We start from the raw sequence: 557,570 nt of genomic DNA, 5'->3' as shown, positions 1-557,570 counted from the left end.
CCCAAGTACCACATCCAGAAGACTGGCACTTTCGCAGCTATGTAGCTCTCTTCACGTAACGGGAATCAAGAGATGACAGGAAGAGGGATTGACATGAGCAAACATCGGCGAAAAGAAATGACAACAACAGACCGTGTCTAATTCCTTCTGTTACTTCCTTTTATAGCGGAATAAACAGTGCCATCTCGTAAATTCCTCCTGAAAAGTATTATTGCTGACAGGTCTGACCTCGGGAAGCCTGCAATGTTTACCCATAACTCACAATTAACAGAGACATTAGAGAGTCCTCCTGAGAATTGCCAGCTTTATTTCCCTCTAACTGGGCAGCACTAAATCTGGAAGAGATCCCAGTTCTGCCATTTACCATCGAAGGGGCGGATTCCGCAGCGGTGAGAAGGGGCTCCACAGACTGAACACACTTCTGAGCTTTGGGGCTGTTATGGATATGGCGGCAGTAATTATTCAGGCCTTGTTATTGCCCAGAACACCACACCTGCGTCCAGCTCACTGCCTGTTATTGGAATATCAAAAAGGCCACCTAAAAAAATGTCACGCACAGTCTGAGCTAAATGCAGACCGGGTGCTCTGATTTTACGCCAAAGTTACAGAATATTCACTTTTTCCCTTTCCTTTTTAACGACTCTCAGTTTGTCCTCTGTTTTAACACGCGCATTGTAATGTCGCTTCATTTTACTTTGGAGATAAACGCGCACCTGTTTACATGCGTGTCAGATCCAATCTAATAGATCTCCGGCACAATAAGGCATTTTTACCACAGCTTTGTGGCTAATTTCCAATTTATTGCTGTCAGCTTATGTCATAGCCGGAGACGTTCAAGTATTTATTCATTTCCCATCTCGTGATTTTATTAGATCGGTTACAATTGCGTTGTTTCAGAAGCAAACAGGACGTAGGCAACCCAAAAACCGAACTGAATTAATGAACGCGCCCATCAACCGATAATCTGTTTTACCACTAGCCCTCCGTTGAATATCAATGAGACGGCGCAGTTTGCTTCTCTTAATGGACTAATCTTTTATGTCTGTGTGTAGTTTATCCCAAATCAACCATGAGGAACGTTGTCAGTGCGACGGTCTGCTTGTCAAAACACTACCCTGCCATGGCCTCAGGAAAAGAAAGTTTCCATGTAATTAAACACAGCATATGACAGAGGCAAGGTCTCATTGCTCATTGCACATCAGAGGAAGACGTGGAAGTCGAACATTTGCATGTTACCGAGCATCCTCTGCCTATTTGTGTTTCATTTTTACTCTGGAGCGGAAACAAAAGAAAGAAACACTTCAAGGCGCGCAAAACGCTGCGGATGATGTATGCGTTTATCCAGTACAGCCGACGTTGCAATCGCCACACATGCTCGTATGCGTACCCATCTGCGTTCAAATTGAACACTAATGGAATGTTGTCATGTTCTGTAGCTGTTATTGTCATTTGGAGATAACTGAAAAATGTTCCTAGGTACGTTTAATGGTCAATTAAAGGCCCGGTCCAATGGAGATGGTGCTGTGGTCCCACCAGAGAGGAGATAAAGGGGGCTAGATGAGCTCGGAGGCCTCCATCACGAGTGGGTCATTGCGTATAAACTTGCGAGTCAAAATTTGGATCATTTCCCAGTTTATCCCAGCTCGACTGCTAGAGAAATTTTGTTTTTGTCCGCATTGATGAGAAGCCCTGTGGCGTGCCTCCGTTGATTGGAAACCACACGTTAATTTAGCAAAGCTCATATATCAAGATCACAGGAGGCCGTTTCTCTCTTCATGCCACTTTTTCTTTCTTTAGTTCTTTTATTTCCTCAGTTTATTACTTGAATTAGGATTCACAGTGTATACTTTTGTCATTTCAAAGCTGTATGACTGTCCTTTTCCTGCAGAACACAAAAGAAGATATTGTGACAAAACAATGGTGTTGATCGTTACCAACATTATTCAAAATACCTTCTTTTGTGGAAGAATGTCATAAATGATTTTTGGTTGAACGTTAAGGCCATTTCTAGAATTTGAAGTGTCCAAATACTAATAAGAGACCACTTTTTAAATTTTGCCTGCTCTGTCAACAAGCAACTAAACTACATGGATCTCCTATATTCATTGTGGATGTTTGTGTAGCCAGGCACGAGCGAGGGAACAGCTGCCCTTGTCACCTCTCCATCCGTAACAGAGCTGTCACCCGCTTTTAAATAGATCTGAGTGAATTAACACGGCGCTCCAGGTCGGGTCTGTTGGGGCTCTGTGACAGTAGTGGTGCCCTCCGCTAACGCTGGTGGAGGAGGCCTTGGCACGCTGACATGCCTGGCAGGGCCAGCCCAAAGTGACTCCACGGGTGCTGGATGCCAGCCAGTCAACTGAAGCCTGGCCAACAGCCCCAACCCGGACGAAAGCGAAGCGCAGAGAGGCCACTGGAGAACGGGGGAGCCAGCTTTTTCATTTAGTCGTCCAACTGTTTCCCCCTCTTCTCAATTGACAGAATAAATGCACCTGCCATTGTGTGATATTGGGCAGATTAGTTTTGGCTGTGATTGAAGGTTGGGTGTAGGGGTGGAGCATCTCTGAGGAGAGCCACCCAGCGAGCTGGGCTTTTGGGAGCTCTCGTTTGTACCGGATAACATCGCAAATCTTTTTTGATGGATAATATGAGGCCAGCCATTGGTGTATTGACGTTTTAGAGGGAGTGCTGGCAATGACGGTTTGGAAAGGATAATGAAGCAGGTAATTGACGTATTATTTTGAGCAGCAAAATATTTGCTATGGCAAACATTGTTTTGGAAAATCATACATTATTCACTAGCTGTCGGAAAGAATTTCAACAATGTTATAAAGTTGCGCCACAAATATTATCCTGTGCCATCTCAGATGGAAAATGACGACAACAATTACAGATAACGGAAAGATAGCCCACGTATTAAACAGAATAAACAATTAAGTGCACCTGGCAAATGTATTAAGAACACTTGCCTAGAAAGGTGTCATCTTGCATTTGGTTCGTAGCGCTAAAACAATTAGACTTTCCTGTCCTGTGACATCTTATTCTGATGCAGAATTTTCAGACGCTTAATGTAAATTTAATTGGACTGTACCCAACTGGCTCAGGTCAGTATGAAGAGAAAATCAGGAACATTAATCAAGGTAAAATTATCAGCAGATTAATCTGTGTTCTAATTATGGCACACTGCGTCTCTCTTTGTTCTGTTTTAATTACTGTACTTCATTGTCTTTTCCATATGGCCAGCATGTTTCTGCATAATGCCAGTGTCTCAGGGAGTCATTAGTACCCTGCCTGGTGCTGCTGTCCCTTCTCTTCAGCTACCTCCGTCTCTCGCCTTCATGGCTGGTGTTGAAGGTTTGTAGGCGATGGATGATTCCTTAAAGGGAAAACTGCAGCGATGTTGGTTCAGTCTGTAATGATGTTTGGCTGTTCTGTCGGCGGTCTGAAATAATAGCTGGGAGGTCTGCATACGGGCCGAGCCGCTGCTGGGCGGATCCGTACACACCATGCGTGGCAGGGTTGCGCGGACTCGGCGTGTTAAGTGCCAGAATGGATGGGGATCTAATAAATTGTTGAATAAAACATGCTCTGTTGCCACGGGGGCGCGGAATTAGCGGGGCAAAGTGGTGATTAACCATCCTATCATACTTGCCATTGCAATTCCCAACTTCCTTTTCTACTCTTTTCAGGATCTCTTTACCAGTCCCTTTCCGCATCTAACTCTCTACAGTTTTATTCAAGTCCAAGGTCGAAAATCATAGGTGGGAATAGTTTTTCTACATTTGACACTTTTGTCAGAAAACTTTATTCAGAAAAACTTTATTTTATTTAAGGTCGGGTGTTTTTCCTAGGTGTTTCAAAGCCATACATACCCAGCTCCGGAAAACGCAAACAACACAACAAAGTTTAAACAACGTTTAAACGAAAACCAACAGAACATATTCCCAATATAAAATGTAAAAATTAATATCTTAATAATTAAAGATTATTAAGAACTATTATAAAGAACTTAAAGATTTAATAATATTTGTAAATAAATAAATAACTGAGACTGGAAGTGCTTCTGGACCAGTGTTTACATCTTGCAAAGTTGTCTATACCGTATGTTCAGGTAGGATTTCCTTTCTTATTAAAAAATGCTACCTTATTAAAATATTTTAAATCATAAAGAACATATTTCTATCAATAGTATAATAAAAACTATATTATTTGACATAAAACAAGTTACCTTATGTTGAGCTTTTGTAAGCTTTCAGCTATCAGTTTTTCTAACGAAATGAATGATTCATTTCTGACTCCAAATAGCTTGAATTTTACATGTTTGCCTTTGCAGGATGTTGTTTCCAAGTGGCTAGTCTAGAACAGCTGTGATGTTGGCCAGCACAACATAAACCAAAAAAACAAGCGAGTGCACCTTTAAACATTTTAATTGTAAATTCATTATGCTATTCTGAGAACCAGCGAGCAGATGTGTCAATCTGTTGTAAATAGCCGTAAGTATATTGAGAATGACCTGCAGGTTTCGTGCAATAACGGCGTTGATGTTTTCAGTAATAAATAAGCTCCATCTCTGCAGAGATTTGTTCGTTTGGTGAACTGTTGGCTCTGGTTAACATAAATTGTAGGTGTTTTTCTCCCTTAAAAGATGTTTTACAATGGTTTCGATGCAGACTTTAACCCTCACAATCTTTTTCTCTCTTACTGTTTTCTTTTCTTTTTCATTTTTTTATCTAAGAGTCTTTTCTGTCTCCCTTCCAATCTTGCCGTGTGAGGTGCTGGAATTAGACATCACTTAAGAATACTTACGCCAGCGTCTCACTAGCGCATGAAACCTTTTTTCAATATGTAATTACTGGAACCGTACAAGTGTCTCATGCATATTCATGTGGATTTTAATTAAGCCCATCTCTTCACAGTTTGTGCCTTTGCCTCCTGAAAAGTTGCTTCCTCACACCCCGCAGGCTTCGCACATGCAGAAACGCTCACAGGCGTATTGGTGTGTGTGTCGGTGTGTGTGTGTGTCCATGGGCCCAAAAAAACATGCACGGCCACACACTACAGACATGATGTTGTTGCGTTTTCTTTATTTTCTTCCCTGGGTAGATTCTTTCCATCTCCACCTTTGCCGGCTTGTCAGTGTGTCTGTTCGAAGGCATTTCGTTGTGTCTGCAGCTGTGCTGTTAGCCCTGAGAGAGAGAAACAGACAATCAAGATCTGTGTGATGTTTTTAGCCCGGAGAGGGGGCGAGACGGGCTCGGTAGCATATGCTTGCAGACAGATCAGAGACAGACACAGTGGTGTGACTCATCAACAATTAAAACATCCATACATTACTTTACACTTCAGGATTTGGGGCTGTAACCACGAGAGCTAGTGACTTAAAGTGACTGTATCTCATCGTACCCAAAATCAGTGCTTGTTATAAATTGGCCGCCGAGACCTGCGTTAGGCTACAACTTACTGTGCACTCGTATGTTGTGATAGGTTTGGCAATACAAAGTCTATAAACACTTGAAGAACTCTTACACTTATTCTGTGATGAAAACACACACACGCGTACGGCCGTATGCCGATTATAAGGACGAGAGGAAGAAAATATGCTACCGTAAAGACACTTGGCACGTCACACTGAAAGCAATCTAGTGCGTTTCAGAAGACTAACAGTGCCATCTACTGAGAGAGCGGAGGATGTGGCGAGAAGGAGAGACTTGGACGAACACCAGCTCAGTAGGATTTCTCAGATAATAATCAGTTTCTCTGGGCTTGTGAAACTGGCTCATTAAACTTCCTTTTTAACTGGAAATATAGAGAGTGATTAAGGCTGCATTACTGAGTGGGCACAAAATGGCTAACCTCCGGCCACCCACTGCTCCTAGGTGTCTGGCACGGGGTTCTGCAAGCAGCGTAATGTCTTCACTTCGAGAGCGGCAAATCCATCACCTGCTTGTTTATCTACTTTGCTCTGGCAGCCTTATCAATCAGTGTTAAACCATCACGCTGGCATTGTCTTTTAAATATTGTTAAATGCATCGGGTCTGGCCCAGCAGCGGGCACTATAGGCGTTTCCTCACTCGGGTTCAGTTTGCCACGGCGGGTCGAAAACCAGGTGCCTTTCATTTAACCTCCATCTGACGCGAGAGGCCAGATGATCTTGCTGGCAGACTTAAATGGATGGTTTTTAAATGGAGATGTTTGTTAAAATCCATGATTTATTTCCACTGGCAGAATACGGTTCGGTGATGTCACCTGGGTTCGGCATTAGCATACGTAATTAAGGCTGGTGAGGGCATCTGGAAAGGGGGCGAAGCTGGTGTCATTGGACGTAATTGCTTCAGGAGGACATAATTGAGCCTCTGGTTGATTTTCAAAGGCTCATCCCTCCGTTGTCGTGGACACAGCCTGTGGACTTTGGCCTGATGCCAGGTAGGCTCTTAAGGAGGATGCGGTAACACAGTTTCTCTGTTTTCTAAATGGGGAAAAAGACAGCCGATGAATCACTCAACATGACTTTTACACAACATCATAGGTGTGTGTATCTGTGTGTGTGCTGGAATGGTATTATAATATGCATTGTGATGTTATCCGTGTTCAAGAAAGATGCAGCAGAGGACCAAACCGCTCTACCCGAGGTGTCTTAAACACAGAGATGCCAGAAAAATGAAGCTATCTTGCTACAGCTTGCCCTGAAGGTGGGGTTTAGGTTATATAGCCATAGAAAAGATACCTTTGTGCTCACGCACACACGTGTGTATCTCTTGGCACTTGGGTCAGCGTGCACGTTTGAAGGAAGATCTTCCGGCTGGCGACCCGGTCCAAACATCACGGCCTGACGTTTTTATCATCCGTCAGCACGGAGCGAGATAAATTTGGCCTCCCAGCAGCCCTGGCAGGCTCCTGCTATCTTGTCACATTCCAGACAGTTGGGGTCGGTGGGCTGAGCCAAGCCAGGCCGGGCTGGGAGGGGAATCGGGGCCAGGTAATCCATTACTGTCCGGGGGCACGTCTCCGCACATACGGATTTAATATCAGCCTGCCGAGAGTTATGAGCCATCCCCGTCCACAAACACATACCTGACTTATGCAAAACGACAGGCCCACAGCTGGGGAATTTGGACCCACTGTATTTTCTCTCTTTTGTGATTTTTTTTTATTTGGCTCTAATGAGGTTTCACCCTCTCCTACACAGTGTCCTCTAGCAGCAGAGGCTGGACTGAGTTCAGGAGCCATGCAAATGGACCGCAGAGACGCCTTCCATCATGACCCATTTTCATGGTAATGGCAAGGTGACCTGGCTACAGAGGTGCACTTGGACTTTTTTGAGGTCCTCAGAGGGTCATGTGTTACACTGGAGGTACGAGGCTAGGTGGCAGATGGCCACAGCACGTTGAAGTTGGCATTTCACCCTGAGATGGGTTCACCATGAGGATGTCCTCTCTTGAGGAGAACCAATATATGTGGAACTATGGATTCGTATGGTATATGGTAGAATAGCAAAAAGCATGTCCCATCTCTAGCCATTTTATTGTAAGGAAGGGCACAGAAAACAGGATGTGAATGTCTCAGGTGGCACATTTTTGTGTGTAGTAAAAAAATGCATTATATATAGCTGTGGAAAAATGTAAGAGACATTTAATCAGCCTTTCTAGATGTATTGTGGCCATTCAAGTCTACTGCATGTTACATTTCAACCTAATGAAACCTCAGAAGTGACATAAAGTCATCCAAAGTCATTTGAAAGACTGACAGCATGACCTAAATAGGTCCAAGGTACAAATATTACGGTTGCGCTTAAAAGTGACTATGAACTTTTTTCTGTGCAGTATTTGAGGTCTGAAAAAATAAACAGCATGTTTTCTCTTATTTTGACCTAGTTTGAACTAGTTTTCATTTTCTGCAATGCATGCAAATAGAAAAGAATTGGAGAAGTATTGTCAGTAGTTTACAGAATGAAACCAAAATAATAATTTTGCCTGAACACAAACCTATAGTAAATTCAGCATAACTGTTGCTAGTATTTACCTTCCTCAATTTACTATGTAGTGAGACTGAAGCTGCCATGATATACAGTTGGTGTGTTTCAGAAAACCCATTCCCACAAACTCTTCTCTCTGGGGTCACAGGGCCAGGGTCTGACTCTAGTTATGGCACTTTGACCCATAATGATACTTGCTTTTTATAGATTCCAGCCAAATGTCAGTCTTAATGTCAGCACATGACCCCACTAAAGGCCAGTGAATGCCAAGGGATAGGGATGAAAATGAGGAGAAAATGCTTTAATAAATAATATGATGAATGCTTTTCAGTTAGCCCTGAAAAGCAAAAAAACTGAGAAGTTCATTTACATTTACATTTAGTCATTTAGCAGACGCTTTTATCCAATGCGACTTATAAAGATGTATGAAAGGAACAGGCTTTAATTTATGGTTGAGTTAAATATTGCACACAAAAAAAAATATTTTGCACTGCAGATTATGCCAATAAACCTTCATATAAAATACACCCTAATAGACTTTCTCACTCACTTTTCTCCACTCTTTCTAGCTTTGACAAGCTTATGGAAGGTAAATTTGTCATACATCGCTAAGCCTGTCTTTTTCCAGCACCCTCATAACTTTTTTCACCATTCTTCCAGAATAAAAGAGTAGAAGAAAGAGAAAAATGGCTGAGTAAGCTCAGCCTGCTGGGAAAAAGTTGGCTGATCCATCAAACCTGCTCTCGGGCTCGGCGCTACAGCCTTGTTAGCTAATTGAATATATGAATAATGGGGATGCAGCTTTCTTAGAGGGGTATTCACCAGTCCGGCTCTCGTCTTATCTGTGTTTAGCCATCTCAGCTTCATGCTTAACTCATAAACAAGGTCTTTAATGCAGACATTATAAATGTGGTATTGTGAAAAGAGGATGTCATCGCTGTGGGATGTGTCCAGATGTGTGAGCAGTGCTGATTCAGGCATGCAGATCCCTTTCTTCTCTCTCTCTTCGGTTTCATCTTTCATTTCTGCTCCTCCGTTCTACATTTTCTAACGCTTCATTCTTTCCTTCTTATTCTTTTCTTTTTTCTATCTGCAAAACAACATTTTCATTTACTTTGGTTTTTGTCCATACAGTAGAATTTGATGGGTGCCGCCACTGTCCGGTAAAAGATGACAGAACTTTCATTTTAATATAAAATCTGTATCTGTGATCTGTACATTTAATATCAAATCTGAACAGACACAATTAGTTTGTTTAGAGGAATCACAACTGCATGCAAGAACTAAATCAATTCCAGAGGAAATGAAGTTTTATTCACAATAAAGAACTGAACCAACAACTACTTTCAACTTTGACATTGTGTTCTGTTCACAAATTCTTAAACAAAGGTGTGAAACACTAAAAGGATTTCAGGGGTCTTGGGAGACAATTTAAATGCGAATGAAAGCTTAACATGCTGTAGAAATTAATCCTATTATGATGGTTGCTAGACATCACTGTAAGGCTAACATTTTATTATTATTCATTATTTAATAAAAAATAGTAAATCCGGAAAAAGGGCCAAACGGGAAAATAATTGCTATGCTTATCTAGATTGTTTTTTGTTGTTAAGACTTCCATACTTTCGAAGAGTAAATTAGGGGATTCGCTCCCTCATTTGAATGTGGTTGTCACTTCCAGAACTTTGAAGTATGTACTCTCTTTCTGTCTCCGTCTCTCTCTCACTGGACTGGAGGGATTGTTAGGAGAAAGCATTGCAGCTGGAGGATGGTTGTGCTGCGTTGCTGTGTGCAGCATGCAGGTCTGTTTAAATAATGAATGAGGCGTGCTGCTGTCACACAGGCGTTTGCCTACTGTTAAACGCTGCACTGACGGCTGGCACTGCGAGTTGTTAAAGTGTTAGGCCTACACCTCCGCCAGGAATTTATGAGGGTCTCCAGAAAGTTCCTCCGCTGTTCATTCTGATCAAGGACCACTCTCCAGTCTCTCTCCTTCTGCCTCTCCCTCTCTTTCTCTCTCTGTCTCTCTGTCCTCTGTCCTATACGAAGAGCTTGGATTCAAAATGAGATAGTTTTGTTGTTTAGCACTAGTTGTTTAAGGCTACCTATTTCATCTTTAATTGTTCTTTAGTTTTGTTAGTTTTTAATATTTTAGTAGTAGTGCTGATAGTGTAATATTTTGCAGAAGTACTACAGTATGTCTTTAAATTCTTCAACTTTAACATACAGCAGATATAGCCTCACATTTAAGTATTTGTTTCATTTTTAGTATATTTATAATAAATAATAATAACTTATTATTTTTATCATTAGCCATAATCAATAGTAGTAGTGATATAATAATAATTGAAATAATAAGAATCATTGCTACAATGATTATTATTATTATTACTACTACTGCTACTACTACAACTAAATAATAATCATCATCATCATTTTCGTTATTATTATTATTATCTATACTACTACTAATACTTCTCAGGTGAACCTCAAATCAGACGAATTAACCATCACTTCCATAAAAAGGATTAGTTTACTAGTCAACATTAAAAATTAAGTTTCGCATATCTCACTATCAGTTACAGATGGTCCTCTCTCTTTTCCATCATCCGCACTCACACTATTGGTGAACGGCTCAGTGTGAAAGAAAAGTTATCAACTCTTCTCTGCTCATTACAACATCTCGCGAAGGCCCTTTTCACAGCTCCCTGGACTTCTACCAACGAATGAGATATTAGCCCTCGAGGGTATGGACGTGCTTTGATGTGTTCTTTCTCTTCCCATCAGAGGACATCTTGTGCCCATGCCCGGACGCCTGTTGTGGTCCTCTGCTGAAGAGGAAAGGCGAGGGCCCGAGGATTATGATGGGAGGCGTTCGAGGACAGTGGCATGTGGACGGGCGGACGTGTTTATGGCGTGAAGGCTGGGTGTCAGCCAGAGGGGGTAGGAAGCAGGCTGTTAGTGTGCCCTTGTCTGCCTTAGACCCCCACACATCCTGAAGAAATAAGGGTCAGGAGTCAGTCTGAGAGGAGCAGCTAATAGAAGATTTATGACTCACTGAATATGCAGATTTGCTTGGTGCGATTGACCAGGATCCACACGCTGCCCTTGGGTGCAGCTTTGCATTCAGAGGAAGGTAGATAAAAAGGTGGATGGGGGTGGTGAACAGGCGGCATAAAGAGAGTAAGAGGAGAGCATAATAGAGAGTAAAATGCACTGGTAAATTAGGCACCCTCTCATTTTGAATAGCCCAACAAGATTGTACGGGTTTCGGCCAAAGCAACTGTGAGTCATTTTTTCTTGGGGGGATGAAATCTTCCTGTTTTTGTCCTTTGTTCTCTGCTCACTTCTTCCCTCATTTCAGGCAATTTGAACTCCATTTGCAAGAGTGCAGAGGCTGCTGGAAAGCAGATGTGTTTTACTTTATTTGAAATATACATACAGGCATAATGAAGCTGCGCCGTGACCGGGGCTCAGCCATCATATAAGTGCTTCTAGTTGCCAGCTCTTTGATGAATGTGTAGGTAAAACCCAGCAAGGGACGTCCGTGCTGTTCACCGTCTAGGAAGAAAGCACTGAGATGGAGAAATTATAGAGCAAGGCCCGGTCTGCCAAATGAATAGGCGTACTGACAAATTGAATTGAGTTGCATCAGAGGGCCTCCATTTAATCTCCTAAGTCTTTTTCGGCCATTAAAAGAGTCGTTCAGAACCCATCATGGCTGCAGGTCCTGCCACCCTGCAAAACGCTCTTTATATTCTGACTACTCATCTCTAAGATTTCATCTTGGCTTCTGAGTGCAGGCGGTGTTTTAAAGTGTCTCCGTGTTCATGCGTGCATGCTTTGATTTAACCTGACAATAGCTTTGTTCAGACAGGCACCAAATGTTTTATTTTTGGTTTATCGACTTAAATACTGTAGATCAGATTTCATCACGCAAAATGACAGAGAGGACAGACGGTCATAAAGTTCGGATTTATTCTGGTGTGAACAAAGCTGGTTGATGTTGTTGAGAGTGCATATAATAGTTGACTAAACGTTTTTGGAGTCTCAACACCGAATGCGAATGAATGACTTATTAAACATCGGTCAGCATCCACTTTACAACATTGGCAGTTTAGGAGACATTGCAGAAAATGGCTTATTATATTTATTTCAGATCCTTTTCATCAGCATTTTCATCGACAGAACAACAATGCATCATATAGATGAAACAGTTGAATATGAGAAACTGTGTATGTTAATCTTCGCCAAATACCTTCCCCTCACATATATGGGGTATTATATTTATATATACATAATTTATTATATACACTCATGATGATATATGACCCTACATCCTTAATTGTGCGTTAAGTCTCTCAGACCATGATAAGAAATGTTAAATCTCATCACTCACATCTGTGTGACCAACAATTCAGGGACGAATTGTCTTGTAACAAGAATGACGTTTTAGTGCCCCCTATTGATCAGTTAATAGAACATCTGTACATTTTTTATATGTCATTAAAGGATTACAGTAGATGACAAATCACCTTTGAAAACGGAGTGATAACAAATATGATTTAACAGTTTTGTTTATTTAACTAATTGTGATTCATACAATAGACATTTTAATATCACTGATTATGTTGGGTAAATCAATTATTTGGAAATAATTGATTTACATCAATTATCAATTAATTTGAAAAACATCAATGTGAGTTTTTCCCTTTGGTTGTCATGCCTAAGGAAAAGTGTCGCACCCTCCTGTCTTTCCTAATGGAGACAGTATGAATTGCTCTGACATTTATCTCACACTAACAGCATCACTGATTCCCCAGCGCTATAAAAGTCCAGCAGGTAAAGTTTATGTGGGTGTCTTAAGTGTATTACAAAGGATCTTTACAAATTGCATTAGTGAGTCATTGCCTTCTGCCTGTTTTCAAACTGTCTTGATACTTGATAAACACTCTGACTTTCAGTCTCATCACTTGGTAGAGAACCTTTGTGGACAGAAATAGGGAATTCGAAAAGGGAAAGGAAGAGAGTAACATTGTTAGAACAAGAAATGTAAGAATAGATTCGCTCATTTGTTCATTGATTTAAATATTTTTTATTTAAAATGTAGAAGCTATCTTTATTAAATTAAAGGTCTATACATCATTTAAGTTTAAAATGTGCTGGTCATCATGAGAGTACTCATGGAGGATGCAGCATCATGCAAATGTTTGTCATGGTGCTGTATTTGTAGTAATACTTGATACTTTATCCCATCAGATAAGGAGGTAACCAAAATAGGCTAGTCATGTGATCTTAAAAGGATAGTTCATCCAAACTTATTTCATCATTTCCTTGACCTTTACTATGTCATTCTAAAACTGGATGATAATTTTAACAATGCTGACCCTCACACAAACCTTTTCTAAAAATATAAGAATGTAAGTCATACATATTTAGAATGACTTGAATGTGAATAAATATCATAATATATTTTTAATAGTTTGACAGATTCTTTTATTTTGGGGTAAACTATCCCAGTTTAACCTTTTCAGTCTCTATGAGACAACCTTCTTTATATCAAATCAAACATCTTTTATTTAGGTATTTGTATGGTATATTTAAGTATATTCTTCAAAGGTACTATTCATTTTTTATACTCAAGACATTTGTAATGAATGGAAAGTGACACCTTCTTGCATTTCAGTGCCCTGAAAAAATCCCCTTGATTCCCTTGCATATTACGGATCATCAATTCTAAACGTTTACAAAAACAAACCCTTTCCTTTCAAGTTTCTAAGTTCTGTATTTTTTTCTGTCTTATTTTTTTTCTTATTCTTCATTAGCTTTACTTTGTTTGTTGGGAGAGAATTGTACCACAGGGTTCCACCTTTGATTCTTGTACTTCTGTCAGTCTGTGTAAAACCTGTGTGTGCGGCGTGATCGTCCCTGTCCCTCGCACCGCGTGCCCCTTAAACCGTGAGTTCCGTCTATAGGAGCCGCCATGGGAGTTCTGACGCGTGTGCTTTGATAGTGTGTCAGAGCAAATTAGCTTCTGTGAGCTGGCGTCTTGGCACACAATGCTGCTTTCACTCCTGCCATCACCCCGCATATGTGCACAAGATTATAATTAATCAGCAGGCCTGTCAATCACACTTTAATAATAATAATTCAGCATTTAGGGGGCAGAGTGAGGTCATTGGCATCTGTGCCTTTGATGTGGAATATGGGCTGGCTAATAGGAAGGCAATGGGGTGGGGAGGGGGGAGAGATGGAAGGACGATATTCATGTCTCACCTCGTTCTGTAGCTGAACGTAACTATCAACACGGTTACATCAGTGGAGCTCAATGTGAGATCGACACATCTGTAGTAATAAAGGAAGCATTGTCATTTTTAACACTTACTGTACGTCCTACTTTCTCAGCATGTGCTGGATTAAAAGTGTCTCTTTTTTTTTAATGCACTTGCTGTACAGAAAATTGTGTTGTATTTTCTGTAGGATGTCAAATTAAGGCTGTAACTGGCAAAGGCAGTAACATTCTTTCAGTTTAGTAAAATGAACAGTCACACTGTCTCTCAATCTCTCTTTCTGTCTTCCCATCGTTCACTGAGGTGACCATATTGCCATGGCCCTGTTCCACCATCCCTTACGACTCAGACACATCCGCTAATTGCAATCAAAATAACAAAACAACATATGTCAACACCCCAGAGACCACAGCACTGGTGTCCTGCAGTCACTGAAATGAAGAGTGATGGTTGACAAATGAGCGCTTGATTGGTTACATAAATTACTTTCAGTAGAAGGAGCATCGCACCAGGCATTGCAAGCAAATGCTCATCATTAAACTGGGGAGCGCCGCGGAAGGGAGAAAAAGAGAAAGTAAGATGTATAGACAGTGGATGGAAAAACAGTTGGTGTGAATATGATTATTTGCACACCGTAGAGACATTTAGTTGAATATACAGGTACATATACACTACATTAAAGTATTTTGTTATTTTCTTGAGTGTTCTCCTCACTCTTGTAAGTGGCTTTGGATAAAAGTTTCTCTCAAATGCTAATAGAGTCTAATAGAGTATATTTCTTCTATATACTAGACAATTATTATAGACCATGTTGCAAGACGTTAATAACAACCGTCCAGAAGCATTTCCTGGTTCAGGACAGTACAGAACCGTATACAAATTCCCTAATTCATGAAGTACAACAAATAAACAGGAAGTGCTTCTGGAGTCTTGTTTACAACCCGAATTCTGGAAAAGGTTGGGACGTTTTTTAAATTTGAATAAAATGAAAACTGAAGGAATTTCAAATCACATGAGCCAATATTTTATTCACAATAGAACATAGATAACATAGTAAATGTTTCAACTGAGAGATTTTCCACTTTAATACACTAAATTAGCTCATTTAAAATGTATTGCCTGCTACAGGTCTCAAAAAAGTTAGGACGGGGCAACAAATGGCAAAAATAGCAAGCAGTTTTGAAAAGATTCAGCTGTCGGTAAACACAATCCGCCGTGTCATCAGCAGATGCCAACTAAAGCTCTATCATGCAAAAAGGAAGCCATATGTGAACATGGTCCAGAAGCGGCGTTGTGTGCTGTGGGCTAAGGCTCATTTAAAATTGACTATTTCAAAGTGGAATAGTCCAAATTTGACATTCTTGTTGGAAATCACGGACGCCGTGTCCTCCGGGCTAAAGAGGAGGGAGACCTTCCAGTCTGTTATCAGCGCTCAGTTCAAAAGCCAGCATCTCTGATGGTATGGGGGTGCATAGGTGGATACGGTATGGGCAGCTTGCATGTTTCGGAATGCTCTGTGAATGCTGAAAAGTATATAAAGGTTTTAGAGCAACATATGCAAGGTTTTAGAGCAACATATTTGTCACCTGTTGTAAATATAATGATTTAGTAAGTTGATCTAACCCATTGTGGCTTAACTTTTCATTTATTCATTCATTTATTTACTAAAAATTATCTAAATAAGAAATAAAAAGCATACATTATTCTACACTTCACAGCTGCCTGGTCATCTATGCATACTGTATCTGCTACTATAATCAGTTAGCTAAAGCAGATGGCACTGGACTGAACAGACAAGACCATCTCAGTCAGGTGTTAAATGAAAACATTTGAGAAATTCCTAACCAGAAAATAGGTCAATTTATTACACGTCTCGTTGGATTGCTTAATTCTCATTGGCCAGTTGGGACAATTGCAGGTTTGTTATTACCAGATAAAAACCTCTCAAAACTAATAACACACGATAAACCGGATGCAGAAAATCATTTTGACAGTTTTTTTGACAAATTAAATATAAATAAGTATTTTAATAGCATATATGATATTATATTTACAACGCTTCAGGTCCTCATCACACTGTCGGGGCTTTTTTTCTGTGATAACCAGCTGCACATTATCCCTTACATAATTTTTTATTTTTATTATATATGATATTATATTTATTTTATTATAAATATTAAGGATGCAGCCTTTGATTTTTGTAAACTTAGATTTTTTGGTAAATATCAAATGGCATTGATTTTGTTGTTTACTCATGGAAGACCTTTTATTACTGTTCATTTGAAACATCTAGCTAAGTTATAATTTGTATTGTTTTCTAAGTAAATTTAGTTTCTAATCATCCATTATGGTACATCATGCTATTTCAAGGCTTTTCAGAAAATGAAAATGATTTAATATGAATTAGCTTTTTTAAGACGTGACAATGCACAAACCTATTCTTGCCAATAGAGGGCAGTCATTATTTTTCTTTACTTTTAAAAAATCTGCTCAACTAACAGCTGTTTATTCATTGCAGTGATTCAACATCATTAATGATACATGTATGTTTTTATGCCTTGTCCTGTAAGAAACATATTTTCTTTTATACACAGTATTATACATCTCTTTTGATTTTTGTAATTGTATGCATATGCCATGGTTTTAACAAATATGGTTCGAGATTGTAATGGTGAGCAGTTAGCAGTCCTAAGATTATAAACTGTCTGCAGATATCATAAATATTTATTTTATCTTTCTTTATTAGACTCATCAAGCATTCTTTGATATGCGTTTATTAGAAATATGTATTTTTTAGAAATTCTTGTTGATCAAACTGACTGACAGTTACTGGCTTATTGTACTAAATATTGATTGGTTGGAATATTGCTTATAATAATCTTGGGAAGAGGATGTCAAGTTTACAATCCATAGATCTGACGGAACTGGCACAACTCAGAGGAGAAAAGATAGAACAAAGGAAACAGCGTGAGAAGGAATGCTTATGCTAAAAAAAGAAAAGCTTATGATTCGTGTTTTTAATGCTCAGTAATGAAACCTAAGAGAGAAAGTGTGATGAAAGAGATTAATGACAGACTGTACACGGAATGCAAACTAAATATGAAAAGATATCATCTTTTATTATTTTGCTGGAATACAATAAAGCAATGCATGGTTTATACGTGATAAACAATGAGAGGTAAAGGAGCAGAAGTGTGGGCTTATTCTGTTCTCAATGTCAGCTCACATTAGAATTCTAAATGAGAGTGTTATCGGAGTCACCATGCAGACAGCGACTCATTTACCCCCAACTTTTGTTGTAGAAGACATGTCAAAGAAATCTACCTGATGCAATTTGCTTTTCACAAAAGCAACTTTACAGTTTTTCTCGATTTCTAAAACACAATACGAAACAATTCACTATTTTCTCAAAACTTTTAACACTTCTTAGAACAATGTACCAATTTGTACAAACCCCACACAAAAATGTCCTCATTTGCAATGGTTTAACAAGTTCTCATTCAGAAAACACAAACACATAATATAATGAACTAAAGTGTCAACGTGTAAACTTAAATAGCACACATTTAACCATACGTAAACATTCAGTACCTGACACAAATCAGACACTCAGGATTATATCAGTAGGATCCTAATCATCTACAGTAATTACAATACACACTTTATATGAGAAAAATTTCACTATTCTGTATCCAATAGACTGTACCACATGTACACCCTCAATTTTGTGATGGTCAAGTTTATTTGCAGCATTTATTACATGTTCTATATTTTTGCAAAACTTAGAGAAATATTGGGACAAAGGTGTATTGGATGCCACGTTTATTTATATATTTATGCAATTGTATTCTGCATTGTGTTTCATACCCATTTTACACCGAGATTTCTCCAGTTTCTCTGAATCTTTTGATGATGTTATGCACTGTAGATGATGAGATTTGCAAAACCCTTGTAATTTGATGTTACTGTAAAGAACATTGTTCCACAAAGTATTCCACAATCTACTTTCTTCTAAGATTACTTACTAAAAGTAGTGTTTTTATTTTTTCCTGAAGCTCATTGTTACATTTTGCTCATTCTGCACTCTTTAAGGTTGTATATGTAAAAGACACTCTGCTGTCAAATTACTATATTTTTTATTCCCAATAAGAGGTTTTAGTAACTGTGTTTTCAATCGATCTCACCAGTGTCTAAGACTATGTTGTAGTGTGAGTGTTTCTGAGAGCTTGTGTGTCTTGAAAAGGTTTGCTTTTTCTTTTAGCAGGTTTTAATGGTTTGTGTGGAGATCTTCATTTTGACCCAAAAATTGGATTTTGAGAAAATTGGGTCAGAAGTTAGGGATTTGTGTTAGGGAGAAAAGGATCCATAATTTAAAGAAATGTGTTTAAGCAATTGAAAAAACTTTAAAGTAGTTTGTCATTCCTTTTCTTTATTAGGGACATGCATGAGGAATGTAGTAGCTGCAAGCTACCTTGTCGAAATGCCGATGTAGTCTTGGAATTGAAAATCTTCTCATTTTCTGACAAATTCTGACTGTGCTTTCTTCTCTCAGTGACCTAAACAGTGCTGTTTTTATCATTGTTAGAAAATGTTTCAGTTTTTCTTCACAGCATCTAACTTGTCTTTAGCTTAGCCTGTTCTTTGACAGGACATGTAAAAGTCTACAGTATCTGTGGTGTTGGAATTCCCTTTAGCTTATTGAATGATGGTGATATCTGTCATGTAGTGATAGGATTTCTAAAGTGTCTAATAGTCCCTGGGCAGGAGTCCGGTAATCGCTAAACCCTGTAATGTGTTTCCTTTGGGCTAGGACCCAATGGATTATCTTCGTCTTTTGAAGTGTCTGCCTTTGAGTTCAGTGGCTTTGGCCTATTTCTGGTGGACATTTTGAAGCATTAGAGCTCTCTAGAGCAGTCCCCTGGGCCCTGGCTTTATACTGTAATAAAATACACGATGTAGCATCCGGTGTAGTTTCAGAAACCTTCTGCAAAAATCTGAGTTCAGATAAACCCCTGCAATGTAAGGTTTGACTGTTAAAGAAATGTGTTGACTATTTAGGCTGTTTGTTGCTTTAACCCTTTTAACTTTTAAATTAGTGTAACTCTGGAAGGCTTTGGTCTCTAGACAGCTTATCTTTTATAAACTACTATATACAAATATATATATAGTTTCCCTTAAAAATACTAAAGTATCAACATACCTCAAATTTGAAAGTGGTAGCCCCATAATGAAGTAATTTTCAAGTCATATACCGACTATTGCCACTAGGTGAAGTTCATGCCTAAATGGTGAATCAGAGACACTTGGAATTCACATCATGTTGAGACCTTTTTTAATTCATAGCATTGAACACAGGTTTTAACCTATAATAACAAAACAATCCGAGAGCTTTCAAGTGATATATAGTTTATCAATATTTATTTTGTTTTAGGAGGGAATACTTGTGTTTTTTTCTTTGTTATAACAATTTTGGCCCACCGTTGGTGCAGGTGACATTAAAATTCACTTTCAATATGTTTGTCCTATCGCAAAACGGAAAACGAATTTGAAAACTAGAGACTTACAGCTTTCTTATGATATATACAGTGAGGGAAATAATGATTTGATCCCCTGCTGATTTTGTGAATTTGCCCGCTTACAAATAAATGAAGTGTCTATAATTTTCTTGGTATAGTTTATTTTAACTGATGGAAACCGAATATCAACCATGAAAATCAGTTAAATAAGTAGTTGATCCCCTATCAACTAGCAAGCTCCACAGATTAGTTATGTGCCTTTATAGACCACAGATTTGTCCTGTCACTTTAATAAAGAACTTCTAAGTCAGCATGTTATATATATATAAAAGATGCCTGCCAACAGAATCTGTATCTTCCCCTTCAACCTCTCCACCTCCATGGTCCACGACCAAATACGTTTCAAAGGATGTAACTATCAATTGCCCTTTGGTCTGGAGCTCCCTGCAATATTTCCTCAATGGGATAAAGATGATCATGAGAAAGGTTAAAGATCAGCCCAGAACTGAAAAAGAAGCTTGTTAATGATTTCAAGACAGTTGGGACCACAGGAAGCAAACCATTGTAACACGCTATGCCACAATAGATTGAAATCTTGAAGCACGCGCTAGGTCCTTCTGCCCAAGAAGGCCCGCCTGGCTCGTTTGAAGTTTGACAATGAACATCAAAATTATTCAGAAAAGGCTGTGGAGCAAGTGCTGTGAGATCAAAATTGACTCCTGTTTTTGGAGGGAGAGAAATGCTGACTTTTACCCCAAGAACACCATCCCTACAGAGAAGCACAGTGTTGGAAACATTATGCTTTAGGGCTTTTTCTCTGCTACGTGTACAGGATGACTTCACCGAGTTGAGGGGCTGAGGGACAGGCCCTTGTACCGTAAAATCTTGAACGAGAACCTCCTCCCCTTAACTAGATCACTGAAGATGGATGTGGATGTACCTTTAACATGACAAAGAGCTAGAAGCAGATTAAATGCCCTGGCCAGTCTCTAGGCCCTAGTCCTGTAGAAAATCTCAGAAGGAGGCTAAAACTCCAATTTGCTGAGCTACAGCCAAGACACCTTAAAGATTTACAGAGGAGTGGACAAAACTTTATCCTGACCCAAACCAACTATCAGAAATGTCTGACCTCTGTGCTTGTCAACAAGGGTTTCTCCACCAAGTACAAAGTTATGTTTTGCTCGGGGATCAAATACATATTTCACTGACTGAAATGCAAATTAATTTATAACTTTTATATAACATTGTACCCCCAGATTGTATTTAAATTCTGTCTCTATCAGTTAAATTAAACCATTAAAATGATAGACCCTTTATTTATTTGTAAGCAGGCAAACTTACAAAATCAGCAGTATATCAAATCATTATTTCCCTCACTGTTCATATCTGTGTACTATATCTGTGTATAGTACTATATGTTTTTTGCAATATGTCGGGGATAATTGGATTGCTCAGGGGAAAGAACAAGGTGATGGACGGCAATTTAACAGGACAAGGATTGCACTAAATGGGATTTCAACGAACAGAGAATCTATAGCCACGGCAGTTAAGAAAGAGCTGGTCACAGACTGCCAGCTAGAACCTGGCATCCAGCCCATCTCCTCTATTAGAGGATGAGTGCCTTACAGGGACAAAACTGAGACAACGTGCTGTTTCTCACCTCAGCAGAAAGAGAGCAGACAGTACTGAGAAAAGCTGATTCACAGTGTTGTGTACCTGAGAGAAGACATTTAAAACGTCCTAAAAAATTCACATTTATCTTCATGTGTGGAGAACACCACTAAATGACAGTAGTTACAGTAATAACTGTAAAATAGGTTTGCCGGATGTACAATGCAATTTATTAAAGGTATAGTTCACCCAAAAAGAAAATTTCTGGTATGGATTACTCACTCTCCAGTTGTTCCAAACCTTTATAAATGGCTTTGTTTGGTTGAAGACAGAGAAAGATATTGGACGAATGCTTGTGACCAAACAGTTCTTGGACTCCATTGACTAACATAGTAGGAAAAATGTCAATGGTCAAAAGTGGCGCAGAACTGTTTTCTGACCTACATTCTTTAAAATGTCTTCATTTGGCATTCAACAGATCAAAAAAATATATAAAGTAATTTTTCCTGTGGTAGTCAATTGGTCCAAGAACTGTTTGGTTAAAAGCATTCTTCCAAAGATATTTCTCTGTGTTCATCAGAACAAAGAAATGTATACAGATTTGCAACTATTGGAAGGTGAGTAAACGATGACAGAATTAACATTTTTGGGTAAACTGTCCCTTTAACGGCTTTGTGGAAAGTGTTTACTAATGGGTTCGAACCAATAATTGGGCCATCGTAAAATATGTTACTTTAAGAGTATTACGTTTTTTTCCAGGTAGTAAGTTGACTAGTTTAGTCTATAGAACACTCCACTTGGATCCGGCAACCAAGAATGACACACACACAGAAGTGCAGTTCACTCAAAGTCAAAGGTTTATTAGGCATAGGTCCAATATATATATGGATAAATGAGGAAGTGAGGTAATGCTCAGATCCAGAAACTTTGGTACATGGAAAATTACAAGACCCAATGTTAGTAGATCTGCTGAGGAGCAATAGGTTAGTTCCTTGTTCTTGACACTTGGAACATGCTGATATCTGGAACATGCTGATAGCGGGTACAGACACCTCAAGTCGTAACTCTCAGTGACATCTTTACTAAACAGGATATAATGCATAAAACAATGTGGGGTAATAAAATATGGGACGCAGGCAAACTCCAAATTCTCATAGTTTCTCAAATAAATTCATGTGTAAAATCATGAAATTAATATTTTCGGATTAAAATGTTTGTCACAATGTACCATTATAGTTGCTCTTAATCATTTGGTTCATTTGGATGGTTTATCCGTGGTTTCATGCTCTAAACAGTAGATGGCAGCATGACTTTCTCATTGGAAGGGCTGTAAATTCCTCATCCATGATCTGTGTGGCTGTCAAATGATGATGAGATTTCCCAATGCTACATGGGAATCACAAACTATGATGTCATCTGTACATCGAATGAACAAAACACTCTTATCCACTCCTATTTCTCGTGCTTTCCTATTCCATGTAATTTCAGTATTAAATCAATAAGACAAAATCTTATCCAGTTGTGATTTCATCATGATATTACATTTTATTGTCTGATCATCTAGCTCTCATTTGAAAAATGAAAAAATCCATATACAGGGGCATATTTTTTGTGATTCGATCATCTTGGTCGCAGATTGTGCTGACTGATTCTGCCAGGAGAATAAAAGGACACTGACCTGTATGGCATCACTCAGTTTTAAATTAAACATAGATTCATTTATGCTTTACAGCAGTTTAAACAAACATAAAAAATATATGTGTTAATCTGATGTATACCTCCTAGCCCTGCAGTACCTGCTGAAGTTCAATGCTGTGACAACATATTATGTGTGCAGTTATTTCTATGTATCTATGATTTTCAAGAGTGTGTAAATCTGATGACTTTTCTTAGTGGTGGAAATTATATGTTTCTTCCTTTCAATCAAACCACAGAGAGCTAATGGACATACGAGGTCAACCGTCAAATATGCACTTGTTTCAGACCACACTGAGGGAGATGATATAAACCCAAGGGCAAAAATCTAATACGTCTTAAAACTTTTCTTTTCAGTTCAAGTCCTGTGAATCAAAGATATGTTCCTGTGATGTTTCTGTCAGCAGAGGGTGGATCCAGACTTGGAATGAATGTCTGTTTTAGGGCAGGATGGGAAAAACTAAGCTGGCAGCTGTGGATTGATGGACCATTATCCCGGATCAAAAGAGGGCTCAGTCGTAATGGCTTGAAAAAGCACACTAATCCTGCTGCTGTGTTAGGGAAATACCTGTATGTGCATGACATTAAATGCAGGTGTAGAATACTTCAAAATGCACAACGTCATTAAATCAGCAATGGATACAAAGGTTAGTCTAGTGGGATGACTCCTACTTTTATATTATTGAACAAATATATATTGTCTATTATTGAAAATATATATATTTTCTATTATTGAAAATATATATATTTTCTATTATTTTAAATAAATATATTTTCTATTATTTTAAAATAGGCATTTTTATTATTATTTTAATCATTTTTGAAATTTAATTTGAATGTATTTGTTTTTAATTTTTAATTTCATTTTTCAAATAAACCAACTAGTGGACAGAAGAAGTGGCAATCAAACAAATCAAATCATTATATTATCCATTGTTGCTTAAGTGCAGTGGTGGATCCCAGTCCCCCTTAAGTATTGTCTTTAATCCCTTTATACAGGTTTTTGTACATTTCAGGCCGACTAAATCAGTGGCCTCTGAGGCTTTGATGGATGGAAGACCTCCCCGATGTGGCAGTCCCAGGAAACCAGAATTTCATTTCACATAGAATTGAAGGGACGAGCCTACAGGAACATTAACCCCCCCCCCCCCCCCCCCACCCAAGGTGTTTCCATAAGAAGCTAGAGGACATGACCTTGCCACAATGTCGTCAGCACCTCGGCATGTTCACATGACGTAACTGACAGAGAATTACTGAAGCAATGTCTGCGGGGCACCGCTACAGCTGAGATTGAATACTATAAAATGATGTGATATGCCTCCCTCATGCCCACAGTGTCCTGTTTTCATTCTGTCACTCATGAATCTATGAGGCAGAGGCTGAGAGTAGGGTTTGCTCGTCTCTGTCATTTTACTAAGCGTCTTTTGCCCTTGTGCTCTATTAGTTTATCAGCGAGTCTCTTATGGAGTGCTAAACGTTTCCAGCATGTTGGAGTGATTCCTTTTAGACACTGTGAAAAGAGATCGATTCTGTGTCTCATTTGTACCAACCCACTTCTCCATCATGGAGGACGTGTGGTAACCCTCTGGAAAAATACCTTAAGATGCTGTTCAAATGTTTTATTTATTTCTCTGTCTATGTGCTTTTATTTCATATCCCCTTTGTATGTGTGACCCTTTGAACTGCAGTTGGTCAGAATATGAAGTGACCTCTGGTCTCCGTGGAGACGTGCCCTTGGAGACCACTGTTGTAAAGAGGAATCTGAGTACTGTATTAGTCGCTGGTGCAGGCGACTTCAATGTCTGCTCGTCTGTGTGTCTAATTCTTTAATTGCCATAGAAAGAAAATTAATTTAAAAATAACGGTTGTAATAATAATAATAATATAGAAATTATAGTTAGTAGTGTGATGCCAAATATTGTGCCAGTGCAGCAGGTTTCCAGTCAGCTCCAGGTTGGAAGGTTTTGAAGGGATAGTTCACCCAAAAATGAAAATTCTGTCATCATTGAATCACCCTTAGAGTGTATCAAAGCTGTATACATTTATTTGTTCTGCTTAACACAACAGAACATATTTGGAAGACTGTCAGTAATCAAATAGATTTCATCCCGGTAACTGACATTCTTACAAATATTTCCCTTTGTGTTTAGCAGAACAAAGACATTTATACAGGCTCGGAACAATCTGAAGGGGAATAAAAGATGTCAGAATTTTCATTTTTGGGTGAACAATCTCATTTTTAAAATTGCATGGAGTTAATTTAAATATTGTTTTAAACATTAGGGAAAGTAAATAACGGCAGAATATAGATTTTGAGAGAACTATTCACTTAAAGGTGCTGCAGAAGAAAAGGGATAGTAGAGTAATCCCCAAAGAAACGCCCCTCTATAGAGAAGAGATGTGTCTATTAGATATCCACGCAGCGTTTTTTTTTATCAGTCTTTATCGATTGACGATTCTCTGGGGCGAGGGGTTCATTTGAGGTGCTTGCCAGCACGTGCGCTTGTGCTGTAGCTGAAGCGACTCCAAAAAATGTACACAATATCTTTGCGCATTTTAACCTCAGCAAACCAAAGTCAAGGTACAGTTCATATGAGGTTTAATCATTGATTGGAAATTTGCTTTTTAATTGTGGTTTTTGCCGTTGATTTTAGAAATATCTGCCTTCCATTCGAGGAGATAAGACTGTTGTCTTTCTATGATGTAAATAGCTGCTCAGAGGCGTTGCAAAATTTTCTATATTTTCAAACGGATCCATTGTTTGGCACGACTTCCGTAAACTGACTTTGGTTTTGACCCATAGGTCGGTTCCCATTGAGGTTGCGAAGAGCAGAGTAAGAAAAAGTTAAAAGCAAGTAGTAAAATGTTGATGGTTTGTTGTGCAGTGAATCAAACTTCATGCTATTTGGTGTAAATGTATCTGTAATCTGAAAGTAGGTAATGCTAATCCTAATACAAATTTGACACGTATTCTGCAGACAATTCTGCAGACAAGTGGTTGTTTCATTCATCCTTCTTTAATAAATCATGTTTTCTTTTTTTGGTATGCTAAACATTTTCGGAATATTTGTATTTTGGTCTCCCTGTGGTCTATGATTTGACAACAAAAGTATCTACAAAAATATTCTCATTACTTTACAGGGCTAGTGTGCAAAACAGGTTTTACAGTAGGCAAATTTACAGAAAGGATGCCAAATTGGAAAATGATACAGTACTTAACACGTAGTTTATCAAGCTGTTTTGAGCATCTTTTGAGTAAATCAAGTTGAGAATATGGGAGGGTGCCGCAAGTCTTTCTGTAGCATCTCCCTGCTGTAATTAAAAGCTCTGCTTTACAATCTATCATCCTGTCATACGCTGCTGCTATACAGCAGTCTGCAAAACCAACAAATGAGACATCATCATCCAAATATCATAGTCACTCTAATGCACTACTGAAAGTGATTAAAGTCACATTGCTGTAAAACTTCTTTTTTAGTTAATCTACCCCATCTTAATGATCTCTTAAGTTTATATGTATGGATATACAGTATAAGTAATTGAGTATATCTCTGGATTTGTGTTTTGTGCGAGTTGATTTATGAGTTGTTTATGCTCATATGAAGTTCTATATTTTCAAACGGATCCATTGTGTATGATTTTTCACATCTCGAAGCAAATAAATCTCAGTGTCAGTGTGTGGGCAGCTAATGCAGAACTTGGATATAAATATGGTCGGTATCTCCAAAACATCTCCACAACATTGGCCACAGTTTTGAATATCTTGATTAGCGCTGGACCAGGGTTGTGTCGTGTTAGTGTACTGTATGTGTAGGAGCCAAACATGCTCAATAGTGATCTCACTGGGTGTCTGACACGAATAACCTTTGTGTTCTGTCATCTGTTCTGAAGTCTGCATTATCAGATCCCAAGTGGACACAAAGCAGGGGAAAACACAGATAACACCTCAGATACTCACTAAAACATAATGTGCATATCAAAACACACAAACAAGCATGAATATAAGTCAGATAGAGTTCATAGAGTTTTGTTGGTGTGATGGAAAGTGGAAAATTATCGACAAATAGATTAAAACCAGTTGGGTTACAAATGTGAAAGGGTCTGGCAGGGTGATATGTGGCTTTGCTGTCCTCTTCAGTCCATTTATTCTTCTTTCGGTTTTCCATTTTGAACAGTTATTCTGCAATGACGTACAGTAATTGCTCCGGGTTTATTCAAGCTGGTTTTGAAGCTTATTGGTCAGAATAACATTGAATATTGGGTTTCTTCCTTGTAAACCTGTTGTATCGTGAACACACGCTGCAGACTCCACTGATGATGCGAATGATGCATATCTTATTAAGAAAATGCTTTTATTTATTTATACAGACGGTGTTTATATGTTCTGTTAAACAGACACACATGTTCTTCCGTGTGGCGTGTCTATTTTCAAAGCATCAGAGCAGCTTGCAGAGATTAGATTTAGGAGGCATCTGTAGAGTTGATTTAAAAACAGGAGCTGAATGCATCCCAATGTCAAACTCTGGCATCCACATCTCTTTCAGCATCGAGTTTTCCCGGGTCCAGAAGGTAACCCGTGTGTTTACCAGGTCGTTTGTGTAACTTTCTAGGGTACTGTGACATCATCAGTGAGCAGTGACTCATCCTGACCTCTGAGAAAAGAATTGCCATTGGCTGGTGCCATGCCCAGCAGCGGTCACACGATTTCCAGTAGACATATGGCCGTGCTGTGCCCTACCAAATGCTCAGATAGAGGTTTAGGCCCTGCTCCAAGACCCCGAGTCAGCTCCTCTGGGCGTCTGACCCTTATCTCAGCTCGAGCGATTACACTTGATTGGTCGGGAGAACAGAAGGGTCAGTGGAATGGCCGCAGGGCACAGATCACTGGCCTGTTAACTGTGATTCACTCATTACAGAAGCACTGTTTAGACTTGTGATGGGTAGTGGTGGGGAGGGGTAACCTAAAGCAAACCACAGAGAAAGGAAGAGAGAGAGACAGAGAGAGAAAGTAGACAGAAGAACGGACAGATGGGTCACCGGAAGGGGTTACCAAATGCACATCTCTGACCTCTTTACAGTCATTTATTCATTACAGAGGCACTGTGGTGAGAGGTTAGTCAACCAGAGAGGGTTAGAAAGTTGTTTTAAAGAAAGTTGTTTTGCGTACAGAAGCATTTACTGTATATGATTATGGCAACAAGGCTATGCTTGCAATAGCACTTTAGCATACTATTATCTTTTTTACAGTAGTATACAGGGTAGTTTGTATACTATGTGTTGGATAATGTACAGGCAGCCGGTTGTTATCGCAGAAACAACCTCCGCTTCGCGTCTGGTCCTGATCCCACTGTCGATTTCTGCGATAACAGCCGGCTGCTTGTTCATTATCCCGCTTACTACACGGCTACTTGCCACATGAGAATTTTTTTAATATAAAATGTGAATTTGAAATATTCAATAGTCACCTAAAAATAGACTTAACTATTATGAATAATGATTTTGTAATATGTTGTTCACTTTATCTGCACAAATTTCAGATTTGACATTATATAATTTTAATAAATTGTATCTGTGGGACACCCTTAAGTAGGTTTTTTAATTCCTAAAGCCTTATGGGGTGTCCCCCCACTCCCCTCAATTTGAGTACTAATATTTTATTCTGTGTCATTTTTTAAATAAATTATTTTGTAGGTTTGCTTTTTGAGTGTGGTTCATTGCAGACAAACCATGGCATAACTATACAAAACAAAATATCTTGTTCTTAATGTTAAACTGTTAACAAACCTAAAGCAACTTTTGTTGTTAGACTGTGCATGAAGTTCAATATTTATATTTTACTGAATAATTATGGAACACAATTTAGTTTCCTCACCTGCAGTTAACTAATAAAGATGACTCTAATATAGTCTCAATTAATCTATGCTTTAATATTGGCTTCTTGAATATTATAAAGCATAAATTGTAAATGAAGTAATATTTTCTTTACTACTCACTGTCTCATAGTCTGTTTCCCATCATTTAGTTTTATTTCATATTATTCCCCTGTAACTGCAAGACATTCATTTTGAACAAAAGGTAAATTGGCTAATATAGTTGTGGGAGAAATTTTGTGGCTCATTTCTTATCCTCAGTTGGAACATGCTCCTGGTAATTTGTATACAAACGGTGCCTTAATTGCTTGCAAACCATTTTATAATTCACACAAAGTACACACACACATTCATACATACACATCTAAACCTACACAATACATTCATTTACTAAATGGTACTGTTAAGTCACTAGAGGACCCCCCCATGTTGGAAAATTGCTCTGTAAAGTTTGTGATTTACATGAATGTTGTGCAGATGGCTTCCTTCAGAAAAGTGTGAAAGTTCATGATGTTGCCCTGAAGCTCTTAACCATTTTCCGTATTTTTATAATTCTCTTTGGAACTCAAGTCAAGAGGTGTGTTCTTTACTTTTAAATCTATTCTTAAAACGTTTTATTTTAAGATTGCTTTTACTTGATTGGATTATTTGTTTTTGTTGTGATGCGATGTCTGCTGTGAAGCACTTTGAGAGAGCAACTTTTAATGCTATGCAATATAAATGTATTATTTATTATTATTTATCTCTGCCCCACATTAACAAATATATACTGTGGGTCACTGGGGGAATTTATATTGCCATGTGAGAATGGATAGGGACAGGCCCAGATTAAGAATTCCGAGGCCCCTGGGCACAAGTGCCTTACGGACCCCCCCACACACACGTGTGCACAATAAAGTTTTAAAGGGTACTATGTGTTGGAAAAAATCTTATTCAGAATTACATTGACAAGTTACAAACTATGATCACAATCTGAAGGACAATATCAACACTTGTGCACATCCTCCATTCTAACTTATTTTAATCTTTATTTTTCATTTACTGTGGCTACGATTTTGCACTATGCTGTATATGCCACATGAGGTCACATTCATTTCAGGCTCAAAATAAAAAAATACTTCTGCAAGTAAATTAAAATCCAAAATACTGCCAATTAAACAATCCCCCCAACAAACATCAGCTCTTATTACACACCCTGTCTATCACAGGGTCAAAGCCCAGGGTGTGCACTCTTTTTCTTGGATAGTGCCATTACATTCTCTCTATCCTTCTCTTGCTCTCTCTCACACACACACCCACACACACACACACACACACAAAAGCAATGGTGGTAAGAAATATTGCATTGGAGCGGCCCCAGGAAGTGTTTGAAAGTCAACAGTAATGCTTAAATAATGAATTTATCTCTTGCACATGCTGTTGTGACAGGTTGACTCGTGCATGTGCTGTCTAATTTAGTAAAGTGAACCGGGACTGTAAATGTCACATGAGAGAATTAGACCTCTGGGATATATATATGAGAGAGAGCATTTGAGGGGCTAAATGCAGTTATCACACAGCATACAGGTGTTCTGCTAGCACAGCTGTTTCATACAGGAATAATTCACTGATAATGTAATTGGCTTTTGGCCACACTGTCAACATCCAGGAGCCTTTCGCTGTGTGCTCTGTAGTTGCTATTTCATGCTCGTTGTGATTTACTCCATTTGATTTATAAGTATAAGACACCAGTTGTTCCATCATCAGATAGTGTGGTTTTACATAAATAAAGTTTGCAAACTTTTAAATTATAACTTTTTAACATCGCTCTCTTATTATTATCCGCATAGACGAACTTGTAAATACTCTGTACTGTAAAAGTCTTAACATCTTTGTGCCAACACTCTGAAAAAGGATGTGTAAAATAATAACACATCTTTGGTGTTATGGAATTTTAAAACACTTACACATACATTAAGAAAGTATTTCAAACATTTTGTGCTGATATTGTGTTAAATACATAAAAGGGATGATACAATATAAAGTTAAAAGTAACACAAAATGTGTTGACCTGGACACAGAGTTGTGTTAAGGACAGTTAAAGGAATAGTTCACCCGAATAAGAAGGAAGAAACCCTTATTTGATCATGATATTATCTTGTAATGTTAGTAACTGCTTAAAACAACAAAAACAAAAGTGCCTAAAATTACAGAACTTTGTACGCTACCTTAACTTATGGGTTCGAGGATAAAAGTGTCCATAATTCTGCATGCAGGGTATATCAGCAGTGTAAACGTGTTTTGTGAGTCCCCATCACAGAGTCAAATAAACTGTAACTCTTGGTCATCTGTCACAAATGGACAGTTTTGCAGATGTTTAACCTGTGTGGTATGTGTTTTTTCCAAAAGCCTTGAAGCACTGGTGACTTTGCCTTGAATGGGGTGTAATGGTGATTGACGATGTCATTCATTTATAGAGACCTCACAAGGTTATGTTATGTGAAGGAAGGTCTACTGTATAAATGTACCCTATGCCAGGGATATACAACAGAAGTAAACCATCCTTCTTTGTTTGAATTGTATCTGGTCTTTTCACCCCAGACAAGTTGCAGGTTTTTGAATATCATGTAATGCAACTGGATGCAAGCTTAACATGTCAAAAGCAAATTCAGAGTCAGGGATTAATTATCTTGCCAATACAACATTATTCTGTCTAATTGACTCCTCCCAATGTGTTTCCTCTGAGTTGACCCTTAAGGATCCACTAATTTACCCGGCATGACCGCTGCTCACGTACCTCTTGATTTAGGAGCAGAACGTCTCTCGTTCTCTTTGACCGGTCACTGGCATTTCAGTCACTCCTGATTTAATATGTTAATATGTAAACTGACCTGAGAATATCATCTGCTTTCCAATTCCATGTGACCTTTCACCAGCCCGAGTCTTAATTGAGAGGTTTATAAGAACCATTTATCAAACAGGAAGATGGAAGCCACAGTGTAGAAGAACCCCAGATATCTCCTCACGTCGGTGCTTGATGAACGTAACCTTATGCATGCACAGACATCTTTGAACAACCATTGACTTTTTAATTAGCGCTGAAGCTATGTAAAGATCTGATCTTTAGTGTCTGTGTAACGTTCTCTGTGTGAGAGTAAGGAATGCTTTGTATGTTGAGATATCGATCGTGTAGATGCACAGAGTCAAATAGCTCAATAAAAGAAGTAAAGAGCCCACCGGAGAAATAACACGCTTTCTTAAGGGCCGTATCTCCTTGCTAAATGGTTTATAACAATGAATTTTATTGAAACCGAATCCCTGACGGGAACAGCTCTTATGCTTTTTAAGAACAATTCATTTGTATTTATTGGTTGTCGGCAACGGCAAGGTCATGGGTTCATGGATTTCAAGGCAATGTGGATACTGTAAGAAATATTTTGAATGCACTTTTAAAGGGATAGTTCACACAAAAATGAAAATTCTGTCATGAATTACTCACTCTCTAGTTTCTTTGTTTGCTTGAAAAATATTTGGAAGAATACCTGTAACCACATAGTTCTGGGAATCCATTGATTACAATAGTAGTCAAAAGTTCCCCAAAACTGTTTGCTGTCCAACATTCTTCCAAATATCCTCTTTTGTGTTCAACAGAACAAAGAAAATGATAAAGTAATTTTTTTCTGCTATGGTTGTCAATGGGGTCCAAGAACTGTTTGGTTACGAGCATTCTTCAAAATAAATTTCTCTGTGTTCATCAAAACAAAGAAATGTACACAGATTTGGAACAACTCAAAAGTGAGTAAATGATGAAAGCATTTTTATTTTGGGGTGTACTATCCCTTTAAGTCACTTTGAATAAAAAAGTACCTACCAGATGCATCCTCAAAAATTTTAATTTAATAATTTCCAACAATAAGGAGCTAACCGGGCCAAACCAGTCAAACCTTTAGCCATTTCACCTGAAATAGTGACAAAACATCCTGGAAAAACGAGTCTTCATTTCTGAGAAAGATGTGGTGATTAAGAGCCTTGTCTGAAGTGGCAGCAGGTATTTTGGGAGGTGAGGCACAATTACCTCTTTGCCCAGAATGCGGCGGCAAGAGTGGTCTTCAATGAACCGAAGAGAGCGCATGTAACTCCGCTCTTCATCAGGTTACACTGGCTCCCTGTTGCCGCCCGCATAGAGTTCAAAGCTTTGCTCCTGGCCTACAAGACCAACACCGGATCTGCACCATCGTATCTCCACTCGCTAATGCAGATCTATGTTCCTGCCAGATCACTGCGGTCTGCAAAGGAACAACGACTAGTGGTACCATCCCAAAAAGGAAAAAAGTCACTCTCCCGTACCTTCTCTGGATCTGTTCCACATTGGTGAGTGATCTACCAGCTGCTACAAGATCAGCAGACTCGGTTGCCATCTTTAAAAAACGCCTAAAAACGCATCTCTTCCGTCAACACTTCGCTGATTGATTTTTCCTAATTCTCTTCCCTTTCCTTCTTTATAAAAAAAAAATTACTAACCTCACTATTCTTAGCTTTTTATACTGTGCTAGGCTTTAATGGACTAGTTTGATGCACTTATGTATTTTGTGGCCTATGTTGTTATAATTGCTTCCAATGTTTCCTCATCTGTAAGTCGCTTTGGATAAAAGCGTCTGCTAAATGACTAAATGTAAATGTAAATGTTCCACACACGAAGCCTGAACATGCCGCTGTCATGGCTAACATAGTAGGAAAAATTTGGATTGAACTGAACTGTTTGCTTTCCTACATACTTTAAAATATCTTCTGCACTGTTTAACAGAACAAAAAAATGACACAGCAATTTTTCCTACTATGGTAGTCGACGTGTGTACATTTATTGATTCGTTTAAATTGAAATTGAAATCTTATTTAAAATAAAATAAAGATTTGTGACCATTGATTAGATTTTTTTGTTCTTTTCTCTTCCTCTGATGGGATGTGTATAAGTAACTATATTATATAAAGTTTTGTATATGCGTGTTTTAAATTTATGTTTACCTGCCTTGGATCCGTGGATGGAAATTCGGTACAATGCATGATATAGGAACATTAATGTTATAATTGTACACAGTCCCTTTCCAATAAACGTTAATAATTATAAGGTTTGGAACAACTAGTCATTCTGATTTTTTTGGTGAACTATCCCTTTAAAGACATGGGTAATTTCAGCCTCTCAAGGACACTGTCTAAATCAGAATGAGTCAGAATTTCAGCGCAATGAAAATTATAATGATGAACCCATCTGTTTTGTACTATTGTACCAAAATAAATGTGAGTTGAAAGGGGAATTGACTCTTTTTGAACCCTAAACAGTTAGCTGGGGCTTTGAGAAAGATGAAGGCATGAATGTAAGACTGGATCTTTTTGACCTTAACTGTTTTTATCAAGTCTCTGTGCTGAACAGTGACTGTGCCTTAAGTGAGTTTGTTAAAAGGTTTCTTAAAGTTTGTCTTTTCTTTATTGTCTTGAATGAAATGTGGCTTTACGCAGACTTTATAATGCCCAGATGAAGCATAAATGTAGACTTGTACAGTAATCACAATCAAGGGAAACAATGGATCACAAAGTGACAGGAAATACAGATTTGCCTGTTGTCATGACAACGGCGAACTCTGCTGAAGAAAACAGCTAAAACCAGCATAAGCTGCTTGGCTGGTCTTAGCTGGTTTAAAGTGGAAGCAGCGGGTTTAAGCTGCTCTTTGGAGTTGAATAAGACCAGCTTGACAAGTGGTCAAAACCGTTCTGAATCCAGCTTGAAAATAACTATGAACTAATATACTATATTCATATTATAATATGACTGGTATGTTCCACAAAATATCTATACTGAATATCTATTTTTCATTTAAATATATTTTTGCAGTATACTGATATTTACAATAACTATGATATTATAACCTTAATTATTATTTTATTAATACCACATAAAATAAAAAATGATTGGCGGATAGTATTTTTTATCATTCAAATAGATATCACAAGGTCATTATGAACCTTTTTGCCTACAGTAATTGCATAGTGAAAATCTGTTATTGTGACAACCCTAAGAAATCTATATTTTTCTTAATGACACATTAAAACAATTTTTTTTTTCAATTGTAAGTTCCTCTTTATAGTTACAAATAAGGTGGCAAGTGAAAGTGTTATTATCTGGTGGTACAAAACACTATATATAGCGATGGTTTCCTTGGATTCTGTATTCAGTGTAAATGAGAGCCGTGTGTGAAGGAGTAGATGTGTGAAGAGAGCACTGAAATGTGTTATTCAGATGTGTTAAGCATCAATCTAACTCGTTTTCAACAGGAGACCTGACTCTCCCTGCACTTTCAGGAAAGTCTTGTGTGTGAGAGGCTGGTTTTTATCATTCTGGAAGGATTCACTGCTGTTTTATTTGATGCTGATGTCTATATCACTGGGCTGGAATATAAAATATAATGATTAATAAATGCTTAACTACAATTCACCTGTGATTTCCCCATCAACACACTTTCAGAATACTGTCTGCATTAGTGTTGCATTTCAAACTGGAATAGAATTTTATACACCTTAAATAAATTCTTTGTCATAACCATCAACAGTTAACATTTCTAAAGCGGAGGATTGACAACGGCGAACCCTGTTGAAGAAAACAGCTAAAACCAGCATAAGTTGCTTGGCTGGTTTTAGCTGGTTTAAGGTGGAATCAGCTGCTTTAATCTTCTCTTTTGAGTTGATTTATACTCGCTAGACAAGTGGTCAAAACCTTTTTTGAAGCCAGTTTGAAAAAACTATGAACAAATATACTATATTTATTTTATAATATGACTGGTATGTCCCACAGAATATCTATATTAAATATGTATTTTCAATTTAAATACAGTTTTTGCAATATACTGATATTTACAATAATTATGATATTAATAACCTCAATTATTGATATTTTGTTAATACTAAATGATTGACTAAAATGATTGTCGGATAGAATTTTTTATCATTCAAACAGATATCACAAGGTCATTATGAACCTTTTTAGCCACAATAATTTCATAGTGAAAATGCTAATTCCTTGAATTCTTTGTCATAACCATCAACAGTTCACATTTCTAAAGCAGAGGTTGCTGAGTCCACTGTTCTTAACAGGGGAGTCATAATCTAATGGGAAGATTTTGATCCCCACACCAGATATAAATAAACCTGAACACATTGCATTAGTTCTTTTATAAAATAACGCAGTACTGGAGACATCTGGATGCTTCAGTGTGACTGGTTCTGGGATGTCATGTAGCGATACAGCTGCTGTGTTCTTAAACGTGTCTTTATTTATAGAGCTACAATGCTGACTTGGCCAAACATACACTTAAGTACATACATTACATACAAAATACTTTTAAATTGTGCGTATTTCCTGTGTCATGCAATGTGAATACGTATGTTTGAATACAGCGCAACTGTAATATTAAACTTAATTTGATATTATATTAAATGATTATAATGTCACTTAGTCATGGATGTGTGCTTCATGTGTTAATAGTGATGTATTATGCAATAACAATAAATTAAATAACAAACAAAGTAAACAATATGATGTGATGTTTTTGAGAGGTGCAGAATGCAGTAGTCAGAGCTAAGACGGAACTGTCTTAAAATGTTATTTACTTTACGCTCTTGTTGTGTCACATGGTTATGCTTGTTCGTAAGGTTTTCTGAGGTTTCTGTGGCTGTTGTGACAGACTTTTGTGACAGAAACTTTATTATTTACCATTAGCAGAAATGTCCTCTAACATAGTAAGAAATAGAAAACGGAAGTGCGGAACATCAAACAGGATGTCACTCGCGTTAATGGCGCCCTCCATCGAGACGTCAAGAAAAAGGTGGATAGAATAATTCCAGTACAATTTGCCAGACAACAGGCTACTGTACTATTGATTTGTTTCTGAATTCAATACTGGATTATTTTTACCCTCTTTATCTTTACCTCTCTTATGTCTCTGGCAGTGTATAATCAGCCTATGCAAGGTCAATGATGTGCACCTGAGCTTCTTTGACTTTGGAACTTTCTATCAGGAACCAGACATCCAAGAGAAGAAGACATTGACTCGCATCACCGTGAAATAAGCGTATTTGTAGGCTGTTTTTTTATTTAACATGACATGATATTAATGACGAAAGGGGTGGAGACTAACAGGATGAAAAACAGAGGGTGAAGTTACATGAGAGTTAGCCCTCTTTTACAATTACATATAGTTGGGAATATATTAAATTTATATAAAAATTGAAATTTTATCACAGAGAGTAGAATGTTTTAGAGATAAACCAACTAATACAACAAGACATCACAGAACTATATAAATCGATTGCTAATATTTTTTGTGCTATTCCCCACCATTATTGATGGAGGATGATGTCATTAAGAAACTGCAGTCAAACACCTATTCATATATGTAATATTCACCCAAAGTTTCTACCTAATAAAATATAAAGATTTTTATCTTACAAAAGGGATTTGTGTTCAATCTGATTTATTAAGGTATATTGAAAAGTCAATGAAAATGTACTGGACTGTAGCAATGACCCACAAATATTTCATACATGTTTCATGATCTCTGTTTGAACAGGTGTTCGGCCTTCACCTCTTTATTAATCTTTTTCTATTAGTTCCTCGGTGTCCTCCCTTTAGAACTGAATGATGATTTCCTCATTCATCAAATCCTCCAAATCTTCCTCCCAGAAGATGTGAAATGTTCGTGACCCTGTGCGTCTGGCTCCTAATGAATCAACGCACGGATGTTGGAACATATCAATCGCAGGTAATTGAGCTCAAGCCAGTTCTCTGCCTATGTGAGTGATGCTGCTAATGTCCCACATGCACCGTTGTGTAATGAGAAAAGATAGAGACAGAGAAAGACTGTGTGAGGACTAGGCCTGAGGAACTCATAGACCTTTGTGTCCTTTCACAGCAGGTTCTTATATCTGCTGTAGGCTTTGCACATGCCTCTGCCCTATCTTTCATCACATTACAATGCTTGTGTTAAACAAATTACTAATATTTTTTATAACCGTTTTACTGTCAGGTAAAGCTGAATGGGTTTAATGTAGAAGACATTTCTTTAGCCACACTTTGATTGAATATGTCAGTAGCAAAAATACAAGTCGGGGCACTTAAGTGTCTTCTTAAAGCTCTTTGCTATACCCATTTTTAAAGCTGTCTTTCAATCACAGCAGGGGTTACATAAGCATAACATGCACAGTATTATAAAAATCTTAAATAACCTTTAAATGGTAAAAACAACTATCGATTGTTGTGAGTCTATGATCTCTGTGATCAATTAATTCCAAGTTTAGGATTTTAGATAGGAATGCCAGCACCCCCCCAGCTCTTTGCTGCACATCTAGATATTTATCATCCTAGCATGTCCATATTCAGCAGGGAAGACATTCTGTTCTGCTGCAGCCCGTAGCTTTTAATGTTCTACATTATTTCTGCATCTGCTGTATGCAGTAAATTGTGCCTTTAAATTCTGTGTTGACACCTGCTTTCCTGTCCCTCGCTCGCATCATTGCCATGACAACCAGAGTGGCTTTACACCCAGTCGTCTAGAGAGCTGGAATCTGTGCTTCTGTTGGTAAAGTTCAGAGTGTGACTGAACACATGTTTTACTGCATTGTCGACCTAACATGGTTTAAATTGTTTATATAGAAAACAAGACAGAGAATCCAGAAAATATTGTGAGCTCTAAACCATTGTGTGTAATGCTTTGCAGGCAATATGTTCACTGTTTTTATTATCAATGTTTTTAAGTAGTTATTTATATAGGCCTACTCAACAGTATGTTAACATCTAAATACCACACACTCTTATTAAAGGGATAGTTCAGACAAAAAATGTAAATGCTTGAATTATTTTTTCAAAGCTTTTGTCATTGCAAACCTGTGGAACTGTGGAACACCTAAAGATATTTTGAGAAATTATTTGTGTCCATATAATGGAAGTCAATGGGGTTAAATTTGGCAGCAAACTTTTTTTAAAACATCTTCTTTTGAGAAGTAATCAAATCGTACAGGTTTACAATGATATGAAATATGAATTTTCATTGTTTTATGCCATTAAGCATTTCATTGCAAACCTATAAGGCATTTCTTGATGTTAACGTGTTCTTTCTCCTCATTGTATACGTTTTAACACCAACTTAATAAACAGGTTGGCGATGTACAGGTTCATAGTCTTAAAGGGATAGTTCACCCAAAATGTTTAATTCTGTCATCTTTTACTCACACTCAGATTGTTCCAAACCTGTATATATTTATTTGTTCTGCTGAACACAAAGGAAGATATTTGGAAGAATGTCAAACCGATCTCATCCTTTAACTGCCATAGTAGAGAAAATAAATACTATGGGTGTCAATGAGGGGTGAGATCTGTTTAGTTAGAGCACACAGCAGAACAAAGAAATGTATGCAGGTTTGTAACAACCTGAAGGTGAATAAATGATGACAGCATTTTTATACAATTTGATGAAAGACTTAAAGCCATGGTGTCGTTCTATTTATGGTATTTTGTGTAAATAAATACTCTAAAGACTGAACATATGAGCCTTTGTCTCTGTACCCATTTACCAAAACCTCATTTGCCCTTCATGCTAAAGAATTTGCATGTCTGCAGCGAGAGAGAAGGGGCATTTATCTCTTTGATATGTTGACAAACCATCTCACTCTCTGTTTTATCTACTTTTACAGCTGTTCCGTTTTCACTGAAGAATCTAAAGTAGGACGTCGTGGTTCCAGACATCCTTCTGGTCCTCACACATTCTCTTTTTCCGGTATTTTGGATTTTTTGTTCTTTTTAGTTTCACACGGAATTGTGCGCCAATACCTTCCTTCTAAGCTCTCTGCCAAAGCTACAGACAGCTGAGAACACCTCCTGTGTTCAGTTCAAGATCGGTGTGTTCCTCTGGTTGAGCTTTTCTTTGGGATTATTTGAGGCACGTTCACGCGAAGCAAAACATCTGGTGTCCATGAGCAGATAGAATGTGGTTGTGAAAATGCATCTCGTCCTATTCGGTCATGGTTTATGGGGATGGATGGGTTTGAGCAGGTGTTTGGATTACAACAAGGTGTTTGCCAGAGAGCATCTAAACAAGGAGACTTATTAAGAATCAACACTCTGTTGATATGGCCATGCATGAGTCTGGATGTAGAGCAATGATGGTTAGACTTCAAAACGTTTGCTTATTGTTCCTTTTCATCAAACATAAACGCTGTGATTTAAAGACGTACATTGAAAGAGACATTTGCTTTAGCCCTTCACGGTTAGATGTAGAAAGAAAATTAAGAGCACTTCTTTCGCTTTCTTTCATAAGGAGTCAGGTGTGTGTTTCTTTGCAAATCACATTCCCTCAGATGTTGCGGTGAATTTGCAGAGCCCTGAAGTAATTCATCTAAATTTAGCCATATGACAAGGATGGCATTGGGATGTGAGCTAGACTCTTTCATATCTCTCACATATGCATATAATTCATGTTCTCTGCTAAATTATACATAAGTTATACCTAAAAATCAGAGGCTATCCCCATGTAGCTTTCATAATGAATCATATGAGCACTATTAGAAAAATTGCTTGTACAGAAGTCAAAGTTGCCCTGTTATTGGAGGAGGTAAAATTGATCATAACTTAGAATGGATCAGCACCCAGAAAAAGCTGATGTGAGGTGCTGTTTAAATATGGTAGCGCACATTAAGATTGAACTTGGGGTTAGAACCATTCCACTTCCAAATGGAAACTTCACAATAACACATCAGGTTATGAAACATGCAAATCAATGTTTTTACATTGCCCCTTTTTGGTCTTAGTCATTCTGTTTACAAACCATGTTGATCACTTATTGCATTTCATTTCTTTTCTTGAATGTTAGTCAAGGCTCCTTGCACCAAGGTTTCTTTCTGTCCAATGGTTTTGCACCGTTTATCGTTCTTTATGTGAACATCTTGTTGGCGTGTAGAATAACGTCCACACGCTGGTGTAGCTCACACAGTTGTTCATCAGCACTTGCCAGCTCATTTAGGCGAAATATAATTGTAAACGGTCATGTTAATGTGCTTGTGGGGGTAAACATGAATATTTTATTTAAATGAATATCTCTACACTGTGTACACATAAAAAAGAAGAAAAGTCCTGTGTTTAATGAAGTTATTTTTGAATATGTAAGCTGTCTTTATTTTGTTTTAATCAGATGTAAAGAAGCATTGACGAAAGATGCATCTGAGCATCCAAGTACCTCCTCTTTCCTCTGTGCTGCCTGCGTAAATAGGACTTAACCAATAACCAAAGTCAATTTCTCAAGGGTGGTCACGCATTTGGATCAGATCTTATTCAAAATAATTCCCTTTCTCCAGAGTGAGCGTTTTCAGCGAGCCCAGCCCTAGTTTATTAACCTTCAGAGTTGCTGCATAAGCCGTTTCCTGGGCAACCACTCCTCTACCCTTTTCCAGAACACAATAATAAGCCTTCCTAATAAGCCTTCAGGATTGTCTTGTCATCCCAGAGCTGTTATCAGACAATTTTCTGCTGCATAATTTTACTATACTTTTGGTATGTTTGTTTGTTTTGATGTTTGCTGTTAATTTGCTTGAACGTTTGACCCTTAAATTATTGCCATTATGAGATTTTTCTGAATTGCTTTATCGCAGCTTTATGACATTGTGCTTATTAAACAATCTTCTCTAAATGATCTTCTCATCATCATTTAATTCATTATCTTTATGACCATTGCGTTCCCTGTGTTCAGCGAAACAAGTAGAGAAAAGTCTATGGGTTATTGGATTTTGAGGGATCTCAAAAGGCTTTAGCCGTGATAGATTGCAAAGGTAAAAAATGTAACTTCATTCTAAAAAAAATCAATTTCTATAACTCATGTGGTTTTATTGGATCTCTGCTGTCACTATCACTAACCATGAGATGGGAGAAATTTGGTTTGACCCAACCGTAGAATGATTTTAGAACAAAGTCAAATGAAAGAATTATTTGATGGGATATTATAATCCTGATTTAATAACGCTGTTATGTTCATTATAACTATTTCAAGTCTGTACTAATTTATTTTAACACTCCCAAGTGTCATGATTCTGCCTTGTCTTGATTTTCTGGTCTAGGGCAGAATCATGACAGACCCACGTGTTTTATGTGGAGAGAGACGAATTATTGTCAATCAGGACATAATATGCGTTCTCTCCAGTCTCGTCATTGGCCCCGCCCCTCTCGTTCCTAGTATAGCTTTCCACCTGTCTCTCATTCCCCACACCTGCCCATTGTTATCTCCCCCGTTAGTCTCCCTATTTAATGCCCTCATGTCTATTGTCTTGTGCTTGTTTGTTTTGGTTGTATGCTGTGTTCCATGCCTTGTTCAGAGGTCTTTGTTTATTATTCCTAGTTTGTTGGTTTTGCCCCCCTTGTGGGAAGTATTTGTTTTCAGTTTTTGTATTTAGTTGGTTAGTGTTTTTCCCCATCGTTTGTGTTATCGTGTTTGTTATTGTTTAACCTCTTCATCCTCGCTGCCTGCACTTGGGTTCCTCCACCACGTTCACAACACCCAAGATTTAAGAGTCCCAATCAGGGGAATACATGTAATGTTTTCCCTTATAGAGGAATAAATACACTGAATTGCTTGTCTCTGTATAGAATCAATTAATTGAATGTGTTTTGATATTTAAGACTTGAGCAGTTTGTTAAAGCATAATTTATGCATACCTAAGTCACTTGCACTATTTTAGTCTAAATTATTATCTGTTCATATCCACCTGTACGTTAATGTTCATAGTATATAGCCATCTGTATATATTGTTCACAGTATATACCCACTGTCATATTTTCATAGAACATTCCTACTGCAAAATATTTTTATAGTCCATGACCACTGTATTATATTCAAAATATTGTATTCTGTATTTATTATAACTGTATATCCTGCACTTGCTAACTGCACTTCTGATTAGACCTAAACTACATTTCGTTACACTGTACTTGTGTATATGTGTAATGACAATAAAGTTTAATCTAAATGAATTGCGGTATACCTATATTGATTTTCTAAATTAAATCAATAAATATGGTCGTTCATGCATGGCGATGCTTTAATGTACTTAATAAATATCAGCAATCTGACCTGCTGAATAATCACAGACTGTGATATTGATTATTGAATAGTAGGGTGCATTTAAATAATACTGACAAATGAACAGATGAATAAAAAACGCTTGAAAAACAGTTCTTCCTTATTTGCAGTTGCATTGAGCATTCCAATGAACATTCTGTGAATATTATTACTGTCATTTTCATGTTAAGAACATTTATTTTTTCTCATATTCAGCTTTCTCTCTGGCACCAGGCGCTCTCGATTTCACACCTTAGAGCATATTACATTCAGCACATCGTAATGGCAAGATATGCATTTTAAAATGACAGCAGTTTATATCACTGTCTCCCTTCCCCTCTGCACTTGCACATTGGTACAATCGGGAAGCCAACTGTAACCTCTTAAAGCGAAAGTGCGGATATGTGAGTGTACTTTTTTATAGGACAGCAACAATGTTTTCCAATAGAAGGTAACGTTATAAAGCAGTGAATGGAAAAAGGTACTTTTGTGTTCAACAAAACAAATAAAAGTTTAAAGCAATTTTTCATACCATGGTAGTCAATGCTGGCCAATAATTGCATTCTTCAAAATATCTTTCTCTGTGTGCATTACAGGCACATTTATTCTCCCATACTTTTCCCTTTTCTAAGTGACTAAGAGTAAATGTAGGCCTGTTTTTTTAAATGATCACATTTGTCATTTTCACATTTGACAGTTGTTTTTACTTAACTCTGTGCAAGGGGAAAAGAAACTGTACATTAAACATAACATTTCAAAATCACTCTTCTTTTTCTACCTGGACCATGGAACAATTTATATGGGACTTTCACTCATTTGCCTTTTCTCTTATCATGTATCGTCTTTTTTATATTCCACGTGTCCTTGTATATGTTCATGCCATGTACAATAAATCTTCATCAGGAACTATGAATAATGCATAAGCACATGTTGTTAATTGCATTTTTGACAAGGTCGATCACAAACTGTTCAAACATCGATAGGAAAAAGTACTGCTTGAGTTAACATGCTTAATTGCATTAATTGCAATTAACCAAATGGGATAAACCATAACCTGCTGACTGCAGTATTACAACGACCCCCCCCTTTCATAGATGAAGGCGAGCGCCTCCAGAAGATCCACTCCCTTGTCTCTTTTAATGTCTTTATTACTGCACTTCATGGAGCCATAGATCAGGTCAGATCAGCTTTTGGAGACAGAGATAACACCCCAGTCATTAAATAAAAATGACCTCCTCCAGCTCATGCCTCATTAAGTCCCTGCAACAATCAGAGACCCACCAGTGAAGCCCCTCAGGAGGGTTACAACCTCGCAACCCCTTCTCTTGAGACCTGATCGGTCTGCCCCAAAGGTCATTAGTGACATCAGGAATGTCTGCGTGACACTGCTTCATGCCTTTGTTCATTTCAGAGCAGACAGACCAAATTGGAATTGGGAATTCTTTCAGGCTTTCCTGCAGTTAAGAGCATCATATTTTTATTGTACAGAGGAAAATGAGATAAAGAAATAACCCAAAATGGTAATGTGCGTTATGTCGGAGTACCACACACACACATAGGATGATCAAAATAAAGGTCAAAAGCAAACTGCCCCTAGATAATCTAGTTTAATTTGTTTCTGAATGTGTCTTTATTACATAATCTTCAATAAGTTATAACAATTTTTCTTTAATATGATGGAGTGGTGTCTTGGAATTTATGTCTTAAGTCTGTGTTCAGGTTATACTCAATCAGGCAGATCAGTTAAGCTTTTTCTTATTGATGCACAGTACACGATCAATCCAAACGTATGTAATGTAACTAGTAGAGGAATCAATACATCCAGGTACTTTAGTCAAATAATCCATGGGCACTTTATTATTGATTCGGTTTCTATATGACTCCTTGTGAAATTAATAAAGCAATTAAGCGTATTCATTCTATTCAATATTGTAATGTTATGACTGTTCTAATAGACAGGTTTTTTATTTTAACACAAAAACACTGTCAGGATTGCTAATAAAATAATTCACTTCAATTACTTTGGGGGTGCCATGACAACCAAGCGGCTGAACAACTCAGTGCTCAGCAGCTATATGATGCTAAAAACCTTAGAGCTTTAGAATCCCTTTTCTCTCATAACAAACACACACTGCACGACTCACTGCAGTGGCTGTTGTACTTAAATGAGGATTTCATTTGTCTAGAGAGAATTTAAGAATTGATAAAACTTTCTGTGGCCCTTAATATGCAGAGCACTTGCTAATTTAGTTACAGTATATTTGTCCAGTGACATGAAGCATATTTATATAGTCCAATATACTGTCCAATGCTTATCAATTTTAGCAGTTTATACAAAAATTATTCTTTGCTTGAAATCATAGGGGAACCAATTTAAGTGCTAAGTAACATCATATCTTCATCGGTTCTTCATCGGTTCTTATGGAGTTTTCCTCATAAAGAACCTGTCAAGACCCTGTATGGTTATACCACCTGCGGTTATATATAGGACCTCAGTCATCGCAAAGAACCGCTGAAGAACCAATGAAGCACCAAGATATGGTTCTATATAGCACTAAAAGTGGTTCCCCTACCAGGCAAGAACCAGGTTTAGCGCTATATAGGACTGTTTTCTTTAGAATGTAAGAATGCCAATGTCATGTTTTGCAAAACACTGCACTTTGACCATATTTAAAAAAATATGTGAAAAATCTGTTAATAAAACAGTAAACTATAAAATTACAGTTTTTTTGACATTATACGTATTCTGTAATATTATATTTTTTTACAGTGTGACCATGTGTACAGTTTCTTGACATGCTGATGAGTTTCCCCTTAATGTCCATATGTACAGTATATGTAGCTCAACTGGTTTTGTTGGCCAAGGAAAACTGATAAAATGCAAAAATGCTTTGGATAAAAGTGTCTGCCTCACATATAAAATGTGTACCTTGAATGTAATTAGCTTTGCAAAATAACATTAGATGCATACCGTGAATTTTACTGTAATTTCGAGGATATTTGAATATAACTACATTAGACTATATAACAATATTACAATTATTACTATAGTTTTCTGGTTTAACAATGATGCTGTGCAGTATTATGCTACTAGTCTTCCAGTAATTCTGCTTACAGTTCTTGTGTATACCTTTGAATGCTGCAACACTACAGCTCAGCACAAAAGCAGGGAGCATGAATTGACAGAAAGTGGGTAAATTTATAGTCCACTCTTGGCCTTCATCTAAAGTCTGTATAGTAAACAGATGAGCTTGGATTGAGACGGCTGTCAGGTATGTTGATTGAGATGTGACTTGACAGGCAATAGTCGCCAAAGCACTACTGTATAGTATATTCCTCAATGAGTGATGAGTGTGTTAATCACTCGAGGTCTTCAGGATGTATACCATGCGAGGTGCTTTTGTCAGTGTGCGGGACACTATAGCATCAACTAAATGGGCTTTAATTCTTTATGCTCTCTCTGCAGTAAACTGTTACAGCCCTTGAGCCTCGACATGGCCTGAATTCTTCACCAGACTGTATATCATCTTAAATGTCTAATACAGATCCAGCAATGACATAACAGGGTGGATAGTCTGCCAAAACTAATGTGCTGGGAATTTTTTAAGCAATGGACTGCTTGCCATATTTTGTGTCTATATATTTATATTTCATATGTGGTAACCTTTAGTGCCAAAGAATAAGATAGCGGTTACACAAGTTAATTAAATAGTTAATTAACATGTAGACCTTCTTTCATTTATCAAGTGAAATGTCACATTTCTCTCACAGGTTAGATGGGATTTCGCAGTGTGTCGGTCGGTGGCATTAGTAGTAGTTCCTCATGATAATAGATTGGGTGGTAAAGGACATTTGCAGCACTATATGTCAAGAGCTTCAGATGTTTAATTTTTAATGCACCTCCATTATTCTTTTTAGAAAGGTGTAGTAAGTAAAAGTTGATTATAGGCTTGCATTTGCATGTGTATAATGTTATATTAATGTTAGTAAAATACATTTTATTTCGATTTATTTTTAGTTTGTATAATTACAAATGAGTTTGGATCATTTCAGTTCTTTGGTTTTAATAATTATTAACCAGTTAATGAATCTGTAAATTAAAGTAATTTAATTTGAGTTAAATATAAGAAATATAAGAATATATATATATATATAAAATTATAGGCCTAAATGTTACTATTTACACTTTTTGCTAGTCTGACCAGGAAAGAGGCTTCCTTTCAATCTACAAACGTCTTTCCAATCAACGCATAAAAAATCCACCCTGTCATAGTAGTTTAGCAAAGACATTTTCTAAAAAAAACTATTATATGAAGTCGTCTGGCAGATGCTTTTATCTAAAATGATTAACAGGGTCGTCGCTAGCCCCTGATTATTAGCTATGCATATAAATACATACATTCATACATGCATCACCTACATGCATTGCCATGTTTTACAAGTCAAGCAACAGTAAAGCCTATGATTTCTTATAAGGAAGAGAGAACATAGTGTTATTGGTGGGCATGTTTCACGTTGTATTGCTGTAGAACAGGCTGATGTCAGTCATGTCTGTTTGGAGACTCTCTATGTCTGCCACACAAAAGAATGAGATTAAGAGGATAGTCCTGTTCCGGATGTTGCCCTCAGCCCTTTCTTTTTGTACTCCTAGTATGCAGTTTTAGTGATGTAATGCTGCATAGATTGTTGTGTACACGGCACTACATGCTTGGCAATGGGGCACATAGCAACCGCTAAAGTGGGCACTAATGAGCTCCCTTCTAAATCACGACATGACAAATGGCACCCTGTGGTCTTGTGGACTTTACAGACATGCAGAAGTGACCACATTAAATGTGCCATTTGGGCAAACAAATTGCGACAGGGCTGATCATATAAAAAAGAAACAACAGCAGACGTAAAAATCCCAGAAGTATGACATTTTTAGTCATAACATGCAAACCTCCCCAGACAGACCAGCCATCTGTACAAGCCGTATGCCAGTGATTGCAATATCAATATCCTTGAGAGCAGTGGAAGGAAGGATGCTGCATATCTGGTGGATAAATGTGTCATCTGAAAGGACGGCACAACCTCCTTTCAATGAGTTGTGGAGCGAGGAGAGGGTGAGCCATTGGTTGCAATTAACAACCTCACTACTTTATGCTGCTAAATGTCATACACTGGACCTTTAAAAACCTTTTTGTAAATATAAGTCTCAGAATATTGTGTGGAAGGTTCAGAAAGAGACTTGAGGGGTTGGTGAGTGACGATGTCTTCACTCTTTACATAACAGTTACTTCTGTTCTTCAAATTTGATCGGACAAACTCAACTGGTATCAAAATACTATGACATCCTGGTAATCAAAGGAAACATCTGAAGTTCCAGGTTTTGCAATACAGTGACTTATTGGACTAAATGTCGATTTAAAGATTTGTGGTGATATCTATGAGAAGGCTTTTTGACTTGCAATGGAAGGAATGAAATGTGTGTTTGGAACAAATCGCATGTTTAAAAATGGTTCAGGAAACGATTCACTAAGCATCCGTGATAAAAACGATAAAGGTGATAAAAGTAATAATGTGCAAATCTGCTCAGATTTTTATGCTAACCGGTTTATGTGTTTTCCACTACTTATATTTGCATAAATCTTCATACTTTAATAGCATCTGCTGCTGATATGTTGTGTTTTCTTCTTAAAAACTGAAAACTTAACAATATTACATTTCAAAATTTTCTAAGATAATTGCATAAAATCCTCATGTTCAAATATTTTTCACACATACTCTGAGCTGTTTTTTTAATGCCATGTGTAGCCCAATGTAGCTGAATATTATTGTTCATTTCGTGTGACAATAGCTGTTCAGCTGCAGTTTCTGTCCTTACCTTGCTTTCATGTAAAGGGCAAACAAACAAACACACACACAAAATATATAAATATAATTCCTTTTTTCTGCTTCAAGTAGAAGCACAATCAATAACTGAATAAAAGCACTATCCCTTACTGTCCTCTAAAAGAAACCACAATAACACCAGTTAGATTTATTGGGTTTCAATGTTATTACAGGTTTGTTTTAGCTTTTCTCCTGTTTCCTATTAAGCATTTGAACATACTGAATAACCAGTTGTGGTTTTGAGATTTTGAGATTTGAGATTGCACTGGCAACAAGATACTTTAACAAAGTTACTTAAGGAGACTGAACACACATACCGATCACGTTTCTTAAAGCAACAGATCACCCAAAATTCATTTATTCTTCATTTATTCACCCTCAAGTTGTTCCAAATCTGTATATGTATTTGTTCTGATGAACACAGAGAAACATATTTGAAAGAATGTAACCAAACAGTAATCGGCCACCGTAGAAGAACATTTCTTTGGATATTTCTTTGCTGTGTTAAACACAAAAGAAGATATTTTGAAGAATGTAGGAAAGCAAACAGTTCTGGGACACTTTTGTCTACAATTGGATTTTTCCTACAATGGTAGTCAATGGTGGCCATAAACTGTTTGGTTACAAGCATTCGTCCAAATATATTTCTCTGTGTTCATCAAAAAAATAAATGTATACAGATTTGGAACAATTTGAGGCTGTGTAAATGATGACTGAATCTTTATGTGGATCATAACATATATTTTAACCCTGTGATTGCAAAATAATTCAATAATTAACTGTTTTCCTGAATGTTTGTCACATACTCTATGGTTGTTCCCATAAAGCAATGTGGTCAAACGTTTCACCAGTGCAGGTAAACAAAGCACACCTCTCTGATCCTTCTGCGTGCTTAAGGAAAGATAAATGGCCACTTGGACATAAATGTAAGTGCACATTTGTTTGTGTTTAAAGAAGAACATGGGTCTAAATCCTGCGTCTTACTTGATAACTGTTGTATGAGTATAGGTGAAGTAGTGAAGTGAGTTTACTTTATAAGAGGTATGCCTCTGTGGACCTTATTAGAGAGAGAGAAAGAGAGAGAGAGAAAGTATGTGAGTGTGTGCATGTGTGTGTGTGCATGTGCGTGTGCCCATGTGCGCGTATGAGTTTTTAAAAGTTAGTTTTTTCACTAGCTGCAGTGCAAAAGAAATAATAATAAATAATAAAAAATTCTTTCACCCAAATAGAGTGCATAAAATATTCTACCATGTAAATTTGTCTCGATAATGGTAAGAAGACAATAGGGACTTAATGCTAGAATGCTTTAGAGAATTATTCGTAAGGAGCTCTTGGAAACCCCATCCAGCTCAGTTACTCAAAGACATTCAGACATTTTTCTCTGTTTACAGGTTGCAACAAAGAAAAAGCCTGCAGTGTGTTTTATGCTCACTGGACACAATACATAATTATTCAGAGTTGGTAAAGACCAATGAATTGTGACATGGCAAGACCTGACAGGAAATATTTACATTCTAAAAATAAAAAAAACATGCATACGGAAAATCCCCCTACTAGCCCAGATGTTAATATAGATGAGCATCTTTAAATTCCTGTTCTAACACAATCCGATAGAAGAGACTTTCCTCCTCTTCTTCTGTTCTCACCTCCTTTCCAGAGCTCCATACAGCCCTTCATTGATGTGACAGCATCATGTTTCCTCCACCCAGATTGATCTGACTTGGGCTCAAATTGGTGACATTTCCAGAGGCACGAAGCCCACTGGTAATGGAACAACTCCGACACCAGTCACAGCTTAAGGCTTACAATTAGTAGTAAAATAACATTATCCTCTATGTTATATACAGAGGCAGTACATCCCAGCATTACATATAAAATAACATTGCACGGTTTAGATTATATGAATGGAAGAATGTAATCCATCACCATTGAATTAACCCACAATGCTGAAACAAAAGTTATGTTTTCCCTTGAAGTAAAACTACGAAAGGGAGCAAAGGTTTCAGAATTTGGGATTTAAAATCTAATTCAAACCTGATATTAAAAAGTTTAACGTGATCGTGAGATTTTGCAGATACAAATGGAGCCTTAGATCCATCATTCAAAACACTAATCTTTTTTATTTAATTTCAATATCGTCAACCATTTTGCTCATTGTTATGTTTATAAATGTATTAATGCAATGTTTTAGAGCTCCTGTAAGTACCGTTTAAATGTTACCAGACCAAGAAATAAGGTCAGGAGATTGTAAACAGAGGTTGTTTGGAGATCTACTTTCCTGAAACTATTGATCTCACGTTGTTTTCTGTAACATCAGAAGATATTCAGGTTCTTAAATGATTACTCCACATTTCCCAAAGAGAAATGATGAAAGTGCAATACAGAAGTTAAAACTGCAGGTTTACATTTCAGGAGTAACACTTAGTTCACAGAAAGAAATGTCATTATTTTTCATTCTTGCAATACCTTCACATATATATGTTCTGTGTCGTTTTTACTGGAGTTGTGTTTTGTGTTAGTCTCAGTTCTGTTGTCTACAGCATCGATAGCACACCAGAACTTTAATTTGTTTGGCGGTGAATGTTGTATTCATGGATTTCTGTGTTCAGCACAATGAGGGCTTCAGAAACTTTAACTATAACTTCTAACAAGCCATTCTACTAAATAAATCCTACATTCACATACAGTATGAGTCCTCTATTGGACTGAGACATTCTACATTCAACAGCAATTCCCTTAAAAGAAATGATTGTCTCTCATATTATAGTTATAACTTTTAACAATTGCTCAATTTTCCCTTTGTTAAAACTCCCTAGCATCAGACTGGTAATGACAAAACGATTGCTTGTAGGCCTGCAAAATCAATGAAAACTTAAGATGAGGAAATGACTCCAGCACTTATGTTTTTCTCAGGGGTTCGGCTGCACACATCAGCGAAGGATTGTAATGACAACACATGCGCTGTTGTATTTTGATGGGTCAGATTTAAAATCACTTTCAAAGCACACACAGCAGTGCAAAAGGAGATGATAAATACCGTTTAGGTCATGGCACTATAGTGATCATTTAGTGTCTTGGGACGTGCCGACCACACTGACCACAAGCTCATTTGTATTCACTGTGCTGTTCATATTATGTGCACAGAAAGATAAATGATTGTCCCGTTGGTTTAGCACAGATCTTTCAGGGGCTGACAGTGGTTTTGTGTCTGGATAAAAACGGTGGAATGTAGGGTAGTGCAGTTCTTTGAGACATGCCCAACATACAGCACAGACAGTTAGTAGATATACAGTACTAACAGTGGCTGGTTAAACCATATCTTTCCTCTTTATAACAGCTCTCAATGTTGTGGTCAATGGGTAACTGAAAATCAATGTTTAGTATTTTTTAGCTGGTTATACATCCTGTGGCGTTTTTCATAACTTCTGTAATGAAACCAAATTCGTAACCGATCTAAAAACAAATGTACCAAATGAAATGTCACAATGATGCAGGACGTGGTGGTAATAGCCAGTGGACATTATGCCTTTCCTCCATATCTTCTGTGGGGTGACCTTAGAAGAAAGCTGTGCTATTTTGAATTGCTAAACACAGCCACGAGTAACACTGGCTTTGCTTCAGAAGAAATGACCTGTAGGAAAGTAGAATGCAGAAAATGGAGGGCATGTTTTTGTCGTGACATTTCCCCTCCACCTGTCAGTCAACTCTGTGCCCCTGTGCTGGGTCATAGATGCCCGGCTAAACCAGACATGTCACCTCTGATTGTATAAAATGTTTTGAGAACATATTGGGCCTGACAGAAAGAGTCAGCATATGTTGAGATAAACGGAATGAAAACAGCCAGAGAGAATATAAAAAGCTTGATATCGGTGATGTGTTTCAAATTCTCTTCCATTAAACACAAGAATATGTTTTGTAGACAGTGTGTATGTTTGTTTGTGCAAAATAATGAACACCATCAGATGATGTGTGTGATTGTTTGTGTGATCCGGACTAGGCCTTAGTTAAATAAGAATAATTAAGTTCTTTTAAGAAACATACTTCATAAAAAAACATTACTGCATCTTGAGACAAAACAATCGCGGTGATATATTTTAAGATATGCCAGTGCAAGTTGTTTTCAATCAAGGCATCTCTCACATTTAAGTTAGTCTGAGACTAGGTTTAAGCCCTGTCCAGAAAACCGCCCCTTAATATCTTGTAAATTTCTTTAAAATGAGAAAAACATTATGTAAATATCACAGACTGCATAGATTTAAAAAAATGTGTAATGTTTGCTCTGCACAAACTATAGGAAGCTTTAGTTCTTCTTTAACCATATTGTTCTGGCCTATAGTCACTGCCTGAATTGTTATTCTACATGTTATGTATAATAAATACAAGTCATATTTCAGTTAAGATCGCATATTAATAAAGCTTTCTAATTTTTAAAAGAGAAAACAAAATGCTTTATTGTGAGGCAATTTATTTTATATTTAGCAAAAATAATTATTTAACCAAATATGCATCTGCCAAATTATTAAGATGCCAGCATGGATAGATGTCATGACATGATATGCCTTATATAAAAAGCAAACTTAAAAAAGCAAAACAATATAGTTAGTCAAGGATTTTTCTAAAACGTTCTAATACATTGCTATTTAATGTCTACTGTTAACTGTGGGCCCTAAATGCACATCCAATTAATATAAGCACACAGTGCTGTCCATCTGAAACCTTGTATCTCCATATTTCACGATTTTTATTTTTTGCCATAAATCATTATTATTAGTTGACCTTAAAATTTGTCACTGGGTTTTTCAGATATCTAATCAATGCAAATACAACACAGTATTTAATAATTCAGAAAGTAAATGTTTATTATTTTTATTTTGAGAAAAACAGCAAGTTTGGTCATCTGAGGTTTAGGAAAAACAGCGAAAATACGTACATTTTAGGTGTATAGATATTTTTTATGTACATATTCAGCTGCTCTGCCAAACTGTGGTGTTTTTCATGCTGGCCTGACCACACAGCTATATGTGAGGTTGATGAGTCAGTCTAATCTGACCCGGGATCAGACGATCCAGATTAGAGCAGAAAGCTGCATGTTGCCTAATGTACATCCTGGTGTACATACTAATGTACAAGCAGCACAATGTCATGCCAAATTATCTAAAAAAGTGAGCTTCAGATAGCCAAGCGTTTAATAACTACATTATTTTTATTCGTGTGATTTCATAGTGAGTGGAGAACTGATGTACTGTAAACAGGACAAGGCACAAACACTGGATTGCAAACCTCTGTACGCTATCTGAGCAGGCACCATTTTCTTCAGACACGGACCTCTTTACTCTGTGTTACAATAGTGCTTCCCTGATTGCAGAGATTTATGGAGTCCAGAAAAGGTTTCAGAGGGTATCGCTGTACAGTACAGTTCTGTCTGAACGCTGGTTATGGGTCATTACTCATTCTCACAATCTCAAGCTCTTTTTAGGAGATTTTATTGCACTTCTAAAATCTCTTTTAGGTCTATACATGACGGTTTATCTTTATTCTGTCTTTGTTTGCTTTTTTCAAGCATCATCTCAATGCACACACATGTCCACTGGCTGTAAACAGCCTTTATGCTTTTTCAGTCTATGGTTAATTAAGTAGAGGAAGCTTGACTCTGCTTTTATGGCTGGTGGGCAAATGCAATTAAAAGCTCATAGCGGGAGCTTTATTTATGTTGATGTCTCCTCATCATTCATTGGAATGCCTGGGCCTGGGACATCTTTCTCTGGTTAACTTAAAATAATACTTTATCATCTCTGCATTTCTGATGCATTTTTCATAAACATATAGACCATTTTCCTGAAACACTACCCTTTTCAGTTCTTTTTATTTCGTCCTTATGAAACCTTGGTTGTCCAAATTCACAGTTTTTCTGAAAATAAAAAAACACGGCACTTTTTGAATGATTATATAATTTAATAATTCGTATGGTGCTTTTCTGGGCACTCAAAGCGCTTTACATTGAAGGGAGGGGGGGGTCTTCTGTGTAGATACAAGGTTTTGGAAGGACACCAATGATACAAGTCCTAAATATGTTTGTTTCACATTTAAATTCAGTCCTAAATATTCTTGTAGTAATATTTTGTGTTCCTAAACAAAAGATATGTCAGCTGGAAAAGAATAGCCTAGATACTAAGAATATAGAGTAAATGTCTTACACTTTTAGAACACAAATATGGAAATATGTTTGCTTATGTCATGGTCTACGCCTGGGTATTGGTGTTGGATTAAGCTGTTTTTCCAGCCACTTGTAACATTTTCGTAATGAGCAACTGGCAGTGTTTGGTACCAATGATAAATTTTGCGATGGCAAAATTTATGTCCCCTGTTTGTTTTGTCCATGTGCTCATTTCGAGCTCCTGAGCAAAATTTTTCTTCAACAGAAGCTATTGCAAACACACACAAATAAACAATGTGTCAGTTCTGCTTGAACTGGAAGGCTGATGGCTGCAAACCAATACGCTGCTTTCTCCTGCTAGCGTTTGCTCATTAATTTCACAATCAGATTCTCATCTGTGTTCTCTCTCTCTCTCTCTCTCTCTCTCTCTCTCTCTCTCTCTCTCTCTCTCTCTCACTTATCTGTCTCTCTGAGTTTCCTCTGGAATGGACAGCTTGTTCTGTTGTTATGCAGTGAGGGCCAAACCTGCTCCAGAACTGTCAGGACAGTGGAACACACACACTGTGTCTCGATTCTTTATAAAGTCATATCTCTGCCAAAACACTTTACTGGATGGAGCTTGTTTTTAAGGCTTAGATAAGAACACTTCATGAGTCCAGCTCTCACCATAATAGCATCCTTTAATGACAAGCCACATGGGAAATCTGAAGTTTAACATGCTGATTAATCTTTAGCCATTGGTGGATAAAAGGGGTTACTAAGAGAACATTTAAAACATCTTCACAAAGTATTAATCATTCTTGCACTTCTCACGTAATGGTCTGTGTCCAAGAGGTGTTTTAAGATAATGAAACGCTTTATTGTATCAGCACTCTGACTTTAGTCCCAATGCGGTTTAGCATTTGCTGGGTTATTTTAGCAAATAAATCTTAATTCTGACCAAAAAAAACTGAAGAGTGGTATCATTAACTTTGTATAGAGTATTAGAAACATTATGCTTAAATCCATTTCTTACAGAACATTGTGCGCCTCAGTTCCTGGCAAAACTGGCACATCAAGTTTTTAGGTTGCAAGTTGATGTCTGAATGTAAATGAGATTTGAGTGTTATAGCAGTGGGAAAAAAAACTTTATCTTGGTTTTGCTTTTCTAAAGGTAAGAAGCATTTCCGAAATAAGCAAATGTGAGCCCGTGATACTAAATTGTTCAAATGAAAATGTTTAGCTGTGCTGTTTAATTTATAGGAATATGATGGTATTGGTTAGACAGGAGTTCTGTACTGATTCTAATCTGGGCATCTTCCCCACTGTGCTTTCTTGTCAAATCTTGACTCCTGTGGTGACTCTGTGACACATTGTGTGATCTCCCCCACCGGCTAACCATGACCGTGATAGGTGGGCAACTCTAGCTTGGACATTTCACACTGCAATATGGGTGCAAAGCAACACTTTACTGTGAACACACACATAGAGTAAAGTGTTGTACTAGACCACACTATACTTTACACATTGTTTTATATTATATTACAGTAGCTGGTTTGTACATGCCAAACATAATTACAACATTTTAACTGTAAAACACTAAAGATTTGGTTCTATAGATAGACGGCGATGTTCTTTATTAAAAACATGACAGCCGTGTTATTATTCTGCCAGACATGACAATATCCTTAAATTGTTTACGCTTTTCTGACGGAATTTGTTGTAAGTCTTTGTTACTGTTAAATGTATATTGTGTAAAGACTTCTAGCCCTGAGCTGTTTCGCCACAAAAGACAGCGATAACATCAACATAATATAACAATTATCACATTCTGGTCATGTCTTCAGGTCTACAAAACATCTCCAGTGATGTTTAATGAAGGATTGTACTTCATTACAAATAGTCCTGGAGCAACATCCACACCTTCTTCTGTCATCTGGTATTTCATACTGATGATGGTTCTCTGCTTCAGACTCGGATTACAGAAACGTCCATTACACAAAAAATTATAAATAGTCAATAATTGCAGTAGCATATACAAAGAAAATATTAATTTAGTATTAAGGTAAATTTTTATTTATTAACCTGTGTACCCTAAAGCAATACATTCAAAATACATTTCTTTCATACTAAGTATGTTTATGTATTAGCATGTGTTTACTGACATACCGCTTAAGACTTACTGAAATAAAATGATAAGTAAACTTTATTTGGAGTACTTCTTGTACACAATGCACATTTCTTAATATTAGGCCTAAAATGTGTTTTAATGTGACTTATTACATTATTTTTGTCTTAAATCAATGACATTATTGTGTGGATTTGAAACAGCAGAGCAGTACAGCCTACATGATCCCTGTGTGATATTTCAAAAGGCCGTTTTTCACCACACTGCTCATTTTTCAGGGGATGGTCACTGTCAGCGTGCAACAGTTTGTGATTAGTTTGGCCTCGTACTGAATCAATCGTACGCCTACAGTCTAACTTTTCAATCTAATTTAGTGCTGCTTGGATCTCTGGCCACACAGGAAAGTTTAAAACGGGAGCTTAATTTCATGTTGCATTAAACTATATTTGTAGAGTCACATGTTGGATGTTCATGATATATTTTGACAATTACTTGATCCGATTACACATAAATACACAAACTGTCATGTAGGAACTTCGGCTAAATCATGCATGTCTCTGTAAAATCGGATTTGTGGATTCTTTTATCACATCACTGCAACGTCAAACACTGGGCTTTACCGGTTGACTACCTCAAGCCTAATTCAAGTCGAGAGTCTCTGCATAACACGTCTTTAATGTTTCCATTTTTTCTGCATTACTTTAATCTCGGCTACTAAAAAAGGTCACGCCACCACGTGGTTACAAAGCAATTTCAAAGATGTGCTCAAAGATTATTGCTCCTTGCCTTTGCCTAATTAACACTGAGTTTGATTTACAACCTCGTCGCCGTGGCAAAGTGACAGAGACGTACATGCACCATTGACGTTGTGATGCGTCGCTATCGTCCCCATTACCCACAGGCACCACTACAGAACACTCCCCCAATGTTCTTCATAAACAAGTCACAGATTATTTTAATACGCAGAAAAAAATACTCTCTCATTACAGTCAATCAATTATTTTGCCGCATTACCATCAGTTTCCGGCGTCGTTTAAAAAAAAAACTCCTAATACTTCACTTAGCGATTGTCTCATTGCACCTGGACTGTCTTTCAATCCTCATCAAAGGCAATGAATGCAGCTGATCCTGTATTAGAAGCTAAGAAAAGCCAGCAGAGATAATGTGTCTGCCATGGTCCGTGGTAAATGTCTAAATTCTCCCATTGTTTGTGTTGCTGTGCTCAGGGGACTGGAAGAAACAGAAGGTGATGCTCCAATGCTCCCTCACAACAAGTGAATTGCGCCCCACCTCACTCTTCCATGTAAACAAATACAACCATATTGTTGTGGATAGGATAGTGGTTCTGTTTGATTGGATATAGTGTCTTCTTTTCTTTTTTAACCATTATATGCTTTCCATTTCATAATATTTTACATTTTGTCAAGTGTTTGCAATGCCGTTTAAATGGATACAATCTGGTTTCCTGACATTTTGAAGAACACTTCACAAGTCTGTTGTGTCTGGTCACTGGTAAGTGTTGGGTACCTGTGTGCGTGTGTGTGTAGCGTATGTTTGTGTGAGAGTGAGTACAAAAGCAGTTCTGGTTGGCAGATCCATCATTGACCGAGGTGCCAAGGAAAACAGCGCTGTGAGATTACACTGTTTACTGTGTCAGAAACAAAGAATCCGTCCTTCTAACCACACAGACTACAATTTATTGACTGTCAGTGCACTCCATCATTCAACTAGGATTCACAAAGACAAACACACGGACACACAAATGCTGACATATGCAATATATACAGCTGCTTGTTGCTCTTGAGGAAAACCGGATTAGTCTATATATCTCTGATTATGTGTCAGCCATTGGCATTTGTTACAGAGTGTGGGTCGTGTAGTAAAGGTTAATGCTCAATGTATTTCCATTATTTTTTTAGTTTATAGAGGAACAGAATGTGAGGTCCGTCAACCTCAGTCAACAGGAGCGTGGTTTATTGTTTATTGTGATATCTGATGGATTTATGGGTAAAACTGTCATGATCCTGCCTCTCGTTGTCTTGGTTTTCGAGTCTTGTGGCAGGATCATGTCAGTCCCATGTGTTTTGTGTGGAGAAGGAGCATTGTTTTGGTTTGAGAAGCCATGCTCTCTCTCCGGTGTCACGTCCTTTAGTCCAGCCCCCATGTTTCCCCGGTTAGCGGTCCATTAGTGTTAGTCTTGTCACCAGCCCTGGTCCATCTTTCCCTTAGTGTTTCAGTCCCCTCACCTGCCTCGTGCAATCCTCCTGTTAGCTTTCCCTTAGTGTTTCATCCATGTCACCTGCCGCCACTCTCCCTGTGTCATCAGTCCTTGTTAGTGTTTCCCCTTATCAAGCCCCAGTTTCCCTCTGTCTCTTGTCGGTTCATTTTGCATTTTGAACACTTTGCACATTTACCCTTCGTCTGTCTGGATTACCCGTGTTCCTGTTCACTGGACTCAAGTTTGAGGACTTAGTTTGTTTTTCTTAAGACCTTGTTTGTTTTGTTCCCCTTGTGGGAAGTTTTCAGTCTTGTTTGTGTTCATGTTTTCCCCATCGAGGGTCTTTGTTTTGGATTAAAGTCTTGTTGTTCGACACATGTCTGCCTGCGCTTGGGTTCTGTCCACAACCATAACAAAAACAGGTGTTCAACGAGGAAATAAATGTTATATGTACTTGAAATCCATCAGCAATTGATAGGACCGGGATTCTAAAGCCCATTTGATTGGACGAGAACTTTGACGAGAGGCTCAAGTGTAGCGTGATGTCATGGAATTTCTAGATTTTTTCAGCGCCCGTGCCAGGCTGTCAGTTTTGAAAGCTTTTATCTTCTAAATGGGAATTTTGTCAGCGCGTAGGAGCATATCATGTTATTGACATCCTTATGGCTTACTTATTTTTAATAAAAGGAAAAAAACTTTCATTTGAATTTCACTGGGGCTTTAAAGGGACAGTTCACGCCAAAATTACAAATTCTGTCAATTCTGTTTACTCACCCTACAGTTGTTCCAAATCTGAACTGTTTGGTTACAAGCATTCTTCCAAGTATCTTTCTCTGTGTTTAACCAAACAAAGAAATGTATACAGATTTGAATGAACAATTTGAAGTTGAGTTAACAAAGAGAGAATTTTTGGGTGAACACATCAACACTCCTTCATTGTAAAAACAATGTTTGTCTTCAGAAATATACACACTACCTGTTGGCATTATTACATTTAAGGTAAAACATGAATTTTATATATTTCTAAGTAAATTTTATAATAAATGGTTGCTTTGAAACTTTTGAATAAACCTCCCCAACATTATAAGACAAAATCTCTTAACAAAACATGTAAAATATTCAATACTCAACGAATGCAAATGCTCATTGAAGCAGTGCTTTGAAACTAAGCTAATTAAAAATGTGAGCCTGTTTGCATAAACATAAAACAGGAAGTGTGAGTGTTTGCGTGTGTGGAGGTGGCTCTTTGTTTTGTTTTGGTGAATTGCTGCTTCATAAATGTAAGATGAAGTGGGCACACATGGCCTCTGCTTTGCACATGAAACAGAACAGCGGATTTACAGGCAGGATCAAAGGAAGCTTTTGGTCCAGCAGGCTTTGTGTGGTCCCATGTCTCCACCTAAACTAAATGTGGCATACAACTCAGTTCAGAGCGAGCATACCAATAACATGTCTTCTGCTGTAGCAAATATATACTTTATTACAACTGCACCAACTGAATGCTTGCAGCATTATTGTGTTTCTTTAGATATATTGGTTTCCCATTAAATCGTTTGAGAGAGCGAGAGAGAGAGGTGGAATACCTTGTCGATTGCATTATTTCGTCTACAAATGTCACCGTTACTTTTGTATGATAGTTATAGTTTGCAATGTAAGTGCATAACAGTTGCCAGTGTGTGTGATTTAAGTTCATAACTTAATTTTCCTATTTCGCAAACGTCACAAATGTACAATGATGAAATATGCCTAAATCATGTCAATGACACTGAAGATAGATTCAATGACAAGGAGAGCTAGCAGTGATGGAAGTCATGATAAGAAACATGTTCTCTCAGAAACACATCTCCCTCTCTGCTTTTAAGAGACTGTACATATTGTGAGCTTCTTTTCAGAGTCCTTGAGTTTGTTTGAAGACAATATTAAACATTATTACTAGTAAACCGACAATAAAAATTGGTGCAACTTCATTTGAGTGTTTAAAATGTGTATTTTGTGTCTTTTAGTCCATCTGTATTCTGTTACAACGTTTACAAAATTCCCTTTTATCTGGTATTCATATTTTGTTTACTTTTTCTGAAATATGAATGACTCGTGTAGTGCTGAAGAGGTTAATTTCCAAAATTCAATTTAATGAAATATGCCAAAACTAAAGCGTACAATCAAAAGAGTGAATGAAGTTTATATAAAAGGACTTTTGTCAGATGTACAGTACGCATTGTAATCTGTGTGTTTTTGGTGCCCTTATTTAACAAAATAAATACTAGTTGAATTCTGCCCAAGACTTGTCTTTATCATTTAATCCGTTTCTCCCATGTGTTGTTTCTCATTCTCTTTTCTGTCATTCTCCTGTTTTTTTCTCATTTATTTCATACAGAGCCACTGGCATCAGCAGCAGTCAAATTTAACTTGAGGAATCTATAAAAGAACACTCTTGTCCTTGAGCTTCACCGACTGCCCAAACAACGAATTCCACGTGTCCGCACTCATCCAGGAGCTTTGTCATCCCATAGAGGAAAACATCATGGCCCGTGTGACAAATGAGAAATGTAATAAGAGAAAGATCACTTTTTCTGAAAGAATGGTGGCCTAGAAAGAACCCGGATCTGATCTGATTGAAATGACTGAGTATTCTCATGAATACTCGTCATTGTATTTGTTCTACACGTTTGTGAATAACGGCTTTGTCGTAGTACTTCAGTTGCGCAGTATTGATTTAAAACTTCCTCTTGTTGGATTTACTGTACAGTGTACAATAAAACTAAACAAAGAGCAGCCTGCAGGGAGAATATTGACTTTAACTCATCATGCCACACCAATATGATACATAGCTAACCTTTGACCTTTACATGCAGAAAGAGCAGTTCACTGTACTCTTCATATATGACAGTGACATGTTTGCTATTCGCAGAAAAAGGGAATCCATGCCTGTGAGCAAGTAAAATAAAAGCAGGAAACATTTTTAAAATGTCAATGATAATAAGTTTTAGTAGCGTTAGTTGCCACTTTCTTTCTTGTCACTTGTCACATCTTTTATATCCTCTCAGTCCTTTCCTCTCAATTTCTCATGCTTTTACCCAGAAGAGTAGTGACACAAATCTCATTTATCTCATTTCCTGTTTGTCTTATAATGCAAATGAATGTGGCTCGCTGACTCCGGGTCCCCAATCATTCACGCTCAGAGGCAGAGATGCTCGCAGAAATCAAATTCTTACTCAAACATTTGTCTTCCACCCTGCAGAAAGACTGAAGATCTGTCAGATAGAGTTTTTGCTTCTTTCGGACTTAATAGTGTAGACATTAAGATTATATCAACCTAAATCTCTGCTGGATTACATTCAAATGTTACATAGTTCATGATTCGGTTTGTATTTTACACATATTTAATGGTTTCAATTGGCCAAATGTCTTTTATCTTATCTATGTTGTCATATAATAATTATACCATCCTAGTGAGGAAATATTTAATTCTAGTGACTTGGATATCAAATGGATTAATTCATTGATTTTTATCGGTCACTCACAGGTTTCTGCAGTCAAATATTGTGTAATATGACTGCATAAACGCTAAAATTACTAAAATTAAAAGTGAGGACGATTCATTATCGAAATCAAATAAAATATTTGGCCAAAATATATTGGACATTTTTATTTTTGTGTAAAATGTAAATGTTGCCTCCGAAAAGAAAGAATAAATTAATCTTATAAAGTAACATGAAACAAATAATAACATTTCAAATGCATGCAACAGTCGGCACCAATAGCCCTGTGGTTAGTGCACAGCCTTAGTGCCAGAGCACTTGCTGCCCGACCCGAGTCTAATAATTAAAGCCAATTCTTGTAGTAATACAACTAAAACAAAGCAATAATAACTTTGCTTTAATTACCAATGTTCTGATCTGCTAGTTTGATATGGCCACTCTGTGCACTCTCTTTTCAAAGAACAAAATGATGAATTTCAATCATTAGTCAACCCACTTCAGGATTTTTAAGACTAACCACTTGAATATATTTTGCATTATTGCCAGACTATACATTGTCTTCTACTAATATTCAAGGTTTTCCCTTCATCACCACCTACATTTGGAATAGGAAGCCCTTGAGGACTGTGGCAAGTGGAATATTTCAATTGCTTCACTTCAGTTTGATGCAAAGTGTGAGTGCTTTTTCAATATGCCAGCTGTGAGGCTATTGATATCGGCTATTAAGATTTCCCTCCAAATGTGAGTGGGGTGTGTGGGGTGTGCCCTTAAATGTTTAAACCAAGTTAAATAGGCATCACATTAATTATGTACCACAGCTCCTGACAGGGGATTTCAACGGGCGAGCTGCGAGGCACAAAGATGTTAAATATTCAGAAGAGCAAGATTTTGTGCAGCTATTATCTCTGTAAGATGTCTTTATAAAAAAGACATTTACAAATGGAGTTAGTCAGTCATAACAAAACTAAGATACTGTGAACTGTGATCCTATAAACTTGCTTACTTTGAATAATAGACATTGGGGGCTACAGGGGTCTTCTGTGGTATGATGTTTTGTTTTATGATTCATTTTAAAGTGAAATCTGACAAATTGTGTAAATATAAATTAAGAAATCCCTTCTCATAATTGTCTTATATCTCCTTTGGGGCATTTTATAGATGCAACAGGCCGATCGCTGGTCTTAAATGGTGTTTACATCTCTTCTCTCTCTTTTCCATTACAATTTCTGACATTACTGTATCAGGGGACACAGATCATTCTCAAGGCTTTGGCATATAAAAACTTACATATGGCATGAGAAGTTCAAGGAGAGCATGAGTCCTTTTATCTTCAGAAGTGTCGCCTTCAAGGTTGCAATATCTGTAATGTGTTGATATTATAATGTGTGTCTTAATGGTCTAATACACCTCAACCTAACATCTTTAAAAGCACTATGGTTGTTAAAGCAGTTTATCTACGTGCAATACAATATTTAAAAAATGTTGTCTCATACAGTGCACATTTAATATAAATGTGCTTTTTATTGATGTGAGTTTATACTTTCTTCTGTGTGTGCACTGCAGAATATATCACATGGGCAGAATAAGAAACTAGTCTTATTTTCAGACTGGCACATTGGGAATTAAACGTACGTCAAAACCACATATTCTCCATACTATTCTCTTGGTATCATGTAATTCATCTCCAGTGTCTCCAGCTCAACTGTGCCGCAGACCCTCATTGCAATTCATGCCATCCTCTCTCACTTTTTCTCACTTTGTGTGTGGGAGACAAATGAGATTAGCCGTGTAGGGTGGCCGCAGTGCTGTGAGGAAAAAGGAGGCAATACGGCCACAATGACACTTTACCACCATGCTTCTGCATGTGCTTATTATTGCACATAAAGTGATGTCTTGGAAAATATGACACTTAAGTGTGTTTGAGTAAACATGTTGAATACACGTTTGAGGATAATGCCTTTGTGAAATTGAAATAGGGATCTACTGTATTACTATTGCTGTATGAGTGTGTCATTCTTAATCAATTTGAGTAAAGTAAACTAAAATCTCCAAATCTGTTCAAAATTACTTTAAATGTACATATTTATGACAACCGAAATACAATTATTTTACAACCGTTCAAAGTTCAAAACTGTTAAGCAGGACTTTAAACCTAACTTCAGCTGATAGTTCGCTTAATAGGACTAGTTGTTATAATCCCACTATTTCAGAACAGTCTGCCCAATAGGATATTTCCCACGGCTAATGCATGACAGAGGTAGCAGTCAAGAACCTGACCTAACTTCAGCCTATTGACAATAGAGACGACTCTATCAAGAGACGATTGGTTGTAAAGTGGGACTACAGACACCATGTTTAGCTGTAATGTCTCTGGTCAGCAAAGTATTTGAGGTCTCAGCAGTGATAGATGGAGAGAGATAGAGAGAGTAGCAAGGATATAATGTGTGCAGTCCAGCTGCAGTGTTTATGGGCCAACAGATGGTGAAAGGGGACAGATTATCCTTGCTAGTCCATGAAAGGGAGGCCCTTTCTGTGATGGAGTTTTGGCTGGGTATCTTTCTAAAAACTCACATGCAATGGGCCACTTCTGATGACACAATACATGACAAACAATTAATCCCTATTAATCACATCCAGAATAGAAATGTGTTACATAATATGTCACTGTACTGTGCATATTCATTTTGTAACTAAAAACACATACATGTATACATTTAAGATTTTTTTAAAATTAATAAACATGTATATATAGTTTAAAGGCGGGGTGTCCGATTTCTCTTAGCCGTTGTTGATGTTCAAATCACAAAAACAGACACATCCCTACCACCATCTTCCGCTTTCGACAGCGCTCGGCTCAACGAATGTCCATCCTGTGCACTGTACACTGTATACTCACTGCTGATTGGCTACAAGGTTGTTTTGGTACTCGGCCCGACTTTGTCTAAATAAGCGTAATTCGGAAGTCGTACACTCCACCTTTAAATTATGGGTAGTAAATAAATACATCTAAATATTTCCTAAAATGTATAAAAATATATCATGTACATGTATGTGTATGTTTTTGTGTTTATGAATAAAATTGTGATATGCACAGTGCACGGATTTATATTGTCCAAACACAGACTTTTATTCTGGATGCGAATTATCGCGATTAATCGTTTGACAGCCCTAATTTTTATAGAATTTTATTATAAAAAGGTAAAGAATTATCTTATTTTGGGGAATTTATTTTGAAATTATACTATTAAAAATATTTTTTCTATGTTTTTGTCAAATTATTTTATTGCCATTAATTCTCAGTTGTCAGTCTGATTAAATTATCATTACTGTATTACATTACTTTTTTTCTCACCTTTCATTTCCTCACCCTGAGCTCTTTTCACCAACTCTTGTTACAGTAATATTTTACACGATGTTTGCTGGCTCTGCTTTTCTCACAGCTTTGGCAGCTGCCTAGATGCTAGCAATGACGCAAGCATTCACCTTCTCAACTATCACTCAGTCAAGACAAACTCTATCAGTGGCTGTACGGTCCAATCAGAAACGAGAGATTATTTGTGCAGGAGATGATGTCATAAAGTTATTGACAGCAAGGATGAATGAGTTCTGTTGACTCCTTTCAGAATGTGTTCTGTTGGCCTGGAGCCCAGCCCTGTCCACAGCTTCTTACTGCCCCAGCTGGATGCCCTCTGCTTTGGGCACAAGGTAGACGAGGCCCCAGGTGCTCCAGGCTTCATCAATGCCATTCCAGTGGGCCTTCTGAATATAGCGCAGATACACACACACATTCACACACGCTCCCCTCTGGCATTGCCTTATTCAGAATGTGCTCAGCTGTTTGCTGGAAATGTTGTGCATTTACATCATGTAGTTTATGTGTCTAGATCTTCTGTGGGTGTTTATTAAATTCAACACTGTGAAACGCAAATACAATCGTAGTTTTATGATGTGACACTCAATTTTCACACAAATAACTTTAATTGGTAGGACTTTATTTTATTACAGGTTATATGCTTGTAAATAATATTCAATTTCTGACAAAGGTCAATCATTTTATTTCTTAAGACTTTAATACATCAGGAACCACATCAATTATAAATAACATAAATGAACAGCACAGTTTCATATTTGGGTGAACAATCACTTAAATTATCATATATTTATTGCATGCAGGTCAATGTAGTCATAGTAAATTAGACTATATACACATATGGGATAAAAAATGATGGGTTATTTTCAACCCAGCTTTGGGTCATAAAGGGACGAACCATTGGGTTACAAATGAAGCCACGCTGGGTTGTTTGGGTCACATATATAAAAGATAATTGCTAACTCAACGGTTGTTTTGTCCCTTTTAGAACCCAATGCTGATCAGTGCTAGATGCCACTAATTTGCATGAAAAAGGACCTTTAATGTGACGTACTGTTCCATAGTTTAGATTTCAACTCTTTCTAGATTCTACTGTAATATCTCTTTCTAATGTAATTTGTTGAATCTTATCAGAATCAGGATTCTAAGATAATACCATGTCCGTCCATTTATCGTAGTTTTCGTGATAGCATGTCCATTTACCGTAGTAATATGAAAGGATGTTGAGCTAATTTTATCTGTAACTTGTCAGCCAGATGTGACTTTACATTATCAGTGATTCTGTGATGCTGAGAGACAGGAAATCAATGACAGTTTCATCTAAAACTATCACTCAAACTGATATAAAATATTTAAATAAAAGCTCATTACTTTCTACTTTAATTCCTGCTAATTGTAAGAGTCAACTTGATGGCAAATATTTTAATGTGTCTGACGTCTTGAAAGTCTTGACATCTTTGAAACTGGTTTTATGAAACTTGACTTTTAAGTGTTATTTCCGGTGAAAAGCACTAAATGTCTGCTAAATGAGAAATGATTAGGTTAGAATTTCTGACTCATTGCTGATTTTGAAAGCTTGGTATATCAAAGTACTCTATATCTGAGAAATAATCGAAATCTCTTCCTAGATTCAAGAGGAAAACCTAAAAAGCAGGAGTTTAAATCTGCTCTTTGTGGACTCTTATTAAAGGAGAACTAATTAAGATGTTCAAGTGATCTTATTTGTCATTGTCTTCCAAACCCAAATGTAGTTTGCTTCTGCAAAAGGCCTGCCAATAATGGAGAGATAATGCAGTAAACACTTGCGTTTAAATCGCATTTCGGGGACATAAGACCCTTTTGAGAACATGAACGGTTGTCTTGGATTCCTGATCTGAAGTGATGGTGCACAAGTCACCATGGAGTCGAATCTATAAGGAGTTGTGACAGTGTCCCCTTGTATAAGCCCCCCTCCATTTCACACTCACAAGAGCTGTCACTACCCATAATGCCCTGTGTCAATCAGCACCTGACACCCTTACACACCCACATATACATTTTACCTGTAAAAACAACAGATTATTTAGTGTTCATTAAAATATGTAGACAGTCCTGTATAACACAAAACCTTCTGGGATTCAGACATCAGTCCATATGGAGCTATCCTCACCTCAAGCAAAACCACTAGTTAAATGCATTTTCTTATTTAAGGGGTAGTTCACCCAAAAACTAAAAGTCTGTCATCGTTCACTCACCCTCGGGTTATTTCAAACCTGTGTGACTTTCTTGGTCCGGCAGAACACAAAAGAAGACATTTTGATGAACATTGGTGTTCCCACAACATTTTTAAGAGAACGACATAATATTTGTTATGAACTGTAACCTGATAATCCATGTTATTCAAGGTGTTTTTGGGCATGGTCTAAAAAGCATTGCGCATGTTCTGCAAGTGACCTACATAAATCTTCTTTATTCATTTAAATATCAAAACATTCCTTTACTCATACATTCCCTTTTCAGTAGCTGAAATAATTCAAATAAAGACCAAACTATTTATGTTTGCCATTTCTGCAACACATTTCTCTGCCGTGGTTTTTAATCCGGGCAGAATGCAACCAGAGAACTGCTGCATTTCTCCAGCTCAGCATTTCATAACTATTTATTTGTCTTTGAACAGCACTGCATTTTTAAGTCTTCATTTTCCTGCCAGCTCTCCCTCTCTGGAACTGAGCAGGCCAGTTCCACATCCACCCACATTATTGTATTGATTGGTGTAAATATTAGGATGCAGTTTTTAATGAAAATGCGTGTAAGAGAGCGAGCGAGCGTGCTAGAGAGAGTTTTTATAGGCCTCTGGTTCCTCTTCGTATGATGTTTGTTTTGATGGATTAGGTGTTTTTTGGTCAGGCAGGCATTCGGGCCGCTCTCAGCAGGATCCCCACATGTGCTGCATTGCAGTGAAAAGCGAAGAGCAGACATTAGGACTCAGTGTTTGTGTGTGTGTTCTGTTCCCTTGACAATAATACATCTTAATCAGAGCACACACTGCTGCACTTTGCTCCTTACCTTCTGCCTGATAAACTTCCCTGCTGACCACAGTAGAGCAGGGCACACATTAACACACTGTATTTTCAGTAAGAAACACATTATACTGTAGATGTTCTCTGCTCATGTGTGCACCTACTGGTGTGGGAGAGAATATGTAGTGAAAACAGCACAATAAATGTCATTTACAACATATTTTTGGAGTAAATTAAAATATTTTTATGCAAATAGGACTTTAACTGTTAAATAAAAGCTGATATAATTTCATTACTTGGTGAATGCACATGATGTTCATTTTGATTAGATTATTTTTGTGACCCTGGACAGCAAAACCAGATTTAGGTATCATGGGAATATTTGTGGCAAAAGCTAACAAGACATTGTGTGGTTGCAAAATGATAGATTTTTCTTTTATGCCAAAAATCAGTAGGATATTAAGAAAAGATCATGAAGATATTTTGTCGATTTCCTACCGTAAATATATCGAAACGTAATTTTTGTGAGTGGATGCAGCAAAATCGCTCACAAAAATGGCAAGAAAACACACCTACAAACTTCACTGCTACCTTCTCTTTGAGAATGAAGTTTTCTATCTGTAAAGCTTTGAATTTCTGCCTTCGGGCTCATCTACACTCCACAACCGCATCACAGCGGTAAGCAACGGGCTGCAACAGCGCCTCTGAAGGACAACTTTTAAGCGATTTGCTCAATATTTGTATCATTTTGCACCCTCCAGAGTTTTAAATAGTTGTATCTCGGCCAAATATTGTCCTATCCTAACAGAGCATACATCAATGGAAAGCTAAGCTTATTTATGATTCATGTGCATTACGACATATTGCAATATCTCTCCGGGCCTACAGGGGTCAGGTTTTCTTCAACTACCTTGAATCGACGCTGCCAGGTAACTGCAAGAAATGGAATGCGCATGCGCTATCTGCGGGTACTTTTAATGTGAGGTAACAAAATTCCGGCGGTACGCATAGAGTACGCGCGTACTATTCTGATGACAAATCTGCATCACATTGCACTGTATGCTGTCCCTCGCAAATGTTTAAAAGGGGAACGCATGGCCTTAGAGTCACAAATTACTATTAAAAACTGTTCATTTTTATGTAAATGAGATTACTTTAAAGTTGGACTGATTGGACACATAACAGAACATGAGCCAAACAAAAGTTTTACATAAAGAAGACTTTATTGTTTTTTTTACGTACATCTCTTGGTATATTTATAGAATCAATAATTCCAGTACGTCAAAAATAATAATTATAGTTATTATATATAAAAAACTAAGCCTTAAACTACTCTTTACTTTTTAAAAACATAAAGGTCTCATATAATATCTGTTCTGTTTCATAATCTGTCAACAAAAATAAATGTTAGGTTAATGAGTTTATCAAGTAGCCTTGCTGTATTTAATACTGACCGTGTACAACAGAATTGATGTGTGTGATGTTGGCTGACCAAAACAACGTCATGTTGAGTGAGGGATAAAGGCTATGCTCTCAAAACCTCTCAAATGATTACAGTGTTTATGGTCTGCTGTCACCCGGGAGAGGTTAGATGAAATACCTGCTTAGTAGAGAGGCTTGACGGCGCAAATAGTCATATGGAACACAAGTCCAATATTGCCTCTCCGTTATGGTCCACAAACAGAGAATGTGCAATGAGGAGCCTTGCTGTCTCCACTGAACAGTGCCACTGGGCCACCGTTCAAATTGAATCCACAAACAGATGGAGAACAAAATCTTGTTTTAATGGAGAACCGTAAAATGGGTTTGGCAATTTCACAAAGCATTGAAACAGACAGGATTTGCGGAGCTTACATTAAGCTTTGTGATGGGGCCGCTTGATTTGGGCAGCAGTGAGGGCAGAAATACCAAACGCAAGACTCGACACGACTGAAGCCTATGCATCTGGCTACACAAGTCCTGGACGCAGCAGCAGATTTCTGCTTCTTTCACATAACACAACACTGTGTCTACAGAAAGATTATTTATAGGACATTCAGAGACAGGAGGCGAGCCTCTCCTGATCCAGAGATCAGGATGCAGATTTTAAGTAAAGACATCTTGAACATCAAACTACCGTACTTTACACATGGCCATAAGTCAACGCAATACATAAAAGGTCATCACACAACTCGTATTGAAACTCAGGCAGTGACTGATATCATTTTAATGAAATCCAATTGAAGAGCTTCTTAAAGTCAATATATATTAAGAAATGCTGTCCTTGCTATTAGGCTGTGTTCACACTGCATCCCATGTTGGTTTAAATCTGATCTTCTACATTGGTTGCTGTGGTACCGATTTAAGCATCAACACAATCTCAAGAGACTTCCTCATACAACCGGAGCAGCTGTCAGTGTAGAAGGAGAGCAGAAAACGTAATTTTGCTTCTGCAAAAACATCCAAAATGACGAAACGCCACCTGATATCTATTCAACTGAGACGCATCGAAAAAATGTGTAACTCAGTCAGATTGCAAACCACATTTGAATGTATTTTGAATACAGTTTATAAACATATGAGATTAATCTGTGCTTTTTGCTGAACTACAAAAATCTAAATGGATTTGCGTCGCAGGTTTTGCTAGACCTCTAAACAAAACCTACGATCTTATGAGACCAGTCTGATAAGAATTGTCTGCATGTGTGTGCAAAGGTTTCTTTCGATTGTTTGCATGTGTTTTTGTGGCGACTGTAAACAAAATGGGTACTAGCCTCTAAGTCCAGTTTTGTCTCTTTCAGTTTGAAGGAGGTAGGTCTATTTTGTTGGCAAAAGAGCAATCGTTACATACATTTCTTTTGGCAATCCTGTTATTTCCAGCGGTTTGACTCCTAAGAAATCTCTCCTTCAGGCTTTTGTTGTTCAGGGCTGTAAGTTGGATTAGTAGACCAGGAACCAGCATGGTGGGGGCGGGAGATGATGGCTGTTTTAACATTTTGTATTTTATTCACTCTTCATCTTCCAACTTTTGTCCGTCCAAGTGATATAGCACGGGACCATCTTCCATGGCCTGGTTCCCATCAACGAATTCAATCAAGGCAATTGTCAGGAGGCATCAAAACTGTATAAGAAAATGAGCAGTTGGTTAGTAGGGGTGAAATAGCAACAAAGCATTTATGAACTGTTTATATTGTTAACTTCTTTTCTACGAAACCGGTAGTTTAAGCTTTTACAGAAAGCTCAGCTTACAGTTTTGGTTTATGTAGGCGTGTTTGTGTTTTTTGTTTCATTTGTTTAGGAACATGTGCGCTCTTAGCAAACCAAGACAGCAAACCGTTCTACTGCTTTCCTGCAAGTTGAATTATTCTACCATTAAATTAGCTCCACCATTAAAAAAATTACTTTTCCCCTGGATTCTGCAAGATGAAGTGTAACTGTCAAGGGTCAGTTAACCCGACAGCCAATGAAACTGCTACAAACTTAAATAATACATTAAGCCACTCCCTCTGCACTAAAATCAAGCACACCCTAGTGTTAGCTACTGTACTTTGAAGGAACAGTTCACCCATTTACAAACCCTCAGATTGTTCCAAATGGGTATTAATGTCTCTGTTCCGATGAACACAGAGAAAGATCTATAGAATAATGTTTATTACCAAACAGTTCTTGGCCATAATTGACTACCATAGTAGGAACTTTTGACTTTTTTCCTACTATGGTACAAGAACAAGAACCGTTTGGTTACAAGCATTCTTGTAAATATCGTTCTCTGTTAGGGCACCATCACGGTGGTGGTATTTTACCACCGCGGTGGTAGTGGACAAATTGGTGCGGTGGTGGGGAAGTATATGAAGAGTTTGGTTCCAAAATGAGATTCTATTTTTAAAACCTTTCAAAAATCATGTTTTTATTGTTTTAGTTAGGTGTAACTGTATTTTTATTGTATAGAGTTATTGTGGCTTAAATCAAAACAAACTGCAGTTTGAGAGTCATCTTATTTTGGAACTAAACTCTTCATATTTTATTTATTTATATTATTATACTTGAATGTAGCAACCACATGACGAGTGGAAGAGAAATTTAGAGCTTATTGAAATACTTATTGAAATATGATATCTGAAATTAAATGAATTCCTATTCAGATGCCATTAAAACGTTTTCTTTTTCCTACTCGTTGATGGGAAACTAACATGTTGACATGGTCCAGATTAAGATGTGTACAGCTGTACTATACGGGCGTTCAGAAAATGTGCTCAGAGAGCAAATAAATAGATCTCTCCGCAACCGCGGCAACCTGCGCACTCCGACACCAAGCAAGCGGGTCACAGCCGGTTTTGATTTTTATATAACTGTTCTCATTGCAGAACCCGCAGAATAACCTGGGTTTTGCCGTGCAGGCCCGCGCTCGAACGCACCAACGGATATGTATGTCAATAATTTCAGTGTCAATTTAAATCTTTTAAATAAAACCATCCACACTGAAAGGCTAAAAATACCAATTCTTATCGCAACTGTCATTTTTATTACACTTATGTTTATCACAGTGACGTGCACTACCGCCGGTGGCAATCATGGCACTTTACCACCGCCGTGGTGCTGTTGTCACGACCACCATCACATCCCTAGTCTCTGCGTTCATCGGAACAAAGAGATTTATAAAGTTCTGGAACGACTTGGAGGTGAGTAAATGATGACAGTTTATTGGGGGGTGGGTTAACTGTCCCTTTAATACTTTAATTTAATAAAATAAGCATGTAAAGCATGTGCTATATCTCTGTGTGACACTCTACTACAGTAGAGGGTATAAATGAAAGCTTTACCTGTCCCAAAGTTTGACATTTCTGCATGCGCTGGTACAACAGCCAGCCGATATCAGAGCTGCAGAGGGAAAAAAAACATACATTTTATAATATGAATATATTAAAAAACGTTATACCGTTTTATCAGTAATTTACTTGAGCTCATTCAGGGTGCTGAACTTATAACCTTTAAGTGCTCTACAAAGTACATGCAGTGTGACAGAAAACAGGAGAATTTGTTTGTTTCATTTCATTTTGTTGTCTATCCTGAATTTGCTTACACATTAATTACATAAAAATTGTACGTTTGTGATTCTTTGGGCAGTGTTTCATCATTCGCCTGATCCTGTATACTCTTTGGCTGAAGTACTGATTCAATGTTCACAAATAAATAAAAGAATAAGATATGAAATGCTGGTATCATACCAATGCCAATACGATGATATTAATTCTTCATAAAGGGATAGTTTACCCATTACCCCTCAAGTTGTTCCAAATCTGTATACATTTTGTAGTTCTACTGAACACAAAGGTATTTGGAAGAATTTTTGTAACCAAACAGCTCTGGGGCACTATTGACTTCCATAATAGGGAAAGAGATACTACATTGGTAATGCCCCAGAACTGTTTGGTTGCAAAAATACTTCCAAATACCTTTCTTTGTGTTCAGTAGACAACCAAATTTATACAGAATGGAACAACTTGAGGGTGGGTAAATGATGACAGATTTTTCGGGTGAACTATCCCTTTAAATGCATAGGCTATCACTACACTATACATCTGCCAAATGCATACATGTAAAATATGAACACACTTTTATCACACACTGCTATTTACAAGCACACATGTGAACCCAAATGGAGAGCGAGAAAAGAGGAGAGATAGAGAGGAATGGTGCGGGCGAGCGAGAGAAAAGGCATCTCTTAAGCTGGTTGAGTACAGTGCGATTGCACCTGCAGGAGGTGTGACCCTCAGTGTCTGCTGATGATAAGTACCTTCTGTCTGAATCAAGTGTCACTCGTGCACCCCCTCAAAGGTGACATGGCTCACTCGTTCTATGAAGTGCACATTCAAACACACGCATCCGAGTTTCAACTCTATTTTTATATACAGGGTTCACACATACAAATAGGTTAAGAGCTATTTTTGAGCCAAACCGAGAAGCAATTTGTTTCTTTATTGATTTACTTTGCTTTAGGCTTAATACAGTAATACTTTACTCAAGCCCAGGAGAATCACGACCAGGGAGATGATTGCACACGTCTCTTTGAGCTAAAAGAACCTGTTTTGCATATCTGTGTACCTCAATACGTACTAACAAACATTATGATAATCTCAAAATCAGTCGGCTGGACATGCTTAAAGAATTATGAGAATGCATTTGGATGACAACCTTTAACATATTTTAATCATACTTGTATGGATTTTATGGTTATGGACAGAAGTGAAACATGTGTCCTTGCATGTGTCCTTGAGCTCTTTTTGCCATTTGAAACTGAAGGAATGCACTCAAGTGTTTTGACATCAGAATGAATTGTGATGAACAGAACGAATGGGCGACGTGACATCTGCAGGCAAGAAGAATTGGAAGCAGATGGGGTGTTCTGCATTCCTTTCTATGTTCTCTTGAAAAAGAACTCTGTGCCAGTTATCCGCACCCATCTTCAAACAGAGTTTTTCATAATGCTTTGCTTTGTAGACATATCCATAAACATTATTTCATTTTGCAAGGCATGCAGTGAGAATCAATACGTGTAACCAAATCAAGCAGCTTTGATTGTCTTAAAAATGCAACTTGCAGTTCAATAAAATATTGTGGACCTTTATAAAAATAAAGGAGGGCTATTTTCAGTGTAGTCCACTGCTAGGAGGACATTGTGGATGACAGATGGCTGAAATAAGAATGTGTTTGTTAACAGATCGAGAAAAAGACGTTACGTGTTCATGTTGGTCTGTCCTGTGTACTGCTGGATAAAACCCTCATTTGGTGAAAATACCTGATCTATTTAAAGCCTAATGATTTTCCCCATTGTAAAGTAATAACATTATAACAGTCCACTGCTGAGCAAGAGAGCAGAACCGCAGCTACGGAGGATAAATAAAGGTGCTTAAACCTCTGACCTGCTTCTGTACATGTTGCATTTGTCAATATCGTTAATAAAACACAGCCGAGTTCAACACGCCTCTGCAACTTCAAATGACTACAATAAATTCTACACTCACAAACACAAACAAACCATTACTGCCGTATGCACAGATACTGGTAGTAAGTGGAATTTTTATGGTGCATACATTACTTGTGATTGTAAAACATGTCGACATTAGGAACAGCGACTTGTTTATAGATCTCAGGAAACAAAATAAGTCTATAAAACATGTTAGCACACAATTCAAAGTATAACTTTCTTCAGGCAGCAGTGACTTCTTATTGACAAGAACTGCCTTTTGTTTCAGCTTTACTGCATTGTTAAGATGTAAACAGAAAGAAAAATGCAAGAACCGACCCTTATGACCACACATATGAACTACATTTGCATTTTTCTTAAAAAGGCAAATAAAGAGAATAAGAGTAGATCAGCTTAGATTTAGGGCTGGTTTCTATGTGCGCAAAATACATAAAAACGGATATTTCACCCAAGAATTTTTATTCTGTCATCATTTACTCACCGCTTGTCTTTCATCTGCAAAACATTTACATTTACATTTAGTCATTTAACAGACGCTTTTATCCAAAGCGACTTACAGATGAGGAAACATTGGAAGCAATTATAACAACATAGGCCACAAAATACATAAGTGCATCAAACTAGTCCATTAAAGGCGAGCACAGTATAAAAAGCTAAGAATAGTGAGATTAGAAGTTTTTTTTTTTTCTTATAAAGAAGGAAAGGGAAGAGAATTAGGAAAAATCAATCAGCACAAAAAACACAAAAGATTATATTTTGACCAATGTTGTTAGCTGAACAACTACGGTACCCATTGACGGCAGTCAATGGGGGACGAAATCTTTTCTTCCAAATATCTTCCTTTGTGTTAAGCAGAACAAATATATTAATACTGGTTTGGAACATCCTGCGGGTGAAGAAATGATGACAGAATTTAACTTTTTGGGTGAACTATCGCATTAAAGGCAGAGAAGATCATTTGGAAAATGCTAACGTTTTCCTGCTAGCAGTGCCATCATACGATCCCTCCCCCTCGTGAATCCCCATCCAAAGCCCCACCTTCACCAAAACAAATGAGCGTTGGATGAGCTGTTGGATCGGTTCCAGTGTAGTCAAGTCACATTCACCATTGAGAAAACATTACAGTACAAAGTGAATTACATGACTACAATAACCAACATCTCCAGGTACCTGCTCGCGCAGTGGAATGCAAGATACGTAGATTGAAAATGTACACGTGACGTCTCATTGCCCTCGGACCGAGGGCAGTAATTGGTCCAATGTTTTTTGACCCTACTCCTTTCACAGATGATATATAATTATAAAAGTACCAATCTTTCACTTTACTTATTGATTGCTATCAGGATGTTAAGAGACTTATGCATGACAAAAATGTTACTGGACTGGATTGCCTACTCTGCCCTTAAGATAGAGTCATTAATGTTTATCCTGATTACATTTTTTTTTACAAAATAGATCAACTTGAAAATAAACATATCCAGCCAAAGGAGCTTTGTGAGCTCTCCTTCTGTTCAATTGTATCAAAAACTGAAACAAATTGCATGTGTGATGCATCAATACGCTCATTGCCAAACCCACATAAATGGTTCTGTGTAAGAGCAACGATACGTTTTTATAACCTTTGCAAAATTTCATTGGTCAATGTATGGATCTGTGCAAAACCACTGCAGAAAATGAGGATAGTTTTGAGTAAACAATTAATCTAAACTAATGAACAAGACTGATGTAGTGTTCTACCCTTTCTTGCTCTATTTTTCTTCTTTCTCTCTCATTCATCTCTACTGTAATCAGGGCTTCCCTGCTGCCCTTCACAAGGTCAACTGCTGGGCTTCTCATTAAACAAACCCATCACCCCTCTCTCTAACTCTCTCATCATCTGCAGTTTTTATAATAAAATGACAACAAAATTCTGCCACAGAAAAGCCAAACCTTTTAGTTAAATCTAGACAACAAAGCATACAGGGTCAGAAAGGATAAACCCTCATGACTCAACATGCATAAACAGTATGTTTCACAACAGTCCTCTGGCCCTTTGGCCTGTTTGTTAGTAGCTGAACAGAGAGATGGTAAAACAGCAGCAAAAAGAAGTCTTTGAACGGCAGAATAACACTGCTGATCTGAGGACATCAAAGGATTCACAAAACAATGCCACAGTCATCATTACAACATGGTAGTCCTTGTTTTCTAGACATCATACAGAAAATAGGGCCACATTTAAATAAATCAAAACAAACTCATATCTTTCCTTAACTTTGTTGTATCTTTATCACAGAATATTCACTGCATGGATCCCCTTCATTCTAAGTTTAGCTGGAAACTGGTCATTAGTTCAGCAAAAGGTTTAATAAGCACATGAATATTCACATGTTAAATGTTTTAAACTAAACATAATAGTAGTGGATTGACTTCAAAGTGAAAACCTAATGAGATAGCCCGCTGGCCTACTTAACAGGATGTTCTGGGGAAAATCTTAAGAGCGTTTGTGCCCCATGCCCTCACGAGGTGCCAATTCGAATGTGCCGCAGATTTCCACCTCTGCTGAGAGATCCTGGAGATCTCAGCATCCATGGTCACGCTCCCACTGGACAAGGTCGATGCTTAATGAGCCTCTTTGCAAATAGATCTGAAATCCAGACCTCGGTGACCTTATTGATTTCCTCAGGCAAAATGAGAAAAAAAGGATCAGTGACTAAATTTGATTACCTCTGTGTTTTAGAATTTTGCAATTCCACATCATTGTGCCACTGTGGAGCGTAAAATAATGAGAGGCCATCAGCAAAATCAGGTCGGTTAAGAGATTAAATCACCATTTGAAACAAATGGGGAGAACAAATACTTTTGCACAGTGTACCTTTGCTCGGGGTGAATTATCCCATAATGACTGAAGTGAGAAGACACTGTTTCTGCACCACATTTCTCAAGCACAGGAAAGACATTTCAAAGGTTTTTTATTAACATTGCCTTAAATGGTAAAGTGAGAAATCCTGCAATACTACAGGCTTTTCACACTGTGTAGCAAAGGTATACAGTGTGAAATGATGCATTGCTGGAGTGAGTTGGCAACAGTGAGCCTATCATAAACCAAACAGTGCATAGCTCATTAAATATTCATGAGCTTTGTACAACACCATAATTTTCATAGTTGTTAAGGTTCAGCATTGGAGATTGAATTAAAAAAGGGACATTTAAGGACATTTGACAGAATCAATGCATGTTCTCATAAACTTACACACAGATGGAGGATGGGCTGCTCCACTGACCCAGCTTCCAGAAACAATTTCTATAAAATACCCATGTTCATCCTAAATCACACCACGTATGATTTACATTAATGTCCTGTCTGCTCCCAATAGATCTTATGCTGTATTTCCTCACAATGTGTACTGTACATACAAAGATGTCACCTTAGATGAATGAAACCCTGCTAACCAACTACTCTCTTTAAAAAATATATTAAATGGCTCTTTGTCAGTGTGTATGGTCCCACCAATAATCTATAACATCCATGGAAATGTACTTGTGTACTTGGGTTCTTTAAACTATTCTTAAAAAAAGTGAAAAAAACTGTAGAAGAACCAAACCTCTCTTCGCCTTTCTATGGTATCATTGTGAAAACCCCATTTTGGCAGCTTTATTTTTAGGACTGTACAACTGCACAGACATCTTCCTCTCTTTGTGTTCAAATACTTTGGGAGGTTTTTATAGTAATTTTCAGGCACTCTAAAATCAAGTGTCAGGCATTTTAAAATAGCATCTCCGGTGGGCATAATATTGTAATTTAGTTTTTCGATGTGCGGGGTACTCATCAGTTCAAGGCTCATTTAATTCTTGGCAATTGTAAAGATATAAATGGTTTTCGTGAATATTTATGATTTCAAAGATATTTTAGAGCCCCTAAGCCCACCGATTTTGCATCTGCTACTAATATAAATCAATTAACCTGGGTATGCATAGAACATTTCATGATTTTTTTTTATCCTATGTTTTATGTCATACAATAAATGTTACATTACTTCCTCAAAATGACTGAACAGTGTCATGCAAATACAGGTATACAAATACCTGGCTGTTTAAATCATACCCCAATACTTGTCATTACAAAATTATACACCAGTATATCATTTCATAATAACGGTAAAACTGGATGCCCATCTCATCTGGGTATTGACACCAATGGTTTGTCATATACATACATTTCGCGGCGAGGCGCTGACCAAGCTTCAATATGTGGCGAGTTGGGAGTTAGAATGTGTTGACGATTCTTTTAAGCACCCAAAACACAACATAGTTGAGGTTGACCAACTGTTCAGAAGGAAATGCAGTAAAAGATAAAGGAGATAAAGCATAGTAAGAATCAGCTTGTCAGTCACCCTGGATGTTCGGATATGGCTGATGTAAACTAAAGGATCCCAATGTAGCTGACGTATACTGCTGACTGAAGCTGTATGGCTAACATTATGTTCTTGAAGAGGGGTTTCCACACTAACGTCTGTCAACCCTATAAATAACTACAAGCTCCCTGCTTCTCCAGCCTCAGAGAAATTTGTTATTTTTAAAATAACATTACAACAGGATTGAAACGGGCGGAAAAAGTATTAAAGCAGTGTAGGTTTTAGCACGGGCTGAACACCCTTCAATATTTGTCACACAGGAGCTGTTTTGTATGTATATCTCCTTCCATCCATCTATTGCTGTGGTTTTGAAGATTGTAATTCCTTCATATGAAATATTTATGAGCATAAATTGAAAAAGGGGTCATTTGGTATGGCGGTATTTTCCAAACTCAGTCAGCAAATTATGAATTCCAAAATGTATGTTGGGTCATACATTGGAATGATTTATAAAGAGTGCAGTAGTGCTGTTTATGCTGAAGGGAGTCCATAAATACCCACAGTTAGCTGCCACTACACTGCCATTCTCCCACACACAGCGCTGTTCGGTTTCAGGTTCCTCCCTTAGTGTTACCTCTCTCATCTTCATTTAAATGTCATTAATTTTCATAACCAGGTTCTGTTGTCCAATTTTGCTGTGTCTAAAGCCTCTTCTGGTATCTGTGTGTGCATGCGTGTGTGTGTGTATGGATAGGGAGATGAAATGCAAGGGATGTCTGTATGCTTAAATGTATGGATGTGTTTGTGTTTGTGCGTGCGCATGAATAGCTGTTCAATTGAAAAAGTAGTTGAATCACAGATGAGTGACTTCATCCGAGTGGGCTTTCTAAAGATTGGACAACAAAGTGAAGCCTTGACACATTGCAGTGTGCTAGAAGCACAGATTAAAAAAGCTATAAAAAATACAGTGTACTGATACACATACACACAATGAAAAATAGAAAGATATGACTCATTCTGTCAAAAAATGAAAAATAAATGTAATGTTGAGTCATTGCTCCTTACGTCAAAGTCATTTCTGTCAATCTGATTAACATTATGTAGTAAAGAAAGATGCTTTGCTTTCTTCAAGAGATTTTGCATGAACTTTGTTCTTCTCTCACAGTAGGAAGCATGCTGCTCTCTGAAGCTGATACGTCAGTGTCCGACAGCCTTTTCTGCCTATGCTTGGAAATGTGACCCACCAGTTACAACCAAGTGCAAAAGTGCAGCGCTTTCACCATGAAAAAGAGTTTCACCTCCCTTACTGTCCTCCTCTCTTCATATCACTCTCTTAATCCATCTCTCACATTTAGTTTCTACTATAGCACAGCCCATACTACAATCCAAAACCAGTGTCAGCGACAAAAATAAACATGACATCAGAAATACACACACATGGTAGATTACGGTGAAAATATACATTTCAAAATGACAGTAGAAGACTTCATGTCAAATAAAGCTTAGACCTACTGCCGCAAAATAACTAGCGACGAGTTAATGATGGAAAGACAGAAAGGTTAATTAACTGTCAAGTTTATCCTGAAGACTGTCAGTGAACAGATACGTAAGGAAAATACACTGCTTTGCTACAATTCATTCATTATTAATAAACCTAGAGACTCACGCAGTAGATGCTACTGTTAGCACTCCGCTGAAAAGAGAGTCTTAGCGGTTCTTAATATGCAGGCTGGTGGAAAACCATAGTAATGGTAGATATGTGTGTTAATATTTTAAATATCATCGAAAATCATATTTTTGATATATATTTATATGATTCGTTACTGTTGTGTAAATCCATATGCTATCTACTCTACATAAGATATGTAGGCTACCACTTGATATTTAGGAACCTGCTTCAGGATTTCCTGTTCATCTGCTTTCAAATGACATGCAATTTAATATAAAAACGATATACAATTAAATGTGAAGATGTGACTTAAAAAGCTATACAGTTGCGTTGAGCTGAGCACAGGGCGTTAGTCACACTGATATTAAATATTAATTATGAACACAAAACTATTCCATCCACATTGAATTACCAAGAGACCACAACAGAAGAGAGAAATTGCTTTCCTACAGTATGCATGACAACATCATGTTTAATCCACAAGCATCCTGTTTAATGCAACTGTGTGCTCATAGTATTTTATACCTTCTAGCTTCATCTCCTGTTCCCCCCGCATGCCTTCCACTGATTGATCTGCACTTCCTTATCATCTATTGTCAGCAAATGCATTCATCTTGCTGTTTTAATATCTAAATCAGTCATTCTTTCTGAATTATTACAGCTTGGTAGAGCATGGTACTATACAGCAATGATAAGGTTATGGGTTCAGGTCCCAAGCAATGCACGGACTGATAAAATGTTTACCCCCAACGCATTGTAAATCACTTTAAATCAAGGGTCTCCTAAATGTATTCATCTTAAAATATGTTCAATGGGGCATGTAGGTACTTGACCGTAGTGAGTTATATACTATGCGCCTGGCCTTCACCTGGAAGAATACAACTATATCACTTCACTGCCAAAGGTCAAGATCAATATCGTATGATAAAACAAGAGTGTCAGAATAACCAGGGCTATAACGTTGTCTCTAAGTATTTACTCTATACAGACTGCTTTATGTGAGATAGCGGCATTCTTAATAAAATAAGCACTTTAGAAATAGTTGAAGTTGCATCTATTAGGACTCACGGTATAAAAATAAACCAAATTACAAAGTAAATCTAACCATGGATTTAATTGTGAAATCAATGTGCGAACCCACAATCTCATGCCCAAATGTCTCAACACGATACACTACATCAAAAACATTGGGTCATAAGGAGGGTCACGCAAAGCCGCTTGCTGTTGCAGTGCATTAAAAAGTTTATTCCAGCAACTAACAAATACACTTGTATAGTTAATTATGAATCACACATACAATATCAAGAGGAATATTATAAACAAGTATGCCATAATTGTTCAGCCCTAAAAAGGGGTATTTTGACATTGCAATTAAATGTTTTTATTCATGCCAAGAAAAATACTAAAAGGGACTGAATGTGTGTTTTCCCCATTTTCTCATTTAAAAGTGTACCATGACATACCTATCATTATACCTTTGTTTGGGAACACCTGGTTTATATTATCATAATACAGTATATGTTGCTATAAAAACACCTGAATTTAGGTGCTGCTGAGTTTGTCTTCAGTTAGTTAGACCAACAAGATATAAAAGCTGCTGAATTTGCTCCCATGGCAGGCGACAATTTTGTAGGATTGTCTCTTCTGACATGGTAGCCAGGGGACTAAAATGTGCTCTTATGAAATAATAGGCACATACACTAACTGGCGCTGCGGTGGGAGGCGTCTTTAATTTAGGACCACTTTTGCAGTCTCCCTGCCATAGTTTGACCGAACTCCCCATAACATTTATTCCCTTTTCTAAGCCTTTTCTGTAAAATGGTTTGCCTGCTGATGTGCCTTGGGATAATAAGCTATAATAAAAAAAAAGCTAACAACCATCAGTGTATGGCAATTTTATTAATGAAAACAATAAACTTGGTGTATTACAACTTGAGTATTTTTTTTGTAAAATTAAAACTAAGTTAAAGTAAAAAATATAAATGTAATTATAAATCAAATTTTATATTAAATTATTTTATTAAGTAGTATATGTGAAATTAAACTGCGATGTAGAACGAACCGTCAACAGTGATAAGGTATAGCTAAGAGCGGTCCAGACCAGCCTTACCAAAGTATGACTTACAGAAGGTTTACTTAACTAACGAGGTTAAGGGAAACACATATTAACGATAAGGCACAGCTCAAGGTATAACTTAAGAACGACATAGTGTTAAGAAGGTTTCAGGAAACGCAGCACAGACTTTTCCACTAACTGGACATTGTGTTAGAAGGGAATCAGTTGAATCAGCATTTCCAATGCGAGAAATTTACCATTGGGTCATTAGTAAGAAACCATTTTAAGACCTTTATGACACAGCAGTCTATCAACTTGACTTCCCTCTCTGCATCATTCTTTAGAACAGAGATAATGGTGGGTTGAATCTGGCCTCACGAGCAGAGAGTTGGTCTGTGAACTCCTGGGTGTGTATATCTGTCGATTAGGTAATAATCTGCAGGGGTTCTGACCACTGCAAACCTTCGTGTTCCCTCTTTCTACGGTAGCAATCAGCGGTTTCTACATTACGCCTGAAGTCAGCAGGAAGTTAAACAGGGATTCTGGGCAAAGAGCAGGCTGGCTACATACTCTCTGCATGAATTTCTAATGTTTTACCTAATCGCTGTACGCTAGAGAGGCAAGTTTTGGTAGAGATAGCTCTGGGTTGCAATTTGAAAAACAAAAACTTGAACATCTTCCCAAGAAAAGGAGAGATGGAGATGCAATATTGAGAGGTTTGCATTGAAGTAAGATTCTTTTTTGTCATATGGCACCATCAAATCAAACTGTATTCTGCTATGATACAGCATATTTTTATAAAATTTGGAATACACAGAAATCATACAAGCTACTTTTATGACCTTTTTTAAGTTTGTAAGCTTAGTTGGGCTTGTCATCAGAAGGTTGTCGGTTCTAATCTCAGTGCCAGCAGGTCATGACTGAAGGGCCCTTGAGCAAGACACCTTACCCCTGATTGCTCTGCAGTAATGTGCCACTGTATAAAACTACTTGTAAGTCGCTTTGGATAAAAGCGTCTGCTAAATGTAAATGTAAATATAAAAGAGAAGATATTTTGACGAACGCTGGTAACCAAACAACACTGGTCGCCATTGACTTCCGTTGTAAGAACATATATTATGAACACAACATTTTTTCCCATGAATGGTCCCTTTAATGTCCCCTAATGCCAAATAATAAATTAAGAAATGAATAATATAAATAATATTATTATATTAATATAATAATATGAATAAAACAAATAAACTGCATTTGCAAATGTCAGTTAAACAGTTTACAACTCATCGATAATAGTGGAGTAAAATTACACTCAAACAGACCAAACACGAAAGCCTTGTTTATTATTAGCATGCGAACAAGGCTGTAACTGATAGAAATGCTGTTCATGAGTTTCTAATAATGTATCCATTAATGCTGATCGTTCAGCTGGCTAGACGTACAGTAAAGAGTTAACTGCAATCTATTCCACATCTTCAATTTAAACCTGCTCCTTCCAACACACTTGCAGAAACCCTGAATCAATTACTCACTCGTGCACTAATGAGGGATCAATAAACATTGTAGCTCTCCACTTCTCAAAGTGTGTTCACCTATTTACCCCAGAACTCCTCTCATCAGCTTCAATTTTACACGGCATGAAGCACATTGTAATCATTGCATGTCAAAGACGGCACGAAAATAGATAGATAGATTTTGGAATTAGCAACCGCACACAACGATCACAGGGGGACTAAATTGCTGTCTGTTTAGAACACAGCTCAGCAGGATTAGAATTTTTCTTTGAAGCATAAAACAAGCAAACAGACATTAATTATGGCAGAGAATTTAAGAACATTCATTGGCCAGGTCACCAAAAACTGAGTAGATTTAATTTAGTACCCGGCTTCTGAGAACTGTTTCCTAACTGTTACACAACTGAAGTTCTACAGTAATGGAGCGAAAAACAGCCATCTGATGCCAGACCCTGTTTCTCTTGAGAAATGAAAGAAGGACAAATGAAATATCCAGCCAAGCAATTATAAATGAATTTCCCCCTTCAATTCAAATTAAATTACTGAAAAGGGCCAAAACCATATATCGCCACGTCAGGCTGGAACTACGACAAGAGTCTACAAAGCGTGAAGCGTCAAACGCCAGCAGTGCTCGTTCTGTGTCACATTACCAATGCAAACGCAGCCGAGCTGCAGCATTATTCATTATTTACACAACACGTTGACAGACGTTCTGATTGACAGCCGCTATGATTTCCCAACACTGGGCCCAAAGGAACACTTAGACAGAGGTCTCCTATGAAACCGGTTTACAGGGAAACTATGGGTGATATTTATGAAGAGGGGGTTGAACAAGATCAAATGCAGTGTCCTCTATATCGGGGGAGAGGGTTGAGCCGGTGGGTTTCCCTGCAGCGGGGAACTATAAAGGGAGCAGAAAGAAGGGGTGAAGCTGCAGCAGGTATTCTAGATTGTAAGTAAACTTGAGATCACACTGTGTGGGCTGAATTTTTGTATGTTTGTATGTAAGTGCATCTGCTTTATATCTTATTTTTGTTGGGCACTGCACTGGTGTGATTTTTCATGCTTGAACAATTAAATACAAACACAAAAAAAGTAACTAAACCTTCTTCATCTCTTTAGCTCAACTCATAACGACCAAAAAGTAATGTTTATAATTTAATTAAGTTTATATAAAAGACAAATTACTCTCGGACATAACTTTTTAATTAACTTGCACAGATTGCATAGATTTAAGTGTTAAAGCCAAAATAAGCATTGTAAGGATTGATGACAGCAGCTAATAATATATGTTATTGATATAGATTTATTATGTCTAATAAAATACCAAAATCATTCAAATGTTAAAATAAAATAAATGCATGCACTGGGACTAGACAATCATATGATATAAATACTACATCTATTTGCATTTACGTATTTATTCATTCATTATTTCTTATGTAGTGTTTACTGTAAATGCTTTTTAATTAGGTTATGCATTTTTCATTTTATTAATGCAATAGAGTTTTACTAATCTCCGCCCTCTCGAGGTGAGTTGGGTAATATCAGCTGTTGGGAGTGTGCATAGATCTGAACATGAATTTTTTATTGGAAACAGTAGACAATCCAGGTACTTGGAGATTTCAACATACTATGTTTTGGGACAAATTATGCGAATTGGTATGCGCAGTGCAAGAGAGAGGAAACACATAGCAGCCAAACATACATTCAAGAGCTTCCAGAAGTCTGCATTCATTTACATCACATCTAATTTTAAATTGAATATTTACAGACCACATTTTAAATTCTTTAATTCAATGCATGTGATGCAAACAAGTGACTTAAGGGAGTAAGCACCTCCTTAAGTGGATTTATAAGAAAGGCTGCATCGACCAAGGCCAAAAAGATAAGTGTTATAATGGACCCCAGGACACACCCCAGTAAGGGAGGAGGAAAAGAGAAATCCGACTGTCAAAACCTTCTTAAGGGATAATCCAGGCTGGCTGGCCACGGGCAACAGGGATAAACTGTAATTCCATGCTCAGAATGTGAGCATGTGATTTTGGTCCAGAACTCAGTTGCGTGAGCAGAAAATAATACTTTTACTATTTTTATTTGTATTTAGGCTAATTGTCATTCTGGGGATTGTGAGTCTCCTCCAAAACAAAATGCACCAATGATTATGCTATATGTTAATAATGAAATAACAAAAAAGAAATACAGAATGCTGTATGTGTCTTGAGCACAGCAAATAACCGCAGAAAGAGAGCGCAAGAGAGATTACAATGGCTTATTCTTTCTCTATTTGCTTGTGGTGTCAAAAGACGTTAGAGATCAGCAGGGCGGATCTCAGTATAGGCTGTCTGGTACAGAGCTTGCACACAAGACCTTTGTACACTCTGAGAGGAAACACACCGAACATAAGGAAAATCTCTACCTTCTAACTCAACCATCCATCATCCTGGATGGATACAATTCTGTCCGTTCCTGTGTATTGTTACAATCTTTATATAGCTAGGCATTCAAGTAACTTCCAAGCACCCATGGCTGTATTTGAGGTCAGCAATCTCAGGTGTTAATTAGCAGCTGTTATTTTCCTATTAAACGCAGCGTAAGGTAAACAGCGCTCAGCTTCAAGAAGTGTCCCACTGCCTTGACAAGCCACACAGCTCAGCACTTTTCACCTCGCAGAAATCATTAGCAGCCTATTGCTGGTGGGAACGCTACACACCAAGAGAAGAGCCTGATATTCTTCTCTTTTGTTCTACACACATTTTTGGACCCATCATTTGAGTTTCAGTAACAACTACTGCAGCTTTTTTGGTCTGCCAGCTTCTACTAACAAAGCTATTCAAGCAAATTGCTATTTTAAAGTGATACAATATAGTGCAAAGATGTTCTTCTCAGTATCCCAGTATGGTAGAAAAGAGCAATATTCTGGCTGGATGTAATAAGGTTGCTTAAAGGGATAGTCCACCCAAAGTTGAGAATGGGGTATATGCATAAGGGTAAAAAATTCAGCTAAAATCTCAGCCAGGCTGTTACATATGGCGCCATAGGGAGCAATGGCGTTTCGCTTCAGGATGCACACAGAATTACGATCAACAACGTGAGTCTAATTATTCAAACACTTTGCGATTTGTCGACAACCACAAGGGAGAAGCACTTCAGGCTATCAGTTTCAAGGGACATCAGCAACTATGAAAAAAAGTAAAGTGAACTTTTGTACTTACTAGAGGCATGATCACAGAGGCACTTAACAATGCTCACCGTAGTGTTGTCAGTACGCCAAAATTTAAACGTCTCACTAAACACATGGTTATCAATTGGTGAAAAATGCCCTTAGTGCTATGAGAGCGGAAGTGACCTGGGAGTATGTCATCATCCTATCTGCATATACCCCATTCTATCATTTAACTAGCCCCCCCCAAGTTGTTCCGAACCTGTATACATTTTTTATGTTGAACACAAACTTACATTGTCAATTCTTACGTCAGTAGAGGTTTTACTTCAGGACTTGGTGAAGCTACACATCACAAACCATGGATTAAACTTTCTCAACTTTTTTCATTATGCACACAAAACTTGAATTTTCAAAACTCGAAAACAAATCTCACAGAAACAGCAGGCAAAACCACCAAGCGAAGCTATAATAAACAAAGTAAAGAGACCCCGCGGTGATCTGTGCCAGCACCATTGTGGTCTGTGTGAAAATGTGTATGTGTTTGCACGTTTGTGTGATAGCATGTATGTGTGTTCAAAAGTGTCTATGTGTGTTTGTGTCAGAATATGTATGTGTATCTGAAAGTGTCTGTATGTGTGTGTTTGTGTCAAAATATGTATGTGTATCTGAAAGTGTCTGTATGTGTGTGTTTGTGTCAAAATATGTATGTGTATCTGAAAGTGTCTGTATGTGTGTGTTTGTGTCAAAATATTTATGTGTATCTGAAAGTGTCTGTATGTGTGTGTTTGTGTCAGAATGTGTATGTGTTTCTGAAAGTGTCTGTATGTGTGTGTTTGTGTCAAAATATGTATGTGTTTCTGAAAGTGTCTGTATGTGTGTGTTTGTGTCAAAATATTTATGTGTATCTGAAAGTGTCTGTATGTGTGTGTGGCAGAACATGTAAACAGAATCTGTGTGTGGGTAGTTGACAAATAGTGTTGGTGTTGCATTTTTAAGTGTGTTTGAACTGTATGTATGTATGTAAGAAAATCTGTATGTTATAAAATAGAAGTGTCTTGTGTGTATAGTTTAGTGTGCTGGTGTGTGTGTGTGTGTGTGTGTGTGTGTGTGTGTGTGTGTGTGTGTGTGTGTGTGTATGTGTGTGTGTTCAAGAGCTTCTTCAACTTATATGCATCACAAACAAAAGAATTGAACTGAAAATGCTTTCATCATTTACACACCCTCATGTCATTCCAAACATGAATGACTTTCCTTGACAAAAACCATAGAAGATATTTTAACAGCATTGGACCCAATTGACTTCCATTGTATCGACACAAAGCCACTGAGACATTTCTCAAAACATATTTTGTTTTCCACAGCAGAAAGAGTCATACACAGGTTTTGAATGACATAAGGGTAAATAAATAATTACATTTTTTTATTTTGGGGTGAACTCTCCCTTCTGCTGAAGTGGCTTCTGAGAACGCAAAAAATAGGGCAGCTTAATAAATGTGAGCGATGGGCCTTATCTCAGCTTTCTGCTCCAGTGCTGCTGACTCGTACTTTGCCACTCCACTCACCTGGGTGCATATGGCAAATACAATGGTGTCCACTCCTGGTCCTGCTGGGCAGCACTGTCTTCTTGTATTTGTTGGGCCTCTGAGCATTTTGGTCTTTGATTGATTTCCCTCAGCTGGGTTCCAGAGCATAAAAATGGCTAAGGAGGCACCGGTACAGAGGCTGATTGACCCAAGAGTACCAAGACTGGACACCACCGACCTTTGCCAGAGAGATGGCTTGGCATTCTGGTCTAGCAGACACCAGAGCCCTTGCTATATCCCCTCATTGCCTCTCCTGAACTGAGCAAAGAAAAACTAAACTATACATGGCTGGCTGAATGGGATGGTTTAGAGCCTGGCTGGGAATTGGGCTTTGCTGGCAATGATGCCCTCCATGATGAAAGATGACCATCCCCTCTGTATGTGGTGCATTGAACTCTGTGTATGTCACTGTGGGTGCTACAGCAGGCTCCAGTCGGACCCACCGTTCATACCGCTATAGATGTTCCTGTGATGAGGGGACATCTCCTCTCCGCCTGGTCTCTTCTGTGCCATCTCGCGGGCAGGGCTGCCAAACTTGCTGTGCTCGTGGCCGACGCCATACTGATGCCTCAACATCTCGGGGCTCCCAGATATGACGCGGCCCTTCTTGAGGTGTTCTGGTGTCCCTAATAAAATATGTTTGGGCTCCGGACTCCCACACACACTTCCCATACTGCCCCTGTGCTTCTGGAAAAGGTCAGGACTGCCGGGTGGCTGAGAAGACACCAGCAGATGTTTCGAGAACGGCTCTGGACCGCATCTGGACAAGCTCTTGCCATGTTTCTCGGGACTGAGCCCTCGCAGACCCCTGTGGTCTGGACTGGAGAAGGACCCACACCGAGACCGGCACACCTGGGGAAAGGTATGCGCCGTGTACTCCTGGCTGGTGCTGTGTCTGCGCCCTGGGTGCTCAGGACCCGGTGCCTCCTCCCCCGAGCCTGGCTTAAGAAGGTGGTCAGGACTGCCTCCAGCGGGGCCGCCCAACAGCTGCTGCTTATGCGTGAGATGGTCAGGGCTGTCGGTGCTGCCCGCGCTGGAGGTACTGCTCCCATCACCCACATCTCTCAGGAGCCCAGGCCCAGGACCGCTGGCATGAGACAGGCTGCTCTGGCTATCGATTGAATTCCTGCAGCCGGGTGGACCCGTGGTGCCCACTGACCCGGCAGTTCCTCCAGAGCCCTTCTCCTCATCCAGCATGAGGCACAACTCCCTCAGTTCCAGGTTCTCTCTCACCACCTCCTCCTGACGCTGTTCCAGCTCTTTCAGCTTCTGCAAGTACAACGTGACTTCCTTACGCATGATCCCCGCACTGTACCGCCCCAGACGTTGCCACTCCCTCGACACCTTTTTCCCTTTCTGTCGATCATCATCCAGAAAGCAGCAGAGATCCCTCAGCTCCTGGTTGTCCTCTTGCAGCTTCTGATTCACCTCCTGCAACAATAAAATCTATGAGTCAACACTGATGTCTAAGCAGGGAGAGAGTGACTGATAAAAGTAAAGCTCAGCAAACACTGAGTCAATCCTGCAGGGTGAAGAGAAAAGAGAAACTCACTCTCAGGTGTTCTAGTATTGTATTCTGCATACTGAATATGGGTGGTTTGTAGTGAGCCATACTGTACATATAAAAAAAATTATTAAAGAATCTTATTTAAATGTAATAGACACCTATTTTTTATATTATTACATGATGATATATACATACTTTAATATATTACATTACAATATTATTATCTTTGCCACTATGTACATCCTTAAAGATAAAATTTTGTCATTTAAATAACATTTCCAGTATGCCCTTAATTTACCCATCATGCTTCACATGAATTTTCTCTTTAAGACGGTTAAAACATTGGCATATTAATATAATTTTATATCACAATGTATTCACATAATACTCATAATAATATACTTTACAAAAACAATGTTTTTGGTATATTTGCATAAACTAACTTAGCATTACAACTACTTTAAAGTATAAAATACCAGCTAAATGCAAGAGAAATGTACGTTTAATGCAGTGGCTGCTCGGTTCGCCCCCACCCTATCACCTGCAGCCAGACTCGCTTTACCTTCAGCCCCCGGATCTCGTTCAGGTGCTGCTGAAGCCTGCGGTTCACCTCTCGGATGAGATTGCTGTGGTCAACTATGACGCTCATCTTCTCCGCTTCTGTTCTGCGCAGCCGGCGCACCAGCTCCTCCTTGCTCCATTTTAGAAGATCTTCATCCGTAAGTTTGGAAAGATCCTCCGAAGGACCTTCTGAGCTCTTGGATGTGGTCGGCTGCAGCTGAGGCTGGATGGGCTTTTCCATTCTCCGAATTTATCTTAGTCCTAGGCTATAAAGCAAAGCTAAAATCCTTCCTTGTCCGAAATCCCCCTCGGTATTATCGTATTTTTGAGACTGACATTTTAAAGATAACTGTTCTGCCCATGCTGTCTCCTTCAAAGGCAGGGATGCACCCTGTCAGAACACCGGCGAGTACTTCCCCGTTATGCACTCACTGTCTCTATTGAAGAGACTTAGGCTGTTTCTTGGGCTCTGTCCGTGCGCATGCTTTCCTCCTCCGTGTGGCGTTGAGCCCGTGTCCGCAAGCATAGAGACAGACGCACGGCCGGCCGCTTCACAGCAAAAGGTGTGTGACAGCGAGCTAGGAAATCGGTCGGCTGGTGATTTCTCTCTCACTCGCTCGCTCGCTCTCCATTTTGGCACACGCCCCCTTTTTCTCCTGGAGACAGGTTACTTTTGACTTGTTATTGGGCGCCACCTGGTGCAAAGCAGAGGTTGATATTAATTATTATTATTTATTTGTTTTATTATCATTTTTACAATTACTATTATTAAGGCGGTCATGGATATATTTAAAATATTGTAGATTCAATGTCGACTTTAATTTAAAAAAAATTATTGGTCTTGATTTGTTGATCACGTTATTTTTCGTTTAAATTTTGTTCATTGGTCTAGTACGATTCAATAACGCTTCCTTATGTAATGAATGATGTCGTTTAATTGGCTAAACTTTCCGTCAGTCAGGTTGGCGTTTCCTGATTGGTTAGTTGTGGAATACATCCGTCACGTTTACCGCAGTTGAAACCTGTCTGCATTAGGACACTGTTATAATGGCTGAAAAGCGCTATCGCAGTGCCGCGCAAAAAAAAGACAAAAAAAAAACGGGAGACAAGAACGACAGAAATTATGATTCATTACACTTGTGGCACCACACCTTGATCTTTAGGCAGAGATCCAGATGAGGACAGCCAGGAAACGACGGAGCTGTGTGAGACATTGAGTGCGTTCACATGCACAAAATAAACGGATATCTATCAAAATCAGCTTTTAAAAGAAATCAGTTCTCACGTGTTTATGCATAGTAATAAACCGGCTACGCAGAAAACCGCGTGTACAAGTTTGAGACTTGCCGGGGTTCTTGTGTACAGTGATGTCACCAGTGATAGTCTGTTAAGTAATTAAAATACAGCGGGAAAACGGCCAGAAGTTGTATTTGTATATCTCTTCTTATGTCCACAGAAGCAACCTAGGCAAGAAGGTTTTCATTTTGACGTTTTTACATCAACTGCATGATTCGAGAGAGGACTTTTATGCGTTATTTGACTGTCACTTCCGTTTTGGAATTGTACTATTGCGCTGTCAGACGTGCGCACATAAACAAAACTGAGAAAGACGTTTACATTCAGCACGAAATCTGAATAACGGGCGAAAAACTACCTCTGCCAAGCGGGGTTTGCTTACGCCATGAGCTTTCCAGATAAAATAAATCGTTTTACGCGTTTACATGCTCTTACTTGTTATCATCTTATTAAGCTTAATAAGAGCAAGAATGTGCATGTAAACGCACTCATTAAGTATTGCTGCTTAAATTACAATTTAGTTAAAATTTAGTTCTACATGTTTTTCATGCGAGTTTAACTATAACTGTATCTTTTATATTATCTTATGTTCCACAATGTTTATTGTACATCGTCTTAAACGTAACATTAAACTTTATGGAGTATAATGTAGTGCAAAATTATGTAGGCCTATGGATAGTCATTAATGACAATATCTGTCCATCGATTAATGAAACGTTGTAGTTATTATTAAACATTCCATCTAAAAAATATGTAGATGAACAAATCTAAATACAATTCTTTATTGATCTTCTATGCATGCGTTCAGCTTATTATTTTCTATATTGTCTTGTATTCTGTCTCAGTTAACAAGACTTTACAAAACTATGGACCCATCTCATTATTACGAAACAATTTAAGCCATAATAAGATGTTTAATCTCATTCTTATAAATACAAATTTAAAGTGCATTTCAAACTCATGATGAAGATCGTTCATATGCTTTACTGATGGAATTGCAATAGAAAACTAATATATTTGCAACACTTTACAACGTTGATGTTTTGTTTACATTATTTAAGCTTTATATTACATGTCTCCCTTTGTCAATCTTTATTTTCAGTATTTACTAATATATACTTTAAAAAAAACATTGAATGCCTGGTGTGGTTTTTCATTTTTGCAAAAAAGGGTTAATGCGAATAATGGGAGATGGAAAAAAGTCACGTAACTGCACTATGAGGCGGCATAACCTGACTAACCAGAGTACTGTTGTTGTTGTTACACAGCAGCAGAAATGTTGTTATGATAAATGCCTGAGCAAAGTCCTCAAGTATTTCTGTAATTGCCTCTTAGAACTGTCACGACTGTGTTTCCAACAGCTGGCATCCACAAAAGCACCGAATTGATTGTGTTTCGTAATCATCTGCTTGCACAAGTATTATTCTATATGAAAATTATAGATTCAGTGACTTCTCTTACATTTCTTACTGATATTTAGTTGCAGTTTATTTGGAAGTGATGGTTGACTAGTTGAAACGGTGCTTATTCGCAAATGTTTTATGCGATATTCAAATTTTGCAACTTTGGAAAGAAACCTGACTTGTGTCGCTCTATGTTTCAGCGTGCAACAGCACAACTGTGGGGGACTATTTTGATAAAAGATCTTGTTGTTTGAACAAGTACAGTGTTTGCTTTACGCAAGAAACATTATGTCTTAAATGTAAATTTCTATGTATTTGAGGTCTGAGACATAAGGAACTGGAGAGAGGACTAGCATTTGCCTGTGTGTTCAGGCATTTCATCTTTTAAAAATTACATTTTGACCAAATGTATTTTACAACAGGAAAACGGCACCATGCATCAAGGTTGTAACCTGTTGATTAAAATGGTGATGTCGCCGTTTTAATGATTATGGACAAAATGCACATTTGAATACATTTGCTGGCCAAAAACCCCATAACGTTGACTTCATTTGAGTTTGACACAAAGCAACTGAGTGGCACTGAATCTCTGTAAGATTGTGTCAGACAGCAGACCAGTACTACGTTCTCTTCTGTGCTTGAATGAACAAAAACAGCATTATCCCTTAAAGCTCATTTTTCGTAAGCATAAAGCAAAATAGGGATCTCGTCAGATCTGCGCAGAGTGTCACCTCTTAAAGTAAGCGCATTCTTTAACATTTGTAACAGGAGTCACAGCAGCAAGTTTATCTAAGAACAAAAGAAAAGAAGAATGAATGTGTTTTATAGCAGCTTTAATGAGTATTCTTCTGTATTTAATTTTTGTTTTTGTCATTAAAGACTGTAAAGTGTTTGAAAACTTCTGTACATGTCATACCTGTTAAAGAACCTGTTATTAATAGTGATTAAATGTAAAACCTTTGGGTAATAAGAGTGAAGTGAGTGTCTTGCGAGACTTGATAACAAAGTTCATCCACAGCCACAGGCTGTTTTGAATGACGTTTTCTGCATTTCTTCTTCTTTTTTTGGGGTTTGGCGGTTGGCAAACCTGCTTCGGGTGTTTCTTCCGCTTTACGAATTTGCTTGCGGACATCCCCCAGATGGCGGAAAAAGTTAGCAAAGCGCGCCCTTTTAGAAAGATTATATAATTTGTCAGTATTACTGTCAATCAAAATGAATCTCTTCCATTGATTTACTTGAGACGTGAAAATCTCACGATCTGCATCAATCCAAGAACTCAAATGCAGGTGCTGGTCATATAATTAGAATATCATCAAAATGTTGATTTATTTCACTAATTCCATTCAAAAAGTGAAACTTGTATATTATATTCATTCATTACACACAGACTTATATATTTCAAATGTTTATTTCTTTAAATTTTGATGATTATAAGTGACAACTAAGGAATATCCCAAATTCAGTATCTCAGAAAATTTTAATATTGTGAAAAGGTTAAATATTAAAAACACATGGTGCCAAACTCTAATCAGCAAATGAACTCAAAACACCTCAAAAGCCTTTAAATGGTCTCTCAGTCCAGTTCTGTAGGCTACACAATCATGGGTAAGACTGCTGACTTGACAGTTGTCCAAAAGACGACCATTGACACCTTGGACAAGGAGGGCAAGACACAAAAGGTAATTGCAAAAGAGGCTGGATGTTCACAGAGCTCTGTGTCCAAGCACATTAATAGAGAGGAGAAGGGAAGGAAATTATGTGGTAGAAAAAACTGTACAAGCTATAGGGATAACCGCACCCTTGAGAGGATTGTGAAACAAAACTCATTCAAAAATGTGGGGGAGATTCACAAAGAGTGGACTGCAGCTGGAGTCAGTGCTTCAAGAACCACTACTCACAGACGTATGCAAGACATGGGTTTCAGCTGTTGTGTAAAGCCACTCTTGAACAACAGACAGCAAAACTAGTAGGCCTACTCGACTTAAGTAAATAAAAACATATTTCAGCAACGGTATAACGGATAATTTAGAAATGGTGGAAACGTGTTTATCTTTAATTTCCTTAATGTATTTTCTTGAAAAGTCTTTATTGTCATATGTGTGTTGAATATAAACTCCTTTTAGGAATTTCAACGTGAATGTTTCAGAGAATATTCTTAAATAAGGAAATCTATTCAGTGATTGGTCCATGCCAATGTAGTCATCCATATCCCGTTCGCAGCACAGCAAAGTGTCATAAATCATCTCTAAGCCTGACACTTAAGATTTACATTTAGTCATTAAGCAGACGCTTTTATCCAAAGCGACTTACAAAGAGTTCGGGGAGCAATAAGCGATATGTCATACAATGTCATACAGTGATTTAGTCCTTCACTAGACTTAAATTATTACTGAGCTGCCTTATAAAGAACTTTTAGCCGCAGCTTTGAGCCAAGAATTGTTTTACTCTAAAAGTAAATTCTTAGCAGTGTTCTTGTGAGTAATTCTCAGAAGCTTGATAAATACGGGCCCCGATCGGAATCCTAACGAACATCTATAGAAGAAGCTGAAACTTGGAGTCTGGAGAAGGCACCCATCAAACCTGAGACAGCTGGAGCTGTTTGCTTGGGAAGATTGGGCACAACTGCAGAAGTCTCATTGTTTGCTTGCAGTAATTGCCTCTAAAGGTTGTGCAACAAAATATTAGGTTAGGGGTCCCATCATTTTTGTCCAACTAAGACCATTTCTATTAAATATGTAGTAAACAATGGTGGTTACCAATTACTTTAGTCAGTTTCAAGTTATTTCAGAGAAAATGGCACATTCTTCATGTTTTTGTGGAGAGTTATGCTTCCGCTGGAGTAAAGGTATCAGGTATTTTGCTCTGAAACGCATTGGCAATAGTTCAAATAGTTTGGACACTTTGGTTACCAGACCAGAACTGCAACTTTGAGTTCAGTGAGGCAATGAGGGGCTTTTCTTTTGGAATACTATTCACCAACAACCTGTGACAACGGATTGCAGCAAAATGGCGAGGACTCTAGTTTCAGCTGTGGGTCTTCTGGTTGTATCCATATTTTTTTCATGTGCTGGATGTTGGAAGCGACCCTGGTTTTGTCATAATTGGGAATGTCCCATGTTTACTCTCGTAAATGAATATGAGGTAGGCCTATCTTCTATTCTGTGGTCCGAAATACTTTGAATCTTGTTTGTTGTGTTTATAAGAAGTTTATAGACATTTTTGTTAATTGAACAATTAAATAGGGATTTGAGGAGCGCTACTATGACACCAGCTATTGGATTACCACTAACACTGTGAGCACCAGTGAAGATGATGTAAGCACTGGATTTTGGAAACTGTATAACTTTAATCAAGGGGAAAACAAAGAAAGTGAGTGCTCAGATTCCTCATAAAAAACTGTTTGAAAAATGTCATTCAAATGTATTCCTAACAGACGGTATATATATTTTAAATTTTTATGTCATATGTTGTCCCTGTCAAAATGTTTTTAGAACCTGTTTCAGGCAGTAAACTGATTTTTAACAAAACATTTTTTAATGTCCTGTACTGATTTAATAATACATTTAATTATATAATTTAATAGAATGTAGATAAAAAATATTTGCTGTCTGCCTTTTTCTGTAACTTTTGCATCATAATTTTAGAGGGGTCATTTGACGCGGCTAAAACGAATATTATTGTTTGCTTTAGATGTAATGCAATGTGTATACATGATTTAAGGTTTAAAAAGGATGTATTTTACACATACCGAGCATGTTTGTATCTCCTCTTTGGTCCGCCTCTCTGAAACGGGCTGATATTTTACAAAGCTCATCGCTCTGAAAGCGAGGTGTGCTATGATTGGCTAGTGCGTAGTGATTGGTCGAATACTGCTCAGCAATGTAAATTTTCTTACCATATTCGGAACATCAGGTTCCAAAACTACTGAAAGGTGATAAAATGGCATCGATCCTTTTTTATCAATTCGATAAGAATATGATCCGGAAAATTTAAATCAAGCCGATACAACTTTGCCAGTGCGACTCAAGCAGGATGTAAAGGATTGGTAAGGTTTTATTAAAAACCTATGTGTGGTGAGGAAGGCAGGACGAGAGCCGTAAGTCGGGGCCGCACACCGGTCCCGCATATCTCACAGAGGAGATCGGGAGCTTAAGAGGAAGAGCGGCAGGACTGTTGACGAGAGAGGACCGGGCCCAGACATATGTTAAGACAGTCCTCGCGGAGTTTTAACTGTTGGAATTGCCCCACTTTTTAACAAAAGCTTCCGTGCATAGCCGGTCTTGATCTCTCCCAGATTCGCGAAGCAATCGTTGGTGAAATGCTCTGCACAAACCAGAACACTTGGATTGTTTTTCTTTGGAACAGTATTGAAAATAAAATTTAACCATTTGTTTTTTGTTAAATCGTCTTATGGCAGGGCAAACAAAGAGGATTTATTTTCACCGGCGACGGTACAATAAGATTTACAAGACCGCCCACCTGACTTGCATTTAGATTTGGGCGGTCTTAGTCAAATCATGTTACAAACTGACGTAGATTTGCCGGGGTGTGGTTACACGAGGCGTTTCAGGCAGGTCTGGGTGAGCATTCGCTTCTAGATAAAATACATCTTTTGTTTCTGACACTTACATCTTTTCAATTTTACGTGTCTAATACATGCGTGGGCAACTAATAACACACCAAAGACAAAGAAAAACATGTATTTCCAGCTAATCACCCCTTTAATATTGGTTCTCAGATAAGGTCATTGAGATGACATGTCCTGTGGTGATATCAGTGAAGGAAGCTGATGGTATGGGAAAAAGACAGGTGTCCATTTCATTCTATCAGACCGCCCCTGATATCCCGGAGCCCAATGACAAGACTATCAGAGTAAAAGAAGTGCCAGGCGGCATTGTCTATGTCAGGTGAGTCAAAAATTTGGCTTCTGAGTAAGGCTGTGACGGTGGCAGTGGCAGTTTTCAGTGCAGTATTATTTATTTATATTATTATATTTGCATGTAGCAACCACGTGACGAGTGGAAGAGAAATATAAACCTTTTTTAAATACGATATCTGAAATAATTGAGGATGATCATCCATCCATCTTTAATGCGCAAATCCATCAGTGAAACGGCACACCTTAGCATATAAATCAGTTAAATAAACATCAGTAAATAATGAACTCACCAACCGAAACATATGCTAATAATTTCTGTGTTAATGTAAATCTTTTAAATAAAACCATCCACAACTGAAAGTCGACAAAAACCAATCCACATCGCATCTGTCATTTTTATTACACTTATATTTGTCACAGTGACGTGTACTCCCGCCGGTGGCAGTTCACCACTCATGGCACTTTACCACCGCGGTGGTGCGGTTGTCCCGACCTCCGTCACAGCCCTACTTCTGAAATGTATTCATTCTCTTTTTCACACAACAATTTTCTTTGCTGGTCATTAACAGGTCATTTAGGGGTGTGCCAAAAAATGATGATGTTCTGAGGGAGCTTGAGAGTCTTAAGGAGAAACTCAATGCTGCTGGAAAGCTGTTTATTGGAAACAGGTTTGATGCAGCTGGCTATGAAGCACCATGGGAGATGAACAGACATAATGAAATTTGGCTGCAGGCACTTTAGACATTTAAAGATTAAAAGAGCAACTAGATTTTGTTTCTCATGTCCCAGCGTCCATTCTCAGCGTAGCCTAGTAACATTGTAGTCATATCTATAAAAAAGTGAATCAGTAAATTCATTAATTTGTTTGTTCCATTGATAGTCAGACCATAAACCAAATGCTTAGGATGAAAGATGTTATGCTAAACATGTCTTAACCTGAAATGCCAAAACCTGTTCAAAATTCAAAATTATTGAATGGTGCCCTTCTGACATATATATAACAATACAATGTCCTATTAAAAGTAGTCAAAACACATGTGACAGAACATGTGTCTACTTGTACAACATTAAAATGTTTTTTCACAAAAATGTCTATGGCTAAATATTTACAGTATTTTATCAATACATTTATTGTACATATAGTATATTGAACATAAGGAAATGCTCCTATGTATAAATGTATGGACAAACCAGGGGTTGAACCTTCCAACCTTGATGATTTCCGTCCGATCCCTTTAAAGGTTTGATACTGTATCAGAGTGCCTGCAATTGTTTGTGTGATTGGGATTCCCTCTATAGGAGTATACTAAAGATAACTGGGTCACCCCACCTGAGACATTTGTCCTTGTGACTGATCTGGAGTCAGTTTAATTAGTCTCTTCTTCTCCAGCAAAGCACAGAAATGTGATGGTGCTGCATTTTCTCACATATGCAATTCTATGCTGCAATTTAACCAACACACTCCTCTCTGCAGCAGCATCTCCAAGAGTGTAAAAGATCTGTCCCTGTTAGGTTATGTTGTGTATAAAATTATTACATTTTACATATAATTATTTTAATTAATAGCATAGAAATATTAAGATTGGCCAGTTTTTAAAACATGCCAATAAAACACTATACAGAACACATAGCCACTGCTGCATTCCTTATTATTGTACACCAGGTGGCAGTACAGAACTATGCAATGTCATTCCACAACATATGGCACATATCCTCTTATTATTCTTATCTATAATAATCTGGTACATCAATTTTGTGCATACTGACATATTATCCATAAAGACTTCTTGAGGGGTGTGTTACCTCCATTATGGCTAAATATGTTATAAATAATGTATTTGTATCTGAAAACGCTGCTTCATCTGTGGGCAGCAGCTCACTAGAAATGCCGGAACAAAACCCACTATCCAGCATGCCCCAGCTCTCACCATGGGAAGCTGGACACCCAATGCCCCTCAACACACATCCGCTCAGTTTCCATGGTTACATTTCTTTAGCAAGATGCCTGCCATGTTAGTCTAAAACGTAATCATGCTTCATTGAAGTTACATCTGTAATAACCTGAGATGTGTTTTCATGAGTCATCGAGAACTTGCTGTAACTACGTAATTTCTGGTATTTTCATCACCAGGCTTCAGGATTGTTGTTCACTGGAGCTCATTTGATCACTCGATTACATATTTGGCAAGGAATTTTGAAACCTGTGCATGTCCACGAGATGATGTTTTTTCCTTCACGAGAACTGAGAAAAGCCTTATTATCTAATTCACGTGCTCATTTTGTGCCACTGCACTGTCCAACACAACTCTGAGTCTGAGTTGGCAGGTTACGTCAGCATATGTTTGCAGGCTTGTGAGTTTTAATCTGTTCTGTTTTGGACCATGTTTTTAGTTTTCAGGCCTCAGCCAAAAGCCTGTTTGGACTGGCTCGTGGGAATTAATCTTATCAGAGACGAGCCAGTTTCCTGAGAAAATGGCCAGAGCTCTACGCTGTCAGATAAAGTAGTGTAGGAATGCTAGAGCAAATGTTCAGAATTCCAAACACTGCATCTTTAGAAGGCTTTAACCATGTTCTCTTAAGTGAACTCTTGATATTTTGGCCATGTGCTCTGCACTGTCTGTACATCTGTCACATGATCTGTCTGTTCACCTGTCCACCAGTTTAAAGGTTTTCTTTTATTTGTTTATTTTACAATTTTACTTTTTTCCTAAAATTCCCATTATTCATTTTATTTAATGAATCTAGGAGACCTTTGAAGTTTACACAATACATTTATATCAAATTTGAAAAAGCAGAAACATAAAAAACTCATTTACCAGTAAGAGGCTACTGTGGCATTTTCAGTGTGTTGCAGAGCATTGTAGTGTTGAATACACTCTCAGATCTCCTTTGGATCAACGATGCAGAATTCTCATGAATCCCCCGCGTTCAGAAGCCGAAAGGGAACACAATATCCAGGCTTTGCATTTTGGTCAGGCATGCATCCCTCTGTTGATACTTATAAACGTGTGACATTTGCATGAGGCAATTGATAGAGAAATATGTGACCCTGCCTTTGAAAACCGAACGTGAAGTGTGATTTACTTTTGAAATCATAAGACATAATGTAAAGAACATTCTGTGAAAATACCTTGAGTAAGGCCATTGATTGATGCTTGAAATCTCATAATTAGACTGTGAGATCTTAGCCTGGTTTTCACAGGCAATGTCACATATGTAAACCTTTAGAAAGATGTAATCTTGCTTAATACAGGCTTGAAAAATTTTACACTTGAATTTGTCAAATGCACTCTGATAGGACTGAATATTATTACACAAATTGTATACGCCATTATTTCACGTTATTACTCGTGACTTTACACAGAGTTTGCGTGCATCACCCAGACATTTCCAAAAATAGTAGCAGACCCTGTACGATGGAACTTTTCTTGTTTACTGCCCCCGAATGTGACAGCAGGGTACTGTAATGTCCTAGAGGACAGAGGACTGTCCAAACACATAAAAACTCACTGCCTGCCTGCAGGGCCTCCACTTGCAGTCAGGTTTGGTGAGTAGAAAGAAGTGCAAGGAGAACTCTTAAACTCATCAACAACCATCCGTCTGATGGACCGTACTGGAAATCCACTACCAATTTATAGTGACTTCATTAAATTGGAAAATAGCTTTTTATTATGTTTCAAATGTTCAGGGGCCTGGCTTGAATTTAAGTTTCTGTCATATTTTGGCAGATGCACAGGCACATTTTAAAAAACTAAAATTTAACTTCAGATTTTTACCTGGCCCAAGCTTAGAAAAGCTTCTTAAATCATAGAATGAGGAATGTAAAATGTCAATGCAATATTTGAAAGAATATATTGAACATACATTTTTGCTCAAGTTTGTATAAAACAGAAATCTGGCTTTAGGAATACACTGAATGTAAAAAAAACATCATAGATAATAATGCTTGGTTATATCTTTAGGTCACAGTTATTACCAGCAAATTTTCTTGGTTGAGGATTAGAGAGACTCTAGACTCCCAGTATCCACCATGTTCCATCGCTGCAAACACTCATGCTGTGTTTGTGGGTTAAGAAATGATAAAAGCTCCACTTTATTAAAACTGAGTGTGTGATTCTTGGGACGTTCCATTGAAATGCAATATAATATACATAACGACTGTGTGTCTTCAGAGGTGTATAGAGAGCTTACACAATGAAGCATTATGTTTTTATTATATTAGAATGAGCTATTTCTATCTACATACACTGCGAGTCCCCATACCTGTAAATAGCCATGTTCTGTCAGCCGTCGTAGTATTTCGAAGATGATGGGAGGGGGAGCGTTTGGTTGCAATTCGCAACCATGCCGCTTGATATTACTGACTGGATCTTAAATATATTAATCGATTGAATTGGTTAACATTGGTCAAGCGGTAAAAAACTTTCATGTTTGGGATGAATCAAATTAAGATATTTACTAATGGATTTATAAATTGTAAACATAATTATTTATCATAAATGTTCCATTTTAACTGTATTCACTGTCAGAACTGCAATGTTGTGGTTTGCAGATAATTATTATGTCAGGATATGTTTACATTTAATTGAGGTCATTAAGTTTAAGGTGCATCAGTATTTTTTACCTTTGTTTCTCTTCTTTAAAGAATGAAAACAAACTCTAGTAGTAAACCCAAACAGTCACCTTTCATTACTGCAATCGTGGATTTGAGAAAGAGTTCATTATGAATACTAAACAGTGAATAGGGTTGGTAGGTATTAAGCACATCAGAGTCATTGGTAACTTTTTTTCTTTCGGTTGATGGTGACATGCTGTTTAAAATTGTAAAATTAACTTGTAATGTTAACATCTCTGGTACTACCAATAGGATTGTGGCGTAATGTATAATGATGGGTGTACTATTTATTACCAAACTATGTTTTCATGGATCGCACTGAAGTGTTTTACATCACAATCACAGCAACTTATAGAGTCATTTAACAGGAGTTTGAGTCAAAATATGATGCTAATAAATATTAAATGCTATCCAGGTTCTGTAATTAACAGATGGTGTTGCAAAGTCAATGTGATGTAGTGGTAGTACTGTACCTTTGGCCAAGACAAAGTTGCATGATGTCGAATGCTTAAATGTTCAAAAATTGAAGATGACAGAATGTTCAAAAATTTCTAATTCTAAAACTGTGATTTAACATGGTCAGTCCAAATGTTAATCTTGATTATGTTAATCCAATGTTAATCCAAATGTTCTTCTGATCTCTGATGACATGAAGAGGATGCTGGCCAAAGTGACCAGCATAGCAGAGTAAAATGTTGTAGTATTTTCATTCATAAATAAAAGCAGTGACTAAAATTTTTAAAGCTGTCCACATAAACATTTTACTAACTAGTTTTATGAATGTCCATTTCCTCTTTAGAAGTTTCCGTATGCCTTTTTATTGTATCATATTAAATTAAATTATTTGTCTATTTGTTTAAATCCTATAGGCTCTATGCACTGTGAAATGTATATGATCATTTTGTTTATACAGTTTATAGATAATTACACAAAAATATTCAAGTGTAAAGGTCAAATCTCTGTCCCTCTCTCTCTCTCTCTCTCTCTCTCTCAAACACACATAGCTTCTAAGGTGGGTCTGTGCATTTAACTGAGACAAGCAAGCAAGCTTTTGTAGTGTTCCTCATTCTGGGAAAAGCATTGAAACACTGCATCAAACTCTCTTTAATCATTTATTAACCATCTCCTTTTCAGATGTGCTATATTTAAGACAGAGTGCTGGCTACACGCAGCACACTAATATATTACGCTGGGTTTGTCTTTCCCTTTGTTTGCCTTACATTGTTTTAGTGCTGTGCCTTCCGGTCACAGTTCAAAGGAGTACTTAACCTATTGAAATGATGTCATTATTTACCCATAATGATGATACGATATGAACCTGTGTGAACCTTTTGACAGCCCCTGGTTCCCATTGATTTTATTGTATGGAAAAATTGTGTTAACATGCCGAATCCACAGAATAAAGAAAATCTGTGTGCATGTGTAAAGAAAATAGGTCACATGAGATTAGAGAGATCTGTATCATCAGTCCATTAACCGATCTGTCTGTGACTAATGAACAGAAGCATCATAAAATACTTTGTTGCAAAGGTCACATTTGAATTTAGATATTGAATTATTTGCTCAACAGGATGAGGTGTATTCTTTGAGGTATGCAGTCAAAAAATTTAGTTATACTCCTCTGCAAATTGATTTGAGTACTGGGTAGTCAACTTCTTGCAGTATATAGTGGGTCCGGTTGTATTTCCCTAAAACAGGTCATATCTTTGACTCTAGTAAATGACATCACCTTCAGTGCATTTCTCTTTCCTTTCTATTTCCATCTGTCCGTCCTACTTGTCTTTTCTCCAGGTGAAACATCTAATTGAAACCCATTAAGGAGCAGATCCCCCAGCATCCTTTTTTGTCCGCTGGCATCTGTTCCTGCTAGTCCTCTGCCACCCGCTCTCTGTCCTTGACTTGACTTTAGTTGAGGGGTAATGTATTCTATCCTCATATAGAGAAACCAAAGACAATAAGACACTCTTAGAATAGGAGTCCCCAGATGAGTGTCTGTAGTTACAAATCAATAAACGCTGCCGCCCTAGCTCTTGTCAAGAACGAACTTTATTTTATTTTGTTTTTGATAGTGAGGGTGCCTAAAACAAACATCATCATCATTTTCTTATTACTAGTGTTGTATCCAGGTATATGAATTGCTTTGTATTTTGGGTATAGATTTACACAATGTGTGTGTGGTCACTGAGTTCAATGTAAAATCAAGCTGCAAGCAGCGATACCGGGCCAAGGCCTTCAAGGGGCCGCAAAAATAGAACATGCATAAAAAACACTGGTTGAGAACTTAAAACAATACTACATATAGTGCATATGCTGAATACACACACCACACAGGATTAAAACCCACAAATGCAGGAGCTTCAAGCTGATGGCTTAGCCAGTCGTGCCACTCACCTGACGACCTTGCGGCTGATAAGACCTCACAGAGCTGCAAGTAGCGATATATACCAATCACCAAAGTGAAGCATAAGGAGCATGTTGAGATGAACAGGTGAGAACAAAAGATTGACTTAACATGTAAACATTACACATGCTACACACAGGGTTCAAACCACCAACCTCAAAGTCTCAAGACATGGGTTTAAAAAGTTGCACAACCCAGCTGCACACTCAAGTACTGTCTGAAGCTATAGCAGCACAGAGCCAGAGCAGCATAGAGAGACAAGGGCAAAAACTGTCAGATATAGAACCTACGTGAGAAATAAATAGGTTATGAAAAGAAGAAATCAAATCCAAGACTTTACATATGAATGTTACACGTGCTACACAAGGGGTTTGAACGCTCAACCTCAAAGTCTGAAGGTATGTGTTTAAAGGGTTTCGCACATCAGCTGAACATGTGAGCACTGTCTGTAGCTATAGCAGCACAGAGCAATAAGAGCAATAAATGCAAAAACCACAGAAAGGGGACGTACAGTAGGGGCTTGGCCCCTAATGTTGTGTGTGCTGGAAGATGGAGCTTTAGGTGTCTCTGTCACTCACCGTTAAAACAGGCAGAAGTTAATCACCCCAGATCTTTCACATGAAGAGGAAATTGAGAACTTTATAATGGAAGATAGAGGCTGTTGAAAAGACACAGAGGGTACTTTTTCAGTAACTGAATACTTTAATGCACTCATGCATTAAAATAGTAAATAAACAAACCTGACAGCACTGAATGTTGTAGTGGTGTGACAAATAATGAGAGGGTTTCGATGACATTGCTTGCAGGTGGACCACTGACTGTGGATCAAAGCTATTGGGTTCAAGTTTAGCAAGAATGAGGATTGTGGTTTTAGGGAAATATTGATCATATTGGATATATCAAATGAATTACTGGCTAAATAGTATAGCTTTTTTGTGTGATAATTTTGATAACCTTTATAGTTAATTATAGTTAACAAAAGTAATAATTTGAATCTTCTGAGGTGAAACAATGAAGGGATGAGTGTTCTAGATAACAGAAGGACTGAATCAACAAGAAATCACCAGGGAAGGAATAATCCCCAAATCCAGAAGGATTAAGTATCCACAGAGCATCATAGCATATTACAGAGAGATGTTTTTAACCTCAGGTCAGCTACCCAGAAGCCACCTCTCACTAATTTCAGCATGCTACAGGGGTGTCAATTTCTGAACAAGTGCAAATAACCGCGGCGTATTAGCCTATCTATTTGGATAGATGCTGTTCCTATTTTAGGAATACATTGCCACTTTTAGTTTTTGATTATGGTACAGGCAGCATTTGTTGTTTGTTGGTAAATGTGTGCGGAAAGTTTAATGAGTTTCTTAAACAATTTTTAAGTCATGCATCCTTAACATTACGATCCTGAACAGTAATAATGAAGGTAAGTCCTCCATGGATCATGGGCAGCTAAGAAAATATCAAAGTAGTTATCACTGCTTTTGTTCTCTTTAATGAATCACCCATTCCTCCACTGAGCATCGGATCATAAGCAGGTGCTTTCTGAAACCTCTACAAACAATTTCAGAGTTGCCTTTCTGTCATGATTCTGCCTGCTCTTGTCTTGATTTTCTGGTCTAGGGGCAGAATCATGACAGACCCACGTGTTTTATGTGGAGAGAAACATATTATTGTCAATCAGGACATAATATGCGTTCTCTCCAGTCTCGTCATTTGGCCCCGCCCCTCTCGTTCCTGGTATAGCTTTCCTCCTGTGTCTCATTACCCACACTGCCCATCGTTATCTCCTTTGTTAGTCTCCCTATTTAATGCCCTCTTGTCTATTGTCTTGTGTTGGTTCGTTGTACATGTTTCCTGCCCTGTATTAGTCTGCCAAGGATGAACTATACATGTAGTTTATATCAAATCAGATACTTTAAACAACATCAACATCAAAGTCAAATTAAAATTGACACTTTCCAGTGACATCATTGCCGGAATCAATTACATTGATTTTTTTTCTTGTGTTCCACTCTAAGTATAGCTTTGTCTAATCATATGATACAGTATTTACTAAAAAAGGTGCAAAGTGCCACACAGTTTGAAAATGTGTTCAGCCGTTTGACCAACCATTCTGATCATCATGACAAATTTCTTAATTTTCATTTATGTGCGTGGCGTCACATTTTTGAATCGAGTCCTTTCAATCATTGTCCTGGTGAAGTTCTCAGTTTCCCTTTGGGCTTGATCAATCGTGCAGTATAGAAATCATTTTCACCCTGCCAGATCTGTATCATCCCTGAGTGCACACCTTCTGTGCCACTGCTTCAGCCTTTACAGTAGCCGTATGTACTGTATGAGATCTACTCTACATGTACTGACGTGTACTGATATATCCATCACTTCATACAATTATGTATTTTAAAGATAAACATTGATTACAAAAGACAAAAATCTGTTTGGTTTTATTAACTTAAATACAGTTCTATGGTGAACCATAAAATTGAATGTTTTGATTATATAGGCGGTAGTTCAGATAAGCATCATAACAGCTGTGAAATGCCACAGATGTCCATGCTACTAAACTAGTGAACTTTACATGTTAACCCTCTACTGTACAACTATGTTGCTTGAGGGTAGCAAAAATATGACTTTTCCGTTTGCACACACTTGACGACAGTTTGGCTTCTGGCAATATTGCTTCATGCCCTTCCAAATACTTTATTAATGTATATTTAAATCTAATAAAATTGTTTCACAAAAATGTTAAACCTTTTTGTTTAAATTGCTTTCATGATTTCCTGTTCAATTTGTAGCTCTTGCTAAGATGCAACGTACAGTACAATGTAGCTTTTCACTACAGTTGAACTTTGCAGTTTAACCTCACTGCAAACATGTTGTAACACAATCACAAACGTCATAGACAATACACTTGTGTGGGGTAGGTTTAACCACATACAAAATGTGGTATTGTCTGCCCATCACGGTGTCTATGATAACTAAGCTCCATTAAAGGAAGTTTGTATGTTGGAGGAAACAAAAGAATGACACAGAACATCTGCTTTTGGCTTTATGAATTCAGGCCTTTATTCTGTAGGACTCAATTTCTCTCAATATTCTTATTTTCATTTCCACTTTAACTTATTTTTCTTGTTTCTTATTGAGATGTTTTTACCAGTCTTGTTCTGCCCAAAAGGGGGCTAACTAGTTTATTCATTCAAGCTTGAACATTTCAAGAGTTATTTATATGGACACTTAACTCGAAACGACCATATCTGTGAGCTGTCAACGAGATCGACCAGCGAGATTGAACAAATGCAAATTTGCATACTTTGAATCTGGTTTAGGTCACGGGGCTGAGGGCTGACACTGTGAACATGCGTCGATCAAGGGATTTTCATCAAAGATTTTGTAGTTTACAAAAATCTGTTAGGTTAACAAGAACAGATGACTTGAAAGGTACCATCCAGGTGAGTCACGCATGTCAAATCCACCTAAGGCATCTTTCACAATAACGGTCCCCATGAATCACATGCGATATTTACATAGTAATACCGCCTGCTCTATTCAGACCTTTTTAAATGCATATTAAAGAACCAACTGTGGTGTTCAAAGGCGAGGAAAAAATATCTTTCATTGGTAAACAATTACTACACAGATGGATATGGAACATCAAGACAATATGAGACTAATAGCACATCAAAAGACAAACCGAATTACGCACAGATTCATACCAAAGAAAAAGAGAGAGGGAGAGAAACAGGTGAAGAACAGATCACAAGCCATAGATGAAAGGTTTGGAGAGGTGGGGGGTGTCTAAAAGGACCGGTGTGATATGGACTGGGTAAACAGTGGATAAAGAGCTTTCACCACCTTGTTTTAATCTATCATCCTTTGTACATTTCAGGTAAAAATAACAGCAATATTTTCACACCCCGCCAATCTGATTCAACCCTCTTGCAGATGCAAATAAACTGGAAATGCTCAAAACCCTACCACACCCACTAACTCCTCATTTGGCCCATCCCATCCAATGATCTGCAGCTGTACGCAGAGATTCAACCCAATCTGTCAAAATGTGCCCGCTTCCCCAGAGTCCAGTTTAATCCAACGGGCACATCACCCACTCTTTGCTTCCCTCCATAAAAACTGCATTGTTGTCTTAGCAATGGCATTAGACACGCGAGCCATGCAGACAGTGGGAGCAGACCCAGCTGCTGACAGTGCTGGCTAGAACAGAGCTCAGTATTTGACGATAGGAACACAGAGGACCGGGCTACTTTTCCCTGCAGTGTTTTACATATTTCAGAAAGGGAAAATGAGGGTATAAATAAGTGCTTGTTTTTCCAACATAGGCCATTTTCAAGTCTCTAAAATGGCAAATGAAGTACTGCAGTTGGTTTTGAGGTGTGTTAGGATGAACCCAACATGTGTATTGAAGTCCATTATGATAAGACCAGCCGCCATCATTATTTCGGTGCTGCTCTTGATGGACTACATATCTGACAATGTGACATATGTAGCGCATTCTCAGTATATTCTCCTCAATTGAAATGGTTTTCCCCTGGCAGCATGTTATGCAGATTCAACGCATGCAATGAAACTCAGCTAACCAACCAGCCTACTACCAACAGAGGGTGGCGATGAGCACACGGTTTTGTTTGCAAAAAAGCACACCATAGCTCCTCCTTTGAAACCCACGAACAACTGCCCCCTCGTTCCACTCCAACCTTCTCTCTTTCTCTCTCAACGCGTTAACTTCATACTAACAAACCAATACAACAGCTGCGCGCTTCATCTCGCCGTACGCTGCGTTCCAGTTTCTCTCTCTTTCTCACCGCATTCACTTCCTCGCTTTCACCCCTCCCTCTCCGTCTCTCTCTCTCCTCCTCTACATCCCCTATCTCTCAGCAGCAGTTTGTGTCCTGTGAGAACTGGCACCACCAAACTGACGCATCCATCCAAGTACATACCCCTCTCCATCCATGGGGCGCGCGCAGCATCTTTATTTCTCCACCTTACAATTTGAAGTCAAATAGCGGGAATATTAACATCGAACGAGCAAACGCGGGTCGCTTTTTCAACCTTTGCGCTTTAAAGTCGCCCAGCCCGTCTCAGCAGCGCGATATCTTTTCGCAGTAGTAAATCGTCGAGTTTAAGCGATGGACGGGGATGCCGTGCGCGTCTGGACACGACCGATGCAAGTGATGCTCCAGCAGAAGAAGATCAAAGCGCGGAGGAAAAAGCGCAAGGAGTTGTTCGGGGGACAGATGTGCTTCATGGGGCTCCTGCTGCTGGCCGTGTCCGCCTTGTCCAGTTTGGCCGAGAATTCCGGTGAGTTTCGGTTCAGGATTTGATAGGAATGTGTGTTTGTGATGGCGGAGGGCTCATGGAAAGTTTTAAAGCAGAATCAGCCAGCCACATTACCAACTGTTTCAATGCAGAATGATTCTTGTGCTTTTATAGTGCAATATGCCTAATAGCTTATTGTTTGCCTAACCTAATGAAACATGTCTATATTCCCCTTTAAAGCAATCTGTTTGAGTGCAGTTGATAAAAATCATGTGAGCGTGACTCTCAAAAACTCTTAAAAGTGAGTATACTTCTCCAAATGTTACTTCTGTAAACTTGTTAATAATACGAGCAATTCTCATAACGTAACTGTCTAGATCCTCCTTTAAGCTTTTGAGAGCAACGCATCTGTCCACTCTTTTAGAGGAGAATCATATTGACACTCTTGTAAGTGTAGTTTCATGTGCTCTCATTCCTATTTCAGAATCATGTAGCCGTGATGTTGATATAGTGAGTGTTCTGAACATCTGTGTTTAATAACTGGTTGATCTGTCGCAGGGCAGTTTTCCCCCTACAATGCTGACTTTATGTTTGGAACCATAAGATTGTTGTATCAATGTTCAAAAACAGAATGATATTTAACACAATGGCCCAAAGCTAAATCAAGTCTTGAAACTTAACGGATAGCCTGTTTCCATCATGCGTTGTGACGGTTTTTCTTTCCCGAGTCTAAGTATAATGACTTTTTTTTAAATGGATGTACAAAAACAGGAAGAGCTGAGAAAGGGGAGAGTAGCAAGGTAAAACATGTTCAACAGTCGTAACTTATATTCTATAGGTCAGCATTAAGCAACAGAACTTCAAGCATTAATGTGTGTTGATAAAAAGTTGTCAAACATAGGCATAAAAGCTTTACTATCAGAGTTTTCTTATCAGCTTCTCTTAGATTTGTCCACTCCCAATAAAGCTCGATCGAATTCCTCACACGCTCCATCTGGTCATTCGTATCTGTGCAACACAGTACAAAATAATGACTTGTTATGATAATCTTACTATGATATGCATCCTTTTGAAAGCCATTAGGTCTGTCATGGGTGCGCTCACAGTACCTTAACATTGTATGAAACAAAACACGTCCCCATAACATGCTTTGCATGTTCATTTAAGGTCACCATATTTGAAGATAATCTTGTTGTATAACATAATCTTAAACCGTGGATATCTCCATTTATACGTACAGTGTGTATTCATATACAGTACATCATATTTGGAAAGCTGGTCTTGTGCACTTGCTGTGTGTAAAAGTGATGGAGTGAGGTGGAGAAAATATTGCGGTGGATGTTGTAGCTTTGTTTTAAAACCCAGTGGAGGCGTCATTTAGTAGGCCTAGATGTTTATCTGATGTGAAGGCTGGTGTGAGGTTATCCTGCTGCTGTAGGGACCTCATTGTATCTATAGTAAGTTCTACATGGGCATCGCATGAATAATTCCAGAAATGCATTGTGACACACTCAGTGACTAAATAGATTCAAAATGGCCGTGAATGCGAAAGAAATGTCCTTATGTGTCAAAATATCTTTGGTCTAGTGTGGATTTTTGTTATCTTTAATGTGGGGGCATGGGGAGCGAAAGCAGCACCACTGTATGTTCTTTTACGCTCACAGACTCACGTGGCACAAAACGTTTCCCTATTCCCGGTATGCATTCAAGGATGGACATAAGGAATTGTGGGAAATAAAGTGTTATTAAGGTGAATAAGAAATTGTCCCCAAAATGTTTAGCTTTTTTAAATGAAGTGATGCTCATTTAATGAGATTCCGCTACGGTAGGAATGCTGCCTTAGAGGGCACCTGCCTATGTGCACAGCGTACGCTAGGTTTCAGAATAGAGCTTAGAGGAGGCATTGCTGTGCCGAGCGACCTGCCAGGCAACGAGACGCTGATATAAAGTGACTGCACTGTCAGTCGCTGACTGCCCCTGACGACAGGCTGCCTGAATCTGGACCAGCCAGTTTTCCCACAGTACTCCAGCAGCTCGGCCTCTGGGTTTCTTTTTTGTTTTTCTGAGGTTGTTTTCTATGAAGCTCTTTGTTCTTTTTTTAAAATATTAATTCTTTTAATATTAACTTGCAAAAACGGAACGGCTTGTGATCCCAGCCAACCCAAAGATTCACCACAACCTTGCCATTCAACTAGGCACATCAACGATTACACCGTCCAGCACAGCCAGAAACCTGGGAGTGGTAATCGATGATCAGCTTAACTTCACAAGTCATGTTGCCAGCACCACCCGGTCCTGTGGGTTCATCCTCTACAACATTAGGAAAATTAGACCTTTCCTATCGGAGCACTCTACGCAAGTCCTAGTCCAGGCTCTTGTCCTGTCCAAACTGGATTATTGCAATGCGCTTCTGGCTGGACTTCCTGCTTGCACAATCAAACCTCTCCATATGATCCAGAATGCGGCGGCAAGAGTGGTCTTCAATGAACCGAAGAGAGCGCATATAACTCCGCTCTTCATCAGGTTACACTGGCTCCCTGTTGCCGCCCGCATAAAGTTCAAAGCTATGCTCCTGGCCTACAAGACCAACACCGGATCTGGACCATCGTATCTCCACTCGCTAATGCAGATCTATGTTCCTGCCAGATCACTGCGGTCTGCAAAGGAACAACGACTAGTGGTACCATCCCAAAAAGGAAAAAAGTCACTCTCCAGGACCATCTCTGGATCTGTTCCACATTGGTGGAATGATCTACCAGCTGCTACAAGACTCGGTTGCCATCTTCAAAAAACGCCTAAAAACGCAAATCTTCCGTCAACACGTCGCTGATTGATTTTTCCTAATTCTCTTCCCTTTCCTTCTTTATTAAAAAAAAAAAATGCTTACTAACCTCACTATTCTTAGCTTTTTATACTGTGCTAGGCTTTAATGGACTAGTTTGATGCACTTATGAATTTTGTTGCCTATGTTGTTATAATTGCTTCCAATGTTTCCTCATCTGTAAGTCGCTTTGGATAAAAGCGTCTGCTAAATGACTAAATGTAAATGTAATTCAGTGCGATTACGTTTCGTCATTTCTTCCATCCCATTATTTTCTTCCCAATCCTCTGTTTCTCAGTATCCTTATCTCTCTTTGACATCAATTATTGTTCCAGATGCTCCCAGGTGCCAGATCTCCGGTTTGCACACACTGTTATAGAAAAGATGGACATGGGGTGAAGGTGTGAACATAAGAAACATGGAGAATTTGTTAGATCTTATACACATACAGTGGGCTATAGGGTTCATTTGGACACTGCTGGAGAGTTGTGTTTTGGCTCAAATATTACAGGAGAGTCTCCTATAGCTTTATGAAATCCAGGGCACTGGATGAAACTGAAGCTCTAATACATTTAGTCATCACAACTTTTTTTTCACTTTTTAAAAGATTGTAGCACCAATACATGTGAATTTCACAGAAAGTGACACTTTTTGGGGATATTGATATGAAATGTTATCAAATTTTGAACTTGAAGTGCACCTGGGGGCCACCGAGCTAGAATATGACAGGAACTGACTCCAACTTGGGATAAAAATTGGATTCTGGATGTTGGATTAAGTATCTAATACAATAAAAAAGCATATATTTTAAAGCGATCGTTCGCCCCAAAATGAAAATTCTGTCATGTATTACTCCCCAACTGTGTTGGAACAAAATTTCTTTGTTTGGTTGAACACAGAGATACAGAGATATTTTGATGAATTAAGGAAAGCAACCAGTTCTGGGACACCTTTGACTAGCATTTAAATGTTCTATTCTACTATAGTTGTCGATGGTTCTTTGTGTTTAACAGAACAAAGAAGTTTATAGAGGTTTGGAACACATTTAGAGTAATACATTTTCTTTGGATGAACTATCCCTTTTTATCTGACTGATAGTGGGTGGTGAAAAACTTTTTTGGCCACTGTGCTAGCTCTATATTTTGAATTGTCCCTAGACGCATGTTGTGTTATGTGTCATTAATGTCTTTAACACCGATTTTGTTATGATGCAAAACGACTAAATTGTGTAAAATAAACTTAAGTGGTTGCACAAACTAGTCTACTAGTCGACATTATGTGCTCTGGCGCGACATTTAAAGCTGGATGTCGACTAGTCGCGGGTGATGTGATTTTTTTACGCTGTACCTTTAATAAAGACGGACGTCATTCCCACCCGGTTCCACAGGATTCTGTCACACTTCCAGCAATAATATATGTTATCTTATCTTGTCCTGCTTCCGCAAGCATCATTCACAATGTGTCCTGTTTTCAGCTCGCAGGTAGAGCCTTAAGTTTCAGTGCGATTGCTTCTACAGCTGCCTGTATTAGGCTACTAAATATATTGCCATTGTTCAGAAGTCATAGGCCTTCACAAAGAAACTCAACACATTTTTCTGTTGTTTGATCTGTTAGTGCACATGACACTTTCATTTGACTTGTTGTAAATGCAAGGGAAGTATGGTCAGTACACATGCTTCAGATCCGAAGTAACTGCTGTAGAGATGCACCTGCTGCTCTTTAGCCCCGACCTCACGATTTAAAATAGTTTTATTTTATTTTAGTTGTTGTTGCTCTTGTGCAATAGATGTACAACAGGTCAATTGTAGATACTATATATTTAGAGACAATTCTGTGGCAGTCCCGCAATTTTCCTGCAAGCTCGCACACATGTCTTAATGCCCACACCCATCAAATCTTATTGAAAAACATTTCTTTGCTCTTATTTGATGTATTAATGACGTCTTCGACTAGTCGACTCGACCATTATCACATAATGAAGAGCTGGTTGACATTGTGCGACACTGTTATAAATGACCCGAATCGAACAGATTTTTTCATGGTTTCCCAAAGTAAAGTTACGTCTTGTTGCTCCTACAGTAACTGACTCTCTGTCTCGTCCTCTTCAGACTTCCTCATTTATCATCCACGATCGGCCCACTCTTCAACAAGTCTCTATTTGCAGCCGAGCACTTCATTATTTTAGCAAGTTTTACACCACACCGGGCCACCAGCCTGACAGCAAGTTAGTCCCAGATGAATGACTTGAGACGGATCAGTGCTGTGATGGTAATTCTATCCTGCACAGACAAATGGGGCGTTTGAAGTATGTGTGAAATATCAGTGAGATAACAGTGCTCTGGTTACAGATTTCTTGCCATTGAAGCCAATCTGAAATTTATTGGATTACTCTTTAACAAATTAGTGAATTACTTTACGTCAGTGTTCAGAGGGTTACCGTTCAAAGCTAGATTTTTAACAAACGTCTAGTCTGTGATATGCCTGAATGGTACTTGACTATTAGATGTAAAGAAAGGTTCAGGTTTTCTTAAAGATGCTGTGTGTAATCTTTTCGATCTATTAAAAGAGATGCAATATTATATATGTCTTCAGAGGTGTTTAAAGATCTTAAATAACGAATAATCGATTTCTATCTACACAGCGGGTCCTGAATTCGCCATGTTGTTTCTACAGTAGCTAAATGGACAAACTGCTCCACATAGCGCGTTTTGTAAATACGTTATCTCCTTCAGCAAAGAAGAGAAAACGTGACAACATCTTAGTTCTTTGTCAGGCACCGTAGTGCTTCGAAAGGGAGGGGTGAGCAGTGGAGTATGTCGTTGGTTGCCGCTAGATTTCATACAATAGACCTATAATGAGGCATTTACAGAAGATTTTAAAACAGAACTAAATGCAGGGGTCGCTAGATGTTCTTGCAAAAGTTAGACTTGTTTTATTACTCTACGACTAGTCAACCGACAACCGAATGTTTTCTGTCAGCTGTAAAAAATACTGACTCCGTGCTATGCCTTTGACTTGAGTTGATGAATAGAGCCAGTGAGGCTGTTGTCTAGTGCACCATCAACTACAAAAGCCACCCTGCTTACACAGACCAGTCCAACCTCCATCATGCCTTCGACGGCTAATCATTCACAATTCTGATTCAGACATCACTCTGTGTGATGCTAAATATACGCAGCACAGACACAGACAATTTCTGAGATGGGTTCATGGTGAATAAAATTTATCCAGTCATTTGATCAAGTGTGAAGAGCAAATAATGGCTCATCTTTCAGAACATCACAGCTGGCAATTAAGTTCCTCGTTAAAAAAAATCACATCAAGACTGTCTGAAAGTAAAGCAAAACCCAATAAAATATATCTTCCAGACTTAAATAGTTATGTAGTAGTTATATGTAATAGTTATATGTTTTTTGATGCAAAATTATTCTTTATAATGTAATAAATGAATGGCCATTTCCCATTATCCCTTAGTGGTGTATAGTTTGTTTATGGCTAAAGAGCAACAGTATGTAAGAGTATAATACTTTTTAACAGCGACTTTATTGAGCAGTTTGTGTCTCGTCAGGGCATCTCACCCTAAGCATGTTTACATTTGTTCTTGAGTGAAAACAATATTCAGCAAGGAAGAGAGAATTTTAGGGTGGAACCTGACTTTATCCACAGGGATTTGCTTTCCAGAATGTAAACAGACCGGAATGGAAATTTGTTAACACATTGCAAAATATTTGGCTTGTTGGTTAACATCAATTGGCGTGACGATGAAAAAAGAGATGAATGTTTTAAAGGTGTAGCATGTTTGCATTAAAATTAAATTTGAACACTACAAAGACATTTATTAGTTTTGGAAAAAAATAAGACAATGAATTATTCACAATAATGCATTACGAAATGAATGTCTTGAAATCTGAATTTATGCTATAGACCACTTCACAAGATGTAATTGCCGGTCCAGAAGCACTTCCTGTTTCACTTTTTATTTAAAAGTTGTTTAAAATCTTACACATATAATTCATTCTTATGTGTTTAAGATATGTGTTTAACATTTTAATTGGTTATAAAGTTTCTGGAAGATTTCTGGACCATCGTTGTTTACGTCATCCAAATACTTATTAAGAGCACAGATTAGCAGTAAACTGTCTCTGTAATCTTTGATTAAAACATAAAAATGAATGTACTTTCCCTCTGGAAGAGCTCTTCTTCTCTGATGATGTTAGTTTAACAGTTTGGGCGTTAACCTCTTTCCTCCAAGAGTGAGGGTTGAGGCAGCTGCAGACCTGGAGCGAATGACGGGGTGAGAAAGAGATGGTAAAGAGAAGAACACCAAGTGGTTTTCTGTCTGCAGGCCCCATCACATGCCTCTCCCGGAGCGGCCCTCACGTGTAGCGTAGGTCATTAATTCAGGGAGGAGGGGGGCGCCCTACATACCTTTTCTATATATATATATATATATATATATATATATATAAAGCTTGCTCTAAATGTCCTCATTAAAGGTGTGATTTATGATGCCCCTATAGTCCACCTTCTTTACCTTTGTGCTGCAGTAAGTAGAAGATCAGCCTCTTTATTGCCCGTCTTTATAAAGTTTTTACCGAAGCCAAAAATCATTCTGACTGAATAAATCAAATGCATCGTGTAGCTCAAGAACACAGCAAGACCAGCGAACATCTCCTAGAGAGGCTCTGCCCATGCTGCGAACGGAGGGTTTGCACACAGATGTTTGCAATATTTTAGACACACAGAGATGAAAACCAGCCACGCATTGTAATGTAGCAAGGACAAGTATGTTATTCAGAGACTCTGCGAACAGCGGTGACCTGCCAAAAATGTTTCGCACCGAAAATAATATGTTCTCCTATTTATTTTTCGTACATTGCTGGTTTTTGTTATTGAGTTTTTCTTGTCTCTTTTGATTGTGTATGTTATGCAATACATTTACATTACATTTACATTAATTTATTCAGCTGACACTTTTATGCAAAGCAGCTTACAAACGAGAGAGATCATTAATTCAGGAAATAGAGAACTAAAGTTGCATTTAAAATTGTTGAGGGGCAAATTATAGTGACCTTTTTTTTTGTTGTGCGCTGTCAAAAGAGTACAAAATGGAACCGTCACTGGGTTGGTACACTTAAAGGTGCAGACATGCAATATAATATACACATAACTATGTTTTCAGAGGTGTATAAAGACCTTACAAAATGAATCGTTATGTTTTTATTTCCTTAGAATGAGCTATTTCTATACATAGACTGCGGGTCCCCTTACATGGAATTCGCCGTTTCAACAGTAGCCCAAAAATGGACAATCTGCTCTAAGGAATACGTTTCGCAAATACGTTATCTCCTTCGGCAAAGAAGCAAAATTGTGATGACATCTTAGTACCGTGTCAGCCACCATAGTGCTTTGAAAGCGAGGGGCGTGTGGTTGAAATTCGCAACTTCACCTCTAGATGCCGCTAAATGTAACTGACTACTCTTTCAAGCCGGGACGTTTGGTTTGAGCATCATTTGTTTGCACATGCTGTTTGATTTGGGATTTCGTTCGCCCTATAATATTATAATTTTAAGTCTAACCTAAATTGTAAGTTCACCCCAAAATAAAGATTTTTGCATTATTTATTCACCCTCACGTCATTCCATTCCTGTGTGATTTTCTTTCACAATAGGAGATATTTTGACTTCCATTGTATGGACACAAACACATTGGCCCGGTTTCACAGACGAGGCTTAAAAATGTGTGTAAAATGAAGGTGTGACCTGTCTTTATGGAATATAACTGTCTTGTCTTAAAATATATCTGTGCCATTGTTTTGTTTCAAGATGCATACCAATTATGTATTTTCTAAGGCATTTTTATAAAAGCGACATAAATATCTAAATTCAACTAACACATAGTCCTGGCTTAAGCTAAGCTGTGTCTGTGAAACCAGGCCATTGAGACATTACTCAAGAATAAAGAGACATACATGCATTTAATGAATGACATGAAGGATGCAATAATTTAGATTTTTGCTGAACACTTATTGTTGAACTCTTACTTGGTGATCTCTTTACTTTTAATGTACTGATGTTTTTGAGCCAAAATGTTTTTTTTGCTTTCCAGATGCATGAGTAAAACTGTGACTTGTCATTGGTGTCAACACATGACCATAATAGCAGTTATTTAGGTGGCGATACAGCAGATTTCAGAAGTAAACCTCTGTGCTCTCCAATCGTCCATTAGCATGGAAGCTCAACATATGCACATTCTTTGTGTTAGCACACTCACCTGCGCTAAGAGGGGACGGAGAACTGATTACGTTTTTAATTGTGTGATTTGGATCAAACGCGAGCTGACTATAATACAGTGTAGTGCAAATTGCCGGCGAGGATATGAGAAGGTAGCTCATTAGTTTTCAAACAGGATTATCTTATGATTCAAATACGTATTTCCTTACGGTAAAAAGACGTAAGATATTAAAATGAAAGAATAATGAGTTCTAAGCTTATAATCTCGTGACTGTTTTGAATTTATATAAGCCCCTGTTTGATATTCTGTCCGATTACATGAAGCTGCAGTTGAAACCTTTGAAGGAACATTGGTTGAAAATATACCAGAACCTGCGGAGGATGTTTTCACTGATCTGAAATGTCGGTACTTTGAGAGTTGAGAGGCTAAATGTGTCTGTTTGTATTTGTCAAGAGGATTACTTTGAATGAGCTACAGAGCACAAATCTAACATTGCCTCATAGACCTCAAAGATACAATGAAATGTGCTGGTTATTCCTCGCTGTAGGCCTGCTTTTCATCAACTGGGACTGGATATCTTGTTAGCATAGAAGAAAGTGTTTTATCACTAACATGAACAACCTTGAGCAAATCTGAAAGATTAACCCGGACTAAAATCACACCTGAACAGTGTGTGTGTAATACTTATCTCCAACAAAACTTAAATTGGCTTTTAACACTTGAAATGGTTAACCCCTAGGCATTGTGAGTGAATCCTGGGTGATATGTGCCACATGGACAAGATGTGTCATGTTTCACGTGTTCATACATGACCCTGGGTTGGTCATTAAGCCTCAATATTTTGGTTTCACGATTTCACGCTGTAAACCATGGGTTCACACTCTTTGCATTTTTATAAGGTCAGTGGATGAATACAAATCACAACAAGCACTCAACCCGCTTTAATAACTGCTTGTACATCTATGAAAATGTCACCACGTAAATCTACAGTGGCTCTGTCACCTGAAACTAGATAAACTAGATAAAATAAAGGCAAAACCAGTTTTCTTACAGACTTGTTGTTTTCATACCGTCTTTTATTTAGTCAATACATTTACCGTCAATATTTCTGTACTTCTTATTTTTATCTTAGACACTGAAACAATACACAGTTCTGTGAATATATATTTCATGAAACATTTAGCACTTTAATAAATATTAAGATTGGTTTTCTGTTAAAGGAAATCTTAAACAGGAAAGGATGACCCAGGGTTATGCACAGTGTGAAAAGCCATGCAATTGTTAAACTTGATTTGTGAAGTAAGCTTCTTGTACATTTATATGTATATATGAAAGGTTGTTCATGTTTTTTTATTGTGCATTCATACAACCGATGTTGGGTTGTTTCGATTAAGTAATAGTAGATAAAATAATACAGCTAACCACCACAATTAAACAATTACACAATCAAATTTTATATTTTATTTAAAATTGAGTTTTCTGCATAACCAAATTATAGACATATTGGTGACACTACTGGTAACACTTTACAATAAGGTCCTATGATTTGTTAAAGGGGGATGCCATAGTGTTTCATACATTATGATTTTCTTACAATGTTAAACATGCTGGCTTCTCATGCTTGACACGGTCAACTTGTCAAAAAACTAATTGGACGTATTACGTAGTATTTCTGTGCTCGATACAAACCCACAGTGTTCGTAAAGGTTTCGTAAAGTTTTTTTCTAACATGAAACTCCTTTGCGTAATAACTTGTCCCTTATTGGACCATACTCCTGGAAAAGCACACCCACGCGTCAACCAATTAGAGTGGGAGAAGGAGCATTCGCACATGTCAACCAGCTGGAGCAAGAGAAGGAGGGCACTGAGTTTGCGAAGTTCAGCTGTGTTTGTTTGTTCACTGCGGTGAGGAATGTTGTATAAACGGTGGGTATAACGCTAGATTTGGAGATGGTTTGAAACGGTTAGATGGTGCGGTCCAAGCGCTAAAAGATGGACATGAACCACACACACTAAGTGAAACTTAGTCATATGTCTGTGTTTTGTTGGCAATGGGTGCACATGTGCTTCAGTACCGCCCCCCCATCACCCCAGGATGAGGTCTCGACCTCTGTAATTTTTTCATGTTAAAAAATATAATGTGAAGCTCTGAATGAATATTCAATAGTTCAAAACGAGTGTCTGCGTCACACGTATATAATTCGGTCTATACAGTTTACAAAGTCGTTTATTATCTGTGGTGTAAAACGTGGATCAATTTCACTTGATGTGAGTGGCTGGCGGCGTCATCTGATTGAAAGAGTTGTGAGTGAGTAAGTGGGTATGCAGTCTGCGCATTGCATACCCGTAATGACACACTTGCATACAAAATTGTTGACAGTGAAAATGCTAGGTGTAACGGAGGTCAGTAAGAGAGAGCTGTGAAGTATATCTGACTCCTCGACTTTAAGATGTGTTTTAGCAAAACAAGCTTAGCCTTCGCTTTTGAGTGCCCGTCTTCCATACCGGACGCTTGATCGAGGCGGGTCCAGTAGGAGCACTAATTATAATAATTTTTTTAAATCACTAGCCACAGTATAAAGCCATGTTCATAGGTATAAGTTTATCATTTGTTAACTTTATTATTCCTTATATTTATTAAACTTGAACGATTTATAGCATTTATTGGTAATTTTAGGTATATTGACACCCCACGCCAGGCCTCACAAATGTTCAAACCCTGGCTAGGTTCATTGAAAAAAAACAGAAAGATATAATGTTCATAAATCTACATGTATAATGTAGAATCAGTATGGAGGACTGGAGTGATGCTACACTAATGTCCCAGATACTGAATTTTCTCTCCCACTGGCTAACCCTGAGTCTCAAAGCGCCCTGCTTGCTCCTCCAGTCTTTTGAAGATAGAGATGGTGGACATGAGGCTCTTGTCCGGTTCTTTAGGCTGGTAGCAGACACCCACCAGCAGATGCTAATGAGACTGTAAATGGCCTGTCACATTCATCCCATTACTGATGCCCAATAACTGACTGAAAATCTAACCAAAATAGATACTCTGCTAATAAATCAATCTGAATATCAACTAGGATCAATAATTCTTGGACAAGCCTCAGTTTTAAAATCACCAATTAACATTAAATCACACTTTCAGTTCATTGGTCTTGTTGTTTTATGTAGGTAGTGATGCTCAAAGAAGTACACATACACATGTACCTCAGATTCTCTTCGGAAATCATTGTAACTTTCCTACATCCCTAACTTTGTTTGACTAGAACTGTCCCACATTCAAGTTCTAGGTAGGTAATGAAGATAAACTAGGTAATTTCGCTTTTGACAGAGTGGAAGCATGCAGTGTTATATTTATCCGTGTGTTGACAGTATGGGGTCAGATGTGTAAGGGCACACTGAATCTATAGCTGAGAGTTTCCCAGGTAGTTCCTCCACACAACAGCTGCTATCTGGGACAGTCTTCTGTGGGACCAGTTTTCAGGTGATGTGCTGCAGATGTGGCTTCGTGGACCAATCTGTTTTTTTTGACAGTGTATAAAAAACAATGCGCAAGTAAAAGCGTCTGCAAGCATTTCCACAGAAATAGCAGCATTGGCCACGGGCTTTCAACATTTAGCTGTGTGAAATGGACCATGAAGTCTCCAGACAGATATTACAACGAGGGTGAAGAACAACCTTGTTATATAATTACCCCTTTCAAAAATCTACCTCTATGAATTCAGGCGTTATTGTTCTTTTATTAAATGTTGTTGTACAGCTGATAGGTGCAGGTTTTATAAGGAGGGTGTGACCCAGGAATTGGAACTTTATATAGGTATCTCTTTGACTGACGTACTCTTGAGTAATTAAGTGTCCCTTACACTAGTGTGCTGTATCTTATGTCACATAAATAGTGTTTGATACATGGAAAGTAACTAGTTAATGACTCTTGGGAATAGTGACCAGAATACCATGTACCTACATACCATATTGTTCATTACTAAGAAGTGATACAAATGACCCTTTTCCATTAACAACATATGCTGTTCGTTACAGTATCATATTAAAATAAATCTTTAATGAGTATTGAGGTTGTGTGCATATACTGATGCTATCGGGAATTCTGTCAAGTAAGAATTTTACTCAATAAAAAACTGTTTACAAAAACTTGACACAAAAATTAAGTAATATTTACACAAAACGTTTAAGTAAATCCTATAGTTCCCATGCAAGGTAACCCGCAGTAGATAAACAGCTTATTTTTAGATAACAAAAGGCTTCATTATTTAAGATACACCTCCGAAGTTATGTATATTATATCGCATTTCTGTCAATAGATCCTCCAAAAAATACACGCAGCACCTTTAATATTGTTTTATACTTAATTCTACAATTTCTTTGCGCATGTATCTGATGGTTATTTTGTAATCTGAGGTCACTCAAGACAATTCTAAATGCATCTGCAAACATTGCTAAATATAGCACTGCAGTAAAGAGATTGGCGGAAAGTTGCATAATGTGTCTTAGTCTGAAATTACTTGAACATCAGGACATGCACCTACGGCTCTTCTGAGGAATCCCTTTGCTCTAATGCATTCTGCTCTTATGTTGAATTGTTCATTCTTTTTTGTTAAACAGTTGAGTTTTCATAGCTTGTCTATCTCTAGGGTCTGGGCATGTAACATCAAGCTAACGCGGAGTTCGCCGGAGGCTTTTTGCTTTTACGTGCACCTTGTTTTTGTAGAGATAACAAAGAGAGTGATGAAAAATCTGGTTACGCAATGATGCTTTTTAAATGTAATTTTTGGGCATGTTCCTTGGTTTTCTTTTGTACATTTTATACCTGAGAGAATAGAGGACTGCTGGGCCCCATCGCTGAGGTGCTGTTGGCTCTGTAGTGCAGCTGCACGAGATCTCTGTTAATCTCTTGAGCCTTGAAAATGCAATCTCTGAGCAATAACATTTCCTCTGGGTGGCACAATTTCAATATAAAATGTTCTCTTAGCAGCATAAATATATATATTTTTTATTTGACTAGAACATGATTATCTTACATGTTTGTGAGTGTATTTTATGTCTCTGGATACATTTATCTTTAGGTGCTTTAGGCTCTCTGCACATGCTGAGAATTTCCAATTTATTACTTTGTTTCTTCTCAAGAGTATTTCTAAGAACCTCTTCTGTTAATGTAAATGTTTAATGAGCATGAGAGTTACTTGCTTCCAATTATATTAGATAAATATGATGCATTCATCTCAATGAAATTCTCTTTTAGATTCCCAGCACGTGTACTGCTGTGCACCCTGTGTGTGTGTTTTGTGTGCGATTACTTGTGTTCATCTGAGCGTGATGTCATAACAGTTCAGCTCTACCCTCTGCAGTTACGTCACATCTCCATAGTAACTTCCATGCCCCTCTCACGTCTGTGTGTGTGCAGCGTGCATTCTGGCTCACTGCAAAGGTGATGCTGTTTCTGTGCAGCATGTCAGAGAGAAACACTATATCTCCAGTGAGGCTGCCACAATCTAATGGAGCCGCTATGTTCTGCTCTAACGTGTTTTTGTGGATGGAATCTAAGCTGCATGGATAATCAGCAGACGGCCACTATGTTGCGTTTTAGAACGGAAAAGTGAGAAATAATGATGAGTGTGGGAGAAGCTGGGATGGAATTCACCAACAACCAAGCCCTGCTGAAAAAACAATAGAACCCTGCCATAAACACAATACACGTGTAATGGATTTAATGGCTATAATGGGAATTGTATTGGTTTTGATGAAAACTGTAATGGTGTTTACTGGTATGTGATTAATGTTATTGGTGAGGTGTTATCTGGCAGATTAATCATATTGGAATAATGCCCAAAAACACACTGCAAAAAGGAATTTTATAATGGTTTTAAAGGAAAAAGCTCATGGTTCATTTTAATGGACACCGTTAACATTTCTGTGATGGTTTCTATTTGGTACCTATAGTTTTTTTTCAGTAGGACACCCAAGATCCAGTATAAAGGGATTATTCACCTAAAAATAAGATTTTTGTCGTCATTTACCCTCCTTCGAGTTCCACAACTGTATAATATTTCAGCTTGGTTGAACACAGAGAAAGATATTTGGACGAGTGCTTGCAACAAACAGATCTTGGACCCCATTGACCACCATTGAGGGAAACTATATTTTTTTGTTCTGTTGAACACAAAAGAAGATGTTTCGAAGAATGCAGGAAAACACTCAACACTTTTGAATACCATTGCAATTTTTCCTATGGTAGTCAATGGGGTCCAAGAACTGTTACAAGCATTCGTCCAAATATCTCTCTGTGTTCAACCAAACAAAAAAGTTATACCGGTGTGGAACAACTAGAGAGCGAGTAATTCATGAAATTTTGGGTGAGCTTTCTACTGTGAACATTTTCTCCTTTATATCCTTTTATTTGTGTACATTTGCGTATGACTGTGACAGCATTGGTAAAGAGGTGTAGAGCTGATTTAGGTGTATGAATCACATGGCTGAAGTGATGCTACAATCCCAGTCCAACATTTGTCTAACATATCACATTAGCTGCATCTTCCAAATTGGAAAAAGCATTCAGATTTTTATATTAAACAAATGTATACAGAAAATGTATATATTTTTATTGGGTGCCAAATAACACACCAGCACATGCTAAAACAACGGTCAGCAGGTGCAATTCATTCTGAGTAAAGTGTTCCTGAAAGGTTATATAAACCAAATACTGACATAAGGGAACATGGAAGTGTAGTGTGGCTACACGCATATAGCAACAGTGTTGTGTTGTTTTGTTTGTTTTGCTTGTTTGTTCTGGCTAGATCATTGCTATCTCTACCATGACGATATCACTGAGCTGTGACATTTTCCAAAAGTGTCACAACTGTCTTCGCTTTACATGATTCTTTTGACATCTCCGGGGCTATGAATTATTAAACAGTTTCATCCAGGAATGTCATCGCCTGGATGTCTTTTTTCCATTTCTCCTAGTAACACTTGGGTCGGTGGAAGGAATAGAGTGTGTTGTCAAACTCTCCTTACAACCGGATCCCAGTTCATTTTATTATCACCATCTCACATTGCATCACAATGTCAAAACGCATAACGTCATAATGCGCCACACAGCCCTTAAGCCCTCATCGTGAGTGGTGTTTTTTATAAATATAGAGGATTTATTTATAGCCGCTGGAGGGGTGAGTGGGGGCCAGTGTTCTGAAGATGGCTGAGCGGAGTTTAGTAAGGGTAGAGGCGATTGAGGACAGAGTGACCCAGATGACAACGCTGCCAGAATAATCTCGCCCGCCTATCCCAGACAAGCCCAGACCGAGCCACTGCCGTGTGATGTCACTGTCTTTACTCCTCGGCTTTGCTCCGCACCACAGACGGCCCCCATGAATATTCGCCCGGCTGACTTCCGGGGGCTCACGGTAACAGAGATGCCGTGGAGCCGTGAGATTTCGACAGTATGTAACACATAGCAGCTCGCTGTGTCCCTGCGAATGCAGTGTGAAAAAGAGACATCATGCAGTGATATTGTGCTGGACCGGTCAAACCTGACCAAAAATTAATATAGAATAATGTGAAATTTTGTTGGTTTTCTTAGCAAATGTCACTGCCTTTACCATTCTGTTCTGGTCTATATGGGGTTAATAGCCTGTCAATCATTTGGTGGAGCGCAATTTTGGTTCAGGTGGCCTGTTTAAAAATGAAATTGCACTAAGTTGACTGAGACATTTCTATCACTCTGTGGCAGCATTATTTTGGGATGTAAGAACAGTGAAATCAAGTGTAATGTGGGATCTTGATATTTCATGGTGTAAAGTGGTTATTTGAAGGCTTGCTTAACAGATCAAATAATACAAAATTTAGAAAACCATGCTTATTGGTAGAGATGTCGACTAATGGTAAAACCATGCTTTTAATTTGACATCAGCAGTTGTTTAGTCTGAAATATTTTTATATCCTAACCTTCTCGGGAAGGCTCGAGCCCCTCCAAACATATGAAATATTATATCTCATCAAAGTGATAGCTAAAATAAGTTACCGCAGAAATATTTATAGTCACAATCACAATTTTGCCATGGTAACCATAGTTTCTGCCGTAACACCATGGTGCTCTGCCAGAAACTATGGTTACGGTTTCAGATTTATATAAGTAAAGATGCAGATAAGAAAGATTCAGATTCAAATAAATATCTTTTGGTCAGAGGTGTCACATGATCTACAGACTGTGTTGACTGAAATCAAGTGTCTCTCATGTTTAAACTCTGATTTAAGATCATAAACAATTAAAAAACAAAAAGTATTAGAGTGAATGTTGTGATGCAATTGACCTGTGGGATTGTGTTATTCTCCCTTGTCCATTTTTACTTTGTTCATGTACAACTTCAATGAGAAAAGGAATTTATATTTAATGACTACAAATTCAATTGCCTTAACTTTCATATCGTCATTAATTAGAATCATAAGTCATTATATGAATCATAATTAATACTTAGAAGTTATTTAACTAAGAACCCCAGTCAAATATTTGGCATCCCAATTGCAGTGAATTAGCGAATATTTCTTAGGTAAATAGCAACTCTTTTACTGTGTGCTTTACAGGTTATGGCATATCCGGCCTCTCTGTTGAAGACAGTGAGAAGTGGGAGAGCCGCAGGCTCCTGCGGGAGTTTGACATGGACAGCAACTACACAGATGATGTCCAGATTGGAACCAATGTTGATAAGAACTGCACACCTCCAGGTAAGAGGTTCACCATCCCACACAACTTTACAGTCTGTCTTTCCTTTCAATTCAACAGCAGAGAGGAAGATGTCAAAATGCTTGTTTAGTAGTGGACCTAGCAGAATAGACTCTGGAAACAGCAGCGTAATGTGATAACTAAGTCGAGCTTAGTTTCAAGGATTTTAAGGCTAGCGTTTCCCTCATGCTACATTTTCAGATTGAGTTGTATTTTAGAAATCCACGGCACACAATTCTGAACTTTCACAATTTGTAAGAAATGTGATCTGTTTCTTGCGAAGCAGTACTGTACATAACACACAATACGTGCGGCCTCTGTATCGGCCCCTTGATTTAGTACTTTGATTTTTGGGTCTGTGGAGGTGTTAGCTCTGTATCAGGGCTCCCCTGTCATCACTGAGGCCGACACTAACTCTTTTGTTTCTTTTTGAGTGAGTAATCTCGCTGACACAGACTTTGCTATTGTTCCCTTTGGGGCTTTCTGGAGGCTAGAAAGAGTGTGACGTTTGTTTCAGACTGTGGAGTCCTGTGAGCAATAATTTAGTTATGACCACAGGTTAAAGGTTAAAAGAGTTTGCTGGCCAAGGTGAAGACCATGGGGAAATAGACACGGCCACGTCTCCTACTCCTAAGACATTAACCTCGATAGCTGAGTTCTATTAAAAAACTATTTTGAGCAAAGCCATGATTGAACATTACAACTGTATCATCAATATGTTTGATGCCTCCCCATACATCATCTCACAGTAAACACATTGACAAACAACGCGCACTTTGCACTATTAATGTTTGTCAAAATCACTGTAAAAAGTCTGACGTTTCCAATCTGTTCCTCATTATATTTCCTCATTGTTATTCGTTGTTTATTTGCACGGTTGGTGCATATCTGCCGTGTTATTCGATGCACCGTGCTGCATTGTGCATCATAGTCTTGGATAATGCGAAGCGGCCAGTTAGAGCAAGTCTAAGAGAGAGGCGAGGCTGAACAAAGGGGTCATCGATACCGTGTGGGCCCATTGATTGACTATCTCCTCCTTTCAAAGCTCTCCTCTTTCTTCTCATCCCCTGCAATGCGTTTGCCGTGGATGGGGAACTACTACAGCAATACTGTTTAGTATACTATTGGTATCTGATTTCACTCCAATGCTCCATTTGTTTGTTGCAATTTCTTGCATAGTTATATGTATGTTAGGTGTGTGTTTTGGTTGTTTTATCTAATGTACATGACATATAGGACCTACTTGAAATTGTTCCAACCTCAGATTCCCAGAGTTTCAAATAGTTGTGTCTCAACAAACCATACATCAATGAAAAGCTTATTTATTCAGCTTTCAAATATGTCAAATCCAAAATGTCCAAAACTGATCTTTATGCAGTTTTGTGTTGCAGGATCACAGTTTTTCTCCCAAATTGCATTAGAAATATTTTCTGTGTATTAAAGTTCATGGTTATTCAAGAGCACATCTTTATGTATAGTAAAGAAATCCTTTATATATTATACAAGTTGCAAAGTTGTTTTCATTTTACATGCTGTAAAGGCTTTATGATTGTATGTATGCTGGCGAGATATGTACATTTACATTCACATTATTTGTGGTGAATTGAAAAAAGAAGATTGCAATGAATGCAAATAAACATCAGTATATTAAATCATCAGAAAGTTTCATTTAAAACATGTCCAAAAATTAAACATAAGAAGATACTTTCCACGTGAACCGTCATATCTGTACCGTGAGCTCAGCATGAATCGGCTCGGCTCTGCTGTTATGAGGTGTAAAGGGAACAGCTTTCCGTCCGTAACACAGCGTGTTCTGCCTGTTGCTTTCTTTTGCTGCCTGCTTTCTATGATTTTGGTGAATGTTTCCAAGTGGGGTCCTGGTGTTTTAGGACACTGTGTTCCTTGCCAAACATCTCCTTGATCTCGCTGTTAAAAAGTGAACTGTGCTCGTGTTCAAATCCCCCCCATCCGTCTTCAACCTCTGCCTGGCGCCTTGGCACAGGTCGAGGGTTTCCTTACTCTGCTATTCCTTTAATACAGACCTTATACTGCAGGAGTGAAAGTCTTTGAAATCCTGTTATCATTTTAATTGCGATTACTTGTGCAGTACTGACCGTCTATTTTCCCCTCTTTTCCATCTGTGCATACAGAATGTGCTGTACAACTCTCTGCGTTCTTTCTTGTGTAGTTGTTTAATTTTTGATGTATTCTCTTACGGATTCGGCACTTCTACCTCCTCCTCAGCACTTCCTGAATATTCACAAATGCAACAACAATCAGACAAGCCGGCATTTGCGTGATTACTAAAGCTAATGAGCTCTTCATTATCTCTTCATCCATCAACTCCCATTGTCTGTCACACAGCATTTATTGTTGCTCAAGTGATAATTGTGACTGACTGGGAGTCATGTTAATGGATTGTGATCGCTGAACTGGTGTCAGAATAATAACTTATTATTAAGGGGATTTATTGGCATTTTTAATGTTTAAACACAATGCGTCTCAATTGTTTTTGTTAAATATTGAAAAAGAATAAATCTGTACAGTTATTGCAACCAAACATACAGTATATGTTATTTCACCAAACATGAATGATAGTTCACCCAAAAATGATGAATTACAGTCATCATATACTTACAGTTTTGCCATTTTAAACCTGAATGGCTTTCTTTCTTCTGCAGAACACAAAAGAAGATATTTAAAAAAATGACTTTTAGCCATTGACTTGCATTGGTTTTGTGTCCATACAATAGAAGTGAATAAGTTTTGTTATATCTAAACCAATTCACATTAGCCCAACATTCAAGCTCTCATCTCCAATAGCAAATATTAATTATATTTCATGCTCATTTGTAATCCGGATTTCAGCATGTATTTAAAGGTGTTTGCATTTGGCAAAGAAACATTGCCAGTCGATGTCGTCTGCTGTGACAGACCACCTGCTCTGCCATCATCTTCATTCAATGTCCTGCAGCTTGCTCATCTCCTCTGACTGAGGTGTGCTCCTGATTTTGTATTCCTATCTACACAGTGGGATGTTTGGAGAGCAGATGAGTCATGTGACCTGACCTTTGAGAGCTATTCTGGTATTGGGCTTTCGTGTATGTGTGTGAACTCTCAGTAGAAATCTGACCACACATGGACGCCCTGGCAGATGTTGAAATAAATCCGGCTCCCACCTCGAATTTTGGTCGGTCTTTGTGGTTGCCTTCACAGGGGGCGCCACCAGTGGTGCACTGCAAATATTTATTGTAATATGTTTTACTACATTTCAGTTATTTACATTTAGTAATTTAGCAGACGCTTTTATCCAAAGCCACTTACGAAGAGTTCAGGGAGCAATAAGCGATATGTCATAAAAGAGCAATAGTACGTAGTTGTATTAGGTGCTAATACAAAGTTACTAGTTTCAACAAAAGCTAGACCACAACCTGTTGAGAGAAGAGAGAGGTTATTTTTTATATATATTTTTTTCATTTATCTGACAAGTATTCACAGAAGTGATGGGTTTGATGAAGGTTGTGAGAGATGTGGTTGACCGGACAAAGTGTTGTTGACCATTTAGAAAAGGTTGATCTAATTGGGTACAACATAAATTATTTTTATTATAAATGTAAGCATTAAACGGAATTGCTACCCTGCCCAACTAGGTTTGCATTGTGATGCTAAAGCCTCCATTTTTTATGGTATTATCCTAGTACTAAATGTTGCATATGTGCATTCACGTTCATTTGAACACTTGCATTTCATCAAGACACTTGGGGTGCTTCTCAATTCTTATTTGTGCATCCTCGTCTCCTTTCCTCGCGTCTAAGCTCCTAAGCACCTAAGTTCCTTGCCTATATGCAAGAACTGAGATGTCCTGAAAGATGGCTGAGCTCGGTCGGTTTCCGGGTCATAGGATGCAGGACGGAGGAGCGAGGAAACGAGGAGGCATATTGAGAAGCATCCTTGTTCATCATCGTTCTTGAATAAATCAGTCGTTTTGAAGGAATTGGTTGAATGATTCAATGTCTAGAAGCTACCTCCACTGGACATTATTTTTTAAGTTATTCAATAACTTATTATTGTAAGTTAAGGGTAGGTGTTGGCATCAGCTAATGTAATTTATTGTAATTTTACGGCGGGATTTTGCATCACTTTTAATTTTGCATTTAAAGTAAGCCTTTTATTTCCCTTTATAAACATTGCTGTACAAATGAAACTTGTTGCGCATTTATATTAGTTTCCATGTTTTTGTGTTCATAGATTCTTTGTGCAATAACATAATAACAATAATGATTTGAGGTGGGCTAAGTTGTTTTTCCGCTTATGTCAGTCATATTCATGATCCTCAAATGAAGCAAAACATGTCAGACCTCTTCTTGTTCTGCATGAATCCCACAGTGTTCTTTGTTGACACATGGAAACAGTCAGTGTGTTCTCACAGAAACTCCTGATTTAGTTAATTCTGAACGAGTTTGCGCTCTCAAATGGCCGTTGTTTACAGTTTACACCTCTCAATAAGGCTCCACGGCTCAGTTTCACATCTCTTTCTATGGCTATTTGATATGTATTTGCGCAATCAGTGTAGGGAAAACGCTGAAATTGTGCTTACTGTGTGGTTTCGCACAACGTCAGTATTGCAGTTATAAATGTAAGTATGTTTTTCTCACACTTTTTTGTCATTGTTTCCTCGTTCCTTCTCTGTCTTAGTTATGTGTGTTTTTCCCATCTCACTTGCAATGAATTCAGGAGTATGTGCAGTGATGTTTCGAATGGATTTTGGTAAATGGATCTTCTTCCCTATCGGGCGTTGTTGTTCCATTTCATTGCGGTAGATTACAGGCAGGAGATAATCGAACCTTTGTTTTAAAAGAGTTGTTTGTGTACATTTTCCGCTGATCGTGGCAGCAGTAATTCACCAATTGATGGAGGAGAGTGCTATTATATCAGACTTTTTTTAAATATAGCCGATAATTTTAAATACATTCCAAGTAAAAGCAAGTCAAAACTCTGAAGTGGCCTTCAAAATGGCAAATTGTGCTAGGCATATTGCTTTCCACAAAAATGTCTGTGCATGTGTGCGACCAACAGGCTGCATGTTCAAATAAATTTGATAAAGTAAGATTCATTCTTACTATTGTTTTTTGACAAGGTAGAATATAAGAACATCTCCGTTAACACAGATGAAGTATCAACATTGCCCTTTGGATCGGCCTCACACTCTTCTCATACAGAAAAAAGGGAACCTTAGAGAGCCCCATGCTTACAGTATGACAAGCACACAGATCATACGTCACTTTTGTTGCCATGTTTTATTCTAACAGCGCTGTTTCTCCATGACTCTAAGCAACCATCCGACAAACAAGTAATTCAAAGTAAAAGTGCATCCGTCGGAATAAACAGAGGCTGGGGATGGTCCTTCTAAGGAGATGTTCCCTCGTGCCCCAGCCTGAATCTCTCATACATGCTCAAACAGATATTTGCTGTCCTTACCAGGTTTTTCCTGTGACTCCGGTCCCTTTGAGGACATATTTCTGGGAAATGCTGAGGCATAGGGATTAATCTCAGATGGGATATTATTTATGTAGTTGGAAAGCAAGACCTGGTTAAAAGTATTAAGGGGTTAAAATTATACTTAGAAGAAGGGAATTGTAAAACCATAACTTGATGTACGAGTAGTAATTTAGCAAACCAGCTCTAATAATAATAAAAATAATTATGGATGTTTGTTTGTTGTTCCACTCTGCTGTATGGCATATCCCTGCCCTTCTTCCAGCGCTCTGCATCATATTACCAATGTGAGGGTTCATAAAGCATGTGTGTAAATTTAGTGTGTATATATAGTTTGTGTTTGATTGTGGTGTTGTGACTGTGATGTAACTCTGAATTAAGAAGGACCAGTGGAGAGTGTGACAGACCGAGGATATTGGTTGTGGATTTAGGAGGATGTACAGACCCGAGGAGCTCTCTCACATGTAGAAGAGAAGGTCAGAATGTGCAAGACTGTGTGTGTGTGTGAGAGAGAGAGAGAGAGAGAGAGAGAGAGAGAGAGATGTGTTCTGGAGTGGTTATGCATATTTGGTAAGGAAAATGGATATGATTTAATCAGAGATAAGGATGGTTTTTGTGTGTCTTGAGGTCTGGTCAGCGTTGCGTCTGTCCTTCCAGCAGGCTTGAAATATCACATCGTATCTGATCATACACACTCAAACCAAAACACCTCGTGTTTGTTTTTCCATAATGGAAACTTTCCATTGACTTCTATTGTTTTTAAACCGTGCTAATTATATTTCCTATCCCCCACACTCCCTCACACGAACCTTTCTGTTTTTTCAGTGAATTTTCATTAAAGGAGTTATATGACAAATATAAGGGTTTGTTTTAGGTGTAATGCATTGTGTATACGCTGTATTTTCCACATACCCTGCATAGTTTGTATATACTCTTTGCCCCGCCTCGCTGAAACACGCAGATTTTTTTAAAAGCTCATCGCTCTGAAAAGTGAGATGTGCTAAGATTGGCCAGTTAACCAGTGCATAGTGTTTTTCGAATACTGCAAGCGTGTGACGGAAATGTAACGCCTCTTACCATATTCGTAACATCAGGTTCCAAAGCAATTATACTGACAGGTGATAAAATGTAATCTGGAAAATGAAGGTGATCAAGACGATACATCTACTTCGCCAGCACGACATGAGCAGTATGTAAAGGATTGGTGATTGGTTTTATTAAAAAAACATTGTGTTAAGTAGTTAAAAATATAGCTAACAGTTTTACCTTTTATATACAACGTTAAAAAGACTATTAACAAACAACCATATACATCATACAGAGTTTGTGTGAGCTCGCATTACAGCAAGGAATGGTAACATAATAAATAACACCCTCGCTTTGGACCTTCTTGATCAACCAGTGTTACGCCACGTCTCGTCGTCACTCAACAAAGATAATATACCGCATTATAAACACAACATTTGTTGTCTCTATTTAGAACATTATTACAGATTATTAGGACGTATGTTGTCTTTTTTCACCTTGTGCATGTGTCTGCATTTGCAGATCACACAAATTAACAACATACGCTACAAACACACGACAAACTCAGCTCGCGTTTATCTGGAACAAAGTCTTTTAGAATGAAAATATTCTTTCAGGCTGCGAATCTGAAGCGCCAGACTCTCCTTGCGAAGTTGTAATGTTTTTTTTACAAAAGCTTTCATGCACAGCCGGCCTTGATCTCTCCCAGGTTCATTGAAACAATCATCCGTGAAATGCGCTGCACACACTTGAATATTCGGATTGTACTGTTCTGGAACAGTATTGTAAATAAAATGTAACCATTCGTTTTTAGTTGTCTCATCTTTTGGAAGGGCAAACACAGCGTCTCCACGTCATGGCTGCAGACGGTCGTAGTCAAATCATACCACGAAATGATGTACTTTTGTGGGGGTGTGGTTACACGAGGCGATTCAGGCAGTTCTGGGTTAGGATTCGCTTTAAGATGGAATGCATCTTTTGTTCTGATTTTACGTGTCTAATACATGCATGGGCAACTTATAACATAGAAAAGCACGTATTCGCACCTTTAAAGGGGTAATTCGACACAGCTAAAATGAATATTGTTGTTTGATTTAGATGTAATACAATGTGTATACACTATTTAAGGTTTTAAAACGCTGCATTTTACACATACCGAGCATGTTTGTATCTCCTCTTTGCTCCGCCTCTCTGAAAAGCGCTGATATTTTACAAAGCTCATTGCTCCGAAAAGCGAGGCGTGCTGTGATTGGCTAGTTCACTAGTGCGTAGTGATTGGTCGAATACTGCACAGAAATGTAACGCCTCTTAACAAACAACCATATATATCATACAGAGTTTGTGTGAGATAGAAACAAGCTCTCAACTTATAACACACCAAAGAAACACGCATTTCCGGCGAATCACCCCTTTAAGACATCATGCAGTATGTTTAATTCTTATGGGAATCAGTGGACAGTTAGATGCCTGTGAGCAAAACCTGGCAACCCAAGCCACATACACATATTTCAAAACAATCATAATGCAAAGCGGTTTAGGTGTCACAGGTGAAATGAATTGGCAGCTGAGATGGTGAAGCCAATCCATTATTGCTAAAAGCATTGTGGTTGTCACCTCTTAATGCTTAAGCATGCACCAAATTATAAAATGTGTACTGCATATACCCCTTGTGCAATATGATAAATGATCATTGGGTTAATGAAAAGTTAATGGAGTAAATCAACAAATGTAATACGAATTTGCTTTCTGATTCTGATGTTATTTCATATTTTTCTTTAGCTGTGTGACGTGTTGAGCTCAATCTGAGTTACCTGTTTAACTTGGAAGCGTCTGATATACTTTGGCAAGTTTGACACGTAAGCTGCTCAGGCTCTCAGTCATATTATATCTCTCTTTATCCGAACACTTTGATGTTTGAATGCATTTGTTCGCCTTTGAACATGACAGCATGACAAAATGCACACAAACACATTGTTCGCACATTTGCTCAAAGTAAAATTCTCTTGGTTAATGGAAATACATAACCCTAAACAACACGTATCGGGGCACAAATCTGAGGCTTTGTTACGCAGAAATGAATGTGAAAGATTTGAATGTCTCTATGAGTAGGTCTTTAATACCTTTAATGGCTTGTTTTTTATAAATTATGGGTTGCTGGTGCGAGAGTCATGATCTTTCTGCTGTGTTGAGGGGGGTAGCTGGGGAGGCATGTGGGGGACTAAATGTCAAATTACTCAGTGCAGTGACGCCGAAGCGCCCTACATGCGATGTGTCGCTGTGTATCACCTTCTTGTGCTGTTTAAGGTTGTTTTTGTCTGTGTGAGGGGTTATATAGACACACGTGTATATGGCGGAAGAGCTGGAAGGGGCCACCGCCTGCCAGAGGCCGGAGCCTGCATCCTTTGCCCAATAGGGAGGACCAGGGGACGGGGGGGCCGCTACTGTCTCCCTACCAGAGGAGCCAACGGCGGCCACCAGGGGGCACAAGGTCTAGCGCTGAGGGCCACCTCAAGGCACCGCGACCCCCAGGGGATAGTCCGCCAAGGTTGGGTGACCGCCCACCCCCGAGGGAGGGGGGGAGCAAGCACAGTCTCGGGGTACCCCTGCCTGTGAGGGGCGATGGGGGTATGTAGGGAGGTTGGCGGGACAAGAGCCGGGATTGGAGGCCAGTCCGTGAGTGATAACGAGCGTCAGCTGTACGCGCACTGGTCTCGTTCCACGGAGGAGATCGGGAGTATTAGAGGATGAGCGACCGGACCGTTAGTGAGAGAGGATTGTATGGGAGTTGTTACACATATTCCCACACTTGCAACTTTTTTCTTGTGAATATATGAAGCACCAGTACTCCACGTCATCCACACGCGTTTGCATCATCTTTCATAACAAATGAGTGCAGGCTTAAGCTTGATTAAATTGTAATCTTATTTTACAAATATTTAAAGTTATCATAACTAATTCCGAAAGAATGTTACTTCCTGAGGAAATCAAGCCACATGAGAACTGAATAGTATAGATTTTGATGAATAGTTCAGGTGTTTAATTGCCATGCCAACAATGTTATCATTTCCAACATGTTTTATTATATGTGACTTAGTCTGACTCAGCTAAAGTAAATAGTATGTCTGTTTCCTACATAAAATCATTAACATAATGTAAAGAACATTTTGTGAAAGTGTAACCTTGATATCTTAAATATTGACTTTAAAACTTTGAAATTAATATTTAGAAAGTTTTTTTGTGCAAAATAACAAAATTCATCAGATTAGAAATTAATGTTTAAGTACTATATCTCAAAATCAAATACTAATCATTTACAGCAATAAATACATAATAGATATTTTTAAGATTTTTATCACGTAAAGGGGAAACAATTTTGTTTCAATAATATATTTCATAATATATTTATATTATTTATATATCACAGAAAAAATGAAGAGGAGATTCCAAATTTTGGTTTGATAGCATTGCAAGAGACATATAGCATAAAAATAATAAAGGTTATCGCATAAAATATATTTTTGAACTTTTCCTAAATATATTACTGTCGTATTGCTTAAAAATGAATGTGACCTTGTTTTCTTTTCAGTATTTGAGGTGGGAAAAAATACACAGCATATTTTATGTTTATTTTGACCTGTTCATTTTCTGCAAATAAATACAAATAGAAACAATATTTTTATTTAAAATTTGGGAAAGATATTGTTAGTAGTTCATAGAAAAAAACCTAAATAAAACATTTAACCTAACCACATACCTATAAATAGTAAATTAGGTCTGTGTGAAATATCTGTGTGAAATGTGTGATGACATTATGTTCTATACCCTTACTGTATAGCAACAATTGTCTAATTTATCTGTGTTTTGAAGTGTTTAGGAATTATGACACATAACAGCCACAGTTGTTTTTTATTGATAGTAGCTCCTGAATGCTGTGTAATCTGGGAACTTCAGTAGGTAAAACACAGAAGCCACCTCAGTTGGTGAACCTTGTGACATCTGCGGGGACATTCTCATCACAGCTCGAGCATCTAATTGGTATTTCACAGCATGATTTGCTGTGTAACTGGAGCAATAAATCAAGTTAACATAGACATCTTTGTGCACCGCATCTCATTAATGCAGTTTTCCAGTAATAATGAAAATCAATTTTAAGTGACTGCAGACATATCTGAGCTGCCTCTCCTAGGGAGACCCGAATGAATAGCCAAGGACAGTATCTTAAGGGAGAGGAGTATTTAGAAAAATTGAATTCACCTCAAGGTCACAGAGAAATGCCTTGGGAAACTAAACCTACGGAACTTTCTGCATTCTCAAGCTTTTGTTTTGCAGGGTTTTAAAATTAGGAATATATACTCGGCCTGCACATCAAAAACTGGGATGTTTCCAACTCTCCTCCCTGTATCTCTTAAAGGAAAAGTTCACGACCAAATCAAAATTGTGTTATTTTTTGTCATCCACAAAATAAATTAAAAAATTCTGTTGAGCCACTTTGAGCGGATGAACCAGTTCCACAATGTCTTTAGTACTTTTCTGGACCTTGACAAAACTATAACCATGATGTCTATGAGGAGGCCTGGAAATCTCTCGAATGTCACCTAAAATATCTTTATTTGTGTTCCGAAGACGCCACGAGGTCTTAAAACATGTTGAACGTCATGTGGGTGAGTAAAAAAGAATATATATAGTTATATTTTGAGGTGAACTTTAACAAAAATAAAATGTGCTTGAGTTGAAAATGGAGTGGAGGAGCAGCAGAACCTCAATATAGTTACTAAGAGCTTCAGTGTTGTTTCCTAATGGGTTTTCAATGGATTGACAAAGATTAGAATTTTATATAATATTACACTTGTTTGGGAAATAATACCTTTAAATAAATAAATATATATCACAAGCCATTTTGGGTCATTTTCCATTGATTTGACTGTCGTAGAGCCTATCCAGTTTGTATCTAAACCAGGCCCAGAATAGCAAGCTCCACCCCTGCGGCTTGTGTGTTTGTATAACAAACGTTGCAGCATTGTGTAAGAGAACAAAATGCATTTTGGAGGGTTGAGCATGTCTTCCAGCCTGTTGTATTAAAACAGTTGATAAGCAAACAGTAGAAACGTGTGTGTCCACACCTTTCAAGGCCATCAGCCTACAAATGGATTACTTACAGGATTATTAAGTGAAAGGAATATATTTTAACATCAAGAAATGTTGTTTTTACAGAACATAATGATGCCTCCTTATAATGCCCATTTTTGCGGAAACAACCTCTGCATTTGAGCAGCTGTAGATTTCCTCACAAACACACGTGTGTGTACATTTGCATGCATACAGCAGTGTGTATCAGTGATGTAATAAAATACAGGTGTGCATTTCGGAGGACAGACCGGCTCCAATGATTTCAGCCATCTTTGCCCCAGCTTCACTCTTCCGCCTTGTTTGATGCATTTATTTTTAGCTGACCTTCTGGGAATCATAAGCTGTTGAACGCTTGTGCAACGTGCAGATCCCTTTCTATCCAGATTGTGATGGATGGACTGACCTGGCTCAGAGTGTGATGTCATCATCTGTGGTGTAGGGATGCTTGAGCTTCTCTGATTATGTAACACGCACAAACATCGGCTGGAAAAACAATGATATCACTCAAAATGCACAGAAACACAAACCTCCTGATCGCGTCGAAGAGAAAAGATGAGTTAGCGTGTTATGTATTATCAGTGGTGGTGTTAGGGTGTATGCTTTGCCGCTGTTTGTGTCTCATGTATTAGCACGTGGAATGTTGAAAGGAACACAGTTAGAGGAAGTCCATATGAAAACGTTTGGTCAGAACTTTGCAAAGAGTCAAAGTGAGGAAACAAATTGAAAAAAGTGTTCATTTTATTTAAGGCTAGTTCACCAATGGTTTTCCTATTACTTGTAGCTGAATCATGTGGCTAAATCTAGTAGCCTAAGAGAGAGATGCTTCTGTGGAGAGGTGAGAGTAAAGTCAGAATCTGTGGCTCAGCACAAGATTCTCGGACTGAACTGGTAGTACAGTCGTAGCTGTGAGTTTGAATGTAGATACATCACTGGCAATGAGCTCACTGCTTAATTATTAACATTGTCTGAATAATGTAGGAAGTCCTCTAAGGACATCGACTTTTTCTGCTCTTGCACTTGTAGAGCTTTATGTCATAGACCCATTAGCATATATTTGTGTGTGCGAGTTCGCGTGTGTATGCATGTTTGTGAGTCTCTCGTCTCTGCTCCCTTCAGAACCCAGCCGTGTATGTGTCCCACAAGGGCCTCTGATTTCCATCTCGATGGAACCACAGCTGTGCTTTCACCTCTATCAACTCTCCAAAACAAACTTCAGGGTGTTAATCATCAATTCCATTTAATGAGCTTAAGTGCTATAATATTATAAAAGTAAAATTGGTGTGAGATATGGTTCAATTATTTACAATGGATTTGTCAGTATATTAATACTGTATGTGGGCGTGATTAAATATGTTTACTTTTTTCTTAGCGTGGTTTGACAATATAACTTTTAAAAACATAGCATGTTTCTCAGTAAATCGAAAAATGTGTATACGTAATTTATATTAATAGTTTCGAGATGAGATTTGTATCTTTTGTATTCTTATAATTTTTTTTATTATAATAAACTTGTATTAATTATAATTTTTATAGAAAATATTCAGATTTGCATGTTTTGTTTTGATGCGGTTTAAGCCTGCCTCTGTACTTCATTTAAATATTCACATATTGTCTGCTAAGTGTCTTCCAAAACAATTCTTTAAATTACTTTCAGGATTTTACCATGTTACTGTAAGTCACAAATTGCCTTGAAAAGGTTAGTAAGGACTTCAAAATGTAAATTCTGTCATCATTTACATGCCCTCTTGTCATTTCAAACCTGTATGACTTTCTTGCTTCTGCAGAACACAGAAGAAGATATTTAAAAAAAAAAAAGAACAGCACAGCCCCCATTCACTACTATTGTATGGACACATTTACATTTACATTTATTCATTTGGCAGACGCTTTTATCCAAAGCGACTTACAAGTAGTTTTTTTTACAGTGACACATTACTGCAGAGCAATCAGGGGTAAGGTGCCTTGCTCAAGGGCACTTCAGTCATGACCTGCTGGCACTGAGATTTTACACCGGCAACCTTCTGATCACAAGCCCAACGCTCTTACCACCAGGCCACAGCTGACCCCTGTTGGACACAAAACTAATGCATGTGAATGGGGGCCATGTTAGCAACATTTTGTGTTCTGCGAGAGAAAGTAAGTCATACATGTTTGAAATGACTAGAGGGTGAGTAGCCTAAATTATGACAGAATTTTGATTTTGAAGGTTAAATACTTTAATGCAACAGACATGGTGAATTATCAATCGCAATGTATATTATTCTATATTATTTGACAATTAGGAATGTCCCGATCACACTTTTTGTGCCCCTGGTCCTAGTCATTTTATTTTGAGTATCTGCCGATCCGAGTCCAGTGCCGATTGCACGCTCCAGGTATATTAAGGTTATTGAAAAATTACCATTTAACAGTTCACCATACAATAAATGATAGCCTTACATATTTTAGCAAACACAATGACAGAATTCATATCAATTTATTCAAATAGCAGGATTGGATTAAACTTAAAACTCTTTGTCAATGAAGTAGTTTAAATGCTTTTATTGCAGCTGGACAGGAGTGACAGAGCTTCATTTGATATTTCCTCAAAACTAAAACACTCAACACAATACTGCATGTTCTCTATCACAGCGTCATAGAGCTGAGTGAACTCGCTGTAATCCGTCCGCTTTTGGAGGGTTAGGTATTAAACTGTTATCGTTGAACGATGCTCTGTTTCTAACGCCTTGCGGAATGCTCGTGCTGCAGACATTACAAGCAGCGGTCACAGCTCGCGTTCTCGTTTACGAGGCAGAGGTGATGGGAAATGATCGAGCATAATTTAACCGATCCTGATCAGGTTAAAAAAATGCATTGATCGGCCCCACGATCCTGATCTTTGTGATCGGCCCGGGACATCCCTATTGACAATATTTGTTATTCGATAGACAGTTTTTACTTGTTTTTGTTTGATTGCGATTACAAGGACATTGCTGAACGTTGTTGCTTGTGCAAAACGGTCAAATGAGATCTCTTTCTCAAGGAAAGAGACCTTGTATTTTGACTTTCACATTTTGTTTCATGAGGAATCCTTTTCTGCGTCTGAGGAGATGAGAGATCTGTCTGCGTTGACGTGGAGAGAGAGAGAGAGAGAGAGAGAGAGAGAGAGAGAGATACTAATGATGAAATGTGCTATATTTAAACAGCAGAGGCTGTAGATAGATAGGCTCTATGGTCCCAGCGGAGCGTGTTGCTTTACAGATATGCTTTTTAACCCTCATCACATTTAAAAATGAATGAGTAGTACTGCGGTGAAGAAGGGAGGACAGGATTGGTTATGCTGCCTCTAATGCGCTGTAATAGCAAGCCTTCTGTTTGGAGAAGCCCAATTTTTACTTGTGCGATCTTCACCTGTCATCTGTGTTTGATGTTTACATGTAGGGCTTAGGGTTAGGGGTCATGCTGTGTATGCTTTTTACCTGTAGGGGTTAGGGTTAGTAGTCATGCTGTCTATTGTGGGCAGTGTGGCGATGTTGGTGTTGTACATAAATGTGTCTGTGTGTGCGTGCCCGAGCACTTTTTGTATCTTTGCTTGTATTGAACTTTGTGATAATGTTTATATAGCTTTTAAACATTTGGTATCGATAACAAATGTAAAGTGATAGTTTACCCAAAAGTTCTGTCATAATTTACTCACCCTAGATTGTTTCACACCTGCATACATTTCTTTGTTCTGCTAACCACAAAGGAAGATATTTGGAAGATAACCAACTTGGAAAAATGTCTCATCCCCCATTTATTGCCATGGTATGGAAAAACTATGAGAATCAATGTGGGATGAGATCTGTTTGGTTACTGACATTCATCCAAATATCTTCCTTTGTGTTTTTGGGTGAACTCTCTCTTTAGAGAACGCTTTAGATAACTCTTCCAAGATAACCCTTAGTTAACATTATATATTTTTTAACTTTTGCTAGTTTGCTTCTATAAAATATTTTATATATTTGAGTCCCTCTTATTCTTTTTAAAGATGTTAAATTCAGTCATAAAGAGCCTCTTTCTCTGTTGCTCGCTCTTTCTTGGGCCCTTGCCTCTCTGTTTGTTTTCTTCCTTTCGTGACTCCCAGAGGTACAAACAGCTTTAAAAGTTAATAAAACACCTCTGGTTAGTCACTGGGAACACATGTCAGGAAAGGAGAGAGCAAGAAGAGAGAATAGCTTGCCTTCTGAATGTTTTTTATTTGCTTACTGACATTGTGAGATGAACGCAACACTCAGGTGTTTACTCATGTCACATTACATTGATCATCATCTCTCTTGCGCCTTTAACAATATCTCGGGTGAATCCACAGGGACGCACCGATGTAGTTTTCTGATCCATTTATTTTCTCTGTCTTGTTTTTCCGTAGACCTTCCTGGCACAAACATTTTTCTTTACAAGCATTCCACCTCTATAAATGTGTTTGTAATTAAACGCAGGCCTGGTCATGTGACCAGCCAAACATCACAAGATGGTGCGGTCGGAATGGACGTAGCGTGGCAGGGAACGGCCTCCCACCGTCTGCCCAGCTTTCGGTGTCTCTGCCCCGTCGAGCAGAGCAGTGCTCTGTTAACATACTCGGAGCAGGAATGCGCTGCTTTGTTACACACGGAGTCAGATCTGGGGCTCTTTGTGAGTCCCCAAGAGGAAGTGTTAACTTGTCGCGGTCAAGGGACGGAAATATCCATTTGTCGACATAGAAATGCTCTTTATGATCATGATATGATGTTTTGTGCTCGAATAGACTACATTCTTTGCCAGCATGTGGGTTGGGGGGGACGAAAGGAGCAAGCATGTGTCGTTAAATGTTTCCATAACATAGATGTGAGTGAGGGGAGAATGGAAAGAAGGATACACATGGTTCTCATTGTGCAGCTGTTTATGTTGGGTGTGTATGGGCTTGTGCTGCAGTCTTACCTGACAAACACCACCACAGATCTCATCTTTGATCATTTCAGTGTTTCAGTTCAGTTGTGTACTTCTACACACTGCCTCTTTATTACATAACACAAGAACATGTACCATAGCATGTCTGAAGACAATGCAGTTATCCAAACGAAAGCACTTTGCTTTAGTCGTTTCCATTCCAGATCAAACAGATTGTATAATGAGGGAGATGACTATAAACCATCTCTGTGTTTTGGCCTGGTAGTGCAAGTCTGAGTTGGTTTATCTCTCTAGTCACGTATGGCGGCGTCCTGATTAAATGCCATGATTACCATGTGCCCTTTCTTAAATCCCACTGGCCTACTTGGTCCTGTCTCTCTGATCTGATCCCTCCACCATATGATTTGTGCATAATAGCCACGTTTCCAGAAATATGGCATCTCTTGGGAGTACGGCACTCTCCCGTAGGGTTCGCAGCGTACGACAGAAATGTATTATTTTGAGTAGGGAGACAGAGACACGTGAGCGTCAGATTTCTCTCCGATGTGACTGATGGATTGATCTCCCAACATTAGCTGTCACGGTTGTGTGAGGAGAAGAACCCAATGGCAGGCAGACACGGCGATGAAGGGGTTAACAGATAATTTATTATACAATAAGACAGAAAACAAAAACCCACGAGGGGGTAAAACAAGACAGGATAAATAATAGGGACAACCAGGACACAGACTAACTAGACTGGGAAAACAATACTAAGAACAAGACTAAACTAACTGACCAAAACACAAGGACTAGAGACACGACGCAAGACTTATCCAGAGCATATAACATGCAGCAAACAAGGTACAGAATACAATGAACGAGCACAGGACAATGAACATGAGGATGTTTTATAGGGGAAACAAACACAGGATAATTGACAAGGGTCAGGTGCGGGTAATGAAACACTCAGGGAAGGTTAACGAGGAAACGAGATGGCGGGAACAAAGACACGGACCAGAGAGAGAGCATAGAAAGCCGATAGCCAACATCTCTCTCTCACATGAAACAAGACTTTGTCATGAATCTGCCTCAAGACCAAGAATAGACATGACATGAAGGCAGATTCATGACAGAAGCCCCCCCTTTAATGAACACCTCCAGGTGTTCATCAAGGGGTAGACTAACAAGACAAGGCAGACTGGGAACACGACAAGACAAGGCAAAACAAAGAAAACAAGATCAGGGGCAAACAAGCATGCAAAATCACAGGGTTGGGGTGAGACAATAAAAATAATAAACATGGGAGGGGGGGTGGGGGAACAACAAAGTTCACGGGAGGAAGTCCAATAGGGTAAGGATAAGGTGGGAAAGTCTTAGTTCCCGGGGGCGCTCGCGAGCGTGGAGTCCCCGGGGACTTGATGGGAGCAGTCCTGGGTGGAACTGTTCTTGTTCCCGGCTGAAAGGCCGGCTGAGCCACCGGCTGAAAGGCCGGCTGAGCCACCGGCTGAAAGGCCGGCTGAGCCACCGGCTGGAAGGCCGGCTGAGCCACCGGCTGGAAGGCCGGCTGAGCCACCGGCTGGAAGGCCGGCTGAGCCACCGGCTGGAAGGCCGGCTGAGCCACCGGCTGGAGGGCAGGACTTGACGCCGGCTGGAAGGCCGGCAGGGCAGGACTTGGTGCAGGACTTGACGCCGGCTGGAAGGCCGGCAGGGCAGGACTTGGTGCAGGACTTGACGCCGGCTGGAAGGCCGGCAGGGCAGGACTTGGTGCAGGACTTGACGCCGGCTGGAAGGCCGGCAGGGCAGGACTTGGTGCAGGACTTGACGCCGGCTGGAAGGCCGGCAGGGCAGGACTTGGTGCAGGACTTGACGCCGGCTGGAAGGCCGGCAGGGCAGGACTTGGTGCAGGACTGGACGCCGGCTGGAAGGCCGGCAGGGCAGGACTTGGTGCAGGACTTGACGCCGGCTGGAAGGCCGGCAGGGCAGGACTTGGTGCAGGACTTGACGCCGGCTGGAAGGCCGGCAGGGCAGGACTTGACGCCTGGGCAGGACTTGGGACCACCGGACTTGGGACCACCGGACTTGGGACCACCGGACTTGACGGGACCACCGGACTTGACGGGACCACCGGACTTGACGGGACCACCGGACTTGACGGGACCACCGGACTTGACGGGACCACCGGACTTGACGGGACCACCGGACTTGACGGGACCACCGGACTTGACGGGACCACCGGACTTGGGACCTCAGGAGGCCCGCTGGACGATCGGGCCCTCCTGCTCGTATGGCGCCCCCCCAAAAAATATTTGGGCTGAGTCCCGGTCTCCTCCTCTGGCTGGAGCTTCGGCTTGGACATTACGCCCCTCCTCGGCTTCTTCTTCGACCGGCTCACGGTGGGTGTAGCCGGTTGTGGAGAAGCGGTGGGGAGCATGACTAGCTCCATGCTGGAGGAGTCGAAGGGTGCAGAGGGCGAGGAGAGGCCCACAGCCCCGATTCGCAGGGTACGGCCCTCGGGGATGGCGGCCAGCGGGGGGGGGAAACTGGGCTGAACTGAGACCCTGGGCTCCGGCCGATTCATGGCATACCTGATAAGGTCGGTGAAGCCCAGCGGTCTCAGCATTTGCATCTCCCACCCCGCTAGAGGTTGGTTGAGGCCACCATTGAACAGGACCATCTGTTCCTGCTCACTGTGGACCATCTCCCCTGCCACCTCAAAGAAACGGTCCGCAAACTCCAATACGTCGGAGTGTCCCTGACGTAAACCCAGGAGGCGACGAGCCTGGATCGCTCGCCTTGCCTCCAATCTGTCTGCTGGGTTCAGGGCTGGCTCGTTCATTCTGTCACGGTTGTGTGAGGAGAAGAACCCAATGGCAGGCAGACACGGCGATGAAGGGGTTAACAGATAATTTATTATACAATAAGACAGAAAACAAAAACCCACGAGGGGGTAAAACAAGACAGGATAAATAATAGGGACAACCAGGACACAGACTAACTAGACTGGGAAAACAATACTAAGAACAAGACTAAACTAACTGACCAAAACACAAGGACTAGAGACACGACGCAAGACTTATCCAGAGCATATAACATGCAGCAAACAAGGTACAGAATACAATGAACGAGCACAGGACAATGAACATGAGGATGTTTTATAGGGGAAACAAACACAGGATAATTTACAAGGGTCAGGTGCGGGTAATGAAACACTCAGGGAAGGTTAACGAGGAAACGAGATGGCGGGAACAAAGACACGGACCAGAGAGAGAGCATAGAAAGCCGATAGCCAACATCTCTCTCTCACATGAAACAAGACTTTGTCATGAATCTGCCTCAAGACCAAGAATAGACATGACATGAAGGCAGATTCATGACAATTAGCACTGAAACTGCTCTAGCAACGTCAGTAAACATCAGGTGTGGTGCAAAGATGATGTTCAGGTGGGAGAAATAGCAACTCAAAGTTACTTTATAGAAGCAGTGTGGAGATTTTGCGGCACCCCTCCCTTTCGAAGCTCTGCGGTTTCGCTTCTTTGCCGAAGGAGATAACGTATTTACGGAACGCACTCTGTAGAGTAGTTTGTCCAATTAGGGCTACTGTAGAAACAACATGGCAAATTCCTTGCAAGGGAACCCGCGGTGTATGTAGATAGAAATAGCTCATTCTAGGATAATAAAAACCAAAAGCTTCATTATGTAAGGTTTTATACACCTCTGAAGATATAGTTACATGTATATTATATTGCAAGTTCAGTCAGATAATACTCAAACAAATTACAACTGGACCTTTAAAGGTGGACCTTTGTTTGATTTCTGTGCCAAAAGAGTCCCCAGACAGACCTGCAAAACCACTGTTGTGGTTAAAACAGACAAAATAATTTAACTATTTAAAACTATTTTAGATTGAGAAATATTACATACTAAATCTGCCTTTATTAAAGGAAGTTTGAAGTCCAAATCAGATGTTTGTGCATAAACACACACAGACATATCACAAAGTTGACCGCATCTGTCCTACACATACAGTATTTGCTTGGCACTGAATGTTTGCTTTGGTGAACATCAAGGCTGACTTCTAACTCCGCAAAAGACCGTGAAATCCCAGCCCATCGACCAGGACAAGGTTATAACAATTCCATCAAGGATCCTGGAGCACATTTCTAAATCCATGCCTTACGGTCAAATTCACCTTGGCCTGTAGCTGCATTCACTTGACTCAGATCTAATAAATGCCCACGGTACACGATTCTCTGTGACCTTATTTTAGCTCAGCAATTCACATTTCATCGATAATGTTTTGAAATAATTTTTCCAGCTTTGGTTTTATCATTTATTTTCCTTATTACTCTTTAATCTCTTCTAATCAAGTTTCAAGAAATAATCAGCCCTCACACCTCACTGATGTTCTGGACAACCACAGCCTGGCACAATCTGCTCTAATCTAAACATAATTAGATTGGGTCACATCCAGATGTCATTGGAAAACTCTGGCCAGCTGGAGCAGGAATGGAGGTCTTGCTCTCTTTCTCAGTCTGTCTCGCTCACTCTATTTTTCCTTCACTCTCTGAATTTTTATTGTGTGGCAGCAAAGGTGAGGAAAGGTTTAAGTGCTCTCTTCCCTTTGCTACACTTGTCATTTTCTTCAGCTTGCGTTGATGGAAAATGCTGAGATGTGCAATCACACAATATTTTCTGCCTGACATCATGCACAATTTTACTTTCCTTAATATGTGTTGAAATAACCTTGAAATGTGTAAGTTCCGTGTTTGGAATTGCAAGCTTGTTTTTCAGCTGACATGTCACCAATGATCAGACAAAAACTCTCTGTCACGGGAGGCGTGGTGGAAGAACCCAATTGCAGGCAGCGTTGGTGATGAAGGGGTTAACAAGACTGTAATATATACACAAAACAGAAAACAAACACCCACGATGGGGTAACAAAACAAGAACAGGGGACACGATAAACTGATAAGAACTAAACACACTTGACAGGATCACTAACTACAAAATGGCGTGGAAACACTGACGAGACACGAGAAACCACATGGCAAGTCAGAATCAAAACAAAGCCATGTCTTTCTCACACAAAACCTAAGGCTATGCCATGACTCCGCTGTAAGACCAAGAATAAACATGACATGATAGCGGAATCATGACACTAACAGGCTTGCTTCAGACTCATCCAATTGTTTGCCAGTCATGATGAGGAAATTGTAGTTTAGTTTTTAGACGTAGCTGCCTGCCACACAAAAAAAATGATTTTGCACAAATATATTTTTATTTGATTTATTATGACATAATGTATTATAGTTGACATCACACCGCATGCACTACCTCGCAAGGATAGTCACTCATTTCCACAGTATCCAGGTCACGTACACCTGCTGAGCTACTGCCATGGAGATGAATGGGAATGTTAATGGATATCTTCCTTCAGATATATTAGAACGGCTTCATCGCGACATTTGAACAAACAGAGACATATTAAAAGCGCCCACAGGTCGGTGTTTACACACTTCAGGGAGATCAATATACTCAAAGCTTATATTTGTATCTGCATATTACATAGTTCACCTTTAATACTGTTATTGTCATTTTAAGGCACTTTTAACATCCGATATTTTTGTTAAGCTGTAAGGCACCTTTACATATTTGTGCAGAACGTAGAGTACAGCTCTACACAATATTACTCAAACCAGGAATCTGTAAAAATGCATAGAGCAACATTTGAATCATCTTTGATCCCCTTTTCTCACCATTTCTCTGCCACTATATATGCCCCTTTTTTTACATTTTGTGTTTTCAGACCCGCTGTAAAGAGCACTTAAAGCTGTGCATTTATATTCCTATAAAACTAGACAGCAATTTCCTCAGATTTCTAAAAGCGCACAACTTTTGAACAAGGGCACAGCAACGTTTAAAACTCAACGTTTGGGTCTCATTATCCCAAACTCAGTTATACATGGGCGTTTCTAAAGCTTTTTGCACATTCTGTAAACCTTATGGCATAAGGTCTGCCATATTTTAATAATGGAGAAAATATATTGAATATTATTGTTCAGGCTTGCTGCACATATCATCATGCAACAGATTAGGACAGGATTTGCAGAGTTTAGCTGGTGGACACGCTGTCCCCAGACATCCTGCACATACGAATAGAGAATGAACTGAATAGAGGGGTAAAAAGTTCTTCTCACCCATTACATTAGAGTACATCTAAAAGAAGTGTCACATTGTCCTAAGTGGCTGTACTAATGCATTAGACATTTCCTGTAGCATTTACGGATAATATACTGTATGCTTCGCTCATACTCAGCTGTCATCTATAGAGGAATTAGAGGCATTCTGCCATCGGAACAGCGCAGGTCTCACCACGGTTCCGCTTCAAGAAACTGTGGGTGACCCAACCAGACAGATCAGATGAAGTCATAATAGTGGATTAAGTTTAACACTTGTCAATATTACTATGCTTCATTCAAAACAACATGTGAAACGTTGGATAGCTTGGTGATCTGCCTACATAGGCAGTATTTGAGGAAAGCTAACATCATTTACTATTACTCACCCTTTATGTTTGTCACTGGGTTTTTTGCAAAATGTCTAACCAATAAAAGTATTAAAAAGTGCTTGTCAACTTTGACAACACGGTATTTAATCATTTAAAAGGTACAGTGTTTTATATTCCATGAAATACAGTGAATTTGGACATCCGAGGATTCAGAAAGACTGTGACAATATTTAATTTAAAAGTAAGTAGGACCAATACATAAACAATTCATTAAAATAGTCATTTAAAAAAGTTTTCAATTCAATTTAAAATGATAAATCAATTTGACACATTTCAATTCTTCCCTTTATTTTGAGTTTCGGTTTGACATTTCATTTATAGCTGTAGTGTCATGTGAACAGTATGTCATGAGGTTTATTCTACAGTCAAGTGATTTCTTAAACACACTTGTTGGCACTTGTTCTGGTTCTTGTCCTACATTTTTCTTCTCGTAAGATTTCTGAACATTTGTGCTTGAGTTCTTTAACAGCCTTATCTCCTGAGATCTATTTCATGATGTAAAGGATTAAAATGAATAAATTATAAAAGTCTGAATTACATAATATTGTATGCTTATGTAAGCAGCATGAAAATTTCTTTTTACTCTGTGAGTCTGGACCCTAGTTGGTAAAGTGCCGGTCAATCCAGCTTGATCCTGTATAGATTTAAAAGTCAGGGATTTGAGAAGGACTCTGCTTGTATCATCGCATATGCTTATCCCGGCCCCTTTTCTTCTAAGCTGTGTGTGAGAGAGAGATGAAGAGAGAAAAAGTATTTTATCTAAAAGAAAAACCAACAACAATAATTTCACAATTGCATTCCATCAGTCTTGCATAGCTCCGATTTTCTTAACACCTTTTAAATAAGCAGGTACAGAACATTGTGTCTTATTTATCTGTTGACCTGGTTTGAAACATCAGAGAGTATACGGGTAAAGCTTTCTGCGTTGGAACATTTTGTGTACGCGCTAAAAAAATACCTTTTATGAAGAACTCTTACGTTCCTGATGAATGTTTTATGGTGATTGGTTTACCGGGGACGAGAGCTCGGCTGAAACAATCTCACGCTGATGTTAGCGCTGCAGTGAGAGGCTTGTGAATAGCTTTAATTGGTCTCAGTTTTAAGCTGTGTTTGAGGAGGTAGACTGCAGAGGGGGACCGGTGTTGTTGGCATGCAAGTCATGTCATTAATTAGCGGAGCTGAGTGTCCCTTCTTGAGCGCCGTACCTGAACCACTCGAGACCCACTGCCCTTGTTTACAATTAACACCTCGGCCCCTCTCAAGCAGAGATCTTCCTGTTGAGTTGGAGAAGATGAACTTTGGGTGTTTATCAATTGAAAATGGTTCAAGTCAAATGGTTAAACCAGCAGGGTTTTGAGTTTCCAAAGGACATTGTGTGTGTGTTTAAATGGAAGCAAGGCCATTTTACTAATCCTTCATTTATGGGTAGTTGACAAATAAACTGTATTTGTGTGATGTGGTGCGACATAGCAAAAATCGTAACACTTCAATTAACTATGTTGTTATTAACATTCCTTTATTGGCAAATTGGCTGTTTATTAGTACGTATAAAGCACATATTCTGCATGACCATACTCTACATACCTAATCCTACCCAATACTTAAACCTAACTACTACCTTACTAGCTATTAATAAGCAACAAATGAAGAGTTTTTTGGGGGAAAGTTGTAATTAATGGTTTGTTGATAGCGAGAATAGCCTCCTATACTGAAGTGTGACCAAATTTGGAAAGAAAACTCAAATCTCTCTTATGCTGTTTTATAGTATAAATGTAATTTTATTAATATAATATAATATTAACTGTAATATTCATATAATTATACTATTCATATTTTTTTTTTATCTATAGTAAAACATTATTTTGTACATATTGTGCATGAATCATTGGTACACACATTTTTTATACTTTTGTAAGCAGAGAAACACATGGGAAACATGCATAGACAAGGCAGACAGACAGAGACCAGATTTTTCTATATACACTATATTTATTTAAAATTTAATTATTATAATAAAAAAATATTTTACAATTTAGCATTATAATTGTATGTTATTACATGTCTATTATATTACATTATATTGACATTTTATGGGGCACAGTATAACTTCACAAATTCTTCCTTGCAAATGATGTTTCTACTGGCGTCACATTATGTCACTCAGTATATTAAGCACTGGATGAGCAATTCTCTTCAGACATTCAGCAACTTTACACAAGTCTGTTAATGCATTAGCTTCTGATTTATTTGCATTAGTCATCTGTGTAATTCGACATCAGAGGATAATGATTCGACAAAAGCTTGGGCCACCCGCACTGGAAACAGCTGTTTGTGGACATTCACAGCATTGTGCCTTTCCAGAAGTGCTCTAGTGCAAATGACAAAATGCACATTGTTAAATGAACGGAAGAAAACATAAGTCATCTATGGGAAAATTGGATTCTGCGTGATTATTGAAGCAGCTTTAAAGGGGAAATCCCCCAAGAGGCAGAATGTTTATTAAGGACGCCGTAAACAACTCTGCATCTGTCCTGAAGTTACATCATCATCATCGGCTTTTATTGTAATGTATTTTATAGTGAGGTTACCAAAAACCATTCCAGTGAATGCTGCACTGAATTGGGTTTGAAATCCACTGTCCAATGCAAAGACCCTTTGCTTTAATAGACTGTACTGTTAAATACTCATTGAGTATTTAATCAGTTGTTACTTACAGTATTATTTATATTTGACTTTAAAATGAAGATGGAAAGCAAATCCTGCAGCTTTGAATACCTAAGAAGCCAAAAGGGCTTTAGGTGTCGATATATTCTACTTGTTATCATAGTCTTGCTCGGTCGCTAAGTGAATGAGTTGTTTGACTCGCGTTTTTGATGAGTGGAAAGCACAATATATTTGGATCTACCCTGGGGAAATTTGTTCTCACACAAGCATTATTATGACAGACGGCACATGCAATTCCCAGAAGGGTTTGGATACTAATCACTAAACATAAATAATGAAGAGCAAAACAATAAGTCTTAATTCCACTGTGTCATGATTTATATGCAGTCTTTATCTTGCTTGATTTCAGTCCAGTTCTTGGGGACATACAGTAACATCGGGTCTTTCTTTTGCTTTACATGCACTTGGAATCATTTTTTTAAATAAAATGGCCTTATTCCAAACGTATTTAAATTGCAATCTACATTGTACAAGCTGTACATTTTACCAGTGTGCATACATTGGAATCACCCATGACCCATGATGCTTTGTGAGCAACATGTTGAGCTACACGCAATTGCTCTTTATCACATCTTGTTCTGCATAATATATCTATTAGGACTTACCTTACTCCAGATTTCCTTCCATCCGGACAAACAAGACCACAGGGATGGATTAATTAAAGTTAATTTGATACCTTCAATTCTTGTGCTTTTATTGGTTTAGTTCACAGAGATGTCTGCATTCCTTCCCAATGCTGTTGCTGTGTGTGATTTGTGGTTGAAAAGAGCAGGTGCTATGCTATCTGTCTGTCTATCTGTACATTGATCTTTCATCCTGACTGTTTTATGTGTAGTGTATAGATATGCCAACATTTATATTCATTGTCTCCAACAGAAATATTTCCATTTAATGCTTATATCTGCATATGCAGCAGAATTCATATTTTTGTATGTGGGAGTAGTTGACAAATAAACCGTAAATCTTTCATATGGTGTGACCTATTTGTGTATACTATATAGGGTACATTTAACTAATGAGCACTTTCTCACTGCTATACAATAGGGGCATTTGATATATTTTATGTTCATTTAAAATCAAATATTTGGGGGTTGATCAGTGTTTAAAAAAAACTATGACTTGCAACTTTTTTTTAAATGCTGGTGAGGAAAAAAGTTAATGTAGCACCAATAGAACATTAGAACATTTCACAAAATTTGTAAAGATATTGACATCGATTTTAGGTTCACTGCAAAAATTGCAATGCTGTATTAAAATGCAACACAGCAACGGCCACAATATCACTTAAAAAATGACTGGATCTGCACAACCTACAATAGCCAATGTTTTAGCCAGTATCTATAGCAAAAAAGAATTATTTTGATATCAAAATAAATAATGCAGCTCAGGAACATTAATCAATGAAGAATGATTGTGGTCACGTTCCACCGCAACTGTGACATTTGACTTCTCTGCATGTAATATACAAATTATGTTATCATTTGAGAGTCTCAACCGCAGGACCACAGCCGGTTAAGCTTCTGACATGTCATGGACATTCCAGAGTAAAAGCGTGCTCTGTGATATGCACATTCATTTTGGAAAGAAAGTAACACTTATAATAACAAAATATTTTCTTACGCGGACACAGGCAAGGAAATTAAGTCTCACATGCAATTGTACAAGAATACGCATCTGAGTTGGCATTTGATTATTAAAATAAATAATTGTATCATATGATCCATTACATTGAATTATTTTATACTGCCACTGGTCTTTTATTTAGACTAAGAAACATTTTTATGTTCAGGTGAGGAAACTGGGGTTTTGATCGATATCTGTAGGCTACACCGTGTCATTCCTTGGCTATATTTTGCTGCAGTATATTGCAGTAGCAGAATTTGTATACATTGAAATCCCACTGCAAAAAAATGATACTCTTACTTTGTCTGTAGTACAAATATCTAAACATTCTTAAATCAAAATTCAATTACTTGACAAGAAATGTGACCTAAGATATTTGGTCTAGTTTTATGAAAATTAATACAGTATAAGAACTAAGTACGTTTATGGTAAAAACAAGCAAAATAATCTGTCAATGGGGTGAGAAAATAAACTTGAATTAGGTACTTGAGAAAAAGATCAAACTAAATTCAAGTTTATGTTCTCACCCCATGGACAGATATGTTTTGCTTGTTTTTACCATAAACGTAATTATATACAAATAATTAAAATGCTAAGTAAGAATGTAATTTTTGCATGTATGTTTGTGTGAATCCATGCATGTATGTGTATAACAACAGATACTCAGAACTGGGAATAGTTGGCCATACACTGAATAAGGTCTGTTAGAGTCACTGCTTAACAACAAAAACATCCAGATCCCTAAACTTTGGCTCCTTCAGGACAGAGAAATTCTCTAGTCGCTGTTTGTCTTGACGACGGAAGCGGTTTAACTTAGTCAATTAGCTTTAATTAAGGACCGATGCTGCCTTCCTGTTGATTGATATTACAGAGGTCTGGCCCTCAGTCATGCTGTATGTATGTTTAACTCTCTGTCTGATTGGCAGCTGCTCCATGCCTCCTTCAAAGCTAAAGTGTTACATCTCCTGATTTTGAGCCTTTGAAGTCGAATGAAAACAGTTTAGGGCTTATAAAATGATATGAAGAGGTTTCGGATGCTCTCACAGGTGACAATGGTTCATGTTTGTGGACACCTTCAAGTCTCGATCTACTGGAATGTGTTAAGATGAGTTCATTTTGCTGAGGAGCATCCCCATCCACCTCTGATTCTCAGGTTTCAGGGCGATATTTAGACTTTTCTCACTCGCTCGTAATGTTCTCGTATAATTCTTGCTTGGTACTGAGCAGTCTCTCTGGGATAGGAACCAAGCTTTTTTCTGTTGTTTTCACTTTGTATGTATGTGTTTAATAAAGAGATTTTGTGTTCGTTTCTGTTTGTTTGGCTTCCCTGTAATTACAAAATGGAACTCTCTTTAGACGCTCTCGACGTCGCCAAGTTCAGCCTACTGTTGCCGTTGGTGTGTGTTTTTTAATTGATCCACTCCCAGTTTCTGGCTTTTATTTATTGCGGCTTTATTCATCAGTACTGTATTTGAAATGAGATTAATCGGAGGCTCTGTGCCAGTGAGCATTGCGGAGCTCTCCAGAAGGCTGTGACTCTCTAATTAAGGCCACGCCAACAATGAAACCAACATGTGAACCAAGAACCCTCCAGTGTGGAGCTGTTGTTTAAATAGGCAGATGATTCTTGTTAGAGTTCTTTGTTCATCTCTTTGTCATGAGATAAGCAGTGTTTGCTCTGTTTTTGGGGTGCCTGGGGTGAGTAACCCTACTATTTATGAAATGAGCAGGATTGAGACTCATTGGTCATGAAATGACCATCAAGAACAATTAACCAAGAACTAGAAAGATAACAAATGTCCACTCAGACTGACGATAAAACTATTTTTTCCCAGCTTGCGCATGGCACATTCACCTAAAACTGAACAAACACTGAATACTAAAGGTCTGGTAACTTTGGCCGCTTTTATTGGTCAAGGCACGCCCAAGAGACAATATGACTGACAGGTGAAGCTACCAATCAGTATTGCTTTGTGCCGCGTCATGTTTAGAGGCATGGAAATATCCATACAATAACAGACCGATGTGCAACTAGTAAGTTATGGAAGGCGAATCCTGCCAAATTTAAGTAAATAAGTTAAACAATGAAAATGAAAACCCGATCAACAATTTCATTATACACAACTGCGCGAACAAAATGTACCAAAATTAAATATAAAATGAAAAGATATTATAATCTGTCAAATTGAAAAAGAAAATGCAATTTGTGATTTGACATTTCATTTTCACTAAAATTTCGAGGCAAGAATGCCAATATGAAAATGAAAATTTTCATTTTATTACAAAGGTTTTAATTAATGCTCACACAATAATACAGACACAATTCAAATTAAAATGTAAAGTTTGATATAAATTTTTGTAACACGATTCAATAAGAGGAAGGAAGGAGGCGGGAATGGGCAAACGTACAACATTTTATTAAATAAACAAACAATAAAACAAACTTAAAATGCCGGCAACCACAGCCGGTTAAGCTTGTGACATGTCATGGACATTCAAGAGTAAAAGCGTGCTTTTTCGAATTCTCCAGAATGTCTGTGATATGCACATTCATTTTGGAAAGAAAGTAACACTTATAATAACGAAATATTTTGTCCAGGCCTGTTCCTCTCTCACTGACGATTCCGTCGCTCATCCTCTTATGCTCCCGATGCGTACAGCTGACGCTGGTTATCACTCACGGACCGGCCTCCAATCCCTGCTCTCGTCCCGCCTACCTCCCTGCAATTTTCTTTTCTGTTTTCTTTTCTTTTCGTCTTCATTTTCTGTTTCATTTTCAAGGTCAACCTGCAAATGTTAATCAGTGGGTGTGGAAGTAAAAAGCTAACATGAGGCTATAAACAGACTAGACTGTATGGTCGCACGATAGTATTAACGTCACCTCCACCAAGCCTCCAACAATTTTCTCAAACGGTATTAAAAATGTGTTTCCTGGTTATTTGTGTCCATTGTTTTATTTGTGTGATTTATTTGTGCAATGATGTTTAATGTCCCTGCCAAAAGGATGTAATTCGCTTTAGAAACTTGTCAGCAGCTACCGTTTCTAAGACACAATAGCTTTGAAAAATCATGGGTGTCTTTTATGTCATATAATGTCGAAATTTCATGAATTTATGTCGAATAAACGTGAAAATATTTAGAGGCTTTGTAAACCCCAGACCTTATTTTAGGCATTAAACCATAAAAACTTTTTAACAAAACATAGACTTTGGGGCGATGGAACCAGAAATGCTAACTCGCTTCCAGGTTTTGCAAACAAAAATATGTTATCCCTGCTGTACTGTTTATAAAACTTATTTTCATACAGTATAGTTATTGTTCTCTAGTCTCTCAGGGGATTGTGTTTTTGAGGGTTTTAAGTCAAATCTGATGTTCTATGTACAGTAAGGCCTGGTGACATCACTTGCTGTCTCTGTGCTGGTTGAGGATAAAACATTTTTATGCGTGTTCTGTAAGGTTGTTTAAGTTCCGCTGTGCTGTGTTTGGGGCACCGGGGGCAGGGTGAACCCTGCTGACGCATTCAACCTCCCCTGTGATCGGGGAGACAATATCACTGCACAATATGCAGCCATGGACACGCGCAAACACCCTCGCATATATTCCTGTAATGACTGCCACATTACACAAATAGTGTTATGTTGATCTTCATGAGGTTTTTATGTTTCCACTCACAACATTGGGGGAACTAGAGAGCAACATCTGGGTTGAGGGTAGATCGCATTGTATCAGCTTAAAATGCGACGGATTCATCTGTGAAAATGAATAGAAAACAACACATTAAACAAAATTTTTAAAAATATGAGGATATTATTTCTGCAAAACAACATGGAAAGGATCGAATAAGCAATTTATTTTGGACTTTCCACATCCGGCTACATATTGTCTGTCTGTCATAAGAAGTGACATAGATGTTCAAAGCTGCCTGTAGAACACTGAAGAAAAACAGGTTTCCACTTAAAGATTAGCATTTTCCCTGAATGGAACCAAGTTGGTCTCTGGGGTCTCGACGCTTTTCAATCAGGGCTGTAGTATCTTGGATGCTGACGTCATGGCAACGGGCTGTGTAGGAGCGCAATTGTAACACTCTCTAACTCGCCATCTTAAAGCATCTAAAGCTGAATACCAGTAAAGTGGCCGCTCTCAATGACCCGATTCTGTCCGCAGGCTGCGGGGCTTATCAATGGAGCCGGCTAGGTGACGTGCTGTGTCACTGAATAGCTTGTTAACAGAGCAGCGATGGACGCAGTTGTCATAGCGTCAGAGCAGCGATGACGGAAAATCATACCAGTGCTGGTTATGTGACCGCCAATTAGGTTTCAATTTTAGTGATTGACCTCTGATAAAGGTATTATATTGTATTTTTAGAATGATGTCATTGTGAAAATGTATCTTCATGCTTTTTCATGGGTTCTTAAAAATATGCCATTTGACCTTTTAAAGGATCAGTTTATGCGAAAATCAGACATCACGCTGAATGACAGAATTGACCATTGCTTTAATTAAGACTTTAATGAGGAAAAACATGTACTATTTTTTCCATATGCTTAATTACATTAATTACAACTTTGTGTGTAATCGCATGTGTTTGTCCGCAGGTATACATGAGTTCCCAGATGATATTTTTACCAACCAGGAGCGTCTTGATGGGGCTGTAGCTTTGCACGTTCTGTGTGTAAGTATCTCCACCATCATCACAGTAGATTACATGCCTGTCGTTAATGCTCAAATCTATTTATAAATTGCATGAACACTTAAAGTCACAAGTGTACAGTACATGTTCCATTCAAGCATCCGTTCAGCTTTTGAATTTACCTGTATTGTAACTTGTTCATTGGCACATATAAATGAATGGTGTTAATTGTCTGGTATTATTACATATGTGCTATGTTCTTAAACAGAGAACTGAGTATCAGACTTCAACTAAATTGAACAGAATGTCTTTGGCACATTGACCAGTCCGCATCTAAATGCTTTTATCTGAATTCAACAATTAAATAAGATCAGTTTTCCTGATTATCCGATCAATAATATCTTCACATGGTATTTTGTGAGTCTGCTCTGATCAGCAGGTGTGTTTGAGTAATTCATAAGAATAATATTCGGTTGCTCTTCTAGTGTAGATGTTTCTAGTGGTCTCACCATATCTCTTGTGCTGATGTGCTTCATGTCAAATCAGAATTTGAAGAGATCTTTATTCATTTGATGTTTTGCACTGTTTCTGGTTAGTAAATATTGCTACCATACAGATTTTAAAGAATATATCTGAATCATTCCTATATCTGAACCACCTATGCATCTTATGCATTTAATAAAATAGTCCTTGCCATCTTTAGTCACATGCATGTTTTAGATCTTTTGTTCTCAAACCATTTCATTGTAAGGCCCTTTTTTTAATTGAACCAAAAACCAAATATTTGATTGCATGTAATCTATGATAAATAAACAAAATCTGTGGCCCCCTGGATCCATCTTGGGGACCCCCATGGGGCCACGGCCCCTAGTCTGAGAACCACTGTTTTTTAGATAACCTATTAAAATATTTTTTATTTCCAGTAACATATGATCTGAGCTGTTATACCTCTATAATCTTCCTGTATGTATTAAGAATTTTAAAAGGAACTAAATTGATACTTAAACATATAGGAGCTTCAGCGATAAGGTCTTTGGAGCTATAAAAAAAGCCTTCTCTGAGCAATGACATTTTATATGATTTTATATGAGATAAAAATCAAGACTTAATTGTTTTTATGGAAGTCAGCATTATAGCACAAATCATGATGAGTGAGAGTCACGCCTTGACAAAATGTAGTAGTAAATATACATATAGCGTTCCTTCTAAGAAATGCGTCTAGTCGTAATGTTCCTCCCTGACTTTGTAAGTTATCACAGTGTGACTTTTCATCATGCATGCGGCTGTCTTGCCCCCATAGGCTACATCTGAGTGCATGTCTAAGTGAAGTGGCTTCTGAAGCAGGGACTCTGTGTTCCCTGCGAAATCCCCTGCAGGGTTGGCATTGTTATGCCGTGTTTAGATAGTTGCCCATGTGCACAGAAAGTGTATGGTACAAGCTGATGGAAAAAAACCTCTAAGACTCCCTCCAGCTGTTTACATGTTTTATTTATCTGTAGGGGCTTCGGTAGCCCAGTTCTGCCTTGTCAGAAGGTCAAGAACAGAAGCATGAGAAGGTAAGAGGAGGGATTACGTAACGGGAGTGCCATGTGAGCGTGGCACTGTGGCTGCAGAATAAGATGCACGGATTGGCAATGTGTTTGGTGGGAAAACCGTTGGCATACGGGTCCCATGGGTGGATGGGGGTTTGTTTTGACTTTGTGTGTTTTCATGCGCGTTTACTGCATGTATTGCACAGCAAGTTCCACAGCAAAGTCATTTAACACACACATAACATTTCCAATACAATGTTCTTTTCAATTTATGTGATTTTTAATAAGTAATATTGTCAGGGACCCAAAGTGTTTTGTTTGTATACAGTAGCCTATACATCCAAGTTGACGCTCATATGTGTGACTGTATGTTTTGTATGTACTGTAGGGAACATGACATCTGTGATTCGCACCCATCTAAACACACCAGATTTCGGGTCAACTAATCCTCAGCATAGACGCACCCACACACACACACACTGTTTTATGCAAAACATGTTTGCTTGTGCGAAAAAAAAGAAAACGTCGCTGGCAACCCTTATCCCGTCTCGCTCTGCATGCAAAGGTGCTGTGTCTTTCTATCATGAGGACACTTTCTAAGAAAAGGTCTGAATAGCCCCAGTAGACAACTGTTCCACTGAAGGGCAGATTTCAGATTGAGTTTAATGGTGTTGACACTCATGTGCTCAAATCTGCCCTCACGCAAGAATTTTGCCTTGCACAGATTTCACTCTCTTCCTGCGGTGGCTTCTTATGTAATGTTTCTATGAACTTACGGGGGCTTCTTAACAAGTAGCTGACTTTAAAGACTCAGGCATAATCATCAGGGTAGGGTACTTCATTTGGCTACATGAGGATTTAATCTCTACCTACGGTTTAAAGGAACACTTACCAAAAATTTTTTATAAAATACCTTTCTTTAACTTTTTCTTTGATTAAATGGATGTAAACAGTTACCAGGTGAAGCACCATTAAACATAGGATTAAACATTATTTAATTCTCTATTTACTCTTTCTCTATAGACTATGTATATGTTTTACGCTCTGGCACTGGTGTGTGACGACTACTTTGTGCCCTCTCTTGAGAAGATCTGTGAGGTAAGATCTTTATTGTCTCCCCGCCACAGTTTTGCATCACCACATGTTTTAGAACACGCTCTTTCTCATCTAGCGACTCCACCTTAGTGAAGATGTAGCAGGAGCCACGTTCATGGCTGCAGGGAGTTCAGCTCCAGAGCTCTTCACCTCAGTCATAGGTAAAGTACTACATAACCTTGGTGAAAACAGAACCATTGCAGTTGAACACCAGAGAGATCATGGCAGTGTATGAGCTCTCCTCTTCTTTCTGTGCAGGTGTATTTATCACTAAAGGAGACGTGGGAGTGGGGACGATCGTGGGTTCTGCCGTCTTCAATATTCTCTGTATCATTGGAGTGTGTGGGATCTTTGCTGGACAGGTGCTTATTATTCTACATGTCAACACACACAAAAGCGTTTTTGTTTTGGTCTAATTTGCTGAAAATGGTCAATGGTGCAAGACAGAATAATGCAACAGACTGACATCTGTCTGTGTGTGTGAACAATTTAAAGAAATACTGTTGACTGAGTCCAAGAAAGCATAGGCGTTTATTAGTGTGACAGATATTCAAATATACGATAGAGGCAAAATAGCTTCGGCTTTTATGGCACAAAACTGTCAACGTCCTCTTAAATAGTGGAGGTCTGCATATAATTCATTTATTCTCTGCCAGAAATTATCAGTTTATTGTTGAAAGTAAAACTGTTACTGCATTAAATTAAAGGAAAAGTTAATCTCAAAATCAAAATTGTGTTGTTTTTTACCCACCCACATGACGTTCATCATGTTTTAAGAAATCCCAGCGTCATTATTTTGGTTTGTTTTTCGCACATAAAGTATTGTGGTCGCTTCAAAAAATTAAATTGAGCCACTGTGAGCAGATGGACCAATTTAACAACGTCTTTAGTACTTTTCTGAAGCATTACAACAACTATAACCATGATGTCTATGAAGCAGCCTGGAAATCCCTCGGATGTCACCTAAAATGTCTTTATTTGTGTTCCGAAGAACAAAATGCCAGGAGGTCTAAATACATGTTGAACGTCATGTGGGTGAGTTAAAAATGACAAAAAAAAATTATTTTGAGATGAACTTTTCCTTTAAGAGCCTTTTGAAAAAATCCCTTTTTTAAACGTTGGAGTTTTTACTGTAGATGTGGCCATTCCAGTCCAGTTTCGGTTGAATTTCAACAAAATCAAACCCCAGGAGAGACAAAGTCATCCAACAGCAATGTGAAAGACTGACAGCAGGACAAGACACATGAAAACTGTGATAAAAATCGAGGTTATGACATAAAAAACTTTTTTTTTACTTTTCCTAATGTACAAATATGACTGTTGTATTGCTAAAAGTGAATGTGAACTTTTTTTCTTTGCAGTATTTCAGGTCTAAAAAAAGGCGGAGCATCTTTTCTGTTATTTTTCTCCAGTTTTAATTTTCGAAACGATATATCGATTATCGAAATGATATATCGATTATCGAAACGATATATCTTTATTTGAAAGATCCCTAACTTTTATTTGTTAGTGGTTCACAGAATAAAACAAAAATTTTAATTTTACCTAAACACATAATACTACATTGTTTAAAATAATTAACTCTTATTTTTTGCGGCTGTACTGTATAGAAATGTATACCTGTATGTGTGAAATTATGTATAGAAACTACATAAACTGATAAGTTGATTGCTGACAAGTCAGCCTCAACCCGTTATCCCTTCTGCAAATAAGACATTATTTTCCTTAAGAAAATGTAGTGTGCAACCATGATGAATTGTCAGCATCTGTGAGAGTATGTCACGTGAAGAAGACAGATGCACCCACCTTAAACCTCTTGCTTTAATAAAGCCATTACTGAGCACACACTGACACTGAGAAGAGGGCAGACTGCTCCCAGGGGTCAATAAAGGGAAGCTGATGAGGTCATTCATGTCAGCTGTGGTGTTACTTTGTCTTTTATCTGCTTCTTTGCTTTCCACTTCATTCGGTCATTCATACTCTGTTGGTTTAACCTCCTGAGACTCTCATAGATGGTTTTATACTACTATTATTATTTTACTATACATTACATGTGGCTACCTTACCAGTATATCAAAAACTGTGTTCATTATTACAATTAAACCATTTAAATCATAACATGTAACAAAAATATTTGATGCTTCCCAATTTTGTTGATCCAAAGCACACATTATTTCCTTTTTCCTCATGTTAATGTTTGGAATTCCTGAATTTGTCTGCACAGCTTTAACAAAAACATGTAAAGTTTGTGTTCTTTTTAAAATGTTTAACTTAGATGACCCAAGGTTTAAAGAAAAAAAATACTTATGCACATCCACCTGTGACCACACACATGAATGTAATTCTTTATTAATGCACCCAGGCTACACTTAACAATAATGTCAACGAACAATATTCATCTGTGCACGAATTCCACAAGAATTTTGCTATAAAAACATTACGAGTACGGTTTGTGTGGACTATTGGTGTCTTTATACACTCGCTTTAATATCTGGATGTTTTCTTTCTACTTAATAAAATTCGAGTCCTATATCAGTGATGCCAGTAAATCATTCCAAAAATGGCACAAGTCCATAAGACACTAACACACTTATGCACAGTCTATCAGAGTGAAGGAAAAACACATCTGCAACAATAGAGCTTCTGGTTGCCACGGAAACACAAAACGACGAGCGTTACCTGCGGTGAAGGTTAAGCTGTGCTGGCGCGAGCAATTGTGCGTCGCTTCCGACACTCTGACGTAGAGAATTGCTTTTTATAGCAGAAGCACGCTCCACAACATGACACAATCAGCGGAATTTGGCACAGGAAGTCATGTCCATATATGGTTCCCCGCATTCATTTCCATCACTCCATCTATTCTTTGTGTCATGCACCTCAAATTCCCACACCTTATCCCACACATAACAGGATAAAGGCATGACATTCAAAGTACAGACGTAAAGGCATCACAAGAGTATTTTAAAATCCTTTAAAACAATCAGATTGGAGAAGATTTATGCTCGCGCAGAGAAGGAGCTTTTTTTTATGTTGAATTATGTTTTGTGGCGCATGTAGTTTCCTTCACAGGGACGAATATTTATAATTCACAGACACATTTTCAACTGTTTGTAGGGTCATTGTTAGGGCCTGGTTGATATCCTCTGATTTGTCATTTAACTTTGGGCCTACAGTGAGGGAAATAATGATTTGATCCACTGCTGATTTTGTAGGTTTGCCTGCTTACAAAGAAATTAAGGGTCTATCATTTTTATGGTTGGTTTATTTTAACTGATGGAGACAGAATATCCCAAAAAAGTTATATAAAGCTTATACATTGATTTGCATTTCAGTCAGTTAAATAAATATTTGATCCTCGAGCAAAACATAACTTTGTACTTGTTGAACAGACCCCTGTTGGCAAGCACAGAGGTAAGACATTTCTGATAGTTGGTCAGTAGGTTTGCGTCAAGATACATTTTAGTCCATTTTCTATTGGACTAGGGCCTTAGAGACTGGCTAGGACATTTAATGTGCTTCTCCTTAAGCCACTTTTTGGTTGTCTTGACAAATGTTTTGGGTCTTTGTCATGTTAAAGGTACATCCACATCCATCTTCAGTGATCTAGTTAAGGGGAGGAGGTTCTCGTCCAAGATTTTACGGTGCATAATAATATATGTAATAGCACCAACAAATGTCTCCTTCTCACCAAGCTTCTGTCTGTTGCCTATTCAAGGTTGGTGAAGGTCTACAATCTTGTCCCTGACATCCTTTGAAACTTATTTGGTCTTCACCATGGTGGTGGAGAGGTTTAAATGGAAGATACAGATTCTGTTGGCAGGCATCTTTTATATACATAACATGCTGACTTAGGAGTACTTTATTAAAGTGACGGGACAAATCCGTGGTCCATAAAGGCACATAACCAATCTGTGGAGTCAGAATTCTTGCTAGTTGGTAGGGAATCAAATACTTATTTCACTGACTGAAATGCAAATAAATTGATATCCTTTATCCTAGAAGAATCTGGGGAAAATAAATATATATAATGGTCAATGAACCTACCATAACAATTATAGACCCTTCATTTCATTGTAAGCAGGCAGGAAACTTACACAATCATTAGTGGATCAAATCATTATTTCCCTCAATGTAAATGATTTCTGTCACCACAAAAATATGTAGTTCATCGAGGAGTATGGTGGAATTTCATTTTTAGATTAAGTTTTGAAACCCCCTGAGACTGGCTTCACCCACTTTATCTCTCTTACTTGCCTTCAGGTGTGTTTTGCTGGGTATGTTGTTTCTTCATTGCTTATCCTTGCCTTCTCTCCCATGTCGATACAGGCAGTACAGCTCTCCTGCTGGACACTAATGAGAGACTCCACATACTACACTATCTCAGTGGCCACTCTGATCGTGGTGAGTAGAACTCGAAGTGGCTTATCTTGCTCCCGTAAAGCCTGTAGGTCTCCTCATGCAGTTGGAGAGGAGAACCAAGTGGCTCTCCTGTGGGGCTCGCGGCCTGCATCGCAGGCCTCTTATTTGCCCACACTCTGCTTGAGATCCAAACTCGGAGGGACAACAAACATGCACCTAGAACACCCTGAGTAATAGAGCTGTTACTCAAAGCACATTATTAAAAATCGAATTTAAATACAGAAGGTATTGAACAGTAACGCTTTCCAATTAAAGCATAGAACAGCGTCTGATTTGCATTGAAATACGTGAAAGCCTCTTCAGGTATGAATATGCATGAATATGACTCTATTTTGGTGTGACCATCTCACCAGGTTGATTGCATATCCTGTACATAACCTGCAAGATGTCTTTGTTTGTAACATAATAAAAAATATTAATAGGATTTTATTTTCATTTACAATTTTTAAGTTACGGATATCATTATGAAAAGGAATAAGTCATTAACATTCTCTACAATGAGGCACACTTGTAGTTTTGACAATGTTAACTCCTTTGTATTTGCTGGAATAACAGATGGTATGGTGGATCATAAACAAACTCCATTGTTCATGCCAGCTAAAGTGCATTCTGTTATTAAAGCCATAGGGGGACATACCAACTTCTAAGACATTCTAGAGTTCATGTTTATTTTGGATTGAAACTTTTCACCCAAACAAGTACAAAATAGGTACAAGGTGCTCAGTTGTTTACATTGAAGGAAGCATCATGGAAACATTAGCATTCATCTCAGAATAAAAAAATGAAGGCCTGTATTACAGTTAGCTAAGCTTGCCCACTGGTGGTGAGTTAGAGACAGTACAGCGGAGATGTACCGAAATGTTTATTTTTAGTTTTAATTTTGCTCTGTTTTTCCTTTCAAGTTCATCTATGACGAGAAAGTGACATGGTAGGATTATTCACTTTTCATTTCACAGTTCATTCACATTCTGTGTTTGATTCAGTTACATGTAGATGTATCTTGTTTTTCATGTAGATGTATCTTGTTTTTCAGGTGGGAATCACTCATCCTGGTATTGATGTACCTAGTTTACATTATAATAATGAAGTAAGTTGGTGAACATTTTCCACTATTACAAGTATTTATTACTTGATGCCAGTGAATCAAATTTTCGCTTATTTTATTCTGTGTTTAACAGATTGAACTCACGGGTGGTAAACTATATAGAACGACGGAAAAAGAACTCGGGAAATCTGGGTAATGGCACAGCGAGTAACACAGACATCGACGACGGGTGTGATGCTACCGTTGTGCTGCTTAAGAAAGGTGAACGTAATGGTGTTTGTAATGTGTCAATACTATTAAATCTCACAGTATAATACCATTTTATGGTAATACCTAGAATGCACATACTGTATTAATATACATATTGTTTTTCTGCTCCTTTTAGCAAATTTCCAAAGAAAACCATCAGTGCTGATGGTGGATGAACTCCTCTCTGCATACCCTCACCAGCTGACCTTCTCTGAGGCCGGAATGAGAATCATGATCACCAGCCACTTCTCACCCCGCACACGTCTCACAATGGCCTCCCGAATGCTCATCACAGAGGTCAGTATTAGAAACACCTGAGCACAAGTACCTTTACACTTGCGTAAATGAAACTAATGGTTTGTGTTTGTGACTGCAGAGGCAACGTCTAATAAATAGCCGCTTTAGTAACGGGGATTCAGATGTGACAGTGAAGATCCCAGGAAAACGCGGGGTGGAAAATGGACTGGCGGGACTGAATGGGCGTAAGGGAGTTCACCATGACGACGACAGGGGAGGACCTGAAGCTGGCATTGATACAGAAAACGAGGACAATGAGAACAACGAGAATGATGATGAGGAAGAGGAGGAGGATGGGAATGAGGGACCCTACGTGCCATTCCGCTGCCCCGGTACATTCCTTTGTTCTGATTTATACTGTTTTTAACAACTAATATTGAACTACAAACACGTTTTCCTAATATGTTAAAAAATATATCTTCTGAATATCTAATGTTCCAAAATATTTGATGATGTGCAGGTGGTGGCCTTAATAAGCTAAAGTGGCTGCTGGCCTGGCCACTGAGTCTGCTGCTGTTCTTCACTGTGCCCAACTGTGCCACACCCCGCTGGGAGCGCTGGTACATGGTCACCTTCATCCTATCCACCCTCTGGATAGCGTTCTTCTCTTACATCATGGTGTGGATGGTAAGATAATCCTGTTGTTTCCCCACACAAATGCAAACTTCTTAATAATCATCTGTTAATGCTCAGTGGTTTAGTGAAACTCTGGTCACAGGTCACAGTGATTGGTTACACTATGGGCATCCCTGATGTCATAATGGGGATCACTTTCTTGGCTGCTGGCACCAGTGTTCCTGATTGCTTGGCCAGCCTTATTGTGGCACGGCAAGGTAGGAACAACTCATTTGAAACGGTTTCTATGTTTGCAAGGCTCTTACAATAAAACAAAACCTTCCGTGATGATTCTCAGCTGTCAGATCTCTCAACTTCTCAATGTTTTTCAGGGATGGGTGACATGGCTGTATCCAACTCCATTGGCAGTAATGTGTTTGATATCCTGATTGGTCTTGGTCTGCCCTGGACCATCAAGACTTTAGCTATTAGCTATGGCTCCACAGTAAGCAAATCATTTGCTCTTTATTTTTAATGATAAACTTCCAAACGCTGAATGAGCAATGACATAAACAATAAATATTCAATAATTTTTTCTATTATATTTTCTTTGCTATATAACCCCAGCTGCAGTACCTAAGGGTTGGTTGTTTTAAAAGAATAATATTTTGTTTACAAGACAGGTTTGTTGGCAGTGTTCAAGTGTGCAAATCACATTAAGGCTAAAATACACTACAAGACTTTTGCTCAGATTTTGCCCAGATTTTCAGTCTGGACTTGTTACAGAAAGTCTTTGCCAGTCTGCGTATTTGATCAGTTCCTGTGTTTTATCTGAAACTGTCAATAAGTCCGCAAGTGTATGAAGTCTAGTTTAAAATAAATCAGTTCAGATTTTTAAAATCTCTATCCAGACTAGATCTGCTTAGAAGTTTGCATTATATATTATGTGCAGTTATGAATTTTTTTTGTGGGAGGAAGCACACAAGTGGAAATTTTCATTAATCAAATCTTTGTGTAGACTACATGTTTGTCTACCTCTGGCCTAAATTGATCGCACATGTTGAGTGCAGGAGAACATTTTTCCCTGTCTAAGTAACATAAACAAAAAGTCTTTGTCTAAAATGATCTTCCAACAATCTCTATTTGCATAAGTTTTAACATACTTACTAAATCACTTTTCTGCCCAGATTCACCTGAGCAGTAAAGGTCTCATTTACTCGGTCGGGTTGCTGTTGGCATCTGTTTTTCTCACGGTACGTCTAAAGCAATCACTTGAATGTCGCTCATGTGTTTATGCAAAGCAAGAAAGTTGTTTGATCTCTTTATTGACTCTTTCTCTCTCACTCAGGTTGTCTCTGTACATTTGAATAAGTGGAAGCTGGACAGACGGTTGGGTTTCTTTTGTTTGATGATGTACGCTGTCTTCCTGTGTTTTTCCATCCTCATTGAGTTCAACGTATTCACCTTTGTCAATCTGCCCACCTGCCGTGAAGAATGAGATAATGACGAGTCTCAGCACTCTTTCTTTGACCTTGCAAGGACAATGGCACAAGTTCTCGATCAGAGACAGACCGGCTCTAGTTCTGAAGGAATATTTATTTATTGATCTAGATTTTTCTTTACAATGGGTACATGGATGGAGTCTTTAGGTCTGTGTTATAGGACAGAGAGGAGATGAGAGCATTTGTGTTTTGAAGAACGGTCCGGTTGACCAATATCTTCTGACGGGGAAAGATAAAAGATGACTACTGCCTGGATTGATGTGAATACTTTATTTCTTTTAAATATTTTGCATATTACATATTTAAAGAAGATGATCTAAATGTATTTTATGATGGGATTTGTTTAAATAGCTGCTAATGGACTGAAGAGGACTTTTAAATAATATTGGTAAAATATAGATTTATTATTATGCTGAAAGGTACTGGTGACCTATAGTGAGTACGGTGCCGAAGTGGTGAATCCTCCGGTTTAATTTGGGCATTACACAAGTCACTACCTTCCACCTGCATATCACAGAACGATCTAGCGGATCTGAGGTCATTGATCCCTCCGCATTTGAGAAAGCGTTTACTTTTCAGAGGAGAAAATGAAGAAGATAGATCATATCAGATCAATTTCAGTCGAAAATATTTGCACCACTTTTTAGCGGAGACAGCGGGCGTTTGTTTGCACCTGTGTGTAAAAACATGTTGGAACTCTACCACATACCATGAACATCTACGTTTATCTTGTGTGATATAATGGGTTTCTATAGATGTGTTTATGTTTAGGACTCTAACACTCTGTATATACTGAAACAGAGAAATGTTTATTTATTAATTTATTGAAAACTATTTATGCACATTACTTTCCTTGACATACTGAAACGAAACCAACCCACAGCTGTCCCAAAGAACAGACCGTTCAACCAGTCAACCTTTAGTCCTGCAGAGCTTGCGTGCAAGCTTTTTCTACTGGATTTCTTCGTTTCGGAATATTTGATGCACCCTTTAGATGCACCTTTGACTCAAAACATAAATCAGTTTCTACTATTTGATATATGTGTGACATGACATGATAGGTAATTACAGAGGACATTTTTGAACACTTAACACTTTGGCAGGCAAGTAAGGAATATACAGTATATATTTTATACTTAACTGTTTTGACATGTAGAAACGGCCCATTCCCTTTTCAGAGTGAATGGATGGAGTGCGCCTGGATGAAGCAGCTGATTAGCAGGAAACGTGTCCTGGTAAAATGAAGCTAACGTCTGTGTAACCGAGAGTCTGTTTTAAGTAGGATGTACATTTGGAAATTTCCTGTATAATAGGTCAGGTCACTTTTTGTTAGCATGCCGCATTTAGAGTTGGAGCTTATGTGCGCTTTTGTAAGTCGCGGTAGCTCAATTGTTGGTATATTTTAAAAGGCCACTTTAAATTCTTGTAAGCCTCTGTTTCTGTGCATATCTGATCACAGCTGTAAGCTTTTAACTGTGGCACAATATGTGTGAACTTTCAAGTTTCTATTTGTTCTCTCACATTATAGAGGTTTTTAGTGAGTTGACAAGGTAGCGAATCTATGGACTGTTTTAGTCTAGTTCATGCAGGTTTTCTAGTCTGAAGGCACATTACAGGGAATTTGGGTTTTATGCACTGGCTAAAACTGGTTGTTTTGTCTGTCATATTTTAAGAATAGAATTTAGGTGAAATAGAAACATATCTGGAAGAGTATTGCAAAATATTTTTATCACAAAGCAACTTTGTATTTTGTATCGCGAAATGTTTAGAAATGCTTTTAAAAGTCTGTAAGGTGTGCTTCAAGTGAACATATTCTTTAGCTCATAAATATCAACAATTTGTCACTTTACCGTCAGCATGGTTTCAAGTCAAAGTCAAAGACACAGTTTATAGTATATTACATTTATCACAGATACAAAATGCTGGCAGAGATTATAGAAGCAATTCCATTTTGTAGTTCATTATGGAGAAAGAAGAGCTCATGATAAAAACTGAGGCCTAGTTGCCCCCCCCCAAAAAAAACCCAGCAGGTCTAAGATTTAAGCAATGTGCTGTTTCTAGTTCAAATAAACTAGGTTTAATCCAAGTAGAGTGTACTTTATGGAGAGGGGGTTGGGTGATGAAGATTGGTAGGTAATTATTCTTCATTAAGCAGGTAATTATAAGAACAATGTCAGCAAGGCAGGGTTTTATTAAAAGTGTGTGTTTCTTTGAAAGAAATAAAAGACATGCAATAATATTTAGATTTGTTACATTTTTTATATTTTTTCTTGTTCATTCTGAACATGATCCATCACATTCTTGAGTCATATATGCTATATAAGTATTTCAGTAAATCTGTGTGGACTCTAAGGAAAGTAAAAAGCGAGGCTTTGAGATGCAGTAGGATTGACTACAGAATTTCTGCTACATTGTCATACTTTCAAGTCAGACCACTGCTGTCTGCTGGGTTGTGGGAGATTCTGAAAACATTCTGAAACTTTGTGTTTATTGCAATTTCAGCCGTATGTTAAAATAATAGTCTACAAATTAATTTATTATTAGACACTGAACAAAGTTCACTTTTAGAAGTCTTGCTGTTCATTTTTACGCACAAATAATAACAATAATAATAATAATAAAAAAATGAGGGCATGCACAACCAATTAGCCCACAAGTAGACAGGTTTCGTTCGTATTTCATTTTCTTGTCTGCTGATATTTCTTCATTGATTCAGGCATATTTGAAACAAAAATGTGACTTTTACAGGTTGATTGCATTGTTGATGTACATAAATATACATTCATTTTTGTCCTCGCCTGTATATCTGTTGATTCTATTTTCATAGATACTGTACAATGTTTGGGTCCTTTATTCTTTATTTTTGATGTCGTTGTGTTCAGGGTTTTACACCCTTGGTTTGCAAAATTGCATGGGACATTAAATATAATAAATTATTTGTTTATTACTATTACACATTGTTGAGCACTGGACATACAGCTGTGGAATTAGACCTTTTAGATTATTGCATGTTTGGTTTTTCATTTTAAGAGAACTCTTCAATGACAGCATAAAGCAGATATTTATTTCAGAGTTACTGATGTCTTCTGCAGTTCAGGATTCATTTAAAGAACGGTGGTTGGCTTTATGTACTAAACTTTTTTTCTTCAGGTGTTTAAGTTGTATATCAGAGTACATTTTTATCATAATTAAAACGATCTTTGCTGAATTAAGCGTTGTTGTCATCATTAAAAATGTCTCGAACTACAGGGGTGGTGCCAAAATGATATGGCGAGACGTCAAAGGGGCTCCTACTGTTTCATATTCCTAAAAAATTATTCTTGTGGTGTTTTGTGTCCATGTTTAATATTTTTTAAAGATTTTTTGAAGGCATTTTTAAAACATTTTCCAAAATATTCTGCAGAAGAAAGAAAATAATACAGAATTGAAATGACAAGATGGCGTGTAAATGATGACAGAATGTTCCTTTTGAAGGTGAACGACTCCTTAAAAGTCTACATTATAGGGGGACCATGCCATTGAATATTAAATAAACCAAATGTTGCTTGTTAGAAAATGTACAAATACTTTTTTACAGGTTTCTGTAAACATTATAATGCCTGATACAATCGACTATAAATGAATTTACTGCTGTGTTAATTTTATTAGTCTTTCGCGTATTAAACTGAACGCTATCTAAAAAATGCCCAGTGACGTCACCGGCGTGTGGGAATTGTAGTTCATTTAGGTGCCTCAATGTTCCGCCAACGTTACTGTGACGTTGCTGTAACGTGGTACGCGCGCTCGCTGGGAAACGCTTTGTTTAGCATTTCCGCATATTTCTCTAAAATATCGCATTTTTAATTAAGAATCAGATCCAGTGTTTAATTCTGCGGTAAATTCACATTAAACCAGCGCTTCTATAAATGGAAGCAAACAATGTAAGTTGCTCAGACTGGGCCGTAAACAGACGGGCGGAGGGTCTGGTGAACAAGCAGGAAGACATGGCAGTGGGGACAGTCCAGGGACCCTCAGAAAACATGCATCCTCTGCCGAGCGGCAACAGCTCAGGAGACATCACGGGACGGGCTGAGATGAACTTCCACGCGGATTCAGAGTCCTTCAAAACTGCAGCGATGACGGTGAAATGCATGCACGAGGAGGAAACATCACCACCAGGTTAGGCGGTGAAGATGATCGTAACATAAAACTTTAGTCTATTCATTTTCCTTCAGTAAGTGAAAATCTGTATAGGTATAAAATATGATCACATTTAAACGTTATAACAAGGTTTACTTAAATGCTATGGATGAATAATAGCAGATATTGAAATGCCAGTGAAATTAAAATGTAAAATATATTTCTAACTACTAAATATCAATCTACATTTACATCGGATTAAGATGCATCTATCCAAAATAAGTTTTTAAATGAAGAATACCACAGGCATGTCTGTCTGTCTGTCTGTATCTCCTCCTTCTAAAACCTAAACCATGTTTTGTTTTGTTTTTCGACTACAGAGACAGCAGCCTATAGACAAATCATATCTCTCCTTATTGAGATTAAGGAGGAGCAACAGAGGCAGTGGGCAGTCTTGAAAGATCTGCAGGCCAGGGTTCATGGACAGGTGTGTGAAGAAGAGGAAGAAGAGCTGGACATGGATCTGCCACTACTGACAATGGAACAGCTTGATAAAACAGAACGACATTTAGAAGATTCTGAAGCACAGAGGAGAATGGTACTCACTGATAAAATAAAATATCGTTGTTATGAAATTTCACAAATAGCAAACACAGGTTTACATAGAAGACGGGATGCTGTACTCTGTACACGGGTTCTATAATAACACATTATTTACAGGTTGTTACTCTGTAAACGTTGATCTTTTTTGTAATTTAATTCATGTTTTAATATTCCATAGGTGTCACACCTCTCACGCATGGGTGGAGCCACGGTAGATGACGCGGTTCGGCGGCTCATGCACGCCGTTCTCTCTTATGATTTGGGCTCAGAGCTCAACTGGGTTGGCAGGGGACAGAAAAGAAGCTTCAGAAACACCAGACTGCAGGGTGTTTTATTCCGTAAGCAATCTTTAAAATTATATTTTGATACCTGCATTGCCTTTTTGACAAGAACAAGGGACTGTACAGTATTTGCAGTCAAAAGGTACTCTGGCATGGTCAAATAAGCAAGTTAGAATGCTGTCATGGGGGTTTTACTTCCCTCACATACTGTAAGTCAACAATTTGTCTATAATGTTTAAAAGAAAGATCTTTGGTTTACTCTGTTCTCCGCAGGTGCTTTGAAGAGGACACCTGTAGGAAAGGAGGCAACACACCACCAGTTTGCTGATGTAGTGAAGAAATGGTTGCGGTTTGCCCCTTTCAGACAGAGAGGAAGTGGACGAAGACAGCACTTGAAGCCTGTTGAATTCATGTGTCCCAAATATCACAGTACTTTGGAGGACTGTAACCTGCAATCTGTGGAGGTTCAGGATTCAATATAGAAGCATTAAAAAAGGCCCATCTATGTGGGAAGGTGGACTAAGTAAATCAAAAATCGACAAGAGCTTGAAGGGTTACACTGTAGGTGAAAATGTTTTTATTCCTATTACATACTGTGTAGTCTTGACTACTTGCTGTGTAATAAATACACATGAAATTATTAAAATATAGTTTTGTTACTGGGGCTATAGATGTATAGATCCTAGTAATGGGTATGTTATGATCTTTATTATAAGCCCCAGGAACATTTGATGTATTTCCATTGAATCACAGGTGCCAGATAATTTCAAGTTGCTTTTTGATATAGGTTTTGTAGTCAGGCGAAACACGCACACACAGTGAGTTACAGACAGAAGATTAAAGAGGATAAACAGAGGTAATATATACTGCAGATTTATCAATTCTTATATGGGGTAGTAATAATCACCAATTTTTTTTTCGTAACAAGTACAAAATTCTAAAGCTGAATTCAAAAGCTTTTTACTGCCATAAAAAACATTAAAACGAAGGATTTATTAGGAATGACATCACAGGTATCTGTATCAGCATATCGTTTTCAAATGATTGGTGTTGAGATTAATAAAACTCTTTGAATTCTCTTTGAAATTCTTTCAACCTGGAGTTTTTTCAATTGATCTGTATCAGAAAAACAGTCAATCGTAATGATTTTGTAACCCTACCTATTTTTATAGATGCAGTCCTTAAACAATTAAATAAATAAACATGGGTCATATATTTCGATAGACATTTATGTTTATTTTCAGTTTTTTGTCAACTATGCTTAAAAAACTAATGGATTTAATGGTATGAATTATAGTATATATCTCTGTGGGTCTTATGTTGTGTTCTTTTGGTGGGATGTTACCTGGCTAATGAAAACAAATAGAAGACCATTCAATCCTACTGGAACAAGACCCAAACACACTTCAGGGAATATTTTTATCTCGTTATAATGGCAAACAGCCGATGGTTTATTATTTTGTATTGGTTTTTTTTCATGTTGGAACTGCAATCTCAGATAGTTTTCCACTGATTTCCGGTTCTTTCATGTTGCTCGGGTTAGCATCAATGGTTGGTTGGGTCAAACAAAAGCGTTTACCCTCCAAAGGCATTCCCAGCTGGAACACGTGATGTGAAACTCAATGCCCATCAACTTTTGTTCTCCTGGAGTTTGTTTTTGCCGGGAGAGGTCGCATGCTTAAGCACAGCGATGTCTTGCGAGGCAGAAAGAAACACTCTCGAACAGTCATGTAGTAACATCTAACTTCACACAGCAACCGAGAAACATCATCCATGCGGTTATAAAGGCGCATTTCATTTGCGCTTTTGGCAACGGGGACTGTAGTTTCGACTCGTCGAGGTAAGTCTCAAAATCCTGTTTTAGATATGTTACGTCGTGTTTTGTTTATCGACCACAGCTTTTGTTACTACTATCGCGTGGAGCGTTTCTCCCTGTTGTGGTAAATTGGATCGCGTTCGGCGTTTTGTTCTTGTCACAATTGAAAGTTTAAAACTACAGGGCAAAACTGCAATTGCCTGCAATGTTTTTGTTGTTAACTTGGTCACACCAAAGCAGCTGCACTATGTTGTTTTAAAGGCGTTAGGTTAACTGGTATGAACCCATTTCTATACTTTGGCTTTGTGAAACGTTCACTAGTGTACACTATTGAGTGTTAGCACCTGCTCTGTTTATTTCAATGAAACATTAGTTATGGTTGTGAAGACTGAATGTAATACTTTCTTGTTATTTATTACATATAGACAGTGTAACTTTATGCTGATGGTCAAAACAATGATCCCAACAATGATTGACCGATGTATGAAAACTATTAATGTAGGCTGCTCTTTGATTTCTTGTGGTAGACACAGAGAGCATTTTGCACTGCACTTTTATGATCCCAAGAATCATTTATTTCATTAGAAGTTGCACAAGATCACATCCTTCCTATCACTCCCTTCTGTATTACTGCATGTCTCCTTATGAACTGCTTCAAAGGAGAGGAAGTTAACTCTGTGACAGTGCAAGGGCCAAGTAGCTGAGTTCATTTCATTAGTCATTTTTCTAAAACGTTTGCAAAATTTTGCCATTTCTTAAAACAAGAATATGTGTGTTTTTGGTTAAATTCATTACTAACTCGCATCAGAATTTTCCACCATGCTCTGAGACCTGTTAAGAGGATTATTCTCAAGCAGAGGGAAGTAATTTAACTGTGACTTTGCCGAGAATATGCGTCATTTGACAAGAATTTAAGCGTTGTGCAGTGACTGGCATTGGATTACTTAGGTAAGAGAATGTTTTGATGTGTTCTGTCGACCAAACCTAATTTAAAAACGTCTCTCAAACATACTAGTCATATTTACTTTATTTAAGCCGTATACGGAGCATGCTTGTCACCACTGAGCGGGTCTCAGTTACAGAGGTGTCAGATGTGACTGGACCGTTTTCTTTATGCCATGAAATTTGGTTTGATTGTAGTTATTGACAACAAGCCAGAAACATAAAAATGTAAGCAAGTCCTCTAGTACAAAGGTTTACGTACCCCTTGCTCTTAAAGTGATTGTTTGCCCAAAAGTGAAAATTCTGTCATCATAAACTCACCGTCTTGTCATTTTAAACCTGAATGACTTTCTTTCTTCCGCAGAACACAAAAGCATATCTTGAAGAATTGAAGAATGTTGGTAACTGTACAACGGTGGTACCCATTCACTGCTATTGTATGGACACAAAATCAGAGCAAGTGAATGGGTACCACCATTGTTTGGTTACCAACGTTCTTCAAAATATCTTCTTTTGTGTTCTGCAAAAGCAAGAAAGCCATGCAAGTTAATTATGTCAGTTAGTAATTTAGGTGTGAACTATCCTTTTATTGTGCTGTGTTTGCTTCTGTTATAGTTGTCCTCATTGTGAAAAGATGGGTGTCAAGTTTACATCATCCTGTCACTGTTGGAAAGGGATCAAATATGCAGAAGATGCTGGAAAAGCAAAATATTTTGTTGTTATTTTTAGGCTCTGTTTTGGTGCAAGGCTTCTGTTAACTATAATGAAGAATAGATAAGTGCTTTTTTGATTTAACACAAGCAGGTTTTTTTAAGAGTCATGTAGAATTGTGCATCACAAATAGTAAGACTCAAGCTTTCCTTTTTCGTGATAAATGTAAACTAGTTCACCTTGTGTTATGTATAGGTTGGTTGTTTTCCTTCACATATTTTCTTCCTTTTACTGAAATACATCGTCATATCTCAGAGTTTGTTGCTGCTAGGAGATGATGTGATCAGTCTGGAATCCAGCTGTAGCCCTGAAACCTGTTTGGTTTCTTCAGACACATTGACAGCATTGCATCTTTGCGTTCCAAATCCCTTCAAGTACGAGTTTCTCATCATTGGGAAGGGTCAGGTTTAACGGCATTCAAAGCCATTGGAGCTTAAGCATGTAATTGAATGTTAGACAGCTAAGGTTTGTCTTAACACGCACTTTAAACCTCTTGTTATTGTGGTGACCTCTTCAAGATCTTTAATTTTTTTGAAGAAAATGAGAAGGATAATAGGCCGATGTGCTGAGACGTGCTGAGACACGCTGGACCAATTGTTTTCCTCAGCGAATCGCAAGGGTTCCAGTGAGAGACGAATGATATCAGCTCTTCACAGTCAGGAAGCTGCCAGTCTCCGGTGTCTCTGCCAAGAGCTTTTCCCACGGAATCACCTCACGCTTCCCACTGAATGAGAAGCTTCTTTGTGGCTGACGCGCAGATACTTATCCCTAGAGATGGAGAAACTGAGTAATTGAGAGAAAAAGGGCAACTTCTGGGGAGACGCAGACATTTAAGGATATCAAAAGGTACATTAGGAGCCAAGTTTGACGAAGGCGGAGGAAACTCGATGAAACAAACGAAAGACACAAAGACCTTAACTGCAAAAACAGCACGATATGTGTGCCTGGAATTTGTCAGCACATGAATAAATTGTGTTTTGATCCTCATTTTGTCTGGTTGTAGCTCTGGGACTTGTTATGTGGGGTGGAGCTGACCACATCCTGTAGAGCACTGGCCTCTGCCTGCATCCTCCCTGACATTCTGTGTGTGTTTTTGTGGTTCTCCTGTCTGTATGCCCAAATGGATCTGTGAATCGCACACCCACTAAAATATGAATTTCTTTCATAATTTTCCGAAATCTTATACTGTTTACACAGAATTCCTGATACCTGTGATCGCTGTTCACTTTCATTAAATGGGAAAGAGCAATCTGGCATCCCTCGTGTATTACACACACACACACACACACACACACAAAATGGTGACAGAATATTTATTTTAGGTAAACCATTCCTTTGATGCTGACCTAAATGGTCATGACTTTCATTTTCACTTTGCAAAGTCCAACTAGTGGCATTCAGATAGTCTCTGCTGCAGACTGTGGTGACGAGAGAGGCTATTTCATCTGCTTTTGCAGCTGTGTCTGTAAATGTCATTTTTGAGCCTTTCCGAATCTCCCTGCAGTCCTTTCAGACATAGCAGCAAGAGATCAAGCTAAAAAACAGTTCATCTGAACTGTCAGAATTCAGGTGTTATAAAGTAAAAAGTAGTTTAGCTGTTGCCTTCCCTTGTGACTGATCTGCAGAGGGTTCTCATCAGTCAGGTTCTCTGTGGGTCCTGTGTGGAATTGGAGGTTATCCAGCGGGATTTTTGTTTCGTGATGTGTAAGACCATATAGCAGAAGGATCCTAACAAAGTGCCAGACGATTTGAACCAATTGAAACCTATTTGTCCTATTTAATGTCTCTCCACTGTATATTGGAGACATTAAAAAACTGTTTTGAAGGTTCCAAAACACCCTCCTAAGAGGGCAGAGGACAAGAGGTGTTTAAGGGACAGTTCACACAAAACTAAAGATTCTCTAATCATTTGTGTTCTGTCTAATATTACTCACTGCATTATATGCTGTCTGCAGTGCAAACCACCCGATGCATGCACCTATGCAAACTGCCAGTCTGCTTTCATTAGCTGCGTGAATCACACTTGGAGTCTAAACAACACTTTTACAGTCCAGAAGGACTGGAAAGACGACATCATCCAGAGCAGTGCTGTGACTTCCTGGCAGGGAACAGGGCAAAAGCAAACAATATCGATTGCAGGAATCTTCAAAGTGTAGAGTTCCCTCACGGCTCCCGTCCGTGGCTGCTGGTTATTTTTACAGAAACGAAGATATTTTGAAGAATGTGCTAAATTAGTTCTGGGGCACCATTGACTACCATAGTAGTTTTTCTTCATACAGTGGTAGTCAATAGTGCCCCAGAACTGTTTGGTTCTGTAATGTAGAACATTCTTCCAAACATCTTTCATTGTATTCAGCACAACAAGAAAAATTATATTTGGAACATCCTCCATGATGACAGAACGTTTCTTTTTAGGCAAACTATTCCTTTAAGATGAAAGAAAAGAAAAAAAAAGAAAGTGACCTATTTGTCAGTTATGGAGAACCATACCTGAAATTTGCCCTCTGCATTTAACCCATCCAGAGAGTAGTGAACACACGCACAGCAAGTGGTGAACACACATACACCCGGAGCAGTGGGCAGCTATCACTGCAGCGCCCGGGGAGCAAGTAGGGGTAAGGTGCCTTGCTCAGGGGCACCTCAGTCGATACCTGCCGGCCCTGAGGCTCGAACTGGCAACCTTCTGGTCACGAGTCCGACTCTCTAACCATTAGGCCACGACTGAAAACTTACATGACGATAAGATTGAAAACTTAATTTGCCCTTAGATTTGTCCACAGTGCATCCAATGCGATAGCAATGTTTTGGTAGTTTTGTAAGCCAGACAGGTGTTGCTTGCATCATTCATGTGGAAAACGTGCAAATAACACCAGAAAAAATTCCATATTAGTAGTTCAAATCCAACACAATCTCACAGCAATTCCTACCTATTCGTGTTGTGTCATTTGTACATTTTAGCATGAATAACTTTCGTGCAAGTGATGGTTAGGTTTAAGGGTGGGGTTAGGGGAGGAGCTTTGTACGTTTTTGTCGTAAGAGAAGACTCATTTTGTTTCACAGAAGAAATAAAGCAAGGTCAGAATGACATGTGGTAAGTAAATGCAACATTTACATTTCTGGTTGACGTGTGGATGAGAAGTGGAATGTTTGTATGCTTCACATTCTGTTTTGTTTCTTTCTTTCTTTTTTTCATCCGTCTTGTTAACGAAGTTAATGTCATGTCAATGCGCGTTCCTAAGTTGTCAATCAACTTTTTTTGAGCTAGCAACTGTTTCTAATCAACTAAACTGTTGAAAACCTCAGTGTCATATTTTGTGCTGTATGATGTTGTATCACGGTCACCTGAAATAGTGAGCTGTTGTTTGACTTGCTTTTAGTTGTTCTCTTTGTTTATGGCTCAGCCGGTCTAATTGCTCGCAAGCTTTATTTCCTGTACAACCATGCCAGGTCTTGCAAGATTGCAGAAAATCCTCTCTCCGCTTCCAGGCACCTGTTATGTGTGTGACTGTGTGTGCTGAAGGAGAGCGGCAGGACACAGAGCTGCTCTGTGCCTCTACGTTCAGATGTGTCTTTGTGTGGGTCAGAAGAGCCCAGCTGAACAGTCTCCTACATCCACATTCACTCATATATTTATATAAACACACACAAACTGGAGATGACTTTGTACAATGGTACAAGCCAACACAGCGTAACGACTGCCCCTGTCTGGATGACAACAGGATACGAGTTTGCCTCCAGTGTGGTGTTGTTTGCAATTGTTGACATTTTAGATGAGCACTAACAAAGGCTTTTCCTTTCATGGGTAATTTTCCATGTCGTGACATCCCTATTGAGATGATATCGAGGGAGATAAATGGGCAATTGAAAGAGACTGCATGTCTGTACTCTACAGTGGCCAGTTAATAACTTTCCCTGTGTTTATTCAACTTGTTCTGGCAGTCAGAGCGGTTTCCTGTTTACCCACCGAGCCCTGTGTATGTTTGTATCTCTGAAAAAGATACTGGCACAGAAACTAGATGTGAGGGCTTGTCTCTGGTCGAAATACTGAGTAAAGATGGATGCTTGTTGTGATGACTCATTAAAGTAACAATATGAGGTTAAGGGTCTCCACATAGACATGTCAACTACATATTAGTCAGCACACTTTACCAGAAATCCCTTCAGGAAACATCTCAGAATTTAGACTTGGTTTTCTTTACTCTCTTTCTGAAGAACCCTCACAACAACATTACAATTTTGCGAAAGCTGACGATTGCTGATAGACTGATAGACTGACGAAAGCAAAGATTTGGGAGGAGATGCTAATCACATCAAAGGATCTACGGACCAGATCGCACATGTTAGCTCAACACATAAATTCAATGAACGGGGATGCAAGGAAGAAAGAGGCTTTGTGTTTCCTTTGTGGAGTCAGGTTGACATCGTCTTCTACAGTGCTGTCTGCGGAAGAATGGAAAAGTTTTTTCAGAGCTTTGGTGCACAGCTGTGCTGGATCAAAGCGGTCCGGGTGTTGGGTAACTGCTGCATCTGGAAGTAGGTCAGGTCTGGATCTCACTACAGCTGGTGACAGTCCTGTGCAGCTGGAGAGAGACCCTCACTCATTGTGAAGATGGAACTGCACTGTAAAAGCCCCACTTGCAGACTATGATAGTCTTTTGATTTGCAGGATGTTATGTAATGTATTTTTACTTTTAGTCATCCCAGGTGGACACCTCATTAAGCTGGTTGAGGAATTTCAGTTGTAATCCAAACAAGTTACTTTAAAGCATCTCAAGACTTCTTTAATATTTTGGTCATGTCTTGGTATTAAAATAGTCTGAATCAGCATTGTTATGGGCGCAAGAAACCATGTCATTATGAGTGAACCTCAGGGGAAAAATAGAACGCTGACTATGCAAAACTATGGCCTGTTTTGTACTGTAAGCGCACTCCATGGATGGACTGTATCCAAACCTCACAGAACATGTGTTTGCTATCTGTATCTTGGTGGGTTATCGCCACATTCCAGAGCTTTCTGTCATCCTTTACTGTGAAGCTGGTTTTGATCCTTACCTGAGATGGCCCTTCAAATCACAGGCGATGAAGTACATTTAGAATGTTTTACCCATTCATACCCTTCTCTTACAACACATTCTCACGGCTTGACCTTCGATCTGCCAGGTCCAGCTGATTCCTCATGACTGTTTTATGTCTGAAAAGCTTTTTTGAAAACTCCTTAGTGAAGAGACTAAACCAGGGGTCGGTTTATGCCTGGTATTAAGATGCATTTTGGTCGATCGGATCACAATTGGACAAAAAAAGCCACTACCTGTTTACACCTGCTGCTGTAATCCTTCTATTTTGTCCACTTTTAACCACTTCTGTCCTGATTTCTTCAAGAAATTTCTGAAAATATACAGTATAATTGAATATTTCATTCGAATATACAAAACAAGTGCATGCGATGTACATATGAGCACGACCGGAGATGACAAAAAAACATATAGCGCAGCAGTTTTATTTCCGATTTGACAGATGTGAGACAGCGCCGGACACTGTGTGTTAGAAACGGAATGGTGAGAAAACATTCTGCTCGGTATGTTTTTTTGTCTTTAAACCAAACTTATAGGTTATAGGCATACATAACCGGTTTAAATCCTGTCTGGCAAACGCACTTCTCATAATGTTTACTCATGATGTCCATATGCGGAGAGTACTGTAGGTTGTCTCTCGTGGCTGTTCATCAAACGCAGTAAAAATAAAATCCAAAACAGAAGTTCACAGAAAAAAGCTGAAGTCTAACTAAATCAGCAACACTCCCACTTATATACACAAATGCTAAATAAATTGCTAACATCTAAACACAATAAGAATCGCACTATATTACCACCAAGTTGGTCGCAAAGGGTGCCGACCCCTGCTCTGACCAACGATCTTACCTCTTTTTGCTCTACTGGTTATTTTGTCTTTGTTAAGTGCGTTGTATATGCTATTATAAACTGCATATCCCTTCTTATGATCAAGAAAAAGGTGTGTGCTAGCGTTTGAATATGTAAGTACTGTGTACAACAGAATTGTGCGTGTGTGTATTAAGGGTGGAGTTGAGTAAATTCAATTTAAGTAGGGTTTTTTAAATAAAGTTTTGCTGGCTGCTTTCCTGGAAGTCGAAGATATTTCACATAACATATGTGTCTTTGGTCCACAGAGAACCAGCTTGACAGAAGAGCTACATAGACCGGACCATGTCTGAGGCAGTGATGCAGTCCTGCCTCATGGATCGAAGCAGCAGCTTTTTTAAGGTGAGTCTGCACATGTACATTGTTTTCTGATATTAGCTGTGTGTTTGTATCTGCCTCTTTGTATGAAGATTTGGAAATAGTGGTGTATCCGTGTTTGTAGTCATACTGATAGTCTCAGCCTTAGACGTCATGCCCACGGATCATTTCCTAAATCTCTGATACATAAGTCATAGTTTTTTGGAAACACTTCAGCACGTTCGAAGTCGTCATCTGATTGGTTTCATAGGTTTTCTGGTTGACGTGTGTGTCGGGTTTTTTAACGGACGGCCTGGAAACAACACAATGCCGTCTGATCTGAGAAGTAAGCTGTCTTGTTTACAACGGTTGCTATAAGAATTCATCACAATCGTCTAACCGCTTAATTCTTAAAAGTATGCGAGGTTCACAGCATAAACTTATAATCATTTTGTTGCTGTTAACTTTTGACAGGTTTGTGAATTTACACCTGTCTGTAACTGCAGGGACATTTCCGCGGCTCAAAACGAAACATGATTGGTTGCTTTACCTGACAGTCATATGGCCTATTGGGCGGGCTTAGGCCAAAGACAGCGGCGATATGTTATGGCTACGCAAGAATGTCAAACTGAGCCTCTCATAATTGGGTTTACATTTTTTGGCAATCTTTAAGTATATTAAAGGGATGGTTCACACAAAAATGAAAAGAAAACAAAAGAAGTATTTTGAAGAATGTTGCTAACCGAACAACAGCAGTACCCGTTCACTTCTATTGTATAGATACAAGACCAATGCAAGTGAATGGGCAGCTATTCGGTTACCAGCATTCTTCAAAATATCTTCTTTTGTGTTCTGCAGAAGAAAGTAAGTCATACAGGCCTGAACTAAAAACATGGTAAATCCTCAAACATTTTTGGCTGAACTATTCCGTTAACTTTATTATCTTACGTAATAAGTACTAATGCATTTATGACACCAACAGAAACTGAATCACAACAGCATTAGGATGAGTTTGATTTAAATAAACGTTATTTGTTCAAGCCCAGGATGCTAAAGGCTCTGGTCCTCTGGAGTATCCATGGAACGCGCTTTCGTTCATTTACTCTTGCTAAAGGTTGTAGAGACTTTAAAAAGATGATAGATACAGTTGTAATCTGGGTGAGCTATTTTTCCAGCAAACCAAGACGACTAATTCTTTTGGGCCATTTGTACTCCCTTCAGCATGTGTTGTGATCATTATTTCATGCCGCGAGGTGCAGGGGGATGTTGTAGTTGTTTCACATGCATGCTTCATCACATACAAACAATTAGATGCTGCCAAAGGCAAATAAATCTGCTTGTGCTTCGCTGTTTAAAAGACTGTAATAAATGCATGACAAGATTATGAATGTCAGTGAACAAGAGTTAATATTCTTCCTTGTTTCCTTAACATAATATTTTCCCGTAGCAATCTCATCCCTGTCATTAATTTTTTATGATCATCTGGATGAATTCGGTTGTTTATTAAAGGAATATCACAACAAAAAGACCGCTCTGTTATTGTTTACTCACCCACAAACTTGTACTTGACTTGTTTGGTGCTGTTTGGTAGCACCTGTCCTTCTTTATATACAGTAGAAGAGAATGGCCTTTTAAATTTTACCTTGTGTTTTCCATGGAAGAAAGAAACTCAAAGGAGGAGTAAATGATGACTTGATGTTTTGGGAGAGTGCCTTGTTTCTTTAATTAAATAGCTTTGCTGCTGTCTCCGGGAGTGTTTATTTTTCTGACACTCTTCTCAGTGTCCGGGCTGTGTTTGGTGCTGACATTTTACTGTGCTAGTAAAATGTCAGCACATAGTTTCCTACAGTTTTGGCTGCTTCGTATGCAATGAATGACTTTACCTCACTGCTGTGTTAAGACAGGCACAGATGACTGCAGGGTTTGCGAGTGATCTCCATCTTACCAGTCTCCAGAACAGCAGCCAGCACCTCATAGGCATCAGAGTTTCCTAGCAAATGTCCAGACAGGCAAAAATGCACCTTTATTTTGCCTCATCACCTTTTTCAATGGCTCATTCCTGCAGCGATACTGTGGCGGGACGTTCTGTGTTTCTGTCTTTCATTGCAGTCTTGTTTGCTCTGTTATGTGTCAAGGGTATGTGGTTCTATTCTTATCCTTTTGGCCAACAAGGAATTGCTGTGTTCTTGTATAAGTAAATCTGATAAAAGGACATGTTCCTGTTTAGCACAAAACTCAACCAGGGCTGTTTACGAGGATTACACAATTTCGTTTATGGACTATGGGGAAGTTCCTCCGCAGTATTATGCAATCAGAAATATTTAGCAAAATCAGTTTTTTTGGTATAAAATGTAGGAATGGTTGTTATACATACAGTTTGTATTTAGAACATTCTAAAAATGTGACTGCTTATGAATATTATTTTGCAAATATTTGCACTTAAAAAAAACACGTAAATTAACAAAAGTGAATCATATACAGACAGTCTTCAATTTAAAGCAAAGCAATAACTCCATGAATCCCCTAGGGGGCATGCCCAACATTTTCAGAACCACTAACTTAAAGTTATAGTTTACCCAAAACCCTGTCATAATTTACTTACCCATAGGTTGTTCCAAACCTGTATACATGTATTTGTTCTGAGGAACAGAAAAGAAGATATTTGGAAAAACAGATTGACTCCCATAGTATTTATTTTCCCTACTAGTAAATGAAGTAAATGGGGCATTAGTTTTGTTTGTTTACTAACATTCTTCTCAGTATCTTCCTTTGTGTTCATCAGAATAAAGAAATTCATACTTTGAACAACCTGAGCGTGAGTAAATGATCCCCTTTAAATGATAAGCTTCAAATTATTTCAAGGTATTTCTCACATGCATTGTAATGAGCTGTAAACAGGCATTGCAATGATCTGGGTCATTTAATGTTTGTTTGGTCATTCTTGACCTTTAAAGCTTATAGCTCATTCAGCAATAAATCTACGGAAACCAAGCGCTGTTGTGTGACTGAAGCCTTTCTAGCCATTTTACAGAGTGCTTTTCTTGGCTGTGAGCTGGATTTATAAAGAGCCAAGAGTTGGTGTGCAATTGTGGTTTGCTGACTAGGTCTCAGACAGGGCTAGAGAAATACCTCATGACTTTAAGTGGAAAATGCTGGCTCAGATAAAAAAAGAAATGCAGCTGAAAGAGTGGATGAGTCCTTGCTTGTCTGATGCACGGTCGAGGTCACATAAGAGAGGTTGTGTCTTACTGGAAATTTCTGTGATATTTTGAGACGCGGAAGAGCAAAAGAAGCGCTTCATTTTTATAAATGTTGCATTCTCCTGCATATTTAAAGTACATATTTGTTTTATAAAACTGTCTATATTTATTGCTTTGACAGTATCGAACTCAGTTTAGCAAATATATCCAGTAAGTTGAGAAAGTGTGTTCTACATATCTGGTAATTAAATAGTCAAATGAAGTGATGAATTTCTGCTGTGTCCCTTGGGGTGAATATTAATAATGCTTAATTTTTGGGTCTCCTAAGTCTCTTGTAATTTCAGTTCAATATCAGTTCCTACATTTAGAAATGGTCAACATTACGTTAGCTGTGAGAAGTTATACACAATTTGAGAAGTAATGAAGGACATTCTTGAATGTGAAATTAGAAAACCAGGAAGCAAAGATAGCGTGCCTCTTGCTCTGTTCACAGACCAGGACTTCCCCTGATACCCAAAGCTTGCCTGGAACTGGAAGAGCATGGTACTTATGATGCCAATGTTATACATTTGATGCCAAGGAATCTGCCAACACAATCTTATGGGAATTCATAACTATTTTATGGGGTGGCTAATTTCTGAGGATTTATATGTATCTCATATGTGCGTTTTAGTACTTTTGCTTTCGTACCAGTAATGTTAGGTATAGGAGTGGGGTTGGCGTTTTTCCTAATAATCATATATTTTCATATGAATTGGCTACCTTTTAAAATATTTGCGAATTCAGGTTAATTTTACCAGGACAAATTTACCTTTCCTCGGTAAAACCTGACTGGTTTCTTCTCGTGCAAATGTGAGCATGTGATTCTGTTGTTGCATCAGTGTTTGTACAGTTACATAATTTAAACATACAGTAATAATTGATTCATTAGAGGAAACCGAGCACAGGTTATTAAATCTCAATCTACACACCCCACATAAAGCTCAGAGGTTCAGCAATAATCGAGAAACAATCGGAGGAAACATGTGGTGACACTGTGTCTGGATGTAGTCGTTTTGTCTTCAAGGGAAAAGGACGCTGTTCCTGGATTTTTATTGGAATCAAATAATGATGACAAATGCCAGATTTAGCGCCTTCCCATTCATAGAAAACGTACACACACTCAGAATGCGTTAAGATCCCTGCTCTTCACACATGTGTTTTTATCTTTTTTACTGTAGCTGATAGACACATTCTCCTCTGAGATCTCGGAGCTAAAGCAGGAGATGGTACAGCCAGCCAGAGAACCAGAGACTGAGATCTTACAAGGGTGAGTTTATCCCTCATAACTTTCAGCTTCTTCCCTTCACTGGATATATTTCATTTATATAAAAAATTATAATGTATATAAACATTTATGTTATTATATAGAGTTTCCTTTGCATTTAAATATGTATAGTTTGCTTTTTAGACTTGTAAAAACAATGGGCCTCATTCATGAAAAATGAAACTATTCTTAAATGAATTCATAAATTGTCACAGTCATGTATCCTCATGTATTCAAGTTGCTCCGAGAAGGAATCCTGTTGTTTGGAGTGTGCTAATAGACTTTATGCTGAACGTTACATGCAGAAACCGGAAAACAAATCTCATCTCTTCCATCTTTTGCATGTGCTTGTTATCTATGGAGCTGCTTTACTCAAAATGCGTTTAAGAAAAGAAACCAAATATGTGCGAAGTACATATAATACATGCAGATAGATTTAAGTTTTCTTATTATTATTTTCACTGACATTTGATTTTCAAAATAGAATCAAACACAAAAAATGAATACAACCAGCTGGATTATTTGATTTAAAAGAATCAATAGATATTGGTGTTATTTCATAATACTGTTAACATTTTCTCATACAAGCGGACTTAACAAGACCTGTTTTCCTTTTGGTTATGTGACGTTTGACGCTCTTAAATTTGTGTTATTGTACTTCTACGTCTTTTCCAGTAGGTGGAGCAAGTCTTATATAAGGGTCATAAGACATTCAGGGATTTTGCAATGCCACAATTCCATGAAGTTGAAGGGAAGTGTGAGGAACAATAAATTCAGGTGTTTCACAACCAGTAGAAGTCCCAACATGAACTCAACCAAAAAAAACATCAATCTCTTAATGTACATTGCTTTTATGTATAATATATTCACCTCTAGGTTCCAAAGTTATATACAGCCTATTTATTGATATTCTCTTATAAAAGTCTTAAGCCTTTATTCACTGTGGCTCATTAACCTCAGTTTGAAAAAAGGTAGGGGCATAATTTATGTAAAGTGGTTTTGTTTTTACTAAAGCGATTTTTCTCAGCGTGTGTTTGTAAAGCAGGTGGAAGTATTGGTTCCATTATTCCATGACTAAATGTTGTTTTGATTTTCCGCTGATTTGAACACAGTTTTCTGTATTTTTATGCATTCTACAGGCTGGAAGGAGAGGTCAGCGGCCTATTCCTGCAATCTACAGCCTGCGCTGGTACGCCAGGAGTGAGGGATTCTGGGTATGACTCTCTGCGCAGACGCATGAGCATCTTGGACAGACTGATTCATACGCACTCTTTATGGCTACTGCTGTCACTCAGTGAGGAGGAAGGCAGACGCATTCTGCAGCTGCAGCCGGCCGGGGTAAAAGAACTGCGTGCCTAGATGCTACAGTTAGGGCTGACGTTGGTTGTGTCTTTACATTGGTGGATGTACAAGGGACCTGTAAAAATCATCTCAATGCTTCTATGTCTGTATGTGTTATATTTAGACTTTTGTGGTGAGACGGTGTCCTAAACTACAGAAAAAGGTGATTTCCCTGCGGATGGATAATGACATATGCCCTGTTCGGAACTTCCCAGTTAAAGAGAGTCAATACAGTAAGACACCGACCTCCCACCCATTATGCAGTGCTTATGATGTTCTTATCTATGTCTGTGCTTCACTTCCTCTTGCATTGTCCTTGTTTTATCTGTCTAATTGCAATCTATATAGCAGCACCAAAGTTATTTAACCACCAAAGTAGTTTCCTTTCATATAAGATCAACTCCCTCTGTCACTATATTCCCTTTAGCGCTTCAGTCACATCTCCGTCTTTATCTGTCACTCTATGTACATAAGTGGGTCAGCTCCTGTGGGTTGCATTGGACGTCAACTACAGTTTCAGTGTTTAAAATCAGGCTCTGTTAACTTTTCCCATTGAAAGAGACTGTTAGGTCATGCAGATTTTCCTATTGCAATTCCTGTGGTGTGTAACCGGCAGTGGTGTGTGTATTACAGCCTTTTCCCTGGAGGGCTCAGGGATCAGCTTCGCAGACCTCTTTCGGCTGGTGGCTTTCTGCTGTATCAGCAGGTAAGATGATCCATGTCTGAAAGCAACAAAAAGGACCTCCTATACAGCCTCATCATCAGAGAATTTTGCACACTGGCAAAAGATCTTGTTTTGTTAGAAAGTTCGCTGGTTTGTGTTACATTTAAAAGACGAAGAACTGTGTTGTTGTTTTGGTCATTAATGAATCATTTCTGAGGAATCTTAAAAACATGCTTAGCAAAGCCTAACAGGTTTAGTCTGGAGGTGGTAATAATTACCAAAGCAAATTTCTCTCAGTCTTTAATGGGGTATTTTTTTGCTATCGTGGGGTTTTGTTAAGCAAGGAGGCACTCTCTGAGAGTAAACTATGTTTGTGTGAGTAAAACCAGATGAAGCTAATTCAGTCGCATTCCAGTGCTGTGGAGCCAAACATCAACATACCATAAACAAGCAAAAGAAAACCAGGATGTGTCCGAGGAAAAAATGAACTCTTTACTTTCAAAGAAAAGTTTAATCTAAGTGTATATGTTTTGAAATGACTGACCCCTGCTAGCTTGCTTTTGTAATAGTAATGTTTGCCAGAATCACCGACCCATGGCAGACTTTTGTGTTCTCGCCACCTCATGTCCACTTACAAAGTCAGCCCACATGTTCTCTGTCTACCAGACTTAACCTGATTCTCGAGACACAGAGCTAAATATGACCCACAACTTTATCAGCCATCAGTTTTGAAAAAAATAGCTTGACATGATAGTTTTGTATCAATAGTGTTCTTCAGCACTGAAAGACAATCGATACTGCTCCAAACATCATTGAATACACTGAAACGTGTTTTAATTTTTTTTCCTTTTATGTCTATTTATCAAGAATGGTTGAGTTATTTAATGATGGACTAAGAAGAGAGTATCCTAAAGCATGTCTGCAATGTTTCTTGTTGTTCTCAAGATCTATTATCTCTCTGTAGGGATGTTCTGCCCTTCACCTTGAAGCTTCCAGAGGCCATCAGTGCAGCAAAGACACCCAGCGATTTAGAGCAGGTAGCTCAATTAGGAAAAGGTGAGTTCATGAATAAATGAATGTTTCTCAACAAGCAACATTACTCATACTGTGCTCCTTCAACGACCCTCAACTTCATGCTCAAAGGTGGTCTCACCCGGGGTGCAATTCAATGTAGAACTGCCACTGCTGCATACTGTATATATACAATATAAGAGAGACTTGTGTTTTTAAGTAAAGGATGTTCAAATAGTTGACCAAAAATTATATTTTTTGCTTCACGTCATTCCATCTCAGATAAATATCACTTCATTTCTTTAGGTGAACAAAAACAAAAAAAAATATTTTGTAATGCTGTGAGTTTATCTTCTTATATGGGGGTCAATTTGGCGAAGCTCATAAAAGTACATACATCCGCTTGAAACTATTCTTTTCTGTTCAGCTGAATATAGGAAGTCATCTGGCATGATAGCTAGTAAATTCATTTTCATGTTTGTGTGAACTCTTCCTTTAAGGCTAGATTACACATCGCAACTTTGCCCCGGTCATGGTGGTAGTTGTCATAAATCCGAGGTAGTCTGCAGATATGGGGGAGTTAGATTAAGCTGATTCAACAGTGTAATGTTTTCTATGAAATATATTGTTGCATGTCTGATATCTGATTCTGTTGCGTGTTAGCATTTGCAGTGTAGTATTACACCCAAACATGGTTTACGGAAACGGCTGCATATGTCCTAGAGCACTGACAATACAGGTGTCACTGCTAGCAAGTATACGTCAGCATACAGCGTATCCCATTTAAAACACAGCTCATATGGCTGGCATACCCAGATGATGCAGGTGATTTTGACCGCAGATGTGTTTGACGCTAGTAAATGTCTCTGTCAAACAGAGATCTGTCTGTGTTTTCTGTGTCTGCTGTTACATTGACATTAGTCATTAAGCAGACATTTTTATCCAAAGTGACTTACAAATGATGAAATTGACCTTAGACGTGCATGTGACGTACAGTACAACATTCCTATAGTAAGACACAGGAAAACGGAAAAAAGAATTTGAATGACACAATGAGTACTATAATCTGCATTAATTTTTTTTTCCTGAACTTGATTTAGTTGTGCACAGTGGTTCCACCTGTTTTCTTAAAATGCATTATACTGTAAATGTAGAGGGAACCTAACTGAATCGAGTAAGAGCGAGATCTCAGAGTTTAGCTTTTCAAGTAAGAGAGGCTTTGATATTGTTCAGAGTTTCGGAGAGCAGGGATGGGTGTGGTACCTCCATGCAAGGACCTCTTCCAAAAGAAACTCCACCAAGAATTCCAGCTGCACATTGACTTTACTCTAGGGACTGGGACAATTGGGGTGAAGTGAGGACAACAGAAGATTTCAGAATGAGAGCAAACATAGCAAAAGATGCGAACACAGTGAATTGTAAGCTTTTGTGAGACAAAACAGAAAGAACAATCAAATGAACAGATGAAAGAAACCGTATGCGCAGGTGCAGATATCCCAGAAACAGGCTGCAGTCGCCTCACTTCAGTTAAGGTGTGTCTCTTCCAATGAACTGTTAGAATGATGCAATCTGTTTTTGCTGTTATCCTTCACACAATTAGTTAAGTTCCTGTTTACTTGTAATTTGATTTAAGATGACGTATCTTTTCCAATAGATACAAAATTTGCCACACCCCAACATTTGTGAGATAAGTGCATCTTAGATGTCTTCATTGATTCTCATTAATTCATAGTCTACTGCCGTTGAAACCTGTTTAATTTTGTTTCGTTTTTTTGGCTTGGTCTGTGAGTTCAATGACAGCTGGCGACATGGACTTTAAATGTAAAATGCAAATATATATATATGCAGCATTTCAAGATGTCGAACATACCTTATGCATTCTCAGAAGACAAAAATGTTGTATCAGTGCTATAAGAAGGTGAACTTTTGTAATTGTTATATGTTAGCTATAATGAAGTTTAATTGAATGGAGGCCTAATGTTTATTGTATTTTTTGTATTGTACATGTTAATGCATATTTTTGGAGCCCCAGATGTATGCGCTGTTTGGTTTGTTTCACTGTTTTTGATTTGTCTGTGACAAGGAAAATATAAATGAATCCCCACTGGGACCATAAGTGAGACTTTGGTCTGTGGACATCAAGTTATTAGTATTGAAGTCACTAAAAGATGTTGTAAATATAGATACATACATATATTTGCAATGGCTCTTTTGCGTAAGTGAATGAACCAAAACTGGAAAAATGGCTCTTTGGTTACAAAAATGTTCCTGGCCCCTGCCTTAACGTATCAAATGAAACACTAACCTCCTGAAAATTATAACAATCTGTAACTATAATCAGTAAATCCATGGGAAGTGAAAAGTATCGTTTTCCTGAAAATGAAAAGGTCCACATAAGTGAAACAAAGAAAAGTAAGGCTCTTGCATTGCATCAGTGGAAAACATTTGAAGGGGCGAGACAACTGAGAAGCAGAGCTTTTGTGCTCCTCCCACCCACTCATTATTATGCATGACTCCCACTATTCACTCTGTGTGTGTGTGTGTCTGTGTGCCAACGCTACTCTTTACCACTCGTAAATCAGACAGTTGCTGCGAGTGTAGACGTGTAACCTTTTTCTAGCTGAAACTATCTAGACACAGCCTGAAGACTTTCTCAATAGACTTAATGTAAGTTTTAATGATTTAATCTTGTTAGTTTGTTTTCCGTTGTTTGGCATTTGAAACATTTTACATTGGAGTGTACTTGATTCTGTCATTGTGTACTGTATGCAGTGCATTGCTGGTTTTCCTTCTGAAACTGTATTTTGATTGTTTACTTTTTGTCCTGAGCATTATTTCTGAATTACTTGCTACTCATTTATATCAGTAATTCATTGAATTGAGCTTCCCTTTTATTAATTGTTTTGTAACTTCTTTTTCCCTTTTTTCTGTCTTTCAATTGTTCACGTTTATTGAATGATTTAGCTGCCGTAATTATTCAATGCCTTTTTCGTTCATGAGATTTAGGGAATGAGCTGATTTTTATTTTCCTTTATTTTTTCTTCCTTTCATTTGGTTCCTTATCGAGTTGTGTTGTGCTTTGTTTTCATAGGGTTCTGGGACTCTGAGCTGTGCTCTACTTGGAAGTGTACTGCTATTGGAGAACCTCGTGAAAGTTTACAACAGACATTAAAACAGTTTTCCCCTAAACACAGCATCCCAGTGATCCCACAAACTCGTACTCCATCCCAGCTTGAATGCAGTCAATCCAACGGAGCATTGTGCTTCATCAATCCCCTCTTCCTGCGGATACACCAGACCAACCCATCGGCCAAGAATCCAGAAACATCAACATCCCCGGGAAACAAAGAGCTCCAGGAAAACAGGGAGAGTCGCTCTCTCTGTCCTTCAGGCAGCAGTCAAATCAATTCCAGTTTGAGTAGATCCAAGAGTACATCACGTTCCCCACCACCTCGGCCCCCACCTCCCTGCTTCGGCTCCAGAAGATCAGCCATCATTCGTAGACAAAAGACCATGCCTGAGACAGTTTCTTGGATCAAAACGCCTCAGGAAAAGAGCAGCCTGCTGGGGAGGTTAGGTTACTCCTTGAATTCCTTATCATCCTCTCCACCCAAAAGGTTCAGCAAACCCATTCTAGTGCCCTCGTCCCGCAGCAAGAATTCTTCCACCCTGCTCGATGCAGACGGTATCCGCTGCCACATGGCCCTGGACGATCAGACCATTGAGGAAGCAGTGTCTTGGAGTCTCGCCAAGGTGTCAATGCGCAACTCCAATGCCATGGAGAACGGCAGCCCGGCAGACGAGCACAGCTCCACTGGTCGAGAGCGGCTGAGTGACCTCAGCATCTCCACCTCGTCCTCAGACTCTCTTGACTTCACTCACAGCTTCTCGCTGCCCATGGAAGCCACCTCCTCCAGAACCGACCACCCCACCGGCGACAGCAGCCTGGATGAAGAAGAGGACGATGGCATCAATGTGGAAAGTGACCAGGAGGTTCCGCCACCTCTGAAGTCAAAGAAGCAGCACAAGGCCGGCACGTTCGCGCTGCCACATGCACTGAGAGGACGTTTGCGCAAGATGAGCTGCGTTTTCAATTCTTTGATGACACCTGAGAAAAGAGCCGTTCGGAAGATTGTGGAGCAGTCCAGGGATAAAGGAACGTACTTTGGCTGCCTGGTGCAGGACTACGTGAGCTTCCTGCAGGAGAACCGCGGATGCCACACGTCAGGCTCGGATCTTCTGCAGACTCTCAGACAGTTTATGACACAGATGAAGTCCTACCTGCTGCAGAGCTCTGAGCTCGACCCACCAATTGAATCCCTCATTCCAGAAGATCAGATAGGTAAGGGTGCCTTGCCTCAATACAAACTGTTTGGTCCAGAAAAGGAAATTGAATTATTGAGTCGTTCACATTTAAAATGAAAATTCTGTAATTATTTCCTGTCATTTTAAACCTGTGTGATTTTCTTTCTTCTGCAGAATACAAAAGAAGATGTTTTGAAAAATGTTGGTAACCAAAATGATGTAAATGATGACAGAATTTTCAATTTAAAGGTGAACTATCCCTTGAATCTGGTACCACTGATTATTCCTAGAATTTATAGTGTGCCAAGATGGTGGATTGACACTGTTTTTAAGATTTATTATTTATGCAAAGCTGGATAAAGTCCCAGTGAGCACTGATGTGATTATGTCCTGCCACATAAGAACACAAGTTTAACAGTGACATTACACATTATATAATATAGATGTATTTGGCTGGGATATAATGCATTCTATTATATGCCATTACATCATTTTTACATAGTAAACAAGCCTAAATGTCCACAGGTTGTTATTGCTTCCAGACTTTGTTCTCTAGTTGTAGAGGCTTCACCTCTCAGGTCATCATCTGGTCTTCATCAAGACCTGACAGGTCAAAACACCACACATTGTAAATAAAAAGTTTTTATATAGTACAATTTGGAAAAACACTTTATGTATTGGCTGATATGCTGCAATAATACAGTCATTAAATGCCTCAAATAGCAGTTGTATACAATTGGTTTGCCAGCATATTGCAAATGCAAACTGGAACATACTGCATGTATCTCTTGATATATATAATGCATCCATATGATAATGTTGCTTGTTTTTGGGGTGGCTGTCGGATGGGAATGTGACATCAGGAAGGATCTGTTGATTTGAAGGATTGGAAGAGTTTCTAATCTGAGCCACTTTCCTGTAAACAGGAACCATTTTCAAGGACTTTTTGCTGCTCCATCATCAGTTACAACTAATTTGATTTATTGCATAGACAGTGTGCAGTTTAAATACTGGATTTGGAGATTTGAATCATTTCACTTCACCGTGTGTGCTGCTGTGGAGAAAGCATGGGATAACATGTGTTTCATTGGGTCCGGTACGTGTGTGCACATCTGTAAGTGTGTTGCATGAGGCAAGAACCTCATGTGATGATCTCGGTCTGGAAGAATTTTACACGGGTAAAGCAACACAGAGAACACATTGAGCTGACAAATAGACAAGAATATTCATGTGTGGGCAGAGAACTATGACTGTCTCTAATGTATAACTGGCCACACGCCTTTAACTGTCAACCATCAGCCATTCTAAACTAAGACACACAGCAGTAAAAGGGTTATAAATCTACATACTGAAGCAGTTTAGTCATAAACATTTTAACTTTTACAATGTCTGCAACCTGAAATAGATTCATTTTACATTTAAATTCCCTCACTTAGTAGACACCTTTGTCAAAGGTTTTGTCTAAATGGAGTGGGGTTTTTTTCGAAGTAGGCTTTTTTTTATTAAAGTTGCGTGGAAAAGGTGTGTTAATTTTAGTTATCGTCTTTCATTTACCAAACATGGCAGGATGAGATGTACTGTAAGAGGGTGAAGTGTCAGTTACTGTCAGAGACTTAAATTTAATGTAGGCGGCTACAAGTAACCATTGGAGTGAAATGAGAATATTGTTTGTGGTCCTGATTTGACAAAAACTTGGACAAAGAGCTGCATGCAGTTTTTTTCTTGACAATTTTGATCATTCTGTTGCTCTTTATAGCGTGACGGCTGCTTTTTAGCTCTGCATGGGTTTGTTTTGGTTCTTCCGGAAGATCGCGTGATCCATCAGACCCAGCTCCAATCTTCATCATGTGGAGTGGAAACAGCCCTGCTCTGCTGTGTGTTTTGGGGAATTAATCCATTTCCAGATGTTAACAAGATTGACCCCAGCAAAGAGTGCCAGTCTTTCCATTATAGCCCTCCTACGATCCGACGTAACCCCTCCAGCTTGACGATTCAGGCTTGCGAGTATGTGGGTGTCAAGCATGAATGCAGAGAAGAGGGCTCTTGTTCTTGACCTGATCGAGCTGCCTGTGTTGACTAGCAGGTTTTGTTGTGTTGTGTTTAAACAAGCCCAGAACAATAAGAGCCATTGCTGTGAGATTTATGCAGTCAGAAGGAATAATCTGTGACACAGAAAACAGATATGCTTGAATTCACAGTCAATGACCTCTAAAAGATAACGTTATTCTGACAATAACATTGTTTGGGTAGAGCCAGCATTCCAACTTATTTTGTTTTATCTCATAACAGCATTGAGCTACTTTTTGTGTTGATGTTGACTTTAAGCCTAGCTTTTATTTTATTTTTACTTCTGCACTATTTTGAGTACTTCCTGTAAAACCACCCCGAGAAAGGGATTTATTTGATGTTGTCATTTAATATCCTGAAAGTGTTTATGTATTTACACAGGTCTAAAGACAGTGAAGGGGAATTTGAAACCGTATGTTTGTCTGGTCTAGTTGGTGTGTGTCTTTGCTCTCGGCCGTGACGTAGGTTGTGGTTGTGTTTCAGAAACCTAGCGCTGACATGGGTTCTTATAGGAAGAGTAAGTGGATTCACTTCTCCTGTCACTGTGGTTTAGTTTCTCTGACTGTTTTGCGGTACAGACAGAGAGAGCCAGAGAGGTCGAGATTGTTATGAGGGATATAAGCTAGTCTTGCAAGATAACCTTTCATGAAGAGACCACTTTGAAGTTTCTGAACTCGACCACATTCCTGTACGCTGAGGCATCCTGCTGTCGCCATAATTGCTGTTTCCTATTTTCCAAAAGTCACATCGTTGCCAAATATGACATATTATGATTCTCTTGATTACTTGATTAAGATTGGTCAGTCGAAGCATTCTTTGGTCATACACTGGCAACCTCCATTGTGCATGTTCCATGATTCTTGTAGCACTATGTAGTGTCGTCATTCTCGCACATATGTAAAAACAGCTTAGTTAATAAATAAACGTTTATGATTCATTATAAAGTTGCAATGTAATAAGTGGAATAATGTACAGTCAGATTGTTATTTGTCCAAAATAAACACTGACAGGGTGTTCAGGTTATCTTCCAAAAAGCTGAGAGGGGCTCAAATTGAACGGTCAGAGCTATTCAGACCTCTATAACCCCTGATGCGAGACAGGGGATGTGTTTTTATAAGCAGTGATAAGTGTGAATATCCTTGAGAAGGGAGTTGGAGTATCAGTAGCCGTGGCTGGATTAAAATAGAAACTTGTAGTGCTATTCAGACCTCTATAACCCCTGATGCGAGACAGGGGATGTGTTTTTATAAGCAGTGATAAGTGTGAATATCCTTGAGAAGGGAGTTGGAGTATCAGTAGCCGTGGCTGGATTAAAATAGAAACTTGTAGTTTCACTTGATGATTGTTGTGGACACTTGACAAGATAACAGTGATAACAGTTGGCCCTATCAACAAGCAGCTTGTCTTTGAGGAAATGTAAAAAAAAGTATCAAAACAATCTTTACGTACCCTTACTTCCCCAAACAGATGTGTTTGTTTCTTACAATCAAAAATGATTTATTCATCCTGGCATACATAAGTTAAGACAAGCGTACAGTGAATTAAGGTTTATAAGCATTTTATTTTATAACGTGTCATCTAAAATCTAGAAACCCTTTAAACATAATATATTCCTAGAATAATGCCTTAGGAATTATTTATATAGGGCCGTTTAACGATTATCGCAACCAGGATAATTTTATTCTATAAATGAAAAGTATTTTTACTTTACATGTTTCTCTTATATTTTTAAATGCACAAAAATAATATTAAACAGAAGTACACAATGTTCCACCAAATGACGGTGTTGCTTCCCCATTGGTGTGTAAGTGTGCTGACAGAAGCAGCCTCATCTTCAGAGTCAGCATTCTGAAAAGCCTGATTTAACATGATATTATGCTTTTAACAGCAGATGGTTTTACTTGCACACAATACACTCCCTCCACTTAATATTTGTTTTTAGATTGTAGGTATGACCTTCAGGCCATGCTCACACAATCAGAATTACAAGACAAAACTTGTGTTGTTGAGTCACACTAGAGCAGAGACTGTTTGGGAAACATTTTGTTCTTGGTGAAAAAGCAGGTGTAAAAATATTGGGAGCAGGTATTTCCTTTCCAAGGAAACTGTGAGCCATGTTGGAGAGCCCATGGAGATGACTCATAGTCACTCATGGTCCGTTTCAGTCATTAATTCAACTTTTAGATATTTTAATACTTCAGGCCAGCTGAGATCTGGCTAGATATGTCTATTAACAGATATTAATCTCTTAAAGGTGCTTTTTTGGAGGATCTATTGATTGAAATGCAATTTAATATACATTGCTTAGTCTTCAGAGGTGTATACAAACTATATATAATGAAGTGTTATGTTTTATTACCTTAGAATGAGCTATTTCAATCTACATGCACCAAAGGTCCCCCTACATGAAATTCGCCATGTTGTTTCTACAGCTGCCCTAAATGGACAAACTGCTCTACAGAGCACGTTTCATAAATGCGTAATCTCCTTCAACAAAGAAGGGGAAACGTGACAACAACTTAATTCTTTGTCAGCCACCATAGTGCTTCAAATGCGAGGGGTGGAGTGAGCCTTTGGTTGCAATTCGCAACCTCTCCGCTAGATGCCGCTTAATTTCATACACTGGACCTTAAATATAACATTCTGTTAATTCCGTCTCACTATTTTTGTTGTGAGTTTTTACCCAATGCTCATTGTAATGTAACGGTCCTCTTTTTCCTCCCTAGACCAAGTGATGGAGAAAGCCATGCACAAGTGTGTGCTGAAACCCCTGAAGCCTGTAATACAGGCCGCCCTACAGGACTTCCAGGTGAGCTGTGGAACTTTGCAGCAGCTGAAAGAAAATCTGGTTTTGGCCAAAACCAAGCAGCCCCAGGAGATGGGCGTGGACGGGGCTTTTCCTCCCGACTCTGTTGCTATAGAGAAAATTCGCCACAAGTTCCAGAACATGTGCAAGATGTATTCACCGGAGAAGAAGGTGTTTCTGCTTCTCAACATTTGCAAACTTATCTACACCATCATGGAAAACAACTCCGGTATGTGAGTTTATCTGTTTGTGATTGTAATGCTTCTGCGTGAACTCTTGATTTCAATCTTTGTTGTGATAATTACAGGGAGGATGTACGGTGCAGATGACTTCCTGCCAATGCTGACGTATGTTATGGCCCAGTGTGACATGCCACAACTAGATGCTGAAATTGAGTACATGATGGAGCTACTCGACCCTTCATTGCTTAATGGAGAAGGTACCTTACTGTTTCACTTTACTTTCATCCTAGTGTAGTAACTGCTGATGTTACTGCATCATTTCAAGTCAGGTTTCAAACTTGCATTGTTTCTTCCTTAAAGGTGGCTATTACCTGACCAGTGCATATGGAGCAATGTCTCTCATCAAAAACTTCCAGGAGGACCAGGCGGCCCGTGTGCTGAGCTCTGAAACCCGTAACACACTGCACCAGTGGCACCGCAGGCGCACAGCCCAGCGTACCACTCCATCTGTGGATGATTTTCAGGTAAATCAACTGTAGACGTTCAAGTTTTTATCTGGTTTTGGTGGAGCTCTATGGATGTAGATAGGTAACTTTTGGTGTACATTGGGAATGACACAGATATCTTTTCATCTCTATTAAGAACTATTTGCGGGTGGCACTGCAAGATGCAAGTAATGGCTGCACAGCCAAAACACTTCAGGTGCAACCTTATGCAACAACGGAAGACGTGTGTCTGATATGCGCGGAAAAGTTTAAAGTTTCGGACCCGGAGAACTACGCCCTGCTCCTCTTGACAGAAGAAACCACACAGCAGCTTGCCCCAGACACTCACCCACAGAGGATCAAGGCCGAACTTCACAGCCGGCAACAGCCACAACCGTTTTACTTTGTTTACTGTCAAATCGAAAACCTCAGCTTGACTGAAACTTCGGACCAGCTTAATGGTAACACCGTGTCCGACTGAGAAAAGGTTCTCTCCAAACTCCTCAGCCTCATTATTCATCTCCTTCCATAGCAACACTGCTAACGTCTGCATTCGACGAGGGAAACGGAAAATGTGTTTGGAGGAAAAATAGGGAAGGAAGACTGTCTGACAGATGCAGCATTTTTTTTGTCTTTACTATTTCAAAAGTTTTGGGAAGTGGCATGCAACCATCACGAGAGAATAGCTGTACCCATGCTGCAAAATAGTGGACTGTTGCGTATTTGCTTTAATAATGCTCAAACTAAAACACATTCGGGTTGGCTGAGGATTAGCAATGGTTGGCGTGTTTATGGTAGACCTTTGCACATTCAGTGTTACCAGATAGTTTAATTGGTTTTTCATCTTCCAAAGGCCCTGCGTCTCCCTCGCCTGTCTGTCTTGCTATGACTGTGGTAGTGTTTATATGCTTTGCAAAATGTATGTGGTGGTGTTTATATGCTTTGCAAAATGTAAGGCACTGCTCAATGCCTTAACTGGACACATTATTGCACAAAGTGAACAGGACATTCTGATATAAATTCCGTCAAATTTTTTAATGAAAACCGGATCCTTGATATTTTTGCAGTTGCTGGTAAACTGCATTTTTATATTTGATTTATTGTTATAGTATTGCATGTATTTCTTTGAATATATGACCGAACCAGGCATTGTTGCCAGTGATGTTTTGTCTTGTTGTTTTTGGATGAATTATGATCAATCAGCCCCCAAAATTCATCAGTCTCTAAACTAAGTTTTGTGGTTGTAATGGCCATGGCGAAATTGACTTTGTTCTAAAATCGAATACTACTGTTGTACTGATTTCGGTTCTGGCTTGCAGGTTTTCCAGAACAGACAAAGGGTTTTTGGCATGTAGGGCACATTGAAAGATCAAGGTAACAAGTGGGAAAATAAAAACACTACATTCATAGATCAATTTGTTAACATTAGTTAATGCATTGGGTACCGTAAACCTTTATTGTTAACAAGCAAATATTTTTACAACATTTATCAATCTAGGCTTATGTTCTTTTATACTATTGATTACTATTAATTCATATTTCTTTGTAATACATTAAATAATACAACTGTATTTTAGAATTGTCGATGTCCTTCTGAAACCTTGTATGTTCAAATTTGCTGTTTTTCAGGAAATAGAAAAAACAAGTTGACACACTTTTTTTAAATACTTTTTATTGGTCAGATATGAATTAAACCAGTGACAAACATAAAGGGTGACTAATATTAATGATTTATTAGAAAAATCAACCCTAAAGGTTTCAGAAGGAAAGCAGCGATATACAGAAGGCTATAATACCAAACATTATTGTTACTTCGTGCTCTTGCATTAACTAATGTTAATTAATTAAACTATTGTAAAGTGACATAAAAAATGACATAAAAGAAATAATGGCAAATGACTGGTAGAAAATATCAGCAAATGGAAATGATATGCATTTGTTAGTGTAAAGTGCTATCTTTATAGAATACCAGGAATGATGAGTTACATAGAGAATGCTTTACCTTCATAACTATTCTCATAACTACAATAACTTACAAAGTTTTGATTCCCTACTAATGTACTTTACGTGTGCATGTTCGATTTAAACTCTGGGCATTTTATGTTGGTATTGATATAAAACACTATACATCTGAAACATAAACTACATGTTTCAAGTCTTTAAATGTATTTTTAAAATGTGGTACGTTTTAACAAGATATTTTAAGCCTGATAAGTGTACACATATTTATATGTAATCTGTGCGGGAATTTTTCACAGATCTGAAAGCTCTTGGTGCAAATTTATTGTGTATTCATCTGGAGTCTGCTAAAAGAATTCATTATTTAGTCCTGTATTCATATTTGCATTTTTATGTAAACTTTTGCACACAATAAATTGTGTCCAATGTTAATTGTATCATCTGTTATTCAGAGGTGGACAGTAACAAAGTAAATTTACCTGAGTAGTCCTTCAATAGACTTTTTGAGTATCTGTACTTTGCTTGAGTATTATTTTTTCTTGTGACTTCAACTTCACTACATTTGAAAGACAAATATCAACTCCACTACATTTATAAAAAGGTCAAAAAGTAGAAATTTATTTCTATGTAGCGTGTTTCCCTGTCTGCAATTTTTTTTCTGGCTTGCGATCTGCCAGGACCTTTCTATTGGCAAGTATTTCAGTTTATCTAAGCTAAACTAGGCTAGCTTTAAATGGCCTTTTGGCAGAGTTTTACGCATATCCGGCATCCCTGGGATATTCCTTGCTACAATGGAAACGTTGGCGCCACTACACAGCTGAAAGTGCTCTGAAAAGCCATGAAAATGGTCGGCTAGAGGGTAAATACACATAACATTACACTTTGAGCAACATTACAGAGAAAATTTAAAATTCGAAATTTCATGAGATCGCATAGCCAGAGTTAAGGAAGTGTGCATGCATGCGTGAAACTTCTTATCTGCAGCCATATCATTTAAAATTGACTTGAAATTGAGTGATGATGAACAATCGAACATTGCCCAAAATACCAACGAAAATGTAAAGGATTTAATGGGAATTGGATTGTATGGATAAGTGTTGTCTACTTGTATGTGATGGATTATATGGATGGTAAATCCTATTGGAATAAAACCCAAAACACACTTCAAGAGGGATTTAATAGAAAAATCTAATTTTAATTCACAAATTAATTTTTTTTAGCAGCTATGATATTTGCAGTAAAACCACTTAATCCACACATTTACTGTTTTCTATAGCAACCATATTCCAATTAAGCTATTTTTAGTAAAACCACAGTAACTAAACACTTACCATAGTTTCATTATAGATATAGTCTAGTTAAACTATGGTAATAGAAATGGTAATAAATCCAACAAACACATGGCTTTACTACAAGAACCTTCTTAATGGTAAATTGCTGCTAAATTTACTACTGAGGGTTTATTCAGTTGGTTGCTTTAGATACATAAGGTATAAAACAAGGCACCACTGACATAAAGGAAATATAATTTTAAGTACTTTAAGTACTTTTAAAAGCAAGTACTTCTGTACTTTTACTTAAGAATCTGTCTTTACAACTTTTACTTGTAGTGAAGTAATATTTCCCCAGTAGTATCTATACTTTCACTCAAGCAAGGAAGTTGTTTACTTCGTCAACCTCTGCTGTTATTATAATCTTTGTTTTTGTAACTGATGGTTAGGGAACCAGACAATTCCTTTCTGGGAACAGGTAGGTTAGACTAAATGTTTTCTGCTTTAGAGCCTGGAGGGCTTGTCATTTGTGATTTCAAATAAACAGTTTGGTGAAACATTAACCATTTTACCAGGCTTTGTTGTTTTTCATGTTTTATACAGTCTATGGGTGTATCGTGTACTGTTGAAGGACTGTGGCTCCTCCTAGTGGATAATTATTAATTATAAAAGTATAATATTGAAACTAAATACCCCGCTCTGCATAACACCAGTTAGCATGCATATAGTTTCTTGCAGTTACATTGGACTGACATGAGTAAAGTATTTTTAATGTGACTGTTATTATTAACCATAATAACTAGTGCACCCACAGGCCATGCCACAATCAACAACCTTATCAGAAGGAAATGCCCAATACAGTAAAACTGCACATTTTAGAGTGGCCTTTTATTAAGGCACAACCGTGCAATAATCATGCTGTCTAATCAGCATCTTGATATGCCACAAATGTGAGGTGGATGGATTATCTCGGCAAAGGAGAAGTGCTCACTAACACAGATTTAGACAGATTTGTGAACAATATTTGAGAGAAATAGGCCTTTTGTGTAGATAGAAAAAGTCTTAGATCTTTGAGTTCAGCTCATGAAAAATTGGGGCAAAAACAAAAGTGATGTATAATTTGTTCAGTGTATATACACGAGGTAACTGGGAAAGTCAATATGTTTGACAGACAACTTTTGTTTTGTAGCATTATGTGTTATTATGAAACTGTAATCATTTTTAATTTACTATTGTATTTGGTCATTTACAGTATTTTCCACTTTTAACCCATTAAGAATGTGTTGTTGCATTTGATAACCAACGTCAAGAACCAGATGAACAAACTGAAATTTTCATTTTATTTGCAAATGTCCAAAAACTACTATCTAAACTACCACCTTTTTATTAAATTACCCATGCGCCTAGGGCTAATGCTTAAGACTTCCGGTTCGACGGTTGATCTCATTAAAAGGTTAGCTTCAAAGCTTTTAATCGGACTTTATAAAACTTTTATGTCATTTAAAACAGCATAATGTCAAAGAGTGTGTTAATTATTTCACAGGGGCCGCACGGGCATGAGTTTTTTATCTTTACCATAAAAACAACTATGTTTCTCACCACAAGAAGTTGGACAGCGACATCTACTGGGATGATGACATTAAACTCCAGCCAGCAGGCACGGTTTGATATATCGTCTTTTGTATGTAGACGTCCAAGAGCTTTACATTTATAAAACACTTTACGCAGCGTTAACATTGGACGAATTATTTGCTATAACCATTCACATTTCTAAAGTGGAAATTGCTGCGTCTTAACAGAAGAGTCATAATCTAATGGGAAGATTTTGATCCCCACACCAGATATAAATAAACCTGAACACATTGCATTAGTTCTTTTATAAAATAACGCAGTACTGCAGACATCTGGATGCTTCAGTGTGACTGGTCCTGGAATGTCATGTAGCGATACAGCTGCTGTGTTCTTAAACGTGTCTTTATTTATAGAGCTACAATGCTGACTTGGCCAAACATACACTTAAGTACATACATTACATACACAATAGTTTTAAATTGTGCGTATTTCCTGTGACATCCAATGTGAATACGTATGTTTGAATACAGCGCAACTGTAATATTTAAATAAATAATTAATAAAGTATTATAAAGTCACTTAGCCTGTATGCTTCATGTGTAGTGATTGACTATGCAATAACCATAAAGTAAATAACGGTAATAAGATCAAATGCTGTGGTCATTACGGCAGAGCCAAGACCGAGCTGTCTTTAATTGTTATTTTCTTTACTCTCTTGTTGTGTCACGTGTTAACACTTAACGCACTTTTACATTTTTCTTGGCCCGAGAAACTTCCTGTTTAATGCTCCGCACGAGCGTCAAACAGGAAGTTACGAAGAAAATTGTGGATACAGATAACGTTAGTCTCTCAGCATTTTATAACAAAACTATGAAATGTGAACATGCTTTCATCTCTTTAGATAATCTTTTAGTTTTTCACCCTCTGTACACACTCTCCCCTTCTCTTGTGTAAACTGTAAAAATGGCCTAATCTTTGACTAAAAGGCTGGATCTTGCGAGCGAGATAAGCAAATATTAGAATAAATATATACTTTAATACTTTTTCAAAATTGTTTTTTTTTCAAACACTTGAAACTGACTATGTATCGTTATTCCGTCTGCTCTTCTATATTGTGATCGTCATCGGGGTGTCTTTCTGTTTCCATAGAAACAACCGTAGCGTCTTGTTGTTTACTGTTGTGAAACACGTGCGTTTTATCCGGAACCTGAAATACACATTTTGTTGTTAATCGAGCTCGAGGTGCAAAGTTCATGACGCTTTGCGACCGAATGGTCGGACTAACCTGGACAGGTTCTTTCTTGTATCCCATCCGTCTCAAAGTTCGCCGTGCTGTGCGCTCTGATATTCTTTTCTTCTCGCCATTATTGTACAGAGTAGTTATCTGAGTTACCGTAACCTTTTTATCGGTTTCAACCAATCTAGCTATTCTCCGTTGACCTCCGTCATCAACAAGACACTTCCGTCCGCATAACTGCCGCTCACTAGATGTTTTCTTTTTTTGAGTCCATTCTGTGTAAACTCTAGAGACTGTTGTGCGAGAAAATCCCAGCAGTTTAGCAGTCACAGAAACACTCGAACCCGCTCGTCTGGCACCAACAATCATGCCACGGTCAAAAGAAGTGAGATCAGGATTTTTCCCCATTGTGATGCTTGATGTAAACAATTTGCGTTTCTTAATTCCAAGAGCGCAGAGAAAGGACTTCTGGTGAAGACCAATCTTTCTAGGCGAACTCGTCTCGCATCCCATGGACGCGCCGCAATGAATTCTTCTTCTGGTAGTTAATGGCGGTTTTGGGGCCTTTCCGCCACCTACTGGATTACAGGATTTAACTTCTTCGTGTCTTGTGTTTTTTTATCCGTCTTTATCGTAGTCCTGGCTGTTCTTAATACCCCAAAATGTCTTACCTTAAAATATAAATAAATTCACATTTATGTACATTTTTTAACACTTGTTCTATTTTCAGTAAAAAGCCAGCGGACTTTTATTGTGGTATGTTTGGTGCTGCTGACATGACAGCAACGCAGGTTCCGCATTGTTTGTGTACGTCTTGTCAGGCAGGCGGCCAGAGAGCATTTACTGAATATGGAGCAGTCAGCATCAGACACAGAAACTGAAGATCATGTCCAGCCTTTACTTCGCCGGAAAAACACCGACGACATTCAGAAAGGTAACTAGACATGAACCCCGTGACTTTTAGGTATCTGGGCGCAAGTAACTAACGCTCCTTTAACAGTGAAACGTAGGGACCATGCATACTCAACATTAGTCAAAGTAATAATCAATATGTGATTAAAACGCATAGTTTTAGTATTAAACGCAGTTAAATTGAGAATTTCTATAGGTTATTGCATGCGCGACCAAAAATGATTTAATCTCAAGTTCCTTGTCCTTTAGTTGTTTTGGCGGCACGTGATGCAGTCTGCATAAACAATGCAGAAGCAACGTCACATGATAGGTAGCAGGCAACACCCCTGAAATATTTAATAGTTTAAAACATACAAGCACGTCTTCTTTCTCAGTCAATGTAGGAGACATTCTTATTCTTCCTATTATTTTTTGGTTATTTTTCTCACAACATTATTGGCAGTTCCTTGGTATTTGTGAAAGCCACTTCATACACGTCATGTAACACACCGAAGCTACCGAGCAATGAACATGGCTCTTAAAAGTACTCTGGTGAAATGTTAAGCGGCATAGTTTTGCAGTAGGCCATTTGAATTGACTTGAGAAGCCACAATAAGGTGTCTACTCAACAGACTTTCTATGACACGCTTTTGTGTTTTTACACTTGATTCTATTTCTACTTTCAGCTCCTGCCTGTTGCTCTTCACGCTATGGACTGGCTTTATTGTCTTGTTATGGCTTTTTTGTGGCATATGCTCTCAGGGTGAACCTCAGCGTGGCAATGGTTGACATGCTGAAAAACAGCTCCAGTCCAAACTCCAGTTCATCTGTCTGTCCTCGACACAGCAGCCCTGTACCCAAACACAATCACACTGTAAGATCATGTGATTACTGTACATATATGTCATAAGCAAACTTAATTAGTTTTGTGATTAAGAAAAAAGTAATGGAAAGTATTTTATTTAAACGAGTAGATTTCAATTTTATTCATATAGGTTTTTTTGATCTAAACAGGCTCGGGTTTATGACTGGAATTCAGAGACTCAGGGCTGGATCCTGGGCTCTTTTTTCTATGGCTACATACTTACTCAGGTACCAGGTGGTTACTTGGCACGCAAATATGGTACCAAGTGGATTTTGGGGATTGGCATTCTTTGCACTGTCATCTTCACTCTTTTAACTCCACTGGCTGCTGATCTTGGAGCTGGTTACCTCATTGCCGTCAGGGTGTTGGAAGGTATTGGGGAGGTGAGATAAATATTTCCTAAATTTGTGGTTTTACCGTTTTTTCTGTTCACTGTTAATCAGTCAGTTTTGTCAAGTCACTTTGAATAAACGTGTTGGATAAAATGCCTAAATGTAATGTTTTACAAAGTCAGTGTCGTTGTTGTATAAACAGTCATACATTTTGGAATATGAAAGAGAGTATGAAAGGTTGATGATATCCTTCTTGGGCTGTTAGGGAGTGTCGTATCCTGCCATGCATACAATGTGGGCATCGTGGGCACCACCTATGGAGAGAAGTCGGCTGCTCACTATCTCTTATGCAGGTACCCAAGTACTCCTATTATTTGCTCAACAATCTACTTATGTTTGTGAGTATTTTGACTATTATTTTGTTTTCCCTGCTTTTAAAGGTGCGCAGTTGGGAACTGTAGTGGCCCTTCCCCTGTCTGGCCAGATATGCTTTTACCTAGACTGGACATATGTCTTTTATATATTTGGTAAGTTTCTTTATATAACTCATTTAAATGTAACGTGTTATTTCTAAATGATTAAGATCAGGCTTTCTAGCATAATAGACATAAATTTGTATAGATTTAGGCATCATCTGTACATCTATTAAGAAATGCTAAAGAATATCACATGCTTTTTTTAGCGTGAACATTATTTAGCATCCCTAAAGCACACATACAATATCTGATTTATGTTTGTCTGTTTTGTAGGTGCTGTTGGTCTTCTCTGGTTTGTTCTCTGGGCTTGCTTTGTCAGTAACAATCCCAACTCGCACAAAAGAATAACGGAAGCCGAGAGGCTCTATATAACGTCATCTTTGAAAAATGAAGTATGCAGTGTTAGATTGATAAGCGTCTGCTTGTATTTTTAAGTAGGCATTAATTTAATGTTAATGTTCACAAAACTATTGATACCGTTTAAGAACGTTTCTTGTTCCTGCTGCAGCTGTCCCCAACTACAGACTATATTCCATGGGCATCAATCCTCAAGTCCTTGCCCTTGTGGGCCATAGTTGTGGCACACTTCTCTTACAACTGGACATTTTACACATTGTTGACACTCTTACCCACATACATGAATGATATTCTGGGCTTCAGTATCCAGCAGGTGAGTGCAAAGCTGTTCTCAGGTTATATATATTTAAAAATATGTATATATTGGTCAAGTTTTAATTAGAAGCATTTATATTAGCCCTCCTGTGGCTCAGTGGCTAGAACATGGCGCTGGTTACGCCAAGGTTATGGGTTCGAGCTCAGGCGATTGCACATGGTCAAAAACAATGTATATTGCAATGCAATGTAAGTCGTGTGGATAAAAGCATCTGCCAAATACAAAAATGTAAATACATTAATGTATTATCACATTTATTTGAGTGTTTATGACTGTGTCAGATTATTGAGCGTCCACAGTTTCTTTTACATGCTATGGTAGCTAACAATTGTCGCAAAATAAGAAAATTGTCAGACACATTTTATATAAAGACGTAGATCACTTGAAGACAGCAATGATGTTCAATATGTGTTAACTCATGATGTCACTGTCAGAATGGAATGCTGTCTGCTCTGCCCTACATTGGATGTTGGTGTGTGACTCTGCTGGGTGGACAGCTGGCAGACTTCCTGAGAGAAAGATGTCTCGTCCGCACTGTAATTGTGCGTAAAGCTTTCACTCTAGTGGGTAAGACATTCCCACAAAATGACATCATGTTACATTATGCACATATATTCAGACAATGTTGATGGAGTGATTTTGTGTGTACAAGTGTGGCAATACTTAGGAGATACAAATGTATGAAAATGTCCTCACAAATATATTGCAACATGTGTAAAACTGACTGTCCTAAAACAAATGCCAGCAGGTCTGTGTGGGGTTGGAGTAGAGGTATAGCAAATAACATCTTGTCCATTTAACAACCATTGCATATTGAATGTGTCCAGGAATGGTGGGACCAGCTGTGTTTCTAGTTGCTGCTGGTTATACAAACTGTGACTACTTCTTGGCTATTGCTTTCCTCACCCTCTCTTCATCTCTTGGGGGCATTTCAGCCTCTGGGTTTAACATCAATCATTTGGACATTGCTCCCTCGTAAGACAAGGCTTCTTTTTTAGTTTCATTTATTTTTATTCCAAAGTTGATGTATGCAGGTTGCCACAAATACATTATATACAGCATTTTCTTTCTTTTACAGCTATGCAGGAATACTGCTTGGGATCACAAATTCATTTGCCACTATTCCTGGCATGGTGGGACCAGTAATAGCAAGTTCTCTGACCAAATCTGTAAGTTTGTTTTTTATTTAGTCTTTCTTTAAAGAGTCATATAAAAGGTCCACGTACAATATTGATCAAGGTTTCTTGCTTCATTAACAGTTTATTAGTGTTGAGTATAATTGCGTTAAAACAGTATAGCTACGACTATACCGGTTTACAAAACTTTCCCCGCTTAACTGTGAACATTTGTTGTTAATGCATTAATGTATTCCTCTTTTTAATATTGAGGATTTATTAATTTATCTGGAGAGTGTAGGTTTTTTTCTGTCAAATGGCTGGTCAGCTTTTGTAATTTTCCTGTATGATATATCAATGTTCCATGTAACAAAAATTATTTTATGACAGAGTAACAAATGCTTAAATATCTTGTTTGAATCTAGAAAACCATTGCAGAGTGGCGAATTGTCTTCTACATTTCAGCGGGAATCAATATTTTTGGAGCCATTTTCTTTACCCTGTTTGGGAAGGGCACAGTCCAGCCTTGGGCTGTCCAGAGAATACACCACCAATAAAATATGTCAGTAAGCTATTTCCAGAAGGCCAAAGGGACTTTGGATTTAGACGGTTTACACACTAATGGATATTGCACAATCGTTTTTTTATATGAAGACAAAATGAAATGAGAGATTTTGGTAATATCTGATTTGTCAATTTCTTTTGCTATCTTGTTTGTGACGAGGAATTTGATTACAATGTTTTTTTTAAGAAAACTTAAATGTGAAGGAAAAAATATATTGTTCTCATGCCTTATTGTATCATTTGCACATACTTTGTGTTGGCCAGGTGCACAATCAACAACTTCTTATGAGGGAAATTTTTTATAAATGGTTCTTGTTGCTTGATCTTAGCCATGATTTCTGTTTACATTTTTTGGAGGAAAGTATTTGTGTAAATACTGTAACTTGTGTTATACTTGGATTGTGTATACTACATTAAAAGCTTCATTCCCTGTTAATGGTAACCCATAAACCTGTTAATTGTATATCAAATAAAATATTTTAACCCGTTTAATCATTGTTGACTTGGATGTGAATTGGTATAAATTTGTATTCGGTTTTTAAAGAAGTATAATGCGTCACTCACTAATCGCAACAGCTGTTGTGCGTTTGATACAAACTCTTAAAACATCAAGCTTTTTATATAGCTTGTTTTTTTTAAATGAACAATCCAAACTATACAAAAATGCTTTGCAACAAAGTGACCTTAACCATCCTCCGTGACAGTCCTGCGCTCTCTGATAAAAGCAGCAATGATGCGCACATCATCTACGCATGCGCAGTCGCTTCTGTCGAGCTCAGACTAGTCTAGCTCAGTTTCTTCAGCACCTCTTCAGTATCCTGAGTGCACGCGCAGGTACAGTACCTATCATATTCACACGCATTTCATCCTCACTCTTGAAATAAAGCCATTAAACGTGTCGGTATTTATAAAAGGAGGTCTGAGGTCGAGATATTATTTCGGAATAGTTGCCTCTTGTAATAAATGATGTGTTTAATGCTTGAATTCGACATTGCGCTATAGACAGGCTGGTGAATGGGAGAACATGGCGGCAGCTGCAGGATTGCACTGTTAAATCCCCTAGACATCACTGTCATCTTAAAACCGTCGACGACTAAATATCGTAGCGATATTGACCATTTAAACTGAAAACTTAGAATTGTTGATGTGTTTTCAGACGACTGATTCAACTGTCAGTGATGACAGGGATTATTTAATAAGAATTCCTCTGTGTTAGATAAGCTCAGCAGGTATGGACCTTCTGTTAACCTCTCGAGTTAAGCTAGGAATTAACTTCCTAACACTATTGGCAGTCCTTTTTTCTCTTAAAGATTGTCTTGGATTTCTGAGCCTGGTTCATTTCTGATCATATGTGATATGCAGTAGTTTACATGTGCAGAACATGATGTAATGCACTACCTTATGGTTTGGGAATGTATAGTTTACCAGGTACTCCTATGTAAAACAATATTGGCTATTCAAAGCTGTCTCACAAATGGCTGCCAGCCTTTTAAACCCGGTAGGAGTATCTTTACAAAATGGAGGTCTGCAGGGCAGAGATGTACCAAGCAGAAGAATAGCATGCCTGGTCTGTAAAAGGAGCTGTGAGTTACATGGCTGAGCTAAGAGCCGAGACAGGCAGAAAACTTTAAGCTTCGTGTTGAATTGAAGCTTGAGTCCATAGTGACTACCCATATTTGTTAACCAAATTCTTGCCTGCACGTCCTTTGTGTCCATTGAATAATATTTCAATGTCAAGACATTGAATTAGGGAAGTCAACTCAAAGTTTAAAGCAGGGATTCCCAAGCTTTGAATTTTAGGACCCACCTAGACATGTATAATCTTTCTCAAGATTATAGAAAGAAAATATGGGGGAAATAAGCATTATAATCATCATCATTTGATCAGATAGTAGTTTTTATTTTCCTTGTCATCGTATGAAGGAACAACGAGATAATCATCATAGCTTGTCTTAAATGTAATGTTTGTCATTCACTGCAATAGCCAAGCTCCTGTGCACAACCCAATTCGCACGGACAAGAACAAACAACAAACGTTCTTCTTTAATCCAGAGATTCATTTGCATACTATATTTAAAGTTGAAATGAGTGCTGGCATTAATATCGGTTAACTGGTTGAAAGCCATCATCAGTCAAGTTAAAAGTTTGGCTGTTCTAGAAGTTTGGACATTGATCGATTGTTGGCTTTGCAGGTTTATTGTCACTTTAAATAAAGCAATCAGCCATGGGAAAGGAGAAGCTCCACATAAACATTGTTGTGATCGGCCATGTGGACTCTGGGAAGTCCACCACGACCGGCCACCTCATCTACAAGTGTGGTGGGATTGACAAGCGTACGATTGAGAAGTTTGAGAAAGAAGCTGCAGAGGTGAGATACAGATTTTGGACAGCACATTTAAACAAATGTTTAATCATTTTTCATGCTTTCAATGTGTATCATCCCTAGATGGGAAAGGGCTCTTTCAAGTACGCCTGGGTGCTGGACAAACTCAAAGCAGAGCGAGAGAGAGGAATCACCATCGACATTTCCCTGTGGAAGTTTGAGACCAGCAAGTACTACGTCACCATCATTGATGCTCCAGGACACAGGGACTTCATCAAAAACATGATCACTGGAACCTCCCAGGTCAAATAACGAGACATGAAAACAAAACATAAAAAAATCCTCATGTAATACACAGAAATAGCTTTTTAACACTATTTCAAATAGTATTTTTCTGGCCTTTTAGGCCGACTGTGCCGTGCTGATTGTGGCAGCTGGTGTAGGGGAGTTTGAGGCTGGTATCTCCAAGAACGGTCAGACCAGAGAGCATGCTCTTCTGGCTTACACATTGGGTGTGAAGCAGCTGATTGTGGGAGTCAACAAGATGGATTCCACCGAACCTGTTTACAGCCAGAAGCGTTATGAGGAAATTGTGAAGGAAGTCAGCACTTACATTAAGAAGATTGGCTATAATCCTGATACAGTGGCATTTGTGCCCATCTCTGGCTGGAATGGAGATAACATGCTTGAAGCCAGCCCTAACGTATGTATGATGGCATAAATATAAGTACTGCTACACACATCAATATAGAGCCTCACAGTTAAAAAAAATGAAATATGACAGAACCATGTCTTTTGATTTCCTTCCTTTAGATGACGTGGTTCAAGGGTTGGAAGATCACCAGGAAGGAAGGGAATGCGTCTGGAACTACTCTTTTGGAGGCTCTGGATGCCATCCAGCCTCCAACACGTCCCACTGACAAACCCCTTCGCCTGCCCCTTCAGGACGTCTACAAGATTGGAGGTCAGTTTCCCTGTTTTTATGGTGCGTACATATCATTTTGTAAATATAACGCAATATCATGAAATGTCATTGTTCTATTAGGCATTGGAACCGTCCCTGTGGGCCGTGTGGAGACTGGTGTCTTGAAGCCAGGCATGGTGGTGACCTTCGCCCCTGTCAACGTGACAACTGAGGTCAAGTCTGTGGAGATGCACCATGAAGCTCTTTCAGAGGCCTTGCCAGGGGACAATGTTGGCTTCAATGTTAAGAACGTTTCCGTCAAGGACATTCGTCGTGGCAACGTCGCTGGAGACAGCAAAAACGATCCACCACAGGAGGCGGCCACCTTCACTGCTCAGGTAAGCTCTATATCTATAAACTTCACTAGTTGATTGCAGACAACCGCGCAGGCATTAAATGTTAATTTTTTACCATTAGGTGATCATCTTGAACCATCCAGGTCAGATCAGTGCTGGCTACGCTCCCGTGCTGGATTGCCACACTGCGCACATCGCCTGCAAGTTTGCAGAGCTGAAGGAGAAGATCGACCGTCGGTCTGGGAAAAAGCTTGAGGATAACCCCAAAAGCCTCAAGTCAGGTGATGCGGCCATTGTTGACATGATTCCTGGGAAGCCCATGTGTGTGGAGAGCTTTTCGGAGTACCCTCCCCTGGGTGAGTGCTATCTCTGCATTCCATTCAAAGTGCAAAATAAAGGTCTTTTTTAAAGACCCAGTGAAATCAAAATGAATGTTTTTTTTTTCTTTTATTAAAAATAAGTTAGCCTTAACGACGTCAATAAACTGATATGCTCCTATGTGCTGACAAAATTCCCATTTAGAAGATATAAGCATTCAAAACTGACAGTCTGGCTAGGGCACTCAAAAAATCTACAAATTCCATGACATCACGTTACACTTCAGCCTCTCGTCAAAGGTCTTGTCCAATCAAAGCGGCTTTAGAATCCGAAGAGTCCCCTCCCCTTCACTATGAGAGCTGCGGAAGCGACGCCTCATATAAGCCATTGTTCGCACATTTATTATGTCCTACATGGCGAATGCTGCATAATGCACTAGATGATCCAGACTGTGTAAACATTAACATGAAAGTCCAAATTTCGAGTTAGTGTTTGGAGCAATTGCTCGCGTGAGACACGTGAGTGTCCTCCGGTTCAGAGACGATCATACATGCAAATCCATTGAGAAAACAAAACGTATCTGACCAGTTTCAAGTCTACACAGAATGTTGTATGTTATGGAGAAGATCGGACATCACATCATTGATGAGTAAAGGGGAAGACAAACGCCAGTGTCACTCAGCAACGTAAATAATATGCTTCAAATTACAAATCATTGGTATCACTGATCTTTCTATTCTTTTCAATAGACTTGGATACCAATGTGGTTATTACGCTGTAAAATGCTGCTTTGCCAGGCTAACCGTGTGAAGTAAACAAAACGTTATTGATTGTTTTGAAAGGGGGCGGGGTCACTCGATATGTCCCGCGCTGTCTGCATTTTTCAGTTGAAATTACGTATACACTTCAAATAATGCTGTCCGTTCCAAGGCATTGGACTGTGGCTTTGTCTGACGTTAAATACATTATGGCATATGATTGCATTTCTCTTCGAACGCCAAGGAAATTCAAAACGATATTGCTCATTGTTAAAGACGTTTCACTCATACCTAATAATAAAAAAAAATTCTAATGAAAATCATTTTTTGCAGGTCGCTTTGCTGTTCGTGACATGCGTCAGACGGTTGCGGTGGGAGTGATTAAGGCGGTGGAGAAGAAAGCCCCGACGACTGGAAAGATCACCAAATCTGCTCAGAAAGCCCAGAAGGCCAAATGAATGTTGTGTTTGACTGCCAAATCCAGAGACACATATGGAAAAACAGTGGCCATCCAACTCTTCTATCCTATTGGCTGTTTAGGTTCTATAGTCAGAGACTGCTTAATTGTTCCAATGCATCGCAAAAGTATCAGAAGGAAAAAATAATAACATAGCAGGCCTTTACATCACTCGATTGGTTTGTTGACCGTTAACTCACAATGCAAAGTAGTGTTTTTGTTCAATTAGTGCTTTTCTCTTCAGTGTTGAAACCATATGTGAGCGTAAAATCTTGATCTCTCGTACTCTGGAGTGCAGTTTCAGCCTGGTTCTCAATGTGGTGTCTTTGCTTGTTTTAGTGATTGTTTGCAAAAACCATGTGTGTTCAGTATCCACTGGTAGTATGCTACTTAAAACGATTCAGTAGACTTTGAGATCCTGTATGTTTAGCTTTGCAGAACTACATAAATGTAAAACAAAGCATTCTCTAAATCAGCCCACATCTGGGCCAATGCAATTCTGAGCACTGATAGCTTTATGTTTAGCACTTTGGCGTATGCTAACCCCGCACAAGCACTTGACTTTAATTGGCATTAGCTATTTTGCACCTTATACAAAATGAAAAGCTTTCTTGTCATATTAAAGTTGTCTCAACCATAATGATGTTGTTTGTTTTTAGTTCATTGTTAGACAGGGCACCACAGCAGACAAAGCCTTTTTAGTTATAGTATCATTTGAACCAGAGTTTTTTCTAAAAGATAATAACTATTTAAAATATCCAAACATCGAAGAGAAATTCTGGGCATTTAACATCCTGTACTAGATACTGAAAGCATTTTTTCCAGATTTATTAGATAAATCGTTGCTCCTTTCAACCACACGATGTCGCAAGAGGTCCGTTTACATTAAAATGAGACGTGCGCATTGCTGCTACAAAGTAGCAAATGTAGTTTGATTAGTATTGTCTGAAGTTTGCCCATTTTACATTATCCACAATCTCTACGTGCATAGATTTAAACAGGCACGTAGCTTTTAAATGCATTATTAAAATGTCCCATATCAATGCAAGCAATATCTAGTTCTAGTTTATCATTATCATGGTTCATATACACACGCTTTGCCATTTAAAAAACGTAGTTGCAAATTTGGTCCAAAAAAGCACGTAAAGATGCTGTCCAAGTCGCTATAAGAAAAGTCTGCGCACTCGTTGGCCATTCAATTACTTAAATGGGGGGACACACATTTCTAAAATAGCTAGCCAAGGACACAATTAAACAACATATATACATTAACATAAACTGTTGTGTTGAGCTCAAATTGCGCAACGAACTTTGCCAGATTGATCTAGATTGAAGCGCGTCGCATCGCATCACATCACTAACAAAACTCTGTAAAGAGCGACGCCTCCCCCAATCGATTGTCGGAGAAAGACGCGACTTGCTTTTGCTTTCGTAGCAAAACCGACATTAGGATGTCATGCGTCTGCACTTGTCACACTTCTGTAAAACAGCGCCGTCGGCAGTACACCTGCCATCATGAGCAACCCGAGCGATTCCTCAGCTAAATGTCCTGTTGCGTCTTCCAGTAAAGCTCAAACAAAAGGCATTGGAAAGAGTCAAGAACAGAGAGGTACTGATAGAGACAGCAAACCCACAGAGAGCCCCTCGGACACCCGCAAAGGAAGAGCGCCAACACGGAGAAGCGGCAGTGGACAGACTGAAAAGCAGACTGAAGGTCAAGAAAGCAATGCAACGAGAACGTCCGATAGAAAAGGCGCTCCGGAACGACAAGCAAACGGCAACCCACAGAGGAGAAAACAAAAAGACTGTGAGAGAGATGAACCTTTAAAGACACTTGAAAGCAAAACCGAAGATCAGCGCACAACAGAAGAGAAGAAAAGAAAAGCGAGTAAACCTGTTACCAGTAAATCAGACAGTGTCGGCGCGGCGCACGCGCAAGGGAGTGACGCACCGAAGAGCGCAAAAAGCGGTAGGCCTACACAAAGTAAACCGAAGGTAGAAAAGCGAGACCAATCTGCTTCAATAGCGTCCGATATAAACCCAAACAGCTTAACACAAAACGATCTCTCAGACACTGACAGCGTCACAGAAGACGAACCTCCGGAGCTCCCCAGCACGTCTCAGGAAAGACGCAAACCAAAACTTACAAAAACGCACAATTCTAAAAATACAGAGAGCACGGAAGAGGACACCGGGGCGCATCAGAGTCGCAACATTGAACTAGAAAAAGTCCTCCTCGCGACTAATGAAAAATTAAAGATAAAAAAACTTGAGCGATCAAAAGCGTCCAGTTGTGTTAATGAGGTCACAGACAAAGTCATTTCACATTTGAAACAAAACGTGACCTGGTGTAAAGATATCGAGGGCTTAACAACTGGAAGTTACTATGAAAACGTTAAAGTAAGTATAAATTAAGTGTCGATTTTACAGCATATGTTCCAGAGACATAAATGGAGCCATTGCATGTTCTTTCGGAATGTAAACATCATGTGTAACTCATGGTTACTAAATAATTGAGGAAATGCCTATTAAAAAGGTTTAAACATACTTCATGTGCGATTATGGCCATGTCCCATCTCATTTTAGATTTGTAAGCCTGATGAATTTGATGTTATGCTGACTATTCCCTTGGAAAGGGTGGATATCCAGGTGTTCGGTGACAATGGAGCTTTTTACAGCATTGCACTGAAACGACATTCGGATAAACATCCTCTGCATAAATTTCTAAATGAGGACAAGACAATCAAGGCCAGTGAAATGCTGAATGAATTCAGAGATGGTGTCAAGGAGGCTTTGGAGTCCATGAAACATAAAAAATGTAAAGATAAAAATATTCTACTTTTACTTTGCACTCATTGAGTGACGTAACTACAGATTACAACTAACCATCATCATGCTATACTCTTGCCTCTTGTAGACAGTATTGACGTACAGCGAAAGAAGCAAAAGTGTCCTGCAGTGACACTGGTGGTAACTGAAAATGGAAATGCCATTTCCATTGATTTCGTTCTTGCGCTTAAGGTTTGCAGCAGTTGGCCAAGCAACACAAATGATGGTTTTAAAATAGAAAAATGGCTTGGAACCAAGGAGAAAAGGAATCTGAAGCGCAAACCATACTACCTGGTACCCAAATATGAGGGAAAAGGAAATGTGGAGCATGGTGGAGTTGTTGCAAAGGGTAAAATGATTTATCATCAATATCAGTGTTTAAATAAATTAAATAAGTACAAATATAACTAATGATATTTGGGACCGGTTCTCTACTCAGATGTCTGGCGAATCTCATTTTCACATATTGAAAAAGCCATTCTGGAAAAACATGGTCATTCAAAAACCTGCTGCGAGGCTCACGGAAAGAAATGCTGCAGGTAACAGTTCTGAGTGTTGGTTCTTCTGTAAGGTGTGTTGCAATGATTGAGTATTGGAACAGAATACATTTTATTGGTGCTTAATTGCTTGCACATGCGCACACAAAATGAAAAAATAACTTTGGTTTACTTTTACAGGAAGGAATGTCTAAAGCTCTTGAAGTATCTTCTTAGTCAACTCGAGGAACAGCACCCAGATAAGATGTCCAAGTTCTGCTCCTACCATGCAAAGACAGCCTTGCTCCACGCTTGTGCTACAAAGGTAGAAGACAGTGAGTGGGCATTTGGTCTGCTGGCCAACTGCTTCCAGCAGCTTTTGGATGCCTTTGTCGCATACTTAAGCAAGCAAGATCTCCGGAACTTTTTTGTCCCATCCCAAAATCTCTTGCATCCGGACAATCTGCCCAAGAGCAACTGTGAATTTCTGGCAAAGCAAATTGAAATCCAAAGAAACAATAATTTTCCTATATTTCAATAACTTCAGATTTTCTATGAATTGTTTTGTTCCCCACTTTCACCTTGAAAAATGTATTTTAAAATAAAATTCAAGAAATATCTTCCAAGTTGTTCAAATTCTTTATTTTATATTTGTTCAACCGAACACATTACATTATCTACTTTTAGATGCATGTTCACATCATCCACAAAATAGATCTGTAGAAATAATAAATGTAACCGAACAGGGAAAGAAACTCACAATAAAATAAATCCATTCTGTATACTTGGAAAACAAAGCTGTGTCTTAACAGAATGTAAATGTTGTTTACCAAAACTTAACAGGCCTTTCTAAACATAGAGGGCTAACTATTTAAAAGCTTAGGAATGTAACTCCGGGAAGTGTAGCAATTTCCACCTGAAAGATAAAAACACTACTACTAGAAGTGTCATGATGAGGAAATGGTTTTACTTGAATCACAGTTAATATAATATTTTCTTTGAAATTCGTTGTCGTACATTTTCCTTTGTTGCTGTGATTGAGCTAGAGAGAGAAAATGATTAGCACCTTTCAGGAGATCAGAACCGTCGATCTGAGCCGCCTCTAAAACCACCTCTCCGTCCTCCTCCTCCTCCTCCTCTGCCTCCTTTGGGTGCATACATTTCTTTCTCCCTCTGATGTTTCTCATAACGCTCTGCCATCAGTACCAGTTCTTCTGGTACATCCTGAAAAAAAATCATTCTACATTAATGCGCTTACATCTTAAGTTACGAAAATCGAGTTAATACACAGAATTTGCAAACAAAGGATTGTGGAATGATCCAGTAAAGTAGCTTCTAAATTAAGCATTTCACTGCAATCCTAACTGAACATTGTTTAATCTGGATTTATATATGATAAATAAGAAATTAAACAGTGTGACTGTACAAGCAACTTGATACAAGAATACTGACTGCAAGACACAGAAAATGGAGATTGTGCCTTTTTGTAACAATGGGTATTGACAGTGGATGCCTGCAGGTGTGTTTACCTGACCAGACCTCTCCAGAATAGTGATCAACTCGGAAGCTATTCTCCAGTCATCTCTTGTTACCAGGGTTACAGATGCACCAGATCTCCTGAGAAATAAAGCTTATTATAAAGGCAGAAAATAGCATTGTTTTATTTCAATTCTTTGTTTCTCACAGCCACACCCTCTCTACTCACCCAGCACGACCAGTTCTGCCAACTCTGTGCACATACTCCTCCATGTTACGAGGAAAGTCATAGTTGAACACATGTGTGATGTCATGAACATCCAGTCCACGGGAGGCCAGGTCAGTCGCCACCAGGATACGCACGCGACCTTAAATGGAGACCCCGGAAGGTAGATGGTGATTTGAAGATAAATATGACTGAAAACTTAAGGGTTTAAGCCCATTCCGCTGAACTTTGGAGTGAATTCATTCTCAAGGTGAGAGAAATAACTTGTCCAGTATTGAGTTGAAGCATATTAGGCATTGTCCCACTGAGTTCATAGCTTATTTTAGCATACCCTCTTTAAAGTCCTGAAGTGCCTCTTCTCTGTCACACTGTTCTCGGTCTCCATGCATAGATTGCACCGGTACACCCTGCAGACACAGGTCACTGGAGAGGTCATCGGCTCTGTACAGCAGCAGGAGTGACATGTGTTAGTGAAAGCACGGTTCCTAATAAATTACATTATGGTATAACAAATCTGTAAATAAGACACTAGATTTTTCATAACATAAGATATCGTAGCATAAAAAGTATATCAAATCAAATGCATGATAAACAGGACGATGGCTGGAAAATTAATAAAGGTCTTAAGAGATAATGTTAGAAGTTTCGTACTTTAAGCCCTTCCAGTTGTACGGTGCATGAATAGACTCAAAATACTCAATGAGTGGTTTCTGTTTCGACCCGCATTATATTATTGCATCATATGCCTCTCTTTCATGGACTATTGAGAAAATAACCCAACAGGAAGATCAACTACTAATGGCATAAAAATGTATGCAGTTCATTTGTACTTGTTTTACAGAAATTTTAAGCACATTAAGCTTAGTGAATAATCGTAACGGGAAATTACATGTCAGGTTTATGGTTTTACAGACAGAACCAAAAGCCATATTTTAATTAATGACGCAATATTGAACTACTCTATTTTATTTCTAAGAGACCTCCAAAACTGCCCCAGTGGCACAGATGTGACTGAGGAGGAAACAATACTTAACATTGATTCTTTTAAAGGGAGTGTCAGTTTTTTGTTAAGTTTCATCTTTAGCAAAACGTAGGATCTCCGTGCTGATGTTTCCAGTAACACCATTCTTTCTTCGTAGTAAGAGGTACATAAAGGGCATTGTTATATTTAACCATAATAGGGCATGTGCAAAGACATCATTGCCAAACCATATTAGTTTCACTTCTGAAAAACTTGAAAACCACCCCTTTTCGTGACATCAAACCAGGGTTACCTGCAAGTCTTGTTCTACTGAAGAACTCACTTTATTTTTTTTCCAACGAATATTAGCACTTTGTCCTGAGGCTCCATCCGGTGGATGAAATCAAACAAATAAGCTTTCTTTTCTTCCTCCTGCACTATCAGCACCATCTGATGAACAGTGTTCACTGTCTGAAAGAGAGATACACACAAAGGGCATTACCATCAATCACTGTAATAAAGAGCCCCAGCAGAAAAGTTCTTATTTTTGCTCTAAATGTCATATTTATAATACACTATGAAACACTATAACGGTGTCTGAAACAGATATGTACATCATTGCAATTACATTTAACCAAGGCTCGACTTACTGCTAAATCCAAAGTGCCCACATAAACCATCATGGGGTTTTTCAGGTAGGATTTAGCCAGCCGTCTAACACCCGTTGGCCAGGTGGCACTGTAACCACAATATAAGTAAAAATAAGGACAGTGGAACAGAAAGCATTACCGATCAAACCATGTTAAAGGAATAGAAAAATAAAAGCTTCAATTATGTAATCTAGGTTTTAGCTTTGTTTAAATAATATGCTTTTGAAGAAAAGACATTTATATCTAAACAAAATAGAAACTAAACTGTAAAGAATCACCTAGTCATAACAGTCTGTCTATCAGGCCGAATGTCCAGAATGATTTTCATGATTTGAGGTTCAAAGCCCATATCCAACATTCTATCAGCCTCATCCAAAACCTGGAAAGAAAGTGGAGCACAATGGATATTAAAGGAACTGATGCCTTTGGTATGTTCATCTTATGTAACAAAAGAAAAACAATCCTTAACACACCAGATAGGTGATGGAGCGCAAGTTGATGAGATCGTTCATCTGCAGATCATTTAATCGTCCTGGCGTCGCAATGACTATATCCACACCACTTTTCACTTTATTAATCTGAGCGCGTCTGTCACCTCCTCCATATATACAAACACTGTCCAACCAAGAAAAGATTGGTAAACAAGGGAAAAAAGCAGTGAACAAAGAAAAACAGATACACTGCAACGATCATGCTTACGTTTTAAAACCTTTGTAGCTGTATTTGTTACACTCGGCTTCGATCTGAAGTGCCAGTTCACGCGTGGGTGTCAATACCAACATGCCGGGACCATTTCGCTGGTCCCTGGGTCTGAAATTAATATTTATGAATCGACAAGAGGTCCAATGTACAATAAGAGATAAGTGAATAAAAACTTAATTACAAAGGCTGCTCATCCATATGAATGAAGCCAGGAAGTAGGTAAGCCAGAGTTTTTCCTGTTCCTGTTTGAGCAATTCCAATCAGGTCTACTCCCTTCAGAATTACTGGCCAGGCCTGTGACTGCACCGTGAGACATAATCGTACACAATTTTAGTGGAAAAAATGAAGCATGAGGGTAGTTGGCATAAAATTTCCCATGTTATGGAAATGGAAAAACTCTTTTACATTTACATTTATTCGTTTGGCTTTTATGTTAATTACATTTATGTTTCAAATATAAAATACCACAACATTTTTTCTTTTTAGATATTTACTTGTTCATACCACATGTGCGATTTTTTTGTCAACTGCCCATAAGCAAACACTCATTTTTCTCAGGGGGCGTTCAATGAAAGCAATCTTGGCTTAACTTGGTGTTCTATCTATATGTCAAAATAGGCATTTAAAAAAGCAACATGTGGCATAAATCAGCCCTGCCCTCTTTCAAACTATGACCTATATAATATAGTCATTCTAAGATTGAATTCCAGCCGTTTAAAGTACATCTCTACAGCCGTTTGTCAAATGGCTTGAGATTTTGTAAACATTGCATAACACTACAAATTGTGAAAGTAAGAAATAAAAGTAAACTACTAATAAATGACTAATATTAAATGAACGATGCCTAGAGGTGTTATTATAAAGAGCAAAGCAGACATGACGAAGTTATTTAAGGTGTTGCCCTTTTGTTCTTGCTGACGGATGTGACATCAACAAATGTTGATTCAGGGACCCGGAAATGTCAGTACAAACGACACATGCAAATGATACAAAAGGACAAAGAACTCTCTCCAATTATCTAAACGATACACAGCAAAAAATGCTGCCTTTGACTAAAACAGAATTAACTTCTTATGTGTGAAGCTTAGCCTGTGCTACTCAGTACCTGAATGGGAGTGGGCTTTTGAAATCCAACTCTGACAATGTTTTCCATTATTCCAGGATAGTGAGCAAAAGCCTCCTCAAAAGTGCACACTGGATTGGGAAAGGTTCTTTTCTCCCCTTCTAACAAATCATCTACAAAGATGTTGTTGTTCTCTTTTCTGGTTGGCAAGAGAAGGAAAGTCAATAATGCAATTATTATTATTTTTTAATTATTGCTCAAAGCAGTGCAGATCATACATTTACATATTTGTGTCCCTTATACAGTACTACAGTCCAAGCAGTGGAGGATCCAGGAAGTGAATGATGGGTGCTGGGTGCTGGGTGGGCCTTTAAAAATGTAGGTGGGCCAAAATCGTTTGCATCACCCTGCTTAATTTGGGAGAGAATTATAACGGACTAGTGTTCTGTCCCACAAATGCGGTTAATTCCGTTATTCAGCGTAACAACGGTAAGGAAAATACTACAAAGTTTCGGGAGTTACAATTGCATTTAAAAGTGTGAGTGAATCCCCTTTATGATCGTTCCATGAGTGTACAGAAAGGGAGTCAGTCCTGCATTTGTGATAACTGACAGTGTTCAGCCATCTCGCAGCTCTGAATAGGAATACAACCTGTTTGGTATTTGTTAAAGGTGGTTGTTCACTTTCGACATACATTTTCATGATCATTTACTCACACCGTTGTCATCCAAGATGTATATGTATTTTTCAATACGACAATAAGAAAAGAAGGTTTTTGATTGAAAACATTCCAGGATTATTCTCCATATAGTGGACTTCAATATACTCAAAACGGTTAAAGGTCAAAATTACAGTTTCAGTGCAGCTTTAAAGGGCTTTAAACGATACCAGACGATGAATAAGGGTCTTATCTACCGAAACAATTGGTCATTTTCTAAAAAAATTAATATATATGATTTATAAACACAAATAGTTGACACAAAAATGGAAATTCGATAGTCTACCTACTTACCCTGGTGCTGTTTTAAAGCAAATAAAGTTTTTTTTTTCAAAACACAGAAATAAAAGAAAATCCAGCTCCGGCTTATTTTAAGTGGATGCAAACTGTCATACATTCCATTATGTTTTGAAGATATACTGTCGGATATGGAGAGAAACAACACTTGGGATTCTGCAATTCTTGGGATAGACAGTTCGGCTATTGGAGTGGCTATGTACATAAACAACAATGCGCAGCAGTTCACGCCGATGTTGCCGGAAAGTCATTCGTTTTTTATAATGAAGTTTCTGAACTTTTAAGGTATGCGAACCAGCCGTGAAGTGGCTGCACGGCACTATACCCATAGCTAACAGTAAGCAAAGCAATGCCAGGTGCAACATAGATGATTTAAATGCAAAGATTTCAGATCAACAATGTATTATTGAAAAGAAATTCAAACAGTCGCTCTGTTGAGTTCCAAGCCACTGACAGGAAAGGGCATTTCTGTTGACCAGGCACGGATAAATAACCGAAAGCAGTCCAAAAAAGAGGTTGGCACGATGAAGAGCCATTACTACTGATGTTACGAGATGAATTAGCACATTATTATAATACTAGGATATAGTTCTAATAAAATAGTTCAAATAAAAGATATATATAACAATTTATAATTTAAAAATTCTGTGGATCTGACTGGGTGGGCACACTATCAGTTTGGTTGTACCTGTGTCCCCCAGGCCCACCCATAGCTCTGCCTAGAGTCCAAGAGAAGAAAAAACTAATTGCAAAGCAGCCCATCTAATTAACTTATTAAAAACAATTTCACGTTTAAAAACATTATATAATGCTATTTAGTGGATCTTAAAAAGAAAGATAACTTTCCGAGCATTCTAAAGCTGTTTTATTGTCTGCGATATATAGCGCCCTCTGCGGGCAGAATATAAATAATGCAGAAAACTCTTCCAGTACCTCCAAATTTTGACTTCTTCTGAACCGCGAGCAGCCACAGATTCTGCTTCAATATAGAAATCCTTCTTCAGATCAGGAAGATCTATATGATCAAACAGAGGTTGTTTAATCAGGTATAGTCCTTTCAAATTTGTTGAGGTCAGTCTTTGAATAATTACCTTGCCATTTTATAGCTTCATATTTATCACGGTTTTCTCTCAGTGCTGTCCAGTCAATAGGCACACGTGCAGGTGCGGCCACAGCCTGGACAGCAGAAGATGACCAGCAGGAATCACGCTGATAGCCTGCGTTGCCATTTCCTAAAGATAAAAGTGAAATGATCAATGAACTATAAGAATGAAAATGGCATGAACTCTGCAGTGTCTTACCGTTGGGGCCTGTAGGACCTCTGAAAGACCCCCCATGCACCAGGTCTTCAATCATATCCTTGGCTTTGAGTTGAACATCACCTGATCCAAAGATCAGCACCTCAGCTTCATCCGCACCCCGGTTTATCTGTCAAACACATGAGGTGTTGAAAATGCCATTTCAATGTACTAAACCCACATTTATAAATTAAAGATGGAGTTGCTTGTTTCATAATAATCAAGGAAAGCTGAGGTAGCAAAATCTCCAAAGTTTACATTTATTCGTCTCTTTTAGTTATTTTAGGAGATTGACAGATTCAGTCACATTCAATGCAGGGAGAGTAAATGTCAACATTTATAAACTACTTCAAGTAAAACTCATCCTTTTCAGGTAAGCAAATGCTACTGTTAAATTGTATTGCATGTAACCTGCCTTTATTGACGCGCCACTGCTTTCTTCCAACTCTCGGATTTTCGCACCACCTCGACCTGGTCATACAGATGAAAGACGGTCATACAGCGGGCTGAAACATGCACAACTGTACGTACGACATCTGCATCTCACCAATGATTCTCCCGATCAGAGAGTTATCGACGTTAAGTATTAGCGGTGTGGATCTTGATCTTTCTCCATCACAACAACCTCCACCGCGTCCACTCCTAGACCGACCGTAACTGTTATTTATCCTGGTTTCACCGTCACAAACTTTTGATGTTGGCTCCCTCCAGTTTCTCCACTGCCCGCCATCCAAGTCCACCTCAGCACGTGGCGCATAAGTGTCTCTGGTCCGAGCCCTTTGAGGAGACGGAGGCCTCCATGACTTCACCGGCACAGTCGGCACAGGCAGCGGCTTCGAAAGCGCCACGCCGTCAGCTTCGTACTCATCCTCCCAGTCCGACATTTAAAACTCTAAACAAGTCCAAACAAATGTTTATTCGACGTTTGTGTTCCGGACGAGAAAAATCACTGATTACAGATGACCACGTCAATCAATTTCCGCTCACGTGCTCCGTTACACAATTTACCATGACGACCGTTATTTGCGTAAAATCGGTTGTAATCAGTAACCTTTGACTCTCTGTCGCCATCTTGGTTCGAAACTTAAAATGGCGGGTTGGTTGCGGAGTTATTCATATTTATTCGCATTTACGTTCTTAATAATTATTTGAATAGTCCATTATATTATTTGAATACTAAATAAATATAATATATTTTTAAATGGATTAAAGTAAACCAACAGCTCACATTTAAAATAATATTATAAGCTTATTGTGAATCAGGTTTATCAGGACGCAGTTTTAAACACCAATTTTAATGCACTGATATACAGTTTTAATATCAGATTTTTGTTCAGTTTTAACCCAAAAACTTGTAGACTACAGCAGTTTTTACCTCTTTTAAACAAAAGAATGCTATAGTTAAATAATATGGGAAGGATCTGTTGGCTTTCTTTCTGCTATAACGTTTTCTTTATCATTTTAAATATAAAGTGAACACTTTTGTTGAGGTGTACAAAAAAATGGTATTGTGGCGTAGAGGAATAAAAATAAACATAGCCTACATTAAACATGTCATTCATATATATTTTTTTAATTAGGCTTTATAGTTTAACACAATTGTTGTTTGTTAATACAGTATTTACAAGGTAACAATAATATAACGGGCACAGTACTGCAATAATAATTGAGGCAATACTAGTGCACTGTTAACAGTGATCAATAGCTTTTGATTAACGACTTTAAAGCTTGTGAAAAATAAAAAAAATTTAGTACTTAATTCCTGTATTTATTAGAACTTAACCAAAACTAATGGTAGTTAATTGTAAACCACGTGCAAGGGAAAGGGGTGTAACTTTGGTTAAAGACAAACATGGACGTTAATGAAGAGGACTGGGCTGAGTTTCAAGTCTCTTGTTTATTTAAGTATTATGATGATCATTAGCATTTTTCAATCCCAGAGCATCAACTCTGTTATGTGCACATTGATAAAATAAATTATTCCGAATGACAGAGAACGCTAACATTATCAGCATGTATATTAAGGCCAGTTTCTGTGTAATAAATTATTTGATCAAGTAGTAAAACAAAGAAACGTTGCTCAAACTGACAGACGCTCTAAGTTCACAGCCAAACAGAGAATGTGCAATTATCGAAGAGTTAAAGATAGGAGTGCTGTTATGAATACAGAAGTTTTATGAATGTTTAATAAAATGCAAAAAAGGCACCGTAAAACATTAAATTTAACAACAAATTAAAGAAAACGTTCAGAAAAGTAATAGCAATTGGAATATTAATGTGTTAAAAAGTCAAACAATTCTGTACAACCTATTTCTGCAATTCAAGCATGAATTAGTTCCACAGCTCTCGGCATTTTCGAATTTCAGATGCCTATATAATTCATATTGACTCTAAAACATTAAGCATCTCGTCTGTGCGTGGATTGCGAATTAAATTTAAAGCATATTCAGTTAAAAACATGTCATCACATTTGCAGGTTTCCTCTACACGTCTGAGGTCTCATTTATAAACGTTGCGTACGCACAAAATGGGACTGGAAACGTGCGTTAACCACTTTTCTCTTAAAAAACAAACTTGACGGAAGAATGTGCGCCCCTAAGCAAACTCTGACCCAAGCGTACGCACATTCTGGAGACAAGGGGCGACACAAATGTGGAGTTCATGAACTCAAGTTAGATTGCAGAAAGTAAGTGTGATAAAAACTAGGCTACTCACACACATTTAATTTCATCTCACATCCGTTAAAGAACCACATTATCACGAGGATTAAATCTGCAGTTATTTGCGCTTTACTGAGTGATACTTGTTACATGCACCTTCTTGTAAAATCCAACTCAAATATCAAATAAAAATTAAATCTAAATATTTAATCAGCGCTGTCTCACCATCATGAGCGCACGATGAGATGATTTGAATAGGGACAGCATCAAATATCCTAACTGCAGAAAAAATAAATCCTGAATATATTTTCCTTAAATACTGTATAATAATCGAATGTAAAGTTTCTCTTTGGGGGGCATTCGGAACAGGGATTAGTTAAAACCAGGACTAGGCCTAGTTAAATTAGGATATTTAAATCGTTTTTCAAGACATACATGTTTCAAAGAAACATTGCTGCATCTTGAGACAAAACAATGTCTCGGATATATTTTAAGATATCCCAGTGCAAGTTGTTTTCGATCAAGACACCGCTTCCATGTTAGTCTGAGACTATAGTTTAAGGCCTATCTGGGTACCCCATAATGTTCTCGTTGTCAGTCCTAACTATGTTCAATACAAAACCGTAATGAACAATTTAATATTAGGCCTACTCTAAAAATAACTATTGTTATTAATTATAAAAAAGATTAATTTGAAAATCGTGGTGAATCTCATGTGTGGACATTTGTTATAGAGATAAAGGATGGGATCGGAGTTTTCGGCAGTTTTCCTATATGGCATCTGATAGCGGTTGGATTTGCATTGACTATTTATGGGTAAAAATGGGCGTGTACAGGGCGGAATATTAGGCTGATTCACGTACGCACACTTGCAGGTGACCTATGATTTATAAAGCGAATACGCACGGTTTTATAAATCGGAATATTTTAGGTGTACGCTATTTTTTGCTTTCGGACGTACGTACACTTTTAGTAAGGATACGCACAGTTTTATAAATGAGACCCCTGAACAGTTGTGCTTTCATCTGTACAGTGCCAAAAACATAATTAATGTACACCTCAGATGCTTTTAACAGAACAAAATAAAATTAAAACAGATAATTATGGATATCATTCTACATACACATAATGATATACAAGTTACATTCTAAGTTATACAGACAGCATTTTAGCGAAACCACTTATGTACCGTTCAGAAGCATGGAACGTAGAACAGAGGTTACAAAGCTGAGGTCTAGGTATAAGAAATTAAGATACTGTAATTTCTACAGACGTTTAAAGCTAATATAAAATAAAAGACAAATTAAATATTGCTGGTGTTCCAACAGAAACAGTTTGTTATGACTTTCTACTTGACAGCAAAATCCTTATTTAATTTCTTATTAAACAAATGCAGGTCACTTAGCAAAAAAACATATAAAAAGTAATAATTACAATTGTAAGTTATGATATTGCAACTGTTGATTTGTTGTGTTAATGAAACGGATATGATCTGTTCCTCATATTTCACATTTTAGCAGCGAAACGTCTACATGAAAACTCTGGAATAAGAAAACTCTGAAATCTATCTTTTATCCTCCAAACTAAATTTAAACCAAACAAAACCCTTTCGTGAAGCATTCAAATACTAAACCCTCAAAATTAAGAGCACATAGCTAAATTAAGAAAATACACTCTGTGTAGGCTACAGTGTAAAAATGCATTTGGTCTGTGTTCTTTTATCTGACGTTTCTTGCAAACCCTGCTGATTGGCTGAGGTTTGCATAGTAGCCATCTGGTTTTCCCATTAACATCAACACATGCAATGAGTGGATTGCAAAACATTCAGAAGGAAGTGAAACTTCGGAGCAAGAGCTTGTTATTATGAGTGTAGACACACACTTCAAAACCTGCTTTTGGATTTTAAACATGCCGTTCCCATGCAAGTCCGAAAGAAGAGCTCATTCAATACCATAACCTTTAATGCTTCTTCTCTATCAGTTTCCCACTGATAAAAAACTCTCTTATTTTTTGACAAACTGTTCATGCATTGATATGTACTTATAAACATAAACTTATGAGCATTGTGTCTTTTTTTCTGTGAAAATTAGAAAAGATGCAGAGTGAATTGGACACTCCATTTCCTTTGGGAAAAAGCACACAAGGGACACAAGGTTGTGTCCATTTTCCACATTCTATGGGGTTATTCTAAGCAAGTCAGGTTATTAGACTCCGGGCTATCTCTTGGTCCGGCCTGACTAGGATATGACCCACTGGCTCCAGTCTGCAGCAGTTCAGAGGAGAAGGTCATATCGGTGCTTTGTTGGTGATGGAGGAGGTACTGGTCACCCTCCATGGTGTCCAACTCTTTATCATTGATGAACAGCTCTGTTTCGCCCCAGTCGGCCAGCGGCTCCCGGTCACTGGATTCGTTGTTGCTACTGCCACTGCTCCGAGCGGACAGGCTGGGGTGGCAGTCCCCAGCAGACGGCAGCATGAGGTTCTGAGCAGAGAGAGACTTACCGAGCCCGCGCTCGACTTGCAGCGAGGCGGTTGTTGGGGAAGACATGAGCCCCAAAGGATCGATATCAAGGCTTAAGTGTCTCCTCCAGGACCCCTCTTCCTTGGAGCTACGCTCCGGCTTGTTCCTCAGCTGTACCGTGCTTTCCATATTATCGGCCTCTCCGTCTAACTTAACCTCAGTTTGGGTACTCAGCAGGCAAGAGTTTGGGCACTCTGCCCTGCTCTCCTGTAACGTTTCTGGGATAAGGCTAGTGGGCCTGCACTGAAGTGCGGACACCATAGGCGGGAGCTGAAGGGTGGTTGAGGTGGAATGGACAGTGGGCACAGGCCTGGTCAGCTCAGCAAACCTCTGGTGGCTTCTAGAAAGGTTATTGGGGCTGAGGATGGGAGGTGGGGAAGCTGGGTAAAAACAGTCAGGGCTAGAGGGTTGATTGTTGAGTAGGGGGGAAGGCGAGAAGGAGGAGGCTGAAGGCGTGTAACCTGTACCCAGGTTGAGTTCACTGGGGGTCAGGGCAAGATGCAGGCCACGGGGCAGGTTACTGCTGCCAGAGTGAGACACGCCGTTAGCCGTAAGCTGAGAAGAGGAGGATAAGTCTTTACTGTGGATGGAGCTTTGGTAGTCAGAGGTTTGATCCAGTTCAAATAGAGGCAAGGCAGATAGACCCAGCATTGAGGAGGACCCTTTCTGCAACACCTGACGGTATATATCCAGCAAAGAGTCGATCTTGGACTCAATGGACTGCACCTACATTAAATAATAACAAAAGTTACTCCAAAGTCAAACGTGAATGTTATTTGACCATCACGTACATATGACTTACTTGTCTCTCTACTTTGCAGACTCGGCCAAGCATACTCATGTCATGCTCCAGAGACTCGCCTTCTGGGAGGATTTTCTCTCTGCCTCTCCTGTCTACAGATATCTGTCCCTTTCCCAGTATCTGATCCACCCTATGACATATAAGAAGTCACCGTGAGCATACTGAGAACGTGTCTTTTATTATATAATCCTTTAAGCTCCAGGACAGCAGAACAAAACCTGATTCGGGTTAGTGGATGAGAAATTAAGTTCAGAATTAAGTTAAGTGCATCACCATCATCAGCAATATTTTTCTGTTACAGTACACAGAGGGCAGGGAAAAGTGTCAGTGCATTTCTGAAAATTATGATCATCATGATTTCAAATAAAAAAATATATATCTCCTTCTCTTTTTACAAAGCTTTCTTCATTTAAAGGGATAGTTTACCTTCCAAATGACCCTCTTGTCATTTCAAACCTGTATACTGTAATTTCTTTCTTTTGCAAAACACAAAATATGCTGTATTTTGAAGAATGATGGTAACAGAAAACGTTTGGTCCCCATTGACTAGCATTGGTTTTGTGTCCATACAGTAGAAGTCAATGGGGACCAACGGTTTTTGGCTACCAGCATGTAAAGATATATATTTTTGGTGTTTTGCAGAAGAAAGAAAATCACACAGAAATGACAACAGGACGAGTAAATGATGACAGAATTTTCATTTTCAAGGTGAACTATTCCTTTAATATACTTCATCTACCAACCAGTTGTAATGTCTCTTTTAAAAATACTGCATAGTATATACTGTGTATATGCATTTCATCTGAAAACATTTTGTCAGGTGTTAGCAAAAGTATATTATGATTCCTTGCTTCTCCAAATTTGTCATGCAAGAGCAGTTTGAGTTAAATCAACAGCAATCACAAATATTACATAAATAAGACAAACCGATCAGTGTGTTTGCTACACAATCTCCTTGGATGAAGAAAATTGCTTACATGTATTAGTCAAAGAGTCCAATGATGAAAATTATGTGGTGCTCTAAATACAACCCAAAAAGAAATCTGTGATCATGAGATGAATTTTGGACACACAGTTTTATTAGTAGTATTTTCAATTGACCAACATATATTAAATGAACCTCTAGAATATTTATGTATGCTGTGCAGGTACATCATTGGACCCCATGTACAGTATCAACTGATTCAGGTAAATACAGTATAGCCTCAACCCCAGTCCCCTGCCTTCTACAGGCCTCTGACCCCGAGCTCTTCTTCCTGCTTTGGTTGTAATACATGTGTAGAGAGGGAGAAGAAAGGTTCCTGGCTTTGGAGCTCAGATGTGGACCCACTGCTGTAGCCAGTCTGGATGAAAAACACATTGGGGTCACATACATTTTAAAAGATGTGTTGTTAAGAAAAGGAAGGAGAAATATCGCTGAAGAGAAGGTGTTTATAGAGCTCTAGTACAGAGTACATGCAATCTGCCAAGTCATGTATATGATCACAGACAGCTGTGCATTTCTAGTTTAAAGCAATAGTTCGTAGAAAAAAAAATACTACAGTAATATAAATATAAATACTCAAATGTCGGATTAAATGTATTTGTTCTGATATATGGATCACATTCTTATGGTGCACGTGCATCCGTTTTGAAGCTTGAAATCTTTAGTCTCTATTAAGTGTAACTGGGCAGAAACAATCTTTAGATTCTTTAATTTTGTTTCATTAAAAGTCATTAATAAATATTGGATGATGCTAAGTGAATCACTCTTTAAAAAACGTTTTCATTCTTGCTTTTTGACATCTTTTTTTTTCTTTTTAAAACCGACATCATAAACCTTAAACATTAAACTAAAAGCCCCAAAGACTCATTAAGGTATCATTTCAGAATTTTAAGGCCAACTGTAAGTTAGAGATTGTTAGAAAGTTAATTGTAATTCTCTTAAGACAAAGCATTCCATGCTTCCATTCAATGCCCAATAAAATATTTCACAAACTGTATTAAGCTCAACATTAAGCTTTGGGAAACAAACACAAACATTCAGGAAAGCAGAAAGGAATCAATCAAAACGTTAGTCCATGAGCTGCATCACAGTCATCTTGTCTACGATTTTGCCAACCTTGTTAAACAGTTAGAGAGTTCTTGAAACTGAAAAGCAGAGCAATGGATTTATTGGACAAAGTCAAGAGCATGAGGCTGTGTGTCAGTCACACGTCAAGTACCTATAGTCCAGCCCTTAGGCCCAAAGATCAAAGCTCTTCAAAAACTACAACTGTTTAAATGTTCAAACCAATTTCAAGTATTAAAGATCACTGGGGATTTGGACACACAGCCTCAGCAATTGTCTCATTCACAGCAAGTTTGAATGTGTTGTGGATTGTGGGTCAGCTGACCCTGAGGCAGAGTGTTTCTTCTTAGCCTGGCTGTAATACAAGTGCAGGGAGGGAGAAGAAAAGGTCTTGGCTTTGCCGCTCAGGGTCTGTGGACCCACAATGGTATCCAACCTGAATGGGAGAGTGCAGACACAAACATGTAGAAGTAGAATGTGTGCATATCAATTAAACTTCGGCACTGTGCCGTCCCTGCTGTGAATATATACAGTATATATGTGTATACTTATGAATTTATATTTGTGTGTTGATGTTCCTTATTTTAAAAGATGGAGATTAAAAACAATATATTTATTATTGTATATCTATCAAATAGTAAACATTTATGTATATGTAAATACATTTTACTGGTGGTGCTGTTAAGTTCTCACCTAGTCTGGAGACTCTTGATACGACACAACATATCCAGGTGACCAGCAGAGTATTGCTCAATCACATCTTTCACATCATACGGCCGCAGCGTCTCCTTAAATTTCTTCTTGGCCACATGGAATTTCATTATCCTTTCAGGAGTGAAAGAAGATGGATTTGGATTAGGAATACACCTCACTTAAAAAGAGGAAGACGTAATAGAGATTAGGAGACACCAAAATCAAAAGTGTGAGTTTGGGCTGCAAGACCATCTGTTTTTTTCCATCAGATGTGGAGACGTGTTTTGGAAATTGCAGAAATGAAAGACCTGGATTGCTGTGAGTTTGCCCCTAACCACTAGAGGGCAGTAATACGTCACAAATTCGCAAAACAATAAGATCAGATTTACATTTGTTTAAAACAGCTAATAAAAATATTACTCTAGTAAGGTGTACAATCAAGTCAAGCCATGTGGGGTGGAAAACATTAACTGTGTAAAAATAAATAATACCACAGGCAGGGCAACCAAACTGAAACTCAACCCATTACATGACTGACATATTGCAGAATGAACGCAAAACTGCAAATATTGACAAATCTCTGTTACACTGTCCCTGTCTGTTTTTCTTCATCTCTCAGGTGTACACAATGTCAGATGAGCTGGTTTGTAAGCAGCACTGGCTGTGAGCATTTCCATCCGACACCCTGGGAAAGCAAAGAGGGAAAATTCTCATCCCCCTGCCCCCTGGGAGACCCTAATGGTTAGGGGAGTGAAATTGAACAGAGCCACCTGAAGCAACAATCAGGCAAGAGAGAGAGAGACAGAGACAGAGAGTGATGACGACCTAATGTGATATAGCCAAGCATGGTGAACAAAGTATGTGTTGAACCCTTGTGAACTACAGTGTGTATACCTCAAACCTCCACAGGGGGAAATCTAAAAATCCTTATCCACACAGCTTATCACAATGCATGATTTCTGCTAGAAAAGACAAATCTTTAAAATATTTTGAGGATGAGATTTTTCTTTGATTCATAATTTATGGATCAGAATGTTATATAGAGCAAGAATTCGGAGCAATGAGATTTCTGGGCTACCTTTTGCAACGACACATATTGTAACAAGATGTAATCTACCAGCATGGTGTTTAAAAACTCACCTGATGGCCCTGATGACTGCCTTCAGCGGAGCAGACAGATCTTCAACAGTCACATCACAATGACATCCCTTCTCATCGAAAGCATCATCTGCTCCAAAATTGGTGTCGGCTATTAGAGAGAAAGGAAAACAGAGAAAGATTATTTTAAAACCAAACTAGGCTGAAGAGAGGAGAAGAGACAGCCAAGCACCGATCAATAGAGTTATGAGTCAACACAGCATTCAGAAATCTTTCCTTGACCCCCTTCACCTACACCACAGGCCACACTGAAAGAAGGTGCCTATAAATTGAAGTACCACATTAGGTCAGGAGGCAGCAAAACAGCATTTCATCAAAAGCTTATTCACAGTCCTGTTTGCGATTCTTACGATGATTCCACCCTGTCTCTGTATATTAAAAGTTAAAACTTTGAATTGTGAATCGAAAAGAAAGTTCAGTACGTGATGCTTTTAGGATCCTTTATTTAAGCCATATGCAGCGCCTATAAGCCTATACCAGCAGCTTAAACCCAAAAAATTACATGCCACAGATAATTGGCAGAGAAACCCAAACTGCTTTTAAAAGGTGTAACAAAGCATTTTCTACCCTGTAACAGTATCTATTGGATCTATGATGTGGGGTATTTAGAAGGGCATAAAGCGGTTGTTGGGCTTCACACAGAGCTAAAGTCCCTAAGATGGTTCTTCGACAGCAAAATGCTGAACAGAACATTTTTGTAGATATATATTCAATAGGAAATGCAATTCATATTTTGGTACAAACAAACAAAAAACAAAAAGGCGGCGATCAGATGCAATATCATTTTTATTGGCTTGTTTCTGCCATTTTGTTGCTCTGAGATCAGAAGCAACCTGTCTTTTGCCAGAAATAGGACTTCTTCATTAATTCATTTTACACACATATACTCTTAATGTATTTTAACAATTGGTTACACTGTTATTTTTTATTTCAGGAACTAAGATACTTAAACACAAGTGAGAACTTCATCAAATCTCCAGAGCTATGAAAGAGCAATACATTTATTTTCTTATGTAGACCATTACACTCTAAAACGTGACAAAATAATGTTTTAAAACTGTGAAACCAATCAAATATTGTGTTAAATGTTAAAATATAATTGTGTTCATTAAATACTTATTCTTTTCATTAAATAAACTTAAATAATATATGTACATTTTAGAGAAATTAACTGTTAAACTTTTATTTATATTTCTTATATGTACCACTAAAACAATATTGTATCTAGAATATAGTTTTGTGTGAATTACCAATCTGTCTCAATGTTTTATTTGCGCATGGGACATCTTCTTATAAGAAAAATGCCTAGCTTTTTTACTGCCTTCAGGGGAGTTCTGGGGACAGGAGCATAAGCTGAAGTTATTGTCTATAAATCCTGCTACTATGGAGAAGTCTAACAAATATCAATAGTAGAAACAGAAAGACTAGCCTCCTCAACATTGTTTTTTAAACAAGATCAAAGATTAAAAAATGTTTATGCCATTCAAATTGTAATAATTTCTTATTCATGGTTGAGTCAAATATTGGTTCTATGACAGCTCAAAAATGGCTTCTGTTAATAAAGTTATATTAAATAAGGCAATAGTGAATTGGTTTGTCCAGTTAGAAGAAAAGGTTCACCTTCAGCTGTTGTGCGCGATTGGCTCTTCAGTCTAAGAGACGGGCGAAAGCGAGTCCGGTCATTAAAGCTCCAACTCTTCTGGACCTTAGCAGGACTGGTGCCCTCTACCCCCGCCTCTGTCCCAGGAGAGCGCCGGTCATTCACCGACATCTGCCTGCTCTTTATGCTTTGACCGCGAGGACTGGCCATGCGCACACGCTCCCGAAAACTAAGCTTTTGGCTGCAGGAAAGGAAAAGAGCGGATGGAGATAAATGGAAGAGGAGTAGGAAGGAGTGAGAAGGGATAAAACAGATAAAACAACAATTACATTTTGAATTGAGAAAAATAGGTATTTAACCAAAGGCTATCTTGTTTCTCAAGTCTAGTGGATTTCTCCAGTATAGAACACGTCTTTTTTCATGCTTTAAAGGCATGAATGACAATCACCTCTTGGATATTCTTTACACAAGCCAGAAATACTATCCCGAACTAATCTTGCATCAAAAGTACTATCATGCAAGACAATCGCCATTCCAAGGTTGCTACCAATCAGCAAGCATTTCACTTTTAAAAACCACCCTACTTCCATTGCTACCTGTGTAAGAACCTTACAACTGCTGTCTTCTACGTCTAATGTAGAGACCCAGAAAAATGAATAATATATAATCTGTTAATGGACAGAACCATCATTAACCAGGGGAATACTCCTTTCAAGACAATTCCAAATCTGGGTTTCTTAATCATGCTATACTGTGCTGAATGCTCATGCCTGGGAGTTTGTGAGTGTATGAATAAGGCAGAAATTACATACAGCATCGGGATTTAGACATAACGCTATAGGTTAATTCTAGCTCTATAAAACCCGGTTTCATGCACATGCAACATGCAAGTTCACAACTTTTATATCATAAGCCAAATTGGTTTATTACAATAAAACAATTAAATTGCACAGAGCAATTTTTGTGAAAATTTTTGAATTATTATTCAAGTCACATTACAGTGTGTTACAAATGAAAACTTTGACATAAAATAACAAAAAATGTTGCTGTAAGTTAATGATTGTTTGAATTCCTGGTCTCTGTAAATGTTTGGTGAGGTGTATTGTATAGCAGACTTTAATACAAAGGTGGTTCTTAAAGCCAGTCAGTAAAAAAAATGTCCGTAGACATGTTAGATTTAAAACTGAACTTACCACAGAAACATCTATCACTAAACTGAAACTTTTAAAACGGCTCAACTGAATCCCTCAGGCAACAGGCATTGAAGAAGGCAGCACCCTTTATATTTAGACCCTTTGTGGGGTCTGAGAGGGGACGGGGTTATCTGATGTCCACCACCATCGGTCATGCAAGAGATTAGTCAGCATTCACATTGGTCATATTGCTGGAGCAGTGGGGGATGCTGGGTACCTATATTTCCGTGTGGTATACCTCCTGAAGAGCCTCTGTCTATAACTATGACTCTTACTAAGGAAATGAGGGAGACAGATGGCAGATGAGTTAGTCAGACCGTGAGGAGAAACAAGTTCCTTTAGTGAAAGAATGACATGGATGGTATAAAACAGAAACGCAAAACTTGCCGTAAAATGAAGCTAAACGCAACCAAACACGGTTAAATAAAGTTTCATCAGTTTCGTCTCAATCAAAACCACACACAAAAACACAGTCGCACAAAAACTAAACTATATAAACAAAAAGCCAACTCTGCCATGACCAACTTTCTTGGATTGACCAGTCAATTATACATTTACTTCACTTCAACCAGTCAAAAAATAAATGGATTAAACGGTACAAACGACCTAATGTTTTGCCCAAAGACAAAGCTCCATAAGCTTTGCAAAAAGTATTCACAGCTAAGCTGTTTATTGTAACGCCTTTACAATTTGAAGGTTACTTTTATAACACATTTAATGACACATTTGCCACACACAACAGGCTTTTGCAATAGTAAATGACTTCATTTAAATCTGAGTGCTGGTGCTGTGCTCTTCAAATAAATAATATGAAACAGGCAAATCAACTTCAGGCAAAAACAACCAATTACAATGTTAACTAAAAGCTGAGGGTATAAAAAAGGGTTTGAGCAACAAGCTCCCTTTCAGCTGAAATTACAGGATAAATACAAAAGACACAAAAGCTGCAAAAGTTTGCCTGACAACAAACATCTAACTACATAACAGCCTTACAAATGTTGCTTTTGACACAAAACCGATAACGACTAAACTGACTTTACTATTCATTTTAATAGAAATTGCAAAAAAATCTTCCGTCAGTTATATGGAAAACAATGATAATGAATGATAAAGCAAGACATGTGACATGCCATGACAAGTGAATGAATGAATTGAATTCCGCTCCCTAGTTTCTTTTGAAGCTACAGTAACACAATCGATTGAGAAGTAGTGAAACATTCCAGACACAAGGGTGATGTAGATACAAGAGCAACAAACCTGCTGATGGTTTCCCCCTGGTCTTTCCTAAAGGTGTTAGTTAAAAACATAGAGAGACAAGAGGCCAGATATTAATACTTCACATGAATGACAGCAACTAATAAGGAAACTACAGAAAAGGAAAAATATACTGAGCGTTTCAATACATCAATAAATTTCTCTCTGTGTCACACACAATATATTAAAGACGTAAAGCAAACACACACGTTAATAGTGCGAAGAAATGTACAGTCATTTCTAAGATGGGGATCAAGCAGACATGCCAGGTATGAGCAATGCACAGTCAAGCTGAATAAGATGAGCTTTAGCAGAGGGGGCACAGTGTTGGGACGAGGGGCTGTTTTATTGAATATAACAGCACATCCATTTTTTAGAGCATTATTTATGTGTCTTCAGGTGCTTGTCCATAAACGGTGTAGGCTTCTGTTGGGTTTGATTTATCTGTTCTGGGCAACGCGAGGGTAATTCAGTTACCGGCAGAATTCACACCAGGAAGCAGGTATGGGGTTTCATCCAAGCCAAAACTTGAAACTTGATGAAAACCAAAAAATGTGTTTACGAAAAGCATGTTTACTTCAGAGAAAACCACATGTTATTTTGGGTTATTACTAGAAATGATTTACTGTAATTTATAAAAACAAGGTGAACTTGTTTAAAATATTCCATACTAGTAAATACTCTTATCACTCCTAAGATATAACTTTTTAAGTCACCTTGAATTAAAACAGATATTTAACAAGCCAATAAAACTATACTGCAGTGAAGTTTACAAGATCCATTTATTTCACTGTAAAATGTAATTGACCTCCACTATGGTCATCCATCCTTGTGCAGAGACATCTCATCAATGATCACAACACAGTCTGTGACCTAAAACAATACATCTTCATTCAATCCATCTCTGAGAGGAAACTACAGTCAATACAGTCAGTGATTTATAAGCAACTAAATAAGTGTATTATACGACTATATGAGTGTAAAACAACTATTAAACATTTACTGCAATTTCAGGTTTTCAGATCTTCACATAGTCAGAACAAATAGATTTGTTGTTGTTCTATTTTTAAATAACTCAAAATGTAACTACTAACTAAAACTGTGGTGGTTGCTCGTATCAAAAGCTCAAATTTAAAAAGCAAACGAAACAATGTTTGCTTTTTTACTTTTAAATACTTTTTGAATAGCCTACTTACTTTCACGCTAGCTCGCGTACATTTCACACTAGTTTTTATTATCATTTTAATTAAATCAAATTTTTACACAGTACCAAACTTAAAGCAATAGTTCACCCAAAAATAAAAAATCTGTCGTCATTTACTAACTCACAAGATGTTTCAAATCTGTATACATTTCTTTGTTCTGATGAACACAGAGAAATATATTTGGAAGAATGTAGGACAGTTAACAGTTCTGTACTATGGTAGTTAAGAACTTTTTGGTTAGCATTCTTCCAAATATCTTTCTCAGTGTTCATCAGAACAAAGAAATTCATACACATCTGGAACAACTTAAGTGTGAGTCGATGATATTTTTAGGTGAACTGTCACTTTAAGCTTAGTTTCTGTGTACTCTGTACACCTCTGGCCATACGAGTGTGATTTATGTTTAATAACTTTAAACAAGCGAGTATACTTTAAAATATTACAGAGAAGAGGATTATGCATGGAAAGGAGAGACAGATTAAAATAAATTTGTTTGTAGACTGAAGTGGGGAAATGAGAGCTACAGAAGCACAGACACCAAAGACGACACCAGCTGCCACAGTTGTACCTACTTTGCAGGGCTGCAGGTATGCAACGCCTTCAAATGAGGCTTCCAGGTAGCAATGGAAACCGAGTTCTCATCAGCCGCATAGCTACGCCACACACACTACGTGCAGAGTATACAAAACCAGGAAAGTAGGGAGGGAAAACGAAAACAGAAAATAAAAGAGGAACACACAAGGCCAGGAAAGAAGCAGGGGTTGGAAAGAAAAGAACAAAAAAAAGAAAAGAAAAAGATTAGTAAGAACCGGTTCATGTAAGCGTCCTTCCATCAGCTCACTGCATTGATACATGCCTTTGAGGAGGGAGAACACTTTTATAGAAAAGCCATGTGGCGCTCAGGTTTGTTCTGGAGAGGTCTGTGGAGTAGAGACGCCAGGCAGCCTGGTGCAGGAGACAGACAAACACACAAACACACACACAGGAATATGGGTGGAGAAAGACAAGAGCATGGTGAGGGAACAGCCAGTGAATCTGTGAATCTGTGAATTTTGACCTCCAGACATTTGCTCAAGTGCTGTTTTTTAGTTTTCTGCTAAAATATCACATGAAGTCTGAGACCACTAATAAAAATATGTCAGTATTCCATGCATGAATAACAAATCATTTATATTATTGGCAGTTTGCATTAAAAGCCTGCATGTATTTTAGCTTTTCTTACTATATGGTAGGACTATATGGTAGGTTTGGTTTAATGACAGCATCTAGTCGAGTAGGCATAGTAATACCTGATGATCCATGTTATGCAAAAATGTGCTGAGAATGTTTCATTCAAAAATCAGCTTCAATGGAAGCAAGGCAATCTGCTGATGTCTAAATAGTAAATATAACCAACTTCCTTATTTGAACATTGGCATTCCTGTTTATTTCCAATAGCTTTAAAAGCTGAATTTTAATGTGGTCTCAGACGTTCAACCCCACTGTAAATTTGAAAAGCTTTGTGTGCATAAACATTGGGTTGTTTTTCACGCCACTATGTGAGTGGAAACAGCGTTGTATAAGTCTTGATGCCTGGGTGGCCACACAACATCAAAAAAGCCAGACGACTTAAAAGTGATGTGGTTAGGAAAAGAGACATATATTTATCCAGTGAAAAAGTATATGTGCACATAAAAATGTGAAATAGAGTAAAAATGCTGAAAAGGAACTATTACAAAGTGCAAGCAATTGAAATGGAACACAATAATGTCATTATGAATATAAATATGCTGTATGTATTATGTATATTAATCTATGGATGAAAAAACAAAAAGAAAGGTGAAGAGGATGTGTCGCGAGGACAAAAACATCAGAATTGTGAAAGACTGAAGATGGTGCTCTGAAATTGCAGAGTTGACAGCGTGACAGCAGTGAGGAGGGAGAGCATATTTTCCATCATTCCATACAAATCATCAGCAAAAAGGAAAAAAAAATCATAACATGCAGGAAAGAATCTGAGCCCAGACATAGCTCGGAGTCATACTCCACAGATCATAACTAAGATATGTATATATGAAGAGTTTGGTTCCAAAATGAGATAACTTGTTTTTTTATTAAAAAATCATGTTTTTTTTTATTGTGCAGTACAATTGATATCAATCCAACTGCAGTTGGTTTGTTTTGATTTGAGCCATAATAACAAAAACTACAGCATAATAATTTTATACTCTCATATAAAAATGAGAGTTATCTCATTTTGGAACCAAACTCTTCATATATTTCTTGATTATATAAAGGCCGGAAGTCATTTGAGGTAGGTGGTACAAATTATGAGAAATTATGGACCAATGCAGTTCCTGCAACGTTAAACCTTAAAGTGATAGTTCACCCAAAACTTAAAATTCTGTCATAATTTTCTTACCCACGTGTCATTCTAAGACTTTTATTCCATTGAATACATAATGTTTAGCAGAATGTTCATGCTGCTGTTTGTTCATAGGATGAACGTGAATGTGGACTAGAGACGGCCGAGGTCACAGTTCACTTCCAATGTATGGAGAAAGAACGTAAACCGCTAAATAACACCACCTACATGTATAATCCAAGCCACAGAGAGTCTAATACATTATAGATGACTAAAGGGTAAGTATATGATAACAGTAATTTTACTTTTAGGTCACTATCTCTTTAAAAAACACGTCATTGTAAAAACACATTACTGACAACAGTAATTGGGGCTGGATGTTTGGCTGCCCATCGAAAGGCCTTTGGAAAAGAATGAAAATTAAAACCAGGAAGAGAGACAAAATAAACACAAAGACCAATGATATAAATGAGATCTTCTCTGTCCGCAATATCAGAACTCAACCTGGAGAAGGAAAAGACTTGAGGTCAAAATGCTTGTGAAATGGCGTGCGGGCTTCCAACAGCATCCAAAAGGAAGTCACTCATTTCTATAATATTACAGCACCTCTAATGTTTTGTAGATTTGTGTGCGTGCACATTTTTCTGGAGTAAATCTGTTTCTCCTGCTAGAAGAGAAAGATGCACTGTCCAATAGAAAGAGCTATTGTCCTCCGGGAGACTCTTGCAGATATTTATGATGTGTTTCCACGGAAGGAATTCTGCGCAAGTGTTTCCTTTGGCTCTAATAGAAGATAATAGTCTGCAATGCAATCAATGCCCATCGTATTCTTCATTTTCTCTTCTTTCGTATAAAACTGAATGTGGCTTTCATTGTGTAATTAACTTAGTTGTAGCAATTAGCTAATTATTCAACATAAGCCGACACTAATGGAGCCAATTATTATTAGCGAATATGAGACTTTAAATAAATGTGGATTCGGCCGTAAATGGGCGTAAATGTCTTGCACATGAAAAATAAAATGTATTCAAATTTCTCCTTTAAAGCCGGGAGTTATAGACATTAAAGGTGCTGAACATTTAGCATGGATCCAATATAATGAAATCTTTTGGTAAACTTATTCTGTGCTGAATTCATTCTTCATTGTGAATGTTTGACCGATTGATGTGTCAGATAGGGTCTGTTACCTGTATCAGGCTGGCCGCTGGGTTTCTCCTCTTCTCAAAGTGCTTCTGTCTGTGCTGCTCTTGAACCTTCAGAGCAAAGCCAGAGCCAAGAATACCCTACGCCCACAACCACCCACAGAAAAAGAATAGACGTCCAGAATTACTTTCGTTTAATCTGCTGATTTGGACTAAGAGTGAGTCAGCCACACATACTGTATTTCCTCAAACACATCATAAAATCATCACAAACTCTTCGGCTGTGCGATCTAGACAGATTAAGTAATTTTACGTTTTTCGTAGGAGACAACGAATCAGCCATCTGCCATAAGTGAGACCTCATTAAGTGAGAGAATAAGAGAGGACTTCGGATATTTAACGGTACATTCATTCACTCACTCATTTATTCAATTGTTCTTTCTTTCTTTCGTCCATTCATTCAATCATACTGTACATACATTTATTCGTTCATAGAAAATATTTTCCCCAATCTGCACTGATGCCAGAATACAAGTGATGTGCTGGTTACTCACAGCAGGCAAAGCAAAGAACGAGATGCCCAGCAAAGCAAACCCTGCAGAAAGAAGCCTCCCAGTCCAGGTTTGTGGAGTCTTATCTCCATATCCAATGGTGGTGAGGGTGATCTAAAGAAAGACAGAACAAGGTAAATGGAAATCCTTTCAAAACACTTAAAAACATGAGACGATAGGTTAAAGTTGATTATTATATAACAGGAAGTTCTGGTCCTCGAATCTGATTGGATTCACACACGCCCAGACGTTTAAGATTTGCTTTTAACGCCAGTGACGGTTAGGTTTAGGGGTTGGGCCGAGGGCGGGGGTTCAATTTGACTTTTTTGTACTAATCATACATTTTTCTACAAATCACATGGTACAAATTCATACAAAATAGCCACCTTTGTAAAATAATCATGAATTCCTGTGAGATCAGGCTGTTTCCACTCCAGTAACTTACCAGAAACAAGAAAGAGTCTAAGCCATCATAGTTGTAATGCTACTTTCATATTAGGCAAAGGTTTGGAAGAAACTTTGAACCAGCGACTTATCTACCTTTACATAACAGTCAAACACAGGGAACCGATCTAATTCTGGCCTGATCGCCTTGAGAGCTTTCTCGGTCTGTCTGCAATGATTCTTCAACTTCTTCGGCCATCAAACGGGATATTTCTCAGTGGAGGCCAAGTCAAGCTCCACTTGCATTAACTTCTGCCCATTATGCCACACTTAACACCCATAAACACTAAAGCGGAACTGAGCTGTACTATAAAGTTACGGCCACACAGACATACAGCGTTTGATCCATCTTTCAGCAAAAGAAACACTTTGGTATTTCTGACATATCACACTTCTTTCCACGTCCATAAGCGAGCGTTTTGGATCCTTGCAGGCAGGGGATACTTAAACAAAGCCCCGGCCAAAACAAATTCAACACATCCAGTAAAAGTGAGTGATTTGTCAAACGCGAAGAGTGCCGTGGCCTTTACAGCGCATGGAGGCGAAGCTCACACACAAAGCCAGATTTCTGTTCTCATGTTTTCCTCGTCGAAGGCTGCCTGTCAGCTATAGACGCTGGCTTGGGCTCAACCCAGTGTAAATACTGTGGGACAGTGCAAGATTGGCCCACTGTTGGTTTGTGTCTACAGCAGGAGACTCATCTGACCTCAAGTCTCCTTTTATCGCCTTTTCTGTGCTTGGCAGGAGCTTGAAGTTAGATGCATTGATTTGGTAAGTGAACTGGTGAGGAAGCATGACCAGTCAACAACTAAACAATACAAAGGTTGTAATTGATTGCTTATTGATATATGAAATACACAGTTATTTGTTAATGATGTACATTCTCATTTTAACCAGTGACACGTAAACGTTGTAATAACCTTAAACATTTAGTTTTGGGGTTGTAGTATAAACCTTTTAAAGTAAATTTTTGGCTATCATTGTTGTGCTTTGTAAATTATTTGTGACCCAGTCTGTGAAAACTCTGTTTTCTATTTATTTTTATACTCTCAATGGATAGTTTAGCAAAAAATGAATATTGCGTCATCTTTAATCACTCTCTTTTCATTTTGAACCGGGTGTGCCTCACACGTCCAGAAAAGTGAAGTGGCGGGCTCTTTGATCGCCCCTTTGTTGCTGGCTGCAGTATAGGTCATAAACCCCGTCCTCTCCATGTAAACAAATGGAACAGGAGCCAAACTATAAAATCAGATTACACTTCAAATTTATGTTTGTAAAATAATTTAGTCTGTTTTTATCACGTTGATGTTTGACCAAGTGTCTGTTTCAGAATAAGTTAGTTTATAGTTAGTTCTATGATTTTATAAAAAGGGGTGTGCTAACATGTTCTAATTTAGTATTGTCATGTCACACCGTGTCACATCCAGTGTGAACAAGTTTTATTGTCTTTTGTCGCGTCGCATCAAGCCGCGTCTGGTATAGACACAGCATCTCCAAATGACATCATTGGCCAAAACTCTGACGTTTTGGCTTCATTTTTCTCCAATAGAAGTGAATGGTAGCGTGTCGTCCATGTTTTATACATATGTTTCAAACCTGTATGACATTCTTTCTTCTGCAGAACACAGATTTCTGCAGATATTTTGATGAATATTGATAACCGAACAACCCCAAATCAGTGCAAGACAACGGGTGCCGCCGTTGTTGGGTAACCAACATTCTTCTAAATAGCTTATTTTGTGTTCTGCGGAAGAAAGAAAGCCATGCAAGTTTGAAATAAGTGAATGATGGCAGAATTTTTATTTTTGGATGAACTATCCCATTAAAATCTTTTTTAGGGACTGAGAAAAAGACCAAAATCAAAGTGAAACTAAGTGTTGAAATTAAACTTTGATGCTCATCTCAGAATTCGATTTTGAGGCTTTAGCCTGCTTTTCACAGACTGGTTCACATTTTGGCAGCGCCACTTTTTTAGATTTTTTCTGCAGACTTACCGTACCCCACCAAAGAGCATCTGCATAGGTGGCAAACTGTGTGTTAAATTCTTTCTCCACCAAGTAGACAAGGAACGAAGAGAAGATCAGCACCAAGAAGCCAATGTACCAGGCGGTCACAAGCTCCTGAAAACAAACATCACAACATCAATCATAAGAATCATAGGTCATCTTTACAGACAATTGAGATACTGTATGTCGGGAAAATGTGGATAGAATCAAATAACTCTGCTATTATGTGGACCACAGTTATTCATTGTGGGGACCCCTAATCTCTCCACTAAATGAGAGCAGAGGAAGCGTGTGGCTTGGCTACAGCCCATGGCTGGAGTTTCACTCCAAGCAGTGATGGAGAAAGAGGTTGATTGTGGGGTCACATGTCTGACTCCACATAAATACTCACACGCAACGTTATGAGCTCGGTACAGTCTGTCCTAGTTTACTTATTTGAGGACTTTCTCAAATTATTCTTTGGAAATTTCATAATGCCACATTGATGCTATACTATGCAAATGACATTTGAACATTAGACCCAATGCTTTTAGGGGTTGTTATATTTTCTTACAGTTTCAATAAAAACAGTTCCATTGCATATCCAAGCATACCTTGCTGTGAGCGTAGACAACAGATCCCAGCAGTTTCCAGGTACCGCCTCTCCTGTCCATACGCACCATGCGCAGGATCTGTAGAAAACGCAGACTGCGAAGCGCAGACGTGGCAAGAATATTGCCCTGGCTACCAGCTGAAACCACGCCGATGGATGCAATGAGCACAATAATGTCTGTAACACAGGAGACAGCAAGAGTTTAATGAGACAGCATTTCCATTCATTTACATGTGGAAAACAAAATAAATACTTGATTATTGGCCAGCTACTGTAGAAATGACCACAGCAGTTAATCAGGATATGGATTCCATATAAAATAAAGCCTGCCATAGCAAAGCAGCATCAGCAGCAGCACAATGCAACCCATTCGAAAGCCTTCTTTATCTCACAATATCAATATCACTCTTCTCTGGCAACACACAGCTTACTTCAACAAGGATGAGGACCACCCAGCCATTCCAAGAGCATATGAGACCATCTATATAGAAATTAATCTGTGTGTTCTAATAAGTAGCTCTCGGAGACAACAGGGATGGTGATATTTCAATAACTGGGTCGTTCTGGGACAGCTGGGAAGCCACAACCTTACAGAACAGCGTATCTAATCCTCCTCGAGCTTCCAACACATCTTAACCAGAGATAATATTGTTCTTTACTCGAATCACCTCCGTCATATTTTCCTGCCGAACGTTACGCCTGAGGTTTGAAATAACGTTCTTTTTAGTCACACGAGTCCAAGGTGGCCTCCAAAGAGTCTGTTATGTGAAATCTGAATCTCACGACTCTTAAAGGTTGAAAGTGGAACGTTGGGGAACATGAGCAGATGGGAACCAGAGGGGCTGATTTATGTGTCTTTTGAACAAAACCCATACTAAAATGTGGAAATCCAAAATCATAAAAGTTGCAACGCGTCCAATAGAGCAGCTGTACTGTCTGATTTGTTGCAGTCGATTCTCATTCTGACAGCGCTAAGCGCAATTGGAGCATAATGCTTCTTGAAAGGGTAATGTAAAGGTGGAAACGCCATTGTTAATCGATTAGGAGAGTGGCGGCTTTTAATGTGGTCCAGTTCAGCAATTTTAACCAAGCCTGTTGTAAAAAAAATATTCTGAACGCTGTGTATTGGGAGCATGCTTCCCAAGGTTCAAATGTGATGAGGTAACTTATTTAGTAAGAAGCAGATGGACTTTGACATATTTAAAACTGATTTTAAAAAACATATTTAATAACTGCTACAGTATCTGCATCGACCTAACATTTTGACTATACATACATTTTTTTATTATTAAAATGATTCTGTTATTGCCAACATTTGCAATCAACTCTTTGTGCTCATTAAAAATAGGATGTCCTTCAAATGAGAGTAGGCGTGTAATCTCGGCATCCTGGCAAAATTTGCCTATATACTGTACATCGTGGCCTCCTAATAATCCCCATATGTACCAATTGGCTTCGAAACTCTGTCTCCTCTCCACCAATAAGCTGGTGTGTGGTGGATGTTCTGGCGCAATATGGCTGCCGTCGCATCATCCAAGTGGATGCTGCACATTGGTGGTGGTTGAGGAGGTTCCCCCCTTCAATGTAAAGCGCTTTGAGTGCCAAGAAAAGCGCTATATAAATGTAACGAATTAATAAATGAATTAAACGATTGTCATTTGCTTGCTGAACAGAATGTTTCTGTTTCAACCTATTTTGCATTGATTTACAATGTTTTATTTAGGTTAATCTAACAAATAGGTTGGTTCCATAATAACTATATCCAAATTCCCATTCATCTCAATATCTGTTTGCTCAGCTGGTGCATGGCCTAAAAAAATTGCTTTTAAACCACAAACCGTTGTCATGTGATTAATAAGACCGAGGGCAAAACATGCACAGTCCAATGCCATTCGCTAGTGACTATCCTAAAATACTTAAAATCCCTGACAATCAAATTAATCCGGATGAATTCATTACAAAATTATAAAAATAAAAAGCATTATTAACAATAATAATAATAATAATAATATTTTTTTTGTTAATTAAATTAAATAGCTTTCACTATTTGCCATGCATTATACAGTAATAAAAGTCTTGCAGGGATAAAAAGAATGCTAGATAGATTTTGAGATGAATATGTTTATATTAGTTTTCTAGCAGAGGCGATAATAATAGTAATAATAATTATTATTTCTTTTTTTGTTCATTAAATTAAATAGCTTTCACTATTTGCCATGCTCCACATACATTCAGTATTAAAGTCTTGCAGGTTTAAAAAAAGAATGCTACATGGAGTCTGAGTTGAATATGTTTATATTAGTTTTCTAGCAGAGGCGGTAATGGATGATGTGCTGTATTATTACAGCAGTGTGCTTCATTAAGAGTCTAAGGGGTATGCCAAGATCTCTGTATAATTTCTAATGGGACATTCTGAATAAATGTGTGAAGCAGGGAAGGGAAATTGTTCCTTTTGTTCACTGTCTCATAACTCAGAGTTAGTCACTGTGTTGATGGTTTTCTGATGGAGCTCTGCTTCCTGATAAATGGAGATGAGGTTCGGTGCATAACACACAACACACAATGATATATTCACTCTGAAGACAGAAATTACCATCATACAACACAATACCACACATGGGGCATGTGCTTGGGTGTGTAATAAATACAAACAGCATCAGCAATCCCTCAGCATGCCTGACCTTAGGATGGAATTAAAAGGAAGCTCATAAAGATTGTTCTCCTTCAGGCATTATGTATGTTTGGGTCAGTCATTGATCCGGGGTAGATTATTATGCGCTAAGCATATGTCAAAATCTACACAGACAAAGCAGATCCATCAACCTGTTCAAAGAAGCTTATACGGGGCAGCAAGCATACTGATAGAAGGGTTTTAAGCTTACCGATGATACAGAACGGTTTTCTGGCAAAACGCAGTCGACCCTGCCATCCCCTGTAGCGACAGCAGCATCCGGCCGACCAAATGCGAATGATGTACTCCAGACCAAACACAACAATCATGACAAACTCCTGCAAACCACAAACACCATCAGTACTACATACAGCAAGAAATCACCACTCAGTGCCATATCGCTGCTGTCCTGTATTTCATGATTTGGATATTTTGTCATCAAATTGTTATTTTTTGTCACCCTTTATGTTTGTCAATGGGTTTTGCACACATCTAACCAATAAGAAGTATTAAAAAGTGCTTTGACAATGCAGTTTTAAACCATTTCTTTTTTCCATTTCCTAAAAAACAATGATTTTGGACATCCGAGGTTTTGGAAGGACAGCGATGATATGAGCAGTTCTGTGCAATTTGTGAAAAAATTGCATATTTCAAAAATTTATTTTAAGACCATTTACCTTTTTATTTGATGCAAAATTGAAAATATCAACAATCAAAGATCAACGGAAGAGGTTGTTTAATGTGACAGTGGCTGGTGTTACATTATTAATGTTTCGTGTTCACAATCTTATCAAATAGGTTTTTGAAATCGTCTGATGAAATAAATCTTTAACAAAAGCTCAATAACAATTAAATAAATAAATAATTAAATACATTTATATATTCATTATATTAATAAATTAAAATATGAATTCCTTAAATAATTAATCAAAATAATGGTGTTACAAAAGGTCAAACTAGCTTTTGTTAAGATGCTAATACATACTTTTTTCTATATTTCAGAAAGACTTTTACAAAGCTCATTATCATAATAACATTTAAGGGTGCCTTCTGTTGTGTGCCTGTTGTCTTTATAGTCTTTGTTCTGATATATAGTTCTGCAGCGTACACTGACTGACTACTCATATACAGTTTTTACCTTTACATGTATTTATCTAGCCTCTGATTTTATCCCAAGTGACTTACAAATTAGGAAGCATTTTGAGCCTCACAAAAGAGCCAGCAATGAGCAAAGTACACCTGGCTACTCATAGGCTACACACCTTGTTGTGTAAATGAACAAAAATATCTGCAAATGGCAAAAACACAGCCCAAGTCTTCTCCCTCCAATATTCCCAAAGTATATATGTAATAAATGAACCTCATTGTAAAATGCACAGCATGGCTGTAGAGTCTCTAATAACCTCCACACTCTGCTTCACCACAGGAAACTGCGGTCATGTCTAGTAACACAATTAACCTCTTAGCTAATCCATCATCGCCACATTCTTGGTCCCTGCTAATTGCTAATGTTGGATAAACCCCAGCTGGGCTCACCTGATGAAAACATCTGTCTGCATAAAGAAGGTATTCAAAATGCTGATCCTTCAAGAACTCAACGCATGCCTTAACACCATGCATTTACATTACTGCTGATGCATTGTGTGCTACTGTATGTATGTAAAACCTCAGGTGTGTAATTTCTACGCATCACCAAACAGAATTGCACATCAAACTCACACAATTTTTTAATAGCTCATACTTTATTTTTACAATCTAACACAAGGTGTAATGTCATCTATTGATGTTCAAATCAACAGATATGACCTTTTAACGGGCCATCCCAAGGGGCTAGAGCTCTGGGGTTGGTTTTAAACTTACCTGTCTTGACGCACCGTGACAGCTAATATGGGCTTCCCATAGCTTGCCTCAACACTGTTTGTGTATCCTGAGGACTATCTGATACTGATTGTTATGCCACCCTACTGTTTTCCCACCATAAACCAGCTGAGCATAACACATGTATCAAATGACCTTATTTCAGTGATTATCTTTTAAGGACCAAAGTCCTGGAAGGGATCTTAGAAGCCCAGATCAGAAAACAACACTGACATCTAATAGCTTGTTTTTGTGAATTGATTTAAATTAGTTCACCATTGAGTAGTAGCACCATAGTAGGTTTTTTTATTATATAGATATGAAACAACTCGAGGATGACTAAATGAGGACAGATTGTTTTATTTTTGGGCGAACTGTTGGGTGAATGGAGGATGTGTGTACTTTGTTTGGTCCTCACCAGTATGATGAGACAGTGATTGGAGAGCTCCATATGAGCAGGGATGGTGGAGAACACAGACAGGACCAGACAGCCAAACACCAAGGTGAACCTAGCAATGAACAAACAAAAGCAAATACAAAACATTAGTTTCATTCGGACAGTGGGAAAACGCTCCAGTAACTGTAGCCCCTCACTTCACCTGACCACCATTGAAGTTCAAACTAAAGGAGGCTTTGTTCACATTCAAAAACACCTTTGCTAATCCTCAGGTTGGGCTCCATTACAGAATATCGAGAGAATAAGAAATGCACTTTCAGAGTGGCTTTAGAGCGGAGTGAAATCCGGTGGGGTTTTTAGACAGCTCTTTCAGCCCCTAACCAGCAAATATAATAGCTGATGAAGTACACAACCTGAAAGATACTCTCACAAAACCATTTTCACTATAAAAGCATCCCTGGCATCATTGTTTAAACTACTGAATTTGCAAATGATAAATGTGTGTGCGCTCTATAACATGGCACAGTCTGTACGCTGTCTATTTACAGCGTGCTGAGGAAACATGCACACTTTCTGGTGCGGTATGCTGTATTTCCACCTTTTCCTCTCTGTCTTGTGTTTTCACCCTGTATAAACAGGCCATTAAGAACAGTAGCCTGAGGTGGTGGAGAACAGAGCGGGGCTCTTCATTTTTAGAAACGAATGCAGTTGTGTGAGGCGTACAGCCGTATGCGGTTGGGTGCTGTCTGAACGAAGTAGCAGACATCACACTAAACACACAAAGTCATCCAGCAACTGATGTTTTTATTACATCTGGGAGTCTCGTCTTTCGCCTTCAATCCTTTCTCTTTATTTCACCTTTCATTCATTTTAAAGTGGTCATGCTGATGAAATGACTACACCGTCACACAGCAAGATACCACCACCACCACCGAGCGTCTGAGTTTTTCAGTCAGGTTTTATTGGTAAAAGCAGTTCAACTTTTCTTCACAGATTCAACTTTACTTGCAATTTAAATCTTACAGACATGCAGCGGGTCGTCGAACATGCTGTCAAGTGTAAAACAAATTCAGTACTTTAACAGATTGGGAAAGGAGGTGTACTGTATGTGCAAAACTGAAGTGTAGTTATTCGATAAAGACATCACACATCTGTTGAGTATTTTCACATTTCAAGTTATATTTGACTTGGATCAGACTTAACAACAGCAGTTTTTCATTGAAGTTTTTTTATTTGAAAATAATTGTAAAACAGAAAGCATATGAGAACATGATATTTACTTGTATATACTTTCACACAGAGCTCATATGTCATTGTGGTTGAGCTATACAATAAAAAGGTTAAATAAGTAATTTGTGATTTGTAAAGGTGGAAGTATTTATGTCTACTCAAGTACATTTCTCTGTACTTTAGTATTTTTACTTTTGAAAAATGTACTTCACTACATTCCAAAGCATAGTACCATTTTTTACCTTAAGTACATTAAACATCTAGTACTGTCTTACTTTTACTTAATTAAAATACTCTTAAATACTTAAGTAAATGAAAGACAATACTAGATCAATTATGTATTCTTAAAGGTCCATTGTCACATTTTTTTGGAGGATCTATTGACAGAAATGTAATATAATATACCGAACTATGTGTAGCTGTCTTAAGACCTTACATAATAAAGTGGGATGTTTTTATTAACCTTAGAACGAGCTATTTCTATCTACATACACCGCAGGTCCCCTTGCATGGTATTTACCATGTTGTTTCTACAGTAGCCCTAAACAGACTATGTTATTGACCATGTTATTGACGCATGTTAAAATAAATTATCTACTTCGGCAAAGAAACGAAAACGTGACGACATCTTGGTCCTGTGTCATACACCAAATTGCTTCGAAAGGTAGGGGTGGAGTGAGGGTTGGCTGGTTGCAAAAAAAGATCTCAGATAAAGTACAGACACTTGAGGTAAAAATATTTCACGACTGTCCACCTCTGGTGATGACCGAGATCCATGATCTATATTTGTATCGTATATGTGTCAATCCTGTTATTTCTCCAGATCCGATGCCAATATCCATTCATCTTTAAAAAACCAAATGCTTATTTACAACGCTAGCTGTGTTTCAATGCTCGCGTGAAATCAGTGATAAACTAGTTGCGGCATTGCGTGTATCCATGTTAACAGCTGTTTTCACCTGTTTCTCTGTGCTGTCTTTCCATTTAAGTCAGTGAGACACAGTCTGTCTGAACCACTCTTCACCCTTTCAGAGCTCGGCTAACACATGAACACCCACATGCAGCTCAGACTCTTTCAGTCAGTGTGAGGGCTTCTGTGAATCTCATAACACTCCAATACTATAACAATGCAGAAAGTCTGGATCGTGACAGAGTTTATGAGTCATTGCAGGATATAGCACTTTCCATATTCTTGTGGTACAGTAGACCATAACTATTACACTCAAACTGGTGCTAGAAGGTGTTTATATAACAAATGCATGCACATAAATGCTCTGCTCCAAAACTTGGAACTTGCTTTAGCATGTTGGATGTTGTAAAGACACATTAAATATAATGAATAATTGAAACATAATTTATGATCAACAGTTCTTTCACATCATTGACTGTTTATGGAACAACTTCACACTGCAGGAGCAAACCTAAAATACACATATGACAGCAAAGATGCTTCTGCTACAGTCATTACTGTAACCCAACATTCCGGCAAAACAGTAGCAGCGATGTACAAGCCCACAAACGTGCACCCAGACACATCTGTCAGGCACTTCGAGGTGGGGGAAATGAAAATATCAGAACAGGAAGGAATAGCTTTTTTTGAGCAAACAGCCGCAGGTACCAGCGCTGCTCTGCACTCAGGCCAGACAATGTGTCTTTCAGCATTCAGAGTTGTGCGGTCAAAGCGCCAGGTTCCCACAGACTTAGACATCCGAGCTTCTAAAGCTGAACCCATGGGACCTCCTTCTACTAGCAAGACAAAACACAGCTCCACCATCCAATTCAGCTGTCTCAAAAAAATTATTTGTAAAGGTTGTTTGTTTTACTTAATCAATATAGTTTGATATAACGCATTTGTATTGGTTTCTTGTTCAAGCACAATTTCAATGTGTAATAGTGACATATATAGGCAACTACCATACCTTACAAGAGGGAGAAAATACTGTCACACTGATTCACACAAATCTCTGAAATTAAATCAAATAATTTGATGAATTTAAGATTTACTTGTCTGTACAATTCACCCAGTTTAAGTTCAGATAAACCAATTCAGTTGTGTGGAAATGGGTGTCAAAATAAAATTAAGTATATCCAACAACTTAGTTTTTTGAGTGTGTGCATGTGAGGGAGCGTGTGTATGCAAATGTTAGCTTGCGATTCTGCAACAGTGCATCTGATACCACTTTATAATGGCACAGACAAAAATGGGGAGAGAAAGATTAGAATAGTGGATAATGGTCTATCCACCTGCCTCTGTTTGCCAGTGTGTGTGTGTGTGTGTGTGTGTGTGTGTGACTGTCTCGTATTGTTTTTGTAGCAGACTCAGAGTATATAATGATACCAATGAAATGTTTCAAGCAGGAATTCAAATTTTGTTTTCAAGAGCTAGGTCACCTGTTGTGTGTACTATCTGAGCAAACATGGCACACCAGAGGGCGATGTTGCTGTCTACCAGGCCAAATACACAGGCCAGGTAAATCCAGGGATAATACAAGGACAACATACAATATGTACACTGTACAAATTTTTTTTTTTAGAAAATTTAATTTCATCAACAGACATTTCACTTATTTTTAGATATTTTTTAGAAATTGTTTTTATTGCATATTTCTGGTGCCCTAGCTGTCAGAAAATTTAATTTTTTTAACAAAATGTTTTTGAAATACAGTCAAAAACTTTCAAATAATAGAAAAAGATGCAAATTTACAAGAAATCTGAGAAAACCATGTAATTTTACGGAAAAAACCCCAGGTGACAGAAAATTTATGTTTTTTATGGGATATTTTTACTGTGTATGTATATGTATCTGACCTCCATGTCAGTACCATGGATTGTTTTAATTGAATAAAAATCATCACAATGATTAAATTGAAGTTAATGTTAATGTTAAGTGGCTCTTAAAAAACAATTTGGTGCCTGTTTTTTCCCTATAGGACCCAATGGCTCCTTAACAGATTTTTTTGGTTTGGAGCCCTATTTATCAGTCGCTGTCCTTCCGAAACCTTGGATGTCCAAATTCGCAGTTTTTCAGGTAATGGAAAACACACTGTACTTTTTACAAAATACTGTGTACTTTTATACTTTTTAATATTTTTATTGGTTAGATTTTTGCAAAACCCAGTGACAAAAATAAAGATTGACTAATAACAATGATTTATGTATATTTTTCAACACCTATCAAACGTTACAACAACATACAACCAACAGAAGGTTTGAAAACTGAATCAAAATGTTAAATAAACATCTTTAAGACTAATAATTGATTTAAATAAAAATACATTAATATAAAAATATTTATATTACAGTTGAATTATATACATATATGCAAATATTTTAATAAAAAATATATTTCATAAATGTATATAAATAAAATATTTGTTTTTATGTGTAAAATTAAAATGTTTGTATTAACTACAAAAAATGAATAACATGCATAAAGAAATAACACAAAGAAGAGAAGAGGACAGAAAACGAGATAAGCTACTGGCTTTTCAGTCAGTTGGCTGTCTTAGAGGCCAGTCATTGCGTTCCTGACAAGATTAATACAATAATTCATTTTCCATTGGATTATTATAAAATACAACGTGAGCGATCCACAGCCCACAACACAATACAGTCTGAGTTATATTGGCTGCTCAGTGAATTATTGAATAGCTTGTACAAATAGCCTGTGGACATCTGGCTCTGATTTGGCTTGAGCCCCTAATGGCTCTACTCTGTCTGAGCAGGAAGGTCTGGACACTGGCTGCTGTTTCCACTGCAGCTGGAACAGACTTCATAACACAAGTCAGATTTCTGACCAGATCTTCACACAGGCATTAGGGTTAATGATACACTAATAACAGAAAATAATGAGGTGGGACTCAACAGCCCTGCTCAGTTTTGACATCTTGAAAGCAATTGGGTTGTGAGCGATTAGTTCTGAGATGACGATGGCAGAGTAGCAAGAATTATGTTTTGTACTGCATGTCCACAAAATCAAATGAGCTTTTTTTACTACTTGGTGTAAGTTACATATAAATGGTAGTTAGTAATATGAAATGATGATCAGTGACTTTAGATATTTTTTAGATGGTGAGGGCTGGTTTGCGGTTCATGTACTTTTCCCAGAGAGTTTAACACAATGAGTCGACGCAACATTGTGGTAACGAATGAAATCGACACAGTAGAAGAAGACGTTTCAATATGACCATCGGTGAGCGGCATTCGTCAAACTGAAGAGACTCAATGTCACATTCTCCATTTCTCTCTGTACCTCAGCAATAAATATGGAATGAGTTTCTTTCCCAGCCATCTTCTTTCTTTCATTCTTTGTGTCTCCTGTGCTGATTGTAAATTGAGATGCTGACTATGTAGAGTGTCCCAGAGCAGTCTCTTATGAGATTCCATGATATTTAGGATGCTACTTCACTTGCTGTTATGCTAGTATGCAGAAGGTAGTAAAGCAGCTCACTCGATTTTGAAACAGAGTTACGGAGTTAATAATGGATGGAAAGCAGACCACAGACAGACCAAAAAGAGTTGGAAAAATATGGTTTTGTTGTGTACAGATGCTGAGTGCATTTGTGTGTATGAAACATTGTGTGACTTTTATCACTGACCATTGTAAATGTTCTTGTTTATACTAATTGAAAAGGGTTTCCTTCAGACTGGGGACTCTAAACACAGGCATGTTATGAACAATTAGAGTAGTCATCTAAAACTGTACTTTGCTGTTCCAGGTTCAGCCAGAATGGAACTTTACTATAAAGCACAAATGAGAGGGCTATTTAAAATTGTCAATCACTACATGTGAATTCACACAGTTCACAAAATACCTCCACCTCCAAAATAAAACACCTTGACATGTTTTTCAAACTTGCATTGAAATGCCACTTAGCGCACGTGTTTTGTTTTCTGTCATCTGAACTCAAGACATCAATGCATGGTCACTGCGACTAAGTTTAAGGGGGCTGCAGTACACTGGACAGTAAAAATGTAAGACAGACAAGGTCAATGATCATTTTTCACGTCACATTACAGATGTTGAATGCTGAACACCTAGATTCATGGGCAAACTTCAAACTGAATGTTTTTATGAAGCAAAAAGTTTAAAACAGATAATACTTAAAGGCTGATTCAAGACATCATAACAAACGGAGACAATGGTTAAAACACTGATCGCACAAAACTCAACACCAACTAAATTCAGCTTTTCTGGGACACTATGAACTAGCATTATATCTGAAAATATAAACAACCAAATTTGAAATAAAGTCTGCAGGCATTGCCGGCTAAATGTCTCGCAGAAGTTAGGGTTAGGGGGTCAGAACAACATCCAATTTTAAGAAAAAATATCTTCTCAGTATAATTTTCCCTTCTGTTAGAGCCAAATTGGTCGCAAATTGCACCCAAGATTTGTAATTAACATTGTTAACTACTAGCAAACAGACTACGATGCTATTTAATCAAATATGATGTCTAAAAATAGCTCACCAAGGCTTGGGAGAGAAGTCTCTTTGCTGCGACATGCATGCAAGTCTCAGTGGTGTGCGAGTTTGGGCCTTTTTATATTTAGAAGCGCAAAGACACAAACTATGAAACTTGTGAAGGTTGAAAATGATGGCCTTTAACATGAGGTTCAGTCTAATCAGTGACGGTGCTGTCCAGGGTCCTGAAACTGATCACATAACACAACTGCTGCATCGGTTTGACCTCAGTAAGATTTAAGCTAGTCTGTCACCTTCGGTTCAATTCAAAAGTCAACCTGACACAAAACATTTATCATAATAATAAAATCATTGAAATCATTATCATGTTATCTGTTTCACTCTGATTTACAGACCATCTAATGGTAAGTTTAATAGTCAATATTTCTAAAGCTTTGCTGGACCTCCCAAATCTGTATCGCAATGATGATGGTTAATCCCAAAAACACATGCACCCCTCCAACCTACAGCACAGGCAGTTCCCCAAGCTCTTCCTTATAGCCAAATAAAACACAACGCAAGCCCATAAACCCCACCGTAGCTGGAGCCTCTCAGACACCACAACGGGTTTTGTATTGAGAGTCGCTTGACGGAAAGGAGGTGAAGAGGAGGATGAGCTATGTCGTACGGCTCCTCCACCGGCAGTTTGTCTTGGGCTGGACGGGGAGCAGAAACAGACAGGATGTACCCCTGCCAAGTGTCTATTAACTAATCCTGCTGTTTATACATCTACTTAAGTATCCTACAAGGCTGATCGGCAAGATGAAACACGCTGTTTGATTTCTAAGCAACTACTTAACAAAACACAATGCGGCCAAAGGCATCTTAAGCCTTCCAGCTGAATTTCACTGAAGCAAATGCAAACAGTTGTGAAGTTTGTTGGCATCAATAATCATTTATTGGGACTATGATGGTTAATATGAAAACTATATCTCATTACTAAATAGTATATTGTTGATGTAGATACACATTCAGTATGATGCAACATTAAAGCCCTAAGCCCTAAAATAATATTACAAATAATAAGCAAGGTGCTCAGATTATTTACGGTCAAGCGATACAATCCTTTGATGTTTCTTAGCAAGCATGTTGAAATTGAGAAGTACACAAAGTAAAGTGAGTGCTGTAATGATTCTTATGTGTAGTCAACATCACCCACATGACTGGGGAATGGGGCCAAATTTCCATGATGCAGCATAGCTTGGCTTTGAAGGTGTGGGCCAGGAGACATTTCGCTCAACCTCTTTTTCTCCCTCCCTCCATCTTTGCCTTTTGGGTACCATTAGGAAGAGTGGGAGGAATCGGCACAATCTCTTTTCCACGTGATGAGCACAAATCCTGTACTAACAGGATCCAGACCTGAGAAAGCTGGTGAGCTCAAGCAGCTGACGGAGTTCATAAACGCTCTTGGCATACAGGGAAACAGCAGCAGATTCTCATCAAGCACCACAAGGCTTCTTCTTCACTCCATTGCTAACCCTCTCTCTCGTTTGTCATTTTCTTCTTGTTTTCTTTTTACAGCTATCGGTGCAAACCAAATGTCAGTTTGTCACAAGGACAGTACAGTTGGACAGAGCATGGACAGTGTCTCTTAAAATGTTTGGAAAGTTAAGTTACAAATGTCTAAATAAGTAATTCATGAAAATATGTTAGCCTTAAAGTGATAGTTCACCCATCATTTACTCACCCGCTTGTCATTTCAAAACTGTATTCTGCAAAACACCAAAAAAAATATATTTTGAAGAATGTTGTTAACTGGCACCCAATCACTTGCATTGGTTTTGTGTCCAAATAATAGAAGTGAATGGGTGCCTACGCTGTTCGGTTACCAACTTTCTCTCTTCCACAAAAATAGATCCATAATTTTTATGACATCATTCTGCATTCAAGCTTTTCATTAATTTTTTCTGACTAATCAAAAGCTCTCTAGACTCCAACGCCCCCGTAACAGTCTGTTTCAAAAAGGTCAGGAGCCACTCAATATGTCCCGCCTTAGTTTCCTGTTTAAGAGAAAATTATGCCAATGCATCAAACAAAGCTGCAGATTTCAAGGCACTTTAGTAGGTCTTTGAACATTTTTCTGAAAACATTTCCCTTAAAAATAGACTTGTTATCTTAAAATTAAATACCATATTCATTTCATAATTTATAACCACAACATTCATAAATTATCAATTGTGGTGTAAATTAAATACAATTTATAACCATGATGAAACAATCGAATGTACCTAAGGCTTTTTACTAGGTTTCATGACCTTTGCTATAACAATGTACGACAAGCAGATAACAGTTTGGATGCTACTGTGCTGTGGAAACAGACAAAAGGAAAAAGAAAAGAATAGCCTCACATGACATCCTCTGTACTTCCTCATCAGTCTGGACCTGGAGTTTGACAGGCACTTGAGCCAAAGGCAGCACAGGAGCGGAACCATAGCAATCCATTGAGACACACTTCAACACTTCTGTCCTTTCCACCTTTTCACAAGTTTCTTTTTCTCTCTAATGGCTTTTTGCTTCTCTAAGCCTGGATCATAGTTAGCAATCCTCGGCCCCATGACTCTATACCAGTGGTTTTCAAACGTTTTTGTTGTAAGGCCACCTTTGAGTGCATCACTTTGCCGGCAACTCAAATAAATACATAGAATTTTAATTAAGACAAAACATATTCTGTTCTACAATGCTGGAACATCAATTATTTTAGTTGGTGGTCTTATTTTTCTGACATTTGATTGAATAAAATATATGCTTAAATTTAGATATTTTATTACATTCCTAAAAACCTGTGGCCCCCTTGGATCCATCTTGGGCCCTCCACAGTTTGAGAACACTATACTATTGTGGACCCTTTAGATTTTTAAGAATGAACCATTTGAAATGATTCACAGAAAGAATCCATCAAAGCAGCACTGAGGTTTAAATTCAAGAAGCTATTAAAACATATTTTATAATGCTCCTGAATTCACAGAAATCATGTTCCCAAAGTCTAAATACAAAAATCATTTTGCAAAGTTATGAAACATTTTTTAAATGAAGAGCTAAGTGAAATTCAGGCAAATGGAAATCTCCACCTTGAACTCATTCACGCCCAAAATGTTCTCTACTTTTACAACTGCACCATTAAACCCCCACTCACTGCAGCTGGTGAGACTGCGCTCCTCTAGTTTCATTAAACACATACGCACAAACCCACTCAAACACAAATGTCACACTCCACACTCGCACAAATACAGGAAACACTCTGTCACGGCTGGTTGTAAAGTGTCGACTGAATTCAGCTGGTTGGCACAGCTAAATTACTAAGATAGCCCTTCTGTAAACCAGGAGGAACTTTAAGCGCCTTTAAAGGAGGTGAATGAGGACAAGAAAGATATTATATAGCTTAATTTAACCTATATAATATCTATTTTATTGAGAGAGCTATGAATGACTTTTTCTTACACTCAACAATTTACATCGATATTATATTGTATAACAATTGCATTAAATAGAACAATTGTTGAATTTTATCGTATGGTAATTTTATTAGAGATCAGGAATCATGCTCTGTCATGCATTCTGACTTCTTTACACTGTTAAACGTGCTGGCTTCTCATGCTTAACATGGTCAACTTGTTAAAAAACTAGTTGGACGTATGACGTAGTATTACTTGATACCCTCCCCCAGCACTCCAACTTGTTTTGGAATTGTATTTATAATTCTGGGATCCTGTGTCGTCACAGGGTCGGATATGAAGGTGAAATTATACCAAAAAGATTGCATGCGCAGGATAAAATGTGAATTTTTTTTACATGACATTGCAAGCATTAGATAAATTTGAATGTGAAAAAAGTTTGGTAAAGGTGTAAAATAAGCTGCAAGCCAGAGAAAATTTGTTTTGTAGCAAATCCTTCAAATATATATATAAAATCACAAAGGGAGGTGTTGTGAATATTCTGCAAAAACACTTTACTTTTTACAAATCTGACATAGGTTTTGCATGAAAAACACAAGCAAGTGGAGGGGAATAATGACAAATGTTCCAGTCAACTGTCTTCCTCCAAACACACACTAACAGAGCCAGCACACACATATACACACATCCAGAAGCGATTGAATAGGTACAGTACTTCCATCCAATTGGACTCACTAAGTTTCATCCTAATGTCGACTCTGTCTTGCTTTCTTTGTATTTCAAAATGAAACTTTTATCGCTGTTGCACCCTCAGACTTCACTAACACATGGGGTAACTGCAGAACCCACCAAAGTGTTTTTCCTCAGCTTATTTTATTGCACTGTTTACAAGCAGCATGTCGACGGTACTGTGGACTTGGGGTTAATTTTCACCATGGTTGCTGCAGTAAACCAGCCGCATCAGAGGTGGCTTTTTATCGCTGGAAGAACCTCAAGCATCACACAAGCACATGAAAAGCAAATTGCCTAACAGCGAGATATATTTTAACACTCTTTGTAATAACATGGGAAGATTATGATCAAATTGTCTAAAGCTAAAACATCTGATGAGGTTTTTCCAGCCTTATCAACACATGAAAGAGTTTCCACTCGGTAGAAAAGCAATGGAACACACACACGATGAGTTCTAGACACGTCTGTACAAACGCTTACATCTTTCCTTATAGTTCTGGCTTTTTATGGCATTAATGATATTTTGAGAAAAAGCAGATGGGCCAGATCTGTCAAGCTTGTATTGACATTGTCCATGTAAGGATACAGTAGCCAGCCTGGTCTCACGCGCTCTCTCTCTCACTCTCTCACTTGTAAAGGGTATTGTTCATGAAGTGTTACAACCCTTCCTTCAGATTTGCAGTGCACTCAATTCATGGTTAATTTGTTTTTTAAAGGCCTCACGCTTGTAGAACATGTGTCGGTAAGCGTGCTTTTAAATGTGCAACATCTAGGCACTTGTTTAAGGAACAAAATCGTAATTTTGGGGGCAAACTATTACTTAACATCTTCCGCATGTACTATCGATTGTACGTTTTAATAGGTAATAACTACTGGAAAATTCGGTGCGCTCTGAAACAAATCGGTCGATGCTACTACTTTACATTCTCACGATGTGGGTCTCCATTAGAAACTAATTTATAAGTGATCTTTAGCATATTTAAAAGACTTCGATACATCTTTGAAGACAAAAAAAACAAAAAAAACAATTTGATATTAAAAGTGAACAAAGGCAAACCCACTCTCTCCACCTGCCTCTCCTGGGCAGTGTTATCCATTGGTAGCTGTGACATAGATTGATTTGTGTCATTACCTGAGTGAGAGAGCCATTGATTCATCACTGACCTGTTCACCGTAGTATCTGCTTTCATTAGCAGAGTAAGAACTGTGTGGAGACTCACCCGGACACGAGCCACGGGGAACAGCACACCTCTTAAATACAGCCATCTATCACAGCCATTTACCTTGCCCACCAGACACGCACTGATCAATACTGGAACCAGCACACAGCCCTGTCTCTCACAAATGTGTGCACTGAAGTTCCTCTGCATTTATCTAAGGTCACAGTCATGCAGCTACAGTAAAAAGACGTTCACAAACATTAACATATGTTGCATTTCTCAAAATATTGGTTGTTGTCTTTAAACTCAGCTTTAAATTCTAAGCATATGTTGTAAGTCTTTTTCTGGATAGTTAATTTTATATACAAAAATAATGTTAATTGTAAAAGCAAGTAACAAAGACACAGTGATATATCTGACAACAAGTTAAGAGTTAAATTCATTTGTATCATCCCATTTTTAAATTATTATTTTTACCCCCTTAATCATAAACATCCCAACATTTTGAGAAAATGCAAATTTAATAAAAAATAACCCTTTTTCCCAAACAAGTTTTTCATTTTGTAGCTCATGGAAATTTACTGTATATTGTTTTGAGGTTTTTGGTAGTATAGGATTTTATACAATATTTAATTGAATTGTATTTGTAGGAAAAAGTATCCGAGAACCTCATATGTATGTCCTTTAGGGTTTTAAAGTTTTGAACTGAGATTAGCCAGATCAAAAATAAAAAGTCATAAAACAAATATGTAATTTCTAGTTACATTCTACTAAACTGAGCAAGCTTAAATATTTTAGAACTTAATATTGTCAACAATTGTCTAAATCACTTATTTTATAAATCCATTTTAAGTTGTCCTAACCTTAAGTTATCAATGAAAGCATTAAGACAAGGTTTATCAAGTATGCAAACACAGAAATAACAGGGGGCTCCAGAAGATACTAGGGAATCCGCAGAAAATCTCAGACAAACAAAAAGACAAAGCAAAAACTTTAAAAGTCTATTGAGCAATATTACTGGTTCATTTCAGTCTTCATATTTATTTCTAAGTGTATATCTCTTCTTTCTTGCTACATGCATACTCTCCAAAATTGTTTATTCTTATCTTTAAAGTGAGTTTTTCTCACTACAGTTGCCTTTATTTCACTCATTGGGCTTTGTTAAGTAGTCTTTTTACAAATGATGTCTACATTACAAATGCATTTGAAGTGATTTTGTTCTGCTCAGATTGACAATACCAATGATTTATGTTATCTTTACAATATTACACTTATTGTTTATTTTACACAGTTTAGAGGTTTCTTTACACAATATATATATAGTATATATATATATATATATATATATATATATATATATATACTGCTCTAAATTGTTGGTACCCTTACAGCTCATTGAAATGCTTCATTCCTCCTGAAGAGTGATGATATAAAAGCTATTGTATCATGAATACTTGGCTGCCTTTGGTATGTCATAGAATGAAGTAAAAATGTAAAAAGAGCTCTGGAAAGGGATTAATTATTGCTTATTCTACAAAGATATGGCCTGGACACATTTGCTGGTACTCCTTAGAAAAGATAATACATAATTGGATTATAGTGACATATCAAACTAATTAGTTTCTTTAATTAGTATCACACATGTATCCAAGCGTGTAATCAGTCATTCAGTCTTTTTAAACGGAGAAAAGTAGTCACTGTGCTGTTTGGCATCATCGTGTGCCCCACACTGAACATGGACCAGAAAAAGCAATGGATAGAGTTTTCTGAGGAGCTCAGAAAGAAATAATAGACTAGCATGGTAAAGGTAAAGGCTCCAAGCAGCTTGATGTTCCTGTGACAAAGGATGCTAATATTATTAAAAAGTTTAAGGTCCATGGAATTGTAGCCAACCTCCCTGGGCGCGGCCGCAAGAGGAAAATTGACCCCAGATTGAAAAAAAGGATAGTGCGAATGGTAGAAAAAGAACCAAGGATAACTGCCAAACAGATACAAGCTGAACTCCAAGGTGAAGGTACGTCAGTTTCTGATCGCACCATCCGTCGCTTTGGAGAAAAAATATAAAAGTGCCGCTTTGCTGCATCTGGCACAGGGTGCCTTAAATCTGTGCCGGGCACGATGAAATCTCAAGAATATCATGACATTCTGAAGCGAAACGTGCTGCCCAGTGTCAGAAGGCTCTGTCTCAGGCACAGGTCATGAGTCCTCCAAAAGGATAATGACCCAAAACACACAGCTAAAATCACCCAGGAATGGATAAGAACAAAACATTGGACTATTCTGAAGTGGTCTTTTATGAGTCCTGATCTGAATCCTATCGAACATCTATAGAAAAAGCTGAAACTTGGAGTCTGGAGAAGGCACCTATCAAACCTGAGACAGCTGGAGCTGTTTGCTCAGGAAGATTGGGTCAAACTACCTGTTAAAAGGTGCAGAAGTCTCATTGTTTGCTTGCAGTAATTGCCTCTAAAGGTTGTGCAACAAAATATTATGTTAGGGGTCCCATCATTTTTGTCAATGACTATTTCATTTTGTTTTATTATTTATGTTGAATAAAAATTCAAAAGCAAAGTCTGATTTCTGTTAAATATGGAATAAACAATGGTGATGCCAATTACTTCAATTTCAAGTTATTTCAGATCAAATTAGTCATTCTTCGTTTTTTTGTGGAGGGTACCAACAAATTGGAGCACGTCTGTTTATATATAGATGACTATGTACTTTAGGAAGAGGGTCCTCACAAAACACTCATCATATGGGGGGATCTTTTACATCATGAAAGCCCTGCACTAAGCCATCAAACCTCTGTTGAGCAGGTGGGTTTAATGCAACTGCTCTAATTGCTCTTGGTCTGTTCATCAGAAGCACCAGCACACAGTACACCGATTACTGAATGGTGTAAATGCTTTGCTGCATCTGGGACAGGATAATGAATAAGAAACCGGTTATACAACATGCTAGTCTTGCTTTGTGGACTGTGTGAGATAATGGATAATGTTATGCAATGTTTGTTTACAGAGGAGACTAGACAAGAAACGATGCCCTCAGGCAGGCAAAAACAAAACTTTACAGAAATATGAGATTAGACCTAATGCTTTCTCGGAGAGTGATGAGAAAAACAATGCTCAGAAAAGAGTTTTGGTGAACGACGTGTGCTTTAGAGGTGCTGTAAATGGAATAACACAAGCCTCAAAGGGTTCGGAAGCAGAGCGAAGACAATGGAAAAGACGAAGAGGAAGAGGAAATGAGACATCCAGCACTGAATGGGTTGTTCACTGAAGTATGGCATAATCGGCCTGCTGGGCATGGAAGTATAGAGGGAGATGAAGTGGTTTCCTCTTATTCTTTCCTCTGGTTTTCGTTTTCTCTCTGAGGATTATTATTACTATACCACAGCTCTATTGCTGCAGGATTATTAGGTTTCTATCTCACCGAGACTAGACCGTCCACTGTCTGGGACTTCAGTAGCCCAGAGGAAGCTACGAGACCTTCACAAGAGGCCGTGCATTTCCACCTGAGTACCGGACCACATAGCAGTCTCTGCAAACTAATAATCATGAAATAGCCAACATTTTCAGTAATAGGGTTGTCCAACAGAATCTCACGGCAAATTGTACATTTTAAAGGCGTGCCTACTTCTTATGAATTTAAACTTTTCATCTTACATTCCTACATCTAATTCTGACATTTTAGTATTGTCTGATTTCGCACCAGTGACGAAAGATTTAGGGGTGGGGTTAGGCGAGGGGCTTTTTTATTGCTTTTTTCTAATAATCGTGCATTTTTTTACGATTCACATCGTACGAATTAGCAACCTAGTAAATTTCTTACAAACTTCAAATGTGAATTAAATATTTTATTTACATTTTGTATTTTATTTTTATAAAAGAATAACACATAACAAACAAGGGTAGAAAAGCAGACAATTTTAAATGGGTGCAAAATTTTTTACAATGTTATGTGATGTTTTGACACAATATTGATATCAATCACTATTATTGAAGATACCTGTATATTTTGACACACCTACAATATACGAAAGCATGCAGTACAAGCAATTTTTTTTAATTATTTATAGAAAAAAAATAGGTATACGGCTTTAGAATTACAAAAATGACAGCCTTCCTTTAAACACAATGTAAAAGCAAAGGTGGACCCTTGTGTTTTTTTTCACATATTATTCTCGTTATTATATTTACAGTCAGATTTTCTTAAGTAGATTACTATACAAAAACACAGCACTTCCAGTTTTCCTTACATTAAAAGCAAAAAAGTGTGTGTACTGATGTGAAATTTGTTCTGGCCTTCAATCTGTTAAGTAAATAACAGTCCTCTGGGTTTAGTTATCAGCCTGACTATGGGTCCTTTCATCTTGCAGAGTTTCTAACCAACATCTGCACCTCCTGCAAAACACAATGAACCTGTCCGGAGTTCATTCAGAAGCACAATGTTGCAAATTGTAAATCTTGCATGCATGCTAACAAATGATCAAACGATTTGTAAAATATTAATGTAACATGAATTATGTTTATAACTTTGGCTCTCCAGCTAGTAGTACTACAGCCAAGACCCTATTTACCATGGCAAAGAAGGCTACTTTGACTAAGGAGAAGGTGGAGGAACTCCACAGGGCTGTGACCAAACGATAGCCAACCCTAGTAGCAATATCCCAGGATAATGCACTTAGCAGAGAGCGAGAAACACAGGGATGTTGACTTAAGTCATTTTTCTCTATACAATATTTGAAAAAGGAAAGAAATAATGCGTAGATGTGGTTGAAGGGGTAAGATACTATATAGCATGTTTGTTTACAACATACTAACATCCTTGAATATTTCTGTGCTTTTTTATTTGCAGGACAGTAAAACAGTGTCAGATAAGTGCTGACCAGATCTTTTATATGCTGATCTCTACACAGGCAAACCCTCACCAGCCCCTAAAATAGAAGCAGGGCCATCCATCACCCAGAATAGAGGAAACTATCTTTATCCTGCACAGACTTGAAGAGGAGGAACAGCACAAGCTTAGCAACCCACTGGACAGTGAATGGATGCTGGAACACAGTGTCTTGTTGTGGATATGTCAAACATCTTCCACAGTAATTCAGTTTTAGAAATGTAAATCGTCTATGGTCAACACAGTCAGTGTTCAGTGCTGCTGTGGCACTGGCGTGTTCTGGGTGGTAGGCAAATAGGGGCATAATGTGTCCCGGGATCATAAAACCAGTCTTAAGTAGCACAGTAACATTCTTAGTAAAAGCCAAAAATATACTGTATTTGTCAAAATTATTGATTTTTATTTTATGCCAAAATCAGGATATTAATTAAAGAAGTTAATAATAATAAGAATTTGTATTTATATAGTGCCTTTCCAAAACCGAAGGTCTCTTTCCAAAGTCAATATAAGAACAATCCCCACAAAAAATCACAGATCAAGAAATGAGGTGTTATCTTCAGAAAACATGTTCCATGAAGATATATAGTAAATTTCCCACCGTAAATATATCAAAACTTTATTTCTGTGAGTGGATGGCCTGCTAATAATATTCTAGTTATTCCCCTGCAAGTCTCTGCCCATTTCTGCGGGCCAGGTTTGTTACCACATCCTCATTTCTTCTGCTATTTTGTATCTCTGTTATTTATTGCATTTTGTTCCTTTTATACCGTTTTTGTTGCTGTTACTTTTAGATCATATATTAAAACATGCCTTCAGATATTGCATCAGGTATTTGTGCATTTTTATGATATGTAATTAAAAGGGATATTGTCATTTTAATTGTATTTTTTATTCCTTGATGCATTCCGTAACCCTAAAATAAAATTGCTCACCCACAGTTCATCCAAGATGTGGGTGGCATTGTTTTTTCAAGAAGATATTTATGAATATACTGTATTTGGTTGAAGTAATAAAAGTCAAATCAATGTCCGTTTGAATCATACATAGGTAATGAATGCTAAAATAAAAACTGAGACAACAGTACACGTGCGGTACCCTTCCTGAAGTTACTTTCAAGGGCAGGCATGAAAAGTCTCTTCACTTAATTGAAATGTGACGGCGGGCCAGGTAAAGATGATTGGCAGGCTGCCAGTTGACAAGCCCTGCTGTAAGGAATCCTGTAGTGGTGAGACATTCAGATCTCACCAGCTGACAACTGGAGTTCCTCAGGGAACAGTTCTTGCTCCTCACCTCTTTTCTATATATTCCATCTCCCTGGGTCAGATCATTAAGGCAAATGGGTTCTCATACCATTTTTATGCAGATGTTACGCAGCTTTATTTCTCTTTTCAGCCAGATGACCCCACCATCTCTGCCTGTGTCTCTGAATGCCTTCTGGACATCTCTTCTTGGAGCATCACCTACAACCTAACCTCTCCAAGACAGAACTCCTGGTTACACTGGCCCACCCATCACTTGAACACCACCTTACCATTCAGCTCGGATCCTCAACTATAACACCCACTAAGTTTGCGAGGAACCTGGGGGTGATGTTCGACAACCAGCTGAAATTCACCTCCCACATCTCAGCAACCTCTCGAACTTGCAGGTATGTGCTCAACAACATCAGGAAAATCAGGTCGTTCCTGTTGGAGCATGCCTCTCTGCTGCTAGTACAAGCTCTGGTCATATCAAGACTGGACTACTGCAATTCTCTACTGACCGGCCTTCCAACCAATGCAGTCAAGCTCATGCAAATGATCCAGAATGCAGCTGCACTTCTAGTTTTCAATCAGCCTGAAAGAACCCATGTAATACCCCTCCTGATTTCACTTCCCTGGCAAATCCCTGTCAAATTAATAAATGTAAATGTTTGTTCTGTGGTACAGTTTTTGTTTAGTCTACATGGGGAATTTTTTAAATAAATAAAAGCAAACATGCAACTAAACTAAACCAGTGCTCACTCTTTTCAATAAGCAGATTGAAAGAAAGTCTTTATACAAGCCAGCGTACAGTTTAGAGGTCTAGAGAGGTCTATATGCATGTGTGTGTGGGAGCTTATATACGCGTGGGCAAGTGTCGGTCGGTGGGTGGGGGTGTCTTTCCTGTAAGTGTCTCCAGCGCCAACGCATTCAAATCAAAGCTTCAGGCTGAATAGTGCTCTGACTCCACAGCTGAAGCTGGAAATGTGGGCCGTTCCTGACATACAGGAGACTTTATATGTGTTTCTTTTTCCAGGAGTGAGATGTGTGAAGAGAGTGGCGCTTTCCTTTTCCATAGGGGAGACAGACAGAGGAAGAAACTGTGATGGCCTTCAAGATGAATGAAGCAGAGCTACAGTATTGGCTCTAAAGCCACCAGACAAAAACACAGAAAAACAATATCCAGAGTTGCTCTCAAGCATTTTAAAAATCAAGACAAAGTTTAAAAATCAGCCACAAATGCTTTCCTACTGTATCAACAAATATCCTGTTCCGAGAGATGCTATGCTCTGTTTGTTAAGCCAATGAAATGAGGCCAAAACTATTTCTGCTAAACTGCTAAAGGTATTGCAAGTGACAGAAATAGGATACTGAGCTGATAAATACTTTAAAGAAAGCACAGAATCTACAAAAAAGTACAGTAGTTATTGAGGGTACCTGCCTTGAGATGAGAACATGATGAATTCTTATTTGGCATTTGCATATGCATTTCATATTAAATGGTTAACTATTTGTGATTTTAACTTTATTTTTAACTTCATTCATACATTCTTTTTCAATTGTAATATAATTTTAGATCCACTTTGATACCCTAATTCAAATGTATGAATTAATTAATTAAAATTCAGCATTTTATATAACTGATGGAATGTGATTCAGTTCTAAATGATGCTCCTTCTAACATCCGCAGCAAATGGCAGAAGAATTCCACCGTTCCTCTCAGCAACTGCCAATACAACCACAAAGAGTCCTAAACACACCCAAAATCTAGCATCTGGTCAGGCGGCAACAGTAAAATTTAAAGAATCTATCAGAGTGATCAGAGGAAAGATCAGAGGATGGCGGAGAAAAAAAAGAAACGACAACCACTTGTCATGGCAGTTCCAACAAATCAAATTAAAGGTGTCGGGGGAAATAAATCCTCTCTCTTTTTTCCAGCCATTCCATTTCAGTTAGATAAGCTGGCAAACGTTCCCCAGATTGAACGTATCCATCTGATAGGGCGAATTACAGGAGTGTGCGGTGTTAGGGATGGTGAGGAAGATATTTAAATCTGGCCATGTACACAGGACTCAAGAAAGTAGGATGCAGGTATTTGTGAGAGAGTCTGTGGGTCATTGGATGTTTGGGTAAAGGGGAGGAGAGATTACATGGCCCTGATCAAACAGATTTTTTGCTTGAGCAAGCGCCCTTGAAGCATAACCCTGCTTGCAGAGTTATCAAAAGGAAAAATATTTTTCTAGCTGATTAAACCTTGGTTTCGACCTACATTACTCATGTTCTGGCAATTACCAGTAATTGAGGTCAACACAAATTGCTATATTTTTTACATTAATATCTAGGAATAAAGCTCTGGAAACAAAAACACACGGTACTGCCGCACAATTCTAACGCACTATGTCCTGATATACTATAAGAAGCATTGCTCAAAAGGGACCACTCATTTATTATTACCAGAGAAAACAAATAGTCTGTAGCTGCTGAGTAATCTTTCTTTTTTAGGGAGGGACATGTAACAGTGCACCTGCGCAAATGACACAATACTGTCTGGGAAGATGATGAGGTTAGGGTAAACAGCACAAAATTTGTTTGTGGTTGTAATCGCAAATAAGTAAATAAGGTAACAGTGCTTAATAATAAAGAAGTTAAATTTACCGTTGTCGTCAGTGGTGTAGTTTTACCTGGAGAAGTGGGTATACTGTTAATTTATGCCCCAATTTTTAAAGCGGCCCAGCAAAGGAAAAACGCCTCTGTGTTATAATGTAGCCAGGTTTCCACACAGGTTTTATACACATTTTGAAGTTTTGTATCAGAAATGAGTGACAGAAGAGGTGCAGATTGTGCAATCAATCCTGGCCTGCAGGCTATATGAAGAGACAAGTAAACAGGGTTTTAAAAAATACCAACGTCCAAAAATATTTTTACTTTGTTCTATATACGTGGATTTTAAGACTTTCAGAGTGCAAATTAGATAACAATAGCTAACCATGTCTGTCTTTTCATGATTATCAGCGTAAGTAAAAAAGTAAACTCATGGTCAATTATTGTATACAAATATTATACAATCTATGTTGTTTCATGAAAGAGCATTTGGGTTTTAAATGAAATAAAGGTAAACGAATGATAACAGAACGTCCAGTTCTGAGTGAACTATCCCTTTAATTTTTTGAGTAATAACATATACATCAAATTACAAAAGTTGTAGATACTTTTTATACACAGTATAAAGATGTAACATTTAAAGAATTTAGAAACAGAATTAAAGAACGAGAATTCATTTAGAATTATGCATTTGAAATATTTAGTAACATTATAGCTGTTTTAACCACAACCTAAACACACCTGTGTAAAACCATGTGCTTTAGCATGAACTGGTGAAGGTCTGGTCATGTTTTTGTCTTGTCACACTGACATTACCTGAAACGTATAAATGCTTTCGGCTTTTTGTAGTTTACATGATTGGATTTTACATTCAGTCATTTACCATGTTGACGTGGGTCAAGCGCACCCACAGTAAACGACACATCGGGCACGCAAACTCCTGAGAGCCGAGGAAGAAAGCGCCAAAGCCAGCGTTCTGTGAACTACCCCTGACATTTCTATGATAAAACATTTAGCTACATACATTGGCAGCAGTTCATTTAGTTTGTCCTGTTATTCAAGAATTTTATGACACACCATGGAAAAATTACACATCGTATACGCTGTACACCCGTGCATACCCTGCACTACACAAATGGGTATACGCAATGCCGACTGATAAAGAAGTGGGTATGCGCTGTATCCTGCGTATACCCCCGACTACACTGAGTGTACTGTACATTGATTCTGCAAAACAGGCGGTGTGGCTGCAGACAGAGGCAGAATTCTTTGCTTGGCTCCAGTTATGGTAATGAGAGCACCTACTTGGGTAGCTGTGCACCATGGCTACTCATCTATCAGTAGAGACAGAACCTACTATGTTGTTCTATGATTCTTAGAGCTTTAAATGTAAACCAAAACTCATTCATTTTTTATCCACAAGAACTGAGTTTGGTATGTTAATTTATGTACATTTTATAAATCTCCGGAATGCAATTCTAATTAAATGAGGAGTATCAGAAGAGGTCAAGACGTGAAACATGAAATTTGGTGTCCCATTCACAAAGTGAAAAGGGAAAGCAGTTTTTTTGCTGTATGTAAAAGAAGGACAGTAAAAACTATTCAATCAACAAAACACCTAAGAATATCAACAGTGTCACAAGGATCATCTTTTACAGAATACACATCACTTCAAAATGACATGGTAAAAATTTTATGTTCCAATTAATATTTGAGTTTCAGATTTTAGGATTGGTGTGATTTCTCATAATTTAAATATCAATATATTAAAACAACGAAAAACAGCTGAACGGCTGAAAAAAGCAAACAAATTAAGCTATTGTAATATGCTGACAAAGTGCTGAGGAGGAAGAAATTGCAATGATGGCAAGGAATTAAGAGGAAATTCTAAAAGAAAAGATTATTTCATGTTGAATAATTTCTCATAGGCAGGAATACAAACAATAAATATAAACACAACACATTTGAATAGGAGATCAGATTAACACCCATTCCCTCGAACCGTAATCTACCAGTCACAGGTGCTTAAGCAACAGACTGGGGTGTGTTTACACCCGGCTGAAACAGCCTGGCAGTAGAGTATAATGGCTGAATTTCACAAGGATTCAACTGTGTGTGTAGAGCAGCCACACAAAGAGAATAAACATACATTTACTGTATTCATTGGGCACACTGAAAATAACACAGAATCTTCAAACCTGTGCAGCATTCCACACGAGTGTAACACAAATGTTTTTTACTGCACAATGCACTACATAGCACGCTGAGGGAGATGGCTTCTGTGAACAATTGCTAAATCCTCTGGAGCACTAGTCTTGCTTTTCCAGCAGTCTTGACCAAAAAGAAGCGCACAGGCACCATGAACTCTCCCCTTTCCCTGATTCAGGTGTTTTACTATCTGCTGTAATGGTAGTGGTCTTGCTGAACTGTACGCTGCAGTCTGAAGACTTCAGAGAGAAGTGTCAGTAACTGCACTAGGGCATCATTAGTTGAAATATCAGGTCTCCACGGATACAAGTTGAAAAGCACCCCAGCATTTGTGATTTTTAATTCATGTACATGTCTATAAATAACATTCCCGGTGAGGCAGAGGCATTCACCGGAGAGCCACGGATACAACTGCTGAGAGCACACCTTTGTGAGATCACCTTATCTCTCTTTTGCCTTTTTTACTCAGACTCTCTTTCTTTCTCACCTTCTCACTCTGTTTGGGTTTCTCCATCTTTAGGACTATTTTAATTTACTGTATATACTGTAAAAAGTTAGTAACAGTCTTGTAATTTGATTGGACAAGGTGTTGTAAGAGTGTTGACATGTAGTGCAAGAGCACTGGACATTTTTCTCTTCATTACATCACATCTTCACACACTCTTGAAGCAACTTAAACTTACGGCTAGATTTAAGGCATTACTGTATTTGAACAGTGACAGAAGCCAAAAAACCAAGTGGAAAAAGAGACCATCTCTGGAACTACTGAGTGGCTTTTTTAAGTGTGCCGAGTGTGCAGAGAAATTTTCCATCCATTAGTTGAGTGTTGGCCCATGAAATACACACACAGACACATGCGCACCATCACATATGCGCACACTCAAGCAGACGGGCAGCCAAACATATAATTCACTGTGTATATTTACACTTAACTAGTCACTTCACATAGAGATCAAGTCATTGTTTTCATCTTATCAACCATGGAAGAAGTGCAATCATTTCATCCAGATATGCAACAGTAACATGACAAACCTCTACATAAGCTGAATTGACTAAAAAATAAGGAGAATTAATATAGTAAAAATCTAACACATCCAGTAAAGTTTTGTGGTGCTGGTATCTTCAGCTAAAATGATGTACACACACATAAGCTATTTTGTAATACAAAATAGGCAACAATTATAGAGTACTAATATAAATCATCATTCAATGCATTCAAAGGATTTAAAGGAATAGTTCACCCAAAAATTTAAATGTTGTCATTATTTACTCACCTTCTTGTCATTTCAAACCTGTATGAGGTATTTTGAAGAATGTTGGTAACCGAACAACCTATTAACTTCTATTGTATGGACACAAAACCAACGCAAGTCACCAAGTACCACCGTTGTTCATTTACCAACATTCTTCAAATATCTTCTTTTATGTTCCATGACAAGAGGTTGAGTAAATGATGACAATGAATATAATTTTTGAGGGATCTACGACTTTAAAAACTATTTCACAGAGTATTAAACTGGAAAATTGTGTAATTTGCTGTAATCTTTAGTTGTCTAATGCTAATGTTAAAGTCTGTGCAGGTGTAGATCTGGTGTTTTGGCCTGGGTTTAGAGTTTGAGATATAGTTCAGCGAGAGAGTCTGATCTCCTGTTGTTTATATACACTGGAGTGAGGGGGCTCAGGTTTGTTTAAGTGTCTGTAGGCTGCAGGCTCTGGTGTTGTTGTGCTGAGAGACACATGCACTACGTAATGGAATCTCTGTAGTCTCGTGTCTGGCTCCCTTAGAGCTGTCCCATCCATTCTAATACAAGCGTCTGGACGCCTGGACATGATCACACTCTCCTCCTCAGCTTTGAGAACACACAGCCCGCTACTACTACTTACACACAGAAGCAGAAATGCATGCATACATATCTATGAACAAGACATATGAACAATCTTCATTTGGACGTGGGTCAATGCTGTGACGCCTTTGTTTGTACAGGTCTCTGTGTGAGGAAGCTGTGTCTTTTGGGTACACATTCAATACGAAAGAGAGAAGATTTTGCTTTCTTATGGAGGTATATTCTTCAAAACACACTGGCTTGCTAAAAAGACACGAGATCCTACATTAGGATATACATTATATATATTTAACCATATACAAAGTACTCAAAGTAAAACACAATGTAGTCAGTGATCTTTTAGAAAGTATCATCTAATTGTCCAGAAGGAATATTCACTATAGAAATAAGTAAAGAGACAAGTTTACATCTGAAAGGAAGAAAACTTCTAAGTGGCATAAAAAGCTCCTGAGAGAAAAAATATAAACAAATCCAAGACAAATTAGATGAGTAAACAACAAATGATGCATCACAGAAAGAGGAAATGAAACAGAAAGCTACAGCAATGCCAGCAGATTTTGTGTGAACATGGAGGACGGGTGTGACATCTGAGTTTAGAGCAGAAGGTCATGAGCGGTGTCAGAAAGTGCAGTTCAGCAAGAAGCATGCATTTTGATGTATCACTGTCAGATTCAGGTCTCATGGGAACCTTGTGGAGTGACCGAGGGGGCAAAACTTCCCTCATTTCCTCCGACTGAGTATGGGAAGATAGTCCCAAGACAATGCATCAAAGAAGTTGATCAGGCACTTTACTAGAACATGAGAAAGTGAAGAGGATGCAGTGAGATGACAGAGGCAAAAGAGGAGAAATACAACAGTGAACAGAGCTGAGCTAGCAAGTCCTTGGTGTTGGGCTGAAAGCTTATATCCCCAAAACTGCCACTTTACAGGAATTTAAAAAACTTCATTTTTTCAATACTTAAACACTGTGTTGTCAAAGTTGACAAGGTCAATCATTTATATTGGTTAATATTTGCTAAAACCACAGACAAGCATGAAGGCTGACTAATGGTAATGATATACATTTAGTCATTTAGCAGATGCTTTTATCCAAAGCGATTTACAGAGAGTTCAGGGAGCAATAAAGCGATATAAGCTATGGGGCTATAAAAAATTATATGCGATGAGATTGCTGTTAGGTTTCAATCCAACCGTGACGAAATAGAAGTTAATGTAAGATCTTTAATAGATTTCATGTTTTTAATTCTGCTCTTGTTTTAAAAATACCTAAACATCCTTTAAACAAGATCTTGTTTTACAATTTTGATTTCAGAAACACTATTGCAAGGCAAATGCATATATTTGGACACAGTCGGGTCTATAATGCAGATATAATTTGTGCCAGGCTCTTTAAAGTGTTTTAGAGATGAGAAATACAGCAGTGAGGGCATTTTCCTTCCAGCATGAGACTTTGGGGACCACAGTGTAAGCAGTTACCAACACCATTACACTGAATAAATAGCCATGTCAGTTTCAAACTATCATCACATTTCCCACTCACCAGGAAAGACTTTCTTCATATTCTTTGCCTTGGGATAGTCCTAATTAGAAAGCGCTGAATCACCTCTGTTAATGAGTTGACTATCTTAAACAAGTTTTACTCCAGCGGTGGATTCCATGATCATTTTCTTTTGCTTATTGATCTATCAGCAGGTTACTGGCCTGTGCTGCTTGTCTGCAGCTAATAAAGATCACAGTCATGTCCTAAAACCTGGACATTATTAATGGATGTTATCAACCTCTCATTTCACCCTGCTTTCGCTTGTTTGAGCAATAGCGTCTTCACAAATCCCCAAATACCTATTAACTTATTTCAAACTGCCAACACAATCTCCCGGGAATTTGATTCACAAAATATTGTCAAAAAATGGTGCAAAGCTGTCACAGGGAAAGTATCCTTTCAAAAAGTACACATTTGAACCTATAGAGTGTGTATTGAGTCTAAACTGGTATTAAATGTATTAAAAGGTATTAAATGTCATATAGTATGTCATATAAAGGCCATAGGATATTTTTGAGGATACCATCCCAGTGACAGCTTAGGGCCATTTTAATATTTTTTTGACAATGTATGATCTTATTTGTAGATTCGTTCTACGGCAGTGATGGTTAAGTTTAGATGGGCTTTAGTATTGCTTTTTCTCATAACTGTACATTTTTGTACGGTTTACATCATACAAATTCATACGAATTATCCACCTAGTAAAAAAGTTTTGAATTCCTGTGAGACAAGCATGTGCATGTATTCTGCACTGTTTGTCAAAAAACAAGAAAAGAGCACAAAATTTTATAGAGACAGAATAATTATTACAGAGATGAAATGCGATTTCTATAAAATAATGCATACGAATTAAGGAAAGTTATTTTTTAAGTAAGACATTATTTGGCATGTAATGTATATGGCGTGTAATTTTTCCAGGTACCATGCAACCTGCAGGTGTTCGGAAAAATACTGTGGTACCATTCTCTAGGGGTTACTTCTTATAATCCTTAAAATGTTTTTAAATAAAAGCTTCACGTTTTCATCTGAAATGCCAACATCTGACCCGAACCGGTCACCTCACTCCTGCTACCTGACATTGACCTTTCCTGCCAAGCAGCTTTATGAGTTATGAGTTATGGGCAAAGAGTATGTGACCTTTGTCCCTGGTTTACTTTCCAACTCCTGTTGCATCTGGAAAACATTCCACCAGTAAGACGCTATTCTATTACCCGGGCCCCCAGCGGTCTCAAGCACCTGGACACATGCACGCTTTAGCAGGCATCGAGCTCACACACTGAGCTCTCGTTAACTTTACCTACTTTGAGTACCACTGCACCAGGCTACCGAGCTAGTCAAACGGCTGATAAAATGCCCATCAAAAACCTGAGCCCGGGCTGCGCAAAGGGCCGCTCGGGTGAGGAGCAGGTCACCCAGCCTCTCATCCAGCTGTGTGGACCGGAAGAGAGAGGAAACGTGCAGGGGCACGAGAAGGGCAGACATTTTTGAAACAAGGCTGATGAGGAAGGTCTGATATTGATTTATGGAACCGTAAAAATATGTACACATGAGTTTTGGTAAATACACATTTATATTATAGTGGTTTATCTTCACACCCAAAATAAAACATGACTTTGTATTTACAGTGGTATTTATAGTAAATATATATTAACTGTTACTATAGTAATGCTTAAAGTGGCAATCCGGATAATTTTGGGGTAAAAATAATCCGAAATCAATTACTGGAAAATACATAGACAGATGTTTTATTTTACCATGATTTAAACCAGTTAGTTTGTCACGTGTGTGTTGATGGCACTGCAGCGGCACTGCTGCGAGAGACAGAGAGTGGTTCATTCTTATAACAATCGCTTGGATTTTGAATCATCATCTAGACGGATGTGTTTAAAAGCGATCATCTGGGGAATGTCATGTACATGTATAAATTTATTAAGATCGGACGCTGATTACAAGTTACAGCTTCTTGCTAAAGCAAAAGCTAATACTAGACTTTAATAATATCGGATTTTGAGAGTTGGCTCCGATAGCTGAAAGGATAGCATTAATAGGTAAGACGTCACTGTCGTGATTTATTTTTTTAAAGTCTTTGTTTCATGTAGTCAGAACAAAACCGGCAGATATTGTCCAGACTACATATAGTATTACTAGATATATTACTTGTAGGACGTAAGGTAGGCGTAATTTTCCATGTTTTCAAAGTACGTAAAGAAAATAACTCTGCATATAATTGACATTTTATGTTTCAAACTGAGATTGCGACAAAGAGGCCAAAGTTAAGGACTGCAGCTTTAAGAAATCTCACCTTAAAGGGATAGTTTACTCCAAAAGAAAAATTAATCATTTATTTGTATTCAAAACATCTATATGGCTCTTTCTTCTGTGGAACACAAAAGAAGATATTTTGAGGAATGTCTTAGCGGTTTTTCCCCATACAATGGAAGTCAATGGGTTCCGGTTGTTTCATGTCCTTCAAAATATCTTCTTTGGTGTTCTGCTGAAGGTTTACTAGCATGACATGAGGGTGTCGCTATGGTGAGGTACATATTAGGAGACGGGGTATTTTGAATGGCAGCAGCTGGCTGGGGCATGACATGCAGACATGACATAGTGCGAGTTAGCAACAGCTGTCAGACAGAGACCTGCTGGGAGAGGGGCCGCATATCACAGCCAGCCAAACCAATGACTCTCATCCAAAAACATCAGGAATTATAGCCAGGCCTGACTACCACATGGAAGGGAAGGGCATGCCACCACTACACATACAATCTGTGTTCTGTGAGAAAAAGAACAAAAATACCCATCTGGATTTACACACCACCATATGGAAGCGGCTACATTTATTCACAAACTATTGCTGTTATGTGATCAAATTAAACCGTACAAACAGCAGAAGGTTCTGTATTATAAACCACTAGCTTACTACGTACCACTGATTTTGTTAAAACATAAATGCCTCTATTTTAATAAACAAGAAAAATGTGAGGCATTTTATTTCATGACCACTTCAACAAATCATTCTAGGTTCATTTTTTACATTAAAAATGTTTTCTTATCCAAACTTAATAGCAGACACAGCTATAATTTCAAAGCAATTCTGATTTGACATACAACACAATGCAAATTCTTTTACCATCATGTATTCCTAACCTGTTTGATGTGTTTCCTCAGATTACTGATAAACATAGTCTGATGGCACGCAAAAAAATAAAAGATGTGCTTCGTGGAAAAAAGGATAAGCAAAGTCGTCCCCCTCCCTAAACTAATCCAGAGTACAATGATGTGAAGGTTAAAGAATTCCTTGTGACACTGTGTGTCTATGCAGCATCAGCGAAACATCTGCTCCATTACGGCACAGTCTGTCAGAAGAAGCCCAGTCCACAATTATATTACTTTTCCATTTAGTCTTCCACACTTTCCACCTCACCTGCTTTCACCCATCAGTTTGTCCTCATTCCAATCTAAATCCTGTACTAAAGCATCTCACTGGCATGATTTACAGGTGTCACAGTAACAGTGACTGTTTCTTAGACTTATTTAAGGTGCATGTTGTTTTCCAATGTAGGTCGGACGGACAAGGTTTGAAACTCGTCCTGGTTAACCTTCCAAACATCGAGTGCTCAAAACAGTCAGTTCGGGACATTTAATCCTCTAACCCATCCTCTGATTTCACACCCCACTCTTTTCCTCACTCAGACATCATATTGATTGAGAGATAAGTACAGAGGCATGGGGGTAAGCCCCTTCAAAATGGGACATGTAATGACCCAGTCACTACAGTACACACTATGATTTATTTCAGCCATATGGCTACATACCATTTAATATTACTGTATATTACCCGTGAGAGTAGTTCACAGCATGATGACCTGTTCTCTGTCTAGTGCATTATTCATAAACATAAATGTATAAATTGTGACAGCCCCACAATGATAGATATGGCAAACATTTCAGGGCAAAATTGAAAATCCCAGGACCATTTCAGAAGACTAAAGTCAGCAGGTTTGAATAAGTGAATTATCAATAAGTGGCAAATCAACAATAATATAATAAGCTACCAAGAATGTTACAGGTGGCTAAAATATTTAGCTCTATATTTGATCCCGTCTTCACGATTGGCTTGTTACAGGGCCGGCAATGCATAATTTTCTACTTTCTGATTATGACGAGTTCTCTAACCCGACAGCTGCTATGAGAACTAAGCGCTTTGCTGGCCTCAGACCAGCTCACGTCAGCCGCTGGGAGCGACGTTCAGAAATGCAAGCGATACCCTCACACGCACAACATCTGACTAGCACAGAGGACACAGGCGCACGTAAAAAACATAGCTGTGCAGTAGTATTCACACATACATACTCACATTTCAAATAAGAGATGCTAATGAGGTAAAAACACAAGATGAATATGAATGATGACAAAAAAACACAGCGTGAGAACGCAAAGAAACAGATCAGCCTAAGGAAGTATGATCATTGCTTTAAAAAATGTATTATCCTGACCTCATTAGATCAACAACATCCTCAAGTTCCTAAAGATTTTTTTGAAGATGTACTACATTAAAGAAGTACATATGAGCATTTTCTATGCATATTTAAATAGATATCTATCTATCTATCTATCTATCTATCTATCTATCTATCTATCTATCTATCTATCTATCTATCTATCTATCTATCTATCTATCTATCTATCTATCTATCTATCTATCTATCTATCTATCTATCTATCTATCTATCTATCTATCTATCTATCTATCTATCTATCTATCTATCTATCTATCTATCTATCTATCTATCTATCTATCTATCTATCTATCTATCTATCTATCTATCTATCTATCTATCTATCTATCTATCTATCTATCTATCTATCTATCTATCTATCTATCTATCTACCTACCTACCTTACCTACCTATCTACCTACCTACCTACATACCTACCTAACTAACTAACTAACTAACTACCTACCTACCTACCTACCTACCTACCTACCTACATACCTACCTAACTACCAACCTAGAACAGCAAGTGTTTACACATACTTTATATAATGTGCCAAAGACACAGCATGTTACAGTTTTTTTCAATCACTTTGGCTCATTTCTCGAATGAGACTTAACATTCTCTAAACTGTAAGTTCAGTCGTCACAACTTTTTGACGGAACATCAAAACTCTATTGCATGTCTGCAAAATGTAGTTAGTGATTCAAATATTTAGTTTTTGCTTCAAAAGCTAGCTATTGACTAGCTAGCATGGTAAAATTATTTTTATATACAAATTTAATTTATGCTCTACTTTATGACTTTTTACTGTAATCCACAAAAATGTTATAAAGTTTACAGCAGGTGAAGATTTACTGGGAATAATCAGTACTGTAGTAACCAGAAAAAGGTTTACGTATAATGTTCAGACGTTTTGAAGAGATTGACAGTTTCACTGAGAATCAGCTAATGGGTTCAACAAGCTATAAGCTTTTAGTTATTGTGCATATTGTTGAGAATTGCCAGAACACATGCAATTTGCCTGAATTAATATGAAACACAAGTCTGATGTGAACAAGAAACTAACTGTTCAGAGACCCAAACTTATTGTTTTGAAAAAAAGTCAAATTTGAGAAGTGAGCCAAACCGATGGAGGAAAACTGTAATTTCTATTAAATTTCTGACCAAGGTTCTCTGTGTAGGTCAGTACACGCATTCTGTGTTTACACAGAGCAGAAACAACGTGTACCCAACCATCTTCCAGCGATGTCAGTCTGGGATGCTGTTTACTCAAGCCTAACAATACATCCAGCCATCATCACTGACAGGTGCTCTTAAGCAGACCTTTGTGTCTAGAAACCCTATTCATTACCGTAACAGCCTTCCCATTAAGGAATCTCTACCTCAGTTCAAATGGAATAGTCCCACAGCGCTCAGAGCAAACCCACAGGTCCTAAATAAATCAGAAAGATGACAATGAAAACAGTCCTGTAATGTGCAGTCTAGTTTTTCACAATGAAGTGGAACAAGAAAGGATGGATGAGCTAAAGACTGGCAATATTACTTTAAATGGGCTCGGTCTGCAGCTGATATCTTGGTTTGCTCATGCACATTAATCATGGTTTTAATTGGCTAATTAATCACCCTGCGGTAACCTTTCCACTAGGTGCACCCTAATCTCGTCTCTCTGAACTGGAATTTCCCAACGCGAGTATATGAGGTCATGTACACCCATAATGTCTGATTGGAGTTGAGGGTTTGTGTTTGTGTCGAGCTGTGTGCATGTGTGCTTGGTACAGCTCCAATTACACGCACACACACGCACACCCTTAAACCCTGTCTCTTCCAATATCACAACATTATAGTACAAATATTATTTCAATCACTGTAGGCAAACATCATTTGGTACACTATGACGTCCCACTCAAGGGTGACGATGGAGAAATTAAAATTAAAGATATGAAAAGAAGTTAAAACAATTTTACAGTCATGTTAAAGGGGATGTGCAACAGGGTTCCATGCACTCTGACTTATTTACACTGTTAAACGTGCCGTCTTCTCATGGTTAACACGGTCAACTTGTCAAAAAACGAGTTGGGCGTATGAGGTAGTATTTCTGTGCTAGATACACTCCCCCAGCGTTAGTATAGGTTTCGGAAAGTTTTTTCCGAACATGAAAATATGTTTCGTAACAACTTTTGTTAGTCCCATATTGCAATTCTCGGCTAGGTAAAAGAAATAGCCCACCCATGCGTCAACCAACGAGCGAGAACCACAGACTGCGTCAAGATTGGTTGCGCTTTGGGCCTGCAGCGACAGCTCGTTACTTTTGCGATAGTGAGAGTTGTGTGTTTGTTTGCTCACGGCATTTTAGTAATGTCTATTATATAAACAGTGGATATAACGCTGGATTTGGAGATCGCGTGAAACTGAAAGATGGCGCGGTCCCAGCGCTAAAAGATGTCGGACATGAACCGAAACAGTCATATGTCAACGGTAAGTGAAACTGAGTCATCTGTTTTGTTGGCAGTGGGTGCACACATGCTTTAGTTTCGCCCCCCTGCACGCGTCATATGTTTTTCGGATGTAGCTGTACAGCTGTATCTGTCTTTTATAAATGTGATCAAACTAAAGACGCAATACTATTATGTAAGGACTCAAGATTAACATGAGATATGCAGAAACTGTCCGAGTTACGACCTCTTTAAATGATCTATGAGAGTATAAAGAGTGTATTGTAGACCCTTTTTTAAGGAATAGTTTGCCCAAAAATGAACATTCTGTTATCGTTTACTTTCTTTCTTCTGCAGGACACAAAATACATTTTGAAGAATGTTGTTAACCGAATGACAGCAGTACCCATTCTCTTCTATTGTATAGACACAAAACCCATGGACGTCAATGGGTGACAGTTACTAACATTCTTCAAAATATCTTTGCAGAACAAAGGAAGTCATACAGGTCTGAAATGACAAGAGGGTGAATAAACAATGACAGAATTTTTCTTAAGCATGAAATACATTTATTTGTGCAACTGCAAAACCTTACAGACAGCGTCCTATCTATTCTGAAAGCAGAATAGTACCTTCAAATGTTGCTTTTGTAGACAAATCACTAGATTTTGACAAAAAAACAGGCTAGTCTCACTATTAGCTTACGCTATTGCGTAACTCGTGTTTAAACTGCACAAATACAGGCGTGAGAGCTTCAAACAGTCCATGTTTCTCATAGTTCATTTGCACTGGCGGTATGTGACATGCTTTGTGTTGTAGAAAAGCAGCACTGGATTAGACTACTACAGACTTGAGCTAAAGCACTTAGGCAGTCCAACATCTATTAATTCACAATTTTCCAGCTCACGTAATTCTGTCTGTGAGACATAGAGCTCCCTGAATCCCCTAAAATGCAATTCTATTAAACAGACCTATAACCCTCCCACTAAAGCACAGGTCAACAGACAAGAGCACAGACAGCAAGAGATCAGACAGGTTTATCTGTAAATTTGTCTGAATGCGCACGATGATGTCAGTGGTCGAATTACTTTAAAGCTCTGATTTCTCGTTCCTGTAATTAGCTATGCTTTCTTCTATCATATGCATCACCATATTCATACTTCTAATTTTGATCTCTGCCTAAACAAAACCTTTTAGCTCTCTTTTATACAGTATGCAGTTGAGTACATCAATCTAGCTCATTCTGTTTCCCACCTCATTCGTTGTTTGCTCTTTCGTTTGAGTGGGTGTGTGGAGTGCAGAGTGTAAAACACTTATCCACGAGCACTCGGCTGTGCTTTTGGTATTGATGCATGTTGTTTTTCACTTGAATCGTCACATTGTTTCTGATTCTGTATTAGAAATATTATTTCTGTCTGAAATACAATAGTGACAGCATGTGTTAGCGAATTAGAATTTGAGCTTAAACTCTGTCCTTTGGTGACTGTGTGTATTTGCCATATCCACGATTAGCAGTTGTGGTGTGACTGAAAGAGGATTATCGTCGTTGCAGATGATTATCGAACAAGAAGGCAAAACAATATTTGGAGCAGGTAGAGCATTATGGGCTTAAATACCATTTAAAGAAATTCTCATTGTGCCAAACTGTTTTCCCTCAAGGCTCTCTCACACAGGCTGAATCCCTATGGCCCTGTAATGGACCTCACCTCAGGACCAGCCTAATCTATTCTGTCAACACTGTTTAAACTCTCACTGGCGGCTGCCTGACCTCTGCATTTTTAAAGAGTTTATTTTTTTAAGTATTTAACAACAAATATCCTGTGTTTGGTTTATAAACACCCACAAACCACTTTAGATGCTAAATGTGATGCATATTTGAGTATTTAAAGTCTATTAAATCACTGCTGTTCTTTTTAGTGCACGCACAAGCCTATTCTATGTTGAGCTTGATAAAGGATCCTTAACTTATTTAGACTGAAATGCATATACACACAAGTTTTATAGATGAGAATTTTAAGTGGCGATTCAGCTGATCAGAGCGGTGGACCATACGGCTCCAGCAAGGTTTTCCTCAATCCAGTGCCGATTGTACACCGGGAGCGTCTTAAACGTAAAGCGGGTGAATTCATGAGACCATGTGATTTGCCTGTCTGATGTTGTTTTTTCATGATATTTTGGTGTTATACCATAAAAGAGTTGGCTAAATGGTTATGTTTGCCGTTATATTGTTGAGTCATGCTTTGTTGAAAATATTTTTTCATCAGAAAATGTGTTCCTTGTGGATCGAAACCATGAGCCTTGGGTTGCAAACACATTGCCAGTTGAGCTACAGAAACAATATAGACCACTTTGCGAGATGTTAACAAAATAAATGTTTATCATTTGAAACAATATTTTACCACAAAATAATCATAGTTTTGTTTCAAGGATGAACCTCTCGTCGTCCATTTATGGTCTTATGTCAGGGATATGTGAACGTGAAATACGATCGGTAACCCCTCATATACACTCCACAAGTGTGTGGGGTGTTACGGCTCCGATGTGGCTACCGGAACTGATCACGGTCATTCTAGTCAATGCTCTCCACAACGCTCCCCTAAAGATAGGCGCCTGGTCTATTTTTGAGGATGCCGTGACCAAACCACAGCAAATACAATATAAAAATCTTCAGAATAAACACCCTGTGCAGACACCCGATTGTATTTAACGGTCACATATCCCAACGAGAGGTTCATCCTCGATCAAAACCATGGTTATTTTGTGGGCAAATATTGTTTTATAAGATAAACATTTATTTAGTATAATAAAAAAATGTATGTTGTTATATCAATATCTATATTGTTTCTGTGGCTCAATGGGCACTGTGGGTGCCAGGCTCATGGGTTTGATCCACAAGGAACACATTTTCTGATAAAAAAATGATGTATACCTTGAATGTACTCCAAGTCGCTTTGGATAAATGTCACTGTATATTTATCTATTTTTTCTGGACAAACTGTCGCACAGCAGCTGCAGGTCCCAAAAGGAAACCCGTTTAAAAAATTTCAGTGCTAAGAGCTTGAAGGAGACTGACTGAAAGGAGACCATCGAACTGGACTAATCAGTTCAGCATGGGGAGCGCAGCATACAGAAGGAAGTCTAGGAATTTCCGTCGCAGAGCACTTCTCTAAAGCCACAGCTTTAAGGTTTTGTGTCTACCCTCATGTCAGTCAAAGCCTACCAGCGTGTTTCAGCATTAATGGACTCTTTTGGGGGTCACTCAAATAACAAACCCTTTTCTAAAACACACATTCTGTCCTCTGAGGAACAAAGCACCTTAATACATTCGTACACACAAATGTATCCGCTCACTAATGGGTGTTCTCTGTCAACCTGGAGGGGTTGTGTCTAACTTGCATTACCTCTGAATACGTACAAATTTACCCATACAAAACTCACACAGTATGAGGGAGAATTTTTTCCACCAGTGGAAAAGAGAGAGGGCGTAGAGCGGGTAATATGGAATAAACTAGAAAGATAAAATAAATTGATCTAAAACCAGACAAGTTGAAAAGTGTCTGCCAGCTGCCTCTGATGGAACTGATAATAGGTCAGATACATCACACACACAGACACACACACACACACACACACACACACACACACACTCCTCTTGCAGAAATAGCTTTGACCTTTGTCCGCACACTGTCAAGTTATCAGTGCTGTAATCCTTGGTAAATTATAAAAAATCAATACATATTTAAGATCAAATTGGATTAGGTGAAACGTATACAGTATATCACATAGAATTCATGATGTGTAATTTTTCTGTGGAGGTAAAAGGCCCAATTTACTCAATTGGGGCCAAAGCTAAATCATCACATACGAATCCATCAACTGTAGCTAAGGTTCTCATCACAGTTTTGAGTGACCAACTCAAAACCTCCAGCATCCCCCTTTCACCACCCCTGACCTCACTGGAAGTGGGATACTCCACTGTGGGTTTGTAACCAGCAATAATATGAAACATTACAATACACTGTTCTGAGTAGTCAGTGATGCTGCGATGAAAAAACTAAATGTTTCACCACCACCAAAATCAATCACATTTTAATTTAATTTACATTTTAGCTTAATTTACATAAGGATTTTAGTCAGTTTCTTATGTGGGCAGGGCAATTTGATGTGATGCTTCAGGAATAAAAACAAGACAATGTCCTCCTCAAAATGCAATTACAATGAGATTTTGGCAATATCAGGTACAGTATACGTAAGGCTTTGCATTTAATAAAGCAGAGGCCAGTAGCACGCCTACTAGATTCAAGTGTATGATTTTCGCTATCCCACAAATAATCAGAATAATAAAAACTGCATGTAAACATGGTACAGTCCTTACACATTCAGATTATTGGTGCACATGCAAGATGTACAGTGCTTGTCACAACTGGTTATCACAAACCAGTGATTTTGTGATTTTGTTTTTCAATAAACTGACTAGGAATTTTTTTTTATAAACACTCTACATTCCAGCCTAACATAGAAACAGTCTCGGCTATGTTGTAAAGGTGGGGTGGTCATACTGAGAGTTGAGGAGGATAATTGTATAGGACTCACCTGACTTAACAGAAGTTGAATGGAACAGGAAGCTATTCCACCGGCTAATATCTCCATGAAGCAGCAGCCATTACAGCAGCTGAAAATAGCTCAGTAAGAGCAGAAAGGCTTAAAATGTGCTCTTTAAAACATAATATTCAGATTTAAAGCAAATCAGCACACAAGTACATAAAATCTCCTGTGGAGAATATGAATGCTGCATCTTTTCATTGTGCTTAAAGACGCACTTTCACAACCGTAAGAATTGTTACAGCCGCAACAAAAAAACCTTGAAATGTATTTAATTTCTCTTATTGACCTAAACTGCCTGCATATAAACATAATTGTGTTATTTTCCTTTCCAGTGATTGTAATGCCTGTCTAGTGCCTGTCAAACTGCTGTAATGTTTATGCTGTGTTTGGCTGGCTGTGCTGAGTATTCTGGGCTGGGGAGAGAGAAACCAGTTTGCTATCCCACAATCAAATAAAATGAGTTCGGACCAGTGGGCTGTGAAAGTGAAACCAGGAGTGTTGGTGAGTGGTTATGGCGTTTTGGATTTACTGACCAAACGCAAATCCAAGTAGATCGACGTGAGAATAATAAAGGGAGGTGGTGCTCTTGGCTTTCCATACTTCCTTTCCAAAATTATGGGGACAACCTCATTTTATTAGCATGTTTGGCTAGGCCTCTTAATTCTAGTGTAGACAAAATCAACACGATCACCTAAATTCATTATTCAGTGCTATTTCTTGGCAACCCAAAATAACTCACTATTACAAGACCAAAAAAGTATATACCTTGTTATTGTGATTATTTATTTATAATTTTTTCCCTTTTTGAAACCATGGTGCAGCACATTTGTCAACTGCTGTTGTTTTTAATTGTGCTCTATAAATAAACTGACATTTGTTTTTAATAAATTATAATTGTAATAATTTCTGACATAGACGGCTATTACTCTTTAATAGGAATGATGATCTGCTGGTGTCCTACTTGGATGAATAACATCATACCCATCTACACACATATCCTGACACCATACCTGAACATCCATTATCACCATGGCAACAGCACAGCAACTGAGTGACTAAAGCCAGTGTCTCAATCGCACTACTGCTTATCGGCCTAAAGACCCAGAAAGATAGCACAACAATTCAGCTTGCAGGGGCAGTGAAATTACTGTGGTATTTAAACATTCATAAGTCTTGGCATAAATAATTCACCCCCTTTTCTGTCCATTTATGAATCCTTTGGCTTTTTTTGTGTGTGTAACTGTGCTTAAAGTGTATGTTGTCACCAGGTTGTCTGAGATATTGATGTGAGCTGGCAGAGAAACTCTGTTAGAAGAGTGTGAAACCATTGCCATGTTATCCTAGCCCATTTTCAGAACCCCGTCTGACAATCAATATGGATAGAAACTCTCTCTCTCTCTCTCTAGATTTCTACAAGCTCCAAAGACTAGATTCTATTTTTGGCCCACATATCAATCAATCCCAGTTAAAAAATTAACACATGAGAGATAAGTAAGGAGTTTATATGAAATATGTAAAGACTCATTACAACAGACCTACATAAAACTGTCCATTTAATTAGAGTGGTGCAGAAGAGGAGAGAAAATCTGTCATATTTCATCGGTTTCATGGCTGGGTATTCTAGATCTGTGACAGCAAGCCCATGCCTCTGCCCGAGAAGCTTGAGAGGAAAGTTGTGAATGATTTCTTAATGATTTCTCATTCTTTGTCTGTCATCATTATAGGTGGAATGGGGATAAGTTAGGGGTGTAAATAGGACAATTCATCACAATACAATCTAATATCGATTCTCTTAAGGCTGGAATACACAATACAACTTTTGCTCAGATATTTGCCCCAATGCTCAGTCGACAACGGTGTATTCGATTGATCAATTTTAAAGTGATAGTTCACCCCAAAATATTCTGTCATCTGTCATAATTTACTAGACCTCTTGTCATTTTGAAACCTTTATTGCTTTCTTTCTTCCGCAGAACACAAAAGAAGATATTTTGAAGAATGTTGGTAACTGGCACCCATTCACTCGCACAGGTTTTGTGTCCATTCAATAGAAGTCAATGGGGGCCTGTGCTGTTCGGCTACCAACTTTCTTCAAAATATCTTCTTTGTGTTCTGTGGAAGAAAGAAAGTAATAGTTTGAAATGCCAATAGGGTGAATAAATGATTTTTAGGTGAACTATCACTTTAAGATATTTTGTGCTATACTAAAAAATATATGAGAAGATTATTGTGATATTGTAGTTCATGAAATAATTGACTGATATCCGCCAATAATCTGCACTATACGCTTAATCATACTGTGACCCAAATATTGGCAACAATTGCCATCTTAACTCATAATCCATCTCAATTTCTCTTCAATGTTCTGATCTCAGAGCGCAGCCAGGTCACTGTGTCTGGGAGCGTCACCCGGTCATCACCCGTCTATCCACCACGAAGAGGGTTAGAGAAAATATAAACGAGAAGAAAGTGAGAAATAAGAGTGACTTTTATTGAGCAAGGCAGCGCAGCTGGAGTCTTAGTATTTCCAGATGTGCCGGCAGTCCCATGAGTGTGGCTGCCCCGCTGTCCGTTCACATTAGAACGGAGCAGCACTCCTAAAGTGTTCAGAGATTTCACAAGGAACAGACACCGTCTCAGCCGCCGCCACAATACTATTCCTGGAAAAGAAGTTGACATCATTGATTTTTCCTACTGAGTGGGCAGCACGAGTAAGTGTTTCATTTCAGTAGGTGTTCCAGCTCTGTGACTGGACAGGTTTCAAAGTAAAAGCCATATCATCTAGAAACACGTAGGTTCTTGACATGAAGCGAACAGTCCATGAAAACGTTGAGATGTAAACTGTTAAATATAAAGAATGGTTTCAGGTAGTGATGGATCATAAGGGTTGACTAGTCAACTAGACATCCAGACAAGCAAACGAAAACTTTAAAGTACAGTCGTACGTAAGCAGACAGATGTCTTTATGTTCAGCTCCTGCTCAACTGTTTTAAAACGTATGACACGTATGAACCAGCTTTTCACATTTCTAGTATCGAGTTATAAGTGTTGTAAATCCAATCACGTCTTGTCATGTCACACTGTTTAAACCATTTTCGCAAACCTTAAAGTGGCCTTACGAGAAAGAGTGTTGTGTTATGGAACTCAGGCCAACAAGTGAAATTCCTCATCCTAATTTACAGAAAAAATTATTCCACCCGGAAAACCATCACATCCATTTCAAGTATCTTCCGTTCGCTTTACTACTGTATAACAATTCCACAGGGAAAAGCATATTACCTAATCTTAATCTTTCATAAATTCTGGCTTTCTTTCACATTTCCTTTCTTTCTGTAATGAGCACACCACCCACGAGCCAAGTGAGAATGGAGGGAAAGCTCCCAGGGTTCTCCGGGTCAAGCGTGTGTTTTCCAACTTAGCAGTAAGATGTTTAACCACTGTTTAACCACATTTTTGATTAGTCGTCAGACAAACGCCCCCATGACATTTTCTGGGCTGGAGTAGAAATGGCTGGTGGGAAAACAAAAAGTGAGAGCAGGTCACAAAGTGTGAGAAAGCAATACGAAGACATACAGAGCCAGACTCATTTTGGTTTTGAGCACGGATTTGTTTTTGTCCACCAGCTCCAGACCAACACAACATTATTCTGGTGAAAGATGCTGTGTTCGGCAGTGATGATAAAACTATGCAGCTGTTGCATGTGAGATCTATAAGATGTATATGATACTTCTGGGAGTTATTATATGAGCCCTCCATTCATATCTTCAACAAAAGTTTTGTCTTTTAGCATCTTTAATAAACAGATATAACAACACATTAATATCACACACAAACCACAGAAGCTTTATTAGTGGGGACCGCTCATAGGCACAAGCCATTTTTGGATATTGAGATAATGATATTTACTTTACCCTACCCCTCATACAAACCTGCTACAATTTACATTCACGCATTCGGCAGATGCTTTTATGCATTTACAGTGCATTCAAAGCATGCATTTGATCAGTATGCGTGTTCCCTGGGGTTCGAACCCATGACCTTTACACAGCTAATGCAATGCACCATCAATTAAGCTACGGGATGTTTTAAAAAGCGGAACTTTATTCATGTTTCTAACATGACCTATATCAGAGACTCTAAATAAAAACAAAGGAATTAAAACATTTTATTTATTACTTTTTTCCAATTGAGGACATCCCATGTGGGTCAAGCCACATGCGTGCACACGCATACCAAGAGATCTTTGTATACAAGCAAGCACAGCTGGGAACTTGCAGGGAAAGAGTTTAACCGGCTGTGCTCTTATGTTCACAAAACAGAATGATGACATCATCACAGGCCCATTTAAATAAGTTCTGTAACACAGGTATTAAACATTCACAGCCTCTCGTCTTTTGTATGATCACATAGTTAGGGTCAAATAACTAAAACATTAATTTCACAGTTAATACTGTGGTGTAATACCACAGACACTGTTTAGAAACAAACACACATATATTACCGGCTTTTCGCCAAACATATGCCAAACAAGCCACATTTTATCACAGCATTAGAGGACCCGAAGCTGACCATTCGTTTTAGAGGGATAAGCACAATGTTCAAGCGTCAGGAAAAATGTTTATAATTACACACGTGGGAATTAATGACGGGCTGCTTACACTGAATATTTGCTTTAAAGGGTTCCACTGTAACTATTTGCACAGCAAATGAACAGATTAATGCAAGCCTTTTGAGTTCCAAGACCTGAAACAGTCAGCAGGTTTATGTTTAATAGAGTTTAATGGCTCCTGTTCTCTGAGCAATGTCTTCAGCTAAGAAAAAATACAGTCCAATATACAGGCCTTCTCATCACAGAACTATGTTCATTAATCCAAGAGCAGGTGTTTTTAACCAGATGAGCAAAAGTCTAGATTCAACCAAATATTTAGGGAGGCTCTGCCTAGAGGAAGTCTGTACCAGGACAGTCAGTCCCCAAATACTAGCACATGCTGCACCTCCTTGACTTCATACATCTCCAAAGATATTTCAAACAGTGGTCCCTCCTCAGTGCACAACACTGCATTTTCCAAATGCATCTGCCTCGTCTTTTCAGAGGGAGTTTCTTAACCGGGCTGATTTATCTTCTCTCACACTTTTAAAGGTCAGATCCCTCACTGAGAAAGCCACTGAGGAGATGGAGAGGGTGGAGATGAGGAAGATCACATTCTGTTGGATGATTAACTTAAATATAAAAATCTGTTCGTGGAACTTAGGTGGCACAGCAATGGAGCATGTGCTTTAATGTAAAGCCTCATGAGAGCTTGATCAGCATTATTTCTTCGTTTTTGGCTGAAATACATATGACCCTGAACAACAAAACTTAAGAGTCAATTTCTTGAAATTGAGATTTTTACATAATCTGAAAGCTGAATAAATGAGCTTTTCATTGATGTCTGGTTTGTTAGGGGACACTATGTGGCCAATATACAACAATTTGAAGATCTGGAATCTTAGGGGGGCAAAGAAAACCAAAATATTGAAAAAATCTACTTTTCCAAATGAAGCCCTTAGAATACCATATTACTCACAACAATTTAGTTTTGATATATTTACAATAGGACATTTACAAAATATCTTTATTGAACATGATATCTACTCCATATCCTAATAACTTTTGGCATAAAATAAAAGTTGATACTTTTGGCCCATATAATGTATTTTTACACAAATGCTCCGAAATATATTTTGAGGTTGCAAAGGTTAAATTTAAGAGCATATGCCACTAAAATGGTCGCAATTTAGAGTCCAGCTCTCCATCATGCTAATTACGTGGGGATCCGATTGGTCTCGCAAGATCTCGTGCCACCAGATCTCGCCACACCCCTAACTGCAGTATAATCAAAATATTAAATGTACATTCCAAAAGACATTTGTACAAAAATGTACATAAAAGCTACAGGTATTTACATCACATGTACAGCATCATTTACCCTGTAAGTAAAACATAAAATCATTATAGTCATTACAGTGCCACATGCAATCTCGTATTGTCTGATAACCTACTTTATACTGAACATAAACTGCAAACATTTCTTGATCCCTGCAAGAGATGAGCAGGAAATGAAAGCCATTTATCATAAAGCGGTATATGTCAAAACTCCAGACTCTTTTCTGGAGTCATTTGTCAGATTGCGTGGTGTGCAGATGGGTCAGCTTTTAGGACTACTGTACTGCTTTTATCAAGCGTTATAGGTGATAATCAAAATCACATTTACAACAGAAAAAAGTGAAAGACAGAGGCTTCATGAGAGGCAGATAAAAAACAAAGAGTGAGAAAGTAATCTCAAAACTCCAGAATATAAGACCACTTGCTACACGTTATGCTAAAAGCCAGATAGAATAGATCACATGTAGATGTGTGTTGATCTTAGATTTAATGCATGCATTTAATAAAACCCTTCACATGCATCTCTCTACTGTTAACTAGTTCAACACTGTCAAAAGAATTATCCCAACAATCAAAATTCCAACTGGATTTACACACTACTGCATCCCATTCTCATACATACTTCCTGAATTTGACTTACATACACATTTAGACATTTTCAATTCAATTCGAACCCCTCCTTGAATATTAATTGTTTACGTTATGTTCTCTGCCGTGACATTATGCAAAAACTCTATTCATTTTACTGTTCATTTTACACAACAAGAGTAAGCGAAACTAAAGTGTTGCGTATTCTTGGAAAGTGCCATCAACTTCTTTATTTTTTTTATATAACAAATTGAGTGGAGAGACACAAGCTGAAAACAACACACACACTGGAACAACATGCCACTTACGCGCGCACACACACACTAGAACCACACAGACATTTACACAAACCGAAATAGCATGCCAAAGATACATGCACACTAGAATAATGTGTCAGACATTTACACTCACTGGAATAACAAACTGCACAGGCACGCTCATACTGTTACGCACTGGGATCAAAGCATACTAATCTATTTTAGGTGAACGACCTCAATGAGCAAATATCCAGAAACCACACATCAACAACTTTGTAAAAACAACGAAATACAGGAAATAAAATGACCAGTTTTAAAGGACACCCACTGGTCCAACAACCTGTCAGCCTTCTGGAAGTTGAGGCCATACAATTCGCTAAGCAGCACAAAGAGGTAAACAACACACACTGGCCTTCACGGTCAACAGTATTTTATGTCAGCCATTCCCATCAGAGTCTCTTTAAAAACACACACTCATGTCTTGCAACAAGTTGCTAGCTTTAGCTCTGAGCCACTCCCTGGCACTAGCTCTTGTGAAATAGAAGTAAAGGTGTTTCTTTTAGACAGATACAGACTTTTTAAAGCACCTATCAAATTGCACTCATACAGCATATGAAGTATCGTCAAAGCCTCCAATGCAATAAATTTGCGTGACTCAAAAAAATGTGTAATTTCACATTAAAAAAACAAAAAAGTTGTATCTGTCAGAGACTCTTCACAATTTAAACAAATTGAATTACAACTGAAGTGTTTTGAACAAAGCAGTTTTCTACACACACAGATTCAAACAGCCATTGCAAACCTACAGTGCAAATGATGGCGCTGCCATTTCAAGAGTTTATTGCAGGATAGGATTTCACATTAAACACACCCAGACGGCACGGACTGATCAACAATCCAATTTTAAACTCCCCAGAAGTAAGAAGTCTGAGAAGCTATCAATCACAGGACTGTGACATGTATCTCCATTACAATGTAATACCTGCAGGACTTCTTGTTTACAGGACTCAGCAGAGAGGGTTTTAAGGAAATATTAAGCACATGCTTGATATCAGGTTATTAGTCATCTCTATGTATTCATCCTCTAGTCCACATTGCTGTGGGGTCTCTGTTAAGAGAATACACAATCCCTGTAGGTCATCACTTTATAGGTTTTGCGGAAATTAAGTGTAACAGTATACTGTTATCACAACAATGTAAGTCCTCAAGGAAAAATATATCAGTTTGGTGAAAATCAGAAGAGTACGTATCTGAAGCCATCTGATCTATAAGGAATGGGCTGGATGGCATCTTGAGTGGCATCACGAGGGTCAACACATTTTTATAAATGTGTCAAAAGGTAAAAATAGGTAATGCTTGTATATGCAAATACAATTATATGCACGCTTGCAAAATGATACAATTTCAAAAAACTATTCACATGAGTGTAAATTGTTGAATCCGAGTATATGAAACATTTCAGCAAACTACTCTCCTGATCTTCATGTAAAAGCAGGTGATCACCCACAAACACCGACAAACACCAACAAGCCGTCTGGTATGATGTTTTTCGCCACAGCAGCTAAGCTTTATAAACAAGTAGGGCTGCTTTTCATAGGGCTGGTCACAGGTTACAGACTCCATCAAAAGAAAGCACATGATCTATTTGGAAATGTTGCTATTTTTACCACTAAAAATTGAGGAGGCAATATAAATAATGTACAGCAAACAACCCATGTGGGGATAGTCCGTCCAAATAATCATCAGTACCACATGAAATTGAAACAATTTGCTATTAGCAATATTTTACGCCACGTAATGCTTTACACAAGGCGAACACTGGTCTGGACATAAACAAACCCACAAGTTTCCACTGACTCCACTGACAATCAGTAGATTAACCACATGCAACAAATCAACATATTTCCACTAAGAAATCATCACAGAATGGCAAGACGTTTTATTTCTAATTGCTTTTATTGACTTTGCCTTTAAGCTTTACTGGATTGCCAATTTATAGAAAGCAAATAAACAGAGTGCGGAAATGAAAATGATGTTTATTTCATAACTGTTGAAATATTTTAGACCAAGATAAAGAGTGCAATATAGTGATTTGATATATATTAACATTGTTTGTTTTTCAGTCCTGTCAAACGATTAACTGTGCACTAAGCCAGATGAACAAAATCCGTGTTGACGAGTAACCAGACAAACCCAACCTGGCTAAGATCAGGTTCAGCTGTTGCACAACGCTTGGTATAAACGTTCTCAGGCAAGTCGGGTTTGATCCAGTGTTCGTGAGACGCGTGCACCTAAAAGTGCTACACATGCGGGAAACAGCCAATCACACGGAAGCATCATCAGTTTGGTTGAATTCTCACGTGTATCAGCACATTTCATGTTGACAAGAACTTTCTCAACAAGAATCAACATTATTTAAATATTTTATATAGGTTTACCAAAACGTCAAATGAAAACACGTATAATATGAATCATACATAATTATAATCTATAAAATATCAATATAATAAACAATTAGCAGCAAAAGATTTCCCTCTTACATATTTGGGGTGAGATACAAGGGGAGTGACTTCTCTGTGTCAGATAGGGAGTCAGACCGCAAACTACTAAACTGAGTTCTCTGAAACGTATTCTTACTCTGAAACGTATAAATAAACACAAAATTACATCACAATTTCCATATTAGCAAGGGTCCATATAAAAGTCAGTTTTATGAATGTTAACAGCTGGGAAACAAAACGGATGCGTCACAGTATATTAGATCTGTATGTTTAGACTCTCTTAAAGGGGCAGCAGCATAATAAAGATCTCTGTTTATAATGTTCATCACACAACAATTGCCGGCCCAAAACACTCACTCATATTAAAAGAATTGTGTTCTCCATATATAAATTGTTAAGATAAAGTAAAAGTTGCATGCAATAATTACACTTTAAATACAGTACACTTTACACTTTGTGTTGAAAGAGAGTTTGTGTATAAGCATTAAAATCAATAATCATTTTACCTTGTTTTTCTATATCAAACTAGATAGAACGTTAATGCCCTGCAGTGGCAGATAGCTTTAGTTTTATATTTAATTTGATTACATTAAAGTTTTAGTAGAGATTTACAAGAAATAGTTTAAGTTAAAATTGTTAATGCTACTACGTAAAGGAAATACTGTTGTAAAAAAAGAACATTATTTGTTTGCTAACCAAATCTTTTTGCACTTTTGTTCATACTTTTTAATTAAAAGTCCACCATACACTACTACTAATTCACTGTTCAATTTTATTCTTAACAATGCGCAATTAATCACAGAAAAGTAATGCGATTCATGTGATAAAAAATTAAGTTTAGTTAAACTAAACTATTATAAACACATCCACATAAGAAATATTTAGATGTATTTATATATATTTACAAATGATTGAAATTATATATAAATGTTTTTTTTATTTCGTATTTTCTCAAATATATGCATGTATCAGTGCCGATCCGTGACTCCTCTTCAGGGGAAGCAGTAATGTGAAGTTCGGCAAAACATCATGTGTGTGGTGAGTCCTGTAAGTGGCGAGTCATGTCAAAATGTGTGTTCGGCGCATCATGTTAGAATACGTGCCGGCTGCAGATGCGTCAAAAGGGTTTATGAAAAATGAGATGCTCATGTTTGCTAGAAACTCCACGTAGTCCCATGTGCAATCAGATTTAAGTGTTAAGCGAGTGTCTTGCCAGTATCTTGGGAACACGAGCATCTTTTATCATAAACACTTTTGACGCATTTGCAGCCGGCACGTATTCTGACGTGATGCGTGATGCACATAGGTTCACATGACTCGCTGAACACATTTTGATATGACGCACCACACACATGACTGGCTAAATACATATTTTTGTCGAACTTTGCAATACTGCATCTCCAAAAGAGGAGCCACGGATCGCCACTGCTCTCCGTTTGCAAAAGACAACGGATTAAACATTAAAACTCACAAAAGCACATTCTCTAAACCCCCTCCGAGCAAAAAGTTGTTTGCTATAGGACAGCAAATCCCGGATAAGGGTGTCCAAAGTCTCAGATGCATTTGCACACCATCAATCAAACCATTACATGGTATCTCTTTCCTAACTCAGACACCTTTCCTCTCGCGGCAGCGCTCTGGACAGATTTGACAGCATCAGTTTCCATGGACACACCCAGAGATGTGTGCTCCATTAGGCTGTGTGTGTTGGAGTCAGCAGGTGTGACATGAGAATGGAGGGGCATATCAGAGCTACTGTATTACACAATGAACCTATCAAAGATATAATGAAGGATCCATGTTGTTGCCTGACGTTGTTTTGCTTTCTTTTAACAAGCACAGAATGAATTTCACTATGAACACATTGAGAAAATGTGTTTGGAGTCCAAGTCCCATTATTACATCAAGCAAGCATGAGGGTGCTGGCACATATTCATGGCAAAAGGGAACTGCTTTATTACTCATCTAGACTTTAATATCTTGTTTCCAAGACAACCGTGACAGCGAATGTGCGTGGCTTCGTTCAAGGACGAAAATGTAACATGTATAGGAGAGTGGCCATAGGGCGCTCTGATCTGCATTCTTGTCTTTGAAAAATAACACTTCGGTACATCACCGGCCTTGAGTCGAAACACTTCAATACACAGTGTAGTCTAATTAGGCCCGTATGGAGGAAGTCCTCTAGCAAATCAACAAAAAAAACATTATGCATCAAATGAGTATAATTCTTCAATTTGTTGAATTGCATGGTGTATTGTAAAATAACATCAGATTTCCATAGTGCAAACTTTCCTTCACCATCAGTGAACAAAAAACAGAATAAATGCTATTATTCACTTGCATGTGCTATGACAAAGATTTTAATAAGGGCTTTTTCATGTATTGAATCATAGCAACCGATATTTCCTTATGTCTAGTCTCTAGACATGAGCTGTCCTTTATTAATCCAAACACATTTTGCACAGCAAATAAAACTGTATGTATGAAATTATGTTTAGTGCCAAACATTTCTATCTACTCCTTAAAGCACAGAATTTTAACATTTAAGTGATTCTAACATACGGCCTGTTGCTTTACTTCATTCTAATAGTGTTAAGGGCAATGATAAGGGTAAGACAAAGTGCGGAGAATGCTGCTTTCAATGCAGGGAGGTTTTAATCTCATTCTGTGATTGAATTTCAATTATAGAGAGGATTAGAAAACAGCTGCGCGATGTGGCGCTTTCGGTTTAGTTTACACTATTAGCTTGTGCCCTTTTCTTAATTATGAAAATAAAAGAAGTGAATGGAAAGAGAGACTGAGAGACTTTTTCTGTGGCTGCCAGAGAGAGGGGATAAAAGCGTCGCAGCTTTATGGCCTGGCCACCACACACACAAAAATCCAGCAATTACTTCAAGATGGAAAAAACGTGTGACTTCATTTTCTTTAATGCCGACAAACTTTCATTTGTCATTGTTTGAGACCTACAAAACAGAAAGTGGTAAAAACATTTTATGACACGACAAAAAAAAGAGTCGACAAATTTGTGCTCCACATTGTAACGTGGTAACTAGCATGTGTAAAGACAAAACGTATCTATAAATATCTGTTTATCTTAAAGCTGGCTTACATTCTGACCATTGATGGCCAACCAGCAGTTCTAACATGATCACACAGACATTTATTCTGGAAAAAGAAGTCTGTTTTATATGCCTTGTAGACTTGTGGGTGTCTTTATGTCTCAAAACATAAAGAGCAACAGACTGAAGATCTAGTGTGCTTAAATCTCCCAATGATTGTCAGGAAACAATTTAAAATATAAAATACTGTTTCTTTTATTAAACCGATAGTATGTTCCAGGCAAGAACACAAAGATATTGAAACTCATTAAATATTGAAACTTCTTAATGCAATTCTGCAACATTCCATGATGATATCAGTTGGTCAGGGAACGAAAGTTGCTCAGAGTTCACAACTTCTTTGATGACACGACTTTAATGACATCATTGTAAAAGCGTGTTAGCTGATGGAGTCAAAGTGAGGGCGCGTTCATATTGGGCTTAAACAGGCTTCTATCTCTGAACCAGATGGCAGAATAATATATGCTGGCTACAAAACACCACATATGGACCAGAAACACCCACAAACATGAAGAGGGTAAAGAGATAACAAGAACATACTGGGGGAGAGAACAGGAGGTTTGAGAGGTGTTATGAAAAATGAGAGAGAAAAGCCGACGGGTAACCGAAAGCTATCAATCAGATAGCAATGTTAAGACCTCAAGTTAGAGATTAGATTTTAGCCAAACATCTGGCTGGCGTGAATGGACAGGCATGGCTTCTGGATATATTCACTACAAGATGACAACGTCCTTCGACTGCGATTGGATTCTCAAGGGGCAGATCGTGTATCAAAGTAATCTTAAAGGGTGGCATTCTGTATCACTAACAACCTTATTGAATCCTTTGTTTGTGAATAATTTACAAGGCCTTAAAACGAGCTACAAAACCCTTCTGAGGATATTTTATATTTTCTCTTGACATCTTCAGTACATCTCAGACTCAGAATGCGTTTCATTAAAAAGCGAGACTGGACACACTGTTGATGTTGTTAAGCTTTGAACTTTCCATGATCCTTTAGAAGTCTATGAAGAGCAAGGGCAGTTTGTGCTTGTGTTTTGTAATTTATTATGCAGTAGATGCCATAGCTATTCCATAGGTAAAACTATAATAACACACAACAAATGCTGTAATGTTACACTGACTCTTGAGAAGTGGGACAAAACAGGGTTCAGTATTGAAAAGATAAAACCTTGTACTCAGAGAGATTAAACAACATTTATGTATTTTACACGTAAGCTGCTGAACTTTCTTTTGATACAACCTCCCAAGTTTTCTCTTTTTATCAAAATGTGCTTTTTACCTTGTCATCACTGGTTTTGTGTCAACACTGGCAGACACCAAAAACACAAATACATTTTCACTCACATTATGCAAGACCCATAAGAAGTATAGTAAACACTAATATTTACCAAAAAATGACGTTCAATATGTGTATATATTTATTATGAAGATTTCTGTTTCTCTGAAATTGGGTTGTGTAATATTTGAACTTTATCTTTAACAGCAATTAAGTATGTAAATCAATTATACATTATTATAAAAATGAAACAATATTTTATATATTATAAAATTAAAAATGACTTGAAACCACAAAGATCTGATAACGTCAGACAGAAAATCTTATGCCGGTGACATCTGACGGTGTTGAATGAAGTTCATTTAGTAGCCATTTTGTTTTCTCTGTTAATGCTAGATCCTAATAGAACCTGCTTCAGGAAAATAAAATGATCTAAGTATTTACAATCATTGTCTCAGAAACTGGAAGATGGTTTTGACTTAACATGGTTGTGACATAGGAAATAGTATAATCAGGATTTAAAATATTCTAAAACTATAATACTTACCAGCGCCAGTCTGACATTGATGTCCTTTGCAGAGGTGGAATGTGGCAAGAGGGTCCTTTAGTGTGATAGTTGCCCTTGATATTCACGGATTTTATTACATTTTGTAGAATGTCTGACGGTGTTGACGAAAAGTGGGGAGTTTGGGGACTCAACTTTGAAAGCTTAAGAAACAGTTTGTCATTGAAAAACAACCTTACTTTGATACGAGATATTACTAGGTGTTGCTTTCGATAAAACAAGCAGTTTTTCATTATTAAAAAACATTTTTCAAAAAAATTTGTGCCTATGAATGATTGAACATTAAGAGTCATAGATTTTATGTAATGATAATAACACAATGAAACGGAAGGGGATACTTGTGTTAAATACATTCTATTTTTAATCCCTCATAGCATTTAAAATTGAAAATATTTTCATTGTTATGCATTTATAATTACTATATGGTTTTTGTCCCATGTCTCAAGAATCAGTGATTACTAAAATACTACAGTATAAGGTTGTAGGTTCAACCCGGTACTGATCTGATAGATATCAATACTGTGTCCTCAAGCAAGTTACAGGATATATTTCTGAGCCTTTTGTCATGAAAGGTTGAAAATTCGAACATTTTTTTTGTTGTCTCACAAAAGTAAAACATTATTATACAGGGAAAAAAGAATAGTTAGTAGAATAACATCCACAACAACTATAATACTCACATTAGACCCTATTAATTGGTAACGGTCTTGAAGTTTTAATGAAGAATATACCATGATATCATAATTGGTAAAAATTTTAACAGGGTCAAACATCTGCCAAACAGAGAGAGAGAGAGAGAGAGAGAGAGAGAGAGAGTTTCTGGTATATATGCAAAGAACATACAGTATATAAGGTGCTTGGAACAAACAAAGTATTGCCATGAAAAAGCAGCCCAGTCAATCATAAAAATATAAGTGTATAAACATTTTGTGATGATCTGGCAATACATTACACACACCAGGCACGCATATGCACACAAATATTAGAATAACATATCGTAAACACTGAAGAGTTTGTTTGTACTATTGAAGCAGGCTGATTGTATAAAGTCGACACACTGAGAATACAGCAGGTGCCTAATAATATCAACCTGATCTGCCTCACGGAAATTACCCAGCAACTAAACCAGCCAATCTGCTGTTTATTCTACAGAGAATGAGCCACGAGAAAACCTGCCCTCCTTGGTGCTAAATTTCCCGCTTCACAGCTTATTAAAGTGCTCAATGGAGCTGCGAGAATAATCATTCAAATAAAGCTCTCATCCTCGTGAAGTGAGGTGTCATAACAAGTACAAAGAAGAGTAAAAGAATCATTTGGCAGAGGAACTTCTCCACCAGAGCTAATAAAGCACAAGTGGCTTGCCTTTGATGTACGACAGCACCAGCAAATGTTATGAAAAATTACAGTGGCACTGTTCTGTGTACTTAAGCCACAGTCGCTCACTAGAAGACCGTCGGCATAAACTAATACATTATTTGAAGACACTACTTCATTAAAAAGTTGTTATTATAAATATTAACAGACTAATTTAAAACAATGGAACTTTGCCTTCAAGTATTTGTCAATGGCTTCAAGTTTTAAGTAATTATTCAAGTAAACAGTAATAAAGACGAGAGAGATTAATTAACATAAGTAAGTGGTTCAGTTTTGTAGTCGGCTTAGTATTAGATAGACTACTAGACTGCCAAAAGAGAGCGAGACATAACCATTTTTTATTTTGTTGTGGCAAGTTTTCAACAAGAGTTGACTTTGTTCCACAATACCATATTGACATCTCAAGAAGAGAGTTAAGGAAAAGTAAACATGCCTAGAACTTCCCACATAAAATTACTATATCTCATCACTAAACATATATACAGATCTTATGCCAGCCCCTGAATTGCCTCATCTACCATTCCAATTAACAAGGTGGTCTGACCCCCATACAAACACAGACAGGGCAAAATCATCTTTACTTTTGATTCCTGCATCAGCATTAAAGGGCATCTAATGATTTACAGTATGTTTACACACACTGGTTAATGCTAGAGTCATAACACCAGTAGCTAATATCAGATAAAGAATAGAAATAAAAGTTTAAAAACCAACTGCCATCGTTTTGCCATCTTTGAAAAACATGAAACACACAAACAGTGCCCACTCTACTATTATTGGCAGAATACATTGAGAGTTATCCGAGTCCATTCCTCCATAAAGAATTTCTCCAGATCCTTCAAATGTTGGTTCTCCCTCTTCATCAGTTCATCTCACTCATTTTCTATGGGCTTCAGGTCAGGGAAATGATTTTGTGTTCAGTGACCCATTTTTGGTTGATTTGGATGTTTGTTTTGAACCAATGTGATAATGGATGATCTAACCACGACCCATTAAAATGTTTCTATCAGAGCAAGTCAAGTGTTTATTTTCATATCTGTTGGCATTTTATATAATACATGATTTCATGTATCTGATCAAGATGTTCAGAACCTCTGGTGTAAAAGTAGGTCCACAACAATGAAGATCTGGTGGTATAGTTAACTGTGGACATGGGGCACTTTTTCTATCCCCTTGTGCACTAAACCTATCTTGTGTTATTGCTGCCTAAAAACTATTTATCATTTCATATGGCTGTAGACCCCAGTCCTGTTTGAAGTTCCAGTATGGGAGATTAATATGTCAGAGTTTATTTTGAGAGCAGAAGATTGGTTTCTTGAACAGCGCCACAAACAACTTGTGGTGATGGAGGTTCAGTTTTCCTTTATTTTATTTTTTCTGACACCAAAATTCAACTAACTTCTGAAATTCTCTATCTGTAATCTTTGAAAAGGCTTTGGCCACTCAAAATATTATCTATTAAATATAGACACACATTCTCTTTCAGGCAGATTTGCAACATCTCCAGTCCATTAAACTTCTTAATCATTGCTCTGATGTTAGAAATAGGATTTTTTTGTTTCAACCATTTCCTTTTAAATCCACTTTCTATTTTGTGTAGCTCAACAAGCTTTTGTTGCACATGAAAACCATATTATTTAGTTTTACCCATTGTGATGAATGATTAAGGGGGTTTGGGCTACTTAATATTGTTCTCCTTGACAACCTCATGTTTCTAGTCATCTTGGTGTGCTCAGACATTTTACATATTAATTGGAATATACTTGGGAGACATTTTTCTCATAAGAATTTCTAGGGGTGCCAATAATTGTGGCCAGGTTGAATTAGAGAAAAACATAATTTTTCACAACGTGGTTTTCTCCCACTTCAAGTTGTTTTTCTTGAATTAAATGTTGGAATTTTGTAGATTTTTTAAATAAACAGATTTATTTTTACAGCCTTCTATGCTTTTTATTTTTTACCAAGGATGCCAATAACAGCGGAGGGCACTGTACTTGTATGAAGCAGTGGTTGTCCGTATGGACTGTAGTTGAATTATGGCAAATGGAACAGAAAATGGGAGAGAGAAATTTGTGTGTAATCAAGCAAGAGAAACAGAATAAAGATCAAAATTAGTCTCAAGACATCATTCATGTTAACCTTCAGAAAAGCAGCAAAACATTTCAACATTTAATTTCCTAATTTTTCCTAAATTGAAAACATAATTTAGCCTACTTACCTGCATGTTGTTCCAAACCTAAATGCTGTGTTTTATTTCCCACATACAAAAGAGAAATGTCTCTTTTTTTCCAGACAACAGGTTAAACCGACAATTTCTGTCAAATAATGACAGAGTAATGAAAAAGTCATTTTGGGTTATTTAGTGCTTTAAGGCAAAGCTCTGGAAAACAACTTTTCCACTATGCTAAGCTGAACCTAACATTTGGCATGGTGGGAGTGTGTGCTGTATTTCACTCATTCACAGAACGTTGTGACATGTGGCCACTGCTAGTGTCTCTTGGCTTCCTGTTGGCCTGCAGGGGCAGCAACTGGGAGGAAGATGACATGTGCTGCATCTGGTCCATGCTAGTGTTGTCAAGCTTGAAAAAGTACATCCTCTCGCTTGGCCCCAAACACCCCCATGTCCGGCTTTGGCTTTTAACTGATCTGAGGTACCACTATTAAGGGCCTGATGTTTCCTTTATCCTTTAATGTTTCACGCCTGAATTTTCTTTCCGACACCTTATTATATAGAGTTCCTTCAAAGAACAAGATGGACATCAGATCTTGCCAAGGACAGAATTGGCAGCAGAGAATGTGTCATTGTTTTCCTGCATGTCAAAAGCTGTGGCCTTGAAGCTTTGTCATTTCACGTCCTTTTAAACCAATCTGCAGTCCTTGGATTTAGACTGTTTTCAGAAAAATCTAAATATTGTTTTTGTCATGGAAACTCATCCACAGACCTGGGGTCATGAAAGTATCCTCAAATAAAGGTTGGCTTGGTGGACTGGGTGGTCTGTCAATCAGACCGGTAGCCACAAATAAGGATTTGAGTACATGGCAAGCTTAACTCATAACCTAACACTGTCCCAACACAAACAGATGGAGGAATGTGAAGTTTCTCTGCTACAACGAGATTAGAGAGGGCTAGCGAGATGTAAGAAGTAGATATGATGTTCCTTATTATGTAGGGAATATAAATAAATTAAAGTTACATATTGTTTATAAATATCTTTTGAGAAAATTATATATAAAATATTCAAAACATTTGATTTCAATGATTAATTTTCCGTTCTCCGTAAGCTGCCAAAAACAATAATTCTATTTCACAAACCGCATCAGAGCCAAACAAACATAATCCAAATTTTCAAAATTCAATTTTGTCTGTATCCAAAACCATATGGCTGAGAAAATGCATAAAGCAAACTTGAGCTAGGATTGAGCCAAGACTGAAGGCATCAACGTGAGCATTACATTGATAAGACTGGCATGCGACTGAGATCTAGATGAAAACATCCTCTTGGTTTTCGGTGTAGTAAAGTTAAATAATGAAGTGATATAGAGATATGCATGTATACCCCCAGGGGCCTCACAAACAACTTTTACACACTTAAGCACACGAGAGGGCACGCTGTCATTGCAACAAACAGCTGTCATGTTTTGTCAGAGCTGCCTGTCAGCCAGCTTATGATGAAGTTCTTCCTGAAACAACAGTCACTCAGACTTAATTTATCAACCATCATTAGGCTTTCTTTGACCATACCGCACAGAAAGCTTTTCTCTGGACGGCTACCTTTATGTCTAGTTTAAAAGCAATCTAGTTTAAAAGCTTCGCCGTTTGTATGATTTGATATCAGGTAAAGGTCAAAAACCTCCCTGGTCTTCCATTTGGGGTTGTTAAGCACACAAGAAATATTGCATTTACATTATTCCCTACTTTCATGTCAATGTTACATTCAATGCATCTTAATTTAGCGTGTTCTGTTCATATTGTATCAAATCACGTCAATGTATTTTTGTTTAAAATGTCTCAATGGATTTGTGTCAATGCGATGGAAGTCAAGGGGGTTGATGTTGTTTGGTTACAAACATTCTTCAAAGTATCTTCTTTTCTGTTCTGCAGAAGAAAGTCATACAGATTTTGAATGACGTGAGGGTGAATAACCCATGACAGAATTTAAATCTTTGGGTGAAATGTCCCTTTAAAATAAAGGGTGTTGTTCAATCCGTTAATGTCATCTGTTTGTTTGTGAGGGTGTTCCTGTAGAAGTTTGGCATCCTATCCATTACAGTAAAGGCATTAAAAGTGGCATCAAACTCAAACTCAAACACACGCACACATTCACACAAACTCCATCCTCTCTGGAGAACGATATACTGAAGGAGCACAAATGGAGCCTAAAAAGAACAACTTCACAGAACTGTGTGTGTGTGTATACATCAATATGGGTCCAGTGAGATTTCGTGCTTTTCTGAAGAGCTCAAGGCTGTTGTAATAACTACATTTACTGAGAGCTGTAGGCTACATCACTGACCAGTCCTAGAAAAGAGGCTGTGAGGGAGTCTTGGTAGAGAGGTCAAAGCTTATCAAATGAAGAATTCGGTTGTTTTAACTTTCCAAGTTTTTAGAAGACAAATATGAGCTGGTTTGGTTTGGCCTGTAGAGTACCAGTTTATCAGCTTGAGGAATGCCTGGTGTTTTTCAGAACAGAGAGTTGAAGTGAACGAGCTGTTAGCATGTTAGTGTGGGAGTTCTTACATAGATACTCCACTTACACAGGCTGGAAATTCAACTCCCAAAAATCTATTTCAGCATGTTTATTAAATATCTACACAAACCTGTGCACACGTAATATTGTTTAAAGTCCACTTTGTGGTTTATATTTGGGCCATGACCTGTTTTTAAGAGGCCGTCTGACAGTTCAGTTTGTTTTTATGTGACATTTAGGAGTGAACATTAAATAATGAACAATAATATGCCAGTGCGAAAAAAATTGTGCATCTGTCTTTGTAAATGGTTGATGTCAAGAACTTGTTAAAAATGTGTGTACAATTTGTTATCTGAATTTCTTTTCCTGCAAAGGTAATAGCAATATTTTCTAAAATATTATCTGAAAACAGACAAAATGCAGCGATGCCTATTGTTATCTTGGAGTGCAACCAAGTACCTCAAGCAAAACTCTGACCATCTCTAAAAGTAAATGTCATTCCATCTATTGAAGTGCTTATTGAAGCAGCAAGTATAATGAAAAAGTCAACTAGGCAAGAAGCAATAACTATTGTATCTCCAGAGTCTTGAGGTCAGTTTAAGAAGGGAGACAAAGTTCTGCATTGAGAAGTTTCTACGGGCATGTTTATTTAGTAATGCCTTTCCTATTGTTGGCCTTTAGTCTCGAAACACAGCACACTCTTCATTACACACAGTAATAAAGTCTATAGTTGTAATAAATGTATAGTTGTATTAAATTACCATTTAAGAATTGTATCGAATGATAATAATCATACAAATAATTTACATTTAGTTTAATTCATTTAAATCAAGACCCCTTTCGTCGAATAAATTTTTTATTAAATAATAATGCATCTAGTTGGGGATGGTGGTATGGTTCTGTTCTGAGCAAACTCCACGTGCCCATCCATGTATTTATTCCTGGACAGAGCAGGGAGAGCAGCAAGACAAAAAACCCCTGGGGTAACAGAACAGATCCAGTAATTATACAGTGGATTATCATAAACAAATAACTGAATAAAATAACTAGTGCTATAACAAAAACATTCACCAGACAAATCCAATTAATCCACAGATATAATAGATAAAAGTTGCAATTGGGGAATTGGGATGGCGGGGGAAGTTAAATTTACCATGCCGCTAAGCAATAGGTTGGTGGCAGAATGAATGGGGATTTAATTGAACTGCTTTGATGTATATCGAAATTGGATTGGTACGTGTCAGAAACAGCTGACTGTCAGCTGATACGAGCTTGACTGACGTGGCCTGCCTGAGCTGATGCGATGCTTGATTTATTTACAAAACAGAAAAAGGTTGATGGATACAGGCTATAACACAAGACTCAAAACTGCCTCCGGAAGAGCACAACACAGGTTAGGTGTCACAAGCCTATAGGCACGTTTAGGCTGATGCAGGGCATCCAGCATAAGCTGCCTCATATTATCCAACAGCACTACATCAGACATCTGAATTGATCACCCACAAGAACAAATAAGCTGTCCCTTATGTGTCTGATGGCATCATGGCATATGGAAAACTTTGTATGGTTAAATTGATTTCATTAGCCACTAACACATGTGCACACATACCAAGACTTCAAAAAATATCTATGCAAAATTGCCACAACAAAACCAGAATCGTTAGACTCTAATAAATGCTTACCAAGCCTGCTTTTTTGTTCTCCCCAGCTTGCTACAGCAAGACCCAAAAGAGTTTGACCTTAGATGTAACTGTTTTAATAATTTTAATAATTCCATTTCTTTAATTAATTCCAACTCCAGAAAGCTAATCTGGGGTAAGCACATTATGATAACTATTATACAAAAGAAAAGACAAATGAAATGCTACAACAGTTCCTCATCAATTAAAGGGGTATTTCAGAGGCAAAACAACATAACCGTCATTTGTCATAATGTTTCATCACCGTCATTTGGCAGAAAAACAAGCTTCTGGTTAACGCACAGCCGAGGGATAATGGAAGCAAGACATTAAAGTTAACAGTGCTGTCAATATGGATATTTCTCTTAATCAAACGCATCGATTTGCTTCAGAAGACCTTTGTTAAAACCACAGAGCCTCGGAGCTTAAAAGAATTGCCCCCCACTCACCCCCATTCTACCACTTGATACGTATTATAACTTATTATTATAATTATACTTCAAGATAAAAGTCATATTCACTCAGAATGCCTTGAGGGTAAGCAAAACATGGGGAAATGTTGTTTTTCCTAGAAATATCGCTTTAACTACAAAATCCAGTTACGGGCACAAAATTTAGCACATGACTAAAGTGATTCTAATCTTGCATTAAATAATGCATTAAAAAAAACAAAGGTCATTTTTCAAATGGAAGACAAACTGGCAAAATGTGTATCAGACCACACTCATTGTTCAACTAAAGTAGAAAGTGAATATATTTTATGAGAAATTGCTTCTATTCAAGACAAATTTCTATAACCTTTCCATAACCTAATCTAAATCTAAAGGAGACGCTAAACAGAGGAAAGACAGAGAGTTTTTATGCAAATGTACGTGGAAGGCAAACATTAGCAATGATTCATAAAACCATGTAAGAAAAATACCCTGTGTAAAGTTATGATTAACACATTCGTAAGAATCAGTAAAAATCACACGGAGCACAGTTAAACCAGAACTAAACCATTTCCAGTACACTATAATACCACTTTATCGGCGGAACTCCGTCATGCTGAAAGCAGAAGAATGATAAGGAATGGAGCACCCACGTGCATTTCCTGGCAAGGCAATTATTCTTTCTACCCGTTTCCTGGGGCACTGCTAGGCAGGGAAGCCCCTGTGGGTTATGTCCAGCCTCATAGGCTACTTATATTGCAGAGCTTGCTATTAGGGGAAGACGGCTGCCTCCATCAGTCAGCTCCCTGTCAGCAAGAGGAACTAACATTAGACCACTTTCTAAAATTTTACTACCCTGCACCCATTCAAAATGATTTAATCATCTGAATGGAATCACGTTGTGTGTTAACTGCAGCGAACGATGCTTCTATTGATTCACCATCCATATCACAAGATCCTATTACAGCGACAAAGCAGTAGTGTTGCCGTGAGAAATTGCTATTGGCTAATGCTCGCCGTGTTAAATTCAATGTCAACATTAATTTGAACGAGAGTTCGAATTTCATTCACCACAAAAAATGTATTGGTGGCGACCTTATAGGACGTTTTACACATTTTCAGAGTTGGTTTTGAGGCAAAAATCTGTGGAAAAGTTTCAAACAATGTGTTAAACCAAGACACTACACAAAACATTATTGCAATAATTAGAAATGAAATAATTCAATAGATGATTAAATGGCAGTTTTTAAAAAATTACATCATTCCACTTCTGTCGAAATCTAATTCCTCAGGCACAGATCATGGGAGCTTACATAAAAGATATTCATTACAAAAGATTATATCATTACTACTTTAAGCTCAGTGACAATTTAGGACACTTCATAAACAAAGTAGGCTGAAGTATCCAATGATCGATTGGCCCATCTGCAACAATGATACAAATAGTGGAGACGTCCAAACGCTTAGATCCATGTTCCATACTGCTACTTGTCTCCCAGCACGACTGGGAGCTCAACATGTTCAAAGTGAGGGCTTCAGCTCTTCCTCGAGGTCTGACTAGTGTCAGAAGCCTCCAACTCGATCAAACAGTGTCCTTTTCAAACACCTTTCCCCCCACCATTCATATTCCTACTGGAACACGGGCATGACACCCTGTTTATTGCCTCCTCTTTGCACTTTTTCAAGATCTATAATCTGTTTGAGTTTGTCTAAAACCCTTTTTCCATTAAGCGAGAGCCAAACCTTTTCAATAAACCTTCCAACCGTGAGCAAAAGCAGCTTCCGTTTTGATTTTGACAATGATGGGAACACTTAAGTTAAGAGTGAACATGTCTGGACCAGTGCCTGTCTATGGTCTGTATGCATCAAACAGTAATGATGCATTTAATGAAAGATCACTCTAAAATCGTTCATCCACAAAAACAAATCCCCGAAAGATTATCTTTATACAGCATGATACAAATTAAAGCACTTTAAGCAGACATGGTTACATAATAATTTCAATTCAAGTGAAATTGCTAATTAGCTCAAGTATGGATTCTGTATATTCATGCAAAGGTTCAAAAACAGATGGAATCTTCAGACACTATTAAAGTGGGAACTTTGAAATATTTTGTTACAATTTAAAAGCCATGAAAACAAAGCACGGTGCAAAACATCCTAAATAACTCTCTAATTAGGTCAATTTCAGCCATCTAAGTAGAAATGCAAATTCTGTACATTTATAGCTGAAAGCAGAATTCTCAGCCTTTATCAATTCTCTTAACGTTATGATAAGACTAAATGACAGTGCTCAACTACTTTGCAATTTCCTTTTGCATTCTGAAAGAATGTAATTATTTGTATTTATTTATGGCTGTAAAATATGTTTCTGTGCTACTGAAACCACATAATACAGCATATTTTACATAACTATGAATCCATCCACAATAATCCATCGTGGGGTTATAGTAGAGAATATATTTAAATATTTTAAATGTTAAACATGTTTGAAATGTTTACATACTTGGTGACTTTGGAACCCTCAGAATAAAAGTCAATCTCAGCATGAGGGCTAATATAATATAATAACATACATTTTATCAACTCTGTGATCTCTTCCTTCACTCTGGTAATGAAAACATCTTGCTGATGTTGATAATGGGGTGTGGCTCCGGGGCGGTACGTCAAGCTTTAACCTTCCTCTTTAGTCTGCCCATCACAAAGAGAAAAACGAGTTTGCTTTGATGAACTGTAAAAACATTTGCTATGATGACCAGGCAACCGAGGAATTGATATGACCATTGAAAACCCTGTCCATTTAAAGAACCTATTGAACAGGAAAGCATTGCTTACAAAAGCATATAGCACTGTAGTCTCACATGTGAACCACAGTGTAGTATACTATACATGTATTAGGCGTTATGGGTGTTACAAAACTTTGCATACTGCCTAATGTTTTTTTAAAAACTTTGAGGATCCAAAGATATTTTAGTTTTGAGAGCATTTAAGAGAATATTAGCTTAAAAATATTTTATTTGTCTCTAACTATGTCTTATGCAACAGCAAGTGTTACCCTTTAATGACCTTCAATCCCATATTGTTACTGCAATTCAAAAGTAACAGATGTAAGGCTATGCCATTTTATTATCAGAAATATTTTTTTATATCAGATATCACAATAAAGTCGGCATTAGTGGAAAATAATGTTGGAGCTTCATTTCCAGAGGAGTCAATTTTTCACATGTTGTTTGAACAACTAGATGCATTTATAAAAGCATCCCAAACCACCAGGATTGGAGAGTTACAGTATACAATAAGTAAAAATTAATAAAGAGACCAACTGTCAATCCCCTTATCGCTGAATACTGATACAGAACAAAACGGAAATTGCATCATTATTTTATTCAGACTAGCTTTTGGCGCAGAGGTTTGATCTATGCTTATTACAGTTGTGATTCAGCAAGATTACAAACTCACTTTTCAGGGAACACCCCATATGTTCTGGATTGACTGTACCCTTATTCTTTTGGATAGGCTTTTACAACCATCTGACAAAAGGGATTTGTTTCAGTTTCTATCATGACTAAACATCTTACAGCATTTAGAGCTCTTTACACTCTGAATGACAGTTTTCACATTTTAATGCAATGCCCATTATAATAAGGTGAATAAAGAACATTTTGAAAGCTTGTCACTAGTTGCTGGCAAAACCAAGTAGCTACAACTTTTTCGTTCTTTCGTTCAGACCGAGTGTGCCGTTTCTATGATATTTCTGACCGGTATGGGACAAAGCGGTAGTTGCAGATGTAACAACTTAACCTCTACGACCTCATATGTCCTCTCAGCACAAATAAAACAACAACATCCTGTCTCACAAGCACATTGCAACGCTCCAGTCTTACAATTCAACAGCTTGACTTCCTCCCTACGCAAGTGCTACTCACAAAATGTCAACAAACATTCTGACTGAGCATAAAAAAAGATCTCAGAATTACTGCATTTCCCCTTAACTAAGAATGAGCGTGCATCCTTTAAAGGAAACTTGCATGAAAATAAACCTACAAGTAACATTACTGACAAATAAACACCATTACGCAAACCAACTATGACAAATAGCTATCACAGTCTATCAAACGATGCACATTAAATCTATGAAACTATAATCCAGTTCCGTGTTTATTTATCAAAAAAGCATATCAGCCTTTCAAATTCATTTCAGTAGCCAACTGAATCATGCTTTAGATGAAGTGGCATATGAATTTAGAATAGTGTACTACAACTCTCATCCCCATTTTTTTCAATGAAAAATATGACACAAAGGTAAAAAACAGAAGCATTTCAAACATGAGGAAAATGCACTGAATTAAAAAGATAGATTCGTGTGTAGATCCGTTTAAATGTATGGAAATACTATCTCAACCTTAATAACTGAGCCCCGGCAATCCTCTGTTCAGCCTGAAGTAACAGGTGAACTCCAGTCTAAGCGTAAAAACATGATGTTCACGCCTTTATGAACAGTATAGAGAGTTAAAGGAGATTTTCACTTACACAAAAGCATGGTAAATGAATGCCCAGGCACGCGGTCGCTCCAGGACATTGTAGAGATAGTTCTGGAGCTTCCTGTAGCGCGCGTTTCGCCGGCCGCTTTGCGCGCTGTAGGTGAGCGGTTTCCCGAGCAGGCTCAGCCGGGCACCCTGCTTTCTCCTCGGGTTCTCCGAACCTCCTGCACCTGTTGTGCCGGGCGCCGTCAGCAGACTGTCGACTGTCTTGGTCGCGTTGTTCATCGTTCCACGACCGGCTTCAACATCTTTCATTTCATAATGCTGAGAGGTCTTCATCCAGAGACCAGTACCGCCCTCATCGCCGCTGTGGTTGCGGGGCATCGCATCACCAGCGCGGACTGGAAACGCGCGTCTGGCACCAGCGGTGCACACATATACAGATGCTGTAACGCTGAACTCTCACATAAACAAGAGCTTCACAGTCTTATATTTAAAACGTTATTTTCGTTCTTGTTTCTCGTGTTTTTTTAAATATATAACAACAGAAACTATTGTGCTTTATCTACAGATTAGGCTACTGCGGCCATGCACCCTGGTAATTTGCAGATATGCAATAGATTTGGTAAAGTTGTGATCCTCCAGATGACTCAAGCTATCTGCACTCTCCGCCGCGAGACTGGAGTTTTGAAGGAGCGTCACGATTTCAGCGGAGATTTGGAGAGGGGAGGGCATCACCCGCCATAAACGTAACACCCCCCCTGCCACTGACTGTTAACTATAGGCTACTGCATCCCAGTCCAAATGACTTGACCACTTCTAATGTAATAATCGGGATTTATTTGTGGGCAAATTGTTGGATTGGTTTATGCCCAAAACATTTTGATGAAATAATGCGATTGAAAAGTCAAACAAGTAAGTGTCTGCAAAATCCGTAATTTTGTATTTCATAAAACTGGGAACTTAAGTTTCTCTAAATGTTCTGGAATCTCTATTCCCTCCCTCTGCGCGGCCTGCATGGCCATTCCTCTGTGCGTCTCTTTGGGTTACATCATCAGACATTTACGTTCTTCTGAACTTCTGAATACACGAGGGGGAAACAATCTCTATCATGACTCGTCCCAACAAACATTTAACCCGTCCCCATCAAATAACAGTGTACATGTAAGCGAATGCAGCGTATTTTTAATTCAAATATTAACCCATTGTATTGTTTAGTAATAGCCTAGGACTAACTGTAGGCTACGATATTCTCTCCTCGCTGTGGGCGTCGATTATTTCCCCCCAAAAGGCACTTTTAACACAAAACCGTCATTTAAACCTGAAGTGCGTGTGCCTGTCTCAGTATAAACTTATGTTTGGATTTGATATTGCTTAAGACAGTCAGACCCGTTCCCTAACCACGCAGTCTAGCGTTTCCTGGGCGCAGAGATTCAGACAGACACATATCGCGTGATTCCAAAAGGAATAAAATGCAAGGACTGCTGAACGGTGTAAGTTTCAATAATTTGTGAACAATAAAAAATGATGTAAATGCTATTTAGTCCATTTCAATGTATGTTTAACTGCATAACTAATCTGTTGTTTTTTTGTCATAGTTACATTACACTAAAAAAAGAACAAAACAAGAAAGTTTATATCAGCTGAAATGCTGACTTCTCAAAGGTATTATACGAAATGCAGAGATAAATGAGCACTACATACGCCTATGCATATCTGTGTTGGTGCAGGGGGTAATATGCCAACAGCAGCTGCTCAGCTCTTTCCTAATTGCATTGGTAATTGAGGAAAATCATCCAGGACTACCTCTTCATTAAAACCGCACTTTCATGGTTATAAGATCATGTGTCTTCATTAATGCAAATCTCTTAATAAAATAAATAATCTTAATTATTATTATTAACAAATATGTTTAAAGCCATCATTCCGAGACCACCAAACTGTCCCAGGTTAAGTATTTTTAAAATATGTGATTATGCATGACATTTTTTTAAAAAAGTAGAAGATTTTCATTCCACTTTGCTGAAAAAGTATATCATGATAGTAGTCGGAAATAAAATCCGGAGCTAATTTGAGAACGGTTTTCTTTCAACTACAAAAATGTTTGAGCTTCCATTTAGGAAAATGCTAAAAAGGCAAGAGAAAGGCAAATAAATGTCCTAAATAAACAAGAATATCACGTTTTAGCTACACAAGTGAGTCAGACATACATTTCAGCTAGCCATGTGTCATTCAGGGTGAGAACTTTTACGTTTTTTTGTAGTGAAAATTTTATTAAGGGTCTTTCAAGATTAGTAGCTCAGCTCCTGACAACGCTCTCTAGTGGTGTGAGACAGTTATCACCGTGTTAAACATTACTAATGCTGCCTCCTCTTAAAAGTAAAACGTGCCATCAAACTCCACACCCACCTAAAAAGCAGTAATACCACAAGGGTTTACGCTACTAAGTCTTAAGTCATCGCCACCAGACAAAAGAACAAAGATCTACACCAGGAGAAACATCACCAACCCCACCTGTAACGTTACTGTATGTCCTGCCATCACGAGCCAGGCTTCCATTACAGATTTGCGCAGAATTTAATTGATCAAGTCGATTCAGACAATATCGCGGAATGACTGCGTTTCAATGAAACTATTTTATGCGATTAAAGTGTATTTTTATTCTTCTCGCGATAAGTCATTCCGGCCGTTGGCCTACTTCTTCTTTAAACGTTTTATGGCTGCAAAGCAACTTTGGTGCATAGTGCCACCTGTGAGAGCCGTGATGGAAGAGTAAAGAGAAATGTCTATATTTCCTTATATCTTTTCATATTACCTCACTGTTCCTAATAAATCTCCAAACTGCACTCACTTGTTTTCCTGCATATGGGCCATCATATAAAATATGACTTAATGTGATTCCAAATGTTCTGACAAAACATACCGCGAATGGTCATGTGACCTTTTATACATCACGTGACCATTGATTTCCATTGCTAAATATGATTTTCTTATTGCTTGAAAAACCACATCATGCGCGTGAGAACTTTTTTTGCGATAAAAGTAAGTTTTAAGAAATTTACGTGTTTCCATTGGGCGTATTTTCGATGCGCTATTTCAATTCGCGCAGATGGAAGGGTAATAGAAATCTGGCTACTTCTAAGTTACTTCTGTTAATTCTAATAAGATCTTCCAAAACCTAAGTTACCTGTGTAGCGACATGTGCTTACGCTTTTGAAGAAATATGCATGAAGACATTTTTCTTCCTTTGAAACGTCTATCGCTTGTCAAGATGTGTAGGTGGTCCATTGTGCGTTCACACAAACAAAATATTTTAGGGAGCTAAAGAAGAGTGTCGAATGAGACAGCGTAAAATGGCAGAATTTCCAATCACCGACCTGCCTAGACGCAATAAAGCCACTCACTTCGCTGCAAGTCAATGTGTTTGAACAGAAATTAGACCTTACATGAATATTTAATCTAAAATGAAATGGTGGCATAATTTACTCACCCCAATAATGCTCTTACAACTCAGTGCTGTTTATTTGAAGTGATCAAAATACAAAAATAGTATTAAACAAACCCGTTAAGTCACACTGTAACTATTGGGAATCAAATTCCGCGCGTCTTTGTTTTAAAATGTTATTTTCAGTGTATGGCGCCTTTGTGAGGCGTCAGCTCACGCTACAACGTATTGCAAAGCCGATGGTGTCACAATGACGCAATAGATTAAACGCGTTAATATCCGAATTTTTTAAACCGTATGTGCGCCGCAAATTACGGATTCGCGATTCCAAACGCCGTAAAAACCGCGCGAAAAGCAGGCGCGTTTTAAGGCGCCATAAAAAAAGTTTTTTACAACGTCATATGGCAAGACAGCGGTGAAAAAAAGAGCTTTCTGGGCGTCTTAAATCGCCGTTAAATACGGCGTTATGGGCGTCTTTTTGCACGGGTTTTATGCCGTATTTTGCGGCGCAAATACGATTTAAAACGCTGTCAAAAACGGCATTTGGATATAATGTATGGAGTAATTGTGACACCATCGGCCTGCCATAAAAACGACATTGGTTCTCGCGCGTCGCGTGACCAAATTACACTCACTTTGCATAAGTTTTCCAAAAGCTTTGAATATCTCCGTGAATAGCTTAAAAATGTGTGGGCCTCCTCTACAGAATCTGCAAAACTAAAACATTTCTGCAGACTGTGAGTTTGCTATGGGAAAGATGGTGAGAAGAACCCATTTGAGCTCTCCAATAAGCGCAGTCATAAAAACTATGAGCATCGGGATTAAATTCAAAGAGGAATGAGTCTTAAAATATTAGCAATAGATTAATTTGAAGAATGGAGCACAAAATATGCTTCTTACATATTTCCAAGACGGCCATAAATCAACCCATTTTTAAAAAGTGTTTGAAATCTTTTTACAGCCCTGGTTTTAATTCCAATGCCTGAAACCAGACAAAAGCAGACTGTTGCAGATATATCTTTACATTAAAAACTGAATGGCAGTGCAAGTTTATAAATGTACTATATGCCCGTGTTACAGTATCTATAGTAAATTGCTTGGTTATTTGACACATAAACAAGAATTTCAATCAAGGAGAAAGCATTGATATGCCTTTTTAATAGATTTAATTAAATACCGTAAAAATCACATAAGCTTGTTGAACTCATAGCTCGGTTTAGTGTAGAAATGAATTATGCTCTCTGTAACAGCTGTCTTGTCTTTCCCTTTATACATTTGGTGTTTTCTAACTAAAATGTCCTTGTGTATTTTGATTGTACCTCTAATAGGCCTACACTGACTATTATTATTAGAGTTTTTTGTCTACATTTACATTTACAACTATATGCATTTAGAAGACACTTTTATCCAAAGCGACTTACATTTCATTCCATTATACATTTGTTTCTGACTATGTGCAACCCCCTTGGATCGAACCCATGACCTTGGCATTGTTAGCACCACGCTCTAACCACTGAGTCTCAGGAAAGCTATTTAAACTTCAGATGCATGATTCATAGAACAGAATAAAACATTAAGTATAGAAGACATCATAGTAAGCAAATCCTTTCAATTCAAGGTAAACTTACACTGTCATTCACCAACCATGTTCTTCTGAAAATCAAACCATCATTATGGAGTACACAGTCCTATAAGAATTCTGCCCTCTCCTGGACAGAAGAAGATTTACTGCTGTGGGGTGAACAAAGACTGTCTCAAACAGCATACTAACCTAATAGTCATACTGCTTCTGCAGTTGGTGTGTATGGCATGCACAGTATTACAATATTTATGCATTGAGTACTGTACCTAGATTTGCCATATTGTTAAGCACAATGTGCAGTGTGCTCAGATTTTAAGGTCAAATAATCTTAGCAAATAATTACCTTTCTAGACAATCCAGTTAATTCAAATGAAGGTCAAAGTTTGCCTCTTGCTGCAGGAATGTTATCCATTAGCACTGTATTGTTCTTTCTTCAAATATATATGCAGTATGTCATATATAGTTCCAAAATCATTGTTTTATTTATTGTCTTTATTATTACTATTATTTTTATTTATTCTATTTGGCACTTACAACTTATTCGGATCTAAACTTCGATTTGTGTGTTCTAATTTCTGCATTACCCTCCCTCTTCAATGTCATGGGCTGTTTCCTATTTAGGTTTTCATTTAGGACTTGGGCTTATGGAAAAAACAATCCAGCAAACTGTGAAGCAATGATGTGAAGATTTTCTTGGCCACGGATTAATCCTGCTGCTTTTATTTTTAGTACTGATAAAGCATTTGTGCCTCGGTGACCTATCAACACAATTGGTTTCTGTTGTGGCATTGTAAAGTGCATCAGCAGTGCAATAGCAGAAGTGTGTGTGTGTGTGCTGAATAAAAAAAAGTTTAAGTGCCTATGCCAAACCTGTTACTCATAAAATTAAAAATAGAACAAAATCCAAGTGCAAGACTAAACATTAGAAAAGCAGTTCTTATTCCCTGAAGTCACGTGCCGCTGACTTTACACTAGCTTTTTACACCTAAACACACGCTGTCATTAACTAAACTATATAAATTCACATAAACATTTATCAAAAGGATAGGACAGTGTAATGTTGTTTGTCTCCACGTGGTGGAGAAAGTGGATAACAATGAATTGCAGTTGGTGGACAGGGTTTAACTAGGCCAACCCCTTATTAGTTACCAACAAACATTTTATTTTATTAAATACGACTTTAAAAAGTAGAATAGTTACCTAAAAAATATATATATAACAAATGCAAGTTTTCTTCCACACAGTCTTTTATTTGTAAATAATAAAAATGAACTCTTGAATATAAAACATACACATTATTTGAGCCACGTCTGCTGTACAAAGTAATGTTGCAGTGAATACTTAAATTTTCTTTCAGTGGAACACATGAACTGTAAACAATCAGTATCTTGAATAATACTGACAAAGTAAATAAGTCTGCCGTGACTGGCATAAAAAGTAAACTTCTCAATGAAACAAGGAACCATGAGCATTTATGATAAAGCAACAGGTCAGTAGAGGTCCAAATTTCTCTTGTGAGTGTGGGCATAATTTAGCGAATAAAAATAAAACTTTGGACGCATCCCTTCTTCCGCTCAGCAGAACCAAGAGACAGATCACTTATCCATTAACTTGAACAGGGCAGCTTTGTAAATATAAGTAAACTTTGCAGACTCATATTTACAATATATGCATGTACGCAAGTGATGATACACTCCTTTATCAATATCGATATATCTCTAAGTCTTTGTGGTTTTGTATAATCATACTCCATATACAGATAGCTCTAAATGTTTTATACACGTTATCTACCTTAGTTTTAGCCCCACAGTAGTACAGACTACAGTGAACACCAATATCTTCAATAAAACAGGGCCTTGTGTTTGTTCGGTACTACAGTACAGCACTTATTCATCCATTGGGTAAAAAACAATAAAACAATTTCAAAACTTCTTATAGACATTCAGCCCCAAATAAGGCCTGTGTGTATGGCTGAACCTGGCCAAATGCCCACACATGGAATGAATGGCTTAATTTTATTTGATAATCTATTTATATCAAGTACAAGCAAACTGTACAAGTACATGCAACATACAAGCTGGCCTACAGTTTGTGGAACTAACACACACTTATTGTAGTCTCTTTTTTCTCATCTGTCTTGTTTTACAAAATGTGCATGCAACTTGGAACAGTTCCAGATTCATGCTGTTCCCCTTATTGGTGACGAGCGGCAGTCTTTTAAGACCACCTCTCACCTACTGTCACATTCATTCAAATGCTCAGGGGGATCTGTGAGGTTTGTTTGATTCGAAACTAAACTCAAGTGAAGCTAAAAATAGGGAGATTACAATAATTTGGCCTCTTCTGTATTTCCCCTTTTTTGTTCAATAAAAACCAAGCAATTGTGCTTGCATTAAAATTATGTAAACTATAGTCGGGAAGAAATTCTAATATCGGTATGTACAGGTCCGAACAGAATCGAAAATAAAAAGCTGTCAAATGCTAGCGATGTGTATCGTGATGGCAAGAACTCCAAGAAGTCAAACGTGTTAGTGAATGAATGTATTTCTTGTTAGGGCTGAAAAGAAACGAAACTATAGTGGCAGCGTCGTACAGTTCCGGTGTTCAAATACAAGTGGTTTGTGTTTTCCATGAAGATCGTATGACACTAATGTCAGAAAACATGAAGCATGTTTTCACATTCTACAAAGTGTGCCTATTTACCGACAGTAAAGTGAAAAGGCAAAGCAGTCGTGCCGACTGCTGTAAACAGACTTAAAAGGTTTTTAGGCATCCCTGCCTTCCTAGACACAAACACGCGCACTCTCACACACACTCACACAATCTGATTTCATGCCCGATCGGCACAATGTGGGGTCTCGGACGCAGCATCCACGATGTCGAGAGAAACTCTCAAAGAAGACTATTTCTTTATACCTTGACTTATGGTCTCTCTCAATGGAGTGACTTCCTATAAGTGCAATATAGAGGAGGGGCAGTGCTGTCCCTGCTTTAAAAAAGCATCTTAAACAAGCATAAACAGGTTTGCTGGCCTTAAAGTAATAGTTCACCCAAAAATGAAAATTTTGTCATTACTCACCCTCTTGTCATTTCAAACTATTCAAAAATATTGGTTACCAAAAACTGATGGTCCCCTTTGACTTCTATTGTATGTACACAAAACCAATGAAAGTGAATGTTGGCCAGTTGACAAAATCTTCTTTTGTGTTCTGCAGAAGAAATTAACTCATACAGGTTTGAAATGACAAGAGTAAATGATGACAGAATTGTAATTTTTGGGTGTACTACTACTTGGTCTCTGAGTCTGATCTGTCATCATGCAGGAAGACCAAGCCAAAACCAGTTTGAGCGTTTTCTTTCCTCTCATTCGTTCTCTGTCATATCACTGCCTCTCTGAATCGCCTACACTCTGTACATGGATAGAAAACGAATGCGTTGACTGACCAGAGCCATCTAGGGTACCAGCACCATCCCAATTCTTGCCACTCTCTTTTATTTGGGTTGATTCGTCACCATCGTCTCAGCAACACAACATGCAGTAAGGAGCAGAGTGGATCAAAGGAAATCTCTACAACCCAAAGATCAAAAGGAAAAGAGAGAAGTGATTGTCAGGCTTCAGCAAAGCTTTGATCGTGATTTCTATCCATATGTCTCTTTATCTGCCACTCTGCTTCTGATTGTTGCCTCTTGTACTTGGTTCGCTGGGTCGTGTTCCGCGTTGAGCCCTCGTCTGTTTACTAGGACCTGGTCCCTTGCGGGACTGAAGAGTCCAGCGATGTTTGGGAAGCGCGACGAGTGAGAGGAGCTAACGTCGGGTCGACCAGTGATGAGGGGGGGAACAGTTTGTACCAACCGATCACCGTGCTAGAAAGATCCAGCTCTTCTAAAAGAATCTGTGCAACTCCCATGAAACATTTGTGGTCCATACGGCCATAATCTCCCCAGACTATGACCTGAAGACACATTTAAAATGCACGGTTAAAACAGCAACAAACAGGGGACTTTGCATGTAGAAACAACGGAGTCAAACTTGCTTCCTACCTGGAGAACTTTACCCTGCGGACTTTCCTCGAACTGCAGCGCTTGTTGATAAAGAGGATCCAGCGTTTTACGTGCAATCTTGGTTTTCTTTTTGGCTTTGCACACACCATTTTCCAGCAAGTAGACCTTGACGTAGGGAGCTGTGAAGAGCAGACACATAGCTCACAAAGTTCCAGTCACAATGATATATAACTTCAATGGTCTTAAAATATTTGGAAATGTCATATATGGTTTGGAATATCAGTAAAGTTTCCTAAATAAATTCCACTTGGCCCTATATTTTGTTATATAATTAAAAGACATGTACAGTATACACTTTTAAGTGTGTCTTAAGTGTTCATAAACTTTCAGGGGTCACTGCATATTGCAAAGGCAGTTACAGCGCTTGGCTGTGCCAATAGTCATTATAGTCGAAAATAACTGCAATGTGAAATTTACAGTGTTCTGTCCGATTTGGTAAAAAAGTCTTTGCAAAATGGCATTACTACATGCATTAACTAACATGAACTAACAATGAACAATGTGTTTTTTTAATATTTATTAATTTTTGATAATGTTAGTTCATATAAATACAATTGTTCATTGTGAATTGACCCATTTACATTGGGTTTTATAGATGTTAACCAATACAACACTATTGTAGTTATACTGACATGCTTAATGTTTGGATATAAACAATTCACGGAAAACAATGTTACCATAATGAGTGTGAGACATATTTAATACAGACAAAGAAGGAAATCTTTGAACACACTCTTACCCGGCAGCGATTTGGAACCTGGTTTAGGTGTAAGACCACGGGCCCTGATAACCTCTACTTCCAGCTGCCCTTTTTTATCCATCAGTCCAATCTGAACATCACCTGCAGTACATACAATAGAAGATGTAAGTGACATTTGCGCAAAAGTTTAAAAAATCCATCAAATTACAGCTGGTATAGACGGTTTCAATGGCAAGACGTTATGTGGCCCAAACGTAACTACCGGTAGACCCCCACAAATAATCAATAACTGTTTTAATGGAATTTGATACAATTAATATGCAATACAATATTAATATGAATTAAACATAAAATACTTTGTTAAAATTATAACTGTTATTCTAATGCAAATTCAACAACCTAACTCTATACAGACCAACTTACCCATGGCAGGTGTTGCAAGTGTTTGCCTACCCACCAACTGAGCAGGACCAAGACCATCTAAGAAGTCACTGAACTGGCTGTCGGCCCCCAACCTCATCCCTGAGAAGATCAGACTGAGACACATACACAGAGGTGATTCCGTACCACATCACAACACAAACCAGTTGTTTTAATAGATATAGAAGAACCGACAGACAAATATACAGATACATCTCTCAATGTAATATTGTCATTGAAATCCATCATGGTTTGAACTGGATTTGTTTCCATTAAATCTGTGTATGCAGCCTGCCCTCATATAGAGTTCAAACAACGCCTGAAATCCATCCCATCTCCTCCCAGAGCAGACTTATGGTATGTAAACCCTATCCCGCGTTAAGGCCCCTCAATAATACTCTCAATATTTCCTTTGAGGCCAGCACAATTTCCATGACCTAACTCCTGGAGGAATGTCCGAGGGACGTGCCAGCCCGTGTCATGCTTCCATATAAGCAGCCTAATTTGATTTCAGACGCTTTTTAAAACGCATTCAGGTGAAATATCTTTTAAATCACAGAAATACTGGTTATTCCACACTCTGTGATATGACACAACTGACTGTTGCTGCGAGGGGACGCATGGTTGACCCGTTTTGCATGGCGGCAAGACTCAGCCAAGACCCTTTTCTGCAGATGATGGATATTTTCATTATTATAGAGGAGTATCGCCTGCCATCTGGCTCCTAAAATGGACTTGGGAACGTAGTGGACACAGCATTAACTCTTCTGATCAGGTCTCATGTGTTTCTCAGCAGGCTGCTCTTTTTTTGCTTATCTTATCTAGAGTTTTTCCACATAAATCGAGATGCACGGTGCTCATGTGTACATGACACACAGCCTGCTGAGTCTGCACTTATGTTTAAATTATGAGTTCGTAGCAGATGCACGAAAATCGAGGCAGAACATTTTCGAGGCAACCTAGAAGTGAATCTTGCAGCAAAAAGCAGAACTTATTTGGAAAGTTGTAGGTAGACAAATAAGTGGTTATACTGTGCTGGATACTAACTTGCCCTCAGAGCTGTAACTGTTCATGCTGCCGTCGGTGGACTCTCGGCTTGCCTGGCGGGCCATGACATTGCGGGGATACTCCACTGCCATACCAGTCTCCTGACTGCGCTGGATCTGACTGGATCCCTTTGCTTTCTTGTTGGCAGCTTCTGGGGACGGAAGTCAAAGACACATTAGCATACACAGGGCTGTGAAAGTGTTATTATTTTCCCCTTAAAGAATAACAAGTCAAGTTAGCGTTAATTATATAGTTTTTTTAAATTTTCATTAAAACCTCAAAGGGAAACCAGGCCTAACCAGGGGATTCCAGTTCCCCTCTGGCAAATGCTGAAGCCTCTGCACAAGCTCGACAGTGCTTGCACAACAAGGCAAAATAAAAACAAAATTGATTTAAGATTATTATTAATAATCTTAAAGCGGCTGGATTTTTGCAGTCGCCACATCTTTTGTCCAGCTCTATCATCACATCTTTTGTCAGATCTTGGCATGGACTGTGTCCTGCCCTCTCTAGTAACCTTGGAACAATGAGACAAGACTGGAATAATTAAGTGCAACCTATACAGCACACAAAGCAAAAACGACATGTGAGGCTGTGTTCAGACTTGACTTCTTTTTTTAACTTGCTAGCATCTGTTTGGACCGTAGTTTTCTATAAGTGTAACTTTCAACAACTTCTGATTGCACGAGAAATTAGTATTGTAGTTTTTAAATATGTGATTCAAATAGACATGTTACGCTGCCTGTTTCTCTGGGCTGCCTTCATGCACAGACACTGCCTCCAAAGTCATGGCGTTCGGCTGCTATTTCGTCGTTCTTGTCAATAAAGAAGTCAAGTCTGAACACAGCCTTATTGCTTTGTCAGCCACCGTCGTGCTTCGAAATAGAAGACAGGTGCAGTGAGCCGATAGTTGCAATTCGTAACATCACCCCTAGATGCCACTAAATGTTATACACTGGACATATAAAGGGTCCAAATGCTTAGGTTAGTGCTATTATTATTCTTAGTAGAAAATATTGCATCTGAGAAAAAACTCTTCACCCCTGGTGAATGTAACATCTCCTGCTAGACGTCATGGGGCACTATCGTTACTATTTATGGCCTTCTGATGGATTACAGATCCTTTGAAAATGTCAGCCACTATAAGGTGGCTCACTGAGCTGCAACCGTGCCAGGTGTTTGAGTCACAATGCTGCAGAGAGATTTATCACTCCACTCATAGTGTCCACTTTTATCAAACCCTCATTACTGGCTTATTCTGAAAATGATGAATGATATGTGATATTCATAAATGCTGTACTTTACCTCTTAACTGTTCTTTTTAGATATACTGTACTTTAGGATACTTTTGGATTAAACTTCTGGATTAAAGTGATTGCTAAACAGCTACTGACATTTTTAGGAATGTCATTGTTACTTTTTTAACCAATGCAATGATGAAGTCAGCTCTGTGTTTAATGCATTCTGTTCTAAATGGAGGATTATGCATTTGTATCTTAATAAAAGTACTGTTAATCTTATTCTTAATTTTCAATCCTTGTGAATGGAGGAAGATGGTGCAACGAGCAAAGCATGAAGCAGCTGTAACAGTGCAACAGAGCTCTTTAAAAGGCTGATTTATTTTAGCTTTGATACTCTTTGTGATTTATCATCTGATAGGCCTTTTAAGATATTATCCAGAACTTGCCAAAAAACTTCTTTTGCCATCCTTTTTGAATTTGTTTCTTTTTTCAGCACACCATTTATTTAACTATAAACAGACACTGTTTAAAATATGGAATTTAAGAGGATATCAGATCCAACTTCAAAGGCATTTGTCTACATCACATCTGATAACAATCCGGGGTTAATCTGCACCTGACAGTGTGAACTCCTGCCAGTGCTAACATGCTGCCATTCATATTTCTATTCTGAGTCTTCAGCTCCCACTGAAAAACAGGGAATGAGGACATGTGTTGCTTTAAAGCACTGATTCGTACTCAATAAAACATATTTAACCACCAGATTATTCCAAATTGGTTCTTTACATATTCAAAGTGTTCTTTGTTTAAAAGAACACAAAATAAGAATATGTTATGAATAATGCAGCAATCTGTAGCTTAACTTCTCATTTTAGTTTCCTGGATGTCTCAGTTTTATATTTAAAATTGCAGTTCACTTCACTTTCTTATCTTTATATATTTAGAAAACAAACAGATATTTCTTGTGATTTCTGAAATACACTCCTAAAAACAAATTTCTATATTTGTGCAATTTTGTTTGTTGGAAAAATTATGCACTTTACTTTTAAGCACAAAGTTGTCCCGCAGTCTTTGCAAATGGTCTGGCCAATGTACGGGGTCGGTTTACACAGTGTGGAATTGGTTCAAATAATATTTCAGTATTTATTTTGGTGACCTTCTGTGTTTGGCTTTAATGACCACAATGCAGTACTTGGTGAATATCTCCTGCTGTTACTCATAATGCAAAGCACAAGGTTATGGTATATTCACTGTTGATTTTACATTCTACACCAGTAGAGGGCACCTCCGGCTATCAGAGCAAGATCATGAAACTTGTCTGTGTCTTGTATCTCTTTCACTGCTTTTTAAAGTTGTATTTAAAACTTTATTGTTGTAATGTTCAGTGTCATCTGTCAACGTGGATGTCTTGATGTTAACAGTTGTATATAGTTGTAAGGACTGCTTGTTCTTGGGTTTGATTAAGAAAAATAAACAATCCATGGTATGTGCGTGTTTGATTGTATTGCAAGGCTTCAAAATGAACATTTAGCCACACCAGCCAATGTTGAGATGACCTGAGAAAACTAGCCACAGTTCACACAGTTCATAATATTTTATTTTCTATTCTTATAATAAAAATAACCAAAGAGAATATTATGTTTTTGTTGCAAACAGCAAGGGACTATTCAGACTATTCTTTCTATTTCATAGTGGGTAACTCCGTTTCATTTAAGTCATTTTCTACATTTCAGACCCTGCTGAAAAGCCATATGCTATTGTTAAAAAAACATACTGTGTAGTGTGTAAGCTTTCAATCTGATTGAATACAGGAAGACACAAGGCAATAATGAATGCAAATGATTGGCTGGAAGAGTCTGACCTGTGTGACTGAGCTGAGAGGTGCTCCTGCTGCGGCGAGAGGGAATGCCCACGATGGCAACCACACGGGCACTAAGGCTGGATCTGCGCTTTTTTCCTCCAACTCCCAGTGTTCCTAGAGCCGTGTCTGACTGGCTGCCATCCGTACGCTCTAGAGAGTAGATCTCCCCGCTTGCACTCTTCAGCATGCTGTGGCTGGACGGATTAATGTGACGGCTGAAAAAAACAATGTTGGTGAAGAGTGCTGAATGTCAGTAACCCAAATAACATGATATGCAAATCATGCACCTAAACTAGATCAATCTAATGTTAAGTGCTGTTTTCTCTTTTATTTTCCTTAAAATTTGATATTAAAGGTTTTATTTTATAAACATTTTTTTGCAAAAGAGTGGCAGTGTGGACATATTGTCCTGAATATTACATGTAGGTCACATACATATATAAGCCTTAAATGTAGCAAAAACAACCTGATTAATTCTAAAGGTCAGAGAAGGGGGGGTGATTTTGTTAAACCTAAATTGGGACCTTTTGGTCCATGAAACCAATTATAGGTGGTAAGGAACTGTTACAAATGTATAGAATATGGCCCCTTATTAGTTTGAAGATTGACAACTGCCCTTTATAACTGAATATTTAACACATTTTTTCACATTGAACATATAAAACATTCAATTATTTAAACAATCTTTAACAAATAGCAACACTAAACCTTACTTTGTGAAATGGAAAAAAAACTTGTACACTCATTTATATGTTATGCTGGGTATAGACACTCACATGCACTCAATAAACTGTGATTATGTTTATGTGTCTCACCTGAAGCGACCTCTTGGCCGTTCTGATTGAATGGACATGTAGCTGGTGCTACTGATCCGCGAGGCACTGCTGGCGCGAGAGATGGCTGACACGTCGCTGACATCACTGTCTGAGGACTTATGGGACACATTGTCACTGCTCCGTCGCTGCTCCTTATAAAGCTTTTAAGTAAAGTACCACAAATAAAAAAAAACATACACTCTTAAAGAACAATGTGGAAATAATATATCATATATATAACAAACCAAAGTCTGAACCGAGAGAGAAGACATATACCGCTTACCTCTCGTTTATTCTTCAGCGTCCTCTCCACGTCCTGGCTGGTACTGGAGGGAGCTGGTGTTCGGAAGGTACGTACCTTCATTTGCCGCGTTCGCTCCTCTGAGGCAAGAGCTGACATATGACACACAATAGTAAGATGACAATTTTCATATTAAAAGTGTTCCGGCATTGTTTCAGCTTATGAATGAAGAATAATTTATATTTCCAACTGGAATGTCACTAAAAGAAGGCAAAATGCAATTTAGCAGTGAAAAAGACTGTACCTTGCTCTACACTGCTGCTTTTGGCGGGGACTTGGGGTAACTGTCTGACCTTGCGTGTGGAAGATGAAGCCGCTGCTGAAGAGGAAAATGAGGGGCCAGAGTGTGGTTGCACCCTGATAGAGTAGAGTTGAGAGAAAGAGAGAGAGAGAAAGAGAGGAAGAAAAGCAATGGAAACTTTAGCATACATGTATCATCTAGTGCAAAGATGATTTAAAACCAGCCTGAAAGACATACTGAGCTTCGGTTTGGTAAACAGCATCAAATAAAATAATATTTCTCATCGAATTACGATGCTAAAAATGTATAGCCAGTGACATTCACTTAAACGTAAGGCATATTTAGACACAATTGTCATTATGAAGAGACAGTATTAGACCTAAAGCAAAACATTTTAATTATAAAGACTTCTGACTCAGTCATTGACCAGTCAGAAAACACTTACATATAAAGGTTTCGGTTTGGATATCTGTGTCCTAAAGACATAATCAAGACACAGAAACTTTAAACAGCACCCTGCTTTATCACAATATTCTTAAGGTTAAGGAAAAATCTCTCTCTTTAGTACCTTAATGATCATAAAATATGGAAATACACTCAAGATGGGCTATAATGGCTAAAACTTTTACAAATGACTTACAGAGTACAACTTTGACAAAGTGTCCAATAATACCTTTAGTTAAATATATGTTTTTCGCTACATTTTACACCTCTGAATCTTGATCTGTTATTGCTAAGAGCCATAAGGAAAGCAAAACAAGCTCAATAGTGAAAGGTGTGAAATTCATGAAAATAATGGTCAACTGTGAAAGGCAAGATTGCTGTGAACAGTAAGCTGTGGGTTGGTGGTGGAATTTCAGTACAAAAGCAACAACCACACCGAGCTTTGAAAGTAAGGAGCAGATTATAAGAATGACAAAATAGGAAAGGATTATTCTTATGGAATGCGTGACACATAGGTTTGAGTGTAGTTTTTGTGTGAATAAGGGATAGGTTAACCACAGGATTCTCAGCCCAGATCGGGGTCACCACTTTTCCATTCGGAGTGAGCCTGGGGTTGACACTCCCCCTGGGTCACCTACCCAATGGAGGAAGAGAAACCCTCTTCCTGTGTGAGCCCTTTAAAATGGAGGTTGGCTTTATTCTGCAGGCCAGCAAGAAAAGCAGCATACAAGACAGAATAATTGAAGGGAAAATAAAATACATGTTAAAATCTGTGGAATAAAAAATAGAAAAAACTGAGAAGTGACACAATATTTGCGAAAACAAACAGAGCTAAACAGTGAATGTGTGGATAATTAAATATGTTTCTCGCAAGTGCAGTGAAATATTTTCCTGTAAAAGTTCAGCAACACATAAAATCTAAAAACAGTCCAGAACAATTAAATCCAATAAAAACCTCCACAGATCAAATCAGCAAGCGAAGAAAACCGTCCCTAACACGGATATCGTCCGAAAACACATGACTTACAATGAGCCGACAAAACAAATGTGACATGACATGGTTTTTGAGTCTTACCGCTCACTGTCAGATATTTTCTTTCCAAGTTTCTGACAGCTCGGCTTGTCCAGAGTTCTCGACTGCCTGCAACATGGAAATGATTTAGGCGAGACACAAAATAAAAGAATGAGGAGTGACTCCACTCAGGACTCAACGGACATTGAATGAAACTGCTGCCGAATATAATGCCACAATGGAGATGGACGTGTTGTTTGTATATGTGCTCTAGAACTCTTTGTGCGTGTGTACCTCTGTGCGTCTGGCTTTGCACTGAGGTGGTGCACAGTCTCCTGAGCGGGAAACATAGCCTCCAAAACCCAGCTGATTCATAAGATCAGGTCAAACACATGTGATTGGCATGGAGAGGACGGCACATGGACAGACACACACAATGACACAGCATGGGCTGATGTTAACAATACAGAACTGTGCCACTTAAAAATCCTCACTACAAAATAAAATTATATATAAGAAGCAAACATGTGACACACTGTGAGTGATATGTAACACAAAGATACGACTCTTACTTGACTTGACTTTAAATGCAATTTGTCCAAAACCTCTTAAATCAGTATTCAGTTGTGAATACAGGAAAACAAACGTCAATAAGTGATAACAGAAATAAAGAGTTTTTGGTTAATGTCTGTATAGCAAAAACAGGAGCAATACGCATACAGAAGCCTCAAAAAGACGTTAAGTTGAACACTACCGGTCAAACGTTTCGGATCGCTTGACAAAAAATGTTCTCATGCTCTTAAAAATAATTTAATCTATATGTGTATGTTTCAATGTTGAAATTACATGTGTGGACAAAAATTTAATTGTGCCAACATATTCATTTCTTTCTAGAAATCTACATTTTTATTTAAAAAATATTTTTCAAGTGTTGAATATTGAATAAAAAGCAGCCAAGAAGAGTCTAACATAGATGAAAATCCCTTCAATACTGTTTAAAAAGGGCCCAGATTGAGACATCAAGCCGCTGGCTTATAAAATGCCAAGAGAACGATTTTGCAAATTCTAGTCAACGGGTGAATACTTTGAAGATGCTAAAATAGAACGTAGAGCTTTAGTGCTTTTAGTCACAACATAATTCGCACAGTTCCAACTGTATTATTCCATGGGTTTGATGAGTTTATTATTATTCTAAAATGTGAAAAACCGAACTCTTGGCATTTTATTACCCAGCTTCTTGATGTCTCAACATGTGAAGCTTTTTAAACAGTATTGCAATAATTTTCATCTATGCTGGACTATTATTGGCTTTTTTTCTTCATTTGTAAATTAAATTACAGAAAATATTTTTTCAATAAAGAAAGAAATTATAGAAATGAATGTTGGCAGAATAAATTTTTTGTCTACAAAAGTAATTTCAAACATTGAAACCTTCAGATTAAAACATCTTTGAAAACATTTTTGTTAAGTGATCTTAAATTTTTGACCAGTTGTACTTTTTGAGGCCCCTATATTTTTATACATCATAGTCCCTCTAAAGCTAATATCAAAGAAAAACTATAAAAACTGCAGAACATATTCAGAAACAAGAACCAACAACCTCAGAAAACCAAGCAAATACACAGAACACTACACTACAAACCACAGCACAAAAGCCACAGCACATTTTATTAAAGCTACCAAGCAGCCTAAGATCTACAAAATACACAGGTGAGCGCTACAACCACGGGCTGGGAAACAACAAGTTATAGGTCAGAAGCTACAGAGAGCACAGGGCTGGAGGGTTAGCTACAAATCTGAGCCGTATGGCAGTAGGGCTATACGGACAGGTTAGAAGAGCAGAGAGGGTTAGCAACAGAACTAAAGGAGGACAGGAGGGATACCTGTCATCTTCTGGGGAGGCATGCTGAATTAGGATCCTGGGGCTGGTGGGTCTGGTACGGGGCAGAGACTGCGTGCTCCTGTGTGAGTGTGTGTGTGTTCCACAAACACCAAAGAGTTTAAAGTGGAGATGAAGAAACACGGGAGGTCAATATTGAGACTCTTATATTGGTCATCGCAAAAATACAAGAGGATACAGATTCAGGGGACTCATTTGCCAAATAAACTTTTTCAACTTCATGGTGGAAGTAAATCTAGAAAAATGCTTGCCACCAAAAATACAGCTGTGGACATCAAGACACACTGGACACTAACATAACAGAGTAGTGCGACACAAAGGTGATTTACTACTGGCTAACATAACAAAATGTGTTGTAATAAAGGTGCAACATTAAAGGAAACTAAACAAAATAAAATTAATAGAATAGTTCACCCAAAAGAAAAGTCTTTCTGAAACCATATGCTCCAATTTTAATTGTAAAAATACACAATGGATGTCTTCTGAAGTCAGCTTGATAGTGTTGCCTAAAAAGGATAATAAAATGTACATCTTTATACTTTTCAAACTTGGAATTGGCATAAGGGCGGGTAAAAAAGAAATCGCAGAATTTTCTGATTTGGTGAACTATTCATTGACAGATTAAACAAAATTGGTATAATCCATTTCTAAAAAACATGTACCTGTCGCGTTCGGGTGAATTGGAATTAGATTCTGGTCTCAGACAGTTGGTACTAGCACTTCTAACCCTTTCAAGAGAGGGCTGTAGATCACTAGCGTCACAATATGCCATCCAATGAAGTAGGAAGGGGAAAGAAAAGTGGACAGGGAAATGACAAAAGGCAAAAATGTTAGGCTCAACATAAAATGAAAAGCAAGTCTTAACCTGTACAATCACTTGAAGGAAAGGAAGTTAAGTTGGAAGAGATGCTTAAATGTGGCGAGGGAGAATTTTTTTATTTTCTTTACCTTTTTAAAGCACTAAAGGGAACTGATGTCTCTGGAGGACTTTTGGATATTCTGTGTTGTTTTCAATTTATGAAATAGGGTTTATACAGTATGTTCGACCCCTTACCTAAAGTTGATCTTGTCTGTGAACTTAAAAACTCGTGTGACCGAACGTTGAGTAGCATTGACTACAGACAGCCGTGGTTTTGACTTAAGGCATGCAGGTAGTGTTGAGCTGAACAAACAAAAATGTAACAAGTGCAAACAAAAGCAATCACAAGTTCCAGAAAATGAGAGGTTAAAAAGATATCCCTGTGCACAAAAAAAACACGCCAAGAGGGCTATTTACAATGAACAGCGATGTATCTTTATCTACTTGACGAAATCACACTGAAGTCTGCAATTTCTGCACCACTAGAACCATCAAACACACAAAAAGACTCTTTAAATACCATCTCTTTGTAATTGGCAAAAAACTGGTAGTCCCGCCCCCAGACTCTAGTCCTTTGTTTGAGTCAATGTTGTTATGCCAGTTCATGACACTTCAACAAACAGATTATAGTTGTGTTTGGTGCTGCTAGTGTTGTAGAAATGACATATTTGGCCTTTAACATTAAGGTGATAGGTCACCCAAAAATAAATAATCTGTCATAATTTACTCACCCTCTTGTCATTTCAAACCTGTATGATTTTCTTCCACAGAACAAAAAAGAAGATATTTTGAACAATGTGTGGCCCCCATTCACTTAGCATTAGTTTTGTCTCTATACAATAAAAGTGAATGAGGGCCACTCCTGTCCTGTTACCGACTCTTCAAAATATCTTCTTTTGTGTTCTGTGGATGAAAGAAACTTATAAAGTTTTAAAGTAACAAGAGGGTGAGTAAATGATGACGAATGAAATAATTTTCCTTTTTGGGTGAACTATTACTTTAAGATTCTGTATACTTACCCCCTTATCACCTACTTAAAGTTCCCGTTGGCTCTATTGGCATCTCTAGTTAAAGAACTATAATATCTGCCAATCTGTTTGTAAATTATTTTTGTAAATCCTGGGAAGGTTTAACGCTTTCAAATCCAATACCACTACAGCATATTTTATATTTACATTCGCATTATTTTAAACATTCAGTATGTTTTGGAAGAACAAAATACAGTGACAATGTTTGACAATTAACACAGAGTCAGTATGTACCAGGATGTTGTATATTATATTAGCTAGTTTGTAACAAAAGCACTGTGAGGATCTGAGTGTATTTCAGCTTCACAGAAATAATAAAACAGCCATCAGTCTGAGAGGATGCCATTCTTTTCTGGCTGCCTTACCTGTAAATATCCTTATAAATGCCATTGACTAATAAAGGCATCTTAGGTGGAAGTGTGCTGTTATACTTAGATGAACTCCTGGCAATGCAACATGAACATGCAAGCATGCAAAAGAGAAACAAAAAAGATCAAAATCACAGCTGCGATTAGTCTACTCAAAAAAGCAGTGGGACATGTCACAGGTCAGTTATGCAAGCAAGAAGCAACTCCCTCATTTTAAATAATTTACTGAAGATAGTCCTTCTAAGCTCGCTCATAATTTCCTATTGAGGTCAGTGACGAGCGGAATAAAAATAAATGTGTTAAAATAACACGTTAGTAGAAGGAAACTGTTGTTGTGAAGAGACTGCTGGTATTGGTCGTTTGGGCTGTACGCCAAAAGCAAGTGGAAAGTTCCACTTGTAATGTTTCTCATCAGTGAGCTGCTTTCAACTATAATCTTAGACTGGAAGGCGAAGGATTTGACAAGAAAGAAGACATCAACACTCACAGATATTTTCATTAGTTTAAACTCCAAAGTCCGGACAAACAAAACAGATGCAAGATTATTCAAGGAGCCTTTTAAAATTATGAGGTGAGCGAATATGATGTTCATTGTGATTATGACACCAACGATAAACCGAATACAATAATACTGTGATTTACGGATAGGTGGTCCAATTTTGGCCTTTATCTTTACCTTTGGGTGTGCAGACACTCTGCGCTTCTACCCCGCACTGATCTGTGTCTCAAGATGACCTCACTGCAATTACCATGGAGATGGATGACACAGGAAAATAAACAAATAAAAAACAATAAACAAGCAACATAAAGGACAAAACGGGTGTGTTAGAAGAGGAGGGGTAACAACTTTCAAAGCCAAAACAGTAAGAACACAATAGAAGTTTCACAAGATGCCATACGAGCCATTTATATCCATACAAAGCCTCTGATGACGTTCTATTCAATGGCTTTCATGAAGCACTTTGAGAAACATGGATCGGCTCTAACCCACCGTAAGGTATTTGAAAATGGTGCTTTCGGGGCGATTCACATTTCGCGTCTCAAAAGTTGAACTATGTTTATCTCGATGCGGCGCCGACGCGTCTAGAAAAATGGGCTGGCCGCAGCGTATGCACCTCACGACCACATCACTCCCTATTTGTGCACGCGAAAGACGCAAAATGTGAATCACCCCTTAGTAGTGTTTGCAAGTCTCAAAAGCATAAATTTTAACCTTAGTATTTACCCACAGCATGAATGGCAGATGAGAAGTAATAATGTTCTGAGTAACGGAAGAAAAAGATCACTATTCATTTGACATGTACACACATTTTTTCCAAGTTACCTGTCATCTACATAATCCCTCTCTTGCACACGGGCACGGTCATGGTAGCGTGTTGGGGATCGTGATCTACGGCCGTGCTGGACTTCATCCAGACTCCTTACAGAGAGAGAAAGAGAGAGAAGTTATAATGCAATGCTGAAATATTAATTCTATCCATGATAATGGATAAATAACTGGATGGATAAAAAAGTAGAGAGATCCATGGAAGAGTTGAAATAGATTTAGAAGCATTATTCAAAGCTGAAAGTAGTTTACTATGCATTTTAAAATATGATTAGAAACGAATTAATACACAAAAGAAGATATTTTGAAGAATGTTGTTAACTGGCACCCATTCACTTGACATGGTTTTGTGTTTATACAATACAAGTCAATGGGCGTGCTGCTGTCCGGTTACCAAGTCTCTTAAAAATATCTTCTTTTGTGTTTTATGGAAGAAAGAAAGTCATACAGGTTTGAAATACCAAGAGGGTGAGTAAATGATGACAGAATTTTCTTTTTCTATCGCTTTAAAGTAATGAACTTCACAGCCATTTGCCCAAGCTATCGCCTTATTTTAAAACACTCAGCAAAAGTACTATGTAGTATGTAATGGTATAGTTTTTGCACTCGACGAAAATTGCTAGATGACACACCTCTGTGCGGGGATGGTAGGTGGGCGGGACCTTCCCCTGCTCTCTTCCTCTCTGTGTGGGGACACTGACCGCGAGCGATACTGGGTCGGTCTCTGCTCCTCAGGAACCTCTAAGGTTGTCGCCCGATTCCTCTCTCTGTCTCTCTCTCTTGATCGGTTCTCCATAGCTGTGATTACACACACACAAAAATGTAACAAATGAAAAAAACTGCTGTCATTTGGCTTGCCATATTACATTCCCCATTTTAGAACCCATCCAAAATGAAAGGGATAGACACAAATTGTTAAATCATGTCTAACAAAACATGCTGGACAGCTAAAATACCTTGTTCATTCTCCTTTTTGGTTGGAAATCTCATAATATCTATCTAATGGTGACCAGTGTATGGATGGAAACAACTGAGTTTAATCTTAAATATCACAAGGCTTGAGATCGCACATCTGTAAGCTTTCCTGAATTTCCCACCATTAAATCTCTTCATGACTATTGAAAGAACATGAGGGTGACTAGATGATGATTTGAATATATGCATTGGGTCTCTGGCGGTTTTTGTTCTTGCACAGAAATATAATATAAATTTTTGATTGTTCATGTAATGTTTTCTATAACACATTTGTTCTGTATTTTACAAGACAGATGTTACAACTGTGGTTGAAAATGCAGTACATTCCTTTTTGTTGAATTGATTGTGTTTTTCTTTATTTGCAAGTTGAATAAAAGTATCTATCAAATGTAAATGATGTGATTGAGGTGATGGGGGGCAGTACAGTGGTGTCCAAAACCAAAATGAGAACCACTATACTACGACTATACTGTATATGTATTTGACTATGTATGGGTTGGAGAATGAAGTCAAGGTAAACACAAACATGTCATGTTCTAGCTTCTACCATGCATATCGAAAATAAAGTGTGTAGCACCACAAAAAGGAAGCAGTCCTTTTATGCATATACTTTCCTACTTTTGTCATATACCCCATGCAAATGTGTTATACTGTATGTCGAGTCTACTCTACTATACTAAAGAGACAAGCACTGGAGGCAGAATACTCCAAATAGCCAATGTCCCTATCAAAAAATATTTGTATTTTCATATGCCATGTAACAGTGACTTAAACAGTCAATCAGCACATGGGATGAATGAATATTCCAGATGCATAATGACTGGAGCATTGTCTCCAGGACAACAGCGGTGACTTCTAAAGGAGCAGAAAGCCAGCTATTGGTTGCTTCTCTCTTTTGAAGTTTTTTACAGCACAAAGAACAGAGAAGTGCCAAGGTTGCCAGTGCCTCGGCCCCTCTCACCCACCTGTGGCGCCTACACCAATAGCATCATCATAATCTGTTTCTGTAATACGCTGCGAGCCTGCACAGACAGATACACACAAGGATAGATGGACAGACAGACACAGAGATACAGACGTAAACCACTGCACACAAAACAGTCCACGGTTAGAAAAGCGACCACGTATAAAGGCATACAGAAATAACTTGTTGCCTGTTGTGGACGTACCCATGGGCTACACTCCTACACACTGACTGAAATGCAACATTCTTCAAAAACATAGCTCCGCACAACCTTATATAGGCAAAACAGACATGAATATTACAATAGAATAATATTACAAGGCAGTGCCGACCATACTGTAGTTGCTGTTTTTAAAAGAAAACGAATGTGATTGGAAACATTCCAAGACCTTCGGATACAAGATATGCTACTTTAACGTTGATGTTTAATTAAGGTATTTTAATGGTTGTCCTTTTTACACACAAACACATACACACGCACGCACACAAACACACTATATGAGGGTTTGAGCTATGGTGTATAATGGGGTTGGTGCAATGATGTTATTCCAATGTGTAACTAATGTCAAATGTATAAAGATTTTTCATCTTTCAGGATAAAACTCAGATGAGACTATTTGGGACCCAAAAAGTAATGCTTTTATGTAAAATGACCACAGTAAATTTCCGCTACAATGAGAATGTTTTTGTAAATTGGGGCTAAAAACAGCACACTATGCACATAAACAGTGTGTGTGTGTGTGGACCCAATTCATTCTTAGTGAATTCTCTACTTTCTGACCACCTTCAACACCCTTCACTTACGCTGCAGCTTTTTGGTGGGCGTGTCCGTATGGGTGTGTCGGCGAGGCAGGTATGGCGAGGGACGTGGCAGAGGAATGGAAGAGACATCATGGATCTGCAGCTTGTACCAGTGAGGTTTATCATCCAGTAGGGCAGTCTCCAGCTCGATCAGGATCTACATTCACAGACAGTAAAACTATTTAAGTCACGAAGCATCAGCAATTGCATTAAACTGAAATATTTGCAGGAGAAATTAGTTTTTCCCTAATAATTCTTTACCATTTTTCTTATCAAACAGTGTAATCCCGTTATGATGATAATTTCAAGTAAAATCTATTAAACAAAGAACTTTAAAAAAAGCAGCAAGTAATACACAAGATGCATACACAGATTACATATATTTGAAATATCATTTGGAGCTCAATTTATGGTGTGAGGACATGTAAATGGTTACATATGCTACACACTTCTCCTAGAAAGTCGCTCTCCTCCTCCAGAATTCTGGGTTGGTCCCACACAGTGATCTCCAGCATGTGCTCCCTGAAATCTCGCCGGTGCACGTGAGAATACACAAACGTCTGGTTCCACTTGGGCTCCAGACTTTTCTTCACTGTTTTTGTCCGTCTTTTGCTTTTATCACTAATAAAAACAAAAAAGAAATGTGTAGAAGGTATACTGTACTGTATATTGATACAATACACATCTGAAGACAAAGTTATGTATATTATATTGCATTTGATATAGATCCTCTGAGAAATGACACACTGGACCTTCTAGCGTAAACTAGAACCAATGGTCCATTTAGAATAATTAGGGGTGATCCCGAATAGTTGATGATTCAATGCTTCGAAAGGAGGAGCCTGATTCGACTACCAATCTCACAGTCGAATCTTCGTAGAGGTTTTATGCAATGGGGATAATGCTATGTTGGTTAAGGACGGTGGCGTAGCAGACAGGTGTTTTATTATGTAATTATGGATTAAAGAAAATACGCCTTGTGTAACCACACCCCCACAAATCTACATCAGAAGAGGAGAAACAAACATGCACGGTATGTGGAAAATACAGCGTTTTTTAACCTTAAACAGTGCGCAGGAAAAAAGGTGAATGGGACTTTTGACTGTTTAAATGGTAAGATAAAATATTGCATTCCTCCTTTACATGCAGTAAATAAAGTAACTTTATTGGTTGTTCATTGGCAATGAACGGGCCAATTCCCGTGAAAATAATTCATTATTATCGAGTCGTTTTGAAAATAGTTTTGAGGTGAGAACTGGTCAGGTAAGTTTAATAAAAATTGTATTTGGCTATTTGTGGCTTGTTTTTTTGAATATATGTTTCCGTGCATTTCAGACATTTTGCCTAAACACATGTATTTAGCACATTGTGACTTGAATCTGACTTTATTTTTTTATTTATCATAACAGTATATTCTGTTCTAAAGAAATTCTGTAAATTAATGTTAGATCTTTTTGTTGTATGTCTTTACATGTTGTTTTTTGGTGCATCAATGTTGCACTGTACCCTTAACCACCTGGTGTCATACCCACATGCACGCACGCATACACACACACACACACACGCGCGTGATTCGATTATCATTCGACTACAGGCAAGTCATGCCAATTCTGATTCGATTATGTAAATCCTTAGTCGAGGACACCCCAATAATAATCATGGACTTTTTTGCTAAGTCTGAATACCTTCTATCAGGCAGGAAGTACATTTTAACGTAGGGGTTTCTGGGACGTCCATCCTGTCTGGGCCTCAGGTCTGTGGCCTGTAGTACGTTCACTATCAGCTGATGGCCTACCTTATCATACCACATTTTCACCTAGAAGACACAAATAGACAGATAACCTACAGTACAAACAGCCCGTGGAAAACAAAAGAGTTGAATCAACCTGAAGATGTGATTGCTTTTGTGTAGCAATACTGACCGATAGCTGTCCAGGCATTAGCAGAGGGGCATCTCTAAGACCACTTGGACTTGATGGGGAAAGGACAGATATCGAAGGTCTTTCCATCTTCTGTGACTCGAAGGAACTTGAACCTGCTACAGAAAAACAATGCAAACATCAAGTGTTATTAAAATAATGTTTGCATGCTAAAAATGCATACTTAAATGAACGACTGAACCAGATATGAAAATGATGTGAACAGGCTGAATATTATTTAAACATGATGTTTGATTCAATACATACTAGATTCTAATGGAGGATGTGATGTTTCTGGTATTCGTGGCATATCACTGCAAGAAAAAAGAACAATATATCCATACATCAGTTGTCAACGTTATGATATTCACACATGACACACAAGCAAAAACTAGTCAAACTTTGTGGATTATATAGAGAGGACAGATGGGAGGTGTGCACAGTACATCACAAGCATCACTTTCAACAGGGTTTAAGGGATCGCTGACAAATGTGAATGAGGACAGAATTCAGGGATGAGGCCCTAAAACTACTTCTTAGACTTTGTTTTACTTACTGGTAAGATTTATACACCCTTCGCAAGAGTTTGGAGAGAAATCAATGAATACATCTTTTTAAAGAGGCAGGAGAACAGAGCCAGAGAGATAATGGCTTACAGTGAAAACTAAACACAATACAAACATCAGTTAAACATCTTTCTCACAGCTACAGCATTGCCTCAAGTCTTCTCTCTTGTTTAGTGAATGGACATCATTCTGACTGAGATAAATCTCTGTTCTTGAAAAATCCTTGAGCTTACTTGCTGTTTCAGTAAGGCCAGTTAATTCTAGGGGAGTCGGATACCTTGCTGTACTGTATATGTGTGGGTGAGCAGGCAAGTGATGGAAAACTTACCCAATTGGCCTTGAAACTATTAATTCGACTTGTGGTTCTGTTTGGGAATCCAGAATGATATTGTAAACTTCTTTCTTGGTCAATCCTGGTAATGTTTTACCATTCCATTGAAGCACCTCATCACCTACAAACAGAAAGAATGTGTTGTGAGGGGTCTAAAATAATTCATACGGTACATTATTATTTTAAATAAATTGAGGATCACCCTCCTTATGAATAATAATAAGTGATATTGTAAAACAATTGCTCTCTGGTTCTAATAGTTTATAACAGTGGGTCTCACCAGACCGTAGATGTCCAACCACATCAGCTAGACTTCCTTTTTTGACTTTGGTGATGAAGGCCCCAAGTCTCCCAGTTTCTGTAATCTTTCCTCCCGCCACCTGCAACAACATAAATAAAATAAAAAAGGGTAAAGTCTACAAGTTTTTATACCCTAAACAATATATGCAGTCACATGTTGTCTAATTTCTTGAATACTTGTGTTCAAGAAGTTGTTCAGATGAAATTCAGGTTCTGCACAATTGTGTTTCTACACATATTCCTCTCAAACCAGTGAATACATTTTTTTTAAGTAAAGCAAAAACTAAAATACACCTATAGTTTATATACAAATATTCAGCAAGTTAAAAATTCAGATACCTGGCTGCCTTAAAACTTTGATAAGAATCTAAAGTAAAGTAAAAAAATATTATATGTTTAAGTTGAATTAACTATACATTTTAAGGAAGCCATGTAACTTACTTTTTTGATTTAAAACAACAGATATTTGACAGTGTATAAAGTATGTACACTATATGCCACATTTGTACATGGGTCACTATTGCATCTCATTGCATTACACATTCTTCCTAACCACCTAATCTTTAATATAGCTAATTCACTTATTGTTATTTCATTGCTTTTGTATTTGGAATGTAAAACATCTATTTCCAGCTTATAAAAATACAATAAAACAAATTCTTTGTATTTATTTGATGGTAATATAAATGTTTTTAAATTTGTGGTATTGGTGCATGAGGTTCCCGATACAGTGTAGCCAGTAACCTCACATCAGTTTAGAGAAGGAACGTTGTGTTTTATGTATGTAGCTCTCCCCTCACCTTTAGCCCCAGCATAGCCCCAGCCTCTTTTGGCATGGCCGACCTCTTACTCAACGTGATTCGGCCAATTAAATGATCACCTTCCTTGGATGGCTGCCATGTAACGGGATGCTGAAGAGAACAAGCCGGAGATTAATCAAATCGGAGAAAGAACCATCCCATTACATCCAACCCTTACCTCACCTTCACACACACATAAAACAAACACATTTTAATCAAGTTTAAAATCACTTTCTCAGACCTAAACCTTTAATCTCATGAATACTCTTTGTCACTTAAAAGTCCAGATTTCCCGGTAGTATTAGGAATAATTCATCAGTGCATGTTTTAGTTTCTGTATATGTAATGAAAAATACAATAAATGTACACTCTATTGAAATAAAATAGAATGCAAACAGCAGTGGAAAAACACTTACATGCCAGTGGGTGGGGTCCAGTGGACAGTACTCCCAGTCCCCTAAAACACACACACAAATGCTCTTATACACTATACAGACCAAGCTGCCACCTTACAATACCCAGAGTATCCTGCTAAACACACTCTAAATCTGCTCTGTTTACATTCACACAACTCAGCTTATTGAATATTTGGGCTCCAGAGGGGCACCTGCAGCCAAGATCTCTCTCTAAAATATGTTGTGCTCCGTCCCACCTGCAGCATAGTGGACGGGGATAAATGTGGCCTCTATGTCTGTCAATGTGTGTTTGCACTGTGCTTAAGAGCTACATTTAGTCCCTGGACAGACGAAGAGATGACGACACACAGCTTGAGCACACACACATGGGCAGTCTCAATGCGTTCCATGACGTTGGTCTTCAATTTACTGTTGGCATGTCATATGGATGAGTGCCTTGTGCATACAGGTTTCAAATAAGCATGATGCACAGAAAGCATGATGAACTTTAAACCTACTATTTATATAGAGTACGTCCAAAACAATGTGTGGAATGTGATAAAAGGCACAGATGAATATAAATGAATACAGTATGAATAATTGGTAAAAACTTTGTTCTTGTGGTGCTGTGAAGCACATGCACTTATAACTAACACTTACCTGGAAGAACAGAAAGACCTTTTTGGCATATTTACAAGTATGCCGAAGAACCCACATAAGCTACTTTTTTCAGCTTTTTAACTCTCTAACCCAGTTCGGGGTTGTCCCATAAAACGTTACTCTAAATAAAAACGTACACTCTAACATTCAACAAAATGTAACTGTGCTGAGTGATAAAGTCACCCTGAAGACACCAATGTAATGCAGATATAAAGCAACATTTGCAAATCTTAAAAAGCAATAGGTCTGCATGCATTAATATTAAGTAGGTGTCTCAAGGTGTAAATGTTTAATATAGTGCCTGTTGTGTGGACTGGTCTCATGGGAGGGCTATTATCCTTAGACTTTTATTGAAGTGTTTCAAAACTACATCATTCCATGACCTATAAATATAGAGGCGGCTCAACTATAATCCTCAATAATAAAGCTAAAACATGAAGTTAGTCTACTAAACACATTTTATACTATAATGAATTCAAACTATAAAATATAATTTAATTTGTAATATACTCTGAAGTCTAGTTATGTAAGATTCTGTTTAAATAATCAATTCTGAACAAAGAAATGCAAACACTACGCATTGTATACTTTAGAACAATGTTTCCTAATTTCTTTGTTTTTGTTCTAGATAACCACACATCTCCATCAAGTACACCATCATCAACACCAACCTCCAAAGTGCTTTTATAATATCCTATCATGTTTAGGATTATCATTAATATTATTAACTGGTCCGTAATACAATGACTCACTTACTGGTAATCTGTCCTTTGGAAAGAAGATTCAGGTGAGATTGTTGAAGCTGATCAGTTGCTGTTCCTCTGATAAGAGTGAGCTTGTGTAGTGCTTACGCTCCTCCTAATCTCCTTTCCTCTCTTCAGTCTCTCATTCCTTCTCTCTAACTCGGTCTCTCCTGTTCACCCTACAATGTTTACATTTTACCCCTGGCTTGTGTTAATACACTGACCTTTTAAGTCTGTCTTCAGTCACTTTGCCTCAGCTTAGTGCCACAAACACACACACACCAAGCTTCTTACCGGTTTGGTCAACCAGTGAAAAATAAATCATATATATCAAAATATATGGATATACTGTATATTTATAAATATTTTGGTTTCGTCTGACCTTTTTATAGTTTTTGTTCTGTGGTGCTTATTATTGTGGGAGCATTTATTTTCATGTAGCATCAATGTTTTAGTGTACATTCAGCTCAAGTAAATATTGAGCTTATATCAATAATTATGTTATATTGGCATGTTGCAAATAAATAAAAACTGTAAAAATGTTCATATATTTAAAAAAATATTTTCTAGAAAATTCTGTAGTACAGGGAAATTGGGATGAAGAGATGATGGTTGACTGTCTGGAACGTGGTTTGTGATGACAGTATAAGTCACAAAAGACAAAAACGAGTAAATTACACTTTTTTTGGACGACTGATTTTTAGTAACTGTTATGTTAAACTGTTGTTTTGAGCTCAGTATTATGCCAGTACCATGTAATTTCTAAGTACGTGTAATAATATTGAAAAAAAGAAAATCATTGGAAAAATTAAGAGATTAATAAATTAAGCAACCAATTAGCAACATCCATTTTCTTATATTATTTGTTCATAAAAACTACAAAATTGACAATTATACCAGATTTCTTATTAAAATAGACCTGTGAACTAGCATGTAGATGAACTATGATCATTATTATTATTTGTATTATTATTTTTGATCTGATTTATTTGTAATTTTTTAACCTTGTCTTGCTCTAATTTTGCTTTCAAATATTGTAGCGTAGTCTTGTTTGCATTGCATTAACAACAGTAAAATACAACGGAAAAAAAGATCTTTGTTTCAAGAATCAACAATCATTTCACTTTATTGATAAAGGGTAAAGATTTTTACCAAACACAGATAACCTCTACTGATGAGTTTTGTGTTGATAGTCTATAGCGCATACAGTGCATGTGTGAGATATTCACCTGAGCCACCTCGCTCGCTTAAGCTCTCAATCTCCACATCTTCACAGCTGGTGTACTCCGGCGTGGAACCGGCTTCTTCCTCTGAGCTGCTGACGGACATTTGCCTCTTGTTGCCGCCCCGTTTGCTCTTATAGGGGCGGGGCGGGGGCGGTCGTAGAGACTCTGATTGGTCGGAGCTGAGTGAATCATTGCGCAGCATGCTCTCGGCTTTCTGCCGCTTCGATTTGCGCAACAGTGCAGCCGAGCCGGGCTCCAAGTGACTCGGCTGCAATTTTCTGTCCCATTCTTGGGGCTCCCTGAGCTCTGGGGGACCGGCAGGCATGGCAGGGCCCACCCGGAAGCCTGGAGCAGGTGGCTGTGGGATGTGGTTAGTTTTAGAGGGAGGACCCTGCACGGCAGGTGTGCCCTGCATACCTATACCCCCCACGGTCCTCTCTGGCACGTAGGCCTGTTGCTGGCTATCTAATGAGGCCTGCCGCCCATCTGCCCATTTTCGAGTACCTCTGTTCTCCTGCCCCATCTCCCCTGCTTCCCTTGCCTTAGGGTGAAGACGTCCTTCAGACTCCGCCGGTCTTAGCTTGGACGGGTGATGTAGAGCATTGGGGTCACTCCTGCATATATCCCTGGGTGTTCTCTGTTCCCCTTCAGTTCTCCTGGGCTCAGCCCTTCCCTTGTCAGCATCACCATGCTCCTGAGATCGAGCCTTTACCAGTTTTCGACTTTCCCTTCGTTTTTCTCCAGGATCCCTGTCTTCGGAAGCCTGGGATTGAAGTTTGGATACGCCTCGCCGCCTTTCACCTCTTGGACCTAACTTGCCGTTCTGGTCAGAGGCTGCTGGTGGCTTTTTTCTAGGAAACAATCAAATTGGCAAAAACATCGTCGGTTACTTACTTGGTTCGCTGAGATGTGGGAACGAGTACTGAGTAGCAGGACGCAATGGGGAAAAACTCCTTTTTCTTTGCTGACTGAAGCTTTTTCCAATGACGCAGTGAAACTGCACGGCCATCGGTTTGTGAAAAGTACAACTTTAAAACAATGGCAATGAAGCTGCATGGACCTAAGGTGATGGTGCACATGGCTTATGGCTATATAAGCAGATACATCGCCGCAGTGTCTTCAGATCTCTTCTCCTGCCAAGCATAAGCAGGGAAGCCCTGTCGAGCGGACAGGGCCAAGCTAAGAGGTGGCCCTGTCCGGTAATCGTCCCATCAAACAGTGTGCCTAGTGCCAGCACGGTTGGAGCAACCGTAGGCCGGCAACCAAGTATAAGTCCTTAAGCAGAGAAGACCCAAGCCTGTAAGACTCGGACAACCCGACTTTAGATTCTGGTAAATGTGGACGGCGAAGATCAACAGGCCGCCACACAAATCTCTGCAACAGACGCACAACTAGACCAAGCCCAGGACGAGGCAATACCTCTAGTAGAGTGGGCTCCAACTTCCGTGGGGCATCGAATGCCCAAGGAAGAATATGCTAGCGAGATAGCCTCAACAATCCATTTAGAAAGCGTCACTACCTGTGCCCTAAATGTGGTAGAGAGCACCTTTTGTACGTTGCCATGTCTCGGTTTTAGAACCACCCTAGAGTCGTCAGGCTCAAATTCAAGACAGGCAGGGCTCACAGAGAGCACCTGTAAATCGCCCATGTGTTTAACGGATACCAAAGGCTCAAAGGAAGAGCTCTTCAGAGCTCTCAACACCGTGGGAAGATCCATACAGAGATAGTAGATGGGCAAGGAGGACAGAGTCGCCTGGACCCCTTTAAGTAACGAACAACATGGTTGTTCTTTCCCACCCGAAATGGCTGCCACATAGACCTTGAGTGTCGAAGGGGAACAACCCTTTTGTAACAGCTCCTGCAGGAAGGACAGTATCAACGTTACATCGCAAGATTCCGGGTCTGTGCCGAGGGCTGCAAACCAGGCAGAAAAGACAGACCACTTATAGGGGTTATAGAGTCGTCTCGTGGACTCTCCGGGAGGACAGTAGGCTCCCATCAAGAGGCCAGAGGTGCAAAGTGTGGTTGTTCACCTGATCTCTGATCCTTCTGATCGTCTGCAATATAAGAGCGATCGGGGGGAAAGCATAGAGGAGCCGATTGGGCCAAGCGTGGGTCAAGGCATCACTGTCCCTCGAAAAGAGAGGCAATGAGAGTTGTCTTCTGAGGCAAAGAGGTGCCATGCCAAAGATCTCCCAGATGCTCTAAACCGTCAGAGGCTGGAGTGTCCATTCGTCTGAGGGGTTGAATGTTTTGCGGAGGCAAACCACCTGGCGGGGGTTTGATTCCTGTGGTAAGAAGAAGATTGCTCTTTTTCTGCTAAAACAGCGGGTTGCAGAGCGGGCGCTAGAACAGGCCCAACATTTACAACATGACATGGACACACAGTTTCGCCGGCACCCGGAATAGAAGGGTCCCTAGCGCTGTGGGTGAGGGAAATTATTTCCTGATCGTGATCATTGGCGGGTGAGATCGGAGGAAGAAGAGGGTTGTAGACGAGCCGAATAGGGGCGCGCCATGTCTGCTCCTCCACGTCTGAAGCCACTGACGACATGCTGTTATCTTCTTTGAATTCACTTCCGTCAAACAAGACCATATCACTGGCTGAGGCCAAGGGATGCTGGTCAGGCTGAGAGAGACAAACCGGCGAGTCATCTCTCCGTGGAGAAGGTGAGGCACACAGAGACAGAGTGAGTCCGCACTCATCCGAGCGCTTAGATCCTCTACCCCACTGTCTCGTTGAGTGCGTCTTCAGCGTGGGAAGCCACCATGCACGAGACACACTCGCCGTGACTATCAGGAGCGTGCAGGAAAACCCTTGAAACAACGGTGCAGGACATTTGCTCAGAAATAAGCTCTTTTAGAGTCGCCGGATGGGAAAAGACCGGCGCTGCTGGATTGTGAAGCCACTGAGCATGAGGTCGAATCCCCTGCAGGTGCTTTTCGACAGCGACGCCATCAGTCCTGAGTAGCTAAGGTAGAGGCTGAAGGAGAAGAGATCTGAGGACACTGTGGCGATGTGTCTGCTTATATAGCCATAAGCCCCACCCCCTTTGGGGGGCTCCATCACCATATGTCTGTGCAGCTTTGCTGCCATTGGTTTAAAGTTTTACTTTTCACAAACCAATGGCCGTGCTGTTTCACTCGTTATTGGAAAAAGCATAATTTTTCTGAGAAAAAGTAGTTTTTCCCCACAGCGTCCTGCAACAAAGTACGAGTGAAGTATCGATAGGGAACCATGGTTTTACTACAGTAATGATTACTTTATGGCAATCCTATTTTTTATGTAGTAACAATGTTAACAAATTAATAAAAATAAATAGTTTTCAGTTGTTTTTGGTCTACAAAGTTTAACTTTAAAAATCAATGTAAAAAAGCATTTCTTTGTAATATTACTAATGCTTTGGCGAGGCTGAAAAATACCTATTTTGTGGAGGCTCACTGCACGAGCGTGATGTATTGGTTGCTCCAGTAGCGGGGCCTTTGCTTGGGTCAGTCGGGGCAGGAGGTTGGATGTCATGGGCAGTGGAAACGGAAGAGCCGAGAGGGTTCTGAGACCGAGAGCGCACCTTCTTCTCCCGAGCGGGGTCTCCACACATGGCTGGTTCACTTACTGCTGACCCCAGCTCTGCAGACTTGGGCCCTTGGCTGGAAAACCAGTCTCCTGATTTAGTGAGCATGTCCTGTTGCCGACGGCACTGGTTACATACCCACATTACCTGTCCAGAAAAAAAATACAAATTACTATAGCCATACAATTATAAATTACATGTTGCTAGGTTTCTGTAATACAACGACACATAAAAAATGCAGTTCAGCAGTTCAAAGAAGTAGTTCGGCCATAAATAAAGCTGAAAGTCATATATTCACCCTCACTTCCTTCTTAACCTGTATTACTTTTTTATCCAAAAATATAGTGATAATATATTAGTTAAAAAAGATAAAAGATAATAAAATGAATACCTGGTTCTAATATTTTTATTTTATTTTAACAAATTCAATTCAATTACCTTATTTTGTGATCTGGATTCACACTTGATATGACTTTTCACATGATGTGAGTAAAAAAACAGAATTCCCATTCTTTAAATAATCATTTTATACCATCAGTTTGTAAACTCTTAACAAAAAAGGTGAGATTTTTGCCCGAACTTTACAAAGGATCTTCAGATTATAACAATTCAGACATTTTTTGAACGTTGTAAGGTTTTGTGAGGGTAGCAAATAATGACAGAATGTTTATTTTGCGTGGACTATCCCTAGACATCCAATAACGTCAGCTTAACTTATTTTACTGATCCAGGAAGGAGGTATTCTTCATCATCAAAAATAAAACCTGAGGTGCTCTAAAACAAGCTAATCTCACAGAGATGCTGCAAGCCTGCGATACATGACTCAGGTCTGACAGACAAAATGGATAATGTAGGCAGGAGGAGGTGTGAACTTGAAAGAACTGAAAGAAAATTGACGAAATTGTGTAGACAGAAACAAAACTGTTGTGCTTTCAGGGATTATTGTGGAAAACAATGCACATAAACTAGTAAAGCTAGCTGACAAAAGGTTGGTGTTGTTGAAACAGAGGTTGTGACTTTAAATTGTAAGGGCCGTGGGTTGAAATCACATGCCCACAGCCAGAACGCATTGACCGTGGCCACTGTGGGAAGATTTGCAGGAACTGTGGGGAAAAACATGGAGGGTCGGGCCCTGATACATGCAAGCATTAGTGATGCTATACTTCATAACCCTCCTCCACATCCACAGATAGCCTGCCTGCTGTATTCTTCAGTATAAGAATCAGGAGCGAGGACCACAAAGACCTTGGCACATTCCAAAAATGTTCTCCTTTTTCCACTTTCCTCCTCCAGATTGCTTTTGATTAAAAGCTTGGGAGGTTGTGAGAGGAGAGAAAGAGTGTGAGCGAGGGAGAGACACGCATCAACACTTCTATATTTATCCAGGCAGCCGCCCAGCACCAATGGGTATATTTTAAAAAATTCCCCAGCTCGCCACATTACTGAGCGAAGACTACCATACAGTTGATCCCGCAGATGCAAGGCCAAACAAATGATCTTACACACACACACAAGCAAATACACACTTATAAGCTTACGTACAAACACAGCCTTCTGGTGCTCATGCCCATGCCAGACAAACACACTCAGCGTTATAGTCGAAAAACGAAATGTTCACATGTACCACCTGCTACCAGAACTACTGTCCTACTTTCCATTTTACTTCTCGCTTTCATCTTTTCTCTTTCTGATCTGACCAATATATTGTGGATTATTTCCCCATCCAAACTTTGAATAAGTAGTAAAACTTTTTCTTGAAGGGACATTAGTTCCAGTACACTAGAAAGGCTTCATTCCAAAACATTTCCTACAGATTTCTATTTTTGTAGAGAGGAAATTAACCTTGCTCAGTGGTGGATGAAAACGATCCAAACCAATAACTTGGGAGTTGGTGAGTCTTTAGGCAGTTTCATTAAAATAACCATGATGCTTAAGTGGACACATGGATGATGTGGGTTCAGATCCGCCTTGCGACATGCCCTAACTGCCCTAATAAATAGTAAAATAAGAGACCATTCCAAATGTTCATTTCCAGCCCAGTGTATGTTGAATTTCAACAAAATGAGACTTCAGGATTGACTTTAAGTCATCCAACATATATGTGAAATACTGACAGCATGTCAAGACTGTGATAAAAATTTAGGTAATCCCGTAAATATTTTCCTAAATACATATATTACTGTTGCATTGCTTAAAAGTTTCTCGTTTTCATTTTCTGCAAATAAATGCAAAAACAAACAATATGTTTATTTTAAATTTGGCACAAATATTGTTAGTAGTTCACAGAATTTAACAAAAATGATCACTTTACTTAAACACATACCTATAAATAGAAAATTCTGAATAGGAGTGTAGCGCTCAACTCCTTACAAAATTAATTCTGCTGACTTTTTCCTCAAAACCAGCACATAAAAGAATTATGTATATCAAATGTTAGATTACAGACAGTAATACAGTATTTGCCTCTACAGTTGAAACACCAGTAAAATGAGTATGTCTCTATCAGTGAGCGCTTTTCCACCATGGAGCTGAATCGTACTCGTTGCTTAATCGTTCCACTCTGTTCCACTTTGAGAGTTTGATTTATTATTTGATAATTTCAGCATTATTTTTTAATTTTGTTAGGAAAAAACTTCAGTAGTGAACGAAAATGTTTGGAAGGTAGCACAAACGAGTCACGTGCTGCCTTGGTTACACAAGAAACTGAGCTATATATAGATATACAGGGATCTCTAAATTATATATTAGTTTAATGTGGGGCAAAAAGAAAGACGGACTGCTGGCTGTTCACGTTGTAAGGCTGACTTGTGCCTATTCAGAGGTGGCAGTGTTATGTATAGTACAAAGAGGGCAAGAGGGGCAGTTCACTTACAATGAAAAAGCATTATGTTGTGATTGAACACGGCTGGCTGAGATCCAAACTAATCGTAACTAAATCAACAGCAGAATCCCCAGCTGTCAGGCACAGCTCCGACCCCCCTCACACGGATTACAACACTCATATACAAACCCCTATCCACAACATTGTCCTACTGTCAGGTGCAGCAGACAGAATGTGTGTGTGTGTGCAGAGAGAGAAGAGAGAGAGAGAGAGAGAGAGAGAGAGAGAGAGAGAGAGAGAGAGGGAGGGAGGGAGGGAGGGAGGGAGGGAGGGAGGGAGGGAGGGAGGGAGGGAGGGAGGGAGGAGAGAGAGAGAGAGAGAGAGAGAGAGAGAGAGAGAGAGAGAGAGAGAGAGAGAGAGAGAGAGAGAGAGAGAGAGATTTTCAATCAGGTCACAGATCATCTACTGACAACAAGACATTATGAGGCTGCAGTTTTAATCTAGACAAACTGGTTGAGGAAATCTGACTGTGTTGACAGACAGTAATAGATTTCACAGACTATACCCTTTTTTACCAAATTTGTTAATTTATCACTTGCTTTGTAATTTTATCTATGCCAGAGATTTCTCCAAGAACTGAATTAGCTCTTAAATATGCAATTTGAAGTTGGATATTAAAAATGGCATAGGCCTATAGATGTTCAAAGCAAGAATGTTATAAGCTAAATTATTTCAAAATAGCTGAATGAGGTGTTTTTATGCTGAATTAGCTCAGTTTAATGATTAATGGTTCAAGAAGAAGGTCAATATTTATAATGATAACCAAACACCCGCTTGTAGTAACAAGTCAAAAATTAAAAAAAATTATAGTTATTAGGGATAAGTGTTAGTGACGGAATCTGCTGCTAATCTTGGACTTTCCTTTAATATCTTGCAGAATCGGTTAAAGAATTTCTATGCTTGTTATAAAAAATTCATACAATATACAAAATAAATGTTTCTGGCACCCAGGCCACCACAACAGAAATAAGACATCCCATTAAAGTGAGTATAACAACTAGAACACAAACAATGCGTGTCCTTTACCGTATATGTAATTTAGAACACATTTGTGATGTGTTCTAAATTAGAAGCGGAAATAAAGAAGCGCACTATAGAGGGTCAGTCTCACCCCTTGCAGTATACTCATCAAACTCCAGCTGATGGGCTAATTATCAAACTAATTAACATTTGCTAATAGTCAGTAAATACCCTGGTACCTGTGAGCCAGTGGAAGGATACGTATCAGCGCTCTTTCCATCATCTCTCTAAAGTAAGTGTTGACTGATTTTAACTTCAGATCAAACAATAACTGCTGCTAGAGAAACAGATAAGTTACAATAACCTCAAAATAACAAATCCTGAAACAACACCCGTATGTTTGCAATTTAACAACAAGCTATCATCTCATTCTGCTTTCTGGCACCTAAGGTCCGTAATTCCTCACCAAACTCCTCCCCTTCCTCCATCTCGTTGAAATCATTTCATTTCCATCACTCGGCAAGACACGGACAGGCAGGGTCTTCCGCTCTGTGTCTGGTCCACGCAAACAGGGTGGATCAATGAATTGCTTGAGATCTGTGAGTGGAGGGAAGAAGGAGAATGCGGTTTACGATTCCACCTCCGATAGCTTGTTGAATTGGGCGGCAACAGGCAGAGCTAGACCCATAATTCAGCATGTTATAAATCCTGGATAAGGATGAAAGACTGCCGCAAAAGACATTACTGTCCATTTCATCTAATGAGCTAGTACATCAGCGCCCGGAGACGGTCACCCACCGGCCCTCTCGCGAAACGCTCATTCACCTGTCCATCGTACACAGACTGTTCCAATTGTTAAATACCGGATCGATAGTGTAAATAATATATTACAGCTCCCTGCTGATGTTACAAAACCAACTCTCACCCTTCCGTCACCGAGGCATATATCTCTCGCTTGACAAGCCATCTGCAGATCAATAATGTGATAAGTTTAGCTCCGCTCCCTCTCCAAACACTGGACCTTCTGTGAATTAAGCAGACTGATGAGATCTATGAATAAAGCAGCTTCATGCTTCCAATGGCTATTTTTGTATATGTGGATCACATTATTTCTTCCAGAAGACCTAAGATGATTCTCAACTCACTTCAAACCGGATCTGTGTGTTGTTTTTTCACTACAAAAAGTCCTGTTAAGAAAGACAGACATCTCATGGAGAGACACAAGCCTAAAGTGCCAGTCAATGAAACATCCGGATGCAAAGGAAGAGAAGCAAGATCGATACTAATCATTTCACGTTGTCGCTTTGGTGGGGTGGGAGGTGGAAAGACGCATCACATATTTCTTCCCGTAACATTGAAATTCTGGTGTAAAAATATGCACAGTGCAAAAGGCCAGCACGGTTAACAGTAGTCTGAAACGGATCTTCGGAAAAGAAACACAGACGGAGAACAAGAGATCGAAATGCAAGTGTACTGCCTAGGGAAAAGTATCTGACTTCAAAAACAGCAGAAAGAAACTTTGCTAGGTGAAATAGCAACACAAAAACCAAAGAAGCCTGATAATCGCTGGGATAATGAGCTCTGAATTGCATTTACAGGGATCTCTTTGCATTGCTGAAATGCATGGCGCTGTTCTGATCAACCAATGAAGCACCTGGGAGAATCAGAGAGTGCATATATATTACAGTGCTTCTGTTAAACCTGTGCTGTATATTTCCTAAATTCGTAGGCCCTGGTTTACTAAGCCCCCAAGCAAGGGACACTGATTTGATTACATATTATGGGATAGCCTACTACTGTAAGAAAAAGTGTGCTAACAGTCATAGTTTAAACTGCTTTTTTTCATGTTTTACAAAGATAATTCACCCAAAAATCTAAATTCTGACATTACTTACTAACCTTGTCATTTAAACCCATACAAATTTATTTCTTCTCAAAACACAAAAAGAGATGTCCTGCATTTTCGTTTTATTGAATGAAAGAGTATTCTTTACCATTATATAGTAATGGTAAACGCTACACTTCAGTGACATAAAGAGAATTGAGAAGGCTAACCACTTTGTCCTCCTTCTCCAGTATCACAGGGCAGCACAGCAGGACACAGAAAATGATTGTGGATGGGTAGGTGGTGAAGAAGAACACAAAGAGTAAGATAGACGTATGAAATTATAAACAGATAAGAAAACATGAAGTCATTTAGATGCACATTGGAATATATGCAAACAATACAAGGACAAATAACCAAAGTGCTCACACAGGTATTAACAGTACCAAAGATTGCCCAGTTAGTGTCCAGTGTAATTAAAAACAAAAATGATATTCCCTTGCTCATCTTTAAGCACAGACCACGCCTGTATGACCATGCACCTGCACCATATGGTGGTGTAAATCTGCAGGTATGTTGCCACCCACAGGGCAAAGCAAGGATCTGCAGCTTGTGTTTTACTGAACAATTCTCAGTGGAAATAAAAGAAGCTAATGGATCGCTGAAAACGTGAACATTAGACTCCACTTAGTAGGTCTTATTTCTTCTGAGTCACCACACTAAGAATACACACAGACGCAAATATGTTACTATAAATACAGACACACCTGTCCAATGCAAACAAAAAGCACAAAGAAATAATTGGTATACACTGTGGAATTATTTTTTTGATTCTTGTCATATTGTTCTAATTGGATCTTATAAGATAATACTGTAAGTAAATCTTAAGGATATAAGCAAAAAATAAGAAACAGAAGGTGCTGTGAGCATGAGTAGACAAAAGATGGATATTTCCATACTACAGAAGAACTAACAATGATCTTCACAATATCTATCGGATGGAAAAAATAATGTTAAAAATGTCCACCTTCCATAATACAACATCAGGAAATGGAATGGGATGAGAATGTTGCTGTGATATTCTTAACAGATGCACTACAAAATGTAGGTCTGTTCACTTTAGACTGGTCTCAGGCTACTCAAACAATGGAGCTATTAACTGCATTTCATTGCTGTTAGGTATACTGTTTCCAGTCCACCAGATTGAGACGGTATAGCTCTCTATGTTTAACCTATAGGCATCCAGCAACTCCATTATCAAGTGTGCCACTCTCATTAATAGCACACGCCAAAGGACTCCGATGAACAACATCTGCTCACTTCAGTTAAACTTACGTGAGGGCAGCACCTATCAACAATCAAGAAACATAGGGAGGCTAAGAGATGACTTATTTTTGTATGCAACCCGGAATCGAGTTAGTTTAGGACTCCCAGTTCCATCGCTAAAGTTTATGGGTTTTTTGGTAAATCACCGGAAATAAGGTCTGTGGTAAACAATATCTCTAAATATTTTCATGGTTTATTCTTTGACAAAACACAGCAATTATAACCTGCTTGTGATTTTTAAATCCTTACTGCGTCGAAAAAAAAAACAGTAAGTTGCTAAAACCAAACTATTTCCTTTGGCGGGGACGTTAGATGTCATCACGCATATAAAGCTCCCATATAATACAACATAGGCACAAATCTCTTAAAACGTAGATGCTGTGTCACGGTTATGGACAGAACCCAAGCGCAGGCAGACTGGAGAAAAAAACAAAACTTTTTTAAACAGAAGACCCTCGATGTGTAAAACATGAACTAAAACAAGACAGTAAACTAAAAATTCCCACAAGGGGGACAAAACAAACAAAGTCCTTTGAATAATAAATCGACAAATTTAGAAGCGGAACAAGACAATCCACGAACAGGAATGATCCAAAAAGGTGAGTTCAACAGGGATGATAATGACAATGAACCAACAAGAGACAGAGGGAAACTGGGACTAGGTGAAGGGAAACACTAATGAGGACTGATCACACAGGGAGAGTGGCGGCAGGTGACATGAATGAAACACTCAAGGAAAGCTAACAGGAGGATTGCACGAGGCAGGTGAGGGGAATGAAACACTAAGGGAAAGATGGACCAGGGCTGGTGACAAGACTAACACTAATGGGCCGTTAACAGGGAAACAAGGGGGCGGGGCTAAAGGACAAGACACCGGAGAGAGAGCATGGCGTGACAAACCAGAACAATGCTCTTTCTCCACACAAAACACATAGGACTGACATGATCCTGCCACAAGACTCGAAAACCAAGACAAGGAGAGGCAGGATCATGACATGCGGATTCATTCGTGGAGTAATTACTTACCAGGGAACACATTTTTAATAAACTTTGAAAATTGCAGTAACTGGTTGCAATGACTAGCTGGTGTGAAAACGTTGTATTTTTCTGTGTTTGTGTAGTTACTGCACTTTGACTTTTTAGGGCAGTATGGGCTGTCGCAATATAATTTTTTTTTTATATCTGTTGAAAACGCACAACTGTTCAAATTCATCTTAATGTGGTTCATCTTACGGTATTATGACTCTCTCTCTCTCTGTGTAAGCACCGGTCAAAAGTTTAAGAACAAAATATAGAAAATATAGACAAAATTGTAAGCTCATCAAAACTGTGGAATAACACGGAGGGAACAATGCCATACAATCTCATGGCAACTCGATGTGGCTAATAATGGCTAATTTGCATGAATTTACACTATGTCATTTGTACATTTTAGTATGATTTGCTTTCATGCCAGTGATGTTAGGGGGGGTTCAGATTGTTTTTTCTAGTAATCCTATGACTCACAATGTACAAATTCATACGAATAAGCCACCTCGTAAAATAGTTACGAATTCAGTGAGATCATGTCGAACAAAGAGAATTGTGTTGCGACAAAAAATCTAAATGAGATGAATGAAACTTGTTATATTTTAGCATCGTCAGTGTAGTCCCCTTTTACAAGCACCTTTTCGGGTTTCACCCTAATTTATACAGTAAACAATGTCTCACGATCCTGCCCTCTGGTTTCCAGTGTTGTGTCAGGATTGTGACAGTACCCACGTGTTTAGTGTGGAGAGACATGACATTGTTTGTTTTGGCGTGCCATGCACTCCCTCCGGTCTCAAATCTGTCCCCACCCTATCGTTTCCTCATTAGTGATGATGTAATGGATTTATGCCCTACACCTGTTCCCCGCCTGTTTTTTTCCCCTATTTAATCTCCTTGTGTTCGCTGCGCTGGTTCGTTTTGCTGTCTACCTCTGTGTATGATGTTCCGTAATTTTATGCTCAGTCAAGTCGTGTCCTGTTGAGGCTGTTTATTATTATCCATTGTTCATTGTTGTTTACCCCCTCGTGGGTTTTTGTTTTGTTTATCTGTTAAAGTAATGGTTTCCCAAAACCATTCTGTCTGCGCCTGGGTTACCTTTCTGCAACTCATGACACAATGCTGTAGTTCACATCTATTCTGTGCTCCTATAGTTTGCTCTTTTTTTCAGTCAGTCATACATTTCAAACACATTTTTTAAATAAAGTTAAATTTAGAATGTATAGAAAAGGTTTACATTTGTAAAAATATATTTTTGTCTACTGAAGTGTTCATTTAAACAGTATGTGTAGCATAAAACGTTACACATTTACTCTAAATACCCAGCTGTAATACAATTATTAACTAAATGTATGTGTTTTTTATGAATTGCATTTACCCCATTTATGGCCCACTGACCTCACCTCCTAATCTAGCACCACTGTCTGTGAGCTTATTCTCTCCTTCTGTTGACTCCCCACACTGCACTCATAATAGCTGAACACTAATTAGCTATCTGGACTCAGTAGAGAGAATAGAAAGTGAAGGTAAATATCACTCTCCAGGAGGTGGGCCACCAGTTCAGGTGCTTCCCTTTGCGTGGTACGTCACCCCTGTGGAGACTCAGCACCTACCCCAGCATCCCCTGCTGACCAGCAGCGTCATTTCCTCTGACTAATGCCCAATTAACCTTTCTCACATGCACTCAATGATCTGTGACCGTCTTGATTTTCTCTCCTCGTCCCTGCTTAAATGTCTGGGAATCAGATGGATACAGGTCGAGAAAGTGGAGTGCTGATAGTATACAGGTGTTACTTACGTTATTGGAACGCAGAGAGACTCTTCCCCCGCACCGGGCACAGAACTTCGTCTGGCAGTAGGAGCACAGGTTACCGCAGCCATTAGCAAACTTGGTCTTGCGGCAGATGCCACAGGTGGGGGTGTCATCCTTGTGTTGGCTTGGCTGCCTCTGCTGGGGCTCCTGCCCAATCTGCCTCACCTGCTCTTTGTAGGTGGCAAACTGCTGGTGCAAACTGGAAAGCAATGAACGACATTTTATTTTTGCATATTAACATTTTGCTGTAATGTACACGTGTTTCTGAACCAGGACGCTTTTCAAGGGGGCCTCAAGATGACTTGAATGGTTTAAAATAAGATAAAATATGCTTCAGAAAAAGCCAAAAAATCTTGTTACTTTTATAATGTACATACAACTTTTAAGTCGTTAATAGCTCTCCAGAATAATATAATGGGTAGCCATTGTAAATAGGGGAGACTTCAAAAAGGGGTGACCTTACAGTAAAAAAGGGTAAGAACCACTGCTGTAAAAACATTCAACCTTAAGTTGAACTGAACCTTTATTTTTTGACAGAAAATGACAAATGTTAAACTCAGCAGAGACAAGTGCATTAATAGTGATCAAAAAATCATGTCGAATGATTTCAAGTCTGAAAACTCATATAATCAACAGAAAAAAGATTGAAATTATTATAATAGGTTAAATGTATGGAAACAAAGCACATAGACACATAGTGCACGGTGCTGAAATTAGTTCTACAGATTGTTGAAGAAAAAGGTCTTACGCAAACAAGAACACCATTAAGAAGCAGTTACAATCAAGGCTGTAAACAGCAAGGACATCGAGGGTGACACGTCCCCCAAGACTTCAGATCAATAGTCGATCAATATGCTTTTCAATAACCAAATAAAGCTCACAAGAGATTGGATTCACACTTTAACTTAAGCAACAAAAATCTACACTTATAAAATCTATAATAGAACATTTGGCACTACCACAGACCTCTTCACTATATATATCCCTCATATACCTGCAAAATGACTCCTGTTTGAACAACACTGAAGTGTTAATCATGCATTAATCTATCCACAGATGCTTTACTTACACTAATGTGCTTTTCTTCACAGACTCCCCCGCCATGACGATACCTTATGACGTACTATATACTAAAATAAGCAACCTACATAAAGTAAAAAGAAAACGCAACCTACGGAAGTGATGAACGTGCAACCAGCCAAAGAATTTGCCCAAGAGAAAGACAACCAGATCCTGTCAACACCTGCCCGCAGTCCTAGCCCAGGTCTCCCTCCCCCTGTGCACCCCACTGCTCTCCTGCTCCTCAACATCATCACCAGCGAATATAGATAAAAAGCTTTTTTATTGATTTTTTCTTAGGAATTTTAGGAGACAGAATGTATTCAAAGTGGATGATGAGGCCTATACAATTAAAACCATTGTTAATGTCACAAAAATAAAGTACCATCAAATTTATATGAATTAGAAAAATGTTGGTCTTATAAGAATTCAATATGACATGTTTTTATAAAATGAGCTTATTATTGAAATCTCACATTTTCCATTAAATGTTTTGGTATATTGGTAGATCTCAGCATATGAATCATTAGATGTTTGCTTGAGAAACATATCTCAGAAGATGCTAATTGCTAAACTTCTTAAAGGTGCTGTGTGTAATTTTCTGGAGGATCTACATATCGCAATATTGCAGAAATGCAATATAGTATCTATAACTTTGTCTTCAGAGGTGTATAAAGACCTAACAAAATCAACAGTTGTGACTTTAATAACCTTAAATTAAGCTATAAACTGGGGGTCCCCTTGCATGGAATTCGCCATGTTGTTTCTACCGTAGCCCTAAATGGACAACATTGCTCTACATAGCGTGTTTCATAAATATATTATCTCCTTCGGCAAAGAACCGAAAACGCAATAACATCTTGTCCTGTGAGATCTGCACTAATGCTTCGAAAAAGGGCGGGGCAGAGTGTGCTGTTGGTTGCAATTCACAACCTTACCACCAGATGCCGTTAAAATCTCCACATTGCTCCTTTAAATTATGTTTTGCTAACAGACTGTATGACAGCTACAACACTGCGTGTTGTCCACGTGCTAATTAAAGGATGGCAACAAAACACAAAACTTTAGTTAACAAACTTCTGAGAAACTAAGCAGCAATCTTTCAGCACAAACTGAGACATACATTGAGCTTGGCATTGTAAAGGAACATATGAAAGTGCTTTATATTCTGAGCAGGAAATCTTATTCAGGAAAGCAGCCCAGCCTCAACATAATTGAGAAAGCACATAAGAACAAAGACTCATGAGTGAAGCACAAGGTTATACGAAAGTGAACCACAGCTTTACTTTACTTAAACAAACCCCTCTTCCCCATCACAAATCATTTACTTCTCTCGCTCTCTCCCTTTCTCTCGCTCTCTCTTGTCCAGGAATAGAAGTTAACCTTTTGTGAAATGCAAATCAGGCACAGAGTCTACAAGAAACGGAAAGCAATTCACACAGGACTCGAGCATTAGCTTAGAACTTGGTGTAATTAAGGTATGTGGAAATTCTAATTAAGATGGTAAAGTTATGGAGAGGCGTCATGGAACAAATTTTAGGTTTTTCCAAAATGATGAGAAAGGGGCTACATCCCAATATACTTACACTATATGTATTGAATGTCATAAGGAACTTCTTGACCATCAGGCCGAAACCTTGTATTTCCGAAACAGCTACTTTCAGAAAATGGTATAGTAAAATAATATATAAAATATTAAAATAATTAATAAATAATGAATACTTTTTTAATAATTAAATACTACTCGTTTTCATAAGTAAAATACCAGAAAACATGAAGGGTGACCAATGAAGGCACAGACATAAAGGGTGACCCATAATAAATAAAAACATATAGATTAAAAAAATATATTAATTTACAATGTTTTTGCCCAACAGCGAAAATATGAATATATACAGTGTGTTGCATAAATATATTCCAGGACATAATACATCTGTCACTGGCATTGTCCTTTGATCAATGTATTTTATAACAACTACAATAATTGACATGGCTAATGTTAAAAAAAGCACAATTTAACCACGAGATCTTGATAACCACAGCATTTACACATAAACAGTCACATGCTCATGTTTTTTTAATCAGCTTTTAAAAACGTGACAAGTTTCTCAGTTCCTGTGGGAAAGCAAACAGATGCATTTCTCAATCCAGACAATGTGTGAATATTTCGCTATTAGGAATTACGAGAACACTCTGCACACTGTACTCTGGACACAGCGCTGGCCTGAGGAGTGACGTTGTCTGCCTGAATGACATTGCAAACACATGTAAACGTTTGAAATTAAACAAATTTCAGTCACTCATAATTACCTAAAACTGTAAGGAAATGTCAGAAAGGCCCACACACTGCACACAGTGACCCCTCTATCATGTTTGGTGGGCACCACAGCTACATGGGCCTCAATTCAGTTTGTGTGTCGGGATGTTGTATAAAAAAGACAGAGAAGTAGCGAAAGTACTGCTGGGGTTGAATCAGTTTATATGCAGCTTCATTTTCTAGTGAATGTTGGGACAAATGTGCGTTTATGAGGGAGCAACGCAAGCTGGCAGCTTGAGATGAAGCCGTAAATGCAGCTCACAAGCACTTGCTAGCAGCTCCATTCATCCTCTAACACAAGAGGACAATTCTGAAGCCAATATAAAAAAGTTCCACAATATATTATTCTCAGTTACTGCAGTCTACTATTACTGCAGGAAAATCCAGTTTAAGATGGCACACATGTTAATAACATGGTAGCTTATACTGTAGCTTGGACCAGCAATACACCAACTAACTGATCATCTTAAGGTGGTCAACTTGGTTTGTGCAACATGGTTGCTAATCAATGATACTAGAAACCAGCCACCATGTTCCAACCCTGGTTTTTCCAGTGGTGATATGTTTAAGTGGAAAAGCTCAAAATATATTGAACAATACAGAATGTCAGCATCTTATTCTGAATGAAATTTCTTTTATCATTTACTCACATTCATGTCCTCTCAAACCTGTATGACTGTATGGCTTTCTTTCTTCTGTAGAACACAAAAGAAGATATTTTGAAGAACTTTGGTAACTAAACCACACTGACCCCCGTTGACTTCCATTGTATTGACACAAAACCGCTATGACATTTTTCAAAACATCTTCTTTTGTGTTCCACAGAAGAAAGAATCATTTACAGGTTTTGAATGGCATTTGGGTGAATAAATGATGACAGGTTTTTTATTTAGGGGTGAACTATCCTTTTACACCTATAAGAGAGAAGATGGTCTCATTACCCTTGAAAAAAAACGAGCTATATTTAGCCCTATAAATGAATGCAGTACTTTAGGTCCATGAATTTATAGTCCTCTTATGATATGGCAGCTACACATGTTTCGTATTAAACAGATGCTGGTAAACTCCATGTTTTAAAAGGCTCATAAATCCTTCCGCGGGTAAATACCCCTTTTCAAAAGGGCAAACGTAAGAGGCCAAAGTGGAATTTTTTATCCCCCTCACCTGCAGATCAATGTTTGAAAGTGAGCGGAAATCCATCAAAGTACACCGTGTGAAAGAGGCAGGAACGCAGTGAGAATATCACTCCCGTCTAATTTAGAAAGTAAGCCCATCTTCCAGACAGAGGCAGCTTCTCACGCATGATTGATTTCTGCAGGCAGACGTCTTCAAATATATGGGGTTTAAATGAACTGATTTTGTGGGGTTATGTTTTAGCTGTGCTTACTTCCATACAGAAAAGCAGTAACCGATTTGGAAATGGTATTGTTGGGCTCAGTGAGGGGTTGACAAGGGAACAATCATTCAGGAGGGCTGACAAAAACAAATGTTACTCGATTTCTTAAGAATGACTCTGCATGCAAGAGTCTCTATTTGAAAAAGATTGTCAAACTCTCTAAAAGCTTTTAATACAGTAGGTTGGTTTTAATCATTACTGTCATAATAATTGTATTGCATGTTTCAATCACAATTAAATAATGTTTTACAGTGTTTGAATAATTTAAAAAAGTGACAGCTGGAATGGAAATGACGCACAATAAAAATGTTCATGTTATATTTTTCTTCACACATCACATGTCATATTTAATCTCACACTTTCTTCTTACAGACTCTGTTATATAAAGTTTCATATATTATTTATTAGAATATTGCTTTAAATATTATAATTTATGTTTTTAATGTTTTAGGTAGGACTCAGATTTTTTTAATTTCAAATCATCACCATCATGTAGTTCAAACTTGTATATGACTCTCTCGTCTGTCAAACACAAAAGAAGATATTTTGAGTATGGTTATACAATGGAAGTCAATGGCCCCCAGTGTACCAGCATTCTTCAAAATGTCTTCTTTTGTGTTTTGCAGAAGAAAGTCATACAGGTTTGAAATGACATGAACATGAATAAATGATAAACTATACTTTTAAGACAGTGACACATTTTGTATTAACATTGTTAATAAGATTGTGAGTGACAGACACACTCCTAAGTTATTTCATTCAATTATTTTATAGTATTAGTTTCTTACTCACAGCTTCCTACCACTATGTATCGTACTGCTAAAATATCTGGTTCTGACTATTCTCCAGATAACGGCATGGATGCCCAAGGTCCGGCCTCAAAGTGTCTGTTGGCTCTGGCTTTTCAGACCGGGCTCCAGTTCAGTTTGCCAACGCATTATTTCTAATCACCAAGGCACTGAAGCTGAGGGGGTTGCCATCCTGTCTGAGTGGCACCATATGGCACCAGCAACAGTGCCACGGTTGAGTCCTGCCTCTGCCGGAACTTTCCCACTGTGGAGTGTGTTGACTGTATTCTGCCCCCTGCTAACCCTGCAGACCAGCCATGTGGCAAGGCTATGGTGCTGTTTCCTTCCCACATTCCCCCTCTCAAAAGTTTCTATAGCATTGTGTCTCTATTAACTCTAGTATCTTCTTAAAAGGTTGTGGGTTTGATTGTTTCCTAGGCAACACACATACTAATAACAAATATAGCCTGAATACACAGTAAGTCGCTTTGAATAAAAGCATCCGCCAAATGAGTAAATGTAACTAAAAACATCCTTTTCAACTACTTTTATATGGCAGGGGTTCATTTTTATTAAAGGTTGACTTCTATGCACAGATTATTTTTGTGCGTTTTATACAAAGTTCACAATTTAAATTTTGTTTACCAATTATTGTTGCTACTAAAATGTCTTTAATGTACAGATTTTTTGGTTGTTGTTTTTTTTACCCTTGTTTGAGACTCTTTTTTCATCTTAAGTCATAAAATAATAAACACTTTTTGAGAAGTACGATCACGTCAACATATACGTTACATTAAATATGTGTCTAAAAAATGTTTTACATAAGTATTTACTCAAATTGTGGTAATTTCTATTACAACCAACACTTTTTCTCAATGAGGTTTGTAAATAAAATAAAATCAAGGGAAATAAACAGAATATTTTTCATTTAGTGATATTAGATATTAAGCTGTAATTATGTATATAATGGTGTAAATAAAAATGTCTTTGTTTAAGGAACACATAAAATACTTTTGAAACATAAGATACATTTGAGTCTGCAATTACATTCCAAAAATGTCATTGTCATCACAAAACACAACAACAATAAATGCATGAATTAACTTATTTCCTAAATATTACAAAGGGCCAAAATTGCCTGTAGTTAATGAAACCTCACTGGCATAAAAGCACCGCTTTTTTCAGCATTATGAAATATGAGCTCTTCTTCGCATGACCACTAGAGATGATAGGGCAGAATACAGAGGTCACATGACAAATATGATGAGCACACAGAGGAGTGTTGTGCATGTCACGTGACCAGCTGCTGCCTCCCAGAGGACAGGTGGAGAGAAGCAAGTGTACAGTGGTGTCCTCATTATGCCAAACTGGATATGCAGCAGAGAGTCAGGGGGAGATGCTGGTTCCTCCCTAAACTCAAGGAGGGCCTCTCTTAAAGATACAGGTACACCACTGTCCAGTAAATCAGACCCAGATAACTTCAGTGCTCTTCTGTTGTTTGCTCATTTTTCCCCTATGAAAAATTAAGAAAATCCAAAAATGCTATATAAACAAACTGCTTTGATTTAATGTGTATTAAAGGAATAGCTTGGTTATAACCAGAAAGAGACTGCAGCACCGTAAATGTATCAATATAAGTCCATATGACTCATATTACACGTTGCAAGTCATAAAACAGCTCTGGGTGAAAAATCTGAGTGAAATCTGAGGGTGCATAGTGTTTATAGCTGAACTAACCATTTAAGTCTACAGTTCCATGAAAACGGAAAAATGTGCCATTATAGCAGCATTGTGTAAAGATACACCGTATATGCTGTAAGAGAATTCAGTCCAAAACATTTTTGTTTGTTTCTTTAAAACAGACTAACTTTTTTCCAGGATGCTTTCATTCCAAGAACAACAGACCTTCTTATCCACAGCTAAGCTGAGTGGAGGAGTTGCACAGTGCCAGGACAATAACATTTCCCAGAACCCCCTGGTGACGGCAGCAACTCTGCGCTGATTAGACAGCAGCCCTTTAATAATGAATGGAGCCAAACTTCAAATTGAGTGAGAGAGGTAGAGAGAGAAAAGGTGAGGAGAAAGGAATAAAGATATGAAAGTATTATAAAAAGGGTTATAGCAATGCAAGAAAGAACACATGAACATTGTCCTAGTCAAGGAGGGTGCAACACTGTGAATAGAAATTGGATTTATATGAAATATTTATATTTAATTAAATATTCGTATATTTATTTTAATTTTGGGATATTGCTTTAAGGAACACAGAGAGAGAGTGTGTATGTAAAGTTTACCGAGACATCTCCTCAAGTGGCCACTCCGCTCTGTCAATAATCCAACTGATTACTTGTTTCCTTTGCTTTGACCGGCTACTGTTTCACTTAACAAACCTCATGAAAACACTTAATAAACCTGTCGGCCTTTAATACCCTCGGCAAAATAGAGACCCATAATTAATTAGAGTGTACATGAGATGATGATGTCTATTTTTACCCTGCTGTGAATTACCCATTTACAAATAGATTTGAGTGGGAGGGAGGGGTGTGAGATGGAGGGATGCACAGGGGGAGAGAAAGAGAGAGAGGTGGGAGGAAACAGATGGAGAATGTGTGCAGTGGTGGTAGAAGTGGAGTGGTGAATGCTTGGCTCTCCTGGTAAAGGTGTCCATATGGCCTAGCTGTGCATCTACAGGACCAACGCTGTCCAGTGGAGGTTTGGGATTAAACACACAACAGGCTATATCATGCCATGATGCTAAACACACATATACTGTACATACACACAGACACAAGCTGTGCAAAAATAAACACAAACACACACGAAGCACCAGTCTGCATCAGAGGTAGGGCAGGCTACAAACAGTTGGAGTGGAATCCGGTGCCAGTGCACACAACACACATACTTTAACAATATATACAAATTGCATGTTTAAAGACTCACAATTTTCTTTCATGCACCAAAATAAACTACAAACTTGATTCTCTTCTTCCGCTTTATTTTTGCTGTTCTCCATTATTGTTTTGCTCTTTTGAAGTATATTACAAGCATCAATCACAGCACACTGCAGTGCATTATGTCATTTGCATCCATGCTACAACTTTTTCGGTTTTATCAGATTTGCAATTGCTTAATTACACAACACAACTGGCCCTTATAACGAAAAGTATATGTAGGCTTTCCTGATGAGCTCGGAGTCGGTAGAGATGTCAAATTACGTTTTAACACACCACCTCCATACCCCTCAGGCTTCAATTTCAAATACAGAAATCCTAAGCAACAGACAAAAGCGATGTGAATCTAAATATAGTCTTATGAGCTTGGGAGCGTTCCCTGGGCCATTGGCGCCACGGTAACCATCCCCTAAGACCAACCCCCCTTCCCAGAGCTTTCCTCCCTGAGTCTGGTTGTCACCCAAGCAATCCCATGAGTCCTAGCTCTAACGCTGTGGAGCAGGAAGAGGACATTACAAAGAAGAGTGTCTGTGACGCGGGCAGGAGGAGCCTTCGGGCCACGCTAATGACATTTTATCCTGCTAGTGCTGAGAGACACAGGAAGGAAGATATGAGAGGGACGTCACGGATGTTCCACTGCTGGATGCTCTGATGATCAAACGCAGATGCAAAAACAAATACATACAAAAATGTAAGAGAATTAGCTACTGTATATCTGCCAGCAATCCTTTTTATATATTTATTATATATGCTATATATTATATATTATATATATATATATATATATATAATATGTACTGTGCATAATATGTATAATATATAGTATAATGTTTGTATTAACATTGACATTCTTATTGTCTGCATTCCATTAGGGCATGCAGTTCTGTCTTGTTTTGTTCCAAGGATGCTTTAACTTGTTAAAACATAACGATCATGACAATTCCATTCAGTCTTATTTAAGACATTTAAGAGGATAGACAATTACTAAATAAGGTCTGTGTGTATCACTACGTGTACTGGGGCAGTAGTGCACGAGTAATGTGTGAAGGCTGGAATGGACACTCTTCAATAGCAGAGCAGCTTAGACCGCCTGCAAATCTCTGACAGAATCCACTCTCAGATGGAGTCGTCCCATGAGGCCGAGCGAAAATAAGCAAAGAGAGAAAAAATGGAAAAACCACCATATGCCTATCCACACGCATGGCAGCCATGTCCTTAAGACAAAACATGTCTATAAATAGGCAAACGGAGAGCTGAAAATCTCTCTGTTCATCCAAGACATAATGGTCATCATAAAATCCTCTGAAACCTAATGGCCCTAGGACAAAAAATCTGATCCCCGCCCTCACACACCAATGACGTTACTGTCAAATCAGGTCACGCAGTATTTGCTTGTTCTGTTCTCCATAAATGGATCCATACAAGCATCTTCTCTCCGGGCGCTTAAAAAGATCATAGGTACAAAATGAACACAGAGCCACAGCTTTTTGTCCAGCTCAGGGGTAAAACTGATGATGCCTGAGGAAAGTGACACTCTGATGTGGAAAAAAGAGAGAGACTACAGAAGATCCCTAGAAACACATTTCTCAACGGGAAAGCTGTGTAACTGAAGCTCCAGGTGTTGAGGGCACACTTGACTGCGTGACTGTCTGTATGACTGACTAAGTGAAGAGTTGGCTAATTAAAACCACACAACCGACAGAAAAAGACGACAGTTATGAGAGGGCATACACTACTGAAGGCTGACGGCTCTCCACAAAGCTTATGAGATGCAATAAAATGTATAAAATAATGTACAGAGACAAAAACCCAAATAGGCAGCTATGTAAAGTTAAAGGGACAGATCACCCAAAAAAGTCTGTCAAAATTTACTCACCCTCAAGTTGTTCCAAATCTGTATAATGTATTTGTCCTGATGAAAGCAGAAAAAAATATTTGGAAGAATGCTTGTAACCAAACAGTTCTTGGCCACCATTGACCATTGAAATTTGTTCTGTTGAAAACCAAAGACGATATTTTAAAGAATATAGGAAAGCAAACATTTACGGGGCACTGTTAACTAGAATTGTCATTTTTCCTACTATATTTATACAGATTTGTGTAACAACTCGGGGGTGATTAAATGACGACAGATTTATTTTTGAGTGAACTGTCCCTTTAAGATCAAAGGTAAATAACACCAAGAATGCTCAAGCAGCTGCACTGCTTGGTAAGCCTACAATGAAAATAGTTTAAAATGATCATAATATGCAGCTACTTTGTTACAGTTACAGATTTTTCTTAATAGTTTTAATATTTGTTGCCTGTCAAACATAAAATATAAAAAGAAAACAGATCAGATCACATACAAGCAAAATGAGTCTGAACTATAAGTTCAAATAATAATTATAAAAATATAAAAAAATAACAATTATAATAATTTACTTCAAAATTATAATTATACTTAACATTTCTTTTAATTACTGTCCCTGAGTCTCGATCAGATCGTGTACGCGGGTCCAGGCACTGGTAAGGACCCTAGCTCCCTTCTCACAGTTCACTTATTTTCCTGTGATGTGACTGCTTAAGCGCGATGTGATACTTCACAGCTGGTATTAATCAACAACAGGCAAAACCAACATCTCTCTGACTTAATTTTTTTAAACTGGTTGAAGTACATATAAGAAGCACTTTCCTTATTCTGTTATATACAGTAGCAGTGGACAAATTTTGTCGATTATTTAAATTAACTGTTGTGTTGCCTGCCTGTCTAGCAACATTTGTTTGTACATAACATAAAATAGGTGTTTGTCTTTTCAAAAGTTAAATCACGTTTCTTGAAGTTCATTGAGTTGTCTTCTGCCATTTTGGTTTAATGTCTTCGAAACTTGTCACGTGATTTCCGGTAAGGGAACATAGGGAGCATTGATGCTCCCTGATTTTTGCAGTGCATTTGGGGATTTTTTAGGGAACAAATGTTTCAGTGAATTGCAGGATTTTGCAAATGAGATAGCCCTTAAAATGGCTGACTCCTTGGTCAGTGCCCAGACTACTGAACAATGAAGCTGATTGAGACACAAGCTGTATGTTCCCCAGCTTGAATACATTTTTTCACTGAACTTGAATTGCTATGCATTCTGGGATTGTACTGTTGGATCCCCAATTTAGAACAAACCAGCTCACTTTTTACACAATTTTATCACTGACATTTGACAAATTATGAAGAGAAAAATGGAGGTGTTGGGCATAGTAAGTGTCCCAGCATGCTTGCACACGCTACACATTTGCATATCCTTAGAAGAAATTCCCACAGGAGGGTTGGCGGTAATGATCATGACATGCTGTTGATCTGGAAACCACCACCTTAAATCCACTGTGTGGCTTTCTTAAACAATCACTCATAATGCCTGTCACACCTCCAGTTGGATAAGTTGTGCCAGTCTCTCCCAACTAATGCCATATGCAGGGCTAGCATGTAAGGAAAGGTTTTGCTGGTATCACATAACCCAACACAGGTCTTAACTGGCATGATGCAATGAACCAACACACTTAAAGCTGTTGCATCCCACTGGGTACCCTTCACATCTCAAAACGTATATGCATATTCATGTTCAGCGTGGACAGATAAATGACTATGACTGGAACCAGTTGTATCACACCTGATTAGGACATAATGTTAGTTGTATTAGAGTGCCCATGTGCCATGATATGGGTGTCTTGCTGTGTCCTGTGTGTGGGTAAACAGCTCCCAACATCCTCCCAAGCAATGCGATGACAGATGCTGGCTGTAATTCCCTTTACTTCACTGTGTGTCTCTGTGTTAAAAGGTCTTACTTCCCTAGCAGAGCCATTATCCACCAAAACACTTAAAACAGCCTGCGGTTCACCCCGGGTCGCTGATATCACGGCGCAAGGATGGGTATATTATTGCAGTGCATGGCGAGGGGTCCTTGTCGGCTTGACTGCATATTTTTTGTGAGTTGATGAGGAAATGTGTGTGTGTCCTAACACAGCTAACCAACTGGAGGAACAGATGGACTCCCCACTCTCCTTGTTGTGAAGAAACACAGTGTTCACACACACACCTCAGAGGAGCGTGCATCTCTAACAGGATATGCTGACATGTTCGTGTGGGCCTGTTCATACATTTAATTAAAATGTCCAAACAACATTTGTTTCAATGCACTCATTATCTAATGCACTGTACTTTAGATAGGGTGCTCAGTATTTATTCATGTAATCTTCGTTCATGACATATTAGGCTTCAGTTTATTCTATTCCAGTGTCCTTCTTGCTCTGTTACATTCCTTTAGATAATCTCAGATTGAAAAAATATTTTTTTGTTTCAGAAATACTCACCCTTATGTCATTCCAAACCTGCATGACTTTCTTCTGCAGAACACACACAAAACAAAAATATATTTTGAGGAACATTGGTAACCCAACAACATGGGTCCCCGTTGACTTCCATGTATTGACACAAACTCAGACTTTTCTCAAAATATCTTCTTTTGTGTACACAAAGCGTAAAGTCATACACAGGTTTGAACAAGATGAGGATAAATAAATGACTTTTTTATTTTTGGGTGAACTATCCCTTTAATTCCTGCACATCCATGCAAACACCAGAATGCAACAAGATGGTCTGTGTGTAAGAGAACTTCAATGTTTGGATTAACTATTCAACATTTCTCCTCCATTACTGACAACTAGCATGTTTGCTAACCTGGCTAGCACTGTGCCAATACAATTTACACTTAACTTATTGTATCATTCTGTTAAAGCAGCACAGGTTGAGTAGCCTATGTCATATATGACGCACAACAATTTAAACCCACAACCACTCCAGCATCTGTACGCAGAAAAGCACGCTTTGCAATGCGGTTCGGCCAGTGACTGAACAAGTGAGAGAGCAATTGAGTGCGAGATTGAGCATTAGGAGCAAGACTTTAGCACATGCCAACCCATGAGCTCACGCTCATCCTTCTGAGATCTGCTGGTGGGTGAAAGCAAATGGATTCGGAAAGCTTGTTCTCCGGTGGATGCTAATGTATGGACTAGGGCGCTATTAAAAGGCACTACTGTGTGATATGCCTTTGCATTTATTTATGAACAGATATCTATTCTTACGTTCCTCTTCTTATTTTAAGGGATTTTGTCAGTTCGTCTGTTTAAGCAAGAAGCACAGGCTGGAGGAGGAGTGGGAATCAAGAGAACGTTACAATAAGAGCAACTCTTTCTTCGATCTTTTGAATAATAGACCTGACTAAGATACACTCTATGTACTAAATCCCATCCCAACAACCTTTCTAGACCAGAAGTCTGGCAGTTGAACCAGGACAACCCGCATGTGTTTGCTTTGTGGTACAACAGTAATCCAGATCGTTCTTTCTCCATTTTTATAATTAAACACAAATGCAATTTGCCTCAGACTGACGCTTTGGCCAACTTGCAACCTAATCCTAAAACATTCAGATCCTCTGACCGCTCTGGACACCAAAAAGTGAGAGATATTCTCAAGCTCTTTGTACTGTATACCACAGTTATCCCAAACAAGGAAATACTAGCATGCATAAATATGTCAGTCAGCAGCACTTTAAAACCCAAAGCTGCATCACAGGTACCAGTATTTGTTTATGCAGGAAAAAAATATTGTGGTTGAGAAAAAGGTTTTCATTCATAACATGGTTACACGACAAGGTCACAACAGCTGACAGAATTCACGACACAACGATGCTCACCACCCTCATTTTCAAACAGATCTATCCATCGTGATTCATGACAAACCCTACAGCATAGAGCACCTCCTTGAGGTAAAGCTTGACCTTTCTCTTTTTCAAAATCATATGTAACTCTTACATTTTGAGGCACATTGTTAAGACTCCATCTTACAGTAACATTTAAAACAGCCTGAACATAACATAGGATAACTATTACACAGAGATGTGCTGAAGAAACCAATAAGTAACCTATTACATACATAAACAGACATAAGACTGAGGAATCCAAGTACCAGCTTTATGATGTTGATCAATTATTTACATTCGACCACAAGGGAGTTTTTAACTTCCGCAGGTAAACTTTAGTCTTTTACCTGATGTCATTCTGCTGAGGCGGTTTCTTGTTCCCTACCAAGTTTACAGTTTTTGCTTGTATGGGCTTCTCCTCTCTGCAAAACAAACAACAGACACAATTTAGACAGTGATTTTTTTCTGAAATATAGGGTAACTTATTAACTTCTAACTTCAATCTTGTTTTTATAACATCTTTTTTTTTGCAAACAACTCTTAAGCATATTAAACTAGCAAACCCATTATTATATAGTAGACATATTATCTGGCCTCTAGCTTTGACAGAGGTTCTGTTAGAGAGAAAATGTTCACCAAAGCTAACGTCAGACAGGAACAAATGAAAGTGAGAGGTTGTATATGCACCTGTTTTTTCCATATTTAGAATTATTTTGAGGTGACCTGTGTCTGGACTTTAAGAAACACACAATAATATCTTCAGTGATAATTTGATCAATCCTATCTCTGAACATACTTAAGGCAAATATGTAAACACAAAGACTAAAATAGAAATTAAATAAATGCACTCTAATTCATATGAGCACTATGGGAAAACAAGTGGTTAAGTTATTGATTGTAGATGCTGAGTGAACCAATTTATGCACTTAAATCTGATTTCAAATCTCAAGGTGGATCATAACTAATGTAATCTGAGCAATGATGTCATTTAATGGCAGGTGGACAGGAAGCCCAGAGCCAATCTTCACACTCAACATCCAGAAACGACATGGATAAACCACATCTGGACATTGAAAAAATAAACTCCCTGATCGTTTGAAAGATCGTGAAGAGTAAAAGAAAACCCAGTCGAATCAGCCCGCAGTGTAAAGTCGACGGTGTAATAAACGGAAAGACAAATGGGCGAGAGATCATGTCCATGAGCGATGCTTTAACAGGAGCTTCTGTGGCTGACGTTAACACTACTATCGAAGAGACTTTCATTGAACGGGTTAAGGATGCTGACGGTAACGATGACGATCGAGGCATGGAAATATTGTCGTGACCAGGCGAGATTCCTGATATATACCGACAGCGTATTCTACACGGTATCCAATAACCTCTTTTAATAGCACGATTAGTCGAATAACCTTAAACTTGTCAACACGTGGCGTATTCATAACGTGACTGCTAAATAAAACTAACGCTGTGAAGCAAGTTCATTCTGTAGCAATCGTAGGATGCTGGTTAGTTCTCGGGTGTCGACACGCCCCTCTCTCCCTTTAACAGCGTGACCGGTCACCTAGCCATGTATCTCCTCCACGCAGCAATGAGCAGGACTTTCCGGCTTATTACAGTGTTATATCCCAGCAGTCTACGGTTTAACGTATATCTTTTATATACAGTAGACAGCGGTGCTAATCCGTGACAGTATCACGATATTCACGGAGAACAATTTGACATACTGTACAGATAGAAATGATATACATACCCAAACTTACATACACAGCCACCCACACACACAGGGGCTCAGGTGCAAGTGTACAGCCTGATGGCTTTAATAGTAGGGTATGTAAAATAAATGCACCTACGAAAACAAGCACAACCTGTTTTCCTACATTCTTAAAACCACACGGCTAGCCCACCACTGGCTTGAATAAGTATCCCAATAAAGCATGATGCTTACTTTAGTATGGCCTCATCCTTCGCCTCTTCTTCCCTTTGCCGAGCCATCACAGCCTTGATAATTTCCCTCTCCTCCTCGGTAAGGTGACTGAGGTCCGGGAGCTCTGAAATTGAGCTTTGCTTGGTGGGTGGGCGAGGGCCGCCGCGGGGCCCCACCGAGGCGGACATATTTTACCCCTGCTTGGCGGCTCGTATGATCGGTACACAATCCCAGCTATGTAAACCGCTATTCAGGACATAGTCCGATGGCTTATCTGCGGTTCTCGCAAGCGTGGCGAACCTTTCATCGTTGCGGGCACCCACGGTTGTGCTTCTCTTCCTATACAGCTTTTTCTCCTCTCTGTCTCCCCCCCACCCCCCGCCCGCCCGCCTGCCTCTCCCCTCCAGTTCCAGTTAAGGGTAGTCCATATCTGATCCGAAGGATATGTAAATCGACGAGGGTCCTGCCTTTGTTCTCCGGCGAGAGATGAAGCTGCCTCGGAGCTTGGACTCTTAGCGGGATGATGGGAGCAAAGGCGGAGTCCGTGCGGCGCTGTGTGTTCTGAGTCCGCGGTGCTGATGCTGCCGGTGTCAGGGAGACGGAATAGTCAATGGGACCGCAGCCCCTCAAGCGCGCGCACGCCTCCTCTAGACGGAGACGCGCACTCTCATTTGAGAATGGGGGCTTGTTGCACGAGCACAGAGCATCCTATTTTCTCCCTCCAATCACAGCGAGATGGTGACGCGCGTACCATCTACCTGCAGCCGACGCTTTTAGATTCCAAAGCCCGTGGATGAGGGCAGTATATTTAAACTAGGCTACATCGCGTTAATTAATGACACAACATGGTTAAAGATGTGAAAGGAATGATTTAAGGAAGGATAATGTACATCAAAAACTTGGAACTTGTTCAGACTTTTTACAAAACGTGCCACTCTACTTGAATTTACATAAATATCCCAAGGCATCTGGCGGATAATAAATGCATTTTAGGATCAGTTTAACTCAAACAAAGATGCATTTGTAATAGAAGATGGAAGATGAGTTCGTATCTCGTAAAATCTGTTTCATGAAAAAAGTGAACTGACGTTATGCATTAAAAATAGCTTGGCTTAAATTGCATTTAATCTGTGTTCACCTATAAAATGGCGTTAATTATTGTATACATTTGTTTAGCTGTTTCGTTTTTCATTTGGACCTACTTCCTGCCCAATAAATTCTAGTGGCAACTACAGCGTTCTTCGGACGAGACGACTCTTATTTTGGCTTGCGGTTGAAATTACGTATATGGGTCAATGTGACGATAGGCTTGTTCGACTTGATGGCGCCGCATCCGACAAGCGGGTGACATCAAAGTACCGCGAGAGCGTCTCGAAACCAAACTTCTTATAGTTTTTTGAATTGCTCTCGCGGTACTGTGATATCATCCACTTGTCGGATCTCTCTTGTAAAGCTTTTTGTCTCGACCTCGTGACATTTTACATAGCCAACAACACATTACGCCATACTTTGCGATTTATTTGTCGATGTGATGTTCTATCGTTAATCCGGTGAGGAAAATTCTGTTCATGAATGCATTTTCATTTTAAAGTAAACTCATCTTTCGACGTGATATAGACGTGTATTATAAACCTTGCACGAAATAATAAATTGTTACATTTGAAGAGTTCCGCATGATTCGCACCGGTTTGATATGATTCATGATTTTGTTTTCAAGTCTGCTCTTAACACTGTGACAATGGTGTCATTTATACGCTGGAACTGTACATAGGTGTTCAGATTGTAACTGAAATTGAGTGTGTTAAATGTTTGGCAGCTGTTTCACATCAAGGATACAAACACTTAAACGACACATTTTTACAGAACCATATATCCTTTGCATAGCACATCCACTTAATTTCAGAAGATAATTATTATCTATTGACATGAAGATGTCCATTCACCCATAAAAGACTTTGCTGAATTTTAACAAGCATTATACTGAATGCTTCAACTAACCTCACCACACTGTCTAATGTTATCCTTGAATTGTGTCTCAATGCTGAATTGACAGGTCAGATATGCTGCCAGTCATAGTAGTGCATGGAGGCGCTGGTCATGTTCCTAAGGACAGGGCTGAAATCTCCTGTGTCGGGGTGAGGGATGCGGTTAGAGCTGGGTATGCCATTCTCCAGGCGGGTGGTAGTGCCATGGATGCTGTGGTAGAAACCGTGACCCTGCTGGAGAATAACCCAGCGTATAATGCAGGTACACTTTTATTATATTTAATATAACATTTCACTTCATTATGTATCAAATGTTATGTTATAATCTATTACATACGACCTGTGGTTCTATATTTATACAATATAACACAGGTCGAGGGTCAGTCCTAAATGTGAAGGGGGAGGTGGAAATGGATGCGCTTGTGATGGATGGGAAAACTCTAGCCAGTGGTGCTGTGTCAGCAGTCAGGAGGGTGGCTAACCCAGTGCAACTGGCCAGGCTTGTCATGGAGAAGGTATTATTATAAGAAAGAATCATTACACATGACTAATTATGACTTCTCAAATGCAAAACAGTTACCCTTGTAAGATCAAAAATCAATTGGGACAAATACGTGATCTGATGGTGTCTTTTCTCTGCAGACCAATCACTTGTGCCTGACGGCTGAAGGAGCATCTAAGTTTGCTAGAGCCATGGGTGTACCAGAAGTGCCTGAAGAGTCACTCATCACAGACTATGCCAGAATGCGCTGGAAGAAGAACCTGCAGCCAGATGCCAACCCTGTGGAATGCCAAATGTAAAGCTTTTATCTAATGAAAACTTTTAACAAAGTGCTGCAGATATTGTTGTTGGCAATTCATATAGTTAATACCAATACGTTATGTTGAAGGCAACTCTGTATGTATGAAGTGGGAACATTTCATTAGTGTTTAAACAAATATTATAGTTTGTTTTAGATGTAATGCAATGTGTATACACATTTAAGGTTACACATACCGTGCATGTTTGTATCTCCTCTTTGCCCCACGCCTCTCTGAAATGTGCAGATTTTTTACAAAGCACATCGCTCTAAAATGGGAGCTGTGCTATGATTGACCAGTTAACCAGTGCGTAGCGATTGGTCGAATACTGCAAGCGTATGAGGGAAATGTAGGGCTTTTTACCATATTTGGAACATCAGGTTCCAAAGCAATTGTATTAACAGGGACTCCCACCTTACTTGCGTATACATGTGGGTGGGGTAGTCAAATCATACCACGAACTGATGTAGATGTGTGGATACACGAGCCATTTCAGGCATTTAGATAGAATGCATATTTTGTTCAGACACTTAAATTTTTGCAATTTTACGTGTCAAATACATGCATGGGAAACTTATTACAGGCCAAAGACACATATTCACGCCATACGACCCCTCAAAAAGGAATATTCACCCTCAAAATGCAAAATTCTGTCATTATTTACACACCCTCTAGTCATTTCAAACCTGTATGACTTTCTTCTGCGGAACACAAAAGAAGATATTTTGAAAAATGATGGTTACAGAAAATAGTTTTTGGCTTCCAACATTTAAAAAAGATCTTCTTTTGTGTTTTGAAGAAGAAAGAAAATCACACGTTTAAAATGTCGACAGGGAGAGTAAATAATGACAGAATTTTTATTTTGAAAATGAACTATTTCTTTAACTTTAGCATAGAATATTCAACCATCAAATGTCATGGATAAACAGAATACACTAGTTCACAAAACTTCTTGTAACAAAAGTTTATGTGTGCACTACAAGTTGCTTAGGATAAAAGCGTCTGCCAAATGCATTATTGTAAATATATACAAAATTTAAATTCCAAAATTCATTACCCTCATGTTGTTGCATTATTGTAGACCCCGTAATGTAATTTAATTACATTTGTTACAATTACGTTTGTAAATTTGTTTGCTTCTCTTTCTTTTAGGGGCAAGATGGGAACAGTGGGTGCAGTGGCCGTGGACAAAGAGGGAAATACTGCCTGTGCCACATCCACTGGTGGAATGATAAATCAAATGGAAGGTCGTGTAGGAGACACACCGTGTGTTGGTTAGTTCGGAATTCTTTATAGGGTGTCAGAGGTTTTTTTTTACTAATACACTCCAGCAGTTGATGTGACAGAGTTTGAACTTTGACTTTTGGACACGAAAGAATCTGTGTAATGTTCAGCTGCTCATGAGAGCTTGTTGCCTCCGGAGTTAATATTCACACAGATCTAATCCCCAGTTCAGCACACAACTGCATCACTCTCCACATACACATTCTCTCTGGACACACTTTAACCTGTGGGAATCACATACACACAGTAGTTAATGATAAAAATAGAACAGGGAGAACAGAGTTAGCTGGTATTAAACAATACGAGCTACTAATAGGACCCATTGTAAACCATTGATGTATCTGTGTATAAATAAATAAAGTGTAGAACTCAAGTATTTATGTATTAAGTACAGTATATAAAAGGTATATTTTTTTCTTTTACTACATAATAGTCATATGATTAGAGCTGCTTTGTTCTTGTACACACAATCACTTTTAGCATCCAACAGGTGCAGGTTTTATCTGGAGCAACAGGTCGGTTGCTGATAAAATTCTGCAGTGTGTACATGTATAAGAAAGATGTCACTCAGGGTCTTTTTCTCTGCTTCTGTTTCTCAGGGTGTGGGGGCTATGCAGATAACCTGATTGGGGCTGTCTCACCCACAGGCCATGGGGAGGCCATCATGAAGGTCACTCTGTCCAGACTCATTCTCTTCCACATGGAGCAAGGCACGTTACAAGAACAGCACACGTCTGTTTGTCCTAACCTTACAACCACTGCGTTCTCTTCTTTTTATATCTTGGTTAGAGTAGCTCATTGGCCAAGTCATGTGTCACAGAATGGGTAGCAATCAACTTTTCGTCTAAGGTAGTCCCTACGGTGGTTGCCTTTGCATCATCTGGTGAAGGAATTTGTGCAACTTTGTGACTCTTTTAATCTTGCCCAACATGTTAACGGTCCTACTCACACACATGGGCATACTATTGATCTTGTTTTATCCTTTGGCCTATCTGTTTGTAACATCAATATTAAGGAAAGCGGAGTGTCAAGTTTAGTGTATTACTTCCATACCAACTTCCTGGTGTGCAGAATGAGGTGTACTATTCTCGTGCATTAACCCCTTCAACTGCTTTGGAATTCGCCAATGCCTACCTAGAGTCTCCAGCTAGGTCTGTCTTAGACATGCCAGCACATAGCCACAATACAGGGGAACTAACTGAACTATTTAATGTGATTTGCTCAAACATCTTAAACTCTCTAGTGCCCCTAAAACCTAAGGTTGCTAAACGGATATCGCATCCGTTGTTAAATCATCATACACGCATGCTCAGGTAGTGTCGTAAAGCAGAACGCAAATGGAAATGAGATACTTTGCATGTCTCCTTAGAGATGTATAAGAACTGCTTGTCTGCCTATCAAAGTGCTGCCAAAGCGGTTAAAATTGAATACTTCGCTGATTTAATAGACAAAAATTGACATAACAAGAGTGTTGTGGAAAAAGTTCATGAATTTCTTTAGGAACAAGATGGAGATGGCCCTGAATCTTCCAATCTGGTGGTTTATAACACTAAGCTAACAAATTTCTATCAAATTGATCTTAAGAATCTGTTAAAATTGATCTTTACTTTAAAGCCGTTGTCTTCTCGAGCAGATCTTATGCCAACTCGTCTCTTTAGAGAAGTATTAGGGGCTATTGGGCCAGCTGTTTGATCAATTATCAATAATTCGCTGAGCACTGGTGTGTTCCATTCCTGCTTTAAGCACTCAGTGATCGGACCACTTTTGAAGAAGCCAAATCTTGATCTGACTGATGTTGGAAATTTTCGTCCTATTACTTAGCTGCCTTTTTTGTCGAAAGTGTTGGAAAAGGTCGTATCTCTCCAGTTGTCTGCATTTCTATCAGATCATGTTGTTGGTGACAGGTTTCAGTCAGGGTTCAGAGCTCGTCATAGCTTTTGATACAATCCATCATAGCATTCTTTTAGATCGCTTAAAGCATGAAGTGGGGATTAATGGCAATGCTCTACTTGGTTCTCCTCCTATCTGTCCAATAGGTCGGTTTCAGTTACAATTGGCAACCGTTCCTCTCCTTCAGCCCCTATATATATATATATATATATATATATATATATATATAATCGAACTAGTCCATTTAGAAGATTGCATATTAATAATATGTCATTATAAAATATCATGAGCACAAGCTTTGCTTTGTGTCCTGAATCCTGATCACATTTTAGTTTGTGTTTTTTTGGGGGCGCGAAAATCACATCAATGAGATCACATGAGTTTTATAGCAGCAAAATAGTTTTATCTAATATGTCACAGTAGGTGCATTTGTAATAAAAAGATTTTGAAATATCAGGGAACATGATTTGATTTATAAACACTGACATTGCAGCAACAGATAAATCTTATAGATTGTTCATTGTGTTTATGATTAGCTGTAAGACAATGATTGCCCAGCAGCACTTCAGTCTGTGAATAAATAGCTTAAATTACTGCAGCTACACATTAACTGGAGATCGAGGACCTCATTAAAATGCTTGACCTCAAGTCTGGTTTAGGTGAACATTTGCTCCCCTCATGGGTCTAACTAAAACAAGTGGAGTCAGACTAACACAATGCATTATGTAAAACATAGTGCTGATAAGGTAAAGATTTACCTTTCTGTGCTGTTTGAACATTTTGAGCCCAGAAATTTTATTTTGAGGAGGCAAAGAACATTTCTGTGTAAAAATAATACAACACGGCTTCTCTTTAACCCAGGTGTGGTAGCCAGTGTGTGATATCTATTGATTTTGCTTCTTTTCTGTGTGGGCATGTTTTTGAAATGAGAAAGGTGTTGATAAGATTTATTGTGCCTCACCTGTGATTAAGTATATACAATCCACAGCGCTTAAATAATCAACTTCCTTATTATGCACTTTCTGAAATTTGATCATCTGGAATGTTTACAGAAATGTTCTGTATTATCATGCATTATGCAATTTTCCAACACACCTTTATGGTTGAATTCTGTTTTTTTCTGTTCTCTAGGTAAAAGCCCACAGGAAGCAAGCGACCTGGCCCTTGGGTATATGAAGGAGCGGGTGAATGGTCTGGGCGGGGTGGTAGTGGTAAATCCAACAGGGACCTGGGCAGCTCGCTTAAGCAGTTTACAGATGGTATGGGCAGCTGCTCAGCAGGACCAACTCCACTATGGATTATACCAAGGGGAGGACTTCATTGAGCCTATATGTGTATAAGAACAGAAGAATACACAATGAACAAATGCAACCTCAAACACACCATAATAATCCAATACTTTTCTACAATCAATATGGAAAACACAATTAATTATGCATACAAGCAAATATGTATATGCATATGCCATATTTTGAGTTGATGAGGAGCAGATTTTAAGGAATTAAGTGCAATGTTAAAAACTTAAAATACAGGTAAAAGGAAAGCGAGTCTTACAATACCACTCATTTTAGACACTCCTTAGTTCTAGCATTGCTTGTTCTCCACTAGATGGCAGTAAATTATATTTAATAAATGGGTAATTTTTTAAGGTCAGTTGGAGTGTTCTGTAACACTACAAAATGTAATCAAAGTTAGAAAACACAATTTTCGTATTTTCTTACATTAAGTTTATAACTGTTTGTAATAATTGCTTGCCAGACCTAAACCGACCTGCTTTCATACCTGATTTAAAGAACCGAAACCATGAATCATTCCTGAATTGGTGCAGTGTATCATTTCCATATTTATCCTTAAAGAGAACTGTGTTTGTTGTCTTATCTTATTGTGTTTATTAAATAAAATAAAAATTATCAGGACACATTTCATAATGATCTATTTTATTGGAACAGTGTCAGAAGAAACTTTGTAACTCGTAACACTTTTAAGTGTTGTAAAATGTTAACATCATCACATATTTTAAAACGATTATGATGGTTGACACAATCAATAAAACCTCAAGAAATATATTATTTTTTCAAATTTACAGAAAATAAACCTTTTTTGGTGTGTGTCGTTTCCTGAGCTATTTTACGTTGACAGCCCAGATATTGATAACATCGGTGTTGTGTTGTCATCAGGCACAGTATATTGAGGTGATCTAATGGAAATGCCCTGACCCTCGTGCCAGTTTAAGTACACAAGCTCCTGCTTATTGTGTCAACACATAAGCCAGCTTGCAAGTTCCAACTGTATTGTCTTTATAATGATCTACATGCTTAAAACCAGTTTTTCTGCCCTTGGCAGTCAGTTTGTGTTCAAAATATTAAGCGTGATGGGAGCATGCAAAACACAGGACATTTGTCCTCTCTGAGATAAGACGAAACCGAAATATTTGACCTCTCTGTCCTTGGTCATTTAATTTACAAATTGTTTTATAGATTTAATAAAACTATATTATCATGGTTTGATTTTGTTTATTTTTTTCCATACAGATTACATTCATTTATGAAAAGATTAAACTACAAACAGCATGACTTCTAGAAATATCTTAAAAATGCAGGTGGGAATAATGAATAATGCAGGTGGCAATAACAGTACTGAATTAAAAAAAAATCTGAAATAACATGTGCATATATCCACACGATTTATATGAAAATAAATCTCAAAACTCAAAAAAATACAATTTAACAAATTAAAATGTAGGAAAATTGAAAAGCTCAGCGGTCAAAGGGTCATGCGAACGCTGACACGATCATCGATGAGAGCGCTGCGCTCGGCCATTGGTCAGCAAGAAACAGCGATGACAAAAAGGGGCGGGGCAACACTCAGGAATCCGCATAGAAAAAGTCAAGAGGTGACAGATTGTCCGGAGTGGGTGACAGATTTACGGGCTGCTTGCACGACGAAGTCAAGAACCCCGTTCTTACAATTGTCCTCTTGAAAAGCTTTAACATCGCCTCCAAAGCCGCATCAAAACGGAAAGAAAATGACATTTAGAACCAAGAAAGCTTCGTTTTAATCTCAGGTGTGTAAAACAGCTGTTTGTACAGCTTCGGTTATATCGCTCGCTTTCTAGTTTGTGCCGCGAAAAAGCACGCGCTTGTAGTAGAGATCGACACAACGTACTTGTTTTGAAGAAGTGTAAAACACACGAACAAGACTGTCGTGAAAACACTGTCACGTTAAAAGGACAAAGAAGCAGGACGAGGATCAGTCGAAGTGAAGATGGCATCCTTTCTGGACGTCGTTTAAATGTTAACTTTGTTAAACTGCGGCATGTGTGCGCCGCCAGCGCTGATGGAAGAGTCACAGACATCTCAGTAGAAGACGAAGTTTGATCGATGACGGACGGACTTTTGACAGAAACACACGCATTTACTTTTAACTTCGGTGAGTGGTCATTCCATATCCAGTTGTGTGTGTTTGCATTGCTGTTTTAAAAAAGGGCAGTTCGAGTCTTCACAGCTGTGTTCAGGAAATGACCCCGTTATAAACGAACTGGTTACTGTGCATTTGAGTTTGTTTGAATAATTTTAGATGAGACTAAGATTAAAACATAGTTAAAGTTTTTTTTAAAGAAGTTTTGAAAGTATGGATTTCTGCTGATGGGCATGTGGTGTTACTAAAATCGGGTGGGCTTATTTGGAAAAACGTTAAAGCCTTTCATGCTAAATAAAAAGATTTTTTTGTGTGGGTTGTAACGTTTTGTCTTGCAGATGCAGGGATGTGTGGGCGAACATTTCCTTCACATCTCACTAATACACTTACTTTATATTAGTACATTTTTCTCTAATAATACAATAACTTCATAAGTTAGGATGTTTTTATTACCTCCTAAAATTCTTATTTTTTGTGTATGTTAACTATGAAGATTGTACACTCACTGTGTGCTGGTATTGTAGTTGGTTTGGTTGGCATACACCCATATAGATGGCACAATGAAAATGTGTTAAAACGCATTTTTAGACGCTTTACTTTTAGCCTACACTTGACTTACTGATTAAGTAAGCCGTCCTCAGTCTAGATTTCATCACTTTTCACTGTTCCCTCACATCTTCAATGACGCAAAGCAGGCAGTAGGGTGTAAGTGTTGGGGTGGCATGACTTCCTGTTGACCTCTGAGAATTAGCTTTTTCTGTTAATCAGTGTTCTGGCGACACAGATGACTTGTTCTCTTGCTGTGTGTTTCGTGCCTGGAATCTAGGAACTGTGTTTATCTGCCTGGCGAATGCAAAGGAGAATGACCTCCAGCAATGTCAGAGAGGCCTCTGCCCAGCTGATTCAGCTTCAGGCGGTTTTTGGTTCCTGGAAATAAGAAAATAAAGGAAAGAAAGTTATAGAAACGTGAGAGAAGGGAATCTAGTGAGCCTGTCTTAAAAAAATCATAAAGGAACACAATTCGGGTCAAGAATGTTTTTCTCTCATCCCAAGTGCATCCCGAAAGAATGGCAATAGGACAGTGATACCGGAAACACCTGAAAGGGAAGATCAACAGTTAAATTTGACGAAAGTTTAGGATTAAGATCATAACTAGATAAATTGAAGAACAGTGAGGAACAGGGGCGAATCATACTTGACATGTTCTTTAGTTTTAATCCATAGATTTACTGTATGTGGCTATTAGCATAAACTTGACTTTGTAGGACATTGTTGGACCAATGCCATTTATCTTTTTAAAACGTTTTTAAAAACTAAGTTGTGTCTACTGTTAAAATCAACGCAGGCAAGACATCTGTCCCATAGGGCACCTGCCATCATGAGAAATGTAGATTGAGTCTGCATTATAGAAGAATGCTTCGATGAGATCGTTGATCTAGAGGAAAACGAAGTGGCTCTCACAGGAAGATCACAAAATGTCAACCATTAGGATCTATATTCATCCTTATTTTGAGGTTTCTACTTTATTGTCCACTTTGACTCCTTTGATATCTGCATCTATTTGATGCGTTGCATTCTGGCAAAGGAAGAGTAACAAGAGGATGGAGAGAAGGGAGTTATGAAGATGTTATGGAATGTGTGAAATTGTAGAGCCTTATCCTCATGACCTTCATGTAGCTTTGCCCTGCATTGGAATGCATTACATTTGAAGAGCATAGTCGGGTTTTATAGCATGGAGCCAGATTTGACCCAATCAAAGTCTAGGATGAACCACACAGACAGAATGCTCAAAGAGTTGTCATGAGAGCTTTGAACATTAAAATATTTTTAATTAAGACAATATGTCCTCGTCACAAGAAACTTAACTTAGGACTTAAATTTTTATTAGTGTAAAAACTGTTTGTTATCTGTGAAACGGCTTAGCGTCAGTGACACAACAAACGTTGCCAACAATTGATATGATCAGAGGCCTGTTTGGGTGGAGGTCTTCAAACTCCTAGCCAGATCTCTTGCTTTTTTTGTTAGTCTCGGCCTCTTTCCTTTCTCTCCACCCCTTCCCCCATTCCCTCTCTCTGTACATCTCTGCCTTACTACATGCTATGTGGTTGCCAAGTGCTAAGAATCTGCGGAATGTGGGATTGCAGTGCTCTGATAAAGTTTGCTTTGTTCCCGCCGTGACCTGAACACTGGGAGGGATATGGAACCCCGGGAGTCTTTGCATTGGAGGGCCAATACACAATCTCAACAAACTGTTAAATGTACACACAAAATTCTCATTAACATCCAGTTAATTAGCCGGAAGCACATGCTATGCCGCTGCTTCGGTATGGTGTCATAAGGAATGGATTGGATTGCAAGTCATTATAAATGAATGTACCCTTTGTAATGCAACAGTTTTGAAAACAAAAATGTAAAATTAAAAATATATATTTGTTCTAATTCTTTTTTATATATATTTTTCAAATACATTTCATACATTGAAATATTTCAATACAGTTTCAGACGTTTGGATGCCTGTCCATTCTTTCAAAATAATCTTGGAATATTCAAGCATAGGAAACCGACTTGATGTTGTAAATGAGTTGAGTAGTAATTGATTGCATGTAGTAAATCCCTCTTTTTTACAAAACAAACATCTAATTGTCTAAAAAAGAAAGAATTCGAAAGTGTGTTCAAAATCTCTTTGTCACTTTGTCTACGTAAACAAATACGTAGATCACAAGTTCACACATTTCTAGTTTTGGAGGACTGTTAGGCAGGTCTGCATTCTTGCGATGTCCTTACAGAGGTCATTAGATTATTGTGACCAGCAATAAAGGGAGTTGAGACCATCTTGAGGAAATTTGCTATATCAGCCCTCACTACACAGGGCTCCTAACGGCTACGTTTAGAGAGTAAACACAGAGATGGATGCTTTGTGATTGGAGGGGGTTGGCAGGAAGCTGGTCTACTGTTTGTGTTTAGGGGACGTTTGCAGTCAGCAGGGATCGTTGCGTGTGAAGCTTCATCAGATTGGCCCTTTTAGGAGAGTCATGGCAAAACAAATGGCACCTGCTGACTTCAGTGTTTTCAATGTAAATACAAAATGTTTCTTCTGTCATGGTAACCAGTGTCACATGGACATAAGGTGGACTTAACCTAGCCTGAGTTTATCTCCATGAACACAGACATTTTAAAGCCCCGCCTGTAAAATAGGGCCAAGGGCATTACATTACACAATATGACTGTTGTATGAATTACAACAGTAAATCCTAATTTATTTTTATGATAAAAGTATTTGTATGTCAGGAGGTTGAAGTCATCGCCATTTGTACGTACGAACAGTTGGCAGTACAGGCTACTGTAAACATCCTTGACTGGAAGCTGATGCTTAAGATGGAGCTTTCAGTCGGATGTTTGCAGCAGCCAACTGCTGTTACTCTTACCTGGAACCTGGAGAACATGGATATACACAGGCATTCCCAATCCATAACTGTGGTGTCATCTGTTTCAAACAAACCCATGGTTGGTTTCAATAATAAGGTCAAAGATCTGGCTACCTGAGATTGTATCCTGCATACACAGATGAGTCAACTTCAAAAGGTTTTCACCATCCAAAGTTTATTTGTCATTTAAATGATCTAAAACAGTGAACCACACCTACAGTGGACCGTTTCAGCCATCTTGCTTTCCATCTGAAGCAGCTGCAATAGTGTAGCGGTGTGAACTAAGTCAGGCTGAAATGGATCCCTCTGTGGTACGTCAAAAACAAACAGCGGTTCAAGAGCCGACAGGGATGAGTCTGTGACCTACAGGATCGGGCCGGACAAAACGCTGTCTCTTTAGGCCGAATGTCAACATCAGAAGCCCACAGTTGCCATTTGTGTCAGATTAACACTTTCAATCATGTAAATCACATTCCACCCTGTCACCTGCGGAGTGCTAAAACCCAGATTAGCACAGCCGCCCCGCTCCAGGTCACTCCTTAGAGTTTGAAAGGCCTGTAATGCAGATCCAGAGAACGCGGGACTCTCGCTTTCCCACCTCCTGCATGAAAGATCCCACAGGGCCTGGGTTGAAAAGCATGGAAACATGATACTGATGAACAGCTTTGGGTCAACACAGGGAAAACTTTCGGAGTCCATTCACAGAGCGAATACTTTGACTACTCTACTGTTTTGTGTTTCACTCTGATTCATTTGTTTTTCTGTAAAAATGTATTTATGCCAGATTGATGGAAATCCACTGACAATGAAAATATATAGGGAATATTTAATTAATAATGAGACGTGTAATTTCTGTGCCACCAAATGGAACACCAATAATGACTCCTTCCAAAAAGGTTTCCCAGATACTTCCTATAAATATAAGTTTATTTTGCTATATTCAGTAATCACTAGTATGTCAAGGTGACAGATTTAATGAGCACCCAGTTTCAGCACTCTGGACAGCTCTCTTAGGTTGACCCTGCAGACACCTTTTCATGGGGTGAGACAGGGTCATCTTTAATGTGGCCTAATAAAACAACAACACTATAATACAGGGCTAGTCAACTGGTGGCCCGCGGGTGCAATCATCTTTACCTGGCCCACCTTAACATTTCAAATAAGCGGAGAGACTTTAAGAATGGTGTGCTTTAAGAAATGCACATCCTGAGACGCCAAATTTTTGAAAGTCCCAAACATTCAATACGAAAGTAATTCCCTCGGCTCATAACGATTGACGTCTTATAAAACGATTTGATTGGTCTGTCCAAGATACTTGATGTTATTTGCAACGTTATAATTGGCAATCCACAGGCAGTCAGTTTGCGCACGCAAAAGGTCACATACCAAAACACGTCTAGTGCCCTTGAAAGTAACTGCAGGAAGAGTACTACAACACGTGAACTGATAAGTGAAAACTATGATATTTTTATTACTGTATGCATTCATTATGTATGGACGGCTTTATTTACAAAAAAATATTTTTTTACGTTTAACTGGTGTCGCTTTATAAGACACCAGTTTAAAGTCAAGGTGCAGGTTTAAATTTTGTGCTGAATGTATTCGAGTTTTTGACTTTTATTCATTTGACTTTCATTATTGTAACCAAATACCTTCTTACAAATGACTATTATATGACCTGAAACAGCAACATAAACGGTATTAAAGGAAAAAAATGCAAGAAATATAAAATAACGGAAGAAATTATGATACGGTAATAAAAACAGGCCCGCATCCTATTTATACTTTTGGAATCTGGCCCTCAATGAAAAGTAGTTGAAGACCCCTGCTATAATATATCTAAATGACAAAATGATCTTCCTTGTATTGTTTCTTTATAGTGATTGGCTGACAACAAACTTTTCAATGAAATTAAGTTTCAAGTTATATTCTAGAAGTAAACAAATGGAATGTTTTTATACGTTTAAAAGAGTCTATAGAAAGAGTACACTTTTCGTTAAGATTAAACTAATGCTAAGTGTTACTGAATTGTTGAAATGCTATAAAGAACAATATGGTGACAGCTATATTTGGAATTACAATGCTGGCTATAAATTTAGGTTATACACGTCTGTACACTACATACAATTTAAGTTCAGGATCTGTATAGAACAAATACTGAAAATTGTCAAAGCAAGTAATGAAATACACAAGTGCACCAACAAAGGTTGAGTGCTCACAAAATAATCATTGACTTCTTGGAAGAATCATTGACATCTTGGACTGAAAATTGAAAGTGTAATTCTTAGAGTTTAACCTTGATAAAATATTCTAAACATTTATAAAAGATGGTCAAAGATTTTCCTATTTGCTGTAAACTAAAATAGTTGATGTGCCAGTAATGTTTTATTACCTTTCCATTGGAATTACGTCTAAAATTAACCAAACATGAATCAAAAGAAAGTTCCACTCACATGTAAATTCTCATTGGTCCAAATACCTTCGCATATATTAAATATCCCATGAGAGTCTGTTGTTTGCTGCTTGAATCTTATCACATCATGTTTGGTTAGGCCAATACATTGCAGAAAGCCACAGTCAATTGACTATTTAACAAAATAAGTGTAATAATCAGTAATTCTCACATTAAAACATTTATTTAAATAAGATTTATTACAATAATATCTGTTGTAATACATAAGCTCTTGTGCCTGCATTCACTAAGCACTAGACCTTTACACTATCATTCATTTATTTTCCAGTCCCACCAGTTTAATCACTCTGTCCCCTGTTGTTCCCCATTTCTTGTAAACTCAATCTCTCTTTCTTTCTCTGTGTTTCTTGTTCCTCCTCCCCTCTTTATGCCCATAGGCTGCCACCAAGTCTGATGACTTTACCCAGAAGATTAAGTGAAGGGGGCAGAAGGAGACCGTCATCTTGTCCAATGAGAGGAAAGAGGACTAAAGAATGTGAAAAGCTCTCATTCAGGCCAGTTCACAGAGGCTGGGAGCGGTCACATCCTTTAGGAGGGAGGAGGGGTACGCTGGACAGGAGCCAGCAGTGACGCAGAGGCTCCTCGGATGATGCTGATCCGTGGGAGCGTCTAGTGCCCCCACCTCTCCGCTGTCCCATAGGACATCGACTCTAGAAACTCTTGACTTCTGTTTACTCGCACAAACAAACTCTCCCAGCGGTCCTTCTCCCCCCGAGTGGAACCAGTCTGTAGGCGGCACATTTGAGGAATGTGTCTCTATTAATAGAGTGGTCAGATTATCTCAAAGTCTAATTACCAGCATGACCAGGTTCCTGAATGGCACACCAGTGATGCACCTTCCTTCGATGCCTTCCATTCATTGGCTCTAAGGTTAATTCAGTTTAAGGATATAAAAGTGGTTTTCTACACAACAAAAAAAGGTGTCTTTTGGACATAATACATCTTTCAAGACAAAATGTAGTATTATTTTAATTTGCCACAATAGCTGGACTTTATAAACACTGCTGGAAAATAACAAATGGTGCAGACAATACCAAATGCATGACCACTGAAACAAGAGCGTTAACATGTGCACATATACTGGCAAATCGCGCCTGAAAGTCTCTTAACGTTGGACCCGGGCCATCAGGCCCCCAGTTGCTGAAGCTCACATTTGTTGTTGGACTATACGGTTTCGAAGGTGTGTCCTTTTGCTTCTGTCACTGTCAATAGACACTCACCTCCACACTGTAATTCAAACCATGACTGAATATTCATTGATAGAAACTGGACATTCAGTTCGTAACCCGATAATTTTTTTTCTGTCGATTCATCTTGGGAAGGCTTTGAGCATCAGGGAGTGTAAACATCCTACACTCTCAGCTGGAGCCCAGCCTGAGGCTGGGAGTGGGATGTTTGCTCTCTCTGGCTCAAAAACACCACAGCTAGACAGAGGACACTATGGCTGCACTGCGGAGTAACAAGAGCTTGTCCAGATATATGAGTCACGGTATGACTGAAATTACACCTCAGCAGTTTGTTGAGAAATGAGCAGTTGACAGTAAGGTGCTGTGTGTAATTTCTTTCAGGATCTATTGACAGAAGTGCAATATAATATACATAACTATGTCTTCAGAGGTGTATAAAACCTTACATAATGAAATGTTATGTTTTATTATCTTAGAATAAGCTATTTATATCTACATATATTGCGGGTCCCCTTACATGGAATTCCTTACATCAAAACATGTTGTTTCTTCAGTAGCCCTAAACAGACAAACTGCTTTACAGAGCGTGTTTCGTAAATATGTTAACGCCTTCGGCACAGAAGCGAAAAAGTGGCGACATCTTTATTCTGTGAGAGCCCCTGTAGGCCAATTCGCAACCTCATCACTAGATGTCGCTAGATTTCATAAACTTGTTCTTTGATGAATAAATGCTGTATAAGTATTGTTTATTGTTAGTTCATGTTAGCTAATGGTAACACATACAACCTTATTGTAAAGCATTCCCCACTCTAGCAATGAATGTGCCAACATTTATCCGAAAAAAATGCAAAAGATTAGGTTAAAGTTTCTTAGAAGAGAAGATGTATCTTGAAGTAGTGATTTGGGAGGTTTGTTACTGACAGGAAGTGAACTCCATTGTGAGCACTATGAGGATGAGTGGCCTGTCACTAAGATGTTTCAGACTGTATAGGTCTCTTTGAAGCTCTCTTACCCCACAACTCTGGGTGGGAGTCTTTTCGACTACAAGCACCCCCTCCCTGACAGAAGTGGCGATGGAAATCCTGAGAGGAAATTACTATTTATACCCGCTAAGGAACAGAGAGAGAGGCACCCTTCCGATGGGCGTCTCTCGTCTTGCTTCCTTTGAAAAATAGGGTTTAGTGCGGCTCGCATAAAGCTAAATGCATATCTGCACACATACTGCAAGTTCATGTTTTTATCTGATTCATAAAGATATTTTGAGTACATGCCTAATCCTGTTTTGGTTAGCAATCTCTCCTACCGTGCTGCAATGACCTTTGTTCATCTTTGTTCTTGATGATGTCATAGCTCAAGCATCTCTTCTAAACAGCCACTAGGTGGCAGACTCTTTCCAGTAAATGCCTCTCAAATGCAAACTGGTCATTACATTTTTATTTATGGAAATCTAATAGCAGCATCTGAGGAGAATCTGATATCCTCTAATCAAACCTTTTCTTTCAACCAGAGAAGTAAAAAACTGAAGTATGATAACAACGACAGCATTCATCACAGTAGTTTCAGTTTTCTCTTTATGCAAATGCTCTTTCAATAAACTTGCTTCTCGGGCATTCTCTGTGATGCCTGAACTCAGATTTTGAAAAGAGAATTTGAGGGGAACTATTGAATGAATGGAATGCACACAAAGTTCCTTTAAAATATTTCAAACAATGACTTCATGGCGATCTTTCCCCACAGGTGGCACCGGAGCAGGAAGATGAAGCAAGCAAACTGGTATGTAGGCTATGTACACAGTATGTTTGACTCGAATTATAATAATGCAATACACCCATGACACAATATATTGTAAGCATTTATGAATCATTTGATTAAATAAATGTTATAAATTTACTATAAATGTTTCTTTTTATATATCTTGTTTGCCTAATAAAGCTGAATCTCACAATGTTATTGTTGCATTCTGGACTCTTTTTTTTCAGTCGAAACTCTATATTTACACTGGTTGTGCGATTAGTTTCGAGGCATGTTGATATTCCCAACAACAGGAGGAACTGAAACTATAAAAAAACACTTTCTACAGGGACCACAAAAGACAGCAGCAGCAGAAACAGAAGAACCAAGATGAGCTTTGACAAAAAACATTGATGTGCATTAAGTTCAATATAAAACATTTCAATATAGTCAATGTTGTTACGTCTACATGTCATTCATTAAAAGTATGTTTTGTCAAATCTTAACCCAAAGTCTTTTTCTATAGAATGCCGAAATTAATTGTCTCTTACCCTCTCTTTCTCCCACATACTGCCGTTATTAAGTGTGCCGGGGAACAGCTGTGTAATGGCTGGAAAATATCTCTGAGAAAAAACTGAAATGCTTTCTGTCATTGCAGGGTTAAACAAAGGTCACATCAATCTGCATGGTTGCTAACAGTGAGGAATTAAGATGACAGGGCTGGCTGATTCATTACATGGACTGCTATGAGTCTTTAACAACACTTCCTCTTTTTAAAAGGCAGAAGTTTCTCCCAAATAACATCTGGAGTTTCATATTCAACGTCACCCCAACAGGAAATCAATGTCAGAATATAAGCAATTTATTTTTAAATCTATTTGGCAGATGCTTTATTGAAAGCGAGAGTGCATTCAAGCTATAGATGTTTTGTATACGTTCTCTGGAAATCAAACATTTGATTTTAACATACAGGAGCTAGCGCCACGCCAAGTTGAGCTAGAAAGCTTCAGCAATGAGGCCTTTAATAAGTGTGATTAAAAGAATTTACAAATAATTTACATGAATCATTCAAAAGTTAACATGACTCTTAAAGTTTTCTGATTGTTTTGAGCATTAGTAAGTCACTGTTGAAAAGGGGGTAAATACAGTGGGTACGGAAAGTATTCTGACCCCCTTAAATCTTTCACTCTTTGTCATATTGCAGCCATTTGCTAAAATCATTTAAGTTAATTTTTTTATCTCGCCTCCCCATGCTGACAGAAAAACACAGAATTGTTGATATTTTTGCAGATTTATTAAAAAAGAAAAACTGAAATATCACATGGTCCTAAGTATTCAGACCCCTTGCTGTGACGCTCATATATTTCACTCAGGTGCTGTCCATTTCTTCTGATCATCCTTGAGATGGTTCTACACCTTCATTTGAGTCCAGCTGTGTTTCATTTTACTGATTGGACTTGATTAGGAAAGCCACACACCTGTCTATATAAGACCTTACAGCTCACATTGAATGTCAGAGCAAATGAGAATCATGAGGTCAAAGGAACTGCCTGAAGAGCGCAGAGACAGAATTGTGGCAAGGCAGATCTGGCCAAGGTTACAAAACATTTCTGCTGCACTTAAGGTTCCTAAGAGCACAGTGGCCTCCATAATCCTTAAATGGAAGACGCTAGGGGGTCTGAATACTTTCCGTACCCACTGTATGTAGACAAAGTTGGAAAAGCAAAGAATTTGCTTTCACATATCATCGAAAACAGTTGTTGATCATACAGGTAACATCAAAATAAAATCCAGGTTACACTCCTCAAAATAAAGGTGATTTATGATGCCATAGAAAAAGCCTTTTCTGTCTAAATGGTTCCATAAAGAACATCCGAAGAACTCTTCTGTCTCACAAAGGTGCTTTATGGTGAAAAAAAGTATCTTCATGTCCTAAAAAGGAAGAAAAAGATGGTTCTTTAAAGAACCTTTGAAAAATTATTTGTGGAACCAAAAATGGATCTTCTGTGGCATCGCTGTTAAGAACCTTTTAAGCACCTATATTTTTAAATATGTAACCTTTTGAATTGGCTTGAATAGTTAATTCAGCTATCTGACTATGTATAAACACTTGTCACTTGAAGTAGCTTGTTCCTGTCAGTACCCAATTTAAAACCACAACCGTATAGATTGTCACGTTTTGAACATGAGTCCGCTTACACACCAGGCAGAAATAGCAGCTTTAGACTAACACATCCTGTTTAAAATTGTTAAAGATTGTCGTTGTTATCAGTCTCTAGGGAGCCAACGTCAAGTTATGAGAGATTGCAGACAGTAACAAATGTATTAAAATGGGAAGTAACTCACACCCATGTTTGTACACTTGACACTTTAAATTATGTGGTACAGAATCTTTATACAGACCCGGGAAACTCTGATATGACACAACCAGAATCCACGCCGATCAACTCCTAATAGCCAGCAGGATAAACTTTATCTCATACCCAAGATTAAAAAAGCTTTAAAGGGATAGTTCACCCCAAAATGAAAATTCTGTCATCATTTTACTCGCCCTCAGATTGTTCCAAACCTGCATACATTTTTTTTATTCTGCTGAACACAAAGGAGGATATTTGGAAGAATGCCTGTAACCAAACAGGGCTGGGTTTCCTGAAACCTTAATGTTATGCCATTCTTAAGTTATACTTTAAGAGTGGTAGCGATATATTAGAACGATGTAGTGATACGAAGGTTTCTAGAAACCCAGCCCAGATCTCCAAAGTGATATAATGAGAGAAAGAAGAAGACCTGTGCCTCGCCAGACCTTTGGCTCATGACAGTTTATATGTGTCACTGTTTTGAACAGCAGAGAATATGCTTTTGGGTAATTGAATGTTGTTGTTATATGAAGCAGCTAATTGAATAAAGCAGTGAGTCACAGGGAGCGGGGGTCTCTGCTTCACAACAGACATCCAGCACATACTGTAACCCTCTTTACCTCATTCTGTCACTGCCGATCAGTACGGCCACATTGCCTTCCACTCAGCACATTTAACACTGAGTGTGCACAATACTAACTGTGCTTCCTGAAGCATACTGAGCCAATAAAATGTAATATCAAATTTTACGTCCTCTAAAACATGGTATTACGACGGTACCATGTCAAAACACAAGAAACACTATAAATAAAATAAAAATTCAGGTGCGGCATGTCAGTCAAAGAATTATCAGCCAGGTACATGCCAAGCTCAGTGAGAAGATTGCTGGACAAGGTTTGTATCTGACATCTGTCTCCAGGTGCCTCCGTGACTGAGGAACTGGCATTGAAAATCACACTCACAGGTGTGCATCAGGAACACACTCACTGACGCTTTGACAAGAAACAGCAATGCCCACATTGATTACAGCACACACGCTGTTCTTCAAACCACTGGGGACTGGGCTGTCTGAAGTGACCATATGGCAGCTTTCTTCTGTCCTTTTCATCAGCACTTTAACTGTATTTCCTGACTTAACAAACCTACCCTACCATCAGAGCGAATAAGGAGAGGATTCAATTCAATTTTACTTATATATTCTTGTACTGATACAAAATAACACTGTGTCCATCCTATTCAGTGACAAAAAGGCAATGTAAAGTTTAGTTTAAGTTCACCACAATCACACCACATCATCAAAGACTTCTTCAAAGAGCTGCACTTTATTAGGCCACGATATAAATAACTTCTGAGCATGTCACATTTTCTTATACAAATCATCACTTACCGATAAAGATACATAGAAAAACAGTGCCTTTACAAGAGACTGTCAAACAGTTACCACACAAGTATGGCATGAGATACACTAAAGATTATTGTGGTTTCTTGAGAGAATTAATGGAAGAGAATCTTTAAACAGTCTTTAAAACCACAGGTTCACAAAAGCATGTTCCAGATTCAATAAATCCATATTTTGCATATTTATGTTTTTTATAGAGAATATTTTCAAGTTGTTGCACACACAGTTATAATAATTCACTATAATATATTGACATTGCAAAGGGTCTAAAAACAAAAATGTGAAGCTTTAATACTTAATAAATTTATTTGTCCAGAAAACCTTATGCATTACTCTAAGAAATATACTGCTTTTTGTTTCTAACTGAAAGGGGGATAAAAAATATTATAATCATGAGTGGTGTTAAACTGACATTTTTTTAAAAATAAAAAATTAAATTCTGTCATCATTTACTCACTTCCTCAGAACATAAAATAAGCTATTTTGAAGAATGTTGTTAACTGGCCCCCATTCACTTGGATTGTTTTTGAGTCCATATCATAAAAGTGAATGGGGGCTGTTGATGTTCGGTTACCAAATTTCAGATTCATTTCAGAATAAGTTTAAAAATATCCTATGTCTATGCATATACTATGACAGATTTCATTTTGGGGTGAACTATCACTTTAAGCCATAAATGCTGTTGATAGAGTTTAGCATGTATTGAACCTGGAACATTCCTTTAAGCAAAAATATAAATTATGGCTATTTGTTTCCTGGTATTAAAACACTTTTTGTCCATTTGGAGGAATCGGAGAGCAAAATAGGTTTAATGAACCTTGGGTTATAAAATAAAATCAAGATGGAAAGCTTGAGAAGCACAGGGGTGTGGAAGCCCTCATTGTTTAAAGCAAACTGTGTGTGAAAGAGGCTTGGTAACTGTATGCCACCCACAATTTTCTCTCCAAACTACAGTAAGACGATAGAGTAATAGTAGTAGATATTTGTCTGCTCCTTGTCACCATTTCCCTTCTAAATCAAAAAGGTATAACTTGATAACATTCGCACACATTCACACAGATGTGGAGGTATTGCCAAGCCCTCTGAGTATACGTTATCAACTTGAATAAATCGGCTCATATATTTGTATTGTAGGTGAATGTGACCATTAATAGCCCTGATTGTCTTCACTCATACACTATAAGTTTGATAAGAATGGCAGCATACACACTAGCACGTACATATGCTGTAAAAAATAAAATAGGCACTTTATATTGCAAGAACTTGATTAAAGTGGTTCCCTCACACATTTCTATACAAACATACATGGTTGTTAAATTACCTGAAAGTTCCTGAATGTATATTCACACTATCCTAATGAATTGTTACAAGGAGCTACAAGTATCGGATATAAGAAATTTACGCCAGAGCTAAACACAGAGAATAACCGAGAGACAGCAATGTCTCAATGTCTGTAGATTAGAATAATGCTCTCTCACAGGGGAAGACTGGATAGTCAAAAGTGCAATATTTCACACAAACACACACGTGTCATGTCAGGTACTGCAGCACTTATACTGTATATATTAACACATTGCTAAGAACTCTTTATAGGACTGCAAACATCGATAAGAACTACAGTAGATACATTTATCAACTTACAAGTATTCCGAGCTAAGAAAAACACCCCGTTTTTAAAAAAAGAAATGCCAAACAGTCAAGTTAATCACAAAGTCACTAAAAGGCCAAGATATATTGCTGTGCCATTCTTTTTCCTAACTTTAACTTCAGCCTAACCTGACCCGTGCACCTGCTTTCCCAGAATTGCCCTGCTTTAATTTTTACAGCGGAATGGTCTCAATGTATTCTTCTGTATCTATCCGTCCTTTTGACATTTTCCACTCCTCACTCCTGTCTATATCCTCTGTCTGTCTCTCCAAGTTACTCTGATTCCTGCCCTCTTTAGGTGACTTTGCTTTCCCTGCGCTCCTGTCCGTGACTCCCGGCTTCCCAGCTCTCGTCCCAGTGCATCCAGATGTTCCCTGAACACGTTTCCTCCTGGGAGGACCCCAGATGAAGTTCTCTGGCGGGTGATAGTGGCGTTGGGCGAAGCGGAGCAGGGCGCGTCTCTGAGAGTGTTGGCGCAGAGTGTAGACGAAATACTCCAGTGTGCTGTGACGCATGTTGGGTAAAGTGCCCTCGACCAGCGCCTCCTCCAGCAGCAGACGAACAAGAGGCAACTTGAAGTGTTCGAAGCCCAGCTCACCGAGGCTCTTCAGAATACGGGTTATCCGCAGATAGTTGTGCTGTGACCTGGAAAGGAAAGAGGCCAGAAACGATACAAATAAATTATTTCTGCAAATATATTACTTGAATTAAGTAAACATAATATGTAAGAAATATATTATTAAAAAAATTGTACATCACATCTGCAGAAATAATAAAGAGATGAATGCATTTAATCAGCATTTCTAGACGTATTGGTGTCATTCTAGTCCAGTGTCTGTTGAATTTCAACAAAATCAAACCTCAGGAGTGACAGAAAGTGAAAGACTGACAGAATGAGAAAAGACATGAAAACTGTGAAAACTAAAATCGAGGTTAAAATAATAAAATAATTTTTAAATAATACAAATATATTTCGATTTTTTTCCTAAATACATGTACAAATATTACTGTTGTATCTATTACTTAAAAAAAGTGAATCTGAACTTGTATCCTTTGCAGTATGTGAGGTGTGAAAAAATACAAAGCATCTTTTCTCTTATTTTGACCGTTTCTCCAGTTTTCATTTTCTACACAGATGCGAATATAACCTTTTATTTTATTTTAAATTTGGTAAAAATATTGATAGTAGTTCACAGCATAAAACGTAAATAATCATTTTATTTAAATACACACCTATTCAGTACATATACGTAAATTATTTTTTGAAATGGTCTCTCGAATTATTTCCTGTATATACAGTATATAATTTATTTCACAATATACACAATGGTCATCATTTAAAAAATACATCCCAAATATCTTGCAGTGCCCCAATGAGTCTTACAAAAGTGCTCACACTGTTGCTGTACTTACTTTCTCATGCAACATTGATTATTTTGTTGCCGTTCTTCTTTTTACTAATAATAATAATTTTCTAGATTATGCATTCATTCAACCTGCAGGCATAATCTCTAATGTCATAAAGAGCGTCCTCTATGTCTCAGTCCTGGGGCAATGACACAACAACAGATACACACACTTATTTACGTCAACTACATTTACTGCACTGCAGATTTTCTTGCGTGCCATCCTTAAGCATTGTTCATTTATCTAACTCTTTTTCAAATCTAACAGTCATCTCTGCAAATCTAAATCTCACTAAATGTCTTTGTGACCCATTCAGTTCTTCTCTATTTAGTCTCTGTGCATCTGACCCATTTCTCCCATCACTGCAGGAGACGGTCACATATCATGTGACAGTGCAGTTAGGGTCAAGACAGTGAAATGATGTTGAAGAGACAAGAGATCGAAGATGCTTTCTATGAGCACTGTGGCATGCTAAATACAGCAGATTAAGACAAGGAGATAAGACTGGGAAGGCTAGGGGATGAAACTCAATGTTACTGATAAAGTACTTCAAGATTAGTTTTGTATGGTACAAAATTGTTTAGAATTAAGCTTTATTTTTAAACCCTTATTTTTATCATCAACCATAAACATTATATAGGCATCTTCTGGATGTGACATCTGATGGGAGACATCTCACAGAAATATTGCAGATGAGCAAATCCTTTAAAAAAAGTGTCTTGTCGATGTAAATGCAGATCAAATAGACGTCTCCCAGATATACTGTATGTGTGCTATCATGGTGAGGGCTACCCACTCATTCAGATGCTGAAAGCGGTCTTGCCAGTTCTGAGCTCGAGCCACGTTCCCATTTTTATCCAGGAGCTTGATCCCAAAGAAATCCAACATGATAGTGTAGGCAAGGAGGAAGCGTCTCTTGGCTTCTCGAGTGCTTTGGAATTCCTGTCGACATGAGAAACGCTCTGTTAAAAGCTGTGTGTATTACATAATGATAACAGCAGGTGAAACTACAGAACACAATGTCTGAGTGCCTGAAATCTATTGACATGTTTGACTTGGTTCTGTTCAATTTTACTATAAAACATTTACCTTTATCTCCTCCTGAGTGAGTTCTTGAGCATAAAAATTTAGGCCTTGTTCTCTCAGTGGGAAAAGCCTGAAAGATATTGAAGAGATAAAGTCTATCTCTGATTTGATCATTGTCATAACTTTACATAATTACCATTTACTCGTCTGATATTCCTATTTGCTTTAAATTATTTGTATTAACTAATATCACAAAAATAAATAGTCAACTACAGACTGAAACCTGGGTTTATTCCTGAAAAACTGTGAATTTGGACGTCAGAGGTTTTGGAAGGACAGTAACAGTATATAAATATAAACACACAATATATAAAACATCAAAAAATTATTCTAGAATGGACAAAGCTGACTTTTGATAAAACCTTGGGGCAGAGGATATATAGGGTTCTCCTCCTCACCATGTTAAGATCTATATCTCTAGCAAGTTAAGTCTCTGTGTTCCATCTTAAACGCTACCGATCTGCCCACACCTTGTGTTTTAACATTCACTAATTGATATTATGCAAATAGCCTCGTATAAGCATATGGTGCGAGAGAGCGAATAAATGAGTAGAGGGGAACGAGAGAAGCTAATCGCTTTTTCCTCGGCAGGATGGTGCAGCGGTATGAGCGGTAGCATATGTGTGAAGTCTGCTTTTAGATCTTTGCTGTTATTTCACACAGCCTTATGGCATCACAGCCTCCCTCCCCTCTTTTTTCTCACCCTCACCCTCATCATCGGGATCACAGCACCAGGCAGAAAAGAACAGGCTCAGCTCAGGGAGTGTATGAGGTAACAACCACCCAAAGAGCCAATAGAATACAGCATTTTTTAACCTTAATTCGTGTATACACATTGCATTACATCTAAAACAAACCATAATATTCGTTTTAGCCATGTCACATGACTCCTTTAAATCTTTGCATGTTTAGATTAAAAGTTGTTTAGTGAAAACCATTTACCAGTAAATGCCCGCAAGCCACAGACATTGCACAAGCTTCTTTAGTTACTGTTACTAATGTGATGATCTTTATAAATATTAAAACACTTACAAACATTAAAGAAACTTAAATACATTTTCTCTACTCGTCTTAAGGCTATTAGTGGCTGTGAAAGTCGTTTTTCCCTTCAACTGAAGGTACCGCACAAATCCTTACCACTGCCGGGTTATTTTTGCGGGTTTGATTATGCCTTGATCTACAAGATTTGCATCTAAAGTTGACGTTAATTTTAAGCAGATCTGATGGAGAAGCGAAGCATATCTAATGTATGTCTCGCCACCCAGGAAATCCCTCATGCACATATTTGCATGGTTCTTTCCCTTTACAATAACAATGAACTAATTCTATGTTATTAGACATCATTAAGCAACAACTTCATTGCTCATACCCTAGCTAGAATATTGCAAAAAAATGTCTTACCATTGAATGTATGTGTGATTGTGCTCCAGCTTGTCATAGTCTCCCCTCCATTTGGTGAGGATTTCTTCAATATAAATACCTATATGAGAAGAAACAGAAAATCAATTAGAGAGATCAATGAATTCAGCTGATATAAAAATGTGACAGCTCAAATGTATTGTAATTTACACAAATGATCATTTTGTTTTGTGAATAAATCAATATAAACACGTAGACCATGATTTTGAGAATCAGAACTAGACCAAGGCAGATGTTGACATTTGAAAAAGTATTAAAATTGGTCAGAATCTCACACAAAGCTATGACTTACCGTATTTTACCATATGTATAAAATATAATGTACATATTGACAACCAGTTTCCTCATTCCTCCAAAAACATGTTTTAATGAAATGCAGGAATTTGGGTTTGAAATGCAGGAATTTGGGTTTGGAATGACATAATGGTGAGAAAATGAACTTGAATAAAAGTGTACTTCATAGGTGACAAGGACAAACTAAAACCACAAGAGGACACAGAACACAGCTGTATGTTTGTGTCCCTACTCCCTAGTCAGCGGTAAAGAACTTGTACCATCATTCAATATTTGCACAACAAATCTCTTCTGAATTGAGCTAATTTCTTCCTAAAAATTAGCACAATAACCAATCAATGGTTCCTCATTTGAGATATTTACTTTCTGCCTCTAAACTGGCCCCTCAGGGAAAACGTTCAGTTAATGAGGCATTTTCTTCCCTCATACCAGCTGCTATGTGTATTCAGTTGTAAAAACTGCTTTTTGCTGTCTGTGTGTAAATCCTCGCGCAGTATGTCTTCTATCTTGCGTTGTCAGTACCACTTTTGAGCTTCTGTTTTTGTTCAAAGAGTTATCAGATTCGCTTTCAGGAAGCATTTTGAATGGCGTCAATCAAATCTCCTTTTTTCTTGGCAGGGTGTCAGTTAAAACTCACCATCTTCTGATGTGTTGGGTCAAAAAAATCTCCTCCAGTCTGAATATGAAGCTATTTTTAGTACATGTACAGTACATCTTGTTTGATTGTTTTCTTTTGTGATGTCTAAAGTTAAAGGCTAGTATCTTTTCAGTTCTCAGATTGTACAGTGCGAATCTGGTTGCTTTAGAGGCATTATCAGCCCAGATCTTTAACCAAACCCTCTCGTGTCATCTCACTACCCCTTTGGAAATTTGCTATTACTGCAAATGAAATTTCCCCACATAACAATTAAGCCACAGTCTCGTAATGAGAATCAAGGGACTTCCAGAAAGGAAGCTGTTACGGTAATATAAAAGCAATAATACCACACGATGCAATACTGACAAGGCACAACGTTAATCATTTTTCATATGTACAGTAAAGACAAAGTATTAAACAGCCCTAACAATATTTTATGACACTTTTAGACCCCTTCAGTAAAACAAAAAATGTAGGATACTTTGACTATGGCAAACACTCACTTACCATCTGGCACAAGGGGTATTTTATTCAGATAGAACCTAAGATTGTGATACTCATTCGTCCGTCGGGGTTCTTTGTAGTTCTGAGTTGGAATTAATGAAAGAATCAAAATTAGAAAATAGGTTGAAGTGATGAAGCAATAAAAATAACTCAATCCCTTCAGCTATTAAACTGATTTTGAGCTTAACAGACAGAATATTATACAGGACACACACTTAAGTCATTCCACAGATGTGCATCCAAGTTCTCCAACTATTTTGCTATATTTACAGTCACTGAAAAGGCAACTGCCCTATGAGATTCATACTCAGAAAAGACATACTAGTGACTCTTTACCGGATAACTATGGCGATACTTGTACAGGTCCTTCGCTGCATAAAAACTCCTTTTCATTCTAGTGGAGGATTCCAGCATATCACCAAACTGTGAAAGGGAAAAAGAATAAGGTGGAATGAAACTATTGCTGGTACATAGGCAGTGTAGGAGTTTAGTTATTTCATTACATTCACATGCAATTCAGTGTTTCTGTGAAGCTTACAAAATAAAAACCATTAAGAAAAGGATTAGCTAAAAGCCAATTTTAACTGAAAGGTTAAGTTTTTAAAGCATAGGTCATGTTCTTTTATATCTAAGTTCAATAAAAACATTAAAATGATGGCCAAACAATAGTCTATGTCAGATATCTTCTTATTTTTTGCATTTTCATTAATTTATGTTTCATTACTGTTAAAGTTTTTCGATAAGTGAGGGACTGTTCAATAGCATTTGTTCCAATTGACTTACAAACCAGATATCCATTAATTCTACTAACTCTATTCTGCACTTCATTTTCTGTCGAGGACAACAAACAGGGCTCACAAAAACAAGACTACATGGGCTACTCGTAAACACATTAAATGCTTTTGTTTGAAAAAAGAATTCCAAGATTCTTCTTCCGTGGACAGGAAATGAAAAAGCCGAATTTCCTGCGAGGAATTGGGTCGCGTTTAACAGGTCACAGCCACAAATCCACAAAAATGATGACAGCATGAGCTATTTGAATAAAAATGACATTAAACGCGTACAAGGATGTAACGCTTGACCTTTACAAACATCATATATCGAGTTCCATATCTATTTCACCAAATGTATCGTGCTCTGTCCCTATACAGTGATAATGATTGTGATGATAATAATAGGTTGACATTGCCAACGCTTTGCACGCGTGCCTATGTGGTCACATTGATGTTCATGTGTTATAAATAACAGAAACAAATACTACAACAAACGCTTATTATTTATACACGCACAATTCCCATGTGTCAAATAAAAAAATCATTGTTTTTACGCAAATTTTTATTCAAAGTTATTGTTTCGTGAAAGCTTAAGGTGAATAGCGATACCTGCGGCGATCCATGATCCAGCTGCTCCATTCCTCTTCCTGTTTCTGCCGGGCTGATGCACTCGGAGATGCCGCTGTCCTCGTCCTCTCCTCCCAGCTGCTGCTCATCCCTCTCCGAGTCGCTTTCCCACGTCGAGTCGCATTCCTCCACGGTGCTCGGCTCCTTATATCTCCAGCTTCCCATCAGATTGCCCATTTAATCCCGCCGCTGTCCAACCTTACCCTCGTGCCCACATATTTTAAGGTCCTCGTTTGACCCCACGGCTCGGCAGCGAGCTTTGATGTGATGCGGAGCCGTTTGGGGTCCCTTTTATGCGTCTAACGGGGATTTCCAGCTGTCTGATGAGAACACACCCCCTTTCTACCAGAGATCAGCATTATAGAGATGATGGTGATGTGATCTCAGCATTTTATCAAATCGAGAAGAGTCCAATGAAACCGAAGTTACGGACAGATCATCTTTTTAAAACAAAGCTCCGAATTAAGCCGAGAGATATTCAGAATGAAAAAGAAACTGTCTATCAATTTATAATTTCTCTTTAATATGAATAGTTACGTAGGGCAAAATAAAGATATGTTTTATTAACACAATTTGCCTATCAAATTAAAAAAGAAATCAATTGTAGTGCATCATTAATTTTTTTATTTTATACAAATTACCAACTGGGCAGTGGGTACCAATATGGGTACAAATCGCTGTTTAAGTTTACAGCCACTAGGTGGCGTTAAAAGCTTTGGACAAAGCATGAGCATTTGAGGCAGAGCTATGAGGACATAGGTCGATGACTTAAGTCAACTGCTGCAGGTCAATTGTACAAGATGGCCATGGACCAAGTTCAGTCTCAAAATCTAGAGAATATCAACCTTTAAATTCAAGGCCTAATACACTTTTGCTCAAGCTGACAGTGGAGACCAATGTCTTGCTTTATGAGAAATTGCCAGACAAGTCACCTTTTTAGAGGGCTTTTTTACACTAAATAGTTGGAAGAACAGTTGCAATTCAATGTATTTTTATGGCAGTATCTGCACATTTAACCAGTGGCTTTCCATTTTCATGTCAGTTGACAAAAAAATTCACACTTGGCTTCTTCGCTGTAAAAATTAACCAACATAGGAATTGAATGGGAAATATGAAAATATATGAAAATTCAGAGATTATTTTGGTGGTACAAACTAAAAATCAGCCACTGTGCAGAAAAAAAGTGCACTATCTGTTTTAAGCTGAAATAAGGCATTAATGGAAATATTATATTTAAAAATATTTGACGAAATTGAAACATTGAAACATTTTATTGTTTTAAATGGGGAGAACAATTTATAATAATTATAGCATAGATATTAATTAATACCATCAAAATTCCATTAAAATGCTAAACAAGAAAACAAAAATGTACATACATTTTCCTGAAAAAGGTTACAGGAGCCAAGTGTGACCCCTAAATGAAGAGGTCCAGTAAACTGAATGAAATAACACTTCATTGCAAAATGTTGGTTTAAAGTGTTTGATTTTTCACTATCCATTCTTTATTTTGTTAGATATCTTCATTATCAAATACTAAGTAACAAAAACACTTTCCACGTGTTCTCTTTATAACAAAATTTTACATTTACATTTGGTCATTTAGCAGACGCTTTAATCCAAATATTTTAATGTTAACTGAAATCACAATGCAAAACCTGTTACTTTTCAAACCCAAAAAATTATAAAAAGTTGATAAAAAATACTTTCTTGAGATTGTCTAAATGTACATGTCATATCTGAACAAATAGGGAATTCACAAACTACCATATAGAGAGCTATATGGAACCTAGGTTACTTCATTGCACATGCCACTGCACATTCTTTTTCTTTTTTAACCAAAAGTAATCAAAAATGTGGTTTTAATAGCCTGGCCAGTGTTTAACCTAAAATAATGCATTTATTGAAACATTATTTAAAAAATATATTTAAAAAAATTGTTTATCGTTTTCAGTGGATAAAAAACGAATAATAACTATTGCATAAATATTAATATGTATCTAAAATGCGATTTAAGAGACATTGCCAAAGTATGGAAACATTAAAATATTTTGTGTTTTTAGCAACTTTTAAATGTTTTAGGTAACATTTAGGTATATGTTTTTTACCCAAGCTTCATTCAGCATCATTCTAAATATACAGATTCAATTGTACATATTTTGGTATGTCAAGAAAATCAAATCATTGTTTGTTTTAAAGTGCGCATTGGCCTACGCATTGGTCTAAAGTGCCCCTGCCCATAGATCCTGAGTCTAAGACCCTGGGGAATCCCTGGGCGGAGTTACTAGGAGGACACTTATGAATGAGTTAAATATCGTGAAATAAAACAATAGAGCGCAAAAATACGAAAACAAAATGTAGTGTACATTATTTACAGCAATAATATGCCATCAAATCGATCCAAACGGATTAATTAGAAGACGGTATTACTCCACCAACTATGTGACGTCATCAACTGTGTTGTTGAACCAACGTGGTTCAAACGACAGATGTGCAGCAAAGTTACTATGTTTTGGGAAACAGTCGTGAGTAGCTAGTTAGTTTCTCAAAGTATGCATCGTACTATGGTGGTTAAACAGCGAGTTATGTCGTTGTTCAGGAAACTCAACCCAGCAAAAATCCCAAGGTGGTTCACTCTTGACAGTCACACGGAGCAAATAGCTTGGCTGCCACTTTTGGAAGCCATTAAGCATTTTATGGCTGTTTTCTCATTACACCTTGCAGAAGCTGCTTAATGTCAGGCTTTGTAAGGATAGGAACAAAGCAGCAAGCAAGAGAGAAAGAAAAAAGGTGGGCGTGAAGTAATGACTTAGTCACCCCATCCATTAAAAAAACGTCAGTTCGAGTCACGAGTCAACGTGCTCCTGAGTCAGCTTGTAGGACCTGCTGAAGTGGGCTTAAATCTTTAGGAGCAAAAGTCTTTGACTGACGGAAGTCACGTGCCTGAACAAGAGCTAGAGGGTCTCCATGGTGATATTACATTTTATGATGGCATAAACACTACAGGAAACCATTACTCCATGGCTGATTTCAAATATGTGGCCCATATTTCACGGACTGGGTCACATCAGGCGGCTACAGATGAGATGTGTCAATGCAGCAAACAGTAGATCATCTTCAGTAAAATAATTTTTCATAGTGTGACATTTGAAAGAATTTAAAGCATTTGAATTGCACTAGAGCAGGTACTGAACCCTTTTTGTTTTGATAGCACCTAATGTAGTATTAGCACCTAATGTACTATTGCTCTTTTATGACATATCGCTTATTACTCCCCGAACTCTTTGTAAGTCGCTTTGGATAAAAGAGTCTACTAAGTGACTAAATGTAAATGTAAATGATAGTAACTGTGTAATAAACCTTTTATCAGGGGCGTGTGCTGTGCATTCACAGGGTTCCAGGAACAGCCTAAGGCATACACACCAAGCATACTGGGCATTTTTCACAACATAATGACCCATAGTGAGTCATCCTTGTTCTCCATTTTGATTTAGTGGCAAGAATTCTATTGCAAGATGGATAACTTGTATCACCAAATAAGCTTTTCACTAATCAAGGATTAACATGGATTAAGACGATGAAAGTTCAAAGTTCTTCAGGAGAATGTCCAATAGCCCTTGGTAGCCTTTAGGCTAAAGGTTCCCTCCAATATTAAATTGTATTAAGTTATATTAAAATATGACTCTCTATATGTAACAATTAATAAAATGTATTTTCAATGCAGTGTACAAGGTCCCTGCTCTTTTTACCAAGGCACCCTGGTCATAAATGGTCAAATCCACTGGGTTGGGTTAAATCGGCATGTCTTTTTTCAGTGAAGGTCAGATTATAGTTTTCACACATCGATTTAAACCTTGTTTTAGATTTTCTTAATAAAGTAATCAGCCTAATGTCAAGAAACTTATCACACACCCACGGAGAGCCATGCATAGTCAACGCAATAATGCAACTTTTCAGTTTATATAGCCCTGTTCAATTATTAGGATGTTTTCTGTTACTGCTGAGCCGTGCAGATTACAGAACATTAAGCACATGTAAATTGACTTTTTAATGGATGGTGTAGAGAAAACACTTGTTCAAAAGTAAAGAATCATAAAAGACCACATTGGTGAACCCCTGCATCGATACAAACTGAATTTACCAGACATGGGGGAAAGAGAGGCACAATCTGGATTTATAGCTGTCCCCTCCCTGCAGGAGTGTAGTTCGTCTGTTTCATGAATTTACTAGACCTTGTACTGTAGCTGTCCTCTACCACTGAGTTTGAAGGAGACGTAAACAAAAAATGCATTTTAACAATAATTGCATGGCCTGTTGTGGGTTTGCAAGAACAGTATCGAGGAGGTTTTTTCACAGAAGCCATTACTCTTGAATGTTAACATTCTTTGTATTTAACCAGGAGTATTACTTTTTGTGACCTGTCCTGAATCATAAGCTACATAATCAGTACTTTAGTATCTGATATTAATGAGCTAAAATTTTTGTAACATTTGTAATAAATATTGTTTTACAGGAGATAGGAGTATAAAAAATAGATTAATTACTAGCTTTTCTTTTCTTTGCCTTCCTCAAAAGTTATAAACAGTCTAGGCCATTATCTTCTGAAGCTAGTTTTTTTATAAACAGGCATAAATAGAACAAGCTCTTACATCTTACATTTAAAAAAAAAACACAACAGCAATTATACATATCAGATTTGCAGCTTGACCTTTTCTTTTAATGATGTAAATTCCCGACCTTAATTTCTCCGGCACATCATCTCTCTCTGTTTGTTTTGTTGTTGTGGCTGGCAGCAGGAGCTGCTTGGTGCTTTCGTGACGTGTTTGGTTTGGGGACATCACGAAAGTTACGTTGCTACATAGGCCTATGTATTGTAACCTTATCAAAGAACCTAATAAAATATGAAAATATATATGCCCAAATATTTAATATAAGATATAGGGAGTTGCACGCAACACACAATTTTATATTATTTCGTTTTTAATCACCCGCCCTGGAACTAAAGTGACAATTCCTTTACCCACCTCCCAACACGACCGACGGGTTATGAGAAGACACGCAAATCAATAGTCCGTATGGGAAATAATTTTTCATCAATAAAAACATACTCACAAAAGCCACTGTACAGTAAGCAGATTTAGCCCAGCTTTTACAAGCATTTGGCCTTACACCGGTTGGCTTGTTAATAAGCTATTCTTGTAATTTAATCAGTTGTCAGCAACAGGGTAGTGTTCCATCGTTTAAAAACACGAATTGTTGTTAAAAGGCAGTAGGCTGTGCTGCAGGCACGCATGCGGACCACTATGCTACCAAGGCTGACACCTGCATGAAGGAAGTCAATGCATTTTACAAACATGAACGTACACATTCTGAAAACTATGCCATTTGTGCACATACGATAAAAGAAAAGGAGGATAAACATGCCCAATGGAAAAAAGAAAAATGTCACGTAACGAAATTCACAATAAAGTAAAAAACTTTAAAACCCGGCGTTTTCTGAACACCAGGCCTTTGGTTGATGTCGAAATATGACCCAAACGGCCTTCCATATAAAACAAGGCCTCTTCTGAACACCAGGTTTCTGGTTGATGGCAAAATATGACCCAAACGACTTTCCAATAGGTGCTTAGCGTCTGAAAAATACACAGAGCACCGGTGCTGAGAGCCGAAAAAAACACCAGCTGCTCGCGTTTTCCATTAACGCAGCGTTTCCATAGGAAACAATTGAACAAACACGTTGTACGCCCGCAGAAATGCCTCGGTGGACACAGCCCCTTACAGCGCTTTCTGCTGCTTGCAAACATACTATTTACCATTTATTTTTAAATCTGGAAACATTGCATTACCCTTCATTTGCTGCTCTGCTTCCACTCGCAACGCGCATGCGCATGGTTCGGTACAACTGTGCGTCCAAGTGTTTCCATGACAGCTTTTACATTAGAGAGTTTAATGCAAACTGAACTGCAAGCGTACAAGGCACCTGAAAGCCGCCTAGGGGGGTCTCACCCAAAGAGCAGCCTAGGAGCCCCTGACCACCTTAGTCCGCCCCTTTGTGTCCGGAAAAGACAAGTGGCTCAAGGCCAGCCATTTCAGGTCCTGAGGGCCAGAGGTCTAATCTTAATCAAACTCACCTGACCACCATGCTGTGTGTAGCTTCACTACGATACACTCATACCCAAAAAGTCAACTGTCTGCGGCTGTTCGGATTCGGTCAGTCAGAAGAGTCGCAGTGTGGCCAGTAGGACTTGTGGCGGCCCGGAGGTATGATTGTCCTCTGGTGGGGAACGTTAAGTAGTTGATTGGTACACCGGCTGGAGGGGTGGTAGACCATTTGAGATAGACGTGGCTGGTAAGACAAAAGTATTTGTGTTTCATATCTCATATCTCATAAGTAAATTGATAAAGTACCCAAACTACAATGAATAATTTAGCCTGATCTTACAGGAATTTGAAAGTTTTTTACGAGGTGGCTAAGTAGTATCAATTTGTACGATGTGAATTGTACAAAAACGTACGATTATTGGATGCCTTAGTACCATAAACCATACTGAAGGCCTTCCACTGACCGCAACCCTTAACCTAAGATCACATGCAGAAAAGCAAATCGCACTAAACCTATATGAGATTGTACAAATTGATGAGAATAAGACACATTGTAAAATAATACGAATTGATTTTAATGATTAAAAAGAATCATGTAAATACAGGAAAGTTTACTAATACATTTCAGCAAACTTTTAGTCACAAACTACCGAGCTTATGATGAGTGGCACTAGTGGCGGATTTGTTATTTACAGTGTGGGTAAAAAGCTTATGAATCTCTTACCTTTGGAAGGTTTTGCAGTGAAAATGCAGGTCATCCTTCCAAACCCCAATGCCTGGTTCAGAAGAAGAGCAATTCCAGGGTTGCAGGAGTCTGACTTCCTCAAGGAGATTACTAAGGTTGAGGATCTGGAGCCAAAGGCACGCAACTGTACCCAGGTCAGAAGACACAAATGTCCTAAGATCTCCTGTTTACGGGTTTTTGTAATATCCAATAGGTAATATCCCATGCACCTCGCTCTTGGTCCCTCACATATTTGAGGGCAATGTTTTCAAGTTTATCAATGCTTTCTTTCAGGTCCTTTTGTGGCATACCTGCACTAAGAAGGTCAACATTGGCTGTGAAAATTTGTGCTGGTTTGACAATCAAATACTCTGAATTTGTACTCGACATGTTTCTGGTTTCTTTATTGACATGCACTAGGTCTCATTGTGGAAACATGATGGTGTTGGATAGACCATGGATAAAGTTTTTTTTAACCAGACTTCTACATGTTTGTTTGCTCCAAACTTGAAGTGTATCAGACCTTCTTAAGCTTCCCATTCAGATCAACACAGCAATCTGCATCTACTGAATTTCAAAAACAAATCATGAGGAGTTTGACTTTGACAGTCATACGAGGCAAACTGAGCATTTCAAAGCTGTTTTCTCATTACCCCAGATATAATGAGCTGTTATAGCTGTTTAATGTCAGACTGTGTGAGGATAGAAACAAAGCAACAAGCGAGAGAGAAAGAAAAGAGGTGGGCGGTGAAGTAATGACTTACAGTAGTCACCCCAACCATTATTAAAACGGCACAGAACATACATGCTCCTGAGTCAGCGTGCAGCATCTGCTGAAGAGAGCATAAATCTCTCTGTGGACATCCAAAGCAGCTAAATGACCTGCTGCATCACCAAAGTCTTTGACTGACAGAAAAATGGCTACCGGGTCTCCACAGTGATATTGGAGATATTTTAAACACTACAGAAAACCATTATTCCACAGCTGATGTACGTAGGAAAAAAAGTAATGTGGTGTTTTTATATTCATTACAAATATTTCAGGCAGCTCCAGGTGACATAATGTCAATTCAGCACACAGTCGAAAATGTATTTCTATACAGTGGCATTTTTAAAGAATTTTAAAGCTGGGAATTCACCAGAACACATAGCACTAAATAAGTGTTTTCATCATATAGGACTATCATATGAAAGAATGTTACTAATTTCTAGTAATAACAAACAAGCAGCATTATTAATTTCGCTGTTTGTGCTGCGATTCGGTTTATTGTTTTTTCCAGTAGTTCCAACGGATATAAACTAACTTAATTGTTGAAAGGTTATTTTCAGCTGTCTCTGTTCTACAGAGTAGCAATTAAGCTCTCTTAACTTGCATTGGTTTAGCATTCTAAAAAGGATTTGCCAAATATTGTGTGATAATATTTTTGGGGCTATATCATCTGATATGGGCTGATTTGATACTGTTTGATAATATTGCAATTACATTTACATTTATTTCATTTTGCAGATGCTTTTATTCAAAGTACAAAAATGTAAATCCTGGCAGCCATACGTAAATCTTGTAATAACGCATTTCCCCACTAGAGAGCAGCAGTTCCTCTGCAATGAAAATCATACCAGCGCATCCACACTCTTAGCCAATACATTTGGTTAATGGAAGCCTTTGGGACATAACTCTTGGTATGCATTATGAGCAAGGCAGGCAGTTGTGGGGCGCTGGGGCAGCAGATGGGCTATTATCTGAATCTGTGCAAGAGTGATGGAGAGCCAAGCCTGCACTAAATACAACACATCATTACTCAAACAAAATATCACTATGCCAAAGAAATTATACTGCTTGCATAATGAAGCATGCATACATTCTCAAACTACAAAACTGCCAATCACTCTCTTTCTGACACAAACTTTGCGCAAAGGTGCAAGTAAAGATCCAAAAGTAAAAAACGAACAGTAACGCTAAAGCTTAGTTTCGTAAGGCCAGTTAACACGTTACGTAAACTTTTTCATTTGTATCAGAATGTTGTTTCTTGTAATTGCTTACTGAAAGCTTATGAATCCAAACAAGGCACAAGCCAAGACAACAGATCTGAACAAGCTTACCAAACACTCCCTCTTCCTCACTGGCATTAACGTCCCATCAGACTTGACATTTTGCCAACCCTTAGATCCAGCCGAGAGCTTAATGAGACGACTGACTGTTCATCAGCACAGCAGGCAGAATTCAGACACACTCAGTCAAGGGGTGACAACGTCATAAAGAACAGGAACATTTCCCACTAACTGTGTTCAATGAATATTATAATATTCTTTATATCCTGTGTTTCAACCAAGAGTGATGATTCTGCAGGGGGTCTGTGGAACAAAATACATAATTTCCATCAATAATGTTTGGGATGTATCAAACTGGGAGGAGAATGAATGAGGTTAGTAAATGAATGAGGTTAGTTCATATTATTAATGCAAAAATATTTAAGGTAATACTGTAAAGGCAAGGACAAGTAGGAGAAATAATTGAATAAAATAGATGTTAAAGTCATCAGACTGTACACTGTAAATAATCCTGTAATAAAAACAGAAATTTTCTTGCAGCTGGGTTGGCATGAAAATAACCTTTTAAATGTAAAATTACATGTTTTTCTTGTAAATGTAGCAAATTATTGTATTTTTATGTATTTGATGGTGTTTATTGAATTTCTAAAATATGAAAGGAACAGTAAAATTACAGTTCTTTTACATTATATGTGAAAAATCTATAAAAAATCGTACCGTAACATTCTGTCTTTTACAGTTTCTTTTAAACCGAGCAGAATCTACAGTTTATGAAGTGGAGTGTCGATCAGTTTTATAATTGTCTGTAATTAATTAAAATATGGGTCATTAACTTGTAGTGAAACGTGTCTGTGGTTTTCAAGGTTGGCTTTACAATCTAACTTAATGGTCTGAATGCATCTTCAAAGAATACTAATGAGATTTTTCCCTGCAATCTAACAATAAAAAGCTAACGTCTCTCTAGCCAGGGTGGTACGAGAGAAGACACTGGCATTCAGCACTGCTCATATATCGGCACCAACCATAGACATACTGGGATTTCAATTCTGTGTCTAGGGGCATAGAAGTCTTATCACTTTTAACATATTTTCCCTTTTAGGCAAACACACACACATTGACTCCTGTCACACAGTGCACATACTGTAGCTCTATGACTGTAGCTTGACCATGGCTGTTTAATTAACTTCTTATCAGAGGAGTGTGTCTATGCATCCACAGGGCTCCAGGGACAGCCCCAGACACACACTCCCATCTGACACGGCAGACGGCAAAGCAGCACAACCCTCTGATATATCCTTCAGCTCCATATCAGCATTTCTTAGCCCATCTGCCTTTTTAGCATGTTCTCTTCAGCATGCTGCTCACACTACGGACGATGTCCTGAATAAAATATCTAAAACAAACAACACCACGCCGAAACCAATGGGAATCCATGACGGTAAATGAGGAATTGGGGCAGCCCACGAAAATTTAAAATACGCATGGCCTATAAATATTGCTTACCTGTCAGTGCTGTATTTTGCATTATTAAAAAATACATATTTTGTCTCTTTGACTGTTCTTGCTCATTATTTCAGAGCCCATTTGTAACAGCGATGAGCTATGCACAGTCTCTCTGAAGCATACATTTGTCACAGCGTGGAGACCCATAGTGATTTTGCTCCTCATATTTGTGTTTTGCGAGGTGTATTACATTTCTACGGAGCGAAAAGTTTGAGAGGGAAGAGAAAGATATTTGTAAGGCTATTCGCAAAGCTTTCTGCGAGTTCGGACAAACACTGTACATAATGTCCCGCTGGCAGAGTTTGGTCTATAGTCGCAGACTTCCGGACTAATAACTCGTGAGCTAACAACACAAATTACACCAAATGATATGTGACGTTAACAATAAGCAACATCTCAACCTTCCACAAACAAACCGGGCCTTGTATTGATCTCAGGCGGCAGCCAGCTGAGACAAAACCTAAGGGATCGTCATCAAAGTGCAAACCCCGAAGATCATCAGGCTACTAAAAATAGTCATTAACTTCAGCGCTACACCCCAGCAAGCAATTTCATCCAATATCCGTTCAAGCGCAGCTCTGACGTCTAGTCTAAAACAAAGCAAAATTTGGCCTGTCAGTCAAAATCTAATAGGTGGGCAGAGTAGCCAAAATCTTTACTCAAGTAAAAGTACAAGTAACTGGAGAAATTGTTGCTCAAGTAAAAGTCACTATGTTAAAAAATACTCGAGTAAAAGTAAAAAAGTATGCAATGAAAAAACTACTCAGTAGCTTGTTACTTTGTGTCTGATTATAGGCCTTCATAATATGAATATTAACGCCAATATTTTAATAATAAACATACAGTAAACCGTGTACCACACGCCCATCAACAAGTTTTTCCTCCTTCTGTTCTTTAAATGTTTATTTCTGCTAGCCCACGTCTCTGTGTCAAACAGGTCGCGTGCACGTTGCTGTGTCTGACGAACAAGTGGCGGGCATTTTCCATTCCTGGCAAACAATATGACTCCTTTGCAGTTTTGATTAGGTAGATATAGAGTCATACGCACTTTATATCCGCTCTTTGCGTCCTGCGTGTACTAAGTTTCGCGCTACGAGGAGTGAGTAATCCGCCGCTTCAGATCTTGCTGCGAACTGAAAAAAAAATTTGAACTGATTCGTGAACCTGTTCAAACGGTTTGCCCATTGTTCACTTAATGCTTTCAAAAAAATAAATCACTTGGGAATGCACGTAAAAAGAGACGACGGCCTTGAAATAAAACAAGGCATTTTATAATGAATATTTTAAAATGAAGGAATGTCACGCAGTGTAAAAAAAGTAAAAGTACAGATTTTCTATTAGAAATATACTCAAGTAAGAGTAAAAGCACCCACTTTTAATTGTACTTTGAAAAGTACATATTTTCCAAAATGGTACTCATGTAAATGTAACGAAGTAAATGTATCGCGTTACAACCCACCTCTGCGTCTATAACCATAACCTAAGAATAGACCAGTCATCAATTATACAGCTAATGAACGACTAATATACATCTAACATATAGAGAAAACAAAACAATGGCAAAATAATCATTTGTATTCATTAAAACAACTTAAAGCTTTTAATGAAAAAAGAACAACAACTCGGAAAAATATAAAATTAAAAAATTAAAAGGAGACAAAATAAAATGTTATAAATATAATACAGCTAAATATTATTGATTATGATAATGATAAAAATAAGGAAAATTCTCCAAGAACAACTTAATATAATAGAAAAACAGAAAAAGAATGACACAATAATTATTTAAATAACTCATAACTTAATAAATCTAATACATGTAAATAGCAAATCAAAAGGTTAACCCTTTGTTGGTTTACTTATTTTAACAAACAAACAACCAACAGTGAACTTTAAGGAAATATGAATCGCCTCCCATGTTCTCCCTGGTGTTTGCTGGGAAGATGGTCATCACATCATCTGCCAAATAAAAAAATGCATGTGATTTTAATACTTTAATAACTGACTTTAATAAGACTGACTAAAACTAGAGTCATTCTCTTTTGCTTGCAGGCACACTAGGGCTGTGCAACATATATCTTTTTAAAACGTTCTTATAATAATAATAATACTCTTATTATATTGTCTTTTTATAATGCCGTAAATGTCTTTGTATTATGCAAAGCTCTTTGGATCGTCTTGTTGTTAAAATGTACCTTGCCAAATCAAAGCTCATATTTTCATAACATAATGATCTAAACAAAATAAATAATTGATGGCTTTATAACAAATTGTAATAGGCTGCACGTGTTGAATTCAGATAAGACACACTGAAACACTGTTTACGCTAACCACATATCGCTCTGTTAGCTGCGAAAATAGGGTTCCTACACGCATGATAACAAATATTGTAGATAAATAATGAATACTGTAACGAAAAAATTACGAAAGTAATGCCACAAGTCTCAGTAGGGCTACAGTTGCCATCTAGAGGTTAAGAATTTGAATCCCATTTATGTATAATTTGTTCAAATTAAAGAAAAATAATATCGTAGAATGTGTATGAATATTATATAATAAAAATTATGTTATGAATGTTGACTTGCATTGGATGATGTCATAACAAACATTTTTAACTCTATTTGGCGACACTATATTATTTACATATTGAGGATGATGAAATATATCAACAAACTCTGCGCTGACTGGCCAAAGACGACAATGAACCAGTCTTGACTATAAGATGGCTACAAACAGCCGATCTGAATACGTGCTAATTTGTGGCTACGCACAGGCGAATAAATGAATCCTGGCACATGATGGAATATCATACAAGTTATTTTGGCTAAAACAACTGTAGCGAGGTAGGCGGGACGAGAGCCGGGATTCTCCGTGATACGAGGAGATTGTGGAGCATATAAAAGGACGAACGACCGGACCGTCAGTGAGAGAGGACCAGGCCTGGATTTTATGTTGTGGTTTGTGTGTGTTTATTTCCGTTTGATTTTATTAATTAACAGTTAGATTATGTTCGCCGGCTCCTTCCTTCCCTCTATTGAATCTTGTTACACCGACATGTAACCAAATTTAAGATTATTTTGGATAGAAGTGGGTTTTTAATCGCCGGATTACACTCACCTAAAGGATTATTAGGAACACAATAATAATACTGTGTTAGACCCCCTTTCGCCTTCAGAACTGCCTTAATTATACGTGGCATTGATTCAACAAGGTGCTGAAAGCATTCTTTAGAAATGTTGGCCAATATTGATAGGATAGCATCTTGCAGTGCATGGAGATTTGTGGGATGCACATCCAGGGCACCAAGCTCCCGTTCCACCACATCCCAACGATGCTCTATTGGGTTGAGATCTGGTGACTGTGGGGGCCATTTTAGTACAGGGAACTCATTGTCATGTTCAAGAAACCAATTTAAAATGATTCAAGCTTTGTGACATGGTGCATTATCATGCTGGAAGTAGCCATCAGAGGATGGGTACATGGTGGTCATAAAGGGATGGACATGGTCAGAAACAATGCTCAGGTAGGCCGTGTCATTTAAACGATGCCCAATTAGCACTAAGGGGCCTAAGGTGTTCCAAGAAAACATCACCCACACCATTACACCAACAGCCTGCACAATAGTAACAAGGCATGATGGATCCATGTTCTCATTCTGTTTACGCAAAATTCTGACTTTACGATCTGAATGTCTCAACAGAAATCGAGACTCATCAGACCAGGCAGCATTTTTCCAGTCTTCAACTGTCCAATTTTGGTGAGCTCGTGCAAATTGTAGCCTCTTTTTCCTATTTGTAGTGGAGATGAGTGGTACCCGGTGGGGTCTTCTGCTGTTGTAGCCCATCCGCCTCAAGGTTGTGCGTGTTGTGGCTTCACAAATGCTTTGCTGTATACCTCGGGTTTAACGAGTGGATGTTTCAGTCAAAGTTGCTCTTCTATCAGCTTGAATCAGTCGGCCCATTCTCCTCTGACCTCTAGCATCAACAAGGCATTTTCGCCCACAGGACTGACGCATACTGGATGTTTTTCCCTTTTCACACCATTCTTTGTAAACCCTAGAAATGGTTGTGCGTGAAAATCCCAGTTACTGAGCAGCTTGTGAAATACTCAAATCGGCCCGTCTGGCACCAACAACCATGCCACGCTCAAAATTGCTTAAATCACCTTTCTTTCCCATTCTGACATTCAGTTTGGAGTTAATCCTTTAGCCCCAATAATCCTTTAGGTGAGTGTATATCTAGTCTATAGTTAACTGAGTTGGTGAAATGACGGCTATTGCTCGCCGGGAATGTAGTAGAACTAAAACCTGTATAAATTCAGCAGGAGAGCATTAATGTGTAAACTGAACTTGGTGACACCACCATGTGTAACATTGAAGTAAATGACTATCTTTGTAACACTTTTTTCAGGTTTACAATCACTTTGCAGATGGTCCCTTCGGACTTGTCCATGTTGCCTTATATAGAGATCAATATATATATATATGTTATAAGACTCGTTTTGATGAAGACTAGGTCGTAGATCTTTGTCTAAGGAATTATGTGTTGTAAGAAAGTTATTGGTCTGGCAATCTACGACTATATAACAATGTTTACAGAGCTCGCTTAAAACTCTGCCAGCGGGACATTAGGGGAGAGCGTGGACGAAAGTACAATATTTCCGAAAAATGTAATTTTAAATGATAATTGTTCAGAAAGAGATATCATTTAGCTGTGGTCCGTAATTCAAAAGTGTGGTCTAGCAATACAAGGTGGTATTTTGTTCAAATGTTTAATGACTTTTGTATTATTTCACTTTGAAGATAAGTTTCACGTTGTTACTTTTGACACCATCAGTATTATGGGGTTACAGAATGTAGCACATGGAATATCAAGAAAGAATAAGCTAGAAGTTTTTGTGTTTCTCTGTTTTTTATTAATGTAACTGACTATGACCTTGTTAATATAAAACTGCACCTTATGTCTTTTATCTTTGCAAAAAAATCATTTACATTTTATCACACGTTTAAAAAATAACCCGATTGTACAAACTTAAATTGTTTAGAATATTTTATGATTGGCAATGTCAATGCATTTTATAAATCGTTTTAACACTATGAAAATTAAATTAAATTAAATCAGCATAATCTAATTAGCATTAGCAAAGGGTTACTTTCGTCCTGACAGGAACTCTTGACATTTAAAACCGATTAACTTTTATAATGAAAAACTCTGAGGCAAACTTCAGGATGTGTTACACCACTGAATCACCTGTAGATTGATCATTACTGTGACTCATGAAATGAGAAACACAACTTGTAATTAGAAAAAAAAGCACAGCTTCAGAAATGTACATTCTGTGCTCGAAAACGTTTTTCCGGACCTAGCTGCGGGAAACGATGACGAAATCACGTGGTATTCGGCAGCAAGCTCAAAGGTTGCGTGCTGAACATGGCGTTAAAGCTTGGAATAAAAATGTAGTCAGGGCTCTGAGTAAATTGCTATGAGAGAACATAAATGTTTTGCGAGGGAACGCAATGTTTCTCGGGGGCAACACAAAAGCATTCCTGTAGCTCAGTGGTAAGAACATTGCGTTAACAACGCAAGGTTGTGGGTTTGATCCCAGGGGATTGCAGATACCTATGTAAAATGTATAGGATAATGCAATGTAAGTCACTTTGGATAAAAGCGCATGGCTAAATGTAAAAGTTTTAAAAATAAAATATATTTTTTCCACAACCATGTCCCTAAAAGGGCTACGTACTATGTCAACACATAGTGTTCTGGAGATGAATAAGCCTTTTACCTTCCAAGATAAACATTGGTGGCTTATACTGCGCTTTAAATTAGAAAGGGATCTTCAATGTAGAGGCATTTACACTTAGGGTTTTGGCCGGGTGTCTGCAAGTTACTAATATTTAAAAGTTATTGATAATAATATTCATTATTAAAATTGGCAAAATGTAACAGGGGTCCCTGCTCTGGCTGTTCTTTCACAGTACCAAGCAACCCAGCCAGAAAAAGTAAATAAGATCCCTGAGTAAGATGCATGTTTTTTAACATAAATCATATTTTATTGTGGTCCTTACAGTTAGGAACTGGCCAACCAAGTTACATGTTTTGTTTACTCCCTTAAGTCAATTTTAACCCCCATTGTTAATTTTTGACAGTGCCGGGAGACGCCCCAAGCATAAATCACACCGCAGCACAGGCAAATGCCTCTCAGTCACAGACAGATGCCGTTGATTGCAGGTAAAATATAGGCACAGGCACTTGTGTTGATGAGAGCCTTCTCCATAATGCCATATACTGTTATGGATGGTCCTCGGTTTTCATAAGAGCCATTTCCTGGACTGCAATGACGGGGTGTTTTATTAGCAGAACATCGGCTTTGCTACCAACATCTGCACACTGAGGAGCATAGACTACAAAAACCGGCCATTCATATTTTATTAGCCATTTTGCTGGTTATCCATAATTCAGCGAGGAACGTACTTAACAGGCCTGCTCCGGGAGAGTGGACCAATTATACAGTCCCTGTGAAGGAGAATTGATTCTGTTTGGGTCGTAGTATCTGTGTGTATGGAGTATGCATGTTTAGGGCAGGTTATAACATGATACATAAATGAGCCGGCTGCATGCAGGGAGATGGAGAAAGCATACACGAGTGGACAGCAGCATTACCTTTCCTTAATTATCTCAGCTTGCATTCTCTAATTGGCAGAAAGGCTCAAAATGTTTGAGTTCACAGTTCAGCTTTCTAACACTATTACTGGAATTCTGGTGAGGACGCTCAGTCTTTTGAATCACGCTAGTCATCTTGTTTACAAAGTTACGGCTACACTGTTATTTATTTGCATCATGGTGAACAATGTGCATCATCTGTTTGTATTTGACTGACATTTACACTCACTTATTTATGCAGTAGCTGGTATTGTTGAATCATATGTAAATGCATTCTAAATATTTGACGTTCTGATTAACGTCTGTTTGTTGTTCGTTCGCATGCAGGAATGTCAGGAATTAAGTCATACTTTCCATTGTGTGGGTGATGATGTGACATTGGTGAAACACATTTGTCGTTGAATTTGCCCACACAAAGCAAAATCCTCCATATTCCCATTCCAAACTAATTCCTGGAGCCATATTCTCAACATACTGCTTTGTCTTTGCTGTTTAATTGAGAAAGTCTCCTTTGAAAAGTCTTAAAGGGCCCTTGTTTTTTTCTATCCCATGCTAATATCTCCCTTTACTGAATAATGAAGATAACAGATCACAGCCATGGCGTATAAAAAAAAGATTGAAGAATATTGGTCCACAGAAAGACATTTCATTGGCTGCTGAAGTCATGTGGTTCTCTGAGATCATAAAATCCTTGCAGTTATTCAAAAAATCCTTGCAGTCATCAAGTGATGGAGGTTGAAGAAGAGCTGTTATATTGAAATAAACAATAAAGATTAATTAATTTCAACCATAGCTGTACATATAAAAACACTTTGAATCAGTCAATATGACCCACTGGAAACATAGATCACAAATGAAATGTCCTGAACACCTCAGAATGTTTCTGATTAAAGGTCCAGTGTGAATGTTTTGGAGGATCTTTTGACAGAAATCCAATATAATATACATAACTGTCTTCAAAGGTGTATAATGACCTAATGCAAAATTAGGCTATAATTACCTTAGAATGATATATTTCTAACTACATACACCGCAGGTCTGCTTGTATGGAATTCTTTATGTTGTTTCTACAGTAGGCCTAAACGGACAAACTGCTCAACAGAGCACATTTCATAAATATAGTTTATCTCCTTTAGCAAAGTAGAAAAAACGTGACAGCATTTTATTGCTTCGAAAGGGAGGTTTGGAGTGAGATGTTGAAATTTGCAACCTCACGCCTAGATGGCGCTAAAATCTCCACGTTGTTCCTTTAATTGAAGATCATATTTTAAGTTTGCATCTCCTCAAGAGTTTAATTTCACAGACTCTGCTCATATTCACCTGCAACCGCGAGTCAGGAATTTCAATATGAACTCGAACATTTCATCAACTTCCTCCCAAACCAAATTATCTAGGTTATGCCATCCAGATGGATTTTATAGCTCTGTACTCCCACTGTATGTCTCCTCTATGTAACTCTCTCATTTGTTTCTATTTTTTTTCTCTAAAGAAATTGTGTCAGATATGAGATGCAGGTGAGCACATTGCCCAATATGTTGGAGCACATACACTAACCACTAGGCTGCAACTTAAATTATATTATAATAAAAAAGACACTTACATTTATATTTAGTCATTTAGCAGACGATTTTATCCAAAGCGATTTACAGATGAGGAAACATTGGAAGCAATTATTACAACATAGGCAACAAAATACATAAGTGCATCAAAACTAGTCCATTAAAGCCTAGCACAGTACACAAAGCACTTAAATAAAACATACTAGGAAACATTATTAATTCCATTCCACTATGAATGAGAAACCTCTGAGCAATACAATTGCTCTCTGTAAGTGTCTGAGTGTCCTTTTCCCAGATGGGATGAAATCCGAGGGGAGGTTGTCATTCATCAGCAGTGGAGAAAGGAGTCGAGGGTCTCGGTACAGCAAATATAAACAGCACTTCAGGCTAGTGGTACCCAACTCCACCCACAAGGTCCCTCTCCCTGTGGGACTAAACCGACCAAATCGGAGTTTTCAAAGAGCACAGAACAGTCCAGGAAAGACAAGCTTAATTGATCACCCTGTCACTGCTCTTTATCGTTAACGGCTTCGTGTCACGGTAACAAATTAGATTGTTGCGGGATGAGACCAATTAATTGTGATGTAGACAGGCCTGCCAAGTTCTCTGTGCCAGATGCAATTGTGAACATTGGTGATTTCTTGGTTTTACGGGAGCACTCCATCAAAATGCCATTTTCTATTCTGCATCTTTCAAGATTCGAGTAGCCGAGAGCAGAGGTGCAAAAGCCTCTGATGAAATGTGAAAGCATTTTCAATAGTTCATATCTTCTTATTTACTAAAAGGACAGGTGTGCCTGCGAAATTAAATATCAACATGCTCTATCAATGCTAAAGGACCACACACACATTTTTTTTTACAAATTAGGACATCCTCAAAGGGAGGTCTTGCGCAGATTTGTCAGGCTTTGTTCACTTTTGGAAACAAATTCTTCACCAAAACATAGTAAAGTGGGTACACACATATAAAGCGTTAAAGCATGTAGGCCCATTGTGTTTGGGTAGTTGACGAATAAGTCCTGTATTAATATTTACATTTATCATATAAAATAACATTATGAAGAATTATCTTCATTGTTAGTTTTTTTTCTAAAAACAATCCGTCACACCATAGGACAAATTTGCATATAAATCTGTCAAGTAAGGACTTCTCACAATAGTTTTGACACAGATTATGATACTTGCTTTACTTTTTTTGTTGTAAGGTCCCCTTTGTGTAGAGTGCATCACAGTGCATCATCCCCCCCCCCCCAATAAAAACTTTAGAAACCAAACAAATTCAGTTATACAATGCTTGAACATCAATTGTTTTGGTTTGGTTGGTGGTCTTATGTTGCTGAGTTTGATTGCATTAAATTTTGAGAACCACTGCCATAGCTTATACTGCATACTCTATTTTGATGTGAATGTAATATTCGTATGGGCAAACTTGTACAAACACACAGTGCACAACTATAAAATCTAATATCAAAGTAGACTTGTGTGAAAACCGAAGCCAGAATAGTTCCAACTCAATTCAGCATTCCATAAGAGGCTGAATTCATGAGGTTAGAGAACATTCTAAATCCATCCATCCTACTCCACATCTCAATGAACATATATAAATTCCCTATGGATTAATTAAAGACCTAAATGACCTTTTAATGCATGCACGTTCCACAATCTGAATACAAAGTGCAGTGATGTAAGACACAAAGCCGCACGACCATCTGCATAGCACAGGCGGTGTATCATCACATCACCGATCTGCTCTGTAGACAATTAATATTCTTTGTGTGCTAACACACACAACTGAGTTTAGTGTCTCTGAGGAGCTGGCGGGTAATTGCTGAAGTCAGACACAGTGTGAGAGCCGCTCGGTATCACAGGTGTTAATACGTGTTTATCCAGGGTCTCATACCTCGGCTCGGATGGAGGAGTATGATGTCATGATTCTGCCTCCTTTGGTAATGTTTTTTTAGTCTAGTTGCAGGATCATGACAGACCCACGTGTTTAGTGTAGAGAGAGACATGACATTGTTTGTTTTTAACTGTCATGCACTCTCATCTTGTCTTTGTCCCTGCCCCCTCGTTTCCTCGTCAAGCCCATTGTTATCTTCTTTGTTAGTTCCATTATTTAAGGCCCTGGTGTTTGCTGTCTTGCACGGTTTGCTTGTCTTTTTTCCCGATGACTATATGTCAAAGGTTTGTTCCAGTCTTGCTATTTGTATATCTGTCAAGTCGAATATCCTTGTCCAGTTAGTTATCCTAGATAGCGTTCTGTCAAGTGTATTTTTAGTTATTCAGAGCTCAAGGTTATTTTTAACTGCTGCCTCACCGAGCCTCTCAAGCAAACTGAGATGGAGATGTTGAGCCCCCTATGGTTGGGTTATATGAATAGGTATGTGATCAACCGGGACAATCCCTGGCCATCAGTTCCAGCCTGGGTATCCTCTCCCTTGGCTACAGTCCCAGAGGAACGCGTCCTGGGCACCCTCACTCTGGGAACACCTCTATCCGCCTCCGTGGGAGGCGTGGAAGAAAGGAGTCTTGGGACTCTCCCTCCGACTCCTCCAATGCAGAGCCTGTGTCCACCCAGTCCGGTCCAGCTGCGGGAATCCAATCCGGTCCAGCCACAGATGTCCATTCCATTCCAGCCGGCATTCCAGTAGTCAATCCAGCCGTCTTCCAGTCCGGTGCAGCCTGTGTCCAGTCCGGTGCATCCAATCCAGTCCAGTCGCGAGCATCCTGTCCAGTACAGCCGTGGGCATCCAGTCAGGTCCAGCTGCAGGTGCCCATTCCGGTCCAACAGGCAGAACAGGCGTTCAACAGGCGTTCCTTGCCGGCATCCCAGCAGGCGTTCTTTGCTGGCATTCCATTCTACTCTGTCTGGTCTCGTCTTTGTCCCTGCCCCCTCGTCCCTGTGTCTCATTACCCACACCTGCCCATTGTTATCATGTTTGTTAGTTCCCTTATTTAATGCCCTGGGGTTTGCTTTCATGTGCGGTTTCGCTTTTCTTTTTTCCTTTGACTATGTCAATGGTTTGTCCCGTCCTGCTATTTATATATCTGTCAAGTCCAGTTTCCTAGTCCAGTAATCCTAGTTAGTGTTCTGTCAAGTGTATTTTTAGCTAGTCTAGTCAGTGTGGTGTTCTTTGCCTTGTGTCTGCCATTTGTCTTGTTATTTTGCCCAAGTATCATCATCTATTAATGCAGTCATAATATGTGGCTGGTGGAATGGCACATTACCACTTAGGCTCGATTTAGTTGTGATTAAGCTCTATGAGACATCTTTTGTCATGTAAAGCAATCCTAGGTACTGTGCCACAGATTCAAGATTATGACAAACATCGGCTGTGCACTTGTTACAGAAAGTGGTTTCCATGGGTCAAGTGGTTCACCAAAATGCAAAATGTTTGAAAAAAAATCTTGAATGAATAAAAGATGGTCAAATGTACAACACAAAGTAAAAACGTGATACTTGGATGTTTCAGAAAAGTGTTCTCAAATGTGCACCTTGAGTGTCCTTGACATGAAAGAGAGTACAAAGTTACAACTATCATTTAGAGATCTGATGCTGTGACCAGCATACATCTAAACTGGTTTCAGGAGTTAAAACCACACACGAAATTCTCATTAAATTCTTTGCCTTTGTTTTTAAGCAAATTAGGCATATTGAGAGAAAAAAAACATTGGAAAACATTAAGCATTGTGCACCTGTTTGGTTTTACAGCTAAAAAAACAATTTTATTGTCTAGCTGTAATGGTGACAAAATTGGAAGCAGATTTCTTTCACATTAAATTGTTATCACGTTGAAACACCAGTTGCGCTTTAAGAATTAGATTAGGCTTGGGACAAGCTAAACAATTTGAATGCTTCGATTTTTAGTTCACAGCCTTATTAGGCCAACTTCAATTTGTTTCCATTGCTTTTAAAAAACAGACTTAATGTCGTTAAACGCAGACCAATTGATTCCATTGAGTTATGTTGAGAAAATGTATTGACTCAAGCCAAATTCACACAATAATGGAAAGTGATGAAAAGTAATTTCTATGCAAATGGTGTTGAAAAATGCATTCCATATTTCTTGTTTATTGTGTGGATCTAAATTGCTTTGCCTCACTCTTATTGAATTGAGACCTAAATTATCATTTAATCTAGTTGCGCTGTGATCTATTTTCATGGGGAACTGCTTTAATTGGTTGTTATTGCATTCTGTGAGCTTGAACAGGAGGAATGAGTATGGAAAGGATATTTCTCCATCAATAACTAGCTTTTCTTTGCTGGAATGCCATTAAACAGTCCGGTTCGTTCTCTCCTGCATAGCGTCATCAGAACGAAGGAAGATGGAAGGATTACAGGATTACACTGAAAAATTCAGCCATCAAATCCTGTTTTAAAAATGTGTCAGTCTTTTCCTTTTGAAAAGCATAAATCCTCATTATTCCATCACATCCTATTTTCTCCCTGTTCACAAATCCAGAAAATAGTGCTTTCACAAAACAATTTGCTATGAATGTTTTTTAATGAACAGACCATACCTATTCTGCTCCATACTTCACTAGTTCATGTCTTCCATTCCAGATTCAAAGAAAAGCACAATAGCGGGTTTAACTGTCAGATTTCAGTCGTTCGTAACAAAAGAGTCACAGCAGTCTGTGGCAGTTGCTTCTATTTTCTGTGATTGACATTGTTGGCGCGGATGGCACTTCAGGGAAAGGACAAGGAGGACAAGGCGGGATGTCACAATCCGTACCGTAGCTGTCAACGTACTGTGAATGGAGACACAAGGCAGTAAAACAGACAGAGACAGCATTCAAATGAACATTTAAGCCTACAGGCAAATAGCCAATTAAAATGTCAGCCATTTTTGATCACAATGTGATCAATTTGATCATTGTCCAATGAGAATGGATTCACTGGGAACTCACACACAAAGCAAGCTTACTATTTGCTTATATCCTCCACCTTCGACAAAAAATATAATTATTGTGTTAATATTGTTACACAATTGAGCTTAGTTTCAGTCTGATCAAACGAGTGGACGATTTAAGTTTCATATAGTAGGCTAGCATCAGCCAGAAGCTCAAATAAAATTTTCCCTAAAAGAAACCGATTTGAAAGCTATATGTTGAGAAACCCCCACAAAGAAATGAATATAATTGTATGTATTTAATACTAATCTAAAGTGTTTGACAATCTGGACCCTTTATACAAACACTTGTCTGAGCAGATTCCATATGTTGTTAAGTAAATATAATGACTAAAGAATGAAAAATCACACTAGATATCACTCTCTCCTCTCCTCTTTGCCATTGCGCAAGCGGGGAGGGTGAAGTCTCAGTTTGAAGTCTCCGCGTCTTCCTCATCTCTACGGAGCGCGCCAGCGTCTGTCGGACCTTCAGCATCCGATTTATTTTATAATTAATACAGTGACTACACCTTCCATGGCTACGCACGTAACGAAAACAATGACCTGTTGTAATCTTTGGAGGAGCGTGGTGTGCTGATGAATCCCTGTTTGAGGAGCATCATCTCACGGATGGGATCGCAACATCGCGCTTAGGATCGGCACGGGAATGTAAAGTTAAAACGCTCGTGGACTGCGAGGACCGCAGATTATGTTACGGATCTGTTTTAAAAGAAGTTTCAAAATGATCCTTTTTAGGTAAATGCGTTTGAAAGTAATTTTACAATAATGGATCTACCGCGCAGTGCTTAAATGTGCTCTAATACATTGCTCTGTTTGTGGTGGATTGTTAATTCTGCAGATTAAGCAGCGCTGTTTCTTTAGACACAATGAAATCCATCTTCTACAGTCGCTTTTTCATCCTTCTCCCGTGGATCTTGATAGTGATCATCGTGATCGACATCGACACAAAACGATCGTCTGTTCGCAACACGGCCAGCTTCTATTTCTCTCGGCTGGGAAACGTCCAGCAGCGGCAAGACGCCAGGACGACTCGAACCAGCAGCGTCAGCAGCAGCAGGCGGGCCGGGAGTAATAGCACATCTCCCCCGGTCATTTATGCCATCACTCCCACTTACAGCCGAGCGGTGCAGAAAGCGGAGCTCACCCGCCTGGCCAACACGTTTCGCCAGGTCCCGCAGTTCCACTGGATCGTGGTGGAAGACTCAAACTCTAAAACGGAGCTGGTTTCACGGTTCCTCGCCCGATCCGGGCTGCGGTACACCCATCTGAACGTGTTCACCCCGCGCAGGTTCAAACGGAAGGGGATGCCCAGGGCTACCGAGCAGAGGAACGCGGCGCTCGGCTGGCTCAGGGGACATCGCACCTCCAAAGATAAAGGAGTCGTTTTCTTTGCGGATGATGATAACACTTACAGCCTTGAGTTATTTGAAGAGGTAAACGCGACTTTTTTTACACTACACTATACACACGTAGCCTAACAGAGACTGAGAGTGTGATACAGTATTGGACTACAAAAGCAACAAGGTAAAGTAGAGCCATGCACTTGGTAACTAAAAAGTAAAACATTGTCAGTAGCTACTTAGTAGTGATAATACAGTAATACAAGTACTGCAAATTCAAAAATGCAAATTGTGCCTCAGATTTGGAGAACGCGTGGCACACATGGTTTATTACTCTGTGAGCATTCATGCAGTATTCATAAGCACCACTCTTACACAAAAACATCATATTTCCAATAAAGGAAAATGAGAACTAGAAATTTAGTATCTACCCTTCTTCTTTCACTTTTGTAATAGGTTACTGTATAAATAGGACTTGTGGAGATTTGATACTAAATGAGTGGATGTTATATGGATGAAAGTGACTAAGCGCAGATGATTTGCCCTGAGAACCTGTTTAAGTGATACTCTATTCTTGAAAGCAGGTAAAGACCCTGCGGACATTCCATGTGTCATCTTCAGTATTTCTTTTACGAAAAACACAGTGGTTTCTGCACCTAAATGAAGGCAACCCAGTATACTGTGTAGTCAAGCAGAGTGAATTAACCCAGTTTAAGGTGGTGGGAATCACATAGAAATGCCAGAGTGACCTGACAGCTGGGAAATTAGGATTTGTCTACATAAACGGTTGTCTGTGAAGGACAGACAAAACTCATAATAGAGGGAGGTGACTCTCCATTTTACACTCTGCATAGGTTGAGCTTTTTTAGATCTTACGAATTTTACACCATTTCGATTTCTTTAGGATAAAATATTTATTATATAACCATTATATTTTCTGTTTTGTATTTTATGACCAGTCTTGAAGAAAGAAATGAGCTGACTAACCTGAATAGTCTTGGCAGTTTATGCATCCATACTGTCTCTCTTCCACAAAAACACATGTTATATTATTGCCTCCTAAACGTGAACCATGCTTCATCGATTTAATCCTTTTTGTAAGTCCATCTGAATAAAAAGTGTCTGCTAAATGCATAAATGTAAATGCTGAGGAAGAACTCATTTGCCAACGTTTGCAAAGGTAGTAGACGTTATTCTGAGGTTGAGGCACTTCGTAATGAGAACTCAATATATGCAAATGATGTATAGCTCTAACATTTTATTATTAAAAATGACTACCAGTTTGACACTGGGGAAGTGTCCTCCACTGTACTCCTCAATATCTTAAGTTGCACAACAGTGTGACATGTAATGGTACAAAAACATTTACGACAAATGTGAAATGCATTTCAACTATCCCCATTCCATATAAGCAAAAACAAACTATGGTTGATCATTTTGCACATCAATGGGTCGCCCTTGGTCGGAAGGAGATGTATACAAAAGCCATACTTTAGTACCAGTATATGTTTGCCATAACACAGAAGCCTTGAAAATTATTGTCTGATTTATCTTCTCGATGATTCTACTCTTTGGTACCTCATGTCTGAACTGAGAGGACCGGCCTCATTTCTTTGGCCCTCTTTCTCCGTTCCTCATTTCATCAATGCTTGCTTTGTGCATCTCTCCCTCGTTTCCCGCTACATTCTCCAGAACACAGTTGGACGTGTGGATGAACACGGAATAGCCCTTAAGGGGTAGAGCACTGTCAGAGGAATGATCACCCCTGCTCTACTGAAGAAAAACACGTTACACAGCTTAACACCGACAGCTCTGTCATTTACAAGTGTTTGATAATGACAAATATTAATGACACAGGGAAAAACATTTACTTGTATTTATTAGGCAGACCCCCCAAAAAGCTTGACTTACAAATGACAAATGATATTTTCGGGTGAATCTTTAAAGGAAGCAATGTGGAGATTTAAGCGGAATCAAGCTGTTAAGTTGCAAATTGCAAACCAACGGCTGACTCCACCTTCCCCGTCCCTTTCGAAGCACTACTGTGGTTGACACAGAACTAGGATGTAGTCGTGTTTTCCCTTCTTTTCTCGAAGGAGATAACGTATTTACGATACATGCTCTGTAGAGCAGTTTGTCCTTTTAGGGCTATACTGTAGAAACAACTTGGAGAATTTAATGTATAAGGAGACCCGCGGTGTTTTTAGAAATAGCTCATTCTAAGGTAATAAAAACTTAACACATTATGTAAGGTCTTTACAACTGAACACAGTAATGTTTATTATATAACCTTTTTGTCAATAGATCCTTCAAAAGATTACACACTGACTGGACCTTTAAAGAGATGTGAGTTCATAAACACAAGTTTATGGAACTGACGCCACGCCATCAACAATTCAAATGTATTCAAATGTAAATGTATCCCCATAAAAAAGGATATGGTACTGTAATTCCTTTAAAACCATAGAAGATACCGAAGCTTGGTGACCCACCATCCCGCCCTGTTAGAATTGCCCACCAGATTGATTGGTGCTGAAGGCAGGAACCAAGTCAGCTTTGTCCACAGATTCTTGAGTATTGATGCTTGAACCCCACTGATGAGAGACACTCAGTGCAGTTTTTTTAATTAGCAAAACACATTTGAATTAATTAGTTGATTAACAATTCAATACCTATGACATGGGAATGATTATTTCCTGACTGAAACCAAAGCTGCAGGAAGGATGCCCTGCTCCACACATGCAATTATAACATTCAAGAACATAATAAAACTCCCCGCTAGTTCCAGCTTGAACAGAAACAAAGTGTGTAGTGTATCAGACTACTGGCTAAAGATTATATACATTTTAATTCTGTTTTAGAGCACATACTGTATAGATCATGTGGCGTTATTGTTCTCAAGTAACTTATTTCAGTTTTCGAATTGTGTCGAAGTTCTTGGGGGTCCCATAACCAGCCCTAAAATAAAATGGACGGAGCTTCCAGTAGGCTACATAAATCACATGATAGTTTGGGGCACAGTAATTTAACCACATTAGACGCATAAATGCCCTTAAAATGTTAATAAGCCATTAAAAGAGAAACCACATGAGGGAGAGATGATTTCTTGTCCTTTTCTGTATATTATTATAATGCAGTGCTGTTTCCATTATTGGAATATTAATAAAATAATTAAATGGAACGAGTGAGGATGAGGATCGCGTCAAAGTCAATTGTGGCTGTCTGTACAGTTCTGCCAAACCATTAAAAAAGCGTAGAAATGTTTAGAAATTTGAACGTGATTTATCTACTGATAATGTAGATCAAGTATGTAAAATGAATCCATTTGAACCAATGCAGAATAAGAAAAACTAATGTCATTCCTTTGGCGAGAGCCTTCTCGTCAATGTGGGAGCTCATGTTTGCAGAAGGTACTGCAAAATAATCTCTGGGAAATGTTTTCTGGGGGAAATAAAAATATTCTTGTGAAAACGCAAAAAATTTAAAATATTTTCGCTCCCTTTCTTATTTTTTCCACCACCTGTATGTCCCTTTAGTGGTAGACCCTTTAGATTTTTCAGATAAATATGTCATTTAATTGGCGTCTTATTAAGTTTAAACAAATAACGGACAATCGTGTTTTAGGATGATTATTTGAGTAAAACTAGACCAAAAACAAAAAATATTTTTATGAAATAACCCCCCCCCCCAGTTTCTTATTTGAGACCTTATGAGGGGTCCGGGGTCTGCTCTAGACACCCCCCCCCCCTCAATTTGAACCCTGACTTATCATACTCCAGAAAAGTAACTGGTTACATTTTCTGAACGGTTAATGAAGCATTTCATGTTTTGTTGTCAAAAGTGATATTTCCTCCCCAAAGATTTTAAACACATTCCTCCACTACAACTGTAATTTCTCTACACCGTCTTGTCAAGACAGGGCCAGATTGTCCCTGCAGGAATATGTGTGGGTCACACAAAAAACTTTGCACGCTAGACAAGCATTTTTCCATGGTCTCCAGCTGAAGCTGTGGCGAACAGCATGAATGTCCCTGTTTTTACTGTGTGTTCAAAAGCCTGCAAGGTCACATTATACTTAATAGGCTATGGCAAAAAAAAGGACAAGCGGCAGAACCTACAGGTTTTTCTTTTTTCCAATCGTCTGGTGTTTCTGACAAAGAACAGTGTGTATGACATTGCATTTGATAGCTGTGCCTGTCACCCTTGTTGTGGTATTGTCGACCGACAGCTGCAGATGACATCCTTTCGCTATGAGACTTCTTTGAATTTTCCTTTGAATCTCACATTCAGGAGCAGAATTATGAAAACAGTGCCATTGAAAAAAGTCCCGGTCCCTGCAAGAGAAGAAGCAGATTAGGCATTAGAAACACACAGCTAAGGGGCCCAGACACGGCTTCAAAGCATTTCCAAAGCTTATGGCCGACAGCCACAGACACGTCACACTCCTGCATACAGCACTTACATAAATAGCACAACCATTAAACTTTCAAAAGCTACTCTGGCCATTTCTCTGAGAAATTATCCAGAGGTCCTGTTCGTAGTTTTTATACCTTGTCTAAAAACCGGTATGCTGTTTAGAAGTTTGAAAGGAAAATACTGTCTTGTAGAAAATGACAGACTATGCCTTTGATGGGTGTTTCATTCAGATGTGATGGTGTTTATAAAACTCAAAGCATTGTGTGCTGTGTCCAGCAGTTTGCAGCTGGATGGATTTATTTTGTACTGAAAATGAGCCAAGACTTTATAATAGGCCATGCTGCGTGCATTTTCTCTATAATACTACAATACTCTACAATACAATACTGTAACATGTCTTTGCTTCCGTTTAGATGCGATCCACCAGAAGAGTGGCGGTGTGGCCAGTGGGACTCGTTGGAGGCCGGAGGTATGAGCGTCCTCTTGTAGAGAATGGGAAAGTGGTTGGATGGTACACTGGCTGGAGGGCCGACAGACCATTTGCAATTGATATGGCTGGTAAGACACCACTAAGATCTCTCTTGCACAAAGTATCAACACTGTTTTTCCACAGTACATTGTTGAAGTACCCAAACTGCAAATAATAATTTGCTTGCTCATTATTAGGTTAATACATATAGTACAGTAAAACCTCAGTGGACATATGAGTGTCATCAATATTAGTAAATTAAAATTAGATCATAAAATGAATTTTATTTAAAATAATAATGTAGTGTTCATGTCATATTTTCAATTTACCTAGTGTTTATAATCAAACTCATGAGCCTTTGCACTTCAAGCACCATGCTCTACCAGTTGAGATACAGGAACCTAGATGAGCTTCCATCAACTAAACTGGTGAAGACATTTTTAAAGTTCAAAACCATTACATTACCACCATTAATGTAAATGTCTTGAAGGTATTTGAGTGGCATTAGCCAGAACACTATGTCTTCAAATTACATCACAGGACTTCTCACTTTTATCTAATCGTATTAAGATATTGAACTCCCCCACTCATCACTCTGTCCATCTTCTCCTGGGTGTAGAAACAACTCTGCCCACATGATACCATGTGTTGCGGATAAGCATAACATCAGATGAGTGGGAAGCAGCTTATATATTTTATGTGAAGTTTAGTCATGTTGATACTTTTCTGAACTTGATGAAGATGTTTAAAAAGACAAAAATATGTTGCCGAAAGCAGTTTGTAAATCAGCGTTTGAGGAGAGAGGGCCATAAAATGGAATACTCTCAAATAGATGAACAACAAAATCTTGTTTTATTTTAAATTGATACATAAAAAGTACGGAAGCTTTGATCGTTATATGTTATAGGTTGCAAACTCAGTCCATACATCTCTTCTAAATTAAAGATAACGTATGTACATTTTAAACCACTCACTTAATAGAATAATATTTAAAAGTATCGACTTGGATCAAACAAGTTTCCTAAAACGTACACATTTGCCATTTTGTGTCAAAAAACATCCCTTTCACAGTATATCTGCCAGGCAAAGATGAACCCTATGATTACAGGAAAAAAATAAGGTGTTGGGCACTAGGCGCACTGTGCTCCCTGTAATTGGCAAAAACTACCTTTGCGGAAGCTAAATTCAGCAATTTTTTTTCCACATTTTAGCAAACGTGAGCTCTCAGGCAATGCATTAAAGAGGGTGGGGGGTGAGAACATGCTGACAGGTCGGAAACATCATAATGGATCGAATGCCGCTCGGGGGAATGAATGCAACGTCAGAAATTGAGTTGCAGAGGAAGTTAAAGCATCCCTGATTCCCTAGAGTCCAGGCCTGCCTCCGGATGTTAGGCTCTTCACGAAACACTAATAACAAGAGGTGATATTATCTCCCTCTCATCTGATCTCCATCTTCTTTTCTCCATTCTAAAACACTGTATCCCCTCCATCGCTCCATCCCATAGCTTGCGTTCTTCTCACTTGCTCACCCATAATATCATAAATCGGAGATAATGTATTCATTGTCAAGCTTTAGCTGTCATTGAAAACATCTCTCCTCACAAAAACAAGCATGCTTTCTCACATCCCTACCCCAGACTAAACGTGCAACTCTACAAGCTGTTTAAGGTTCATAAATCCGCCCGTTCCACTACACTTCACTCTGAACAAAAGAAGCGAACAATGAGGATATTTAGTATTCCAGCAGTACGCCTTCTTCCGAGAGCAAACACAATAGCGGAGAGGAGGTCCTGAACCGCCTCTCATTGCTTTCAAGCACTGCTCTTTACCTGAAGAGGAGCTCAAGTGCTTGTCTTAACATGGAACCCTTTTAACACACAATAGCTCAGTTTTGCGCATTAGGTGGAGGGGGGGGTGTAAACGTATTCATGTTAATAAACTGAAACTAAAAGCTTCATTTGCGGTGTACACAGAGATTAATGTGTGTGTGAGAAACACTTACCTTTCCACAAGTGTGAGGGGGCCCAGACACGACCGGAAGACAAAAATGTGCAGGATTAAAATGTACAGTCTTTATGAAAAGTCTTAAACTGATAAAAACATAAATCATTAAGAAAATAGAGAAGAGTAAATTAGCAAGTGGCGAAGATGGATGACATAGCGGTAGCCACGGAATAGACTTGAAATGTTGTTTATTCCTCTCACTCACCCCGTCCCTGGAGAGCTGTTGGTCCAACACCAAAACACCTCCGGCTGTTTCAAGGCCATGTCGAACAAGTCCTTACATCATTCCCCATGTGTAATCCCCCAATACTCTTACAGTTACATCATAAGACAAAAAAAGTCATTTATGAAAAAAGAAATGGATCAAAAGGAAACTGGCTGGTTTTCAGCTATTAAACCTTGACAGTATCCATGTTGATCTGAAGCGAGAAATGTTGTAACTACAGAAGGACACAGTTAGCTAGAGCTCAGATGTACATTGCATTACTGTCGTGAGTTCGCCTCTGTGGATTTGAGGGAAGCCCAGGTGGTTTTAGGCGTCCTAGAAAACAGCCTGTACCAGGATAAAAAGCCGGCAACATAGGGTTATATTCCCTGCAGTGAAATTTGAAGTCCTTCTCCTGTTAGGGCACCGTGATCGTATCTTGGAGAGACATGGAAATGAGAGGGTGAAATATTCCTTCTACCCACATGCAGCTGAGGGACGGGTTTAACCTGATCTCACGAGAAAACGCATAAATTATAGTCCAGTTGTATTTTTAAAGCACTACAGGCAAAACTTCCCTTTTTACAACTGTTTGATGGATACACTGTAAAGAAATAGTTGAGTCAACAGTCAAGATTACCTAAAGACAACAGAACAGAATATTTTTTGTTGGCTGCACATAAATAAAGAATATAGATTGATTGTTTATAAATATATATTTGGCTAGTGTTTTACTACAATTGGTCATACTTTCTGCCTCAAACAGATCAAAACTTTAATCTTATAACTGTTTAATAGTTAGTGTTGAGTGCATTTTTACTGAAATTGGCATTGTGTCATGCACTTACAACTTAACAATCAAACACACAAACCTCAAAAACCATCAAAAAACTAAACACAACAGATAACTAACAGTAACAACACAATTTAAGCATATATTAAGCCAGCAAGAATAATGAATTAATCTTTTAAGAGAAACCGATAAGAAACACAGAATTGAACATGCTGCAATGCATCTTAGGGAACTTACAAACTCTTGACATTTTGTTTGTTCAAAGTTTTGTACATATTTTGGCCAAAAACTTGAGAATTATTAAAACAACAAAATTATTTATTACTTTATTAGAAACATGTTTAGGCTTATTTTGTTCAGTATATGCAAAACAATAATTACTCCTTTAACTAAAAATATGTTGAGGTTACTTATCTTTGTAGGAGAACATTTTGCATTTTTTTACAGTGTATATTGGATAAATCTAGTTCAGAATAAAAAAACTCAACCTTACTATAGGAAAAATATAAAACTTGTCCTTTTATCAAATTTTGGGGTTAATAATAATATTACTAAAATAAGTTTATTAATACATCTGAACCAACATTTGGTACCAAACTAGCTCACACTGAGTGGCCCTATTGAGTACCTTGAGGTGAACTGAGGGCAGTAGATCTGAAAATATGTGTGTCACCAAAGCGGAGCACCTGCTGTACTCTTTAAGACCAAAAAGTTTCATTTTACAGTGCCATTGTACAAATACATTCTCTTACCTTTGGCAGGTTTTGCAGTGAATATGCAGGTTATCCTTTCAAACCCTCATGCCCTGTTTAAGAGGAGAGGAGCAAAACCAGGGATGCAGGAGTCGGACTTTCTTAAACAGATCACTAAGGTTGAGGATTTGGAACCAAAGGCACGCAACTGTACCCAGGTCAGTAGATAAGCCTGCATTTTGCTTTATAATAAAATGTTGATTATAACTTCCTATAACAACTACACAAAGGTTGCAAGGGTCCTGGTAGCGCTGTAATACTTTTAATGTAGAATATATAGCACATATATATATATATTTTTTTTTAAACCCAGTTCAAAAACAACACGCATGTAACAGATATTATCTTTGTATTTTCAATAATAAAATGATGAAAAGTTTGCAGTGCCTCAACTCTTTCGCTTCTGCTGAACGTTGTGACTCAACTCAAGCATTTGGTGCAACTTCAAAAATGTTGCTTTTTTACCTCTACTTTTTTCTTAAATTGGTGTCAATATAGCAAAAGTGGATGCAGTAATAACACTGAAAGTGCAGGCAATTGAAGAACACATTTCTGTTTATTTGGACCTTTTCGGACTCTAAAAGCTTGTACAATTCATCCATGGCCCATTATCTCAGGTGCTGGAATCTCACTGAACCCAAACCTCTTCAGCCTGCTCACCTTATGTGTCAAAATGCTCTTTTCTACCGTACAGCACATCATGGCGACTGCCATCATCATTATCACCCAATTACCCTAATGGTAGCTGCGCTGGGTTATTAATAGTGACTATTAGCAGGACTGACAATTTCACTAATCACCCACACCAGCGAAAGCAGGACACGCTTCTAACAGCATCCAATGAGCTATGTGTCATCTTGCTACATAATAATGTGCATTGTAAACACACTTCAGAGAGTGTGGCTTCACTCCTGCAGCACAATTGTGTGGCAGCAACCTTCAAAGTGGGGGTTTAATACACCATATTCATTTTTGTGCCTCTGTTCAATATTAAATTTTATATTTGTATTTAAGGGGCATTATGGAAGTAAACAATAGTTGTAAATGTAAAAGTGATGACTTAATCTGGTTCTGCAGGAACTTAGATCATGGCAGTGTTGAATTGATGGTGGAAATACAAGAATGCACATTTCATACATTTAAGGGATACTTCACCTAAAAGAAAATTCTGTCATTTACTCAGTCTCGTCATGTCAAACCTTTCTTTCTTCTGCAGAACACAAAAGAAGATATTATGAACAATGAACAATGTTGGTGACCGGAAACTGTTGGTCCCCACTGACTTTCAATTCAATACATTTTTACTGATATAGCACTTTTCACAATGTTGCATTGTTGTAATGCAGCTATACAGGAAGAAAGACAAAAATAAACAAAAGCTTGTTTTAGTATTTTAATAACAAGGGTCCATCCTTGCTGTTGACGGAGATGGACTAGTCTGGAGCTGGGATGATCAATTCAATTCACATCTCTCAGGAGGACGGCACAAAGTTAAAAAGTTCTCGCATGAGGATGGCACGTGACAATCAGCTTGTACTGGTGGGTTTCCTCTGTAGGTCTGCAGGATCTCACAGGAGGATGAAACCAGGTGGTCCTAATTTAGCCGGCATAATCTGTGGTAGGGATTAGCGTAGCTGCTGTTCATTAATTTATGAACAAGAGTTTATATTGGTATGCATCACATGTTCTTCTAATGTATGGACACAAAACCAATGGAAGTCAAAGACCCAATATTCTTCATACAGATGATATCTTCTTTTGTGTTGTCAGCAGAACAAAGAAAGCCATACAGGTTTACAAAGTCAAGAGGGTAGAATAAACAATGAAAATAGTTTTTTCGTCTTTGGGTGAACGATCCCTTTAAGAGCTACTAGGTAACTGGTAAAACAAAGTTCTGAGAACAATTACACCACTTTACAATTATTTCATCAGAATACACAGCTAAGTTTAAGCAAACCTATAAGGAGAATGATTTTTTTAAACCAGATGGTGCAGTTACGGCCTTTACAAGCAGGGGATTACGGAGCAATGCTAACCAGCCTAACCTTGACCCCTTGGTCACTTCTTCCTCATCATCTTAACACACACAGGCGTGAGAGGGCGTCTGGCCAAGTGGAGCACAGCCAGAGAGAATTTTAAGAAAGGTCACATTTAAGCAAGCGTTCTTGATGCTCCCTTGTGGATGACTGTGACCAAGCCTGGGGCAGGCCGATATGGCCGACTCCCAGCATGCACTTGAGAATGAAGGGCAGCCATTGGATCAGGGGTTCATGTGCTGAGTAATCAGACTGAATGTATGTGACAAGGAGGACAGAAACACAGAGGGTGAAAGTCAGAAAGAAAAACTGAAATAAGGCTAGAAAAGGGGTCAACTGAGAATCTGTTTAAAGGGATAGTTCACACAAAAACTGTTATCATTTACTTGCCCTCTTGATATGAAACTCTATGGCTTTGTTTCTTCTGGAAAACACAAATTATATTGTTGTTATTGTATATATGTTGGTAACCAAAAACCATTGGTCCTCTCATTCACTTCTGTTATGTACACAAAAACAATGCAAGTCAATCGGGACCACCATTGTTCGGTTACCAATATTCATCAAAGTATCGTCTTTTGTTTTCTGCAAAAAAGTAAATGGTGACAGAATTATATCAAAATATTTCTGCTCTTGAATTTCTATACAGGGTCATACGACAGATTCTGTGCAAACTGCTGACCCACATCAATAAATCACATTAAAACACATTCAAGTCCTAGTTGTTTACTATGATCCTTCTATTATCTATTGAAACCCACAATAATATTTATAATATCAGTAAGCTTAATAGATATTAAATCAACATTAATTGGGTACTTTCAATTGGGTGTCCCGCACCCAAACCCCTACATTTTAAACTAATGAAAAATATACAAATTTATTTGCATTTTCTTTCCATTGTTGTTTCCTAAAATATCATTTTGATATAAAAAAGTGAAGTTCAAAAAATACTAATTTTATATTTCATTTTTAAATGATTAAACTTTGTAAAAAAATGTCATCTTGGATTTTCATCAGTACGGTGTCCCTCTCTGAAATAAGCTACATGATGTGTCTTATCATTTTGTAGTAAATGTGTTCAAGAGGTAAAAATCTGTGTGCAACTTTAAGGAACGTCACTACCAAACATCCTTTTTCTGCAATTAAGCAAACTTTTTTGGGCGTTAATACATGAAATTTAGTTTTTGTGTGTGTTCGTCTGTTCAGAACTGTACTTGCTAACCATGTTCTAATTAGCATCTTTGAGCTAGGCTCAAAAAGAAAATTGTCACATCCAAAACAGTCACGACCGAAACATACCACTGGTTGTTTCAGTATTGGCAAAAAACATTTCGGTAGTGAGATAAAGTAATCTAACAAACTACAAATATTGTTAAAATGTGTTTATATAGTTAATGATTTACATGTGAACATTTTTTTTAAACTGAAAAGTAGATATAAACAAAATCTTAATATGTAAACATAATCCCTTTTCTTAAATAATATATTATTGTGTTTCCGTAGTGACAATATTTTAGAAGAGGAAGAATATTCCAAAACTTTCTGAAATTACAATATGAAAATTTACTTCACAATTACTAGAAATGTTTGATATACAATTTGCTTACATAAAACAATTAATTCTGGAAAAACAAATTTCTTTAAGATGTTTTCAACTCTGATTTTGCAGAATGGGCCAGAGGTCTCATTCTCATTGATAAATAGATAAAGTGCTCTAAGATTTGTTCAAAAAGTATGAAGTTTAAATTTTAATAACCTCTTCCAAGTATTCATCTACAATAACAAGAGCTCACGGAATAGCTTTTATACACATCCACACTGGGTCTTACATCACTGCTTTAAACCGTAGCACGCAGAGTTGTAGCTTTTACATTATCACCATTAAATATTCAAGGACTTATTACTTGAAAGCAAAAAAAGCACATGAGTATAATTATTCGTGTATTATTACTTCATCTTATAAAACCAGAAAGTACCCACAAACCAATTATATTTCCAGTTCGCCATATACCAGAACTTCAGACTAAACAGCCAACCACAAAAATAACTGCATAAAGCAAGGCGTCATAACACCTACATACAGTATGGAGATGTTGAGGTGCACTCCATACAAAACATACCAATGGAATACATCTTCTTATGAGATTGAGCACCGCAGGCCAACTGCAGCGTTTCACGGGTTACTTCTGAGGTTATAGCTTCAAGCTGCACCTTATTTATCCCTTATAGTTATGCTTAATTAGCCTTGTTATGCAAAACAAGCCAATTTACAGTGCCATGTGTTTGGGAACTGGCACGTCACACTTGGTTGCGACCATTTTAACAGCGCTCGTGCCCTGCATTGGCTCAGCCTGATATAATTAAGATGTGTAATAGGTAAGGGAGATCACGAGAGATCCCATTCCAGCATCCTTCACGCACAAGCAGCCTATAACATCTCCAATGCGACATCAGACTGAAACCGAGACTGACCTTATTGTACCTTTGCTTTGTTTTCCATGAACCGGTCTCGTGGTCCCTCAAATATCTGATGTTAACGCTCTGGCATTGTTCTCAGATTTTTTTATGGTTTCTTTCAGGTCCTGGTTTGGCACACCCGCACCGAGAAGGTCATCCTGGGCAATGAACCGAAGCGGCAGCAGGATTCTCTTTTTATCGAGGTCTAGTGGAGCTTGAGAACTGTCAGATGGACCAGAGGCCCACATGCATTTGGAAGACTCTAAAATATAAAGTACCTGCTGTGGGGACAATGTTGTTCAATTTATCAAATGCTATGGAGTTATACTGGTTTCTTTATTGACATGCACTGGTGTGCTGGGATTTCTCACTGTGGAAATACACTGGATTACCTATAACATGGTGCCGGTGGATAACCATGTTACCATGGATAAAAACTAGGCAACTAAAAACTTCCCAATGCGTCTGTGGTGAACATACAGATCATTAGCAGACTACGGACTGCCATTTAGAGAATCAAATTAAAATCCATCTTTACGCCAGAGGAAAAGAACTGCATCTGAACAATGCACACTGAAACTACCGACAGGTGGTAGAGAAAATAAAAGAACATCAGGAGAAAAAATACCTTTTTTCAACTCTTTCAAGGCAAATTCATCATTCCCTGGAAATAAAAAAAGAATGTGTTCAAAGTTGGAATTGTCTTAATCTGTGTTTCATAGGACACACAAGACAGAACCTTCTGGATTACAGCGGTCTTTCTTCCAAACGACCCTCCTTAAAAGCAAGAAAAGGGGTGGGGGAATCGGGAGAAAGATAACAATAAATTTGTCTTCAGACGAAATGATCACACAAAAGTTCATGGCTATTCACTGTTTAATGCATGAAATAACACAATTCTTTCTCTGTAATAGGCACCAGAGAATGTAAACACATTTTAGAGACAAACCTGTTTGACAAGGTGAAGATGTTTATATTATTGCACAGCAGAGAGACCCTGTGAGAGAGGAGAGATGCTCTGCTACAGCGGCGGAACTCATGTGTATGATTGCACGGTACTCCGTACTCTCACAAACTCACTAAAATGTAACAATTCCCAGCCCCCTAATATATCCCTCGCCCCCCGTTAGCCATCACAGTCACGGATGTAAAGTCGTCCAGGTTTATTTGCCTTTCACTCACTGTGCTTCATTGTAACGCACACATTAAAACATCACAGTAAAGATGTTGCTACACGGATGTGATGGGCTGAGAATGAAAAGGGGGGTGAGAGGTTTCTCGATCTCATGATTACATACAATACATGGGTCTATACAATATCTGCTAAAGGGTCCGGGGACGTGGGGCCTATACACAGAAGTTCGGAAAGAGAGGGGGAAGTCACAAGTTTGATAGCTCTGTCATTTAAATACTATTACTCACTATTGATTTGGTAAAGATATATTAGAAGCCTGTATAATTGGTCCAGCAGCTTTCTTAGCTGATATGTGTGTCTGACCCCCAAAAATATATATATAGAAGAGAAAAACTGCAAATAAAAGACTGACAAAGCTGCCAGTCTCTTAAACTCCACACTCTCTCACTTGATCAATACACAGAGGGCAAGCTGAGTCGATGCTCTCCAGAGCCATCATGATGGGAAAGAGAAAAGAGAAATATACAGTACATGAATAAAACTCTGGGTGCCGGAGGGGAGATTTAGAGATGCCGTGCCCCTTTCCTCTACCTTCGCTCACTTCCAGAGCTGGGTGCTAAGGGTCTGACCCGAGGGTGGTGCCACCCAGCCACCCATAGGGGCACCAGCTTGGCCGAATGCCACTGGAGCACCAGAGCCGTTCAGGTTTATTCCAGACATCTGCTGATTAATCTGATGAAGATAAGAAGAGAGAGAGAGAAAAAGTGTGAAACCTCAATAGGCATATGACTTCAAAACATGATCACTATCAAAGCACTGCATTACTCTAATTTTGCAATCAATAGTAATATATATAAATATATAAATCTTTAAAACATTCTTACGATATTAAATACTATAACATAAAAAAACACTTGCAATAAGGTTGTATTTGTTGACATTAGTAAGTGCATGAACTAACATGAACTAACAATGAGCCATATAGCTATCAGTAATAATTGTTTAGTTAAACAATAAGATAATAAGATTAGTTAAATGGCAATACATTTGTTCACGTAAGTTCATTGTGCATTAAGTTATGCTAACTTGTTTGATTTAAAAATGTATTAAATATTGAAATGAACATGAACTAAGGTGAATAAATGCTGATTATTGCTTATTGTTACAGTAGCTAATGCATTAACAAATGTTAACAAATACAACCTTGAAGAAAATTGTTACAGTTTTTAAAGTTGGGTTATAACAACAAAAATGCCCAGATCTGTTATTTCATTAAACAAGGTCACTTGATAAATTTTCCCCCCAAGTAAACAGAAGATATTTGACTATATATATATATATATATATATATATATATATATAGACAACCACATGTTTATCTAATTTTGGAACCAAACTCTATATATACAGGTATAAATAGTATATATTTTTGATATTTACTGTATGTTTGTTCATCAGAGATAAGCAAAGACGAAAAAATATTGATTAAAAAAATACAATTAGGTCTATGAGATGTTGCATATATGGACCATCCTTCCCAGTACAAAGCAAATTGTTCCAGTGTAGGATTTACAAATCTTGTTTGCTCCATTTGATAAATTATGGTGAATACAAAATTGAAAAACAGTTCCCGTTTCTTGTATAAAAACTGTTCAATACAAGTTAAGCTCAATTAACAGTATTTGTGGAATAATACTGATCAACACATACAAACAAATCAATAAATATTTAAAGGAACAAGGGAAATGTTTTGTGTGGTCATCAACAAATGCTGTATACCGAGCTCACCTCACTCTGAACCCAGAATACTACTTTAAGAAAGTTAAAAGAGGAACACATTTTGCTGTCGGTGGAATGTTTGCAGTACATAAAGTGAAAGTGTTGTTTGTTCACAGCGAGAGATCAGAACACAATCTCCTGACAAGCCGTTTCACCTGCAGATGGCCTTTTCTTCCAACTTTCCCTTTTCCTCTTTCTTAAGGTGACTAAGTTGTTCTCTGATCTTTAAACTTGCTCATCTCTCTTCTCACCGTCTCTCGGTCTCTTTCATATTCTCTCTCTCTGCTTTAGACTTTCCCTTGACTCCCATCACTGTTCTTTATTTGAGCAGGGCAGCGTGGAGGAGAGGGTCCTGGGGGGCCAACGGGGGTCTGCTAGCTGTGAGCAGCCCATCAGCGTCTGACTGATTTATAGTGCTGGAGTAAAACTCTAATGGGTTCACATAAAAGCCCAGTAGTTTTCATTAGCAAGTTGAATGCTGGGAATGTCTGGCTATTGTGATGAGAAATAAGAGCTGTAGATATAGTTTTTGGACCACACTGCAGTCCATACCATTTATGAAAACTCAACATCATCTGGTGATCTAGGGATTGTCATTGTTATGATGTCATCAGGACAGTATTCAGCAGTATACGTACAGTGTACTCAAACATCGATCCCTGACTATTCCCATACCATCTTCAAATACTAACTAACAAACCACCAACTAATCTAATCGTGACCTAGACTTGCATCAAGTTTCATTGGCCTCTTATTCAAACCCACGGGGTACAACCTCTTGCTGAGATGCCGAGGGAGGTTATCCATCACTATGACCTCCTGGAGTGCTCTGACGTTTCACAAAGTGACTAAACGGCTTTAGGCCATGCAATGTATTATGCGAATGAGCGTGTTTAAAAAAAGTCCTAAGAAAATGTGGAAAATTCCCTCAAATTCACTCCAAAAGACGATCCACTCTGGACCGCGACTTCATTTAGCGCTCAAATGCACAGCAGGACAAACTTCGCCAATCTCGTAATTACACCTGCTTCAGCCTCACACGGAACCGCCCGCGTGCAGAGAAACATGTGTGGTCCCCGAGAGTGCCAATTTGAATTGGTGTGTGTGTAAATATTCCTAGAACACCACACGGCTATTCAGGGAGCGTATATTTCTAACTCGAATGAATCTTCTTCTCCTTGCACACCAGCTCCTCGAAAAAACAAGTGTGTGTGTGTTGGGTAATGAAGAAAATCATCTAAAAGTCAGATCCATCTCGGAAAACATTCCTCCCTGGAAACAGGCTGCAAAAATTACCCTCACTCCAGAAAACCATTAAGCAGAAGCATTTCTTTCCTCTCCCCGAATAGCAGTAGAGTGTTGAGAGCCTATAACTCAGGAGACACACGCACACGGTTGCATTGTGGGGAGAGATTTTAATTAAGGCGGTGTGAGTGTAAGTCAGGCCGTATTGATTTATGATGTGTAATTAACCTCCTGCAGACTGAAATCTCTGACTCCCTCTGCTCTCATACACAGGGGGTCAAGGGGCCACTGGAGATGATGAGGGTGGCAGGTGATGATAGAAGGTGAGAGGTTTGTGTCACTGGGCTCTCAGCTTTACTGGGCCACATGCAGACGGGAGGTAAGGGAAGATATGATGAGGATTAATAAACAGTTGGTTTAAATCTCTGATCTCTGTAAATGTTTGATGCAACATTTTCGGCAGATTCACTTCTCACCTCGGATAGTTTTACAAATTAAAAATCTGAACTGAATAAAAGGCAAGCTCAATGTGTGTGATGCATTGTGGGAATCTGAAAGGAATAGCAATAGCTTCAGATCTAGACGTTCTTACTATAAAAAGCCAATCTTGATCTACTTAAGTCATTGTGCTGAGCCCATTTTATAACTTATGACTTGGTAGGTATATATATATATATATCCTGATGGAACATTATGAACTTAACCTGGCTCCTGCCTGACCTTCTGTGGATGACGTTAGAGAAAGCATCAAGAAGTCATTTGGAATATTTCCAAACCTTTTTTTAGCCCATCAGCATCTTTTAGGTTCTTATTTGGTCGTGATAATATTACTCTCAAAACGAACTTGGCAGCTTCAGCAATAAAGTACCTAGAATGCATCCTCCATAATGGGTTCCAATAACTACCAGAACCTTATAAAACCTATACACTTTAAATTAGCCAACTTAATCTTTGCTAGACGCCCATTTTACTTTTGTTGATTTTGTCTGTTATAGTTTCCATAATTCACAACTGGGTACAATTTCTGCATTTAAACACCTATTTTAGCAATATCTGTCAGGTGGTGGGGACGTTTTACGCATGATATTTCACAAATTCACATCCAACATACCTGTGCCATATTCCACTGGCCCTGCTGACCCTGCTGCATGGCGTACATGTTTTGAGGGGGCACCATGCCTTGAGGTCCCATCATGCCTGGGGCCAAGCCCATCACACCCGGCTGTGCGTTTCCCATGAAACCATTGGGCATAGTCATGCCAACCATCATGCCCGTGTTTTGGCCCATCATAGCTCCGCCCTGGCCCATGACAGCCCCCATCATGGTAGTGGGTGGCATGGCCCCTCCCATCCCAGGGAAGGCCTGGAAGTTCCCTTGCGGCTGCGCCGGGAACTGCATCTGCGAAGGACCCATGAACATTGCGGTGGCTGTGGGAGCAGAAGCGCAAAGGTACACAATGAGCAAGGATCTATAGATATTTACACATGTTCAATATGTTCAACAAGACAGAAACGGAAGCAGAACGCGGACACAAAGAGTATTAGCGACAGAGGAAAGTAATCGATATCCGCACTAATGTGTGCAGTTCTTCGCCCTGAGGAAATGGAGAGGTGTTCAGGATGAAAAGGTGCCTTCAAAAGCGCTCTGATGGTTGAGAAATGGCACGGCCTTCATTTGGAGCGTCTGAGGTTTGGGGAAATGTCTCTTTGAAGAGCAAGCAAACGAACAGGGGGCTTTAAACCATGTTCAGCAGTAACAGAGTGCTGAGCCACACAATGCTTGAATTATTGATATCCCCCTTCCCATTAAAGCAGGGCTTCCTTTCTTGTTCGGAGATAAAGAGCATCATTAGAAATGCATGTATATCGCCATTTATAGACCTGCATTCTTTTGCATTTGGACACAGGGTCTCAAAAGAACAGAAAAGCGCCACTTCTGAGGATACTGGTACCTTGTGCGGGTTGCTGTGGGACAGAACTGGAGCCGTAGAGAGAGAGAATGGAGTCCTTGGAGAGCAGTTTCTTGGCCGAATCTTCTGCTTTGCTGCTCCCGCTGTTTTCACTGAACAGGTCCAGATCTCCTTGTGCTGAATCAGCACTTCCTGTTCCGGCAGATCCTGCCACGGGCCCTGCGGAGGAGCCGGTCTGAACGCTTCCAGACGGCTTACTGGAACTGGCCTAAAAAAAACACAGGAGACAATACACGCTACGGTTTACACATTTCTACACATATAATTTCCTGCGACATTAAAAGACTTGTTAACATTTACACTGAGGTCAGAATTGCATTGCAAAGCAATTACATGTCAGCAAGAATACATGAAGCGTGAAACACAGTATTGATCAACTATTAGGTCGGGCTGAAGGAAAAAGTGGAATTTTTTTAGAGGACAATCTTCAGAAAAACTGTTTAGCAAAAGTTAATAAGTGACAAATGCATAGGAAAATACCCCTTTCTGTACATAGACACCATACAGAGTCACATACAGCACACACCCCAAGCAAGAAAAGACTTCATCAACTTGAAGCAGAGAAATTACATTAATTACACCGCAGCTGTGATGAATGAATAGCTCAGGAAGAGGAGACAATTAATCGCTTACACAAAGTTAAAGCACACACACCCGCAAACGGCAGAAGATTGAGGAGAGAATCAGTAAGAGACGATGTGCGCACCTGCATCCGTTTACTCAATTACAGACGTATGATGGCAGACTAGCACAAAGCTGCAGATGGTGCGGGTGATGCCATGGTTACCCTCCAAAACCAAAGTCTGTCAATTTGAATGAGGGCGAAAGTTTGGGGTCTAACTCATATTTTGGTTTCAGGAAGCTCAGCATGCTGACAATGGCTTACTGACTCTGGTCGCACAAGGCTGAAGAAAGTCAAAAGCGCTCGAAGGTCATTAGATGTGGTACTCCACGCTCATCCCTTTTAGATAAAGAATCAAGTTCTGCAGCTTTTAAACTCTAACAGAAAACTCACAGTGCTGATGATGACTCATTCTAAACAACCATTTTTATCCAATAATATGCTCTTGACAATACAAAAATGACAACAAAAACGCATTAGTATGTGCTCTCTTGTTAGGTTGATGTGAAACAAGACCCAAACTAATTGAAAATATTTGTACAAGCTATCAAAATGTGACAATCACATAAAATCCACTGCTCTGAAAAATTAGACCGTTTCTAAAATAGAACCTGTTCTCAAAACTCAACCCTGTCTCAATAGTAAATATAGCTCACAAAAGATGAAACTCAGTCTTCAAGCCTTTTCACAGGACAGAAAGAGAGAGAGAGAGATGTGCGCAACATAATTTGGAGGCAAATCAAGCGAAAATAAACACGTGTATCAGTTGATTCCCCCACCAACATCTTCTAGTCTCATTAAGTGGGAAACATGCTTGGTCAGATGGCTGAAAACTAACAGGCCATTAGTTCATCGCTAAAGTACGTGCACGACGAGAGCTTATAAATAAAAAGAGTTATTCAGAGATGGTCAAAGCTCAATGTCATATCTCCATCAGCATCCCGAGAAGAGCTGGGCACGGAAACGCTTTGCTGTAATCAGGGATAAAAAAGCATGGCTTGGGGAGGGGTGAAGGTTGGCAGGGACAAATACAGCCCTCTCATCCCATTTAGATGTGCTGGCGATATACAGCCTTGCGTTTAGGTATGCAGGACTACAGCTGCAGCGACCGCATCTGATAAGAACCGAGCAGCGCTGAACCCCGGTATACCAGCACTGCTGCGCGATAAGGCAAACACTGCCTCGTAGATCTGATACACAACGCTCGTGGCTGATTAACCTGTGAGGGATGACACTTGAGCGCTATAACCAATAATAGGTTCAGATTTTGATATGAGAGAGAACCAGGAAGGAACTAAATCACACACACACATGAAAGCTAGACTCAGGATCAAGCCAACAAACAAGAACATACTTCCCAGGACTAGATGCACATTATGAAAATAGATAGCAATAAGGAATTGTCTCTGTTTGAAATGAGTGACATTTGAAGCTATACAATGGGGGTACAGAGGAAATGCTATTAGAATTTAAAATAGATAACATGGGGGTTTGGGGGAAAGACCACACTCCACAATTCACCTACAGGACCAGCCATATTCATCTATGGTAATGCGTACGAGAACGATAAAAAAATGAAAGTCTGTTGTTTATTGTGAGGATGCTTTAACACATGCAACTCAACACCACACACACACACACACATTCACACCACACACACATATACAGAGAGTGCAAGAGAAAGCGCGCGCGAGAGAGAGATTTTGTGTGTAACAGAGTAAGCTTTGTCTGATTAGTAGACCCACACAGATAATTAGCACTCTGGAGGTGCTGTGGGTCGGGCTAATCCAGTTTCCCCGCACAGCCTCCTTCTGCCTTGGAAACTAGAAAAATCTGATAAAGGTCGAAGAACGAACAGAAGTGAAGTAAAATCACAAATCTGTAGGGCTTGATTTGGCAAAGGTGACTGAATGATGGGTACATGCCCGAGCGGACAGCTCAATATGCTGGGAAACAACCAGCAATATGTTGGGAATGGAAAAAATTATGCATACCAAAGATCTGTTTACACCAAGAGTGTCTGTTAGATCAGGTCATACTCCTACACGCAACATGACTTGACCTTCTCCACACATGACCAAATATATCTTGAGTACTAAAGTCCACTATAACACTAAAGAAACCGTCGGTAAAAAAAGGTCGAACCCAACTTTCGTTATCTTGCTAATTATAGCTACAGCTCCACATCAGTATAACGTCTGCTATGACAGCCTAATATCACACTGAACCCATCCACAGCAACCAACATCAAGAGTATGTTCTACCTCAAAGAGACTCAAGGAAATGAACTGTATAGGGAACAAGTACACACACCATTAATAATACAAACAATAGGCCATATTCCCTGCCTGGTCGAGAGAAAAAATTATACGCTTGGCTCTATAATGTCCTCAAATATGCATAAGCTTTCCTTAAATATCTCCACAATTTGCATGTGGTCACAAGCAATGTCTCCACATGCCTGTGGTTTTAAGCTCTGTGGATATATTAAACATTAAGAAAGTGGAAATGAACAAAACTAATGAATAACAGTGAGTGAGAGGTTAAGCAATTTGTAATATTGGTGTTTGACAAACAATGTCATGAGATCAGCAGGTTTTTGTTTTTCCATCGGCTTACATATTTGGGAGTCATATGCGCAAACCTTTTGAAGTAATAAAAACTAAATTATCAAACATCCGTCACTGACATCATCAGTGGCATCAGTAATAGCCCTCAAAGCAGATGATATGTCTGCCGGTGAGTCATTTGCTAGACATAGATACTATAACAGCTTCATTAAAAACAAAACATTGCTAATGACAACAGTGATGTCAAATCCACGGTTTGACCAAGAAAGCAGCTTTACTAAATGCATATCATAGTAGTGAGATTTATGTATAAGGAGTCACTAACATCAGATAAGTCTGCGATTACACAAAGTGACAGATAAAAAACGGAAAAGGGAAAAATACATAAGAACTGTGGCAAAATCCCTAAAAACGTGTTCATGCTAAAAAACACTCTCACAGTTAAAGGAAAAAACATTAAATATACAGTATATTAATATACCTTATATACAGCTGCGATCATTTCAACATTTTTTTCGTTTTGTAGAATTTATTATTTATAGGTATGTGTCTAGGTAAAATGATCCTTTTTGTTACATTCTGTGAACTACTAACAATGTTTCTCCCACATTTAAATTAAAAATATTGCTTCTATTTGCAGAAAATTGGAGAAACAATACCATAATAAAATGCTCTGTATTCTTTGAAACCTAAAATACTGCAAACACAAGTTCATATTTTATGTAATACAAGATAAATTGTTTTTAATCCTGTTTTTTTATTGTGCATTCCAATCAATATCAACCAAACTGCAGTTGGTTTGTTTTGATTTAAGCCATAATAACAAAAATATATGTATATATATTTGTATTTTCACTTATACATACATATGTGGTGTCCTGTCCCAGGATAGATAAAAACAGTATTGTTACATTGCTATAGTGAAAAGTGAATAATTTTGTTTAGCGACAACGCCTGCATTTTGAACCAGAATAAAGCAGTTGGCCCCCAGCATGCCCGCTACAGCAGAGACTTTGCTCTTTGTAGTGATGTACACACTGAACCAGCTCAGCTTTCATTAGGCATCAGTCCTACTGAGAGACCATCTGTGCTTAAAAACACACACATACACAAATTACTGCAGCTCACTTATGTGTCTATATACAGTGTACATATATTGATGTGTGTTTTATGTGCTATGAGGGATCCAATTGTGACTTTCCACTGTGCGGCATGCATTTATGCATTCAGCTCTGAATGCGTCTGGCATGCTGGCAGGCCCATATGTTGAGAGTGAAAACCCACTGTGCACAAAGGACATCAAATGTTTAGAATGCATCCTAAAGGTACGATGATGTGTTTTTGATGAGAAACTCCCACTAGAACCGCGTTAAACAGTTGAATGATTCATTAGTGAGTCAGCACATTATACATCCTCAGAAATGGGAATACAATTGTGTGTAGAACCAGAACTCGTGCAGGAAAACAACTGAAAATTGGTACCAAACAAAAATATAAGAAAAAAAACATGACCAACAGCTGGTTGCAGAGAATAAAAAACACTGTAAAACATTCATATGTAACTATACATTAACCATAAGCACAATAAGGAAGTTAGATCTGTTTCTCACATCCAGCGATTTCATTTAGAGTGGACATAAAATATATATTTCTAGTTTTAAATTAAATACCGACAAACTAACACAACTGGAAGCTGCAAATGCTAGAGATGTAGATACACAAAAAAGCACTTGTGAAAATATTGATGTAAATATCCTTACACAAAGCTCCTGTGTACAGAAACAACACTGACAGTTTGATTAGAGTGCAAGAGAGAAACAGGCCGGTCAGGACGCCAAAAACAGGCAGAGGGGATTTGTTGCTAACTGAGCATCATGGGATACAGAACCAGCGAGTGGTTGTGCATTCACACAGAGGCTGTGATGAGGGGGAAGTCCTGCAGAGCAAAATGCAATGAGCAGAGTGTCTGCTTGTCTCAGGGGGTGTGCTATGAAAGCTGGCAGCGGATGAGATGTAGAAAAAGGAAGTTTGAGGACAGATTAACATGCACGGGCTGGAGCCATTCTGAAGGAATGGAGAACACGGAAGCCCAGCGGTGTCTCATCAAGGACTCCACACGTCTCTCACACACGCATCTCTCTCTCCCCTCAGGCTTAAAGGAATAGTTCATCCAAAAATGAAAAATCTGCCATCATTTACTCACCCTTGTTGTTTCAAATCCGTATCAATTTCTTTGTTCCAATGAAAAAAGAGAAAGATATTTGGAAGAATGTTAGCAATTTTTAGTTCTGGGACATCAACCAAATATTGTATTTTTTGGTTCTGTTGAACATATGAGATTAGGAAAACAAAGTTCTCGGGCACCTTTGACTACTATCTATTGTAGTTAATGCTGTCCCAGAACTGAAAATGACTAACATTTTTCCAACGTCTTTCCTTGTGTTCATCAGAATAAAGTAATTTATACAGGTATGAAATTACATGAGTGTGAGTAAATGATGACAGAATTTTCATTTTTGGATAAACTATCCCTTTAAGAACCGGGAGCCCATTCAAGCACAAACATTAGCCAATCACCCTACGCCAAGATATCTGCTCTCATTCCTTACGCTGTCACATGGTCTTGACGAAGGTCAACAATTCTGAATGTGTTCCCATATTCACTATTGTGTACAAGCTGGAACGAAATTTACATTTGGCAACATTGGAACTGTACAAATATTTTGTCAACACTGGATGCGGTGTAGACACGGTGTGATGGTCACATTCCGACTCTTGGAATTGGATTTAAAGGGACAGTTCACACAAAAATCTAAATGCTGTCATCATTTACTGACCTCTGGTGATTTCAGTGAAAACAAATCCCTATTCACACACATAAGTAATCCAATTTTTGACACGTCCTCCACACGAAGACTCCAAAAGACACAACAAACAAGAATAAAGACATAATGCTACCATCCTACTCTTCACACTCCCACTGTCGTTCGACTCATCTGAAGAATAAAAGTAGAGATTGACAGTGTGCTGTTGACACTAACAGCTTGTGTGCGTTTGCTTACAATTTGCAAATAATATCTTTAGCTCTTTTGTTTCTTTTATTAGCATCCCATGAGGACGCAACACACACATACATGCATAGCAGTGCATCATATAAGTGCATTACTGGCTTGGGAAGGGCTAAAGTAAAAGGGACATTATTATTCTGGTCGAGATGTCCAGGTCAATCCAGGAGCTCCAGAACACCTCTCATTGATTTGAGTAGGGAAAAGCCTTTGTTGTCGAAAAACTGCTTTCTTGGCTTGTTCAGCACAGCTTCAGGCCACAGGGAAAGAAAAATCTCCTCTATTTTTGTGTGAGAACGATGAACCGGACAGGTGTATGGGAAACGAGGAAGAGAAACAAAGACAGGATTAGGCTGGTCCCATGCTGGATAGGATGGCGACACTAGGCAAGGACGAATTGAACTACAAAGCTGTCAACAGGGTCCAAGAGTCCCTCTGCAGGGCGGCCATATGTAAAGCACGGACATCTGAGCTCAGTCAAACAACTTTTATGTGATTGACAAAGACATGCACTTGCCAACCAAATTTCTCTCTCTCTCCTCTCAACATCGCTCTCTTCTCATCATTCTCTTCTCTTGACATTATTAAATGTCTCTTCTGTTCACTCTCCTCAGTGAAGGACCGTAATAAATGTTAATATCCCCTCATTATTCACAGTTCGTCCTTTGGCCAGGAAGACCCCGCAAATCAGTTCTGTCAGTCGCAAAAAAGACAGGCAAAACGTAATCATTTTGTTTGCTAAGGAAATTAAAACAATTGAGCTTGACCTTTTCTTTGTCTCTCTTACTCAGTGGATTTAAGACTGGATGAAGGCAGGCAGGAGCAGTAGAATGTTTTGTAAGCTCAGAATAAAACAGTGCTTCCTGTTTCTTTATTGCTGTTGCTGACAAATAGGTCTGCTTGGCATTAGCCAGCATATGCCATGATCAATTACCAAATACACTTAAGAATCAGTCTCGAGAATGATGGGCTTCTGTACATTGCTGCCAACCTTTTTCATCAATATTACTGTAGTTGACTTGTTGTGGGCTTCTGTATTCAATCCCATCTTTCACATCTGTAGCTTTAGCTGTGGCCATAACTAATATGCACAAAACTATATACAAATTCCAGGATACATTTTTAAATATCGCACCTACGGAAGCCGTAAAGTGCCAAACAAAACAACAAATCGCAAAACAAACAAAAAAATTAAAAGCCAAAAATCGAATCCTGAATCACAATTACAAATCTGAAAGCGCAACACCAAATCTGAAAACACATTAACAAACCATAAAGCACAACAACAATTCCAGAAACAAAACAACAAACCATAAAGCACAACGGCAAATCGGTCAAACCGGAAAAGGTAGGTCTTTTGTGTGGTCGGCGTAGTTACGCCTTGTTGGACGGAACCCCGGGGACACAAAAGACCTTCATTTTCCGGTTTGACCGATTTGCCGTTGTGCTTTATGGTTTGTTAATGTGTTTTCAGATTTGGAAACAGACTTGACAAATTTTAGAATTTTCCTTGACACATTTAGACAAAAAGTGAATGTATGGCAATGCATAAGAATAAGAGCACAGGGGGATTTTGAGTTTAAACACACATCCACAATCCATTCAATAAGCAACTGATGTTTGCATTATTGCACTCATGTACCTGGTTTGTGTTGGTGCTTGAGGGCAGAGGGTTGGATACCATTGGTCCGAAAATGTCGAGGTCATCACTGATTGGAGCAGCACTGCTTGTTCCCACCCCGCTGCCTGCTGTTGGTGCATCTGTGTGAGAACATCCACACCAGAACCAGAAAGTGAGAAAATGTTGAATGACAATAAATTGAATATTGAGAAAATACTAAATGTTAATGAACCAACAAAAAGCCACAAATCTAAGCAACAGGATTGTGTAAAAGTTTACATAGACTGCATGTGTGTTTTCAGTTCTTGACTGTGCTCAAAAACATTTTTAAGCCTCAGGCTGTTATATTTTTGTAAGTAAACCTATTTTAGAAGTTTTATTTTGCAAAATGAGCAGAGAACTGCAACATTTTAACATATTAAAAATGCATTATTATTTATGCTGTCCTGACGTTACATCAGTCTAACAGTATTTTTCGTTGTTGTTAATGTCTCATTTAGGACAGATAGTATTCAAAGAGTTTACTTAAACGTTCATTGTGAGTTATTAAAAATGTAAGTGCTGGTGTAAACTATGCACTTAATATAAGTATGAATATAACTATGCACTTAATAAGATAAAGATAAATAAGATAAATTTAATTGAATCGAATACAGCCGAAGTTTTCACGGTATTGGCAAATATCATATCACAATATCATATCAATAATTTATTTCATTATTTATTTGATTGTATTTTGTCATATCATGATGAACTGTCCCTAATTTATATCTTATTCAGATTCGTATAATCGACAATATGCAAACAAAATGAGGTATTGCTCTTGTCAAGCATACGGATTGGGCTACAGGAACATACAGTTATGTACAACTATTCCTCAAGAACTAAAAAGAGAATTAAAAAACATTACAGGAAATCGAATCCGAATCCATCTAATTCACACAGATCTGTGAATCACTAATGACCACTTCCAAGCTAAACCTGCTCATATAAGTCTAAGGACTGATCAACTGGCAGCGGCCCACATCGCCCGCTCAGCTCGTCTTTCCTCTTCCCGCTACCTATCGACTACATCCAAGAGAGCAGGAAATCTAATCACACATCATACGAGTCCGCCAACGCGCCCGCTTGCTTCCGTTGCCGGGCTGTCGCTCAGACGCGTTCTCTCATTCCATTAAAGTCAAAGACTCCATCAGAGCCCAGCCTGTGTTTACACATTACAGTGCGCAAAGAGCCGGTGGCTTCTTTTATGAGTGTGACTGATAAAATCCATGAAAATAAGAGCTCACTGTAATATTATTGGAGAGAAAAGTGATGGCTGTGGGGAAGAGGAGGGATGAAACAATTCATGAGCTGGGGGTGTAAGAAAGGAAAGAGGAAATCAGAGAACCATTTTGCAGAGATATCTATAAAAGAACTGTATGAAAAACATTGCATTTTGTTTTGGATGTATTTTTCACAATATGTACAATATGTAGATACAGTATTTATGAACGTGTAAATTATAGAAACAAAAGAAACATGTGGCTATTAAGAACACTTTTCTGGGTTGCTCTGGAAGAACATCTATAATTTGTTTATTAAATAACAAATATACCAGAAAAGTTTCAAGGTTCAACATAAGTTTAGTATCAGAGAATAGAAAGGGGGGAAGAAATACAGTGCTGGGGTTCGTTGCTGGTGTGAAGAGGGGATGAGAGACACCAAAGCCTTGAGCAAAAACACATCAATAAGACGCATGTCTCAATCTCAACACCATCATTTCCAGCCGCTCTTCATCAGCGCTGACCCCTATTGCCCCGCAGCAGAAAACATACATCTAAACACACACACAAACAATCAGCTCTCTGTATCCCACGTGCCCGGGGCACACACACCATCCACGGAAATTGATATATTCTCTCTCGATTCCTACCGACCCCTCTGTCTCTTCACCGTCTCTCTCAGTCATCATAACGGACAACTCACTATCGACTGAGATCTAGAGAGTGGAAGATATTGAAAGAGAGCACGAGAGACGGGGAAAGCGATAAAATCGCAAGACGGAGTGGCAAAGGAAAGCTCCAGGGCAGCGAATAGAAACTTTAATTTCCCAGAAAGTAATATAACATCAATTGTGTTTGGTCATCTCAAGGGCTCTGGTTGCCGGTCTGATCAATACCGTCAGGACTGAACTATCAGTGTGTTTTTCTCAACCTTCATCTGAACTGCAATAGCCGCAATAGCACTTCTCTATCAGATCACTAACATAGTTTTTGAAACGTCTCAGATGGGAGACCTAGCCCTTGTCTTGGAACAGTCAAGTGTTTCCGATCTTTCTATATCAGTTTAAATCAGAGCTGACAATTGATAAAAAAGTTCAAACTAATTTATTTTATTGATATTCCTATTGACTTCTATAAATCAAACCTAAACAAATAAGCAAATCGAACACATATTAAAGGTCAAGTGAGTATCTATTGACAGAAATGCATTATAATATAACTATGCCTTCAGAGGTGTTTAGAGAGCTTAAAGCGTTTCTATCTGCATACACCGTGGGTCCCCTCGCATGGGATTCACCATGTTGTTTGTACAGTAGCCCTTAATGGACATACTGCCCTACAGAGCACGTTTCATAAATGCGTAATTTCCTTCATCAAAGAAGCGAAAACATGCCGACATTTTATTTCTGTGTCAGCCATAGTAGTTCTTCGAAAGGTAGGGGTGGAGTGAACCGTTAGTTGCAATTTGCAACCTCACTGCTAGATGCAGCTACATTTCATACACTGGACCTTTAAGTGCATGTAGATACATGTATTTTGTGTACGGAATGTAAAAATAGAAAAATAAATAACAAAACAAAAACCTTTTCTTTAATATTCCAAATATAGATAGAGAGAGAGTATGAAGGTAGTTAATTCAGGTACAGAATTTTGACCTAGGTCAGGGTGGCTAAATGAATTGCCATTTTATTATATTTTTATAATTAATCTCATTAACCACCAGGTTCAATTGATAGTCCCAGTGTAGAGTTATGACTGGTTGCAGTCTGTATTAAAATCTGATTTCCGTATAAGATTCCTTCAACTGAAATGGCTGGAAGAGTAATCAATTATTCATGTATTACCGAGGCCCAGCAGGTCGATAGCAGGCTCTGCGCTCTTCTTAGGACTGGCTCTGGAATCTATCTGGATGTCGTCTCTTTTCTGGAAAGGAAGGAGATAAAAGAGGAAATGATGTTACAAACCAGCTTTGCTTTCATGAATACATTTTATGTACACATAGTTTTCTTTATTTCTTGCTAGTGCAATGTGGCCCCCAAATATCTTCGCTTCTCTTTGTTTACCACCTACTGACACCTGGCTACATCTCACAGGTTGCGATTTCGCAATGGGCAGACACAGGCCATCTGAAGAGCCTTAATCCGGCCTGAACCGCCGATCGATCGGCGCCGTGTTAAAGTCTGGATCAAAGCCAGGCAGAAGCCCTTAAAAACCTTATTCTATACCAAAACACACTCGCAAATATACACAGAAAATATCGCACATCAAATTCGAGAGGACAGTGACGCGAGGAAACAAAGGAGCCAAACAAGGCAGTACACAACAATACAAACACACTGAATCAGACCATACTGTCAAATCTGAATGGTCTGACATCTGCCTTATTAGCACATAAAAAGAAAATGATAAAATGCGAATTTGTCATCTAACGTCATTGTTCATGGATTGTTCCTGGCAAAAGATTGGAATTGAGCAAGGGAGATGCGTTTGAAAAGCAGGATAGAGCTGACACAAGAGCTCTAATGAGCATCTGCCGGCTCGGGTTTGTGGTGAAGTGTCAAACCAGGTGCATCATGGGTAGAGGATTAAATGTGAAAAAGAACATTGGCTGTTGCTCTTCAGCGAGCCTGAGACTCGGGTCCATTCAACTGCGCAACGAAATGAAAAACAACCCACGTAGCCTAACGAAAAATACCATCCTGATTTTAAAGCCGTGAAATCTAGTTTCTGATAAGAAATTACATTGATCGCCTGTAATTTTACAAGCTCCTGAAATATGAAAGCTATCAGAAGGGTGGTTTTATACATGACTGAGCCCTAAGCTCTTGAGAAAAGGTTGGAAATTGAATTGAAGTGAATTGAATCTTAATCTTTTAGTGGTGAAAATCCTCTCCAGCCTTGCATGTCAGCTTTTATGTACAGGGCCGATTCTTTAAGGAGTCTTTCACTTGTGACCTTTTCATGTTTGTTTGTACGAGCACAATAACGGGTGGGAATGCGAGGTACAGCCCTTCAAAAACAGATGCACAACTGTTATTCCCTTCGGTGATGGAAATCTGCAGTCTTAAAATGGTTGGCGATGGCTGAATTATGTATGAATTCAAGGGCTTAGGTTCTTTTCGTTTTGTTGACTTAAACGCACACATTTCCAAGGCGACTTCGTAGAAGAAATCCATCAAGAATGTATTTGTGCTTTAGATGATGGAAACACAACAGGGCCTGAGACAAATCAACAAACAAAACATCCACAAGACTCAAAAGCCAAAAGACACATACAAACATACACACATCGTACAGCATAAACGATTTATTCTCAATGCCATTTTACTCCTACACATGAAATCTATAAATCCATTTTCTTTTACTTTCTCCACTCTCAGGCCCTCTGCACACCTCCCGTCGTGCTGGCAAGGCGTTCAGCGAACGGGTGTGAAATTGCTTGAACTGTGGCGTTCTGTCTCAGGGGTCTCTCCAATCAAGGTCATTTCTAATTCATGAATACTTCCCTTGGATGGAAGAGTAATTGCATTTGAGTCACATTCCCTCGCACTCAACGCGTTCGCACCACGCAGACAGGATCAGGAGATGCTTGCCGTTCTGCATAGAGCCACTTGCACAACACTTCTTTCTGGACTGATGTACAACCAAACATACTTGGCCCGGCACCCACAACTCCATGCACTCCTGTCATCATTATCAGAGTGCTACTGCATAGATGAGTCTAGTAACGATTTACATATTCATCAATAGACTGTGACTCTTTTTTCTTCTGGAGATTAGAAGACAGAGATGATCAAAGCAGGATGTTAATGTAGGCCTATTACAACCGATGAGGGGTGATTGATAGTGGAGCCAAAAGTGGAAAAAACTCAAGCTGTACACAAGACAACACATTCAGTATGGTTTAGGTCAAAAAAAGGCCAAAGTACAAATGAAGTTGCTGATAATTAAAAAGAACGATGGTAGCTTTGTATCAGACACCAATGTCAAACAAAACAATAATTTCCTTTTTTTTTAAGTATCTTAAAAAATGTATCATAGTTTACCTCAAAGGTCCAATGTTCTATTGACAGAAATGCAATATAATATACACAACTATGTCTTCAGAGGTGTACAAAGACCTTATGAAGCGTTATGTTTTCATTACCTTAAAGTGAGCTAATTCTATCTTCCAAAACAATAGCAATAAAATACCTTCTTAATATATTTTTCTCTACAATATAAATAAAAACATAAGAAAGGGCACGCACTAAATTGCCATTTTTAGTAGCTCCGTTCAGTGAAGACTCCGTCCTTTAAACACAGAGCAGGAGAGAGCTCTCGCTCCAAAGAGCTGACAGCGGTTATTAATAATGAGTGAAACCACCCAATGAAATAAAAAGGCAGGTTAGAAATCTTAAAGCGCCCTACATTCCCATTTTTGTTCAGGTTCACAATTCATACAGTTTAATAATAAATAGACACTGCTAAGAACCATGCTTTTTCTATAGTATGATTGATGCTGCTCATCAACACTGAAGCCTAAGCCACCTTTGCAGAAACATTAGCTGGTCTTTGTCGCCAAAAACTGAAGGTGGATATAAATGAGATCTTGGTTATACACAGCATTATAAGCAGTCAAACACATTTAGTTTGCAGTAATTAAAGCTGCACAAAACCCAGCCAGCGGTTAATGACAGTAAGGCAGCATCTGCCAGAGGATCCACAGAATGAAGATGCGGAGGCCTTGTGCCGTGGGGGGAGAAAACAAGACCGTGTTATCATTTAATATGCTTATCATTAATTATAGTTCATCATTGTGCTTATCAGGGATCTAAACTGGGGGCGGCCTGAGGAGTCTTCAGCTCATAATAAGCACGGGCACTTACATCTCTGATTACTTCTTCCAATTCCACTTTAATCAGCTGTTAATCCATGAGCTCTCCATCAGAGTCCAGACATCCTGCCGCAGTGAGACACACACGACGAAGGATGTACAATTGGCCAGAAGCGAAAGAAAAGTGCACTCCAAAAAGGTAATTACATTTTACTTCTGAACTAGGGGAATTTCGACCTATGGTAAAACACAATAGGCCAACCATATTCGTCCTAATTTTATGTCAAATTAACAGAAAGGATCAACTGGAACAGGGGGTTGAAACTGGGGTCCGGTGACCGCCAGGGGATGTCCAGAGGCAGATGTATTATTGTTTCATTGAAAATGTTTATCTCTTTCTTTTGAAACATGCAAAGTTTCCACAATTGTTTATATAGACCTACATCCAAAAGTGTAACAACGTTTAGAAATAATATGTTGTTTTTATCTAAAAAGGTTTAAATGTTCCTTTACTGTATACTGTACATAACAATTTATATTTTTAGAAACGGGTCCCTGGCAAAAGGTTAATCTTATATGGTTGTCTTTGGCTTCATTTTTAAAATCCCTGACATAATTTAAGAGGGGCGAAGACCACCATATTGATGTTTATTCTGTCTATATGCATCGGTCAGCACTGAGGCAGCTTTGGCTTTAGTTTTATTAGTTGTTTATTTTTGTAATTAAATTAACATTAAAGTTTAAACCATTGTCAGTTTTGGCTATTACTTCCCTGATCTACGAACTTTGTTAAAGTTGTATAGTACATAGGGCCACTGTAAACTGGATTATGTATGGGATGGGTTGTGGGTGTATTTTTTAGTGGCAAGCCTTTGTTAGCATTATTGTGAGATGGACAGGCATGAACATTTTACAGATCAACAAAAGATGTTTTCAACAAAAGATGGCAAGGGAGAGGGAACGATGGTACGAGCGCAGACTTGTGTGAATGATGTACTTCAGGGGTTCTGAGCCAAGCTTCTGGTCCGTCTAAAACTGTCAGCAAACACCACACTGAATAGACAGAATCTAGTGTATGGACACTTTCACGCCTGCCTGCTTGCACAGAGTGTTTCTCTATAGACTCTGTGCTTTTGTGACGGCTTCAGAAAGAAACTTTGAGGGGTCAAAATACTCTGTAGCCAGACAGAATGGTTTTTATGATTAATTCGTTTGTCGGCCTGGCAAAAGCGTAGCAAAAAGTAAGGAAGGGGAAAGAAACAATGAACGCTGCAAAAAAATCTGAAAAGTATTGCTGTATAAACACAAAAATTAATTTTATAAAGACAAGCCATAAAAAAGACATTTCCTTTATTAAGGAAAGGTTCACCTTAACAAGACAAATGTGTCATTATTTACAATGTCATTTTAAATCCCACATTACTTTTTTCCCATACTGTTCAGAGTGACCCCCCCCCAAAAAAGCTCTATTACACCACCCCATACCATATTATGTGATGGATAATGAGTTCGATTTCATTCCGTTTTACACAAAGCAATCTTGTGAATCTACCTTTCTGAAGCATTTAAGACAGATGTGGTCAAAAATGTTGCATTAAAAAAAAGAAATTCTCACCTTCAGTATTTCATAGAAGACAATAATGGCATACAGGTTTGGAGCACATAAGAGTCAACCCTGGCATCCAGGTATTTTTTATGTGGGAAAACTATTCCATTATTATGAGTGATATTACAGGTGCGTGTGTGCGCATTATCACCTCTCTCCTGCTGTGTGATCTCATTCTCTAAAGGTTGCTCACATCCTCATCTCTCCCAAGAAACCCAGTGAGATTCAGTGCCCCTTCCCTCCTTATCTCACCTTTTATATTGACATCACTCCGCCCGGCCACCCCGTGCATCAGCTAATGTGAATTTTGAGTGGATGGGCTGAGATGTTGAGGTTAATGATGATGCCCTCACTGCAGTATATATGGAGCTCAGAAAGGGCTGTCTGAACCTTGGAGCCACTTCACTCGAACCTCAAGCCCCCAGTCGATGAGGTGGTCAACTTCAATATCAACACACACACACACGCAAGGTGGAAGATACAGCCTCTCCACTTCGGGCTTCTAACCACACTCATTTTCACGCCCACTGGATCCTCACGCTTTCCAAATTGTTTTCGCAAAGGTCAAATGCAATGTTCAGCTCGAAGGGTATGACGGTGTAAATGGAGAACAGGAGGGAGGGGAGACAAACCCTACGGCCACAAAATGAGAGGGGAAGGCTGAAGTGTTACACTGAAAATTTATTTGTTTCTTTTCTCCTCCCACACTCTGAAACAATGCCAAATAGCATCCAACCATCCATAACTCTCAGCAAGTTCATTAACAGTAAAATAAATGTGTACGGCCAGGCAGCACATTACGTTTTCACAGCCTTGTAAACAACACAGATATACAGCCACGTCATGCCCAGCCAAAGGATGGAGTCCCAAGACTCGTTGAGCTGTTAAAATAAACAGCGACCCTAATTACATCCAAAATTAGGGGTAGGCCGATACCAGTGTAGAATTGCACTTTTTTAATTAACTTTCAAAAAACACCTCAAAACATATTTGACTAACCAATAACTGTCTATGACATGTGTCTACAGTATATACAGAAAAAATCTTCTTGTTCATTATCTCCCTTGCTCACTCCAGCTTTAATCCTTCTAGTAGCATAGACTTGTAAACTAGCGCTGCTGTTTAGCGTGTGGACAAAATGTTTATATGCTCTCCTTACTTATAAGTCGCTTTGGATAAGAGCATCTGGATAAAAGTGTCTGCCAAATGAATAAATGTAAATGTAATTTTATTGTATTGAACAAAAAAAAATGAACACAATGATATATGCTTTATAAAGAAGTGCAAAAACATTTGTTCAAAGTAAAAACACTCTCATAAAGTACAGATACTCGAAAAATGTACATGAGTAAAAGTGAAAATGCTTCCCTACTGTACATCCTGCTCGAATGTTTTACTGAGACCGCTTCCTATGCTTGAATCTAAGACACCCATCAGTGATTATCAACTCCAGCAAAATACAATCATTTTAAACAAAACCAGAGACTATTATCTAGTGATTATGCAGAATAATTAAAACATTGGAACATCTTGGAAAGAGTAGCGTCCTGACTGTCACCGAACACTAGAGAATGCTGAATGTTGAGTGACAGATGACAGCAGTAGTGGAGTTTTCATGAACTTGATGATCTTTTGTTTTCTCCTATAAATAGCTATAAAGCTATTGCCAGACATAAGAAAATATTACAATTTAGCGCATCAAAACTCTTACACTGGTTCCCTAATAGCTCATCCTTCTTAAAGCTTGATGATATTATTCAGCACAAGATTGGATTTTGGATCGTCCCACCACTTCCGATACCTGATCCGTCAAAAAATGTCTTTATCGCTGAGATACCGATCCAAAGTATAGGGATTGGCCCACACCTATCGAAAATCTTAAAGGAACAGATCACCCAAAATACTCACCTTCGAGTTGTTTCAAATCTGTATACATTTCTTTGTTCTGATGAACACATAAAAATATATTTGGAAGAATGCTTATAACCAAACAGTTCTTGGCCACCATAGCAGAAAACATTGCTTTATACATTTCTTTGTTCTGTTGAACACAAAAGGAGATATTTTGAAGAATGTAGGACAGCAAACAGTTCTGAGGCACTTTTGAATACCATTGTAATTTTACCTGCTATGGTAGCCAATGGTGGCCAAGAACAGCTTCGTTCCAAGCATTCTTTCAAATATCTGTCCTTGTATTCATCGGAGACAAAGACATGTATACAGATTCGAGGGTGAGTAAATGATGACAGAATTCTTATTTTTGGATGAACTGTCGGAAAGCGTGGTAACCCTTTAAAACAGGCTGTATAGGTCAGGAAGGGAAAGATTTCATTAGGTGAAACGTGCATTACAGTCAGTGATACTGATCCAGGACCTGCACATTTCAAAGCAAATTCAAAGACAGAATCAGACTAAGCAATTGCATATTAATAAAATGAAATGAGGGTAGATAGCGGTTGAAGGGAGTGAGAGATAGAGACACAACTATAAGAAACAAAATCTTCTGAGAGCCCTCAGAAGTTCATCACCAGCTTTCAGGAGACGCCTTATATCTTCAGATGCATTTCTTTAAGCATTTCCTTTCTCCCAAGCCAGAACGCCGCAACTGACGGAGTCTCCAAAACTCATTTGCTCTTTCCACATCAAAGCAATCTGCTATTTGTTCACAAAGCATTGTTAATAGATTCTAATAGAAGTATTATTTTGTTCTTAATAATACACAACTGCTCCCACTTTGCATAAAGTAATTGGATTTGTTGATTTCACAGGAGTAGGTCCCTGCCAAGCAAAAAGAGGCCTAAAAAATAAATAAAAATGACAGTGGATAGTCTGTGAGTTTGCGTGGAACCGTGTACCAATACGGGCAGGTTTGTAAGATCTTATCTCTATCACCTCACACAAACAAAGCTGTAGCTGCCGTCACCCCATTACACCCCCGTCCGTTGCCAATACAGTTTTAATTAAATCTTTTCATAAATGCTTATCTTTATCACAAAGAATCTCTCAAGAGTTATAAAAATTGTAGCCCTCATTTCCTCAACCAAACACCTAAAAACCGACGCAGATCTAATTATGATTCCTGAGTAGTGCCGTCTTGAGCTGTGAAAATTAAGCCTCTAGATGTGGGGTTAGAAGCAAACCGTCAAGACAAAATGTTCGTTTTTTGCGCTTAAATTCTGCATTCAACACCTTTAATGAACACACTTACACTGTAAGTGGACTTAAGCAGACATCCTTAGAGCTCTCCCATGTGCAAAGATGCAAGCACACGCACAAATGCATCATACAAAAACACATTCTGCGAATAAACCCCACGCTCTGCTAATTCCCCACTCTTCCGCTGCTTCAAATTCAGCCAATATTGATCAGCCCCCTGCAGCACTGATCGATCGACCGTTTGCAGGTGTGTGTGCATGCGATTACGTGTGGTGTGAAACTAAACCAGGTCCCCGCAGGGCGGGAGAGCGAGCGGATGGTGGGGGAGGGACATGTCGAATTAAGGTGAGGAGTGTTGTTTGTCAGAGGACGATGCTCATTTAGGGCGCCCTTCACTCTCTCTCCCCCACACCAATGTGTATGCGCTAGTCGCATTACAGCAGACAGCGGCGAGGGCAGCAGGCAGATGTGTTGTCGAAAGGAAGATATGAAGGTGATGGAGGAGTTGAATGTCAATAATATTACATCATGGCCATAGCAAGCAGCTTTGGGTAAATGGGCACAGATAACAATGTTCAAAGTCGCCTTTGCATACACCAACGCGTGAGCTTGTGACAAATGCTATAGTCGAAAAAGTATATAAGTGTTGATTTATGTAATAGTGCACTAACAAAATGCACTTAAACTAGTCTCTTAAAAACTCTCTTTTGTTAATATGTAGGAATTGTTGATAGTACTGCATTGGGGGTCAGTTTATAGAAATTTTAACAAAATATAAATATATTTTTCAAACTGAATGCAAAGTTATACGTGAACACTTAATTCATAAACATATTTATTCAATATCCAACAAAAAAATTACACTGGCAAATGTTTCAATGGTTTCAACAAAATGAGGCTAAACTGTCTTGGTCTCATATCTTGGCTGGTGTATGGTTGCGTGTGTGTTCAGCTTTGTTTCTTGACTATTTCCGTGTTATCACGTCTTACGCAGATGAATGCCCCTGCAAAACGCAGAGCACGGCATGCTGACAAGCTCGTATCTATACTTTAACTGGCTTGCACAGTTTGTTGACTAATACCATACGCTTCTCTCCATGGCACGCACTCGCTGCAGCCCCAGGGGACAACGCATGCAGAACAGCAAAAAGTTATTCATTCACACATTGTAAACCATCCCCACTCTGACACAAACACACGCTCCATCCCAGAAACTAGGGCCAAATCATTAGTCTTCAACATGAAGCAGAAATTATACAGCACTGAGCCGAACCATGAATTAACAGACAGTGCACGTGCAGGAAGGGATAACATCCTAGCACAGGTGTGATATATTCTACTGGTGCTACAGCATTAAAGGGTCTCTTATACCCACACATGCCTTGTGTGGTCACTGTATGAATACTATACAAAACCACAAAGCCACTGAAATCACTCATGTGGATTACAAAGTTTTCATTGCACAGTTACAGACTTTGGAGAAAACAATTCGGTATATCTAGGAAGGAACCATACAGCAGTTGTGAATCCACAAACAATCCCACAGCTCCTAAACAAGCAACAAATTCCCTACTTTGCCAATTTCTACCAGACCTAGCAACTGAATAAGACCACCTTAAAGTCCCTGTGAATCAGAAGTTGCGATAGTTTTTACTTCGGTATTTTGATGCATTATACAAGCATTTGCATATAACTAAAATTAAATATTGAGCTTGGCTTCCGTTTTTCTCTGCGATTTGATTGACCCACAGTGATAGACTATTTACAATAAACGATGCAATATTTCATGAAGAAAATTGGCTCTGTAATTTTACATTTCACTGGGACTTTAAGGCCTCTGTATACTTCGAGGGAAATCAAAGAATGAACTTGTGTGATGTCATTTAAAGCCAAATCAGAGCTAAAACAAACTAGTCTAACCAAATCAAACTTTCCAGCCATTCTTTGCCATGAGGATTGTTTCGGTTTATTTTGTTCTGCACACAACATAAACATGAATACGAAACAGTGGAGTTACATAGCTTTAGAAATCATCTTTTTATTTCACAAATCTCTGCTATGAAATAGATAAAGGGGAAAAGTGGTGATGCGTGATAAGCTAACCTAGTTTGTTTCTAGTTTGTTTCTAGTTTGTTAGTAGACATAGTATACAGCTGCTCAGCCTTTTTCAAGCTTAGCTTTTCCCTTAAGTGAAGAATAAAAACAAAATTTCTCCAAAACTGTATTCCCACCTTTACTCACCAGCACCCCCCTTCAAAGACATATGCTATTAAACACTTCAAAGTGTTCTGATTGGCTAAAAAGACAGGTGTGATATCACAGAACCCCCAACAGAGACACCTTCTATGTGCAATTCCATTAAAACTGCCTAAAAACATTTAAAGCATTTATTTATTCATGTCCTTTTAAGTAAAGCGTCTGTTTACAGAGCAGAGTGTATAGCATATATGAGCATTTGGCCACACTGAGTGCTTATGTGTCTTAACACGAGCAGCTCAGCTGGGCCTGAAACTGCTGACCTACTGCTCCATAGCAAATCACTGCATTTCTCACCTCCTGCAGGGTGACTGAGCCTGCCACCCACCTCTCTCCTCCATCTCGGAGTACTTCATTCTCCTCCATGTAACATTCATTTCCTCATTGCCAGGGCTCTTGCTTCTCTTTTTTATAATCTGCTCATTGTCTGAGGGAAGCTATTTGTTTGCGAGTGACACAATTTCTTGCATACCTTTGAAATGAAAGCCCTTGATTGACGGTCTAGATCAGCGGACATTATTACACCCTTTGTCAGGGTCTCCAACCTCTATTAACGGCAAGCTGCCGATACAGTTCCACATTCTCACACAATGCCATTTATTTGGAAACCTTCTCTAATGACTCTCACTCATTATCTGAGATCCAGTACACTCACATGCATCTTTTTGAAATCTTGAGCGTATTCATCAGACGAAACATCTGTGGGATGAAATCAAACCAACCCGAAGCTGTCAACATCAAACACACAACAAACAACAAATACCAAACTGAGATGAAATTTTGCTACTTGATCTTTGAAACTGAGACCATAGCTGTAACAAATCCCAGCAACCTCCTGGGTATCAGGTGCAATGGCCATAATAATAATTAAGCTGTCTTATAACACCGTCCTAACCAAGCATTCAAAGATAAAGCGATGAAGGATAGAAACTCTCTGACAAATATTTGTGCATGATATTTCATAGAGACTAAAAGAGGGAGAGAGAGAAGACACAAGAGTAATGAGGGTTCATCTGGGAGAACAAACCTCAATCTGAGCTTAGTCAGTCTGATCTGAGGTCAGTCGTGCACTATAAATAACAGACGACAGACGGGTAGCAGGCACAGCACAGGTGTGAAGGAAGCCTGGAGGAACAGAAGCTGTGTGTGTGTGTGCTACAAATTAGCATTTATTATGAGTCAGAATTCTGAGATTAAAGTCAGCATGCATTGACATTTAAAATCTATTTTGCTTCCATAACCCAACATGTTTCTGAGTGAAACAGGATACTCCACAAGAAAAAAGGAGGGACTTGATCTATTGAGAATTTATTGGATCATGACAAGCGAGCCATTAATGTGATACTATAATGGAGCAAGGTAATTGGAGCAGAGCGACTACAAGAATGAGATATTGGTGAGGTCATCTGTAATGGAAAGTCATTTTAGAGGTGTGATTCTGATTTGGATTGTTACATTTTACTGTAACAAAGGAATGCTTGCGGAAAGTCTGTGTTATTTAGGGGCCATTAACATCTAAAAGTCGTGGAAAACACAGGATGCACCGCTTTCTCACTATCTCCCGTTGCTCACACTCATAAGTTATTTTTGCAGAAGACAGAAAGCTGCGACATCAGAAACGCTGCCAGCATCAAATGCGTGCATCATCCACGTTCACAGTGCAGTCTAAAAGCTGAAAAGGCAATGGACGGACCGCCCCCTATATATGATAAATATTCCCAATGAGTTATTACAGAAACAATTTATTAAAGTATTCATTGTTTTTGTCCCCACCACTTTTCAAAACAAAGTGCATACAACATAGAACACTCGGAAATATGGTTGCATGTGGTACAAGTGCTACGTGGCGACGTGTTGCTAAACATTCAAAATACATACGATGCCGCAATATTTTATAAAATGGCAGCATCGTACTACTGTAAGTTAGTGAACGACTCAGACGAGATTATTCATTCATCAAGACACTTCATCAAGATTCGAATAAGCAGTCGTTTTGAACGAAATGGTTGAACGATTCCCTGACAATCACAAAATTGGCACCGCCTACTGGCCGTATTTTCCTTCCCAAACATTTCGAAAAAAATTAATTTGTCATACATTTGAATAGTTCCCACATTAAAAATGTTCCACTGTACTTTAGTATTTACTACAGTAAACTTTCTTACATTCCTAGACACTAGTGTTTTTAGTGTGTAATGGAAATTAAATTGAAACAAGACAGTTCAAATGATGACCCTGCTTGTATAATATACCTCAGCAGGATGACATGGACAAATGTTCATGTTCATTTTATGTTAAATGGTCATCAAATGCATCTAATGGCTCTCACAACAAAAACATGAAATATAATGCTTTGGGACATTAAAGTATTAAGTATTCATAAAATGTGCCAATTGCAGTGTGTGTCTGCCCAGTGGGGAGAAATATTTCAGCTTAGTCCTTTGATAATACCACAGGTTTAATACACACACACATACACACACACACACACCTTCATGCAAAGTGGACAGTGAATCCTGAAATGACATTCCTTGCATGAGCGGCCCAGTGTGAATCTACGGCAGCCATACAGCACCCGACACACACACACAGACTCGAGCTGTGAAGTTCCTCCCTTTCGGTCTCACACACACCATCTTTTTCATCTCTTATGGCCTCTTCCTCTCCTCCATCTCTCTTCCTTTCATTCACACCTTCCTCTCGTCTCCCTCGATACTTCCCTCTCATTGTTTCCTTCCCTTTTGTTCCATCTTCCTTACTCCCTTGCTGTCTTTTCCCAAACCTCATTTCCTTCTCAATCTTTCTCATCACCTCGCTCTTTTCTTCTTCAACCCCCCAGCAAACCCAGATCTCTCCGTGTCTGCGTGTGTGGTATAAGCACAGACCCAAGGTCATTGTTAGCCTAGATTAGGTAAGGAGCGCAGGGATGAGCGGCCGTCATCATGTGACTGACTTTCTTATTATTTGGTGTCCTCGGGCTGGAGAGTGAATCAGCATCTACAGTTCTGACACAGACTGTGACGGAAAAGAAGAAATAGAGAAAGGAGAGGTCGTTATGACAGTGACTTTCAATGATATGGAGGTAATGGTAAACTCAAAACAACATCTACATGTCAGAAATGACAATTTATCTCACCTTCGTTTGATGTGATATTCTTTCATCATTTACTAACCCTTTTTCAAAAAGGCCATTTTTCATTAAAAACTGTTTGCACCCAAACAATGGTGGTAGCCATTGATTTCTATTGTATAGACACAAAACCAATGCAATGGTACCGCTGATGTTTGGTTACCAACATTCTTCAATATATCTTCTTTTGTGTTCTGCATGACAATGTGAAATGACGAAAATAAGTAAATAATGACAGATTTTTCATTTTTGGGCAAACTATGCCTTTTATACATGGGAGTGCATTTTAACACATTTACTGCAGCCAAAATTGTGGATCAATGATTTAGCAGCGCAAAGGTCATGGGATTGTTTCCAAACGAAAGCAAATATTGATAAACTTGATACCCTAAATTAAATGACCATCGCTTTGGATAAAAGTATCAGCCAAAGGCATACATTTCTATTTGCTGATGCTTAAAACAAACATAAACTTATGAAAAGTCACCGAAAGCTGACCACCAAAAATGGATTCAATGTAAAAAAAATGGTAAAACACAATTGAAGCAAAAAGATTTTAGAGAGGAATTGCTAAAGCACAATACATGTGGCACTAGTTAGTATCAGACCTTGAGCTTTAAATATCTCATCAGCATTAATGATGCATTATAAAGTCTTCAAAGGGAAAAAAATCACCTTCCAGTAATACACGCAAGCAAGAGCATAAACACAAATAAATATAAACACAAAACTAAACCAAACTGAAAAGCACATGTGTTTCACTGTCTATCTACTTCATACACAATAGTGACCCGTCAGCAATTATTCAAGTAATCACAGGCATAATGCAAACAGCAGGTAAATGCTCCTGTACTCATCTTAGCTGTTCCTATTCAACTTCAGGAACTGATGACAGTTCTGACCCAATCTGCCGTTCAGATGTTTCCCTGATGCCTTCCAGCATGACACTTCCACCACAAAAGCTCAGTGAGAAACTCATGGGAGGGGGTAATGTGCATTCTCAGTTGGCCAGTGTTTCCGTCCCAGCATGGCACACTGCACAAAGGCATGCTGGGTGCACTCAAAATACGAAGTATTTCGTTCTGCTCTGGTGTCTTTCAGAGTGAATAAACAGCCAAACAGAATAACATATTTCTAGAAATTCACTTTGCCATTATGGCATATGTTAAAGGTACAGTCACCCAATAAAAACTCTCTCAGCATTTGTTCACCCACAATGTCGTTCAAGACCTGTATATCTCTATTTAATCTGTGGAACACACTAGATTTTCTGAGAAATCTATAAATGGTTTTGTGTCTATACAATGTTTGGGTTCTGCAGAAGGGAGTCATACATGCTTAGAATGGGTAGAGTAAATTATGATTTTTCATTTTTAGGTGAACTATCACATTAGAAAATATGTTAATTCTCAATGGAATGGTATAAAGTAATTTGGTAAATTGTCATTCTAAAGTGAATGTCACATGATTTTGTGTTCCATTCACTTTAATGGAAAGATGGGAAATGTTTCCCAACTCACTCAGTCTAGAGTGACATCTAAACGTTGCATCCACATCCGCAGCAGCAGGCTGCACATCTGGACAGCCCGTTTCTGCAGACTCCACATGCAAGACTCTTTGTGTGTAATATGGAAATGTTCTCTCTCTACTGCATACAGTCCCCTGACAGAACGCTGTCACAAGAACAGCGGGAAGACAGCAAGATCTAAGCAAGAAATGCAAACACACTTACACACACTCCTTGACAAACACAAACGCAGAAGAGGGAGAATTGAACGAATGAATCACGTCCACTGATAGTGATGTTTCTTTGCACATGCTGTCTATACTCTTTTGGCATTAGTTTCACCAAGTGAATGACGCAACAAAATCTCTGCTTAATGCAATTTGCAAGGTGAATTTCTTTACCTTGTGGGTAAAGCGCAAATCTGTGGAGGATGAAGGAGCATGAAACACTAGGTCTGTATAGCATCACTGCATCCATGCGATCCAGGGACCAGAATAAGCTCTTTAAAAATGCAAGTGTTTGACGGCATCATTTAAAGGGTAACTGCCTCAATGACCAAAATATACACAAAATATATTTTTATGAATTATATTAAATACTCGCAGTACTGGATTGTGGAGGGTTAGTAAGACGGAGGACGTTGAGCTAAAACATTGTGATAAATGTGGAGGATTTCACCTTTACACACACTAAATGCATCTGACACAAACTCTTTAAATAACATTCCCAGAATCATAAATAATCACATGCACAAACATATATACATAAAACCAGAACAGCTTGTTCTATGATAATTTATTCATGGCCAAAGCAGGAAAAGAAAGACAAATTAAAGCGTACCTTCCTACGAGAACAAAAGCAAGAGAGTGAGAAATATGAGATGAAAAAGAAACAACAATAAGAGAAATAAGACAGGTATTCAACAAAGTCTCCCGATGAACACAGATTTATAAAACACACAAAAACATGTCACAGCATCATGTGAGGATATGCAAGATACATTGCTCGCATACGGGCCAATCAGAGGATGAGGAGATGATGTTGAGTGCTGCAATAGTGGACAGTTACTATTGTAATTCGGAACATACTGGAAGGGGGTAAACACAGAGATAATATGTGCAGTTACCTTGTTGGCTGGCCTTGTGAAACACATGGGATAAAACACACACACGGAGCGCAAGAGAGAGAGAGCAAGAGAGAGAGCAAGAGAGAGAGAGCCAGCAGGGAGTTTCTGATTGCATTCAGGTAGAGTCGCTGCAAATGAAAACAATTGTGCTGCGGCAGCCTTCATTAGCTCAGATACAGAGAGCTTTCCATACTAATTCCACTTAAACCCTAATGAGCAGCTCACTGAGTATAAATGAGAAACACGATGAGATGTTTGGGCCGTCACTGACCTCCGGAAATTGACTATTGATGTGATTGGAAACCCAATCACAATCGAGTTACCTGAAACACTTTTTTAAACTTATGACAACACAAAACAATGATAAGTCATATAGGTGCAGGGTCTCTAATGTGTAAAAACCGCTGCTACAAGAGGAGATTTTTTTTGTATAAAAAATACTAAATAATGGTTACGTTTTTTTATTGTTTATCATAACAGTACACAGTAAATTCCTAAAAAATCCCTATGTTGCGTTGTCCTCCTGGTCCTTGGAGTATGGTTTTGTGCGGCTTTGACGGTGAAGGTAATGTTAGTAAAAGCTGAGACTGGCTAAGGTGAGCTGTCAAACAGGATTGAGCGTTTTTCTCTCTATGCTCACTCATTCTTTCTAACATGAACATTGCTCTCCATACACTTGCAGAGATTAACCAGTTTTCGGCTTTGTACACGGAAAACCGCTCAATATCACTTCTGGACTTCACTTATGAGCATCTATAGAGCATGACAGCACAGACCCTCCTTCTAACGTGAACTACATTAAAGATTTGAATAGAACCCTTAATACAAAGTCTGAGCAAGTGATATTTATGATGCTTGACTTATCAAACATTACTAAGTGATTATACTGAAACTACTCAAATACTACAGCCAGGGCTGAAGGGAACAGCCTGGTAGAGTCTGTCTGGTTTTCAGACTGACAGGAATCAGACAGCCAGTTCCTGTGGAATTGGAAACAACAAATGCCCAGCACACAGATGGAGCATCCACATCAGCCAAGTAGATTCAGCTTGTTCTACATTATCTCAGCCTGGCAAACACACAAACAGCTGCATGTTTTCTTCACTACCCTGCAGCTACACAAAAATACATATTGAAATGTAAAACTTGTTTGTTCTTGCCGGCAGGATGAAAGTTGACTGTCTGCGGCAGTCTCGCTTCACATTCTCCTTCCTCCATGTCACACAGGAAGCCAGACTGCCATTTTAATCACTCTAAACAATGACCTGAGGTCAGGGCTGTCTCTTTCTGGCGTTCTCTTTTTTCACACAACTTACACACACACATCTCTGGGCTGGCACACTCAACATGCGACTCACAGACTGTGGGTCAGCAGAGGTCAGGATGGGTATTACAGAGGCAGCACATCCCCCATGTGCCTACCTTTCTCCCAAACACACACACAGACTTGTGAAGGTTCAGAAGAGGCTATGAATATCATTGTAAGGTCCTCGCTTGGCTGATTTGAACATAAGCCAACACACGCTTTTGATGGCATAGGAAATATGTATGGAGATTAACTGACAATGACAGACAAATGAAGGTTGTCGAGAGGTAAAATATGCATGGGATGCCACGGCGCAGACACCCGCGTTATTCGCAGGAGCGCTTTTGAGAGACATGTGGGGCGAATTAAGTATTGACAGATAGCCAGCTGTGAAATGATGTCTACACTCAACGGTGAGAGAATGAAAACCGGGCAAGACAAAATCTCAGTGTATAGTTGTTAGTGTCTCCTGTGGTCTGTACTTTTTCAGTGTGGATGTGTTAAATGCGTGTAGAGGAGCATGCAGGAGCTGTCATGTTTGGTGAGAGTAGAGTAAAGCACAAAGGTTTTAAGCCGGCCTGCAGAGATCCTCTCCTCTAATCCTCCATCTTTCACTCTTCTCTCTTCATCTCGTGGCTCTCTCAGGGGATAAAGCAAGACTGCCGAAAAACAAGAGGTGGCCGTGCAGCACTAACTCTACTTTAATGCTCTGTCCTCTTCTACAGACTGTGAATATTCTTGACTCAATGGAGTGGAAAAACTGAAAGTGTGTTGCTGGACTTCCAAAGGCCACCGAATTTCCAATCTTCTTCACCGTGACCCACAGATAACCCAACACACACACATACACACGCTTGAGATGACAAGGGTGTAAAACAACAAAACACGAGTGAGAGAGAGAACTCTGTTCTCTTTGTGACTTTCTCTACACTCACTCAGGGCCAGAGATCTTCACCCGCCTGCCTGTCCATCAAACACCACCATTGTGCTCTCTGACAGCTAGATGACAATAGCCATGTTCCCAAATGTCTCGCACACTGTCATTTCTCTTGTTCACACAATTGCTATTTTCTGAAGCATTCTCAGTGCTTATTTTCTGTACTGTGATCCCAAATGACCCCATACTGTGCTTCAGGCGGAGAGAAGGTGCCTGAATGTGTGTGTGTTCAGGCATCTGACTATGGTTATGAAAGTTCTCTATTACCTGATGGGAAGTGAGGAGGCTGGAGTTAGCGTATTGTTACACAAGTCCAAATGTAATGTGCCTGTTCAGAGTTATTTTTGTGCTGCAGGGTTGTGTACGTGTGTAAATGTTGACAATCATCAATAGCAAAAATAAAATACAATTGTGGAGAATTCATTCATGCGTAGAGATTTAAAGAATAAAAAGTAGTCATGGGTGGTAATGTTGTGAAGTAAACTGTGAAAACCATTGATATACAAAACACCCAACATTATGTTTCAATATAAAATACTTGATAATAAAATAAAGCATACATATAATATTGGACTCCAGTTATGTATTTTCCAGTACATACAAATAGTTAAGACAAATTATACTTATATATCTCTCTCACGTCCAGTCCCCAAAACACAAACAAGCACCATTAAGGTATTACTTGAAATCATCCCCACAATTTGTTTACAAAACGTAAAAATGCTGTTTAATTCTGTTATCACATGTGCAAGGATAAATGTTCATTTTTGTGTGCACTGTTCCTTTAAGAAATTAGTGGGTGGGGTAATGGTTCAAGATCGGATCAGAGCCATTGAGAGAGAAAGTGGCGTCTAACTTTTTTCATAGCAATGGCGGTTCATGGAGGCTCTCAATAGTTCCCGGAAGTTACCAGTAACGCGTAGAGCTTTGGCTAAACAGACCAACTGAGGTAAACTTTTAACGCACTTAAAAACGTAAGTCATTTCATGAGTCATTTGGATAAAAGCGTCTGCGAAATGCATAAATGTAAATGTAAAGAGAAAACATAACTTCCTAGAACTATCCGAAGGCTCCATGAATCAGGTGAAGCACGGAAGTTCTGAACTTCCGTTGACGCAACTCTCTCTCTCAATGGCTCTGGATCAGGTATCCAGCTTTGCAAACAGCACCTGCTCATTTACAATGATGTATAAATACATCTCTTAATAAAAGGGCTAATGGCTTTTGTGGGTAATGAAGTCGATTACCTTCTCAAATGCAGCTGGCTTGTTCCCTTTATCTGTATCCTTTTCTCTCTTTTTCTCCTCCTTTTTCTTCTCTCTCTCCTGTGTCAGAACAAGAAAACAGAAAATGTGTGTCAGGATAAACCACACTCAGAGTGACAAGCACACACGCAAGTACATCATGCATTCAGACAAACTCGAATTCTTTAAAAAGACATCGATAAAAAACCCAAAGATTTTATCTCACGACTTGCCCCTTGGGATGGCCATTTGTCTACTCATGTGCAAAATGTCGGATGTCTTTGGATATTGCATGTTGCCTTTTTTAAAGGGCTTGTGCCTTGAGCATCACATTTTCCGGACAATGTGTCAAGATAAAAATAGCATTTCTCAATAAAGCCTTTAATGGCACATCTTAAGACCCCTGCGTTCTGTTTCTTTCAGGCACGCTTGATCCATATACCGGTTTAAAAGGAATTCCAGTATGTGACCCGAGTGAATGGCTGCTAATCCACTACCCCTGACTCAAAGCAACTATGCACAGTATTCACAAAAACGACAATAATAACTGAAGCGAGAAAGTGACACATTCAACATTAAATGTAGAGTATGGGGTTGTCTGACAGATTACTTGGCCAGTTGGTCTTATGAAAGACTATTATTAAAATGTGTTCTTGTGTTTAATGACAGCTCGATGGAGCACAACAGAATGCAGAAGTCTCTACACACACAGACTATTTTTAACAGCTCGAGAGAAAACAGCTAATGCATCTTTAAACACCCTTGCGAGATGCATCGTGTTAAAAGCCCTTGCAACCGTATACACGATGCATTATAGGTCACATCAACACAGTAATGCCAAAGAATGTTCGGCCTTGAAATCATGTCACCTCTCAGCACAAATTCAATTCCAGCAAAAATGCAAGAGGCCTGTTCAGGTGTGGGAGTGAAAGCTCAGAGCAGGTTTTCTGCAGTGACGGCGGTGTCTGGTCAGTGCTATGATTACGAGCAGACGGAACAAATAGAGAACAGGCCTGGAGCTTGGCCGTTTGGAGCTCTTTATGGGCACATCGATTATTCTATTTCCCCTCTGCATGCTGACAGAGCTGGGCTATTGATTCCTTTCCACAGCAGAGCACAGAAGCAACACACTCCACATACTTGAATACAACCAAAGCACATTTCAACAACAAGTGTGTGATTTCTACATGCTCCCTTTTTTGTAAGTTCTGCATTAAGAGCGCCAACAGACAGAACTGTAAAAAAAGGGTGGAAGACTATTAGTCGCCTAAATGAATAATGCCCCGCTAAACATGCAAGGATACACACTTTAAACATTTAACAAAACAGTACACTATCCAAACACCTTTGACATATATACATTTTTTTTATGCACTATGGTTTGGGATGCAGTTATGTTAAACTTGCGTACTATTCAGGATCATGTTATTTAGCACAGATAAGCACAACACACAGAAGCAAACGCCACAGTACCTCCAGCTTGCTTTTCTCTGCCGTTTGCGAAGGAGACGATACTGAAGGAAAAGCAGCATCAGAGGACTTCTGCAGTGGTGAAGGAAAGAGGACAATGAAAGAGAAGTCGAGTAATAGAAAGCAATTGAAAGAGAATGAGAGCGAGAGATAAAGAGGGATGAAGAGAAAAAGAACAAGCAGACGGAGAGAAACCAGGATTAATAGGCTTGATCAACCCCACAAATGGTTTAACTATTCAGCCTATGGGAAATAAGAAGCACAGTTTATCCAGATACATTCACCCACACATCTGAACATTGCAAAAATTGCTTGCCGTTTCTTTATTAGCATTTTGTCTTGATTTTAAGTAAACAAAAATAGTGAAACCATATTAATCCACAAAAAGCCCAATAATATAAGATGTTAATAAAGTACAGCAGAACTTTAACACATTAGCAAAAGGCTTTTTTCTTGTTTCAACAGAACCCTCACTACATTTTGTTACATTAATGCTTAAAACAGGAACTAGAAAATATCTAATTGGCTAACATTAATAATTCGAGATAATTTATTAAATTGATCTTGCTGAAGGGGTATTAATATTTGAAAGGGTGTGAAACACTCTTAATAGAAAACAAGATGCAAATACTGATTAAAAATAGGATTTCCTGCAGTAAATACTTACAAAACTTATAAAATAGAATAAACAACAATAGTAACAAATATTGGGGTTATTTACACAACACTCTTTGTGGCAGAAAAAGGTTCTTCAGATTACAAAAAGAGAGGTTCTTTAAAAAACATTTGACTTCATGGTTCTTCTATGGCATCGCTGTCATGACCCTTTTAAGCACATTTATCACCTTTAAGAGTGAATTTGCTCACAAATTCTTCCAATCGGACCTATTTTCTGTAGGTATTAATGGCTCAGACACTCCCACATGTCGAAGACGCCATAAAATAAAAAATGACTCCATCTGCAGAATCCGCACTTCAGAGTACATCAAACTGCATAGCCAAGACTGCCTCAAATCAATACAATTACCTCACAAGTGTAGCCACGGCAAATAACTGCATCAATCAGATGCAGAGTGAGGTTTCAGAAAATTGCTCGTATACGTTTACATTGGTGAAGATAAAACAACCAGCCAAGGTCAATGGAAATCTTTTTCAGTGTCATTAAGAATTGCATCATCTAGTGTAGAAGGGCATTGTTTGAGGAATGACAATCCAGACTTCAAGCACCTCAATTACTGATTGCATTAAAAGATTCAGAGGTGATTCAGGGAGGCAGAATATTTTCTTGGAGATGAGGCTAAAAATCAGTCATGATCAGTCAGACCGATAGCTGGCATTGTGTGGAATACCAAAAGGAAAAAAGCTGTATAAATGTGTTTGAACGTCATGTTAATATATACACAAGAACGCATTAACACTCAAATATTTAAGTCAGGTCTTTATAAACAAATGAAACCTATAGTGTTTTGTCATATTAGAACATCTGTTTTACGATCTCATGTGGATGGGATGGTACCGATCAATCGGGTCCCCTTGACCCCCACACTTTTTCTTTCTCACTGTTCTCCTTTCATTAGCTTGGGGTAGTTTTTTAAGGCTATCTACCATTGGCTCTGGGTCAGATAGATGGCTCTGCCCCGACACAGAATCCCACAAAGGCTCTTTCTCTCAGCGCAGGACAGATAGGGAGGGAGGGCATGTCTGGGTCAGGGCCAAGGTTCTTATTCAACCTCTGTATCATCACCTAAGTGACAGCAAAGTCCCAAATGAAGAGACAAACACAGAGAGACAAAAGACCCCTTTCCACCCACACAATCTGAAACCATTCTTTGGTTTCTATTGAAACCAGTGGAAGAATTGGCTCCTAAAATCTGCTGGTCTTGAACCAAGAACACACTGCATGTGTACATACAACTACTCAATTGTTTTCTACAGGTCTAAAATTTAGGGATTGCATTTACAAATATACTGTGCAAATTGAATGCTACAAATTGTATTCATCATTTATAAATAATATGACGACATTGATTCAAATGACATGTGACCCATTCTGTGAAAATCCAGCTAGTCATTTTTGACCATCTACTGTTTTCTACATAAACTCCTTCTACATAATGTGATGAGTAAAATATATATTGAATATATCTTGATATCTTTAATATTGACTAAGGCAATGTCAAAGACTAAAATGATTAAATTACTGGTTGTAATCCAACTTTGATGCTCATTATCTCATAATTAGATTTTAGCTTGGTTTTCATAGACTGGATCACAAATGTGTTCTATGTCGGTTTGTGGACAAACCAAAAAAAAACAGCGTTAAGTTATGTCAAACTCATAGTCATTGAACAGATACAACTAAATCATTTGTTTTTAACATGCTTTAAAAAATTATAACTTATTAAAATGATTGAATATAAATATAAGGAAAAGATAGAGAAGATCTAGAAATGATAGAATATAGAAGAGTAACAAAGATGTAGACAATCTTGAGTAAAACAGAAAAATAAATATTATAATATTATAAAAAGGTGATGCAAAATTCGGTCATCATTAACTCCATTTCCATATATATGGAATAACTTTATTATAAAAGTAATATTATCACAAATGTTTTTGGAAAGGCAATAGAGACCTGGTGATTGTGGTGAGGCAAGTGTTCATAGTGAGAGAATGGGACAGAAAGACAGATGACTTTTTTGGCATCCCATATGGAAGTATTGCTGTCAGCAACATGAATCCAGAGAGCCCAAGCAGAACAAGTAGGTCCATTATAGTGGAACGGAACGCAGAAGTGTCCAAGCTGGTTCATTACCTGCTGATGGATCCCCCTCATAATCTGCTTTTATTGGGTTAGCATCAGCACTATGCTCCACAGCAGCACAGGCCCATATTCATTAGAGAGCCATTAAATAATTCCACGCAATACACCTTCTCTTTCTTCAATCCCTTTAATGCCAGCACGCCCGTCTGGGGAAATAAGTCCAGGACAGACGGCAGGAGGAGATGAAGAGCAGCGGTCAATAAGCAGAGACAGCAATCAGCCTGGAGTGTGAGAAGAGACCCCATCTCCATCTTAATGCAGCTGAAGGCGTGAAGCTTCTAGACTCCCATCCTCTCACACAAGTAACAGCATCAGCTCGAGGTCTAAAGGTCCCCAGGCTTTCTAGCTGAGGAGTAATAGAAGGAGCGAGCAGATAAACGCCCCATAATGCAGTGCAAATGGCCGAGCAAGCCAGGTCACTTGGGGCAGAATGAGAGTGCGGTGAGAAAAGAGAATCTCAGAGGTATGGGAATGGCCCATTGCTGGCTGTAAACAACTGAAGCTATAATTAGTTACACTCCGATATCTTATTCTCACATTCGCACTCTGCACAGTGCCATAGAAAACCCGACACAGTCTCCAAAAATCAAGTTATATTTTCGCAGCGGAGCAGAGCCTATGATTTTCATACTCCTGCCGCCTTCATATTCCGTTATTCAGACAAAAACGGTCTGTTGAGATTCATCATTTTGCACAATTTCCGTGCTTTGTTTATTATTTTGATCAAAGTGTTTTCAAAGCCCACAATAAAAAAAATTGAAAGGGAAAAGGATTATTTTCAAACATCAAAACAAGGAAGTGCAGGCTGGCGCTTAATATCCTGGGACGTTTATTTTCGACGAGGTTCCGCTTCACTGTTGGTTTCACAGGCACACGATCATTTAAATGGTGCGAATCAGCAGGGAGGGAGCGTGACTTCGACGCACCGACTCGCGATAAGCCTTTCAATAAGACACATTTATTCCCCATCTACTGGCAGAGCAGAACACACAGAACTTTCATTACTGCCATGCTGGAGACAAGGAGAAGGTAGGAGAGGGATGATCTGTTAAACTCTCTTGAGCTTGTTTTAGTAATTGAAGCAAGAAGTGGCTGCAATATTGCAGCTCTCCTTTTATTCAACTGGAAACAGACAGCTATTGATTTTTTTATGTACAAGTCTGGTTGACAGAGGCAGCCAATCAGATTCCTCCATTTCTGAAAAACGACCCGGATTAAATTAATCCCAGGTGTTCCACAGCTGAGAAACACTGAAAGCACAGTAGTGAAAAAAACAGGCATAACTAATACAAATGGTAGTTTGAAAATCATTTGTTGGATCAGTGGGAAACCCATGTTGGCGTATGTTGGATCAGTATAAATTAGCCTTTACATTCAAAGATTCAGAACAGAATTTGTCTCATTAGGTCCATGATAACTATGTTTTTCATATAAAAAGCATGTGCAGTGCAGCATGACAGGCTGCCAAATTTCTCCTTTGGAGAAGAATGTCCTCCAGGTTTGGAACAAGTGTTTGTTTATGACTTTTCAATTGTGGGTGAACTATTTCTTTGGCAAATAATAGAGAAATTGGAGGTTGCCGCCTTCTTCAAATTTCGTGCCAGCTCCGATTCTTCATATAAAACGCTGCGTACACTTAATGGACTGTGATTTGTAACTGAAGTTGCGGCATTACACCACTATGGCGGCGCAGTTTCATAATCAGCACGGTCAGGCGCAGTTAAGAGTACATGATCTAAGGAGCTGTATTTCGCAGCTGTTCGGGGGCATGTAGTTTATTTTGCATTGTACGTTCAGTTTGTCGAAAGGGTTTGCACCCAAAAAAAATTATTCTGTCATCATTTACTCCACTTCGAGTAAAGACATATAAATGTCTTTGTTCTGAAGAACACAAAGTTAGATATTTTTAAGAATGCTTATAACCAGACAGATTTTGCCCCATCGCTTTAAATTAACATGGCGATCATCAGTGTAATGTTTTAAGCTGTGCAGATCATTACATCTGCATTGCACTATACACAGCACTATACACAGCCGAGTTCACCAGTATCACACACTGTGATCAGTTGTTTGAACAGTTGAAACTAGGGAATCTATAAGAAATAAGTGAAAATGTAAAGCTCAATGAACCACAAAAGTGCTTAACAAACAAAAATGACTGATCTGGCTTAAAGTGACTCCATAGACCCAACCAAATATCCTGTCGGTTCACAATAGAGAATGTAAAGCTGATGTCAGGCCCTATGTTGCGGAGGCGCCGCCATCTTGGGAGGATAATACTCCACTGCTATTATTGTTTGGATATTTACAGTTACTTGTTTTGTTAGATATATGAAGAAATCAAAAGTGAAAGAACCATAGGCTTTTCCTGAACGACTCTGCGTAATGCTATTGCAGTTTTTAACACAGCAAGACTGACCTACCATTGTTATATTTCCTAATCAAACAAGAAAAACAAAACACTGCATTGAATGCACAAGCAGCGATCCTCCCAAGATGGCGCATTATTCAACGCGGCGTGACATCGATTAACAAGCTCTAAACGAAAACGAGACTGGCTAAATCCATCTCACAGCAAATTCTAGTTTTCATTTCAAAGTCTGCTTTATTGTCAATTCTGCCAATTGTACAGTACATACATGGTGCATACAAATAACAATATATTAAGTTAGACACACACACGCATGCACGTGTGTGTAAAATACAACTTAAGGGATATTTAAAAAAAAAAGTGTTATAACTATGTCTTTAGAGGTGTATAAAGACCTGACTTACTGAAGCGTTATAGGTCGTGAACAACAATCTATCTGTGAAACTAATTTAAAGATCGAAGTAGTTCTGGTATAAATAGCATGGAAAGGCTCATTTAGAATGCTAGGTACATTTGTTTTCTGTTAATGATGAGAGCATTTTTATTGTTACATTAGTAGTAGTCAGTAGTTTTTTTATTTACAAACGTTTATTACAAGACGTCTATTAAGAGGGCATTCCCCTAGCCACAGAGCCTACAAAATATACATGCATACACACTATGGATATCAAAATATAAAATAAATGGCCTGATAAAAGAGCATATATAATATATATATCTATCCAAGTGGGCTAAATTTGATTTGTCCTGACCTCCGTTTGCATGAAAATATAAAGACTGGAACTCTTGGACCTTAAATTGAATTCCCCTGGCCTAGCACATTATATTATTTTGCACATCAGACATCAGCTTTTTTTCGCTAACCATCTTACAGACTGACTAACCCTTTACTTTTCACAAAAACAGGTACTGCCTGCATTCATGTTTGGTTTGTGACTTCCGTTAGCGATGACAGCTATCTCTGTAAATGCCACTAAAATCTTATTGGTGGTTTGTGCTTACAGGTTTAAGCTGTAATTGGGTGATTCAGACAGGTCAGTCAGAGAAGCAGACCTCTGCTTGGCTAGGCTTAAGCAGAGAAAGAAATGTAATTGTGCAGGGCAGCCTAGCAGAGTTTGATTGAAAACCTTTCACAGTAGAGCCATGTTTCAGTCTCTCCTGATCCATAGCAATCAGAAAAGGCCAAAAGGAGGCGGTTTGTTAACCTCCTCAAGCATTATGATGAGGCGAAAACCTGCACACCAAGGCTGGGCAAACAGTATTCTTTGCTGTGTTTTGAAAAAGTTGTCTTGCACAAGTTCTTTAAACCTAGAATAGAAATGTCAATAGAAGGTAACGATTTAATTGGATGCTGGGTCCTGTCAGTTGAAGCACATTTGTATTTTTCCATTTTCAGAATGTATGGGACAGCTGCAGCCCACCAGGCTGTGTAATGTAAATTTAAAGCCTCACTGGTCGACACAACTGGCCACCAAAATCAACCATTCATAATGACATCTTCCCTACCTATGCTTCATTAGTAAACAGTAAACACAGCTGCAATTTTGCTTTAAAAGAGAGAAGGTTTTACAAAACTACAGAAAACGGTAGGGCTGAATATCTACATCTACCTTCACAATATGATACACATCACAATAGTTCGGTTCGATAAACCGTGATGTAACACAATACAGTAATTGCAGCAGCATTGCAAGACTCTACATGTTTACGAGTCAATCTGCATGATCAGTTTCAATCTCTCCTGCACAGTTTGCTTCAATTTTGTCCGGTAAAGCGCCTCATAAAAGCAACAAGGTGTTTGATGCGTATTTATATAACCTGCTTTCTCAATCATTAAACTGAAGGAAGTGATATAAATTCACACATACAATAAATACATAAATATTGACACAACAATCTAAAGTATTGATGCTATAACAAGAAAAATAATTTCGATGAATTGATATAACACTGTATTAGGTAGAGCTACACGGTTCTGGTTAAATTGAGAATCACAGGTTCTTTTGTTTCAAAAAGAGATTGCGTTTACGATTCTAAATGACGACTAAAGTAAAACATCACTTACTAGAGGTTCTGACAAAAAATCGTTTAAAGTTTATTTAGGTAATGTAATATGTAGGCCGTTTTAACTAATACCATAGGTAAACTAAAGTAGTTTAATTTTCTTTAAGTTTTACATGAAATGCAAAAGTTAAACTTAATGCATTTAAAGTGCAAATATGAAATATTTCTACAGTAAAACAAATTATTACAATTCATCAAGGTCTTTAGAAAGATTTATCCATTTGCCTGACCTCTACAGATTGCTTGAAGAGGTGATGTAGGCGGGACGAGAGCCGTGATTCGAGGCCGGTCTCGTACACGGAGGAGATCGGGAGCATAAGAGGACAAGCGACCTGACCGTCAGTGAAAGAGGACCAGGCCTGGACTTTGTGTGTTTATTTACGTTTGATTTGATTAATTAAAAGTTATTTTATGTTCGCCGGTTCCAGTCTCCTTCCTTCCCTTTTATGGCTCTTGTTACACTCACCTATAAACAGTTTAAAATAAACTGAAAACATGAAATGAAGGGCTACTTGATAAAGCTCTTATAGCACTGATTCTTTTGTTACTAGGCAGTATATACTTTATTATGTTTTTTTTAATTTGGTGAATCTGAGGTGTAATAGACAAAGGAGAATCTTTGGCTTTTATTGATGAATTTGTGTGGGTGTTTGAATAGCAATCTTTTAACAATGAATCGTGCAGCTCTAGTATTAGATCATATAAACAGTCAATCAAATTTACTTCGGCATCACACACACACACAGACAGACGTGAAAAATAGAGCTTGATAGTAAAAATGGACGAGTGCAAGATGATACTCACAATGGCTCCATTGACAGCATTTTTATCATAGTACTTCTTCCTCTCATATTTGTCCCTGATGAAGAACTCCACAGCTCTGAAACACTGCTCAGGAAAACTGAAAACATAGATGCTTTCAAACAAGACAGACACTCATATAAATAACTGTAAACATCACATCATACAGTTCTTTTTCGCATTTTAGGGAGGAATTTATTAAAGAATAACATCTGCCTTGTTTTGCACCTGATTCGACAAAGCATTATGCAAATGAGGTACAGTGCTAAAACGTCCTAATATCTTTCATCTAAAATAATTTACACAAACACACAAAGCAACTAGTTGACTAAACTTCAAAATCCCACTGTCTTAAAAAGTTGATCCAAGGCCTAGAGGCCGTATTGTTTTTAAATGATAAATCTCACTTTGGCTAGAACACTGTAATTGGCATTTTGCTCTGCGAGAGTGTAACCCCAGTAGCACTGAGGTCGGTCATCTCACAGAGAGCCTGTTTTCTCTCCTCATTACTAACTACACTAGACCACCATCACCCCACCTCACTCGACCCGGTACAGGGACATAAGAACTCAGCATTGAGTGTATATTCTGAAGAGAGAAAATACAGCAGCATCAAACCAAGATGATACGATTTCCCGAAATTTCACGAACCATGTTTTTGTTCCTCACAGCAGACGTGCGCACAAACTAGGGCTGTAATTGTTCAAATTACTCACAGTTCTAGGGTCACGGTTTTGGTTCAGTATATGCTATATTCATGGAATAGGGAATAAAAATAGAACAAATAATCAAGCTACAAGTAACAGCACCAATAAAACAACAGAGCAAAGCAAAAAATTAAATGAGATACTGTATATATACCTTACAAGGTATAGAAATGAATGTATTAAAGCATACAAATATAGAGTAGCATTGCATATGTACAAATTAAATAAAGATAAATCATAATTAAAGTTACAGAAGCTATTCAGTCACATGCAGTTCTCTTTAAGAGGTTTCAACAGATCCAGTACACTGATACTGCCCACATGCGTTTATTTAAAAAACACATTTTTATTTTAAAATAATGTCTGTTTCGTCTGTTCACTTAAGACATAACCTACTATATAGGGATAACCTACACAATGCTATTATACATCTCTTAGGAAATATGGATCAGGATGAAGAAGTAGAAGGGAGGAAAAGATAGAAACCAAGAGGGAGAGTCGAACCCCTTGAGCGTCCCCGTTCAGTACGATAGATGTGAGAGAAGAAAGGGATTATGGGAAAGGGAGAACTGTGGTGGTACAATCTTAATAAAGTAAATGGAACACACAAATCATTATAACTAGATAAAGGAAAATAAATTAAAAGTGCAAACCTGCACTCCAAATGATTACAAAAGAAAGAAAGGAAAGGTTTGAAAAGGTACCAACAATAAAGCGCTTTCTGGGTAGCTTATTACTATTAAAAATGGCAATACTGAGAAACTGACTAAATTAATTGTCATGAAATCTAATTTAAATCAGGAGGTAGTTAATGTAAATGCTATGAACCGCAAAAATTGTCTTAATTTAGATGGAAGAGAAGTGTAAAAACGTAATCTGAAGGAAGGAAGGAAGGAAGGAAGGAAGGAAGGAAGGAAGGAAGGAAGGAAGGAAGGAAGGAAGGAAGGAAGGAAGGAAGGAAGGAAGGAAGGAAGGAAGGAAGGAAGGAAGGAAGGAAGGAAGGAAGGAAGGAAGGAAGGAAGGAAGGAAGGAAGGAAGGAAGGAAGGAAGGAAGGAAGGAAGGAAGGAAGGAAGGAAGGAAGGAAGGAAGGAAGGAAGGAAGGAAGGAAGGAAGGAAGGAAGGAAGGAAGGAAGGAAGGAAGGAAGGAAGGAAGGAAGGAAGGAAGGAAGGAAGGAAGGAAGGAAGGAAGGAAGGAAGGAAGGAAGGAAGGAAAGAAAGAAAGAAAGAAAGAAAGAAAGAAAGAAAGAAAGAAAGAAAGAAAGAAAGAAAGAAAGAAAGAAAGAAAGAAAGAAAGAAAGAAAGAAAGAAAGAAAGAAAGAAAGAAAGAAAGAAAGAAAGAAAGAAAGAAAGAAAGAAAGAAAGAAAGGAGAAGCTAGAGCACAAAGATCGGCATTTTCATCTAAAGAAACCACCTGTGATAAAGCAAATTCCATTAAAGCCGTTTTGTGGAGGAAGCTCTCCTCCAATGTCCAGACTAATCCATTTTGACGGTTAAGAATATTTTAACTCATCGGTCAGCATACAAATGAAGCTTTTTCCATAGCCACACCAAAAGCAGGAGCTGATAACAGATCACGGATGCCAGTGAAATTCAATTAGGGATTCTGAAGGCGCCAAGGAGGAGAATGTGGAATTATCCCGAACGCCACACACACCCAATTAGACTGATGATGTGAAATAAGTCGGAGGAGGATACCCGAGGCAAGAGGGACGAGGCAGAGGGTGGACAGAGATGAGGAGAGCTGGTGCAGCTCAGGGTTTCTGGCAGATGTAGTAGGGCTGCTCGATTATGACAAAATTCATAATATTGATTATTTTGGCCAATTTTGAGATCGCCATTATTTAACACAATTACTCGATAACCGTTAGCACTGCTGAACCAATGTAAAGGAAAGGGTTCGGTGTGGAGTTACACTACAAGAAAAGAGAGGATCCTTGCCAAATGGCATGCAGCACAATAATCGTTTACCTCGATTAATTAGTTTTTGTAATTGATTAAGGCCAAAATTGATGATTAAGATTCATTTTCGATAAATTGCACAGCCTTAAGAGGTAGTTCCTCGCTCTGCTATGCTCTTTGAGAAGGTGCTGGAAACACCAGCTGTGCATCAGGATCTCAGAGATGTAGGTGTGAAGTTGCACAAGCTTCTGTCTGACAGACCTGCCAAAGTCTCAAATTCACCAGTGTCTCCTGTTAGGTAAGGAGCTCTCTACTGGAGCTTTATGAATTTATGATGAACCTGCAGGGGCTTGTGGGATTGTTACGGAACCAAAACATTTAACTAAACATTTAAAAATCCAATTTAAATTTGTATCTGACTAATAAATCTTTGAACATTGAAATACATTGTAGGTTGGAATCTGCTGTTTAAATAGCGGTTCTGTGTAGTGAATGAACTTGTATGCAAAAATTTGGGCTATATAATACAATAAACTGTGTTGATCCTCAAAACAGACTTCATCGCAACACACAGTCTACACCCGGCCAGGGTTTTTCACTATTGCTGGCTACAGAATCTGGTAGTTTGTTTAAATTTGGCAGTAGAAAGTAAACAGTGGGCAGGCGACAGCACAAACCCTGCTTAGATTCACAAATAAACATTTCTCACTGCAGTACGTCTCCTCTGGAACCAGGAACAGTTTTTTAAATCGCAAAATCGCACCGCATGATGCAGAATACATTTGCGCTTTCCACAGAAAAGAGCCACGCGCTAACCTCAGATGAGTTGCAAGCAAATGCAATCACTTGTTAGATATGTGGGTTCAGGAAATCAGATTCAAAACCGGCATCTGCGCAAATATTATTTTGCATTATTTCTGAATGTTTATATATAAAGTGTTGGTAACATGCTATTTCATGCATTCTGACTGCTTCTCAGGCTTAACATGGTCAACTTGTCAAAAAACGAGTTGAGCATCGTATTAGTAGACATAGTATTTCTGTGCTTGTTTGACTCCGGAGGGGTTCGTACAGGTTTCGGAAATCTTTTTCCGAACACAGATTCCCGTTTCGTAACAAGGGTTCTTAGTCCCTTATTGGACAATTCTCCCAAAAAAGCACGCCCACACGTAATCCAGCGAGTGAAAGAGCACCCCTTACACAGAATGAGCATGCCCATCATACCGCTTGACTCGGCTGACAGTAGTTTATCTGTGTTTGTTTGCTCCCTGAATTTCAGTGTTGAATGTTATATAAATGGTGAAAACTGATAGATGGCGCTAAAAGATGCCGGATATGAAACACACGCGGTAAGTCATAGGTCAGAGTTTTATTGGCAATCGGCGCGTACATGAATAATGTGAACACGAACTATATACTGCTTTACAGTGAATCAACAGTTATACGGGAATAATACCGATTGTGTATTGTGTGCTTGTGTTTTAGCGCCGCCGCCCTGCACGCTTCCAGCAAATCGTCTTTTTCTGGAAAAAATCAGCTGTAGCTGTCTTTTATAAATTTGACTAAACAAAATACTCTTCGAAGATAGTATTGTAGTACTACTCTATAGGCACTCAAGATTAACATGAGATTGGCAGAAACTACCTTATGTTTAAAAAAACTGCTAAAGACCTCCCATAAATGCAAAATATAAAAATGGACACAAATAAACAAGGATACTGGTCAGTTTGTGGTCGTCTGAAATTTTCTGGGAGATGAGCTTCATACAGCTGTCTTGCCCTGGTGTTTCCCATACTCTGCACACTCTAAAAGAAAGCAAAGAAAAACAGAGAGAACAAAACTTCAGGTGGGTTTCAGCAATGATATACAACAGTACAATACAATAGTCATTCAAAACTGATATTATTGTGATCCTTAAGCCTGTTTTTGTTTTCTTTTATAGTGATAGTCCACCCCAAAATAAAAAGTATGCCATCATTTACACAACCTCTTGTCATTTCAAACCTGTATGACTTTCTTTTGCAGAACACAAAAGAAGATATTTTGAAAAAAGTTGGTAAATGCCCCCAATTTACTTGAATTGGATTTGTGTCCATACAATAGAAGTGAATGGGGGCCAGTGCTCTTGTCCTGTAAATGTTGGGTGAACTATCACTTTAACTGAACTGATCTTTAAGCAATTATATTTATAGCTTGTTCGGAGTTTGGATTTGGGTCAGATAGAAATAGTCAAGTTTGCATTGACCTAATTGAGTGTTGCCTGCTCACAGACCTATCCTACGTGGCTGTCAAACTAATTTTCTAGAAAGTAAAAAAAGGTCAAACGGAAATAATAATATAGAAACAGAGTCTTTAAACTCGAGTACGAATTCAAACATGTACAATGCATAAAATAAAAAAGCTCTTACTAATTCCTTTTCATAAAGGAAGATAATTGAGGAAAAATACTATGAATATGAGATCCAGGTAGGTGTCAGTTTTCTTGAGGAGAGATATCCATGAAAGATTTAATTTGTATTCGGTAAATTAACGTTTTGCCCACCAGCCACATTTTGTCAGTGCGTAATACATTACACATTACCAAATGACTAATACCCTTGGAGAGCAATTTAAAATACATAAATCAGCACACATTGTTAGAGAGAGGACTTTTTCATGATGAACTGAGATACAAATACATATTCATGCATTATGCTTGTGGTCCCTAAAATGTTATACGGCTCTGTTGCTTCGACATCAATGTACTGCAGTGACTATAGTAAAAAGAGCAACCTCATTCGTCTTTGGATGTGGGGGGATTTGATTGGCTCCTGTGCAACGGTAGCAACACCACAAAGGTCAAAGCCAAGATCACCTAACTAACAAAGCTCTTGTTGAAAACATACAACCCATCACTTGAAACAGGTGTGCAGGTGGAGACCTCTGGCACAGCTCCATGTAACCAGAGCGCAGCTCTAACTTTTAATTAACCGTGTAATCGAGTATACAATTGCAGGGAAATCAAGGATGTGTTCGAACAGACAAATTACACATATCTGCGTTATCAGTTCAATGTCACGTTCATCCGAGTCGGTCACAGACTAATTAATGTGAAAATGATTGATCAGACTGAAGGAAAAGAAGATGCAGAAAAACAGACAAGTAATTACCCATCAAGAATTAATTACGCACCCAGACGTCAATTAATATGCAAAGCGGAGATGCAAGACTCCCGTTTGTTGCTTAAGCTCATATGCTGGAATAAATATTTAGCGATGGAGCTTCTCGCAGCAATACACAAATCACAGATACACACTACTCATGTAGCACTAGAAGCTCGCCAGCTACGCACATTTATATACACGTGAGTGTCGTTTTTTGTTGTGTTGATGCGCACTGTACACAGGTATTACAGACTAGGTGCGTAAATTACAAGATCATTCTTGACAAACAAAGAGCCATACTTTTGTTGTTGCTCAGTGCCGATCTCGGTGTTGACATCTAAAGGGCAGTTTTCAATTGATTGTATTGTAGCGTCTAACAAGTGCGCAACGTGACAAACATGCATCATGACTTGGCTACGATCTTGCTACATAGATTTCAAACATCAAAGGGTGATGAGCTTCGGTCTTGCAGTGGGCAGAAAGATGAATAATGGTTCTTTGGAAGACATTAAGCAGCGTGTTACGTTACTAAACCATCACTAAACGTTGTGCTGGATATGCACTTAATAACTTAAGGCAACCAGGACAGGGAATTATTTCAGATACAAACACACATACTTGTATCTGCTCGGGGGTCCATTGGTCCAGGTTGACTGATTTGACACGTGATATGTGCACTCCCAGGTTCCGGTGGATTCCTGCACAGCGGATACAAATAAACACACCGAGATTCCAAGAAGCCCATCGAGGTCCTGTGGCGAAAGAGAGCGAGAAAAAGACAACATGAGGTTTAGACGTGGAGCGAACCACAGTGAAACAGATAAAAAGCATCATAACAGGCAGTGAAGAAACAGCGGTTTAAAATGAGTCATGGTGCTGCCTCAAGCTCTGCCTCAGAAAGACATTGAATAAACTGTGCTCTGCCTTGAAAGTGAAAAACAATGTTGAAACTAGGGCTGCAAACTTTGGTCAAAAAATCATATTGTGATCTTTAAAAAAAAAATTGGAATACGAGTTGGACAGCACATGATAAACAACCACATATTGCTGCTTCTTCTATATTGAGGCTACATAAACGTGAAATCTGCACCTGGTAATGTGTAATTACATTTGAATAGCCGCATATGTTGTATGGAACGGCATTATTTTCCTATCGCAATACATAAAGCATTCAAACCTTTATAAAGACACAGTATGTACCTCATAATTCCTTAAAGGGATAGTTAACTCAAAAATGAAAATTCTGTCGTTTACTTTCTTCTCCAGAACACAAAAGAAGATTATTTTAAAGAATGTTGGTAACCAAACAACGGCTGTACCCATTGACTTGCCTTGGTTTTGTTTCCATATAATAGAAGTGAATGTAATTCAGTTATTCAGTTACAAAGACTCCTTAAAATATCTTCTTTTGTGTTCTGCAGAAGACAGTCATTCAAGTCTGAAATAACAACAGGGTGACTAGATGACAGAATTTAAATTTTGGGGTGAACTATCACTTCAAACCCTTCATTTTACACGGTCTATATTTGTGAACACGTATTATATAGAAAAACATTTCATCCCCCTCGTAATCCCTTTCTTTTCTTCCCAATCAGCAAGACTAGTACTACTTGAAAACTTTGTGTTGGCTCTTAGGATAAAATGCTTCCTTATTTGTAAGTTGTTTCAAATAAAAGTACAATGCATCCGGAAAGTATTCACAGCACTTCACGTTTTCCACATTTTGTCATGTTACAGCCTTATTCTAAAATGGATTCAATTCATTATTTTCCTCAAAATTCTACAAACAATACCCCTTAATGACAATGTGAAATTTTGTTTGAAATCTTTGCAAATGTATTCAAAATAAAAAACAAGCTTGTCACACCTATATTTGGGCAGTTTCTCCCATTCGTCTTTGCAATATCTCTCAATCTCCATCAGCCTGGATGGGCAGCGTCGGCTTGCTGGGCCACTCAAGGACATTCACAGAGTTGACCTGTAGCCACTCCTTTGTTTTCTTGGCTGTGTGCTTAGGGTCATTTTCCTGTTGAAAGATGAACCTTCGCCCCAGTCTGAGGTCCAGAGCGCTCTGGAGCAGGTTTTCATCGAGGATGTCTCTGTACATTGCTGCGTCCATCTTTTCCTCGATCCTGACTAGTCTCCCGCTGAAAAACATCCCCACAAGATGATGCTGCCACCATCATGCTTCACTGTAGGGATGGTATTGGCCAGGTGATGAGCGGTGCCTGGTTTCCTCCAGACATGAGGCTTGCCATTCATGGCTTGGTTTGTGCTCGGACATGCACTGTTAATTGTGGGACCTTATATAGACAGGTGCATGCCTTTCCAAATCAAGTCCAATCAACTGAATTTACCACAGGTGGACTCCAATCAAGTTGTAGACACCTCTCAAGGAAGATCAGTGGAAACAGGAAGCACCTGAGCTTAATTTGAGTGTCAAGGCAAAGGCTGTGAATACTTGTGTACATTGTGCTTTTTTTATTTATAAATTTGCAAAGATTTTAAACAAACTTCTTTCACGCTGAGGCAAATAATGAATTGAATCCATTTTGGAATAAAGCTGTACCATGACAAAATGTGGATGCACTGTAAGTTAAAACACAAAACATTTAGAAATCTTGATTGTAAGAAACTGACAACAGTATCATAGCTTTCCTGTAGCTCAGTGGTAAGAGCATTGCGTTAACAACGCACGTTGTGGGTTTGATCCCAGGGGATTGCAGATACCTATATAAAATGTATGGGATAATGCAATGTAAGTCACTTTGGATAAAAGCGTCTGTCAAATGCCTAAATGTAAATCATAAGCTTTACATGTGCTTGCTGTATAGCAATATATGTAGCAGACTACATACATTACACTTTAAAGCACGCAGCTGATAAGGTATTTGATAGGATCTAAGCAAAACATGAACGCAGCAGCTACCCTACCAGCTTTCCAAACCAGCACAGCAAGCAGCCTCACCTACATGAATAACATCTGCCTCTATAAAACTGCATTACTAGACTCTTGATCTCAACAGCCATAGAGACAAAAAAGAGAAAAATGGGAGTCGTGCTAGAACACAGAATGCATGTGATTAACTTGTGTAATATAGAGGTCTCAGGGGTAAATGTAATGGCATGTGGGTGGGTGACACAAGCTCAGTCTGACTATAGATGCAAGACGGAGGTCGTGCATCTCTTAGTACTGTTCCAAGCTCTATTGGAGCTTGAGGAGTTGGGTTGAGGAGTTTGTGCAGGTGGAAGAGGATGGAGTGTGGGGGTGCACTGGAGCGGCCATGACAGTTCTCGGCTGGTCGGTTGGTGTTGGTGAGAGCACTGCCTCTGACAGGCTATAAATCAAAAGGTTTGCTGGGAAATGGATTTCTGTGGTTCACCCGCCCTCTTTGGCTTTATCTACACTTGTCAGCCATCTTAGGACACGTCCAATTCTCTTCCTCTGTCTCATGCTCTCTCACAGCATGGAGCCGTATCTGTGGAAGCCGGGGGATGAGGTATCTTATGCAGAATGCTTGGCATGGGCTTGCATGTCTGTCAGGCAACAGTAAACCATAGACCCAGGTGCTTCCATCCACATGGCTTAGCAACACAAAGACAAACACTATATATTGTCGCAATACACAATAACATGAGTCTGGGGAATGATGACTTTTATTTTCATGGTAATATTGTAATCATAATAATTCTCCTATTGTAAGAAATAAATTAACAACAAAGCAGTTCTGTCCACTGGTAACCGTGCACACATACAAACCAATAAAACGCTACAGCAATCCACACAAAGATGCACTGGCCTGGCCTTAACAGATGCATTAGCATAACAAACAACGCTGCACAATTTCTCCATTTCTAAGCATGTTCATAATTCATCATGCACGATTGCTCAGGATATTAATGGCTCTCTTGCTTTTGTTCTCTTCCCAGCTGACAAGAGGACAGCGAGTAGTGAACAGGCCGATAAGATTCCCCCAAACTCCAGCAAAAACTGCGGTAAAGAGCAGGCTTCAGAGTCGCTTATCTTTCACCCACCCCAAACTCCCATCCGGCTGGCTGCACAGGCTCCGTCTGCCACCCTCCCAGATTTATTAGCCCAGTAAAAGGCTGCAAGATTGTGTCTCGCAACACTGCACCAGGAGCTGCATAACTCACCCACAATTAAAGAGGGTTAATTTGTCATTGAGTGGAACCCGGTGCAGTGAAGGGTGCTGCGCCCCTGAGGAGGAAAGCTCTTTACCCTCCCCGCCATATACTCAAACTCCGCAGTAGGAACTGGATACACTCACTTGTCCAGGGTGTTACCAGAAAACGGTAGACTACCTGTAACCTCATTTACAGTGGGTTATAGAATTATAAGTGGAAAATACTATACGCAGGTGTAACCTGGGTCTAACATGGATTGGAAATGTATGCAAAAATAGCATTTTGGGATTCACTGATACCATTTTTTAAAGGCTTACCATTTTTTTTACAGTTAGCGTAACTTTGTTTTGAAGAGTGGTGGGGACAAAGACGACACAAACAATACTTTAATAAATTGTTTCTGTAATAACTTGTTGGGAATATTCATGGCTGTCACAAGCACAAAATATGTAGGTGACTCCAAATGTATGTTTGACACAGATTACCTGTCCGTGAGTCAAGGATTGAGATGTTTGGGAAACCCCTGCTAATAAGGACAAACGCTTTACACACTACGCCACTGGAGAAGGCGATAATTGTGTGACTTTCTAACATTTTGTCTTTTCCAATCTGAAACTGATGTGCAGAGTTAGTATAAATAGCCTCTGCTTACAAAGCGGGCTACTTGCACGGTAAATAGACACTCCAATAAGTGTTGAGGACATGTCTCAACCGCAAATTACGCCTATGGCTGAATACGAGTACCAGTATTTTTGGCATCCCTATTCCAAAGCAATGTAAAGGGTTTCAAATCACAACCTGAACTAACATTTTTGATGAAAATTCAAAGCGTCTCCTCTATGAAAGCCAATCATATGTGATCTCTGGAGACATATTTGAAATGCATGTAAATATCAAATGCAAATCTGCTAATCTGTCTCGGTTGAACACTCACAAGCATCTGAAAATCTGTCATCTGAGATGTACAGGTGGGAGGTATAACAAAATAATGGTGTGAGAAGTTATACAAATGTAACCATATATTAAAGGAGTAGTCCAACTTCAAAATGAAAATTCGGTCATTTCCCCGCAGTCTAGTCTTTTCAAAGCTGTATTCAAACCTTGTGCTCTGCGAAAGAACATCATACAGATTTAAAACGAGAAGAGGGCGGGTAAATGATGACGGAATTTTCATTTTGAAGGTGGACTACTCCTTTAAGACAGCCGCAATATTACAATATATATTAAACATACAACAGCATGCTTACAATTAAATTCTAAATGCTTTATAGAAAATAAATTACAGCATCTATTTTTCTTATTTTCAAACTCTAAAAAAATGCAAAATAATTTCTTGCCATTTGAATACTTTCTCTTTCAAATGGAACTTGGACCAAAAAAGATCATTCACATCAAATGAATAAGTCTGGCATAAATTAAAAAATGAGCAGCTCAAAAAACAACAGTAATCCATCACAAAAATGTACAACCCTGACAGCAGACATCAGTTGATTTCTACAAACACGGCAAGTGGCTGCATTGTTTGCCAACCATCTATACAGCTGTATTACACCATATCTACAAGAGCAGCATAGCGTGTCAAAACTAAATCAATCACTCTTATTATAAATTAATGAAGCTGGAAGTGCTCGTCTTTGACAGTTTTATGAGAATACTATAGATTTCAGCTTGTCATTGGATTTTTTTCTTAAGTGAACCACAAATAATCTACACCAGTGTTTCCCATTCATTGACGAGACTATGGCTGCCCGCCATGGTCAATTTTGTTCCGCCACAGTCTTAAAACGAGACAATATTTTTTTCTTATAACAACATAAATATTTCTAATGTGGAATTCTGCACCATTGTTTTGTTGTTGTGCCATTACGAAATGCGTTCACCTCTCTGTTGCTATAGAGCAATGTGAGAAACACACACATACTGTCTAAACATGTACGTACGTACGTACGCACGTTTGTGAACTTTCATTTTACCATGTGTTGTGCCCCATTGTCACCATTTATATCTACGGATCCAGTGATTAAATCACTATTACAGCTATTGTATTCTTTATAGATTGAGTCACTTAATTTTGCTCTTAAAATGCAACAGATTGCAGCATTTACCTTTAAAATATGCTAAATGTTCTTCCATGCCCCTGGACCCCCCTGGAGGAAAATACGTTTAGCACCAATAGTCTCACAATATTCTGTGAGAAACACTGTACACTATAAACAATACAGAATCATATCTGTAGACACATTTCCAAAATCCCACAACACATCATCATAATGTCCAGGCTGACCAAAACAGATGTTAACAGGTGTAAACATACTTGTTTGGGTATCATTGTCTGATACCCAAACAATGCTGATGAATAAATTCGGTCTTTTAATACTTCAGTTTGGTCTATGGCAGCTCTTGTCGGTCTCTTCGCAGACAGACAGGTTGACATAAACAGGATATTCAGGATAACCGGTCAAAAACCAAGAGAGGTCATGACCTATGACCCCGCCTCAGCTCTGTCTGTCTGGAAGGCTCTGATGGCCCCCAGTGTTAAGACCGATTTTCTATCATTCTCTCTCTCTCACTTTCCCTTCCCCAATCCATGTATTACCTGTGCAGCTGGTTGCAACAGATGTGTAGAAGAACTGGCGAGTCCCTTATTCACCATACATTGGCTAATCATTCAGCATTCATCTCAGAAGAAACTCGAACCTGATTCTATAAACAAGTCGGCACGACACCAATAAGAGCGAGATGCAAAACGCTGCATGAAATCGGCTCAGAATGTCTGCTATATTTAGACCTAAAGAGAACATACCGAACGTAGCAGCTGGCTTGTAAGATAACATAATTTCGGGAAAGTCTACAAACACAGAGGAATGTGTATGTGTGTGGCCCTTCCCTAAGAACTCAATTAAAAGGCAGGCAAAATAAATTATTCAGTGTCTAAACATTCAGATCAGGGCACGAGACATACAGCAGGAGATTTACAGTGGGCTCTGTAGTCCCTGGGCCCTTGCCCACTTCATTGCAGAGCGACAGCAGATTTATAAGCCTGTGGCTCATTTGCCTGCATGTAACAAACAAACAATGCGCCATGCCCAATACAGAAGGTGCTGAACACACACACACTTTATCTCTTTGTCCCTTGCACATGTCATTTGTGCCTTTGTGGCACCTGTCTTACCAAAAATTGAGTGGCCGCGTCGTCTCGTCAATGTCACCCCAAGGCTACAACAGAGCATTTGTCAAAATAAACAATAGTCCCTTCTGCCCTCCATCTTTCAATTCTGGGGCATGGGTAACCGTGGCGACAAGAGTCCCCCTCTCTCTCTTTGGTCCGTCCTAATTCCCCCCATCGGCTTTGCCAAAGGGGGAGGTGAGAGAGAGAACCGAGGAAGAGGAAAGAAAGGAGAAAAATGAAAAGCGAGAGGTAGGCCTACTGTACTTCTCCCAAAAACCTCAAAGAACATGAGGACCCTCCAGCTACGGTCGGATAACACCTCAAAAGGCTGGTGCTGATTGTAATGGTCTGGTCCAGGAACAGCAGCCAGCTGCCTTGTCTCAGGACCCAGCACGGCTGTCCACACATTGCCTGCGTTGCTTTCAAAAGATGTTTAGGACCCAAGGACTGCCAGAAATATGTTGGTTTTGTGTACTAGAAGGGTATCACTTTTAGGTCTGACTAGAATTTTAAAAAGGCCATATTTTAACGTATTATAGCGTTTTGACTCCTTCCATGATCCCTAACCTTTAATCATTCTTGCATTAAAAACAGTTTTACTATTTTATACACACAGCCTTATTGATTTGCAAAACTATCCTTTTTCGCTGAATAATTTTGGTCTTGGGTAAGTGCTTTGAATGAACAACCGAGAATGTCTGGATAATACATTCCACTCTTCTGTTTCAAAAGCAGAAGAGAAAGGAAAATATTGTGTCTAATCTCCAGTTTCCATTGATTCCCCTTCAAACAAATCCTTGACCATGCTCAAATATGTTTACACTTATTTTACAAAATCACAAATAAATGTACCAACACAAAAAGAAGACAGAACAGAAAATGAAGTTCATTCAAATAAGAAGTACTTCAGGTGAATTATAGAAGTAGAGATACCTCTAAACATTCTGGACCTTTAATTTAGAATTAATGTGCAAATTAACCCAAACTTTTACTCACCCTCTTGTCATTTCCAATCTGTATGACTTTCTTTCAAAAGAAGATAAACACAAAAACAGATATTTGTAAGAATTGTGTTAACTGGCACCCATTCACTTTCATTGGTTTCCATCCAATAGAAGTGAAATGGGCACCGCCGCTGTTCGGTTATCAACATTCTTCAAAATATCTTATATTTTTGGGTGAACTATCCCTTTAAATAAGATTGGCTCAAAATGTTTTACTGTCAAAATGTTTTGGCCACACATATGGAGTGGAGGGAAAATCATTGATATTTCACAGCAGTGATAACTTTATAATACTAAATCGATATTCTGACAACTTCAATACTTTTCCAAAAATTAATTGAGAGTAAGTCTGTGAGAAACCGAAACGTACAGGACAAACTCAACTATTTAAATTTGACCGATTTTACAACAAGCTGAAAAGTGAAGTACATACGAAGTAAAGAAATCTCAACATTATGGTGTCATAATCCATTGAGTCAAAATCAAAAGGTATATACAAATGTAAAAAATATATTTTTGCTGAATTTACAAAACGCTCAACACAATTTTTCTTCAAGTCAAATGAAATATGGCACTTCCGCTGACTCAGTTCTATCAATGCGAGTTATTATTAAGCCTAGAATGCACTGCAACACAGTGATGCTGGCCACACACACATTCTGTGTTTCTAAATAATATTTGACAGTTCTGATGCTGTTTATATGTGTAGCCATGTGTGTGTGTTCATGCCTCATCAGATCTGTAAGGGCAAGCAACATTTGTACACAGCATCTTTGTACATCTCTAAATAAGCGACTGTGAGAGTTGACTGCTGGGTATAGGTCAATGCACAAAGCATGCTTGCTGAGAATGCAGCAGTGGGATGCAGTCATAAACAGGAAGTGTAGCAGCAGGAGCTTCCTGTGGTGGCTCTCACCCTCATCCCCAGATCCAACAAGAGAGCGGAATGAACTCAGCAGTCTCTCAAAAGCCACACCTAAATGCGGGTATGGATATGCATGCACATACACTCTTTTTGACTACATAAGGTCACCCATTGAGACTTTTATAAGTGCTGCTGCCATTTTCTTAAAAGCCTCCATTTTTCTCTTATTAAAAAGGGTGACGGCGGAAAACAACAACATCAAACAGTAGAACACACACATCCAGCTTAATGTTAGCCTTTTCATCACCAAATAACAACCTGGGAATGTGTATTGGTTATCCAAAACTGCAAAAAATGAATTTGGTCATAGCAGAACAAATGTTCTGTAAGTGTCCATCACAATTAAACCAGTTAGCACAGTTGCACACTAAAGGGACTCCAGGGACCAAACTGAACTAATGCAGTCAAAATAAACAAAAAGTCTCCAAGAGATGCTGTCCAATAAAAGTCCATCTTCCAGCATGTCAATCTTTTAACTTCCGTTAAAAGATTGACACATTCCTCAAAACTGGCATTATGGTTAGTTTCATTCTGTAATGGAGATTGAAAATTGCACTCCCTTATGATGATGAAATTAAATTACACATTTAGTACATTTTCTTTGCATTTATTTCCGTTCCACCTCATGATCAACACCTAGAATCCCTTACAGAAGGAGACAAATCCAAAAGCAAAAACAGAGATGCACAGCAGGTGTATCGCAACACTAACCGTAACAGAAACAGTTACCCGCAGAGCCGAGAGGATTTATCCAAAAAAAAAACCTGGATATAAAACAGAGACTGAATACATAAAGGCTAGCTACGAAAAGTGCACTACTGGAATAGACCGAACGGAATGCACGTCTGAATGCTGGACTTCACACTAACCAAATTACAGCCTGTCAGACTCTCAGCTGGTGCTTCTTAAAACACCCTCTGCCGAGTGATCAGCCCCTGTAGCGCTAAAGATACTCTGAGCAATGTCAATGGAGACTGATCAGAGATGCAGGGAGCAGGGCACACAAATGGGAATACACCCGATAGTTTCAAAACTCAGCTTTTGCTCAGGTAGATCATGATTTGAAGAATTGAAGAAATAAAGAGATTGAAAGGGCACCCTGCACAGAAAATAGACAGAACTTTCATTGCACTGCTTCACCTATACAGTATTCAAACATCGCCCCCTAGAGGTAAAGAACATCAGAGATCTTAAAGAACTTTTAACATTTATAAATAAAATGTGTTTTTTCCTGTGTTCAACAGAACAATTGATTATATAGACTTTTAGAACAACTTGAGGGTGAGTAAATAGTGACAGAATTTGTATTTTTTGGGCGAACTATCCCTTTAAGCAATTTGTGTGTACACATTAAACTAAGCTCTGAAACAGAAACTGACATACAGAGGCATTGGTATTGAATCGAATGAAACCCATATCGATTGACCACAAATTAACAGCGTAGCCTCCATTCCCTTAGTTCCTACTTATCGATTGGCTGCGGTCAAGACAGACAGCCGCCCATACCAGGAACAGCGTCCTGACCACAGTCTGCCAAGTGCCAACAACGTCGCACCGCATTGTGGGTGAAAATGATTAACACTGAGAAAAGTATGAGCCTTGCATAATAAGACCTGCTGTGATATATACTTTTTACTGATCTAAGGTCTGTCAAAGTGTCCCAGAACAAAACAGCCCATACTGTACGAACAACACAACATTATTACACTGCGGTGAGCAGTACACAATCATTAACAAAGACTTTCGATCATTTACATAAAACTGCTGCTGAAAGCCAAAGAGAAAAGAAGAAATGACATCTTTACAAATCATTACTCTTTGATTTCACGAACGTAAAACATTTACATAGCAGAATACATGCACAAAACACAAAGACGTTCATCTTTACAGGCACAAGCTCATAAAAGCATGTGACAAGACACTCCACAAAGCCCCCAAATAAATTAAGACTTCAATTAAAGATTAAAGCCAGTGACAGAGATCCTGAGAGAACCAACTCGTTCATTAGAGGAAAAAAACTCTGTTCAAAGCAAAGCTCCGCTTCGCCGGTCCTCTGAGGTACCAGAACACACATACACAGCGAGCATCTCAAAACTGGCAGTGAAGTCCAACTGAGTGACAGTCGAGTTCGGCCTCACAGAGGGAAGACTAGCAGAGCATGAAATTAGAGCCTCTATTCCAGTCTAGCAGGAGAAAGACGCCTGGTGGAGCCTGGGAGAAAAGGTGTGTGTATGCGGGTGTATGCGTAAGCCATCTCTGACGGGCGAGGGAAGGAAAGAGGAAGAATGCTTCAGGGGTAAAGGTCTTAACACGGTGGCTGTTCTGTCAGACATAAAGGCGAGGATAGATAGGGTGCAAGTAAGGCTGACTCGGACTGACCTCTGCAAAAAACCTTAATTGTTCCCAACGCCCTTGTAAGAGGAAATGTTTGGAAAATGTGACCTAAAGCTTAGAAGCCTGAGACATTTATGTTTGAGATTTAAATGGAGACGGACAGGCTTTAGGCTGTGCTGCCACCTGCTGGTGAACGACACTACAGATTTGCACATCATAGATCTAAAGCATTCCTAAAAAACTGATTTGAACTGACAATCCTGGCACTTTTTCCATGCATTTTTATGCATTGACAAGAAACCATCATTCACATCAACAGATATTGTTTATAACTTCCTGGTCTTACCTAAATTTATTTGGAACGCCTCCAGGCACGTATTTCAATCGGGGTCCTATCTACTTGAATGGGAAAAGATATCCATCTTAAGAGTCGCTGACCAAGGTCATAAAAACAATTTCAAACCAAATATCAAATTCTACCATGAATTTTGTTTCTTATGCTTCAACTGCACTAGAAGAAATGATGGCAGGCTCTCTCACAGACACAAAAACACAAATTCCTGTATTCATTCAGCTAAATCTGTAGCAACATGGTTTTTAGCATTGAGCTGATGAGAATTAAGCCAAAGCACACCACAATGAATGAATACCCAAATTCTGTTAATAATTTCACATATTCACACAAGGCAGCAGTAAACGTCTCACTTGCACCACCTGCTGACAATCGAAAGGCATTTAAACTTATAAAACGTTATTCACGTGGTAAAAGTATATTCCCAGACCACTTAGACACTATTGATTCCTTCAATGTAGGAGCAGACATCAGACCAGCCCTTAACACATTTAACAATGGACTCAGCTGAACTCATTCGCCATAGGCATTATGGGGGTCAGTTGTGGCCTGGGGGTTAGAGCGTTGAGCTTGTGATCAGAAGGTTGCCGGTGTAAAATCTCAGTGCCAGCAGGTCATGACTGAAGTGCCCTTGAGCAAGGCACCTTACCCCTGATTGCTCTGCAGTAATGTGTCACTGTAAAAAACTACTTGTAAGTCGCTTTGGATAAAAGCGTCTGCCAAATGAATAAATGTTTCATTTCCCACAAACATATTTAGTCTCAGCGCTCACAGACTCTAAACATCCTCATTTCCGGCCTGTGCTTAGAATAAAATCCATCTGAAAAGCATTTTAAACCAGTGCAACAGCTGGTCCACCCAAGACAACCAAAGATGGAAGTGAAATAGCAGCCTAATATTTGGGTAAAATTAAGTACTGTGTGAGACGTAATTTGTAAATTGATTGTTGTTGCCATTATTGTGTTATCGCCTAGATGCCTGGTTAGAGTACAAAATAAAATAGGTCTTATAAAGAGGCTTCAAGTCCAAGTAATGGAATATTTAATAACTTTAACTGACTTATTATTAATTAGTAGGCCTGCATAAAATGTGCTGAAGTAGCCAGAAACATATTTTGACTTAAATACACACATTTTTAGAACATTCAAGCATTCAAATATTAGTCCATTTAATCCAAGTTCTACACATTTCCATGTTATATACTTTGTGTAATATTTCATAAAGATCAGAAGTTGTGCTAAACATCCATCGGCTTCTTTTCATATATTTATGTAGCAGATATGACTAAAAATGTGAAGAGAGTATTTAACATTTTGTCAAAGAGCTAAGAAGTGCAAGTTTACAAAGCCATGATAAAAAAGTAGGCCTAAAGCTTAAGTATAAGAGGAAAGAATAACACAGAATAGAGACAAAGAGGTTTGTTGTTGGAAAATAAAAAAAGTTTTTTATTGCGTATCCCTATCTTTATTAACTTGGTTCAGAAGCACTTCCTGTTTCTCTTGTTTATTTATAATTTTTTTTAATCTTTCACATTAAATATTAAATAGTCCATTTTTACATTACATTTACATTTTAAGTATTTCCTTCAGAAAGCAGCTTTGTAAAAAAACAGCTGCACATGATGCAAGAACCTGCTTGAAATAGTTAAACCTGTGTAATACTATTCACCTTATTTTTGAACGCGGAAGTACGCGATGTGACGTGCTTCCTTTCTGTCTTGAGACTTCCGTTCTATTAGCCGGCCAGTGGAAAACAATGGAGGTGGTGTCGCGGAAGGATGCTCAAAACACCATAAAAACAGCTCTGGTGATTATTTGCACACCCACACGTATTACACAGTGGGAGGATTAAGAAGCCTGATATGAAGATATATTAAATTTTTTCGTATTTTCTCTTGATGGGTCTTCGATGCGCAGCTAAGTTATAAAAGCACAGAAACGTAACTTAACCAGTACATGCACAGTAGGTCAAAATTTGTACATGACAGACCACGAATTTGTGTTTTTAAAAATAGATGTGAATCCCAGTCAAAGTGGAGCAGATCCTTACAGCTAATAACAGAAGAATGGAGACGGCTGGTTGCTCTTGTATCGCAGGTCTCCACGGAGCTGCAGCATCCATCACAACTTTTAAAAACATACTAACCAATAACTGTTTTATGTCTATTAAATAAAAATTATTTCATGTTTTTCATTCTCTCCCTTGCTTGCTTCTGCTTAAATCCTCATTATAACATGGCCAGGTAAACTATAGGTTATAAGTACTGTTTAGCGTGTTGACAAAATGTTAAATGTCTTTTGGATAAAAGCGTCTGCTAAATTATTGAAAATGTAATGTAATGATAGGTCAAGTCCTGTTACTGTGAGATCCTCTGGCAGGTAGGTTTGCTTAAGTTTTAAATTGCTTAACATGTAAAAATGCTTACAGCTAAGTTTTAACTGCTGCTAATATTTTTATACCAATGTTTGCATACTGTTAATTTAGTTGTGCTAAATATATGTTATGTTTATATGTAATCTAAGATTTATAATTATATTTTTCTTCTACGTTTAGTATCACTCTCCCCATAAATGCCTGCCTTTGAATGAAGTTTATTAGCTATTGTAGTTAAGAACGTGAATTGTCCAGGAGAAAGGGTATGCAGTCGAAAATAAGGTAAATAAAGGAACAACATGTTTAGACACATGCTTAAACAGGGTCTACTGCTCCATGCGTACGTCAAAGGCAAAGAATCAAGCTCAAAGGAAAACAGACTGCTGCTGTAAGGCATTTCTAGAATGCATTAGCAGAGATAGTGATCGCACACATCATTTCTGACAAGAAAAGAGAGGAAAACACTTGCGTTTTGAGTGTCGTGTTGCAAGGAAATCCCTCTGATGTGTAGAGACAGAACGTGCTGCTGTCATTGCAGTGACACAGAACAGAGCTGTTGCCTTACGCAACACCTTACGCAACATCTACATTAACACAAATTCATATTTTTGATCATAATGTTATCTTCGGATCACAACATACCTTCCATAACCTATTCGGACAAAGGCAGAAACATGCCGACACAAAAATGCTGACTCAGACTTTCAACAGTCCTTATCTCTGTGACTGACAGACAGTCTTGAAGAGAGAGCGCACAGGAGGAAGTACCAGGGCACATTTCCTGTCTGCCTGTGTGTTGTGTACAGGGGAACTACAGGGAAAGGCTGCAGACACTATCAAAAAGATGCCAGTCTCAACACTCTCCAGTACCCAGACACAATGCAAGACAAATGAATGATGTGTGCGCATACACAGACCCACTTCTATCAGCACTTAATAGCGAATGGACACACACACACATCAGCACTTTCCCCTCTATGTTGTCTAGAGGCCTGCAGTTACGACTGTATCATTGATTCATTTCTAGCATTACTAGCGCTGCCCAGAGATCTTCCCAGAATCTGTGCCCACTCAATTTTCCGCAATATCACACACTGTAAAATTAAGTTCTACATATAGGACTCCCCTTGCTTGTTTGGGTAAACATTTTGACTAGTTTGACAAATTTAAACTACGAATCCGAGTGTAGTAGATAACGTATTTTAGAAACGCACTCTGTAGAGCAGTTTGTCAGTATAGGGCTACTGTAGAAACAACATGACAAATTCCATGCAAGGGAGTATATGTATGTAGATAGAAATAGGTCATTTTAAGGTCACAAAAACATAACGCTTCATAAGGTCTTTCTACTGAACTTGAACAAATAGTTATGTATATTATATTGCGTTTCTGTCAATAGATCCTCTAAAGAAATTACACTGGACCTTTAAAACTGAAGTCATTTTTAACAACACTAGTGTCTCCATGCAGAACTGAAAATAATGTTTGAACTAAATTCATGAACCACCATTGGTTGGCTAAACAGTTCCACTTGATGTTAATGTTAATGGGTGGAAATACAGCTCTATTTATACAACAATAATTCTAAATGTATAACTATGTTTTAGATTAGAGAGCGAACTGATTTACATATAGCAATCTGTGGACTCTATACAACAGTAAATACATTTGTCCATTAAGAAACTGTCGTTTAGTAAAAATTGTATCATTATAGTGAAATTCTTCGGAACTATAGTAATTAGTATTTTTTAACCTTACTATGGTAAAAAAAATTTGTAAAATCTGCGTTGTTATTATTAGCCTAAAACAAATGTCGCTGTGGGTTTTTGGCTACCCCCTCGCTTTCTGCTGACATGACAATGATGTAGTTTAGAGCAGCTTTAATATACCGTCATTTACACTAAACCTGAGCAACATCAGAGTCACTTTTGATACTAGGGTCTGAGGAGGGTTCGAGCCGGCATATATTTGAGATCGGCTTTCATGCAGCATTGCATCTTTAAACAGAAATATGGATCCACCACAGCAATGTCTTAACTCACCTGTGTAAAGACCCCTTAATATTAAGGAAAAAGCGTAACGGCTAATATGGATCGCGTGAGGCACCTTCAACCAATAATATAATGGAAGTGGCGTCAGTTCACAGTTTTACAGCAGTTGGTAACAGTATAGGATGGACAGTTTCGCCTGGATTTGTTTGTTCATATTGTCAATAAATATTGCCCAAGAAAAGAGATTTTGTTGGTTATTCATATGTCGTTATCGTTTAAAATAGACCACATTACCGTAATTGTAAATTTAATTTATTTGTTTAAATCAGGAAGTCAGAGAAACCAAACCTTGACATAAATTTTTCCTTTTTCATTAAATTGCATTGTCATGATCCACTCAACAGTCACAAGTCATTTCATTTCAAATGTATTTATTGAATAATTTAATTTTAATTTAACAAAAATATACGATATCATATTTTGCATTACTCATGTCCTTTTTTCATAATATTGCATCAGCGTCATTTGCATACATGCAGTTTTTGTTATTACAATTCAACTGTTCTCATAACTGTTGAAATCGACCATTCAATATTACTTTTAAATTCGAATGCCCTAAGTGAATTCACTACTCTGCCTTCTCTTAAAAAATAAAAAATGTATCATAGTAAAAATCTACATATCAGTGCAAAAACATGTTGAACATTAATGGACAGGCAGTCGATTCCTTAAATGAATCGCTGTTTCCTCACAAAAGCATTTTATTCAGTGTGGTGAAGCATCTCTTCCATTGACATCCATTCAAAAGAAACTGTCTCTGGTCTCCTTTCCTGCGTACCTGTGTTAGCATTAGAAGTTGTTAAAAGTTGTGGGTTCTATCCCAGGGGATTGCACATACTTAGAAACAAAATATATAGTATAATGTAAATATCACAATGTCAATCCTCCTTCCTCCACTGACTGAACCCAAAGCGCTGCTGGCAGCAGGAAGCGCCGTTAAGACTTATGATTAATATGTACAAGGTGCTGCAGATGCGAGAGATGTGCACGAACATTGAAACCCATTATCCCAGACCACTTACATGAGAAACCTTGGGAAATTAGAACTGCGGAATGGAAAATCACAAATTCGAATTGCAGGGCCGGTCACTGTTCACACATACATTGTGCAGTTATTAGCGTGTTCTGTACAGTAATGAAAACAGCTCACATCACAACAAAATGTCCACTCGCATAAATGCTCCCAAATATATTTTAAGGTCACATAGGTTAAATTTCGAGCGCATATGCAATACAAATGCTCGCAATTTCAAGCCCAACACCCCATCATGCCAATTGGATGAGGATATTGTTTTCTCGCAAGACCAGTCGGATCTAGTCAACCCCTACTCACTTTATAATTCTTTTATTGAATATAACATCAGAATAAGAATACAATTAAGCCTCAGTTTACTATGAAGTTCTTGCTGTACAGATGACACATTCTTTATACAGTGCGAGCTGGGCAGTTGTCAATTCAAGCGTGTGTCTCTGCGCAGCTCATGCCTAGACATGCCTCACTGTATAACGCTGTAGGGCGATGTCATCACCATTGCGATATTTCTCTGTTGCCATTGTCCGATGCCAATTTGGTAGACATCGCCCAACAGTATTATGCACTCAGTGAAATACTCCCAATAGTGGCCCTCGGCTGAAGTGGGAAAGTGTGTAACACAAATAGATCATCTAATGGGAATACAAGGGAAATGAAACAGTAACCAAAGGCTACAGCATCTGTACTGTTTGTAGACCACAAATTCACAAACTGTAGCTAAAACCCCATCGGTGTTTAGGACAACAAATCATACCACCCACAACATCAGTTTAAGCTAAAAACCACAATGCATATGAGGTTGCATTTTACCCAGAATGCAAAGCAGAATGAGATGCTCTGTATCTATAACAACATGCAGAATACGAATAAACTAGGAAATAGAGTAGTTTCTGCAACCATGACAGAATATATTATAGGGGTGGTTCATCTGTGTTTTGTGCATTCAGGGTTTTTCCTGGGTCAAAATTGGTCTTCAATGATGGCAGACGACGTACCCTACTCTTGAACTGCGAGTCTAACCATGACAGTAAACATTTGATGATTTGTAACATCACGTTTTTCCAAGTTAAATAATGGGTATGAAATTATTAGCTGGTTTTACAAACAAGGCATAAGGCTAGTCCCAGACTAAAATCCAAGTTTGAGTCTTAACTTAAAATAACTTTCGATGACAGATCCTAAGACATGTCAGTGCTATTGTTTTGTCTAATGGCATTTTTATAAAAGGTACTTAAATATCCTATTTAACTAAGGCCTAGTCCTGGCTTAAACTATGACCTGTCTGTGAAACCGGGCCTATTGCGCATGTCAAAAAACTAGTTGGACGTATCACTTAGTATTTCTGTGCTCGATACACTCCCCCAGCAGTCGTTTAGGTTTCGGAAAGTTTTATCGAACATGAAATTCCCTTACATAACAACTTTTCTTAGTCCCTTCTCCCAGGAAAGCACGCCTACACGTCAGCCAGTGAGAGAAAGAGCAGCGCTCCGTTCAACTGTGTGCTGCGTTCAGCTGTGTGCTGCGTTCAGCTGTGTTTGTTTGTTCACTGCTATATAAACGTTGGATTTGCAGATAGTTTGAAACTGATAGATGAAGCGGTCCCAGAGCTAAAAGATTCCGGTCATGCACACCGTAAGTGAAACCGAGTCATATGTCTGGGTTTTGTTGGCCATCGGTTCATACGTGCATTAGGTTAAAAATACAACTTACATTACATAAACAGTATTGTGTATTGTGTGCTCCTGCTTAAGTTCCGCCAACCCCTGCACATTTTCAGGAGGTCGACTATTTTCGGAAATAATCATACCGCTGTATCTGCTCTGATCAAACTAAAGGCATACGAAGTATGCAATATTACTCTTTAGGTCCTCAAGATTATTATGAGATTGGCAAAAACTGTATATTACATCCATTTTAACAGAAGGAAGCACTGTTATGTCCTCTCGAACAATGCAGCCACAGGCAATAAAATGGAAGGCATTTATTTTCAAAATGACCTCTCAATTCAGAGACAACGGTTCTGTACGAATGCCCTGTATGTTTCAATATTTAGCTCAAGCATGTTTGGTTTCTGAATCAGCATTTAATAGTGTCATGTACAGTAAGTACCACTTATTTTCTTTATTGTATTGGTATTTGCATTTTATGACAGTCAAGTTTAAAAAAGAATTATAATAGTTTAATAACTTAAGCTTAGCTTCACATCAGAGCCGGTTCTTATCACCACACAACAGGCATGTGATATGAGAAACCTTGCCTTGCGTGTAAAGCTGGATATCATACACATCCATGCATTCTAGTTGTGTCCTGCGTGTCTGTGACAGCTTAAGCATAGTAACATCAGGCAGTGTGAGAAAAGCAGTAAACAAAGCAAATGAAAACCTCTAGATACACTGTGCTCAGCCATGTCCAAGCGATCTCTATTCTGTCAGATCTAATAAGCATCGGCTAAAGCCAGCAGTTCCTGCAGTGCCACATTCTCGCCATCTATATCTTCTCTGTGTGCTGTGTCTACAGGAGTCAAAAGGCTGAAAAGACAGTGACTGTGTGCTTTTTAAGTCAAATAAAAGAATAATTTCAAAAATAAGAGTCAAATTTAAAGTCAACATGAAATGCCATGTGCCACCCATTTATTTTCACAATGTGGCACAATTCATCATCAAAACTTGATATTCAGTGAGAATGAAAAGAACTGGACTTCAATTTTTTGTGGAATTTTGATTGGATGATAAAGTAGGTGTTCCGCACCAGAATGTTAGTGTAGTGACGTTGACCAATAGAAGCACAGCACAGAAGTGTGAAGCTCTTCAGTACACAACATTCAAACATGGCGAAGGGCAGTAGAGACAGTGGTGTTGGTACTGCTAGGTGGGACAATGCAATGGAGGAAAAGTTTGTTGAGTTATGGCAACAGTACTCCTGTCTGTATGATTATACTCAAGGGATTTTTTTCTTTTTTTACTCTTTTCTGGTGCCAATACAGCTTCAATTCCCATATCTATGATTTATTGCCATATTACTGCAATTTTTTCTTGTGAAAGACATGTCAAGATTCAAAAAAAGTCAAAATCGCTAAATCTGACACAGTAACAATCATAACAGATGAAACAACATTTTATAATCTGGCCATAATAGTGATACTACCCCCTCCAAAATTATTTTATTCCGCCATCATTACTCACCCTCAGATTGTTCCAACGTTCCAAAACTGTACATTTCTTTGTTCTGCACACAAAGGAAGATATTTAAAAGAATGTCAGGAACTGAGCAGATCTCATCCTTATTGACTCCCATAGTATTATTTTACCAACTATGGCAGTAAATGGGGGACGATCTGCTCGGTTACTGACGTTATTCCAAAAAATGTGTTTAGCAGAACAAAGAAATGTATACAGGCTTGGCACAATGGGTGAGTAAATTGTGACTTTGAATTGTGATGAATCTGTACTATGTCAATCGTACATAAACATATTATTGACAGAATAAAAACAATACAGCCCCACCCATAAATCTAACATCACTGTAGCAAAAGCAGATTGATGTTAAACATACACATTTTGAAATATACCAGTTCATGCAAATTAGCCACTATATTTGGCTATTGGATTTAATGTAAACTAATTGCATGTGCAGTCTAAGTGACATCAGATCTGAAGAAAAGTAACTTCTTCCAAAGTTACTTCTTTAGAATGTCTACACCGGTCCCCTTACATCAATTGCCTGAAGTAATAAAAGAAACAATTATTTAAAGAGTCAATCGATTGAATCTTGGAACAGAAGATTTCATATTAACCTGAAAACACTCTGATTGTTATCACTCAAAACATGGATTAATAATGAAGATACTGTACAAAACTCCAGCACATCTTCACGTACATTATGTAAGCGAGAGAGCAGCAGAGCTCAGGCAATATGAGCAGTGAGGTGTGGCAGCATTTAAGAAACCGGAGAGCTCAGAGTGGAAGAAACTGGTCTGTCTAGAAGCGCTTTTCCACCATCGCACCGAATCGTTCTCGTTGCTGAATCGTTTCCCTCCGTGCTGATCCATGCCAGCCGGTACGTAAATCGTTTCATTTTCCACCGCAGGGCTGATTTACATTATTTTAATGTAAACACAAACGCGTCACATGCTGCCTTGGTAACACAAGAGACTGAGCTATAACGCCTCTGTGTGCATTCATTAGCACGATTCAGACCACTGTGCTGAAAATTTAGAGCTCTCAGTTTGTAATGGTGCCGTGTCGAACCAGGCTCATGTGGAAACATAACTGTAACCGTTTCAGACTGTTCTTAGAACAGATTATCGCGATGGTGGAAAAGCGCTCTTGCTGAGAGGAACGCTTGAGAAGATGCTTGCCTGGTACATCACTACTACTACTGTAAAACGACAGTAGAAGAGACTTCTAATTCTTCAGAATGGAGTAATGTGTAATTTGGAAGCACTGGACTTTAATGGTAAGACAAAAGGAAAAAGCAACACAGCATTAACAGCAAAAACTGTAAACGATATCTGTATGATGCTTTCTAATAGCTATGCACCTGATTGTTGATTTTTTTTTTGTAGGATCATACAGTAATATCCTCACCAGCACTCAACTATTGAAGCCCGAGCATGTAAATAAAGAGGAAGCTTTGAAGCAACTGGGAGGAAATGAAAATGCATTATTTTGTTTTTCATTATTCAATCTACATCACAAACACAACTGTAAACCTTGTATGCCAATGGTGAGCTACATGTTTCAACAACCACATGATGTTGTAAAGTTACAGGAATGCAAAAAAATCATAACGTATCTGTATGATCTAAAGTAAAGATTACTGACGAACACATTTAACACGTAATTTGAGCTCAGTTATAGCTTTACATCTATTTACATATGTTGTTAATGATGGATTTGGAATAACATACTGACATAAAACAACATGAAGATATAACAGATACAGGGAGCAAAGTGGAACCCAATAGCACTCATCTCATTAAAGTCGTCATACTTGTTTCAATGCAATAGGACTGAGATATATTATACATATACAGGTAAATCCCTCTCATGTAGTTAGATACGTGGAACAAAGCATAGTGTCACAAAAAAAGCGTTTACTCATTTACATCAAGTTGTCATACTTGTTTCAATACAACAAAACAGGGAGGTACACATACACATGAATCCTTCTATGTACCTCAACTCTGACATCATCAAATCTGACTCAATGAAACATCAGACCAGCTGACTATTCAACTCCAGACTGCTTTTCCATTCATGCATAAGTAATACTTTTGGTCAAGGACACATGGCCAAAGTAGTCTTAAACCCAGACCAGTTTCTTACCTAAACAACGGCAGTGCTTTTCAAATGATCGTTTGACAGTGCTTTTTAAAAGATCATTTAAATGACACTTTATAAATGATCGTTTAAATCGAACCTTTGAAACCTGTCACTAATGTCCAAACCTGCCGTATACAGAAGCAGCTTGCTAGGTTTTGACAGCTATGGGTTTCCTCTCATATCCAACAGCCACGTAGAGACACTTCACTTAAAAATGCCACTGACATAGATCAAAACATCGCATAAGTTTATAAGCGAGTTGATTTCGAGGCAGGTCGTCTCACCTTTCGCTTCGCAGTCGGCGCAGTATTTGTTGTCGTCCTCTCTCAGCATTTTGGACAGAATGGCCTGATGCTGCTCGTTCAGTTTCTGGGCCTTTTCCCTCTCCGATCGCGTCGTCATTTCGGCCCGTTTTCCTTCAACGTTTCCTAATAAAATCACCTGCCGTTCTGCGATTCAGTCTGTTCAGTTGGAGCGTGATAAACGGAAGACCATCCCCCGAGAAATAGAACTATAGAGGGGCTTACGGTGGCGGTGCGGCGGCTGGTTGAAACAGAGCGGCGGAATATGGCCGATTGGAGGAAGTAACCGGAAGCGGAAACGGAGACTAGAAAGTACCATGAAAATGCTTGAAGAAAAAGTGTTTAATATACACACGTATAGAATCGAGTTTGTAAATATAAAACAAAGTGCGTTGAAGGTTTTATCAAACCATTCGCTAGTGTAATATTATTTTATTTTATATTTAAAAGCTCGAATCTATAATTTGTTTTCGTTTTGATCCCACTGTCACGTTTACGTCATTGCTGACGTATGTATGAGTTTCGCACAGTGTCAGAGTATTTTTGTTTTTTGTTTCGGGCCATTGTAATGTTTTATTTTCTCTTTTCATTAATCTAACTATTTCCTAATGGTATGTTATGTTGTTACGTTGTTCTGTTATAACAACATGTTCAAAAAAGCATTTAGAATAAAAAATAAAATAAATACAGTGTGTCAGAGAGCTAATTTCTGACTTGAAAAGCCTTGAAATTCTATACATCCACACTTCATTACCCCTGCCTTTTTAGTTCCTAATTTCTGTTTTATTTCTTTTTATATTTATATTATATTAAATACAAAAACTACATATATTTGACTGTTGTTTGTATGTAATTGTTGTGTGAATTGATATTTAATAATACCTAAAAATACATTAAACTATGGAAAATGTATGGTAAACAGACCAGTTTCTGGTGTCACAAACGGCTGGTTTGACTAACGTTGAGAACGCTAAACAGACATAGACTCTGAGGAATGCAAATGCAAATCTTACTAATTATTTCCTGTACACACCATTCTAAACTATTTTAGAAACTACAACTACAGCCATCATAGTTGTACTGTATGCTACCCCACACACAATTATTTTTGATCTGCTATATTTCAGCCAAAATGCCAGTCACTTTCATCCAAAGCGATTTACATTGCATTATCCTATACATTGCATTATCCTATACATTTATACATAGTATCTGAAATCCCCTGGTATCGAACCCACAACTTTGCTTTGTTAACACAATGCTCTTACCACTGAGCTACAGGAAAGCGCTATAATAAATTATCTTAAATGCAGATCATGCAACCCCTTTAAATGTTACTGTTGTATAGACAATGCATTTAATCTACTGTGTGTAATCTGTCATCTGTAACACTGTAATTCTTCAAGGTGTTTCTCAATTAAAGTAAAAAAACTACTAAATCATGTGTCAAGGACAAACTCTTAATCACAACATAAACTTGTATTGATATAACATTTCACCAGTGTACATAAACAATATATTAAACCAACAAATATAAAGTATCCAGTTAATAAACTAAATGCTTGAAATGACACAAATATTTATTTATAAATATAAACCCAAAACTTTTCAACATTCTCTTATTTCCAATAGGAAAGTAGTTTGAATTATACTTTTCAATGCAGACTAAACAAAATTGTCCATAACATTGGGGTGATGTGTCATTTCTGTTATAGAGTTTCTCTTTTGTAAAGCCTATACAAAACAAAATGCATAATAATCACACTTTCATGAAGAACTCTGGATTTATTTTAACAGAGTGACCTAAAAATCAATACAACGTCCCTTCCTTTCCCAGTCACCATATCTTGTGGGTTCTGGGCCTCTAGGCCCACCTTTCTCCATAGTTTCCGGATTCACATCATCTGGGAATCCTGTTTGAATAGAAAGTAAACATCCTTTATATTGATTTAAGAGCCGAAACATTGTAGTTGTTTGTAACAAAACAGACAACGACCTCCTTTACGTGCATAACATTATAGATACATTATCTATTTGATGTCAATTATGCTATAATTATAAAGAGGTAGGCTGTAACAAAGATTTAGCGAGTTCCTACTTTCAGGGGCGGCTTTAGATTTTGACTCGGTTTCGTCCATGTCAAAGCGGCCTTGGGGTGTTTTCGCTTTCTTTAGTTCCTTATCTTTGTCCACTCCACCAGATCCATATCCTGCTGTTTTTTGAAACGCTACAAGAGACATGTAATAGAGGTGAACGTGTGTCCTGAGTACCGGCTGTGAATCAGTAGGCTATTTAATCAGTATCAACAAATAACGTTACATTTTACGTAACCAAAAGAGTATAACATTATATGGAGATGACATCATTGTTCGGCCACGGTCAAGTTGATTTGTTGGACTTACCTAATACAGTCGACTCCAAAAAAAATCCCCCGTTTATAAAAGCTCTAGCTGGAACACAGCAAAAACGCAAAATCGACATTTTTGCGTGCCTGACGTTTTTATTATAATGGCTTTACTTGTTATGTATCCAGCACAATATTACAAAACTGCCCAACGTTAGGGCGATGAAAAATTACGTATGGCTACGTCATCATTATGAGACACGAAATACATTCGAGAAGGTGGAGTAAGCGCAGAAAAAGGGCAGGAGGAAATACAAGCCTGACAGCCGAAGAATAAATGGCTGAAAATGTTGACAAAATATGTTCATTATAATTTCAAACACTATTATATTTTATTTGTTCATTTCATGAAATGTATACTGTGAATGTTTTTATAATAACGTTTCAATAAAAAAGTTTAATGTTTTTGAAATTAACAGATTTATAATTTCTTCTTTAATGTTCCACAGTTCGTTTATAACAATTAAAAAGTTAGGACCCCTAAATGAAACATCATACATTTTTATTAAGTGTGACTGCATGAATATACATTAACCACACATTAATCATTTTTATAAAATTGATTAATTAATTATTAAAAACTCTTTAAAACATACTATCATGCCATGTGAATCAATTAAAATGCATTATCCTATTCTTTAATTTGATTGACATAAAAGTGTTTTCGTGCCTGCATCAGAATAATATGCCTTATTTTTCTATTCCCTGGGTATTAATGATCTGTTATTAATATATATATATATATATATATATATATATATATATATATATATATATATATTACCATTACAATACAATGACAAGAGTGTATGTGTGTAACACACGTTATGCATTTAAAGTATTCCCCACAGTAGGCCTTATAATTTACTAATGAACAGGCCATACCGTTCTTCAAATTGCACCACAACAGCTGTGTCAATGATTTTTTAATTATTTAAGTTTATGATTGCCTATATGGTTAACATAATCGTTTAGGTTAGCAAAAGAGCATTTTCAGAATAATTAGGAAGGTCCTTATTTTTTAAACGCTTCCTTAAATGTCCGTTTATGAAGTCTAAAACAATTGCAGAGTCATGAATTTGCTACTTAAGCCTATGTCATTTAGAGGCAACTTGTATTTTTTATCTAGGATGTTTCATGTTTAGAGTGAATTAACTTTGGCTATCGGACCAGTTCGGCTATTTAACTGCTAGTCCTACAGTTGTTTGTTTTAAGTTATACTGTAGTATACTGCATGGAATTATTGACAATGGCTAAATGTCAACCATCTGGAACATCTTAAGTGACACTTATGTAACACATTATAAGATTTTGGAATAGGCCTATTGGATGAAACGTAAACCGTATAACGTTGCAGGACTGTAAATTCCCCTGGTTTGTTTTAGGCACACCCTCACATCTGCACACAATATCACAAACACATTTTGCACACTCCATACAATAGAAAAGACATTTATCATTAAACCAAGCTGTCATTGAGATTCATCACAGGTATTTGGGATCTCTCCAAATCGACAAAACTTTAAGGTGTTGCTATACTTAGCGCTAAACAAGTCGAAGTTACCAGGAAGCCATTGATATTCAATCATTTTTGACGAATAAATATTGTAAGTGCCATTTTCAACCTTCGTCAACTTTGCTTTGATGTGTAGCTAATAAACATTTTTATTTTATAAAAAAAACGTAGTTGATCTCTAACAAAAAGAAAAGACAAACAAGTGTCGTTGTTCATAGCTTTTGGTTGTGTAAAAACAAACTTTCAGGGGTAATATCCAGTGTGTGCAGCTACTAACATCAATAAGTCGTTTTGTCTCTTTAATTTGTATCAAATTAAAACGTCCCAACAATATTTAAGGAAAAATACGGCAGAAAAGACACAAAATGTCTATCTAAAAAGACATTAAATGACATCTAAAAAATGACAACGAATATTCTTTTCTGATCTGTCTTCGTAACAAGTGCTTAAATGATTTATGCAACACGTTCGTATTTGCAAAAAAAACCCCGAAAAACATAATGCCGATGCAGGTCCATTACATTTTTCCTGGACATTTTTAAACGTCGAATTTTGTTTAAAATGTTCATTATTGAATGGTATGATATTCCATATATTTTTATATATTAAATATCGAAATGTAAAACTTTTGTCAGTGTCAAAAATTATGGTTAAAAGACCATAGGTTTTTCAAAACGGTAGACAAATGAAACCAATTCAAATTCGTAAACGTTGATTCTTCTTTTAACTAAATCCAACTCGTACATCATCTGATTCCTGTTAATCATAGAATGATAAATGCAATGACAAATGTATGCAGTCATCTGCAGGACAAGCACTTAAAATTGTATACAATATAGATGCTTTATATATATCTCTATTATTACAACATGATTTTATGTCAAGATAGCCTATATCTGCCTTAATTTATTTAGACTTGGACTACTTTTCTTTAAATTATTAGAAAATTACCATACAATTTTAAATATAGTCCTTTGTTAATTATAAAGTTGTTGCATAATTGTTGGAGACATCACTGACATCACTGACTCCAGGCCACATAAGAACGTCTTTGCTCGTTACCTGGGCAGAGGACGCCCTCTTTATGGGTTAATATCCCTAAAGCGCCCTTCCAGCTCTCGTATATTGAACCTCGTTAGATTTAATATCTTTGTCAATGGAATAATCAGTCAGAAGGTCTCGGTGGGTAACAGCTGACTCCCTGCCTCCATAAATCTGGCACCAATACTCAGAATGAAGGATAATAAAAGAGGGTTCTGCACATAATACAACGTTAATGGTCTACTGCAGTTAACTTATGATCTTTTCATTATGGTCTTTTTAACAAAATTATAACCGACCTGATTATAATGAGTAGGTTATTTGTACATTTCGCAAAGGTTAATGTGAAATCACGGTAATTATGGTAAATTATGGCCCATAAACATGTTACTTTTGCATTAATTAATTAGCTGGACAAGAGGCGCATACTTTCAGGGTCCTGTGGAGACTGCTTGAGGAAAATCTCACTCGGTGTCGATGAGAAAGTATCTTTTCACTCTCCATGCTGGCAATGATGACAGGGATATTATAATTATAACTCACTGTGAGTAATGCAGTGAGAACGCTCTTAATGTCAGAGACGAACAGTGTGAGGAGTAAGGTGACGTGGGAGGAAGACTTGATCGGCATAAAATCATGTAACCGTGTTAATCGGCCATTTAATCTATGTGGATATTTATCCATCGGATCGTTATAAATAAAATAATATTGATCAATGGTCCAATGGTTCACTGCAATGTTACAGGAATTTTATTAAGTTTAGTTATAGGCCTAGCTGATTTCTAGCTTTCTAGCTCTAGCTTGTCCTGCTTATAATGCATTTACAAATTGACATTGTACATTACGAAACTTTAGTGAAAGCCTGTAATATAGCCTACAAGATTATTCGTACAATTGTTTCAGGTTTATGGTTATGGTTCATCATAGAATATCGGTGAATGCTTGGTGTAAAGTTATTTTATAGTGTTACCACAAACCGTTGGATTAAGAAATAACGAATATAAATATGGTGGAGATACACAGAAATGTTAATGTAATAAATATGATAGGCTATTAGCTTACATTGTGATCGTTGAAAAAAGAAGTTGGTCGGTATGTTCTACTCGCCTGTATTGGGGAACATCAATACTCTTATAGTTCTTGTGTTTTTACAAATAAAATACTACTGTATCATAATTTGTTTTAAAAGAAAAGTCAATGTCATTATGACAGTCTTCAATCCATCGCAAATCCATAAAAATCTTAATCACTGTTCGGAACGCTGCTGATTTTCGCCGTGTTCTCACTCCAGGGCTGGAGGCTCTGAAGTGCGAATAGAGAGCTGTTGTGTAGACAGATCGGATCTGGAGTAACAGGTTGGTTTATAGTCTTTTGAAAAGCTTCTTGTTGAAGTTGCATAAGGATTCGGTTCGCTTGCTGCCGCTCGGCTTCTCTTTCTTCTGCCGTCTGCCTCCTGTGTGGATTTGGATCACAGCATAGGTGTCAAACTATTTTAGACCTGATTTCTAACAGTTATTTTCTTTGCAAAATATTTTAAAAAGTTGCTTTTTGATGACCAAAGACGGATTAAGTGAATAGTTGAAAATGCATCAACGAAAATAAATGTAGGTCCTTTTTTCAAAGAAAGGAAAATAGTAACAATAGGTGTCAACCTATCATCTTTAAATTGCTAAATATAGGCCTATATTTATTATTTATTACTTACAGTAAAGTGTTTTCCTTAATTTATTAACATTTTTACACAATTAAAACCTAATTGGAACAGCATTGACATTATAAATACTTGTGTTGTCGCTCACTTTAAGCTGGTTGTAATAGCCCATCTTTCTAAAAAGAATAACAGTAAAGACAGTCAAATTGTTTAGGCTGCAATTCAACAATGAAAAATCTATTTGAATATTGATGTATTGTTGAAATGTCTGTTGAACAGGCTTCATCAAATATAGCATGTTATTGAATGCTCAAATTCATGGAGTACTTTAAGAAAAAATACTTATCTGGTTTTGCTGACAGAAAAGAATGCATTTTCTCTTTCAGTAAGATTTTTGAACTACGGGTTAATCACAAAAGCTCACCTCCATTTGGTTCTTCTGTTCTGGAACCATGTTTTGACCTGCGCATCAGTCATTTTAAGTGCTTTCGCTAAGGCTGCTCTCTCCGCCGAGGCCAGATACTTCTGACGGTGAAAGCGCTTCTCCAGCTCACAGATCTGAAGGCGCGTGAACGACGTCCTGGGCTTCTTCTTCTTCGGAGGGGTTCGGTTCTGGTACGGATGACCTATACGGCGTGTTACAGTGAACGGTGAGAGGGCCACTAGATTGAGAGATAGGGTGAAAGCAAGCGGGAGAAATAAGCAAAACGACAGAGCAAAGCAGGGAAGAGCAAATGAGTCGTCCAGAGGAAAATGTCCTTTAAAACAACATACAACAACCAGAAATGTTAAACAAGTTCAGCCAAGCAAGCAAATAGACGCCAATATCTGTTGAGCATAATATATTATTAGATGTATTACGTGTGAAATATTTTTTTAATAGGACTAAAATTATCCTTAATTATATTAATTTATTCGTGTCGAACGTAACTGGCTCCTGCACTCTGACTGTCACCCCTTACAAAACTTAACCTTGATTCAATTGATTATATATAAATATATTATTTATTGTTTTTGGTTTTACTTGTAGCAAAACACCAGAATCCAAATGTGTTCTCACTGCAATAAATACAGTTTAACCATCTGTAAAACTATGATAATGCAAGTGGAAATAATCTGACAAAAATAAACAACATAGTTGCTACATTTTTACTAAACCATGGTTAATTTGCCAAAGTGACTCGTTTGATTATAGCCTATCTTATGAAATATATTTAGGGTTTTAGTTCCTAATACATCTTTTGTCCATGTAAAACATTTAGCATTTTTAAAGGCACTTTTTTTCAGATGCCATGTTATGGTTCATTACGTGCGTAAAATGCCAATTTATGTTGTAATGGACCCATACAATAATACAATCAAACGAATTCTACCTAAAGTGGTTCATATCGAATAAAACGAATAGGCCTAAAGCACAGAAGTACCACTGAAAGTTTAGTGTGACAGCAGTTACCTGTAAATCTGTCTTTGGTATATCTCCTGTTACTCTCCATCCATGGAAACGTTAATCCTGTGAGATTGTTAATGGTGCCCATGCCTCCCATACTTGGCACCGTGGCACCGCTAGTGGGAATTGAGGAGTGAACGGAATTCAGTGGCCGGTGGGCTGGAACCCGGATCACTCCTGAAGAATTAAGGCAGTTCCCATTAATATTCGTGCCCAAGTTCATGTTGTACGAGCCGCCGAGGGACCCAACGCTGCACGAGTTTCCATTGTATCCAGCCGAGTTGTTGACATTGTAGTTACCAGTCATGGTATTGTAGGCTGTGCTGACGATGCACCCCAAGCCGTAGTCCAAGTCCTGCATCCTGGGGTTGGAGATCATGCAGCTCCCCTGGTCTGCATTGTTAAGAATCTGATCTATCCCAAAACTGATGGTGTCTGCGTGTGTCTGGTGCAGATGCGCTCCCATATGATCCATGGTGAAGAGAGCCGCGCGCTCCTCCACGTCACCCACGTTATCATACAAAAACTAAAACGCAGTTTAGTCCTGACTTGTCGTTATCTAATAGCGTTGACTGCATGAGTATGTGTGATAATGGCTGAACTACTGACGATTGTCTTTTTTACTGCCTCCCTTTACCCTTATAGCTATAGCCTGCCGGATGAAGCAACGGGAACATCAATCAAAATGCCAAAGAGGCTGGGTAAAATTAAGCCTCCAATTCAGGGCTCAGGGACCCAATTGGCTAAAGAAACCACGACGAGTCTGTTCAATGAAATTCACTGGAATTCCCTTTACAACACAAGGGAACTCGCAGGGAAGATTTATTAAACCAAACGACAAACTCAACAAAAATGACAAATTCGCTTAATATTAACTTTTGGCTATGTAGTTTATGATGAGATATTTTGTCTTTAATATGTTTTGATACATGTCCTGGGAAGAGGAGGCAATACTTTTGAGGTTGTGTATTTTTTCACTCTTGTTAGACTTATTTTTTAACAAGGAATTTGACTACATTTCTGTATAAAATATTCGGCAGAATTGTATACTGAGACACATACGATGTATTTCAAAACCAAACTATACGATATATAGGGAATATATAACATTTTATTAATAAAGAGATACACTTATTTGTCAGATTGTATTTATTGCGAGAAATGTGGCCTTATTACAGTATAACACTTGTTGTAAAGGTTGTTCTTTATTTGAAGTATTAAATGTCAATTTTCAAATCAAATGCATCTTATTTTGATTTTTGTTTATTTGATATATGTTTCATGTTATGTGTATGGCAGAATTAATTTATTATTCCAATTCATTTGGTGACCAAGCGCAGTTTGTCCTAGTATTAACTTTTGTATTAATTATTCATTTGATTTTCTATGCATTAATCATTTTTAAAACAAATAAAACGCACGAAGAATATGTAGTAGTTTACGCATAAACATGACACAAACTATCGATTTTCTTCTGGTTTGTGGTGATTATTTAACGGAAAGATGCACTTAAGTATTAATATTTCATGTGGGTCCAGATTAATGCTGCCAAATGACCGACATTAAAGTTTAATATATAGCAATACTAAGTCTATTATTATTTAATTTTTTTTTCGGTAATGTAGAACTAATTATACATTTTAAGATGTGTATTGGTACGAAAACCTTACTTTTAATGCGCAAAGCAATTTTATAACATTTGTTTACTTAAATATTAAATAAAAACGATGAAGTCAGAATGTTAAGTTCTTTATCACAGCATTATCAACCCTCCAAGGTCCACTTGACATGAGTCATTTATTGATATATTTCTGATATTTCATTCCTGCTGCCAAATATGAATAGAAACGTATTGGCTTAAATCAATCGACACTTTATGTAATTCTATAATATTAAGGAGTATAAACCCAAATACTCACAACCTCTGAGGACGTTTGGGGCTGATTTAAAAAAGTCTCTGTGGTGCATCACTCTACCTGTGTAGTGTTTGACATCTGAGCCTGAGCGCACTGGCGCCACTTCCATCAGCTGCATCTCTGAGCGCAGTGGAGAGCTCACAGCCCTGCTGGTGACAGCTTCAAGAGCATCTGCATAAAGGCATCAAAACAGAACAATACAGCTTTGCTTCATTTGCATATTTAAAATATCTGCATTTAGAGCTCCTTTAAAATGAATTCTGTCACACAGAATGTTTATTTTCATCAGACAAACATTCAGTATTTTATCTAAACAAGCAGTGTATTCTCTGTCATTTAAACAATGAGTAGCCTAATCAATGCTCACGTGCACATTTGGCAGATCTCACTGTACATCTGAAAAAACACTCCTTACAAAGACAAATATTCCATCTTCCTGTTGACGTAGTTCATTGGAGTTCATCCTCTTGGAAATGCTGTGGAGGGTTATACCTCAACTAAACACTGCGTGACCAAAGTGATTGTGATTGATGGTGGATGTGTTTCATATTGTCGTCATCATCTTTTGTGTGTTAAAAATGCTAGGTAAGGTATTGAGGGTGGACAATAATTGGACGAATGGAGCTTGCTAAAATTTGTAGGCCTATAGTTCTCAGCTCTATAATAAGGCAAATGGACTTTTAAGGTCAGAATGTTTGGTTCACTGTCTTTAACCTCTGAAATAGATTAATGAGCTGAGCAAATAGAACAGTTTAATGCATTTTGTCAAAGGGGAATGGCCCAGGGATTTGTTTTGGGGCTGTATTGCAGAAAAGGAAAAATAAAAACAGCCAATCATTTGACTTAGGCCTACCGCATAAAAAATAACTTTCTTGAAAGTTTTAGTGCATTGACCATCTGACAAAACCAACAACAGAAAGACAGATATGGTTGCTCTTATCCTTTTATTGTGGCTCTTATGAAAGTAAAATCGTTTTCAATGGGTATGCCTTGAAGGCAATGCTTCCAGATGATGTCCAGAAATGTTTGCAAAACATTTGTTGGTGTTAAGAATTGATGATCAAGCACCAGTTCACAAATGTCCAGATCAGTTGCTGAGGTGCTGAGGGACAGGGCATCCATTAACTTGTTGTGTCTCCCATGCTAATGGCTTGTTTCACTGGATAAAGTGTCAGTCACAACACGGTATTAACAACTATTTGATAAATTGGCCATCATTATATTTTTTCATTTAGTCCAGGGAGAAAGAGATTTTATGCTTTTGTAATGAGAAGAAAATGTGGCTAATGCTGACCTCTCAAATTCATTTTCAATTGAATACGACAACCATTGAACTAGATAACGTGTCTTTCTCTATAGATCAAATCTAAGTCAAAACAACCAATGTTGTGACTCTGTTCAGACGTATAATATTACTGCTTTCAAGAAATAATAACAATGTTCTTTTAATGAGACATTATGAAGACCCCTGAATGCCCATAGATCTTTGTAACATTTGTGTGCATAGAAAATGTTCCTAATATCGTTCTTGTTTTTGTGTCCTAATTCTATAGAATTTTTTATTAAATATTTAACTTTGCATTAAAGTATTAGAATCTAAAATGTAAACTGGATGTTATATATAATTTGTTTATATTAAAAAATAAGTGTCCAAACTGAAATTTCAGCAGTGTTGCTCCACCGTGTCCATTTTCCTGTTTCTTTACTTTTTACAATCATTCGCTTCCCTATGCTGTTAAGCTATTTTCACATTCAACCTAATGAGAAAACTTTAGCGAAGTGGTAAACTCAATTCCACCCAATGTCTTTTGCCGGAGGCAGGCTTGTGATGACTACACAGGACTGATGGCTCACAGGTTGAATTGGAGCACAGATTTATTGTCCTGAACCTCCAATTCTCACTCCCACTAGCAAATGGGAAGTCTCATCTCATACTCCAGGCACCATGTGGATTCACTCTGCGCTCTAATAGTGGACATGACACCCATGACAGCGGAAGCTGCTCCTCCCCAGCAGCCACTGGATGGTGTGTCTGTCCTCTTGAGTGTGGGTGCATCCTGTCGCCTCTTTTATTTAGGGGAGGCGAGCGAGCCCAGCCTCACTTCCCTTTTCCACCCTGAACGCAGCAGCCCAGCTGGGACCTGTTTACTTCACAGAGATGGATGGACTCATCCCAACCCACCAGCTACTGGTCATTATGTGTGAGATCAACCCCCTCAACCCAACAGCAGTTTTCTAGTTTTGTAGCAGTCTATGTGCCCCACTATCCTTTAGAACAGCAATGCTAAGATTCATATTTCTAGAAACATGTTTTCTTCAAATATTTTGATAACAGACCTCACACCATTGGACAGTTAGAGTAATATTTTATTTTATGTCTGATGAATCTAAGTGATCTAAAGACAGTTAACAATATAGAGGCACAACGAAATGAAGCAAGCGAGAAGCAGCAGTGATGGAACCAAAGCTGAGGAGTGTAAAAAAGCACAGGGGAAAACAACAGATATTAATTCAGCATTTTTTGTATAAACAGGGAGGGTGACATTAATCAAAATTACACAATATATGTGACCTAATTTTTCTTCTTCATTATCTTCATTATATTCTGAACGTTGCCGCATCTACTCTGAATGCATAAGGAGGTGTTCATACATATATTCATGATTACATTGTTGAAGACTGCAATATTTTTTCATTAAACCACCGACTACAAAACAATATCTACATATATTTATATCGAAACATTGAAGGACCGGGGAGTTATCCCAACAATATCATTAATTTCCTTTATTACCAGCAGTACAATAATCTGTCATCACACGGTGCCTTCAACAGGTACCCTGTTTTTGTGTTTGTCTTTTTCTCCTTGTTCCCCCGCGCCCTCATCCCAATTATGCGACCCGCTACACCATAACAAACAGGTCCTCCAGCCCAAACCTACAACCTTGAAACACAGGCACAGACTAGCTGGTGCCTGCACAGGCCTCCGGGGCTTCGCCTCACACCTAATGATCTGCTTTGACGGACAGGGGCTGTGGGCCAAAGCTTCGTGTCTCCCCTGATACTTTACCCCCTCCAAACACACATGCAGCAAGGTATGTGGCATCAGCTGATTCAGGTCTCATTCAGGGCTGACATTGACCCTTCAGAATTTTATGAAGAATTTGTTTTTGATATTTTTGAAAATGCATTTTAGAAGTCATGAAACGCATTCAAATAGTTAACATGAATTTGTTAACATCAGCACTTGTGTACATTCCACCATGTTATAATAGACCATCAGACGACTTAGAAAGAAAAACAGACTGAAACGCATATGAGACATTTATCTAAGCCTTACAGCACAGCAGGACAGACAACACTCTCAGAGGTCAGAGGTCATCTCTAATTGGGTGGGGAAAAGAAAACAAGCACTCTTTTAGGGTGGTAGATCTAAGGAGGGTAATCACAACAACTCAAAACAGAAGGGACTAAACTTCAATAACTATTTCCATCATAGGTCTACACTTAGTGAAGTCAATAAGGGATATATAACTTTCCATGATAACTCACATTACTTAAAATCTATCTGCCATAATTTGGTGTAAGAAATATGAATATATAATAGAGGTTGCCCTTAACAATCGTTGAGGGCAACATTTGGAAAATGAGCTACCCACTGTATCTCAAATAGGAGAACTTAATATTATAATTAGGGTATAAATCTGGGTAATTATGGTTATTATGACCAACATAAATGAACAACGGATTTAGACATTAACCTAGACCAAGATTAATTATAGCTATCAAAGTTGCTTATTGTTGGTTGATGTCTTAACTAGAAATTCAGCAGCATCACCTTTGACTCATGTAACCATTTTACAAACTAGAGATGAAATAGAGACACGTTTACAGAATAGAAAAAAAGTTTGTGCCTCAAAATCAGTGAAGGTATCTTCATACTTCACAGAAGTGAAATGATTGCACTTTTTCCTCGGCACAGAGAAAACTTTGCTGAGCATGTGCTGAGTAAGTTTCATCACTCTGCCTGATTTATAGCAGAAAGAATTTAGTGTGTTATACTTCTCACAGTCTCCTCTTCTGAATCTTTCATTACACACCATTTCTGAAGACAAGAACGAAAAGTAAAGTAAGTGAAAAAAACAGGAACACTTTACAATAAGTATCTTTTTATAAACATAAGTAAATGCATTAACTAACATGAACAAACAATGAGTAATATGTCTTTTTTAGCATGCATTAATCCTTTGTTCCCTTCACTTGCATTGTTTTTGTGTTCAATCGAAGTGAATGGGGTCCAGTGCTGTTCGGTTACCAACTTTCTTTAAAATATCTTCTTTTGTGTTCTGTGGAAGAAAGAAAGTGATAAAGAGGAATGATGACAGAATTTTTGGGTTAACAATTTAACATTTATTTACATGTAATGTTCAATATTTAAGGTGCAATAACTAATGTTTTATTTTTAAAATGAATTAGTAAATGATCGTAAACTAAATAATACATTTGAGGACATGCCTGTAAACCCCAACTATTAACTCTTGCTTTTTTATTTGACTATTTATGGTAGTGTGTTTATGTTTTTTTATTCTGTGTACTACTGACAAAATTTTTCTGTAGTGTATAACAGCTTCATTTAATTTATATTCTACACCAGCAGACCCAACGGGTCAACCCTGTAGTACCACAGCCATTAATATCAGGTAGCTAGCAAACAAGAACATTATATTGATGCTGTATCCAGGAAAAAAGCAGGGGACATGAAAAAGTCTTGGTTTTGAGGGATTATGAAAAACTCTTCTCTCCCATCCCAGAATCAAAGTATAGGGCTTTCTAAGACATTAAGCTTTGGAATTCAGTGGCCCAAGGTCTTCCGTCTCAGCAGCTATTTGTCTGGAAAATCAATTTTTCTCACTGCACGCTGCTACCTTTAAAACACACCAAAACTACCGACGTGATGTATTGGGCATCATACATTTCTACCCACTAGCAGAACAGATGTTATCATCTTTCACAATAACTTTTTGTTTATTGAAGATAGCACTTATTTTGTCAAGAGAGCCTCTGCGATGGAAGCGGGAGAGAGTTATGCTCTATTTAGCCGGGTAATGGTCAAAGCCAGTTTGACATCCTTCAGCCCTATAAACAGTGTCAGGTCCTAACACAGCGCAGGCGCCACTCTTCGGTCTTACCGGGGAAACAGGTTCTCTGTTCATATGTCAACATGACGCACCATTGCTGCGTAACCATCACCGGCAGCACCCTCTAAAGGAAAGGGGGCAGGGCATGGGACGACAAAAACAATCAAATGCTTTTGTTGGTTTTAATTGAGCAAACTTTTAGTACATCCCCTAAAAACAACAAAGCAGTCAATTTGGTGGCAATTAAAACAGACTCATGTTGGGAAGTCATACTTGCTTACAACAACTGCCTTTCCCACTGACAGGCCGATGATTGATTACCGGGCCGGGTCGTCTTTTATAACGCGATAAGCCAAATTAAACCCTTGACTGCGGGGGCCCATCTGAGGTCTGGCTGGGCAAATTAAATCTTCTGCACTGATGTCTCTCTCTTCCTCTCATTCTCTCTTTTCCTCTTCCCCAGCCTTCCTTTCTCTGTCTAGCTCTTTGTATGTCATACCAACAGACACTATATCAGTCGAAAAACGAGTGCAAGGAAAATAAAGGAAACAAAACATGGCACAAATAGCCTCAATCTCTCAGGCGGCTCCCCGGGGACCAGCGTGCCAGGTGATCCGCAGCAGCAGGAAAGCTGAGGACATTAAGACATATTAAACGTACTAAAGACTTAATGAAGTTCAGGCAAGCAGTGCCACAGTTGACTTTATTAGTTTACACCAGATTAATGGGGATAATCATTTAAGTGATGGAGATGGATTACCCTCTGCAAGATGCTCCTTGGCTCCGGCTGGCCCAGCCGCAGACTGAAACAGCAGCCCGCAAACTGACGGGGACTTTTCATAGGTAGACTCAGAAGCAGCAGTGATAGAAATGGACAGATCAGACAGAAACAAAATCAGCAGTGATTGAAGGGCCTCATTTTGCAAGGGAGTGTGCCAATTATTAATTAAAGAAATTGATGTAAATAAAATATACAGAAAACAATTTGTACAATTTAGTCACCATGGTTAATCAAATAAATGATATTCAATTTATGTGTAATACAGTTTAATGTCTTGCCTAGTGAGTAAACAAATGTTTTAGTCAGGTTTGAAATGACACGAGAATAAGTAAATGATGACAGAATCTTCATTTTGGGGTGAACTATTTGTTTGACTTTCTTTTCTGTCCTTTTCTACTCTTCATCTTAATTCTGTTTCTTACAATATTGACTGCAATGAATATGTCAAAATGTGAATACTATGCTCATGAAAAACATGATCAATGGTGAAACATTGTTACAACCAATGTGACTGCACTAACAAAACGCCATAAAAATTATAAAGATCAAATCAGTTGGAAAAGTTTAAAATAGTGTACAAATAATAGGATTTACACTGCTTTAAGCCTGTAAAGAGACAAGATGATAAAAATATAACTTGTACATTAGCAGAAATGAAAATGAAAGGGTTTGAAGTATCCGATTACTACTGACGTTATTAGTTTAGTTTTACCCCTGAGAAAAACAGCAAGACCTTTGGAGCATTACTCGCTGTCAGAAGGAAGGCAATCCATAAATCATATTTTTAAATCTCATCGTCTGTGAGTTTATTCAAGGTTCCATAGCTGGTAAAAATGTAGGCCTGCGTATTATTGCTCTTGAGAAGCTATTAGCATAAACTGCTTCCTATCAGAAACACTTACATTTGTAAAGTATATAATGTTCACATGTAAAACTTGTTCAGTGGTATACACATTAACAATATAAAACTGCAAGAGGAATATTTATATTCTTAACTGTGGTCACCATGGCTATAATACAAAATTTAATACTTTGTTAAATGCAATAAGTGGATGGCAAGGAGCACCAGCTCATGGCTCTGACAGGATATTGCATTTCTGACAACAATAAAAGTGCCACATAGTGTCTACACATCTAGCCTCCATCCCCCAGCCACACACACACAATGCTATATCAACCTTCACAAGAAGGTTTAATTATTGTCTTTCATTGTCTTGACTCCTATAAGACGGATCCAAGTGTCAAAATATGTGACAGAAAACAGTGAAGGTTGCCCAACCCATTCCCAAAGTCAGCAATTCTCAACAAGCCACCATTCTGACTAAAAAAACATCAAAACTATATGCATTATCTTTTGCAATGTGATTTTTAATTGCTGTCTCTCACCATCTCAAGGCTTCTGCAGTGTAAGCAGGACTTCCCCCAAATCCTGATGGAAAGTCACATTTAAACATAAGGACCGAAGAGTCCCATGCTGTTGAGTAATAGGGCATGAGACTGGGGGGACATCTGTCAGAAAACTGCACAAATACATCCTGTGGAAGACAAAGTTTAAAGAGATGTTATGTTGATGTCAGGCATGTAGTCATATTGTGTGGAGCTTTATTTTTAATAAACTCATGTTCCATGGAGGTCAAGATTCATACTATGCTATTTTCCAGTTGCGTTTAGCATATATCATGTTAATAATGATAAGTTGCTATTTCTGTTAATCACTTTGAACATCTTTATTATAAGAACTTTTACTTGACATATATTTAATACATCTTTTCAATGAACTGCTACTTAATTTAAATACATGATTGTTATAAATGACTACAAAAATGATTAGTCACATTTTTCAATAATATGTACGACTAGTCCTAGAATAGATTTGATAGTACCTTTTGTTCCATGTTTAAAATGTTCATTGTGCATTTTCTCGCTTTAGCCGATTTTATGTGTAACATATTGTATGTGTGTTTCATGGACACAAATATTTCAGTATGTAAGTGCTTCAGATTCAACATATCCAAGCTCACATAATAAAACTAAAGCAGATGATCTACATAAACTTTCACATACACATGAGTTGCCTTTACAGAAATAATATGACAGAGTCACTGAATACATGAAAATTTATATTCTGAACTCTTTTATTACCTCTGTAAATTATTAAAAGCATGCAAAGTGAAATGCAGGCTACAGATGTGAGCTAAAACAATTCAAACATGATTACATTTATAAACATAAAAATAGCAACAGAATTTACGTGTGTATGAATTTTATTAAACACAGTTGATTTCCTCTTATTTAATATGACCAAGCGAAATAAGACCTTCATCAAAACTAAATTACCACAAATACTCGCATGCCCTCTAGTGGTAAGAACACAGTACAATTTGCATTATACATACTGCCAAACTGCAAGGAAAGCTGTACAATTACACTCTTAAAAGATAAACTGTGATTTATACTTTTAAGTAAATCTGAGTAACTCAAATTTTTCTATTAGAAATCACCAAAATATTAAGATTATATAAAAACATAGTTAACTAAATACTTAATTATTTTTATTAAATATACTTAAAAAATATATGTAAATTTGAGTGAAATGAACTGTTGAAATGAAATGAATACATTTTATGTCCCACTGAAAAAATACTTAACTTACCTATTTTAAGAGTAAATGCAGCTATTTATTTTTGTTATATTCATCAAGCCACTGAATGATCTTAGATCATTTATTAGAAGTTTCTGAATCAGTGTAGTTTTGATGTTAAAATAAAAAAGAGTAACTATTCCATTTTCTTAAATCTATAAACCTATGATCTATATACTGTAATCTGTGGCTCACCATATTTCTTTCTGTTTCTTAGCAACTCTTTTTCCCTCTTGAAGGCCTGTTTGAGGTCATGTCAACAGAAGCCTTTACTTATCAGTGTGAGTTATGGGCTTGTCTGCAGTAATGGTCTGTCAGACACTCACTCTGGCTGCCTTTCTGTTTTACTCCTGCCCTCCTCTCGTCTATTATGCATCAACAGAGCACAGCAATTGACCACTCAGCGTGCATGCTTGTGTGTGTCTGCATTAGTGAACATCCGGAGGTCAGAAGAGATCTAGGAAAGAAATTAGGTATAAAAAATTGCAATGGAAAAAAATATATTTTAGTCTAGTAAGCTAATGCAAAGCAAAAAACAGGTAAATATGGTATTCGAAGTTTAACTTAGATAATAAACAATAAAGGAATACTGTTCTTCCCAACAGAAGCAGGTTATGTTACTTCCATCACTTCAGATATTGGGAGAATAACAAACAGCCTTAGTATTTATCAGGTGAAAAAACCTTGCATTTCACTACAAATTATAGTGTACTCCTTAATCTTACTCAGGTAAATTGCTGCAAGGTACAATTGTACACAAATATAAAAATCTCTCAAACTGACATGTAGAACATTGCTTAATCTTATTGGTTCATTAATATCCAATTTATAAAGTGCTGTATGTGCTCAGACCACTGTTATATTAACATTCTGGAAAATATTTGTTTCAAGCTTTGTCTAGTCTGTACTCACCCTCCCTTTCCATCACTGATGTGTTGAGCAGGTCAGGAAAACACGCAGGCCTCTCTCCCTCAGGGCTCTGAGTAGCACTTCCACACACCCAGGAGTCACTTCAGAGAGATAACAGAGGTCCAGAGGTCAGGGATTGTCTTACTTGTCATCCAGTTGCTGTAGAATATCTCCACTGCCCTGGTCACACTTGCAGAGAGAAACAAAAGTTTATTATTTCCAGACACTACAACATTAAGGTCACTGAGAGCTTGTAAACTTTATCAAATAATAATCTACTACAATAACCTTACTGATATTGATGTTTATTCTTATCTGCCAATAATTCCATTATATCCGCAATAAAATCATTCAACAATTCAATTTCATGCAAAAAGGTCACATCAAAGTTTGATTTCAATCATAAATTTCACAATTATTTTAATCTTTGACAATAATTTCTTTATATAATGTAATATGATTTCATGTAAAAAAACAGCAAATCTAAATGAAATCTTATCAATAAAAATGCTTTAGCTGGGTTTTCAGACTGGGTCACAAATAAAAGTGCTACAAATGATTCTTCACATGTCATGTTCACCAAAGAAGTTATTCATAAAATGTTCTAAAAATAATTTATTCTTACATTTTTATAGTCTAAAGAGCACCCTTTTCCACTTCAAAGAATACCGTGTAAAACAGAAAGGTTCTGATGATGTTAAAGGTTTTTATGGAATCATATAAAGCCCCAAATTGTTCTTAAGACATCGTGAACCACCTTTATTTTTAAGCGTATACTTAAACAGTTAATGTTTGCCCGTTTCATTTTGTTCATTGTAAAGAATGCATAACTCAGTGAGAGATGTCTGATCCACATTGACGTGGCAGCACAGATGTGTTGTATGTATTTCACCACTAGATGGTGCAATAGGATCATAGAGCCACACTATGATCAAGTGACTGGAGGAATGTCTCCATGTGAATAACACAGACCACACGATGGCACACTTGCTTCTGACAGAAGCGAAGGACATGGAAGAATGGTAATGTGTGAGCTGTCTGGGGAACCTGAGAATAGAAAAATACTGCCTGTTATGGTAATTAGCTATTTGCTTAAGACTTGCAGGAGTTATATTTGTTCATTTTCTCTCTGGCTGGATTCTGGGTCTTTATCACCAGAAAAGACATTGTGGTATATTCATTTCAATATATTAATTTTCTCTTTTTCTTTTTCTTTCTTTCTTTCTTTCTTTCTTTCTTTCTTTCTTTCTTTCTTTCTTTCTTTCTTTCTTCTTTCTCACAAATAAATGTGAAAGAATACCCCAATCTGTATACTTATTAAAGGGAAGTGTCATGTGGCTGTCAGTTTAATTAAAGGACAGCATGGGGTCTATGCTCACTATAATAGCAGTGTAGAAATATAAAGCAAAACCTCATGGTTCAACTTTGTGACTAGAAATCAGAAAACAGTGTCTTACTGCGACAGAAGATTTGACCATGTTTCATTTGAATGTTCAATGAAGTGCAGTGTTGTAGCTCAATATTGAAAATATGAAATTGTGGTGCCATCATTTAATCATCGTTCAGCTCAATGTCCTAAACGCTTTTATATCGGCAAAACAAAAATCATAGCAAATTCATTAGAATTAGTGTTTCCTCTTATATTTTCCTCAGTATTACAACAACACAATGGAGAATGCAATTACAACACCCTGATGTAGCAGTAAATGAGGTGGAGTCCCTCAGTAGAATAAAATCAATACAGTTTTTATTGTGACAACCTTTAAATCAGCTGAAAACAAAAGGACTCCAATATATACGTACACTCACCTGTGCTCATTCTATATTATGAAATCACATTAATCTGCATCTTTTCATTTGCTCTTAAAAGTAGAGCTACATTACTGTGGGGTAAATCAGACCTGTTAAAAATCAACATTCATATTAGATAAATAAATAAATGCAAACATTTAAATATGTACTTCTGCGAGATTTTGCCAAAGTTAATCCTTACAAAAATTATCCTCCATGTTTATGTATTGGCCACAAAAAAGTTTATGTGGCAAATTACATATGAAAGCCAAGCTCCCACCGCTCTGTTTCAAACACGCACACAGCTTATATGTTGAATAGGCCTCTTTCTCCTTTTAAATCTTAGACATTTTGACAGGACACATTAAGATCTGCCTGCTCAGCATGAACACATCATAAAACTGGACAGGCAATTTCTGTTTTCACCAAATAGCCAGGCTAACTCGTTCTGCATCTTTGATTTTAATACACTAGACACGCAGCTTAGCAGCAAGGGAGGGAAAAATATCTGGCTAGGTATTTTTTCGAGTTATACCCCCTCAACTCCCTCAGATCCATTTTTTTGTTTGAATTATCAACTAGAATTTGATTAATATGCAAATTTAAGGCGAAAAGTCTGGTATAATTCTTTCAGTGGAGAGTAATTAATCAACAGTTAAAGAAAATTAATACATATATCAATTTTGTCAGGGACAAGCTTAGTTCAATCGTCCGTAAAATTGAAGTTTGAAGTATTAAGGGGGTCCCACAGACGCTCTATAACTAAAACACTGGAATCCACCCCTATTTAGTGATCAATCAAGCTTTCCCCTCAGGTAAATCTGCTTAATTTTTCACCTCGAATCATACACTGTTATGACACGCAGCCTCGCGTGGAGTCGATGAAAGGTTTAAATGTTAAAGCATGGAGAAAACTCTCAGAGGAAAGAAAGATGTATCAATCTATCCATCTATCTATGCACATATAATGCCATTCTTTTTTAATTAAGGCAGAAAATCTCTAGTAAGTGCTCCTCTTTTCTAATCAAACAATTAGCAAAAATTTGGTAAATGGTAGAGGAGGGAGGCACAGAGAAAGAGAGAGAGAGAAAGAGAGGATAAGGGAGGGTGCAAACCCCATTGTTTCAGCAGGGACTCATGCATCAAACTTCAATTTTCCGGGCGATTGAATTAGAGATTTTTTTTCCTTTCTCGAGCTGAAATACACTTAAGACTTTGGGATTAATTACCACGTTATGCTCTTTCGGATTGTAGTATTACTTATCTTTGCCACATTTGACAACACCTCATAAAATAAGGAACTGAACCTCACCAGCTTGCGAGCAAGTGATATATCAGCACCCCTTATATATATTTTAACTTTCTATGTTTGCCTGTGCAAACAACACAGAGAGAGATGGGGAACAGTCCTGACACAGCCAGAATAAGGATATCAAAGGCTAACATGGTATTGGTAAACCTCTCCCATTTGTATGCCTTAAATGTATTTGACTTGGGTCAAAGCATTAACACTCGCAGAAGTGTAAATGCAGTTTAGAAAAAATAAAATCTCAGGTATACTACTGCACCAAAGACCAGTATGGGCAGACATGGTGCAGTGTAGTAGTGCTGGTGAGGTTTAAGGCGTCTGCTCATTTTAATGGTGTGGTGAAAAATATCACATTGTCTGCCTTTTACTCTTATCCTTGGCAGCTCCCCTCTATCAATTTTTTTTACTTTGAATTAGAATAATATTGATAATTGTTTATAATATTATTGAATATTTTTTTTTAAAAGATTACATCTATTAAATAATACCCCTGTGCATACACTAAAAATATATTGAACTTACAAATATATATATATATATATATAAACATATATACACACACACACACACACACACACATACAATAGGCTACATACACACACATACCGAATTAAGTATGCCGCACAGTCAGCTATTTTAAATGAATTTAAAATTAAGATTGTATTATTATTATTATTTATTGTTACGATTAATTAAAATAACGAAATAAAAAAGAAAAGTTCGTACCGGAACAGGTGCTCAATTTGCGCACAAAAAACGTCGTCTTTAACTCTTCCATTTTTAGTTAAAGGAAAAAATACTGCGAAAAAAAAAACACGATGGAAAATTAATAAACAAAGAACAGAAAAAATCGAAGGGAAAAAAATCCGAGTCAGGAATTTGTTTTAATTCCACACACATTGTCACTCTAGCCATAGTGCTTTTACATAAGAACAAAAAATTTACTTTATTATTTTAAGCCAAACAATCAAACAAAAGAAGCAGGAGTCAACTTCTTAACAAGACGAGTCAGTTTCATTGTAATTCATAGACTTGTTTAAAACAGCCGACTGAAAAGAAAGAGAATAGAGGGGACATTAATAGGCCCAGATGCCCTCGCCCCTGTGCGCATTATTGCCTTTGTGAAAACGGAGCGAAACACTTTAAAAAGAAGGCCAGCTCAATCCATCAAATTGTCTGAAAATTGTGAGGAAAATTCAAAAACCATATGGCCTCCAAACGTTTGTGTCCTTTTTGTTCGGTGGGACACGCTTGTCTCCGTATTGAGAGCCGCGGGAGGCAGAGCATGCTTCATTGTAGCTTGTCACATCAGGGGAGACTGCTCATTTGTCCCCAGTTTTCACGCCTTACACTAGAAACGACTGCCTCTCCTCGCTTTACAGGGAAATAGCGTCTTTCAAGCGCAGAGAAACGGGCCAAAAACCCTGGGTTTTAGGCGTCCTTTATGCGCGCATTCATCAATCCAGATTTCCGTTTCTCACACACATCCATTGTGAATATTGAAAACACTTTGTGAGGACAGAAAAACACGTTATGCCATTTTGAAAATCAAAAGCATAAAAGTCGAATCGAAAAGATATTCAGTGAATTTTAGTGTCGATGCAGTTTAAAAAGGGTACAGACTGCATGAAATTAAATTAAATAAAGCTAACGAAAATATACATTTGGAAAATAAATGTATTATACTTCATATTTATATTAACTTGACCGCTTATTGTCAAATCGATAAATAAAGCTAACATCAACAATTTAGAGAAAGACATTTTTATTTATTTTTAAATACATTACACTTTGTACACTTGGTTTAAATGGTTTCCTGGCTTAAAAAGGCACTTACAGGCATACAAACAATAAGAAATATATTAAAACGTGACAGTCCATTTAATCAGAGAAGTGATTTTTTCCCATGATAACTTTTGTAGGAAATGTTCTATAATACACTCTTTTATCAAACGATTTTGTTATAGGCCAAACGGCAGAACAGGGACGCGCAGAGGTGCTGCACGTGGGAATTAAATTTCGGATGTTTTGATATATCTATGCAGCCATTTTAGACTAAAATAATTTCGAGAAACAAAATAAAACATGCATTTAACTTATTTAAAACAGGGTAAAAAAGTTCCGATTGGGCAATCGTGCTTAAAGTGTGTATGCTTGTGTCTGCATGTGTGTGAGTGTTTATATTTGACTCAAACATTAAAGTACTTATTGCTCTTCAGCTATTTGTTTAAACGAATAGGCTAAATGATTACGATATTAGATAACTGCCACTGCATAAATAGATTTGAAGAAACTGTCCCATGCTTGCTTTGATATTTCTGTATACCGATTTGTTTTGTATTAATAATACAAGTCATTTAATACATTTGGTGCATTAATGGCACTTTCAACTTTCATGGATTTTGAGGACCATCTCAGAAAAAGGTAAATAATACCGATGCAGTTCAACGAAAATCAGTCATCGACATCAATTTCCTCGTCTTCATCCTCTGAACACTCTTTGCTCGTTGTGTGGTCTGTAAATGGTGACGATGGTGACATGTGCAGTTTGTTTGTGCCTTCGTGCTCGTGGTTAGATAGACTTGAAGACTTGGCTGAATCTCCGAGAGTTCCAGCGACACATTTCTCAAGGTCTGCCAGTTTGGCCATTTTCTCGTAAGGCACACTATTGCCTACCGCTTTGGCCGATTCCACGTCTGCTTTCATCTCCTCCAGGTCTCTTTTGAGTTTGGCTCGGCGGTTCTGGAACCAGGTGATGACTTGAGCATTCGTTAGCCCGAGTTGCTGAGCAATCTGATCCCGATCAGCAGGAGACAGATATTTCTGATAAAGAAACCTTTTCTCCAGTTCATAGATTTGGTGATTGGTAAAGGCTGTTCTCGACTTTCTTCGCTTTTTGGGGGTATTCCTCTGACCAAAGAGTGTCATGCCGTCCCTTCCTAAAATAACCAAACCAAAACATTTGCACCAATATTAATAAAACGCTAAATCTATCAAATGAAAGTATTTTAACGAGTGGTAACAAATGTAAGTATGTATATAAAAATAATATTTATATATTTATATCTGGTTAGCCTATAAAAACAAATATTTCATTTTCACCATTTTGCTAAAACATTTTCTGAATTTGTAACATCTAAAAAAAATAAACTTGTGTCCCCTCTAATTTAGTTTTACAGGTATTAAATTAACACAATAAATTCTACAGATGCATTATTTTTTTCATAAACAGAATCAAAATAACACAGGCCTTCTATTTACCTTCTGCCGCTTGCAGAACGCTGACTTCAAGTCCTTTGAACGTTTTGCTAGCGAGTTCCTCCAGTGCGCACAGTGGAGATGTCTGGGTGAGCAGCGACCGAGTGGAAAGAGGATGGCCCGTGGATGAATGCTTCTCACCGGAAGAAAGCAGGTGTGCCGTGCCGCAAATTGTGTAACTTCGTTTGACGGAAGGTTTGTTTAAAATATCCTCTATGCTGAAAGGAGTGAGGGGTTTGTTTGAGTTAGCAGGAGGAGGAAGATGATCCAACGGGCTGCGCCTTCGATCCTCAACCGAGGCGCCTTTTGCGTCGTCTTTGGAGGTCATTTTGTCTTTTCAGGCTTGTCTAAAAATATGCTTGAAAAGTGCCGGTTTTTCGAATGTGCACAGTTCTAAATAGCTCAGTTTTTGAAAATTAATAAAAAAAGGCGTATATCCCAAAGTCCGCGAAATTACATGTAGCCGAACAGCAGCATGTTGTTGCTTTTGCCGCAGGGTTGGAGAACTTTGTCTTTTTTAAAAATGCCAAGTCTGCTGTCCTCAGTTCCTGGATAGCGGTTTAGCTTCAGTGAGTACCAGCCTGACAACCTCTGATGCTTCAGTGGAAACAGTCAGCATCAAAAGCAGCCAGAATTGACTATTACTAACAAGTTATTCTTGATAGCAAGACAATCAATTACATCCAGTGGCAGTTTTCTCTCTCTCCCCTCACTTTCGCTCTCTCTTTCTTTCTCTCTCCTTCTTGCTCTTTGACTATGTTGCAGTCCGATGCAGACTTTAGCAGGAAAGGAGCACCGTTAATTAGAGGGCATGGCCGGGAGGAGGAGCTCAGCCGGATTACAATTTAACGCTCCCACTCTTTATTACAAATTAATGATTTGTCGATACTTCTGTTCGATCTCATTCAAACACCCGTACCTTGTTATTGAAATATAAGCACAATTAATCATTTGAAATAAATATTTTAAGTTAGGTTAAAGTAATGCATCCATCACGAGAAACTACAGAATCTGTAAATAAAATTAGTTAGAAACCGTGTGCTTCAAACATGTATTGCAATATGTAAAAATGTTTCCCTAGAAAAATATAGTTTGCAGCAAGGCAGTATATCACAGCTGATAATACTTGTGGGGAGAACAAAGTGTGTGTGTGTGTGTTTGTGTGTGCATGTAAGAGAGAGAGGGGGGGGAGTGTGTGAGAGAGAGAGAGAGAGATCGTCCCCTTCAGCTGCACCAAATCTTCTTTGCCATAATTCAAACGCAAAGGGCCAGCTCTCTTCAGCAGTAAGATATTTCATCTCTAAAAATCGCCTGCTGTTCCTGCTGCTGCATATTTGGCATTATGGGACCTTTTTCTTCGATTTACACAGGACGGGGTAAACTTATTGATAAGCACAAAAATACAACTAAAACGATTTAAAAAGTAGCCTAGTGATTACGTTCGTAAAACTATATGTATAGTCACAAAATGGTAATTGAAATGTTGAATGTATATGTATATTGTCCTAAAATAAACGCATTGTCTAGTGCTTTTAACTAGTGTTTTTTTCCGTCGTGCACAACGAAAAACAAGGCCTTGGTTAAACTGTCAGAATGAAGTTGAAGCTCACCGCCAGGGACAACGGATAACAGACTTTAATGTCGGATTGAGGCTGATCTACAGCGTTGAAACAATGCATTTTGTTGGTTAGTAGACAAGCTCTGTAAAGCGTTTGTGTGTTTCCTACCCAATTTCGAGTCATTTGTTTTACTCTTGACGTTTAACTAACACAAACGTTAAAACGTGTAAAACAATCATCTAAAGAACAGTACGCTTAAATTATATTTATGCGGGAATAAATATTTGCGAATACTTCGAATAATTGGGCTATTTAGCTTCTGCGGTAACACAACTATAGACAATAATGACATATAACAGTCTTGCAAAAACAAATTAAAAGTCCTCCAAAAAATAAAAGGAAAATGTACCAATGAAGAAAACATGCAGGTGCTAACGCTTCTGTGACATGATTATTTAGTCTTGCCTACAGTGAGCAAAATGCTTGCGTAAGCAGATATGACGCAATGAAATGCCATGGAAGATACCACTGCTGATTGAGGAAGAGAAAACTTAAAGATAGCATCATTAGAGGAGAGCTAGACTTACTGTCAATATAAAGAAATGAATAAAAAAAATTAAATGTAAGATTGACGCAAATCATACGATTTACTAAAGTCAATTATTATAAAAAGTATATATGTAATTACGACCCAGTTTTGAGAAGGCGCGTTAAACGGCTGTGATTTGATATTGTAAGGCTTATGTTACAACATATTAAAGAAATAAAAAGAGAAAGAGGTTTGACTAAAGAGTAAAGCACTTTCAGTTATGTAGGAAAAATATGCATGAAAAGACTTTTCATGTCTGAAAGACTAAACAAGATATGTAATTTTTTGGTTAGGGTCTGTGAGATTTTTGCATGGAGTGTAATGACTCGGAGAGATTTGTCACTTTGTTATACTCCAGTGAACGTCTGTCTGGACAGTTTTATTTCATAATTTATTCTTTGCTTCCGAGCCTGAGAGCTCCGATTTCACAGGCAATATCGGATCTTTTCTCTAACTTTTATTCACATGACCTTTCTGGGAATTGTAAATTATCCCACACATCTGGTAAGATAGATATAACGTTTTCAAGGGATACTTTCCGAACCAAAAGTCACCTTTTCACGTCTTGATATTTATCACTAGACAAATGTTTTATTTGATACAAACTACCTTTTCTCCCGTCTCCCCGGCAACGGCACTGCCGGCTGAATTAGATAACTTAACAGATATCCTCAACATTGTAATACTAATTTTAATAATCGTATAAGCCAAAGTTAGATCATTTAGATATTTTACATGAGAAAATGCCTGCTTAAGACGTAATTAATTCTACCCATTTTTCGATCCTTTGGCGAGTTTTATTTGTTCATCTTATTTCATGTCCAAAATGCCTTTTTAGCAATCTTGTTATGATAATGTTTTTATTTAAACGAAATAACTAAACATCCACATATAAACCGTGTTCTCTGCTTATTACTGGTCACACTTTGTGAAATAAAATAAAACTCCGTTGCCCCACCAACCCAAAAATA

The 557,570-nt window shown here is 38.3% G+C and overlaps 17 protein-coding genes and 1 long non-coding RNA gene across 30 annotated transcripts; 10 read left to right on the top strand and 8 right to left on the bottom strand.

The window, feature by feature from the left end:
• Nucleotides 1-70,481: 70,481 nt before the first annotated feature.
• ccdc85a (coiled-coil domain containing 85A) lies at nt 70,482-93,236 on the bottom strand. 6 transcript variants are annotated; one of them, XR_013787550.1, is made up of 5 exons: nt 92,631-93,236; nt 92,114-92,174; nt 90,541-91,992; nt 74,081-74,138; nt 70,482-72,381 (listed from the first exon to the last, which is right to left on the bottom strand). XR_013787550.1 is itself a non-coding variant. In XM_079472567.1 (5 exons), exons 2-5 carry the CDS (start codon nt 92,171-92,173, stop codon nt 72,366-72,368), a joined length of 1,113 nt encoding a protein of 370 aa, XP_079328693.1. In that variant the 5' UTR covers nt 92,174; nt 92,631-93,198; the 3' UTR covers nt 70,490-72,365. The 6 variants fall into 6 exon arrangements, 4 of the variants coding, with proteins under 4 accessions (XP_079328690.1, XP_079328693.1, XP_079328691.1 ...); XM_079472567.1 differs by having other exon boundaries at nt 70,490-72,381; nt 91,014-91,992; nt 92,631-93,198; XM_079472566.1 differs by having other exon boundaries at nt 70,491-72,381; nt 91,005-91,992; nt 92,631-93,217.
• Nucleotides 93,237-98,321: 5,085 nt separating this feature from the next.
• Nucleotides 98,322-101,291, top strand: soul2 (heme-binding protein soul2). The gene is made up of 4 exons (XM_079473615.1): nt 98,322-98,469; nt 98,571-98,697; nt 100,067-100,235; nt 100,777-101,291. Exons 1-4 carry the CDS (start codon nt 98,335-98,337, stop codon nt 100,946-100,948), a joined length of 603 nt encoding a protein of 200 aa, XP_079329741.1. The 5' UTR covers nt 98,322-98,334; the 3' UTR covers nt 100,949-101,291.
• Nucleotides 101,292-112,120: 10,829 nt separating this feature from the next.
• On the top strand, nt 112,121-176,262 carry slc24a3 (solute carrier family 24 member 3). The gene is made up of 17 exons (XM_079473590.1): nt 112,121-112,536; nt 130,145-130,285; nt 162,330-162,406; nt 164,920-164,994; nt 165,068-165,152; nt 165,250-165,353; nt 169,318-169,392; nt 170,313-170,338; nt 170,444-170,497; nt 170,589-170,716; nt 170,841-171,001; nt 171,081-171,333; nt 171,462-171,628; nt 171,720-171,834; nt 171,949-172,061; nt 172,744-172,809; nt 172,905-176,262. Exons 1-17 carry the CDS (start codon nt 112,365-112,367, stop codon nt 173,052-173,054), a joined length of 1,962 nt encoding a protein of 653 aa, XP_079329716.1. The 5' UTR covers nt 112,121-112,364; the 3' UTR covers nt 173,055-176,262.
• A 234-nt stretch (nt 176,263-176,496) lies between these two features.
• LOC306903996 (uncharacterized protein) lies at nt 176,497-179,287 on the top strand. Its single transcript, XM_079473591.1, has 4 exons — nt 176,497-177,216; nt 177,558-177,775; nt 177,959-178,118; nt 178,335-179,287. The coding sequence occupies exons 1-4, from the start codon at nt 176,964-176,966 to the stop codon at nt 178,541-178,543; spliced, it is 840 nt and encodes a 279-aa protein (XP_079329717.1). The 5' UTR covers nt 176,497-176,963; the 3' UTR covers nt 178,544-179,287.
• Nucleotides 179,288-179,612: 325 nt separating this feature from the next.
• Nucleotides 179,613-207,604, top strand: rin2a (Ras and Rab interactor 2a). 2 transcript variants are annotated; one of them, XM_079472443.1, is made up of 12 exons: nt 179,613-179,901; nt 187,715-187,808; nt 192,184-192,272; nt 193,409-193,607; nt 193,735-193,843; nt 194,244-194,316; nt 195,239-195,330; nt 198,377-199,627; nt 204,384-204,692; nt 204,771-204,902; nt 205,006-205,169; nt 205,288-207,604. In XM_079472443.1, the coding sequence occupies exons 2-12, from the start codon at nt 187,752-187,754 to the stop codon at nt 205,609-205,611; spliced, it is 2,799 nt and encodes a 932-aa protein (XP_079328569.1). In that variant the 5' UTR covers nt 179,613-179,901; nt 187,715-187,751; the 3' UTR covers nt 205,612-207,604. The 2 variants fall into 2 exon arrangements, with proteins under 2 accessions (XP_079328569.1, XP_079328570.1); XM_079472444.1 differs by lacking the exon at nt 179,613-179,901 and adding an exon at nt 184,543-184,621.
• A 3,502-nt stretch (nt 207,605-211,106) lies between these two features.
• slc17a5 (solute carrier family 17 member 5) lies at nt 211,107-216,575 on the top strand. Its single transcript, XM_079472442.1, has 12 exons — nt 211,107-211,554; nt 211,991-212,103; nt 212,747-212,934; nt 213,075-213,308; nt 213,523-213,610; nt 213,698-213,784; nt 214,007-214,125; nt 214,242-214,403; nt 214,841-214,973; nt 215,234-215,381; nt 215,485-215,575; nt 215,947-216,575. The coding sequence occupies exons 2-12, from the start codon at nt 212,019-212,021 to the stop codon at nt 216,076-216,078; spliced, it is 1,467 nt and encodes a 488-aa protein (XP_079328568.1). The 5' UTR covers nt 211,107-211,554; nt 211,991-212,018; the 3' UTR covers nt 216,079-216,575.
• A 258-nt stretch (nt 216,576-216,833) lies between these two features.
• On the top strand, nt 216,834-221,855 carry eef1a1a (eukaryotic translation elongation factor 1 alpha 1a). Its single transcript, XM_079472361.1, has 8 exons — nt 216,834-216,919; nt 218,278-218,453; nt 218,532-218,711; nt 218,815-219,111; nt 219,222-219,372; nt 219,454-219,710; nt 219,790-220,024; nt 221,078-221,855. The coding sequence occupies exons 2-8, from the start codon at nt 218,310-218,312 to the stop codon at nt 221,200-221,202; spliced, it is 1,389 nt and encodes a 462-aa protein (XP_079328487.1). The 5' UTR covers nt 216,834-216,919; nt 218,278-218,309; the 3' UTR covers nt 221,203-221,855.
• A 702-nt stretch (nt 221,856-222,557) lies between these two features.
• Nucleotides 222,558-225,130, top strand: cgasa (cyclic GMP-AMP synthase a). The gene is made up of 5 exons (XM_079473722.1): nt 222,558-223,601; nt 223,788-224,019; nt 224,119-224,379; nt 224,470-224,569; nt 224,708-225,130. The coding sequence occupies exons 1-5, from the start codon at nt 222,717-222,719 to the stop codon at nt 225,045-225,047; spliced, it is 1,818 nt and encodes a 605-aa protein (XP_079329848.1). The 5' UTR covers nt 222,558-222,716; the 3' UTR covers nt 225,048-225,130.
• On the bottom strand, nt 225,124-232,926 carry ddx43 (DEAD (Asp-Glu-Ala-Asp) box polypeptide 43). Of its 2 annotated transcripts, none has more exons than XM_079473721.1 (17): nt 232,445-232,926; nt 232,313-232,368; nt 231,901-232,027; nt 231,691-231,831; nt 231,533-231,614; nt 229,627-229,783; nt 228,703-228,821; nt 228,519-228,629; nt 228,293-228,434; nt 228,098-228,198; nt 227,820-227,907; nt 227,513-227,640; nt 226,540-226,649; nt 226,212-226,350; nt 226,036-226,123; nt 225,573-225,730; nt 225,124-225,422 (listed from the first exon to the last, which is right to left on the bottom strand). In XM_079473721.1, exons 1-16 carry the CDS (start codon nt 232,779-232,781, stop codon nt 225,584-225,586), a joined length of 2,073 nt encoding a protein of 690 aa, XP_079329847.1. In that variant the 5' UTR covers nt 232,782-232,926; the 3' UTR covers nt 225,124-225,422; nt 225,573-225,583. The 2 variants fall into 2 exon arrangements, 1 of the variants encoding a protein (XP_079329847.1); XR_013787602.1 differs by having other exon boundaries at nt 225,129-225,422; nt 226,036-226,136.
• Nucleotides 232,927-233,782: 856 nt separating this feature from the next.
• On the bottom strand, nt 233,783-324,164 carry kcnq5a (potassium voltage-gated channel, KQT-like subfamily, member 5a). 2 transcript variants are annotated; one of them, XM_079472763.1, is made up of 16 exons: nt 323,821-324,161; nt 259,059-259,149; nt 256,995-257,121; nt 254,114-254,289; nt 253,509-253,634; nt 251,074-251,184; nt 250,565-250,660; nt 247,606-247,700; nt 245,832-245,858; nt 243,402-243,622; nt 241,764-241,872; nt 240,624-240,755; nt 240,256-240,366; nt 239,122-239,223; nt 237,881-238,010; nt 233,783-237,804 (listed from the first exon to the last, which is right to left on the bottom strand). In XM_079472763.1, exons 1-16 carry the CDS (start codon nt 324,153-324,155, stop codon nt 236,740-236,742), a joined length of 3,054 nt encoding a protein of 1,017 aa, XP_079328889.1. In that variant the 5' UTR covers nt 324,156-324,161; the 3' UTR covers nt 233,783-236,739. The 2 variants fall into 2 exon arrangements, with proteins under 2 accessions (XP_079328889.1, XP_079328890.1); XM_079472764.1 differs by lacking the exons at nt 239,122-239,223; nt 240,256-240,366 and having other exon boundaries at nt 323,821-324,164.
• A 5,870-nt stretch (nt 324,165-330,034) lies between these two features.
• rims1a (regulating synaptic membrane exocytosis 1a) lies at nt 330,035-386,346 on the bottom strand. 3 transcript variants are annotated; one of them, XM_079472963.1, is made up of 33 exons: nt 385,690-386,346; nt 384,092-384,166; nt 369,493-369,706; nt 359,528-359,823; nt 356,117-356,955; nt 353,497-353,537; nt 353,081-353,191; nt 352,261-352,360; nt 351,978-352,101; nt 351,351-351,397; nt 351,087-351,202; nt 350,850-350,980; nt 349,614-349,785; nt 349,168-349,321; nt 348,365-348,421; nt 347,057-347,222; nt 346,422-346,517; nt 345,774-345,836; nt 345,095-345,172; nt 343,897-344,004; nt 343,505-343,594; nt 342,826-342,903; nt 341,237-341,308; nt 341,006-341,071; nt 339,490-339,602; nt 339,228-339,337; nt 338,945-339,105; nt 338,130-338,344; nt 335,028-335,178; nt 333,984-334,096; nt 333,600-333,701; nt 332,840-332,979; nt 330,035-332,751 (listed from the first exon to the last, which is right to left on the bottom strand). In XM_079472963.1, exons 1-33 carry the CDS (start codon nt 385,854-385,856, stop codon nt 332,536-332,538), a joined length of 4,782 nt encoding a protein of 1,593 aa, XP_079329089.1. In that variant the 5' UTR covers nt 385,857-386,346; the 3' UTR covers nt 330,035-332,535. The 3 variants fall into 3 exon arrangements, with proteins under 3 accessions (XP_079329089.1, XP_079329090.1, XP_079329091.1); XM_079472964.1 differs by lacking the exons at nt 343,897-344,004; nt 345,095-345,172; XM_079472965.1 differs by lacking the exons at nt 341,237-341,308; nt 343,897-344,004; nt 348,365-348,421.
• A 565-nt stretch (nt 386,347-386,911) lies between these two features.
• On the top strand, nt 386,912-393,736 carry asrgl1 (asparaginase and isoaspartyl peptidase 1). Its single transcript, XM_079472967.1, has 7 exons — nt 386,912-387,218; nt 387,722-387,915; nt 388,026-388,168; nt 388,296-388,450; nt 389,607-389,728; nt 390,338-390,448; nt 392,760-393,736. Exons 2-7 carry the CDS (start codon nt 387,729-387,731, stop codon nt 392,966-392,968), a joined length of 927 nt encoding a protein of 308 aa, XP_079329093.1. The 5' UTR covers nt 386,912-387,218; nt 387,722-387,728; the 3' UTR covers nt 392,969-393,736.
• A 766-nt stretch (nt 393,737-394,502) lies between these two features.
• Nucleotides 394,503-404,366, top strand: LOC306903313. Its single transcript, XR_013787542.1, has 4 exons — nt 394,503-395,057; nt 401,321-402,123; nt 403,868-403,903; nt 404,110-404,366. It is a non-coding gene; the product is annotated as an uncharacterized lncRNA (long non-coding RNA).
• Nucleotides 404,367-407,515: 3,149 nt separating this feature from the next.
• ogfrl1 (opioid growth factor receptor-like 1) lies at nt 407,516-416,311 on the bottom strand. The gene is made up of 7 exons (XM_079473734.1): nt 415,994-416,311; nt 414,948-415,034; nt 414,615-414,693; nt 413,159-413,237; nt 411,761-411,827; nt 411,468-411,613; nt 407,516-409,909 (listed from the first exon to the last, which is right to left on the bottom strand). Exons 1-7 carry the CDS (start codon nt 416,186-416,188, stop codon nt 409,438-409,440), a joined length of 1,125 nt encoding a protein of 374 aa, XP_079329860.1. The 5' UTR covers nt 416,189-416,311; the 3' UTR covers nt 407,516-409,437.
• Nucleotides 416,312-439,903: 23,592 nt separating this feature from the next.
• b3gat2 (beta-1,3-glucuronyltransferase 2 (glucuronosyltransferase S)) lies at nt 439,904-454,852 on the top strand. Its single transcript, XM_079473047.1, has 4 exons — nt 439,904-440,955; nt 445,692-445,836; nt 449,513-449,661; nt 454,122-454,852. Exons 1-4 carry the CDS (start codon nt 440,389-440,391, stop codon nt 454,206-454,208), a joined length of 948 nt encoding a protein of 315 aa, XP_079329173.1. The 5' UTR covers nt 439,904-440,388; the 3' UTR covers nt 454,209-454,852.
• A 7-nt stretch (nt 454,853-454,859) lies between these two features.
• smap1 (small ArfGAP 1) lies at nt 454,860-529,088 on the bottom strand. 2 transcript variants are annotated; one of them, XM_079473045.1, is made up of 11 exons: nt 528,632-528,946; nt 506,255-506,388; nt 504,213-504,298; nt 499,889-499,964; nt 491,829-491,897; nt 490,359-490,436; nt 471,116-471,194; nt 468,028-468,146; nt 460,111-460,336; nt 459,270-459,586; nt 454,860-455,866 (listed from the first exon to the last, which is right to left on the bottom strand). In XM_079473045.1, the coding sequence occupies exons 1-11, from the start codon at nt 528,747-528,749 to the stop codon at nt 455,732-455,734; spliced, it is 1,437 nt and encodes a 478-aa protein (XP_079329171.1). In that variant the 5' UTR covers nt 528,750-528,946; the 3' UTR covers nt 454,860-455,731. The 2 variants fall into 2 exon arrangements, with proteins under 2 accessions (XP_079329171.1, XP_079329172.1); XM_079473046.1 differs by lacking the exon at nt 491,829-491,897 and having other exon boundaries at nt 528,632-529,088.
• Nucleotides 529,089-532,491: 3,403 nt separating this feature from the next.
• On the bottom strand, nt 532,492-537,330 carry tlx1 (T cell leukemia homeobox 1). 2 transcript variants are annotated; one of them, XM_079472551.1, is made up of 3 exons: nt 536,715-537,330; nt 535,686-535,923; nt 532,492-535,063 (listed from the first exon to the last, which is right to left on the bottom strand). In XM_079472551.1, the coding sequence occupies exons 1-3, from the start codon at nt 537,181-537,183 to the stop codon at nt 534,853-534,855; spliced, it is 918 nt and encodes a 305-aa protein (XP_079328677.1). In that variant the 5' UTR covers nt 537,184-537,330; the 3' UTR covers nt 532,492-534,852. The 2 variants fall into 2 exon arrangements, with proteins under 2 accessions (XP_079328677.1, XP_079328678.1); XM_079472552.1 differs by having other exon boundaries at nt 535,686-535,887.
• Nucleotides 537,331-553,647: 16,317 nt separating this feature from the next.
• Nucleotides 553,648-554,779, bottom strand: lbx1a (ladybird homeobox 1a; the record flags this gene model as incomplete). The annotated part of the gene is made up of 2 exons (XM_079473887.1): nt 553,648-554,132; nt 554,455-554,779. The coding sequence occupies 2 exons, from the start codon at nt 554,777-554,779 to the stop codon at nt 553,648-553,650; spliced, it is 810 nt and encodes a 269-aa protein (XP_079330013.1).
• Nucleotides 554,780-557,570: the final 2,791 nt, after the last annotated feature.

The sequence above is a fragment of the Barbatula barbatula genome (genome assembly GCF_947034865.1).
Source record: "Barbatula barbatula genome assembly, chromosome: 14".
In the NCBI taxonomy this organism is placed as follows: domain Eukaryota; kingdom Metazoa; phylum Chordata; class Actinopteri; order Cypriniformes; family Nemacheilidae; genus Barbatula; species Barbatula barbatula.
Note: the sequence above shows the minus strand (reverse complement) of the source record. Positions and strands in the feature narration are given on the sequence as shown.

Coding starts and splice junctions, on each gene's coding strand:
- ccdc85a (XM_079472564.1), bottom strand. CDS start 92,870: ATGGAAAAGCCCATCCAGCCTCAGCTGCAGCCGACCACATCCAAGAGC. Junction 91,993..92,630: donor ACGAGATCCGGGGGCTGAAG/GTAAAGCGAGTC, acceptor TTATTGTTGCAG/GAGGTGAATCAGAAGCTGCA. Junction 74,139..91,004: donor CATCTATAGCGGTATGAACG/GTGGGTCCGACT, acceptor TTCCCTCTGCAG/CTCTGATATCGGCTGGCTGT.
- soul2 (XM_079473615.1), top strand. CDS start 98,335: ATGGCGAGGACTCTAGTTTCAGCTGTGGGTCTTCTGGTTGTATCCATA. Junction 98,470..98,570: donor CTCTCGTAAATGAATATGAG/GTAGGCCTATCT, acceptor ACAATTAAATAG/GGATTTGAGGAGCGCTACTA. Junction 100,236..100,776: donor GGCGGCATTGTCTATGTCAG/GTGAGTCAAAAA, acceptor GGTCATTAACAG/GTCATTTAGGGGTGTGCCAA.
- slc24a3 (XM_079473590.1), top strand. CDS start 112,365: ATGGACGGGGATGCCGTGCGCGTCTGGACACGACCGATGCAAGTGATG. Junction 162,407..164,919: donor TAGCTTTGCACGTTCTGTGT/GTAAGTATCTCC, acceptor CTTTCTCTATAG/ACTATGTATATGTTTTACGC. Junction 171,629..171,719: donor CTTACATCATGGTGTGGATG/GTAAGATAATCC, acceptor CTCTGGTCACAG/GTCACAGTGATTGGTTACAC.
- LOC306903996 (XM_079473591.1), top strand. CDS start 176,964: ATGGAAGCAAACAATGTAAGTTGCTCAGACTGGGCCGTAAACAGACGG. Junction 177,776..177,958: donor CTGAAGCACAGAGGAGAATG/GTACTCACTGAT, acceptor AATATTCCATAG/GTGTCACACCTCTCACGCAT. Junction 178,119..178,334: donor ACTGCAGGGTGTTTTATTCC/GTAAGCAATCTT, acceptor TGTTCTCCGCAG/GTGCTTTGAAGAGGACACCT.
- rin2a (XM_079472443.1), top strand. CDS start 187,752: ATGTCTGAGGCAGTGATGCAGTCCTGCCTCATGGATCGAAGCAGCAGC. Junction 187,809..192,183: donor GAAGCAGCAGCTTTTTTAAG/GTGAGTCTGCAC, acceptor TTTTTACTGTAG/CTGATAGACACATTCTCCTC. Junction 195,331..198,376: donor GGTAGCTCAATTAGGAAAAG/GTGAGTTCATGA, acceptor TTGTTTTCATAG/GGTTCTGGGACTCTGAGCTG.
- slc17a5 (XM_079472442.1), top strand. CDS start 212,019: ATGGAGCAGTCAGCATCAGACACAGAAACTGAAGATCATGTCCAGCCT. Junction 214,126..214,241: donor CGTCATCTTTGAAAAATGAA/GTATGCAGTGTT, acceptor TTCCTGCTGCAG/CTGTCCCCAACTACAGACTA. Junction 215,382..215,484: donor CATTTGGACATTGCTCCCTC/GTAAGACAAGGC, acceptor TTTCTTTTACAG/CTATGCAGGAATACTGCTTG.
- eef1a1a (XM_079472361.1), top strand. CDS start 218,310: ATGGGAAAGGAGAAGCTCCACATAAACATTGTTGTGATCGGCCATGTG. Junction 218,454..218,531: donor TTGAGAAAGAAGCTGCAGAG/GTGAGATACAGA, acceptor TATCATCCCTAG/ATGGGAAAGGGCTCTTTCAA. Junction 218,712..218,814: donor TGATCACTGGAACCTCCCAG/GTCAAATAACGA, acceptor CTGGCCTTTTAG/GCCGACTGTGCCGTGCTGAT.
- cgasa (XM_079473722.1), top strand. CDS start 222,717: ATGAGCAACCCGAGCGATTCCTCAGCTAAATGTCCTGTTGCGTCTTCC. Junction 223,602..223,787: donor GTTACTATGAAAACGTTAAA/GTAAGTATAAAT, acceptor ATCTCATTTTAG/ATTTGTAAGCCTGATGAATT. Junction 224,020..224,118: donor GTCCATGAAACATAAAAAAT/GTAAAGATAAAA, acceptor TGCCTCTTGTAG/ACAGTATTGACGTACAGCGA.
- ddx43 (XM_079473721.1), bottom strand. CDS start 232,781: ATGTCGGACTGGGAGGATGAGTACGAAGCTGACGGCGTGGCGCTTTCG. Junction 232,028..232,312: donor GCAGTGGCGCGTCAATAAAG/GCAGGTTACATG, acceptor TGTGTTTGACAG/ATAAACCGGGGTGCGGATGA. Junction 231,615..231,690: donor TGAAGCTATAAAATGGCAAG/GTAATTATTCAA, acceptor TTGATCATATAG/ATCTTCCTGATCTGAAGAAG.
- kcnq5a (XM_079472763.1), bottom strand. CDS start 324,155: ATGCCCCGCAACCACAGCGGCGATGAGGGCGGTACTGGTCTCTGGATG. Junction 257,122..259,058: donor ATCACTGTCTCATCATACTG/GTGAGGACCAAA, acceptor TGTGGTTTGCAG/GAGTTTGTCATGATTGTTGT. Junction 240,367..240,623: donor ATCAAGAGTCTCCAGACTAG/GTGAGAACTTAA, acceptor TCTCCCATTCAG/GTTGGATACCATTGTGGGTC.
- rims1a (XM_079472963.1), bottom strand. CDS start 385,856: ATGTCCGCCTCGGTGGGGCCCCGCGGCGGCCCTCGCCCACCCACCAAG. Junction 356,956..359,527: donor AGTGAGCCTCCACAAAATAG/GTATTTTTCAGC, acceptor ATTGTTTCCTAG/AAAAAAGCCACCAGCAGCCT. Junction 344,005..345,094: donor ATTTATAAGGATATTTACAG/GTAAGGCAGCCA, acceptor TTGTTTGTTCAG/CTCAACACTACCTGCATGCC.
- asrgl1 (XM_079472967.1), top strand. CDS start 387,729: ATGCTGCCAGTCATAGTAGTGCATGGAGGCGCTGGTCATGTTCCTAAG. Junction 388,451..389,606: donor AACCCTGTGGAATGCCAAAT/GTAAAGCTTTTA, acceptor TCTTTCTTTTAG/GGGCAAGATGGGAACAGTGG. Junction 389,729..390,337: donor AGGAGACACACCGTGTGTTG/GTTAGTTCGGAA, acceptor TCTGTTTCTCAG/GGTGTGGGGGCTATGCAGAT.
- ogfrl1 (XM_079473734.1), bottom strand. CDS start 416,188: ATGGGCAATCTGATGGGAAGCTGGAGATATAAGGAGCCGAGCACCGTG. Junction 413,238..414,614: donor AATACCCCTTGTGCCAGATG/GTAAGTGAGTGT, acceptor CTTCTCATATAG/GTATTTATATTGAAGAAATC. Junction 409,910..411,467: donor CGCTTTCAGCATCTGAATGA/GTGGGTAGCCCT, acceptor TTTCCTTTCCAG/GTCACAGCACAACTATCTGC.
- b3gat2 (XM_079473047.1), top strand. CDS start 440,389: ATGAAATCCATCTTCTACAGTCGCTTTTTCATCCTTCTCCCGTGGATC. Junction 440,956..445,691: donor GCCTTGAGTTATTTGAAGAG/GTAAACGCGACT, acceptor GCTTCCGTTTAG/ATGCGATCCACCAGAAGAGT. Junction 449,662..454,121: donor AGGCACGCAACTGTACCCAG/GTCAGTAGATAA, acceptor GGTTTCTTTCAG/GTCCTGGTTTGGCACACCCG.
- smap1 (XM_079473045.1), bottom strand. CDS start 528,749: ATGACGACGCGATCGGAGAGGGAAAAGGCCCAGAAACTGAACGAGCAG. Junction 499,965..504,212: donor AGACGACCACAAACTGACCA/GTATCCTTGTTT, acceptor GCAGTGTTTCAG/AGCTGTGGAGTTCTTCATCA. Junction 471,195..490,358: donor AGCCAGCTGCATTTGAGAAG/GTAATCGACTTC, acceptor CTTCCTTTCCAG/AAAAGAGACGACATCCAGAT.
- tlx1 (XM_079472551.1), bottom strand. CDS start 537,183: ATGGATCATATGGGAGCGCATCTGCACCAGACACACGCAGACACCATC. Junction 535,924..536,714: donor TACCAAAGACAGATTTACAG/GTAACTGCTGTC, acceptor CTCTCAATCTAG/TGGCCCTCTCACCGTTCACT. Junction 535,064..535,685: donor AACAGAAGAACCAAATGGAG/GTGAGCTTTTGT, acceptor AAATCCACACAG/GAGGCAGACGGCAGAAGAAA.